The 576,716-nt window shown below is 37.2% G+C and overlaps 1 long non-coding RNA gene and 1 pseudogene across 1 annotated transcript; both read left to right on the forward strand.

The window, feature by feature from the left end:
- The first annotated feature begins 16,321 nt into the window (after positions 1 to 16,321).
- On the forward strand, positions 16,322 to 271,672 carry LOC132422123 (uncharacterized). The gene is made up of 3 exons (XR_009518812.1): positions 16,322 to 16,374; positions 192,242 to 192,317; positions 271,652 to 271,672. It is a non-coding gene; the product is annotated as an uncharacterized lncRNA (long non-coding RNA).
- Positions 271,673 to 318,972: 47,300 nt separating this feature from the next.
- On the forward strand, positions 318,973 to 319,977 carry LOC132422413 (small ribosomal subunit protein uS2 pseudogene; annotated as a pseudogene).
- Positions 319,978 to 576,716: the final 256,739 nt, after the last annotated feature.

Below are 576,716 nucleotides of genomic sequence, written 5' to 3' on the forward strand. Positions count from 1 at the left end.
TTATCCCCCTTGTCCTCAGATGTCTCATCTGTAAAATGTGGGCTTGGAGTAAATCAGTGCTTTCCTATGGACACTTTTTTTACCGAGTCCAAGCTCACTCTGCTCACCACACGACAGGCCAATAAATCGGGAGACGAGGTGTTGAGGCAAGGAATACGACTTTATTCAGAAAGCCGGGCGTCCATGAAGATGCTGGACTAATATCCTAGAGTATCATCTTATCAGGGTCTGGATGCTAGTTTCTTTTATAGAACAGAGAGGGGGAGGAGGTGAGGAAGTAAAGTAAAAAGGCCATAAGTCTTGCAAAACAACTCATGGTTTGGCCAGCCTCAGGGAGGGGATACGTTAATTTCTTCTTTCTTGAAGCCATTCACAGGTGGGCAGGGTCAAAATATTTCCCTGTGAGTTGAACAAAGGCACTTTAGTTTAACATTTAGGTAGAGGGGCAGGGTTACCCAAGGGAGGCCATTATGTATGCCAATAGCTATAGACAACATCATTTTAGTGATTATAGTAGCAAAAGTAACTGAGAGCAAAGATTAAAGTAAAAGAAACAGATCCAACATGGTGTCAGATTTTGTTCTTCCCTGTTACACTTTCTCCAGCCTGTATGAAAGTTGGGAAATGCTGGGTACAAGTTCCATTCCTTAGAGAGCTTTGTGAGGACCTACATTTAAGAAATCTGTTAAACTTTATTTTTTTAAATTTTATTTATTATTATTATTTTTGTGGTACGCGGGCCTCTCACTGTTGTGGCCTCTCCCGTTGCAGAGCATAGGCTCCGGACGCGCAGGCTCAGCGGCCACGGCTCACAGGCCCAGCCGCTACGCGGCATGTGGGATCTTCCTGGACCAGGGCACGAACCCGTGTCCCCTGCGTCAGCAGGCAGACTCTCAACCACTGGACCACCAGGGAAGCCCTTATTTATTATTTTTTAAGATTGAAGTATAGTCAATTTAGTGTTTCAGGTGTGCATCAAAGTGATTCACTTATACATACATATATATCTATATCTTTTTTCAGATTATTTTCCATTATAGGTTACAAGATATTGATTATAGTTCCCTATGCTGTACAATAGGTCTTTGTTGTAAGAAATTTGTTAAACTTTATTAACTCAGGCTTAATAGAGATCCCGGAAACCTGTGAACACCTTAGAAGAACCTCATTTTGGAAATGTGGAGACAGGTGATTATTAAGATTTCCTTTGACTGTAAAGACATCTGAGCTAATGGAAAGATCTTAGTTCTGTTGTAATTTACTGCAGAGTCCACTTTTACCAAGGAATGAAATAGGGAAGAAAAATCATATTTTGTTAATTGTCTACTCTGTTGGGCACTTAGATATTTTAAATATTCCTCAATTTATTCCTTGCAATAACCATAGGGAGTATTATTATTCTCAGCTTATCAATATTGTTCTCTAAGTGATATTCAGCCTTATGGCTCTAAATTCTGTTTGTATGCTGATGACTATCAAATCTTATAATCTCCTCCTAACTTTTCCCATATTAAATAATGATCTCAGACTTACTGTTAGCAAACCAGAATCTTAAAGTCACAGCTCTCCTCCAAACCTTGCTTGTCCCATTTTACCCTAAGTAAGTTGCTTCCCCACCCATCTGGTTGATCAGACAGCAATTTAGGTGTTGTTGATTTCTCTCACCCCTTCACTCCCCACAAGCACTCCACCAGCAAGTCTGATTGGCCATACTTTCAGAGCACATCTAGAATTTGACCACTTCTCTCCATTTCACTCTTATCTCTAATCCAGCTATCATCATCCCTTATCTAGATCACTGCAGCAGTATTGCAATTGTTCTCTCTTCTTCCACTGTGCTCCTCTACCAACAGGAACCAAGATGATCTTAAAAAAGAAAGAAAAAGAAACAGTATTGATTTCCTCCTTAAAACGTTCTGATGATTTCCCATTTTATGTGAGAAAAGCAATCTATATTGCAATCTAGGGACTTTCCTGGTGGTCCAGTGGTTAAGACTTCACCTTCCAATGCAGGAGGTGCAGGTTTGACCCCTAGTCAGCTAAGATCCCACATGCCTTGTGGCCAAAAAACCAGAACATAAAACAGAAGAAATATTGTAACAAATTCAATAAAGACTTTAAAAATGGTCCACATCCAACAAAACGAAACAACTTTAAATTGCAATGTATGGTCCTGATCGGGTCTTTGCTCACGTCTTCAACCTCATTTGGCTGACGCTTCCCTCAGCTGTCTTTCTTCTTGATCTGCAACATAGCAGATGTTCCTACCCCAGGACTTTGGCACTTGCTCTATCCTCTTCCTAGACAGCTGGATCTCCAGCTCTTCTTGTCATCATTCACTCCTGGTCCAAATGACACCTCTTCAGGGATGCCTCCCCTGACCACCCTGTCAAAAATAATCCTACCTTGTGTAGAAACTGTCACATCACTCTGCTTTATTTTTTCAAAGAGTTGCCACTCTCTCATTATTTTGTTGATTTACATGTTTCTCTCAAGTAGAATGCAAGTCCATGAGATTTCTATCTTGTCTGTTTTGGTCAACCCTGTATATCTATGTTAGTAGGTATCACAGTGCCTGCTATATATCATTACTCAGTAGGTATTTGCAGGATTAATAAAAGAAATACGTTGTCTTGGTCAGCTTTCCAGCTTTTTTTCTGTTCAGTACACATTTAAAAATACTTAAACACGTGTAAGGCTACGTACATGTCCTCGAGCAGATTTCAAACAAATGTACTCTTCAGAAAAATTCTGAAATGAGATTATCGTCACATAGGATTTTTTAATGGGAAGAAACTCTGGAAATAAAAAAGGATAAACTGTTAAAGAAGTTAAACACTTTTGCATAGAGGCAGTGGGAGTTAGGACAGAATAAACTGATGATTCTGGTATATTTTTGAAGTCATGGTTTTTTGGAAAAGGGCAGAGATAAGAGCTACAAATGGTTAAATACAGCTTTCAGGAATTTGTCACATAATTCTTTCTTAGTCCATCACTCATTGCTGGTGAAGCCACTACTCACAGTGGATTTCCTTCTTCAAAACATTTGCACTCAGAAAGGAAGATGCTAAGGGAAAAACAAGCCCTAGATCTGCCTTCCCCAAGACCCACTCAGAGCAAGACTATTACAGCTAAAATAAATTCAAGGAGAAAGTGTCACACTGATGCTGAGTATTGATTTTGGTGTGTTATACCCTTCTTCTAAAAGTTGGGGCGATGTGGAGGAGAGAGATAAAAGGGAAAATGAATATACTGTTTACTCAAAGGGAAATATACACGGAAAGCTCCATCTTCAGAATCCTGGCACCATCTAGTGGTTAATGAATCCCGTTTTAGAGACCAGTCATTTTCTTAAATGGTAGTTCTCAGACTTCCCTGGTATGTCTCAGAATCATACAGTGAACTCACGCAAATACTCCACTCCTATAGATGTTGATTCTCTAGGTTCGATGTGGGTCTTGGGCATGAGAGTTTTTAAAAACAAGTTACCCAAGTGATTCTACTTTAGCTGATGGTTTTAAAACTACCTTTTTGGAAATAGCCGCTTGTTTGTATGACTTTCCCTCTCCTTTCCTTTCTCTCTTGTAAGAAGTATTTATACAGGATATTTTACACGATAAGATCAAAGTGAATTTTGAGCAATACTGTTGTGAAATTTTGAGGATTTTGTGACATATTCAAATCAAACCAGAGTTGAGAAGTTGTGTGTGTATGGGGGTTGGGGTAGGGTGGCCCCAAACCAGCGTGGCTAATAATTGCTCTGGTCAGCCAATAGCCAACTAAATGGGACAGATGTCATTTGTAACCTATTTTCAAGGGTCCTCTTCAATTGTCCATCATCTTCTGTCCTATTGATTTTAATAATTAAAACTTTTTACCCTCTCATTTTGAAGGTTTAAATCATCTTAGATTTACAAAACATTTGCAAACATATCAAAAATTTTCATAATCTTTCATCCAGTTTCCCCAAGTGATAATACCTTACAAAAGCACACCACAATGATCAAAATCAGCAAACTAACATTGATACAATACTATTACCTGGCACATAGACTTCATTTGAATTTTTCAGTTGTTCCACTAATGCTCTTTTCTTGGTCTGCAATTCAATCCAGATTCTCATGTTGTATTTAATTAATGTCTCCTTAGTCTACTATCTGTGATGCCCCTTAGTCTTTCATTAAACTTGATTTGACCCTTTGAAAAATACTGAACAGTTATTTTTAGAATATCAATTTGTGTTTTTAAAAAATTTTACCTTATTGAGGTATAGTTGATTTACAATATTAGTTTCAGGTGTACAACATAGTGATTCAAAAATTTTATAGATTATACTCCATTTTTAGTTATTATAAAATATTGGCTATATCCCCTGTGCTGTACAATATATCCTTGTAGCTTATTTATACATAGCAGTTTGTACCTCTTAATCCCCTACCCCTATGTCTTGAAGATATACCACATCTTCTTTATCCATTTGTGCTGATGGACATTTAGGTTGCGTCCGTATCTTGGCAAATATAAATAATGCTGCTATGAACATTGGGGTTCATCTTTTCGGGTGTTTTTGTTTTCTTCAGATATACGCCCAGGAGTGAAATTGCTTGACCACATGGTAGTTCTATTTTTAGTTTTTTGAGGGAACTCCATTGGCTGCACCAATTTACATTCCCACCAACAGTGTAGGAGGGTTCCCTTTTCTCCACATTGTCTCTAACATTATTATTTATGGTCTCTTTGATGACAGCCATTCTGACAAGTGTGAGGCAAAGTCTCATTGTGGTTTTGATTTGCATTTCTCTGATGATGAACAATGTTGAGCATCTTTTCACGTGCCTGTTGGTCATCTGTATGTCTTTTTTGGAATTATGTCTATTCAGGTGTTCTACCCATTTTTAAATTGGGTCATTTTTTGATATTGAATTGTATCAGCTGCTTATATGTATTTTAAATAAATTTATTTATTTTATTTATGGCTGCGTTGTGTCTTTGTTGCTGTGCACGGGCTTTCTCTAGTTGTGGCAAGTGGGGGCTACTCTTCCTTGCAGTGCGTGGGCTTCTCATTGCGGTGGCTTCTCTTGTTGTGGAGCACGGGCTCTAGGCACACGGGCTTCAGTAGTTGTGGCTTGTGGGCTCTAGAGTGCATGCTCAGTAGTTGTGTTGCACAGGCTTAGTTGCTCAGCAGCATGTGCGATCTTCCCGGACCAGGGATTGAACCCGTGTCCCCTGTATTGGCAGGCGGATTATTAACCACTGCACCGCCAGGGAAGTACCTGCTTATATATTTTGGATATTAACCCCTATTGATCCTATTATTTGCAGATATTTTCTCCTATTCAGTAGGTTGTCTTTTCATTTTGTCAATAGTTTCCCCTGCTGTGCAAAAGCTTTTAAGTTTAATTAGGTCCCATTTATTTATTTTTGCTTTTGTTTCCTCTTGACTAAGTTCAGGTTATCCATTTTTGGCAAGAAGTGATGTTTGAGTTCTTCTCTGCACTCAATCATGAAACACATGATGTCAATTTATCCCATTACTGATTCATGAGAATCTGGGATTTGCACAACCACCTTGGGAGCTCCTGGAATTTCCCAGGAGACCTTTGATATAAGGCTTCCTAAGACTTCCCAAGGAAATGGACCTTCAGATATGACCTTAGACATGGAACAGCAGCGACAGTGGCACATTGATTCACATTTGGTTGGCTGCCCTGTGATTTCACCTGTGGCTGTACTGGACAATTCCATGCAGGCTTCCACTAATTTTAAGGTGACATTGTCTCCCATTAAGTGCTTCACCTAATGCCTCGGGGTTTTCTTTGGTGTTACACATGTTGTGAGGAACTTTCTAGGCCATGGTATGTGCCCAGCATGGAAGCACAGGGAGGCTAACACCTTTGGGAGCAACCCTAGCTGGTGGGATAGTGGCTTCATTATAAAGGGTTTTGAAAGGCAGGCTCAGAATTTTATCCCCCAGACAGAAGTGTTTAAACGAAGTGTGATAGCAGGGAGAATTTTAATTTGGATCCTCGATACTTTGGTGGCAACACGGAGATTAGATTGGTACAGGAAGTAAATGCGGGCAGACACAGATACCAGGAGTCAGTTAGAGTTGTCCTGATTAGAAATAAATTGGGCCTAAATTTGGCAGCAAAGTGCTGTAGAAATTTAAAGTTGGAGACATGATAGTAACCTAAAATACACCAGCCAGTTTCCTTACTCATTTGTTATGTTACGTAACAAAACAAGAGGTAACTGAGATGGGCTGTGGGTACTAGTCTCAGTTATCTCTTGCTGCAAAACAACACTTCCTCAAATTTAGTGGCTTAAATCAAAAACTTATTTGTTCAAAAAGTTGGGCTGGGCTCAGCTAGTCAATTCTTTTGCTGCTCTTACCTGGGGTATACTCAAGAAGTCTTCTGAGGGCTTGTTAGTACAGATGACTCGTGAACAACATGGATTTGAAGTACGGGGGTCCACTAACACGTGGATATTTTCCGTAGTAAATTCTATGGTACTACGTGTCCGAGGTTGGTTAAACCTAGGATGTGAAGGAACCTCGGCTGCAGAGGAACAGTGTATGTGGAGCACTGAGTTTAAATTATACGTGGATTTTCAAGTGCGTGGAGCCTCGGTACCCCTAACCCTCGCATCATTCAAGGATCAACTGTACGTTAGTCAGGATTCTCCAGATAAACAGAACCAATAGGATATATATAAACATACTGGAGGAGATTTACCATAGGAATTGGCTTACAGCCATGGAGGCCGAGAAGTCCCACAATCTGCTACCCGCAGGCTGAAGAACCTGGCAAGCCAGTGGTATAATTCAATCTGAGTCTGAAGGCTGAGGGCAGGAGAAGATGGGTGTCCTAGTTCAAACAGAGAAAGAATTTGCCCTTCCTTTGCCTTTAAGTTCCAACGGGTTGGAGGATGCCCGCCCGCGTTGGTGAGCTCAGATCTCTTCACTCAGTCTACTGAATCAAATGCTAATCTCTTCCAGAACTGCCCTCATAGACACAACCAGAAATAATGTTTTACCAGCTCTCTGGGCATCTCTTAGGCCAGTTGAGTTGACATGTACATTAATCATTCTTACCGAAGCAGGTTTGTTTTGCCCGATGCACAGCACGCCAAAATGCTGAGACAGTGAGGTTTGCAGCAGGGACTGGGTTTATTCAAAAGGCAGCCAAGTAAGGAGACCAAACAAATCTTAAATATGCCACCCCGAGGGTATTTATGTGATAAAGTAACGGGGTATTCATGGGCTGGATCTGAGGCGCGGGGAGCGCTGATTGGAAAAACGTGCCGTAATTGCCATTCTGCGCAGGCGTTAAGTCAGCTCCACCCCTCTGCACGTTCAAACGGGCACGGAGCAGACACCGGCGCAGGCTCAGTTAGAGGTTAGGAGGTCCTATCCAGTTTTAACCAGCTCAGCTCGAATTAGACACAGCTGGCTGCACGTTCCTGGAGCGTGAGGCAAGCAAACGTCTTACTGCTTAGGTTATGTGCTACTTAAAGGACATGCAAGTTTTAAAATGACCTTGAGTAGTGAAGACAGGAGAAATGGATTTCACTCAACCAGGATTTCCCCATCACAGTCAGGGACTTAAGACGAGAGGGCTTGTCTTTGCTCCACACGACATCCTCCTCCAGCAGGTGGGCTCAAATGGAATCTCCCGTGGAATCAGCAGGTACAGGAGAATGAGAGCAATGTTACAAGGCCTCTAGAAGCCTGAGCTCAGAGTCACAGTGTCACTTCTGCCTACTTCTATTGGTCAAAGCAGTCACAAACTGACTCAGTCTCTCATTGTGAGGAAAGAGACCCCCATCTTTTTTTTTTTTTTTTTTTTTGGTGATACGCGGGCCTCTCACCGCTGTGGCCTCTCCCGTTGCGGAGCACAGGCTCCGTACGTGCAGGCCCAGCAGCCATGGTTCACGGGCCCAGCCGCCCCGCGGCATGTGGGATCCTCCCGGACCGGGGCACGAACCCGTGTCCCCTGCATCGGCAGGCGGACTCTCAACCACTGCGCCACCAGGGAAGCCCGAGACTCCCACCTGAAGGAGCTAAAATAACTTAAAACCACTTTTAATTTAATCTAGCATATTTTAGTAGCCATTGAAATGAATTTTGGGTGTCATTTCCTCTTATATGTGGATTTGGTTTTAAAACTAGAATTCATATTAGTCATGTTCTGGCACAAATCATTTCTACTCTTTTTTACTAATACCTTGGCAAATATTCCAACGCCTCTATTCTTTTTTCCTTTTTTTTTTTTTTTTTTGGCGGTACACGGGCCTCTCACTGTTGTGGCCTCTCCCATTGCGGAGCACAGGCTCCGGACGCGCAGGCTCAGCGGCCATGGCTCACGGGCCTAGCCGCACCGCGCGTGGCATGTGGGATCTTCCCGGACCGGGGCACGAACCTGTGTCACCTGAATCGGCAGGCGGACTCTCAACCACTGCACCAGCAGGGAAGCCCTCAATGCCTCTATTCGTGTTCCTGATAAATATTTTAAGCCAGGACCCTTGAAATCTCTCATAGGTTTAGGTAAACTTGTGTAACGTGAAAGATGTAGGGAAAATTCTTAGATTCTCAGAATAAATATTTTCCAGATTCACTGGAATCAATTACTGTCTTTTAAAAACTAGAGCAAATGTACTTCAAATGAGTTGTTTTTTAGACTATTTGTGTGTGTGTGTGTGTGAATTGGGTTTGTTTTTTTTTTAAGGAGGAAGAAAAGGATATTTTGTTTTCAGAATATGGCATCAATATTTATGGGAATGTTTTGATAATTGCTCTAATAAACATCTTCATAACAGAATGAAAATGTTTTAAATGCAGGGAGTTTTAAGAAGCACTAGTAATACTCCAATAAAGATGTTAAAAAAAAAAGTCGAGGAGGAACTAGCTGTTGAGGCCTAAAAAAAGAGCTGTCAGAAGTAATAAGAGAATTGGAAGATTATCATATCAAGAAAATGCAAAAGAAAAAAGTTTAAAAAAAAAGCACTAGTAAAAATTTCAGTATCTTTTTTTCATTGTTGTTTTTTGCGGTACGTGGGTCTCCCACTGTTGTGGCCTCTCCCGTTGCGGAGCACAGGCTCCAGACACACAGGCTCAGCCGCTCCGCGGCATGTGGGATTACCGGATCGGGGCACGAACCCGTGACTCCTGCAGCGGCAGGCGGACTCTCAACCACTGCGCCACCAGGGAAGCCAAAATTTCAGTATCTTAAATATCGGAATTAGCTGGTAACAATGGTTTAGTAACTTATAAGCTTTCATAAAGCGAGAGTTCACCGTAATGGCAATATCTAAAACTTGCAAAGAGAATTTTTGATCACCTGTGTTTAAAAGAGGCAGAAATAGCATGCAGATGTCTTTTTATGCAAGGACTTTTTGGTTAAATATCAAACAGTGTGTGAAAAGGTGTGGTAAAATCTGACCCCTTACAGAGGTGCTGCCTTCACAACCACGGGGCTCTGGAGGGAGAACCCCACAGGCGGAGAAAGAAAGACTGTGCTGAAGACACGAGGCAGAACCAGCCTAGATCAAAACCTTTTCAGAAGGTCAACGTTTATTTTCTTTTGAACCAGGATCCCTGGCTCAGTTCTGGGCATTTCTTTCCAAACCTGCTCTTCTGGCTTATCTCACAGGGTGCTTTTTTACTATTCTGCTTCTCTGCTCAGACAGCTGCTTCTTGACAATTGACTTCAAGCTGTTTCAAAAGGTCATCTTAGTCACTGTTTCCTCTTTGGACTAAAGCTCTTGTATTCTAACCCTGGGATCCATGTGTTTTCCTCAGAGCACTTGTTTGTTTAGATGCTCCTGAAACAATAACAAAAAAGGGGTAGTTTTCTATGGCAGTGACAGTGAACACACTGTTGCCACAAGTGAAAACAAAGATGAATCTCGCCAGTGTAACTTGGAGTGAAAGGAACCGGACACAAAAGAGTATACACTGTATGAATCCATTTACGTAAAATGAGAATATAGGCAAAGTTCATCTATAGTCTGACCAGAATAGGGGTTACAGAGTGGGGCTTTTGGGGTGCCTCGCTAGGTACTGGTTACATTGGTGGGCTTGCTTTGTGAAAATTTGTTGTGCATTTGTTGTGCATTTATGATTTTTGCACTTTGCTATTTCTTTGTTACCGTTCTTTAAAAAATAGAACACTAAAGGAAAAATGGTTCTCATTGACTCTCAAGGGAAATCTGAGATTGGGTATCTCTAGTGGTTTGTCAAGGGAAGAATCGTTAAGTTGGCAACATTTATTTATTTTTTCAGACCCACTTTATTGCAGTGTTGATTTTGATTTTATTGGGTTTTGGTCTCCATCTAAACCACACTTAGGAGGTCAAACATCCAGTAAATCAGTGGCAATCAGAAACAATGAAAACAATACAAAGCAAAGCAAAATACAGCATGATTAGTATTGCAGTGCCGTAGGACTGTATTTTATTGAAAGAAGAATCGCCACGCTCCACTAAGCCAAGAAGCCCTAAGAGGAAACTGAAAACTAAACATTGATATCACGGAAGCCAATGTTATCTAGACAACCACTCTTTTTGTTCCCCCCCTGAAAACATAATCTAAGACGATGCCATTTGATATTTCTTGGTTGATTCTGTTCAGCAGAGAGGTGTATATTCTTTCTTGAAAGGGAAAGGGAAAAGGAAGTCATATATACTGATAAAACTAATGAAATACTTCATACTTGCCAAAATTCACATTTAAATATTATTTATACGTCCTTTTATTGTTTTCTAGAACAGTACTGACTGCTCCCACAGTTGCTGCCTCTTCCAGGACATTTGTGGATTGTAATAGAATGTTGGACATAATGCCTGAATTCACTGTTCCCTCCTACTAGTAGAAAGAGTGGAAATAATATCAATGACACTGTCCTTAAGACTCTATCCCCTGCATATCTGGGGTGTTACTTTCAAGCTGGAAATTGGAGGATGAAAAATAAATTAGCAATTTCAATTGCTGCTGTTGTATCAGGGATACAACTGTGATGGGTGGAAATATAATTCATCCCTGGGATCCAGAATTTAAGGTAAAATGAATGCTTTATCCTATCTTGTGAGACTGGTCCACAGGTTGAGGGATTGAATTTAGTTCAATAAACTTTTATTGAGTGGCAGTTACTGTATAAAACATTAGGGATAAAGCCAGAATTGTGGGAGAGATAAACGTATACATAAAAAATTATAACACAATATAAGTGCCATTATATAGAAATTTAGGAATGGCTTCATTCACACAGAAAAAAGTGACTATCCTGGTGCTACAGATGCTATAGAGGAAGATCTTAAGAGCACCGGGAATTTAACAGGTAGACAAGGTGGGGAGGACTTTATAAGTAGTAGGAAAAGCACAGAGGCTTGAATTTCCATGCAGTGAGCAGTAAATGATGAAAAGTCTGTTATGTTAGGGGCTGGGGGAAATGGGAGGCTGGGAATGGAGCAGGAAACCTAGGCTAGAGACAGGTTTGGGGGCCTGGATGCCCTGGGAAGGAGTTTGGATTTTACCTAAAGAGCAGCAGAAGGATTGTAAGAAGAGGAGAAGCATGATCCTCCCTGTGTTTTAGGAAGATAAGGTCAGCAATGATACGGGTGGTGGGTTATAGAGGGGAAAGCAGACAAGGAGGTCAGTTAGGAACTGTTGGAATAATCAAAACTCTGAACTAGACTAAGGAAGCAACTTCTTGGAAGGCAGAATTCATCCTCTATTTAAATGTCATTGCACACAGTTGATGGAATACTATAAAAGCATGAAAACAACAGTGTTGACTTATTAATATAGAAAGATGTCCAAAAGATATTGTTGAATAAAAAAGTTTACAAAAACATGAGCAATAAGATTCTGAATCTATGTATGTATGTATCCATCCGTCCTTCTACATAAAAACAAAATGAAAGATTATATAGAATATACTAAAATGTTACCAATACTCTTTACTTGCTAGTAGGCTTTCAAGGAATTTGGGAAAAAGCAACTCAGATGCCCAGTTAAGAATTTAGTACGTAGAAGCTTAGAAAAATGTTCTTATTCACTGAAACCTGGTGGATGGTCTGGCATTTCAAGAGGAGGGGGGAATATGCAGAACCAAGAGGAGTATAAAGAGGGGTCAAAAGATAACAAACAGAAATAAAAAATAAAAATATGAGGACAGGGCTTCCCTGGTGACGCAGTGGTTGAGAGTACGCCTGCCGATGCAGGGGACACGGGTTCGTGTCCCGGTCCGGGAGGATCCCACATGCCACGGAGCGGCTGGGCCTGTGAGCCATGGCCGCTGAGCCTGTGCGTCCGGAGCCTGTGCTCCGCAATGGGAGAGGCCACAACAGTGAGAGGCCCGTGTACCACAAAAAAAAAAAAAAATATGAGGACACAATATAGAAATGGGAACTGAGAAGAGAAGGCATGGGAACAATTTTATCTAAAGTGTGTGTTAAAATTTACCTCTGGATGTGTTTCAAATTGTTTCTTATTGTCAAGAGTCTAGGATGTTGCTCTTTGAAGATGGTGGTGGTGGTTTGAATGGTTTCTTAGGGACACTTCCAGCTCTATGATTCCTTGTATCATCTGGTTCCACTGTACCAGTGTGTGAAGGGAACTAACAGTATTATTGTAAGTATTCTTTCCTGACTTTTTCACAAGACAGAATTTGCCACAGATGCAAGATTGAATTGATGCTTTTGGATAATATAATTTACATGCAATTGTCTGGGACCAAACTGGCTTTACTAATTCAGAATAAAACCTCATAGAAGGGTTGGGGTTTGAAGAGGTAGCCAAGGAAAGGAGGAGTTTAGAATTGAAACAGAAGAAAAGGAAAAGAATCACTGAGGTTAATTTGCAGGAGGATAAATATATTTATGATGAAAGAGGTCAATAGTCATGGTACCGTTTGCTATTTCAGTGTTATAAGAAAATGAGGTTCAAAGGAAGAGGCTCAAAGGGTTCCATGATTTTTAATGTTAAGCCAATCAGCAAATGTTAAGCAATGTTAAGCCAATCAGCAAAGTCCCTCTTGGGTTTGTACTATGCCCTTGTGAGGATCACCTCTTGAAAGTGCTCATCCTCCTGGGTCTTAGGACCATCCAAGCTCACCTTCTTTTCTTCTTTACACCCAGGCATTGGTTGCTTGATTTACATATTGATTTTCACCACTCATTCTTTCAACAGTGCTTCTCTCTGGTTATTTAACTTCTTTTTGCTTCTGTTCCTTCATTTTTTTTTTTTTTTTTTTTTTTTTTTTTGTCGATATGTGGGCCTCTCACTGCTGTGGCCTCTCCCGTTGCAGATCACAGGCTCCGGACGCGCAGGCTCAGCGGCCATGGCTCACGGGACCAGCCGCTCCGCGGCATGTGGGATCTTCCCGGGCCGGGGCACGAACCTGCGTCCCCTGCATCGGCAGGCGGACTCTCAACCACTGCGCCACCAGGGCAGCCCTGTTCCTTCATTTTTAAAGGAATAGAGTAATCCTAGATTGTTAAAAGATATTTAAAAATCATGGAACCCTTTGAGCAGATAAACTTAGAGATTTTCTGGCTGAAGTTGGGGTGGAAAGGCAGAGCTCCATCTGGCTCTTCTTACTCTCCCAGCGCTCTCTAAAGGGGCTCCACAGAACCCAGTTTGAAAACCACTGACCTGACTCTGTACTTCCCAGAGTCAGGAGAGATTACTGGGGCCTGGAGTATCTTAAGGACAGTAAAGACCCTGTTGAGATGATATTTTGCTTTTCCCATAACATTTTCAGCTGGGTTTCTTAAAAAGAACAATTTGTGTTACTGTGGTCATCTAATGGTTGGGCCCCCAGGGTCAGTTTTTGTGTTAGAGAAAATGAAATAGAGTTATCAGAATCAGGAAGACTGTTTCCTTATCTGCCACTGTCTTGCTGAATGGCCTTTTGAAAATTGCTCAGGATCGCCCTTTATTTCCCCCTCACTTTTCCATAAAGGTGCTGTGAAGACCTCCGACTGGGATGTACACCACTTTGAAGTTCTCGGAGAAAAGAGGGAGCTGGTATATGTCTTTCAAAGTGGTATCTTTGTACCTGATTGAGTGGAGGAGATTTGAACTCTTCTGGACCTTGATGTCTCTGAGTGTCTCCTTGTCTGGTAGAAAACTCTTAGCTACTTCCCCTCTAAGGGCTTGAGTAAAGAGAATTGGTATTGCATCTTTTGTGGAAAGCATTCTCTGCTGCCATTTTGGTCCTCCCCTCTGAACATATTGAATGAAAGGAGTGTAGAAGTGTCCTCCTTTAAGGAAAAGAATCATCTCATTGTTCTGTTGCTATATCAGAGATGCAAGCCGTTTCCAACGGATGGCCCTTCCTTGACCCTCCAAGGCTGCTGGTTAGCACAGACTGCAGAGATCTTGGAGGAACACTTTAAGGGATTGATTTGCGGCAGCAGAAACCTCTTATGTCTACAACCTAACTGACCTTTCTTGGGATGCACTCAAAAGCTGTATCTGGGAGTTCTGTTTTATAGCTTTTGAAGTAATATATCTTCATTAGGACTTAGAAGTAACTATATTTTTCTGAAGTTCTAAGAAGGAAGCAATTTGTCCTGAACACAGTGGATTTGATCTTTAGAGAGAGGTGAACAGCTAACTTTTTTTCAGCAGAAGCTAAGGATGATGAATGAATTGTGCAGTGCTAAGAAGGCATCTTCACAGCAGAGAGGGTTATCTTCAGAAGGATTTTAAATCAACACACACATAGTTACCTGGCTAAGAAGCCCTTGCTTGTCTCTGAGTGGTGACTTTTTCATAGGAGAGTTCAGAAGACAAAAACCCCAACGTTGTATATTGCAAGCCTGAAAGAGTCAGTATCCAAATTGTCAAAGGAATATATCTTGCAAATTATAATTCCTTAGGGTCTTTGTCAAAAGGGTAAGCCCTCCTCACCAGTCTGGTACACTCTATATAAGATATATGAGTTTTTCCACTCTGGAGGTGTGCTGTTAAGTGAAGGCATGCACGATTATTGCCTTTTCCTTTATATGGGTCTTTTTATATTTAGACACTCCTGGTATATATGGGCATTGCCATCTAGTGAGAGTGGGGTGTTGGTGGCAAGATTTGTTAAGATGAAGTTTTACTTACCGCCAGAAGTAGAGGTTTGGTTGGTGTATTAGTATGGAATTTGAGTCATATTACTATTTTGATTAATTGCAAAGGTTTACATTTTTGTTTCTGTAGAATTTTTCTGGTCTAGCCATTAGTCCATTTGATGCTAGTCTTTGTACAAATGAAAAAACACACCCAATCCCTTACAACCCCCCAAACCAAGAAAAGTATACAGGTGTATAGCACTTCTGTGGAGTGAGAAAACATGATTCCTTTTATAATGGTCTGATTTATAACCTGATTTCATGGAAATGTTAAAAATGGCCTATATTTGTGGCTGCACACTTTTCTATGTACTTGATGTACATTATGTTATTTAATCCTTTAAACAACTCTACGTGACGGATACTATTATTACTTCGTTCTTCGGAAGAGGAAACGAAGGCAGGGAGAACACAAGTAATTTGCTCAAGATTGCCCAGGTAGTGTGGCGGAGCTGGTGTTCAAACCCAACCCTCATAGTTCACTGGCCACACTCTGGACGGGTGCTCTCTGCTGCTGCCTTAGCCAGAAGGAAATCACAGCATGGCCTGTGATTATTGAACATCTACTACAGTGTGGATTGACGGGAACAGAGGCACAAAAATGTCCTATAAAGTTCCTAGTGCTAGGCTTGGGATAATATATCCATTTGGGAAGATGGCATACCTACCCGTGTGACTTAAAGCCAGATGAGTACAGGCTAAGTCTAAATTAATCATACTCCAGAGTGTGTAATTTAGAATCATTCAAATGTAAAAAAAATTGGAAGATTTCAGAGAGTTGAATAAAGACGAGTTAAAACTAGCTTTCTGGTACAGAAAGACCTAGGAAAAACACGTGGGTGAAGAAAACGATAGATACTCGCTGTGGAATCCACAGAATTATATATATTTTTTTCTTTTTCTGTCTAGGGTAAAGATTCCCTCCTTCATGGAATTCATCAGACGTGGCTAGACCATTGGATATTTGGTTTGAGTAGACAACCATTGGCACAAGGTTGATGAACTTTCTGGAAACCCAGACGAAGTGAGTCGAAGTTTGTGGAAGTTCCTTCCTGCCAGCCCTGGGGCAGCTGGGAGCAGCCTGGGGGATACCTTCATGGCGGATGATGCAAGAGCCAGGAGCACGCCTCTCAAGGCCTTGGCTTTATATAATCTCTTCCAAACGTAGATACAACTAATGAAAAGGATGGAATTCCCAATTAATAACAACTGAATTTTTACCATCTTAGCAAAATGGGAGCTCAAAATGTAAGTCAAATTACTATATCCATAATGTTGACGCTGAGTTTTTGGTCCTAGCTAATGTTTTCACAAGGGATAATCATTAACTCATGGAAATGAGGAATTCTTGATTTTTTTTTTTTTTTTTTTAAAAAGAGAGTGTCATTGATGGGTTTATGGATCGTCTCTGCAGAGATCCATGCTTTGAAGGTGGAGTCTTCGAGCACCTGAGCCCATGGTGAAAAGGCAGACAAGACTAGAAACATGGATTATAGGAGAAAAATCAAACGAGGCCCACAAATCTAAGGGACCTATTCTGAGAATTTAATACGTGTCTGAGTTAAAAGTGCTCAGACTTACAAAGGAATAGGTTCAAATGTTCCTACATAAAACAAAGTACGTTTTTTAAAAGTACCATTGACAGAAAAGCTGGAGCCGGCTATTAATCTTCTTTATCTGGGAAAGGGCTGTGTTCGCTCTATACATGGCAATTTTCTCTGGACTTGGGCAGGGATATGCATGCAAAAATAAAAATTTTCTTTTCCCCAGGCTAAGACTTTGGGAACCACTTTTTATAAAGCTCTAGAGACTCAGATTTATTTCCTTATTAGCTTTACATAAAGAGAGTTTATGTATCAAGAATCACTTCAGGAGAAGGAGAAAATAAGGGGGTGGGTAGGTGTCAATATTATCACATCTGTTTACCTGCAGCATCTCTGGTCTCTGACGTGACCTGCAGCTCTTGGGATTTCTCCTTTCTGGCCTCTACCTTGAAACCTTGCTGTGTTGGGATAGGGGTTGCCTTGGTTTTAATCTCCTTGCTTATGCTTAACAAGTGCCTACCTCTCTTGCTTTCCAAATTTCCTGTTTCTTTGGGCCACTGACCTTAATGAGCAAGGATCCTCAGACTATACTTATGTTTGGAACATACTTATTAACCTTTCTTTATTATACAGCAATATGTATTATAGAAAAATACAGGTGAGAAAAAATAAGAATCAAAGGAAAACAGGGAGAAAATATAAAACCAACCATAATTCTATCATCTGGAGGCATCAATCATTTATTAGCCATTTTGTGTATATCATTCCAGGATATGTTCTCAAAAAGAGCCATACAGCATAAACTATTTTAGAATCTGCTTTTCCTACTTAATATAGCAAACACATTTCCATATTATCTCTAACCTTTATCAAACCAGTATAAAAGGCTGAATATTATTTTGTGTAATGGATGTGGCATAATTAGTTTAATGTTTTCAACATGGTCAGACAGTTTATTTCTAAGGACTACCCTTTTGGCTACATCACCTGCACAGTCACAATGATCTCCTTAGGCTAAATTTCTAGAATTGGGATTGCCAGGTCAAGGCATGTGCAGAATTTGAAGCCTCTTGGTAGATTTCCAAACTGCCGTGTGGAATGTGTGGCCCAATTTTGTCACCCACCGACAACATCTGAGAGCTTGGCCCTTTGCCTTGGCTTTCTGACTTGCTTTCCTGGATATGGTTTTCTGTATGGCTCTCAGACACGATACAGATCCCCCGCAGGCCTTGTGTGGAGAAAACAGAACAATGCAAAATAAAATGACAAGCAAACAACAAACAAACCTGCTAGGAAATGGTGTTTAGTTTGAGGAGAGGTTGTCAGTCTGCTTGACTTAATGCATTCTTTCATTGTCCTATGTGCAAAGCACAGCTCTCATGGGCCACAGAGGTTGAAAGTGCTAAAGAGTCTTATCCTGGGGCCAGCGGTGGGTCCTTGATCCCTCAGTCCTCTGAAAATACGTACTCTTTGCTCTAGGGCACGTCAACTTTTTTTGTGTGTGTAGAGAGAGTTCATAATTTCCTTAACTTTCTAAGGGGCTTGTAGGACTGGCAAGAATGAATGAGTCAATGTATTAGCTTCTTGACTCGTTAAATGAAAAGAGAGTAAAAGAAGAAAAGAGAGAGATGGTTTTCTCTTTATAATTAAAATATTGCTAATTTGTATCAGGGTGCTCTGAGAGTTATCTTTGAACTCATGATTGTTGGAATCCGGGATAAAAATGGCTACTCTACAATTGCCAGGAATTTGCTTCTGCGCCTCCTCTGAGAATGGAGATGGGGGAGATTTGCCCTTCATTTTGGGAGAGGTCACTTTGGGAGTTAGCCCTCAGGGTCAGACAGCCCAAGGCAAAACCTTCTTCTGGCCTTGGCCCTGCTCCTCCTAACAAGGGATTCCCTAGTCCAAATGTGAGACTTCAGCCAGATGTAACTGTGTAAGGGGAGGGCCAGCAAGCATCAAATGTGTGCAAAATTGTTTTGTTTTTTTAAAGAATTGAGGACATTTATGAAACAATTGAAAATTAGAATACCTTCTGGATATCTGATGATATTAAGGAATTATTGTTACTTGTTAACTAGAAAATGGCATAATGGATATCTATCTTTCTATTTACACACACATACACAACTTTTTTATTGTGGTAAAATACATATTTTCTTTCAATTGCGAGGAGAAGGTGGTTTCCTGTGGCAGACTGAAAGCAAAGTTGAGGATGAGTGCGTGATGGCGCGGGAATGGAAGAAAAGACTGATCCTCAGTTGGCTGGAGAGCAGTTTTTAAGCATTACAGTTGAGATCTGAATTTAGGCTTTATTTCCAGAATACATGGAAGTGCAACTACTGGATTTTAAAAGAGATTCTTTGCTTATTATCTAGGCTGTTTCCTGAGCTAATATGCAGTACTGGAATTCCAGACATGAATCTTAACCATCCAGAATTTCTCTTCCAAAATGCAATATTCATCATTACCAGGAGCCTATAACTCAAATAAGGTTAAAAATAAGCAAGGGCAGTGCTTAAAACAAATTCATTAAAAAAATTTTCCTTAGGCAGTTTTATACCATTTAAACCCGAAGTTGTTGGTAACTGAACATTCCAAATATTTAAGGCCTATTTCAGGTTAATGGCTAATCCATCATAACAATAAATTTCAAATAACAATAATTGATTAAAAATAAATTCTAAAGAAGTTTATCAGCTAAGAAGAGATCTAGAAGGCAAGATTTATAAACATACCTCAATTTCAAGGTCTGAGCAGCTTTAATGATACAATGCTGCCACCTGGTGTTTATGCTCTTTTACTGCAGTAAGATATGTGGAGATGACACGTAAGTACTGCTTCAGGGAAAGGTTAAATTTTCGAGACAGTAATTATTTGCAATTTTATCTGAGAATGAGTTGAATGTATTTCCCATAAAACAAAAAGTTAATGAATCAAAAAAGACTTGAATTCCCTTCATAGCATCACAAATGATAAAGGAGAGATGGGGCATCTGCCAGTTATCATTGACACATTATGATAACTTTTTTCTCTGTGCTGGTTATTAGAAACAAAGCCACCTTCACAATCAGAGCAGTGTCATGGCTTGATCTAACAAGCGGTAGTTTAACTTAAATCCTGTTTGGAACCCAGAGGAGGAGCTTGGAAATAGAGAATAGGAGCTTTAAACAGAGAACAATATGGGGGTGTGGAGACGGTCAGAAAATTCTGAAGGGGGGGCACTTGAAGGGACAGTTTGAGAGCTCCAGGTTTTTAGCTGTAACCTATCTGAAGCAAGCTATGTCACACCCTGCCCACAGATGAGATTTGTTTAGCTCACAGAGATTTTGTTAAAAATTGCTTTAGACTCCAACAATAAAAAAAGGATTTCTGAGGTCTTTTTGGAAATCAGCATCTCCAGATGATGGGCTAACATTCCCTGCTGTATGACTGTCTACAGTGTATGTTGTTCAGTTTGCTCCAGGTCTCACCAGGCAAGTTTTACTCACCAGCCTGGACTGTGTCTACAGCTTCTAGATTTTAATGGGAGAAAAACTGAAATTAAGGCTTTTAGTGTTGATAAAGGGACGTGAAAGTATCTAGTCTACCCCCTTTCCTTCCAAGAAGTGAAAGAGGAAGCTGGCTTGCCCAAGGTCACATGCTTAGGGAGACCTAGAGTGAGAGTTCAGGACTTTCTGCAGCTTTGTGTATTTACCTGGGAATGGTTTCAATTTTGGGTGACCTGATGCAAGTCATTTAGCCACAGGTGCCTTACTTGTCATATTTATACAGTGGGTTCAGAGTTCCTTTTAACTTTCCCAGAAAAATATTTAAGTTGGCTTTTAACATCCTACATGCATGGCACACATGAGTGTGGCAGGACATAAAAGCCACATAGATTACAAATAAATAGAACAAGGAATTTCTTGGAGATGATATACCTATTCTGTACTGTCTAATATTGTAGCTACTATCCACATTTGGATATTTAGATTTAAATTAATTGAAATTATCAATAAATACAATTCAGTTTCTCAGTCTTACTAGTCACATTTTAAGTGGTCAATAGCCATATATGGCCAATGGCTTCCATATTGGACAGCCCGGATATAGAATGCTTCCATCATCATAGAAAGTTGTTATGGGCAGCACTGATGTAGTTGAAAATGCCTATTTTTGAGACTTTTCCCGTAGCCTTATATTGCTTTTTCTTCATGATAAATAGAATTAATCAGAACTACTTAATGCGCGAGACTGGAGAATTAAAGCCAGGGGATGTTCAGTCTGAAAGTTAGATATGGAAGTGAGAAATTTCTATGTTAAAGGAAGGAACAAAATGCACCAAATGCAGGTGTTGAAGCAGAATGTGTTTCGCCACAGAATGAAGCCTTATGCTTTTAGGAGCAGACCCTGATATGTCATTGCTCTAAGCTTCATGCCGTTGCTGCATGTACAAGTGCATCCGTGTACAAGTGCGTCTACGTACAGCTGTGGTGGATGGCCACTGGTGATGCCTGCCCAGCCTCCAGTCTACCTTCCTTTGGTACCAGCTTTGGGGACCTTGCACTCCCCCACTCCACGCAGTCTCCATGGGAATCTCAATCTGAGCAGAATGACATAATATCGAAAATAGCTGGATTTGACTCATCCTTCTGGTGATTCTGAGGAGACCGTCCATTATTTTCCCAGCCTTACCCTGGTTTTCATCCTTCCTGAGATCTGGCTGCTCATCTTGCCCTTCCATTTGATGTACGACCTCATTTCCTTCAAAAAAAGTTAAAAATTATTTTCTTTCCTAAAGTTAGCCAGAAACATTTTGTTGCATTCAACCAAATAATCCAAACCAATAGGATGTTGTTACTTGGATGTCATGGGGGAGGAAATGAGTATGTAACGTGGGAGGGAAAGAGGGATTCTTCCAGGTGCAAAACAAAAGAAAAAAGAATGAAGGGAACCAGAACAGCACAATGACTTTGAGTAGGTCATACAGAATTTGTGCTTAGTGAGCTGTTGTGAGAGAGAAAAAGGCTTCGTCTCAGTCCATTCATATTTGGTCTCAGGAACAGGAAGGCAAACAGGAGGAGTACAAACTGCCCCATGGTTTGTACTCTGTGGCTATTATAGTCTCTGTGCCACTGGGGCTGTTCTCTCTCCATTTTTATGGATCTCACTTTAGTTCAGAACCGTAAACCCTCATACCCAGAGGGGTCCTGTGATGGTCTGATCGCCTTCCCTTCAGTCTGTCCCTTCTGTAAGTTTATCTACATACATCTCCAACCTGTCACTCTCCTAGCATGTGGTTATAATTTTAAACTATGTCCTTTTCTGTGTACTCTGGGAAGCTCAGTGTTATAAGGTACTTTGGAACATTAAATGAACCAGACAGCAACAAAGTAGATTACTACCTTTAGGGTTGAAGTAGTTGGATGAAAAGTGTGGCATCTGGGACTGCATATATGCAACATGGGGAGCTCTTAATGAAGGCTCTGGGTCTACTAATGGCCACTCCTACTACGTGGCTGAGAGTGGTTTATTTATCTTCCTGAAGGTCTTCACTGTCTTTTCCTGATTCCTTACGCACTCTAAGTTTTACTGTATTTCTGTTGACTGCCAGCATATTTTCTAATGAGAGCAGAGGGGGTCTGCAGCAGCCTTGGTTGTTCATTTCCAATAAGCGGTTAGTGGCTTTTACACCAAGTGCAATAGAGTTTCCTATCAGTAGCACACAGAGAGGGGAAACCTTTAAATTCATAGCACACCAGGGCCAGAGAAGGACATTTACAGCATTTACTTGAAATGCTGTGCAGTCAAACTGCAGTGAGTTTTAGAGGGCACTGACACGTATGAATGCATTCTTAAGGAATTTTTGTGGGTTAGAAATGTTGGGTTGTGTACTGGAATCTCATGCTTAGTGACCCTCCACTTTAATAATTCATAGCCTTTTTCCCCCCATCAATTACTAGCAAAAAAAAAAAAAAAAATTGGAACAACATAAACCAAACAAAAATCCTGCAGATAAAGAAAGAGGCTCACCATTTGAACACCAGTTTAAACAAGCCATATTGCTATGCTTTTGTTGCCGTATTCCTATTAAATTGTTACTCTCTTACGCTTTACTAATTTTGAGGTCTAAACCAGTCATATGTGTTTTAACTTATGCTTTGTGAATTAACAGCCAAACTCAAATCAAGGTCATGAACATCAGTAAAAATGTAAACCAATAAAAATGGGAGGATTATTTATGCAGGACCACTTGAGAAGAGGAGGAATTACTCATCATTATTTGAGATTTCCAAAATGAGAGAGTACCCGCAAATAATCAACGTGGTAATATGTGATTTTGAAAGCCCAATATCAATATGTGTGATTCAGCTGTCATCACTACTTGAATAAAAGAGGAAACAAAAATGATAAACATAATTGAGGGCAGAAGCCCTTGATTCCATGATAGAGACCCACCCCTTAGGACAGTGTTGTTCATGTCATCAGATGAAGGCTATGGGCTTCCAACGCCCAAATCTTCCCTTCTGGTAGGCTGTATTTTTTATGTGTCAAATCTGTGACTGGAAGACGGCTGATCACAGACTGTAGTTATATGAATTTTTGGTGCCGAGAACGTCTAATGGCATTGGACAAGGACAGCTGCAATATAATGTAATGTTCCTGTCCTCCATTTCATGCTCTACCTGATTTTTTTCTCTCTCCCCGTAACATTGATTGATTCGGTAACGTGGAATGTTTGCTTTCCAGCTGGCAGATCTAATTGTAAATAAACAGCTGCTCGCTGCATTTAGACAGTGGATGATGTTGGCAGGTACAAGAGCAGGGTGTGCGGGATGATTTAAGGCCTGTGCAGTGGAGCGCGTGGGAGGCTGGGGAACGAGGCGCAGGCGGGAGGCCTTCAGGTACAAAGTCCTCTGTGGCTCAGAATAACCTCGAGGCTAAGTTTTTACATTTCAATGTAAAATAAGGACTGGTACATGGGTTGTGAGGGCCTGTGATGGCCAAGGTTATGGACTAAATATGAGAAAAATAGAGGCCCTCTGTTTTCCAGGAGTCTTTTGTGTTTTTGAAGAATGAAATCAGATATTAGACTAATTATTGATGATTGTTTCCCTGGACAAGGTAGATTTAAAAATTCTGAATGAAAAGAGCAAGAAGATGAATATGTGGAGAGGAATTCTTCCTGGTCTATGAGATGATGTGAGAACAGTAACAGCAGCAGTAACAAAAAATGCCAGGACCTCAATGCACGTCATTGCCCTGGTTATTGTCACGTCTTGGCCTAGATCAACCCCAGCATCCTCACGTCTGGGACACTTAGCACAGGGCAACAGTGTCTTTCCCGAGACACTTAGTATTTTGCAGTCTGAACAACAGTCCTTGTAAGCTTAGGAAGGAACATTGCAAGTATCAGCCATTATCCTTTGTGTCAGCCAAAGTGGTAGCATCGCTGGTCACTGGAACCTAAGATCTATAGTGGTTGTCCTTTTTTCCCTCACATGAGGACCTCACTTGGCCGGTGGCTTCCTGTCACTGTTGTCATCAATCTGAGTCCCCTCCTTCTTGAGTGGATATGCCCCTTTCCATGGATCAGAACAATCTTAAGCATGCCTCGTTTTACCTGGAGGGGGAGTAGGGTCCTGCACTGTTAAAAGATGGATGTTGGTGTGGAAGGGGAGTTCTCCGGGGCTAGCTAAGGAGGGACCAAGGAGTGACTGAATGGAGCCAGGTCAAGGTGTCCCTCTGACCCAGGACAGTGGTAGGCCACTCTTCCCCATGAGAGAACTAAGGATGTAACATGCGCTTAAAACAAGGAAAAATCTCAGCTGTCTGACTGGACCAGCAGCGGGAATGAGTGAATGAGTGGAGAGGTGGGTAGGCACAAAGTGCCTGGTGGCATCAAAAAGTTACAGCATCTGCCAGTACCGACCTTCAGTAGCTTCCTAGCCCTGTGGAGTGAAGACAGGCTCTGGGCAGATTGGCAGCACAGTTGTGAGGTGACCTAGGAGTGCTCCTGTTTTCTTTCTGGTTTCTCCTCGGTTTTTGTCATAGACTCTCCCTCTTTCTTGCACTTTATATCAGAATATTCTGGTTGTTTTATGTTCTTGTTTTTCTTCCTCTCTCCCTCTACTGATTTTCCGTTTGTTTATTTTTATTTTTTATTTTTTTTGCGGCACGCGGGCCTCTCACTGTTGTGGCCTCTCCCGTTGCGGAGCACAGGCTCCGGACGCGCAGGCTCAGCGGCCATGGCTCACGGGCCCAGCCGCTCCGCGGCATGTGGGCTCTTGCCGGACCGGGGCACGAACCCGTGTCCCCTGCATCAGCAGGCGGACTCTCAACCACTGCGCCACCAGGGAAACGCCGTTTGTTTATTTTTTGTTACAAACAATGTTTAGGTCTTTGCAAACTTTCCTCTAGTCTTTTTGTTCTTACCTGTCTCAACAGAGGCCCTGTCCTTCTTCAAGTCCGACTTCCTGTTCATATCTGCTCTCAGGCATTCACAAAGCATACTGACATGTTAAAAGTCAGCTGACAACTCTCCCTGGAGGGAAAAGGTTTTCTTCCCTAAAACGCTTTATACGCGGGAAGGGGAAGGTGAGATAGCTCACTGGTTATCTCACTTAATCATCAAACCCCCCAATGAGGCATTTACCTACCTTTACCTGCATTTAACAGCAGGACAGTCTAGGCTGAGAGACTTAGTAACTTGCCAGTGGCTACAGAGCAAATAATGAAACAACCTGGATTGATTTTAATCTGTTGGGCTCCAAAGGCCACATTCGCTCCACTACTCGTGGGGCGTGGTTCAGATGCTTTCCAGATGCAGAATGTCTTGCCACTTCCAGCCCTCTCAAGGTCCAGAGAAGCAGTATTCACAGGCACGGAGAAGGAGGACAGCTTAAACTATAAACGTGCATGATATTCTAGTTTATAAAAAGCTGTTGGCCTGGCCTCAATTTATTCTTCTGAAACAGCCTGATGATCCGTGATGACGAGGATTTGAATCCATAATCTGAATTTACTTAACAAGGTAATTAAATATTTAAAGTCAGTTCATTTAGAGGCTAGAAGGGATTCGAGATAACACACACATAGATTTCCGTCCCTATGTTAGTATGCACAGCAGCACATTCTTAATTTTGGTTATAGCTGTTTTGCAGTTCTCATATCTGCATTTGCCATGGCAATTAGGACTGGAGGGAGCTTGTGGTGTCCTTGGAACTGAGAGAGAAGAGAAATTATGATACTAAATAATACAAAATGGGCCTAGTCCTCACTGCAGTAGAAACCACTCAGAAAAGTTAATTAAACTCAGGAAACAGGCTGCAAGATAATTAAGTTTTGGCCTAATTTTACACTGCAGGCGTTCTATATTGTTTTTGCAAGGGTCCAAAGGAACATGTGATAGAAAATCTCCAGGTTGTGGGCTTGATTCATAAAGGATCATTATCTGTAGTTAAATGGCCAGATAAAATGGTAATGTGTGGGCAGCAAATTGTATTTTGTAAGGTAAGATTGATCATTGTGCTACACATAGAAGACGTTCATAATTTTTTAAAATTATCAGAAGTGAGAGTTGTCAGTATATCTTGTGTAGGAAATGATAAATGTATAAACCCCAAATCCAAGGCATATGACATTGTGTTGTCTAAACTAATGGCAAATAATCAACTTCTTATTGTATTGTGTGAGCTTGGGTATAGATATATTTTATTTATTTTTTTATAAATTTATTTATTTTTAAAATTTATTTTTGGCTGTATTGTGTCTTTGTTGCTGCGCGTGGGCTTTCTGTAGTTGTTGTGAGCAGCGTTGCGGTGCACGGGCTTCTCATTGTGGTGGCTTCTCTTGTTGCAGAGCACGGGCTCTAGGTGCGTGGGCTCAGTAGTTGTGGCTCATGGGCTTACTTGCTCCTCAGCATGTGGGATCTTCCCAGACCAGGGCTCGAACCTGTGTCCCCTGCATTGGCAGGTGAATTCTTAACCACTGCGCTACCAGGGAAGTCCCACTGTGGGTATATTTTAAACCCAAAGGCTGGAGGCAGCCTTGATCACTACCTTATTACCTCGTGTATAACAGAATAAGAAAAAAACCTGTCACAAGTCAAGAGCCAATTCATCATCTCTCCTTGGTCTGTCCCCATGGGAGGAGAGGATGAGGGGATGTTTGCTTCCTGACTGAACTTGCTTTTCACAAACTCCTGCTGAGAGTTAGTTACTCAGTATGCTGTGGCCTTCAAGGGCATTGCTAATTGATTACATTTTCAACTGTCCAGTATTTATTCTAGTTTTCTTATGCCGTTGTGAACTCAGCACTCCTTTTGGACAAAGTAGGGAATTTATTTAAAAGTTGACGTGGGATTTACCTTGCTCCTTTCATCTACATTTTTGTCTTTGCCTTAAAAAAAGATTATCCTGTAGGACAGGAGGAAAATAAACCAAAATCTATCTGTTGGCTGCCACAATGAATCAAGTCAATTTTATTTCTCATTTACTCTTTCTGGGATGTTCTGAGTTAAGACAACTTGCCTTTGGTAAAATTAGATCAGTGGCCGTTCTTAACGTTCAATGCTATGCCATTTCCCCTGCTGGCTGACCCCAAAAGGGACTTCCCAAGGTTCCTTCTTTCATTGTGTATAGTTTTACTGACATTTTGCTGATGACCTGGAATTTCCAAATGCATTGGAAGGTAAAGAAGTCAGTAGGACTAGACATATCATGGTGATCACTTTGTAATGTTTAGAAATATCAAGTCACTATGTTGTGTGCCTGGAACAAACATAGTATTGTAGGTCAAGTATACTCCAATGTAAACATATGTAGACATTGGGAGGAAGTGCATCAAAATGCTAGTGATGGTTATGTCTAGAGGGTGGGGATTATGGGTAATGTTGTTTTTTACTTTATGCTTTTATGTATTTCTAGTTGTCTGCGTTGAACAGGTATTGCTTGTAAAGTTAGAAATAAAACAATAAATGTCATGAAAAATGAAAAAAACAGAAGTCACCAGGGCAAAACAGGATGTCAAATGAGATATTTCCTACTATCTCATAATTTTGGTTTAAAAGCCCAAAGCTGAGGACAATTGGCAATGAAGGGGCCTCATCTTCTATAGTGGGTGACAGGGAATGATCAGACCTACACCCCTTTTAATATTTATTAAGGAGGGGATTTGACTCTGCTGTCCAGTCAGGCTCTGGAAGTGAAGATCAGAGTTCATTGAAGGAGATCATCTATTTGCATCATTTACATCATGAGCTACCCCAGCGGTTCAAACCGCTGATCTCGATAAGGAGCAAAAAGAGAGTTAAAGGAATGGTTAAATTTCCCCATTCTTAGAAAACCATTTCAGATGGAATGAGAGAAGTTTCGGAGGAGGAGATCCATGGCTATTGTAGCATACCTAGTTTATTACGGTGGATAATTACACTCCCTGAACCTACATACCTGCTGCCTGTTTTTTTTTTTTTTTTTTTTTGCGGTACGCGGGCCTCTCACTGTTGTGGCCTCTCCCGTTGCGGAGCACAGGCTCCGGACGCGCAGGCTCAGCGGCCATGGCTCACGGGCCCAGCCGCTCCGCGGCATGTGGGATCTTCCCGGACCAGGGCACGAACCCGCGTCCCCTGCATCGGCAGGCGGACTCTCAACCACTGCGCCACCAGGGAAGCCCCTGTCCCCACTGTAATTGAGAAAATGGTGACTCCATCAAGATCACACAGCTGGCAGGCAGCTGAGCTTCTGACCCGGACACCATTCTACCTCTTGTTGTGCTAAAAGCATTCTGATTGCCTCAGCTGCACAGTCTGCATCAGAGAGGTGGCTCAGTCACTGTGTGTTGGACCCCAACTGACAAGAGGCCTAATGCTTCCTGTCACTGATGAAGCGGTGGCTTCAAGATGACAGCTGTCTTGCCAGGGCCCTGAGGTGGGAGAAGGGGAGTGCCCTAACCCCAGGCTTGACTCCAGGATCACTCCAGGTGATCTGGCCCTTGCCCATCTTTGCTAGAGCACTGGACCTCACACCCATGTTTGAATCCACGGGTCGTGGGACGATACAGCACGTTCTCCTTTGGAAAATTACTAAACATAGGTTTAGGAGCACCTGGAAAGGCCGGGAAAGCCTGACGAATTCTGAAGGAAATGTAGAATATTTTTATTGGCAGGTTGGAGGGTAAGGTGATGAGCCCAGGAAAATAGGTACTTTTAATCCCCCAAGTGAGAAAAACAGAGCCATTAGTTTTCCTGACATAATTATCGTTTCAACTGTTCAAGGCATGGAGCATGGCAGGTACTGTGTCAGAATGGACCCAAGTAATTTAAAACAGTTGTGAGTGGCGATACTAGCACTTACGCTGCTCACCGTTATGTAGGCAGGTATCTGGAGACTACATGCAAAATAATATAGAGTACTGGAGGTAATTGGAGAGACCCCTGATATCACTGAAGATCTGAAAGATGCCATGTAGGCAACTCTTGTGCTTCTCAACTTCTCCTTGTGGTCATTTTAAATGATTTGGAGAGACTAACTCTAAATTGCTGCTGATGTAATGAAATTGTTCCTACCATTGTTAACACAGGACTTGAGACTGTTTCAATCCTGGGAAAGATATCCAGTATGCCCTGTAATATTAGTAACAGGTTTGGCCTGTGCATTTATCTCTACATCTGTATGTAAAAAAATCACCAGTGGCAATTTACATCTACCTGCACAGGAGAGTAATAGATTTTCACTGTCTTGCCCCAAGGGTGTGTAAATTTTCTTGCTCTCTGTCTCACTATTGATAAAAGGGATTTTAAATCACATGGAAACTTGAAAGCTTTGCTTTCACCTATTACAGAGATGATGTTTTAATTAAGGGAAACAGGGGAGCTGTTTTCTGTGCTTTCTCCTTCTTTATTGAGTTTATGACCTTCAGGGGATGGGTGAGTAAATATAAGGAAGCTCATGAACCTTGCCCGTAGTCACCTCTTTGGGCATTCCACTATTTGTAGCTTAGAGAAAAACAACCCCTTAGACTAAAACCAAAGTTCTCCGCCTTAAAACTCCCTCTTATAATTACAAATTACTGTACCTTTTATAACAAGACTTTTATTTTTAGCGGTGGGCTTGGAAAGGGGGAAGCCAGTAGGATTTTCCTGTTTCCTTATTAGGAAGAGGCATTGCCCCCAGCCACTCATGCAGCAAAGTGATTTGAATACTGTATAGAAGTAGGGCATTCCCTCTTTATTGATTTGTAGCCGTTTCTGCTTGTTTTATATTCTTTTGGTAATGCCTAAAAATGTCTGTTATTGTGTTAGTGGTGCTGCGGTGGGATCCAGGAAGAGGTATCAGTTCCTGGTCACTAAGGGACAGAAACTGACTACAGCTTGTTAGGTGTACGGCAACAGCAGAGAAGCAGGCTTCCATGTGGGTGGGTGCGAAATGAATCTTGTGGTCTTCAATACATTAGAAGTACAACTTCTGGAAAGGGAAAGGGTTGAGGAGGCTAGCCCATGTTACGACTTGGGGCAGGCACGTAAACCATCTGACTTGGTTTTGCAGAAAGGGGCGACCCCCAAACGCTGGAGGACTTGTGATAATCCAGTTGACTTGGGGCACATAATGGGTTTGGATTTTGAAAGGAAACTTAGATATTTCCTTGTTCACCTTCTATATGTAGAAATGAAGACCAAGAGAATTTAAAGTGATGGCCGAGTCAGGCTGGAAACAGCATCTCCTGACGGCTGGTCCAGTGCATTTCTGGTGACTCCTTTTGAATATCATCTATAAAGTCTCTTAAGTAATATCACTGAAAACATCAATCTATGTTGATAATTATTAACTGTTATAAAGAGTGAATAATCACAACTGTGTCTTCTAACTTAAATGTTGCTATGGGGCTTCCCTGGTGGCACAGTGGTTGAGAGTCCGCCTGCCGATGCAGGGGACACAGTTCGTGCCCCGGTCCGGGAAGATCCCACGTGCCGCGGAGCATCTGGGCCCGTGAGCAATGGCCACTGAGCCTGCGCATCCGGAGCCTGTGCTCCGCAACGGGAGAGGCCACAACAGTGAGAGGCCCGCGTACCGCAAAACGAAACAAAACAAACAAACAAAAAACTAAAAAAATAAAAACTGTTTTAAAAAAAAAATGTTGCTATGATCACCCTTTAGTGGTGAGAGGTGGCATGGCATCTGGCCCAGACCTTCTGGGATAATACTCCAGCCCCACCCCTGACTACAGAGAGGTCTTAGCCTCCCTGGGTCTCAGTGACCTCCTCTGAAAGTGACATTTCCCCCTGCCAAGACAGTGTGTTATCAAACTCTAGGGTATTTGCCTATCTGATAAGTGAAAAGTGTTACCTCTGTGTGCTTTTGACTTAACATTTCTTTTATCATGAGTGAGATTGAACATTTTTAAAAATGCGTGGATTAAATAAAGTAATATGTAAAACAGTAGAGTGTCAAGCACAAGGCAAGTGGCTATTGTTAGCCAATATCATTCTTTACTATCTTATTTTATTTTAATGAATAATACATTAACATGGATCAAAGATCCAAAGGTATAAAAGTATAAAGAGTGAAAAGTCAGCCTCCCCCTCTATCCACCAGCCATCCAGGTTTTTTTTTTTTTTACATCTTTATTGGAGTATAATTGCTTTACAGTGGTGTGTTAGTTTCTGCTTTATAACAAAGTGAATCAGCTATACATATACATATATCCCCATATCCCCTCCCTCTTGCATCTCCCTCCCACCCTCCCTATCCCACCCCTCTAGGCGGTCACAGAGTACCAAGCTGATCTCCCTGTGCTCTGTCAGCCATCCAGTTTTGCTCCCCACTGGCAGTTATTTTCATATAGCTCTTTCCAGTAATTGTATGTATGCTTAAACAGATGTGAATATATATCTTCCCTCTTTCTTTATCCAAATGGTAGCATACTATACACAGTGTTCTGCCCTTGCTTTTATTTTTTTCACTTAATATGTCTTTGAGCTTATATACATATATGTAAAGAGGTTCTTGTTCACTTCAATAGCTGTATCATGTAGGATGGACTTACCATAATTTATTTTACTTGACACCTGTTAATGCACATTTAAGTTAATACCAATCTTTTGCTATTTTTAGATATATTGCAACAAATAACCTTGGATGTATGTTATCTGCATATATCTGTAGGATAAATTTCTAGAAGTGGAATTACTGAGTTGAAGGGTATGTGCGTTTAAAATTTTGGTAGATTTTGCCAAATGGCCCTCCACAAGGGTTATATCTATTTACAAAAAGTATTTGCAAATGATATGACCGATAAGGCATTAATATCCAACATACATGAACAGCTCATAGAACTCAGCATCAAACAAGCAAACGTCCCAATTAAAAAATGGGCAGAAGAACTGAATACACATTCTTCCAAAGGGAAATGCAGATGGCCAACAGGCATATGAAAAGATGCTCAACATCACTAATCATCACAGAAGTGCCAATCAAAACCACAATGAGATATCACCTCACACCTGTCAGAATGGCTATCGTCAGAAAGAACACAAATAGCAAATGTTGGAGAGGATGTGGAGACAAGAGAACACTTGTACTCTGTTGGTAGAATATAAGTTGGTGCAGCCACTGTGGAAAGCGGTATGGAGGTTCCTCAAAAAACTAAAAATAAAACTACTGTATGATCCAGCAATTCCACGTTGGGGTATATATCTGAAGAAAACAAAAACACTAGTTTGAAAAGATGCACCCCCAATGTTCATAGCAGCATTATTCACATGGCCAAGATACAGAAGCCTCCTAAGTGTCCATCAACAGACAAATGGATAAAGAAGATGTGGGGGAATATTACATGGCCATAAAAAAGAACGAAATTTTGCCGTTTGTAGCAGCATGGATGGACCTGGAGGGTATTATGCTTAGTGAAATAAGTCAGACAGAGACATACAAATACTGTATGATATCACTTATATGTGGAACTCTAAAAAATACAACAAACTAGTGAATATAACCAAAAAGAAGCAGACTCACAGATACAGAGAACGAACTAGTGGTTTCAGTGGGAAGGGGGGAGGGGCAATACAGTGGTGGGCAGTGGGAAGTACAAACTATTGGGTGTAAGATAGGATCAAGGATATATTGTACAACATGGGGAACAGAGCCAATATTTTGTAATAACCGAAAGTGGAGTGTAACCTTTAAAAATTGTATAAAAATATATATGGAAGAAAAACAAGTAAATAAAAAAACACAAATTTTTAGTGTATAGTTTGTAATGCACTACTATATTAACCAAGTGTAGGGACTTCCCTGGTTGTCCAGTGGTTAAGACTCCGTGCTTCCACTGCAGGGGTCGTGGATTCAGTCCCTTGTCAGGGAACTGAGATCCCTCATGCCGCACGGTGCCGCCAAAAAAAACCAACACTATATTAGTCAAGCATATATGTATATAATTGGAAAATATACAGTTGACCCTTGAATAATGTGAAGGTTAGGGATGCCAAACCCCTGCACAGTCAAAAATCCATGTATAACTTTCGATTCCCCCCAAACTTTACTACGAATAGCCTACTGATGACCAGAAGCCTTACCAATACCATAAAAAATAAACACATATTTTGTATGTATCATATACTGTATTCTTACAATAAAGTAAGCTAGAGAAAAGAAAATGTTATTAAGAAAATTGTAAGGAAGAGAAAATACATTTAGAGTACTGTACTGTGTTTATTGATACCATAAGTTTATGTCATCTGTTTACAAGATGAATCGTCTATCTGTACCTACATCAATATTGTCCTATATGATACAAAACACTATAGATGTTATGTGTATTACTAACACTAGGCATCAAAAATGAAAAGGTAATATGAAAAAGAAATTCATATTTATTTACAGGTATAATGATTTGTACATTGATGACGAAGAAGCAGCAATGTGATTGTTGTATGGTAGCCCAGTGTGATAGAATTGCTTCACGGTGGCCTAGCCTATACACTAATGAATGAATTGTTAGACAGTTGTTACGGCATACAGTATTACATTAATATGCTTTTTAAAAAAATTTATTTATTTTTGGCTGCATTGGGTCTTTGTTGCTGCACATGGGCTTTCTCTAGTTGCATTGAGTGGGGGCTACTCTTCGTTGTGGTGGGTGGGCTTCTTATTGCGGTGGCTTCTCTTGTTGTGGATGGGCTCTAGACGTGCGGGTTTCAGTATTGTGGCACGCAGGCTCAGTAGTTGTGGCTCGTGGGCTCTACAGTGCAGGCTCAGTAGTTGTGGCACTGAGCTTAGTTGTGGCACAGGGCTTAGTTGCTCTGCGGCATGTGGGATCTTCCCGGACCGGGGATCGAACCCGTGTCCCCTGCATTGGCAGGCATATTCTTAACCACTGCACCACCAGGGAACTCCAACAGTAATATTCTTAATACAGGATTGGAAACATTGTTACATTAAAAAACCCCACTTATCTGTGATGATAGGGTGATACACAATTTCTCCAATTATGAGAAAGAGAGTCATACTACATGATAATGTAATTCTTTGAAAGCAAAGTTATAAAACAGTAAGAAAATTAACATTATTAATTTATATTAAATATCACCCCTTATTTGAGGATGGACTACTATCTACATATATTTTATGCGTTCATGACATACCTTTTTGTTAACTTTTTCAATATTTCTAAACTACATGGTTTGTGAGTTTTTTCAAATTGTTGCAAATCTCCCAGAATTTTCCAATATAGTTATTGAAAAAGATTTGCATATAAGTGGACCTGTGCACTTCAAACCCATGTTGTTCAAGTGTCGACTGTAATTCATATTTTTATATTAGAAGTGTGTATTAAATTTTTTTTTTTTTTTTTTTTTTTACTGAAGGGGTGTGCTACAAAAAAAAAGTTTGGGGATGATAGTCACAGTTCACTGAACCAGCCTTTCATTAATAGATGTTTAACTTTTTTTCCTGTAATGATTTTAAAATACGTATGCAAATTCTTTTTTTTTTGACATTCATTTTTTCGAAAGGTGAAGCTTAATTTAGGTCCCCTTGAATGTGGGCCAGACTTGGTGATTCACCTCCAAAGAACAGACTAAGGTGGAAATGGCAGTGTGTGACTTCTGAGACTATGTCATACAAGACACTGTGGCTTCACCCCTCTCAGATTACTTTCTGTGCAGGACATCAGCTACCATGTTGCAAGGACACACAATCAGCCCTGGAGAGGAAGTGAATCTCTCATCAAAATCCAGCGCCAGTGCGCCTGTCAAGTGAGGGAGCCATCTGGGATGTGGATCCTTCAGCTCTAGTGAAGCCCTCAGATAACTGCAGCCCCCATATAACTTAACCACAGCCTAATGAAAAAAGCTTGAGCTGAACCATCCTGTTGAAGTTTCCTCAAATTCCTGACCCACTGAAGCCATGTGAGATAATAAATGTTTACTGTAGGTTTAACCAGCTAACTTTTTAGGTACTTTGCTATGTAGCAATAGATACCTAATATGCTTCTTAGTTTTTATTGTTATAAATATTGCTATAAAGAAATCTGTGTGTGTGTTTGTGTGTATTTACATATTGGCATTCTCGTATGAATATATTTGTGGGATAAATTTCTGGATATAGAATTATTGCGTCAAGGGGCTTATATCCTAAACATTTTGATATACTTTGACACATTTTCTCCCTCAAAGTGAATAAATTTATGCCTCCTTTTGTGCACAACATTGCTAACACCTGGGAATTAAGTATTTTTAATTTTTGCCCAATTGATAAATACTTGTTTTAATTTTCATCTCTTTAATTGGCAAGTCGAATATTTATATAATTATTTGCTCATTTGTAGATCATGTGTTTTGCCCATTTATCATTCTGGTTCTTATCCTTTTTATTGTTGATTTGTAAGTGCTCTTTGTTGTCAGAAAATTTACTTTTTTATTATAGTGCTACAAGTCATTTTTTCAAGTTTTGTTTAAACTAAGTGTGTATTACTGTGTGCTAACTAGTTTTCTGTATAAACTTATTTTTACCAAATAGGTGACCAAGCTTATTTATTCTTTTATTTATGGCTTCTCTAGCTGTGACATGTTTGGAAAGGCCTTCTCCATTCCAGTACTGTATTGAATCCCTGGATTTGTCTGGTACTTCTATTTTTTAAAAAAGTATTTCAATGTATGATCCATTCGGAATTAACTTGGAGTAAATAGCGAGGTACATGTCTAGCTTACAATTTTCTTTTCCCTTCTAAATGTTTAATAAATTGCCCCAACACATTTTCTGGTCTAGCATTTTTTAATGGAAATATCTCCTTTATCAGATGATAAATGAAAAATAGTATTTCCATTGACTGAAAACTTGACACCATGAATAAAGTAGAATATTTGCTGGGCTTCTGAAAATGTAGAACACTATTTGAGCTAAATAAAAGAAAAAGAGCCTTTCTTTCTTCCTTCCTCCCTTCCTTCCTTCCTTTTTTTTCTTTCTTTTCCAGGTGAAATAGGATTTGGAATTAGGTAAATCATGAAAAATTATACTACTTTAAAAATTAAGAATTGCAGAATTATATTTAAATTATAAATGTAATTATTTTCCTCTCTTAATGTATCTGTAAAATGTGTTATTTTATTACAAGTGTGGTACATTATTGTGTACAGCAAGCTCTCTTTAAGTCCCTACTTGGGCATTTGAGGTTGTTTCCAACTTTTTCCCCTAATATGGATAAAATGCTAAAATGAACAAAATGGTGCCTTTACTATTTTCTTTGGGAGAAATCTTCTTCATTTCTATACTCACTCAATGAGCATAACAGTCTCAGATGGGTCAGTACCCTGACATATGGCCAATGAAAACAATGAAAGAATGTGGTTTGATCTTTGTAAGTGGTTTCTTTTACGCTTGGGGAGTCCCTCAAGAGATATAAATGTGCATATACTTACAAACCAAGGCTTTTCCTTCCCTTTTTAAAATTTTCTTAAAAATATATAATTTTTTTGGGAAAATAGGCTAGTTTCTGAGATGTTTTTATGGTCCTCATAATATCTATTCAGAAAACTAGAAAACATTGATTCCTATTAATTTATTATGAATGATAGGAGAACTAATAAAATAAAACAATACCTTTTGTTCTTTGTTCTGTTATTTTGTTCTATGATTTTAGGTAGCTATATTCACCCTAGGAAATCTTTTTGATACTTTTGCAATCTGAGATATATAATAAACCATTTATATCTTTTGCTGTTTCAGAACCCTGAAGCCTATATTTGAAATTTGGAGTAAGCAATTTCTGCAACAGCAATGTTTCTTTTTTTTTTTTTTTCCTGGACTAGTTATATTGAAAGCTGACTTTTCTCTGTCCTCAGAAGTATTGCTACTAAACTTTATGAATTAAATTTAATACTACAAGCCAAAATATCTGTGTTTTTCCACTTTCTGCAACCATAAAAATATTACTGGTAGAATTACTTTGTGAGTCAAGCCTTAGGCTCTGAATGTCACTGAGTTTCTCCAACCTGGAGATTTTTCATTTTCAATTAGACTGAAGAACAGATACAATACAGGTGGAAGAGCTTTTTCAAAAGTAAGAACTGTAAGTACAACCTTTCTCTTCAAGGTAGAAAACTACTGAGCTCTTCTGTTAACATTGGTTTATACAAGAAATTGGAAGGGCTCTTCATTTTTCTGTTTTTTGAAAAAAATTAGTTTAAATTAAAATATGTCCTGTGTATTCTACAGGACATTGAAATCTCTGTGTACTATTATGGTGCCAACATATCAAGACACTTAATGTGCAAAAGCCTTGAGCTTCCTTTTGCTATTTGTCTTACTGCTACCGCACCTGTGATGTAGGAAGTGGAAATCCATTTTATTTCTCTTACAGTCAAATCTATTTTATAAAATGGGAAAATTCATCCCAGGGAAGAAGGGTAATATTCATGGCTTGAAAGATCTTTGAATTCTTCTTATGTATGATGGTGGATATGTGGGAATAGTAATTATCATTTTCTGCATTTCATCATCAGGTAGTCTGACCTTGAAATTAAGAACTTCAGTAAGCTTAGTAAAAGTAAGTTAAGTAAGAAGGCTAGAATGTGAGGACACTGGTCAAGGTAGATTAAACAGTGGTTTAACATTTTAAGCTGGTCAGTCAGGAATGCTAATTGAGCCTTGGTATTGCTAATTGAGAAAGTTGGACTGTATCAGGTAAGTTTTTTTTCTTCTTTTCTGTGGTTCTAAACTGATATACAAATTCATGATATGTATTTTCTAAAAGGAAATTCATTATACATGTTTTTGAAAGGGGGGTGTACCAAAAGTCAATCCTGACTCATGATACTAATCAAGAGAATCATTTCAATTAACGATTGAAAGTGGAGAACTGTACTTTTCATGCATCTTAGTAGAGATATTTAAGTGGATCACAACAATCAAAAGAAATTAAGTGGAACATATTGACAGCAGAGGTACACTTGGTGCCTAGGGCAGGGGTCCCCAAGGAACCGGGCCGCACAGCAGCAGGTGAGCAACAGGCGAGCTAGAGTAGCTTCATCAGCTGCTCTCCATCACTCCCCATCGCTCGCATTACCTCCTGAACCATCCCGCCCCCCAACCCCCCGGGTCTGTGGAAAAACTGCCTTCCACGAAACCGGTCCCTGGTGCCAAAAGGGTTGGGGACTGCCGGCCTAGGATACCTTGATATTCTTTAATATGGATGTTACAAATTATATTTTATCAAAAAATTGTGTAAAATATTTTCAACTATTCAAAATAAGAGGTTTGGTATGTGGACTAAATGTAATATTTTACTTTATTCAGAATTACTTTTCAATCATGACTGTGAAATTACTCATAACTGGATAGTATGCTCAGGACATGTAGAAATCACTTAAGGTGGATTGTCTATATATATTTGAAAGTTCTTTTTTTCTGACTTACATGTGGGAATATTCCTTTTTTTCAGCATGACTTTTTCCTTTTTTAAAAATTACTATTATTTTAAATTTGAGTACTAATTTTTTTTAAACAAACTCTAAAAGTAATAAATATCTCCAGCCCCTTCTGAGCAAAATGAAAAGCTTTAGCTGCCCTCTACAGGCCACCGGATGGCAATGCTATATGATTGCTCTAAAGAATTTAAGTTCTAGCATTCAAAAAATCACACAATATTGTTGCTGTTGTTATTTTTAAAATCAACACATTTAAATTTGCCAAAATGTTTTATCAGTTTCTTTGTTCATGTACTTATTTCACACTTCTAATTGGAAGTTTCTTCTTGTCAGTAGTAGCACTGTCCACTGAAGGTCTGTAAATTGCCAGTTTTTTGAGCGCTTCTGAATCTGATGTGTTATTTTTTTTTCTTTAACATCTTTATTAGAGTATAATTGCTTTCCAATGGTGTGTTAGTTTCTGCTTCATAACAAAGTGAATCAGTTATACATACACATATGTCCCCATATCTCTTCCCTCTTGCGTCTCCCTCCCTCCCACCCTCCCAATCCCACCCCTCTAGGTGGTCACAAAGCACCGAGCTGACCTCCCTGTGCTATGCGGCTGCTTCCCACTAGCTATCTATTTTACATTTGGTAGTGTATATATGTCCACGCCACTCTCACTTTGTCCCCACTTACCCTTCCCCCTCCCTGTGTCCTCAGGTCCATTCTCTACATCTTTGTCTTTATTCTTAACATGCTCTCAGGAAGCCATCTTGATCTGGATATTTGCTCTTAATATTGGCAAAATGAGTTCCATTTTCCTGTAGTGCAGTTTACTCGTTAGATTTATAAAAAGGCTTTCCCTATATAGGAGAACTTCTTAGGAGGCATAGAATTTAAAATTTAGACAATAAATCCATTTGTCTCTAGAGAGAGTCCTGTATAACATTCTTTTAGTGTTGAAATTTTACTTGGCCATAACTGCTGACTTCCAGTAACTATTAGCTGGCTGTTTTGGGGTTTGGTTTGAGGAACTGTACTGGCCCCCAAGCTTCCCGACGTGCGTGTGTGTATCACATAATACTCAATGGGAAGGGGAGAGCACTAGGACAGAATATTTATATTTTTCATTAGAGGATATTAATTCATCGAGAGTGGGACCAATGTACATTTTACCCAGTACGTGAAGAGTTTCACGTGGAAACCCAAGCTAATTGACTCTGTATTTCTGATGTCTTCCAGTGGTGTTTGAGGGCTCTTTAGAGTTTGGAGCCCAAGCAGCTGCCCTGTGACCCATCTTTTAAATCTGCCTCTACTGTCTTCTTGTGGTTTTAAGTCATTTTGCTATGAAGGCTACAGTTTAATGAAAGGAATATATCAGTAACTTTTGCCAAAATGGATGTGAAGAGTCTCTGAACTGCTCGACTGTCCTTCTAGTTTTATTTTTCTGGGTAGCAGTTGGTGTAATGCAATCTTTTCTTTCTATTAATAATATGTTATGCATGGTCACATCCCTGGTAATTAGACTTACAGTTTTCAATTAACAGTATTTTTTGATGATACATTATTATCCTTATTAGTGAGGTCATAGACTATATTATAACAAAGACTGAAGACTCTATTGTCAGCATAATCTTGAAAGAACCATTTAACTTTATGAAATGGTATCTGGTGAAGGAACTTCATACTTTAGTTGATGTATAATTTAACCCCCATAAAGAACCAAATGATTCTCTTTTCCCTCCGCTTCTTAGAATAAAATGTCCAGCACTTCAGATGGTATGAATATTTCTCTCAGTTAAAATGAATAACATTGTCAGAAAATGAGATCTGAATTTTAAAAAATTGAGTAGATCAGCAGTCAGATATTCTTATTCAGCAATTTATCATGTCTTTGGATGAAATTTATAGTTCTATGTAAAACTGATTAACTCCATTAGATTTTAATTATTGTTCCAAGATCAATACTCATACGAGCTTCAGGCAATTCCATTCACTCACCCGAATAAAGAGGTGGATGTGGGGTGGACATATTCTTTTAGTTGACATTAAAACACTCTAGTTTAGATTGTTGTAGTTCATTTTTTTTTCCTACTGTTCAAATATCAATACAAAGATGTTAAAAGCTATATGGATCAGAGGAGATTTGTGATAGGTTTTAATCTAAACTGCCCAGCAGCTATGGAACGATTGATTTTATCTCCTTTTGTCTTCCCAACTCAGGAGGCAGGCTATAGTGTGATCTGTTGCTCTGAGAGATTTGCCAGTGGCCTCTGTGATGTGGGAGGGAGGACCAGGTCAGGTGTGGGTACTTCTCTCCAGTTCTGCTTGCTTCCTCCTTACTTAAATGAGACAGTCAAGTTTACGAAGAAGGATCAGCTGCACCATTGCTCTTCCAAGTTATTATGTTTCCCCAAATGTAACCACCATTCAGGCATCTAACACCACTTCTACTGGACTTCTGTTAATTTCATCTGTGTTTGAACTTTATAAATTTTTTTAACATCTTTATTGGAGTATAATTGCTTTACACTGTTGTGTTAGTTTCTGCTTTATAACAAAGTGAATCAACTATACATATACATATATCCCCATATCTCCTCCCTCTTGCATCTCCCTCCCACCCTCCCTATCCCACCCCTAATCAAGACAGTATGGTACTAGCACAAAACAGATATATTTAATTTTGATTTATATTTATATATTCAATATAATTTGAATCATAACATGCATTCTTTCGCGTCTGGCTTTTTCCCACCAGCATGATGTGTCTGAGGTTCGTCCTGTTGTATAGTTGTAGTAGTAGCAGCTCATTCTTTTTCATTGCTGTACAGCAGAGGTTGACAAACTTTTTCCGTAGAGGTCCAGAGAGTAAACATTTTTAGCCTTGTACGCCATATGGTCTATGTTGCAACTCCTGAACTTGGCCGTTGCAGTGCAAATGCAGCTGTAGACTATTCTGTAAGTGGGCGTAGCTGGATTTGACCCACAGGCTGTAGTTTGCTGACCCCTGCTGTATTATTGAGAGACTATACCACAATTTATCCATTCTACTGTTGATGGGTGTTTGGGTTGTTTTTGGCTTTGGGAAATGATGCCTAAGGCCGCTGTGAATATCCTTATATGTCTTTTGTGCATATTTTAATGCTTTTTCTGTTGTGGAATTGTTGGATAAAAAAGATGCGTATGTTCAGCTATGGCAGATATCGACGACATGTTTTCTGAAGTGATTTTACTGGCTTGTATTCCTACTGATAGTGTTCCAGATGATTTAAATTTTTACTACCACTAGGTATTGTCATTAAAAAATGTGATTATGTAGTGGTATCTCATTTTCCTTATGATGAATAATGCTAAACATCTTTTCATATGCTTATTAGGCAATTTGGATTTTTTAAAATATTCAGGATTTTTTGTCCAATTTTTGAAAATTGATTTGTTTTTTTCCTTATGGATTTGTAATATTTCTTTATATGTTCTGGAAATGAGCCATTGGTTGGAAATATATATTCAAATATCTTTTTCTATTTGGTGACTTACCTCTTCCTTATAATGATATCTTTTCATGTATAGACTTTCTTAAGTGTAATGAAATCCGATTTTTCAACGTTTTTCTTTAAGGTTAGCTCTTTATGTGCCCTATATAAGAAATCTTTATTTATACTAAGATCATAAATATAGTCTCTTGTGTTAACTTCTAGAAAGTTTATTATTTGTCTTTCGTATTCAGATCTGTGATCTAACTGGAACTGATTTTTTTGTGTATGTATATGGTATAAGGTAGGGGTCAACAGGACCTTTTTTTCCATATGGCTACCCAGTGATCCAACATCATTTATCAATAATCTCTTTTGCTCATTTTAGTATGCTATTAAATTCATCTATGGAGTTCTTAAATTCAGTTATCAATCAATCAATCAATTAATCATCTTCAGTGAGACTACTGCCACTTCCAGGCCCTGCTTTCAGTTTGGCTGTTTTTTTGTGCAATGAGTCAGAAAATGGTATGAGGGGGAAAGAGGAGGCTGATGTCTAGAAACTTCCAATGCACATGCACATTTCCGTTTCTCTCTGGGATTAATTCCTTCAAGTTCTGTTGACTTAGTTGATCTCTTCTGACTCCACATACCTGTTTTATGTGTTTTATCCATGTTTTATACTTGTTTTCTGTTGGAGGGTTAGTTTGATACAAATTACTTTGACATATAAACCATACAGTTTTAAAACCTTTTGTTTCAATTTTTAAATTGGATTTGGGCAATTCAATCAGTGGAATATAAACCAAATCCAATTTACCATACTTAAAAGAAATTTTCTTCTTTTTTCCGCACTCTGTTGTAGACATATACTACGGGAAGATTTTCAGGTGCATAAGATATTTTCCAGGTTTTGGCCTTGTCATTCCTGATTGAGAAGATGTCTGTTTTACAGTTGTTCAACTTTCTTTTCTTATCTTCTACCCATTTTATGAGTTTAAGTCCATACTTGAGAGTGACAATAACCGCTGTCATGCAGTGCTTATCAGTTACAAATCACATTCTAATCCATTATCTCATTTAGTCCTCACAATATGAATATCCTGTGAAGTACGTGTCATTACCTCTCTGTAGCAGTTGCGCAAACTCAGACTCACATAGGTTATGGACTTTGCTCTCAATCATGTTGTCAGTAGGTGACAGATTAGGGGTGAAATCCCTGCCTTCCACAGCATGCTTTCCCCGTCCTGTTCTTACCCTAAGAATGACCTGGCAATTGGCTGGAAAACAAAGCTCCCAATACCATTAAAATAGTGTTTACTCTCAAGGAGTTCCCCGTTTAGTACATTATATTACGTTGCTTCTTAGGACGTACTGTTGTTATTTTTCAAAAATGCTAAAAGCTAAAATGTCCTCAAGCTTTAGTAGAATCTGGAAAGTAAAGATATGAGTAGAATAGAAAAGAATATTAATCAAATTTGGAAAGTGCAGGAAAGGCAGAGCCAGTATTTTGCTCTCCTTACATTTTTATAGAGTAACGATGCCTAGTTTGACTTCAGGGGATATAGGACTAGTAATGCGCATTTCACGGGAGAATCATTTTCTGCACAACTCTTAGAAATTTTGGGAAACCTCTGTCACCCTGACATTTTTCAGATTCTTTAATGCTTACGTGTCTTTTCCTTTAATTTATGTGTCTTGGGAAAAAAATATATTTGAGAATTAGAGTCTCGGCGTTTTCATCAGGTGAGACACATCCCAGAAAAGTACAGACAAGGTTAGAAACAGACCCAGGCTTTGACAACAAGAGACTCCCTCATGTGCATCTGCAGGGTGGCACAAGGCTTGTCTGTGTCTCCCTGGGGAGACACTGTGTCCCTAGGTGTGTTTGGAAGCACGTGGGCCTGCTTTCAGCTGTTGCAGTGCCCTGGATGGGGCTACTACTGACATTTAGTTCCCCTAGGGCCTTGAAGTGGAGGGACTTAAATGCCATATTAGAGTTTTGTATTTTACTGTGCCAGCCACGGTGAGTAATTGGAGGCTGAAATTATCGTTGGGAAAAGATTAACCAGGTGGTGTTTTAGGGTGACTTTCAGGGATAGAGGCTGGAGGCCGGGCACCAGGTTAAAGGTTTTACAGACACTCACACAAGCAGAAACCAGGAGTTATGTTAGAATATGGGAATGGAGAGAGAGAGGGTTGGTTACATCTTCAAATCCATCTTACAGCATTTGTGAGGGGAATAAAAGGGATGTGTTCCATATGTGTTCCGTATTTTGGGGGCATGAAAGAGGGGAGGAGTGAGGCACTGGGGCAGAGGAGAAACAGCGCAAAGGGAGGAGGTCTTCACTTCAACCCCACCTGGTACGTCTGATGCTCAGTAGGCTCTTGCTTTGACTATACATGGAACCCTAGGTGCTGCCTCTTGGTGAAGACACCAGTACTTCATTCACATATCTTACAAAAAAGGACTGTTTCCAGAATTGACAACATTGTGCATCCTGTGTTCAGACCATGTAGTTTCCACCTTACTGGTTAAAATCCCTCCGTCATGATGCACACACCAGTGCCTGGGCGCCTCACCACTAAACAGCTTTGCACAGAGGGCTCCAAAGTAAAATTCCCTAAACCACCCTGAGATGAGAAAGCAGAGTCCTGACCAGGGTGCCAGCACAGGTCCAGGCTTAGGGAAGCCTGCAGGCTCTGCTTACCGTCAGTATTCCAACTCATCAACACTGATGGTTTCAGTGGGCATAGAGCGCAGGGGTTGGTGTGGCACATGTGTTAATCATTCTGTATTCCCTAGCATCTATCCTTGTACCTTGCTCATAGTAGGTACTCAATAAACATTTATTGATTGGATTGATGGGATTTGGCAAATATATCCAGAAGCAATTGTGGGATATAATATGCTATTTATGAGCTAATATGTTTCCCATTCAGCCACACAAATGTCTCTTAATTACATAAAGTAATCTTTCATTTTAATCTGGATTTTTGTTGTTGGTTTAACAGCGCTCTTTTTAAACCTGTTGTTTTAACAGGTGTGTTTCAGTAGGGCACAGTTTCTAGCAATTTAAATTACTCCCATATTCAGTATTTGTGGCAAAGGAAGCCTCAACATTCTGACAAAGGCCGGGGCTCACAGTATTTGAGTTTTAAAATCTTTCTTAGAGAAGTAGAATATGCACAAATGCCTTGCATGTGTTCCAACAGAGTGTGGGCAGAACTGGGATCATGGCCACGTGCAACAGAAGTCCTCCATTTGCATATTGATTAATTTCTAACTGTGAAGCTCTCCGTTAGCTTAGTGTTAATGTACATATGTATATCTGAGTGTATGGTAAGACATGTTTGTGTTTGCACAGGTAGTGCAACATGGCTTAAAAATAATTTTGGGAATTCTTTAGTTCTATTATTGTTCTTAGTTTACAATATTATCACCAGTTCCTGTGTTTTCAGTGTCTACAGTAGAAATTCTAAACACAAACTGAGTTTGAGTGCATTACAAAAAGCACCATTTTGGCTTTCTGTCAATTTTCCTTCCTTGTGGTCTGCAGTTAAGGTCTGGAACAGGTAGTGCCTGGGATGTAAACAATCAGGATGCGGTGGTGGTGGCTGAGGCTGGGGACTCAGGTCCTGTTCTGGGCTTGGTGTCATTGAGAGGTCAATGCACTCTGATAACACCTCTGAATGATTTTTGTCCCAAAGTGGTGGACTTGCTCCTGAAATTTTGATTTTCAACAGTGTTACTAAAAGCAGAGCTCTGCTTTAACTTTGCTTGGGTCTGCATAATTTTAGAGCATTGATTATTCAGCTCCAGGGAAATGCATGTCTGAGAACATACACTTCAGATTTTAAATCTTGACACCATCATTGAGGAGTCTGTGATACTGAGCTAGTTGAATAACCTCTCTAAGCCTTGATTTTTCTCACGTGTAAACATGGGGTTAATAATAGTAGATGCCCGAAGGTCCAATGATAGATTAAATGCGTGGGCAGGTCTTAGCTTAGCATCTGGCAGTTAGTAATTGCTCAATAAATGCTAGCTATTATTATTATTTCTAGTAAGTCTACTGGCTCTTAGGTCATTTATCTCCAATGGCAGAGATGTCAGATACTTTCATAGATAGCATTTTCAAGAGATAAATTACACAGGGTTCGCTCAACCTTAGAAATGCTGTATAAGACTTGAGTGATCTCCCTTTTCAGTCAAGAACTAGTGCAAACAAAGGAGGTGACAGAGGAACACGTGGGGTGTGCAAAGCTGTATTTCTCAATTAGAATTTGAGGCCATTCTGAAGCGAGCAGAAAAGATAACCTGTGTGTGGATGAAGTGACACTGATTCAGCACAGATACGTGAACAGCTACTAAATGTAATCAGATATTATGCAAATCAAACCTCTGGTGTAGCATTCTAATGGCAACTCTCCTGTAAATAACACTCATTTCAGGATCCTACTTGTTCTCATTAAATAAGTCCAAGGTTGTCTGCATTCCTCAAAAAGGAAAACTGTCAGTAGGCACCCTGTCATGCTTCATACTACAGCTACACCTGTTTCTTTGATTTGATTGAATATATATATTTAAGGAACCAAGGAGATTTTGACTTTCAAATACAGGAGTTACATGCCCCTACTTAAAAATCACATTGGAATCACAGTTAAAACTCCTATGTAGAGAGAGCTTTAGAAAAGGTCAAGATGTTAGTGCTGATTTCTATGCAGAACCCAGATTTTCATTTGGGATTTTTTTCTTTTTTACAACCTAAAGGAAAAATATGGCAAGAGAGTTGAAATCAAAATTTTCGTTTTGCTTTGGACATGTGGTGATGTAATAATTTTCTTATGATTCTTGGAGAACTTTAAGACATAAAAGTTCTTTTTTTAAAAAAAATATTTATTGAAGTATAGTTGATTTACAATATCATGTAAGTTTCAGGTGTACAGCATAGCGATTCAGTTATACATACATGCACATATATTCTTTTTTTTAAACATCTTTATTGGAGTATAATTGCTTTACAATGGTGTGTTAGTTTCTGCTTTATAACAAAGTGAATCAGTTATACATATACATATGTTCCCATATCTCTTCCCTCCTGCGTCTCCCTCCATCCCACCCTCCCTATCCCACCCCTCCAGGCGGTCACAAAGCACGGAGCCGATCTCCCTGTGCCATGCGGCTGCTTCCCACTAGCTATCTACTTTACGTTTGGTAGTGTATATATGTCCATACCTCTCTCTCGCTTTGTCACAGCTTACCCTTCCCCCTCCCCATATCCTCAAGTCCATTCTCTAGTAGGTCTGTGTCTTTATTCCTGTCCTACCCCTAGGTTCTTCATGACATTTTTTTTTCTTAAATTCCATATATATGTGTTAGCATACGGTATTTGTCTTTCTCTTTCTGACTTACTTCACTCTGTATGACAGACTCTAGGTCCATCCACCTCACTACAAAGAACTCAATTTAATTTCTTTTTATGGCTGAGTAATATTCCATTGTATATATGTGCCACATCTTCTTTATCCATTCATCCGATGATGGACACTAAGGTTGTTTCCATCTCTGGGCTATTGTAAATAGAGCTGCAATGAACATTTTGGTACATGACTCTTTTTTTTTTTTTTTTTTTTTTTTTTCATGACTCTTTTTGAATTATGGTTTTCTCAGGGTATATGCCCAGTAGTGGGATTGCTGGGTCATATGGTAGTTCTATTTGTAGTTTTTTAAGGAACCTCCATACTGTTCTCCATAGTGGCTGTATCAATTTACATTCCCACCAGCAGTGCAAGAGGGTTCCCTTTTCTCCACACCCTCTCCAGCATTTATTGTTTCTAGATCTTTTGATGATGGCCATTCTGACTGGTGTGAGATGATATCTCATTGCAGTTTTGATTTACATTTCTCTAATGATTAATGATGTTGAGAGTTCTTTCATGTGTTTGTTGGCAGTCTGTATATCTTTTATGGAGAAATGTCTATTTAGGTCTTCTGCCCATGTTTGGATTGGGTTGTTTGTTTTTTTGATATTGAGCTGCATGAGCTGCTTATAAATTTTGGAGATTAATCCTTTGTCAGCTGCTTCATTTGCAAATATTTTCTCCCATTCTGAGGGTTGTCTTTTGGTCTTCTTTATGGTTTCCTTTGCTGTGCAAAAGCTTTGAAGTTTCATTAGGTCCCATTTGTTTATTTTTATTTCCATTTCTCTAGGAGGTGGGTCAAAAAGGATCTTGCTGTGATTTATGTCATAGAGTGTTCTGCCTATGTTTTCCTCTAAGATTTTGATAGGTTCTGGCCTTACATTTAGGTCTTTAATCCATTTCGAGCTTTTTTTTTTTCTTTTTTTCTTTTTTGCGGTACGCAGGCTCTCACTGTTGTGGCCTCTCCTGTTGCGGAGCACAGGCTCCGGACGCGCAGGGTCAGCGGCCATGGCTCACGGGCCTAGCCGCTCCGCGGCATGTGGGATCTTCCTGGACCAGGCCACGAACCCGTGTCCCCTGCATCGGCAGGCGGACTCTCAACCACTGTGCCACCAGGGAAGCCCCGAGCTTATTTTTGTGTATGGTGTTAGGGAGTGATCTAATCTCATACTTTTACACGTACCTGTCCAGTTTCTCAGCACCACTTATTGAAGAGGCTGTCCTTTCTCCACTGTACATTCCTGCCTCCTTTATCAAAGATAAGGTGACCATACGTGCGTGGGTTTATCTCTGGGCTTTCTATCCTGTTCCATTGATCTATCTTTCTCTTTTTGTGCCAGTACCCTACTGTCTTGATTACTGTAGCTTTGTAGTATAGTCTGAAGTCAGGGAGCCTGATTCCTCCAGCTCCGTTTTTCGTTCTCAAGATTGCTTTGACTATTTGAGGTCTTTTGTGTTTCCATACAAATTGTGAACGTTTTGTTCTAGTTCTGTGAAAAGTGCTAGTGGTAGTTTGATAGGGATTGCATTGAATCTGTAGATTGCTTTGGGTAGTAGAGTCATTTTCACAATGTTGATTCTTCCAATCCAAGAACATGGTATATCTCTCCATCTATTTGTATCATCTTTAATTTCTTTCATCAGTGTCTTATAATTTTCTGCATACAGGTCTTTTGTCTCCTTAGGTAGGTTTATTACTAGATATTTTATTCTTTTTGTTGCAATGGTAAATGGGAGTGTTTTCTTAATTTCACTTTCAGATTTTTCATTATTAGTGTATAGGAATGCCAGAGGTTTCTGTGCATTAATTTTGTATCCTGCTACTTTACCAGATTCATTGATTAGCTCCAGTAGTTTTCTGGTAGCATCTTTGGGATTCTCTATGTATAGTACCATGTCATCTGCAAACAGTGACAGCTTTACTTCTTCTTTTCTGATTTGGATTCCTTTTATTTCTTTTTCTTCCCTGATTGCTGTGGCTAAAACTTCCAAAACTATGTTGAATAGTAGTGGTGAGAGTGGACAACCTTGTCTTGTACCTGATCTTAGTGGAAATGCTTTCAGTTTTTCACCATTGAGAATGATGTTGGCTGTGGGTTTGTCATATATGGCCATTATTATGTTGAGGAACGTTCCCTCTCTGCCTACTTTCTGTAGGGTTTTTATCATAAATGGGTGTTGAATTTTGTCAAAAGCTTTCTCTGCATCTATTGAGATGATCATATGGTTTTTCTCCTTCAATCTGTTAATATGGTGTTTCATGTTGATTGATTTTCGTATATTGAAGAATCCTTGCATTCCTGGAATAAACCCCACTTGATCATGATGTATGATCTGTTTAATGTGCTGTTGGATTCTGTTTTCTAGTATTTTGTTGAGGATTTTTGCATGTATGTTCATCAGTGATATTGGCCTGTAGTTTTCTTTCTTTGTGACATCTTTGTCTGGTTTTGGTATCAGGGTTATGGTGGCCTCATAGAATGAGTTTGGGAGTGTTCCTCCCTCTGCTATATTTTGGAAGAGTTTGAGAAGGATAGATGTTAGCTCTTCTCTAAATGTTTGATAGAATTCACCTGTGAAGCCATCTGGTCCTGGGCTTTTGTTCATTGGAAGATTTTTAATCACAGTCTCAATTTCAGTGCTTGTGATTGGTCTGTTCATATTTTCTATTTCTTCCTGATTCAGTCTTGGCAGGTTGTGCATTTCTAAGAATTTGTCTATTTCTTCCAGATTGTCCATTTTATTGGCATAGAGCTGCTTGTAGTAATCTCTCATGATCTTTTGTATTTCTGCAGTGTCAGTTGTTACTTCTCCTTTTTCATTTCTAATTCTATTGATTTGAGTCTTCTCCCTTTTTTTCTTGATGAGTCTGGCTAATGGTTTATCAATTTTTTTTATCTTCTCAAAGAACCAGCTTTTCGTTTTATTGACCTTTGCTATTGTTTCCTTCATTTCTTTTTCATTTATTTCTGATCTGGTCTTTATGATTTCTTTCCTTCTGCTCACTTTGGGGTTTTTTTGTTCTTCTTTCTCTAATTGCTTTAGGTGCAAGGTTAGGTTGTTTATTCGAGATGTTTCCTGTTTCTTAAGGTAGGATTGTATTGCTATAAACTTCCCTCTTAGAACTGCTTCTGCTGCATCCCATAGATTTTGGGTCATCGTGTCTCCATTGTCATTTGTTTCTAGGTATTTTTTAATTTCCTCTTTGATTTCTTCAGTGATCATTTCGTTATCAAGTAGTGTATTGTTTAGCCTCCATGTGTTTGTATTTTTTACAGATCTTTTCCTGTAATTGATATCTAGTCTCATAGCATTGTGGTCGGAAAAGATACATGATACAATTTCAATTTCCTTAATTTAACCAAGGCTTGATTTGTGACCCAAGATATCATCTGTCCTGGAGAATGTTCCATGAGCACTTGAGAAAAATGTGTATTCTGTTGTTTTTGGATGGAATGTCCTATAAATATCAATTAAGTCCATCTTGTTTAAGGTATCATTTAAAGCTTGTGTCTCCTTATTCATTTTCATTTTGGATGATCTGTCCATGGGTGAAAGTGGGGTGTTAAAGTCCCCTACTATGAATGTGTTACTGTTGATTTCCCCTTTTATGGCTGTTAGTATTTGCCTTATGTATTGAGGTGCTCCTATGTTGGGTGCATAAATATTTACAATTGTTATATCTTCTTCTTGGATCGATCCGCTGATCATTATGTAGTGTCCTTCTTTGTCTCTTGAAATAGTTTTTATTTTAAAGTCTATTTTGTCTGATATGAGAATTGCTACTCCAGCTTTCTTTTGATTTCCATTTGCATTCTTTTTCAGATTCTTTCCCCTATAGATTATTACATAATATTGAGTATAGTTCCCTGTGCTATACAGTAGGTCTTTTTTGGTTGCCTATTCTATATATAGTAGTGTGTATATGTTAATCCCAGCCTCCTAATTTATCCCTACCCCCATAAAACATAAAAGTTCTGATCTCTTTGTTTTATTTAATGAGCAGAAATTAGAATATATAGATGTAAATGTCTACATTTGAGGCAGGAATTTTGAGAAGTTATTTACATCGTGTCTGTTTTACTCTCAACTCAAGCAGATTACCATTTCCTTAAAATGGAAATTTGAGTTGAACTTTACATGAAGAGACATCAGGTACTGACTGCCCGGAGAGCTTCCTTGTGCAAACACACTCTTCCCCTGCATGGAAAATCTGTATTATCTTTGGCCACTTGAAATAAAACCAGTTATTTTGATCCAGAATTCTGAGATCTAAGGATTTATGCCTTGAGCACTCTTTATGATATTCTCTTTAATAAACTTAAAAAAAACTTAGTAAAATGTGAATTTTTCAGTGGGAGTAGATGAGTATTCTGATTCAGAAACCATCATGCCCACTGCAGAAATAATGCATTTTAGTGAGAGAAAAATGAGTGACATTTTCTGTTTCTTGTGCGAGATTAACCAAGGGTATGTGAAAAATTGTTTCTGAGGAGATTTTCACGGGAGGCAGAACAACATAGTTTCTGAATATTCAAGGTGATATGCTGCAAAGGGAAAAAAAAATCTGCCCTTTCAGAGGAAATGTGTGTGAGGTCATTGTCTTAACCTTGGTGAACTCCAGTGTATCAGGGGCAATGTAATAATTAAAAACTCATTTCACAGCAGCTGATTAAGCTTTGATTCACAATTACATTGTCTTTCAAAAGTCTCCTCTATCCGAGCATTTTGAAAATATAATGGCTTCATTATTTGTTACATTTCCAAAGTTAGAGCTTCAAAGGAGCTGCAGAAACTTTCTCAATCATCTCTAAAGTCATGAATAAAACATGCATACACAGAATTTTAAGTTAAAGTAATTAGACCACATTAGAATCTTAAAAAAAAGATTTAACATCCATGTCATTGTGGAGAAAGATGCCCTTCATTAAATTACATCTTCCTGTCCAAAGATGCTGCTACTTTTAATGTAACATTAGAAAAATAATTACTGTGATTAAGAGAATTTAAAAAAGTAAATGTTAGAAATTTCAGACCACAACATTTTCAGAGTATCATTCTAATAAAATTTTTTTCTATAAATTATTTGAAATTAACAAGGCAATATTCTAAAATTTATACCGAAATCACAAGTGTAAGCAGGAGGCCAGTACTTAACTGAAGACTGGATGGTTTTCCTATGGGCAGCAAGTAAGTATGATCTTCAAACTAGCACTTGTTAGATTGTGAGATAAAAACATCTAAGGATAGAGTGTTTATTTATCTCTAGATAAAGGTGGTAAGCTAAATTTGAGACCTGGGAGTACTCATTCAAGAGACCTCCAAATTTAGGGAAAATGCTAGCAAACCAGGAAAGATCAAGTTGGGTTCAGTGAAGGAAAATGGAGATAGGTAGAGAGGAAATCCTGTGGCTTAAGTATCACAGTCGTATTTCTATTTTAATTAAGTGTCTTCCAGATACATAGTCACTATATTAAATATTTCCTACCCAAACTGTGCCTCTTGGGTCAGTCTCCCATGGACAAGACACAACTCTATTGTATAATGGAAGTCAAAGGCAACACAGAATTATTTTTATCCTATAGTATAATTTTACCCCTTAGCATAAAAACAAACTGTCAATGATGCTGGCCCAGGGACAGCAGTTTGAGAGTCACTGGGTTAGGACTATGCTTTTTAATCCTGGTTGCACATTAGATTCACCTGTGTCTTGCTCCGGACATTCTGATTTAACTGGTCTGGGGCAAGGTCAGGTCCACAGCAGGTTTAAAATCTCCACAGGTGATTTTAATGAGTAGACAAGATTGAGAACCACTGAGCCTGCCTGATCACATCATAATCAGGCCCAAGTGTACCATGCAGGGAAACCTATTCACTAGACTTGAAGCTCTATGTAATTTCAGCTTTGTCTGCTTCTGCACAAGTTGGCTGTCTAGGATGCTTCTGGGCGATAGTCTGTTTCTCTGGAGCAGATAGTTTTGGATGACCAGTTTATACCAGGTGGCTGTTACTTGCACTTGTCTGGGTGTACAGAACTGTCAGCATTGGGTTTGTCAGTCTCTCTGGAGTAGTCAGTTTCCATAGGGGTTAGGCCTTCCCTTGATGTGTCTGAAGGGATTGGGTGACCTGGTCAGTCGAGGGCTTGGGTAAAATGTCATATTTCTCTAGTAGCATCTTCTTATTGCAACCCTGCAAAGACCTGCATTTTGTTCTGTTTGTTTGTTTCTGTTGGGAGTGAGAGCGGAGGTATTTAGCTGGTATGCACTTTCACATCAAAGTCCTCAAAACTTGGTGACTAGGCCTCCAAGAGAGACCAGCTTAAGCTTAGGGGGAGGATGCTCCCCATTCTAGAGTTGAGAACAGGGCTAGATGTGGGGGAGATTTCCTCCAGCTCATACCCCAGTCTGGACTTCCTTCCCTGTCTCTCAGCAGCGCACTCGGACCCGGTTCTGTCTGTGACTAGAGCAAGGAGCTCCTGACTGCTGGACTAAGGCAGCTACCCCACCTCACCTCCGAGTCTTTGAGGATGAGGAATGCACTGAAGGTGTCCAAGAGAGAGCCCAGGTTCGGTAGGTAGAATGATCAGCCATCTTTCTGCTTAGGACTGCCCCAGTTTTAGCTCTGCAAGTTCGATGCCTCATGAAACCCCTCATGCCAGGCAAATTAGCACTGTTGCTCACCCCATAGGGAAGCCTGAATATGAGTCCCACCTTAGCACTTCTTCAACTGTAAAATGGAGGTCGTAACATGAGTTGCTGCGATGATTAAATGACAACATGCAGAGAGCTAACAGCACAATTAGAACCCAGCACAGTTCCCGCTTAATGAAGGGCATTTTTTAGTTCCATATAACGGACAGCTGAAACGATTTAAAGCAAAGCTCATCATTTTATATAATAAAGTCAAATAAGAGACCTAGGAAACCTTACTAAACACAAGGGAGGTTTAAGGGTGGAGGAGCTGATATCACTCTAAGAAAGTTACGGATGATGTAACATTTGGGAGGTGTCTTCAGAGATGAGTGGAATCACGACAGGGAAAGAACGGAGGAAAGTGTTTCAGGCATAGTGAACAGTGAGACATGGTAGAGGCAGGGGAGCATGAATTGTGTCAAGGGACTGTAGAATTCAGGTGATTTGGCTGGAACACATAATGGTAGTAGCAGATAAGGTTAGAAGGATAAACTGAGAGGTTTCAAGCCAGGATGCAGGATTGATTACTTTAGTACACAGTTGAGAATTGTTGAAGGTTTGTTGTTGTTGTTTTTGGTTTTAGTGGCAAAAGAATACAATAAGGAAAAAGAAAAAAAAGAACACAGAAGGAATAACTCTAAAGAATTTATAAGCATTTTCCTTCAAGTTAATACTGATCCCAAGAATAGCTGACAAATATTTTCCAAGTGATTTTCAGAGTAGAAATCAGTGCCCTTGAGAAACTGCCTTGTTAAATATGTGCTTACAAATATGGGAATCAAGGACACTCTATTCTTCTCTCTTTAGTAATCACTGGAAGGGCTTACTCTCCTAAAATAGCTATCAACTTGTGAGATGTCAGTCAATCATTCAAGTGGTTTTCACGCCATTTCAGCTATTTGCCCAGCAGCGCATCATGCAGTGAAGATAGAAAACAGTGTATAAAAGGCACATTTCCTGCCCACAAGTAACCTAGTCCAGTCGGGGAGGAAAGATTGACCCACATGTACAAATTATCAAGTGGATCCCAGCAGAACAGTGTGTGAACAACCAAGTGATTCACTTTTAGATCTTACAAAACCAGGTAAATTCCAGTACAAAGGCCTGCTAGTACTCTGTTTTCTTCATTCCTCTACCTCAGTTGTATACCTAGCATTTGACTAAGCACATATAACGGAATGCAAATTGCTCCCAGGGTAAATACATCAGGCTGTTTTTATTTTTGATCACAAATACATAAATCACAAGATGCCTCTTAAAGTTCATCTTGAGAAACAATATAACACAGTCTGTGAGCAATTCAGAGTGATTTACAATCATCTCATTTAAAGGCAGATCTACTCTAAGTAAAAAATGGCTTTTTCGGGAGGGATTGAAGTGAGTTATTTGCTTTTTTAAAAATCACGAACTCAGGTGGTTAATTTGTACAGTTTTGAAAGCTGGCTTCTTGCCAGTCAACTTAAAAAAATTTAAACAGGGATATAAAATTCAGTTTATCTAAAACTAGTCTAAGAGGGAATTTACCTTTCAACCTAATTTTTGAAATAATTTGATTCAGGGAAAGTTTTTAGAGCTTTTAAAAACATTTAAAACAAAAACCTTTAAGAAAACATTTCTAGCAGTTTCTGATATTAGGAAAGTGAGAGCATGTCCAAAGTGCTTCCAGCCAATTATTGATAAATTTCATAGGGTCAGCCAAAGTATATGAGCCTGTATCTGCCCTCAAGGAGTTTTCAATAAAGTTGTGATGACTTATTTGCATAAAAGTTGAATATTAGGCAGCCTCCAGAAAGTTGTCAATGATTGGAAAAGATGTTAAACGTATTAAGAAAGCTTGTTAGTGTGTGTCTTTTAAAATTATTGAATTCAAATGACACCTTAGATCTAACATATATGAGTCATAAGTTATCAAAGTTCCATTTTGGGTAGAGTTAACGAAGACTAGCAGAGAGCAAAGCCCTTCCATGGGTATAATGAATATTAGGAATTTTTATTGAAAGAACTTGGATGCATTGCGATTAGGAAAGTGTTTCACTGCAAACAGAACTAAACTCTACTACAGCCACATGAACAGAGAAAGATGTTTTGTGTGTGTACATAAAAAGAGGTCCAAAGACAGGGCCATGATATCTACAATATCACCAAGCACTCAGGCATCTTTATTGCCATCTTTTCTCATCCTTCATGGTTGAAAGACAGCCACTGGACCTCAAGCCATCATATTTGAATACAAGAAAGTAGAAAGGAGAAGGCTGAAGGGCCAAGGGCTGAAGAGGCATGCCAGTTTGCCTCTTTTAAGAAGCTTTCTCCAAAGCCCCACCCAGTAGCATTTGCTTACAGATCACTGGTGAGAACTGGGTCACAAGCCACCCATTGGTGCAGGGAGCAAGAGAAGGTGTTCTAACTTTCAAATTGTGAAGTTGAGAAGGGAGCTGTGAATGGCTTTTGTGTAGGCAGCACTCAATCTCTGCCCTCCTGACTTTTTAATATCATTAAGTTAGAGAGAACATATACTTGTTTTCCTGAGACACACCTGGTTTATTCCTAACATCTTGGTGCCCCATCTAATTTAGCATTTATACAGTTTTACTTTTTTCATTTAAAAGAGGAGATATTATTATTGTTATTTGCCTTAAAATAAGCTGGGAAGTGTTAAGTAGACCTCCATTTTTTTTTTTTTTTTCGGTATGTGGGCCTCTCACTGTTGTGGCCTCTCCCGTTGCAGAGCACAGGCTCCGGACGCGCAGGCTCAGCGGCCATGGCTCACAGGCCCAGCCGCTCTGCGGCATGTGGGATCTTCCCGGACCAGGGCACGAACCCGCATCCCCTGCATCAGCAGGCGGACTCTCAACCACCGTGCCACCAGGGAAGCCCTAGACGTCCATTTTATGTTTCTAGATTCTTCCACGGTCTTGTCTGGAAGTGTGTGAGACCTATGAGCAGTGTGTTGGCAACATAACCAATATCTCACTTTCAAGACCATTATGCAGGGTACTCAGTGATAAAAATTGTGTCCTTGGTCACTAATGACTAGGGACGGCTAACTCCTTCCAGTCTTGAGTAGTGGTAGGAGAAATATTTTGGGCTGTTGCCCCTCCAAGCCCCTTAGTTTACTAGCCAGCTGTGCAGTGGCCAGTGCTTCAGCCTGAAACACATGAAGCTGCTAGTCTGCATTCCGTGGGGCCAGTGGGAAATTATGGGTTGGATCTTCCTGAAACAGGTACCAGAAATAGAAGAAGTGCACAGAGAGAGTCGTCTGAATGTTCTTGCACAGTGATTTTATCATTCATTTTATGGTATAGATCTACAAATGCCTTAGTTTGGGTTCTCTCAGAGGCAGACCTTAGACAAGGACTAGGGTAAATGTACTTTATTTGTGGAGTGTAGGTGACATCTGTAGGGTAGTGGGGAAGGAAATTAGGGCAGAAAGGAGGCCAATAAAAGGTGCACAATTAAGCCATTTACTGCAGCATGCTTAATCCTGTGGAGAAGCTCTGGAAAATGGTACAAAACACACATTTCAGAATTATTTCATTGAAGGAGCACCGTGTTGGGGGTATTTCTGCATCTATCCTGGAGAGTTGTTAGTTGGGATTTCTCCTGGGGGGTTACTAATTGCTCAGCACTTCCGGATTTCTGTACAGACAGGGAGCATAGCTGTCCCCAATTCTGAGGGTGAGGTAGAGGAAAGGAGCCCTTTGGCACAGAGATGCAGATACTTATAGGAAGGTGGTTAGAGGACACTGATAAGATTGGAGGGATAGTCTCAGGGTACTGACAATATCTGCTATAGGAACTATTTTATTAATTTGTTAATACTTTAAGAAAAATTTCAGCAAACCTTTTAGTCAGCAATGAGCGCAAAGGACTGGAAGTATATGCATAATAAAAATTAAGTACTAAAATTTTTCCTAAGAAATTTGATAATGGGTAACATCTACCATCCACCATGGAGGCTGTGGTGGTACCACTGACCACCTAAAAACCAGAAGGCAGGGAAATGCAAATTTAAACAACCATGGGATACCACTACACACCTATTAGAAAGGCCGAAATCCAGAATATTGACAACACCAAATGCTGGAATGGATGTGGAGCAACAGGAACTCTCATTCATTGCTGGTAGGAATGCAACATGATACAGCCACTTTGGAAGGCAGTTTGGCAGGTTCTTATAAAACTAACATACTCTGACTCTATGATCCAACAATCATACTCCTTCGTATTTACCTAAAAGAGATGAAAATGTATGTCCAAAAAAAACCCTGCACTTAGCTGTTTACAGCAACTTTATTCATAATTTCCTAAACTTGGAAGCAACCAATATGTCCTTCAGTAAGTGAATGGGGTAAATAAGCTGAGGTACGTATAGACAATGGAATATTATCCAGCACTAAAAAGAAATGAGCTACCAAGCCATGGAAAGACATGGAGGAAAGTTGAATTCATATTACTAAGTAAAAGAAGCCAATCTTAAAAAGCTACATACTGTATGATTCTAACTATATGACATTCTGGAAAAGGTACAACTATGAAGACAGTAAAAAGATTCGTGGTTGCCAAGGACTGGGTGTAGGAGAGGATGAAAAAATGGGGCACAGAGGATTTTTAGGGCAGTGAAAGTACTCTGTATGAAACTGTAATAGTGGATATGTCATTATACACTTTTCCAAACCTGTAGAATACACAACACCAAGAGTGAACCTTAATGTAAAACTATGGTCTTTCAGTGATAATGATGTGTCAATGGAGGTTCATTGATTTTGGCAAATATACCACTCTGGTGGAGGATGTTCATAGCAGCACTATTCCAGCCAAAGACTAGAAACTACCCAAATGCACATCAATGGTAGAATGAATAAACTTTAGTGTATATACCCAATGGAATTCTGTACAGTAATGAGAATGAGCAAATGACAACTACAAGGTCAATATAAGGAGTCTTACAAGCATAACTGACGTGTAAGAGTACATATAGTTTGATTCCACTTACTGAAAGTTCAAAAACAGGTAAAGCTAGTCTAAGAGGTTAAAGTTAGGATAGTGGCTACCCTGGTCACGGGTGGAGGGAGGGGAAGAAGGAATGTAATTACTGGAAAAGTGTATGGGGTAGCTTCTGGGGTGCTGGTACCATTCTATTTTTTTTTTTTTTTTTTTTGTGATACGCGGGCCTCTCACCGCTGTGGCCTCTCCCATTGCGGAGCACAGGCTCCAGACGCGCAGGCCCAGCGGCCATGGCTCACGGGCCCAGCCGCTCCGCGGCACGTGGGATCCTCCCGGACCGGGGCACGAACCCGTGTCCCCTGCATCGGCGGGCGGACTCTCAACCACTGCGCCACCAGGGAAGCCCTACCATTCTATTTTTAGATCCAGGTGCTGGTTAAAAGTGTGTTTAGTTTGTGAAAATTCACTGAGCTGTGCATTTGCCACATGTGCACTTTTATGTGTGTATGCTATATTTTAACAAAAGTTTACTTTAAAAACCTTAGTGATCACGAAACAAAGTCCATGAACAAATGTCATGAAGGAAAAGATCTTAACTAGCAGGTGTATGAAGACATCAACCTCCAGTTTTTAAAATATACCCTTCTCAAGATTAGAGCAATGCTTCTGATGGGGCAATGTGCTTTAAATTATTTGGCAATATTCAACAAACACATGAAAATGTGCTCAACATCACTAATCATTAGAGAAATGCAAATCAAAACCACAATGTGGTATCACCTCACACCGGTCAGAATGACCATCATTAAAATACCTAGAAACAATAAATGCTGGAGAGGGTGTGGAGAAAAGGGAACCCTCCTTCACTGTTGGTGAGAATGTAAATTGATAACAGCTACTATGGAGAACAGTATGGAGGTTCCTTAAAAAACTAAAAACAGAATTACCATATGACCCAGCAATTCCACTACTGGGCATATACCCTGAGAAAACCATAATTCAAAAAGACACATGTACCACAATGTTCATTGCAGCACTATTTACAATAGCCAGGACATGGAAACACCCTAAATGTCCATCGACAGATGAATGGATAAAGAAGATGTGACACATATATACAATGGAATATTACTCAGCCATAAAAAGGAATGAAATTGAATTATTTGTAGTGAGGTGGATGGACCTAGAGTCTGTTATACAGAGTGAAGTAAGTCAGAAAGAGAAAAACAAATACCATGTGCTAACGTACATATATGGAATCTAAAAAAAAAAACGGTACTGATGAACCTAGTGGCAGAGCAGGAATAAAGACGCCGACATAGAGAATGGACTTGAGGACACAGTGGGGAAAGGGGAAGCTGGGATGAAGTGAGGGAGCATTGACATATATACACTATCAAATATAAAATGGATGGCTAGTGGGAAGCTGCTGCATAGCACAGGGAGATCAGCTTGATGCTTTGTGTCTCCCTGGAGGGATGGGCTAGGGAGGATGGGAGGGAGGCTCAAGCGGGAGGGGATATAGGGATATATGTATACATATAGATGATTTACTTTGTTGTACAGCAGAAAGTAACACAACATTGTACAGCAATTATACTCCAATAAAGATATTAAAAAATAAATTATTTGGCAATGTTATTATTTTTATAATTGCAGGGAAAAACTGATATCTTTTTGAATTTACAATTTCTAGAATAATTTCCTAAATAAAATAATGAATTTTAAAAACTGTAGTTATCACAGAGTTAGAAAATAACAAAAATTTTTGTAACAAAACTAACATACACAAAACAAAACAAAACACCAGGCTGTCAAAAGCTGTTTCTCTTTTTGCTGCCCATCATCAGTCAGATGGTGGAACTCCCTTTGAACATTTACTTTTAAATCAACCTAGATGTCTCACAATGACATTAGGCATTTTTATAGATAAATACTCTAAATCTTGTTGTATATTATTCAAAGTCAGTTAGAAATCTTCAACCAAAATTCAACAAACTTAACACCCAAACTTCAGCTTTTAAGCAAATTTCAATAACTGAAAACAACACTTACAAACAGAAAGACTTTGAAAGTTGTCCCTAAAAAGCAACAGAGTAACTAAACAACTTAATCAAAGCTAGTGGCTTTGAATTTTAGTTTTGAAATTTTGTAAAAGCGATTGGCAGTATCTCAATTTCTTGGAAGAATCTTTTGAATGAACTCTATTTTTAGTAGGGTAAATTCGTATACGGGACTGCAATGAAAGGAGAAGGCCTAAGGTTTTGTTGCATTTAAAAGAATCAGAAACAGGAAGAGAAATAATTTGTACTTTGTATGGAGGTAAAAAGACAGTACCTATGAAAATATTTGGGCTCAAATATTTATGCAATACATTTCAATAGGAAAAAATAGAGTTTAGACTATCTTCCATTCAGCAGAGTTCGCTCTGTGCTTACCAGGTCCTGCATCCTCTTTAGAGAGAATACAGTCTCAATTAAAAAATATTATGGTCTATATGGAAGAGTCAATTTAAGGTGTCAACAAGTTTATTAGCCATAAATGCAAATTTAACAGATTTGCAGACAATTTTATGAAAAATTAGAAACAATAAGCTTACTTTAAAAATACATTGCTTAGGAAAAAAGGTAAAATGATATCATAAACAGATATGGCCAAGAAATTGAACAAAGTGAATATGTACTAAATGCTTAAATCTATATGCATAGCTTGGAGATATCGTGGGTTCAGTTCCAGACCACAGCAATAAAGTGAATATCGCAATAAAAGAAGTCACACAAATTTTTCGGTTTCCCATTGCATATGAAAAATCATACTTACACTACACTGTAGTCTATTAAGTGTCCAATAGCACTATAGCTATAAAAACAATGCAGATATCTTACTTAAAAATACTTTATTGTTAAAAAAATGCTAATCATCACCTGAGCCTTTAGTGAGTCATAGTGGTAACATCAAAGATCACTGGTCACAGATCACCATAACAAATATAATAATGAAAAAGTTTGAAATATCGTTAGAATTACCAAAATGTGTCACAGAGACATGAAGTGAGCAAATGCTGTTGAAAAATGGCACCAGTAGACTTGCTCGACTCGGGTTGCCACAATCCTTCAATTTGTAAAAATCGTAATATCTGCAAAGTGCAGTAAAGTGAAGTGCAATAAAATAAGTATGCCTGTATGTAGATATACGTAAATTAAAAACTTTTAGAAATTATTTTCGAGAATAATTTTTGATAGCAATATTTTATAAGACCATTAACACAATAAAGCCAATTTCTTTGACCAGTAAAGAACTATTCCAAAAATTATATAATTATTTTTAGTACCCTTTCTAGTCAACATTGTCCTAGTCTTGACAGTGTATGGTGTTGTCCATTTAATTAAGCTTTTCCCTAAAAAGCTTACTGTTCCCAGTACAACTTCCTCATCCAGTCATATCTTATCTATTCTTTGTAGTGATCGGTAATGTGTTAAGACTATATACCATTCCATTATATTACTTCTTTAAATAAGATGATTTGTTTTTCAGATAAAGCAGAAGTAAGAAGTTCTATTTTCTATTATTTTGACAATTGTGTTAAAGTCCCTGACTCATAATTCAGACACCTGTGCCATCTCTGCATCTGGTTTTATTGATTATTTTATCTCATGATGATGAGTCATATTTTCTTTTTATTTATTTTAATATTTTGAGTGTATAAGAACAGGAGAGACTGAGGTAAATAATGTTCATTTTCTCGAAAGAGCACACCTTTTTTGAGGCCATTAATGTGGTAGGTTGGGCCACTCAAGTCCCTGGTGAGCTGGGTTTGGGCTTGGTTGTTACTTTCATTACAATCTGCGCACCTCAGGCTTCAAAGTCCCCCAGAGGTGGAATATTGCTGCTTTCTACTCAGTGTGAGGCCTGGAGTCTCTGAGGGTGTCTTTTAACTCTCCTGTCCTCAGACCGCAACAGGCCCAGTGTGCCTGTGCCTCAGTGCTGAGTCTCTGTCAGCACTTCTGCCCCTCCCCCCAGTGGTAGGCTGCAGCTGTCTTGTACTCAGGCAGGATCCCAAGGGCTGGAAGGTTTCTCTTGACCACCTGTTTCACCTTCAGACTCAGGCAAGCCCTATATATCTGTGCCACAGAGGAGCTAGCTCTCTGTCCATTCTCCTCCTTTAACTCCAGTCTTTCTCATGACGACTTGGTTTAGGCCTGTGAAAAAGTTGGTGAGTAGGTGTAGACTCTCTGTGTCCTGGGGCTCCCAGGGATCCTGAACTGTATCAATCCATACTTTGCTTTCAGGAATTTATTAAATTTTTGGCGTTTTTTTCCTTACCCCTATCTATGGTACATTTCTTCTCTTCTTGCTTCCCTGTCAGAAGTGAAATATTTAGTGGTTCTTATCTCTACTTGGAGGAGTTTGTTACACTTGGGTTTCAGCTTATTAGTTTTACCTAACAACCCTAGCTCTTTGATGGGTTCAAAAAATTATTATTTGTGTATTAGTCAGCTTGTTCTCATTGTTTGGGTGAGAGTAACTTTCACTTGTGACTTTCTCCGTTAGGTGTGGACAAACTTTGATTCATGGGCCAAATCCTGCCCATCACCTGTTTCTGTGAATACAGTTTTATTGGAACACAGCCATGACCACGTTGCTTATATATTTTCTGTGGCTACACGTTGAGTAGTCGTGGCAGAGACCATATGGCCTGTAAAGCAAAAATTATTTACTATCTAGCCTTTTACAGAAAAAGTTGGCCAACCCTTGTTCCACATATTAAACAGAAGCAGAAGTCCCCTTGATACTATTAAAATTTTGTTGCATCCTGGAAGGAAATTCCAAACTTTGAAGGAGACTTACTGTGTTTCTTGGTTAGAAGTGAGAATGATTTTTCTCTGTATTCCACATTGCTGATTTTTTACCAGTGTACATGTCTTGTGTTGCATTAACCAGACTTTCAGATCTGGATACTTGTTTGGAAAATGTTAGGTCTTGTTTTTAAAAATGTATGCTTGCTTATGAAAATGATACTATGGACTGAATTTTGAGTTGTTTTTCTAATGATGTTGCATGGCTTGTATTAATCCATTTATCCTTATCCTCCTAGGTTCCAAGGACTTCCTTATAAGGCCTCTGGTAGAGGTTATTGGATTATTGAGATAAGTGTGATAAAGGGAAAAAATTTACATGCAGTTAATCATTTATATGACCCTGCTGTCTCTGGACTTCTTTAACTGGCTGTATTAGTCAGGTCTGTTAATAAGTGTGAATCTGTAACTATTTAGGTACCATTGCCAGGGAGATAAGAAATATAATCATCAATATTTTCTTGAGTTTTAGTTTTTCTAATTATAAGCTTATTTGGAAATTAATCTACAGGGGAAATTACAAAAATAATCATGGCCATGTTTTAACACTCAGTTTATTTTCATCTAGTCCTTTTTAAGAATATAATTAATTGAATTTTGTCAAATGTGTTTTTTTGCATCCATTGAGATGATCATATGATTTTCATCTTTCATTTTGTTAATGTGATGTATCGCATTGATTGATTTGCAGATGTTGAACCATCCCTGTATCCATGGAATAAATCCCACTTGATCATGATGTATTATCCTTTTAATATGCTATTGAATTCACTTTGCTAATATTTAGTTGAGGATTTTAAAATCTATTGTCGTCAGGGATATTGGCTTGTACATTTCTGGTAGCAGCCTTGTCTGGTTTGGGTATTAGGGTAATGCTGGCCTCGTCAAATGAATTCGGAAGTGTTCCCTCCTCTTCGATTTTTTGGAAGACTTGAGAAGATTGATATTAATTCTTTTCTAAATGTTTGGTGGAATTCACCAGGGAAGCTATGTCGTCCTGGACTTTGTTGAGAGGTTTCTGATTACTGATTCAGTCTCCTTGCTAGTAATCAGTCTGTTCAAATTTTCTGTTTCTTCATTCCCAGTAGGTTGTACGTTTCTAGAAATTTATCCATTTTTCCTAGGTTGTTCAGTTTGTTGGCATATAATTGTTCATAGTGGTCTCTTATGATCCTTCATATTTCTGTGGTGTCAGTTGTAATTTCTCCTCTTTCATTTCTGGTTTTATTTATTGGAGTCCTCTCTCCTTTTTTTCTTGGTGAGCCTAGCTAAAGCTTTGTCGATTTTGTTTATCTTTTCAAAGACTCAGCCTTTAGTTTCATTGATCTTTCCTGTGGTCTTTTTAGTCTCTATTTCATTTATTTCTGCTCTGATCTTTGTTATTTCCTTCCTTCTACTAATTTTGGGCTTTGTTCTTTTTGTAGTTCTAGGTGCAAAGTAATGTTGTTTATTTGAGATCTTTCTTGTTTCTTGATGTAGGCATTTATCACTATGAACTTCCTACACTTACTCTTAAATTCAGTGAATATGTGAACATTGAGGCTGTGTGAAAATATGGGTGTTCCTTGTGGTTTGTATGTGGGATGCCCTGGGCTGAGGGAATTCCCAGGAGCTAAGTTGTTGCTTCACTACCTTGGGGTCATAAGCAGCTTCTGTTCCTGTCTCAGCATTAGCTGGAGAGCCTAACATTTATTGCTAGCACTCCCACCCTCACCTGCAACTCTCTCAGAGGGCTTGTGGCTGGCCCTATGGGAGATCAGATGTTTCTTAGACGTCCTTGATGACAAAGAAACGACGATCTTGTTCTGTGGACTGTCCCTCTCTCCTTTTAAGTGTATGATCATATTTTCAAGCAATTGGTTTTACATTCAACCTCAAAACTTGTCCAATTCTCCGTGAAGTTCCACTGCCAGCAGCTTGCAAGAGGCGAATACTGATTTAGCTCATAGGATGCATTGAGCCACATTGCCATGGTAACCAGCAGACAAACCTGAGAGAAGCAAGGCTGCAGAGGAACTGTAGCCATTGCCAAACAACAAATCAAAGGGAAGTGTCTCAGGAGAGATTTCTAATTATCACACATTTGTCCTTGCAGCCAAACCAGAGAGTAAGGGAAATGGCTCCATCGGCACTGGCATCTTTAAGTCACAAAATCACAGAAACTTTCCTGTGCTCCTTTAGGAATTCTCTGTAGCCTCCTGCTGCCTTAAGGTATAAAGAAATAGATTCTTAGACTGACCTTATCCTTAGAGTTATCACCAAGTCCTTATTAGTGATACCTATAATGCCCTATAGCTTAAGATATTTTACGGGCAGCAAGGCAATGAAAAAAGTCTCACATCTGTGACCCTGATAGCTAATAATATCTGAAATGGTTCTCTGACATCTTGACGAGATTGCCTCTGTTTCTTTCTTATTTCTTTTCTTTTCTGCATCCTCTTTAATATAAGCAAACTTATTTCAGTAAGCCTTAATGCAAGTGGAGTACAAACTGATATGTTTATAAACAATTATATGCAAATCGTGTTACAGTAAGACAGTCAGGGTTCCTAGAGTAACAATTGGTAACATCCATGTTTGCTCATGAAAAGAGTGCTCAAGGTTACAAAGCTGTCACTAAAGATTTATAATTTGCTGGGGAAATAGCTGTAGAGATCCTTTTCCTACTTTTAAATATGCTGAGATCGAGGCTAGCCAATCCTTGAAATGGGAGAGGTGATAAATGAAGACACAGCATCACGTGAAAAAAAATTCAGGTTGCCCTTGTTAAGAGAGCGACTTCAACCTTCTCCTTGCATTTTGCCGAATCTGCAAAGGTGTCTGCTTTAGTAGCCATCTTTAACATCTCTTCTGCATTAATTCATATTTCCGAGTGGCATAGGCTGGAGGCTGGCCTGAATCACCTTTGTTTTATTAAAGGTGCATTTAAGGTCAACTACCACTAACTGCATTGTTAAATATTGATTTAGCCATTTGAATTAATGTAATTTTCAGTCCTTTCCCTTCTTAATGTACATCAGCACCCCTGTGACCCTGTCGGACAGAAGATCAATATGTGGGCACTCAGCTCGTATTGAAGCCGGATTGACTGCTTTCTGTGCTCGCTTGTTTTCCCGTGGAAGCCAAAGTGTTCAGGATAATGGGCCATTTGCTTATCGGCCAACAACATGCAAAACTTCTGAATGCTTTCATCTCTTGCAGAATGTCTCTGACCTACTTAGCGGTCAGTGTTTCTCAGGGTTTTAGAATTACTTTACTCAGGACTCTCCTTTTATTTATTGATTTAATCGTGAGTTTAAATGACTTTTCAAACTGCTGGGGTCAGAACTAGAATCCTGGACTTTCAAATATTCTCCTTCATCGTAGTTAATGACCTCTAGACCATATCATTTGTCTTTCTGCAAAGGGAGGCAAAGTAAAGGAATTTTGTGATTATATTCATTACAAATATCATCGAATCAGGCCAAAGACAGCTTGGGATTCAAATGAAATAGTAGATCTTGGCACAGACCAAATGACGACACTATCCCTAAAGAGGTACACAATGATATTGCCTCCTTTGGAAATTTTTAGCTTGGCTCTCGAACAACTAGACAGTACCAACTGGCTTCACTTATTCTAGTTTAACATAAAACTAGAAGAAAAGCTTTGATATTGAGATCATAATCTGTAGTTGATGTATGTTCTTTTCCTCCCTAGGCTCCATTTAAGTTTAGAGGTTCCAGGGGGCCATGTTTGCCTCCATATATATTCTTTGCCTAAGAATATAGCAAACCTTTGAGGAAACAGAGTCAAGAGTTGGAAAGAGAGAGACCAAACCCTGGTAACATGAAGTGTCTGGATCCAGCCATGCCTGAAGCTAGTGATATCCCTGAAAATTTAGCTTATATAAATCAATTAATTTGCTTAAGATTTTTTTAAACCACAGCCAAGAGTCTCGAATTCCTGGCAAATATCTAAGCTGAGGTGGATATATGAAAAATACTTGAACCTTGATTAGTGTAGTGGCAAGCTTGCTTCTAAGTCATAAGATGGTTTCACAGTAAATTCTTATAGCATTTCTAAGTGTGTTATAAAATAAAAGGCCGGGGATGAGTCTCTAGTAAACATCTATATCCAAGATCTCTCTCTCTCTCTCTTCAGTTTGCATCTAGACAAACAGTTTATCTGCAGTGTAAGCATTGTAGATTGACATTTTATTTTCAAAGCTCTTACATAATGTCACTGCTTTCTAGTGTTTAATAACGTCTTAATGACTGTAGGGTATCTCCTTCATGTAAAAGCCATAGTTAACAAAGTTGGCTTTTTGCCCAAACTTTCACTTCAGAAAAGGCTGTTTTATTCCCAAACTGAAATTGATTCTCCATTAAGAAAGGAAACCACAGAGATTGAAATGATAGACATTTAGAACTATAATTCTAAAGAGTAACCTCAGAGATGGGTGCAGGACTCTCAATTTACAGGTAACACTAAGACTCAGAGGGTTAGGTGATGTGGCCTCAGGTGGAGAGCTCATTCAGCTGTGGAGGTAACACTGGTACCCACTTCTCCAGCCATGCAGTTTTTCCCACTCTGACTTTCATAGTCTAATGGACTTAATAGTCTTCCTTCTCTTACTTGGCAGCATTCTGGGAGGTACTTTCTATTGCAGGGCTGTCTGGGGTCAAATAGTTCTAATGTTTAGATGATATAGGACCGTGGCACTATTTAAAGACAGCCTCAGAAGTAATTTAGTTTATGCCCACACTCTCTAAGTGCAGAGGTGTAGTAGCACTCCAGTCTCAGTGGAGATGAGGGAATGTAATTAGAAAATAGAAGTTTAAACCAGGCAAGAAGAATTAAATTAACTGGAACAAACACAATAAAGAGAATCAAATCTTTTGTCTCAGCACCTGGTTACACAATGAAGCACAGGGATCAATGACAAAGCCCACACAGCTTTTTGGTGGCATCTCTACCTGCTAAAGGTGGCATTGGTAGCAGATGTGATCATCCCATTTTTGGGGGTGGTTTTTATTTTCATCACATAGACCTCCTTGCAAACACTCTGGAGTTATGTGCAATTAAATGAACTCACTCACTGACGTAAAGGAGGTTTGAAATATAAAAAAATATTAGATATTGATGACTTTGACTCTTTTTATGTGTTGGTTGATGTATACACAGAGCAAAAGTCTGTAAGCCCTAAAGCATCAAAATTATAAAACGTCTGGATGTGAAGTTCATAAAGCTGAAACTACTTTTTTCTTAAACAAAGGCAGATGCTTTGTGTAGATGGATATCTCTTTTCTGTGTTCTAGGCATTTACTTTCATTTTTGAAAGGCTTTTAAGTGCTACATGAGGCACCTGGCCCCGGAGTGAAAAGAGATTTAAAACACCTTGGGGAATCTTAATTCCCTCTAAATCACTTTTTCCCCCTCAAAAAAAAAAAAAAAAAAAAAAGAGTTGGTCTCAAATGAAAGAAATATGGAACCTTACCTACCTTATGAATAATCTCCTCTCTTTTCTCCTCTCCTACTGCCCTAGAGTTCCAGGGCTTGCTGATGGATAGGTGGTGATTAAAAATTCTCATTGTGGCCATGTGCCTTGTGCCCTCTCTTTGTCGTTCTGCAGTCGGATATCAAAGCTGTAGTATCTACGTTCTTTGAAGACTAAGCAGGTTGGACCTGCAATTTAGATGAAAAAACAATTACTCTGTGTTAGCTTGCTTTTGGCAAGAGTGTATTAAGCCTCATCTCACTGATGGGAAATAAAAGCTGCACTTCATCTTCATGAATTTCAAATGAGAGGGAGAGAAAAAGAAGGAAACAGTGACTTTTCTGGCAGGAGCTTTTCTGCATAACCTTTCCCTGATGAGTTGGTTCCTTTCTTGAGAGAATGCCCTTAGCATCGGCTTGGATAATAATGCATTTCTCTCCCATGCACAGATGGTACAAATGATCAAGCGGTTCTACTGGTGGGGAGGTTTTGAAACACAAAAAGCTGAAGTACATGCTGTGGCATTTTTTTTTTTTTTGAACTTACGAAAGTAAGAGAATTAATGGACACAATGCACTGATACCTTTTGTTGTAAACGTGTTTGGTTACTTGTGAACCAGCTACGTTTTAAGTTAGATTGGGCCTTAAGAAACACCATGTTGTCTTGAAGGGCTCAGCTTAAAACCCCTAGTTCAGAGAGTTTCACTGGATCATCAACTTCTGAGTAATGTGTAGCACATTGCTTGGGTTGTCAGAATGAGCTCTTGGCCTTGGTCATCGAAGGAGAGCCTATGGACCCAAGTGGGCTGCTGCTGAGTGAGGACCAAACCAGCTCTTAGGAGGCCCACGCTTGCCAACAGTATTACTCAGTTAAAAAAACACTAAAGAAACCTCAAAGGCAGTATTGCATGGGAATGAAATCACCTAAGCCTAGCAGACATCATGTGTTCTTAGAAGGCTCCATGCGTAGCTTCATGCTCTGCTGTCACTCTCAAAATTTTTAGTCATTTTTGAACAAAGAGCCTTGCATTTTCACTTTGCACTGGACCCTACATATTTTATAGCTGGTTCTAAGGAGGAGAGAGACTTTATCATGGAGGATGGAGAGTAGAGGGCTGTTTCTGGGTCAATGCTGTGGCTCCCCGCTCTCTGAATTTTCCAGCTGGGGTACAACTTTCCTAGTATAATCAGTGGAGCCAATTACTCCTGAGGGGCAGGCCCAGGGAATGGTCCTCTTCTGGAGAAGTCTCTGAGCGAAAGGTAGCTGGCTTCAGGTGACTTATGTGTCTCTTCGCATATTCACCTCAGCATGTCATATTCTCAAGAGTCAAAACCTGTACTGTATCTGAGGCTAAGACTGCCTGAGTGACTTCAAAATAAGATGTGATTAGTTGACTCATGGCTAATGTGGAGGAAAACAAGAAAGCAAGATCTAGGTTTCAGTTTAGGCTATGAACAGATTTTTATATCTGTATGGTGTTTTATTGTTTAAAATTAAATTGCAGTTTTTCCTTATAGCCTATTGTCAAATTCTAGTCCCTAAGCTGGCTAATGTTGGAGGTTTGGTAAAATTCTACTGGATTTCTCAAATTTAAACCTATCATATAGGTGAAAAAGTGGGTAGGGACTTGATGAGATATACCTTAGGATGTTTTTGAGATCTTAGGATATTTAGAGCCTAGAGTAAAGGCTTTGCAATAAGAGAGAACTGGGTCTGAGTTTTGGCTTTGCCATTAAGCTCTGAAGCTCTTAAGGAGCTGCTTTGCTTGTAGGAAAGTCATTTCATTGCATTAAGACTCAGTTTCTTCAAAAGTAAAATGGAGATAAGAATGTTACTTTGGGCTTCCATGGTGGCACAGTGGTTAAGAATCCGCCTGCCAATGCAGGAAACACGGGTTTGAGCCCTGGTCCGGGAAGATCCCACATGCTGGGGAGCAACTAAGCCCATGTGCCACAACTACTGAGCCTGCGTTCTAGAGTCCACGAACCACAACTACTCAGCCCACGTGCCACAACTACTGAAGTCTGTGCACTTAGAGCCCATGTTCTGCAATAAGAGAAGCCACTGCAATGAGAAGCCTGCGCACCACAACAAAGAGTAGCCCCTACTTGCTGTAACTAGAGAAAGCCCGCGTGCAGCAACGAAGACCCAACGCAGCCAAAAATAAACGAAAAATAATAAATTTATTTAAAAAAAGATATTAAAAAAAAAGAATGTTACCTTGCAGGGATATGTCAGTATTAAGTGAAATATTAAGTGTAAAGTGATGAGAACAGTCCATAATACTTGGAGGTTTTTTTTTTTAAGTAACTCTATACATTTAATTAGAATAACTGGCTATAATTCTCTCTTCCTAATCGTAACCCTTTTATGTGGACTAAACGCACTATTCAAAACCCATATTCAAATGAGATTTCCCTAAATGCATTTAGGAAAGAAACAAAAATAATCAAGAAAATTTGAACCAACTTTACTTAATTATATAGGATGTTTCTTAATAAAATATTTATAATTTTCCTATATAATTTATGTGACTTCCTTCCCAACAGGCTTAGAGTTAGATCTATATAGAGTGAAGATCTAAGCTTTTCTCACTCCGAATCCCTTTAGATTATAATAGCCTCCCAAATGTCCACACAGATAGTGCCAACCCCTAGCACAAATAACAAGAATATGTTGTTATTTTAAAAGGTAATAAGAAACTGTTCAAGTTGATATAGAACCCATGACAACATAATAATATAAAACTAGTTTCTACTTACTAAGCACTTTGTTCACTCTTAAATAGTAAGCCTGTCAGTCATACTCCGCTGCCCTGTGTCTCACTTGGAGAAGGTCCTGCTTCATGGTCAATATCACAGCTGTGAAATTGAAACCTCTAGTTTCCATCCTATGAGTGAGATCCTCTGAGGTGTTTGGTGGGGTTTTATAGTTACATACAGGGTGTTTATAAATTCCTTCTGCTATTTTAAAGTTTGATAACCTGTCCATCATAGAAGCAGACTATAAACATCTCACGCGAACAGTACCCAATTCAAATATCTAGACTTTAGCACAAGCACCATCTTTAGGGATGCATTGTTCATTTTCATTTTCCAAGTCATTGAAAACATTCTCCATTTGGTGAATGATTTCATGAACTGCCTCTATAAGCACAATCCTAAATTTATCCAAAGTGTGCTGTTTTGATGAGGAGGGAGCTTTATATGTCCTGGAAAAAAATACTCTGAAACGAACAGGCGATAGAAGGTAGCTTTGTAATTCATTCAGGTCTGCTGATACATTTTCTTGAAAAGACATTGTGGATGAACCATTAACCATTTGAAATAAAATCATGCAGGAAGAAGATACAATGAAAAATAATGAAATTGTCATAATTAGGGGAAAATTTCATAACATTGCAAAGTAACACCACATAAACCATGTATATACTTTACAAAAAAGGATCAATAACTCACTTTCCTGAAAGCAGATATTGAATAAAATGAACATTAATATTAAAAACTTTCCATTATTAAAATTTTAAATTATATATTTTATAAAATTACCTTATGAATGTATCTATATATCCTCATCTCTCTAAACATGTACCTTATGAATATATCTATTTATCCTCATCTCTCAAAACATCTCTCACATTGCTGCATAGATCTACTAAATGTATTTTTCTGCCTTCCAAGGCATATGCATTTTTAAATGATAAATCATTTGAGTCAAGTGATTGGTATGCTGACTATATTAATAGAGGAGAACTTCCATCACTTTTAGAAAATATATCACCTCTTTCATACAGTTTTCCTCTTCCTGGAAATTCCTGATTAAACTAAGAGAAAGGAATCTAAAATAAATGAAATTTTTACAAGAATAGTTGTAATTTTAACATGGTACTCAGTTATAGTGGTATGGGAGAGTCATTAGGATAATACTTTGCTTTCTGTTCCATAGTTCTTTGAAGTTATTTGTTTGTTTTAATGACTTTATGACCTTTGCCAGGAATTTTAGATTAGCTGTAATATAATTTCATCACACCTTTTTGTGGCTTTCGAAAGTGGAGATGTAAGCTCTATTGAGTGACTTGTGTGAGGATGGCCACTGTTGATGAACCTTTGGGAGAAATACGATTTAGAATGAAGAGGTCGGATTCATGGCCATAAAGATCTAGGTTTGGGAACTGCCAACATTCCTTAGCATCATGTAGCTCTGGAGGAAGTGTTTAAAATTCTTTGCTGTAGTTTCTTAATCTGAAAATGTTGTTCAGATTAGAAGCAATGTGCAAAGTACCCAATATACTAGATGGAATAACTCAGTAGTTGGTAGTTGACAATACTAATTACAGACAGGTTTGTGCTGAACTGTCCAGACTTTATGCACACAGTTTGCATAAAGCCAAAGTACCCAAAAGCTTATGAATTGCACTTAACTCCTTTCTACAAAGGGGGTTTTGAAAATTTTCAGAAATATAAGTCCATAACTCATGGTATAAAGTGGTGTTCAACAGTAGTCTGTTGACCTTTCTTTGGTTTTGCTTATAACAGAAAATCATGGATTTTTTCCAGCTTTGGACTATAGCTTGATGCTAAAATTAGTAGTCATCTTTACCAATTGATGTGGATAGCTGTTTTAAAAGAAGACTATTGTCCGCTTAATTTCTTATGCTATATATATGTGAAATGAGGTCATCTTTTATTGCTTGAAAGACTTTGTTTAGCTTACATGATTGAACAGGACATGCAACACTGCTGTTCTTAAATGCTATGGTTTCTTTTGTTTTTCTGGCCCTGCCACCCAGCTTGCAGGATGTTGGTTCCCTGACCAGGGATCAAACCCTGGCCTCTGGCAGTGATAGTGCCGCTGAGTCCTAACCACTGGACCACCAAGGAATTCCCTATGGTCTCTTTCTCGTAGAGAATTCACAGAATTTTTTTATACGTAGAAATTAGAATACAGTATGGTATTTTTTTCCTTAAAAACTGTTCAGAGATCTATTTTTATTTTAGATTATCCCAAATTTCTATTTAAGAACTATGAATTGTAATAGAGATCAGACTTTTCTCTATGCATTATTTTGTTGGCTATAATTAAACAAAATGCCTGGAGTTTTCCAGCTGAACATATATGACAATGAATTGGCGATCAAACAATTGTCAAATGAAACAGTACCAATAAGTGACATTTGCATTTGCTCAGAACCTCATATGGTTTTGGCATATACGTACTTTTCTATAAATTTTGAGTATCAAAGAGGCTGAAAATTCTTTTTGTATTGATTTTTCCTGGTTGATTTTGTTTAATAAAACTAATGTGCAGCTGTTGAGAATGAACATGTAAAGGGGCATTAGAAACATGTGTCATCTGTCTAATTTTCAGGACAATAGGCTAATGCCTCTGAAAAGAAAATTGATTCACAATATGACATGGAACACATGCTAGGGTAAATCTTGGAGACTGAATTCATCTTGAGCATGAAATGTTAGAACCTCTGAGCGTATTCACTGGAAATCCAGAAACAGTGTCTGGTCCTGACACGTTCCTTCTTTCAATAAAAACCAGATCTGGGCTGGTGCTAGTGTTAAGCCCCAGGGTAGCTGCAATGAAGCTGACATCAGGTGAAATTCCACTATTTATCATATCAGCTATGTGGGTAGCTTAAATACTCCACCCCCCAACATTTTGACACAATGCAATTATTTTGCTTTTGACAGACGTCATTTGTTTGTTTGAAAAGGTTATTGTTAAAAGTACCATCTTCAGATAAATGTGCTCAGATTTGTATTTGAGATGTATTTCACAGCTACACTTTTATAAATAGGTTGGAAAATAGCTAGACACTGATATATGCTTGACAGCTAGTTTTACTGGTATTCAGAATTTCTGCTAGGATACTTTGACTTGTTCCCTTGAGTCTTCGCAGCTCATGAAAACTCCAAACAGCATTAAAGACAAGAGGAAAAAAAAATCTTTAACACAATATGTTCAAACCTCAGTGGATTATTTTGCTCCAGATTTTCCAAACTAGTTTCAGTTTGGAACAATTTTTTTTCAGTTGTTTGAACAATTATTGCAATTGGTTCAATGTGTTCAGTGAATTATAAAAGACCTGCTCAGTGCTTAATTTAGACAGAAAAATGCTCAGGGTGAAGTGGTAAACCTGTTGGATAAATGTGCATTTCTATGTATCCCTTTTTCCTTTTGGTTAAGAAAATGGATTCTGTAGTCTAACTGCTTCTTGTCTTCCAAATAGGTTCTGCAGGAGATGTTGCACAGTTACTAAACTTCTTTTGTTTCAGTTTCCCTGTCTGTGTAAATATGGACAATAATATGGACGAAAGTTATGAAGATTAAATCAGTTAATGTATTTAAAGAATTTAGAAATGCTTGGTTTATAGGGGATCTCTGGTAAGCATTAGCTTCTAGTACATATGTTTATATGTATATTTATAGAATATGTATGTGTCTATGTACACATTATATGTGCATGTATGTATATATGTATGCATTTGTGAATAAGTAATACATTGTAGAAATAATATTGATAAACCTAAAATATATTCAATATCCCTTTGTATGTCTTATTCCTGTTCCTAATATGAACAGGATATGAAAAGTTGCTGTATTACCAAATATGTTTTGAATATTTTATAAAATATTATCAAAGATAATGAAAAACATAATGAAAATATATAATAATAAAATTTAATGAATATATTTGTAGCCAAATGGTTTAAAAAATTGGATTACCCCCTCTGGCTCATTTTATCCTCAAATATCTTCAAATATGTTGTAAGTGTAGAGAGCATTTAAGTTGCTGGAATGATCCATCCAGAACCTTCCACATGTGTTTATATAATTGATGATGTGTGAACATTCCCAGGTGGCAGTTCCATATGGACATCAGGGTGAGCAAAAGACACAATAAGGGGACATCTTTGTTCCTTCCTTTTATGGGGAAAGTGTTTTTTCTTCCACCTGATGACTTTTGCTTCTTCAGTGTTCCTTGGAGACTTCAATTAATGATTGTTTTTCACCCTTCCTTCACAGGCCAAGCGGTTTACCACAGTTTCCCTAAGGTTCTCATTTTCCTATTAGTCAGCAGTTGTCTTGATGGTGTGGTTACACAGCCAAGTGGGTGAAGTGCACAAAGAGGGGTACGGGAAAGTCCAGGAGCCCTTTCCTCCCAAAGGTGAAAAATGTTCTGGGCTTCCCCCCAGAACATTATAATTGACTCTTCTTGTTTGATACTGTTGTGTTTCACTCTCCTTTCCTCTGTGAGTGCCCAGCATGGACACTGCTATTCCTGCTTTACCTTTTTCATTAAAAAATCCACATACCTTTTCCTGAATATTGCATTGGGCCTGTTGATGTAATAGTTCTCTTACCTTTAATTTCCATCATTATCTCTGCTTGAATTTGTGTCACACATGCACCTGGGCCAGGGAACATGTGTGAAGGACCAAGACAGTCCCCTCTTACAGGAAGGACTCATATCATCATTTGACAGCTGAGTCTCAAGTGCCTAACAAATGTTATTTCCTGATTTGTCAGTTTATTACTCAACAGTCCTGAGTCTTTTCTCTCTAGGTCCTTTCCTTTGTCACTCTCTAGGACTGCCAAAGCCAGTCAGGACTTTGCAATATGATCTATTTGATACACAACCATAAAATCCCTGATAAATTTATAATTTCTTATTCTTGGGGGTTCCACAGTGAGAACAAGTGTCAATTTTCTTAATGATGTTTAAAAGGATAAGATATGCTAGTAAAATAAAGCTATCATACTAATGATAATAATAACAGCCACCACTGTTGAGGGTCTGCTTTGTGCCAGATACCATTACAAGCGTTTTATGTGTCATGCATCTGTTGAACTAGAAAATAGCACAACAGCTCTGTAAGGTAGGTGTTATTCCTCCCACTTTACCACAGGCAGGCTCAGAGAGGGGAAGATTCTTGCTCAATATTGCATACCACTAAAGAGAGAAGGAAAGTCTTCTGGCAACTAAAGCCTCTTTTCTCCCTGCAGAGAAGCTTAGCTGCTAAGATGCTGCAGTGCGTTTTGAATGGTTGGTATGTTTTGTTCTGGGGAGGAAGTACCTATTGATGAAGGTGCCAAAGGCAGTGCTGACACACTGGGAGATAGGGTGAGACTTTCTGTCACTTAGCTGGCTTGGGTCATCTGTGAGTATGCTGTCCTGGGGAGAGACGTGAGGTGAGCTGCCAGGCAAGGCCAATGGAACTTCTCGCCTTCTCCACAGTCTGCTCCTCAGAGGGCCTGGCTTACTTTTTTTTTTCAACTTGTAAAATATACAAAATAGTTATTTTAACCATTTGTAAGTATATAATTCTATGGCATTACATACATTCACAATGTCGTGTAACCATCTGATACCCCAAACTTGTTCATCATCCTCAATAAAAAATGTGTACGCATTAAAAAATAACTCCCCCTTTCTCCCCCCCTCCAGCCCCTGGTAACTTGTATTTTACTTTCTGACTCTATGAATTTGCCTATTCTAGGTATCTCATATAAGTGGAATCATCTAATATTTGTCCTTCTCTTTCTGGCTCATCTTACTAAGTGTAATGTTTTTGAGGTCCATCCATATTCTAGCATGTATCAAAATTTAATTCTTTTTTATGACTGAATAACATTCTATTATATGTATCTATCACATTTTGTTTATCCATTCATCAGCTGGTGGACCCTGGGCTATTTTTTGGGAGGAGGTCATTGGATGATTTCCTTTCCCCCTGCCTCAGGGAAGCTCATACCACACAAAACACACCAGGGTTTTGTTTCAGAGAATAGATTGTGGTTTCTGGTATCTTAGTCAGTTCAGGATGCTATAGGAAAATGCTATAGACTGGGTGGTATAAACAACAGAAATGTATTTCTCACAGCTCTGGAAACCAGAAGTCTGAGATTAGGGTGTCCACATGGTCTGGTTCTGGGGAGGGCCCTCCTCTGCACTGCAGACTGCTTGCTTCTTGTATCCTCGTCTGGTGAAGAGAGGAGAGAGGGAAGCCAACTCTCTTGTGTGTCTCTCTTTTTTTATTTTTTTCATTGGGGTATAGTTGTTTTACAATGTTGTGTTAGTTTCTACTGTAGAGAGAGGTGAAGTAGAGTTCCCTGTGCTATACAGCAGGTTCTCATTAGTTATCTATTTTATACATAATACTATATATGTGTCAATCCCAATCTCCCAATTCATCCCACCACCCTCTTTTCCCTCTTGGTGTCCATACGTTTGTTCTCTACATCTGTATCTCTATTTCTGCCTTGCAAACTGGTTCATTTGTACCATTTTTCTAGATTCCACATATATGCGTTAATATACTATATTTGTTTTTCTCTTTCTGACTTACTTCACTCTGTATGACAGCCTCTAGATCCACCCATGTCTCTACAAATGACCCAATTTCATTCCTTTTTATGGCTGAGTAATATTCCATTGTATATATGTACCACATCCCCTTTATCCATTCATCTGTCAATGGGCATTTAGGTTGCTTCCATGACCTGCCTATTGTAAATAGTGCTGCAGTGAACATTGGGGTGCGTGTGTCTTTTTGAATTATGGTTTTCTCTGAGTATATGCCCAGGAGTGGGATTGCTGGATCATATGGTAATTCTATTTTTAGTCTTTTGAGGATCCTCCTACTGTTCTCCATGGTGGCTGTGTCAATTTACATTCCCTCTTGTGTCTCTTCTTATAAGGGCATTAATCCTACTCATGGTGGCTCCACCTTCATGACCTAGTTATGTCCCAAAGACCCACCCCCTAATACCATAACATTGGGGGTTAGGATTCAACATATGGATTTGGGAGGGGGAGGCACAATCATTCAGTCCATAACAATGGGATCCTTTAGGGTGGAGCATATAAAATGGGCAGTTTAAAATCAGTTTCTATCAAGTATTTATTGAGCCCCAAGTAGATATCTGACCGTAAATGTTGTCCATAAGCAGGTAATGAGTACACTGTCTACATTCTGGGGAAATTCACCCAGGCCCACATGCATGCACACACTTACACTCCTTCCCAGCCCCTACACCATCCTCACTGTATACACGTACACTCTTCTACCCCTCCCTGTTCCCTCCCCAAATAGACGAGTAGCCATGAAACTATGCATTCAAGTGAGTTGTAGAGAAGACATAAATGGAATTTTTGAGGAGGGCAAGATGTTGTTCTTTTGGGTGTTCAGGCATGCCTCTGAGAATAGATAGAATTGGAACCTGATCATAGAGAATGGCCATGATTTGTGTAGGCATAACAGGGTAAGGGGCAAGGGTACATCAGGACAAAGAAACTACTTGAGCAAAGTCTCAGAGTCCAGAATTGGACATTGAGGGGGTGTGGTGGGATTCCTGGGGGAAAGGTTTCTGTTAGAGAAATGAGGAGGTGTGACAGGAAGGGAGGAACAGATAGTGGAAAGCTTTTAATTGTAGGCTGAGGAGGTTGAACTTTACCCTGCAAGATGTGGTAGCTTTGGAAGAGATAAATGACACAATCAATCTGAAAAACCTGTAAGTCAATAACTTGCATTTATTAAGGGAATGCTATGTGCTAGGGGTGGTATTGGGTCGAGCACTGGGGACAGAAAGATGAAAGTATTACCCAGGATGGAACCTGGCAAACATTAATGTTTGAGAGATAGGAGGAGAAAAGCTGGAAAAGAAAGCAGAAAATAGAAGTTTAAGGAAAGGATGAGTCAAGAGCATGATCTCAAAAGCTAACAGGAGGGAGTTTCCAGGAAAGCTTGGTTATCAGTGTTAAAAGTTGCACTAAGATCCCAAAGAGGAAGGACAGGATCTCTGCTACTGGTTTGGACAAGTGGAAGGATGTGGATGGTTTTGGTAGGCAGAGCCTCAGTGGAGCAGGGGTGAGGGAGTAGAAGTGAGTATGCAATGAGTTGAAGAGTAAAAGGGAGTCGAGGACATAAAGATGCTGAATGAAAACCATGCTTTCCAAATATATGATGGTGAATGAAAGGAAGTAAGTACAGTGATAGCTGCAGAGGACAATATGCTTAAGAGAATAGACAGTTATTATGATTGTTGTTATTAGAATAAAGGCATGTTTTCTATTAGTGGGAAAGAACTGGAGGAAAGGGGCAGTTTAATTAAACAGCCAGGAGAAGAATCAGTGGAACAAGTTGTTTTATAACAGATGGTTTAGGGAGATGGATCTGGCAATGGAATGCAGACTGGACTGAAGTTTGGAAGTGACCAGAGGGCAACAGACCGTCTGGGGAGTTGTTGTAGCAGCAGGGAGGATGTCAGGGAACTGTGGCTTGTACAGAAACGGAGTAAAGGGGTAAAGATAGTTATCAATGAGGCCTCAGGAAAAGAAAGAACAGGACGTAGTATTGGATTAAATACTGAGAGGTAAATAACATCCAAGGTATCCCCAAGTTTGGCTTGGATGATCTGTTGCATTTAACGTACTGGGGCCATTTCTGCTGCACTCCCCAAAGCAGTTCAGGATGAGTGTGACTCTGCTTGTCCAGGGCCTCTGGCAGTGACCCTGAAGAAACACCAGACTTTCAGTTTTTCTTCGAACTGTGTCCTTTTGTATTAGGATCAGTATTATGTGATCTTCCAAAACTAATGGCTTTGATTACTGTGTATGTCCTCTGTCATCTTTCTTCTCATGAATGTGCAGTCACTGAAAATAGGCTGAGTCATTAGGAGAAGAAAGAGACACAACGGCCACATCCACAGGGGCTAAATGACCTGTCAGGATAAGAGCCTTGAGCCACTGCACAAGGTACCTGTTTGCATCATCATTTTGTGGTCAAAGCTGCTTTTTATGGCTCTCTTCCTCTTGCTTCTGCTTCAAGCTTATTTTTGGAGCATTTTAGTGACCTTGAACATGAAATGAAATAGTGATGCCACTTCTCAAGGGAAATGTGTTTAGGATGTGCTGGTTCATGAAAGAGAATCATCAGTCAGAGTTCCCCAAGGGCTTAACCTTCATCTGCTTTTCAAAGAGAAAAGCTGCTTCCTTCCACTCACACACAGAGCTCTGCTCCCTTCCTCTCCCTGTCCTCTTCTGATGCTTTCCCGAATCAGTAGATTTTTAATCTTTGGAGTCTTTTGGTGTGGATGCACCATCTGTAGTTCAATAAAGTGGCAACTTTCTCTTTCTTTTGTTTCATTTTTCTCTCTGTATTTTCCTGCCACCTCACTAATTTCTGTCATTGTATCTCTGTAGTGAAGGGCAAAAGTACTCACACTGTGCACACAAAATGTGAATCCAACTGTTGCTTGTGAATTGGCCGCATGTTTGGAAAATCTTAGTTTCTATAGCAGAATGTGAATATTGGATGTAGTTTGATGTCAGTAGTAATTTTTTTCTTTCTGAACGATTCTTTCTGTAAGTTGGAGAGGGGCTTTAAAGGAAAAGAATCACACAGTTATGTTTTCTGACCACAGACCCATGCAAATCACCTCCCCTCACCTCCCTGTGTCCCTCCCCCGCAATCCATGGTTGCTATGATTGCAATTCTCTTTTTTTTAATATAGAGGTTGCGTTTATTTATTTATTAATTTTTTGGCCGCACCGTGCCAATAAATGAATGAATGATCTGCACGCGGGATCTTAGTTCCCCGAACAGGGATCAAGCCGGTACCCCTGCAGTGGAAGCGCAAAGTTTTAACTGCTGGACCACCAGGGAAGTCCCCATGATTACAATCTTATTTTATGGATGTTTGAAGCTCTTCCTGAATAGTCATTTACGCTATTATGAAAGGAAATGAGAGAAGAATACGTTGGCGTGACCGGATAAGGAGCGTACAGATGGGAAGCTGGCGATGCGGGAGAAGAAGGGAGAAGGAAGCTGAACACCTGGGACCCAGGGCTGGGATAACGACATAGTACCGAGTGGGCTGAGGCAGAGGCCACAGTCAGGGGTGGGCTTGCTTGAGTGCCCAGGAGCTGAGCAGGGTCTAAAAAGACCCGCTTTAGTTGGTGGTCAGTCTTCACATGAGCAGGAACTTTGCGTTACTTGATCCGGCCCATCTCATTTACAGCCCGTCTAGAAGTAATTTAGGGACCTGACATTAGACACCCAATGAAGACACTTCCCAGCCATGCAACGAGAACAGCTGTTGGACCCCAGGTGAGCCCTGGATCCCTGGTGTGACTGTGGAAAGAAGCATCCATGCCTGTAGGTAGAGGGGGTTGATTATTTGAATCCATGTCTGTGGGGAATGAATACATTGCCATGTTGCAGAATACACATGCACAGTGTGGGATGCTACCAACCACACAACCTACTCCCACAATTCATCCCTTTCATTTGGGGTGAATCTTACCCAGTAAAAGTGGGCTATCTTTTCTGGTAGAATTGCTATTTCTTCCTGTCTGTTTCTACCTTTGCTTAGTCTCCCCTTACTACATATTACACACACACACACACACACACACACACACACACACACACACACACACACACACTACCCCTCGATAAATTTTACAGAAAGAGTGGACCACATTCTTGTTTTCTAAAGGAAATAGCCCAAACTACTTATCTCATTTAAAAAACACAATTTTGGTGAATTGACACACGTAAATCTCACTCTTTTAGGTACTTATTTAATTGAATATTTTCTCGCTGTGGAAGCAGTCACATGTGAAAGCCGAAGCACCCCAGGTGAGGGCCCCTTACTGTGTGTTCAGATATGCCACTGCCTACATTAATAATTCTGAGGATATTTGATTTCATGAAATAAATTAGTCTTGCTTCCGTATATTAAGACACACAAGATGGTTCATCTTAAAATTGATGTAAAATTGTTCTCTCCTAGTACATCTAATCTTAGTCTCAAATCAATGAGACTTGGATGTTTGGAGAACTACGGTAAGACAATGAAAGCAACTTTTATTGAGAGGATGGAATTCAATAATTTTTGAAAGATTTAAAAGGAGTTTGAAAAATATGTAGTAAGTTTTTCATGTTGACTTTAAGTGAAAGTTGAATTTAGTTTTCTATTATAATTTTTTGAGTTGGGGACATTAGAAAAGAATAAAGTTTTTAGTACAGAGTTGATTCTTCAGAAAATTTCTTTTCCTTTTGAAATTCTAAGAAGCATTTCCAAAGCATTAAGTACTAGCTTCTTTTATTTTTATTTACATCTTTATTGGAGTATAATTGCTATACAATGGTGTGTTAGTTTCTGCTTTATAACAAAGTGAATCAGTTATACATATACATATGTTCCCATATCTCTTCCCTCTTGCGTCTCCCTCCCGCCCACCCTCCCTATCCCACCCCTCCAGGCGGTCACAAAGCACCGAGCTGATCTCCCTGTGCTATGCGGCTGCTTCCCACTAGCTATCTACCTTACGTTTGGTAGTGTATATATGTCCATGCCTCTCTCTCGCTTTGTCACAGCTTACCCTTCCCCCTCCCCATATCCTCAAGTCCATTCTCTAGTAGGTCTGTGTCTTTATTCCTGTCTTACCCCAAGGTTCTTCATGAAATTTTTTTTCTTGAATTCCATATATATGTGTTAGCATACAGTATTTGTCTCTCTCTGACTTACTTCACTCTGTATGACAGACTCTAGGTCTATCCACCTCATTACAAATAGCTCAATTTCGTTTCTTTTTATGGCTGAGTAAGATTCCATTGTATATATGTGCCACATCTTCTTTATCCATTCATCCGATGATGGACACTTAGGTTGTTTCCGTCTCCGGGCTATTGTAAATAGAGCTGCAATGAACATTTTGGTACATGACTCTTTTTGAATTACGGTTTTCTCAGGGTATATGCCCAGTAGTGGGATTGCTGGGTCATATGGTAGTTCTATTTGTTCTATTTGTTCTATTTAAGGAACCTCCATACTGTTCTCCACAGTGGCTGTATCAATTTACATTTCCACCAGCAGTGCAAGAGGGTTCCCTTTTCTCCACACCCTCTCCAGCATTTATTGTTTCTAGATTTTTTGATGATGGCCATTCTGACTGGTGTGAGATGATATCTCATTGTAGGTTTGATTTCCATTTCTCTAATGATTAATGATGTTGAGCATTCTTTCATGTGTTTGTTGGCAGTCTGTATATCTTCTTTGGAGAAATGTCTATTTAGGTCTTCTGCACATTTTTGGATTGGGTTGTTTGTTTTTTTGTTATTGAGCTGCATGAACTGCTTATAAATTTTGGAGATTAATCCTTTGTCAGTTGCTTCATTTGCAAATATTTTCTCCCATTCTGAGGGTTGTCTTTTGGTCTTCTTTATGGTTTCCTTTGCTGTGCAAAAGCTTTGAAGTTTCATTAGGTCCCATTTGTTTATTTTTGTTTTTATTTCCATTTCTCTAGGAGGTGGGTCAAAAAGGATCTTGCTGTGATTTATGCCATAGAGTGTTCTGCCTATGTTTTCCTCTAAGAGTTTGATAGTTTCTGGCCTTACGTTTAGGTCTTTAATCCATTTTGAGCTTATTTTTGTGTATGGTGTTAGAGAGTGATCTAATCTCATACTTTTACATGTACCTGTCCAGTTTTCCCAGCACCACTTGTTGAAGAGGCTGTCCTTTCTCCACTGTACATTCCTGCCTCCTTTATCAAAGATAAGGTGACCATATGTGTGTGGGTTTATCTCTGGGCTTTCTATCCTGTTCCATTGATCTATCTTTCTGTTTTTGTGCCAGTACCATACTGTCTTGATTACTGTAGTTTGTAGTAGTCTGAAGTCAGGGAGCCTGATTCCTCCAGCTCCGTTTTTCGTTCTCAAGATTGCTTTGGCTATTCGGGGTCTTTTGTGTTTCCATACAAATTGTGAAATTTTTTGTTCTAGTTCTGTGAAAAATGCCAGTGGTAGTTTGATAGAGATTGCATTGAATCTGTAAATTGCTTTGGGTAGTAGAGTCATTTTCATAAAGTTGATTCTTCCAATCCAAGAGCATGGTATATCTCTCCATGTATTTGTATCATCTTTAATTTCTTTCATCAGTGTCTTATAATTTTCTGCATACAGGTCTTTTGTCTCCTTTGGTAGGTTTATTCCTAGATATTTTATTCTTTCTGTTGCAATGGTAAATGGGAGTGTTTTCTTGATTTCACTTTCAGATTTTTCATCATTAGTGTATAGGAATGCCAGGGATTTCTGTGCATTAATTTTGTATCCTGCTACTTTACCAAATTCATTGATTAGCTCTAGTAGTTTTGTGGTAGCATCTTTAGGATTCTCTATGTATAGTATCATGTCATCTGCAAACAGTGACAGCTTTACTTCTTCTTTTCCGATTTGGATTCCTTTTATTTACTTTTCTTCTCTGACTGCTGTGGGTAAAACTTCCAAAACTATGTTGAATAAGAGTGGTGAGAGTGGACAACCTTGTCTTGTTCCTGATCTTAGTGGAAATGGTTTCAGTTTTTCACCATTGAGGACGATGTTGGCTGTGGGTTTGTCATATATGTCCTTTATTATGTTGAGGAAAGTTCCCTCTCTGCCTACTTTCTGCAGGGTTTTTATCATAAATGGGTGTTGAATTTTGTCGAAAGCTTTCTCTGCATCTATTGAGATGATCATGTTTTTTTCTCCTTCAGTTTGTTAATGTGGTGTATCACGTTGATTGATTTGCATATATTGAAGAACCCTTGCATTCCTGGAATAAACCCCACTTGATCATGGTGTATGATCCGTTTAATGTGCTGTTGGATTCTGTTTGCTAGTATTAGGTTGAGGATTTTTGCATCTATGTTCATCAGTGATATTTGCCTGTAGTTTTCTTTCTTTGTGATATCTTTGTCTGGTTTTGGTATCAGGGTTATGGTGGCCTCGTAGAATGAGTTTGGGAGTGTTCCTCCCTCTGCTATATTTTGGAAGAGTTTGAGAAAGACAGGTGTTAGCTCTTCTCTAAATGTTTGATAGAATTCGCCTGTGAAGCCATCTGGTCCTGGGCTTTTGTTTGTTGGAAGATTTTTAATCACAGTTTCAATTTCAGTGCTTGTGATTGGTCTGTTTATATTTTCTATTTCTTCCTGATTCAGTCTTGGCAGGTTGTGCATTTCTAAGAATTTGTCCATTTCTTCCAGATTGTCCATTTTATTGGCATAGAGCTGCTTGTAGTAATCTCTCATGATCTTTTGTATTTCTGCAGTGTCAATTGTTACTTCTCCTTTTTCATTTCTAATTCTATTGATTTGAGTCTTCTCCCTGTTTTTCTTCATGAGTTTGGCTAATGGTTTATCAATTTTGTTTATCTTCTCAAAGAACCAGCTTTTAGTTTTATTGATCTTTGCTATCGTTTCCTTCATTTCTTTTTCATTTATTTCTGATCTGATCTTTGTGATTTCTTTCCTTCTGCTAACTTTGGGGTTTTTTTGTTCTTCTTTCTCTAATTGCTTTAGGTGCAAGGTTAGGTGTTTTTTTCGAGATGTTTCCTGTTTCTTAAGGTAGGATTGTATTGCTATAAACTTCCCTCTTAGAACTGCTTCTGCTGCATCCCATAGATTTTGGGTTGTCGTGTCTCCATTATCATTTGCTTCTAGGTATTTTTTCATTTCCTCTTTGATTTCTTCAGTGATCACTTCGTTATCAAGTAGTGTATTATTTAGCCTCCATGTGTTTGTATTTTTACAGATCTTTTCCTGTAATTGATATCTAGTCTCATAGCGTTGTGGTCAGAAAAGATACTTGATACAATTTCAATTTTCTTAAATTTACCAAGGCTTGATTTGTGACCCAAGATATGATCTATCCTGGAGAATGTTCCATGAGCAATTGAGACAAATGTGTATTCTGTTGTTTTTGGATGGAATGTAGTATAAATATCAATTAAGTCCATCTTGTTTAATGTATCATTTAAAGCTTGTGTTTCCTTATTTATTTTCATTTTGGATGATCTGTCCATGGGTGAAAGTGGGGTGTTAAAGTCCCCTACTATGAATGTGTTACTGTCGATTTCCCCTTTTATGGCTGCTAGTATTTGCCTTATGTATTGAGGTGCTCCTATGTTGGGTGCATAAATATTTACAATTGTTATATCTTCTTCTTGGATCGATCCCTTGATCATTATGTAGTGTCCTTCTTTTTCTCTTCTAATAGTCTTTATTTTAAAGTCTATTTTGTCTGATATGAGAATTGCTACTCCAGCTTTCTTTTGGTTTCCATTTGCATGAAATATCTTTTTCCATCCCCTCACTTTCAGTCTATATGTGTCTCTAGGTCTGAAGTGGGTCTCTTGTAGACAGCAAATATATGGGTCTTGCTTTTGTATCCATTCAGCCAATCTGTGTCTTTTGGTGGGAGCATTTATTCTGTTTATATTTAAGGTAATTATCGATATGTATGTTCGTATTCCCATTTTCTTAATTGTTTTGGTTCGTTATTGTAGGTCTTTTCCTTCTCTTGTGTTTTTTGCCTAGAGAAGTTCCTTTAGCAGTTGTTGTAAAGCTGGTTTGGTGGTGCTGAACTCTCAGCTTTTGCTTGTCTGTAAAGGTTTTAATTTCTCCATCAAATCTGAATGAGATCCTTGCTGGGTAGAATAATCTTGGTTGCAGGATTTTCTCCTTCATCACTTTAAATATGTCCTGCCACTCCCTTCTGGCTTGCAGAGTTTCTGCCGAAAGATTAGCGGTTAACCTTATGGGGATTCCCTTGTGTGTTATTTGTTGTTTTTCCCTTGCTGCTTTTAATATGTTTTCTTTGTATTTAATTTTGGATAGTTTGATGCATATGTGTCTTGGCGTATTTTTCCTTGGATTTATCCTGTGTGGGACTCTCTGTGCTTCCTGGACTTGATTAACTATTTCCTTTCCCATATTAGGGAAGTTTTCAACTATAATCTCTTCAAATATATTCTCAGTCCCTTCTTTTTCTCTTCTTCTTCTGGAACCCCTATAATTCGAATGTTGGTGCGTTTGATGTTGTCCCAGAAGTCTCTGAGACTGTCCTCAGTTCTTTTCATTTTTTTTTCTTTATTCTGCTCTGCAGTAGTTATTTCCACTATTTTATCTTCCAGGTCACTTATCCGTTCTTCTGCCTCAGTTATTCTGGTATTGATCCCATCTAGAGTATTTTTAATTTCATTTATTGTGTTGTTCATCGTTGTTTGTTTCATCTTTAGTTCTTCTAGGTCCTTGTTAAATGTTTCTTGCATTTTGTCTATTCTATTTCCAAGATTTTGGATCATCTTTACTATCATTATTCTGAATTCTTTTTCAAGTAGACTGCCTATTTCCTCTTCATTTGTTAGGTCTGGTGGGTTTTTATTTGCTCCTTCATGTGCGGTGTGTTTTTCTGTCTTCTCATTTTGCTTATCTTACTGTGTTTGGGGTCTCCTTTTTGCAGGCTGCAAGTTCGTAGTTCCCGTTATTTTTGGTGTCTGTCCCCAGTGGCTAAGGTTGGTTCAGTGGGTTGTGTAGGCTTCCTGGTGGAGGGGACTAGTGCCTGTGTTCTGGTGGATGAGGCTGGATCTTGTCTTTCTGGTGGGCAGGTCCACATCTGGTGGTGTGTTTTGGGGTGTCTGTGGACTTATTATGATTTTAGGCAGCCTCTCTGCTAATGGGTGGGGTTGTGTTCCTGTCTTGCTAGTTGTTTGGCATAGAATGTCCAGCACTGTAGCTTGCTGGTCGTTGAGTGAAGCTGGGTGCTGGTGTTGAGATGGAGATCTCTGCGAGATTTTTGCCATTTGATATTATGTGGAGCTGGGAGGTCTCTTGTGCACCAGTGTCCTGAAGTTGGCTCTCCCTCCTCAGAGGCACAGCACTGACTCCTGGCTGCTGCACCAAGAGCCTTTCATCCACACGGCTCAGAATAAAAGGGAGAAAAAGTAGAAAGAAAGAATTAGTAGAAGTAGAAAGAGAGAAAGAAAGAAAGAAAGAAAGGAGGGTGGAAGGAAGGAAGGAGGGAAGGAAGGAAAAAAAGAAAGGAGAAAAAGTACAATAAAATAAAGTAAGATAAAATATAATAAATTTATTAAAATAAAATAATTATTAAGAGAAAAAAGAAAAAAGAAAAAAAGAAAAAAACGGAAGTATAGAACCCTAGGACAAATGGTGGAAGCGAAGCTATACAGAGAAAATCTCACACAGAAGCATACACACTCACAAAAAGAGGAAAAGGGGGAAAAATCATAAATCTTGCTCTCAAAGTCCACCTCCTTAATTTGGGATGATTCGTTGTCTATTCATGTATTCCACAGATGCAGGGTACATCAAGTTGATTGTGGAGCTTTAATCCCCTGCTTCTGAGGCTGCTGGGAGAGATATCCCTTTCTCTTCTTTGTTCTGACAGCTCCCAGGGGCTCTGCTTTGGATTTGGCCCCGCCTCTGCGTGTAGGTCGCCGTATGGCGTCTGTTCTTCGCTCAGACAGGATGGTGTTAAAGGAGCCGCTGACTCGGGGGCTCTGGCTCACTCAGGCCCGGGAGGAGGGAGGGGCACGGAGTGTGGGGCGGGCCTGCGGCGGCAGAGGCCAGCGTGACGGCGTGACGTTGCACAAGTCTGAGGCGCGCCGTGCGTTCTTCTGGAGGGGTTGACCCTGGATGCTGGGGACCTGGCAGTGGCGGGCTGCACAGGCTCCCTGGAAGCGGGGTGTAGACAGTGACCTGTGCTCGCACACAGGGTTCTTGGTGGCGGCAGCAGCAGCCTTAGCGTCTCATGCCCGTCACTGGGGTCCGCGCTTTTAGCCGCGGCTCGCGCCTGTCTCTGGAGCTCCTTTAAGCAGTGCTCTTAATCCCCTCTCCTCGCACACCAGGAAACAAAGAGGTAAGAAGTCTCTTGCCTCTTCGGCAGGTCCAGACTTTCCCCCGGACTCACTCCCGGCCAGCCGTGGCGCACTAACCCCCTGCAGGCTGTATTCACGCCACCAACCCCAGTCCTCTCCCGGCGCTCCGGCCGAAGCCCGAGCCTCAACTCCCAGCCCCGCCCCACCCCCGGCGGGTGAGCAGACAAGCCTCTCGGGCTGGTGAGTGCCGGTCGGCACCTATCCTCTGTGCGGGAATCTCTCCGCTTTGCCCCCCGCACCCCCGCTACTGTGCTCTCCTCCGCAGCTCCGAAGCTTCCCTCCTCCGCCACCCGCAGTCTCCGCCCGCGAAGGAGCTTCCTAGTGTGTGGAAACATTTCCTCCTTCACAGCCCCCTCCCACTGGTGCAGGTCCCGTCCCTATTCTTTTGTCTCTGTTTATTCTTTTTTCTTTTGCCCTACCCAGGTACGTGGGGGGTTTCTTGCCTTTTGGGAGGTCTGAGGTCTTCTGCCGGCGTTCAGTAGGTGTTCTGTAGGAGTTGTTCCACGTGTAGATGTATTTCTGGTCTATCTGTGGGGAGGAAGATGATCTCCGCGTCTTACTCTTCTGCCATCTTTCCGGAAGCCTCCAGTATCATCTACTAGTTTCTTTTAGAATAGATTCTTTTCCCAACAGCAAGCTCCAAATGATTCAGCAAAAATTATGTTTACAAGAATGTAATCGTAGGTGGATCTCACCATGAGGAAACCTGAGAAAGTGCCTCCTCCCACTTCTCCCTCTCCCTCCCACTCCCTCTCACGCCCCTCTCCCCCATTTATACATGTATATACATCTCTCTCAAGAATAACTGATAAAAATAGCACAAACTATCCAATGAACACTAGCAAATGTGTTAATTTATTTTCTGTTGCCAGCATGAAGGTAAGGGAGCTGCTATGATCGACAGTTATTGTGTGGTATTGGTAAAATTCATTATCTGTGGGATGTTTCCCATATTTCAGCTAGATTTAGTATGAGTTGATCCTGTATAGGCAGGCATGTGAGGAAAATGTAGCAGCAATTTAGAAAGGGAAACGGCCTGGGTTGATAGCCCAGCTGGAAATAAGGAGGTTCCTGGGTTGAAGATCAGCACAGTTAAAAGGGTTTAGGAGTCAGATCATCAAGGTAATAGCTGGAGGCCTTAATCAGTGGCCTCGATATGTCTTCTGCTGCAGTGATTTAAATGGAAGGGATGGTATAACACTTATAGTCCCTTGAAAAAAGTAGGTTCAAATTCCACAAGTGCACAGAAAGACAATTCAAGACCAAGTGTTTAGGGTAGAAGTGCAGTGAGGTGTTCAGAGGTTTGAGGGGTCAGGGACTGTGCAGAGAGCACAGATAATCATTATGGGAACATTTGCTTCTGCCAGCTGTGGGTCTTGTAGCTCTGGAATATTTCTCTGGGATGCTGAAGTTTTATTGCAGATTTCTAATCAATCAATCTAATCACTCTTAGACTCTTGAAATCTAAGAGTCTTAAAGTGTTAAAGGCGTTGCGTTTGTTAGACAGTTCTAACAGTATGTTGTTAGTCCTACTTATATTACAAATTAAAATTTTTTTTTTAACGTATACACACTGCTATGTATAAAACAGGTAAACAACAAGGACCTACTATATAGTGCAGGGAACTATATTCAGTCTCTTGTAATAACCTATAATGAAAAAGAATCTGAAAAAGAATATATATATAAATATATATACATACATATGAAGCCAAATCACTTTGCTGTGCACATGAAACTAACACAACATTGTAAATTAACAATACTTCAATAAAAATGGTCAAAAAATTATTTTTTTGTAATCTCAAGGTGGCATGGTGGAAAGGAATGAACTTTGGGCTTGGAGTCAGATGATATAATTTCCAAACCTGAACTTGCCACTTTAGACTCTCTGGACTGGGGCAAATCCTCTAGCCTCTGTATACCTTAGTTATTTTATCTGTAAATGGCAATATTGCCATGGCTCCTACCTCGCCCAGGGGAGGCTGTCAGAATCAAAAGAGTTGCTGTACCTGTGAGAGTTTTACAGTAGTAACAATAATAAACAAAAGGTGATTTCCCTCTTCCCATTTTCCATCACTATTTTGTTTCTGTCCTTTGTTCCTTGTTTTATTGATTTTGATGACATGTCATTTGATGAAGATGTGTCATTGATCTAAGCCATCTTAATTCCTTTTTGGGTAGTATACATAATACATTTTAAAATGACCTACTATTATTACCTGCCTCTCAGGAGTACTACAGTGTGTAATTTTAGCTCCTAGAAATATTTGGAAGAAAATATTTCTCTAATTGGTGATTTAATAACATCATTAAGTTTGATTTACATATTAGTCGCTTATATTTTGCCCCTAAACTTTAAAAGTATTTAGAGTCTAATTTATGTACCCTACATATGCTATTATGGGGATAAGAAAAAAATGACATCACTCGTGGTTTGCTCAGGAATGGGGAACACGTACATTTTGCTATTGCTTCCTTCTCTTATATGCTACTGTGGTGGCTGGAGCACTAAGAATTTGATCTGAGCACGTTAAGGTAAATTATAATTTCAAAGCTCTGGCTGGTACTTTTGCTGATAAGAATGGAAATCCAAGCTAGATGGCTGACTTATTTAGAAAAACATGACAGTGGCATTTTTAGGTTATGAAACTGAGGTCCCCTGACCACCATCACTTTGCCCAGATGCAAGAAGAGGCTTGATAGAAAATGGTGAAACTGCTCTGTCACATTTTAGTGTTCTTCTTTTGGGGTATGTGTCCCCAGCACATGTGGGGATCCTTGGAACTAAGGTACGTGGGGACCTCGGGGAGATGAGAGAAGAGAGATGGGAAAAAGGCCATCAGTGAAGGTAGCAAGGAGGGGCCAGGAACATAGCAAGCGGATGAGATCTCCAGAGCAAAGCAGCCAGGGAGAGATTCCCATGAACGCAGAGAGCCCAATAGACTTTAAGAATGCTAAGATGTTATTTTACGCTGTGTTGTCATTTCCTCCTCATTCCCAAAGCCTTGGGAGGAATCTGTTAAATCCTAGAGCCTTATGTTTGTGGTGATTTAGAGAGTGAAGAATGGGGGAATTGTCCATTATATTTGGAAGGGTGCAGGAGTTCCTATAGTTTAGGGGTCAGGGCTTGGATATTAAATTGGATATTACAGAAAAATGTAAACCCAGAGGAGTGGACTAGGGGACACCCAGATTATACTAGTTTTAGGACAAAAAAATTTTTTTTAATTAATTAATTTATTTTTGGCTGCATTGGGTCTTCGTTGCTGCACACGGGCTTTCTCTAGTTGTGGCGAGTGGCAACTCTTTGTTGCAGTGCGCAGGCCTCTCACTGCGGTGGCCTCTCTTGTTGTGGAGCACGGGCTCTAGGCACAGGGGCTTCAGTAGTTGTGGCACACGGGCTCAGTAGCTGTGGCTCGTGGGCTCTAGAGCGCAGCCTCAGTAGTTGTGGCTCATGGGCTTTGTAGCTCCATTGCATGTGGGATCTTCCCAGACCAGTGCTCGAAGCCGTGTCCCCTGCATTGGCAGGCGGATTCTTAACCACAGCGCCACCAGGGAAGTCCCAAGACAAAAAATTTTTAAAAAACAGTTGTAGATTTTTATTCCAAAGACTGAATTTGTAACAAAGCTTAGTTCTATTTTAAAGGCACATGTAGAACTATCTGTTTTGTGGGCAGATTCAAATGCAATTACTCCAACCAATTTTCATACTAAAAAATACTGTGAGCCTTTATTGAGCATTTGAAATTAAAGCTGAGAGGACAGCTATCTACTTCTTTCAGAAGATCCTTAGTATTTTATCAACAAGGTTAATTATGTACGTCCTATGCAATCTCTCTATTATATGATGAAGCAGTGTAATGAGCCATTAATCTCTACCATAGTATGTCTGGGTATCATGGAATATATTAGGTCAAGTCAGATCCTGAAAACCATGACTTTAAGGGGCATTCACATGTGCCAGTGATTTAGAAGAACCGGCTAAGGAGAAGAAGTGGGTTGGTTGGTAGAGTGCTTGGTGATTGCCTGTAACCCAATGGGGGAGATGCCCTCAGACCAACTTGGCTGATTAAAAGCCTGTGAAATATTTAGAAATGGGCACAAAGATTCCTGGGTGATGTAGAAGTTTGACGTTCATAGTAAAGTGAACGGTCCCTGTTCAGTGACATGCAAATAAATTTTGTCAGGTGGTTGACAATGTAATTGATGCCCCCCAAGATGATTTCAAAAATTATATTTCATTGCCCTTGAATATTGACCATTTTTGCATCTGTTAGCAAATTCATTTCAGCATTGCACATGTATGAGTCCTTTGAATAATCATTTGAAATTTTTTTGGTATCTTACTTGTTCTCTCATTAATTAATGAGTTAAATAAAATCTTGACATGTATTCAGTTTGGTTTTCTATGAGAATCATAAATTTACTCTTTAAAAAACCCTTTTGACACAAGTTTCCACAGTGCTGATATGATCACACTGATCCTTCAAATGACTAAATTACTGACCCCTTCATTTTTTTTAGTACCACATTTCTCTGCCTTGTGGGAGACATTGAATGATTTCTACCTCTAACCCTCACTCATGAATTAGTGCTCATTGACTATATCCTCACTCTCTTGACCTCAGTCAGAAAGGCCAAAGGAATAAAGATTAGTCTCCCACAGTTCCCCTCTGAGAGGTGGCATGCTCAGAAAAAAATGATTAGTGCAACCAAGTGTGGGACTAAACACAGATTTCGACTCCCTTACTCTATTTTAGGAAGTTATTGTATGTGGGCAATGATACAGACTGAGTTATTCAAATTATAAATGAATTAAACTGTAAAGTAGCTATTATGATCATAATTGATGTAAATTTCAATCAGTAATAAAATCAAGGGGTTAAAAGAGTAGAGGGTTCAGGAATATAGTATGAAATTGACATGTTTGTGGAACCATGGAGGTTTACTCTTGGATTCACAAAGAGTTTCCTATCAGGAATATTAAGTCCTTACCTACCTCCAACTGTTTGATTTAATGCTAAGTTATCCAGAGACAGAGGAATTTGGCACATGTAATTTCCTTCCAGAAGGAGGCGAGAGGTCAGTTCTATGTTTGGCGTTGTTCAGGAATGTTAATTTTTTGTTAAGATGAATGGATTCTTGTCTTCGCATGGCTAGGATAATAATACTTCCTGTCTTCCATTTGTGAATTGTAAAGAAATTGATTCATAAAATGCTCCTCAGAAAATGCTGGATTCCCCAGTTCGTATGTTTAACAATTTCACATTAACTGTAAGACTTTTCTAGTATGATCTTTATTAATCCATACCTATTTCCCAGTTTTTTAATTTTCAGCCAGGCCTTCAATTTTTCTCTTTTCAATTAAATTCATCATTAAAATATGTCTATTCTGTGATTTCCATCTCTGATACTGTGTACTCTGGCTTGTTATTTTTATTTATTTATATATATATTTTTAACATCTTTATTGGAGTGTAGTTGCTTTACAATGGTGTGTTAGTTTCTGCTGTATAACAAAGTGAATCAGCTATACATATACATATATCCCCATATCCCCTCCCTCTTGCATCTCCCTCCCACCCTCCCTATCCCACCCCTCTAGGTGGTCACAAAACACCAAGCTGATCTCCCTGTGCTATGTGTCTGCTTCCCACTAGCTATCTATTTTATATTGGTAGTTTATATATATACATGCCACTCTCTCACTTCGTCCCAGCTTACCCTTCCCCCTCCCTCAAGTCCATTCTCGACGTCTGTTTCTTTATTCCTGTCCTGGCCTTAGGTTCTTCAGAACCTTTTTTTTTTTTTAGATTCCATATATATGTGTTAGCATATGGTATTTGTTTTTCTCCTTCTGAGTGACTTAACTTCACTCAGTATGACAGACTCTGGATCCATTCACCTCACTACAAATAACTCAGTTTCGTTTCTTTTTATGGCTGAGTAATATTCCATTGTATATATGTGCCACATCTTCTTTATCCATTCATCTGTCGATGGATGCTTAGGTTGCTTCCATGTCCTGGTTGTTGTAAATAGAGCTGCAATGAACATTGCGGTACATGACTCTTTTTTGTTTTTTTTTTTTACATCTTTATTGGGGTATAATTGTTTTACAATGGTGTGTTAGTTTCTGCTATAACAAAGTGAATCAGTTATACATATACATATGTTCTCATATCTCTTCCCTCTTGCATCTCCCTCCCTATCCCACCCCTCCAGGCGGTCACAAAGCACCGAGCTGATCTCCCTCTGCTATGTGGCTGCTTCCCATTAGCTATCTACCTTACGTTTGGTAGTGTATGTATGTCCATGCCTCTCTCTCGCTTTGTCACAGCTCACCCTTCCCCCTCCCCATATCCTCAAGTCCGTTCTCTAGTAGGTCTGTGTCTTTATTCCTGTCTTACCCCTAGGTTCTTCATGACATTATTTTCCTTAAATTCCATATATATGTGTTAGCATACGGTATTTGTCTTTCTCTTTCTGACTTACTTCACTCTGTATGACAGACTCTAGGTCTATCCACCTCATTACAAATAGCTCAATTTTGTTTCTTTTTATGGCTGAGTAATATTCCATTGTATATATGTGCCACATCCTCTTTATCCATTCATCCGATGATGGACACTTAGGTTGTTTCCATCTCCGGGCTATTGTAAATAGAGCTGCAATGAACATTTTGGTACATGACTCTTTTTGAATTATGGTTTTCTCAGGGTATATGCCCAGTAGTGGGATTGCTGGGTCATATGGTAGTTCTATTTGTAGTTTTTTAAGGAACATCCATACTGTTCTCCATAGTGGCTGCATCAATTTACATTCCCACCAACAGTGCAAGAGGGTTCCCTTTTCTCCACACCCTCTCCAGCATTTATTGTTTGCAGATTTTTTGATGATGGCCATTCTGACTGGTATGAGGTGATACCTCATTGTAGGTTTGATTTCCATTTCTCTAATGATTAATGATGTTGAGCATTCTTTCATGTGTTTGTTGGCAGTCTGTATATCTTCTTTGGAGAAATGTCTATGTCTTCTGCCCATTTTTGGATTGGCTTGTTTGTTTTTTTGATATGGAGCTGCATGAGCTGCTCATAAATTTTGGAGATTAATCCTTTGTCAGTTGCTTCATTTGCAAATATTTTCTCCCATTCTGACGGTTGTCTTTTGGTCTTGTTTATGGTTTCCTTTGCTGTGCAAAAGCTTTGAAGTTTCATTAGGTCCCATTTGTTTATTTTTATTTCCATTTCTCTAGGAGGTGGGTCAAAAAGGATCTTGCTGTGATTTATGTCATAGAGTGTTCTGCCTATGTTTTTCTCTAAGAGTTTTATCGTGTCTGGCCTTATATTTAGGTGTTTAATCCATTTTGAGTTTATTTTTGTGTATGGTGGCTTGTTGTTTTTATAACTAACTTTGTTCTTTTTTATCATCAAAACAGTATGTCAAAAACAATGCAAATCCCTGTGAAAAAGTAGAAACTATAGATAACAAAGAATTAATTCTCCCTCATGACCCCATCCCTCAAAAATAAAGACTATTAATGCCTCTGAAATATCATTTCAGTTATTTTTCTATGGATAAATGTGGGTATAATATATTTTATGCACATACACATACTTAAAAATACATAATCTTGGTGTTTAAAAATCTTTTTTTCACCAAAAGTAATGAAATGAAATCCTCCCATGTTCATAATACATCTTCTGAACCTATGTTCTGAACCGTGGGCTCTTGAGTTGGACTGTTCAAATCTTGGTTGTGTGACCTTGAGAAGTTACTTAACCTTACTGAGTCTTAATTATTTCATCCATAAAATGAATTTAATATTAACTACCTACATTATAGGTATGTTGTGATAATTAAATAAAATAATACAAGTAAAGTATCCAACACATAAAAGCATTACACATGTGTTAACAATTATAATTTCTCTGACATTAAATATGACTATTTTAAACTCAACCTGTAGTCTTAAAAATTGAACTGAGGTTGAGGTAATGGGGACAGGGGAGAGATTTATTGTTTTTCTTTCATTGCCTTTAGAGATAATCAGTGTATTTGATAATCTGATGTTATAACAAAAAAATTGTGAGGAGTTTTTCTGATACTGTTCTCCCTTAGTGAGCTCTGATCCATTTATCTGCAGGGTTAAGAGCTGCACTCTCTGAGTGATTGTTTATAGCTGAAGGTGAACTACAATGTTCATTATTGAATCAGACTCTAGCTCTAGCATTCTGGAGACAACTGAACTTTTGTGGTTGGCAGCTGTGGAAATTTAATTTTGGTAGAATGGGGCCAATAATAACTAACAAAAGAACTATATGCTTGAGTTCATCTTGACAACTAAGCTCTTACTGGGTTTCTGGACATGCAAAAGTCATGGCAAATTACATCACACCTAATTCAAAGCAATATTTATTGCAAACTGGTCATACAATTGATTCTAAATCCCATGCCATTTTTTCTCTATTTCAGCAAGGAGATGTTTAAGAATGGCAGGTAGCACATTTCTGGAATTTGATAATTTTTGGAAGTAAAGCCAGTCCAGTACTTTGATTATGATGCCAGAGTGACTAAATAGCCCTTTTAAAATAAAGTTTATTTTGTGATAATACTTGGTTTTCTCATTAAGCCTACATTTATGATAATTTTACAGTGATTTGAAAGTTGGAATTCGTTAAGGTACAAGAAATTTTATTTTCTATTGTAACTGAATCTGCCAGCTCAGTGTTTTGATTAAAGACAGGTAACTGCTCTTTTAAATATACAATTTTTGACCATGCCTGCTTACACCCCCACCTCTTTTGAAAGTAAAGATACTACTAATTAAAAAAAACGTTATTTTAAAATGGTGAAATTATCCTGAACAGTATAAAACATAAGCGTTGGAAGAAAAATACAAATCGGAAAGACAAAGCTCAGGGCTACATGACTGCTGGAGTTCATATATCTGGGCAATGGTAGACCGCACCTTGGATCCCAGGGCTGCTAATGTCCGGGTTCCTGCATTTTCTAAGGCATCACATAGCTTCTCCTATAAATGTCCTATGAAATGAAAATAGAGTCATAAAATTTTATATGCATATGGCAGGGAAAACTTACTGTTCTTTTAGGCCTGTTCAAAATGAAGATGCTTGCTGTAATCAACATTAAGTCAACATACTTTTCTTACATTTTTTACAAATTAAGTATGAACTCTGAGGATAGTTCAGGTGGGTTGTACCTCTTAAGGGTTCTAGTAGGCTTGAACTAACACTTTATTTTATTTTTATTTTATTTTTTTGCGGTACGCAGGCCTCTCACTGTTGTGGCCTCTCCCGTTGCGGAGCACAGGCTCCGGACGCGCAGGCTCAGCGGCTATGGTTCACGGGCCCAGCCGCTCCGCGGCAATGTGGGATCTTCCCAGACCGGGGCACGAACCCGTGTCCGCTGCATCAGCAGACGGACTCCCAACCACTGCGCCACCAGGGAAGCCCTGCAGTACAATTTTGCTTGCCCAGAGAGCATGTTTTCCCCTGAAATTTGTTCTTGGATATTGCATTAATTTTACCAAAAACTACATGTGAATGGCACTGTAGTGTCAGAGTAGTCATATTCAAACTTGGCCTTTTATAAGTTCACATCAGCAAACATGTTACCTGATTTATTTGAGACTCAGTGTCCTCAGTGGTATAAATGGGGTATATGAGGATCAATGTATATCCAGCACACATGGGGGATAGAGAAAATCTCAATGCGTGCTCACTGTCCTTCCTTCCTTCTTGTCTATAAGCAAAATAAATGGAAGAGTAGAACCTGTGATGGGTTGAATTCTGTCTCCAGAAAAAAGATGTGTTGAAGTCTTAACCCCTGGTACTTCAGAATATGACCGTATTTGTTAGTAGGGTTGTTGCAGGTATAATTAGTTACGATGAGGTCATACTGGAGTAGCATGGACCCTTAATCCAACGTGGCTGGTGTCCTTATAAGAAGAGGGAAATGTGGGCACAGGGACGCGTGGGCACAGGGACGTGTAGGAAGGACAGAAGCAGAGATTGGAGTTAAACTGCTGTAGACAGGGAGTGCCTGAGGCAACAGCAGAAGCTGGCAGAGACAAGGGTCATCCCCTAGAGGCTTAGAAGGAAGCAGGGCCCTTCTGACACCTTAATTTCAGACTTCTGGCCTCCAGATCTGTGAGAGACGTATTTTTGTTGTTTTAAGCCTCCCAGTTTGTGGTACTTTGTCATGGCAGCCCTAGGAAACTCATGCAGGTCCAGTCCAGTGGACCCACCTCTTCTGTCTTGTCCTTTGTCATCATGCACTTGGGGAATCTGGGGCTGTGTACACAGCTTGAAATGGGTGTGAGCCATAACCATAGCTTATACTGAAATTCTTAAAATTTTGGGTCACGAATCTAAATATTTGAAACTCTTATGGGTGCTATTGATACCTTCCAAAGGAAAGGAAGTGCACACACAGACATACAGCATTTTTAATAGAATTTTATGGCATTTACAGTCTAGGGGGTTTATGATACAAGGTTAAGAATTCCTGCTCTAGAGTTTTACTCTCAGAGTGCTACTTGTGAAAGCAAAGAATAAACATAGCTAAACAGACGTTGAGTGAGTGATTTAATCAAATTCACATTCAGCAAAATAAAGGTTTTTAGAAGTTGGTAGTCGGAGAGGTCACCTTGGGACTTTTATATATGAAAACAGTTTTGACCATTACCTATTTATATATTTGCCTCATAGATTGTGGGAAGTGAGTAGGAACTAATTATAATTACAGCCAGGATTTATTATGCTCTGGGTACTGTGGTAGGTACTTTAAGTTCATCATCTCTAAGTGTAGGCCTACCTTGGGGGTGGCCTAGCAGGTGGGTCATTTAGCCCTGTTCTCCCTCTCATTCATAGGACCTCAAATTCAGACTTTTGATGTTACCTCCAAATTAGTTTATACTTACAGGCACAGTGACTAAGAGAATCTAAGAATGTACTCATCATGCAATTTTAAATGTTTGGCCCATTAATAGGCCATACTGCCTGTAGTGCAGTTTGAAGGGATTTTTTAAAAATGCATCCTAAAATTTTCATACGAATAGCACCATTATATAAATGTATTATGCATGTATGTATATATCCAAATATATACCTATGACAATATATACAAATACTTCATCATTTTTGAAATCTCTTTTTCACGTTTTCCTCTTTTTAGTGTACTTAGAACCTCAGAAACTAGCAGTGGTCTGGGCCTTTCTTGACCTTAGAGAGGCTCTCCAAACCACAGGTCTTTAAGGTGTCCATCTCCATTGACAAAGGAGGGGGGATTTCTCACCAGGTCAGCTCAGAGTCTGCTTCAGTGGGCCTGGATGGGGCCTGGGCAGACTGATATTTATAGCTTCTCAGGTGATCATGATGTATGTGGAAGTTTGAGAACCACTGGCTCAAGGAGAACAAAGAGAAGGCTTGAGGGCTCCACAGGGAAGGGTTTTTGATGTCCCGCATTGTGTAACCTCAGAGTCATTGCCTCTGAGAGAGGCTGATGCACACAGTGGTGTCTTCGCTACAAAGGCTTCACATCTGGAGAATATCAGAGAAGAGAAAGTCAGTTGGCTTCAACGAGCACCTAAAGTACTTGACTGGTTTTGCAAGGCAGAGAGCTAGTGATGTTCAGGTGACCAATTCTAAAATGGAAAATAGAATGTAGTTCCCAATTCTGCATCTCCTGCCTGAGCAAATTACTACGTGGCTCATGCTCATTTAGCAGTGAAAAGGGACTGTTCTTTCATTTTTCTAAGAGAAAGAAATGTATATCAAATGATCAAAAGAACCGGAGGCACTAGATTAGACAACACCTGAATTAAAGCAACAACAGTGTCCCTCACAATAGGGTAACTGAAACTAGAAAGGGAACGGAAGGTCCATGTTCAGGCAACCCAGGTCATCTCAGCAAGGCAGGTAACATGAGATTCTGGGCTCCAGGCCATTGTCATTTTTCCAATATAGTTGCCCTTCAACAGTAACTGTGGCATCTTGATTGTTCTGGAGATCAAGCAGACTCAGGAAAATGCTTAGAGCAATGTCCCTGTCCCTAATTTTAAGGTAACCGTCAGTATCACAAGAAAGTTGGGCACAACAAAAGCTAATGTTTATTCAGTCTGACAGCTTCAAGTACACAAGAAATAGTCTAATAGTCAGAAATTAAAATTTTCTTTCCTTTAAAATAAGTTTTAAGGAATGTTCTAGGTCTGTTGGTTTATGTTAGGCATACTCAACCTTTTCTATGACTTCACAGAGCAGTCCCATAATAAAGAGCGAGTTTTTTGGCAGACATTTGCCAAACTTGGGAACTGTACTAATTTGCTGTGAACTGGTCTTTGTTCTTCTTTCTAGAGATAACCCCCTTGCTTTCAACCTCTACTCTTGCATCGTTATTCAACTCTTTGCTCTTTGCTTTCCTATTGAGACGCCTTACTAAAAGTTCTGATGTATGTGAGTTTAAAAAAATTACTTACATAATGATAAGGATAATCTTTCCTTTGAAATACTTTTCCATTTTCTACCCCAGAGAAGGTCTTCTAGCTGTAATTTTAGTCTTTGTTTTACATTTATCTATTTCCCTTTTCACACTTTCCATCTTTATTTAAAGAGTACTGGTCCCATTTTTTCCTTTTAACACAGATAACATTAAAAAAATACATGTTCACTGTAGAAAGATTAAATTTATAGAAAATTTATGTAAGCTAAAAGAAGGAGGATAAAATGTACAACTTATATCACCTGGTGAGTGCTATTACATTTTTGGTATATTATCTTACAGAATATTAATAAATAAGTGTATATACCACATATAAAATGCAAAATGGATTATACTAAACTCTTCTACCCGTTTTCATATAACTTTTTATGTTAAGAAATACACCTTCAGTATCAGCTTTAATGCCTGAAGCACATTTCAGTGTATGGATAGGCTGTGATTTATTCAATCAGTCCCTTACTTTTGGATATCTAGTTTGTTTCCAGATGTTTTTTAAACAATGCTGAAACATCCTTACAGCTAACTTTTGCCATAAAGCAATCTCAGTTTTTGGATCCTTCATAAACTTCTACCACTTTTATAGTATCATTCATTTTAAATTTGTTGATGTTTTCAAGTGGTTTGTAAATTTTGAGATTCAACTTATATTTTTTCTATATGCAAGTGTTTTAGCTTTCCTTGCAAAGAGAACACTCAAGGTATACTTCCTCTTGATTAAACCCTGTGGGCTTGCTCCTGGGTATCCTGGACCTGAGTAGTAATGCTTTATATATAAGATATTCGAACACATGTGTTCTTTATTGCTTGCACTTACCCGTTCTAACTAATCACCCTCAGTGATGGTGTGGGAGGTTTTAGCACAACTCACAACACCTGTTTGTGCTGCAGGTAGAGGAAAATGAGAGAGAAGGAGGGGCTGGTCAGTAGTGGGCTCCCCTGCTTCCAGCTTGAGAGACCCTAGCCCCTCATGGGTAGTAGCTCTTCAGTAACAGATAGTCAGGGCTCCTGTGACTCTCTCCAAGTGTCTGCCCCTTTCTGTTGTGATAAAGAAGCTTCTCTTATGAGAGCACGGGGCTTTGGCTGACACTTTATTAATTAGGAAAGATGTTCTTTGTTTTTTTTTTTTTTTAATTTAGTGCACGTATATTCAATGTATACAATACCAAGCCTTCAAAACTTTAAATCCTCCTAGCCTGTGTCGGGGGGGAAATCTTCCTTCTACCGTCTTAGGCTCTGTGTCTGAGCCTGAGAATTAAACTCACAGAAGACAGACTAACAGGAAAAATCATATACAAATACAAGAGTCCTAAGAAGTATGAAGACCTGAAGAAGCAGGTAGGATCAAGAACTTTTATATTTGTTCTCTGAAGCAACGAATTGATAAATTTGTGGAAAAATGACAAGACAAAATGATGGGGCAGTAAACTGTGGGATAGTGACTTGGAAATACATGGGAGAAACCAAGGGAAGATAAGCGTTATTTTAGTAGGTTGTTTGGATGGAACCATTTTGGTATCGACTCTCAGTTTCAGATTAGAAGAATGTTCTCCTCCTTCTGGTACAGAGAGGGCACCTTTCTCCCTGGAAATTTACTGACATGCTTTTAAGGAAAACGGGGGAGGTTGGAGAGCCCTTCCTGCACCTGCTGTTTTTTAAGTGCCTTCAGCTCAAAATAATCAGTAGACCAAAATGGCACATTTTGGAGTTGCATGTTCTGAACTTGCCTTGCCTTCAAAAACATCGTATGCTCTTAGAAGCCACTGAAAAAATACCCTAAAAATTCAATTTATGCTAATTGTCAATTTAACTTTTTCCAAAATAATTTGTTTACAATTTAGAGCCCTAATAAAAAAACTTAAAACTAATCCCTTAGAGAATCCTTTTGCTAGGGAAAACATGGTCCTTTTAGTGTGATTTCCTATATAATCTGAGATTTCAAGGCAGTGTGCTTAAATTTTTTGAGTGGGTAACCCAAACTGTTTTTTTTTTTTTTTTTTTTATGGTGCGCGGGCCTCTCACTGCTGTGGCCTCTCCCGCTGCGGAGCACAGGCTCCGGATGCGCAGGCTCAGCGGCCATGACTTACGGGCCCAGCCGCTCCGCGGCATGTGGGATCTTCCCGGACCGGGGCACGAACCCGTGTCCCCTGCATCGGCAGGTGGACTCTCAACCACTGCGCCACCAGGGAAGCCCACAAACTGTTTTTTAATTTTTAATTTAATTTAATTTAATTTTGGTTGTGTTGGGTCTTCCTTGCTGCACGCGGGCTTTCTCTAGTTACGGCGAGCGGGGGCTACTGTTCGTTGTGGTGCGTGGCCTTCTCACTGTGGCAGCTTCTCCTGTTGCAGAGCACGGGCTCTAGAGCGCAGGCTCAGTAGTTGTGGCACACGGGCTTAGTTGCTCTGTGGCATGTGGGATCTTCCCGGACCAGGGATCGAACCCGTGTTTCCTGCATTGGCAGGCGGATTCTTAACCACTGCACCACCAGGGAAGCCCCGACATACTTATTCTTAAAGACCTTAAGGTTTAGGGGAAGGTTATTGCTGGAGCACAAATAATTACGATACCAAGCAAATACAAAGGCTTAGGAGAGGTCAGAGAGTGAAAGATTCCATTCATTTAGGAAATCAGAAAAACTTGCCTGGAGGAGGCATTTATAATGCACTCGGAAACAAAAACAAAACTTTACTAGGCTGGAGTGAATTGGGAGAATGTAGGTGTGGGCTTATGTGTGACCAAAGGCACAGAGGTAGGGGACTACCAGGTGTGTTTAGGAATCACTCAGTTTTTCCAGAGGGCAATGGCATGATGACCTTGAGGGTAAAGCTGAGGCTTTTGTATTTGGTTTTTGAGGCAATGGGAAGGAGGAATGATGTGGTTGGGCTATGTCTGAAGAAGACAATGGTGCCTACAATGGACTAGAGTGAGGAGGCAAGTCACAGTGGTCCAAGAGTTAAGTTTCTTTTTTTTTTAATTGTTAAAAATTTTTGGCTGCGTTGGGTCTTTGTTGCTGTGCATGGGCTTTCTCTAGTGGTGGCGAGCAGGGGCTACTCTTTGTTGCGGTGCATGGGCTTCTCATTGCGGTGGCTTCTCTTGTGGAGCACAGGCTCTAGGTGCGCTGGCTTCAGTAGTTGTGGCTCGCGGGCTCTAGAGCACAGGCTCAGTAGTTGTGGCACACGGCTTAGTTGCTCCGCGGCATGTGGGATCTTCCTGGACCAGGGCTCGAACCCGTGTCCCCTGCATTGGCAGGCAGATTCTTAACCAGTGAGACACCAGGGAAGCCACAGGAGTTAGTCTTAAGGAGAACCTGAACGCAAACTTTGGCAGTAGAACTCATCCCTGGAGAGAACCTATGGTATTGATTAAATGGTTATGTAGGAGTGACAGCTATCAAATGTGGGGACAGGAGAATGACAGTATCATTAACAGAGATAGAGAGGTCAGAAGGAAAGGCTGGAATGGGAAGAAAGGCGATCATCTTGAAGAAAGGCAAAAAAGGGAGATGGGAGGGAGAGGGAGAGAGAGAGCAAGAGTTGAGAAAGTGAGAGTTGGAAGAAAACAAGGGAAGGTGGGCAGGTCATCAACATCCATTGAAGGGAAGATGAAGGGGATGAAGCTTGAAGTGGCCCCTGAATTTGTCCATTAGGAGAAGGTTATTGGCAAACCTTGGGAGATTTGTTCCAGTAGAGCTGTAGGTGTAGAAGGAGAACGAAAGGAGTTGAGAAAAGAATGGGTAGAGACAGTAGGGAATAGCTCTTTAAAGAAGTGTGCTTGATAATGTGTTTGTGTTTTAATAAAGTTTTACTGATAAAGGATAAAAAGAGTGAAGAAAATTGAGGAGAGAGCAGGCCTCATTTATTCATTCAGTAATCTTTTCTCAGCCCACTGTGTGCTCTGCATGGCACCAGGCAATGGGATAAAATAATCAGCAAAACAGACATAGTCTCTGCCTCATGAAGCCTGGAATAGGGAAGACAGGTTATTTATCAAATAATCCCAGATATTTAAATACAAACTCTGGACAAGTGCTATGAAGAAGTACACGAGGCTATGAGAGACTGTGAGAGAGAACTCATCTAGTCTGGGTTGTGGTGCCAAAGGCATTGGTGAAGAAATGAGCTGACAGCTGAAAAGAAAATAAGTGGGGCTGTGGAGAGAAGGCTGGAGGGAACAGCAGAACAGTGTGACGAGCCCTGAATGGGGGCGTGGCAGGAAGTGGGGGCGTGGCTGGACACGCAGCGCCTATTGCAGGAGCCAAAAATAGTAGAGATTGGAGGGGAGGCTTTCCTTTTTTGTGTCCTAGGGTAGATTAAAAAGGCAGATTGTGGATGTGAATGGCAGGGAGCAGCCAGCACATGCAGAAGGAAAATTGAAGATTTCAGGAATTGTCTTGCTTTATGCCAGGTTAATAATATAAGCCAGTGATTATTAACTCTAAAGGCTGTTTTTTTTTACTGAAGAGTTTGAAGTATATGTTTCCTGGGGACTAATACTGAAAACTGCAGTTTTCAGTAGGTGTGCCTTGTTTTAGGGAGCAAATGTACTTCTGGAGAATTGTGGCTAATTCACATTTTTGTAAATTGACTAATTTTAAACACAGCAGGGAGTATGCTTTTTAAAGGAAACCTATGGTGCATCCTTTCATAAAGTACAGAATCTTTTTGGAAAACAAATGTGTTTTGTAAATCTCTCCTTTAGTGGATGGGGTGAGGGCACAGGTATGCTGAGAAACACGTATGTTCATATATACTTAGGATTTGACAATAAGCGAATAAGGTCTTTTGAAAACAAGAGCAGCATTTCTTCAAGTTCTTTGGTCTGTATATATTTTAGTAGGAAGGTCCACCCTCTCTGTCATTGTTCTTATTTCTTGAAAGCTTGTTGATACAAACAATGTCTGGTTTCATTAAAAAAATTTTTATTGATGTATAGTTGAATTACAGTGTTGTGCTAATTACTGCTGTATAGCAAAGTGACTCAGTTTTATATATATATATATATATATATATATATATACACATTCTTTTTCTGGTTTCATTTTAATTGGACATCACAACTTCTTGAGAATTCTAGGGAGGTATTTTCAGAAGAATGGCACAGGTGTCTGTATTTTTTAAGATAAGCACTTTTCTTTTTTCATTTTCTTCCTGAGTCATTGCTCAGAAAAAAAAAAATGATCTCCTTGATTACTTATTCTCAGGGAGTTGATGTAATGGTGCTACCACAGTTCGGTTCTGATGTTGTGGGATTGTGTTGTTGAGGATTCCAGGGTGACATTTTGTAGACGTTACCCTGGAGATTGATTGTGCTGTTTTCTTCTTCTTTTAGTGTAGGTTTCTAGGTCTACTTGATCTGGAATTTATTTAAAGAAGAGGAACTTTTTCCAATTGCTTATCTTCCTCTGAGAATCAGAGATTTCTAGGATCTTATGTCTAGTCTAGGGTTTGGTATGACAGATATTTATGTCTGATGCAGAATAAAACACAAAATATACTTAACCTTTATTCAGCCTGCATTATAAATGTATAATACATGCTTTCAGCCACAGTGAATTATATTAATAGCCTGTTATTGTAAAAATGTCGAGTATTTTCTGTCTCTTGGAATGATTATTTATCTGCTAAAAGTATAGGGTTTATTTTAACACTCTTGACAAGAAGAAGTACCTTCTAGTGAACTGTTACTTTTCAAGCAGTTTTTTTTTTGATATCTGTCAAAAAAAATAGCTATAGAGATGACACAGGAAAAATGTCTAAATAGTACATATGATCTAGAATTGCCCCTCTCCCCATTTGGTTCTAGAGAGAATATATAGACTATATTTACTTTATTTATAATTGCACTAATACATTGATTTCACTGTCTGTAAGCAGGTTTGCCCTTGAAAGAGAACAAATGAAATGTTCTATATACATGTATGGAGAGAAAAATACCCCCTTAATTTCCTCTCCATCCATGTCCATCTTAGAATACATTCTTCCTGGGAACAATATAGTAAAACACTAGATTAGAGATTCTGAGACATCTTAATTGATTCTTGACCTGGGCATGAATGCTGTGAAGAATTAATGTGAGAAGTTGCATTTATATTTGAGTTTATCATGCTGCAAACTTCTATGAGCCTCTGCTCATCATCCAGTGTTCTAGATATAAGTAAGTATTCAGAATAATCTTTGATTTTTTTCTTATATATAGTTGAACATTGTAGTTATTTATTTTTAATATTAAAAAAATCACACCATTTATTCTTACCATTAGGAAGCCAGGATTTGGATTACTGCATCTCTCTGAGTCTGCTTTCTAATTTAGGCCAATTCCTTCACAATCTTTCCTGTTTATTGTTGCCAGATTCCTGTTTCTAAACAACAATTTTTGATTCTTTTCTGGAGAACTCACACTTGGTGTCCATTGCCTATGACTGTAGAGTATTCATTTCAATCCAGCTTTCATAGTTCCTGTGACCTCATTTTGTTTTGATATTCCAAATGATCTCCATTTATTCAAGAAAGAATCCCCTCGATCAGTTTGGAAGTCTTGCTGATACACTGGTGTCCTTCTGCCCATATACCCTTCATGCATTTCTAAGTTCTTCTCTTTGCTCATTCTGTGCTTTTACTTTTCCCATAATGCTGGATGGCTCCTGTGTCCATCCACCTTCTCCTCCCAGTGAACACATGCCTTCCTCTGAGTGTGCGTGAGTGACTCTCCCCATGATGAAATCAGGGTGTTGGTTTCTCAGCTATCTTATCTCAAATGTTGTTGGATTATATCAGAGTGTATTTATATCTAAAAACCAGGGCAATTATCTTTAAATCCAAATAGGATTTGGATTTAAACATGAATGAAAGGGAAACCAAGGAGAGGAGCCTAAGTAAAACTGAAGAAAGACAAGTGGGAGTTTTTTGAGATGGTTGCTCTGGGAAGAGGGGGATGGAAGCCAGGTATACACTTCTTCCCAATCGTCAGGGCTGATCAAGCTCTGTGGTTCCTTGTGACAAAGCGTTCCCAGGGAAAGCTCACCTGAGCGTGGCAACAGAGAGGTGTAAGACATCTGTGAGTATTTTTTTTTTAAACATCTTTATTGGAGTATAATTGCTTTACAGTGGTGTGTTAGTTTCTACTTTATAACAAAGTGAATCAGCTATACATATACATATATCCTAGTATCTCTTCCCTCTTGCATCTGTGAGTATTTATATTGGTCTTTAGTCATTCACCTTCCCATAGTACCTCCCTCCTCCCAACATCAGGGGCCCAGTCCTACCTGCTGAAATGTACAGATGTATTTAGAACTGCTGGCTGGATTATGTAAAAAGGGAAGTAGAGGGAGGTGGTGTGTTGAGGGGTCATTGCATCTAAGCTTTGATTCCAGCTTTTTCCATCCAGGAGCTTCATCCAACAAGATATCCAGAAGCAGATAGTTTTCCATCTACCAACTCACACTATCTAAACTCACAAGAGACTGATGTATAAATCACAATGTCAGCTTGTTCATTGACAGTGATGGATTTTCCTTTCTCGGGACCAGAATGCATCTATTACTAGGTCCTCCAGAAACCAGGAAATCTGAAGGAGGGACTAGGGTTGCCTTGTGAGCATGCTATCAGAACAAAGAGCAGTAGGCCATTTGAGGAGTACTTCCCTGTGTCCAGAGAAAAGTCTGTGAACTCTACCTACCCCACAAAAGAAATTAATAATGTTAATGTGAAGAGATGAATTGAAACATGTGCCTGCTCCTCCACAAGAATCAGAGAAAAGCAATTTGGCTTGTAGAATGCTGGATGATAAAACTTAGGGAAGGGGTCAAGGGGAGGTCATAATAAAGCCGTAAAGTATTACTTTGCAAAGAATGCAGTACAACTTATGTTATAGGAGTAATAGGAATTTCCAATGGAAACAGGTGGGCTTATGTTTTTAAAAGAATTTTTTTGTGGTGTTGAAATGTTTTTGATTTTAGATCTTCTGGGAGAAGCAGCTGCAGCTTCTCCCCTCAGGGGAGACTGAGTTAGATATTCCCTACTATCTGTAGAGTTTAGCTACCTCAACAAGGCAGCAAAAGTCACTGACATTGAAAGGCTGAAGTGGCAGAATTGCAAGACAGAAGAAGGCAGAGAAGGACACTGACCCAGAGAGCAGTTGTGGATCCTGAGAGAAGGAGTGGAGTGAACACTCCTGGTGATAGCATTGGGAGGGGGCGGGTGAAAAGTTGTGGGATGTAAAGAAGTAAGAGGAGGGGTAGTGAATGAGGATGGCACAAGTGCCTTTGAATGATTCAGAGAGCATCTGTGTTGGATGGAAAAGCTGAGCCCCGGAGGTCTGCCCTGGTTGGTATTCAGAGGGGAGAGTTGCTGACAAAGGCAAATGCCCCATTTCCCCTACAACCCTAGCCATCCCCCAGGGAACTTTGTATGACTTTGGAATAGTCACTGAAAGTCTTTCCTTTAAGAACCCTTTAAGCTTTCATTCAGGTCTGGACTGTGTTTGCTGTAGGGAAAATTTGGTAAGACTGTAACTAAACAGATAGAAGATCTTTCTCAGATGGAAGCTCCTATTCAAACTGGCTTAAATAAAGAGGTAATGTATTGATTTATATAATAAAAATATCCATTGGCATCAAGTGAGACTTGAGGAAGGGCAGGTCTGTCACCAGGATCCAGGATCCTGCCCTCTTTTGGCTCTTCTTCCCCCTATGTTGTCTGAACAAGTGGCTCCTCAGGGGTCCAAGTTCACATTCACCCTATTTCAAATTCAGTGGAGAAAAATGTACTACTTCCTGTTAGGCACACAGCAGATTCTGGGGTTCTGTCTATGGGATCATGCCTGGTCACTGTGCTTACCCCTAAATAATTACGCAGGTGATTAGGCTTTTGGATTGGACTTGCTTCACTGGTAACAAGTGGGCTGAGTATGGGGAAGGATGGCTTCCCAAGGGACGATCAGAATGAGGAGTGGATGCAGGGCAAGAGGAAACGTCAGTACTCACTACACTCCTCTCTAGAGACATGGGTGGTTAGCAGCCTCGCTCTCAGTGTGGATTACCTGGCACAAGACTCTTGTAGCTGTGGATTAGACAGAACTGGAGAGTCAGTAAAGTCTACTTCCCCAACTTCTTCCTCCCCACAAGATTTCTGGGGACAAATCCTGTGGGGCAGGAAAAAAGTCTACTACAAAGGTTACATAATGACCTTAGTTATTAGTTGAGCAACTACTTTGTGCCAGGTACTATATTAGCATTTTATATTATCTAACTTAATTCTTCAAATAACATTTGTGTTTTAGGGACTGTTATAGTACTCATTTTAGAGATAAGAAAAGTGAAGATAAAAGAGGCTAAAATGATCTATGATAATATAGCTGGTAAATGGCTTTATTTTTTTAGAGTGCAATATAAATGTATTTATTTACTTGTGTACTATCTGTGTCCTTCACTAGATGTAAGATCCATGAAAGCAAGGACGTTGTCTATCTTCTTCACCACTGAGTTCCCAGTGCCCAGAACAGTGCCCAGAAAATAATAGGTGCTTAATAAACACTTCTTAAATACTTGGAAAAATAATGACTTCTATGATATCCGAAAGCCTTATCAGAAAATAAGTGAAAACCAAATACTTAGTCATTTGTAGCTTTTATTGCCCATTTCACCAGTTTCAAAACATTCTTGAACTTTACATTTTCTTTGACACTTACCCCAACTCTACCCAGTGCCCTGCAGTGCAGGCTGTCTGCTCAAGCCAAGCAAACTTGCACACTTGTTATTGGACATGTACATATGTGTCTCTGCCTGTCTGTGACTCAACTGGAAACTTCTGCCCACTGCTTTTATCCTTAATGATCTGACTATACCCTGATAAAAAAGTGCTCATTGATAAATCTCTTAATATTGAAATAAGATTCTATTCCTTTAAAAACATCCTTGAGACTGTCAAAGCTGGGCCATCGTTTGAAAAGCTCAGATAAGTTTTTTCTGTGTTGGTAACAGCAAAACTTTGAAGTATTCTTAACCAGTCTTTGTAGAGTTTTGATGGGGCAGATAACTGCGTTCAGATATTTAAGGAGCTGAAATGAAGGCGACGGAATAGGTATTTGTGTGATTCCGAAGTGCAGAACTGAAAACTATTGGGAAGCAATATGCAAAACAACTTTCAAATAATTAGAACTTTGTAAATGGAACAGTCTATGAGTATACTGAATTCATCATCACTGGAGGCATTTGAGCATGATACAGAGAGGATTCAGTCATCCGTTGAAGGACTGAACTTATGATCACATACTCATAATCTGTGGGTTTATAGTTCCTCACTATGACTGACCATTCCTGGATTGTGGAGACTTTGGAAAGGGTTGAAAAGTGCTATAGTATGCATAAATGTGATATTTATTTTATGTAATATTAAAGTTGAGAAGCTATTGTTAAGAGTAAGTATGGGCATGAGAGAGCATATAAAAGCCAGAGTGAGAAAGGGAGCATGGGAGAGGGAGTGGAGAGAGGGAGGGAGAGAGAGGTGCAGTCTGTATGTAAGAAACAGAAGAACACACACTTCAGCATTCAGCTTTTGGTCCTTATTTACAAAGGATGTATTTTTTTTGTATCCACTTTGGCACCATTATCGCGGCTGTTGTGGGAAGATACTATTTTCCCTAAATATGGGAAGTAAAGCCTAATTTCTAGGGTTTTTCTTTTGCAATCAGTAACACCTGGGAGAGTGACATGATTTGTGACAGGAGCAGTATGGAGCCCATGTCAGCCATGTAGGCCAGATTCTAGCTTGTGTTGTATCTTGTATACTCAGCTCCAGAGCACTTTGTAATCATTACCTGATCTTCATGGCATCCCTGACAGGTAAACAGTGCCATTCCCAATTTGAAGATGAAACAATGGAAGTGATTTAAGGCCCTAGGAATGAGTTTCAGGGCTACCAACAAAAAGCTTAACTGCTTTGGCTGTCAGTTTTATGCTTAAGTTCCGTGATTAACACTCTTCAACCAGTGATTCTTGAACTGGCATTGGTCCACAGATGTGCTTTCTGCCAGCCTGGGCGGGTCTGACATTGCACTGGAACTATTGATACCATCCTGGCAGCTGGAGAACTCCCCAACATCTTTGAAGGTCACAAGGATTACCATCTCTTGCTTTGTTCAAATGTCAGTTGCTCGTTAAGAATGTTTAATCCTGTGGTTTCTGGTCCCTGATTCTTTTCCTTAGAATTCTTCTCTAAGCCTGAGTATGTTTGTGGGTGTATGTGTGCTTGTGTGTGTGTGTATACATGCTTGTATATGTGTATGTATGTGTGTCTGCATATGTACCTGTATATATATATATATGTCTGTATGTGTGTTTGACTATGCATGTGTGTATATGTGTGTACGTCATATGTGCCTGTATGTGTGTGTGTATTATACTATCCTTGCTTTACCTCTACTTCTGCTTCATTGCTTTACTATTTGCAAAGACAGACTGAACTTTTTTCATTATATCATTCTGCTAGCAACCTTCTGAATACTAATAAGAGAAAATTATTTTTTCCTGGGAAAAATATTGCTGTGTATCCTGACATTTTTGGCAAGTCGTTTTCTACTCATAATGGGAAGTTTTGATAAAGTGAATTATCTTTTGTGCAGGGTTGTTTTCCTTTGTATTTCTCTGTGCCTACCATTCTCAGTTTTCTATTAAATTATTATTTTCTCTGTATTACTTTACAAGTTGTAATTGCTTTGTTATCAGAAAGTGAGAGGTAGGTTCATTTTATCCTTTTATCACCTAGTGTCTTGGTGAATGAATTGTAGCACTCCTCATTACCATAGCTTTGTTCTGCTCAGTTTTTAATGATAATTGCCCTTGTCATTTCTTGTACTATAAGCTATAGAAATCTTCTAGTTAAAGAAGAGACAGATTAACAAGTCAGAATATATTTTTGAAATGAATTGATAAGGAAATTTTGTGTTTCATTTAAAAGCATTAATTAAATGACAAGGAGCTCATGAAGCGAAATAAACAAAAGATGGACAAATTACACTCTCAGAGAAAGTCCAGGAAGGAGGCACATGGCATGTGGTTAATTGAGGCAGAACACTATCTTTGTGGATCTGGCTCTTCATGCTACCACTCTCCAATTTATAATCCTTTCAAATTTTCTTTCAACTTTATTTTCTGCTTGGGTGCTCCCTAGATGTCTCTCCTTTAAATGCCAGACTTCTTACTGATTTTTTACTTTTTGATGAGAAAACATATATTTGTATATTTACATTCAGAGTTGTTACTCTGAGCCTTAACAGGGGCTGAACTTGTGCAAGCCAAAAGGTCCACCCTTCCCTCTTCTTTCAAATAGGGGTATTGCCTGCCAAACCAATCATCAGATCAGGTGAAATCTACAGGAGTACTTGGTGAAGTGTGAAACAGTTATGTAGCTGTGTGGTGGAGTTGCTCTGTAGAATGGATAAAGAGATCAAGGAGCAGCAGAGCAAGGATTTTCTTGCTCAGGATTATCATAGGGTGAATTTCAAACAAAACCGTGTACTTTGGAAGCAGAGTCCTACTTTATTCCTCTTTGATTTAAATCTTCTGTCTACCCAAGCTTTGCCACTCTTGCCAGATTCTGAGCTAATCCAATTCCAAGACCTTATTTTAGAGAAGAGGTAGGGACCCTCATCCTAGGTTCCTTTTGCCATTTTGACCAAGGTCAGAACAATGTATACCTGCCAAGTTCAACCAAAATAAAGTAGTTAAAAAAATTATTTTCCAAAAAGCCAAGAGAAAGCATCCTAGCATTTACAAGAGCATACAGCTGAGTACATTTGTAATTTTTTGATCCGTACTTTACTCTGTCTAGTTGCAGATGAGATTTGGCATTCCTGCTTCTAGCCTGAAGTAGATCTGTATTTTAACTACTTCCATATTCTAAATCCTATCCAAGGTGCCTTGCCAGGACCAGTGTAGGTTGTTTTTTCACAATGGAAGGTCTTGATAAAGTGAATTCTCTTTTGTACATTTGTTTTCTTTGTATTTCTCTGTGCCCACCACTCTCTCAGTTTTGTATTGTTATTTTCTGTGTATTACTTTACAATTTGCAATTGCTTTGTTTGTAATTGCTTTCTACAAGAAATTGCTTCCTTGTTTTCTCCCAAGGTGTGGGTAAATAGATCTGCTTATGGGTCAGAAAGATATTTTCATGTTGGTTTGTAAGGATTCTTCTGAACGTTAGTTGGTCCTCCTTACCTGTAAAGAACTCTTGCATTCAAAACTGCATTTATACTGTTCTGAGTGTTAGTGCTATTATGGTGAATGACATTCACTCTTCCGTCTCTAACTCATAGCATGGAGCCTAATGCATATTAGGGTCTCAGTAAATATTTGTTGGATAAATTAATTGAAAACATACTTTCTATTTTCTAGGTATTTGGAGTCAGATGGAAGAGCTTACAGTTCAGAGCTGTGGGCCCCTGGAATTCCTGTCCTCACACTTGACCTTTTCCCTTAAACTTGCCTCAAGCTTACTCACTAGATGGTTCAGGCTTGTTTAACTTTTTGATGGCACTCAGCAGTTCTAGCTAACATCTGGAGGTAGTTCATGGTAGGGGATGTGTGGGCCAAGATGATGCCAACTTTCCCTGTAGTCCGACTGTAATAAATTACTTCCTTGCAGTAACCAGAGGCAGACTCACACTTCAGTCTGTGCCTCGTTCGTTACATGTTTGTTTCTGGTTTGAGGGATCCCTCCAACTCTCTGCCCTTTTACTAAGCAGAGATGGTTGTTTCGTCCCAAGCCCACTGGTTGGATAAGATGTGCATTTTACTCTCCTAGGTCCCAGATCCTCTCTACTTTTTAGGTACCTTGGGAAAAGGATGATCCAAAATCACATTCTTACAGTTTTAAATTTTCAAAACTACCTTTTTCCCCCACCAATGAATATGGTGTCACAGTTAATGTTTGACATTTGAATTTAGATATTCGGATCCAAAACTAGTGCCTTTTCCATGGTATAATACTTTTGAAGATTTAGTGACTTTCAGAAATATGTGATTGACTTAGTGATACTTACTATGGTACTTGATTATTTATCATTGTGTTAGTTAATTGTATTCTAAATCAAATTTCTCTCTTTCCTTTGGTGGCCTAAAAACCTTGTAAGCATTGTCTATACATATTTTTGCCATTTCATTCTTCACCACTTCTTCCAGACTATTGCGGTCTGCCTTTTATGTCTATCACCTTTACTCAGGTTGTAATTGTCCTAGAAATTAACAAGCCCCATGGTTTTGAGTGCTGTCTTCCTGGGACTTTCTGTAGTACTGGGGGCTGATGCTCTATTTTCCCTTCTCGTGGCATCAAATACATGGCACTATTCAGATGATACTGTTATATCTTAGGTAATTCCTTCAAACATTTTTTTTTAATTACAAAAAAATTTCAAACATAAAGAAGTGGAAAAAATCGTATAATAAATCCCTGTTTACCTATCAGCCAGTTTCAGTAATGGTTAATACTTTGTTATTCTGAATTTATATACTTCCCCATACTTTATCTTTCATGGGGTTAAAGCAGATCTCAGACTGCATATCATTTGAAATATAAATAATTCAGTATGTATCTCTAAAACATAAAGACTTTAAAAATAACCCTGATGGCATTAGCACACCTAAGCATTAATGATAACTCCTTAGCATCATTCAGGAATCAGTCCGAATTTAATTCCCGTGTTTATGCCACTTATTCTGGAATATGAACCATTTGTCTGTTAGAATTTTCTTTACACTGGATCTGGCTGATTGAAAACTTGAGTGTCTTTAATATGTTCTCTCTCTTCCAATTTTTTTGAAAACTAGTAATTAGATCTAGAGCAGCACTGTCCAATAAGAATATAATGCAAGCCACATATGTAATTTAAAGTATTCTAGATACTGCTAAATTCCCCTCCAAAGGGGTTGAACTATTCTGCCTTCTCTCCAGCAGTGTATGAGAGTGCTCATTTCCTTAGAGCCTTCCTTAGAGCCTTGTACTTTAGGACAGTACTCCTAAACTGTCAAGCATAAGGGTTATTGTCAATCTGATTTGTAAGAAATAGCATCGCAGTGTAGTTTTAACTTACACTTCTCTTATCAAGAGCCAGGTTAAACATCTTTTCATTTAAGGGCTATTTCCGTTTCCTCTTTTGTGAACTGTCCATACCTTTTCCCCATTTTCTGTTGAATCGTTGATCCTTTTATTCTCAATCTCTACAAATTCTTTATATATGAGGAGTATTAGATCTTTGAGTTTGATATAAATAAAAATTGCAATATTTTTCCTCAGGTCCTTTCTTAAACCTTTTCATCTGGCTTTCCCTTCTTCTTCATCCCACCTGTAGCTCCACTCTGTGGTTCTGCCATCATACCTCTTATGGTTGCTCTTTCTATCCTTTTCCTGCTGAGCTCATCCATATCAAGAACTCAAAACACATCTATCCAAACTGTAAGCTTTTCAAGGAAGGGACCCACGTTATATCAATTTTTGTATTTCTAGCACCCAAAGTAGTGGCTAGTTCATGTGAGATATTCTTTGTTTTCGAACCTCTCTGTTGTGATACTCAAAATGTATATGTCTAACCTCTACTTGTACTATGCATCTTTGTTCATGTCATTCTTACCACCTGGAATTTCCTTCTTTTTTTGTTTTTCTAGATCTGAACCAATTAAAATTTTATCTACCTTTCTAGGTATTTTATCTACCTTTTATCTACCTTTCTAGGAAGTGGCTCATCTGTGCCACTTCCTCTGTGAAAGCTTTCCTGTTTTCCTCAATGTTATTTCTCCTTTCTTTGAAATCTTTTACAATTTATGTCTTTCTTTTGGTCCTTACCATGTGACCCTTCCCCTTACTTATATTCTTTGGGAAAGAGCCTGCAAAGGCTGCAAAGAAAAGAATAGTTGTTGAATTAAACTGAATATGAATGATGTGTTCTTTATCCATTTTGTGTATTTGTCTTATTTTTCCTATCTAAGTTCCCATTATAAGTTTCCTGAAGGCACATCAGATCAGACTCAAAGACTGGAAATATTTGAAGCATTCAATTAATATCTTATTAAATAAAAATTAACTTGGTTTAAAATAGACTATAATCATTTTAATGTTAGTTTCAGGACTAATGGGCATTATTTTAGAGATGAAAATCCATATGGTATAGCTGGAAGAGGAACAGTTTCTAGCCCAAGCTCAGTCATAATTAGCAGATAAATAACCTAGAGAAGTTAGTCACCTGGGTAAGTTACTTCAATGGTCTGAAGGTATTTCTTTTCTTTTTCTTTACTCCTTTCTTTGGGGAGTGGGTGTGGGAGCAGAATTCATTTGCAAAATACTGAGTTACTTAGACTACTCAATTTATAGAACATTATTTTCATTGGACGGTGCAAGGCTCATTTAATTATTCCTTATCTCAGAACCCCACCCCCATTCCTGCCTATCCTGTCAGCACTTACTTGAATGTGTTTGATAGATATCTTCAGATATGCATCCTTATAAATTATATACAGTTGTTTTGTGTGACTTTGGGTTTGGCCATGTGGCTGTTTTTAACCAATAAAATGGGGGAGGAGTGCCAGTATACTAGATTCAAGTCTAGGATTTAAAGAGGACTTGAACGCTTCCATGTGCTTTCTTGTGCTGTTGCTGTCACCAAGAAGAGTAGCCTGGTAGTTTCAGGAGGAGATGATTACTATTTTCAGATTGTTGATTATAAAACTCTTTTCTTATTTCTGAAGATATTTTGCTTGTTGCCATGATGTTGGACATCAATGAATAAAAAATGACCTGGAAGCAGTGTAACATGGGATTTTGTGGAAATACCATCACGAAAATCATTTAGAGAATCGACTAAAAGTACAGATCCTTTGGCTCATCCAGAGATTCTGAATCAGAAATTCTATGATGAGGTACAAGAATATGTATTTTAAAAGATATAGCTAGTGATTCAGATGTGGGTGCTTCTTGGATCACATTTTGAGAAATGTTCTGTTCTCTTCTGTATGATATAATGGGATAAATATATGCCCATATGATGTTTATCTATCATCTCTCCACTACTAGTCTATTTATTTCACTTATATATCTCAAACATATTAACATATAGCCTCATGGAGATTTAAAAATGAGATTTGAACTGACACTTTATAAGAGATGGCTTGCTTAAAGATGCCAGTTCACCAATGATCTCAACAGTTCTCTCTACATATTGGGTTTATCTGCTTCATAGTTTTCTCTGTCAAGGAGAAGTCTCTTCTCTGACCTTTCATCATGAATTCTTAGCCCATCTGAGTGGGCTGATTCTTGATTAGCCCACTCAAATGGACATTGCTGCTGTACGGGTCAGTAGAATAGAAAGCTGACGAGGTGATGTGACTCCACGGATGCTTAAAGCCCTTTTGACCTGAACTATCTGTCTTCATCTCAGTCAGAGGACCCAGAATTCCCACTAGCTCACAGCATTGAAGGTTCCTGATAAAATGCATTTATTGTTTGGGAAGAAGTAACATACTGTCCTTTTTTTTGGAAGAATATATATCAAATTCTTCACAGCTGTGGGGCAGAATGGAGAGATTATTGGAGAATAGTGGGGAAGGGGTTTTTATACTCTACATACTTCTTTATTATTTTAATATTTTGCTACAGTACTTTTATGGTTTTATATAAAGGCATTTTATTTTTATTTTTTTAAATTTAATTTTTATTTTATATTGGAGTGTAGTTGATTTACAATATTGTAACACAGTCTCCTTTAGTGGTCATTGTTACTTTTGGTTGTAATAGTTTTGCAGATTTTTAGCCAGTCCCTTAATTAGGACTTAGATAATGGGCAGTTTTGATCACAAAATAGGGGACAAGAAATAGCAGGAATGTGGATCATTTTGTAGGACAGGCCTAGCAGTATGTGTATCTGGACAAACTGGGAAAAGGCAGGATCGATAGGAAAGGGGACAGGATGGTCCTTTAGACAGACTTCTACTTTGCATTTTTTTCCTAGGAAAAGAAGCCTTCATTTATAATGATGCTCTTTCCTATTTCTCGTAATGAATGTTTGTATTCAGCTAAATAGTGCTTATGCAGTTTTTAAATGCGGAAAGCTTTTGGGCTAAAGAATAGTCTTTAGGTGACAAATATTATTTTAATGCTGAAATTAAATAAGGAACCAATAATTTGGCAGGGAAGCGTGCTTCATTTGCATGTTGATTAAAACGTATCTGTGAAGATTGAGGCAGGAGTTGAATAAATAAACTTTGTATATGGATCGTATGTATATTTTCTGGTTAGAAGTGGGAAATATTCTTTGCCTAGGAAGGATCTGGAATGACTGGAGGGAGAATGGATCACTTATAAAGATCTCCTTAGCGAATTTCAAGCAGCTTCCTTATCTATGCTGGTCTGCATGCTAGTGTGTACCCAGCTGTGAATTTAGTGGGTAGGTGCATGAGCTTCTTTTTCTCTATAAAGCTGAAAAAGCAAAGCAAAACAAAACACCCTGTCCCCAGAACTGTCTTTTATTGTTGTACAGCATTCATTTTTGTTAGAACTAAATTCTTGGTACACATGCCAGGGGTTATTATTGTCAATCTCCTTCAATCTTGGATATACTGTGGTTTGTAAGGTATGGGTTTTTTTTCCCCTTTGCACTTGGATGTTGGAATTATAATCATGCCATATCCAATAAGAACTACCCGGGTCAATCCTAAGGATTTCTCTGTGTGGTTGGAAGATATCCTTTGTTATTATTCTTTTTTTTGATCATATGTCGAATGCTTTTCCTTGTCACTTGTGATTTTTCATCCTTTTTTGCCATATCATCAATACTATTTACAGTTTTATTTAGGACCCTATTTTGCTCACAGCCGTCACAAATATGAGTAGGATTTTGATGTGGAAGCTGATTTGATTCTTGAATCTTGCTTTTCTGCCAATTCATTAAAAAAAAAATCTTAGAAGAATGTTCAGTTAGGCCCCAGGAGCACCAAGTTGCTTAATAAATATGATTTGATAGTGATTAAGGTGACATTTTCCGGCAAGCCATCAATGTCCTTGCCAAGTGCTAATCTTCATATTTATACGATGTTGCTTATTTGAAGTACTCAAAATGCTTTATGAGCCCTCTCTGAGAGCTTGGTATCAGTGTCAATGGCTGTTGAGAGTTTGTTCCTTGACATTATTTTCAAAATGCAACAAAAGAAAATATAGTTGAGCCACTGGAGATTTCATTTTGATGGAGAAATAAGAGATCAAATATGTTAGCTATCTAAAATGGGCCCTTAGCAGGGACAGCTGACTTTATCATTATTTTCATTTCATTATTGTCTGTAAGATGGACAGGAAAGAGAAATAGAATGGGTATATTTTAGCTCTTATTTGACCAGATCTTAGGCAAAAGGCATTTGAACATCAGGAATTACATATAGCAGCAATTGATAGGATAATATTTGATATTATAGTATTAGCACAAGTGATTAAGTTCTGGAGTATGTGTTCTCTTTTTAATACTTGGAAAATGTCTTAATGTCCTTGATCCTTAGTTCAGGAGTGGGCAAACTACAGCCCATGGGCCAAATACTGCCCACAGCTTGTTTTGTAAATAAGTTTTATTGGAACACAGTCATGTCCATTCATTTGTGTATTTTCATTGTTAGCTTTCTTGCTGCAATGGTAGAGTTGAGTATCATCCACAAAGCCTAAAATATATACTCTCTGGCCCTTTAAGAAAAAGTCTGCCAACTCAAGCTTGGTTGAATCAAGTGTCCTAGTGGTGCATCCTTGTTGGGGATTTGGTTATTTTGATAACTCAATTTGAGAAAGCCAATAAAAAGATGTTTACCATTTGTTCCATATTATGTTTCTTTGAACATACAGTTTATTTCTAGAATGAATCTCTTTTCATCCAAGTATTTATTATTTGAATCTGTGAAGAAGTAGTCATTACTTTGTGTTGTGAGTCAGTATCTGCAGAGGGGCAGTCATATGTGCAAATTCTGTGGAGTGTATGTATGTGTGCGAGAGAGAAAAGTACAAGATCTTTCTTTTGTTTGATTTCCTGTATGTTTCTTATGTGTTACTTACATTGGCTGTTTTACTCTTCAGTCCATTTCTTGCTAGATTAAAATCTGCTTCCCACACTTGGCTGTAGCCTTGACTTCAGTCAGCATTTGGAAAATGGAGAAGTTGGCATTTGCTTAATACTTACCTTTTGGTGAATTTGTTCTTATTTGTTTGTGTCCAGGTAATACATGCCCAGGGTAAGAAATCTGGAATACAGAGAGCACATGATGAGAAGTGAAACTCTCCTGCCCTACCCCTCACATTCCCAGGCTCATTTCCACCAGCATCTCTTTTCATCATCACAAAAATATTTCTGGTATTTACCTGGATAAAATTTGTCATCCACTATTTCTTGATTTAATGATCTTGGACACTTTCTGCTTACTACTGTGAAAGATGAGGCTTTGGCTCACTCCCCCTGCCTCCTACCTCCTTCTCCTAAACTTTGATAGTTACATCATTATTTTTAGTTTTACTTTTAGTTCTTTTCATAACTTTAGAAAATATATCAATAATTATTTTTCTGGTTCCTTTCCCTTAGTCAATTGACTTGATTTTGATCTAAAATGAAAATATTAGTGCCTTTACCCTTATCCTCTGCCTCTTCTTTATGTTTGTATTTTCCCACCTTCCTTCATTTTAATTTTTGCTTTTCTATTGTCAAGATTGATTTACACTTACATTCTGCTCTGCAATTACAACCATACTTTCTTCATTTTCTGCCTGTGTTTGTTGCCTTTGTGGTTAAAAATAATCAATCTTTTATATTACTATAAGTATGAAGTTATTTTTTACTGCTGAGACATGTCATGTGCTATGATTTCTTTTCTTCTGAATTCTATTACATGCCTCCAGGCCACTCATCAGGGTAAAATGGAATCTTTTCCTTTTCCCTTATACCTCTGTTTTCCTTTTATAGGATTTCTATTAATCAGATGCTGGCCAACCTGGATTGGTTTTATATGCCTCTTATATTTTTGCTCATATTTTCAACTTCTTTCTCCTTTCTACTCTATATTCTGAAAGCTGTCTCAACTTTATTTTCTATCCATTTTATTGCATTTAAAATTTTTGGCAATCGGTCCTCCTGCTCTTTTTGCTTGCTCTTTCTGGAAAATTCCACGAACTTCCTGCTTCAGCCCTCCCTTCTGATTGTAGTTTGAGTGATGGCTCCCTCTGCTTTCGTGTAAACATAGTACCATCTTATTCCCTACTCTGTCATCCAGAAATCTGCAAAAATATCTGGTCCATTGATGTCCCATATGTTCTCAGCACTTTTATGAATATACTTCCTCATGTCTTTTTTTAACTGCCATTTTAATGAGTTTCAAAGGAGAAGAGGCAAAGACATATGCAGAGTCTACCATCTTGAACTTTTTTACTTTAAAATCATATCTTACTGTGATTTTTCTTTTTTTAAGAAGCCCAGACTCTTTCACAGTTTATAATAAATAACCAACACATTTATCTAGTATATTTAAATTCAAGTCAACAAATTTTTCTCAAATATTTGGTTATAACTCAGGTTCTTATAAATGCAAAAAATGCACATTTTGATTTTTACTTTCTATAATTTCTCTTTCTTCCAGTCAGTTTTATTTTATATTTTTCAAACTCAAAGTTTTAAAGTTTAAGATCCCACTTGACATGATTTTTAACATTGCATTTATATTAAAAGCAGTTTCCCACCATAAATCCATCATAGATTCCACATGCATTCAACTAGTTATATAGTTTCTTATGAATACAATAGGCTCAAGCTCACTTTTTCTTTTCCCTGTTTGCCTCTGTGATTTGCTTTTCTAATGAATTCCCCATCCCGACATGTTTTTATACTTACATATAATTTAAGTACAGTTTGGCTCCTTTCCTCAGAGAATCCTTAAGCACAAAGTTATATACTTTTTTCCTCCCCACTTCTTATCTTTAAGATATTTTGTGTGTGGGTAGAGATTGCCTTCTAGTTTTCCTTATTAGACACCTTCCCAAATTCTTTTTTTGGGACTGAATTGTTTCCTCCCCGAATCCCTATGTTGAGGACCCAGCCCACAGTGTGAATGTATTTGGAGATAGAGCCTTTACAGATGTAATTAAGGTTCATTGAGGTCATAAGGCTTGGATCCCTGATCCAATGGGAATAGTGCCCGTATAAGAAGAGACACCATGTGAGCACACAGCAAGAAGGTAGCCATTTGCAAGTCAGGAAGTCTTCACTAGTAACTGAATTGGCTGGCACATTGATCTTGGACTTCCTAGTCTCCAGAATGGTGAGAAATACATTTCTGTTATTTAAGCCATCCAGTCTATGGTATTTTGTTATGGCAGGCCAAGCTGACCAATACAAATACCTACAAAGGTTTTGAATTGTTTTCAACTTCCTCTGTATAGCATTCTGTTGCACAGATGCTGACTCAACTAGTTTATTGTTGGCCCTCCTTATCTATGGGTCCTGCATCTGGATTCAACCACCTGTGGATGGAAAATATTTGGAAAAAAAGAAACCAGCAAGTTCCAAGAAGCAAAACTTGAATTTGCTATACCCCAGCAACTATATTTATATAGCATTTACAATGTATTAGGTATTAAAAGTAATCCAGAGATGATTTAAAGTATATGGGCAAGAGAAGGAAAAGACCTACGATAACAAACCCAAAACAATTAAGAAAATGGGCATAGGAACATACATATCGATAATTACCTTAAATGTAAATGGACTAAATGCTCCCACCAAAAGACACAGACTGGCTGAATGGATACAAAAACAAGACCCATATATATATGCTGTCTACAAGAGACCCACTTCAGACATAGAGACACATACAGACTGAAAGTGAGGGGATGGAAAAAGATATTTCATGCAAATGAAACCAAAAGAAAGCTGGAGTAGCAATTCTCATATCAGACAAAATAGACTTTAAAATAAAGACTATTAGAAGAGAAAAAGAAGGACACTACATAATGATCAAGGGATTGATCCAAGAAGAAGATATAACAATTGTAAATATTTATGCACCCAACATAGGAGCACCTCACTACATAAGGCAAATACTAACAGCCATAAAAGGGGAAATCAACAGTAACACATTCATAGTAGGGGACTCTAACACCCCACTTTCACCAATGGACAGATCATCCAAAATGAAAATAAATAAGGAAACACACGCTTTAAATGATACATTAAACAAGATGGACTTAATTGATATTTATAGTACATTCCATCCAAAAACAACAGAATACACATTTTTCTCAAGTGCTCATGGAACATTCTCCAGGATGGATCATATCTTGGGTCACAAATCAAGCCTTGGTAAATTTAAGAAAATTGAAATTGTATCAAGTATCTTTTCTGACCACAACGCTATGAGACTAGATATCAATTACAGGAAAAGATCTGTAAAAAATACAAACACATGGAGGCTAAACAATACACTACTTAATAACGAAATGATCACTGAAGAAATCAAAGAGGAAATTAAAAAAATACCTAGAAACAAATGACAATGGAGACACGATGACCCAAAATCTATGGGACGCAGCAAAAGCAGTTCTAAGAGGGAAGTTTATAGCAATACAATCCTACCTTAAGAAACAGGAAATATCTCAAATAAACAACCTAAACTTGCACCTAAAGCAATTAGAGAAAGAAGAACCAAAAAACCCCAAAGTTAACAGAAGGAAAGAAATCATAAAAATCAGATCAGAAATAAATGAAAAAGCAATGAAGAAAACGATAGCAAAGGTCAATAAAAAGAAAAGCTGGTTTTTGAGAAGATAAACAAAATTGATAAACCATTAGCCAGACTCATGAAGAAAAAATGGGAGAATATTCAAATCAATAGAATTAGAAATGAAAAAGGAGAAGTAACAACGGACACTGCAGAAATACAAAAGATCATGAGAGATTACTACAAGCAACTCTATGCCAATAAAATGGACAACCTGGAAGAAATGGACAAATTCTTAGAAATGCACAACCTGCCAAGACTGAATCAGGAAGAAATAGAAAATATGAACAGACCAATCACAAGCACTGAAGTTGAAACTGTGATTAAAAATCTTCCAACAAACAAAAGCCCAGGACCAGATGGCTTCACAGGCGAATTCTATCAAACATTTAGAGAAGAGCTAACACCTGTCCTTCTCAAACTCTTCCAAAATATAGCAGAGGGAGGAACACTCCCAAACTCATTCTATGAGGCCACCATCACCCTGATACCAAAACCAGACAAAGATGTCAAAAAAAAAGAAAACTGCAGTCCAATATCACTGGTGAACACAGATGCAAAAATCCTCAACAAAATACTAGCAAACAGAATCCAACAACACATTAAAAGGATCATACACCATGATCAAGTGGGGTTTATCCCAGGAACGCAAGGATTCTTCAATATATGCAAATCAATCAATGTGATACACCATATTAACAAATTGAAGAATAAAAACCATATGGTCATCTCAATAGATGCAGAAAAAGCTTTAGACAAAATTCAACACCGATTTATGATAAAAACCCTCCCGAAAGTAGGCATAGAGGGAACTTACCTCAACATATTAAAGGCCATATATGACAAACCCACAGCCAACATCATTCTCAATGGTGAAAAACTGAAAGCATTTCCACTAAGATCAGGAACAAGACAAGGTTGCCCACTCTCACCACTCTTATTCAACATAGTTTTGGAAGTTTTAGCCACAGCAATCAGAGAAAAAAAGGAAACAAAAGGAATCCAAATCGGAAAAGAAGAAGTAAAGCTGTCACTGTTTTCAGATGACATGATACTATACATAGATAATCCTAAAGATGCTACCAGAAAACTATTAGAGCTAATGAATGAATTTGGTAAAGTAGCAGGATACAAAATTAATGCACAGAAACCTCTGGCATTCTTATACACTAATGATGAATAGTCTGAAAGTGAAATCAAGAAAACACTCCCATTTACCATTGCAACAGAAGGAATAAAATATCTAGGAATAAACCTACCTAAGGAGACAAAACCCATATGCAGAAAATTATAAGACACTGATGAAAGAAATTAAAGATGATACAAATAGATGGAGAGATATACCATGTTCTTGGACTGGAAGAATCAACATTGTGAAAATGACTCTACTACCCAAAGCAATCTACAGATTCAATGCAATCCCTATCAAACTACCACTGGCATTTTTCACAGAAGTAGGACAAAAAATTTCACAATTTGTATGGAAACACAAAAGACTCCGAATAGCCAAAGCAATCTTGAGAACGAAAAACGGAGCTGGAGGAATCAGGCTCCCTGTCTTCAGACTGTACTACAAAGTTACAGTAATCAAGACAGTATGGTACTGGCACAAAAACAGAAAGATAGATCAATGGAACAGGATAGAAAGCCCAGAGATAAACCCATGCACATATGGTCACCTTATCTTTGATAAAGGAGGCAGGAATGCACAGTGGAGAAAGGACAGCCTCTTCAATAAGTGGTGCTGGGAAAACTGAACAGGTACATGTAAAAGTATGAGATTAGATCACTCCCTAACACCGTACACAATAATAAGCTCAAAATGGACTAAAGACCTAAATGTAAGGCCAGAAACTATCAAACTCTTAGAGGAAAACATAGGCAGAACACTCTATGACATAAATCACAGCAAGATCCTTTTTGACCCACCTCCTAGAGAAATGGAAATAAAAACAAAAATAAACAAATGGGACCTAATGAAACTTCAAAGCTTTTGCACAGCAAAGGAAACCATAAAGAAGACCAAAAGACAACCCTCAGAATGGGAGAAAATATTTGCAAATGAAGCAACTGACAAAGGATTAATCTCCAAAATTTATAAGCAGCTCATGCAGCTCAATGACAAAAGAAGCAAACAACCCAATCCAAAAATGGGCAGACGACCTAAATAGACATTTCTCCAAAGAAGATATACAGACTGCCAACAAACACATGAAAGAACTCTCAACATCATTAATCATTAGAGAAATGCAAATCAAAACTACAATGAGATATCATCTCACACCAGTCAGAATGGCCATCATCAAAAAATCTAGAAACAATAAATGCTGGAGAGGGTGTGGAGAAAAGGGAACCCTCTTGCACTGCTTGTGGGAATGTGAATTGGTACAGCCACTATGGAGAACAGTATGGATGTTCCTTAAAAAACTACAAATAGAACTACCATATGACCCAGCAATCCCACTACTGGGCATATACCCTGAGAAAACCATAATTCAAAAAGAGTCATGTACCAAAATGTTCATTGCAGCTCTATTTACAATAGCCCAGAGATGGAAACAACCTAAGTGTCCATCATCAGATGAATGGATAAAGAAGATGTGGCACATATATACAATGGAATCTTACTCAGCCATAAAAAGAAACGAAATTGAGCTATTTGTAATGAGGTGGATAGACCTAGAGTCTGTCATACAGAGTGAAGTAAGTCAGAAAGAGAAAGACAAATACCGTATGCTAACACATATATATGGAATTTAAGAAAAAACAATGTCATGAAGAACCTAGGGGTAAGACAGGAATAAAGACACAGACCTACTAGGGAATGGACTTGAGGATATGGGGAGGGGGAAGGGTAAGCTGTGACAAAGCGAGAGAGTGGCATAGAGATATATACACTACCAAACGTAAAATAGATAGCTAGTGGGAAGCAGCTGCATAGCACAGGGAGATCAGCTCGGTGCTTTGTGTCCACCTAGGGGGTGGGATAGGGAGGGTGGGAGGGAGGGAGATGCAAGAGGGAAGAGGTATGGGAACGTGTATATGTATAACTGATTCACTTTGTTATGAAGCAGAAGCTAACACACCATTGTAAAGCAATTATACTGCAATAAAGATGTAAAAAATAAAATAAAGTATATGGGCAGATGTGTGTAGGTCGCATGTAAATGCTATGCTATTTTATATAAGGGACTTGAGCACTTGTGGATTTTGGTATTTGCGACGGAGGTGGGGGGTTCTGATCCAATCTGCAGTAGACACACAGAGACCAGTGTAATTGGTTTATTGAATGCGCTAAACTGGTTCAATCAGAAATGGCCCTCTTTTAGTCTTATCATACTGGTTTGAAGCTAGCTCTTTTGTTTTACTCTTTCTGGACTCTATCTTGGAAGAGTCTATAGGTTTCTGGCCTTTTTAAGCTGTAAATTAGTCTAATTATAAAGTCGTTTTAAAAAACTAACCTAGTTAAATGTCTAATCTGAAATTTTCATCCAGTTAAAGATTCTGACTACCTTTCCTGCTCGGGCTGTAGCTACCGCTGCAGAACCCAGAAGGGGAAGGGAATTTGGTCTCATTCCTTATATTCCTTGTTCTCCAAGCCTCTCCTATTGGCTCTGCTCCTGGCTCCCCAGGGTGAGTAATGTGGGGAGGGTGGATTTAGAGAAAAGTGGACATAGACTGATATGAGCAGTGCTCCTGCACTCTGGTCATTGATGCCACTGTTATAACAGGGGTTTAAACTATGGCTCCCTCTCCCCTCTCCCTCCCTCTACTCTTCCTTCGAATGGGACAATGCACATTGGGACCCTTCCTCATATATCCCTAACCCCCAGCTGTGTATGCATAGATCCTTCCGGCTGGGAGCATTTTCCTATAGTCAGCTTCCTTAGCTGAGGCCCTTTCAGGAATTTCATGCCTTGCTCCTCTCCAAGGTATGGCTTGGCATAGAAACTTCAAACATTATCACTGAGTTTAAGCAAATGTTGTGCTCCTTTCTTGCCATGTGATTATTGTTCCTGTCGTTGTCATTTGCCTTAGATGGCCTGCTATCTTTACGCTTCTACAGGCATGAGGCTGCTCCTAATGTTTGCTTACTGAATCCCCCCCACCCCATCCATTCTAGGAATCTGTGTTAATTTCTACCAAGAATTTTCTTGCACTCCACTTCAGCCCTGGCATAGGGCTGGCCTCTGATATACTCATCAAGGAGCCCTCTGCTAGTAAGAAGCCATTCCCCTTCCTACCAACATCCCTAATTGATTCCTTTTTTTTTTTTTTTTTGCGGTACGCGGGCCTCTCACTGTTGTGGCCTCTCCCGTTGTGGAGCACAGGTTCCGGACGCGCAGGCTCAGCGGCCATGGCTCACGGGCCCAGCCGCTCCATGGCATGTGGGATCTTCCCGGACCGGGGCATGAACCCGCGTCCCCTGCATCGGCAGGCAGACTCTCAACCACTGCGCCAGGGAAGCCCTCTAATTGATTCTTTTGAGAAACTTCCTCTCTTGGCTTGGAGGTGGATCACCTACAGGGGGCAGAGGGGAGCGCTACGCCACACCTTCTCTGCTACTGTAAATTCCCTTTAATGAGCTCCTAGTCTCTAGCCTTCTTTTATGTCATGTGGATGGGAGGTGGGAGATGGTCACTGATAGGCTGGAATTCTAACAAGAACACCCTAATATTTCTCCTTAGAAGGAGGCGTTTCTCATCATCTGTTGTCCTCAGTTTTGATGATTTAGCTCAAATGCCACAGTTGCAGGAAAAGTCCCATTTAACACCTTATTACACTGCTTTGGTAATTAATACTTATTTTCATCAGTCCTAGTCCTTCTTTCCCAGTCAGATGCAAGTATTGAATGGAAGGGGGAAAAGAGAGCTTCCCTTCTACAGAAATTCTAACTCAAAGTGAGTTATTTCATTTGTGTGGAGAGAAAATTAATATTTCGCTAGTGTCTTTGGTGCTCTCATCTGAACAAGGCTGTTGTCCTTGAGCAATCAGTTTCTTTGCGTTTCTTCCCTCCCGGCCAGTGGCCATGCTTGACTAACACCCATGTTCCCAGCGCATAGCAGAGCATATAAATTATAACTGGAACTCGGTAAATGCTGATTGAACAGTTGACTCTGACCTGATTGGTTCTTTGTGAAACGGAGATGGATGATAAAATGGCTATTTGAGGGCTTCCCTGGTGGCGCAGTGGTTGAGGGTCCGCCTGCTGATGCAGGGGATGCGGGTTTGTGCCCAGGTCTGGGAAGATCCCATATGCCGCAGAGGGCGTCCGGAGCCTGTGCTCCACAACGGGAGAGGCCACAACAGTGAGAGGCTCGCATACTGCAAAAAAAAAAAAAAAAAGCTATTTGAATCAGTTCCTAATGATCTGAATTGAAGATGAAGTTGTGGAGAGAGCAAAGTTGTACTGAATTCAGGTACTGTGAAGAGGAAGGTTATGTTTGTAAGGGCAGAGAGGGACTGAAAATGATAAGCCTTCTCCCCCTGCCCCCAGGTAGCTCCCCTAAATATTCTAATTTTAGAGTAATTCTAAAGGCACTTGAATGATTGTGCTAATCCTGAAAGAAGCAGTTTATAGGCAGTGAGGGTCAGAAAAATATCTTTACTTACCTACTAAGATACTTTGGAGAATCACTTAACATCCTATTAAAGGCACAAATCCATCTGTGTTACATGCTTAAAAGACCTGAAATCATGTTCTTTAGCTGGGAAAACTTTTCCATTTAAGGGCTATGTGCATTCTGCTGATGCAGAAATGGCAAGGTTGGCAGTCTCTTTTGATGAATGTGTAGCAGTATATTGTTTTCTGTAGTAACAGATTTTTTCTGGCCCCAGTATGGGGTTGACTCTGCCATGGGTTCAAGCAGAAGTACATGTTGACTCTCAGGAAATAAACTGCTATCTAAATTCAAATGTTTGGACCAGGTACAAACCCAGCAGAGAAAATTGCCTTCTATATAGGACACTGGTGTATTCACTTTGCTCCAGCTGAAAAAGCCTCGACGTGGAAAAACCAAATTCAAACAGTCTGATGGGAGACAGGATCAGAGAAAGATCAAGTGGCTGAGGGAGGACACTGAGAGGGTCTCTGCCAGCAGGGATTGTGGGGAGGGTGTTGGACAGAAGTGCCCCTGCTTGGGGACTTCCTTGGTGGCACAGTGGTTGAGAATCCACCTGCCAATGCAGGGGACATGGGCTTGAGCCCTGGTCCAGGAAGATTCCACATGCTGCGGAGCAACTAAGGCCGTGCGCCACAACTACTGAGCCTGCGTTCTAGAGCCTGCGAACCACAACTACTGAGCGCATGCGCTACAACTACTGAAGCCCGCACACTTAGAGCCCATGCTTCATAATGAGAGAAGCCACCGCAATGAGAAGCCTGTGCATCGCAATGAAGAGTAGCCCCCACTCGCCGCAACTAGAGAAAGCCCGCGTGCAGCAACGAAAACCCAACACTGCCAAAAATAAATAAATAATAAATTAAATTTTAAAAAAAAAAGTGCCTCTGCTTCACAATGTTGAAGGAAACTGACATTATTTGGCGATTCCACCCCTTCCCTCACAGTCTCAAAAGGACAGCAGCATAGAAATCTGCTGTTTATATAAATTAAAAAGTGTCAGTTGAGGAAAGTTGTGTACTCAGCACGCTCTTAAAACATCTGTCCTAGTAAAACTCTCGGAAATAATCATGAACCAACAGGAGAAAAACAGCTGTGTGTGAGTCGATAGGCTCCACCATATGCCCACCTGGAATAGATGGACAATAAAATCTTCAGGAATGGGCCCCTGGGGTGTTTGGATCAGTGGACAGACTATTGATTATGTGTAATTTCACTGTGAGCAGTTGTTATTTAGCTGTGTGGAAGATACTGGGCCTGGAGTCCAAGGGAAGGCTTCTACTCGTGAACCTGTTAGTTAAAGCCTTTTATACCAGCGCTTTCAAAGCTGTATACAAGCAAAAATTACCCTCAAGGGAAGTTTTTGAAGCACTGAGAGATAACATGTCTGCAACTAAGCAGAGTCATGGAGGTGAGGTTGCAACCTAGTCCTTCCTTCCTTCCCTGTGCATGAAATTGTATCCTAAGGTTTGATCCTGTTCTTCATCCCTTGCTGTTAATCAACTCCCTCCAATAGGATTGGACTTTCTTATTTGTAGAGGCAGAGTGGTTACCTGGACTCTAAAGCCCATGTGGATCTTAATGCTACTCTTTTCTCATCCTGTCCTGGGAAGACTGTTGGAATAAAGCATGTACAAATGTTTCTTTCCCCAGGCTGCAGGAAATGTGATATAAGGAAAGAATACACTCTGCCTGTTGTTTCCTCACTGTATCTTTTAAAATTTTGTTTTTGGGAATACTCCCTATTCAAATGAATTTGTTTCTAAATTAGTAACCCATTGTTTACATACATAATTGCAATCAACACTTCAAAAATCATTTGAAGTTAAAATGCATGTGGGTCAGCTCTCACCCTCCAGATGTCGGGGATTCCTGGCATAGTCTGGGAAACACCTTCTATTTTTTCCCTCTTTGTGGCCAGTGGTGGTAAGCACTGATTTCCAGGGTTCCCTTGTAAGGTACGAAGCGCTGCAGTGCGGTATTCCATCTCGATGCTATTTTTCTTGTGTTGAAAGAGCATTCCAAAATTTATCAGCCTTTACTGGATCCAATCAGTCAGCCACTCCGCACTGCTCAAGGCAGAGTTGTGCCTTTCACCACTGATGTGTGGAAGAGCAATCAGGCGCTGAATTACATGGCTGGCTTTCTTTGTCTTCATCTGTTTAAAGTACTCACCGAGCCCCAGTGAAATAACAGTGCTGTGTGTAAAAGCCCTTGGAAAACCTCATTCATCATCAAGTTGGTAGGGAAACCTGAGCAAATAGCTGAAGGGCCGACTTCACAAAAGGCAAGAACAGACAGTGTTTTGATGTTTTCAGGGATCATGCTGTGAACATGATTTTGTCTCCCCCACTCCCATCTTCCTGACTTTAAACATTTGGACCCTTAGACTTCAGTCCAAAGCAGACGGAGAGTGAACTACCCAAAGAAGGTCAGTGTGGCAGCTGTTAAAATCATAGCATTTCCAGACCTGATTATCTAATTTGAGAGCCCCAAATATATCATTAAAAGCAGTTTATGCATCTCTATATATCAAGGATGATGCCACCAGCGCGGCCAGCTAAGATCATCTAGGTCAAGATGGAAGGGACACATGCTGGCTTAGAGCTGACCTCCCCTGCGGGGATTAACTGCTTTGTAGGTTATTGTTAGTGGTTTAAACTTTAAGTTTGGCTTTCTCTGGAGTACAGCATGATTCTAGCTTACACTCAAGAAATGTTAATATTTGCTGAAGCCAAATATAATTAGTGCTGTAGTTTGGTTTCAGAAAGGTAATACATTATAAAACCAAGGATGTGTCATTTTCAGATTATTTATAGTTTGGATAACCCATACAGTGGATCCTCTATAGTACAGATACTTTGTAGTAATTTTAAAGTGAAGTGAGCTGTCACTTCAGCTTTGTTTTGGGAGAGGAGTCATTAAAATTGGATTTCTTAGGGAGATACGGCTAAACACCTTCTACTTAGGGAAAGGATAGAGTTTCTAGAGAGTGAGGATGAAGTATGTGGTAATCCATACATAGGCTCCCTGTTTTGGCTTTGCAAGCCACTTGATTTGGAGTGTGTGTGTGTGTGTGTGTGTGTGTGTGTGCACACACACACACACACCCATGCACACTATGGTGGGGAGGGGAGCACTTTCTTTTTTTTTAAATTTTTTTTTTTTTAACATCTTTATTGGAGTATAATTGCTTTACAATAAGGTGTTAGTTTCTGCTTTATAACAAAGTGAATCAGCTATGCATATACATATATCCCCATATCTGAGGGGAGCACTTTCATGAAGTCTACATTTCTGAATGGTGGTGCATTTGATTTCAACTTGGATCTTAACAAGAAATGTAGCTAGTTATCAATGAATGATTAGTATGAAAGACTTTTCTTTTTTTCTTTTTGAAAATTTGTTTAGTCTTTTTTTTTTTTTTTTTAATTTTGGCTGCGTTGGGTCTTCGTTGCTGCGTGCGAGCTTTCTCTAGTTGTGGTGAGCCGGGGCTACTCTTCCTTGTGGTGCGCGGGCTTCTCATTGCGGTGGCTTCTCTTGTTGCGGAGCACGAGCTCTAGGCGCGTGGGCTTCAGTAGTTGTGGCACGTGGGCTCAGTAGTTGTGGCTCGCGGGCTCTAGAGTGCAGGCTCAGTAGTTGTGGCACACAGACTTAGTTGCTCTTCAGCTTGTGGGATCTCCCCGGACCAGATATCGAACCTGTGTCCCCTACATTGGCAGGCGGATTCTTAACCACTGAGCCACCAGGGAAGCCCCAACTTTCCATTTTTGTATCATCTGGAAAACAAAAAATAAAAAAATGTAGGTTATAGAGTAGTTAGAGTACAGAATGCTCAGGTTAGTGAAGCTATTCTAGTGAAGGCAGGTAGTGTATTAGCGTTAGGAGTTTTTCAGAGTATGTTGGACAGAAGCAAATCTCCTGAGGAATCCTGTTGGAATACCAGCATATTACAAAGAATTTCAGCACTTCGTGGGTTTAGAGAGGGACTGTTTATTTTACCAAAAAATGATGACTCTGATATATGAGGGCAACATGAAGCCAAGATAGCATGGGACAAAAATGCATTCACATGCAGACAAACATCAGCAACACTGAGACAGTTCGAGAAGAAAAGGATTTCAGACTGATCCAAAAGGCAGAGTAACTATATGCTGTTGCAAAGCATGAAAAAAGTCAGAAGTTGACACTGAACATGATGCAGAAAACTTTGCTATGCACTGTTGTGTTTAAGTTAATTGTATATGTAGATAGCTCTCATTCCGTACCATGAGTTCAATTTTTTTCAGCAAACCCTTTTGTTTTCTTCACGCAGTTCAAGGTTGAAGAAATATCCTGTTATAGATCTCTATCTGTGATCTGGGTTCCATTATCATTCTGAGATCCAGAGCAGCAGTACCAGCTAAGTAGCACCTCTCAGAAGGATGCAGCCTTAATTAAGTATATTTTCTCCAAGAAGTGTCATAGCATGAACTCACTCTCCATGTCATCATTCAGGCCTTTGAATGCTTGACCTTTTCCTGAATTCCTCATCGTGGTCTGTTTTCTCAATACTAATAAATTATCACATCACCAAATACAGATAGTTCAAATAACGAAGTAGAGTCCTAGGATGATGTGTCTTAGAACAAAATGACAAAATAAAAACCAAAAGCAATCTGTGACAAAAATAACACCCCAAACAATCAAGGCACTGTCATCATCATGTGACAGAAAAGGCATTGGACTGAAAACTGAAAACCATTCTAGTTCTCGCTCTGCTCTCTTAAATGGTTGCCCCTTGGTGAGTTCCTTCATCCTCCTAAATATTGGTTTCCTCATCCGCAAAATAGTGGGGTTGAGTAAGATTACTGCTCCCTTCTATCTGCTTGTAAGATTACAGGATTTTGACAGAAATCTGGGCCAGTCAAGTAGAGAATTTCAAATGTATATACATTTCATGTATTATTTCATATGTGTCATATGTGGTAATTTGGTTTCTCTAAGGTAATGCATTATAAAACCAAGGATTTGGGTTATTTTTAACCCAAATTTGGGTTAATATTTGTTCTTTTTTAGGTTATTTACAATTTGGATAACCCATTCATACATATATATATATATATATATATATATTTATATATATGTGGAACTATATACTTCATCTTTCCGACTGATTTAGGCAGAAAAGGAACTTAATAAAATGAAATACTGGGTAGGTCACAGAATCAATAGGAGGGCTTAAAAACCAGTTTGGGGCTCTGCAGCCAGAACAGAGTGCCTAAGACAGTGTCACAGAACAGCTCTGCTGGGGAAAACTGCCACTGCCACTTCTGAGTTAGGCCTGCAGCTTGTGCCACTGCCACTGTTCCCTCCGCCCCTCCCCCCATGAAGGTCCCCCAGAGCTCCTGCATCTTTGCACACTGCCTTCTGCTTGAAAGGCTGGGGCCCAGGACATGTGCCCATACGCTAGCTACTGGGGAAGCCCCAGCGGTGAGTTTCTGGAATTTTTAGCATCTGTTTGGAATTCAGTCCTGTCACCCACTGAGACTTATAATGTGGGGAATTCCCCAAATATAAACATGCCTTCTGAAAAGTGACAAATGTCTGCTAAACCATCTTCATCCAGTTTAATAGACAAATAATCTGTTCTGTGATGGAGAATTTCTCTACTGAAGTGTTTGAATTCAGCCTATCCCAGGTGAAAGCTCTCTCAGAGGTATATGTGGCTCTTCCTTATTAATATCGCCTTCCCTCTTCCCAAGTGATTGAAGCCATTTCTCTTTGCTCACCTCCAGTTTCTACCAAGAGTCTCTTTCTCTCTCTTTTTTTCTTCTTTCTCTCCCTCCCTCTTTTCCTCCCTTCCTTCTTTGCTCTTCCTCATTATTCTTTGGAGTAAACAAGATGAGAAAGTTATTTCTCTTTGGCTATTAATTGACTTGTAACATTTAAGCTTAATTCTTAAAATGCTCTTTATACAGTATTTGAATAAGAAGGTACTCAGGCATCTGCAGTGGTTTAGGAAATTTTGTTTGTTTGTTTGTTTTTTCTGGTCGCACCACCCAGCATGCGGGATCTTAGTTACCCGACCTGGAATTGAACCCATGCCCCCTGCATTGGGAGCACAGAGTCTTAACCACTGGACCGCCAGGGAAGTCCCAGTGGTTTAGGAAATTTTTATTGCTTCTTTTCGTAAGAGGACAGCTTGGAGATTTGGAGGTGGAAATGGAATGTGGAGACAAGGAAATATTTGAAAATATCGTCCAGATGTACACTGGGTAAGGTTGGGACATGTGATTGATAAAGGATTGATATAGGGGACTAGGAGGTATGTTTGGGTAACGCCTTGAGAGGAAGCTCTTTGAAAAAGAATGCAGATTCAGTTCTGTTCTCTAAGGCTCTGAGAATGTTGCTGTATTGTCCAGTAATTGGTTGGGAAGACAGTACTCCAGTGTGATGTTGAGTCCTTTAATGCATGGAATCCATGTGAAGTTATTGTTATACTTTGTGTGAACTATTAGAGGGCTTATACAAAAAATGCAGCTTTCTGACTCAAACTGGAAAATGCTATGATGATGTAGTAAACAAAACATAAGTCACCCCACTGTAAGCCTGAAGAACAGTAATAAGTGAAAATGACTGCTAATAGCATATTGTCAGTGATATAATGTTGCTGCCCTTTAGATGTCAGAACTGGACCTTTTCTGAATTTATTATCATGTTCACGGGGGAAATGCGTGCTCATTACTAGTGCTTAGAGCGAATGGTAAGGTAACCTCTAATTCTGCTTAAATGCAAATCGACAAAGCAGATACATGTTATCCTGGTTCTTGAGAATTAGTCCCCTGGGATGGCTCTTCTGATTCAGCATTCCTGAATTATGTGCCATCCTCAGAACAAGGCTTGAACATCAAATGACACTCAATGGCTCAATCTGTGTAAATAAATCTAAGCCATACGACTCTTACACAAATTGCTTCCTTCAATGAAATGAGTGTTTGCAAGGGACTGCCATGGTGTGAACACTGCTTTTCATATTGACTTCATAGATCTAAGTCCCCTGCCTGTATATTCAGAGGTAAAAGTTAGTAAAAGTTAATGGTTATCAGAGGTCCAGATTACATTTTGAATAGGTAATATTATCTGATTGGATTACAAACCTTGAGAGAATACAAAGGCTTAAGCAGGAATGAGTTCCTTTCTTTAAATCAATAGTTACTGTACGGGTGCACAGTCCTGTGCTGTAGCGTCTTGGGGAAGAGGGGTTATTTGTAAGAGGTATTTCACATGTATAACAGCTAGACTCTGTTATGAAAATTGTTTTCTTTTTCCGTCAGTCAAGATATCAGGGAAACTTCATTAAAATAAACTAAATTATTTTACTTCTTTGTATCATATTTCCTTCATCTATAGTAATTTCCATATAATACTGAAGGAATAACCTTGAGGTGGACCCAGTGTTGTTAAAACTTATTCAGATTGCTGATGGCAAGCCGGCTGTGTTCAGGAGCTGAATTTTAAAATAATTTAGCTGGAGGCGAGTCCCAGAACAGTTCTACTTTTGTTGAGCCCCAGGTACTTGTGAAACTCTCGATTTATCATTGTATAAGCTCTGGAGGAATATCTCAGTTACTAATGGCAAAAGTTATCAGGTAGATTGGGAGGAGATGAAGTGGAAAGAAGGAAAGAATGAAAATTGTTTTATGAGAATAACATGATAATGAAGAAAGGGATGAATGAAGAAGAGGCAAGTAGCAGTGGCTAAGTGGAATTACTGAGGGTTCAAATGCAGTGTCACGAGCAATCCCACATATAATAAGCACAGAGAAGTTATGACCTTTAGCACCTGTGTGGAAAAGGAAGTATAGGTATGAGGTGGAGAGGTTCATCCATTCTTCCTGGTGGGGGCTTTTAGGCCATGGGGGGGTTCAGATGATGGCTTGATATACTTCTGCTTCTGCTATTACTGTTGCCACTATCACCAGCTTTTATTTGTGGAGCATTTAGTCTTGTCAGATATCATGCTAAAGCACTGGTATATATTAGCTTATTTACCAGTTCCAAAGATTTCTTCAAAATATAGTGGGATGGTAAAAGTCGCACGGCGTAAGGACCAGGAGACCTTTCTTCTACTTTAATACTGTGATCCAGGGGGAACTCATATAACTTTCTAACTGTATGATGAAAATAACAAAACTTAGTTCATGGATTTGCTGTTAAGAAAAAATGAAATAACTCCAATACAGTGATTACCCTCATGTCTAGCACACTGTCATGTCAAGTGTCTTTTTTTCCCTTTCTAGTTAAACTAATTTCTTTACCTATGATAATTAAATTTTAAAAGTTTCTTTCAGCTAGAATAATATAAATTTTGTACTTATCTTGAATTATATAATTTTGGAATTCTTCAACTGAAGTTGTGTTTGACTTATTGCTATATTGTTATTATTTATAGTGTCTAATGTAATACCTTGCACATAGTGAGTTCTCAGAACTTTTATTGGAGTAATGGTGGAATTATTATTTTTTTGGCTGTGTTGGGTCTTCGTTGCTGTGCACGGTTTTTTTTTTTTTTTCTTCTCTAGTTGCGGAGAGCGGGAGCTACTCTTCGTTGTGGTGCACGGGCTTCTCATTGCCATGGCTTCTCTTGTTGCGGAGCACGGGCTCTAGGCGCGCGGGCTTCAGTAGTTGTGGCTCGTGGGCTCTAGAGCGTAGGCTCAGTAGTTGTGGCGCATAGGCTTAGTTGCTCCGCGGCATGTGGGATCTTCCTGGGTCAGGGCTCGAACACGTGTCCCCTGCATTGGCAGGCGTATTCTTAACCACTGCGCCACCAGGGAAGCCCTGGTAGAATTTATTTATTTAATTTACTTAAATTTAATTCCTCTTTGGAAATAAACCTTTCATATTGGAAAACCTTCAGTGAAACAAAATTCTTATAGACAACAAAAACATTACAAATGGAATACTTCAAAGCCATAGCTTCTCTGGGGAACAAATTGGCCCGGGAAATATATAGCTAAAGGCAGCATTACCAGGCATGTTCTCAAGTCTTATAAAAAGTTTCTTTTCTGGAGCAGAGAGGATCAATTTGGTTTTTGCTCAGAACATCAGAAAGATCTCAGTGACAGTCTGTGGGCAATACTTACTCTGAAAGAATTCAACTTATCTATTTATCCAGAGAAAATACATGCTCAACCTGTGCATTACCTTTTTAAGTTGGACAGAAACACACATGGACTGAAATGAACAAGCTCTTTTTTTTCCCCTAAAGTAATACTTTCTTAGAAATAATGTTTTCAAATAATTCACAGCACAGTTTTTCTGTTTCACCTTTTATATTTGGGTTCAGTAGGCCTGTAAGATTTCCAAAGAATAAGATGAAATCTGAGTGGCCCAAGATATAAAGGAGATAGATTTTGTATCTTTTTGTCTTTAATATCTTTCACACTTTTGAGAGGAAGTCTGAAATCGATATTCCATTCTAGTGGATAACTGCTGGTAATTGAAAGCTAAGCTAGAGGTGGATAATTTGGAATACCACAGACCACTTCATCAAAGTTGTTCGTTATTGTAAAAATGGGCTGCCATCACTAGTTCTAGATTATATTTGTACTAGTAGGTGAGAAAGGAAGAAAATTAAAGAAACAACAAAAACACCTAGTACTCTGGAGCTAGACGCATTAAGTTTGGATATGGTTTCTGTATTTACTACATATGGTCTTGTGTGAATTATTTCATCTCTGTTTTCTTGTCAATAAAATAGGGAAGATAATAGGAACTATCTTATTGGATTTTGTGAAGATTAAATGAATTAATATATGTAAAGCACCTGCAAGAGTGTCAGGACGATAGTTGACATAGTATTAGTGGTATTATTCCTGCATGCTAATGTTAAGTTTTGCTTTTAAATTTCTAATCCTGTAATTTTCTTCTCCTTCATAATAATATCAGGACATGGGTCCAGAAATTGGGGAATTTATAAGTGTATGTGCATGCATGTATAATTTTTTTTTAGGAGTGAGCAGGTTGTTTTTTCAAAGTTAAAGTCACTAACCTTGAAACATCCTTCAGTAATACAGTTTGAAGAAAAGTCACAATAAAGAACCATATTCTTCATCGAATGGGAAAAAGTGCAGTGGGTATGTATAAATAAATGAACATATTGTGGAGTAAGGATATAAAATTAAATGTGAATAGGTGGATAAGAAAGTTCAACCAAAAGGATAATGACTTGGAGTTCTAGAATTTTATAGAAGAGATTTTTATGTCATTAACTACAATGTGGTAGCATTTTTCCTGCTGAAGTCTTCTTATATCTACAATATACTTTTGTTCAAAATCTGAACAAAACTGTTCCAGGAGTTGTTTTCAGAGCCACAGTGGAATACTGGATAGAATTAAAAAATAAAATCCAGGTCTTCCCTGGTGGTGCAGTGGTTGAGAGTCCGCTTGCTGATGCAGGGGACGCGGGTTCGTGTCCTGGTCCGGGCAGGACCCACATGCCGCGGAGCGGATGGGCCCGTGAGCCATGGCCGCTGGGCCTGCGCGTCCGGAGCCTGTGCTCCGTGGCGGGAGGGGCCACATCAGTGAGAGGCCCGTGTACCGCCAAAAATAAATAAATAAAAAGATAAAATCCAATTCTCAGTCTTGTTTTCTAGGGACAGAATGGCTCCTCATCAGCAATTTGTCAATGTAGAAAAAGTCCATCACTGAGTAGATTGGTAGAATATAGATGCAGTTGGGGCATAAAACTATTCCTCAAAGAGATACGGTTCTTTAAACTTGGTCTCACTGAGATAAATCGTTTCTTTTCTTAAAAAAACTTTTTTTTATTGGAATATAGTTGATTTACAATGTTGTGTTAGTTTATGCTGCACAGCAAAGTGAATCAGTTATACATATACCTATATCCACTCTTTTTTAGATTCTTTTCCCACATAGGTCATTACAGAGTATTGAGTAGGGTTCCCTGTGCTATACAGTAGGTTCTTATTAGTTATCTATTGTGTATATAGTAATGTGTGTATGTTAATCCCAATCTCCCAATTTATTCCTCCCCCCCTTTCCCCATTGGTAACCATAAGTTTGTTTTCTACATCTGTGAGTCTATTTCTGTTTTGTAAATAAGTTCATTTGTACCATTTTTTAGATTCCACATATAAGCGATATCATATGATATTTGTCTTTCTCTGTCTGACTTCACTCAGTATGACAATCTCTAGGTCCAATTCAAGTTTATTTTCTATATAAATTGATAATGTGGTACAATGCTTCAATGCAATATTTGATCATTTATTTATTTTTCTCACTTACAAAATAACACGTGTTGCTTTCATGAAGACCTGGCTTTGGTTCATGACTCTGTCCCTTACTAATAGTAGGGCTGTGGACAAGCAGCTTGATCTTGCTGAACCCCAATTTTGTTATCCGTTAAATGGTGAGAATGTAAAAGCAAACTGCATGGAGGAGTGCAATATTAAAAGGTATCAATGCCTGGGGAGTAGGAGGCATTCAACAAATGTTAGCCACTGTTATTGCAGGTCTGGCCACTCCCCAACAGACCTTCAGTCCTTCTCTCATTTCTACCTATTTTACATTTCAAAGCCTACAAAAATAAATTAAGCTCGTCAAAAAATAGGAAGTTAATATCAATGAATAACCTTTAAAAAATTTTAGCTGATTTACAATGTTGTGTTAGTTTCTGGTGTACAGCAAAGTGATTCAGATATATATATATATATACACACACACACACACACACACTTACTTTTTCATTTTCTCTTCCATTATGGTTTATTACAGTATATTGAATATAGTTCCCTGTGCTATATATTAGGACCTTGTTGTTTATTTTATTTATAGTAGTTTGTATCTGCTAATACCAAACTCCTAATTTATCCCTCCCTCACCTTCTTTCCCCTTTGGTAACCATAAGTTTGTTTTCTATGTCTGTGAGTCTGTTTCTGTTTCATAGACAAATTCACTTGTGTGATATTTTGGATTCCACATATAAGTGATATTATATGGGATTTGTCTTTCTCTTTCTGACTTACTTCACTTAGTATGATAATCTCTAGGTCCATCCACTTGCTGCAAATGGCATTATTTCATACTTTTTTATGGCTGAGTAGTATTCCATTGTGTATATATATCACATCTTCTTTATCCATTCATCTGTTGATGGACATTTAAGTTGCTTCCATGTCCTGGTTATTGTAAATTGTTATCAGCAAATAATATTAATTTCTGATGATCTGTATCACTGTAAGGAACTGTGAGAGTGTGAAAAAGAGAAAGAATAAACATTTTTGAGATTTCCATACTCCCATACCTCTATATATTCTTGAATGTTTTTGACTATGGTATTCACCTGAAAGGTAAACAAACAGTAAAGAGGGGTACGCACTCCTTGATACTTAGAAGATGGACGGTTAGCAGCAGGTATTTATTTATCCTCACTTATATTCATATATTCATCAGTTTCTTGATAACTCTATGCATTTTTTTAAAAAGGAACGTTTTAATTTGCTACAGATGTTTCTTGAAAACCATTATTAGAGTAAAGAGAAAATGCATTTGGAAGCAGTTGTACAAAGGTTTAATTTTTATTTCTAAGGGAAAATGTGTGCGGGCAGTAAAAGTAATAAAGGAAAGCTGAATTTCCCTTGAGGTATCTGAGGCTGAATAAAATCTGCTACATTATCCCTCAATCAGCCACTTAAAAATTTTAATTGTGTAGACTCTTAATCACAAGGAAAGTAACCTTTTCATGAGCTTTCCTTTGAAAAAGGGAGTGGGGGGGAGGGCTACCATCCTTTTTCAGCTCCTTCTGAAGAATCCTAATTTCAACATTTCTGTACAGCTCCCGTGCTCCTCCAGGTTCCAGCACTGACTTTCAGGCTCATTATGCTGTATAGCATAGGAAAAAAGCACAGTAATGAACAGGCTTTAAAGAAGCAGGTACTTGGTTACTGTAAAATGCCTCCAAGCTAACCCCAAATCCCTGTGGTGTGTACAGACAGGACCCAGGACTTGCTGTTCAACGGCCCCTGACTCAGCAAACCTAACTCTGTGCAGGTCCTTCTCTGTGGCACATTCCTCTCACTCCTTCTTTTAGGTGTCGGAGTGACACAGCATTTGTCATTTTGGAAATGCACTGCAAATTGGTATGAGATGTAGATCTCCTGATTTTCTTTTAACACATTAGGTGGCAATCAAGGGAGCTATATAGTGTGATAACGTTAGACAGTCCTGATTTTATGACTCTTAAATTTTGACTTCCCTCATATCTCATGAAGGAACTTATACTTAGTTGAGATTCATATGTTTTTCTGGGTTTGGAGTAAATTAGGAACCGAGAAGATGATGAGAAACAATGACGTCAAGCAGGGGACAAAGCAAAGTACCCAGACAGAGCATCTCTTGGAACAATTTCATTTAGCATCGGTACTATTGCTCTATGCCATTAGGCTCTTCTTATAGCTCTGTGGGGTAAAGTTCGATACTGAGGTGCCGTGCCTTTAGTGTTTCTACCAATATTTCTTGGAGAGTCTCCAGGCAACAGCCACATCAGAACAGGGTCATGTCTTTTGTCTGATGTCCTCCAAAGCCAAAGGGAAATAGAAAGAGCACAGTGTAGGAAACATTTCTTGGCAATTTCTTCTTATTTTTAAGAAACAGCTTTTTGAGGTAGAATAGGCATATAATAAACCATTTGCATTCTACTACACAGTTTGATGATTTGATATATCAACCTACCTGTGAAACTCCCACCATAATCAAGATAATGAACACACTGATCCTCTTCAAAAATTTGTTTTGTGTTCTTTGCAATCCTGCTTTCATTCGCAAGCAACACCTGATCTGCTTTTGGTCCGTATACATGAGTCGGCATTTCCTAGAATTTTATATAAGTGGAATCACCCACTATGTACTCTTTTTTTGTTTGGCTTCTTCTGTGCACCATATTTAGTTTGAGATTGATCCATGTTGTTTGTAACTTTTTACTGCTGAGCAGCATTCCACAGTATGCATATACCACAGTATGATGAGCATTCTCCTGTCGATAGACATGTGGATTGTTTCCAGCTTTTCACAACTGGAAATAAAGCTGCTTTGTATATTTGTCTACATGTGTTTGTGTGGACATATGTTTCATTTCTTTTGAGTAAATACTTAGGAGCGGAATGCTGGACCATAAGGTAAGGGATATGAGTAATTTTTAGTTGAGATTTGTTTCATATACCATAAAATACATCTTTAAAAAGTATATAATTCACTCATTTTTAGCATATTCACAAGGTTGTGCAACCATCACCACTATCTAATTCTATAATGTTTTAATCAATTCCCCTCAAAAAACCCTTGTACCCATTAATAGTCACTTTCCATTCCCCCCACCCCCTGCCTCTAGCCCCTGGAAGCTACTAGTCTACTTTCTGTCTCTGTGGTTTTGCCTATTCTGTGCAGTTTATGTAAGTATAATTGTAAAAATACATGGTCTTCTGTTTCTGGGTTCTTTCACTTAGCATAATTTTTTAAAGGTTCATCCATATTGTAGCATGTACCAGATCTCATTCCTTTTATGGCTGACTTATATTTCAGTGTGAGGATACACCATATTTTGTTTATCTGTTCATTGCTTGATGGGCCTTGGGGTTATTTCCACTTCTTAGCTATTATGAATAATGCTGCTCTGAGCATTGTTATATGAGTCTTCGTGCGAATATATATATTTTAATTGTCAGGAGACTATAACCAGCAGTAGAATTACTGAGCCATATGATAACTCTATGTTTAACTTTTTGAGGAACTGCCAAACTCTTTTTTATAGTAGCTACACCATTTTACATCCTGACCAGCAATGTATGGGGGGGGGATGTTCCAGTTTCTCTGTATCCTTACCAAGACGTGTTATATCTGTCTCTGATTATAGTCATCCTAGTGAGTGTGAAATGGTATCTCATTATGGTTTTGATTTGTATTTCCCTAATAAGTAATGATGTTGAGCACATTTTCAGGTGGCCATTTGTGTATTTTCTTTGGAGAAATATCCATTCATATTCATTACTCATCTTAAAATTGGTTTATTTCTCTTTTCATTTTTGAATTGGAAGGGTTCTTTATATACTCTAGAAACTAGACCCTTATCAGGTATATGATTTTTAAACATTTTCTCCAAACCCGGGGTTGTCTTTTTACTTTCCTGATAGTATCCTTTTGAAGAAGAAAAGTTTTTTTTATTTTGATGGAGTCCCATTTATCTATTTTTTCCCTTTGTTTGCTTGTGCTTTAGGTGTCAAATATAATGTTTAACATTTTAAGAAAATTGGCAAACTGTTTTCAAAAGTGGTTCTACCATTTTACATTCAGTGTATGAGGTTTCAGTTTCTCCATATTCTCCACAACACTTGGTATGGTCAATCTTTAAATCTTAGATATTCTAAGAGGTATATTGTGGTATCATATTGTGATTTTAATTTGCTTTTCCTAATAATTAATGATGTTGAGCATCTTTTCCTGTACTTCTTTTTTTTGCGGTACGCAGGCCTCTCACCGCTGCGGCCTCTCCCGTTGCGGAGCACAGGCTCCGGACGCGCAAGCTCAGCGGCCATGGCTCACGGGCCCAGCCGCTCCACGACATGTGGGATCTTCCCGGATCGGGGCACGAACCCATGTTCCCTGCATCGGCAGGCGGAGTCTTAACCGCTGCGCCACCAGGGAAGCCCTTCCTGTACTTTTTTTGCTAACTATTTGTTATCTTTAGTGAACTGTCTGTTGAAGTATTTTGCCCATTTAAGAAATGAATTGTTTTACCCAAACTTATCGGATTCAGCAAAAGCAGTTCTTAGAGGAAATTTTAGAGTGATGAACATCTACATTAAGAAAAAAAAGTTATCAGATATGATCTAACTTTATATCTCAAGGAACTATAAAAGTAACAGACTAAGCCTAAAGTTAATAAAATGAAGGAAATAACAAAAATCGAGTGGAAATAAATGAAATAGAGACAAGAAAGACAATAGAAAATATCAACAAAACTAAGAGCTGGTTTTTTGAAAAGTAAACAAAATTGACAAATCTTTAGCTAGACTAAGTAATAAAAAAAGAGAGGATACAAATAAATAAAAGTAGAAATGAAAAAGGAGAGGAAGTTGATCAAGATGGTGGAGTAAGAGGACATGGAGCTCACCTCCCCCCATGCACACATCAAAAATACATCTACGTGTGGAAAATTCTCACTGAAAACTAACTGGAAACTAGCAGAAAGACTCCTGTATAACCAAGGCTGTAAGAAAGATCCATACATAATTGGGTATGAAGGGAAGAAAAGCAGTTGAGTCAGGACCTGTGCCCCTGGGAGGGGACTAAGAGATAAAAGGAGAATACATGGGTAGAGACCCACCCTGGAAGGTGAGTGGTGAGAGCCACAGACTGGGCACCCCAGTCTTGGGCTCCCACACAGGGGAAGCAAGCCCCTTTGGCTGGTCAGAGGGCCTCTGGGACTAACAGGAGGACTGTGGGAACCCTAGAGTCTGCTTGTGAGGAGCTTTCACCCACTGGCTTGCCCCTGAGGCAGCACGGAGAGGGTGGAGAGAGGTTTTCTCTAGCAGCTACTGAGTTTCCCACAACTGCTTTGGCATGCACCCCAGCCTGAACTAAGTCAATACTACAACCCCTTTCACTCTGTGTCACAGTGTGGCACTGGATCTGGGGCAGCAACAACTGGGGAGAAAACTCAGCTGAGGGATGCAGGGGTGATTTAGTCTTGGTATGAAGCCTGAGGCATAACACTTCTTGATTTCAAACTATATTACAATGGTATAGTCATGAAAACAGTATGGTACTGTCATAGACACAGGTCAGTGGAACAGAATAGAGAGTACAGAAATAAACTCATGCATATATGGTCGATTAATTTTTGCCAAAGGATTCAAGAATATACAGTGAGGAAAAGGATAGTCTCTTCAATAAATGGTGCTGGGAAAACTGGACCCCTATCTTATCATATATACAAACATCAACTCAAAATGTATTAAAGACTTGAATTTAAGACTGGAAACTGTAAAAGTCCTAGGAGAAAACATAGCAGGTAAGTTCATTGACATTGTTCTTGACAGTAATTTTGAGGATTTGGTCAGAAGCAAAGGCAACAAAACCAAAAGTAAATGGAACTGCATCAAACTAAAAAGATTCTGCACAGCAAAGGAACCCAAAATGAAAAGGCAATCTATAGAGTGGGAGAAAATATTTGAAAACTATATATATAATAAGGGGTTAATATCCAAAATATGTAATAAACTCAGATACCTCAGCAAAAACAAACAAAAATCCAAACCAAAACAAATAACCCAATTAAAAATTGGGAAAATGATCTGGAAAGACATCTTTCTAAAGAAGACATACAGATGACCAACAGGTGCATGAAAAGGTTCTCAACACTACTTAATATCAGGGTAATGCAAATCAAAACCACAATGAGATATCACCTTACATCTGTTAGGATGGCTATTATAAAAAAGACAAGAGATGACAAATGCTAGCGAGGATGTGGAGAAAAGGACAGTATTCTACACTGTTCTTGGGAATGTCAACTGGTACAGCCACTATGGAAAACAGTATGGAGGTTTCTCAAGAAATTAAAAATGAGAAGCCATATGATCCAGCAATCCCACTTCTGGGTATATATCCAAAGCAAACAAAACCATTAACTCAAAGAGATATCAGTACTCCCATGTTCCTTGCAACATTATTCACAACGGTCAAGGTATGGAAACAATTTAAATATCTAATGATAGATGAGCAGATAAAGAAAATGTTATCATATATATGATATATACATGATGGAATATTATTCAGCCTTTAAGAATAAGGAAATCCTGATATTTGCAACACATGGATAAACCTGGAGTTCATTATGCTAAGTGAAATAAGCTAAACAGAGAAAGACAAATCCTGTACGGTATCACTTTCATGTGGAACATTAAAAAAAAAATTCAAACTCACAGAAACAGAGTAAAAATGTGGTATCCAGGGGTTGGGTGCCAGTGGCTGGGGGAAATAGGAAGAGGCTGGTAAAAAGGTACAAACTTTCAGTTATAAGATAAATAGAGTCAGAATATAATAACATGGTAATAATAATATATAACATGGTAACTATAGTTTATGACACTGGATTGTATAACTGAAATTTGTAAAGGGAGTAGAAAAATATTTCTCACCAAAAAAAAAAAAAAAGTGTGAGTTTAATGGATGTGTTAATTAACTTGATGGGGGAAATCCTTTCACAATATATATGTATATCAAATCACCACGGTGTATGCTTTAAAATTGTAAAATATTACAATTTTATTTGTCAATTATACTTCAGTAAAGCTAAAAAATTAAGTTAATTAAGAATAAGAAAAAAGAACTTGTCAAAGGATCCTTTCTATACTAAAGCCTTATGCAGTCAGAATCCTACTCAACACAGCAGGATAGGCAGCTACTACCTTTCTCTTGGTGGTGGCTTCTGAGTTGAAATCTATTTGCCATTCTGCCCCAACTGTAGGGTCTATAGTCTTACTAAATATGCAACCTTTTTTACTTGTGGGAGCTAATGGAATTGTGAACTTGTTCTCTCAATAATCATTTAGTAGTTACTTGCTATGTGTCAGGCTCATGTAAACTGTTGGGGATCGAGAAATGGATAGGATGCATTCGCAGCCTCTAAGAGCCCCATAGGTCCCAGGGGGATATGTACAACTTCTCTGGGGATTGGCTTGTATTCATGGGGGTTCAATGTATTCATGGTTAGGTTAAGAGAAACATTGCAGTGATGATGAAATATTCTACTCTTGTAAATGTTGATTGAGACGGACTAACAAGAAGTGTGGTTACTAGGCACAGCGAACCACTTTCTGTGGTATCTTAAAGAAACTGACTGCTTTTCTCTTTATGATCAATTTGAACTCTATACGGGTCCAGTGAATTGAGTAAAACCAAAGGCCGTCAATCCACTGCTATCCTGCTCCTTTTCCTTTTTTTCCTCCCATTTTGTCTTCTTGTCTTCTCCAAAACAACAATAGGTACACACTTCTGATGTCTGTCTCCTCCTTACCTGTTTCCTGTTTTTGTAAAATAGGGAAAATAATTGTACTTATTTCACAAGACTGCTGTGAGGACTCACTGGGATAATGCATAATGAAGTGCTTAGTAAAGTGCCTGGCTTAATAAATGTTAGTTTTTAAAACATTACTATCCTTATTGTTGCTGTTTACTTGTAACATTTGCTTAGATTTTCCTCCATTTGCATTTGGCTTCTACTCACTCAGAAGCAAGTTGAACCTCTCAGAGCATGTTAACTCTCTGCAGCTGAAATGTGTGACTCACAGGCGTCATTAAAACTTGTGAACAGACACATTGGAAATGATATTATCTTGAATCTGGGCAAGAATTATTGGCAAAATAATCTCCAAAGTCTGAATTTAGCAATTGATTTCATCAACTATGAGAAATGTTAGAATTATTTGGTCCTTGATATCAACAAAAAACGAAGCAATTGTTAATAAATTGAGAGAGCACATCAACCTCTTTGCCAAGAGATGCCCAGCTGTGTGTTAACAGGAGCCTTGGCAAGAGGAAGACTGATGGTTTGGGATGGCACACCATTCCTTGATAGTGTTCCCACAGCTGGCAGTCAGGCCTATCATGAGCTTTGCTGACAAGGAGTAATATAATCTGGTATCCCATTTATTCTTTTTTTCTCTTCTCAACACAACTTCAGCTTCCCTTTGATTCAGCATTTTGACATTTGTAATCAGTACATCACATTCCATCTTGTTGACCTTTTTGGCCTTGGAATAATTAAGATTGTGAATCTTCCCAATGAGTTTGACTATGGCATATTTGTCTATCTGATCATTATCTCAGTCAACAATTATTTGGTATCCTCCTACACCCACCTCCCAGGGGTCCCTTGAAGGTATTAACCTCTTGTATATATGTCAGAGTAACTGATACTTTGGTTGATTTCCCAGTATTTATGACAGTATTCACAAATTCTAAGGCCTTATTGGGAAGGAATAGAATGTGCCAAACTTCCCAGTATTTTCTTGGCATCTAGTCTTTGTTTAAGTCCTGAGAAAGAGAAAAGATTCTGAACAAATAACCAGTGGACACTTCATAAAAAAATTCTCCTTCTGACACATTTGTTTAGTCTCTGTCTTTTCCCCCTAGAGGGTAAACTCCATGAAGGCAATTACTCTGGCCCTTTCACTTACTATTGCAGCCCCAGTGCCTGGAACACTTTCTTCTAAGACCTCAACAAATATTTGTTGAATGAATAAATGAAATCACTCAGTAAATTCTTTGGCTAAGAAATAGCATTGTGCTTAGACTTAGAGATATTAACTACAGAGACTAGTTTGTTGTCTTGATGGAGCATATGTACTATTTAGGGGATAAGACACAGTAAAAGAAACATAATTACAGATTGGGATTATAGATGATTAGCTGTTATGAAGGGCTATTTGATTAAATGATGAAAGACTGCCTGGAGAGAATGGGAAAAACCAATCGGAGGAGATTTAAATGATGAGAATAAACTAGCCACATGAAAAGCTGGAGGTAGATCATTCCACATAGAGCAAAACTGGTATATCTGAAAAGCAGAAAAGAGGACAACGTGGCTGAAAGGGAGCAAGGAGGGAGTGTGACGAAGTTGGAGAGATAGAGGTGAACCACTTCATGAGACCCTGTTGACCATGGTAAGATGAAGTTTAATGGTAAGCCATTGGAGGGTTTTGAACAGGAGAGTGATATCTGATTTCTGGTTTCAAAATATCATTCAAAGCTACCTGCAAATTGTATCAGAAAGGACTAAATGAAAGCAGGGCAACCAGTTAGAATTTTGGGAGTCCAGTGACTTGACTAAAATGGTGGCATTAGAGATGGAGAGAAGTTGACTGATTTGAAATACACTGGAAGGAAGTACTGAATCAATGTGGTGATGAATTCAATACATGGGAAAGGGTGAGTAACAGTTGAATGAAAAATCATGTTGAAGGTTGTACAGGTATGTAGGTACACTTTTGTAATTGGTAGGGTCATTCAGTGACTAAGTTATGGTACCATTCACTGAGATGGGGATGACTTGAGGCGAGTTCTTCAGAGAAGCAGAGAGCTATGTATCTATGTCTTTCTATATAAATCTATCTATTTATCTATATCTATCTATCTATTTATCTACTTATCTATCTATCTAGACAGAGAGACTGAGACAGACAGATATTTTGTAAGACTCTTTCAACTATGGAGGCTGGGAAGTGCCAAGTTCTCCAGTCAGAAAGCTGGAGACCCAGGAGAGCCATGAGTGGTGTAAGTTCTACCCAAGTCTGAGGCCTGAGGACCAGGAGAGCTGATAGTGTAAGTTCCAGTCTGAGGGCAGGAGAAGACAGATGTCCCAGCTCAAGCATCAGTCAGGAGGAGTTCCTTCTTACTCAGACTTTTTGTTCTATTCAGATCTTCAATTGATTGGACAAGGCCTACTCACACTAGGGAGGGCAATCTGCTTTATTCAGTCTACCAATTCAAATGTTAATCTCATCCAAAAATACTCTCACAGACACACCCAGAATAATGCTTGACCAAATATCGGGGTACCCTATTGCCCAGTCTAGTTGACACACAAAGTTAACCATCATGGAGGTACAGATTGCATGTAAGATCATAGCTTTGTTTTATACATATTTAGTTTGAGGTGTCTATAATCTACAAGTGTGGAGAGTTTAAAAAACATATTTGATATGTGAGTCAAGAGATGAGAGAGGGGCTTCCCTGGTGGCGCAGTGGTTGAGAATCTGCCTGCTAATGCAGGGGACACGGGTTCGAGCCCTGGTTTGGGAGGATCCCGCATGCCGTGGAGCAACTAGGACCGTGAGCCACAACTACTGGGCCTGCGCGTCTGGAGTCTGTGCTCTGCAACAAGAGAGGCCCGCACACTGCGATGAAGAGTGGCCCCCGCTTGTCACAACTAGAGAAAGCCCTTGCACAGAAACGAAGACCCAACACAGCAAAAATAAATAAATAAAAAAAAAATAAAACCCACAACCTTCAAATAACTCTAATTAAAAAAAAAAAGAGATCAGAGAGGAGGTATGAGCTAGAGACATAAATTTGAGAACGTAACAGAGGTGGCTAGTTTGCCTACCTAATGCCAATCTTCCATTCAGCTTTACGAATATGATTATCATTTGTTTTGGTAGTGGAAGTAGGTCCAGGTATAGAAATGCTATTCCTCAGCTTCCCTTGTACATAGGATGGTCACATGACACAGTTATGGCCAATAAAATATATGTAGCAATTTTGAAATACTTTGGGAAAAACTATTTAAAAGGGTAGCATTGATCTTTTGTTGCTTGTCTTTTCTTTTCGTCCTTCCTGATTGAAATACTGATGCAGCTAATTTCTGAAAATAAGGTGACAAGTACATGTTAAAGAAGGCTGAACAAAATGATAGAAGAAGCCTGGAATATAGTCATCCTGTATCAACCAGGACTGTCCATCTCCAGATGTCATATTTCATGAGAAAAGCCAATCCTCTATTGTGTTTAAGCCACTGTCATTCAGGCTTCTGTTCCTTGCAGCTGACTGCAATTCCTAACTGATACAGGTTGTCATTAGTATAGAGATAGCATATTCGCCAGGGTGTTTTGACTGCAAGTAAGAGAAAAATCTGACTTAAAAAATGATGTTTTAAGTCTTGTATAACTGGAAACCCAGAGGAAGCACAAACTCCAGGATTAGTTACTCTGGGGCTCAACAAAGATATCAGTACTGATGTGCTTTCCCTATTTCTACTTTATCATCTGTGTTAGTTTCATCTCATTGACTTCCTATTCAAGTTTCCACCAAAAATTTAACATAAATCCTTCTTCACTTTGATGGAAACAATTTAACAAATCCTTATGTTCATTTTGATGGAGACAGTTTAGGTTGCATCCTTATCCCTGTATGAATCATTAATGTAAGAGGAATTTACTGATTGGCTTGACCCTGGGTTTTGAACTAATCACCAGCAAGGGAGAAGAGATTATCCTCATTGGTTCAGCAATTCAGGAACTATTCGTGAAACAGCAGTCAGTATTCAAACTCTATTGCTATTATACGGAAAGTTTGGAATGGATGTTTAGGACTTAACCAACTGTTGAATATAGTCTTCCCCTTTAACCACTCAATATCCAAACTTAGCTCCTTCTGAAATAAATATGCACCCTTAAAATGCTCACATCAGCATGAAATACATTTATTCTTCCCTCAAATTGGACAGCTCAGGATCTTCACTGTTTTGATTCCAAGTCTCTGGTTGAGTTGCTTTTCCTCCCATCACACCTAGATGTAGCTTTTCATTGTATTAAGTCTAATACACTGTTATTATTTGCTTTCAACATATTTAAAGTCATGGAGAAAGAACAGGATAAGCACAATGAAAATTCTATTTGGAAAAGGGCAGTGTATAGTTGCTCACTGGAACATAGTGTAAACCATAATCTGGTGGCTGGAAATAGTGAGGGTTTTCTGACCTGGTGGTGTAGTGACTTTTTGTGTTACATATGGCCACATCTAATTCTGCTTTCCAGAATAAACTCACTTGTCAGTCCTGCTCTATCACCCCATGTCCTGCCACCTAGGATCACTCTTCTCCATTGTCTTTCAAATGAGACAGACATTGGATATCATGATGCCCTTTCTGGAGTTACACAGCTTTAGTAGCTCACTCCCTGTAGGTGTGTGTCAAAGGGATTTAAGATTTAAGTCATACGTGGATGGATCTAGAGACTGTCATACGAGTGAAGTAAATCAGAAAGAGAAAAACAAATATCGTATATTAACGCATATATGTGGAACCTAGAAAAATGGTACAGATGAACTGATTTGCAGGGCAGAAATAGAGACACAGATGTAGAGAACAAACGTATGGACACCAAGGGGGGAAAGTGGCGGGGGTTGGTGGTGGTGGTGTGATGAATTGGGAGATTGGGATTGACATATATACACTAATATGTGTAAAATGGATAACTAGTAAGAACCTACTGTATAAAAAAACAAATAAAATAAAATTCAAAACTTCAAAAAAAAAATATTTAAGTCATAGTTCTTTATGGTCAAGCTCAGTCCATATGTATTTGTAATTTTCACTGTGCATTACCATACCAGGAGATTTTAATGTAGTCATGGCTTTTGAGTTTGGAACTTTGGTCTCCTAGGAACAAGTCTCTTTCCTAGAATCTTAATTTAATGGCCTCGATCTATTTTGGCCTGTCCCTGGAAGAGATTTGAAGCAATAGCCGTGGGTTGGTGGACATCAATATATTGTATCCTTTTTCGGGAAGAGAATACTTAATAGGACTTGACTGAATCTCATGTTTTTCTGGTACCTCAAACTTATATTCTTCCAAATCGTCTACCTTCCAATCCGTACCAGCATTAATATTTGCTAAGGTAGACAATTCAACTTTTCTAACGTACAAAAGTCCATCATTTTGGATTATAGAAATTGCCCTTCTTAATGAAGCTATGTTTTCCCCTCTAAGTTTACAGTGGGCCACATTCAGCCTGTTTGTCTCTTTTTTGTAAGACTTCATTAATGGCTTCAAGAAGGTCACTAGAAGCACTGTAAGCGAAGAATCTGTGAAGGGAGGAAACAAGATGGCAGAGTAGAAGGATGTGCTCTCACTCCCTCTTGCAAGAACACCAGAATCACAACTAGCTGCTGAACAAGCATCGACAGGAAGACACTGGAACTCACCAAAAAAGATACTCCACATCCAAAGACAAAGGAGAAGCTGCAATGAGATGGTAGGAGCAGTGCAATCACAATAAAATCAAATCCCATAACTGCTGGGTGGGTGACTCACAGACTGGAGGACACTTATAGCACAGAAGCCCACCCACTGGAGTGAAGGTTCTGAGCCCCACATCAGGCTTCCCAACCTGGGGGTCCGGCAACAGGAGGAGGAATTCCTAGAGAATCATATTTTGAAGCCTAGTGGGATTTGATTGCAAGACTTTGACGGGATTGGGGGAAACAGAGACTCCACTCTTGGAGGGCACACACAAAGTAGTGTGCACATTGGGACCCAGGGGAAGGAGCAGTGATCCCAGGGGAGACTGAACCAGACCTACCTGCTAGTGTTGGAGGGTCTCCTGCAGAGGCAGGGGGTGGCTTTGGCTCACCGTGGGGACAAGGACACTGGCAGCAGAAGTTCTGGGAAGTACTCCTTGGCGTGAGCCCTCCCAGAGTCTGTCATTAGCCCCACCAAAGAGCCCAGGTAGGCTCCAGTGTTGGGTTGCCTCAGGCCAAACAACCATCAGGGAGGAAACCCAGCCCCACCCATCTACAGTCAAGCAGATTAAAGTTTTACTGAGCTCTGCCCACCAGAGCAACAGTCAGCTCTACCCACCACCAGTCCCTCCCATCAGGAAACTTACACAAGCCTCTTAGATAGCCTCGTCCACCAGAGGGCAGAGAGTAGAAGCAAGAAGAACTACAGTCCTGCAGCCTGTGGAACAAAAACCACATTCACAGAAAGATAGACAAGATGAAAAGGCAGAGGGCTATGTACCAGATGAAGGAACAAGATAAAACCCCAGAAAAACAACTAAATGAAGTGGAGATAGGCAACTGTCCAGAAAAAGAATTCAGAATAATGATAGTGAACATGATCCAGGACCTTGGAAAAAGAATGGAGGCAAAGATTGAGAAGATGCAAGAAATCTTTAACAAAGACCTAGAAGAATTAAAGAACTAACACCTAGAAGAATTAAAGAACAAACAGATGAACAATACAAAAACTGAAATGAAAAATACACTAGAAGGAATCAATAGCAGAATAACTGAGGCAGAAGAACGGATAAGTGAGATGGAAGACAGAATGGTGGAATTCACTGCTGTGGAACAGAATAAAGAAAAAAGAATGAAAAGAAATGAAGACAGCCTAACAGACCTCTGGGACAACATTAAATGCAACAATATTCCCATTATAGGGGTCCCAGAAGGAGAAGAGAGAGAGAAAGGACCAGAGAAAATATTTGACGAGATTATAGTCGAAAACTTCCCTAACATGGGAAAGGAAATAGCCACCAAAGTCCAGGAAGCGCAGCGAGTCACATATAGGATAAACCTAAGGAGAAACACGCCGAGACACATAGTAATCAAATTGGCAAAAATTAAAGAAAAAGAAAAATTATTGAAAGCAGCAAGGGAAAAATGACAAATAACATACAAGGGAACTCCCATAAGGTTAACAGCTGATTTCTCAGCAGAAACTCTACAAGCCAGAAGGGAGTGTCATGATATAATTAAAGTGATGAAAGGGAAGAACCTACAACCAAGATTACTCTACCTGGCAAGGATCTCATTCAGATTCGATGGAGAAATCAAAAGCTTTACAGACAACCAAAAGCTAATAGAATTCAGCACCACCAAACCAGCTCTACAACAAATGCTAAAGGAACTTCTCTAAGTGGGAAACACAAGAGAAGAAAAGGACCTAGAAAAACAAACACAAAACAATTAAGAAAATGGTCATAGGAACATACATGTTGATAATTACCTTAAATGTGAATGGATTAAATGCTCCAAGCAAGAGACACAGGCTTGCTGAATGGATACAAAAACAAGACCCATATATATGCTGTCTACAAGAGACCCACTTCAGACCTAGGGACACATACAGACTGAAAGTGAGGAGATGGAAAAAGATATTCCATGCAAATGGAAATCAAAAGAAAGTTGACGTAGCAATACTCATATCAGATAAAATAGACTTTAAAATAAAGAATGTTACAAGGGACAAGGAAAGACACTACATAATGATCAAGGGATCAATCCAAGAAGAAGATATAACAATTATAAATATATATGTACCCAAAATAGGAGCACCTCAATACGTAAGGCAACTGCTAACAGCTATAAAAGAGGAAATTGACAGGAACACAATAATAGTGGGGGACTTTAACACCTCACAACAATGGACAGATCATCCAAAATGAAAATGAATAAGGAAACAGAAGCTTTAAATGACACAACAGATCAGATTTAATTGATATTTATAGGACATGCCATCCAAAATCAGCAGATTACACTTTCTTCTCAAGTGCTTATGGAACATTCTCCAGGATAGATCACATCTTGGGTCACAAATCAAGCCTCAGTAAATTTAAGAAAATTGAAATCATATCAAGCATCTTTTCTGACCACACCGCTATGAGATTAGAAATGAATTACAGGGAAAAAAAACATAAAAAACACAAACACATGGGAGCCAAACAATATGTTACTAAATAACCAAGAGATCACTGACGAAATCAAAGAGGAAATCAAAAAATACCTAGAGACAAATGACAATGAAAACCACAAGGATCCAAAACCTATGGGATGCAGCAAAAGCAGTTCTAAGAGGGAAGTTTATAGCTATACGAGCTTACCTCAAGAAACAAGAAAAATCTTAAGTAAACAATCAAACCTTACACCTAAAGGAACTAGAGAAAGAAGAACAAACAAAACCCAAAGTTAGCAGAAGGAAAGAACTCATAAAGATCAGAGCAGAAATAAATGAAATAGAAACAAAGAAACAATAGCAAAGGCCAATAAAACTAAAAGCTGGTTCTTTAGGAAGATAAACAAAATTGATAAACCATTAGCCAGACTCATCAAGAAAAACAGGGAGAGGACTCAAACCAATAAACTTAGAAATGAAAAAGGAGAAGTTACAACAGACACCACAGAAATACAAAGCATCCTATGAGACTACTACAAACAACTCTATGCCAATAAAATGGAAAACCTGGAAGAAATGGACAAATTCTTAGAAAGGTATAACCTTCCAAGACTGAACCAGGAAGAAATAGAAAATATGAACAGACCAATCACAAGTAATGAAATTGAAACTGTGATTAAAACTCTTCCAACAAACAAAAGTCCAGGACCAGATGGCTTCACAGGTGAATTCTATCAAACATTCAGAGAAGAGCTAACACCCATCCTTCTCAAACTTTTCCAAAAAACTTGCAGAGGAAGGAACACTCCCAAACTCATTCTATGAGGCCACCATCACCCTGATACCAAAACCAGACAAGGATACTACAAAAAAAGAAAATTACAGACCAATATCACTGATGAATATAGATACAAAAATCCTCAACAAAATACTAGCAAACAGAATCCAACAACACACTGAAAGGATCAAACACCATGATCAAGTGGGATTTATCCCAGAAAAGCAAGGATTCTTCAATATATGCAAATCTATTAATGTGATACACTGTAATAACAAATTGAAAAATAAGAACCACATGATCATCTCAATAGATGCAGAAAAAGCTTTTGACAAAATTCAACACCATTTATGGTAAAATCTCTCCAGAAAGTGGGCATAGTGGGAACCTACCTCAACATAGTAAAGGTCATATACGAGAAACCAACAGCAAACATCATTCTCAATGGTGAAAAACTGATAGCATTTCCTCTAAGATCAGGAACTAGACAAGGATGTCCACTCTCACCACTATTATTCAACATAGTTTTGGAAATCCTAGCCATGTCAATCAGAAAAGAAAAAGAAATAAAAGGAATACAAATCAGAAAAGAAGTAAAAGTGTCACTGTTTGCAGATGACATGATACTACACATAGAGAATCCTAAAAGTGCCACCAGAAAACTACTAGAGCTAATCAATGAATTTGGTATGGTAAAGTAGCAGGATACAAGATTAATGCACAGAAATCTCTTGCATTCCTATACACTAATGATGAAAAATCTGAAAGAGAAATTAAGGAAACATTCCCATTTACCATTGCAACAAAAAGAATAAAATATCTAGTAATAAACCTACCTAAGGAGACAAAAGACCTGTATGCAGAAAACTATAAGATACTGATGAAAGAAATTAAAGATGATACCAACAGATGGAGAGATATACCATGTTCTTGGATTGAAAGAATCAATATTGTGAAAATGACTATACTACCCAAAGCAATCTACAGGTTAAATGCAATCCCTATCAAATTACCAATGGCATTTTTTACAGAACTAGAACAAATAATCTTAAAATTTGTATGGAGACACAAAAGACCCCGAATAGCCAAAGCAGTCTTGAGGGAAAAAAACAGAGCTGGAGGAATCAGACTCCCTGACTTCAGACTATACTACAAAGCTACAGTAATCAAGACAATATGGTACTGGCACAAAAACAGAAACAGAGGTCGATGGAACAAGATAGAAAGACCAGAGATAAACCCACACACCTGTGGTCAAATAATCTATGACAAAGGAGGCAAAGATATACAATGGGGAAAATACAGTCTCTTTAGTAAGTGGTGCTGGGAAAACTGGACAGCTACATGTAAAAGAATGAAATTAGAACACTCCCTAACATCATACACAAAAATAAACTCAGAATGGATTAGAGACCTGAATGTAAGGCCAGACACTATCAAACTCTTAGAGGAAAACATAGGAAGAACACTCTTTGACATAAATCACAGCAAGATCTTTTTTGATCCATCTCCTAGAGTAATGGAAATAAAAACAAACAAATGGGACCTAATGAAACTTCAGAGCTTTTGCACAGCAAAGGAAACCATAAACAAGAAGATAAGACAACCCTCAGAATGGCAGAAAATATTTGCAAATGAAGCAACTGACAGAAGATTAATCTCCAAAATTTACAAGCAGCTCATGCAGTTCAATATTAAAGAAACAAACAACCCAGTCCAAAAATGGGCAGAAGACCTAAGTAGACATTTCTCCAAAGAAGATATACAGATGGCCAAGAAGCACATGAAAAGCTGCTCAACATCACTAATTATTAGAGAAATGCAAATCAAAACTACAATGAGATATCACCTCACACCTGTTAGAATGGGCATCATCAGAAAATCTACAAACAAGAAATGCTGGAAAGGGTGTGAAGAAAAGGGAACCCTCTTGCACTGTTGGTGGGAATGTAAATTGATACAGCCACTATAGAGAACAGTATGGAGTTTCCTTAAAAAAGTAAAAATAGAATTACCATATGATCCAGCAATCCCACTCCTGGGCATATACCCAGAGAAAACCATAATTCAAAGAGACACATGCACCCCAATGTTCATTGCAGCACTATTTACAATAGCCAGGTCATGGAAGCAACCTAAGTGCCTGCTTACAGACGAATGGATAAAGAAGTCGTGGTACATATATACAATGGAATATTACTCAGCCATAAAAGGAACAAAATTGAGTCATTTGTTGAGACGTGGATGGATGTAGAGACTGTCATACAGAGTGAAGTAAGTCAGAGAGGGAAAAACAAATATTATATATTAATGCATGTATGTGGAACCTAGAAAAATTGTACAGATGAGCCGGTTTGCAGGGCAGAAGTTGAGACACAGATGTAGAGAACAAACGTATTGACTCCAAGGGGGGAAAGTGGTGGGTGGTGGTGGTGGTGTGCTGAATTGGGCGATTGGGATTGACATATATACACTGATGTGTATAAAATTGATGACTAATAAGAACCTGCTGTATAAATAAAACAAAAGCTAATAAACTTTCTTTGGGTTTTTTGTATGAAAATATGTTAATATAAATGCTTCAGACATTACATGAAATTCGTAAATATCTTATATGTTCTGGTGTAATGTTAGAAGTCATGATTCTAGTTATTACTTTAAAATGTATATTTCAGAAAAAACTTAATTTCCTTGTCAATTGCATTATTGTGAACTTTCATCAAATCTTTAACCATGGTCATTTTTTTTTTAAACATCTTTATTGGAGTATAATTGCTTTACAATGGTATCTTTGTTTCTGCTTTATAACAAAGTGAATCAGTTATACATATACATATGTTCCCATATCTCCTCCCTCTTGCATCTCCCTCCCTCCCACCCTCCCTATCCCACCCATCCAGGTGGTCACAAAGCACCGAGCTGATCTCCCTGTTCTATGTGGCTTCTTCCCGCTAGCTATCTGTTTTACGTTTGGTAGTGTATATATGTCCATGCCACTCTCTCACTTTGTCACAGCTTACCCTTCCTCCTCCCCATATCCTCAAGTCCATTCTCTAGTACGTCTGTGTCTTTATTCCCATCTTACCCCTAGGTTCTTCATGACATTTTTTTTTCTTAGATTCCATATATATGTGTTAGCATACAGTATTTGTCTTTCTCTTTCTGACTTACCATGGTCATTTTAAAGTCTTCTGTCTTTTACAGACAGTTCTGGGTGTACTCTGATGCTTTTGCAAATATGTTCCTATAAAAGGGTTTTATCTTCAAGGAATTCATGGAAAACATTCTGACAAGTACAGATTTCTGGTAACTGAGTATACTGCTGAACTGAATGAGCAAGCATTTTCAGAACTCTAATGGAAAACTGATGAATTCATAAAAGTGCTAACAAAAGATCAAGATAAAAAAAATTAATGACATGGGACTGAGTGAACTAATGAGGATGATTATAATTTTTGTGACTTTCTGTTTGAATAAAAAAAAATGTTAAAAAAAAAAACACTCTAAGCACATTCTTATCAAGTCCCCAATTGCTATAGCCTTAGTAGGCACATTGAGTTTTAGCATAAAAGAAATGAATATTAAAAATCAAGTTTAAGATTTCCAGAAAGAAATAGTAGAGGAAATACTAGGGTCTTCTCTGTTCTGTATCCTTCATCTTCTGTTAAACCTGTATGTTTTCTGCAGTGCCTCATTTCCTGGTATCAAAATCTGTATTAGTTAAAATGTACTCATATGAAAATAACAGAAAATTTGCGGTGGGGGAGAAATTCACAATTCAGTCAGGGTTAAGTATGAGCCTTAGTCCTCAGTGATTCAGGGTTGTATGTGTCAGCAAAAATAATCCAGTAGATCATCCTAGGAGATTATGATCCTGGAGCTATCAGGGGCCATACTGTGAAGCCAGAGAAAGAAGCCAGCTCTGTGGAAAAGAGCCAAGAGCTGGAAAGAAACCAAGTTCTGATGACATCATTGGATCTCTGAATCCAATCATGTATGGAGCCAGGATTATTTCTAGCCTTCTCAATTAAGTGAATCAATATATTTTTTTTTTCTTCTTAAGCTTGTTTGAACTGGAGTTTCTGTCCAATTCAACAGTTTAGGCTTCTGGGTTCATCTTAATAATTGGACTATGAGAAGTCACTCAAAGTCATCTAATTAAATAATTTTAGAAATGAAGAGAATTTTAAGATTATTTAATCTAGTTGCTTCATTTTTATGATGTGAACTCACATGTTTTGGCCATATCTAGCTACAAAGGGAATCTAATCCACCTTTCAGTCTGGCCATATTTTGGGGGCCCCCAACCTGATGGTTGCCAAACTGAGTTCTCAGGACACAAAATGAGACTAACAAGAAGCCAATAGGTGTCCCTGGGATAGAAAGGATCAATAACTAATGGGTCTGGGATTGGAAAAAAGGGACAGTGTGAAATTTTACCTTTCTCTCTCTCTTAGTGATCCAGGAGGGCTGACTCTGGTAAGAATCCTTACTCTTCACCGGCTTCTGCCAGTTTCTCTAGGATCTCATTGGTAGAGTCCTGAGCAAGTGGGGTTTAGAGTAGAGAGTGTAGTTCTAGTACCTACCAGAATTTGCCTAACTTTTTATTAATTTTAATTTTAGTTTTCCCTTGGCTGTTTATGAGAGTAACTGCTAACAGTTTACTGGGGAATCCTCCAGAGTTCCATCAACCCTGGGAGGGGACCTTATGAGGGTACCCCTTTTTTGGTAGATATGGGGGTGTCTGTAAGGCCACCAACTCAGGAGACTTTTGTTTATGGTCTTGTAGTCTCTTCAGAGTGGAAAGGCATTTTAGGTAGAGGATTGGTAGACTGTGAGTACACAGGTAAAAGGGTAGAGAGGACAGTAGGAGTCACATCAGTCTTATAGTCTTTGGCTTTAGGTGCAATACCTTTTGTGTCATTAATTTTTTATTAGCCTTTTGCAATGAATCTTTCAATGAAGCTATTTTGGAATCTTGAAGTCTTTTGGAGCCCTCTGCACACCAATTAAAATAGGTATGCCGTCTGTTTGTTTGATTTAGGAACCCTTAGTTTCAAGTGAACTTCTTAAATAAATGATCTTGCCTAATTGGAACATTTCCCATAATGGCTGCTGTAATTCTAGGTTGTCTTACTAAGATTTTGCAATTTTTGTAGCTATCTATAGCTTCTGGAACCACAGTTCTCAGACATAAAATAAGATGTGCTGGGAGGTGGCATTCTCAAACTTGAAGATCTCATTTCTTTAGCTAAGCCTTGGGTCTCTTGGAGGGAAGAGCGAAGTGCTGCTGAGTTCAGGATTTTGTGGTGTTTTATGGTGTACCTTGTTGCACAGAAATTTTCTTAAGGTTAACTGGTGACATGGTGTCACTCTAACCTGTTCTGTGACCAGCTTATCCTAGCACAGGAGTCTTAGAGTTAGGTGGTGAGCACTCTAACGGCTCTGAAGTGCTCAATTCACGCCTACCAATTTTGAAGCTTTGGCTTCTAAGATTTTCATAAGCAATAAAGCTGTTATTCCATTCATGAGAAGAGCTCTTCATAGTGGATGATGCCCTAATGGCTTTTAATAGTTCCACTTAGATTTTAATGTGCTGTTGGTCAAAAAAGTCCAAATTTCTTGTCTTAACACGTTTCCCTAAGTCCCCCAGCAGTTTGTTCTGTGGACTCAGCTCAAGGCTTTGTGAGTCTTCTAATGGCTGCCATCCATCTTGCTTTCTAAGACTGAAGGGTACCCATTATTTTTCCTTGTTGAAATAGTCCTCCCTAACTCAATCAGACTTATTGTTTCTGGCTGCCAATGCACAGTTCCTGAGACCTGTCAGGACCCCCTGAAGGTGCTTACCTTGTAGATGAGGTGCCACAGCCCAAATGCTGTGACCCAGTAAGTCTCACCCAGAAAAATCTGGAGTCTCTCAGACCTCAATTTTCCACCTAGAAGGATTAGCTCAGACAAACTTGAAGAACTCAGAATGCAAAATAAGTAGAGCTTGATCTGAAAGAAGCTTACTGGAGATCCCAGAGAGCAGCTGAAGAGGCAGCCAAACAAAAAGTCTCTGTGGGTGCCCTCACCTGTGTCTCAGAGCCATCCCAGGAATCTTCAGCAGTTGTCTTCAGGTCCTATCTGGCCTGCCAAAACTGTCAAATGACAAAATTAAAGCAATTTAGTAACTAGTGTGATCTCCTTTAGTCAAGGGAAAACAATCCACGGATGGGGGGAGTACAGTGCCTCACAAGCAGTGGTACACTCTTCCCGAGGGATTTTGGGCAAGAGTGAGTTTTATGGAATGTTAGGAGAGACATCTGGAAACAGGGCATGATTGGCCAGGAGGTTGGGGTTTTCCTGACAGGGCTAGTGGGGTTCTATTTTCTAGGGTAAGGTAAGATGGCTAAAGCTGAGTTGGAGGCCTGTGATTGGTGTATGTTAGGCATCCTTGTCAGGTGTTTCTCATAAGTGGAGGCTGATTTAGGTTTGATTTGTGACATGGGCTGGGCCACTGGGGCAGCCTTCATTTTGTGGGTCTGGATATATGAATTAACTTTATCACTCCTTACTTGGTCTGTTTTCCTCTTAGTTCTTTTAGTTTGTTGTTTTGCTTACTTTCATGAAGGAGGTTTCTTCATATGTGTGTCACCTTTTGTTTTCCATGAATTCTTAATCTTGAGAGACTAAAAGTCCTATAGGTGTGGTTGGGTGTGTAGGGTGATGGGATGGCCAGCTGAGGACATTCAAATGTATTTTTCGTAGTTCTTTCTCCAAGAGGGTAAAATTTCTCCAGATAAGAATCCTTTAATGTCCAATCTTCTTATTAGGTTCTTTATTTTCTTCTATAGAACAACATTTTAAAAAAAGACATAATAAATTTTTGGCCAGGTGTTATGCAAATCTCAGAGTCAGAGAGGCCCCAGATGACTGAAGGGCTTTATAAAAATTATTTTTAATGTAAAATTCTTTTGAATATATCTTTAAAAATGAAAAATCCTTCAATAAAGATTCAGAATTAGAGCCTTTAGAGATTTGAAAAGCCAAATACCCCTTCCAAAAGGGTAAAACTCCCACACAGTAAGGATACTAAGTTCATCAATAAGCAAGAGTAAAGTTGGGAAAATATTCTCATGTCATAAATTAATAGCAAACTTGAAAAAATCTTACTATTTTTACCTAGCTTATATCTAAATATAAGGGAAGAAAAATAGTGTGAAACCAAAGTAAAAATGTTAACTAAACCTTAAAAGGGGTTATGTTAGTCTGTCTGTAATTGTTTTTGAATGATTCCTGTAAGGTAGGAAGTTAGTAATTCCTGGTAGGGACTTGTTTATTTTGCACTACCCAGCAAAGCCCTAAATTGATTTATTGTGTTAGATCAGTTGATTGTTTGTCTGTTTTCTGTATAGTTGCCTGGGTCTGGCTCAGTACAGCATTAAACAATACTACAACTGTTTTCTACTACATCCTCTCTTTCTTTTTGTGTACTCTCTTATTGGATGGAAAATCAAGATACTGTAGCCATCACCTGTGTTATTCAAGTAAGTAAGGTCTAGACCAGTAAATAGAGAATTATACCTATTGCATATTTTTATTGATGTTTTAATGCCCCTTTAGTACTGAAATCAGCTATTATTTCCTTGGTGTATCACATAAGGTAAAGAGGCAGTAAATGCACCATCTGTTTCTTCATTAGGCTAGCTGTTTGTTCCTCTGTGAACTGCTGTGTTAAATTGGGAAAAATAAGAGCTTGTGCAAGACGGTTGTCTTTGCCTAGCATAAAATGTTTATGGTACTTTGGATTAGTTATAGATTTCTTTGAATTTCAGTGACTTGAAAGAGCTTGGAATTCTAATCCAATTGCTTTCAGATTCAATGGAACTGTAAATAAACAATTTAGAGATATGTAAAAATACTTTCCTAATTAATTGATACATTTAATGATTACATGTATTATCCAGAATTCCAAATTGATTATACATGTTCCAGAAATTAAAGTTTGAGTATTTGGGTTGACAACTTTATGTAAAAGTTGGGGACTGGATTATGTAAATGAACAAAATCAATTGTTACATGGTAATAAGTTGGAAAACACCGTGCAAAGTTTTCATAAAGTAAAGCAGAAATCAAGAAAATCCAATTGACTACTTATTTCAACTACTATGAGCCCACAGATAAAGTAATTGCTCAACTTGGAAAGTGTTTCTGCTTTTTTAAACCTCCAGCTTAAAAATCCCTGATAATCTTTATGTGCTTCCTCAATCTGAAATTGTTTAAAAGTAATATATAATTAAAAAAAATCTAAATATTAATTTAAAATTTTACATTGGGCTTTTAAGTTCAACTCTAGGCAAGCAATAAGTGCAGTTGCAATAATGAGTATTATGAAATCAATCAAACAAGAAGCGGGGCCATTCAACTCTTGAGGCAGTTGCAGCAGGAACTAAGCTATGGTTCTTGCTTCTTGCCCATCTTCTGACCATGAACAATGATAACAAAGAAGCAGCTGGTTGTGCAGAAGATAGTGACTCTGCAAGCTGGTAAAACTAGTATCTCACACAGATAGTAATAAATTCTCCCCCAGCTCCCCAAATCATACCACCTAAGGTGAAGGAGCTAGGCCCATCTTTCCCCCAGTGTCCTTCAGAGTGTCTGCTCTGAAGTCCATTTTAATCTATTTGATAATGTATCATTATTAAGAGTGGAGAGAGAGATTACCATTTGCCCTAGACTTTCCACATTTCCTATTTCAATAGTTTTCAATATGTTGTTGATGGAGCTCCTACATCAAAAGCAGTGGGAGTTTTGGTAAAAATACATATTCTTCAATATTGTGAAAATGACTATACTACCCAGAGCAATCTACAGATTCAATGCAATCACTATGAAATTACCAATGGCATTTTTTTACAGAACTAGAACAAAAAATCTTAAAATTTGTATGGAAACACAAAAGACCCCCAATAGCCAAAACAATCTTGAGGGAAAAAAATGGAGCTGGAGGAATCAGACTCCCTGACTTCAGACTATAGTACAAAGCTACAGTAATCAAGACAATATGGTACTGGCATAAAAACAGAAATATAGATCAATGAAACAGGATAGAAAGCCCAGAGATAAACCCATGCACCTATGGTCAACTAATCTATGACAAAAGAGGCAAGGATATACAATGGAGAAAAGACAGTCTCTTTAATAAGTGGTGCTGGGAAAACTGGGCAGCTACATGTAAATAATGAAATTAGAACACTCCCTAACACCATACACAAAAATAAACTCAAAATGGATTAAAGACCTAAATGTAAGAACCAGACACTATAAAACTCTTAGAGGAAACCATAGGAAGAACACTGTTTGACATAAATCACAGCAAGATCTTTTTTGACCCACCTGCTAGAATAATGGAAATAAAACCAAAAATAAACAAATGGAACCTAATGAAATTTAAAAGCCTTTGCACAGCAAAGGAAACTATAAACAAGACAAAAAGACAACCCTCAGAATGGGAGAAAATATTTGCAAATGAATCAACGGGCAAAGGATTAATCTCCAATATATATAAACAGCTCATGCAGCTCAATATTAAAAAAAAACAAACAACCCAATCAAAAAAAGGTACAGAAGACCTAAATAGATCTTTCTCCAAAGAAGACATACAGATGGCCAAGAGGCACATGAAAAGATGCTCAACATCACTAATTATTAGAGAAATGCAAATCAAAACTACAATAAGGTATCACCTCACAGTGTTTAGAAGATCATCAGAAAATCTACAAACAATAAATGCTGGAAAGGGTGTGGAGAAAAGGGAACCCTCTTGCCCTGTTGGTGGGAATATAAACTGATATAGCCACTATGGAGAACAGTATGAGGTTCCTTAAAAATATAAACATAGAATTACCATATGATCCAGCAATCCCACTACTGGGCATACTATAATTCAAAAAGACACATTGCAGCACTGTTTACAATAGCCAGGTCATGGAAGCAACCTAAATGCCCATTGACAGATGAATGGATAAAGAAGATGTGGCACATATATACAATGCAGTATTACTCAGCCATAAAAAGGAATGAAATTGGGTCATCTGTAGAGATGTGAATGGACCTAGAGACTGTCATACAGAGTGAAGTAAGTCAGAAAGAGAAAAACAAATATCGTATATCAATGCATATATGTGGAATCTAGGAAAACGGTAGAGATGAACCAGTTTGCAAGGCAGAAATAGAGACACAGATGTAGAGAACAAACTTATAGACACCAAGGGGGGAGAGTGGGGTGGTGGTGGTGGTGGTGGGATGAATTGGGAGATTAGGATTGACATATATACACTAATATGTATAAAATAGATAACCAATAAAAACCTGCTGTATAAAAAAATAAATAAAATTCAAAAAAAATGCAGATTCTTACATCACATCTCTAAATTACTGAATCAAAACTTCTGAGGGTGGCTTCTAGATATCTGCATTTTAAACAAGCTTACCAGATGATTGTGATGTACCCTTGAGTCTCAAAATCACTGTTCTACGTGTGATACTGCTTTCAGGTACTTATTAACTTACGTCATGTATACAACATAATTTATGGCCCTTGTCTACAATAAATTTATGATCTAGTGGAGACAATAATGAATATGGAGAGAAGTAATTTGGTTGAGGTAAGAGGAAGGGGCATAAGGTACTGGAGAAGCAGAGCCTTGCATTCATTCATTTATTCATTCACTCCTTCATTCATTCTGCAAGTTACGTCACAGAAGCTGTTGGGTGCTTCATGAATATCTGGCGGCTACTTGGTTCTTCTACTGCTTCATATATAGATTCTAACTACTTTCTTTGTGTCTAATATGTTTCAAAAGGTACTTGCTTTTACACTTAGTTTCATTTAATCTTCCTTATTTGTTTGTCTTATTCTCCATAGCAGAACTGAATATTCCTAAGTAATATAGCAAACACGTACGGCAATATAGGAGGCATTCCTAAATAAAGTTAACATAGAAAAAGGATGAGTAATCAATAATCTCATTGTGTATGGGATTAGACTAGTACACTAGATGGTCAAATCAGGGTTTCTTAAAGTGGAGTCTGCAGAATCTTAGGAACATTTGAGTCTATGACCTTTGAAACTAAATACAAAATTGTTTGAATGGGTGCCTTTTTGGGATTCTATGGCTTTTATTAGAGTCTCTGGAAAACTTTAGAACTAATAGTCTAGATGTCATAAACCCAGTACCTACAACAGCCAGGCAAGTAGAATAAGTGTTTGAAACAGTACTCAGGATAAGAAGCTATCTGGTGAGTAGACGGTACACTCCTCATGTAAAGGGAGCAGCTCCCTCTGCCTCAGGTCTATTGTTGCTCTGTAAAAAATCAGGCCTGATGGCCAGGTATTCTGATTTTTTGCGTGAAGCCAAATATATGATTTTTATTTTGGTAAAACGCCCAGCATACTTTTCACTGAATGTAGGATTCTGGGTTAGTAGATCTTTTAATTTCAGCACTTGAAAAATGTTGGCCACTTATTTCTAGCTTCTATTGTTTCTGCTTAGAAACACTTCAAGATTCAAAATGTCCCTCCTTTACAGGTAATGTATTGTTGCTCTTTGGCTGCTTTCGAACTTTTTAATCTATATTTTTAGTTCTTAGAACTCTGATTATGATATATCAGGGCATGCATTTCTTTGGGTTTATCCTTTTTATGATTGTTCCTCTTTTATTCTGTAGATTTATGTCCTTTGTCAAATCTGGGAATATTTCAGCCACTGTTTCTTCAAGTATTGTTTTAGCCCCGATCTCTTTCTTGTTCTCTTCTGGGACTTCAGTGACACAAATGATAGATCTTTTGTCATTGCCCCACATATTGCTGAAGATCCTTGGCTATTTTTAATCTATTTTCTATTTGTTGTTCAGATTGGGTAATTACTATTGATCTATCTTTGTTTACTGGTTTTTTTGTCCTCTGTTATCTCCATTCTGCTACTGAGCCAATCCAGGGAGTTTTAAAATTTCATTTACTTCATTTTTAATTTTAAAATTTTTATTTAATTTTTTAATATCTTCTGTTTCTTAGCTTGGACTTTCTATATTTCCATTTATTTCAAGAGTGTTTGTAATTTCTTGTTGGAGCATTTTTATGACAACTGCTTTAAAATTCTAGTCAGGTAATTCTAACATTTGGATAAACTCAGTGTTGGCACTGTTGCTTATCTTTCCTCATTTGAATTGAGAGTTTACTGGTTCTTGGTACGACATATTTTAGATTGGGTTCTGGATTTTTTAGTATTAGGTTGTGAGACTCTGGTTCCTATATAAATCTTCTGTTTCACTGGGCAATAGACCTGTTTAGGTTCAGAAAGCATGACCTAGTCCACTTTTGTATTTTGTAGGCTATAGTTCCAATGTCAATTTAGTTTTCAAACTTTTGCAGCGTTATTCTGGTCTACTCTGCTTATTAATACTGAGGTCAGTTTGAAACCTCAGTGACATTCTGTGCCATAGTTCAGTTTTCAACGTTTTTGCTATATTGATTCTAGTCAATTTCATACATGGGCTGTTGGGGTGTGCTTGTGGTTTTATGCCCAGCTTTAAAGAATCTCTGGGCTTCCCTGGTGGCACAGTGGTTGAGAGCAGATGCAGGGGACACGGGTTCATGCCCTGGTCCGGGAAGATCCCGCATGCCACAGAGTGGCTGGGCCCGTGAGCCATGGCCGCTGAGCCTGCGCGTCCGGAGCCTGTTCTCTGCAACGGGAGAGGCCACAGCAGTGAGAGGCCCGCGTACCGCAAAAAAAAAAAAAAAAAAAAAAAAAAAAAAAAAAAAAAAAAATCTCTTTTTCCAGGTTCCTACTCTCCTTAATCTAATCTCTTAATTTCCACAATTTAGTTGGGAGGGGGTGGAGTGCCTCCTCTTTGCTGATGTTCCCTTAGTGCAGGGCAGGGTTTGTAGATAGGGATCCTTCTACAGTCTTCATAGTGCCTGATGGGTAAGAAGGAGGGATGCTGCCTCTGTTTACATTCGTGTAGTGCATGATGGGCTTTTGGATGGGTTGGGGAAAGCGCTCTGCCTCTGTAGCTATTGTAGAGTGAAGCTGGTGGACAGGATACTACCAATAGTATCTACAGCACCCAGGGAAGAGGGAAGGTGGAAGACACTGGAGCCTCTGCTCGGTTGGTGCAATGTGGGGATGTTTGACTTGGCTCGTGTTCCATGGTTGCTGCAGTGCCTGGTGCAAAGGGGAAGGGTTTTTTTGTGGTGTTTGCTTGGAGTAGGAGAGATATTGTCAAAGGGTTCCATCCTGCACGGCTGCCTTCTTCCCTGTGCTTTGGCTAGCAAGAGCAGTCTTTTGTTGTCGTTGTTTACTTCTCTTTATCTCTTTGTGTTTCAGGGTTATAGGCTGCTGTAGTGTAAAGGCCAAGACAGAGAGGGATAAAATCAAACCAAACCAAAGAACTCATCACCACATTGTTCCTTGAGTCCACGGGTCCTTAGCCAGTCTGTCTTTTTCTCTACCTGTCACAATCTTCTGATATATACTTGTTCTATATATTTCATTTAGAGTGTTTAGTTGTAATTAGTGAGATGAGTACTGTAGAATGTGTTTACTCCATCTTTCCTAGAAGCTTTGGTTCCTTTCTGGTGGCAGTGTAATATCAAACTTTTTAAAGAATGAGTAGGACGTGAGGTTCTAATCTAACCATCTTCAGATGTTTGATGAATTTTAAATTAATCACAATAAGTGGAAGTGGCCTATATTCTCAAACACTTTGTGAAATAAATTCATTGTAAATATAATGTTATATGTGCTGTTAATTTAGGGATATAATTTAAATAATCACACTCTACGGCTCACTGGCCCAGCCTCTCCGCGGCATGTGGGATCTCCGCGGAACGGGGCACGAACCCGTGTCCCCTGCATCGGCAGGCGGACTCTCAACCACTGCACCACCAGGGAAGCCCTCCTCTTAGGTTTTTAATGCAATACTTTGGGCACACAGTAATATAAAGAAAGAGCAACTTTTCTCCTTTCCCTTCCCTTCTCTCCCCTCCTCTCCCCTCCCCTCCCCTTCCCTCCCCTCTCTTCTCTTCTTTCCTTTCGAGGAATTATGTCTTCTCCCTCTGAGGGACTACCTAGCATGTCTTATCCTTCATATGCAAGAAGTGGGCATGGAATTCAAGCTTGGCCAATTGTGTGCTGTCCCAGGATTCAATTCATGATCAACGGAACAAAAATGACTGAATAGATTTGAAATGCATTTACTCTGGCAGCCATAGAGCCCTGTAGATAACTTTTATTTTAGCTTACATTTCCTTAAAATAGTAGACCTGGTATAGGGCTTGTGGGCAGGTAATGTATCTTGGGAAGTAGTTCCAAACAGTTGTAGAGGACAGGGAGGGTAAAACAGGAAAGGAAGGAGAGCCCAGTCTGAGCTGCACTGTTCAAGGCAAGCTGATCACTGTTGTAGGCAACTGAGGCTTAATCATGCTGGGAACTATATGCAGAATCACATAGAAGGCAGCGCAGAATTATCCAGTTGGGGGATAAAAGAGGGTAACATTTTTCCAGCAGCTCATGTCCCATTGGTTGCCACATGAATTGCTACCTCCTTCACATCTCCATATTTCTGTTTATGTGCCAGAATGGCTAGTGGGCTGTCACAAGCATCTTATGTGGCAGAGAAATCCCCATACAGAAGGGGCTGTCAAATTATACCTGTGTAGCTGCTTTCTGTAGCAACGATTGGAATAAAAAGTTGGCCCCAGAGGATATGAGGTGGGGCTGAGCAGAATCCAATATGTATTTCCTTCAGTTCCCCTTTTCAAAGTTCCACAGATGCCTTGTTGTCCTTCCTCACCTTAATCCAGTGAGTAATTCCCAAATCAGTTTATAACAAATTCTCTCTTTTTTTGCATATGTTAGCCAGAAAGAGTATCCATAGACTGCACCCAAAGAACCCTAACTGACACGTCCATTAATCTGTTTTCTTTCACTGGGAGACACTTTCATCTGTGGTAAAAATCTATCTCCTTAGTTGAATCTTGGCATGTCTATCAAAATGCTTAAGCTGTGCTTCAAGGACCATATGGGTGTTGTTAAAATAGAATCTTCTGGCCCCAGATGCTGAAGTGTCCCAGTTAGCTTCTGATCCTTCACAGACAGGCCTAACTTATTTACATAGTATTTAATAACATGAGATGCTTCAGTTTTGAATAGATGTAAAGAAGCAGCAAATTGAAAATGCAACTTAAAGAGATACAGGTGGATGTTATCACATAAATAGTATTTGGTTTTCTGAAATTACAATGATGACACTCCTGAATGATCTCTGATCCCACTGTATTATAATGTGACAGATGTATATTGCTGTGATTTCTCTAGTGATGCTTGCTGCTGCTTCCTTGTCATCTTTAATAACAAAGCAACTGGACAGATTAAATTGAAATGATTTATTCTCTGTGAATGCCATAGTCAAAGCACGCTGTCATAGTAACAGGTTAAAGCTTTTCCACTCGGAGGTTATTACGCACAATGTGGTAGTACAGCTAGCAACCTCATTATGTTCCGTTGTGTCAGTGACACAGTATATGCATTTCTAGCTAGGAATTGATGGAGAGGCCTTTTGTGATTATTAGCAACAAAATTTTAAAATGCAAATTATATTGAAGTACAGCATATTAAAAAAATGTCCATATCATCAGTATACCTGAAATTTCACAAAGTAAACATAGCAGCTCAACCGGGACCCAGATCAAGATGCAGAACATTATCAGTACTGCAGAAGCTGCCTTACATCTCTGTCAAATTACAGTTCCATGCTTTGGGTAACCACTGTCTTGGGTTTTACAACTACAGATTAATTTTGCGTGATTTATTAATTTTTTGTGTATTCTCTTTAAAATTTTATTGAGGTATATGTACATTTAGTGAAATAAGTCTTAAATGGTACAGTTCAGTGAATGTTGAGAAATGTACACAGTCACATAACTAGTAATTCTATCAAAATATAGAACATTCCCATCACCCCAGATTTCCTTGTGCCCTTCCTCAGCTAATTCTCCTTCTCTGGAAAGCAACCACTTTCTTGAAATCTTTTGCCATAGATTAGTTTTGCTTCTTGAAATTCACATAAATAGAACTGTATTAGTACTTTATCAGGCTTTGCTTTGCTCGTCTAAAGTTTTTTATATTTTTTAAATGTATGTATAATTAATTTGGTTTTTCTATTTATGAGTAGCATTCCACAATGTAGACTACAATTTGTTTATCCAGTCTTTTGTTGTGGAACATTGGACTAGTTTCTAGTTTCTGCCTATAGTGAACATGCTTCTACAAACATTCTTGGACAAGTCTTTTTGTAGAAATAGGATTTTACTTCTCTTTGATGGAATTTTTGGATCATAGGTAGGTATGTGTTTAACTATATAAGAAATTTCCAAACCATTTTCTAAAGGGGTGTGTAATTTTGCATTCTCACTTAAAATGTATGAAAGTTTTCATTACTTGAAATTCTTGTCAGTATTTAGTGTTGTCGGTCTTTAAAATTTTTGCCATTCCTGTCAGTGTGTTGTGCTATCTCATTGTGGTTTTGATTTGTAATTCCCTAATGATTTCTCATTGTCGATGAACTTCAATTTATCAATATTTTCTTTGAAGGTAGTGCTTTCTGTGTTCTGTCTAAGAAATCTTTGCCTATCCCAGGGTCATAAAGATATTCTTTTATGTTTTGTTTTAGAAGATTTGGCTTTGATAGTTGGCCTTTAATCCACATTACGTTAACTTTTGTGTATGATTTAAGGCGTGGTATGTAAGAATTTCCAGTCGTTTCAGCTCCTTATGTTGAAAAGGAGCTTTTCATTTGTTGATATAATTGTCCATTTGTTGATTTATTTGTCCATTGTTAAGTCAATACCACTATTTCTTGATTACTGTAGCTTTAGAATAAATCTTTTTTTAATTAATTTCTTTTTTAAATTAATTAATTAATTTTTGGCTGTGTTGGGTCTTCATTGCTGTGCGCGGGCTTTCTCTAGTTGCCGCCAGCGGGGGGCTACTCTTCGTTGAGGTGCGTGGGCTTCTCATTGTGGTGGCTTCTCTTGTTGTGGAGCACGGGCTCTAGGGCGCGTGGGCTCAGTAGTCGTGGCTTGCGGGCTCTAGAGTGCAGGCTCAGTAGTTGTGGTGCACAGGCTTAGTTGCTCCATGGCATGTGGGATCTTCCCAGACCAGGGCTCAAACCCGTGTCCCCTGCATTTGCAGGTGGATTCTTAACCACTGTGCCACCAGGGAATTCCCTAGAATAAATCTTGAAATAAGAAAGAGTGAGTTGTCCAAATTTTTCCTTCTTTTGCAGGACTATTTTGGCTACTCTAGATCTTTTTTATTTCAATAGATATTTTTAGAATCAGTGTGTCAACTTTTATAAAAAGTCTGCTGAGATTGTGGCTGAGATTACATGGGAGAAAATGGACAACTTAATAACCTTAAGTCTTTAGTTGAATGAACATGGTATATCTTTAGGTATATATTTAGGCATTTTTTAATATCTCTCAGTAATATTTTATAGTCTGTAATTGAGAAGTCTCATACATCTTTTGTTAAATTTACCTCTAAGTATTTAATGTTTATTGAGGCTGTTGCAAATGATAATTTTTAGAAATTTTATTTTCAAATTTTTTCACTGGTAGTATATAGATATACGATAAGTATATATTGACCTTGAATCTCATGACTTTGATATATACAATATATGCTCTACCAGATTTTCATAGGTTCATAGGATTTTTCTGCATCCTCAGTTGTGTTGCATGTGAATAAAGTATAGTTTTATTTCTTCTTTTTTAATCTTTATAATCTTTTATTTAAGTTTCTTTCTTTAATAGTTGGTTAGGACCTCCAGTGCAATGCTACATAGACTTGTTAAAAGTCAACATCCTGGCCTTATTCATAATATTAAGGGGGAAAGAATTTACTATTTCACCATTAAGTATGATGATAGCTGTATATGTTTTTAAAAACTAGGTGCCCTTTATCAGATTATGGCAGTTCCCTTCTATTCCTAGATTGATAAAAGGCTTTCATTTTATCATGAATGGATGCTGCATTTTGCCAAAAGCTTTCCTGCTTATATTGATGTGCACATGTCATTTCCCTTTATAGTTAATATGGTGAATGACATTGATTTATACAAGTGGTAAATTAATTTTGCATCCCTGGGATAAATCCCACTTGGTCATGTTATATTATCTTTTAATATATTTCCAGGTATGATTTGCTAATACTTCGTTGAGAGCTTTTGCATTTGTGTTCATGAGAGATAGTGGTCTGTAGTTATTTTTTTAATATATTTGTCAGGTTTGCTGTCAGAGTTATGTTAACCTCAGAAAAAAGTTAGGAAGTGTTATATCCTCCTATATTTTTTAAAAGTGTGCATAAGAATGAATTATTTTTTCTCAAATGTTTGACAGAATTCACTAGAGAAACCATCTGAGTTATTTCTTTCTCCTTTAATATTTGACAGAATTCACAAATAAAACAGTCTGGACCTGGGAAAGTTTTAAGTTAAGACTCAATTTTTAACAGATATATGGCTATTTAAAATTTCTTTTTCTACTTGCATCAGTTTGGTAATTTGTTTATTTTGAAGATTCATCCATTTTATCTTAGTTATCAGTTTTATTGATATAGAGGTACTTTTTAATATTTATAGAATATATAGTGATGTCCCCTTCTTTATTCCTGATACTGGCAATTTGAGTTTTTATCTTTTTTCTTGGTCAGTCTTGCTTGGTATTGTTTTATTAAAAGAACCAATATTTGGCTTTATTAAGTTTTTCTATATTGTCTTTTCTGGTCATTGATTTCCATTTGTTATCTTTGTTATTTACTTCCTTCTACTCATTTCAAATTTAATTTACTCTTGTTTTTCTAACAAAATCAAAAGTTGGTTTTTAAAAAATGATTAATAAAAGTTTAAAGCAAGACTAATCAAGGAAAAAATTTTTTAAAAGGAGACCACACAAATTACCAACATCAGGAACCACAAAGGGGACATCAACACATATACATACTATAGATTTTAAAATGAAAACAATAGGAATTTATGAACAACTATATGCCAATAAATTCTACAATTTGGATGAATGGGCAAATTCCTTGAAATACATATTAACCAAAATTAACATAAAAATAAATAGAAAGTGTGAATAATGCCGTATTTACTGAAGAAGTTGAATTCTTGATGACTGATTCTGCCCTCTCTCCTAACAAACCTCTGTTTTTAATGTTTTTACCCAAGGGTTCTATTAACTATTTTAAAAAGGTAAAATTTCCATTCTGTATAAACTCTTTCAGAAAAGCATAATAGAGGGAAAGCTTCATAACTCTTTTTATTATTTTGTTTTTTTGAAACAATAAAATATAACTTTCAAAGATAAAATAATATACACAGTATTACCTGAACAGACACACGTTTCATTTCTATTACCAGTCCTGTCTCTGAAAGTAAGATAAAACATTCAGGCCAATAATCGGAGCCCATTTAGCTGGTGAGAAATAGAGCATTTAAAATCATACGATTTATAATATACTGTATATTTTAGAATATTTAACATATTAAATATTTTTAAAATGTCTGACGGGATACAAGTGCCTCCCTGCACATTATGCATATTCAGAGAAAATGAGATGAAACTCCATCTTTAAAGACTTTCCATGCTTAAAGGATAACTGGAAATCTTGGGGATTATGCAGTCATTGTAACAGACATTCAAAAAGACTTGCTTTTTTATTACAGGGCTTTTTTGTTGTATAAAATAGGGCATAGAGCCTTAGACTAGAGCTCTGATATCTGCTAATTAACCAAGGTACCCAAACAAGAGGCTTTCCTTCCTTGATCAGTGTTTCCTGGGTCCCTGCTCTGTGCCTGGTCCTGTGCTGGAAGTCGGGAGTATCACTGTAGGCAAAATAGTCTAGTGGGGATTATAATCAAACAATCATATAAGCAGGTAATTTCAAACTATAAGAAGTACTATGAAGGATAGTTAAAGGAGCTCACCAGTGAAATAAGAAAGCACTGCATTGAACAATTTTAGTTATTTTTTATTTATTTATTTATTTATTTATTTTAACATCTTTATTGGAGTATAATTGCTTTACAATGGTATGTTAGTTTCAGCTTCACAACAAAATGAATCAGTTATATATATACATATATTCCCATATCTCTTCCCGCTTGCGTCTCCCTCCCTCCCACCCTCCCTATCCCACCCCTCCAGGCGGTCACAAAGCACCGAGCTGATCTCCCTGTGCTATGCGGCTGCTTCCCACTAGCTGTCTACCTTACGTTTGGTAGTGTATATATGTCCATGCCTCTTTATCGCTTTGTCACCGTTTACCCTTCCCCCTCCCCATAGCCTCAAGTCCATTCTCTAGTAAGTCTGTGTCTTTATTCCTGTTTCACCCCTAGGTTTTTCATGACATTTTTTTTTCTTAAATTCCATATATATGTGTTAGCATACGGTATTTGTCTCTCTCTTTCTGACTTACTTCACTCTGTATGACAGACTCTAGGTCTATCCACCTCATTACAAATAGCTCAATTTCGTCTCTTTTTATGGCTGAGTAATATTCCATTGTATATATGTGCCACATCTTCTTTATCCATTCATCCGATGATGGACACTTAGGTTGTTTCCATCTCTGGGCTATTGTAAATAGAGCTGCAACGAACATTTTGGTACATGACTCTTTTTGAATTTTGGTCTTCTCAGGGTATATGCCCAGTAGTGGGATTGCTGGGTCATATGGTAGTTCTATTTGTAGCTTTTTAAGGAACCTCCATACTGTTCTCCACAGTGGCTGTATCAATTTACATTCCCACCAGCAGTGTAAGAGGGTTCCCTTTTCTCCACACCCTCTCCAGCATTTATTGTTTGTAGATTTTTTGATGATGGCCATTCTGACTGGTGTGAGATGATATCTCATTGTAGTTTTGAGTTGCATTTCTCTAATGATTAGTGATGTTGAGCATTCTTTCATGTGTTTGTTGGCACTCTGTATATCTTCTTTGGAGAAATGTCTATTTAGGTCTTCTGCCCATTTTTGGATTGGGTTGTTTGTTTTTTTGTTATTAAGCTGCATGAGCTGCTTATAAATTTTGGAGATTAATCCTTTATCAGTTGCTTCATTTGCAAATATTTTCTCCCATTCTGAGGGTTGTCTTTTGGTCTTCTTTATGGTTTCCTTTGCTGTGCAAAAGCTTTGAAGTTTCATTAGGTCCCATTTGTTTACTTTTGTTTTTATTTCCATTTCCCTAGGAGGTGGGTCAAAAAGGACCTTGCTGTGATTTATGTCATAGAGTGTTCTGCCTATGTTTTCCTCTAAGAGTTGGATAGTTTCTGGCCTTACATTTAGGTCTTTAATCCATTTTGAGCTTATTTCTGTGTATGGTGTTAGGGAGTGATCTAATCTCATACTTTTACATGTAGCTGTCCAGTTTTCCCAGCACCACTTATTGAAGAGGCTGTCCTTTCTCCACTGTACATTTCTGCCTCCTTTGTCAAAGATAAGGTGACCATATGTGCGTGGGTTTATCTCTGGGCTTAATTTTAGTTATTTTTAAAGATAATTTGGTGCTAATTGTCAGTGTATGGGAGGAGAAAAAAGAGACTCCATTGACATTATTAAATAATGACCTTGATTATTGAAAAAGGAGAAGATACAGAGAAGAACATCAACAGAATCTCCTGACTGCATTACAGTTTTCTAGCAGACGGGAGAATGACTCTGACTTATCAGACTTATCCTTTGTCATCCATTTCTAAAATTAATTCTATTTGTTTAAGTATTCACAAAACATTTAATTTCTTACTTTCTCTATAGTAAATAGAAATTATTGATAGATTTTAAAATAAGAGATCTCAAATTTAGTAATATATTTTTATAAGTGATTATTTAAAATTCCATTTATTAATGTCTAATTACTGTCTCTTCTATATAATGAGTCCATTGCATACCTTGTAAATGCTTCCAATAATCACATGAAATTTTTAATGAATACACAATAATGATCTTATTAATTTTAAATTAAATGTACTTGTTCACTTTTGAAAATAAATTGAAAGTGCCACTATAAATAACTCAAGAAAGTGAATTCATTTTTACATGAGAGAAACCGTTACTTTGGATATTTATAACTGTAAATACTCATGTTCTTCTCAAAGAGTAAAAATAGAAATGAAGTTTTTCTGTGTGCCATACACATATAGTGATTATTGGATGTACTTTACATGGATTATTTAACTTAATTTTTATGCAAGAGTAAGGCAGGCCTGGTATTATGTTAAGTTTAGAGATGTGGAAAAAAGGTTTAGAGATTTTACGTGTCAAGCTCAAAATCATGTCTTCTAATAGTTGATAACAGGACTTAAATCTGAGCATCTAAAATCCCAGGGACTTAACCACTGTTCTAGTGGATTAACATCACCAACTTCATTTCTGATTTCTAATTAGATTACAGTTAATTAGGTGGTTCATTGAAGCTGGCAGTTTTCTTGGTGAATATGTTGTTGAAAAAACTTTGGCTTTGTTGGTAACAATAGTCAAATTGATAGCAATGAATGCTGAATACTTTAGTCTGAAAAGGAAGAACATGTAGTGTGCGAGAGTGGCTCATGTTGGCCCATAGGGCCGGTTGTTAAACATTAACCAGCACAGACCAGAGGACAGACAGCAAAAGTAAGAAGAACTACTATCATGCAGCCTGTGGAAAGAAAACCACATTCACAGAAAGAGAGACAAAATGAAAAGGCAGAGGACTATGTACCAGATAAAGGAACAAGATAAAACCCCACAAAAACAATTAAACGAAGTGGAGACAGGCACCTTCCAGAAAAAGATTTCAGAATAATGTTAGTGAAGATGATCTGGACCTCGGAAAAAGAATGGAGGCAAAGATTGAGAAGATGCAAGAAATGTTTAACAAAGACCTAGAAGAATTAAAGAACTAACACCTAGAAGAATTAAAGAACAAACAAGCAAAGATGAACAATACAATAACTGAAATGAAAACTACACTAGAAGGAATCAATAGCAGAATAACTGAGGCAGGAGAACTGATAAGTGACCTGGAAGACAGAATGGTAGAATTCACTGCTGCGGAACAGAATAAAGAAAAAAGAATGAAAAGAAATGAAGACAGCCTAACAGACCTCTGGGACAACATTAAATGCAACAACATTCCCATTATAGGGGTCCCAGAAGGAGGAGAGAGAGAGAGAAGGACCCGAGAAAATATTTGACGAGATTATAGTCGAAAACTTCCCTAACATGGGAAAGGAAATAGCCACCGAAGTCCAGGAAGCGCAGCGAGTCACATATAGGATAAACCTAAGGAGAAACGTGCCGAGACACATAGTAATCAAATAGACAAAAATTAAAGAAAAAGAAAAATTATTGAAAGCAGCAAGGGAAAAATGACAAATAACATACAGGGAAACTCCCATAAGGTTAACAGCTGATTTCTCAGCAGAAACTCTACAAGCCAGAAGGGAGTGGCACAATATATTTAAAGTGATGAAAAGGAAGAAACTACAACCAAGATTACTCTACCCAGCAAGGATCTCATTCAGATTCTATGGAGAAATCAAAAGCTTTACAGACAACCAAAAACTAAGAGAATTCAGCACCACCAAACCAGCTCTACAGCAAATGCTAATGGAACTTCTCTAAGTGGGAAACACAAGAGAAGAAAAGGCCTCCAAAAACAAACCCAAAACAATTAAGAAAATGGTCATAGGAACATACATATCGATAATTACCTTAAATGTGAATGGATTAAATGCTCCAAGCAAGAGACACAGGCTTGCTGAATGGATACAAAAACAAGACCCATATATATGCTGTCTACAAGAGACCCACTTCAGACCTAGGGACACATACAGACTGAAAGTGAGGGGATAGAAAAAGGTATTCCATGCAAATGGAAATCAAAAGAAAGCTGGAGTAGCAATACCCATAGCAGATAAAATACACTTTAAAATAAAGAATGTTGCAAGAGACAAGGAAGGACACTACATAATGATCAAGGGATCAATCCAAGAAGATATAACAATTATAAATATACATTCACCCAACATAGGAGCACCTCAATACATAAGGAAAATGTTAACAGCTATAAAAGAGGAAATCAACAGTAATGCAATAATAGTGGAGGACTTTAACACCTCACTTACACCAAAGGACAGATCAGCCACACAGAAAATTAATAAGGAAACACAAGTTTTAAATGACACAATAGACCAGATAGATTTAATTGATAATTATAGGACATTCCATCTGAAAACAGCAGATTACACTTTCTTCTCAAGTGCTTATGGAACATTCTCCAGGATAGATCACGTCTTGGGTCACAAATCAAGCCTCAGTAGATTTAAGAAAATTGAAGTCATATCAAGCATCTTTTCTGACCACATCTCTATGAGATTAGAAATCAATTACAGGGAAAAAAATGTAAACAACACAAACACATGGAGGCTAAAAAATACATTACTAAATAACAAAGAGATCACTGAAGAAATCAAAGAGGAAATCAAAAAATACTTAGAATCAAAAGACAATGAAAACACAATGATCCAAAGCCTATGGGATGCAGCAAAAGCAGTTCTAAGAGGGAAGTTTATAGCAATACAATCCTACCTCAAGAAACAAGAAAAATCTCAAATAAACAATCTAACCTTGCACCTAAAAGAACTAGAGAAAGAAGAACAAACAAAGCCCAAAGTTAGAAGAAGGAAAGAAATCATAAAGATCAGAGCAGAAATAAATGAAATAGAAACAAAGAAACAATAGCAAAGATCAATAAAACTAAAAGCTGGTTCTTTGAGAAGAACAAAATTGATAAACCTATAGCCAGACTCATCAAGAAAAAGAGAGAGAGGACTCAAATCAATAAAATTAGAAATGAAAAAGGAGGAGTTACAACAGACACTGCAGAAATACAAACCATCATAAGAGACTACTACAAGCAATTCTATGCCAAGAAAATGGACAACCTGGAAGAAATGGACAAATTCTTAGAAAGGTATAACCTTCCAAGACTGAACCAGGAAGAAATAGAAAATATGAACAGCCCAACCACAAGTAATGAAATTGAAACTGTGAAGAAAAATCTTACAACACACAGAAGACCAGGACCAGATGGCTTCACAGGTGAATTCTATCAAACATTTAGAGAAGAGCTAACACCCATCCTTCTCAAACTCTTCCAAAAACTTGCAGAGGAAGGAACACCCCCAAACTCATTCTACAAGGCTAACATCACCCTCATACCAAAACCAGGCAAGGATACCACAAAAAAAGAAAACTACAGACCAATATCACTGATGAATATAAATACAAAAATCCTCAACAAAATACTAGCAAACAGAATCCAACAACACATTAAAAGGATCATACACCATGATCAAGTTGGATTTATCCCAGGGATGCAAGGGTTCTTCAATATACGCAAACCAATCAATGTGATACACCATATTAACAAATTGAAGAATAAGAACCATATGATCATCTCAATAGATGCAGAAAAACCTTTTGACAAAATTCAACACCAATTTATGATAAAAACTCTCCAGAAAGTGAGCATAGAGGGAACGTACCTCAACATAATAAAGATCATATACAACAAACCCACAGCAAACATCATTCTCAATGGTGAAAAACTGAAACCATTTCCTCTAATATCAGGAAGAAGGCAAGAATGTCCATTCTTGCCACTGTTATTCAACATAGTTTTGGAAGTCCTAGCCATGTGAATCAGAGAAGAAAAAGAAATGAAAGGAATACAAATTGGAAAAGAAGAAGTAAAACTGTCACTGCAGATGACATGATGCTATACATACAAAATCCTAAAGTTGCCACCAGAAAACTACTAGAGCTAATCAATGAATTTGGTAAAGTCGCAGGATACAAAATTAATGCACAGAAATCTCTTGCATTCCTATACACTAACAATGAAAGATCAGGAAGAGAAATTAAGGAAAGAATCCCATTCACCATGGCAACAAAAAGAATAAAATACCTAGGAATAAACCTAACTAAGGAGGTAAAATACCTGTACTCAGAAAATTATAAGACACTGATGAAAAAATCAAAGATGACACAAACAGATGGAAAGTTATACCATGTTTTTGGATTGGGAGAATCAAAATGACTATACTACCTAAAGCAAATACAGATTCAGTGCAATCCCTATCAAATTACCAATGGCATTTTTTACAGAACTAGAACAAAAAATCTTAAAATTTGTATGGTGACAAAAAAGACCCCAAATAGCCAAAACAGTCTTGAGGGAAAAAAATGAAGCTGGAGGAATCAGACTCCCTGACTTCAGACTATAAAACAAAGCTACAGTAATCAAGACAACATGGTACTGGCACAAAAACAGAAATATAGATCAATGGAACAGGATAGAAAGCCCAGAGATAAACCCATGCACCTATGGTCAACTAATCTATGACAAAGGAGGCAAAGATATACAATGGAGAAAAGACCGTCTCTTCAATAAGTGGTGCTGGGAAAACTGGACAGCTACATGTAAAAGAATGAAATGCGAACACTCCCTAACACCATACACAAAAATAAACTCAAAATGGATTAAAGACCTAAATGTAAGACCAGACACTATAAAACTCTTAGAAGAAACCATAGGAAGAACACTCTTTGACATAAATCACAGCAAGATCTTTTTTGACCCACCTCCTAGAGTAACGGAAATAAAAACAAAAATAAACAAATGGACCTAACAACAACAACAACAAAACATTAACCAGCACAACAGTATAACTGTAAGCAAAAAGTCAAAAATCCAAGACGTATGTTAAGGAAGGTTTCTGATGTCCTGTTCTATCTGCTTCATGTAATCATAATAGTTTTTGATTATTCACATATTAATGGAAATTTAACGCTTGAGAGAAATTTAAAAGCTCTTTCCACTTTTATATTCAGCATAATGGAAATCCATAAGTAAATGCCCTATCAAACCCCCCCTGTATTTCTACAATTATTTCATGTTTATATATGGATATATTTTCATTTTCTTTTATTCTTTATGCCATATGTCTAGCAGAGCATCATCTAAGATTGTTAATGCTGGTAAAAACCAACATAATTCATGTTTTACTTTACCTTCACTTATTCCTTCTTCAGTATTCTTCCTCACATTATGTAGATCTGAGTTTCTGACCTATATTATTTTCCTTCTCTCTTAAGAACTTTTTTTTTTTTTAACATTTCTTGAAAGACAGCTCTACTGGCAACAAATTCCCTCAGTTTCTGTTTGTCTCATAAAGTCTTTATTTCTCCTTCATTTTTGAAGGGTCATTTTGCAGGGTACAGAATTCTAGGTTGGTGGTTTCTTTCTCTCAACACTTTAAATGTTTCACTTCACTCTCTGGGCTTGCATGGTTTCTGAGGAGGAGTTGAATGTAATTCTTTGTTACCTTTGTTCCTCTGTAGGTAAGGTGGTTTTTCCCCTCTGCCTTCTGTCAATATTTTTTCTTTATCTTTATTTTCTTTATTTTTGCATAAGTTTTAACAAAGTTGTCAGAAAAGATATATAAATATATATACATGTATATATAACTTAAATCAATTCTAAAATTCTCATATCCGATGTTTAGCAGTGAGACAGATAACTCTGAGATATTATTATTTCTGCTTCTTATCCTTCTTCATTCTTCTTTTCCTCCTCCTACTTTTTCCTGTCTTCTGCCTCCTTTTTGTTTTTTCATGTAACAATCTAACATGGTCAGTTCTTTAAGTGAGGCCAGATCAAAAGTTCACTGTTCTGTGTGGTGGACTCCCTTTTGTTTTACAGAATTGCCATGCCTGTAAGTACAATACAACAACAAAAACAAAAATCACTTGTCTTTCCTTAAATAATATCCTGTTATTTCCTTTTTTTTTTTTTCTATGAAGATGGGAAACTGGCTACTGACTTACACATCATGGGAACTTCCATAATTACAGACAGGTTGCATATTAACTACTCTCTTAGACTTATTTAACTTTATAAGACTAATTGTCTTAGTTGGTTTACAGATTGGCATGTTTTCCTTCTCTGTGTTGTTGATTTTAGTCCACAGTGAGACTGAATTTTCAAAATTCTTTGATATATTCCGCTATGTTTCATCTTAAAGAAGATTTGAAAGTCAGTGGAGAAGTTCCTTCAAGTTCTCTGTTTTATGTACATGGAAATGAGATCTTCATCCTCAAAGTGACATAGGTGGTAGAACTCAAACTAGAACAGAAGTCTGTTCTGTCTACCTGAGTGTTATTTTCATCATTCCCTCAGATTTCCTTTTATTGTATATGTTTTGAGACATAAAGTGTTCTTTTATGTCCAATATGTAGAGTCCAAAAATTCAGCCAATTTCAACATACATTTGTTTGGTACTGAGTAAGCAGAAGGTATTGACCAGGTCCTGAGTTCCAAGTATAAATAAACGCTTGAGATTCTTATGGTAAATAAGAGAGTAGACCCAGAACTACAACAAATATAAGGCTGACTAATGGGTGCCTTAGGGGAGGTATTGATCGTGAGAGTGTTTTGGCTCTGACATTGACCGCCTTATTGATTAGTAACGTTGGTTCAGTTGACTTAGCAAGCTAGGTATGTATCCCTTTTCCTCTTCACCTCTCTGCTAGTGTATCTTTTTTAAAGATTTTTTGATGTGGACCATTTTTAAAGTCTTTATTGAATTTGTTATAATATTGCTTCTGTTTTATGTTTTGGTTTTTTGGCCACGAGGCATGTGGGATCTTAGCTCCCTGACCAGGGATCGAACCCATGTCCCTGGCATTGGAAGGAGAAGTCTTAACACAGGACCACCAGGGAAGTCCCATCTGCTTGTGTATCTTTAGAATTTTATCACAGAGGACAAATTTTCCAGGTGGGAAAGGGCTGTTTATTAGCCAAAATATAATGTAATTATAAATAAACTATTGTGGGGGAAAGCCACAGGAAGGAGGTGTTATTTGAACAAGTCCTTGAAGGATGAGCACTGTTTCAGCAGTGAAGGATGAAGGAGGTGTAAGATATGCTGTGAACAAGGAACAGCATTGGATTGATGGTAACATACGAAGTGTGTTGGAGAAGGTAAAATGATTAAAGATGACAGGAGATAACAATGGCAGTGAGGGTCAAAAGGTAGGAACATCCTTCCCTTAAAAAGTGAGCTTAGAATGTGTCAATTTAAAATCAATTTCAGAATAATTTGTCACGAAGAATTCAACTTGAGAGATTTTCAATTAATCACAAAGCTTGTGAGAAGCTTGAGGAAGTGTGGAAATTTTAAGAAAAAAACCCAAAAAACCCAGAAAAAAAGCCTTGGAAGAATGAGAGATGAGAATAAGAATGTGCTCAGAAAAATAAGTAGGAAACATCTTCTAGGTAGTTGACCTTTACACAATTGCCTGTGTGTCTGCCACTTGGAGAACTGAGTAAATCCTGTGACATAGCATTAGTTTATTCACTCCCTCAAGAACTGAGACTGTGCTACAAATCTTAAGATGTTCCCTAATAAGTAGTGAATTTTAGGGCCGAAACAGCACTTTTATTTGTCAGAGAGTAGAGAATCTCAGTTCCACAGTAGAATGAGACCATTCCTCCTTTTTTAAAAATCTTCAACTGAGAGTCCCAGGGAAAAGCACTTTCATTCCTGATAGCAGTACATCACAGTTTGGTTGATGTTTAGGGGATGATATATTAAAATTAACCCAGAAAACTGTCCCCGTTTTAGAGTAATACTTGTGAAAATGAGTGGGCATTAGGCTTTATTTGGTACTGAACAGCACATGCTCTTAAAACAGCATTCTTCAAGAAACCATTTCAATTAGGAAGAAAATAAATCTGTTTAAATCTGGATCTACTAATAATCGCTGTATTAAAAACACTGCGATGCAATCTTGCATTTTATTTCTCTGGGGCTCAGGCTTTACTTGTGGTTAGTCATGTGCAAAACAGAATGAAAACTTCCACTGTCAATTTACGTTGATTCCCATCTGCTATGAATGGTAACCCATGATCTCTTCTCCATCAGGTATTTTTGTTGTGCTCTTGTTGCTATTTTACAAAGAATCTGCAATCACTATTCTGTGCACCTTGCTCAGTTCTTGAAGAGAGACAACACTTGAAAACATAATGGCCAGATGATCTCAGGATGCAAGAATCCTTCAGATGTTTGCTGAGAACTATTGAGAGATGCTTCAGTTTGACAAAGGCAGGAAATGTTAATTTTCAGCTCTTTTATAAACAGAGGGATGATCTGTAAAGGGAAAACTGTTGTCACAGCAAATGTACACTTGAGTGATTCAAACCTAATTAGTGGTTATATCATTCACTTTGAATATATTTACTGTAACAACTGGTAAACTGCTTTTCAAATTCAGCTGTTGAATAGATTCTTTTTTTTTTAAAAACAGCTCTGAAAATTTATTTTCCTTTTTTCTTACCAAATTTATGCCTTCGTCCTTCATATACGTGCTATATATAACCAATGATTAGCTACCTCCATCTTTTCTGTTCCCATTTTACCCCCTCTGCAAAATTCCCAAAATATTTACTTGAGGAAAACATATTCACATTATACACTTGTTTTTAGCAGCAGAAGGATATGAATATTATCTGTTAAAAGTGTATAGAAATAGAGCGTTATTTAATTATGAAAAATTAAGTCGTATTCCTCAAAAGACCCTATTGAACAAGATGTTCAAAGCAATTGATGTATGGTACTTCTTTGCTATGCCTTTGCATTTTGATAAATACTTGACTAGGTACGACCAAGAAAAGAGAAATTCAAGCAGAGTGATGATTTAGTGACTCTAACTGCAAGCGATTTGCAATATGGTTAATTAAAAGAAATCTTTATATAAAGCAGACATAATTTATATTTTGGATATACCACAAATTTATTTTGGAGGAATCATTCTGAAAACCAAATCCTCTATAATTGAGATAATGTATGCTTTAAAACATAATAGGAAAAAAAAATCTTTCCACTCTACTTCATATGCTTTCAAAAAATCTGATTAAAAAACTAGCAAGTTTGTGGTAGATATTTTGGAAAATGTAGAAGCATATAAGGAAAAAGAAAAAAAGAAATGTAATTCCACTACTCACAATGTTTAGAAGTATTTTGTTTCCCAAATGTTTCCCAGCCTCTGCATGTGGAATTAAAAAGAAATATGGAGTCATATTACCTACGCACTTTTGTAACTTCTTTGAGAAAAGTTCTTTTCCAAATGCCTGCTTGGATTTCCACATGCCTCACTGGGCTCTTTGAAAACCTGATTCCTCTTTCTAGAGATAGACATGGATCCACAAAGAATGCAGCTGTATCATATATATGCCAACATGCATTTTCTTAGAAATGCGAGGCGCCTCTTGAAAATAGTAGCTTTTCCCAGCTGATTTATGAAGGTTTAGATATTAGAAATGAATAGTATTAAAAGTGAACACAAACTTTAATGCATATTTTAGGAGGGATAGTTGAGGGAAGGAGAGTTTCTAGAATGTCCATTAGATAGTAAGGGCAGAGTCCTTGAGAGATGGCTTAAAGCCACAGTCATCAAGTGAGGAGGACAAAATTAAGCTGACGGGAAGGATTTCACCTCTCCTTCTGTGTGGAGAAGAATAGAATTGTTACTTTAGCAGGTGATCATGCTTAGGAACCACCAGAGTTAGTAGGCTCTATCAGTTGGGTTTAAGTACAGTGTGAATAAGGGTAAGCTCTTGATTTTGGCATCCATTTGGGCCAGTTAGATTTATACAAATAAATGAAACAAAACACGCCCCCCCCCACCCCACTTCCCACCACCACCCATGCTTTGGCTGCAGATAATTCTGACCTGATGAGGTCAGTCACATCACTTCATTTTCCTTTTGAAATGTAGCTAAAGAAATGGAAAAAGGGTCACACTGACAGCAAAGAGAAAATTACTTTACATAGTGGGTGGATAATGGGCTGTGAGGTCAGATTCTTAAATACTGTGGTTGGAATCCTTTTTTAAAAAAAATTTTTTATAAGGCTGAATGATTTTATTACCACTAATAACCCTTGTGGCTCTGAAAGCTGAAATAATCTGGGTAATCAAAATTTATGCTTTAGGATGAAAGGTGATTATCTGCAGACGAGAGAAAGGAAATTCCTCTTTCCCCAATCCTCTCTGCCAACTACACTGTGGGTGAGTAGCTGCCTGGAGCTTTTGGATCACGTTCTCTGGTGGAGGTGGGAAGTCCCTTCTTTCAAAGATCACATTTTGGTGGCTGGAGGCCGTGAATGTGGCGAGTGAGTGAATCATCTGAGAATCTTTACTCAGAGAAAAAGGACCACTTGGAGATATTGCAAAGGAGGTGAAGGTTGATCTCAAGATGTTTGGCCTCCTCATAAGGAGTCCATTCTTAAAGCTGTTGAATTTTATTTTATAATAAGCTTATTTTAAGCTAAAAGAGCTCTTTATGATGGACGTTGTATTTGTTCCACTGTACAAGGGTCCTACCATTTTTGAGAATCTCCCTTCCCCATGTTCATCAATATGGCCAGTTTGGGATGTTTTAAATGAGGAGTTGGGAAGAATAGGATTAAAAATTTGCTGGTTTAATCTAGATTTATGGAAGACAGAACTTTTCATTATCATGTAGATATGAATGGATGCTATTTGTGGATTTCTGCCAAATAGTTAAAGGAAAATTATTAAGAGCAGAGGTAACTGATTATGTGACTTTCCTCCATAATTTTGGTGGAAGAAACACAGGTTACTTATTTTTTCCTAAATCTGATTAAATCATGTATAGAGCCCCTGCACATTGAAGGTGGCAAGAAACCTAAACTCATTCAATTACTACCCATCCTTTCAAAAATGGACTTGTGTCTCAATGGTCTTACACAGTTTAGAATAGTAATCTCAAAAAAAAAGTCTGTGCATATAGTATTCTATTAATATATTTATTATAAAACATACAAAAATAGAAATACAAAGAGACAAATAATAAACTATTCGAAAAGTATTTTAATTTTAACATTAATGGAATAGACCTTTGTCATTATTAATATTTATAATTATTAGTGAACAAAACTTGATTGAGTGTGCTTTATAGTTTAGAAAATCTTGGTTGTATCAGTGATTCAAATGTTGGATCATAAGTTCAGTATATTTTCACACTTGGTTTTAATGAAAACTAAGCTGAAAAGGATACCTAATAAAGATAAGTAGATTCAGATGGATGAAGTGCAAACTTGACCCCACTGGTAAAATTATAACTTTTTTTCATATTCAGTAATAGAAAGGGTTTGTTGAAATTCATCTGGTACATTTCCATTTTCCATGATGTCAGTGAGTTAGTGGTCTTACAGTTAACACACAAAGGTGTCCTTTGTTACATTTTTACTAACGGGTTCGAATCCTGTGAAACTCTTCATGTAGATGATTTTAAAATAGCCTAGAAAATTATGTTTCTAAGTTTTTAAAGTGTAAGGTATGCAGTTTGTTTTTAATATGCTTATTTAATAGATAATATGCTTACTTAATAGATAATATGCTTATTTAATTTTGACAGCAGAGTTGCATGTTTCCATTTCCAAACATCTGTTTTCAGAATGCTCTCTCTACAGCTCAAAATTCTTTCAGAATGTAGTCATTTTTCCCCCATTTTTAAAATGTCACCTTTACCTTGAGGGAGCAAATAAGAATGTTTATTTTGTTTTTAAATATCTTCTAGCTTAGTACCGATATTCACTTACACAGGGAAGGTAAACAAATCTGAAATGCACGTCTTTTTGTAGAAGAAAAAGGTAAGATGTTTAAATTTGACAGTCCTATTAAATACTTTGCCATTAGATAACATTAAATGAAAGATGGTCACACCCCATCTCATTCCACTACACTGGAAGATTCTTTACTGGAGATCATATAATCCCATAAACTTATGTATGGAAGCTGCAGTATATAGCAATACATGGGAAGCTGGTGAAAGCTTATGCAAGCATCGTTTGCCTTCTGCATGGTAGACCTACAGCTTTGCCCTCAGGTCAGCTAATACTCTTCCCCGTGGAGCAGGGTCTGACAGATGGACTGTGTTTAAGTTCTTACTTTCGTTTTTCGTTTTTTTAAAGTAAAATTGCATCTAAATACAAATTCAACCCTTAGATATAACTATAAATTTATACCTCGGAAATGATGGGTGTACACTCTTTGGGGCATGCCCTCTGACCTCTGACCCACACTGACACCAGGAAGAAATGTTAAGCCCTTGAGGTTCTCCTGCTTCTGTGCCTGTCTAGAACCTGGGAATATTTTGTGAGGCTGGGGCTTGGTCACCCAGCGTCCCGCCTCCATGCAGACAGCTACTCATGTTTGAGGTCCAGCTATGTCAGTGCTGTTCTACAAGGAAAGAGGATAACTGTTTTCTGGACCCATGAAAAGTTCCACTAGGGAGCTGTCTGTGTTTGCCACCCACTTGAAGTACTTGACGCAATTTCAGGCGATTCACCATGAGGTTTCAAACCCCCGACTTCCTACCGACCAGGACTTTTTGATGTCTTGAGGATGTTCATTAAGCGTAGGTTCAGTGTTGGGCTGGTGGTGAGGAGGGGACAAGCCTGTGCAGTAGATTTAAAGATCCAAGGAAGGCTCACCTGTCTCACAGTCATCTCCACCAGAAAGCCTGCTGTTTAAAGTCAGTCAGATTTGCGTTTGAATACTAGATCCAGTGCTTGATAGATGAGTGACCTTAACAGAAGGATTAATCTGCTTGAAACTCAGTTTCCTCTTCCATAAAATAGGCATGAAAGTCTTATATTTCAGAGCTGGTACATGGATTAAAGGTAATTTATGTAAAGTGCTTAGCACACTACCTGGGTATTCAATAAAGTGTAGCTTTTGACTAATTTTCTCCTACTCCTCTTCCTTTTCTGCGTGGATTGGATCCGCTTCTAGGTGTTTAGAAAGGACAAGGAGAGTATTATAGACTAAATGTTTGTGTCCTTGAAATTCATATGCTGAAGGCTCAGTCCCCAGTGTGATGGTATTTAGAGATGGGTCCTTTAGGAGGTGATCAGGGTTAGATTAGGTCATGAGGATGGGGCCCTCATGATGGAATTAATGCCCTTCTAAAAAGAGGAAGAGACACAAGATCTCTCTCTCCCCTCCCCAGCCTCTCTTCCTCTTCCTCTCTGTCTGTCTCTCTCTCTCAGTCTCTCTCTCTTTTCCCTCTTCTCCTGCCATTTGAGGATACAGCAAGAAGGTGGCAAAGAGTTTGCAAAACAGGAAGAGGGCTCTCATATTTGATAAGCAAAATACAATTATTTCAAATAAGTAGGGCTTGGGACTCAGAATGTCTGGATTTGGATCCCAGCCCTGATACTTACTGACTGTGTATTATCTTGGAGAAATCATTTAACCTCTTGGGGTGTATTTCCTCATAGACAAAGTGGGTTTAAGTAGTATCTTATAGAGTTATTGTGAAAATTGAATAATTCACGTAAAGTAAATTATTAACCATAATAATATTATCAGAGGTTGATGTTATTACTCAAGGGATTTTACATGATGTGGAAAAGATACTGTTCCTGCTCTTGAGGATTTTATGACCAGAAAGAGCTACCTCTTAGCTTAAGGAATGTTGCGAAAAGCAATGAGTGTCATCCTGGGGCTGCAGGGTCTGTACTTAATGGCAAAATACGTGTGTGTTTCTAAGCTTTTTATCACTGCCTCCTGTGTCAATGTCCTTCTATAGGTTATTTGCATTCAGCATACTTTTTCCAATATAAAATCTTTCTTATATATTGCTTTAAAAAATTTTTTTTTCATTGGAGTATAGTTGATTTACAATGTTGTGTTAGTTTTATTGCTTTTTTTTTTCATTTGACAATCTTAAGTTTGCTGTGTAGCAGCAGCAGCATGTCAAATAATTTGGAAATGGAATTTATTCTTGGGATTATCATACCCTACTTATTTCATTAAATAAAAATGAGAAATTCAAATACCAAGATAAACAATGATTTTAGGGTTTGTACCCCATAAAGTTCTTTTCAATCCACATTATATTCAAAGATAATGAATAGAAAAATAGAAAGAGGAAAATACACTGGATTTTTTTTTACTTAAAATTCTAGATCTTGGTTACAAAATATATTAACTAGTTATATTATTGACATGATGGTGTAATATTTTCTGCTAATGATCTCAAAATAAATCACAGTGCTGAATTTATAGTTCAAACATTTTAATATAGCTCTTTTATGTATACATTTTCTTAAAGTGGGAAGGTTTATTCAACTTGTTCTATCTGAGTGTATTTAATCCCTTATAAATATATACAGACTCCCTAGGAACTGACTCTGAACCCAGCAGCGTCAACTCAAATTTTAGATCATGAAAGAGTTATGTTAGCAATTACGAGATGTATTCCTTGTGGGTGGTGCATAAACACAAACACAAAATGCATAATTTGAAAAGACCTCCTCCTTTTTTCTCTTTTTTTTTTTTTTGTGTGGGGGCAAGGAGGAATAAAAAGTCTAGGATTCTGTTGAGAATGGCAAAGAGACTGGATTATTTTACATAGTATTAGACCTATTGTTTCTGCATAGGTTATCATATTTTCTCCTAAAAAATCCATGTAAAAGAAGCTTTAAAATTACATTTGTCTGTTAACATTAAAGAGAAGAAATGGTTATAGTTGTAGTAAAAGAAAATGTCTTTAAGATTCTAAGAAGTTCCTAAACTGAAAGAAATGTATCCATTGAGAGGCAGACATTATGCTATTACTCAAGGGATTTTACAGGAATGGAAAAGACATTGTTCTTTTTCTTAAGGAGTTTATAACCTAAAGAGAAATTAAGAAAAGGTGTGACTGTCACTGAAACCCTAAACTTTATTTTCCTATAGTGTTTTCCCCTTTACACTTTTCTGGACAGAGGAGCACTACATGAGAGTAAGAATTATTTTGAAAGTTCCTCTTTGAGGGAGAATTAGCATTAAGGAAAATATCAAAATATCGCTTCGGAGATGAGCAGTGAAGAACAGGACAAGGAAGAGTTCATGCCTAATTTTTAGCAATGGGGAAAGAGTAGGTTACTGAAAATATACAGGAAGGCAGGTTCACTCTATGAATCATAGAGGGTTAATATTTGTTTCAGTATCAAGTCTCTTTGTACACTTTCCCTGAGTAAGAAACATTATCTTCACCCCAGGAGTGAGTCTTGATTATCCAGTGTCAATATTCCTCCCGAAGTGACCATTTCCTCCATCTCCAGGGTGTTATTTAATTGTTCATTAGCTCCTTTAAGGGAGAGCAAACTGTAGACATTTAAGGGCTAATAAATTTTATGTGTGTCTATTAGTAAGTTTGTCTAGATATTGCCTTTTTCATAGATAAACTAAAATTGCAACAAAGAACTGAGGAGTAAAATATAATCTGTCATATTAATCTTTTTCTTATCTTATTTTGAAATGATCCATGGATTAATTTTAAAAAATTGAATTGGCTGGATGAAAGTAAAAGTTTTAAAAGCATATTTAGAAGTTAAAAAGTTGTATGACATAATAGAAGAAAAGAGTGGAAAATAGAAGAAAAGAGTATAAAACTCCTTGGGAAATATTTTAGAATCTTTTTTACCCTTTGTGACCATATTTTAGTATCAGTGTAAATACAAATAAGATCCTTTAAATTCTTTCTTCACCAATATGTATAACTTCATATTTTAACTTAACGCTCTATAATACTGATGTGGAAATGAATTTCAGTAAGGCTGGAATGGTATAAATAGGGAGTGTTTTGGAAATCCTAGAATCATTGAATGCTAGGATTACTGTTTTTCTACCTTCTATTTAATGTTGGATTCAGAAAAGAAAGTGGCACAGGGGTGTTCTTTTTTTCCTCTTCCATCTTTATTGAGATATAATTGACATATAACATTGTGTAAATTTAAGGTGTACATACACTTATATATATTACAGTATGATTACCACTAACATTAGCTAACACCTCCATCACATCACATATCACCATTTCTGTTTTATAGTGAGAACACTTAATATTTGTTCTTTTCACAATTTTCAAGTATACAGTAAATACTGTTAATTATAATCACAGTACTGTGCATTAAGCCCTCAGAACTTATTCATCTTCTAACTGCATGTTTGTATCCTTTGATCAGCATCTACCTTACCCCTCTCGCTTTCCCCTGCCCCACCCCGCCCTGGTAACCACCATTCTTCTCTTTATTCCTATGAGTTCACCATTTTTAGACTGCATATATAAGTGATATCACATAGTATCTGTCTTTCTCTGACTTGTTTCACTTAGCATCATGTCCTCAGGGTCCATCCATGTCACAAATGTCAGGATTCCCTTCTTTTTCATGGTTGTAATATTCCACTATATATGTAGATATCTCATATCTTCTTTATCCATTTTTCCATTGGGGGACACTTAGGTTTTTTCTCTATCTTGGCTATTGTAAATAATGCTACGATGGACATGGGAGTGCATCTGTTTTGATTTTATTTCCTTTGGATATATACTCAGAAGTGGGATTGTTGGTTGTTCTATTTTTAATTTTTTGAGGAATCTCCATACTGTTTTCCATAGTGGCTGTACTAATTTACATTTCTACCAACAGTGCACAAAGTTTGGCAAAGGGGTATTCTTGTCGGATGAACTCTTCTCCAATCTTGGATAAACTGTCTTCCAGGAATTTGTCTCATTTCCTGCCCTTGGCAGGACAATTGTAATGAAAATCTTAGGTCTCCTTTGCCTCTACCTTATGGGAATCTGAAACCTAGAACATCTCCTAAGTGGCCAGTTTTCTCCTTCTGCTCCTTCTAGACTGATCCCTCTAACTCTTCACTGTCAAAGGTAGCATCTAAGCATTTGTGTGGCTGTGAAGCAGTGGTATTGGGAAGGGAGTCATTGACATGCCAGTGAGGAGACTGTAAGAGTGTCAATAAGAGACTGTAAAACAAGAAATATAGTTTTTCAGAGTCCAAAGTCTAACTGCACTGTGCTCCAACCATAGCTCCATTGTGTTTCATCATGAAGTTTTTTCATGGTCTGAGAAACTGTTCAAGTGTTTAGTGGAATGTCCCTATATAATGTGAATGTGAGGCATGGAATAATTATGTACATCTGGACTGATTACTGTTACTGGGCTTTTGTAGTTTTGATGTTACAACACGAAGCATTATCATCTTCTATTTACCCATATTTTTATTTCCATTCTATAGAATGATGCCAGGATAATAGCAATTACAATGAAACTCACAAGGGATATTTTAATAATTAAAGTGAAAACATCCAAAGAAGTAATATAGATACAAAGCAAAGTGAGTAAATTAAGATGTATTTAATGAATAATTTAATACAGCAGATTCCATTGTCCTTGCAAAACAAAATTAATAAGATGCAATGAACTTCAATTTATTACTTTTAAGTGTTTTGTCTTGAAAATCACCAGAGTATTATCTTCAACAAAATATATAAAAACTAGGTAGCATTCTTTGTCCCTAGAGCTATGATTCTCCATTTTGCTTTAGAAATCACAGAATTATATTTCACTATAGAATTCAAATCATAGCCTAATTTTTAAAAGTAATGGTATTGAATAGGGAAGTTGTAATGCTATTTTGTGGGCAGAATTTTTTTTCCTGAGGCTATTCCCTATTGAAAAAAAGCTCCATTTGTGAAGTAGGTATTTTTTTTTCTGTTATGAATAGATGTCATTTCATGTGTACACAAGCACACTGTGTGCATGCATGTGTGTGTATGTGTATGTATGTAGCATATAGGTGTGTTCTGCTCACATATTCTCCACAACTTCAGTGTGCTGAATCACTTTGTCCTTGGAACCTAAATAATTTTTTTTTTTTTTTTTGTGGTATGCGGGCCTCCCACTGCTGTGGCCTCTCCCGTTGTGGAGCACAGGCTCCGGACACGCAGGCTCAGTGGCCATGGCTCATGGCCCCAGCCGCTCCGTGGCATGTGGGATCTTCCCGGACCAGGGCACAAACCCACGTCCCCTGTATCGGCAGGCAGACTCTCAACCACTGCGCCACCAGGGAAGCCCCTAAATAATTTTTATTCAAACTCTTGTCTAAAAGGTGGAAGACCCAGCATCTGTAGGCATTTGGAGCGGAGACTCTCATCTTTGGCTGTGAGTGTTGCTTTTTCTGATGCAAGAGCTACGCCACCTGACTTGCCTCTGTGCAGAGCCTGCTGGGCATCTCTTCAATCCTTTCCTTCTATAATATGTCCCCAACTCAAGCCTATAGGGTAGCCAGACTTTATTGAAGATTTTCAGGATATATTAGTTAGGATATAGATTCGGATATGTATAAGAGACACCCACATTAACAGTGTCCTAAATATCCTGAAAGTTCATTTCTCTTGCTCTGTAAAAATCTGGAGGCTGATGGCCTGAGTCTGGCATGTTGGCTCCACTTCAAAAGGTCATCCAGGGACCCAACTTCCTTCTATCTCATGACTCCACCATCTATAACGTGTTAGCCTTGTTGTTGTAGTCCAGTATAACTTACTATTACATCCACACCCTGGGCATCAGGATAGAGGGAAAGTAGGAGGATAAAATACCTTCCTTCCCTTTCGAGTTATATCCCCAAAGTTAAGCATTTTACTTTCCCTCAAATTCTACTGGCTCGAACCTAGGCCCATGGCCATACCTAGCTGCAAGTAAAACTGGGAAATATTTCTTCTGGGTGACCATGTACTAAGTTTAAAACTATGAGTTCCATTTCATCCAGCAACAGCAGAATAGACATTTATCTCAAGCACATGCAGAACATTCGCCAGAATAGACTATATGTTAGGTCACAAAACAAGGCTTAACAAATTTAAGAAGGTTGAAATCACACCAATTTTCCAATCACAGTGGTATGAATCTAGAGCTTAACAACAGGAGAAAAACTGAAAAATTCACAAATATGTGGAAATTATACTACATACTCCTGAAGAACAAATGGGTCAAAGAAGAAATCAAAAGGAAAATTAAAACTACCTTTAAACAAAAGAAAATGGAAACACAACATACCAAAAATTATGGGATACAGCAAAAGCTTTTCAAACAGGGAAGCTTGTAGGGATAAATTTCTACATTAAAAAAAAAGATCTCGGACTTCCCTGGTGGCTCAGTGATTAAGAATCCGCCTGCTGGAGGAGCTTCAAGATGGCAGAAGAGTTAGACGTGGAGATCACCTTTCTCCCCACAAATACATCAGAAATACATCTACATGTGGAACAACTCCTACAGAACACCTACTGAATGCTGGCAGAAGACCTCAGACCTCCCAAAAGGCAAGAAACTTCCCACGTACCTGGGTAGGGCAAAAGAAAAAAGAATAAACAGAGACAAAAGAATAGGGACAGGACCTGCACCAGTGGGAGGGAGCTGTGAAGGAGGAAATGTTTCCACACACTAGGAAGCCCCTTCACAGATGGAGACTGCGGGTGGCAGAGGGGGGAAGCTTCAGAGACATGGAGGAGAGCGCAGCAACAGGGGTGCGGAGGGCAAAGGGGAGAGATTCCCACACAGAGGATCGGTGCCGACCAGCACTCACCAGCCAGAGGGCTTGTCTCCTCACCCGCCTATATGGGTGGGGGCTAGGAGCTGAAGCTCGGGCTTCGGAGGTTGGATCCCAGGGAGAGGACTGGGATTGGCTGTGTGAACACAGCCTGAAGGGGGCTAGTGCTCCACAGCTAGCCAGGAGGGAGTCCAGGGAAAAGTCTGGAGCTGCCTAAGAGGCTAGAGACTTCTTCTTTCCTCTTTGTTTCCTGATGTGCGAGGAGAGGGGATTAAGAGCGCTGCTTAAAGGAGCTCCAGAGACGGGTGCGAGCTGCTTCTATCAGTGCGGACCCCAGAGACGAGCATGAGATGCTAAGCCTGCTGCTGCAATCACCAAGAGCCTGCATGCAAGCACAGGTCACTATCCACACCTCCCCTCCTGGGACCCTGTGCAGCCCGCCACTGCCAGGGTCCCATGATCCAGGGACAACTTCCCCGGGAGAACACACGGCGTGCCTCAGGCTAGTGCAACGTATGCCGGCCTCTGCCGCCACAGGCTCGCCCCAAACTCCGTATGCCTCCCTCCCCCTGGCCTGAGTGAGCCAGAGCCCCCGAGTCAGCTGCTCCTTTAACACCGTCCTGTCTGAGTGAAGAACAGATGCCCTCAGGCGACCTACACGCAGAGGTGGGGCCAAATCCAAAGCTGAACCCCAGGAGCTGAGTGAACAAAGAAGAGAAAGGGAAATCCCTCCCAGCAGCCTCAGGAGCAGCAGATTAAATCTCCACAATCAACTTGATGTACCCTGCATCTGTGGAATACCTGAATAGACAATGAATCATCCCAAAATTGAGGCGGTGGACTTTGGGAGAGACGATATATATATTTTCCCTTTTTCTCTTTTTGTGAGTGTGTATATGTGTACTTCTGTGTGTGATTTTGTCTGTGTAGCTTTGCTTTTACCATTTGTCCTAGAGTTCTGTCTGTCTGTTATTTTTTGTTTGTTTTGGTTTTTTTAGTATAGTTTTCAGCACTTGTTATCATTGGTGAATTTGTTTTTTGTTTTGTTGTTCTCTTCTCTCTTTCTTTTTTATTACTTAGAATTTATTTTTTAATAATTATTTTTCTGCTTTTTATTTTAATAACTTTTTAAAATCTCTCTCTTTCTTTCTTTCTTCCCTCCCTCCCTCCCTCCCTCCCTCCCTCCCTCCTTCCTTCCTTCCTTCCTTCCTTTCTTTCTTTCTTTCTTTCTTTCTTTCTTTCTTTCTTTCTTTCTTTCTTTCTTTCTTTCTTTTCTTTTCTTTTCTTTTCTTTTCTTTCTTTTTCTTCCTTTTATTCTGACCTGTGTGGATGACAGGGTCTTGGTGCTACAGCCAGGGGTCAGGGCTGTGCTTCTGAGGTGGAATAGCCAAGTTCAGGACTTTGGTCCACAAGAGGCATCCCAGCTCCACATACTATCAAACGGTGAAAATCTCCCAGATATCTCCATCTCAACGCCAAGATCCAATTCCACTCAACGACCAGCAAGCTCTAGTGCTGGACATCCTATGCCAAACAACTAGCAAAACAGGAACACAACCCCACCCATTAGCAGAGAGGCTGCCTAAAATCATAATAACTCCACAGACACCCCAAAACACACCACCAGACATGGACTTGCCCACCAGAAAGACAAGATATAGCCTCATCCACCAGCACACAGGCACTAGTCTCCTCCACCAGGAAGCCTACACAACCCACTGAACCAACCGTAGCCACTGGGAGCAGACACCAAAAACAATGGCAACTACGAACCTGCAGTCTGTGAAAAGGAGACCCCAAACACGGTAAGTTAAGCAAAATGAGAAGACAGAGAAACACACACCAGATGAAGTAGCAAGGTAAAAACCCACCAGACCTAACAAATGAGGAAATAGCCAGTCTACCTGAAAAAGAATTCAGAATAATGATAGTAAAGATGATCCAAAATCTTGGAAATAGAATGGAGAAAATACAAGAAACATTTTACAAGGACCTAGAAGAACTAAAGAGCAAACAAACAGTGATGAACAGCACAATAAATGAAATTAAAAATTCTCTAGAAGGGATCAATAGCAGAATAACTGAGGCAGAAGAATGGATAAGTGACCTGGAAGATAAAATAATGGAAATAACTACTGCAGAGCAGAATAAAGAAAAAAAATGAAAAGAATTGAGGACAGTCTCAGAGACCTCTGGGACAACATTAAACGCACCAACATTCAAATTATGGGGGTCCCAGAAGAAGAAGAGAAAAAGAAAGGGACTGAGAAAATATTTGAAGAGATTATAGTTGAAAACTTCCCTAATGTGGGAAAGGAAATAGTTAATCAAGTCCAGGAAGCACAGAGAGTCTCATACAGGATAAATCCAAGGAGAAAGACACCAAGACACATATGCATCAAACTATCCAAAATTAAATACAAAGAAAAAATATTAAAAGCTGAAAGGAAAAAACAACAAATAACATACACGGGAATCCCCATAAGGTTAACAGCTGACCTTTCAGCAGAAACTCTCCAAACCAGAAGGGAGTGGCCGGACATATTTAAAGTGATGAAGGGGAAAAACCTACAACCAAGGTTACTCTACCCAGCAAGTATCTCATTCAGATTTGATGGATAAATTAAAATCTTTACAGACAAGCAAAGGCTAAGAGAATTCAGCACCACCAAACCAGCTTTACAACAAATGCTAAAGGATCTTCTCTAGGCAGGAAACACAAGAGAAGGAAAAGACCTACAAAAACAAACCCAAAACAATTAAGAAAATGTTAAAAGGAACATACATATTGATAATTACCTTAAATGTAAATGGATTCAGTGCTTCAACCAAAAGACGTAGACTGGCTGAATGGATACAAAAATAAGACCCATATATATGCTGTCTACAAGAGACCCACTTCAGACCTAGGGACACGTACAAAGTGAGGAGTTGGAAAAGATCTCCCATGCAAATGGAAATCAAAAGAAAGCTGGAGTAGCAATTCTTGTACGAGACAAAATAGACTTTAAAAGAAAGACTATTAGAAGAGACAAAGAAGGACACAACATAATGATCAAGGGATCGATCCAAAAAGAAGATATAACACTTGAAAATATTTATGCACCCAACGTAGGAGCACATCAATACATAAGGCCAATAGTAACAGCCATAAAAGGGGAAATCAACAGTAATACAATCATAGTAGGGGACTTTAACATCCTACTTTCACAAAAGGACAGATCATCCAAAATGAAAATAAATAAGGACACATAAGCTTTAAATGATACATTAAACAAGATGACTTAATTCATATTTATAGGACATTCCATCCGAAAACAACAGAATACACCTTCTTCACAAGTGCTCATAGAATATTCTTCAGGATAGATCATATCTTGGGACACAAATCAAGCCTTGGTAAATTTAAGAAAATTAAAATCATATCAAGTATCTTTTCTGACCACAGTGCTATGAGACTAGATATCAATTACAGGAAAAAAAGCTGTAAAAAATACAAACATATAGAGCCGAAACAATACACTACTTAAGAACCAAGAGATCACTGAAGAAATCAAAGATTAATTTAAAAAATACCTAGAAACAAATGACAATGAAAACACGACGATGCAAAACCTATGGGTGGCAGCAAAAGCAGATCTAAGAGGGAAGTTTATAGCAATACAATCCTACATTAAGAAACAAGAAATATCTCAAATGAACAACCTAACATTACACCTAAAGCATTTAGAGAAAGAAGAACAAAAAACCCCCAGAGTTATTAGCAGAAGGAAAGAAATCATAAAGATCAGATCAGAAATAAAAAGAAAGGAAGGAAACTATAGCAAAGATCAATAAAACTAAAAGCTGGTTCTTTGAGAAGATAAATAAAATTGATAAACCATTAGCCAGACTCATCAAGAAAAAAAGGGAGTAGATGCAAACCAATAGAATTAGAAATGAAAAAGGAGGAGTAAGAACTGACACTGCAGAAATACAAAAGATCATGAGAGATTACTACAAGCAACTATATGCCAATAAAATGCACAACCTCGAAGATATGGACAAATTCTTAGAAAAGCACAACCTTCCGAGACTGAATCAGGAAGAAATAGAAAAATATAAACAGACCAATCACAAGCACTGAAATTGAGACTGTGATTAAGAATCTTCCAGCAAACAAAAGCCCAGGACCAGATGGCTTCACAGGCAAATTCTATCAAACATTTAGAGAAGAGCTAACTCCTATCCTTCTCAAACTGTTCCAAAATGTAGCAGAGGGAGGAACACTCCCAAATTCATTCTACGAGGCCACCAACACCCTGATACCAAAACCAGACAAAGATGTCACAAAGCAAGAAAACTGCAGGCCAATATCACTGATGAACATAGATGCAAAAATCCTCAACAAAATACTAGCAAACAGAATCCAACAGCACATTAAAAAGATCATACACCATGATCAAGTGGGGTTTATCCCAGGAATGCAAGGAATCTTCAATATATGCAAATCAATCAATGTGATGCACCATATTAACAAATTGAAGGGGAAAAACCATATGATTATCTCAATAGATGCAGAGAAAGCTTTTGACAAAATTCAACACCCATTTATGATAAAAACCCTGCAGAAAGTAGGAATAGAGGGAACTTACCTCAACATAATAAAGGCCATATATGACAAGCCCACAGCCAACATCGTTCTCAATGGTGAAAAACTGAAACTATTCCACTAAGGTCAGGAACAAGACAAGGTTGCCCACTCTCACCACTCTTATTCAACATAGTTTTGGAAGTTTTAGCCACAGCAATCAGAGAGGAAATAGAAATAAAAGTAATCCGAATCGGAAAAGAAGAAGTAAAGCGGTCACTGTTTGCAGGTGACATGATACTATACATAAAGAATCCTAAAGATGCTACCAGAAAACTACTAGAGCTAATCAATGAATTTGGTAAAGGAGCAGGATACAAAATTAATGCACAGAAATCCCTGGCATTCCTATACACTAATGATGAAAAATCTGAAAGTGAAATTAAGAAAACACTTCCATTTACCATTGCAACAAAAAGAATAAAATACATAGGAATAAACCTACCTAAGGAGACAAAAGACGTGTATGCAGAAAATTATAAGACACTGATGAAAGAAATTAAAGATGATACAAATAGATGGAGAGATATACCATGTTCTTGGATTGGAAGAATCCACATTGTGAAAATGACTCTACTACCCAAAGCAATTTACAGATTCAATGCAATCTCTATCAAACTACCATTGGCATTTTTCACAGAACTAGAACAAAAAAATTTCACAATATATATGGAAACACAAAGACCCCGAATAGCCAAAGCAATCTTGAGGAAGAACAATGGAGCTAGAGGAATCAGACTCCCTGACTTCAGACTATACTACAAAGCTACAGTAATCAAGACAGTATGGAACTGGCACAAAAACAGAAATATAGATCAATAGAACAGGATAGAAAGCCCAGAGATAAACTCACGCACATATGGTCACCTTATCTTTGATAAAGGAGACAGGAATACACAGTGAAGAAAAGGCAGCCTCTTCAATAAGTTGTGCTGGGAAAACTGGACGGCTACATGTAAAAGAATGAAATTAGAACACCTAACACCATACACAAAAATAAACTCAATCGGATTAAAGACCTAAATGTAAGACCAGGTACCTTAAACTCTTAGAGGACAACACAGGCAGAACACTCCATGACATAAATCACAGCAAGATCCTTTTTGACCCACCTCCTAGAGAAAGGGAAATAAAAACAAAAATAAACAAATGGGACCTCATGAAACTTCAAAGCTTTTACGCAGCAAAGGAAACCATAAAGAAGATGGAAAGCCAACCCTCAGAATGGGAGAGAAGATTTGCAAATGAAGCAACTGAGAAAGGATTAATCTCCAAAATTTGCAAGCAGCTCATGCAGCTCCATATCAAAAAAACAACCCAATCCAAAAATGGGCAGAAGACCTAAATAGACATTTCCCCAAAAAAGATATACAGATTGCAAGCAAACACATGAAAGAATGCTCAACATCATTAATCATTAGAGAAATGCAAATCAGAACTACAATGAGATATCATCTCACAGTGGTCAGAATGGCCATCATCAAAAAAATCTACAAACAATGCTGGAGAGGGTGTGGAGAAAATGGAATCCTCCTGCACTGTTGGTGGGAATGTAAATTGATAAAGCCACTTTGGAGAACAATATGGAGGTTCCTTAAAAAATTTAAAAAAGAACTGCCATACGACCCAGCAATCCCACTACTGGGCATATACCCTGGGAAAAAGCATAATTCAAAATGTGTCATGTACCACAATGTTCATTGCAGCTGTATTTGCCATAGCCAGGACATGAAAGCAACCTATGTGTCCATCAACACATGAATCGTTAAAGAAGACGTGGCACATATACATACAATGGAATATTACTCAGGCAGAAAAAGAAACGAAATTGAGTTATTTGTAGTGAGGTGGATAGACCTAAAGTCTGTCATACAGAGTGAAGTAAGTCAGAAAGAGAAAAACAAATACCGTATGCCAACACATATATATGGAATCTAAGAAAAAAATATGGTCATGAAAAACCTAGGGGCAAGATGGGAATAAAGATGCAGACCCACTAGAGAATGGACTTGAGGATATGGGGAGGGGGAAGGGTAAGCTGGGACAAAGTGAGAGAGTGGCATGGACATATATACACTACCAAATGTAAAATAGATAGATAGTGGGAAGCAGCCGCATAGCACAGGGAGATGAGCTCGGTGCTTTGTGACCACCTAGAGGGGTGGGATAGGGAGGGTTGGAGAGAGGGAGACACAAGAGGAAAGAGATATGGTGATATATGTATATGTATAACTGATTCACTTTGTTATAAAGCAGAAACTAACACACCATTGTCAAGCAATTGTACTCCAATAAAGATGCTAGAAAAAAAATGAATGAAAGTAATTTGCATCTCCTGAAAAAAAAAAATCCACCTGCCAACGCAGGGGACACAGGTTCAAGCCCTGGTCCAGGAAGATCCCACATGCCACGGAGCAACTAAGCCCTTGCACCACAACTACTGAAGCCCGCGTGCCTAGATCCTGTGCTCCGCAACAAGAGAAGCCACTGCAGTGAGAAGCCTGTGCTCCGCAACGAAGAGTAGCCCCTGCTTGCCACAACTAGAGAAAGCCTGTGCACAGCAACGAAGACCCAATGCATGCCAAATAAATAAATTAATTAATTTAAGAAGAAACCTTTAAAAAAAATTCTCAAATAGACAACTGAAGTTTACAAGGAATTAGAAACAGAAGAAAAAATGAAGACCAAAGTTATCAGAAAGAAGGTGATAACAAAGATCAGAGTGGAAATAAATGAAATAGAGAATAAAAATAATAGAAAAGATCAATAAAACTAAAAGTTGGTTTTTTGAACAGATAAATAAAATTGACAAACATTTAGTTAGACTTACTGAGAAAAAAGGAAAGAGGACTTGAATAAATAAAATTATAAATGAAAGAGGAGATGCCACAACTGATACCACAGAAATACAAAGGATTATGAGACTACTATGAACAATTATACACCAACAAATTGGACAACCTAGAAAAGATGGATAAATTCCTAGAAACCCACAACTGGCCAAGATGGAATCATGAAGAAATAGAAAATCTGAACAGACCAATAATGCGTTAAGTATTGAATCAATAATCAAATCCCTCCCAAATAAGAAAATCCCAGGAGCAGATGGCTTCCCAAATAAATTCTATTAAACATTTAAAGGAGAATTAACAGTAATCCTTCTGAGACTGTTGTGTACTGTTAGTGGGGCTATAAGTTGGTGCAGCCACTATGGAAAACATTGTGGAGGTTCCTCAAAAAATTTAAAAAAGAACTACCATATGATCCAGCAATTCCACTTCTGGGTGTATGTCCAAAGAAAATGAAATAAGGATCATGAAGAGATCTCTCTTCCCTTGCCTCCCCAGTTTATTGTAGCGTTATTCACAATAGCCAAGATATGAAAACAACCTACGTATTTATGTATGGATAAATGGATAAAGCAGTGGTATATATACAATGGAATATTATTGCATCATGGAAAAAAGGGAATCCTGTTTGTGACAACAGAGATGGACCTTGAGGGCATTATGCTAAGTGAAGTGAGTCAGACAGAAAATGACAAATTATGATCTCCCTTATATGTGGAGTCTGAAGATTCCAAAGTCATAGCAGCAATTATAGTAGTTGCCAGGGACTAGGGGATGGTAGAAATGGGGAAATGTTGGTCAAAGGGTAAAACCTTCCAGTTATAAGAGGAATGAGTTCGGGGGATATAGTATACAACTTGGTGACTATCGTTAACAGTACTGTTCTGTATACTTAAAAGTTGCTAAGAGGGCTTCCCTGGTGGCGCAGTGGTTGAGAGTCCGCCTGCCGATGCAGGGGACACGGGTTCGTGCCCCGGTCCGGGAAGATCCCACATGCCGCGGAGCAGCTGGGCCCGTGAGCCATGGCCACTGAGCCTGTGCGTCCGGAGCCTGTGCTCCGCAACAGGAGAGGCCACAACAGTGAGAGGCCTGCGTACCACAAAACAAAAGAAAAAAAAAAGTTGCTAAGAGAGTAGATCTTAAATGCTCTTACCATAACACCAACAATAGCAAAATAGTAATTATGTGAGACGAAGGATGTGTTAATTGACCTTCTTGTGGTAAAGTGTTCACAGTATATGTGTATATAAAATCATCACACTGTACACCTTAAGCTTACATAAGGTTATGTGTCAATTATGTCTTAATAAAGCTGGAAAGGAATTCCCCACCCCCACCCCCCAAAAAGACCCCTAAGTGTTCTTTTTAATGTTGGGGTAAACAATTTGGGTAACAACTAGCAGTGCCCTTTTTAGGTGCCGTATTTGGCACAGGCTTATATCACATCACAGAATAGCACACCAGATAAAGCAACGGGAAAATTAACATTAGTAATGCCTGGTATTGAAAATCGTTATGGTATGCCATCCAGCAGGGAATTTTCTCTGGTCTTCTATTCCAGCTTTACTGTCTGACTATATTTCAAGAACCTCTAACATCCCCCTTCTCTCCTCCTTAGGTCTAAGTCCTTATCTTCCAAGCTGCAAAGTTTTCTTTTTCAATATAATTGGGAGAACATTTATCTATCTTTTCACCCAATGCTAGAACATCAGCTTCAAACTCAACTGCTACAGAGACAAAATCAATAATCTAAATAAGTGAAGTGGGCCAGGTGTGAGGTAGAAGGAAGAAGGGACTGTGGCAGATTAGAGGGTTTGTACCTCATCCAAGGGGAAAAGAGCTTACTCACCTCTGGGAATAGTGACATTTCAGAACACAGGCCAGGTGGCCACATTTCCTAGCTTTTACAGGGGAGCCGAAAGTTTAGATTCTTAAGTTAACTTTCATTAAGTGTTAGAAAGCAATTCACATTTTTTCAAAACAATATGATAGCAAACAAGGTACCTTTGTTGGCTGCCCCTGGGGCAGCTCTTTTGCTTGTCTAAAGTTGGCTTTAGAACACCCAGGAATTGCCCATGGGGACTCAGCTTCAAAACTTTTCAATTTGGACATTCTGTTAATGGAGGCTTTTTTCTCTCTCACTGATTGTTGCCATCCACTTCCCAGAGATATGGTAACGCCCTGATTCTGCAGTGTACTTGATAGTTTCCTAAGAGCTTTTGTACATATTTGCTTATTAACCTGTAATAATAACTCCAGATATTTGGCAGAGGCAACATTATCTTTACTTTAAAGATGAGGAAACTGAGGTTCAGAAGGTTTAAATTCTTCTCCTCAATTTTATAATAAAAATGGGGTGGAGGTGAATTAAGGATTCCTATCTTCTGATACTTTGCTCAGGGCACTTCCTATTCACTTCAGTCTTTTGAGAACTGTTTAAATATATAATGGTGAAATCTCAGCGCTTAAGCCCTCAAGAAGTAGTTGAAAATCATTAAAAACTAATTTCAGTTTCTTGAGAAGTAAACGTTATTGTGCTGTTTTACAAAAAGAAGAAAGAGATTCAGGCTCAATCACCGTGGGAATGTTGTCAGTTCTAAATTGTATTTCTTGTCTTTGTATTTCCCAGTTTGATACTCCACTGACTAGAATTTCATATGTTCATTGTTATTCTCTGCTGTGATTCTAGATGTAGCATCTTTCTTGACATGAGAAATCATTTTAAGCACACAGTGAGTGACTAGTGCATAGTAGCAATTGTCAATGAACCAGAGAAGAAAAATTAGAAATCTTCACATGTGATAATTATGAGAGGAATGCATGATCTACAACAAGTAATGTGAATATTCATAAGAATTTTAAAATAAAATGAATGACTGCATATGGTAAAAAGCAAACAAACAAAAACCAAGGGATGTAGAAGAGATGTCTTAGTCTGTGTTTACCTTGTCGGTTGGTTCTGAGATAAGGGCCTCTGGGAAGGTAGTTTATTTGGGAGGTGATTGTGCAGAGAAGAGAGAGAGTGGGAAAAATTAAAAAGGAAGGAAGAAAAGTTATTGCTAAGGGGTGTTATTGAGTTTGTCCCAACCATGGGCAACTGCAGCTCGATCACACAAAGATCTTAGGAGTGTGTAGAATGCTTCTCAGGATGATCTGCCCAAGGATGGACTGGAGAAGCATTTGACCATTGAATTCCAAACTCTGCAGGGTGCACATTGATGCATGGGAGGGCTTTCCAGTGGTATGGCATTCTGCAGCAGCATCATAAGATGCCCTGGAGTATAGAGAGAAAGCCATTGGAGGTGGTGTGCACTTGGTTAAGGAACCATCAGTGTGAAATGAGTTGAGGTCTGTACAAAATGATCACTATGGCCATGGCTGGAAACAAAGGTAAGGCCAAGAATCTGTTAGGCTATGCAGAAGAGGGGTCTGATGCAGTAGCTTAAAAATAAGAGCAACAGTGTCCCATTTGTCTATTTTGGTCTTCAAAACTCTTTCTTAGTTTGTCACCTTTATGCACTATTTCCACTCCTTACTCTAAGTTGTTATTATTTTCAGTTATTTTATTGATTATGCTGTAATTTTAAATAATATACTCAAAAGCATGGTTTCTTATTTTATTACATTTCAACAGTTTATTTTGACTTCTTAGTAAGTTGAGATTTTTTTTCTCTACTATTGCCTTCATCTATCTCATCCAATTTGCCTCTAGCAGTTGACAGCTATACCTTTTATTTTTTATAGTATCAAGGATGATGGCCTTTAAATTCTGTCTTAAGTTGTCTATGCTTTCTCTATAGTTTGATTCTGAAAGTTGATAATAAATGGCATTTAACTATTTTCTATATAAATGTTATTCTATGAAATACTGAATGATATGCTAGGATTATATTTTTCTCAATTGATCCAAAATCATGACCCTTGTACAACTTGAAAAATATTGTTTCTAGCCTTACGGTGCAAATGAGTTACCTTTCTTACACACCATGAGAACCTGAAAATCATGCCATGTATTCTTCACTATATGTGTGTGTGTTTGCACATGCTCCCAGGTGGATTTCCCTGAAGTTTCTAATTGCCTTTCATTTCTTCTTGTTGAACGAAAAATAATACCTATTCACCATATCACTTCTAGTCTCTTACTCATTCTATCTACAGAATAGTATTTATCCCAAGAGTTTTCTTTTTTTTTTTTTGCGGTACGCGGGCCTCTCACTGTTGTGGCCTCTTCCGTTGCGGAGCACAGGCTCCGGATGTGCAGGCTCAGCGGCCATGGCTCACGGGCCCAGCCACTCCGCGGCATGTGGGATTTTCCTGGACCGGGGCACGAACCTGTGTCCCCTGCATCGGCAGGTGGACTCTCAACCACTGTGCCACCAGAGAAGCCCCAAGAATTTTCTTTTTGAAGATTTTTTTTTGGTGCTATTTTCTTGATATAATTTTGACCAGTTGTGTTTTGTACTTTGATTCCACTTTGAAGATTGTGAGATTATATTCACTGCACTTCTACATAAGTTCTAGCATTTCTTGGATCTCACATTTTCTCTTTCTTGATTTTGACCGAGTTTGCTTGTTTCAATATGTTTTCAGGTAACTCAGAAACAGTCTTGGCAAGAATACTTTCGAGTCTTTATACATCTAAAAATGCCTTTGCAATCATAATTGATTGATAGTATAACTGGTCTGGAAATCTAGTTCAAAATAATTTTCCTCGGTTCTTTGAAAGTACTGACCCATTTCTTTACCCTTGAATTTCTGGGTAATTCATGGCCTAAGAGCCACTTTTCATAATAAGGTAATTGTTCATGAAACTATTTTTTGATTTTTGCTTGAAAACTTACTTTTATATGAGCTAGAATCCATCATGGATCCATCCTATGTTCTCCTGATTTAAATCCCATCTTACAAATGACACAGAGCCAAGGGAATTTCTGGACTTGGTTGGTGCTGTGAAGCTGTCGTAGTCCTTATGTCAGGATATTTGATGCTTACTGTTGGAATGGCTTTGTCAGTTGAAGACTGGTTAACTTTTACCATTGAATTAGTTTTTTTTGGGGGGGCGGGATACTTTCACTCAACATATGAATACTTTCACTCAACAGTGCTACATTGGAGAAGGCAAACACGGCATTATGCTGTGAATGTGCAGAATGAACCTCCAACATAGCCCAGGCTGCAGGAACCAGAACCAGTGGCTATCCATTATTATGTGGCTAGCCAGGCCTCAAATGTATCATAATTTTATTTATTCTTTTCAAACCTGGAACAAATTTTAGTTTTTAATCTAAAAGCAAAAGGTATGTGTCTGTCTTCATTGAAACTGCTTGGTACTCAGAAGGCCCCTTTCGTCTAACATTTATGACTTTCAAGGGTTCTGGGACATTTTCTTTCTTTTTTTTCATAAAAATAAGAGCCAACACTCACACGGAAAGTCTTCGCTTTCTCTAGTTGATTTAGTCCACCTGTTCAGAGAGGATTTCTCTGATATATTTGCTTAGACTGACAATTACCACCATGGTTGCTGTTGCCCTGTATATGGGGAGGAAAGGAAAATGGTGTAGGCTCTTCCTCTTTAGCCTACCTCTCCTAATCCTAAGTGATAATAAAAAATATTATTATTTTTTATTATTAGTGGATATTTTTTGCCCTTGTTGGCTTATCTCATTAGCATGCTTTTGTCATATATCTTCACGGTAATCACCATTTAGGAGTATGCAGGCAACATTAAATGGATTTCCTAGTTTTAAAAGGTGTGACGATAAAGGCAGTAGCTTTCACCCCTCCCATCTCTAATCCTTATCCCCTTGAAAGACTACAAAAGACATTTTGATTTCTTGTCCCTTGGGTCAACTGAATAATGGCAAGGATAATATGCCTCCCTACCGTGTGTCCATAGTTGGTCCTAGAAGGAAGAAGAAATGATGGGAACACATTTTTACAGGATCCTCACTTTCAGTGCCTCTGTTTGTTGTCCATCAAACTGTGTCCTGATTTCTGGACTTAAGAAAGCACAGTATCCTAAGTGATATTTGTACTTAAGAGGAAAATCTCATGTTTTACCATCCTCTCTTAGGATGACAGTTTAATGTGAAAGAATAATTTAAGAAGGAATCATTTTTGAGTTTCTAATTATTAAGTAAAATGATAAGGTAGACTCCTATTTGGTTAGTGTCCAAGTAATTAAAATGGCTCCCTCCTTCTCCATTCGTAAACTCATATGAAGCAGCAGCAAATGCTCTTGCTATCATTAAAGGTGAACACGAATCACCGGAAGATGTTGACGTGCCTTCTGAATTGTCAAAAAAACCTGCTAATGAATACCTATGTGATTTTACCATTGTATTTGTACTGTGCAGCACTACATTAGTTGCTGTCCATTATCAATTTTCAGTATGCTCGGCATTTATCAGTTCACCCAAATGTTATGAATCAGAACGAAATTTTAATGCATCTTCTTTGTTTCCTCTGTACAGTGTTTTTGTTGTTAGTGGTTTCTGTTGTTGTTCCATTGGAAATCTTGGATTAGTTTTAAGTAACACAAATTATAGGGAATAATTTCATCATGTTACATAGATTTGAACTATAATTCTATTAGAGTATTTGAAGAATTAGATTTAAAAATAATGATCTGTATGTTACATAAGGATGAGAATAACTCCAATTTAAGATATTAGCCTTGTTGGTTTGATAATATTTAATAATTATGTTCATCATGATATTTCTCATTCTTGCAAAAGTCCACAGCATATGTAAAACTTTCTAATTTACTAGTCTTAAAAGCAAGCTGGGAAAAGTGAAAGAGGCAGACTAAGTAGTCATTGAAAACATTTCTCTTGAAGGCGTATTCTGTTCTAGGCACTCTGTTAGGTACAGGAAATATAATGGCAAAAACCGTATCTTGCTTCCAAAAACTTACAGTTCAGTGGAGCAGACAAATGAAATAAAAGTAGGAAAATAAATAAGAATAATCACAAAATTGTAAATGAAATAAAGAAAACAAACAAGGGTTAATAGTTACTAAAGTAGTGATGGTGCAAACTGATTTAAATAGAGTAGTCTGGGAAAAGCTGTCTAAAGAAATTAGATTTATGCTGAGAAATGAAGACTGAGAAGGAGTTAGCCATGCCAGAGGCATACGCAAAGGCTGGGAGGCAGGGCTGAGTTTGAAATTTTAGTGGACTTATCAGAAGATGTTTTGGCCAGTACCCATGAGCAAAGGAGAGGGGGGCATAACACCATAACAGAGGGCAGGGAATTCATGAAGAAGCTGAATACACAATGGCCAGATCATAGTTAAAAATAAAACTTTGACCTCACAACCTGCAGCAATCTGCCCAGAAAACCAAACCCTTATCTATAATAAACAATCCAGGAAGCCAGCCTGGTATAAATCAGACTTGCAGGAAGCCAGATTGCTATCTCTAGTGACAGTCCAGAAGCTAAATGATAACTCCTGAAATAATCAGCCCCAAATGGCCAGGACTTGATTAATAACTGACAGCTTTTTTTTTTTTAAATTCCCTGTTCCAATCAAGCGCCAACCAGAGAAAGCCAAATATGCACCCCTAACCAATTGCATAGGATGCTTCTCTTTTAGTAAGACTGCCTGTAGCTTTCCCATGCTCACAGCCTTCAACAAGATGTCGAAGCCTTCCCTTGTTCTGCTATGAAACTTTCCCACTCCTCTGCCCGTTTGAGTCTCTGCCAAAATGCAATTGACGGTGCCTGACTCCCTTGCTAGAGCAGGCTCGGAATAAATCGCCTTATTTGTCTCATTTGGCTGGTCTTTGTTTATTTCCACACTTAGAGGTGAGAGTAAGGAGTGGAAAGTTTGTTCTAAGTGCAGTAGGAAGCCCTGGAAAGACTGTAAGCAGGAGAGTGACATGATCTGAATGACATCTTGATAGCATTTGTGCAGATATGTTCAGAACAGATTGTATTGAGACAGGAGAAGGAATGGAGGTGATTGTACCGGTTTGGGTAAGAGGGGATGTGGTGAAGACTGATGGTAGCAGTAGAAATGGAGAAAATTGCATGGGTATGAAATAGGTATATTTGAGGGAAAATCATCTTTTTATGGGAATAGAAGGTAAACCTTCTCTAGAGGTCTAACTGTGTTCAAGACTATCTACTTAAGCTAGTTACAGTTAGAAAGTACAGGGGAGTTAGCATGCATGAATCATGTGGCATCTAAAATAATCCTGTATCAACTCATGAGTGGAATTTTAGGAAGCTCAGATTTCCAGGTTTAATCAGATTTTTACTCTCCATCCGTGTTCCTTGTTGTGGTTCCAGGCTTGACTCCACTTCTATTTCTGACCTTGTCTCTAGTCCTGTTGTGCTTCTAAACCCTGGTTAGTCCATGTAATCTAGAGCTCTCCATGGAAGGCGTCTTAATTTAGTACTTGAACACAGAAACCTGTCCACTAGACCCTCTTCTGTGGAGCCGTTAATACAGGCCTCTGTTTGAAAGTGGTCTTGATAAATAAGGAAGCACTAATGAAGAGATAAACTCTCAAGCCTGCAGGGAGTTAAAAGAAAAAAATCTGCCTTGAAACCTGAAAGCCAGAAATGTTTATTTGCCCAATTGATGCGGGAAGGAAGATTCAGAATGGGAATGAGAGTGTAAAGAAGCAACAGGAAATGGCCAGGGAAATATCAGATAATATTTTATAGGTTAAAGAATTCATTCAACAAGTATTGTGTTAATCCTGTGTCAAGCACTGATCTTGGCATCATGGTGGCAAATAAGATAGGCTAAATTCCTAATCTTATGGCATGTACATACTAATAAATATATAAGCAACAAAAACAAGTTAGATATGAGATAATTTAAGATGACGCAGAGTAACTGTTCTGGAGTAAGATACTGGGGAGAAATTAAGTAGGGTGGGCAGGAAAGACCTAGCTGAGAAGGAACTAGCTAATAAGGTGAATATAGTTTATCCATGACATAGAATAAACTCAGTTACTGAAAAGACATTTATAGAACACTAAAAGCGGTTTAACATCATTATTCTTCAGTGAAATGCAAATCAAAACTATAATGAGATACCATTTCACAGGCAAAAGAATGGATAAAACAAAAAATACTGAAAATACCTAATGTTGGTGAGGACCTGAGAATAAGTGGAACTATCGCACTCTGTTGGTGGGGATGTAAAATGATATAACCACTTTGAAAAACTGGCAGATTCCTATAAAGGTAAATATATTTCTACTCAGTGACCCAGAAATGAAAACATATGTCCACAATATGCCTTGTGCAAGAATGTTCATATAGCATCCTTAAAAACTGGTAACTATCACATGTTCATCAACAGAAGAAAGTATAAATTAACTGTAGTATATCTATACAATGGAATACTACTCATTAATGAAAAGGAACAAACTACCATATCCAACACCATGGATGACTCTAAAAAACATTAGGTTGAACTAAAGAAGGCAGACGCAAAAGAATACATGCTGTATGATTCCATTTATACGAAATCCAAGTCCAGGCAGGAGCATTCTACGGTAATAAAAATCAGCAAGTCGATACCTCTGAGGTGGTGGTGGTCATAATTGATTAGAAAGAGGGATGAGGGAAATTTCTGGGAGCAATGATGGTTATGTTTTGTATTTTGATTTCAGCTTTTGGTATATTGGTGTATAAAAATGGCAAAAGTCATTGAGCTGTGCAGTTTTATTGTATATGAAAGTCTATTATAATAATAGGACATTATATAATAATAGGACATTATAAACTGAAAGTAGATTTGGAAAAGAAAAGATGATTTTTATATGGGAAAATGCTTGCTATATACTGTCAGATAAGAGAGCTACAAATTTGAATATACAGTATGACCTATCCTAGTCCATGTAAAATGGATGGAAAGGACAGGACTAGAGGAAATGTGCTGTGATGTTAATTGTGGTTAACATTGTTGCTGGTAGGATTATGGATGATTTTTAGTAAACATGATTATTTTAGGTAGCTGATCAGTTAATTTAAAGCAGAGAATCAAAAGAAAAATACATACCCTAAATATTATATGTTATTTAAACTTTCAACCAGTAAATGTTTATTTATTTATTTCCTGGATTTTTCTTGAAAGGTACAGACTTTTTTTTTTTTTAAGTTCTGCTAATTGGAGTTCCTTTTTTTTTTTTCCTTATAAAATCTATTTTGTTTTGACTTCTTTAATAAGGATTTAAGAGGTTTGGAAACAATCTGAATGCAGATTATTATGATTAAAATGTTATTATAGCCACACCTAATTCAACAGCAAATTTTAATTACTTATCTTTATCAAATCTTTCCAAAGAATTCAAATTATTTTTACAGACTCAGTAGCTTGGTTTTTGTGACGTTTAATTACACTCCATAAACACATTAATAGGTACAACTCTCATAAACAAGTTTGTGAATAAATAACCTTATTCTGGTGAGCATACAATCAACCAGTGAGAGGAGACATTGCAAATATGTCAGAGAAAGACTCGCCAGCCACAGGCAAACTCAGTGTCGCCTGGGCTTCCATCAGAATACTTTACAGAGAAAATGGAGAGTGTTGATTAATCTAGCAAGTCTGTTAAGTGGATATCAGTTAAGAAAACTTATTCTATTCCAATTTCCTGCAATGATCATATAATTTTCTAATCAGGAAAAGCAGGCATTTACCTTATTTAAAGCTAATATTATTAGCAACGAAGTTAATAATACAAGTAAAAACCATTAAAAAAATGATTATTTGAATGAAGTTTGTAAATTTTGAAACTTTGTGAGATCACTGCATGTTCTTAGGACTCACTTGACATATGTTTGCCTCTGAATTTTGGGAAAGAGAGACACATAACGAAGAATGTTTGTAAATTCTTTAGAACCTGAGTTGAGATTCTTAAGGGACAGGATGTTGGGGATCTACAGTAAAGACAGCTTTGAGATGATGCCTTTTAGGAAATATGAAAACATATCCTTAGCCCAGGGATAGTGTGTGAACATATACCTGGCTTGGACCACAGCAGAAGGACGTGCTAGGAAATGAGTAATAATCCATGGTAGAAAGTGGATGGGCTTTGGGACCTGCCAGCTGGGGCTCGGCCTCCAGCTCTTCTACTTTGCTTTGTCATGGACTTTGAGAACTTCACTTTATGAGCCTAAATCCTGACCTGTAAATTTCAAGTATAATTATCCAACTTAGAGTTGCTGTTGTAAGGCTAAAATGAGATAATTTATCTAAAAGTTTAGAAAAGTGTTCAATGCGCTGGAAGTGTTTAAAAAAGAAAACATTCTCATCCCCAAATCCTACTCCATCCTAAATGTCCCTGAAAAGTGTTGAAGCAAATGGGTGGCCTTAAGTATTTTATTTGTATCTCTTACGTGAGGCTATCCTCCATGTATCCCTGAGATAATACAGGTGAATTTTCTCATTGCTTTAACTTCTGAAAACAGGAATTTTTGAGGCGGTGAGAGAAACCAGACAGCGTGCACATCTGTTTCCTTTCTCTCCTCTTGTTTACTGATCAGCTCAGTGTGCTACTGAGGTTTCTGCCTCCCCCAAGCCCTAAAACTCTCCATCGCCCAAGTAGCGTTTAATGGCTTCCTATTACTAGCTCCTGTGGACACTTTTAGTGCTTATCTTATTTTCCTCTAAGGACATTAGAGACTTTTGATTACCCTTATCTTCTTGACACTTTCTGTTCTTTGGCTTCCATAACAACTCTTCTGCTTTACTTCCTGCTCTCTCAGTGGCAAAATTTTAACCTCCATTTATTGACAGTGCTTTCTTGACCCATTTCATTAATACTGTTATTTGCCAAGCTTCTTTTCTAACTCTGACATGTTCTTTTCCTGAATGAGCTTACCTGTTCCCATGGCTTTAGCAACCACATGATTTCTGATAGCACCCAAAGCTTGGTGTGAACTAGAGATTAACTTTAGAATTTAAGATCCTTATATCTTCCTGCCTACTGAAATTCATAACATAGATGTTTCATTAAATAAATTAAAACACATTCTCATTTCTCAGCTCCATCTTTATCGACCCACTTTATGAAAATAGTACTTCTTCTTGTATTATTTTGTGGAATGACAAATCAACAAATGACTATCCAAGACAAAAATCACAGAGTCCTTAACAAATGATCAAAAGATGAAACTGATTTACTTCTTTTTTATCTACCTTCGTTCACTCTTTCAGGTGTCACCTCAATATAACTCAGGAGTATATTCTGATTAGCATAAACCAATCACTTCCTCATCCCCAAATCTACACCTCTTCATTTTTATTTATTTATTTATTTTATTTTTTATTTTTTTGCGGTACGCGGGCCTCTCACTGTTGTGGCCTCTCCCGTTGCGGAGCACAGGCCTCGGACGCGCAGGCTCAGCGGCCATGGCTCACAGGCCCAGCCGCTCCGCGGCATGTGGGATCTTCCCGGACCGGGGCACGAACCCGTGTCCCTTGCATCGGCAGGCGGACTCTCAACCACTGTGCCACCAGGGAAGCCGCTACACCTTTTCATTTTAATTTCCTATTTGAGTAAGAGCATTCTAGGACTCTAAGCCTTCCTGTTAAACACACTGGTATTTTTTTTCTATAGTAGAATTAACAGGATTCGTTTTTCAAGGAACTTAGTACTGTTATTTGTGTTTACCCTGTGATTTTCTCTATGAGAGTTTACTATAAATTTTAATGCTATAGTTGGTCTCTAAATGCTATCCTGTCTACATTTCAAGTTGATAGTTGTTTGTTGTATAGATAAGTCTTATAATTGTGTAGCTAAACCCAGCAATGTTCTTAAAGGTCCTCTATTGATAAAAATAATTTCTAAAATAATAATAATAATAATTTCTAATTGTGATGGAACGCTTGTGAATTCTGGTAGAGTTACAGTATGATGAGTTTGTCTGCAGAGTATGAATTCATATACATACATGAGTTCATATACATGTTACTTTGGTAGTTTAGAGCCTACTTGGCCAAATCATACTTTATTTGGTTAGAACAAGAACTAGTTTGCAAAACAAACACGGCTATGTCAAAGACTATGAATATACGTGAGGGGTTCTTCTTTAGAATAAAGAGCTTGGCAACTAGCTCTGTGTTATCCAAATACAATTCAAGCTAACTAAAAGTTCTCTAGGCTTGAATGGTGTGACCAAAGGCTGAATCAGAGACAGGAAAGTATTTAAATTGTTGAAATGAAGGCTCATATTACAGACAAAAGATGAAAATATGAAAATAATCTTTGTCTTCCATTTTAATTGTTTTTGACATGGGAAGCAAAGTCTGTCTGTATCTCGTTGTTAACCATTCAGGATTTAAAGAGAGCCTTAGAAAAATAAGAGAAAAATTAAGCATTTATTTCCAGAAAAATTAAAATATAACTTTTTTCTCAGGTTACTCACTTGCTTTTCATATGACAAAAATGGTATTGTTTTGAAGATTATTTTTAACCAATATTAAAAATATCTCAACAAAGAATGCTACATCTGATTTTCCATTTTAAAGAGGATGTCAGTGTTAGCTGTTTAGAAAAAAAGGTGTAATTATCTTCAAGCATCAGGGTGGCGCTTCAATGTTTTTGCTTTGTTCATCGTCAGATAACCTGTCCTGAGTCCACACATAGGTTAATTATGTGGCACATTTCACCCATGTTATATGCACAGTTATTTAAAGGGGATGATATTCATCATTACAATGCATTTCTCTGTTGACTTTGTTATTGAAACTAGACTTGGGCCAGTTCAGTTAAAGTCCAGTGCCTGAGATCACCAAAGGGATAACAATGGTTGACTTAAACATGCAAAATATTTTACCTATGGAATAACAAAAATAATACAAATTGAAATAATATAGCCTTCCTCCCATCAAATTATTAAGATGCAAAATCCAACATTTGGTAGGATTTAAATAAATGGACATATTCCATGTTCCAGGTGGAAGCACACATTAGTACAATATTTTTGAAGAAATGTCATAAATACCAAAAGCCTTAAAATTATTCTAGTCTTTTAACCCAGAAACCCCACTTCTAGAATTTAGCCTAAGGTAATAACCAGAAATATGAAAAAAATCATGCATTAGAACATAAGGTAATATTATTTATAATTAAAAAAATTTGGAAATGATCTAAAGTTTGAATAATAGAGCTGATCAAGTTATGAAACATCTATAAAAGCAAATAATATTATGTATTATATAATAAGGTATAGTAAATAAAACTGTGAGTGTTTTTGATTACTTTCTAATTTTTTCTAGGGCTCTGATTGGTTTTTAAGGTTGAATAAATGGTCATCAGACATATTATGCATTCTTATATTTGATCATTGATTAGTTTTGGGTTAAAAAATGTATGCATTTTTGCCGATGTTCATCTACTTGCCCTGTCAACAATGTTCTCTCAGTCAAAATATAAGTCAGCATCTCCTAAATGTGCTCCTATGAATACTGTGAGGGAAGAAGAGATCTTCCTCTACCCTTCTAAGTTCTTCTGGCTGACCTGAGAATTAAACTGACAGAAGATGGATTAACAGGCGACAATCAAACCAAAGTTTAATAACATGTGTACATGGGAGAGACCCAGGAATACTGAGTAAATCCTCAAAATGGCTGCAGCCCTCACCTTAAATATCATCTTCAGCTAAAGACAAAAGAGAATATCGGTGGTAGTGGTTTAGGACTGCAAAGGGGAGGATGGCAATTCACAAGGACACTGTAAAGCAAATGCTTGGTAAATGAATGTTTGCTGGGCCATGCAGAGACAGTGGGTCACAGAGTAGACTGTGATCTCTCCCCCATCACACCCATATTCTTTGCAGATATATCTGGTGATAGTGCTATTCTAGGAACAGGCCCTTTATTTAAATTCTTTTAGGCAGTCAGGAGGAAGGTTTTTTTGTGAGTCTTTTGGGCTTTGACTATTTTCATCTTGAAATTATCCACATGCCAAAGAGACACATTCTGGGGTGGCAAATTTTGCTCCCCACAATATACTGTAGTAAGTGTTGCAAAAGGTGACTCCGACAACAAGTTATATATGCAGAGATAATATAAGTTTCTATTTTATGTATTGGTTGTCAGTTTTCCCCATCAGTCTCCTCCTGCTGATGAGCAGGAAAATAAATATAACAATGTTGTATCTGTTATTAACCTTAAATGTAACTATTTAACCAGTCCCTTTGGTCATTTTCGTCTCTTTAAAAAATGCTCAGTGTCTCAGACTTCTCTGACTTTTGTCCTCCTCAAACTGTTCTGCCAGATGACCCCATGGGGGACGGAGAATTCAAGCCATATTATGGAAGGACAGCAGCCTGAGATTGCCGGACTCCTGATTCCTCAGCACCCTTTGCGTACTGAGGCTCATTAACCAGTGTTGGAGAGGAAAATTTATTTCTCCTTCCCTTCTAGGTTCTTTGGCTGGTGTAATAATTAAATTGATATAAGACAGATTAAGAAGAGAAAAAAACCAAGAGTTTAATAACATATATACCTCCTGTATACATGGGAGATACACAGGAAAACTGAATACTCTTTGAAATGGTAGAAGCAATCACTTTAAATACTATCTTCAGCTAAAGACAAATGAAGTTGTAGGAGGTGGGGAGTCATTTATGGGCTGTTACCAGGAAAAGCACAGTAAATAAGGGTAAAGTTGTCATACAGATTCAAGTCCTAGCCTCATCCATTGACGAGAGTTTCTAGAGATTTAGATACCCTCCTCTTTCTGCTACTGTGAGGGAGACACCCTTGCCTTACTAATGGAGATTTCTCTTATACGTGTAAGTGTCTCTTACAAAAAGGTATCTTGTACTCAGTTTTCAGAGCTCCTCCTGTATCTGCAGTTTCTTAAAACTAATCAGCCTAAAATGATCCTTTGCCAAAGAGACATATCTTTGGCTGGCAGATTCTGTTCCCCTACCCCAGCAAAGCCAAGATTCATGGAGACTGAAACTAAATTTTTGTGAGTCATTGAATGCAATAGAGAGATGTGACTTGTATCATCTACCACAGCAAAGTACCACAGACTGGGTGACTTAAAATTTATTTTTCTCATGCTAGAGCTCCAATATCAAGGTGTCAGCAGGGTTGGTTTCTTCTGAGGTCTCTCTCCTTGGCTTGCAGATGGCTGTCTTCATTCAGTGTGTTCATATGGTCTTCCCTCTGTGTGTATCTGTGTCCTAATCTCCTCTTCTGATAAGGAAAACAGTCACTTGGATTAGGGCCCACCCATATGACCTCATTTTACTTTAATTACTTCTTTATAGACTCTATCTCCAAATATAATTATATTCTGAGGTACTGGGTGTTAGAACTTCAATATATGAATTTGTGGGGGGGACAAAATTCAGCCCATAGCAGTCATGGTTCTGTGTATTCTGGAAATGGGATGCAGAGTACACATTTATCAATGGTTCAGAGCATGTTTAGCATCAGGTAAGAGTACATCCTAAATTTACAAGGTACTGTCTTCTAGCCTCTGAGTAATGTTGTATACGGAAGGATCAGTAAATCTCATGAGAATCTGCTGATTATTTTTTCCAATATAAAATGGGTACATGGCTCCTTATTCAAAAGAAAATGGCTTCTGAAATACCATTTAGTAAGTTCATGAATGCTGCCGTTATTCACAGTACAGAACAAGCAACACTCCCAACAGGGAAAATTGCTCCCTCTCCACAATGGAAAGGGTCCAATATAATCAAATGGCTCTCTGGGTCCCCTGATAGCATAGCCTCCTGTGGCTCAGCATTGTTCTCTGTTAGTGGAATATGAGACAAAACTTAGCCAGGTCAAGATTTGTGAGTGAAAGTCCAAATGCTAAACCTAGGAGTGATCTCTGACTTAGCATCTTGGCTACTTTGTTTTGAACACATCTGTATAGCTGTATAGAGGCCAACTTATATCTGCCTGTTTATCAGGAGCATCTTCTTTAGTGAGGGTTTTGTGATGAGTGATCAACACATGAGAATCAATATTCTCACACTCCAGGCCCTTTCACATACTTCTCCAAATATCCTTTAATCCATTTTCTATCTTTTTTTTTTAACAAGTCTCTGGCTATTTATATGCAAACTATTAGCCACTATATATTAACCAATATATATATCCATGCATTGCTACAGATCTCTGCCTCAGACTACATCTCCTTTCAGGCAAAGTAGACCAGAGATTCTACTGTTCAAAGATCAGTCCACTCATTTCTCACTAGGTTAAACATACACTTACAATACAGCCCAACAATTCCACTCCTAAATATTTACCCAAATATATGGAAGCGCATGCCACTAAAATGATTTGTACATGAGTATTCTGAGTAATTTTATTCATAACAGCCCCAAATTGGGAATACCCCAATGTCCATTAATAGACCAAGGACGATATATACATACCTTGAAATACTGCTGAGTAATACAAATGAACTGCTGATTCATGCACCAACATGGATGAACCAAACAGACACTATGCTGAGCAAAATACACTAGACAGAAAAGAGTATATTTGATGGTTTCCTTTATATGAATTACCAGAACAGACAAAAACTAAAGTAATAGGAGTCACATTGTTGATTCTCTGTGGTGGGGAGTGGATATGGGGAGCTAGACTGCAAAGAAGTACAAAGAACTTTTTTTTGGGGGTAGACATCTTAAGTATCTTGATTGGGATATTGGTTACATAGACATATACATTTGTCAAAACTCATCAAGCTGTACACTTAAAATCTGTGGAATTTATTGTATGTGAAATTTAACAAGGTTGATTAAAAATGAATTCTGCCCACTGAGCTGTCTCCCTTTTTCATTATCATTCAAGGCCAACAGTGAGTGGGGTACATTTCCAGTTGATGCCATCATTTAATAAAGCCTTATCTGCAAATAAGGCTTGAATGATTTTCTTCCCAGTCATAGAGTTTCCTCCAGGGCCCTATGTATGGATTCAGGGAAAGATAGCTGTGTGTCATGCACAATGGGAAATGGGTCCATCTGCTCATGCAAAATATTTGTGCCTTCATGACCTTCTCAAGCCCTGTCTTGCACATAATACTTCTACTTGGTAATAAGAAATTGTCAGACATTTAAAGTTTAGTGGGTTGATGAATCAGATAATACCAAGTTTATGATGAATAGAACAGATCATAAGCTGCCCCTTGCTCATGTCCTGTGCACACGGTTCAGCCTCTAATAGGACTCTTAGCAGCCAGGCATATTTTTAAAAAGGTTTGCTGAAAAGAGCCTAGCTGTTTCAAAACCCAGGTGTCACTGCTGTGATTCCTCTATCCAGTTTTGCAACAGGCTCCGTCCAGTATCCCATTTTTCCTCAGAGACTTTCAGGATGATTAGAGCTTCAGGGTCATGAGGAGCAATTAGGAAAGCTATTTGTACTAGAAAACTTTCTCTTGCTCTAGGATACTCGCCATGTTAACAGCCCTTTAGGTTACTCAGAAAATAGTCTCAAAGACCACAGCTGTTTCTAAAACCCAAATAGGCCCTTACATTTCTGTGCCACTTAGAAGCAGACAGTAAAATGTATCCCTTCTGGATACAAAGGAACTTCAATATGATGGCAGGTCTTGAATTTTCTTCGTAATTATTTTCTGAATCTGGAGCACAAATGTCAACACAAGATATCTAGAGTACTTGCTGCCTTCTGCTCCCCAAGCCCTAGCAATGGGATGCCATTAAGACAGTGGAGCAATATAATATCCTACGAGAAATGAGATGATTGAAGTTTTTGAGAACTGAATTATGACACAGAGCCAGAGAACTGATTGATCTTGACACCAGATCATAAGCATGTTCTGTTGTCCCTCTATATATTTTCTCCTCTAGAGCCATAGCTGTATACCATGTTCCAGGGCATGTGCTCATTTGTCCCAGTAAAGAGACCTCATCTTGATTTTTAGCCGAGAAAGTTCATATGATGATCCCCTGTAATTTTCCACACTTTGTTTTGTTCACAGTGGCCATGTGTGGGCTTAACACTTGGGCTTTCCTGCGTATGTGCCCCTAGGCCGACAGCAGAGGCTAACTAACCCTGAGACTCAGGAGGCTGGCAGGTGACTAGAGTGGCCATTCACCAACATTGTACCAATGTCTAGTGTATGTTCTGTATCTCCATATCCAGAACACATAGAAACACAATCCAAGTGGTATGAGTGTAAGCAGTAGCCTTCATGGACAAGTGAAACTGGAACTTTGATGAGTGAATGGAGTCAGGTTTGAAGCAGGTGAACAGGACGAAAATGAGCAAGGAGTTTGGGGAGATGCTGACAAGTTTATATAATGTGCTGGGACCAGTGTATCTTTAGAAATATTGGAGCAGAGGATTGAAAAATAAAAATGGAAAAGCAAATTGGGTTTGTATTACAGAGGGCTCTGAAAGCAGATTAAAGAGTACATACATATTTTCTAATTCTTGGCAACACTGTAGTGTTCTAAACAGAGCAAGGGTAGGATGGAAAGTTACTTCAGAAAGATTCATTGACTCCAATGTGGTGTTTGGCTGCGTGAAGATGGGGTGGGGTGTTCTCTCTTATAAGAGTGCCCCAGTAGATCAGGCATGGATGGAGAAGGCTATGAGTTTCAGAAATAGGCTGGAAATGAAAAGAGATGTTTTCCAAATAAAGAACTGGCAGGCCTTGCTCACTGCCCCTTATTTGGGGGGAAAAGTAGGTACTGGAGTCATTGATACCTCTAGGATTTTGAGCCTCCTTGGCTGTGGGAGAGAGAAGACTGGAGGGAAGCCAATTTTAAGGAGAATATTAGCTCAGCTTTAGTTTGAAGTGGGCATACATTATCTGAGAAGAAACATCAAGAAATAAATTAAGGATGTAGCGCTGGAGACGTGTAGGATGTGTGAAAACAATAACTCCATCATTAGGTGAAATGGGAATAGTTATTCTGAACAAAAGGCTGGCCTAGGAGTGTAGGCAACTCTCAAACACTCTTCATAAGCTCCTGCGCCCAGGGACAGGAACTTAAAAGATGATGATGTCTGTGCACAGCAGGGAAGAAGAAAATTACATTTAGAGGTAAAAGAGGCAGGATGCTGAAGGCAATTAGCGTCGAGAAAGAAGATAGCAAGCTGGTGCTGTCCATCATTCCTTTTCTAGTCTCCTCACTCGACCGCACTTGAATGATGGTGGTATCTTAACTGAGGAGCAATGCTGCTCTGCCTGAGATACTGATCAGAGAAGAGCCGTAGAAGAAAAGCCGTCTTCCCAGCCTCACTCACTCTGGCTTTGGCGAGTGCTTTGCTAAGAGACTTTGAATAAAGCATGAACATCATCCACTCACGCCACCTCCTCCCCTGATGGGTACTTTTCAACACATATATCACAAACTAGGGACTGCTTGTGCTGCAGAAAAATGCTGCAGAAACAATTCTTGATCATCCCAGTCCAAACTGATGAGAGAAACATTTATGGTAAAATCTACAATCACTTAATCCTTTATTCTTAAACCAAAAAGAACCTAAAAACCAAACTTCAGGGTAGAAATTACACTGTTTGATAATGAATAGCCACCCTAGTCCCCACCAGTGGTGTTATACGTATCTGCTAGTTGTACTATGTTATGTTTTGAAAATCCCCCTGAAACACTTCTATCTTTTGAGGATTTGGGAGGAGGAATTGTGGTCTTATATGTTGTAGGTTTCGCTGTATCATCACAGTTCATTAGTGTTTTAAGGGGGAAATAGACATATAATCTGTCATTTTCAAAGGCCAATATAATTATTTATTTTCCTTCCTCCTGTTGAGCTCTCCCTTTGGTTTGGCCTCACTGAGAGGGGGGAGTTCGGCAAACCCGTTCCGGAATTCCATTCTTTTAGCTCCTTGTGAAGCCTGTTAGAAGCTTCAGAGATGCTCATTATGCATAGCATTCAACCAGAGAACAAGCTACTGGGTTTGCAAAAGGGAATTTGGGATCATAGAGGCTCCATGAGATGCACATTTCTCTACCTTTACTTCTTCTGTCTTTATAAATACTTTCTACCTAGGTGTTTCCTTTCCTCCCCAAAGCTGGCGTCCTCTGTGCAGTGTGTTATATATAGCCTTTGTGCACCCTCCTTCTCACCTGCTCTCAAGGATAGAATTTTATCAACCTGTATATATGGTTGAAAATGACTGCTAAGGCATAACTGATATTTATTTTGAAATTTACATACCATCAGGAAATAAACATTAGACAAAGCAGTTAATTACTAATTGTGGCATTTCAGGAGTCAGTCAGCTCCCTGGAGGAATTTTGGAAGGGGCGTGGTGAGCACTTGCTCTATGTCCCTGAAATCACAACATTATTAGGACCCTTCTGTTCATAAGATCAGATCAGAGGAAAATGAATACTGCTATGAATAACAATTTAAAAAATGGATGGAAACTTTGTGGGTTAAGAAGTAAGTTACGCATAGTTCAGGGTTCTGATTATAAAGCAATAGCAAGAGTAATTTTAATGTTTCTCTTTCGCTCTCTCCATATATTTATTTAGTCTTTTTTGTGTTCTATTTTCTCTCAAAAGCATCTCTAGAGAGCATGTGTGATGTCTGGGTACTTGCCAAAACCAGAAGCAGCAAGTGACTATAAAGCAGAACTTATCTTTCAAGTTCTCATTTTCCATAACTCTCTATGGGACTGAAAGTGCACACACGCTAGTCTGTCAGATGTGAGCAATCCACACCTCTCTCCTTTCAGCAGCACTGCAAGACAACCCTGCAAATCCTGCCATTACACCAGAATAACCAAAATGTGGTCGCTCCAGCTTTCTGCACCTGGGGCAGTTTGGAGAAATGAGTTGAAATATCTGAGAAAAATATGCCCAGAATTGAACAAAGGTTTGGTCTTCACAGAAGACCAAGCGAACATTCACCCGAGATCACCGACCATTCCACAAACATGTGAGCAGCACAACACCCTGCTTCCTAGACCACTCCCACCAGGAACTGTAGACCACACGTTATGAAATTAATTTAACGGATGTGTTAGGAGCATGCTGTCCACCCGTCGTCGGTAGTAAGGAGTGTGGCATGCTAGGTGTCCTGTGGCTCCATGCAGGCACTGTGCATCGCATCACCTGCCACTATTCTGCTGGATATTACAGCACATTTCATAAGCACTATAACACTTACATAGCAGACCTGCATGATGACTTTTTATTGTCCCTTTTACCTGAAGTCTAAATTTACGCCTTTGCAGCTTTATGAAATACATTGTTGGCTTCATCTCTGGCATGTGCCTTCCTTAACATTCAAGACGATGTATTATCACCAGTTACTGTGAGTCATAAGTTATCTGACATCCTGATAGAAAAGGCTTTCTTATCCACTTGTTTACTTGAGCCAGCAGAGTCTAGAGAAGGGTTTGGGTCCAGGGTGAGGGGAAGAGAAGGATTCTGTCAAGGATTTGATTAAACAGTGCCTTAGTATAATGGTTTCTGTTGGTCAAAAAAGTGTTCCTTTTTATTCTCTAGTTTCATAATTAGTTACATTGTGCACTGATGAGGAAATGAAATTCTTATGGTTATTTGATTTGACCATGAAATGAAAAAATGCAAAAAAAAGTGTTAGACTTAAAATGATGTTATGGTTGAGATATCAAAATGGATCTTGTTCAGAGAAACTTCCTATTGTTTTTTACCTTCTCTCTCCCTTTTTATGGTCTAAATGGACTAATTATTTGAAATAGAAACACATTTTAAATGAAAGAAAATCATTAATGTTTAATTTAGTTTCAGGTATACAACTAGCCTATAAAGTTTTGGGGGCCATACCATTAAAATCTAATGCAAAGAGAATTCTAAAGTATTTTTCCTAAGAAATGTTAGGGCCAACACTTGACATTGGCTATCTTTTCCATTTTAGTCATTTTGGTGCATATGTAGAGATCTTGCATTGAAGTTTTAATTTGCATTTCTCAAATGACTAATATGCAGAACTTTTTCTTATGTTTATTAGCCATTGGAATATCCTATTTTGTGTAGTGTCTTTTCAAGTAGGCTAAAACTTTTTGATAGAAAAATTCATATGGAAGTAATTCTGAAAATAATGTTGTTATTAGGTGCTGTTAAACATCTATATTCAACATCTATGTTGAATCGGTAGATTTTGTTAATTGTGGTTAATGTTAATTCACATATCCGTATGAATTGTTTTGTTTGCCTATTCTATCAGCTATTACAAGAATTGTGTTAATGTCTTCATGCAAGTATGAATGTGTCTACTGCTCCCCATAGTGTTCTGTCAGTTTTTTCTTTATATATTTTGAAGATGTTTTATTGTGAACATAGATATTTAGAGTTGTTATATCTTACTGTTGTGCTTGCCACTTTATCATGATGAAATGTTTCTGGTTCTCTAGTTATTCTTCTTGCTAAAGTCTACTCTGTCTGATAGTAGTATGGCTGATCCAAAGCTCAACATCTTGAGTTTTCCTCTTATGCAAAATTTTAGCCCTCTAGGGACTTCCCTGGCGGTCCAGTGGTTAAGACTTCGCCTTCCAGTGCAGGGGGTGCAGGTTCAATCCCTGGTTGGGGAGCTAAGACCCCACGAGCTTCGTGGCAAAAATAAAAAAACAACCCCAAACATAAAACAGAAGCAATATTGTACAAATTCAATGAAGACTGTGGACAAAAATTGTCCACATCAAAAAAAAATCTTAAAAAAAATTTTTAGCCCTCTAATTCTCATTGCTTCCATGGCTATCTGAGGGGTCATTTAACAGATCTGTAGATATAGATCTATAGATATATCCAGCTTTATTAGTTGTTTTTGTGGAGTGCTTTTCTATTGGAAACTACTCCATCTTCTCTCAGCCTTTTCACTTAGACCAAAATAATATCTCCAGGTTATGATTTATTTGTATATCAAAGAATTACATGATTATTGTAGAAAAATTAGAAAATGCAAGAAAAAAGAGGAAAAGACCCTTTAACTACACTGTTTTAGCTGTCTATAGTTGTATAACAAACTACCTCAAAAACCATTTTATTTTTACTCACAATTTTGTGGATCTGATAATGTTTGGTTGGATAGTTTGTCTCTGATTTATCAGGTGTCATTTCCAGAGGATCCATTTTCAAGATAACATCCTCAGTCACATAGCTTTGGTGCTTTGGTGAAGCCAGGTAATTGCTTGGCGCAATACAATTAATTAGACTACAGTTTTTACTGGGGTTTTACCACTTTTCACATGTGTTCATTTTTTCTCATGGCTTTGTGTATAATTCTATGATATTTTATCATGTATGGATTCATGTAACTACCAGGAGCATCAAGATACAGAACTATTCCTTCGTCACAAAGGAGCTCCCTTGTGCTGCCTCTTTATAGGCATACACACTCTTTTCTCACCACCTAGTGTCTCATCTAGGACCTCTCTCCAGGTAGCCTAGGCTTCTCACAGTTCAACAAGTTAAGGATAGTTGCCCTCCTTACTGTGTGACTCAGGGCTCCATGAGACTACAAAAGAGGCTGCCAGTCCTCTTAAAGCCTGGCCTCAGAACCAGTATGGTATCACTTTCATCATATTTTGTTGGTCAAAATAGCTATAGGCTAGCCCCAGTTCAGCAAGAGGGGTAATATACTCTCCCTCTCATTGGGAAGAGTGTCAATTTGCAACCCTTAATCCTTCTCTGCCATATGCCTTCAGAGAATCATTTAGAGTATCTTGGCAAAATAGTGTAATAACAGCTAACTTTCACTGGCATTCCCTACATCGTATATTCAATATTACTTTATTTATTCATTATCATAATCCTGAGATAGGACCTATGTATATATCAAATATTTTTCTTTAAAATTTAATACATCTATTTAATTATAGAAGTAAACATGAACACATGTTTATTAGAGAAAAAGCTGCAAAGATACAGGAACATATGGAGTAAAAATGAAATTTCTTCTAAGATCCCTCCTTCAATTTCTCTATTTTCTGAGATAACTATGGTTAGCAATATAGTGTGTATCCTCCTAGGACTTTCATATGAATTTTTATGCCTGTATATTTGCTACCATATCATACTTGACCCTGATAATATTTGGTGCATGTATGATGCACTCATGCAGAAAATATGGTTCAAAGCTATGGTCCAAACAAATGAAAATAAGAAAGCTTCCTCTCCCCTAATTATTCAGGTTTATTTTCTTTCCTCTTGTCAGTATAATATTGGTAGCTATTTTCCAGTACTTTGATGACTTTCGAATGTTTCAAGTAAAAGCTTCTGTTCCCTGGAGACTATTTTGTTTCATCACCAGTCATTGGTCTATAATGCACGTCAGAAATGTAGGTGACCAATGTATTTCAAATAAGGCTAATGTCAACAAGCTTGGTTTCACATGTAAGTGCAATTTATCATCACTTAATTATTGAGCAAGTCTTAGTGTTAAATATCTCTTTTAGAAAAGACTGATTCTTAGCTTTATAAGACTTTAGTACATAACCTATATATTTTTAGTGTGACATATAAAATGAGTTTTACTTTAAAATTCTTATGTACGTAAGTATTTAAAAATTTCAGACTACCAAAGCATCTAGAGGAAAGCAAAATTATTCATAGCATTTAGTTTTAGGCTTATAAGTCAGTACAGGTTCAGCAAGCCCGTGTCATTATGTGCTATGGGGAATTACCTTCACCAGACTCATAAATGAGAATTATATGCCTTCAAGTGAAGCATCATTATAATGGTCAGTTTCAGTTTCGATTCATTAAATCTAAGCTTGTATTATTTTGTAAAATATGTTATAAATCATAAAGCCCAATAGCAATCATTCATATTCTGATGCTTTTCAAATTTAAAATATTTGTCTCTCTTATTTGGTCACATTTAGTCATATGTTCATACGTTCAAAGTATAGAAGTAGACTTGCTTTCTAGGAGACTGAAGTTTTTATCTGAGCAGTTGATCCTATCTCCTCTGCCCTTTTTTTGGCATGTCCTCTACCATATATTTTCTCCTTTTCTTGAATATGCAAACACTTGCCCTCCCGACAGGACTCCTTATTTTTAAGTATTCAGTATTTCTGTCTCCTAAAACAAGTTGAATCTCTTCCCTTCATCTCTACTTAGTTTGTTGTATGGCTTTTTCTTTCTCCTGTCTGTTAAATTTCTTGGAAGAGTTCACTTGCTGCTTCCATTTCTTCTTGTCCTTCTATTTCTAGTTCAGTGTTCATTTTCAACACCAGACTACCTGTTCCTCCCCCTTTAACGGTTGCTGCTGTTGATCACCACGTGTGTGTATGTGTTTGTGTGTGTGTGTGTGTATGTCTGTGTGAAAATCTATTCCTTTGGCTTTCATACTCACTCTCTCCTCTGAGGTTCCTCTGTGACATTTTTGCTGGCCGTGTGTATTGACTTCCTAGGAGTTTATTCTCAGAACTCTTCGTATTATAAATGCTTCTCTCCTGGGCTAGACTCATCTACTCTTAGTGTTCCCACTTCTACCTAACACAGTTTTAAAAAGGTCTTATTTTGAAATAATTATAGACTCACAAGAAGTTGCAAAAATAGAGAGTGCCCATGTACCCACCAGCCAGCTTTCCCAATGTGTCATATTACATGCAATTAGGGAAGAGTGTCTCAATCTTGCACTATTGGCATTTTGGGCTGAATAGTTCTTTGTTGTGGAGGCTGTCCGGGGATTGTAGGATGTTTAGCAAAATTCCTAGACTCTACACATTAGATGCTAGTAGAAACCTACCACCCTCAGTTGTGGAAACCGGTAAGAGTCCTCTCCTCAAGCTGTGACACCCAAAGTTTCACCAGACGTTGGCAACTATCCCTGGGGAGCAAAATTTTTGCCCCACATCTCTCCTTCTCCCCACATTTGAGAACTACTGAATTAGAGAGTCGGTAAGCATTTATCAAGTTCCTATGAATGTGAGGCTCTAAGCTAGTGCATGTGAAGTCTTGCTTTTTTATGTTTTTCTGCACCTAGTCCAAGGTAAAGTGGCTTTTCTGTGAGAGTTTCTTATCCATGAGATAAAAAAAGAGTTTTATCCTTTGATAGAAATGGCCACTCTCCTAGATATTTGGTTCTCAATTGAATAGCTATTTGATCTTTTAAATGCAAAATAATAAAATTTTCTAAGGAAAAACTCACCACCATATTGTTGAAAATAATTATTTTACTTGACAATATATATCAAATTTATGTGCCCAGCTTTGAGAAGAATAAATCCAGTTGTCATCTCTTTGGAGATCTCAAAATATGACCCTTGTAATGTGAAGCTTAAAACACTTCTCTGAACATTATGAAAATTGTTTCCATATCTTCATGCAAGTATGGAACATGCATTCTTGTTTTGCTTTGGAAACATACATTCCAAGACTCTGATAGAGTTGTACCTTTGATTCTAAATTATGTCTTAGAATCTCCAAGTTAAGTTAACTTGCAGATCTCCAAGTTAAGTTACTAATTTGGAAAAGTACATTTCTTTGTTGAATTTGGAAGAAATGTAATTGTTACTTCCTTATTTATGATTTACTGCTATACATAGTATCTTACATTTCTAAAGCAATATGTAGTTTTCTAAATTGCTTCATATATATCATTTGAGATGATTTTAGGAAGTGTATGGAACATGGGAGTTGCTTAGTAAGTATTAATTACCCAGGCTACCTTATTTAAATCATCAAGGAAAACAACCTAAATTTTTCTATTTTAAGGGAAATAAACTCTCAATTACAATCTTATTTATCTTTATTTTCCTGTCACTAGTTGTTATTTTCAACTCATTACATGTTCGTCACAAATTTTACCACATATTTTGCCAATTCTCTTTTCATTTTATTGAAAACGCTAATGGTCAACTGTCAATTCCCCCTCGCACAAAAAAACCTGAAGAGAGAAGGCATTATCCTACATAATGAGTTTAATTGACTAATGGCAAGAGGAAACAGAGGAAACAGAAAAACATTCAGTCATCTGCAGCATAGGATTTGTATCCTTCAAAATAACTTAATTCTGATTTCATTTGATTTGATATAGGTCCAAGAATACAGGATCATACCATCTGCCTTAGTTTTGATAGTCTTTGTTGTGTTTGCCTTTTAGCCTCTTAAAAAAAACACAACTGAAATGATAGTTTATAAACAATATGAAATAGATCCAACCCTGATTTTTCAGGAAGGCATATTGTCACCAATTTTTATGAGCCAAATGAAATAGGAGTGTCTTATTTCCCTTTGGTTCAAACAGAATAGAACTTGCGTAGCCTGAATTCTGTACTTTACCTGCACAGCCATAATTCCAGGCAATCAAATGAAGACCCTCAAATGTATGTAAGTGCAGTAACAGCACAAAACAGCAGTAAACAGAGAGGGTGCTAGACGGTCTTGGCTTTAGGATGTTGGGTATACTAGGGACATTACTTTCCACTGGCTACTTTTATTTTTATTAGAAAACTTCTTGAACGATGCTATTTTTGTTGTAAATGACGAATTAATTAGAAATAATTTTAGATAGGTTAGAATGATTAATCTGAGATACTGATAAAAATTAGGTATTAGTTCAAATTCAGACTTCAGAATCTTTTTTTCCTATTTAATAAACAAACAACAAAATCCAACCTTGTACATAAGCCATTCATTATGACATCTATAATGAATATGAGTTCATAGTAATCTAGAGGAACTATTTTATCCCCAAAGAAGACTTGTCCCACCCCAAGCTATACTATACATGCTTTTCAAAATAAATGCCAACCAGTTCCAGTCTTGAGAGATACATTTCATGTGAAAATAACTAGAACACTGGTTTTACATTTCAAATTAATAATAAAATACACCCCCAAAGGTACTGATTTGTTTCATCTATTGTAAACCAGAAGTCTTATTAAAAACGGAGACTTCTTTGATAACATGCTCCATTAAACTGCATTTTCAAATGTGTGGTTAATTCTCGTGAGTGTTAGATAAATGGTATCATGTTTTTTTTTCTTTTTTTTAAAAAAATACTTGAGCCATTCCAAAATGCCTTCTGAAGTAACTGGTAGTGCAGCATCTGTGAAAGCAAATAGACCTGCCTGTATGTTCTTAGCAATACCCAGAGGCAGCCTCATCCATTAGAGCTAGTTTTACTGAAGGGAGATGTACTGGCTAAGGCATCAGCTTGTTTCTAACTCTTTCGAAAAGGCATTACAGAATCTTTATCATCCACCTTGACCATCTCTAGAGAGCAGACCCTTGGTTTTCCTAATACCATCTGAAAAAACTGGACTTGTTAAATTTCCATGAGATTAAATATCCTTTTTCATCAGAGTTACCAGCCTTTTTTTTCAGCTTTGTTAATGAAGGAAAGTCTCCATGCTTTGAATACGTTCATTACATACAAATTATAGTTAAAACAGTGGCTTCCCAACCCCAAGAATGTAAGTGCTAATGAACAGAAAAAGGGTCGCCAATGAAAAATAGCTCAGGCAAGCTACATCACCGCACCACTGTTTGCAGCACTTGGGAAAAGGTTCTAATATTAATGCTTCTTGTCAGAGAACCCTTACAACCTCTATTAAATTATCTTCTCTACGGAAGGTGCTGTAGTTATAAATAGGCTCACAATGAATTCTGAATTCTCTACATGTAAATCATGCCACATACCATTATCTGATATCCTTGAATTAGGTATGTGTGGCCTTGGGGGCAGTAAAGGATAGGTCCACGCAGCCAGCTGTCTCTTTTCGTAATAACGGCTGCACGTTAAAGACTAACCGCCAGACAATAAATAACATTTTCAAATCTGCATCTAGACTTTGAGTGGGAGAGAAATGAATAGTGATTTCCTTGTGTTAGATTGGCCGTAAGCAAAAGGTCAAACCTTTCAGCAAAAGGAACAACAGCCTTACGATCCAGTTAATCATAGACAAAAGTCTGTGTGTGTAAACCTGTAAGCAGGATAATTAACGGGTCTCCTTGCTTTTATTGTATACCATTGTGCCATTTTATTCTTGAAAACCCCATTTTCTCTCATGTCTATTGCTCATTCTGACTCTCTTTAAAGGAAGGTGAGAGGTTAACAGATTAAATTCAGTTAAGAACAAGAAGCTGGGAGTAATTGATATTATATTTGAGCATTGTATTTAAATAAGTCAGGTGCATCTTTTCAATACCAGTAAGGTCTATCTGTATGGATTATACTGCGTTAGAATTCTGTATTTTTGAAGTATGGTAAAATATCAGAGCGCATTTGCATATCTTCTGTGAGAACATACATAGTTCTGTTATTGACTGAGTTTAGTAGGTAAGCAATATGCAAGAAGAAGCAACGATCTTATATTTAAACAACAACAACAACAAAAAAACGGGGATAAATTAGTTCTATGAAAAACCTGCTTGAGATTTTAATTTTCTTCCTCCATACAGCTCTGGAAAGATCACCTGCATCAAAAGACTGAAGTCATGTTAATGTTTCTTTTATGAGAAGAAAGATCTGATGGGCTGGTTTATTTGGAAATAATTTTTATTTTATTATTTTGTTTGTGTGATTGTGTGTGTGTGTCCAAATTGTGCTTTAACTAGCTACGGTACGGGAGCTCAGCTACTAAAATGTATTCTGTTTAACTGCAAATAATAAACTTCAGACTCTTAACTGCTTACTTCCTTAACCTCCTCTATCCCTGTGTTTCTGCATGAACAACACAAGAAAACCCCTGCTTACACCCCGCCTTTCAGGAGGCAGTTTTTCAGGAGTGATACAAATATTGTTGTTTTTGCTGGCAAGTAATTCACCAGTGGCTCATTTCCATCAGCTTTTATTTCACAGCAATTGTAAAATAAACCACTCGTAGCACATGCTGTTAATATCTGGTCCCTGGGGTGTAACTGATGTTCCTGGTATGGGTCATGTGCTAGCTAAAGTGTGCACTAAAAAGGGAGGAATTAATAGTACTACCACTATTCAGGCTAAATGGTATTCAATGGACAATGTCGTCCCTTTTATAGTGTCATAGTATATCATTTTGTTGGTTTCTTTTAGAGTCTGATTTTAATGCAAAAATAAGCAAGAAAAGAGTCAGACATACTAATGTAATGAATTCTTCAGAGGCACAACTAATCATATGCTGAAGTTTCATTTATACATTATATTCTTTTCATTTTGCTTTTGACCTTCATTTTATATTTGATGAGACAGTGAAACTAGTGGTGCAATCACTAGATTCTGTGTTTCTGCATAACTTGATATAAATAATGCTACTCTTGTGTGCTTGACTATTTGTATATTCCAGTTACGTATTCTAAAAGTAAAAAAAGTAAGCCTTTTTTCCTTTAACTATATGTTCCTCTTAGGGATGTAAGTTACGTAATTGATTTTGAAGATGGAATTTATATAACGTGTTATGTACTAATTTTCATTGAACATTATTTTACTGTATTTTACTTGGCAATACTTAACAAGTTCATCATAATACAATTCTTTTAAAAACATTCTTAACACTTTCTAGATATTGTCACTTTCATGTTGACAACATTCCCTCAAGATTGATAGATGGCATGCTGTTCATTCTCCAGATAGAGACGTTGTCATACTGAAGAGGTTATTTGAGCATACAAAAGCATGTTTTAACGGCTTGTCAGTATCCAGTTCTGGCCTAGTTGCTTTCCTGTTCATACAGAACTGATGTTATTCAAGCATCACACCACCACGAGGTATAGTCCCTGCATATACAGCACCAGCATAATTTAAACTGCAACTCCCTCTCTTTTCCAAATTTGTACCCTTGCCTCTATTCAAACGTGGATAAAGTTCCTCTCAAAAAACCCCTGTATGCAGCATACTATTAAATACAGTCTGTTCTTATTTGCAGTCGTTATGTTGTAGACAGTCACTGTGAGCACTGAATTAGCAAATACTGAATTATTGCTTCTAGTGGAAATATAGGGTGAGGTTCCAGCAAGCCTGTAGTCACATTTTCACCAACTCATCAGTACATAACTCGATGTGCATTTCTGTTTAAGGGCACGTTATTTCATATACATTTTGATTCATTAATATTGAACTCATGGCCAACAGCCACGCCTGAAGAAAGCTCATCTACCACGTGTGTCTTCTCTGTAAGACACATCACAGCTTTCCTGTGCTCAGGAACACGAGACAGTGCTTCAGACGATGCTTGGGGGCCAAGTTTATTTATTTATTTATTTTTAAGATTTCACCACACTCACAGGTAGAAGCACCTTGAAATGCCAACCTTTTGAAAAGGAGAGATTCAGGAACAGTGAGCTCCTACATGGAGATGAAACTGCAGGTTTTTTCTTTCCTGCCTGCACATGCTTTCCCGTCACTCAGGTGTCCCACAGTTCTGCTCCAGCATGGAGTAAGTGTGCTGCACTGTCCTTCCCCGTCCATACCCATGTAGAGCAGACACCATTGCTTCCCCAAAGGCAAAAGGACCTTGAGGGCCATTTTAAACAGTGGATTCACAAGCGAAAAAGCACAAAAATGAGAAAACAGGGCACTAAATAGATGACCAAAAGGACACTTGTTTACCACATGAGAGCTGAAACAAGAAGGCAGAGCATTGTCTTATTCAACCTGAGCTGGGAATGTGTACTTTGTTCAACTCAACTTTCTCCCTGCTCTTCACATGTCTGCAGACGACTGTGAAAATGACTCTATGACTGATTTTGAGGTTACAAAGATATGTTAGCAAGTAAGTTATTGACAAATACAGAATCTGCAAGATCAGCTGTATTCAGTGATATGGAAAATAAAATAGAGCAATGAAAACCACTTAAATTAGATTTATCCATTCCTATTTTTTCTTATATATTACACTGTATTAGTTTTAGGTGATGATTTGATATACGTGTATATTATAAAACGATCACTATGATAAATTTAGTTAGCCTCTATCACCACATAATATTATAGAAATTTTTTTCTTGTGATGAGAATTTTTAGGATCTACTCTCTTAGTAACATTCAAATATACAGTACTGTATTGTTAACTATAGTCAACATGCTGTACCTTACATCCCCAGGACTTATAACTGGAAGTTCATATCTTTTGACCCCCTTCACCTATAGCTATTCCTATTTTAAAATATTGTATTAGCTATTTCATCACTTGTCAAATCATCGCTCTTCCCTTTTCCAAATTTCCTGCTCCAACATTCCTTCCTAGACTTCGCCCATTTCTCCTGCATCAGTTCCATTTTCTCTTTCTCCACCTTTTATTGGACAAATTGAAATTCTTCAACAATTCCTCTGGCTGTAACCTGTCTTGGATTCCTGGCCTCTATTTGGTATCCTGATATACAGAGTAGTAGTTACTATTTTCTATTCTTTACTGCAAAAGCATTGTTGTAGAATGCTATGGGAGTTTGTGCCAGTATCTTCCAGTGCCTTTCAATCATCTACACTTGCACTTCCTTGAAACATGAGGCTCTAGCTCTCAGTCCAGGCAGCTAGAACATTCTACCCACACTGTCTTTGGTATTTCAGAAATGCTGAAAAAAATAAATCAATCAAGCTTCAACTTTGAGTTTCAAAACAGACTTTCGGTGCCATTGTTGTAAACAAGAGCTTTGTGAGAGAAGGTAATTCATTTGTTTTTTGATTCATAGGAGACTAGTTTTGGGTAGCTTCCGTATTTTGAGGTCCATAGCAGCATTATTAGGGTTCCCAAACTGGACACAACCCAAACTGTATTATGTTTGTTCACTAGACTCCTATCCAGCCTGGAAAATGATCAAATTACATGTAAAAATATGTAAAAATACCCCACAACTCATAATCATACTATAGAATGGAAGAAGCCAGACACAATAGCATACATACTGATGGTTTCCTTTATATAATTGTTTTAAAAAGCAAAACCACGACATTAGAAGTCAGATAGTAAACATTGGGCAGGGGAGACTAGTGACTGTGAGGGGCAAGGAGCTTCTAGGGTGCTGCTTTTATTTATTTTTGTTTGGGTGGAGGTTATTAAACAAGTGTGTTCACTGTGAGAAAATGCATTAAGCTACATACATTTATAATTGGACTCTTTTCTGAATGTATATTCAATAAACTAGTTCTAAATTCACCATGAGTGGTGTGAGCCTATTTATATATAAAATGTATGATGTGGTGCATGAATAGATAAAAAATGGTTTTAGATCTACATCTGCTGATTTGTAAGGATATCCAAATTACGTTGTTAAGTGAAGGAAGAAAGTTGCAAGATATGTATATACTTATTCTTCTATTCTGGTAAAACAAACAAATGAATAAATTACATACATATGTGTATATGTTTATATGGGTATGAGCCAGGGGAAGGGGTGAATAATGCCCACCAGATGTTAATGTTGGTTACCCCAGTGGGAGTGGGATTAGAGGTTTGGAGCGTGTGCAGGGGGTGATGTGCCTTGCCTTTTTACATCTTTCATTGTATTATTTGACTTGTTACAATAAGCATGTATTAATCTTACAATTTCAAAAACATCAAGAAATGGAAATATTTTATAAAGAAAAAAAATAGATCCACCAGAGGGAAATATTCCCACCTAGCAAAAATAAACGAAAATCTCAAGAGCTGTGAAGAAGAAATAGAAGTCAAAGAGGAAGCAAGAAAGTTGAGTCTAGGGTATGAAGAAGTTGACAGATTACATGTAGTTCAACATCATCGGTCATGTCACAGTGTACCCCAGTGTCATCAGTCTCACCAGCATAAAACCAAAGCCACATTGACATACATAACTCTTGTTCTTATCACTTATCGTTAATGCAACTTTTATGTCCCTTGCAAATACACTCAACTATTTCTGGGGACCCCACTGTTGGGTCATAGGAGGTCACGAACCCGTTGGCACTCAGTCCCCACAAAACACTCTCATAGGAAAAACTCCTTCAGCCCTGCCCCTGCCTTTTCTCTCCACCAAATACAACACAAATGAAGGCCCACAATGCCCTCCCTCTCTGTGTGTCCTCTCCATGGTCCTCATGTCAGGTCTCATGCTTCAGGAATAGGAAAAAGTAAACATAAAATAATTTTTTAAGAAAGTCCCCATATAGGGCGACACATGTAAATAAATGCCCCTAAGCGATCACCAATCACACCTTATGTATCAGCTAAGCTCTGCATGCAGGCCTGGGCTGGGGCAGGTTGCACCTCTGCAGAGATGTGAACAGGTGCTGCCGGTGGGAATCCCAAAGCCACTGGATGAAGTTGCTAATCTTCATCCTTACAGTTTAGCCTGTGCCTGATTAAAGCTATTTGTAGATTCTTTTCACCTTTATATTTTTCTAGTAATCATGCTTGCAGGCCACAGTGGCAGGCTAATTTAGAGTTTCCCTACCTACCTTACCACTACATCATGAAGTCTGTGCATCTTCCTGGCCTTCTTTTATGAGTCCTTTAGAAACTGTGTCCTCAGCCTAATCTCTAGGCAATGCTGCTTCTTAATTTTTCTTATTCCCAGGATGTCACATTTTAATTTTTTTGTTTATTTATTTATGTATGAGGTAAAGCTGTTCAAATGTTCCATTAGTTCTTATATTTCTGCTTTCCCCGTTTGGGCTAGTATCGTCATAACACAGAGCCAACCCACCTCAGTCATTGCATCCACTTACAATTAGCCCAGGAGAGGTAAGGAAGAAAGGACAACATGGGCACCCCTGTGGCCTGTACACTGCTTACGCTGTGTGAGAACATTAGAAGTCAAGTTCCACAGTGATTTTGCAATTGCCCATCAGCTCAGATATGCCCTCTCTGGATTGTGAGCTCTCTGAAGGCAGGGTTTGTGTGGGTCTCAGCAATTCTGAACCTACAGTACCAGAGCAATGTGTGAAACAGTGGGCACACTAGATATAGGATTAACTCATTAAGTACCACTATGTCTTAAACATTGTGCAGCATTTTGAGGAAAGATGAATAAAACAGTAAGTAATCATAAGATGCTCACAGTCTAGTAAGGAAAAAAGACAAACAGTTATAACTGAATGAGAAAAATGCTATAATACAGACAGATATAATTGCTAGGGGAGCAAATAAGAGGGAATGATTAGCCAGAGACACTTTTAAATGCTTATAATACCGAACATTCACTACGTAACACTGAATCTTGGCCTCTTGTCTCTAGGTTAACACTCCTGCAAAGCTCTCAGTCCCTCTTTGAAAGAGGGCTGTATTTTGTCACAAATCTGTAGAACTGATTGCTGCCACAAACCTTACTGTTAAAAAAATCTGTGTCTGTATGTGCCTCTCTTCAGTCTCTAGTTTGGCATATAGGCTTTGAATTATTCACTTGGTTCATGCTACAACTTGATTCATTTCATTCTGCATATGCTTTGCAGAGGAAGACAAATGACATGGGGATCAGTGTGCACTTAAGAGCGGTCCCATTTTCACCTCTGATCTCATTCAAGCTCATTCTTTCTGCCCTTTGTTTCTACTAAAATTATCTGGAAGAACAGCTCTTTAAAATCTTGCCATCCCAACTACTGAGGTAAAAAAGAAGGGTAGAAACCAGAGCTTGAGCTTCACAGAATGGTCTATTAATGGTTTACAAAGCTTTGTTACCTCTTAGAAGAATTTAGCTACCCTATAACATGTGAAAAGAGTAACCACTAAGCATACATCTATTAGAAAGTGATATTGCTTGAAAGGAGGGTGAATGTTCATAATCCTTTTACTCTCTAAGTAGGAAGAGACATCTTTTCCATTCCTGACTCTGCCAGTTCCTAAAGTGTAAGGGAAAAAAAAAACCCACAATAAATTGCCAACTTAATCAGTTATTAAGGCAGATTAACCCTGCATCACACAATGTTGTCAAAAAACCCAGATGTGTCATATTTGAGTTGCATTTTCATTGTGTGTACATACTTGGCTTTGAGCAGAACTGCATGAGTTGGATTAATTTTTTACATGGCCCTCCAGCTGCTTTAAACAGAACTTTCATTCTCTTTAACTATCTTCATGTTTTATTCTGTTCAGAGAGAAGAGCCATAAAATATTATGACCTCTAAGTGCTGGGCTGTGAGACAGGGTCTGTCTCCAAAGCCAGCCCAAGGCTGTGCATTGATCGCACATGTCCGTGGCCTGGTGTAGGCTGTGTGCAGGGCTGGTCACTCTCTGTTCTCTTTCATCTCACTGGGAGGATACTTACGCGTGGTTTGCTTTTCTCTTGTGGTCTATAAGGAAGTGGACGCATTCAGTTTTCAGCCCTGTTGTTGTGGTGACTTTTGCTAAGCTTGAAATTCACTTTTCAAAGAGGGTGGATTTTTATACTGGAAATGGTTCTTAGGAGATTTTCTGAGATTTAACTTCAACGATAACCCTTTATAGTAATATCAAGGCTTCCCTGTAAAGATCTCAGACACATCGGTGTGATTATTTGCTAACCACTCTTCAGGGGAGGGAAGTGGCAAATATCAATGACTTTCTATTTATAATGAAGGAGCTCAAGACTGGCAAGGTGGTAGAGTGCCAGCCAGCATTTGAACTTACGTGTTCTTCCTACTCAGAATCTTTCTCCCTTCATTGTCTGGCCCATCTGGTTTCCTTCATTTCTCTGGGCAGAGAAAACACTGAAAGAAACAATACAAAAGTTATCCCTCTGTGTGCGTCGTAAGTACGTGCACTGTGACGGAAACCTGCATTCAGAGCATCACTGAGGTCAATTATCAGTTAACACAAGACTTTGAAATAACCTGGCACTAGTGGCATTTTATACTAGAGAGAAGCAGAATCTGTGTCAAGTGAATGGAATTTTAATTCCAATCAACATTCAGTTGTTTGAAAAATGGTATTATGAGTAAACGCGTCCTTAAAATATAGTTGCCACTTAAAGTGCTTTATGGAAGGTAGGTGAATTCCATCAAAAGACACCTTCCCTCATAATGAAGTAAAAGTACTGTATGACTTAGTATTTCTATTTCACATCCCTGTTCAGCATATTAAGTGGCAGATATTTCATAAAATACATTTAATCCCTTGATGGAATTTGAGGACAGGCTAGAAAGTTCTTTTCAGTTTTTTTTGATAAGCCCGTATCTTGCTCAGGTTTAACATTTACTCATCCCTGAGATGATGGTACCTCATCCCTTGCCTTCCTATTTAAATGCCAGAGGTTAACATTTCTTATGGAAATTCTACTTAACAGAAAGCTTTATTTGCATAATTACAATCTGCCTCAACCTCAATTCATCTAACATCTATTATAACATTTAAAGATCTCAGAAATACCTCTGAGATGTTTTTTCCTCTTTTTTAACAAATGGAACGATTTTCATAAGTAGTGTGGCCACGTTCGTTTTCTCTCTCTCTCTTTCCCTCTCTCATTTTCTTGCTCTCTCTCTTTCTGTCTCTGTTCATAATGGCGGTGGGCAACGCTCCTCTGATTAGCTAGGTTCTCACCTATGATTTCCCTTCAGCCCTGACATGACCTAAGCCTCTTTCAAACTTACTGCCACAGTCCAGCACTTTGCTCAGAGCCCTTGGGCTGAAACCTGCATGTATTTCACGATCTACAATGTAGTAATTTATTAGTAGTAATTCTACTTCTTGTCCCTATCGATTAAACAGCATGATGTCTAGTCACACAAATCAGTTAAATGAAAATTTCAACATTTATATAGTTACAGTTTATAGCAAAGATAATGTAACTGACATGTTTTAAATTATGGTTCTGGATGATTATGTATTTTTTGTAATGTAGTTGCTCACTACCAGAGTAATCTTAGAAACTGGAAATATGAGAATGTCAATTAAAATGGAAAATAATAAAGAGTCAAGCAATTCTTTTTTCTCACATCTAGGTATTCAGGATAAATAATTTGATTAAACATAAATAATGTTAAGTTGTCTGAACTTAAGAATTATCTTGAAAGTTGCCACATCACTGAGATATGTTTGACACAAATAATTAAGTTGTTAGGGATTGTGACTTCTTTTATTAAAACATTTTATTTCCATTCCAACTTCTCTAAGGAAAAAATACTGCTCTCAGGAATTAAAAAAAAATCATGGCTACCCCATCAGTAACACAATTGGTGCCTAAGAACATCAAATGGTAAATCCAGGCATATTAATTACATCATTAAAGTAGCATTTGGTGCGCTGCTGAGATACATTACAATAACAATAACCTTTCTGTTAATAGGATTCACTACCAGCATGTAATGCAGAAGTTGCATACAATGAAGATATCATTCCACCACCTCATGGCATAAATCAATATAGTCAGAGCGACATAGAGTATTTCCATAAAAATGACATTAAACTATTTGTGTGTGTGTGCATGCAAATGTGCGCGTGTGTCTGTGTGGAATGGCACAATTTGAAGCCAGATAAACGCTCGAGAGAAAGAAAGCAGAGTTGCTTGGTTACATCTGCTGAAAACGATCTGTGCTGTGCGTGAGAGCTCATGTCAGCCCTGTAATTACCACAACTGAGATAAAGCCTTGGCTAAATGTCACCTGCTGCTGACACGCACAGGAAGCCAAGCACCACTAAATGAGTCAGTTACTCTGAGAGTGCTTTGCTCTGCTTGTGGGCTAAATGCATTTGTTGTGCATATAAAAGGAAATATAGATATGTTAAAGGAAAAAAGTTGGAGACACAGATAATGAAAACCTCACCCCAAATCCTCACTGCCCACTCAGAAGTACATTAAGTAAGAAGGTTAAGAGATGCAATCAGGTTGAAGGAGAAAGATTAAAGCATTAATGAGCATTTCTGTGAGATGGGCAGAGCCTTCCACCTTCTACCACAAATTGGTCATTAGTCAGTGCAATGCAATTTCCCACAGTCTACAATGAGTCCCCAGAGACAGCTGAAGTTCATAATGACAACAGCCAGCCAATAACACACTGGGACAGTTTGCCTGTGTCTGTGTATAAAGCCCATGGACAGAATGTGTATTTTAAAAAAACCTTAAGTAGCAGGGGTTTACTGGTGTTTTAATAAATATTTCTGACAAAAGCAGAATTAATAATGTTGGTACGAAGAAAATGCCCTCTGTTTCCTCTGTTTACTTTCTTTTGTCACTTCTTTAAAATATCATCCTTTCCAGTTATAGTATTAATTTAGCTCCTTCGTAATGTGATGCGATCACTAAAAGACTGTCCTTCCTGATCACCTAACACTTAAATGGAAACCTCAGTACCCAGGCAGAGGAACAGGAATGTGGTAAGCACCAACACCCGGAGGGAAGAGTATAGCTAGAACAGCCATTCAGCACCCACATGGATCTGATGATATCAGGACGATGGTATGAACTTTGGAGGGGACCTTCATGACTGTCTCTCATTACCCTGGTGAATTTACCAACTTTCAGGGTCTGACCCTTGGTTTTTAGCCTCAGAAATGTTATTTTTAGAATACCACAAGTGGATTTAACTTTTGGGATACACTCTCATGAACTCAGCTTACAATCAACTGCAAAAGTGAATAATACATTAGTACTATGGAGCCTGAGATGATCTGAAAATAGATTACATGAGCAGCCTAATTGTTGTTGAAAGTTGTTTCCTGATGAGTATAGAACCAGAATCAGGGGAGTTAGATGAATTGAACGTTTAATTGCATCCTTCTCACCATTGGGGTGGTCTTGCCAACAGGATGGAAATATTAGAGATCTGCTTACTGTAGCTACCAGCGTCTATTTTCACTTTAAGGATGAGCTTGCCCATGGAACCAGAGACTTCGAGCCTATTATTAATTTGTCATTTATTGAACTCTTATTCTGTACCAGGCACCTGTCCTAAATGATTTCGATGCTCTGTCTTGTTTATTCATCAAAGAGTTCTGTGGGGGGAAATACTGTAATTATCCTAATTTTATAAATAAACTTACCCAAGGTCACAGTTAAAGCAGCATTTATTTTCATGTTTTACTAACCACTTGTTAATTGGCCCACCAATAACCACTAATTTTAGACAAGTTGAAAAATTATTATCATAATGTAATAAATGGAATTAAATCATAGTTTAAATATTAGTAACCATTTTCTATAATTCAGAATAAGAGTAGGCAAACTGTGGCCCAAGGCCAAATACAACCTGTAGCCTGCTTTTGTAAGACCTGTGAGCAAAGAATGGCTTTTACATTTTTAAATAGTTGCAAATAAAATAAAAAGCATACGACTTCATGATACATGAAATGTATTGGAAATTCAAATTCCAGTGTCTATAAATAATGTTTTATTGAAACACAGCCACATACATTAATTTAGTTGTTGTACATCTGCTTTTGTGCTACTATGACAGAATTGGGTAGGTGCAATAGAAACCACAAAAGCTCAGTCAGAAAATACTTTTTGACCCACAATTTAGAGGGACAAAATATTCTAAAACTTTGATCAGAGTTTGTCTATTGGGCCTGATGACAGTGAGCTTAAACTCTAGGTCACATTCCATATTTAGGATAATTTGTTTATTTTTTATTTCTACTAAATCAAGAAAGCCTAATTTGTAGGAGGTTGTTGAGCTGGTAGCAAGTGCTTGAAAGTTAGAACAGATGGTTATGGATATTTGCATCAGATATGGACCCAGGAATGGTAGAGTGAGTTCTTCCTGAAAAGTACCTCCTGAACGTTTTCAGATGCTCCCAGAAGGAGCATGGACAAGAGTTGGAAGGTTGACTATTTCTCTCTGGGCATCCAGTGGGTGGACACCTACTCTCAGGTTTGGTTGTATTCAGTTCTGAAATGTATTTCATTACAATCTGTGTTATTATTTGGTTCTGGTTTTAAAACTGGCCCAAAATTCATCATAATTTTGTTTCTCCAATGAATGAAAAAATAATCAAATGGGAAAAGTCAAGATCTTGGGAATGAAGCCATTTGCAGCCCTGTTTGGTCTTGATAAAAAAAAAAAAAATCCTGACACCTTATCAAAATTCAAAATTATGCATTTTTTTAGTCCTGAAATGTAGGTTCAGCCCCTGCAAGATACTTAACAGATTGCTGAGATCTGCTTCTTGAGTAAGCTGCTTAACATAATGGAAATGGTCTTTATTGACTTTATCAGTTACATGAAGAAATGTTATCACGTCCATTATTTCAAAAATTCATGTGAGAATCTTTCCCTTACCTTTCAGGGAAAGTTTGCTCAATTTCATTGGGAAAAACAGTCTCGTATACATGACTCATTTCTTTACACATCTAAAAGCGTATGTACTTGAAGACTGTACTGTCATTGTATTAATAAATTTTGCTGTTTCCTTTAACAATTAACAGGCAGATTGTTTCAAAATTTAATATAATTTTTACTTATATAGATAATAGATGACTATATTATCATTTCAGAAATATCAAAACACAATAAATAAATTTAATGTACCCCTTAACTATTGTATACAGTTCCATTCTCCTCTCTAGAAACAATCATTTTATCAACTCAACGTATAGTTTTCTCAACTTCTTATATGAATTAACATACAGAATTTTTGTGTGTGTTAGGTATGATTTTAGCACAAGTATTGTAATCTATGTATTCCTTTGTAGCTTGCCTTTTTCACTCAATAGCTTATCTCTTACTGTTCAATGCTGTCAAACAAGTCCTGTAATACAGTATTTAGTCATTCTCCTATTGGAAAAACATTGAGATTGCTTTCTGTTTTTGCTATTACAAACATTGCTGTAATAAATATCCTTGTTTATATCCCTCTTGCATATGACGCAGTGTTTAACTAGAGCTAATACCAAAAAGCAGATTTTCTGGAGGTTTGCACATTTTAAATTTTAATAAATACTATCAAATTGGCCTTCAAAATCTTGTACACATTTACAGTATTGTAAGAATAATGTGAGAGTCCCCATTCCCCAAAATCTTTTTTTTTCCCCAAAATCTTTGACAACATTTTAATTTTTGCAAAGTAGTAGGTGAAAAATTGTATCCTGTTCCTGTCTTATTTTGTTTTTAAGGATATTAAGCATAAAATGCTTTAGTAACATTTGAATTTTTTCTCTTCTCTGAATTGCCTGCTCCTTTATCTTTCCCACTGTCTGTTGGGCTCATTGTTCTTTACTTATGCACTTTATGTATTTTCAATATTTTAAATTGAAAATATTGGTTTTCCAGGCAGCACTTCCCTTAACATGAGTAGTGTGTCTCATGTCAAACAGCAGTTTCAATTTTGTTATCAAATGTATCATTCTTTTCACATTTGTTTTTGCTCCACTTCTTGTTTAAGAACTTCCTTCAACATCTAAAAATATGTTTTATTTTCCTGTATGATTTTTACATATTAATCTCACTCGATTTTACCTTTGTAAATGATAGAGATCTAACAATTTTTTTCCAAATTGTTAGGAGATTGCTCCAGTAAAACTTATTTAGTATTTATACCTTCCCACTGATTTGAAGCAATACTCTTATTAGACCTTAAATTTCCATATACACATAAGAATTTCAAAACCTGTACTCTCTGGGGCTTCCCTGGTGGTGCAGTGGTTGGGAGTCCGCCTGCCGATGCAGGGGACGCGGGTTCGTGCCCTGGTCCAGGAAGATCCCACATGCCGCGGAGCGGCTGGGCCCGTGAGCCATGGCCGCTGAGCCTGCACATCCGGAGCCTGTGCTCCACAACGGGAGAGGCCACAACAGTGAGAGGCCCGCGTACCGCAAAAAAAAAACAAAACCTGTACTCTGTTCCATTCATTTTCTTGCTATTAACTTGATGTTTTTGGTTAATACAACACTATTTTTTTTAACACTATTTTTTATTTCTATACCTTTATAGTTATCTTTAGAATTTGATAGTGTGAGTCCCTTGCCATTATTTTATTTTTCAAAATAGCCTAGACCAGCTGTTCTTGCACACTCCCTCGATATAATTATAAAATCAGCTAACTAAAGTCAATGGAAAGAACTGAAAGTTTTATTGTGATTTACTTGGATTTAATCATAAATTTAATAAGAGTTTAAGTATTTTTATACCAGTGATTTTCCCTTCTAAGAACATGGTATATCTCTGAACATTTATTCAGATCTTATTTTGTGTCATTCACAAAATGACACAAATGTGTAAATGTGTAAAATTTTGTAGTTTTCCTCATACAAAGTCTGTCATTTTATATTTACTCAAACATATTTTAGTTTTTAGCGTATACAGAATAAGATATTTTCTACTATATTTTCTTTCTGCTTATTGCTCGTGTAAGTACAAATTTGGCTTTGCATGTTAAGACAATGTCCATATACCTTTGTATCTAAGGGGTGATCAGTTTCAGCCTTAGCAGGAGACATGGGCATAGGCTTGTCTAATTGCTTGTTTTTATCCAGGACTTTGATTCTTAAGGCAATGATCCAGTCATTTAAGGAAAGTCCAGGGGTTTGTAAAGCACCAGGTTCAAGCAGCTATGGTGCTGTGTGTCAAGTGGGGTTCTGCTGAAACCCTTGGTGTGATTACTCTGTATGTTATCTTGGCTGTGTTCCCCCATCTAGCCGTCCTTAGACACTACACTGCCTGCCATTTAAGCCTGTAATTCTCAGGCATCTCACTGATCCCATGAGCCACCTGTTATCCTTAAAACAAATTCCTTTCCTATTCAAATTTACCATAGTTTATTCTCTTTCTTGCAGTCAAGAACACTGGATAGGTAGATTTTGGCACAAAGGAATGGGTTTTAGGTGAAAGTCCCTCAGGAAAATGAGGCTATAGAGGATCTGGGATTGGTCTTCTGTTCTGGGTTGGGTCAGGGTCATGAAAACCCCATTAACATCCTGTGATGATACTGTGGAAGCCCTTCTTAGTAGTGGCCAGGAAGTTAATTAAATTATCTAAAAGCAGCCACCTTGAGTGAAGTGCTTATTGAGGTTAAGGTTTGGAGTGACCATGTTTCTATTGCTATATAACACTATAAAAAGTACTAGCTCCTTCTAATAATGCTGCACAGCTTAAAGGAGAATAACCAAACTCAAATCCATAAATTCTTGTCACAGGGATGCACTGAAAACAAGAGACTTCCCATGACTCTGTCAACAGGAACTTCCTATCTTTTAGCTACAGGATTAAGGTGACTAAACTAAATCAGACTAAAAATATGATGCAGCATATTGCTGAAACACATTGTTATTTGAATTACAGCCTTGCCAGGTCATTTTTTGCAAATGTTAAGGTATTGATTAGGTAAGAATAGTCTTCCACAGTTTAGATGGGGATCAATTAGAATAATTGAAGGACTCTCATCCCCCACTGGGCCTTTATTGATCATTTAAGCGTATTTTCCCTTATTTGATGAGGATATCCTCCCTTGCCTGAAGATATTGTATCTCCCTCATCTATGAGAGTTACATTACAAAATGAGTACAATTCCCCAGATGCCTATTTCCCTCCAAACAACCAATCATATAGATGGAGTCAGATCTCAACAGGACCCAGGGGCCCAGCTGTAAAATCAAATCTGGGAAGAAGTGAGAAACTAACAAAAGAAAAGAATTGCACGACTTTGGTAATTTATAGGAAAAACATCTAAGGACTATAATGTGGGAACGATTTTTAAAGTTTCACATCTAAGAAGAGAGAAACATTTTCCATCAGGCTGAATTTAACTACGTACATACACATACTAGAGTACTGATTCACGGAGCCCCCTGCTCTGCTGGCTGATAGAACACTGGACGCAGTGGTGCCCCACACTAAAGGGAATTATCAGAAATTAGTTTTTGTAAAAAAAAATGAAAAACTATGGATCATTTTATTTAGGCATGGTGAAAACTCTAATTGAAGTCTTTGACTATACACTTCAAGGATACTGAATGAAAAACATTTCGTGAAGTTATTGGCATGAGTGCTTTTGAGAAAGGAAAAGCTATTAGTTTTAGAGAAATTTAGAGATTATTTACCAAACATTCATTAACAATTTAAATTAAATCCACTCATTATTTTTCTAGTCATCATGAAGATGAATTTCTATACTTGTTTACTAAAAGGAGCAAAATAATTTTTCTATAATATTTGGAAGTTGGTTTAATGGTTACTTTCCAAGGACTGCTAACTTACTAATTTATAAATAACATATTTCTTATAAAAACTACATATCTTAAAATTTATGTCATAAAGAATTATGTGTTTTCACTCCTCTATCAGAATAGGTTAAATTTGCTCATTATCTTTGTAAAAATTAACCCACTAAATATGATCTCCCTGACCTGTGGTAATTAATTGAACTAGTATATACTAATAATGCATTCTTTATTCTTGAAAATAAAGTTGATACAAGACTAATAGTTTATAACACCACACAGAATTTTGTTCTTCTATTTTGATGTATTACAGAAGAGAGAATTACTGGTGTGGGTTTACCATGTACCACCTGCTCACCGCTGAGTAGATCTTGCAGCATTTCCTCCACCCAAGCCTATCTTGATAAGTACAGAGATGGTGACAGCAAAGAGCTATGTTGGCTCCTCTCTCTACTGTATTAATGCTGATGGGAACACTGCAATTTAAACGGGCTCCATGACTTTCACGGAAAGGGAATACCCAGAGGATGGCAAAGGCTGAGAAGCAGTTTAGTTAATAGCTAAGTTAATTAAAAGCAAAGAGGACCAGTTACAATAATAGACAGCAAAACCAGTCTGGTAAACTGAATAATCTAAACTACATGAATCTTTAGTAGTACTTAATTGTTTATGGGAAACCTAGATGAAAACAAGCAAGCAATAAAATAGCCACCATGGCCTAAAATCAGACTTTCAGATATTCTGAGGCGGATTTTTGGCCTGAGACTACCACTAGTAGATCCAGCTGGACCCCAAACCCATCTTGTGGGTATTTCTCTAGTTTCTGAATTCGGAGCTGGAATCATTTCTGATGCTTTTGGTGCCTTATGTTACTTTCTCTTGGTCCATCTTCTATTTCTTAAAATGCTATATTTTTTTCTTCTTTCTGTCTTTTCTCTTCCTAGGAGAATGGGTGAAATCTATTGTGCCTGGTCAGTGGATGAGATATAGTGGTAATTGAAGGAGCTGGCCTTTTCTACAGCTTGTACAGTTAAAAAGAGAGATAGGAGAGTATTTGGACGCAAATGCAGGGGGCAGAATAATGGGATGGAGGTGTCTTGTGGAAATTTACTTCTCATTGCTTCTCTTCTTTCATTGAAACAGGAAATAAGTTGATGAGCTGAGAGGGAGGATGAGGGAGGAGAATTTAAAAATTTGAGTATAGGGGAGACTGCATGGAATTATCTAGGTGAGTGGGGGAGTGAATTATCTGGGGAAATAGAGTAAAACTGCCAGGCAGCATTATGAGCCCATTTAAAGTGATCAGAAATTAAAGTAAGTGAAGTCAGCATGGTTACAATAGTGATGTGTGAGTGTGTGTGCATACTCTGCATGTACGTGTGTATCTGTTTGTTTTCAATCTCATTCAACTACCTGGGTGCAAGTGTGAAGTAGGCAGAAAATTTAAACTTTCCTAAGGTTTTGGTTTAGCCAAGGGAATAAGATGAGAGAAACTAAAGAACTGAAGGTTTATGCAATGGAAGGATTTTAATGACTGGTTAGGGTAATCTGCTTGTGTTGAGAAATGAGGACATGCAGGAGTGAGGGAAAAGGAAAAGGTCACAGAAGCAATGAATGGTAAGTAAGGATGGGGAGAAAGAATTGTTGAGGTTAGGGTAATAATGTGTGTGACTTGAAAAGATAGGAAAGTTCAGAGAGTGGGAAGACTGAAATTAAGGTTTTGGAAGAGGGGATTTCATGTTTGATTTAGGGTAGGGTCATGGGAATGAATAATCAGGGTGGGCTGTAGGGCAATATCTTTAGATGAGAGGAGATAAGGCATTAGGAGGTCAGAGATCTAAAGGATCATTTGTTTGCCTGATGCAGACACCAGTAATTATGACCAAGGTGACTATACAATTTATTGACCAAATGGGAAGGAACACTTTTGAGAGTAAAATGTGGATCTATTCAGAACTACTGCAGGACAAAAAGTGACATAGAAACCACAGTTATATATGAAGTAGTGCCCGTGAGCCATAGATAAAATCTTCATGTGATAAGACAAGTGACCTTGGGATTATCAGAAGAATGAAGGACAGTGGATAGTCTGATGGATGGGTTTTAAACTGGTGGGTTTTAGTTACTGACATGAACAGTGATAAAGTGTTTGATGAGTATAATGGTGAAAAAGATTTGGTATGAGGTATGGAAGGAGTTTGGTCGGAACCTGGTGAACTGTGAGGCTCCTACTTGACTTTTGATCATGAAAGTGTGGAATTTGAGAAGATGTGGGGCACAATCTCTACCCTCTTGCCCTGTTGAGGGTATCTCTGTCCACTATCCATTATCATCTTTTCCTAGACTAGATGCTTCAAAGACTCACTGGAAACATATGTCCAAACATAAGGAGAAAGAGACAGGAAGAGGAGTTATCTACATAGAGACCTCACAGAAAGGAAATGAGAGTAATCTTTCTTGGGTCACGGACCTGTCCTGAGGTTCTAACCTGTTATGGCTTAAGGGTTTTTAAAAATTTCTTCATAGTTCAGAGGTATTTCAAAAAAGATTAAAAGATACTCATTTAACTGCCTGAGTGGGTTTTCAGGCAAGAATTAGAGAAAATATTGGAAATTTTTTTTTTTTTTAATTTTTGGCTGCGTCCGGTCTTAGTTGTGGCATGCAGGCTCTTCGTTGCAGCACGTGGGCTTCTCTCTAGTTGCGGCTTGTGGGCTCCAGAGCGTGTGGGCTCTGTAGTTGCAGCATGCAGCCTATCTAGTTGAGGCACGCAGGCTCAGTAGTTGTGGCATGTGGGCTTAGTTGCCCCACGGCATGTGGGATCTTAGTTCCCTGACCAGGATCGAACCCTCATACCCTGCATTGGAAGGCGGATTCTTAACCACTGGACCACCAGGGAAGTCCCTGGAAAATTCACTGAAAATGTGGTTTGTTAATAGTTCATCTTCAAGACTCAAATGAAGACATGAAAATGGGCAAAAATAATAGACAAAAGACATAGCTCACTAAGTTGGTTTTATTTAACTTGTTATAATAACCAGCTTTCAGGAACACAAAATAACACACAGGGGCTTCCTTTGTCTCCTCCATCATGAACCAAGTACTGGGCCAGGTAAATTTCCAGTTGTACCGTGGGAAGTACCTTTCTGTCTTGAACACCAGCTTGGCTGATGTTACTGTTTGACGCAGAAGGAGACCTCATTTTTGGGGGAGAAAAAAAAAAAAAAGAAATTAGTGCTGTTAATGTACCAGAAATCCTGAAGCAAAACTCTTTTCACTATGTAAATAAATGAAAATCATTTGCTCTTTGACACCCTATTTCTCTCTTTCATTTCACGCCATGAGGTTTCAGACATACATTTAGCTACAGAAATAACTTGAGCTACAAATAAGTGTACTTGAAAAAAAATCTACATCTGTGAAAAACAGCTACAAATAGAAGATTAATACATTTATTTAAATTTAAAATCCATTTCAGGTTCTGAAAAGCTTCCAGTTTAGTCACTTTTTGTTCTTTGACAGTGTCTTCATGTTGCAGTCAAATGAAGGAAGTGTTCACTTTGGTCTCTTTGGTTTGAAGAGTAAAGCACGTAAAGAAATGAGGTTTGAGAAATGATGTGTAAGACATTTTTTGGAACATATTTAACTGCTTAGTAAGTGGTGTGATAAATACACATCAAAGGTCATTTTGAAATAGCACTGTCCCCGCTTTGCCTGAATAACTCCTAATTATTCTTCAAATCTCAGGTAGTTGTCATTTCTTCCAGAAGTCCTCTGGAAGTCCCAGGAATAGATGCTTTTCCTGTCACAGCCTTTCTTTTTTTCCTCTCTCACCACACTCATCATCACATTATTTTAAAGTTAAGGTTTTTACTCAATGCCATCAATTATACATGGCCTATGAGGAATGCTCGATAAATATTGGTTTAATTAAAATGTAGGGAAGGGTCCTTTCACTACTTCTCCTATTGTCTGCACGTAAGTCCTCTTTGTCTTATAGAAACAGGTATATATTGCAATGGCATTTTTGTGTCTGAAAGTCTCAAGGAATCTTCCAGAAGTGTTCTGCTTATAATCAGAAGGCAATTTAAGTGTGAAGAAAACAAAAAGAGTCCACAATATGCTTGTGCTAACATCCAAAGGCAGAGAGTTTTAAAAACCTTTTCTTTCAGCCTCGGAATCCTCTACAACAGTGCTTCCTTCTCCATCCTAAAGAACCATTACGTCCATGTTGCTACCTAGCTTCTTTAGGAAAGTTATACTTCCAGAATGCACTTCTCTTCCTCCTCCAACAAAACTTGTTTCTACTGACAGAACGTTTGGAAAAGATGTAATAGAAAATTCTGTCTAAATTTACTGGGAATTCCCTGGCAGTCCAGTGGTTAGGACTCTGCACTTTCTCATCTGAGGGCACGGGTTCAGTCCCTGCTCGGGGAACAAAGATCCCGCAAGCCGTGCAGCACAGCCAAAAAAAAAAAAAAAAAAAAAAAAATGTCACTCACTGATAACAGGTATGAGATATGGCTCATCTGTCTTTTCATTAAGGATCTTAATAAAACCCTAGCCTTGGATGAACCACACAGTCATCTTTTTCTGTGTCTATACTTGAACAAGAAGGTGCGACTTGGGAATCACCAAAATAAAGCAGGTAGTTTTCTATTCTACATTCATCACTCCCAGCCTCAAATGGGTCTTCAGATTGCCTGGTGGGTTTATTCAGGTTCTCCACAGCACAGAGCTTGAGGCAAGGATGAGTATGCTGTTCTTGACGAGGACGAAGGTGAAGGTATGGAAAATGGGAAGTGAGGCATGAACAAACGTGACCCACCACCATGTGATGCTGCCTCCCTACTTCCTGTGGGCTGTAAAATGACATAGCGGGTCACTTAGCAGGCATGTTCTCCCGTCAGGCAGGGAGAATTTGTATAGGTGGTCTTTAAGGATGATGTGTATTTCAGAGTAGCCCATGGAAGGGTGAAAAGAGGGGAGTGTAACATCTACTTGTCTCCCATTTCTCATGTCTTTAGGGTGCATTTTCTTGCCCTTTGGTGGATGTGCAGGAAGCTCTATGGTATAGCATTTTACTCAGGGCCAGAGTGGAAGGGTGGCTTGGTATGGATAGGCTCAGTATGTGGGATGGGGAGCCCTATGGGCACAGCACTCCAATTCAGAATCCAACAGTGGTGGCTTTGGCATGATACAGGAGGGAGGTTCTAAAAAAAGTAACAATCAAGGGAATTTAAGGAAGGTACGGTGGCATTGTAATGTATTAACTTGGCTAGGTTGACTATGTTTCCCAGATTTCTTCTTCCTGTACATTTCCCTGTAGGTGGGCCACCAAGGACATTTTTACATGAGATATAAAAGACAAAAGTGAAATACCAGCTGTTTGATTTTTGACCTTCAGAAGGTTGAGGCAGGAGCTTTTATAGCTCACATGTATTGGTGCTCATCTACTGGCTTAACTCATTGCATGAAAATGTCCTACTTTCCTTTGGATTTTTCTTCACTTTCATTCCTGGGCTAAGTGTGTGTTTAGTTCCATGATGAAAGGTGCCAGCTTCCTCTCAAGGATACTTACTCCATCAAGGCTGGATTTTAGTTTGTCCTCACGGGTTTTAGTTTCTTATTGCTCTTCTCATTTTGTATCTATCTTCCTTCTCTCCTGCCTGCCCTCAAGTTCCAAAGTCAGACAAGAAGACACCAGTGACTGTTGCACCACTGTCCACAACTACATAAGATCAAATACTACCTAGAAGTTATTTCTTTGTGAAACCCTGACTGATGCAGAGGGGAACAAGGTTTTTGTACACTATGGTCTACCACTTATACCTTCATGAGCCTCTTATGTCCTCCATTATATCCAGGTCCCTTAAATTTTTTGTGTATGAGACTGGAGATGCCCTTGCTCCTCTCTGAAGAGTCCAATCAGCTACAGAGACCCTTTCAAGGCAGTGTTTAGTCTTTACCTCCTGGAGGACTAAGCAAAGAGTGTTAGTGAAACAAAGCTGTCGTTCTCACAATTGGCAAGAAGGGATGGTGGGTCCATGCTTTGAAAGAACATGCCTCATCATGCAAGGCACCTCCTTCAGGTTAGTTCCTTACTTAGTTTCCGGGAAAGGAGCTGCTCTTTTGAACAAAGATGGTTCAGTATTATTTGGGCTTTCAAGGCTATTGTGTTCACCCACCAAAATATTTCCATCCAGATCTCAGTGTCCCACCTTCTTCCTCACTGCCTTAACTATAACATAAGACATCTGAAAGCTGCACAGTTAGCCTCCACTGAGGTTCTGTCACCCAAATAACTAGATCTTGGGCTTGATTTCCAGTGTAGTCTACTGCAGGTACAGAAGATTAGGGGCTCCTTTAAACCTGTCTCAGGTACTTTGGCTTTTAAAACATGCTCTTTTTTTTTGGTTGGGAGTGATTGTGCTGCACCCGCCGTTTTCTTCTTGCATGGTCTCTAGGGTTGTCTTAAGAAGCCATCCTAATGCACATTTTTATATTAACATATTTTTTTATACTAAGTGCCACAGCCACTGATTTCCCAGTGCCTTGCTTTCTACATATGCTTCATTCCTATTAATCATAGAAGGAAGTTTAAGTAACACCCCAGTTGCCACTAATAGGGTCTCTGCCGGCTTTACACAAATGAGCACTTCAACACCAAGCTCCTATCCAGAGCATCTATTTTCTTGAACCACTTCCTGCACCAATTGTTTCAGTCCAGGTCTTATAAAAAACTGAAGCTAAGTAAAGGTAAAGGTGCAGTTTTTTTACTTTTGTGCGACTCAAGTCAAGGTGGGAATGGTGAGTAAAAAGAAAAGCCAGCAAAGGAAATACACACAGAGCAATGAAATGTGATGTATCATTGCACTGACTACTGGTTCATGGTAAGTTTTGAAGAGACACGTCAGGACAGTTGGCAGGTATGTTTGCCTGACTTGTGCTACATATAAGAACTACACGTTGAGAGGTAGATGAAAGAGGGAAAGAAAGGGGATTCATCTGTCTTGTCCCATCCCATCTCTTGTTTCCCAGTGGTCAAGTTTCACTTCACAGCAGGTACTTATCTGAACTTTTTGGCTTATCCACCTGGCTCCTTGGTGGATGCTTTGGGAAACAGATGCTACCCCTGCTGTACACTATTTCACCCAAATCCAGAGTAGGAGGGGCAGCTGTGTGGATGACAGTGTGTGACGTATACCAGTTATGGAGTTGATCTTGGGTTCCATTGTAGACTACAGCTGGCTTGCACGTCTCAGAAATGGTGACAGTGCCAGTAGAGCAGTGGTCTTGGAGGTGAGTGGTAAGTTCTGAAAGAAGAAAACAGTTGATGTAACCTGAGGAGGTGCCTTTGTGTCTAGTACATTGGTCACACTAATATGCTTCTCTGGCCAACTCAGTCTTCTATCCTCTACAACCATTATTACAAACTTTATCTTGTCAACCTGGCAGCCATTTTATTCCCTCATACCCAACATAAAATGTTGGCTCCTTATTTATAGAGAATATAAGAGTAATGAGAAACATACTTTCTCATGTTGTAAACATCAAAGGTGCAAGCTCACCTCTTGTCTGTATCCTTTCTGTATTTGTTTCCTCTTGTTTACAATAGAAGAGCTATCTTTTTTTTTTTTTTTACTGAAGATCAGTTCTTCAGTTTGTATATTGTGTCCCATCCCCTCTTACCATCTCAGGAGCCTGAAAACACAGGGTGGCTTTTCCTTTTCTTTCTCTTACATTCAGACTTTTCTTCTTAGCTGATTATGTAGTAGGCTTTATCTATAGACTCATGTGTGTGTGGTGTAGTACACATATTATTTGTTGTTTATACACGTCTATGACTTTAATAGAATTTTACTTATTAAAGTGGGACATGTTCCTTGTTACAGGTTAAATATTATATATAGAAATATGCATAATCTTTATCTTCCTACCTCTCTATTACCTCTGCTCAAGAGCAGCTATATTAACAATCCGTTGTGTTCATGCTAAGCTATACATATTGTGGAAGGGATTGTTAGTGCTTACTGAGTATCCCTTGCACTTCCCAGCCCTGCTTCCTTGCTGATAGTTTGGGTTCATGTGGTGAGTGCTGACCAATGACCAACGAAATTTGAGTTGAGGTGAAATGTGTCACTTTGGTACTGAGGCCCTGCTGTGGCAACCTTAGAGGTTCTAAGTTCCAGGTGGCATAACTTCCAGATGGAGGTCGCCTCCGGCTTTGTGTGAGGAAGATATAGTCCTTTATTGTGTTAATATACAAGCAGCTGGTGATATATTTATATTTATATATATTTCATTTAAACAATGGAAACAAACTAGATGTATTATTCTGCTAATTTTTTTGTTCATTTAGCGATATTACTAGGACTTACCCATCCTTTCTGAAAGGTGAATTGTAGTCTATAGTATGACTATTCTATAACCTATTTCACCATCTTCCTATTGTTGAATTTTCAGATTGCTTATGACTTTTGCTTTGGTACAGTTTGCCTCTACAAGCCATGTTGCCATAAATACCTTTACAACACAGACAGCTTTTGCACACTGACACTTTTATTTTCGTAGTGCAATTTTCCCCAAATGGTATGCGTGGGTCAAAGGAGTTATGTGTGTTTATTTAAGTACAGATTTCCAGACTATTTTATAAAAATATTTTAAGGCTTTCATGTAAACATCAGAAATATATGAGTGCCTGTGTTTCTTTAATCTTAACAACACTGGATATTGCTTTTTACAGCTTTTGTTAATGTAATATGATCTGATCTAATACAATATAATATAGCAACGTATAATAAAACCTATTATATCTTAAATCTGTTACATCTTAACTATTTTAAACTTGAGCATGTTTATATATGTTTATTTGTTTATACATATTTATTGGTGATTTAAATTTCAACTTCTATATTTTCTATCATATTTTATTACTATTTTTGTTTCTGCTTTTCATGTCTTTTTCTTTTTGATACATAGGAGCTCTGTTTATTGTGTACAGAGATTCTGTCTTATATGTTGGTAACATTTTCTCTTAGCTTATCATTTGAAATTTTAAGATTTAAATTTAAAAAAAATTGCTTATATATTCAATGATTCAAGATTTAAAAAGTAAAGACATGCATTCAGTAAGCAATCACGCTCTCATTCCTGTCATTGGCCATTCAAAGTCTCCTACCAAAGGTAGTTCATGTTATTAATTTCTTATGTATATATAAGATTTTGCATAACCATGAAAATATATTGTGTGTATTTCATGAATATACAAGCAATATGTGTATACATGTAAGTGTATATATGTCTATATATATTCTTTACTTTCCCACTATTTTATATACTCTTGTGTTTTTTGCTTGGCGTATTTTGGAGATTATTCTATATCAGCAGATAAAATGCCTTCTCATCCTTTCTTATGACTATATAGTGTTCCACTCTATGGCTTACTATAACTTACCGTATTTAATTGGTATTCCTTTAGATGGAAAGTTAGGTACTTTCCAATCTTTTGCTTCAATAATTAAGCAACTACAATTAATACCATTATTTATGTCATTTCACACATGTGTGAGAACATCTGTAGAATAAAATTCCTAGAAGTTGACCTTCTGACTTAAAGGGTCTGTGCATTTGTGATTTTCATAGATATTACTAGATTGTCTTCCGCTCCACCATCAAAGTAGGAGAGTACCTGTTTCCTCAGACCCTCTCTCTACAAGGTTTATTGTCAAACTTGCCAATCTTTTCAGAATATGTTATTCAAACTGGATTGATAAAAATGGTAATATGTATCTTTTATTATATCAATAAATGAGACTTAATTTTAAAAAGTCATTTACATTTCCTTTTCTGTTGATTGTGTTCACATTTTTGCTTGCCTTTTGCCTTTCTAAATTGGATTGTTGGTCTTTTTTTCATTGATATTAAGAGATTGAATACACAAAGAGATAATGACCAGACTGTATATTATAACCAGACTCTCATTCACAACCTGCAGCAACCAGTCCAGGAAGCCAAACAATAACCCCTGTAACAATCAGCCACAAATGGCCAGGACTTGATTAATAACTGACAGCTCCCCTTATCTTTGCCCCTGCTTCCAATATAGGACCAAATGGAGAAAGCCAAAACGTACCCCTAAACAACAACATAGGCTACCCCACATCTAGTTAGCCTGCTTACAGCTTCCCCTTGCAACAGCATCTAGTCTGGGCATACCAGAGCCTTCCCTTTTTTCCCCCACTCTAATAAAGCTTTCCCACTCCTGCAGGTCTTGAGTCTCTGCCAGAACACAGATGATGGTGGCTGACTCCCTTACTGAAGCAGACTCTGAATAAGCCTTTGCTTGTTCTCATTTGGGTGGTCTTGGTTTGTTAATATAATATTTTGCAGTTCTTCTATATTGGGGACATTAGCCCTTATCTACGATTTGATGTACAAGCGTATTAGAGGTTTTTTTTTTTTACTTATTTATTTATTTTTTAACATCTTTATTGGAGTATACTTGCTTTACAATGCTGTGTTAGTTTCTGCTTTATAACAAAGTGAATCAGTTATACATATACATATGTTCCCATATCTCTTCCCTTTTGCGTCTCCCTCCCTCCCACCCTCCCTAGCCCACCCCTCTAGGTGTTCACAAACCACCTAGCTGATCTCCCTTAGGGTATTTTTAAGCATACATTTTCATCTGATGTATAAACTGCAAACAGAGCAGTGTACAAATCATGATTGTATCCCTCAATGACTTTTCACAAAGTAAGCCCTCACATTTAACATGACCTAGGAATACAATTACCAAAACCCCATGAGTTCCTTTGTGCCCCCTTGCAATTACTAGCCAGCCCCACAAACTTCACCTCTCTCCTCTCAGGTGTAACCACGATCTTAACCTCCAAAACTGTAGCATAATTTGCTGCTCTTGAGCTATAAACAAAATCACACAGTATGTACTCCTTTGTTTCTGGCTTCTTGTATTCAGCTTTCTGTGGATGAGATTTATTCATGTTGTTGTATGTATCTGAAGTTAATTTCTTCCCATTGCCTTAGTATAATATGTGATTATACTGCAATGTATTTACGCAGTTTACTCCTAAACTAGAACTTAAGTTACCAGAGGAGATTGTCTTTTTCCTGTTGACATTTCCCTCTTTCTTTTCTTCTTCAGTTCCACAAAATATTTAACACAGTTTTGAGCAAAGTAGTTGTTTAATAATTGTTGAATGAATTATCTGTATTAGCAGTGCTGAGTGGTCACATGAATGATTAAGAAATTACTCAGTGAATAGCTTTCTCACACTTAAGCACGTCCAAAAACATCAGAATGATATTGATCCCGTTATTTTTCATCCTGGTTCTTACTCATTTCGAAACCTATTTGAATAGCAGAGCAAATTCTCCTGAAACTGGAAGGAAATGAGGAGAGGGGTTGATATGGGTTGTTTGCATTTCTGTGGTGAGAGGTTGCTGGAGGGAGTGTTTTCCCAAAGACTGGTTGAGAATCAGCATGTAGCTGTAAACTGATCATGGGGCCGTGAGCTTCTGTACATTATATTTTATGTACAGTGCACCTCAGAGATTGTCGAACTTTGGTGAGATATTTCAGTATTGTGCTATGGGGAACACATAAGTGGGATAACTTCCTATAATACAGACAAAACAGATAGGATGCAGTAATATTTTTTGCCTCTCTTGTTCAACATTTTAAAATAGTATGATTTAATATGTGGCTTAGAGCAGTGGTTTCAAACTAGCATGTTATCCCCAACACTTGGAGGGCTGGTTAAAACACAGATTACTGGGCCCCACAAGAATTTGCATTTCTAATAAGTTGCAATTTCATGTTGATAGCTATTCCCAGAACTTACTTGGAGAACTGGCCTAGACCATAAAACAAATAATATGAGTAAAGCAAAGCTTAATAATGAGATTAGGAAGCTTGTCTCTGAACTTATCCCCCTGTGTGGGGTGTTCATGAGTTCTTTTTTTTTTTCCCCTAGGGGCCATTTTCTGGTACATTAGGAAACTCCTGTGCATTATTTGCAGGAAAAAGCTTAAGAGTAATAGGGTTAGAGTTCTATTAAAGAAAATCATGGCTTTAAAGAAGTATCGTAATACATAAAATTGATAAAACATAGTAACAGACTCTTTTAGTAGACATGGAATGCAGAGACATTGGGGGAATTTAGAATGTGCCTCTATTTTATCTCTATGTACCCAATTTAGCACACAAGCATTTTCAATCAACTTTCAATTATATTGTACAGACTGTATCAGTATTTTATTAGGTCTACTCTTTGATTCTTTTGCCCTTTAAAATAATTAAAATAATATCATAAGCTTCCTTTTGGGAACTAGTTCTTACCTGTTTCCTTTTTTTTTTTTTTAAATAAATTTACTTATTTATTTATTTTTGGGTCTTTGTTGCTCCGTGTGGGCTTTCTCTAGTTGCAGCGGGCAGGGGCTACTCTTTGTTGCAGTGTGTGGGCTTCTCATTGTGGTGGCTTGTCTTTGTTGTGGAGCACAGGCTCTAGGTGCGTGGGCTTCAGTAGTTGTGGCACGCGGGCTCAGTAGCTGTGGCTCGCGGGCTCTACAGCACAGGGTGAGTAGTTGTGGCACACGGGCTTGTGGCTCTGGGGCATGTGGGATCTTCCTAGACCAGGGCTTGAACCCGTACCCCCTGCATTGGCAGGCAGATTCTTAACCCACTGCACCACCAGGGAAGTCCCTTACTTGTTTCCTTGCCACAAAACATTTAATATATACATTAACATCAGTGAAGCATTCATGGTTTTCCCAAGATTCTCATGAGAAAGGTTTTGGGAATACAAATTAAATAAAGTAACATTATTATAGGAGTAACTTTGATTATACTCTATTTTTAAAAAGTAAGCCAGTTTCAAGTTCTAAATCTATAATATATAATTATCATTAAACTAATTTATAATAGTTATATAACAATATAGTTTTATTATGATATATAATACGATGATTAACAATTAATCACAATTATTACTTTGCCAAAAACCTTGTGCCAAGAAACATGTTATATTCCTCATATATTTATAATACAGCAAATTTTATACCCCAAAATGAGAATTATTACTTTGGGAGATGTTTTGTGTTTGAACAGTGGATAGCCCAACCTACAGGTATTCCCTGGGTCTGTTATTGATGCTAATTCCATATGCCTCCCTCACAATACACATAGACATAATTTCAAATGTATGGTAGCTTGTTGGCATTCTTTTTCTTATATTGCTTCCTTTCTTTCCTTCATATTAGATTCAAGTTTATTTTTTAACCTATTAATCCACCTGAAATTTAATATGTTTGTTTGATGGAAAAGAAATCAATAGCTTTCCTACTAGGCCTTTATACAGTGATCAGATTGTACTTTATACACTGTACATTTCACCTTTCCTCATCGTTTTTACAGGCAGATTATTTTTATGGCCTAATGGTTCTTTAATAGGCCATAAATACCTTATACATTTTCAAGCTCCCTGATAACAAAGCAAAAAGTGTCTGTCAGTTCTAAAAGCTTCAAAACCAGGCCTTTGGTTAAAGTTTTCAATAAAACAAACCAGTAAGTCATTAAAAAAAGTAGGGTTAAATTTTGTTGCTGTCACATTGAAATGTTATTTTGGGGTAATGTTTAAATGAAGATATAAAGGGTTTCTTTGATAATCACTCTGTGAAAAACAAGACTTACTGGAAATTTTACCCAAATGGACCAGTGGGACTTTGCACACATTTTTAGGACAAAATCTTGCATAGAGCTCTCTTTTCCTTCCTCTGGCTGGCCACTGACTATGTCTTAAGAAACATCATCCTTATGGGACATTTTATCACATGATTGATTTTACCTATAGTTACCAGATCACCTTTTATACTTGCAGGGGACCTCTGATTCCATTTCTTTATTTTAAATAGTAAAACATGAACCAGCTGCAAAGAATGCTGAGGTTGAATTTCTCATAGTCCATTTAGAACCTCAGTTAATTTCGTGTTGTGTATGGCAATATTAACAGTAGGTGCTTTAGAAATAGAATAAGATATGGGAGATACTGCTTACAACATCTTATTATTTGTTAGTGAGTTTTGGCATCATTCTATTAGGAATTTGTTGGTTTACAATGTGCGTGTGTGTGTGTGTGTGAAACAAATCTATAAACTTCTTGGATGATGGGGGTAGATGAGAGGTTGGTGGTTTAAATATCTTTGTGAAATAAATGCCGTGTTTTTCTTTCAAGGTGAAAATTGTAGGAATGTGTTGTGTTGACTCGCAGCAGAATTTTTGGATGAACTGGTTCCACATTAATCTTATTTTACTGGAACATGTAAAGCATTTGTAGAGGACTAGTAGCAGCTACACCTGTTCTGAAATCCCACAAACCTGAATTTCTCCTGGAAGAATTAGAGTAGAAGCTTAGCATGCAGGCAGATTCCATGTTGTGACGAGTGCCTTTTTCCTGGGCAGCAAGGAGCCTGCTCCATGGTTGTCTGCTGGGGCTCCAGCCAGCTGGAACACAGAAACATAGATCTGCTTGCTCTTCTGGCCAGTAGACCCAAAGCACCCACTTATCCCTTTTAAAAACATCATCGTATAAAGCAATATAATACTTGCTCAATGCTCTCTGTCTCTCTCTCTCACTCTGTCTCTTCCTGTAAATGGCAAGTATGTTCCAAAATGATGTTGCTTCATTGAATGCTCTGGAAACATACTTTCATGGATTAGAACTAACTCGACATTTTAATTTTGTCCTGTTCTGTTGTTTAGAATTCAGTCAGCTCCAGGGACCTTGCAGAACGCACATATGGAACATTCATATGTGCTGCTTGATTCTGTATGCCACCCTCATATTTTGAGACTTGCCCATACAAGTCAGCTTGAATTTGATAATATCCTGTCAATTAAACTAAACCTTGTTTTCAAAGCGAAATAGCGCAAGTACCCCGGGCACCTGCAAAAAAAGCCAGGCGCACGGGCTCACATGGATAGTTAGGTGTGCAATTACTTGATTTATACACATGTATGTTTCTGAAATTACAGCTGCAGGGTTTTGTGGTCTCTGTGGGGATGTGAACAGTTTTGCTGGCAAGTCTGGTGTGCCTTACTTTGGCAATTTGGCTCCCCACATGAATTCCCCTCCTATCACTTATGGAGAACAAAGTCTATTTGTCACTTTTCCATTTGCCTTGCACAGTGATTCAGAAAGAAAACAGTTTTACTTTGCTGCTCTAATTGGGAATTGCTGATTCATCTCACAAGTGCAATCATCTTTGCTATTCGTTATACAAACATCGGCTTATGGTACTGTGGATGTGGTAGAAGTTGGCATGGGGAGGGCTTTCCAACCCCATGACTGACCCAAATACTTGTAAATTTGCTTGAGGAAACAGTTCTTTACACAAAACTCTACTACGTCAACTTAAGGTTTTGAAACTAAGACATTCATTCAAAAGAAGTTTCTGTTATTCTTTTGGTTTTGCAGCTATTTAAAAACAATGCTTGCCTTGAAGTTCTATGTATAATTTTAACCTTTTGGCTTCGCTGTAGAAAAGCTTATTACTGCAAGCAGATTCAATCACTCATGATAGTACAACACTCTGGAGACCTTATCCTTGCACCGTCTAGTTGAGTAATTAAATGTAGGGTAGATTTACAGTTCAGTGGACTCACTCACGGTAGGATGGCAGCTATGTTCTCTCTTCCTTTTGAATTTTTCAACTTCACTCTACAGCTTTGTATCAGGATGACTGAAATCAAACGTGAAATCAAATATTAAGTAGCAAATATATACTATAAACGGGGTGGCACATTGGGAAAAGAGGGATAAGGAGACTGAAAGATCTTGCCGTCCAAGCAAAGGAAAATTATTCTAACTTGTGTAACTTTGCAGCTTTGTTAATATTAGAAGATGTAGCTATTATTAGAATGCCTGTTTTATTAGGAAATTAAACAAGGTCATTTCAGTAACAGAGAACTCACACTTTCTGCAAAACCCCTATTTCCTCAAGGGGCTAATAGGAACTCAACGTGGATAGAAAAACCACTGATTTCATCTCTTCTCGGCATAGTTACCTAGAATCATAATGGCTGGAGATTGAAAAGCCTTATTCAGCTCTGGGCTCTAGCCTCCAGGAATCTGGGCAGCATTTTTCCTCATATTATAGTACATTTTCCACTGTTTCATATGGTTTTATTTTAATCGCCTCAAAGCCTTCTCCACTTCTATGGAAAACTTGTTCCAGAGGCTAGCCAATCTCATCATGAAAATTAATTTCTTACCAGAAATTAAAAGATATCTCAATTTTAGATGGTAAAAACTTATATTAGGCGAATAATGTACATAGGGATATTTAACGTCTTGACTAATTTAAACATTTTAGAATTAGCGATAACTTCTGTTTTTATTTCAAAGTGATAACAGTAAAGACTTTAAAAGGACTTTTTTATAATATGCAAATTTCAATACTGTATTTGGTGTATGTGGAATTGTGTTTTGAGCCAGTAAAACTGGAAACAAGCATAGGTATATCAAAGAAGAGAGTAAAGGCTCATTTGATGTCTTCACTCTTTTTTTTTTTTTGCGGTACATGGACCTCTCACTGTTGTGGCCTCTCCCGTTGCAGAGCACAGGCTCCAGACGTGCAGGCTCAGCAGCCATGGCTCACGGGCCCAGCCACTCTGCAGCATGTGGGATCTTCCTGGACCGGGGCATGAACCTGTGTCCCCTGCATCGGCAGGCGGACTCTCAACCACTGCACCACCAGGGAAGCCCTGATGTCTTCACCCTTGAAATCAAAAAATCCTCTTGGTTTCTATTAACTAAAATATACCCCAACTTTAGCACTGCCCACTTGTATGTTTTTAAAATATATTAAAAAATCAAACAAATTACTGGTCATTTATTGCTTGAAGAAAGCTTCCATTTTTTGGAAGCTTTACTCATATTTTATGAAAGGAATTAGCATTTTTTTCCTTCATAAGAGACAGACAGAATACTCTGCACTCAGTTTATAAATAGCAGTACTATAAACATGTCAGCTACCTCATATCACTTTTTGGAAACAGGCAAGTTATAAATACTACAGATGAATAAATATGTGTGTGGAATATTTGTCGTGGCTTGTTAACATGTTTGATTTGTCATTGCTATATAAACAATTATTTTTATCTTCTGAAAAATTTCCTAAATTTAAAAATATTGATTTCACTCATTTATTTATTCATTCATTCAAATAAAACTTGTTGAATACCTCCTAAGTGTCAAACACTGTTGTGAGCACTGGAGATTTAATGATGAATAAAACAAAGTTACGTCCTTGTGGAACTTATGTTCTAATCGTAGGATATGAAATGTAAACAAACAAGTAAATAACATAGTCTGTCAAATGGTGATATATGCTATGGAAAAAAGTCAAGTAGGATAAAGAAGATAGGATCTCGCTTATGAGTCTGTGTATGCACGCATGTGTGGATTCATGTGCCTCTGTGTGCGTGCGTGTGTGTGTGTGTGTGTGTGTGTGTGTGTGTTTATGTTGGAGGGAGATGGTTGTTTCATGCAGGTGGTCAGAATGACAAGGTGACCATAAGAGAAGAGGACACAAACAAAGACTGAATCCAAACTCCAGGTTGGGGAGATTGCTAAATAGAAAAGTATAAAATGCTGCTGTTATGGTTAAGTAATATGACAGTAGACTATTGGACTCAGCAAAAAAGAGATCACTGGTGAGCTGGATAAGAACATTTTAGCTGAAGTGGTAGGTGCAGAAGTCTAAGGATTCTGAGGAAAATAAGGAAGAGAGAAATTGGAGATATTATATCAAATGCCAGTCCTGAGAGCTTTCTCACAGGAGAAAGAATGAAATAGAACATTAGCTGGAAGGATTATGGGGTTATAGGATTTTCCTTTTTTCTTTTAACAGTGGAAGAAATAATAGGATGTTTGTACATGGTTGGGAAAAATTGATGTGTGTATGTGAGAGAGAGAGAGAGGGAAAGAGAAAAAAGAAAGGAAGGAAGGAAGGAAGGAAAAGAGAAAGAAAGAAAAAGAGAAAGAAAGAAAGGAAACAGGGAAAGAAAGAGAAAGGAAGGAAGGAAGGAAGAGAGGAAAGAAGGAAGAAAGGGAGGGAAGAAGGGAGGGAGAAAATGAATGATGGGGAGAGAGAGGCAAATTCCCAGAACAATGTCCTCATGTAGGGGAGCAGGAAAACAGGATGGAATCTGGAGGATAATGTGCAGTTGAGAGATTTTAGAATGCCTGTATGCTGATAGTAGTGATCTAGTAGAGTGGGGAAAATCATGACAGAGAAGGAGAAAGGACAATGAAGGAGAAACATGCAATGTCTTAGAGTAGCTAGCGGGATTGGGATCCAGTGCATGAACGGAGAGACCAGCTTTAATTTGGACAGAGAGTGTCCATCTGTAGCGACAAGAAGGAAGGTCAAAGGTATGGGTACAGATATGTGTTAATGGGAGGTGGGGTTGCAGAGTCTGTGAAAATTATCTTCTAATTTTTTCCTTTCCTCAGTGAAATGGGCAGAAGCTGAGGATAAGGATGAAGGAGGAAGAGTTGGAATTTGGAGAATAGAGGCTCCACCAGGAGACAATAGTCTAGAAGAAAGGGAGGGGGAATAGACCAGGGGAAGTGGAATAGGCTGTAGTTAGTAGTCATGATTATAAAATGAGTCCAGTCATTGTGGTTTTGCTGTTCATATATTCAGCTCACGGGTGCAAGAGAAGCGTATGTGGATAGTTCAATTTAATTAGGCTTGGGATTTTTCCAGGGCCATATGATGAAATGGGTGGGGAGGTGGTGCACAGGAATGATTATGTTGATTGACCATGGAATTTAAGCTGGGTTAAAGAGGGATGTGAGGACATGAAGATATTGAGGAAAAGCTAAAAAAATGTTTGGATCCATGTCCCAGTCGGGTAAAAAATTGTAAGAATTAAAGTCATGAGGGAGTGAGGTGGATACGTAGGAGCAGTTGGTCAGAGGTGAGGAACCTTGAAACATCATTCCAGATGAAGGACATTCTTAGAAGAAAAACTTGGTTTGTAAGAACAGATATTAATCGCACAACTTCTTGCCTTGTGATATGACATTTCCACCTTTATGCCTCTCCTCTGGTGAAATAAACATCCTAGGTAGACCTTGAGATTTAGTTTCCCCTTCCATGTCCCCCATATAATTATGACAGCTAGAATATTTATATTGGGCTCTAAGGTTAAAAATTTTTTTTGCATACAGTTTTTTATTTAGTTCTCATGAAAATGCTCTACAGCCACATTTTACAGAAAGAGGAAATTAAATCTTAGAGAAGCTTAGAAACTTTGCAAAGCTCAGAGGGTTATTTACTCCAACTCCAAATGCATAGTTGATCCCACAGAAAATTTAGGCACGACACACACACACACACACACACACACACACACACCCACATTTTCAGAAAAGAAAATTAGAAAATTTAAGCCTTCCTTTGCAACTGACTTTGGCATTTAATAACATTTCACTTGTCTCTCTGTGTCTACTCATCCCCTTCCCTGATCAATCCATTCTCCTCACTGCAGTCACAATAATCTTTAGGACAAGCAAAGGTTACCATTTAGCCTGCCCATTCCAAAGCTTTTAATAGCTCCCCTATACTTTTAGGATTAGTAAAATTCCATAATCTGCCCTATCATACTCTGTATGATTTTGTCTTAAACTAACTTTCATTTACCCAATATTTTATCCCTAGCAGCTAGCCCTGGAACCTGGTAGTAACAGCTGACACTTAGCACACAGGCCAGTCTTTGTTCTAGGGACTGTATATCTGTAGGTGCCTTGTAATCTATTGTTCTCTCTCTCTCACTCTATCATCATTTAATCCTCGCATCAACCCAGGAAGTAGGTACAGTTATCATCCTTCACAAACCAAGGAACTTAGGTACAGGATAATCAAGCAACTTGCTTAGAGTTTCATACCTCACCTGTGTCAGAGGTAGGAGTGGGACCCACACAGGAAGGCTCCAGTGCCATGCCCTTCACCATTATGTATAGAGTCATTCACATAGTACATGGATAAGTAAGTTAACAGATGAATGAAAGTATTGTCTTTCTTATGTCCATTCTACATGGATTATGCTGCAATTTCTCTTCTATTTTTCAGTGAGGTATACCTTATCCCTTGCTGCTCAAACTCATATTATTGACGATGTTTACTAAAAGACATCTCCCCTTGTCTTTGCAAACTGGAAACCTCTTCTCCTGACCATTTTCTAATAAGCAGTCAGTGCTGATAATACAAACAAGAATTCAGTCTTTCACTATTGTGAAAGAAAAACACACAAGTACTTAGCACCCTACTTGTAGTAGAGAGAGGTAAATCAGGGCTAAAAATAAACAAAATTATGGGCAAAGTTACCTTATATTATTAAGGTTGTCAACTAAAAGAAAATTGACCAGAGCATGAAGTGTTAAATTCAGTAGAAATCACCACTTTCCTGCATACACAATCACCAACAGACCATTAAAAGTTTCTTTTTTTTTCAAAGCGTCAATATTTTTATTGTAAAAAGAGAACCTGAGACATTTTGAGTCCCCAGGGGCCATAGATATCCTGTTCTAAAATGACTTATTCTTTATAGGAGTTCCTCCTTGCATCATGAGAGCTCCTCTGCCTGAATATCCTTTGTCATAAATTCTAACTATTTTGAGCAAAATAAGACTCTAAGATGTTCATAATTTTCCATGTTGAATCAAAGGACTATTGAGAAGTATTTTCTTTTAGACATTAATATTTTAGCTATCTCTGTATCATTGATTTATAATTGTATTGTTTTATAGATAAAGGCTGTACAATATTGATTCTTAGGAATTTATTGAGACATTGTGGCCTTCTACAAGGTTAATTTCCTAATTTTTCTTGAAGCAAATTCAGAGTCTCTGTTGATATAAAGTGTATTACTTAGAGCTTTTTTGTATTCTATAAGAAATATATTTGCTTTTTTTTTTGGTCTGTTTGATTTATTGGCAGTTTTTAGTTAATAATCTCCAATTACAATTGTTGATTTTTCCGTGTTCCCTTGTAGTTCTGTGAGAAGTTATTATGTAGTATTTTCAGCTGTACTGTTGTATGGAGATAGATTCATGATGATTATATATATCCAATATATATAGTATCTCTTTTTTCTCATGGTAATTTTTATTTTAAATTATTTTGTTTGATTCTGGCTTTCTCTTTGTCCCCATATGTGTGCAGTTACTTTTTTCTGTCCCTCAGCTTTCAGACTTCATGTGTTTTCCTGTTTAATATTTCTGACTCTTAAAAAAACAAATCCATCAGAGAGTCTTTTGATTAGTGGTAACAGACATTTACATTTCTCTTAATTATTATTATACTGGGATTTACTTCTGATAATGTATTCTGTTTTTCCAATTTATTCAGTTTTTTTTTCTATTTTCTTAATATCCAATGAGTATAATGGATTTTCTTCTACTGATTTGAAAAATGGTTATCCTTTACTAAACCTTATGCTCAAGTCTTTTTTAATCAGTTTTTTAAGCTTATAAATATTCATAAATTCGATTTCAGTAGGTTAAACACTAACAAGCCCTCCATATGTACATCACCTAGAATTTTAATTCTTGAGTGTTAGGAATATTTTCTTCTGTTTTAGATTATTTTCTTATGGTCATTGCTGTTTTAGATAATAAAATATTTCCCTAAGTTATTTACTCACCCTTAGTTCCCATGTATTTGCAGCATCCTCTTGGGGGTAGTTCTTTACTTGCTGGAGAACATGTCAAAGGGGTTTTTGTGTGATAAACTTTCTGAAGCCCTTTGTGCCAATAATATTTTTATTTCGCACTCACATTTAGAGAAAATATTTAACTGGAGGTAGAATTTTGGTATAATGTACTTTTCTTTCAACACTTTGAAGTTATAACTTCCTTGTTTTCTTGACTATAATGTTGTCATTGAGAATTTCAATGTCATTCTGATTCTAACTCATTTATGAGTGATTAGATTTTCCTCTCCAGAACCTAAAGAACCTTTTATTTTTACTTGATGTTCTTAATTTTCACTATAACATGTCTCAGTGCGGGTTTGTTCTAGTTTATCCAGTGTGCCATATATGTTCTTTCAATCAAAGGTCTTACATTTTTCTTAATTCATTATTTAAGTCATTATTTTTTTCTAAAATGTCTTGCACTGTCTTTATTTTTCCTTGTAAATTCATATATTAACTTATGTTGACATTTCTATCTGTATTCTCAATAGTTTTTATAACTTATCTTTCATTCTTCCCATTTCTGTCTCTTCTGGATATTTTGGGGGATCTTTTTACAACCAGATTATGATAGATACTGTTGGTGGCCTACGCAATAGCCATTTCCATTTCTTTCTTGTTCACTTTATTTGTATGACAGTGTACTCAGACCCAGGGAATGCATAATTATTGCTTTAAGGCAATCAAGAAAGTCCAGCTGACAATGAGCGTCTAGGAGGGATCTGATGACTCTAGGAATGAGCACCATGCTTAAGGCTTAGGGTGCTCTGCCATTTTCCTGGGACCAAAGAAAGCAAGGGAGAAGGAACCAACCTGACTGATAGTGACTTTTTGCCAACACTGGCAAATGGAGTCTTGGAGTTTAGATGAGATATTTTTAGGAAAATTAAGAAATATAGTATTTTAGTATTGTGTTTGTCATTGAGCACTTCATTCCCACTCTTAACATATTTGAGTGCATTATTTTCTTTACCTAATTCTGGCTAATGAGCTATAAGGAAATGTATGTTGGGTACATTGGGAAATTTTATCTTTACTACTACTGCTGATGATAATACTAATAATTGCTACTATTCACTATTAGTATTATTACTGATGACTAGTATTGATATTTTAAAGGAATGCAAAGGAAAAACCCTTGGCCCTAGGGCTCAGCTCTTTCATTGTCTCCTCTCCTATTCTGGTCTCTCATTTACGTTGCTGGAACACTTCATGATTCATCAGCCCCGGCACTAGATGTTACCAGCTGATGTCTAGATTCAATCCAGGAGAACCCCTTAGATCTAAATACTGCCATTAGCCTGATGCAAAGTTTCACCACTGCCCACTGATTACTGTTGAGATAACCCATCCTACTGAACTGGATTACTTGATTAGTCAATATTTTGGGGTATTGGCCCAGCCACTCTCTTGATATTGGCTATTTTTTGTCTTAACATCCCTTCTTTGTCATCCTGTTATTGTCATCCTAGGTGTTCCAAAGTTGAGACTGCATGAACTAGAAATTCACGAACTAGAATATGTGCATGTTATGAACTAGAAATAGTACATGTCCTCAGAATATAATAATCTGGGGTAGAGACAGACAACTAAACAGATAATTACAGTATAATCTCAAATATACTATAGTAATGACATTAAAATACTGTAGAAGTGAGGAGAGTAAGAGATTTCTTTACTTAGAGAAGTTGGGAATTAATTAATAGATATGTTGACATATGAACTGAACCTTGAAAATTCAGCATTTTCATTCCAGAAGAAAAAATGTTATTTACAGATATGGAAATGGGATCATGAAAGAGGATGGTGTAATTGAAGGACTTAGATAGCACTTCATTTGCATGCTTTTTGAGAACTTGTGTTACAGGTATAACAAGGTGAGATATTGAGAATTCAAAAGTGTGGATGTACCAAACAACCCTGTTATTTATTTTCTGCTGCCTATTAAAAAATGGGCTTCATCCTTGGGGGGAGAGGGGACTGGTAGGTGGAGAGTCTGGAGTCTGACTTCATGAATCATTCAGTGCTGCTATATACCATTACACTCAACTGTTAAAGGAAGCAACCAAGAGAGAAATATTGGATCTTTTATCCAGTAGAAAGAGAGAACAGCTTGGGGCAATAACAAAATAATTCTCAACACAGAAGAAAGGAGGGGAACAATCAAATAATGTTGCAGGTTTTTTTGTGAGGTAGGGAATGAAAACTCACTTGGATGTAACACCTTAAAGTAAGACATTTTTGAGTGGTAGAAACTGGCCACTAAGTTGGTTGTTCCCTGGGTCTCAACAAAGATCAGAGGAAGGGTAATAAAGAGTGGGGGGAAATGCTTCATTGGCACAGTGCCACACGAACTATGACATCAAGAATGAGCACCGTGCTCTAGGGCTCAAGGTAAACTGCTGTTTTCCTGGGACCAAATAAAGAGAGGGAGAGAGGAGACAGTATGGCTGCTACTGTCCTTCTTGCCAACAGTAGCAAATAAAGGTTTGGAGTCTGGTTAGATTTGATTTCAGAAAATGAAGAAATATAATTTTTTTGCATCTTGTGTTTCACTGAGCACTTTGTCCCCATTATCAACATATATGAATGCATTATTTAATTTCACTTTATTTTTCTTTGCAAAGTTTTGCCACCTTGAGAATAGCCATTGAATCTTAATTGCCTTTATAACTTCAGCAGCTCACATTATGCTGCATATAGAGCATGTTGCCAGCAAATAAGTGCTGACTGAACATACGAAATAAGTATTAGGAATTCAGAGAGGTTGATATCACTGTCTACTGTAGATCTTACCAGAGTAATTAGGTAAGTGTAACTTTCAGACCCACTTTTCACAGGACTGAAGATCTTTGTGCCTCAGATTCATTATGATTTAGACCATCCTAAGTGATGAAATAATGCACGCTTAATTGTAATAACAATTTTCTTTAGTTTCTCTGATGCCAGGGTTACTGTCAACATAGAGAAAATAGCATGGCCTTATTAAGAACATTAACATCATGTACAATACACAGGGGAGGACTGTATTCCTTTATTGAAGCACCATCATCATAAGTATAAGGAATACTTGTTAATACACATCTGTCGCTGTGTAAGTTTAAAGACTATGATCCCTGACCCTTGAAAAGTTATTTTTCCCCCATTTAACGTTTCATCTCCTAATATTACTTCTAGATATGGCAGGGTTTTTTAGTTCACATTTTTCATATGTGTAGGTCATCAACATTTTATTATTGAATGTCACATGAAAGGTGCACATCATCCATTAATCATGTAACCTCAAATCCCTGGGGAGCAATGACATATTAGTATTCTAAATGCTTTTTAAGAATTGAAGCAATGTCTTTGGCAAGGTGAAGTTGTAAGTAGAAAACAAAACAAAACAACAGCAACTGTGCTGCTTTTAGAGGTGTGGAAATCAAAATCAGTTGAGCAGGATTTAAGAACCGGTTGTACTTCTCACTAACTGGTTGACTCTGGACAAATTATCTGTTTCTTCATTTTTGACATGGACATGATAACTGTGCTTATTTTACTGGGTTATTATTGGGTTAAAATGAAATAATATGTGTGAAAGCACTTATTATTACTATTTTAAAAATCTATCTGCCCCTCTTTCATCTATTACTGGAAATATGTTGATTTAAGTAATTCAATTTGTATGTGTGTGAGGGGGTAAGTAAAGGTATGGTCCATTCTAAAATACAACTTTCTTATGGTTTTCAGAGATTGGTTAGGTATAATAGAAATTTTTTAACAGTTTCTAAGGTATATAGCAACTGTATTGCATTTACGTTCACATGTTGCCTAAAGGACCTCATACCATGGCCAAACAAGCAAGTTGCTTTCAATTAAGGATATCAGCTCAGCGCTTGTTGTTTACACATGACTATTTATGTATGAGTTGGGGGTTCATTCTTTCAAAATGGGTATTAGAAATAAGCAGCTTGATATTACATCAGATTTAGCCCTCTAAACTAATAAAAAGACTGTGACTATTATATGACGGTATTGTAGATTTTTTTTAAGTTAATTTTCTATTACTCATAATGTATGGATATTCCTAATGATTCCATTAGAGTTTAAATAACAGAATTCAGCACAAATGCATTTTTACTGAGCGGAAGAAACATAATTTCTCTGGAACTGCAGCTGCTGTAGTTGAAGATGGGGCTCTTCCTATCCCTTAGGGAGATTACTGTCTCTGCCAGCTGACTTAGTTTTTATACAGCCAGCGATTTATTAGATTGCTTTGCTCTTAAGTGTGATAATAGGCCTTATGCTTAGCAAGGTTTAGAGACTTCCAGTGCATTAATATTTTATGGCAATGACAGGCAAGACACATTTTGTTTACCTAACAAGACAAGCCAAGCCAGAGCTGCTGTGTATTGGAGATTAGCACTTTCAACTCAGAGGAACCCTGCCAGTTATATATTTAGGGCTTTGCAATGGCTCTTATAATTGTAATCTAATCAGTAGCTTATTTGGTACCTTGCTATTATGTGCAAAGAAATCATCATAGCTTTACAGTCTGGTCTTAATAGGAAGTAACCTCACCATTAAGTGACTAATGTTAACCGTGTAAGGACAGTGAATTTTCTAATGACTTCTAGTAACAGATTTTATTTCATTTGGAAACCACTCAGCCATGAGCCAAAGCTTAGGTAAATAAACATATAACCAATTTTATTTAGAAGGGCCACTCAATTGATTTGATTCACCTACTAAGGAAAGGTATGTTGTGTAACCCTTGATTTCTGAAATTTTGTTGTCATTGTTGCCTTCTTATTTTACAAGCTATGTAAGATAATGTAATTCTTGGGCCTCCTGCAGAATAGAAGTACAAATAACAATCACAAGATGAAATAGACCAAGCAAGTTACTACAGTACCATTTAAATTTTGTTACTTTTCTTTATAAAGGAAAGTTAACAGTTGCATCAGTTTCCTTACTGGACAAACATCATTAGCCTCAATGAGTGGTAAATGTTGGAATATTGATTCTCTCTACTTTCAACTTCTCTTAGTATACCTAGCTCATATGTATATTTTAAACATAAAATTATATGTGCAACTTTTCTTCAGTGTTCTTAAAGACTGTGACTATTCCAACCAAATTATTAGATAATTATTATTTGTAGCATTAAGCTGCATTTTATAGGTTAATTAATATACCTTTAGTTTAGATCCAAGATATTATAACTATAATTTAAATATACAGTGGAATTTGAAATTTCTCAGTTTGTTGACATCACCTCAGTGTAACCCTAACCCTAGGCATCATCTGCCCTGAGAAGACAGGGACGTTTAGACAGGGACTGGAAATCTTCTGTGAAATTGGCTAGAGTATACTTTGTGGGGGAGAGAAGAGGGGAAGAACAGACACAGGGTAGGAGTATGGGGATTGGACAGTTGAAAGGGGAAGAAGCCTGAACATGTTGAAAAGTGAGTCAATGTGTGTTCAAAGCCAAAAAATGTCAAGTACATGTAGATTTAGAAGACTCACTCATACCCACAGTGTTCCAATGAGTCATAAACACAAACCACGTCGTGCCCTGCAGGGTCCCTCTGTGTGTTCATTACTCTTAATGCCATTCTGTGCAAGCCTCAGAGGAACACAGCCAACTCCCACATCTTGGAGTTAGTGTATTCTTGCTGCGGCTGGCACTTTGCCTGTGCTTGACTAAGTCTGCTGATGTTTATGAGAGAGTGCAAGAAATGGAAAACATTTGGTTTGAGTTGACAGATTGCTTTCTTGTTTAAAGTGGGGGGTGGAGTGGTTGAGGGGGACGGGAATGAGTGTTATCACCTGGGCTGAAGTCTTGATAATTACAAATACGCGATAAGATGAAATCGATCCTTTGTGCAAATCATCAGGGTTTTTGTTGTTTTTTGGAGGTGGGGACTTCATGTGAAACCAGTGACAATTCTGAAGAATGCTCGACCACTAGGGTGTTGAAGTTGTGACTCCTCGTTCAGGGCCTTACTTCTTTCCCTGCAATTGCCTAAAGAGTGTTTATTGAAATGCTAGTTCATCAAATTTCAGTAAGGACCAATGCAGTCAGGTTTATCTCGGTCTCTTCATCTTCTGTTTCTAATTTAGCTTTTAAGGAGTGCTTTTTGATTGCAGACCCCACAGAAGAAAAATCAGAGAGCTCTGAGAGGAAGGCGTAGAGATTATGTTCAGCTTCATCAACTGGGAAATAAAGTGAAAGTAAATTTTTCAAGTACTGGAAAGGAGTAGAGACACATAGGCATGCACTCTGTATCAAGCATGATAGTTTAACTCTGTTCCCCGCTTTATTCATGGGTTCAAGTCACATTTTTTTCTCTGCCTCCCTCCCCTTCTAAGGGCAATACGGTTCTCAAACTCCAGAGAAGCTCAAAATGCACCACTGTTGGGAAAGCACTGATTCTGGCTTTCTTCAGGGAATTTAGAGGTCCCATGACTTGGAGCAAATCACATGACTGGTGATTAGCTTTGTCTCTATTTTTACAAGTGATTAAAAAGAAAACCACTTCAATAATCCTCAGACCTCTGCTCTCTGCTGGGATCTCTTCCAACCAGGCCTGCTCAGCGGAACCCCTGGGAGGTAGAAAGCACACAGGCTCCAGGCCAAAAAATTAGGAAAAGCAACAAAGACACTGGAACAAAAAGTTCAATGTGAGCCAGAATTCAAGGGCATATTAACCTTTTCTTCCCTGGTTTGAGTCTCACTCCCATTTGTTTTTCGGATCACCTTCTCTCAGCTTTCAGGGGCTTTGCAAGACCTTATGTGATTATTTTGTATGTGTTTGCTTTGAACACGGAGACAGTTTGGCTCTGAGTTGCCACAGGATGACAACGAGATAATTTAAGTAGACTGCGATTTTCAAGAGCCATAATCTTGAGTGCTTGGGGAAGTGGACGTGGCTCTTTCCTGGGTTAGCACTCTGAGATGAAGGAATTTCAAAACAGATTTCCCAAGTGGATGAGTTTCTTAGTCCTCAAACAAATAATAAATAAAACCTACATTCATTTAGTATTCTCTATGTTGACTTTATATTATTTTTTAATTAAAATACCCACATAAACTTAAAAAAAAAATCTAACTCAATTGCCTGACCAGTGGGGAAGGCAGTGTGTTCCAGGTTCTGAAGTCTGAATGCTGAGGTTGGAATCCTAGCTCCACCACCTATTTTTTCTAAGATCTTAGGTGAACCACTGGCCTTTCTGGCCTCTCTTTCCTCATTTGTAAAATAGACATAATAATAAGGAAGGTGTCCTCCAGGGTTGCTTGGAGCCGTAAGGAAATAATATATATCACATATTTTACACAGTACTTAATAAAAATGACTATATTATCTTTGGGGCAGGAAGCTTGCTTTATGCTTTTCTGTCTTCCCATGTTATTGAGCTTTTTAGAGAAGACTGAATAAAGGATGATGGCTGTGGAATATAGTGATTTATAGTCACTATAGATTTTCTTGAACTCCTTTTTCACTTACAGGTAGATGATAAAATTACTGAGTCTCTTTTTTTATAAGATGGTATTGGGAGAATATTTCTTTTAGACAATTATAGTGTGTCTTCCCTTCTGTAAATCCCTAAAGTACCACACAATTGTCCATCCTGGAATCACAGTGGGTTTAATGTGTTTGAGAAGTTGAATATTTTCTTGTCATATAAATGCAAACAAAGATGGACTAAGGCTATATAAAGTAACATCTGTACTTAGAATTGCATTCATTTAATAATAATGTGTTATAGCACTTAAAAAATACATTGAATTGCCATTTTTGTCTCACCCAGAAATATCCTGATGAAAAGAAAATCCAGGAATAATTATATGAATTCTGCACATAAGACTTGCTATTTTGTTTTATGCTGTTAGCTATTTAATACAAGTATTTGTACAATGGTCAAAACATAAGAAATAATTAGCCTAAATGTGTTTAAACCTCAACAGAAAACACTTGTGCTCTAAAAGATCTAAATATTTAATGAGATTTTTAAAAACCACAATTACAGCTTTTTATAGAAAAGGAACTTTACCTCTGAGACCTGAAAAAGATTGTTTATTATATATAGAAAGAGAGTTTTATATTTTTAACATATAATTTAATAAGAATTGTACCATTTCAATCTTAAAATCTACAGCTTGAGAAGAAAAACAGAAAAGTCATGTCAGAAAAATATTTTAGAAGGGTAACACCTATGTATTTTTTAGGAAAATGTCCAAAGTATACAGAAGGCAGAAATCTTACTCAGACTGTTTTAGCTTATTGAATTTTCTGTGCCTCGAAAATTATAGCACAATTCTCTGGAGACACTTCTAAGGATGTATTACATCATAAAGTACACCAAGGATAGTAACCCATGTTATTAAACTGTCAACATATATTATACTACAATTTGTCCTCAATCCAATTCAACTAAAAAGCCACATTGTTGGCAGGAAGTTTAAAACATAAGACTGTTCTCTAATCATCTAAAGCCTAAGGTACTTCGGGGGGGAAATGCCGTAATAATCACTCTACTACTCCATAGCAGCATGTGTGAATTTCATTGGTTTTGTACAGCAAATGTTCAGCTATTACAAGAAAGGATTCACAAGGATTACCACTTAAAGGCTTTAACTAGTGATGCTGTAGATGTCTCATTTCACAGCATATTAATAGTGGTTTTGTATAATAGTAGTAGGGAGAAATAAATCTTAGAAACTAGAATTTAAATCATGTTTAATTTTCACACAAATGTTTAACGTAAGATCTGACAATGTAAGACTGCTGATACCATCTAACCTCACAATTATAGAAAGTCAGAGTATCCTTTTAAACTCTGAAATTTAGTAATCCACAGAAATGGGGACAAACTAGGTGCTGGTCAATATTTTTCACAAAACTTTATTTGTGAAATAGACAAGGTGTTCACAAAAAGGGGAATTTGCGAATGGAGATAAAATTTCCTGTTCACAGGTGGTTGGTGGTTCACTTTCAGGTGACATCCTGTGTTATGTCATGACCTTTTTCAGATGCTTACTTGCTAGGAGGATTTCAAAGTTAAGGGGAAAAAAGACATAAACCAAGTGGCACAAAATAATTTTTATTAAGATTCCATCTTGGGAATAAGCAGAAAGGATGGGGAAGCAGTGGAATGGGGGACTTATTTTCTTTAACCTAAAGCATACCCACCAAAGAGATTGTAGGCATATCCCTGTGTACAGGTAGTGTTCAATATATATGGAAATATCAGCATCATTTATTTTACTAGAAGCTATGTGTATAGTGTTGTGCTGTCTAATAGCATCAGGAAAATTTATGGCATGTGAAATTCAGTTCTTTTTTGTTTCTGTAAATAAGTTCTTTGTTTTCCCTTGCATAATTCAGTTGAGTTGGCTTGAAAACTGGGAAAACCTGTTAGGATGAAGGCAATAGCTTCCCATGTGTCTTCCCTACATCCATTCCAGTCTTTGCCTGCTCCACCTGGGTGATTTTGGTAAAAAACAAATCCAGTGAAGAAAGTCTCTGCCCATTGCTTTCAATGTAAAAATGGAAATACCTAAGTGGCTTATAAGGCTTTGTGTGATCAGCCTTCTGTCAGATAATATAATTTCATTGGATTTAACATCACTGTATGTCTTATTTGCTATGTTCCAGTCATAGTCCAGAATTTGTCACTCTGACAAATTCTTGCATTTTCATGTTGAAACCAACCGCCTCAAGAAGTTCTTCCCTGACTTCCAGAGTACTGTGTTCTCATAGTTCTGTGTATTTTCTTTTCTACGACTTCTATTGGTTTGCTTTCTATATTTATGGGAATATTTGTTCAACTGTCTCCTCGTTTAGGATATCAGTTTCATGAAGGGAAAGGTATTATTTTGGAGCTTTTGTTTGTTTTTAAATGTTATCTCTCTAGGACCAAGCACGGTCTGGCTCATAGTTGACACTGGATAAACAGTTTTTAAATAAATGAAATGGTGAATAATTGCAGTGAGTTTAACTAAACATATGAATCAATTTTTCTAGCAGTAACTGGAAAGCAATTGTCAACTCTAACATGTGCTAGCATTTCTTCTGTAAAATTTGTGATAACTTGGTGTCCTGGAAACGTATAATGAAGACAGATTGATATTATGGTGGAATCTGAAGATTTTTGATATTTGCAGCATCATGGGAGTTCTGTTATGGATGAATGCTTCCTTCCTCAGAGGAATACATTTTGATTGCTATTTCACCATTACAGTAAGTCCCCTACATACGAACCTTCAAGGTGCGAACTTTCAAAGATGCGAATGTGCGTTTGCATGTCCAATCACATAAATTAGTTCACGTGCCTGGCGTACATTGTCACGTGCATACATCCTCTACAAGTGGTTGTGCTTTTGTGTACTTTACTGTACAGTACCATATATTGTACAGTAGTACAGTATCTTTGTTTCAAGCCTAGGATATCTGGAAGCAAGCACAAAAGCAGTGGTGATGTAGCTGGTACTACTAAGAAGCACCAAGCGATAACGATGGAAACAAAAGCGAAAATAATTGACAGAGTGGAGTGAAGCGAAAAGATAGTAGATGTCACTTGTTCTTATAACATGAATTGTTTAACCATTGGCACGATTGTAAAGAACAAGGACAAGATCATGGAATATGTGAAGTCTGCTGTGCCGATCATATTGACAATAATATCGAAGAAGTGTGGAAAAGTGATGGGAGGAGATGGAGAAACTTCTCAGTGTGTGGATGCAGGATCAGCATCAGCGTCGAGTCCCACTCAGCTTAATGCTGATTTGAGAGAAAGCTAAAAGCCTTTATGAAGACTTGAAGAAGAAACACGGTGAAGAATCAGAGGGCGCATTTTTAATGCCAGCCATGGCTGGTTTCATCGGTTCAAGGCTAGAGCCAACCTTCACAATGTAAAAGTAAGTGGCAAGGCAGCGAGTGCAGATATGTAGCTGCCCAGGAATTTCCTGAAACACTTCGAGAAATTATTGATGAAGGCGCGTATTTACCCGAGCAGACTTTTAATGTGGATTAGATAGGACTGTACTAGAAGAGGGTGCCAGGAAAAGTTGATGCCAGGCTATAAAGCAGCAAAGGATAGGCTAAATGTTGTTTGGTGGCAATGCTTCTGGTGATGTGAAGCTGAAGCCTCTCAGTTTATCATTCAGAGAACCCAAGAGCCCTTAAAAACATAGCCAAGTGCTCCCTTCCTGTTGTGTGGAAGAGTAACCCCAAAGCCTGTGTTACATAGGCCATTTTCCAGAACTGGTTTTTCCACCACTTTATCTTGGAGGTAGAGAAATATTGCTTGGAGAAGGACTTCCCATTCAACATTCTTTTGCTGCTCTACAATGCTCCCGGCCACCCCCCATTTGTGGACAACTTTCATCCTAACGTCAAAGTAGTACATCTGCCACCAAATACTAAGTCATTCATCCAACCTATGGACCAGGGAGTAACAGCGACTTTTAAGAAATATTATTTATGTCACACTTTTTGTCAGGCAGTAAAGGCAAGTGACGAATCAGGAACAACCTCGCAACAACTTTGGAAAGACTGTAACATTTACAAGGCTATAAAAAACATTGACTTTGCTTGGCGTGAGGTTATGGCCGTCACCATGAATGGGGTTTGGAAGAACCTTTGCCCGGAGTTTGTTCACGATTTTTGTGGATTTGAGAAGGAGGATGAGGAGTCCAAAGAGGTTTTCAGCAACTTAGTGTCCCTCAGGGAGAAGATGGAGCTAGATCTGCAAGAGGATGACTTCATTGAACTCCTTGCTATGCAACATGAGGAGCTTACTAATGAAGACCTGATGGAATTGGAGGCTCACAGAAAGGACAAAGAGAGAGGAAGAAGTATCTAAAGAACTGAAGAGATTCGCAACGCAGGAAATGGCAAGGGGATTTTCTTTGTTTGAGGAGGCACTGTTAGTTTTTGAGGCACAGGACCGGAACGTAGAACAGTGCACGAAGATTGCAGCAGCCATTCAGAATGCAATCCAGTGCTAGCATGTCATCTATGATGAGAAGAAAAGAGCTACTACCCAGACATCACTGGATTGTTTTTTCAAGAGTGTAGATAGAATTGAATCCAGCAAGGAACAAGAACCTGTGCCATCAGCGTCAGGCGTGAGTGAAACTGCAGCTTGCCCTCCGTCTCCTATTACTGACGATCCTTCAGCTCTACCATCTCCCACCTCCTCTCCCTCCTCCAGTCAGTAACTCTTCTTGCCTGTTCACTCGATGCCAGCCCCTGTATACCAGCTGTTGTACTGTACCACTGTACTTTTGAAGGTACTGTACTGTAAGATTAAAAATGTTTTCTTTATTTTTTATGTTTGTTTTTTTATGTATTATTTGTGTGAAAAGTATCATAAACCTATTACAGTACAGTACTATGTAGCCAATTGTGTTATTTGGGTACCTAGGCTAACTTTGTTGGACTTACGAACGAATTGGACTTATGAATGTGCTCTCGGAACAGAACTGGTTCGTATGTAGGGGACTTACTGTATTTCTCAACTTCAGGATCTATCTGTCACCATGACACCACTGGGGAAAGGGTCAGCCTGCTACTGTGATCTTTGTTTCTAATTTAGAGATGTTCATCTTCAGAGATCTCTAGTCTCTTGTGGAAGAAATCTCCTGCCCCATCAGCATTGAAGTATCATGGTTTAACTCTACACCTTTGACAATGACAGTACCAATTGGGTCTCATAAATATGCAGTCATATACCTGAATTACTCAGATTCTACAAAACAGTTAAGGTCATGGTGAAATGTTTTATGACAAAAGGATACATAATGACCAATAACCCAGTATATTTCTAAGGAATATAGGATGACAGATACAGACTAGACAGTACATTGCCTAATCCTTGAGAACAAGCAAGGAGAAATAGTGATGACAGCTTCATCTTCAGACCTTTGCTGCCACGTTAGTAGAGAATCCAGAAAAATGTCCCTCTTTCTGTTAAAGCCATCCTCCATTCGATTTAGTTGAGCTTTTAATTTTTATGGGTTAAAATGCAAACATCACCAGATAGAGTAGATGATTCCTTAAGGGTATTGTAGAATATCTTTCAGGTATGTTGACATATTTATGGCATAATTTATCTAACATTTTTAAATCTATCAGCATTCCTTTTGATCTATAAGAATGATGTTTAACATCTGTCCTTTTGAGTGTGCTATATGTAATTTTACCATTTTTTTCTTGGAATGTTCCATTGACTACAGAACTGTGATCTTCCCAAACTCTTCAAGTTATTGTGCATGGAGGTTCCCACACTAGAATTTTCTAGTGATTCCACTTTTAGACTATCTCAGCACCTAGATGAAGGAGTTTCCTGAAGTTAGGTGTTTAAGTACTCATGATTTGAATTTTCCTGATAAGTTGAAAGTTTCTGTGGAAGAGACAGCTAGCTGTCTGCCAGAGATTCATGTGCTTCTTCCATGGTGTAGAATTGTCGAGTCCCTGAATTACCTCTGGCAGAGAGACACCCTTGAACAAGAAAAATGTTTGTAATTTACAGGAGCAAAAAATAAACTTGTGTTCAGCCACTGAGATTTGTGTTAAGCTACTGAGATTTTAGGGTTTATCTGTTATAGTAGCTATTGTAACATCACTAATATAATTCCTGACAATAAAAGTAATTGAGCTCAGTTTTAATACACAAATTTTTAAAATCAGAATGACTTCCTTAGCTGAAAAGTCATAACTAGACTGTTTCTGACCACCCCTGGCTAATAATCCACTTCACACAGAAAAACACTGACCTACACTTATTTTCCTCTTAAATCTATCTCCAACTTCACGAAATATGTTTTCAGGGTCAAATTTTTTTAGTTGAATGTACAGTTTTCATACTTTTTTCCTATGAGTAATTTTTACTGAAAATAGGGGAAATTCATAATAAGCAAACGTGTATTTTTCTGATTCAGCCAGTGCCTTGCAGCATCCCATAATCTCTCTGTGATTCTGTAATTAAAGATATAAGACAGAGGAGTAAAAAAGATGAAAAGAATTCATGAGACAATCACATCTTAAAATATTCAAAGTGAGTAACTGCATGATCCACAAACAGCCTAAGTCTGTAACTCTTGCACAATGTTTTTTTTGTATGTTTGTTTTCCATCTGGTAGCTATGGATGTCAGACAATCAAATTAACATAGGATTGTGGACTCATGGTCTAAAAGAAATTAGGTTACTTCCTAAATTTTAGCTGCTGCCACAGTTTGTCAATTCAAATGAATGTGTGTGTGTGTATGTGTATTAACACTCTTGTTTCCTTGACTTTTTTTTCAGTGTAGGGTTAGAGAAGATTATTTATAGACTAAGGTTTTAAAACCTGTATTACCAACTCTTATATGTAACCCACTGTGTTTCATTGTTAGACTCAATATTAGATGCTATATCTTCATTCCTATATTTACAACTATTCAACATATTAATAAATTTTGTACATTGCTTGATTTCATAGAACTTTTTAATATGTTTGCCCTTTTTGTGCAGTAAGCATCCTCTCTTTTCCCTAGACAGACAAATGAATGTGTTTACAGTTTCATATTTGTACACAGATTGGAGGATACTCAGCTTTCGTGCTCTGTGACCTGGGAATAAGAACCAGGACAAAATTTACAAATTTATTTACCCGGATCATGTGTGAAGTAACATTTCCAGATGTGAATTTGAAAAGCAAAGAAGTAAGATGCTATGTAGGTGCAGCGACCAACAACAGCTGACTTCCCTTTAGTGTAGGGTGAGGCTGCTTTGATTGAGTTAAGCAAGTCATAGTAGTCACTAGTAAGTTAGATTTCATTTTAATTTTCTCTCTTTCAAATAAGAGGGTTATACTGGGTATACATCTTTGTGTTTGTGGTAACTGGTATTAATAATTAATTTTTTAAAAAAATTTTATTTTATTCAAGTATAGTTGATTTACAATGTTGTGTTAATTTCTGCTATACAGCAAATTGATTCAGTTATACATACATATATACATTCTTTTTCATTTTCTTTTCTATTATGATTTATCATGGGATATTGAATAGTTCCCTGTGCTATACAGTAAGACCTTGTTGTCTATCTATTCTATGTATACTAGTTTGCATCTGCGAAGCCCAAACTCCCAATCCATTCCTCCCCCCATACCCCTCCCCCTTGATGACCACAAGTCTGTTCTCTGTGTCTGTGAGACTCTGTTTCTGTTTTGTAGATAACTTCATTTGTGTCATATTTTAGATTCCATATGTAAGTGATATCGTATGATATTTGTCTTTCTCTTATGGACTTACTTCACTTAGTATGATAATCTCTAGGTCCATCTATGTTGCTGCCAATGGCATTATTTCATTCTCCTTTATGGCTGAGTAGTATTCCATTGTATATATGTACCACATCTTCTTTATCCATTCATCTGTCGATGGACATTTAGGTTGCTTCCATGTCTTGGCTATTGTGAATACACAATAATTCATTTTAAATTATATTATCTTTGTTAAGTCTTGATTTTTTTTGGAGGGGGAAATAGACTTTAGCATGAGTTCATTTTCATACCTGCCTGCAGGCCATTTACTAAGAATTAGTGAAACATATAAATTCATTATTTTGTCCACATGATTATCTTATCATGATGCCAAGAGACTTTCTTAACAAATGCTTCCGACAGCTTGATTGACTGGCTGAAGTATATTTTGGGAGAGGGCAGAAATAGCCACAGAGTAGCTACAACTGAGGTTTTGTGGTTTCTTAGTTTGTAACATTTAAAAACTCTTTTAAAAGTTGTGAAATACAACCCACTTATATAAAAGTTTATAAAATGTAAACACATAGCAAGGTGAATAATTATAAAATGCAAACCCTTGTAAGCACTACCCAATCCAAGAAACAGAATATTGCTTATGGCCTTTATATTGCAATACATTTATGTATTTTTTCATAGATTCATATTTGGTTTTAGCTATCCTGTATTATGGTCTATCACTGATATGTGCACTTTTGAAAATAAATTATAAACCTTTTACCAATTATAGAGCAGAATTGTCTTTCTCAGATAAAACAGAAGAGTTTTCAGTTCACTTTTGGCATCAAAGATATGTCAGTGATAAGTTTGTTGATTTTCTTATCCTTTTTCATTTCTAAGTATCTCATCTAAGTATTTCTAAAGTTAGGTAATATACAAATCAAAAAAATAACAAGGCATTCTACTCCACTCTAATTCAGGATTTGGATCACTATAGGAGATTGATGCTGTCTGTTCTCCTCTTTCTTTTTTTTTTTTTTTTAACGTCTTTATTGAAGTATAATTGCTTTACAATAGTGTGTTAGTTTCTGCTTTATAACAAACTGAATCAGCTATACATACACATATATCCCTGTATCTCCTCCCTTTTGTGTCTCCCTCCCACCCTCCCTGTCCCACCCCTCTAGGTGGTCACAAAGCACCGAGCTGATCTCCCTGTGCTATGCGGCTGCTTCCCACTAGCTATTTTACACTTGGTAGTGTATATATGTCCATGCCACTCTCTCACTTCGTTCCAGCTTACCCTTCCCCCTCCCCTTGTCCTCAAGTCCATTCTCTACATCTGAGTCTTTATTCCTGTCCTGTTCTTAGGTTCTTCAGAGTGTTGTTTTGTTTTTTTTTTAGATTCCATATATATGTGTTAGCATACAGCGTTTTTCTCTTTCTGACATACTTCACTTTGTATGACAGTCTCTAGGCCCATACACCTCTCTACAGATAACTCAATTTCGTTTCTTTTATGGCTGAGTAGTATTCCATTGTATATATGTGCCACATCTTCTTTATCTGTTGATGGATACTTAGGTTACTTCCGTGTCCTGGCTATTGTAAATAGAGCTGCAGTGAGCATTTACAATAGAGCTGAGCTATATTGTAAATAGAGCTGCAGTCATATATGACTCTTTTTGAATTATGGTTTTCTCAGGGTATATGACCACTAGTGGGATTGCTGGGTCGTATGGTAGTTCTAGTTTTAGTTTTTTAAGGAACCTCCATACTGTTTTCCATACTGGCTGTATCAATTTACATTCCCACCAACAGTGCAGGAGGATTCCCTTTTCTCCACATCCTGTCCAGCAGTTATTGTTTGTAGATTTTTTGATGATGGCCATTCTTGCTGGAGTGAGGTGGTACTTCATTGTTGTTTTGATTTGCATTTCTCTAATGCTTAGTGATGTTGAGCACCCTTTCATGTGTTTGTTGGCAATCTGTATATCTTCTTTGGAGAAATGTCTATTTAGGTCTTCTGCCGATTTTTGGATTGGGTTGTTTGTTTTCTTGATATTGAGCTGCATGAGCTACTTGTATATTTTGGAGATTAATCCTTTGTCCATTGCTTCATTTGCAAATATTTTCTCCCATTCTGAGGTTTCTCTTTTTGTCTTGTTTATGGTTTCCTTTGCTATGCAAAAGCTTTTAAGTTTCATTAGGTCCCATTTGTTCATTTTTGTTTTTATTTCCATTTCTCTAGGAGGTGGGTCAAAAAGGATCTTGCTGTGATTTATGTCATAGAGTGTTCTGCCTCTGTTTTCCTCTAAGAGTTTTATAGTGTCTGGCCTTACATTTAGGTCTTTAATCCATTTTGAGAATATTTTCGTGTATGGTGTTAAGGAGTGTTCTAATTTCATTCTTTTACATGTACCTGTCCAGTTTTCCCAGCACCACTTATTGAAGAGGCTGTCTTTTCTCCATTGTATATTCTTGCCTCCTTTATCAAAAATAAGGTGACCATATGTGTGAGGATTTATCTCTGGGCTTTCTATCCTGTTCCATTGGTCTATATTTCTGTTTTTGTGCCAGTACCATACTGTCTTGATTACTGTAGCTTTGTAGTATAGTCTGAAGTCAGGGAGCCTGATTTGATTCCTCCAGCTCCGTTTTTCTTTCCCAAGATTGCTTTGGCTATTCAGGGTCTTTTGTGTTTCCATACACATTGTGAAATTTTTTGTTCTAGTTCTGTGAAAAATGCCATTGGTAGTTTGATAGGGATTACATTGTATCTGTAGATTGCTTTGGGTAGTATAGTCATTTTTACAATGCTGATTCTTCCAATCCAAGAACATGGTATATCACTCCATCTGTTTGTATCATCCTTAATTTCTTTCATCAGTGTCTTATAGTTTTCTGCATACAGGTCTTTTGTCTCCTTAGGTAGATTTATTTCTAGGTATTTTATTCTTCTTGTTGCAATGGTAAATGAGAGTGTTTCCTTAATTTCTCTTTCAGAATTTCATCATTTTTTCATGAGGGTATAGGAACGCAAGAGATTTCTGTGCATTAATTTTGTATCCTGCTACTTCACCAAATTCATTGATTAACTTTAGCATTTTTCTGGTAACACCTTTAGGGTTCTCTATGTATAGTATCATGTCATCTGCAAACAGTGACAGTTTTTCTTCTTCTTTTCCAATTTGTATTCCTTTTATTTCTTTTTCTTCTCTGATTGCTGTGGCTAAACTTCCAAAACTATGTTGAAGAATAGTGGTGAGAGTGAGCAACCTTGTCTTGTTCCTGATCTTAGTGGAAATGGTTTCAGTTTATCACCATTGAGGATGAGTTGGCTGTGGGTTTGTCATATATGGCCTTTAGTATGTTGAGGTAAGTTCCCTGTATGCCCACTTTCTGGAGGGTTTTTATCATAAATGGGTGTTGAATTTTGTTGAAAGCTTTTTCTGCATCTATTGAGATGATCATATGTTTTTTATCCTTCCATTTGTTTATATGGTTTATAACATTGATTGACTTGTGTATATTGAAGAATCCTTGCATTCTTGGGATAAACTCTACTTGGTCATGGTGTATGATGCTTTTAATGTGCCGCTGGATTCTGTTTGCTAGTATTTTGTTGAGGACTTTTGTATCTAAGCTCATCAGTGATATTGGCCTGTAGTTTTCTTTTTTGTGACATCTTTGTTTGGTTATGGTATCAGGGTGATGGTGGCCTTGTAGAATGACTTTGGAATTGTTCCAACCTCTGCTATAGTTTGGAAGAATTTGAGAAGGATATGTGTTACCTCTTCTCTAAATGTTTGATAGAACTCTCCTGTGAAGCCATCTGGTCCTGGGCTTTGTTTGTTGGAAGATTTTCTCTTTTTTTTTTTTTTTTTGCTGTACACGGGCCTCTCACTGTTGTGGCCTCTCCCTTTGTGGAGCACAGGCTCCGGATGCAGAGACTCAGTGGCCATGGCTCACGGGCCCAGCCGCTCTGCAGCACGTGGGGTCTTCCCAGACCGGGGCACGAACCCGTGTCCTCTGCATCGGCAGTCGGACTCTCAACCACTGCGCCACCAGGGAAGCCCTGTTGGAAGATTTTTAATCACTGTTTCAATTTAGTGCTTGGATTGGTCTGTTTATATTTTCTATTTCTTCCTGGTTCAGTCTCAGAAGGTTGTGCTTTTCTAAGAATGTGTCCATTTCTTCCAGGTTGTGCATTTTATTGGCATATAGTTGCTTGTAGTAATCTCTCATGAACCTTTGTATTTCTGCCATGTCAGTTGTTACTTCTCCTTTTTCATTTCTACTTCTGTTGCTTTGAGTCTTCTCCCTTTTTTTCTTGATGAGTCTGGCTAATGGTTTATCAATTTTGTTTATCTTCTCAAAGAACCAGCTTTTAGTTTTATTGATCTTTGCTATTGTTTCCTTTATTTCTTTTTCATTTATTTTGATCTGATCTTTTTGATTTCTTTCCTTCTGCTAACTTTGGGGTTTTTTGTTCTTCTTTGTCTAATTGCTTTAGGTTTAAGGTTAGGTTGTTTATTTGACTTGTTTCTTGTTTCTTGAGGTAGGATTGTATTGCTATAAACTTCTGTCTTAGAACTGCTTTTGCTGCATCCCATAGGTTTTGGGTCATCATGTTTTCATTGTCATTTGTTTCTAGGTATTTTTTGGTTTCCTCAGAGATCTCTTCATTATTTAGTAGTGTACTGTTTAGCCTCCATGAGTTTGTATTTTTTACAGATTTTTTTCCTGTAATTGATATCTAGTCTTATAGTGTTGTGGTCAGAAAAGATACCTGATATGATTTCAATTTCTTAAATTTACCAAGGCTTGATTTCTGACCCAAGATATGATATATCCTGGAGAATGTTCCATGAGCACTTGAGAAGAAAGTGTATTCTGTTGTTTTTGGATGGAATGTTCTATAAATATCAGTTAAGTCCATCTTGTTTAATGTATCATTTAAAGCTTGTGTTTCCTTATTTATTTTCATTTTGGATGATCTGTCCATTGGTGAAAGTGAGGTGTTAATGTCCCCTACTATGATTGTGTTACTGTCGATTTCCCCTTTTATGGCTCCTAGCATTTGCCGTATGTATTGAGGTTCTCTATGTTGGGTGCATAAATATTTACAATTGTTATATCTTCTTGGATTGATCCCTTGATCACTATGTAGTGTCCTTCTTTGTCTCTTGTAATAGTCTTTATTTTAAAGTCTATTTTATCTGGTATGAAAATTGCTACTCCAGCTTTCTTTTTTTTTTTTGCGGTACGCGGGCCTCTCACTATTGTGGCCTCTCCCGTTGTGGAGCACAGGCTCCGTATGCGCAGACTCAGCAGCCATGGCTCACAGGCCCAGCTGCTCTGTGGCACATGGGATCTTCCCGGACCGGGGCACGAACCCATGTCCCATGCATCGGCAGGCGGACTCTCAACCTCTGCGCCACCAGGGAAGCCCTCCAGCTTTCTTTTGATTTCCATTTGCATGGAATATCTTTTTCTATCCCCTCACTTTCAGTCTGTATGTGTCCCTAGGTGTGAAGTGGGTCTCTTGTAGACAGCATATATATGGGTCTGGTTTTTGTGTCCATTCAGCCAGTCTATGTCTTTTGGTTGGAGCATTTAATCCATTCACATTTAAGGTAATTATTGATATGTATGTTCCTATTACCATTTTCTTAATTGTTTTGGGTTTGTTATTGTAGGCCTTTTCCTTCTCTTGTGTTTCCTGCCTAGAGAAGTTCCTTTAGCATTTGTTGTAAAGCTGGTTTGGTGGTGCTGAATTCTCTTAGCTTTGGCTTGTCTGTAAAGTTTTAAATTTCTCTGTCAAATCTGAATGAGATCCTTGCTGGGTAGAGTAATCTTGGTTGTGGGTTTTTCCCTTTCATCACTTTAAATATATCCTGCCACACCCTCCTGGCTTGGAGAGTTTCTGCTGGGAGATCAGCTGTTAACCCTATGGGGATTCCCTTGTATATTATTTGTTGCTTTTCCCTTGATGCTTTTACTGTTTTTTTGTTTGTATTTAATATTTGATAGTTTAATTAATATCTGTTTTGGCATATTTCTCCTTGGATTTATTCTGTATGGGACTCTCTGTGCTTCCTGGACATGATTGACTATTTCCTTTCCCATACTAGAGAAGTTTTCAAATATAAGCTCTTCAAATATTTTTTCAGTCCCTTTCTTTTTCTCTTCTTCTTCTGGGACCCCTATAATTTGAATGTTGGTGCATTTAATGTTGTCCCAGAGGTCTCTGAGACTGTCCTCAATTCTTTTCATTCTTTTTTCTTTATTCTGCTCTGTGGTAGTTATTTCCACTATTTTATTTTCCAGGTCACTTATCCATTCTTCTGCCTCAGTTATTCTGCTATTGATTGCTTCTGAAGAATTTTTAATTCCATTTATTGTGTTGTTCATCATTGTTTGTTTGCTCTTTAGTTCTTCCAAGTCCTTGTTAAACATTTCTTGTATTTTCTCCATTCTATTTCCAAGATTTTGGATCATCTTTTCTATCATTACTCTGAATTCTTTTTCAGGTAGACTGGCTATTTCCTCTTTATTTGTTTGGTCTGGTGGGTTTTTAATTTGCTCCTTTCATTTACTGTGTATTTCTCTGTCTTGTCATTTTGCTTAACTTACTGTGTTTGAGGTCTCCTTTTTGCAGGCTTCAGGTTCGTAGTTCCCGTTGTTTTTGGTGTTGGTTCAGTAGGTTGTGTAGGCTTCCTGTTGGAGGAGTCTGGTGCCTGTGGGTGAAGTTGGTTCAGTGGGTTTTAGGCTTCATGGTGTAGGGGACTGTTGCCTGTGTTCTGGTGGATGAGGCTGGATCTTGTTTTTCTGGTGGGCAGGACCGTATCTGGTGGTGTGTTTTGAGGTGTCTGTAAACTTATTATGATTTTAGGGAGCCTCTCTGCTAATGGGTGGGTTGTGTTCCTGTTCTGCTAGTTGTTTGGCATGGGGTGTCCAGCTCTGTATCTTGCTGGTCGTTGAGTGGAGCTGGGTCTTAGCGTTGAGATGGAGATCTCTGGGAGAGCTTTCGCCCTTTTATATTACATGGGGTCTGGAGGTCTCTGGTCGGCCAATGTCCTGAACTTGACTCTCCCAACTCAAAGGCTGAAGCCTGAGACCTGGCTGGAACATCAAGATCTGTCATCCACACAGTTCAGAAGAAAAGGGAGAAAAAAAAGAACGAACGAAAAAAAAAGAGGTATTAAAATAAAAAATATTATTAAAAATAAAAATAAATAATGAAAAAAAAGAAAGATGAGAACAACCAAACTAATAAACAAATCCTCCAGCGATAACAAGTGCTAAAAACTATACTAAAAATAAAAAACCCAAAAACAAACAAAAAAGACAGACAGAACCCTAGGACAAATGGTAAAGGCAAAGCTATACAGGCAAAATCACACAAAGAATCATACACATAGACACTGACAAAAAGGAAAAAAGAAAAAAAAAAATATATATATAAAAAACAAAAAGGAAGAGAGCAACCAAATCAATAAACAAATCTACCAATGATAATAAGCTCTAAATACTAAACTAAGATAAACATAAAACCAGAAACAAATTATATGCAGAAAGCAAACCCCAAGTCTACAGTTGTTACCCAAGTCCACTGCCTCAATTTTGGGATGATTTGTTGTGTGTTCATGTATTCCACAGATGCAGGGTACATCACGTTGATTGTGGAGATTTAACCTGCTGCTCCTGAGGCTGCTCGGAGAGAGTTCCCTTTCTCTTCTTTGTTCACACAGCTCCTGGAGTTCAGCTTTGGATTTGGCCCTGCCTCTGCATGTAGGTCACCTGAGGGTGTCTGTTCCCACCCAGACAGGACGGGGTTAAAGGAGCCACTGATGAGGGGGCTCTGGCTCACTCAGGCTGGGGGGAGGGAGGGGTAAAGAATGTGGGGCAAGCCTGCACCGGCAGAGGCCGGCGTGACGTTGCAATAGCCTGAGGTGCGCCGTGTGTTCTCCTGGGGAAGTTGTCCTGGATCACGGGACCCTTGCGGTGGCGGACTGCACAGGCTCTTGGGAGGGGAGGTGTGGATAGTGACCTGTGTTTGCACACAGCCTTCTTGGTGGCTGCAGCAGCACCCTTAGCATTTCATGCCCGCCTCTGGTGTCTGTGCTGATAGCTGCGGCTCGTGCCCATCTCTGTAGTTCATTTAGCCCATGCTCTGAATCCCCTCTCCTCTCGTACCCTGAAACAATGGTCTCTTGCCTCTTAGGCAGCTCCAGACTTTTTCCTGGACTCCCTCCCAGCTAGCTGTGGCGCACTAGCCCCCTTCAGGCTGTGTTCATGCAGCTAACCCCAGTGCTCTCCCTGGGATCTGACCTCTGAAGCCCAAGCCTCAGCTCCCAGCCTCCACTCTCCCTGGTGGGTGAGCAGACAAGCCTCTCAGGCTGGTGAGTGCTGGTTGGCAGTGATCCTCTGTGTGGGAATCTCTCTGCTTTGCCCTCTGCACCCTTGTTGCTGCGCTCTCCTCTGTGATTCTGAAGCTTCCCCCCCGCCCATCCCCCATCTCCACCAGTGCAGGGGATTCCTAGTGTGTGGAAACCTTTCCTCCTTCACAGCTCCCTCCCACTGGTGCAGGTCCCGCCCGTATTCTTTTGCCTCTGTTTTTCCTTTTTTCTTTTGCCCTACCCAGGCACATGGGAAGTTTCTTGCCTTTTGGGAAGTCTGAGGTCTTCTGCAAGCCATCAGTAGTTGTTGTATAGGAGTTGTTCCACATGTAGGTGTATTTTTGATATATTTCTGAGGAGGAAGGTGGTCTCCATGTCTTACTCCTCTGCCATCTTGAAGGTCCCCCCTCCCCCCAGCTCCTTCTTAACAGTATTCACAGCTGCTTAGAAGACGTGCCAATCTAATTGTTTTTACTGCTTATTATGAACATGTTTCTTCTTTTCTCAAGGAACTATACTTGTTACCTGTTAGCATGAGAATTTGATTTAAGCTGTTCATTTTTTATACTCAAAATGAACTACTCAGTTGTCATTATTTAATCTCTTGCCGCCCTTAGAAGGGAATAAGAAGTTCTCGTTTGTTAATTATTCACATCACACTTTACTACAGCATTTCCTAACCATTGTCTTTTTGTTGTGCTATTTGGACTTTGCAAATGTGCTGCACAACTGTTTCTCAGTGGGCTTTTTCTCAACAGAGGGTAGAGTTGATTTCAGTTAAGCATGTTGCATCAATCATTAGAAAGTAGTTTTCATTTTATTTTCTCTGTTTCAAATACAAGGGTTATATTGGTTGTACAATTTGTGATAAGCTGGTGTTTGTATGTACATTTTCAGTTATATTTTCCTTGTCAAATCTTGATTTTTAGTAGATAGGTAAAGTTTTAGATGAGTTCATCTTTGTACTTACATCCTGGACACTTAAGAGTTAGTGAAATATATAAATTCATTATTTTATTTCACCTTTGCCATTATGTGAGCTTTTATAGAAAATGTGCACAAACTAAGAAGTATACAGAAAAAGTAAGCAAAATCTCTACTGCATTTAAGTGCAAAGTGGATGTGTTTGGTTTTGATATACAGTTTGAGATTTATAGCACAGAGGAAAAAAATTAGTTTGGAGCTCAGGATAAGGTTGGGACTAGAAATCCATGTTTACGATTTACCTATAAAAAATGAAAAGATGCTCAACATTGCTAATTATTAGAGAAATGCAAATCAGAACAGCAATGAGGTATCACCTCACACTGGTCAGAATGGCCATCATCAAAAAGTCTACAAATAATAAATGCTGGGGAAGGTGTGGAGAAAAGGGAACCCCCCTACACTGTTGGTAGGAATGTAAATTGATGCAGCCACTGTGGAGAACAGTATGGAGCTTCCTAAAAAATCTAAAACTAATTACCATATGATCCAGCAATCCCACTCCTGGGCATATATCTGGAAAAGATGAAAGCTCTAATTTGAAAAGATACACACACCCCAATGTTCATAACAGCACTATTTATAATAGCCAGAATATGGAAGCAACCTAAGTGTCCATCAACAGATGAATGGATAAAGAAGATGTGATACACACACACACACACACACACACACACACACACACAATGGAATATTACTCAGCCATAAAGAATGAAATAATGCCATTTTGCAGCAACACGGATGGACCTAGAGTTTATCATACTAAGTGAAGTAAGTCAGACAAAGACAAATGTCATATGATATCACTTATATGTGGAATTTTAAAAATTATACAAATGAAATTATTTATAAAATAGAAATAGACTCACGGACATAGAAAACAAACTTATGATTACCAAAGTGGAAAGGGGGGTGTGAATGAGGGATAAATTAGGAGTTTGGGATTAACAGATACACATTACTATATATAAGATAAATAAACAACAAGGACCTACTGTATAGCACAGGGAACTATATTCAATATCTTGCAATAACCTATAATGGAAAAGAATCTAAAAAAGAACATATATGTGTATGTAAATATATATATATTTGAATCACTTTGCTGTATACATGAAATTACCACAACAGTGAAAATAAACTGTAATTCAATAAAAAAATAGAATAATAATCAAAGCCATGATTTTGACTAATGTTTGTATCATGTTCATAGGTACAGAGCTTACCTTAGCCTCCAACCCCCAACAAATTATTCTAGGCATTAAAAATAAGAGGTGAAGTTCTAACAAAATAATAGATTTAATGTTATATTCCTATTGTCATAGGTCCTTGCTTTGGCCATAGCTGAAGGAATGAAATTGAATTATTTGGGACTTACTATAGTCAGGTGGCCCGTGAAGTTTATCCTTGTTTCAGTTTATGGTAGTCATATAGATGTGACTTTGCTTAGTTTACAACATTCCACTGAGGTTTATACTATGTTGATTATTTAGAAATACATCTGTTGGATTCAGAATTCCAGAGAGCTGAAAGCACATAATGATCTTTGAAATATATATATATTTTTCCTTCTATTCATCATCTTATTATTGTGATTTGAAAAACATCTGAGTTTTCTTATTTTATGTTCACAAATGCCATGGAAGTGAAGTATTATAGAATATATATTATTAAGCACTTTTAATGCATGCAGAAATAGACACTCAGAAACATAAAATGACATGGCAAGATGACCCAGTTTATAAGTGACAGAGTCAGAGCTTGAATTCAGGGATTCTGCGCTCAGGGTTTATATTTATGCAAACAAGAATTTATTATACATCATACTGAGAGATGTAGTCAGTTGTATTAGTTGACAATTGAAGGTTTTCGTTAGTATATATTTTTAAAAACATGTATTTCAAGATATCAATCTGTTTTATAGCTGAGAAAGTTATGGCAGAAAAAGTGTCTGAGTAGCTCAGGGTCAATGTATTCAGAGGGAGTAGTTGTTGGCACACTAAAATTTTTACTTTTAGGCCACAGAGGATGATGGAGACTGTATTTTTGAACCTAGAAATACGCTATACATTGTAGTTCATTATAAAACCGATGTGAGCCCAAGTTGAAAGGGAAATTTATGTATGGAAGCATTCTTTTTATTTTTAAAAATGCTTATCAATCTTTTAATAAAACATAATAAGTAAAATTGCAATAGTGCAATTAGCTGTATTTTTATATTTTAAATGTTGCAAAAATAAAAATATCAAGTGGGTTAGGTTATCAAACATAACCTTTTAAAAACATGTAATGTAATCCAAAGTCCCAAAGAGACTTTAAACTGGGGTTCATAGTAAAGTGTACCACTTGGTTATAGAGAAATTAAACAAAGAAATCAATTGTCATTATTAGTGCAGGGCTTACTCTAAATTAATGGTGTACGCTGTTAATGAACTATTGCTGCAAAACTAATAGAGCCGGAGAAGGAAGTGCTATTTCCAGCACTGTACACATTCTCCTAACATAATCAGGTAGTCCAGTACCCAACTATGAAAGTTGTATTGATTTGGGCAGTTTTTAAAAACAGTTAGTAAAAAAGGCAGTGTCTTCCATAGGGGAAAATGATGTGATTAACAAAGGTCATTTTATTTTCAATTTTCAAAATATATATCTCAGCCTGCAGAGAGCGTGAAAAATACATCTTAACATAATTGGCTCAGGAGAGCAGCCAAGGAAAAACTTCATATGCAGGTAGCAGAATAAACATGATAATTATTTGTTCTGTAGAATACATTCTTCAAAACTTCACTGGGATTTTAAAACTCTCAATTACCTTTACCTAATTTTGGTAAATGCCACACATTTGTCACTGAAACTGTTTTCAATATTTAATATTTAATTATAAATGAAGATCATTCATTTTTTTAAAAGAATACTCCCTTTTGAACCAATGGCATGCATTTCAAGGGATAATATTCAGGAGAATGTTCTAGTATAAGTAGAAGCTGTGGCTTCCCTCATTTAATTAATAGTGGTTTTATCTACATCTTTTCTCTTTATGTTGGTCGGTAAAGCAGAGAGACCTTGTCTTTTCTCAAGTATGTTTGTACTTGGTTGTGGTGTTGGCAGTGGTGGTGGAGAGGGTCCTGGGTTTTTGACCCACGTGGAGGAGCTTGACGCTGCCTAAAGTAGGTAACCAAGTATAGATTTTATGACTTTTGAAGTTGATCCAAGGTATCATCCTCTCTTCTTCCCTAGAAAAAAACCCTAACATCAAACCTTCCAGTCAGGATCACGACAAGCTGTTTTCACGCTGTTTTAACACAGAGGGAGTAACCATAAATAATTTTCCAGGAAGGATTGAATTTTTAGAAGTATCTATTCATACCGACTCTAAAACTAAATTTTTCAGAAAGGAAAAAAATTGGAATTTCCGAGGGAAATTAACCCAGTGGTTCTTGATCTTACCAGACACAACACTCTGTTAAAAAAAAAAAATTAAAAAAATTGAGGAATGCCTTTTTACTATCCTGCAGTGAAAAGCATACATAATATAAGCTATCCACACACCCCATTAAAATATTGATAAAACATCTTAATTACAATAGAAAGGAGAAATTGTGGAAAGCAATTTATAGTCAAATATTTTAATATATATGTAAATGCATATGTATCTTTATACCCGAAGATCTGTTGAAGTAGTGGGATCCTCACACCCACATGTAGAATCACTATGACTATGACAGCTGTGCACGTGGACTGCCATGACAACACCAGTACCACAACACAATTTTCTGAATTGGTGGGCCATTCTTAGTAAACTTGCAGACAGAAATAAGTGCAGTTGTCCTTTACTTTACACGGGAGCTGTATTTTTGGAAAAATCATTGCATACTAAAACTCTGCATAAATAATTTGCTTTTATATGTAAAACACGACTGGTATCTAGGTTCACAAAATTATAAACAAGGTTTTTACCTATGTGACATTTCAAACTTGTATGGGGACATGGGACAAGACTTGATTTTGCAATATTCTCCATAATGTTGCAGGATGTCAAGCTTCCCCAGCCCCTGGCTTCCAAAAAATTCTGGTACCATCCGCCATCATGGAGCAAACAAAAAGTGCCCTTACATGTTTGCTCAATTTGAGGGAACATTTTCTTTTTTTTTAAATTGTAAATTCTGATATGCCTTTTTCTATTAGTTATTAAGACATTGTTGTTGCTGGAACATTCATGGTATTTTGATCCAGACTTTACATGTAAGGAAAATTAAGGCCAGAGGGAGTAATTATGTATTTTCAAAATATTAAAACAGAACATTTAGCAAAATAATATCAAAGCACCAACCACATATCTACCAAAATAGCTATCTGGCAGAGTAAGTGAAGAATTATAAAGAAACAGATCAGGCAACACATCACTCCAGCAATAATTTTCACTTTTCAACCATGTGTTTTGGCAACATATGTTGGCCTAGTAATACGCCCAAAGCAGCACTGGGCTGGATCCAGTCCCAGCTCTGTCACAGATTAGTTATGGTACTTGGATAAGTCACTTACCCCCTGTCTGTGTACTTTTCTCCTCTACAAAATGGAATAATGCTCACTCCATCTACCTCACTATTAGGACACAGTAATGCCTCATGTGAAAATATAATATTTAGTACTGACAGTCCAGAATGCATCTTGTTAAGTCTCCATTTAATATGTGATCTATTTATCTTCATTGCCATTCTGGTTTGCAATATGTATTGCAGGCTTTATACAGCTGAAACAAATGAAACAGTGAAGGATGTTTGAACTTATGCTATAAAATGATCTACCTACAGGTTAGTAAGTAGTTAACCTGAGAAGTCTATATACAGTATGTGGATATATGTAAATATCTGTAAATATATTGGACACACAAAGTTTTTTTCAGCTCCTTGTTTTTCAAAGTACAGTTCGGGCACTCCTCTGGGTCCTTGTCACTCTTTCAAGATATCTGCAAGGTCTAACGTTTCTCATAATAGTACTAAGTCCTGGTTTGCCTTTTCGCTCCTTCTCTGGGAGTGGACAATAGCATCTTCCAGACGCCTAATGACATTGTAGGGGTTTGGATGTAGAAGCAGATGGGAGGATCTACCTGTCTTCTGTTCAGCGCCATGAGCTGCAAAGTGTAATGTCACTCTTCTAACTAAATTTATACATATATCTGAAAAAATATCTTACTTTAAATTTCTAATGCAATAAACATCAGTAAGTACAACCCCACGTTCTTGAAGTCTTTTATCCTCTTAATTTTTAAGAGGTGAGGTGCCTGAGGCTCAAAAGTTTGAGAATCACTAATTTAGATTATACTCACATTCTCTCCTTATGAAAGAACTGGCAGAACTGGATTTTCTATGGGAAGTGTCTATTTCCTGGTCCTGTTTGAAGGTTCATCATCATAGTCCTCATTCTGCAATCTCTTTAGGTTCTTTGTGAATCATTTTGATCTGTGTGGGAACAGTTGCTTTTTTATAACAGAATTGTTATAGCAAATGCAAAAATACTTCAGCCCTCTCTCTGTAAATACTATCTTCTCAGGTGGCAATCTGCATTCCTCTGGTCTACATAATCTGCAAAATGCCCAAACTTGCCTCCTCTTCATCCACACTGATGTAACACACAGCTCATGCTGCCTCAAGAGTTACAGTGAAGCAATGGATGGATTTTATCATCATTGACTTTTTGGCAGAAAAAAAAATCACACCTATGAACTGCAGTAATGGCACCGCTCTGCAGAAATAATTGAGTTTGTGGGCTTCTTGTATGTGGGTCCCTGCCACATTCCTGGTTGCTGCAAACCAGCGACTGAGCATTTCACTCTGTGACCATGTTGCACAGTCTGTAAAGTCTAGTATGAAATGTGTAAAGCACCTGATGAATACAAAGATAGATTATAAATCAGGTTTCTTTTATTTTTCCTTTTTATTCACATATTTTTCTTTTCTTTAAACAGGGTTAGTCTTGAAAGGTAGATTGCTTTGTTATGTTTTAATCAAGTCCCTAGGTAGCTGCTATATATTTGCAATAAATTAATATGTACCTACTGCACAGCTGATGGTATTCTCTGCAATGGATCTAATCCTACTTTTAAGCAAACAGAACTGTATTGGCCAGATTGTGTAATCGTTTTTTCCCACATACTTTTTTTTTTTTTTTTTTTGGTACTGTCACGTTAGGAGGTGCTGACATATTTTTATAAATTATTTTGCCCAATAAAGGAGGATCTTGTCAGTTCCCAATTTATGAATGGTTTACATACACAAAGAGATAGCAGAGACCCCAAATGGAAGACTCGACCCAGGTCTCTGTGGAGGGGGCTCCTCGTGTCCCCGCTACTGCCAGCTGAGGATGCTTAAAACAAGGAATAACCAGAACATTTCCTACTTGCTGTTTCAGAGAGACCTAGGGCCCTGTAGAGCCCTGATCAGAGGTTCTGAAATCTCATAAGTCAAGGGAACCCTGCACACTATGGTCCCCACTTAGAGATTCACAGAGGATGTCCCACGTTAAAAATCCTAAAAATCCCAGAGGACAGAACCCTGCTTCACTATGTTTAATCCAACACTTCTTCAACTTCATTAGCCACGAAAAGCTTTTATGAAAGAACGTGTTTAAACAAATCCTAGGATACTTCTGTATGGCAGGACATCATTTGGAAAATAAGGACTAAGAGGAAATCCAGCTCTTAAGTAGTTACGGAGAATTACCATATTTTTGTTGCCCGTAAGTGTCCACCTTGCCTTCTTCTTCCTACCGGACTTGTTTCAGGTACCACCAAGCAGAGATTGATCTTGTAGCCATAGCTAGAGGACAGGGTGGATTTTCTGACAGGAGCTATGATATCCACGTGTGTATGCCTGGCTGAACTATTTAGCACAGTACTATATGGCAAATATGTGATGCATTTTATGGGCTGCTACAGAAGAGCTTGTTCTGAATTGTAACTATCTACTTAATATTAAATGCTTAAAAGATAACTAGTTAGCAAATTGGAAACTGGTGATATTAAACTTTTACCTTAATGTTTGGAGAGTCAGTATAACTTCAATGTGTTATTTAAGAGCAAAGGAAATATTTTAGCAAAAGAAAGGGGCAATTTAGGATGAGAAGAAGAATGAAGCTTTTTAGTCCAATGCACTATTGAATTTGGGTCACAAATGGCAAGCTTCCTTATATATGTCCTGTAGAGGGGCCAATCATCATCAACAAATATTTCTTAAAAAAATATCTGGCTATGTAACACTAAATTCGTTTTTCAGAGGCAAGACTGTATGATGGGATATATCCATGTGAACATATTGTACATAGCTTGTAGGACCTAGGAAAATATACATTCATCCATTGTTAGTTTTCTCTTCCAAATCTCCCACTACCAGAATTGTAATTTTAGAGCAATTAAATGCCAAGAGAATAGATCTGTGACAATGCTGACTCAATATAAAACTGATATTATATCTTAAATATATCTGAGCTGCCAAACCTACCCTGGAATTCAGCTAACATGTTAACTGAAAGAAAGGGTACTCCAAAATTAACTTCAAAAATATACTTAAAAAATCTTTAGGAGGCTTGTCTATCCAAGCGGCTCCAGGGAATTAACTTATCCCAAATAATTCAGCTATCTTAGTGATCTCTTCTTGAGCAGTCTTATCAATTATGTGAAACTGTAGTGTAATTTCTATATAATTTTTATATAAAACCAACTTCACAATTTTTCAAAGTTTATTATCATTGGGCAAAAGTTGTAAGTATCTAAGGTCCCTGGGAGAGGGAAAAAAAAAAAACAACCTCAGTATAGTGAATAAAAAATATGAACCACCTAGTCCTCATATTAGGGCAGGAAATTTAGCAGTTTGGAGTAGTGAGATTGGTTACTTCTCTCCCTGGATGGGATTGGTGCTTTCCCTCTGTGTGCTCAACTTTAAAAGGGACATCCTAATTTTATTTTAGCCAATTGGAAAAATAATTAAGAAAAACCTGAATCACTTAGCAAAAAACAAAAAAGGTAGTATTTTATACTTTTTAATCCTCTTTTTTTCTCTTTCTTTTTCCTTTCTTTTCTTTCTTTTCCTTAGTGGTAGGTTTAAAGATATTTACTCTGGGAATTCTGATAGCATTAATTTTCAGCACCATATAACCAACTGATTTATAATAAATATTTGCTAATGATAACATTTTCAAGTACTTTCTTTATTGAGAAAATTAGTACTGCCAGTACTAGGGAACTACTTTCAGCATACATTTTCACAGTTGTTCATTTGTTTAATTTCTTTGACAAGTTGTAGTTCTCTGTTAATTGGATATAAGCACTTAATGGACATATAACCAGATTACCTGAACCAAATTCCTATAATCCAGTATTATCCAGGGAGCATCATAGAAATGCTATTCCTGTCTGCAGTCTCAGCACCTCAGAAATTCCATACATAAATGGTCTCCTGCTCTAATTCTTGATATAGGATAGGTTTGCAGTGAGCCTGTCTTAATGCTTATTTCCCTTATATTTTCATTTTCAGAGGCACTACAAGGCTTAAATTCATTTATAATGGCTTAATCAGCTTCTTTTCAGGGAAAAATCCCCTTTTAGATATGGAGTACCTGCATGAGTCCCACTGTTTTTTTTTTTAGTAAGAACTCATTAGATATTTGGAAAGATGACTGCAAGAAAACAAGTAACTTTGCTTCATGGAAACATCTTGAAATACTTTACCATGCTTTTGGGTCATGAAAACTCCAACCATATTTTGTCAAACACTCGTTCTTCAACTTTGAAACCGATGTGGATAGCCAGGGAAAAGCAATCTGTATGTTTCTAATTAATTTACACTTAACTCATCAAAATGTTGTTTTCTAAGAGCTATTTGATGTGTAAGACCTCTTATGAGCCTTTCAAATATGGCTTCTAAGCATTTTTCCTTTGAACCAGAAAGTCACTTTTTTTTTTTCCCCTGAAGCAAATGGAATTCAATTCTCAAAAGGCTTAGTTTGGTTCAAAAAATCGTCAGACTCACACAATCTGACAAAACATGTTCTCTCCCTTAAATGGATTAACTCATGCAGTAGGCACTAGGAATTAAAGGGCACTTCATATTAGGCAAAGATTCACTTAAAATGACCACAGTGTTAATGAAATTTTTGTTTATTTAGCATTCCCTCAGTTAAAATAACATTAAATACACTCATGTGAATGGGCTTAAGTACTGCTGCAGGAAAATGCAAAAGAATTAAACATTTTTATCTTAAAAGTTCACACTGGTCTTTACAGCGTATGTGCAAAGGTTTTTAGATATTAGCTCCCTGGTTTCTCCCCTAAACTCAATGTTGTATACAGGAGGCTCATAGATTGGCATCATCCAATATTACTTCTCTCACCTTTTATATCAGGATCCTAAAAGCAGTGATTACTACAGTAAAATACAATGACAGATGTGGAGCACAACCCTTGACAGATGTCCCAGGTGTGTCACGTTTTATTATGTTTGCATAGTCCAAGTGTGTATGAGTATTATATTTTAATCTAAATTCCTTCCTTGATATTAGTCTTACAAGTACATTTTTGCTTTCTATCTAATAGCCACTTAGTTTGATATATCCACATTGATTTTCAAATTCATTGTGTCATAATTGCCTGACTTACTTTTCACCTATTCATTGTAACAAAATTTTGGTAAGAGACCTCCTGTCAACCTACATATTACAGAAAACACGCTTGGAGTTTCCTTTAACTATTTTCTCTGTCTCCAACATTGAAAAGTCCTTAGATATGCCCTTGTGATTTCTTCTACTGTTTATACCCAACTTTCTCCTTCAATTCAGGCACACACTAACTCATCCCTTTCTAACTTCTGGTTAATGATTACTTATTTAGATTTTTTAGCTTCTTGAAGGACAATTTTAGTTTGCAGATAAGAATTCATAGAGGATTTTGCATTATCACCACTGAATTTCTTGGGTAGAAATTATGATACTATAATTCTTGGGTACTCTTATGATACTATAGCCAAACAGTTGATCCTATTGAACGCCTATAAACCATCTAAATACTACATATTTGTATTGTCAGGCAGCTTTCTTTTAGTTTTCTTCCAGAACTATTTTGGTTGGAAATAACATGAAAACCAAGGCAATTTGAACATAATATGAAGACAAATTCAAATCTCATAGAATTGAAAATGCTTTGGTATAGAAGCAGGTATTGTATAACTTCTGAAGTTTTTCAATATACTAGTTGTAAGAGAACTATTTCATAAGCTAAATTCCAAAATATTTTCATAGAGGTAATATCTCTGATTTCAGTATACACACAGATATTTTAAAATGAAAAATCCACTCAGTTCATGATTGTCATCATCACTGAAGCACTGGTTGCTTGTTGCATCCATGTATTTCTCCGTGGGCAGATTCAGAGAGTTTGGGCAGCACGTGTGCCCTGATTTCAGTTGAGTTTATAACTGGGTTATAACCCATTCTCCAGAATCACTATAAAGGGCTATCAGGACATATTTTTCAATTTTATCTTTTACTGTTCATTGCTTGGCCTCTGAAATGAAGTTTAAAAAGTCATTGCAAAACCCCTCAAAATAAGTCTACTTCTTTGAGTTAAGGGTGACCTTAACATATCTCTCACTGAAAGAGCTCATTCCAAGAGAGAGGACTTTTAAAAGACATTATGACCAGCCCCGCCCCGAATCCTGCCCCCTAGACTTTCATCTTTTGTTTTTAGGCAGCATCAAACGTGTAAGACGAAGTGGCTCTGGAAGTTTTTGTAACAAGTCAGAAGGACATTTAAAAAGAGTACTACATGTATGTTTTGTAGCCTTATTCCCTGATAAGCCATAACAAACTTAAAGCATACTTTCCACCGGTGGCAAATTGCTATTGGGAACCACTCTAGTTCACTTGTGGCTTAAAAACACAGCAGATGAATCAATTCGCATATAGGCTAAAATTCAAATGATTGTCAAAGAACAAGGAGGTACTAAGTGATTACCTTCCAGGAGATCCAGTGTGATTGCAGTTAGAATTCAGATGAATAGGATCTTTGGGAGGTCGGGGAGAAAGATAGAGGAAGAGGGAGGGAGGGGAAGGGAGAAGAGAGAAGGGGAAGGAAGGGAAGGGAAGGGGAAAAAGGCAACCTCACAGCACTTGACAGTGAAGAGAAAACAATTTTTTTTTTTTTTTTTTTTAGCTTTCAAAATGGTTTCATAGATGTCTACCTATTTATTTGAGTTGGAATTATGTTTAAATGGGGTGAGAAAACTACCAAAATAAGATTTAAATTATTCATCCCTGATACAAATATCAACAGTCTCTTGTCTCTTAGTAACTACCTTTAAACATACCAGAAATGGAATTATTTACTATGGTATTAGAATCTCTTTCAACTGGTTAATAATCTTGCTTGTTAATAGAAGTAATTAATCCAGACCAGAATTATATATTCTAATTTTGCTGTAGGGAGTATAAGTAAGATTTCACAAGAACAAAGCAATCACAAAAACCGATCTGAGTGGTCTGAGGGCTGTGTTTGCCAAATATACATTTAGTGTAGCAGGTATCAGGCTTCTGCTATGTTGTCCTTTCTTTGAACTCAAGGGTAGGCTAGGGGAATGTTATTGGAACCGCATGCTTTCATTCAAGTCAGCAGTGTTCTTCAGAAGACATAGTAGGGTCTATATGATTTTTCTGAGGTTGCAAGACAGCTGTCCTATTGTGAAGAATCATACATATGTTTCAGTGAGTTTATCCTTAAAAACCCTCTCAAGATATTTGTTTGTCATTGTTTTAGGTGTAAAAGCATGATATCCCCAAACACAATTATGCTAAAGTTGACTTTACAATGGAAATGTTTTCAAATACAACTAGGCTGTTGAATTTTCAGAGCATAATGCTTTTCATTGTTTTCATGGAAAAGGACAAATATTTAAAATATTCTGGTGTTTGTTTTCACCAAGGGAAAACTACTCTAAAAGTGAGAGGGCAGTTTGATGTCTAAAATTGAAAGGGTAAATTGCTGCTCTATCACATAAGTGGCTTTTGTAGGTTGGAAGTGAAAAATATTTTTCATATAAAAGTGAGTTTGGAGATCCGAGCATGCTCACTGTACAGCACTTTAAAATTATTAAAGTAGGTTGATTTAATAGAGTGAATCTTCTCAGGCTGAGGAGTACTTCATTTTGCACTGCATAAGCTCAGATGTTAGAACCCGATCACTTCCCAGCTGAAGAGCTTATAAAAAATGTGAAGTACTCTAATGATTTTAAATTACTCTATATTGCACATTTTCAGATCACCTCCAAATTCAAGTGCTTATAAAACTGCTCCCATAATTTTAAATTGCTATGTGCACAGTGATTTAAAATTGTGAGAGTGCTTCAAAGTTTTTTAATAAGTGCTTTAATTTAGAAGTGAGTTGAGCAATACTCCAGTAAAAGTTCAAGAAATTATTAAACTGATATAAAAATTTATCCTCTGGAAAGAAAATTACATTATGTCTAAAAGGGTGAGGCTGCAAATGAATATATATAAGGATGAAGGTATCAAATGCTCAGGAACAATCAGTAAATGAAATGAGATAATCAGGTCCTGGGTAGGGGTTTGTTTGGATAATTTTGCTCACTGCTTGCCTGAAGCTGCAGTTCTTGAAAATCTAACAAGTATTTCAATTCCTTTAAGGTGAAAAATTGCATATAGAGGATTTCATTTTCGATGCTCAGCATTTTCAAAGATGTCAGGAAATTTCTCCTGAAACTATGGGAAAATGGTATTGTTAGATGACAGGAGTATATTTTAGAAAAAAGGGGAGCAGAAGAGAGAGAAAAAACAAGGGAGAGAGAGGAAGGGAAGAGAGGAAGAGAGAGGCTGGTGGGAGAGAGTTTATTGTTGAAGAGGTCTTTCCCCACTTGCCAGTAAGGTAACTTCTGGACATTCCTGACTCTTTAATTTCTCATTTTTCAAAGGTAAACATGGCATGTTTTAAATTGGACTCATGGGTGAATGAAATTGTTTTCATGAAGAACAGAATTCTTTTCATAAACCAATGGTTCTGTTCACCCTAGAGAAGCACATAGATTTTGTTTTCTGACCACCATACACCATTATTGTTACGATGCACCAGGTGATTTGACATTAAACAGGCTACCACCCTACACAGATCTAGCATTGTCCCACATATTTGGGGGATAAAATATCTTGATATGTGCCAGCTGCCAACAGCTTGTTTTCCATGTCTTCTCCAGCTTATTTTTGATGCTGTTCAGGGCAACATGGTGGTACGTTTTGACTTAGTCACTGGTTTGTCTGACTGAACTACCCAATGTGTCTGAAATATCAAACGGTTTCACGGGAACACAAGGCCTCGCGTGTATTTAACTAGAATTTTACAAAGGCTTTGATTAATAACATTGAACTGAAACACATAAAAGATGAGGATGTTCTTTTGTCAAATTGTTGAAGTTTTGTGATTTATATTATACATGTATTGTGATTTTTTGTACTTTTCCAAATTTTGTGAAACCCTCACAGCCTTACTTCTAAGGAAAAAGAATTTATATTTTACTAAGTTGAAGATGAAATAAAGGTAAACTGCATGTTTCAGCAGTTCATGTTTTAGTATGGGAAATTATATATATCACTGGGTTCTAAAGTGTAATAAATGGGTGAATGTTAGTTATATCTCACATTGCTATAAATATTACTGTGCATCAAAACATTTGAAATTGTTTTCCTCATCTTCTTTTTTTCACTTATGTAAATAGTCTTGAAAATAACTCTATCTTCCTATATTTTTTAAAGGTAGAAGATTAATCTCTATAACTGCAGGGAAACAAGACTTGCTGAAATGTAATACTATATGCACATACAAAGTAAAGAACAGTAAGACCGTATGTGAGATCTTACAAAGAGATTGACTTTTTTTAGGACAATTTATCATTTGTCGTGTATCACCATTTTCTAGAACTTTTCTAGCATTGTTAACACAAATTGCATTCTGTGTCCCCAGTAGAACCCTTATTAGTGACCTGGAAATAAGGGTTACTCTGATCATCAGGCCTCAGAGAAAGGAGTTGTCTGGTTCCAAGAAAGTCATTGGTTTGCTTTCACTGCCAGAGTCTGATATTTCAGTGTAGAATTACCTCATTGTTTTCTGCCTGACATGCTTTGTTTCAACTTCTCAAATCTCAGCAGACACTCATTTAAAAAACCCTCCACAATGGTTTGTTCTCAGAAGGATTTTCTTTCTTTTTCTGAGTCAATTCTGAGCAGTGAATAAGATGTGTTTTTCTTACAGTTGTCAATGAAAGACTATCCCTTTAACCGCCCAGCTTATTAGTCATATGCATTGCCTTAAGATATTGCCCCAAAGATCAATATCCTGATATCCTTTCCATCTGCCTAGACCAAGATAATTAGGCTCTTTACTTTGTTTTGTGTGTAATGAAAGAGGCAACTATTGCTCGTAGGGAAAAAAGGCTACATCCCTGTGGTAAACGTATTGACATTTACAGACACTGGCAGAGCACAACATGGGGAGAGTAATGAGAAATTTGACTGCTTTCCTCTCTCTCTCTCTGCTTCCTGTTTTAGAGCTGCTACATCCCACAGTGAATTACTAGCTACAAAGAGAAGGGACTGCTTAGGGACTGACAATTGAGAGCATTTACAATTAGCTGAATTGATTAACCTTTACAAATGCTGTTACTTTATGAGGTGTGTTTCTCAGCCCTGGTTGAACAGTATGCGTTATTGATTCAACATACTCCTTTACGGAAGCCCTGATTGGTCTGTGACGCCACCCGTCATAATGCCTGCCTTGGTAATCGTTTCTACATGTTCTTGGGAAAACTTGACACGGAAGGCTGACTGGCATTATGTAAATGGGGTCCACGTCTCCCTCTCGGAAGGCTGTACAGCCGGCGGAATCCAGGGCATTGAACTGCATCCCTATCGCCAGGCGCATACACAAAGAATACCAGCCTCCGTGCCAGCCTCTCACTGCAGCCCAGTTCACAGCCTCACTCCCAAAAAGCAGCCTGCAGGAGGGGAAGAGCCCCAGACACTCCTCCGATATTTCCATGTCCTCTGTATTCCCTGATTGTTTACGTGTGTGTGTGTGTGTGTGTGTGTGTGTGTGTGTGTGTGTAAGGGAAAGGGGTGGTGGTAAATTATCCAAAAAATTGAATTGTATTTAGCTTAATTTTTTTTTTTAAGATTGCGGACTGACTTTGAGTGCCACTTCGGCCGGTGATTCCAAAATCTATAGTGGAAGGCATTTTCCTTTAATCAGTTTCATTCAAAGAAGCTCGGTGCTTAGAAATAATAAATAATACCTAGGAATGGCTGCCTTCCATCCCTCATGCCCCAAAGAACTATATGAATACAAAAAAAATACTATTTGCTTTTCCCTCCCTTCTTGCTTCCCTCTCTCTCCACTTTCTTCCTTTTATCCTTCCTTTCTTTTTCATTTCAAGGTGTACATTTTTGTGATTGTAAAGATAAAAGGACTAAAAGCTTGAAATACATACTACAGAGTAAATCCATCAGCTGTTCCGTCAGCATTCCTAAAATGCATGCCGTATCTAAGACCAGTTATATGATTTGCGGGGTGTAGTGCAAAATGAAGATGCAGGGCCCCTTGTTCATAAATTATTAAAAATTTCTAAACAGCAACAGCAGAGTATTAAACCCAACTCAGCTCTTCTAAGTATGAGACTTAAGTGACGGCACAGGTCACATGCCCAGGAAGTAGGCTTTGCCTTCATCTTTGACACTGTTATTTGGGAAAAGATTGAGGGGAGGCATGGGCCTGGGATGGTGGTATTTGTTTTCTTTCCCAACTCAAACTTAAACTTCCCTGTTGTGAGACTGGTGTATTCCAGATCATGCTGAATTGCATATGCTTGTTTACCACTTAAACTGCTGCTTAACTGGGTCTGAACTGAGAGCACCACCCTTATGCCCATCTTCTGCACAGTGGATCCCAGCGACTTGAAGCACTTTTATCCATGCCAGAATTCTGAGATTGGAGCGTTTGTCACTTTGTGCATCCAGTAATGGCTGAAAAAAGTTTGTTTTGCTTTATGTGATTAAACTGAATACTTGGCTTGATGCACATGCAAATACATGTGCATTTATTCTAATATAATACATATATATATTCAAATGCACGGGATTTTTTCATACATGAATGTGCGTAACAGAATTGAGTTTGTGGCATTCCAAGAAACAGATGAACAATGATGGAAGACAGCCATTTTTTTTTAAATGAAGAATTGATGCATTTTTAAAGGAAAAAAATCAGGAAGCGGCTCTAACAAAGTCTGCAGCATTCACAGCATGACAAACAAATTAGAAAACAGCAGATGCAGCACAAATTAAGATGTATTTAGCACAGCAGCCCATCAGATGTGTGAACGTCTTTTGTAACTCAGCTCTGCAAGGTTGATGTATCGCACTTTAGACAGCTGATAATGAACCCTCCTAGCAATTAGAAGTGGAAATACCAAGGAGTCAAAATTGTGCTGTTCCCAGTGGGCCACAAAAGGAAAAAAAAAAAAAACCTGTGTGAAATTTACTTCTTTATGTGCTTGCAAAACAAAGAGAATGTTTCAATTTATATACTGGTGTGTTTGAATTCTCCTGCCTTTTAAAAATTCCTACTTCATTTTAATTACCATCTGATTCTAAAGTGTCATTAAATAAGTATGAATCCTGTTGCAGTCAAACACGTTTTATGGCCAACACAATGTCTCTCCTTTATGGGATGCATTATTTAGTAATCTTACATTAAGACAATAACTTCAATCATTGTGCCTTCAAATGGCAGTAAGCATGGTAATAGCTTTGCTGAGCTCCTTCCTGACTTTTCTATCATTGTGTTTTCCCTTTAATATTAGAGCATTGCTTTTATTTCTATGCAGAGAGTGTGTTTTCCCCAATTTCTGTTTTCTGAGAGTGGAAGCACTTTTGCAGTAGGGAACAAAGCATCAAAGTCCATTTAATAGGCCAAATTCTATCCCAATCCAGTGTCAGGCTAAACATGCACTGCTAATGTTTGCTTTTTTTCCCATCAATATTTGATTTAAGCAAGCATATCATTTCCTAGGAGGAAGAGGTGCCTGGTAGTCACTCCTTAGTGCTAGCAACAAATAGTCCAGCATTTTGTCAAGTATGGATTTTGACAACCCTAGCTTGAAAGAAATCACTGGGGAATAAACCAAACAACACAAAGGTAACAGATAAGAAAAGGAAACCTAATTGGTGTACTCTGCCTAGGAAAGAGAGGTCTGATAGGTGATTTAAAACGTAACCCTCTCATGTGAATAACCTCAGATGATTCTGATGTTCATGATCTTAGCTAAATTAGCATCACAGTTACAATTTCCTTTTGAGTCTGTTTGCTGCTATTATGTTGTTGAAATCTGTATTCTTAATCTCTGACCTCCAAAGAGCAAACTCCCAGGGTCAATTCTAAGTTAAATTTAGAGGAACGTAAGGCTCAACTGAAACATACACTCACATTTCTGTAAGGCTAATACAAATGTCCAAGTGCATATGTGCTGATCCGTCATATTGTGAACACAAAGGATGGAATTTAGTTCTCAAGGTGGCAGCCTTTCTGAGCTACCCAGAGACGTGTCCAAATGGCATTGCCCTGGGTTCTGGTCATAACAGGGAAACATTCACAACGTCCAGAGCCCTTCATGTCCCGCGGATAAAGGAGGAGGCTGTCCTCACAGTCCCTGCAGCAGGAACCCACTTGGGTGGCACCAATCTTGACTTCCAAATGGAACAGTTCATTTACAAAAGGAAAAGTGATAGCATCTACATCATAAAGCTTCAGAGGACCTGGGAGAAGCTCTTGCTGCAGGCTGGTGCCACTACTGCTATTCAAAACCTGGATGGTGTCATGCCATATCCTCCATCTGTGCTGAAGTCTGTGCTGCCTCTGGAGCTGCTCCTATTGCTGGCGCTCCACTCCCAGAACCTTCACTAACCAGCTCCAGGCAGCCTCCCAGGAGCCCCGACCAACTTCCGGTGGTTACTGATCCCAGGGCCGACCACCAGCCTTTCACAGGTTATGTTAACCTGCCTACCATCACTCTGGGTAAAGCAGACTCTCCTCTGCGCGGTGTGGACATTGCCATCCCGCGCATGGGAAGGGACGTCCCTCAGCGGATGTGACGTGCTGGAGGCCGGCCGGGAAGTTCGACGCCTGCGCGGCTCCATCTCCCGTGAGCACTTGCGGGAGGTCGCAGCTTTTCTACGTCTATAGAGACCCTGAAGAGATGGAAAAGGGTGAGCAGGTCGCTCCTGAAAAAGTGTTGGCCCTGGAGGAAATTCAGGGCATATGAACTGCTCCCACTCTCGAATTTACGACTCCTCAACCCGCGGTGGCAGACTGGCCTGAAGGCACAGGTGCCCTCGCAGCCTATTCATCATTTCCTGCTGAACAGGAGCCCAGCCCGCCTCGGAGGAGACTTGGGCAGTGGCTCCCACCGCTGAGGCCACTGAATGGGTAGGAATGACCACTGAGTGGTCATAAGCTGTTCTTCCTTAGGCTCTTAAACAGAAAATGAAGCAGAGACTATTAGAAATCATGTGACAGAGTCCAGAGAGCATGAACTAGCAGGGTGGAGAACGGAATAGGCCTGCAGCTATTTGATTGATTTGTTTGTGGATTTTTTTCCCGTGTTTAAAAGTTAATGCAACAATTTTAAAATCAGCAAATTTTCATGCAGAAATTTGGATTTTAGCTTTTTTGTTACTTCAGCTAGCAAAGGGCTTGTATTCGCACATGGTCACAATTGGGGGACTCTCTGCCTTCACATGGGCTGGCACTCTCCAAGTTTCCAGTCCCCCACCTCCGCTGCCTCTTCCACTGAGCCTGTGTGTTAGTTACTATTCATCATGCTGCTTGCGCTGTTGTTTTCTCAGGCCCCAAAACTTTTCTTACTCAACTGATTTTCTTATTTATGTTACCTGTCCAGCCCTTATAAACATTTATGTTTATGGCCCCAACTGTTCTTAGTATCCTCATTTATGAAATCAGAGGGATGAATTAGGAGATATATTTTTCAAATCTAACATCCTATGATTTTGTTTTCTATTAATATTTATACAAAACTTGAGGGGAAAATAGATTCATTAGAATAAGGAGACATTTGGGGTAGTCATGAGAAAGAAGTGCTAGAATAAAATGTGAAAGAAACATTGTATTTTTTTCCTGCTGGCTATTTTGAACTCTTTATCCTTAAAGAATGATAATCCCTTACATCTGTGCAATGCCATAGTACTTGTGAAAGTGCTGTCATATAAAAGAACCTCTTTGAGCTCATTTTATGAGGCTCTTTTTTAGAAAAGACATGGATGAAAGGTGATAGATAATCCCATCTAGGATGAACTCCTTTCTGGGTGTGGGGGGTAAATTAATTGCTTTACCATGGTTTCTTCTGGCTGTGTAATTCCATTTTTCATCAAGGCTATGACCTTTCCTAAAAGAGAAGTTATTACACTGAGAAGGAGTGAAGCTGTTAGAACCTGTTTGCTCCTTAGGAAGATGGTTTAACCCAGGTTTCCCCTTTTATACTGATTTATGAGGCAGGTGGTACTAAGCAGTCTCCAAGCTTATTACAACTATTTTCATTTCAGTATTGTGAATCTAAAACAAACAACGATGTTTAGAAATAGCTGGAGAGACTTGGGTAATTTCTAAGTCAGTCTCCAGTTATGTACTGTCATGTGTGTAGAAGTCATCAGCAGATTTCTCTTTTCTCCATTTCCACCTTAGCTGGGATTTGCATGGAGAACAATGTTGGGATGAGTATCCAAACCTGTAAGGATAATGTGGTGCCTGTAAAAGACCTCTGGCCACAGATTTCAGCAGCCAGGGTCCTGGGCTTGCCACTTACCCTTTGTGTGAACTTGACTCATCTATGAAAGAGGAGTGTTACTTCAGCAAAACCTGGCTTCCCCTCTGAGCCAGACACATGGACCCCTGAATGGCTTCCATTACCCCTCCCACAACTTCTCACTACTCATTCTCAAAACTGGTGAAGACAATAAGTGTTGTAAAGCTTCGCTGAGGGAGAAGTGTTTTTGTTCACAATTACTAAAAACTTTTTCAGAGACAATATTTAATCATATTTGAGCTTCAGAAAGTTGCTTATATCAGATGGTGGTGGGTACAGTTAGATTCAAGGGTAATCTGAACACAGCAGTGAGGTAGTATATTTTCAGCTCCCTTTCCCTCTTCGCATCTTCCCCTCCAGTAGTGCTCATATCTGTAACAGTCCAAAGTTCTTTGATCACCCAGATCTCACAACTATGCCTATTGAACTAGGATCTTCTCCTCCAGATCCTAGCCCATTTGCTCATTCCACCAAAATTGGGATGTCCTGGTTTAGTGAAGCCTGTGTTCCTAAACCGGTACAGCAGTTTACATGTAGCTGTTAAGGCAAACAGTGACTTAAGATCGTGTCCGTCTGTTTCCTTTGCATTCTAATCAGGGACATTCACAACCACAATCCACAAACACATTATTGTTATTAAGGGGAGAATTACAAATACCAAATGGTTGAATAGGGGGCAGAGTCAGCAGTCTTTCCAACAATCAGCAAAAGGCTGATGAAAGGATAAGACTATAGGATAGCCCAGAACACTGTAGTATTAATGACATTCAAAAATTATCTTCTCACAGGTGCAGTCTTCTGGAGAGGGACTTTTTCATAGGAAAACTCCAGGTTTCTTCTTTGATTGTGTGTGCATAATACCAGCATTAGAAAATTTTATTATTAGTAAAAGTTTTGACTTCTTTTGGAAAATTCTCTACCTGATTTTTGGGGATGAAGGAGAAGGCAATCATTGCAGGACTGACTTTATAATGATAGACTGTAATGTACTGAGCCTCATGATGTTAAATGTTAGAAAAGAAACTCAGTGATTGATGCCGAAATTCGGCCTCTGTACACGGGTTCCAGATTGAATCTCGGAGACAGAGTTATGCGTGAAGTAGAAGAGAATAGCTTTACTCTTTATTCTGCTGTGGCAAAGGGGGCCACAGAAGGCTAATGCCCTCAAAACTGTGTCCTGACCTGGAGGGGTTTTATTGTAATGGTGCAAAGAGGAAGGCATGATCAGCTCATGGACATTCTTCTGATTGGTTGGTGGTGAGGTAATTGGGAGTCAGCATCATCAACCTTCTGGTTCCAACCAGTCTGGGGTCTGTGTACCTGTGGGTGACATACAGTTAATTTCTTTCACCTGGTGGGGGTTTTAGTATCTGCAAAACAGTTCAAAGTTATTGTTATGTATATTCGTTGAGGGGGAACCAGGACCCTGCCCTAAGGCTGCACTATTGTTTCTTGACTGCTCTTCCTTTGTCTCTACATCCCCTCCCTTCCCTGATTAGCAACTGTTTGAACTGGCCCTTTGGAACTCAGGGAAGGTCATGGAGGCTGAATGAAGCCTATTTCCTACGAACAAGAAACAGGGGACAAAGAAAAGCTTTGTGCCCAGGAGCCCCACAGGGTCCTGCTCTGTTCCATGATGATGACAGGACAGTCACCATTACTAAACACTGGAAAAGAAAGTATGGCTGGTTGTGTGGTTTAGGAGCACATTTTTAGAGTAAATTTATTGTAAGATGAGCAAAATTTGCCCTGTTAAAAGCTGGTTATATTCTGAACCTTATTTAACATCCAAACTGTAGTATTTGACCTTCATTTTCACGATGTGTAATATTAGTAGTTATTAATGGTTATCATTTGATATGATAGTTCTAAAATTAGACCAGATAGGCCACCAAAGTACTCATCACCTTTAATAGGAAATGAGGAGGATTCTCTGGGCAACGAGGTACATTCTTAGGCTCCTAAAAAGGGAATTAATCCAATTGTTTTGTTGTTGCTTTGCTGTTGTTGCTTTGCTGTTGTTGTTTTGCTTAATTTTAGGTGTTTCCTTTCTACCCACATCACATCTTTGACTTATTGTCTACCAGTATGTAATGTCCAATAAAAGGAAACATAAAATACTGTTGCATTTTATTTAAGGAAAAAGACCCTTTAGACATGAAATCTTTTCCAGATAAAGGCCAAATATTACTGTTTCTTTGTTGAACTAGATTGTTTTCTGTTTCATGTTCAGTTCATTCTGCACTTTTATCTTTGTGTTCTCTACAACCTCTTAGCTAGCACAGGTTTTGATATGTATTGTGCAAATACAAAAGTTCACTGCCAAGTTGAATAGACAAACTGATAACCAAACAATGGCATTGATAGAGCAGACTTGCTGGTAACAATGCTGTAACATGCCTGCTCTTAGAAAGGCTAGGTTAATTAAACATGGGGGTTTAGGACTTTATTTAGTCTTTTTGCATTATGTCCATTAAAAAAAATGATTTTTTTCTTGCATGTCTAAAGATGGATCGATTATAATAATAATTTCTAACATTTGCATACGTTTTTAAAGTTTATATCATTTTTATGTAAATTATTTCTTTTAGTCATCACCACAGTCCTATAAGTTGAATATTATTGTCTCCATTTTGTGGGTGAAAATCTGAGACTCAGGAATATTATGTCATTTCATTAACATCAAATATCCAGTAACTGATGAATCTAATACTTGAACATTGTCTTCTAACTCCTAGCTTGGCAACTGGGAGACTAATTTCTTGTAGTTCTTTCCATTACATGTCTGTTAGTGCTATTTTTCTTCTGTTGAAACCTTGGTTTTCTTATATTTTCTTCTCTATTGCCTGAAAAGAATCCTGAAATATTGTGTGTTCTTTTTTTTCCCATTTCCTCTTCCAAAATTCCTCTTTCCATGCTTGGCAAAAGAGACATAATTCCTATCCATCCTGAATCTTACTACTCTCTCTTGCCATGGGATGCAAGCCTTCCATCAGCCCCTAACAGATACTTCATAAATGCATTCTTTTGAGAAAACTATTTATAACAGCAAAACAAGGAGATATCCTAATGGATTGTTGAAGGGGGTGGGACCTTATTTCATCCATATAATAAACTCAAGTCCGAGAACTATTGCTGACTGTATATCCTCTGAAGAAACATGTGGAAGAATTTCCATGTCGAGAATTTTTTCACATTGAAATGGGAAATCTGGGATGCCTATTCTCTGATATTTATCCCTTCCTGATTGAAAGGTGCTATTGAGGGCCTTAAATCCCACGTACCACAGGCTGCTCAGCCCAGGACTGAGCAAGCTCCCATGGCAGTGAATGAGGCTTCCAGGCAGAGAATTTCAGAGACACACTGCTTCAGGGTGGAAGTTGTCTGTGTGCTGGGAGCTGTCTGATGTTTCTCCAGGTAAACTCATAGGTGGGCTGAAGCAATGTGTAGTAGTGTATGTGTGCACATGTGAGTGTGTGTGTTTGTTCATTCAGATTTGAGTGAGATTTTGATGGATGACATTATATATTAAGATGACATTATGGAATAGAGACTAGATTCAAAAATTCCAAGATCCTGCCTTGGCCAATTTACCCTCATCACAGAGTTTCCTGAAAGAGGTATAAAGGAGAGCTGTAAATGACGAATATAGTGTTGCTTTATTATTAGATGAAAGCCTGTTACCTCAGTGCAGAACTCTCTGGAAAATTGGGCTGGAGCTCATGACTTTAGCTTAAATTCTAAGTGGGGCCTCTTTCTTACCATATACCAAAATTCTACTACTTTATGGTTATAGGACTTGAAAGGATGATTATGTATAATTGAGGATAATTATAGTATATATATATATATATATATATATATACACACACACATAAATTCATTGCAAGGAGTAGGTTTACATGATTAGGGGCTGCAATCATGTAAACCTACTCCTTGCAATAAATTTTTTTCTTATGTTCTGAAAAGAAAGTATTAGTGGAAGCCATATAGTTACACTTGACTTTTACTCTAAGCCTATCCAACTGTAAGTGTGGTTCTATTGGTGGCATGGAATTGACCTGGTTAGACTGGTATTATTTCCTTTATGAAAGAACTGAGTTGTGGTGTACAATTCTGATACCAATTCTGACTTGTGTGGTGGTTTTACTTCCTCACCAGCAAGCAATTCTCAGACCCTATCTACCTGGAGATAGTGTCAAATCTTATAGGTTAAGGGTTCAGCCCTACAAGAGTGCCTCTCCCTGCAACTTCAGATGCCAATTGCAAGTACAGGTTGCTCCTGTGCTTCTGACCTACTGGCTGTTGATTGGAGCCTCCAACAACCCCCTCCTTGGGTTCGATTAATCTGCTGGAGTAACTCACAAAAATCAGAGAAACATTTTACTTACCAGATTACTGGTTTACTATAAAAGGATATAACTCAGGAATAGCCAGATAGAAGAGATTCAGAGGACAAGATGAGGCGAAAGGATGAGGAGCTTCTATGATGTCTGAGTTTGCCACTCTTCCAGCACATCCATGTGTTCACCAGGCAGCTCTGCAGTCCCCATCCTTTTGGGTTTTTATGGAGGTTTCATTACATAGGCATGACTGATGTAACTCATTGGCCATTGGGTATTGATTCAACTTGTAGCCCCCTTCCCTCCCTGGAGGTCAGAGGTGGTGGCACTGAAAGTTCCATCCCTCAAGTCACATGTTTGGTTCTCCTGGGAACCAGCCCCCATCTTTAAATGCATCCTTAGGTGCATTTCAAAAGTCACTTTATTAATACAACGAAAGATGCTTTATCTCTCTAATCATTTAGGAGCTCTGTGCCAGGAGCTTGGACTAGGATGAAGATTCAATATATATTACTTATTACAAATTACAATATCACAGGTGGTTAGAGGAGTGTTTCCCTACTTGCCTTCCCCAGGGCTCTGTGTGTGAATGTGTGTATGTTTGTGTGTGTGTATGTATTTTAAGCAGTTAGGCTGAAAAGTCATACCCATTGGAAACTAGATATATATCTGGTCCCTGCTCTTCACAGTAGGGTATCAGAAAGTCCTTCATCTCCCTCTATGTAATTACTTCTCAAGGTACATAGTTCTTACACGATTGTCTGGGATCAGTGATGAGTTGGGCAGTTCTGGCTTGCAAAGAATGTTTGTCTGCTATTGTACAATAAAATCTCTAATGGGTCTTATTAAGGCATCCATTAAGTTAACTGCAAAGTTACATTAAATTTTGATTATTTTCTTTCTTTTTATTCTGCTTTACACCTGTGTTGTCTAACCTACTGTATTCAAACAGGTTATACAATGAACAATTCACAATTCTGCATTCCTCATTAATTGCATCAATTCAAAAAGGGCCCCAAATTTAAACAAGATGAGTATATTTTCTATTAACAATTTTTCATAAAAATATTAAAGCCCACAAATTATATCATTCATCTTGTAGAAATTAAGTGTTTAGTACAGTTCAAGTCTGAAAATATTCCCTACCAATAGAGGACACTCATACGTGTGCCTAATTCATGACTCAATTCCTTCTTCAGCAGTTGTGTCCTGAGCTGTCCTCCCTCCACTGGATCTAGTATAGATATTTCATGATCTCCAGAATTGGATTCATCCATCATTGAGTCCATAGTTTCTAAATTTTCAAAATCTAGGAAGATACATAATATCTTATCACTGGCCTAACATCCCTAAAGTTTACAACACACAGATCCTGAGCCATCATAGCAGTTATGTCAAATAAAGAATGATATTCAGGGGCTTCCCTGGTGGTGCAGTGGTTGAGAGTCTGCCTGCTGATGCGGGGGACGCGGGTTTGTGCCCCGGTCCAGGAAGATCCCACATGCCGCGGAGTGGCTGGGCCGGTGAGCCGTGGCGTCCGGAGCCTGTGCTCCGCAGTGGGAGAGGCCGCAGCAGTGAGAGGCCCGCGTACTGGAAAAAAAAAAAAGAATGATATTCTAAAACTCAGTGTGTTTTATAGACCCTCATTGTAATTTCCAACCATAAGCAACGCATGAGTCTAAGGGGTATTGTGAAAAAGAGGAACTCTGTCATCAGGCATTTATGGAGAAATTGTGTTTCTCTGTTCCTGGTGGAGTGGGGGGTGGGGGAGGGGAGGGGGACGCTCATCCATAAATACGATCCCTGCTTTTCTCAGAAAATAGTATTGAAAACACACTTCTCTACTTTTGAGTTTTTCCTGAGGATCTTTTATACTCTTTAGTTGTCAACATTTTGAAAACCTCTTAAGAATTTTTTTCCCTGAGTTCTTGGAACTTCAATCAAAAAATAAAAGGAGAGATTAGGGAAAAGGACTCAGTGCCAAGAAGTGGTAGAACAATAAAAAAGAATTATAAAGCTTGCAAGACTGACATAAGAGAGTAATTACTAAGAAGAAAACCAGACTTTTTGAAATTAAAAACAAATGAATAACTAATCCATAGGTCAAATAGGGAATCATAATGGAAATAAAAAAATACATAAACCTGAATGACAAATACCAAAAGTGGTATTTGAGAACAGTTTATACTTTAATTGTTTACATTGGAAAAAAAGGCTAAAAATTAATGAGGTTAGTACTTCAGAGGTCAGAAAATAAAAAAGAATGAATTTAGAGAAAATAGAAGAGAAGATAATGAACAAAAATCAAATATCAATAAAATAGAAAACAAAATTATAATAAAGAGGATCAAAAAACTGTAAGTGACTTCTTGAAGAACCCATTAAAGTGATAAATCTCTGATAGTGTTGATCAACTTAAGGGAAAAAAAATGAATGAATGGATGGAATGAAAAAAAACTATATATTTGAATGGATAGTAAAAATGTAGAGAATTCTACAAGTGATTCTACTCCAAATAATTTGAAACAAACAATAAAACGCTAGAAGAATACTACATCAAGATTGACTTGAGAAATAGCAAGAATAAACCTATAACTATTAGGGAAATTTAATCTGAAGGGCAAAGTCATAAAAATATAAAAGCAAGCTTTGTGGGTGCCTTCTACCAAGCATTCAAGAGACATGATTAGCAGTATTACTGAAAATCTTCTAGAGTACAGATACAGAAAAAATAATCTTTAACTCATGCTATGAACCCAGTATACACTGTGATCAAACTAAGAATACCTATTTGAGAAAAATTAAAAGCCAAATTTAGTGATGAAGGTAGATGTAAATATCTGATAAAAGGAATAAATGTAACCAAATTGGTGAAATATTTGCACACTAAAAATTAGAAAACTTTGATGTAGGAATTTAAAAAGGACACAGATAAATGGAAAGACCTCCTGTGTTCATGGATTGGAAGAATTATGAATGTTAAAAAGCTCATATTACCCAATGAGATCTACAGATTCATTGTAACCTCTATCAAAACCCCAAAGGCATTCTTTCCAGAAATAGAAAAAAAAATCCTAAAATTCAAATGGAACTGCAGAATGCCCCAAATAGTCAAGGCAATCTTGAACGAGAAGAACAAAACTGGAGGTACCACACTTGCTGATTTCAAACTACACTTCTAGAGTAATCAAAACAGTATGGCATTGATATAAAACCAGACATATAAATCAATGGAACAGAATAGAGAGCCCATAAATAATAAATGTGTGATCAACTGACCTTTGACAACAGTGCCACAATAAGTCCAAAAAAATGGTGTTGGGAAAACTAGATATCCACATGAAGAAGAATGACATTGGATCCTATCTCATACTGTATTAAAAAATCAATTTAAAATGAATTAAAGACTTAAACATGAGATAGAAACTGTAAAACTCATAGAAGAAAACATAGGAAAAGGCTTCTTGACATTGGTCTGGACAGTGATTTTTTTTTTAATATGATCACAAAATCACAAGCAACAAAAGTAAAAATAGACACACAGGATTGCATCAAACTAAAAATCTTCTGAAACAACTGCAGAAGAAACAATAGAGTGAAAAAGCAACCTATGGAGTAGGAGAAAATATTTGCAAACCATGTATCTGATAAAGGGTTAATTATCCAACATACATAAGGAACTCATAAACTCAATAGAAAAAAAACCCCAACAAAACCCTGATGAAAAAGTAGACAAAAGACCTGAATACACATTTCTCAAAAGAAGACATACAAAAATCAACAGATATATGAAAAGGTAATCAGCATCCCTAATTATCAGGGGTATCCAAATCAAAACTACAATGAGATATAACCTCGCATCTGTTAGAGTGACTATTAGCAGAAGACAAGCGGTAACAAGTATTGATGAGGCTGTGTAGAAAAAGGAATCCTGATGCACTAATGGTGGGATTGTAAATTGGTATAGCTATCACAGAAAAAAGTATGGAGGTTCCTCAAAAAGTTAAAAATAGAACTACCATATGATCCAGCAATCCCACTTCTGGGTATATATCCAAAGGAAATGAAAACAGGATATCAAAAAGATATCTGGACTCCCATGTTCATTGCAACGTTATTTTCAATAGCAAAGATGTGAAAACAACCTTAATATCTATTGATAGATGAATGGATCAAGAAAATGTGACACACACACACACACAATGGAATATTATTCACCAGAACAAAATTCTGCTGTTTGTGGCAACATGCATGATCCTGGAGGACATTATGCTAGGTGAAATAAGCCAGACACAGAAAGTTAAGTAACACATGACCTCACTTATATGTGGAGTCACAGAAGTGCTTTCATAGACACACAGAGTAGGTTGCCAAGGGTTGAGGGGAAGGGAAAATGAGGAGATATTGACCAAAGGCTACAAAGTTTCAGTTATGTAAGATGAATAAGTTCTGGAGCTCTAAAGTATAGCATGGTGACTATAGGTAACAATAGTGTATTGTGTACTTGAAATTTGATAAGAGGGTAGATCCTAAGTATTTGCCCCCCGCCCAAGCTGCCCCACATAAATGGTAACTATGTGACATGATGAATATATTAATTAGCTTGATTATGCTGATCATTTTACAATGTATACTTGCATCAAAACATCAAGTTGTATACCTTAAATATATACAATTTCTATTTGTCAATTATATCTCTTAAAGCTGAAAAGAAAAAAAATTGTGTACATAATTTGGGCTATACTTTTCCAGGAAGTTCTTATATATTATTACATAATATTATGTCTATGTATGTTTACTCCACTAATCTGTGAGTGAACTTGTTGGCAAAGAATATAAACTACTCATCTTTGTATGAGTAAATTACTCAGCATGTAGATGCTCAATAAATGTTTGGTTGAATTCATGTATGAATACTGGGGTAAATTTGAGATTGCCAAGTATGATTATTTTTAAGATTCCTAGATTATATAAATCACACATCCAAACTTTTATCATAAAAAGCCCAGTAAGTTTACTCGGGGTTTCCATTTCCTAGCTACTGAAATGAAAAAGAATTTGCTCCTTGGAGAATAATAATGCATTGTACAATTAGTGTAACTAATGAATGTTGTATTGAAAAGTTAAGTTACAGAACGAAGCACTTAATGAGAATTTAGGTATTGGAACTAAGGAAAAGGAGAATTAGGCATAGTCAGTAAGAAGGAAATCATAAATCTCTTAGGATGAAACATTATAATTTATTATTTATGAGCCATTCACTTGGGAAACAGGAACTAATAAGTGGTATGTATGTTATAAAGTGATTAGCATGCTGCTAGCTATGCCACTAGCAGACAGTAACTCATCAGTAATATGCATGTTATAAAGTGATTAGAATGCTGCTACCTATGCCATTAGCAAGCTGCTTAGCTTTGTGCCAATTATTTAATCTCTTTGGACCTTAGGTTCCACCTCTGAGCATTAAATATGTTGGCCCTACAACAGCTTAGGTCCCACCTGTTATTATATGTCATGGTTACTTTTGATATATTCTTTTCCCACATATTAGAAAAACAGGTAGTCCACTCAGTTTCAATGACCCAGCAATCCAGAAAAACATCAGTTTTATATATATATTGGAAGTGACATCTGCAAATTGAATACACCCCAATAATTTAGATATAAAATTTATGGAGATGAGATGTCTTTAAGGGTAATGATATTTAATCATAATTCCAGACAGTTTCGTGACAAGGACATTGAAACACAAATAATGTGAATGCAGTACTTCCGACAGGAATTGCTTGTTTCCTGAATGTGCATTCCAGCACATGGAGAGATAAGGCAGAGGAGCACACTGGAGTTCAAAGAATTTTATTTTTTTATTTTTTTCATTCATTATAGGCTTAAAAAAATTTTTTTCTGTTTTCTTTTTTAAATTTTTATTTTATATTGGAATATAGTTGATCAACAATGTTGTGCTAGTTTCAGGTGCACAGCAAAGTGACTCAGCGATATATATACATGCATTTAAATTGCAGAGTTTGTGAAGATTATCTAAAGCTATCTATAAATCAGAAGTGCTCCCCCTAGGGCAGTGTGGTACAGTAGATAGGTCTGAGTTCAGAATCAAATGGAAATGGGATTACAATTCATCTCTGCCATCAGCAGCTAAATTTATAGAATTTACTTAATTTCCCTGTATCTTAATTTCTTCATCTATAAAATGGGGATCATGATACCTACATTACATGGTTTTATAATAATAAATAAAACACCTTAAGTAAAGTGTTTGGTACATAATACGTACTTTAAAAGGGTGTTTCGGCTTCAGTTTTATTTTTTTTCATTGATCTTAAAATCTACCTTGAAATCCACAGCACTGACAAGTGAAAACACATGAAATAACTCAAGAAATATTTACTCAGAGTCCTTTTTGCACCAGATAATTTTTTTGCATTTTATTTTATTTTTTATACAGCAGGTTCTTATTAGTTATCTATTTTATACATATTAGGGTATATATGTCAGTCCCAATTTCCCAATTCATCACACCACTCCCCCACTTTCCCCCCTTGGTGTCCATATGTTTGTTCTCCACATCTGTGTCTCTATTTCTGCCTTGCAAACCAGATGATTTTTTTAAATGCTAGAGATACAATGGCATCTCTAGACAGACATGATTCTTTCCTTCATGGAGTTTATTCTAGTAGGGGAGAAAGACAAAAAAAAGAAAAAGAAAAAAATATCACTGGAAGTTGTGATAACTACTCTGAAGGAAACAAATAGGAATTATGGGAAAATAGTGAAATATTGGGTAGTAGGGATCAGAAGAGAAATCTACTGTATTAAAAAACGAAAATGTATCAGTTTTAAGTTAAAAGTAATAAATTATTACACTAAATTCAGGAGGATATGCACGGATCAGCAAGATATTGTAGAGAAGCAGAGTAACTCAAGCAAATGAAGTCAATAGTGATTTTTATCAGAAGTTGAGCAACTGTGATCTAAGGTAGTTTCACTTTGGAAGAAGTCTGGGGCTGGATTTGGGAAAGAATTTAAGATCATCATGGTTGTAGTCTGGATTATAGGTAAAAAAGGTCTGTAGCAAGCCTGACCACTCCAGAACTTCTTGGATACTGAAGTTCTGCTATACCTTTCATGACTTGGTCAGGGTGAATAAGTAAGTTCTTTGTGAATCATGTTGCTTCCGCTATTATGTCTAATACTACTATTCTGCTAGGAAAATTTAGAGGGAGCAAGACAGTTAATTAAAAGTAAAACATCAGGGCTTCCCTGGTGGCGCAGTGGTTGAGAGTCCACTTGCTGATGCAGGGGTCCCGGGTTCGTGCCCCGGTCCGGGAAGATCCCACATGCCGCGGAGCGGCTGGGCCCATGAGCCATGGCCACTGAGCCTGCGTGTCGGGAGCCTGTGCTCCACAACGGGAGAGGCCACAGCAGTGAGAGGCCCATGTACCACAAAAAAAAAAAAAAAAAAAAAAAAAAAGTAAAACATCAGGTATAAGGAAGAATTAATATGTGAGGAGTAAATGGGGCTTCGAGGTAACTGTGGGCAAGGTAATTTAGCAACCATGATTTCATTGAGAATAATAAAAAAATTTGTATAAAATCTTAAACAATATCTCCTTGAAAGCAGCAGAGAGCTACAAGGAAATGAAAAATTAAAGGAATAAGATCTTGGCAAAGAAAGAAACTGCAAGAGATGAGCCCAGTGTTTGACTTCTAAGACAAATTTAGAATTATAAAGGCAACATGTATATGTATGTCATTGAAGTATTGCCTATATTACCATGAGAGTCCAATGTCCTATCCTAAAGGATGATCAGTGATTGAATGGACAGACAAAATTCATAGTCATAGAATACTGTACAAAGCATACATAGAAATAAGTTAAACAGAACTACATTTATCAGCATGGGTGGATTTGCAAATCCAACATTGAATGAAAGTAGGAAGTCCAGTGAAATGCGTAGATGTATTTATTTTACAAGCATGCACAAGTAATTGTATATATTTTTGTGTATATACAAATGCTTAAGAAAAGTATAAATAGTTGTTTATTGCTTTGGAGTTATCTGGTAAGATCCCATGTTAAATCATTGCTGGAACTAAAAACATACTAGACAGAGTTACAGACTAACAAAGATAAAAAAGCCCACAAACTAAGAGCATACATAATACTACTCAAACTAGTAAGTTTTTTTACCTCTTAATGAACTAAGATCTCATTTGGAAATAATAGCTTACAAGAAAACCTGTCTTTTCATCTGGATATAGATTTTTTACCCAAAATAATTTAATATATTTTGATGAATATGTAAGAGTAAAATAATGGAAGGAAGTTTAGAAGGGTACACTTTAATACATGGTGGAGATAGGGATGGGACAGATAACTTATCTGTTATCTTTTATAACAGATAAAAGAAATGCACACTCAAAAAATCTGAGATTATATCTTCTCTGATAATGATATTATGTCATCAGCTGGAGGGTATTTTTGATTGAAATCTGCATGTTCAGGGTCCATGAATACCTATAGGAAGAAGAACACACTTTTCAATTCAGAATGTTGTTCAAAGTCTTAGGGAAATGAAGAATAGAGTTTTCAAAGGGGAAGAAATAATCTACTCTGTCAAATCGGTTTTTCAAGGGAAATAAGTGAACTGAGTGTGAATAAGCAAGACAAGTCTTGGGCCTCTTTGCGATCTTCGGTTCTGGTGAAGTTCCTAAAACAATAATTTCAACTATTTGTTACCTGGGCACCTGTTAGTAAACAAAATGTGTATTAAAATGTTTATAGGATTAATTGATCAATAATCAGTATAACTTTCAACTCTTAGAAATGTGTTGTAGTGCACACCTTAAGCAATGATTTAATCAGAGCTCCCAACGATGGAAAATATCACATACTCTCATATTTAGTCAAGGTGGTTTGTGTAATAGACAAGCTGTCTCCGGTAGTGGATAGATTGGAATTTTCATCCAGAGAGTATTTAATGTTTTCATTTAGTGTGCTTGCTTATCACCAGTGGTCTGCCCTGTAGCACACTTGTGTTCTTCTATGATCACCACAACTTGCATTTGTTTGTCTTACTCTGTTGTGCTCTTTGATTGCCAAAGCCTCTCTCCTCCTTCTTTTCTCAGCTCATATTCATTGTCAGGTAGTATATTATAGTACATGTGGTCATTCTTTTAGTGTCATATCAGCATTTCTTCTCCTGTTTCTCAGAGTTATTTATTATGGTGCCATTTTGTTCACTTCTTAAAATCTCTGATCATGTAAATAAATGCTCAGATGTGCATCGTGTTTCTAGGTTAATATAAGCTCTAAGAATCATGTAGAATAGAGTTACATCTTTTGCTCACTACATACATGCACTCAAAAAGAGAGTTGCTCACGTTACAGGAGACACTCAAGAACTGAGGCCAACTGAGGAAACAGCAGAGTCATGTTTTCTATCTAATGTTCACACCTGGGTATGTGTCAATGAGTAGAATGGTTGGGAATCAAACACACTATTTAATCATCTTTGCTGTTTCTCTCTCATTAATTTGCGTTTCTGTCCTCCCCATCTCCTGGATGCATAAAAAAATGCACATATAATGTCTACAAAGGGTGATTTACTGAAACAAAGTTATGAATTATTTTATACATTGAGTTAATTGTAACACAGCTAGATTTTAACTGTGAGATATAGAAATTTCAAGCTCATGTTTATATGGATGAAATGATAAAGCTCAGAGACATTGTAATTCTCAGTCATCTCTGCCTGTCAGCATTTATACATGAGTGTGTATACTTTTCATGTAATTTTCAGGGTTCTGACATTCACTATTTGATGTGATCATGTAGAAATGACTTCCAAATGAGTCTTGGAAAAACATAGATGAATTTTTTTTCTGTAGTAGTGTTGAATTGATGTTCTTTCTTTTTAAATATTTTGTAGAATTTGCCAGTAAAACAATATGGACCTGAAAATTTCTTTTCTTTTTTTTCTTTTTGGAGTTTTTTTTTTTTAAACTTTATTGACTTTTTTTTGGTAAGAACAATTAACATGAGATCTACATTCTTAATAAAGTTTAAGGATATGATACAGTATTGTTAACTATAGGTACAAAGTTGTAGAGTACATCTCCAGAGCTTATTCATCTTGTTTAACTGAAACTTTATGTCAATTAGTTAGTAACTCCCATTCCTCCCTCTCCCCATCCCCTGGAAACCACCATTCCACTCTTTGATTCTATTAATCTGTTTTCGATACCTCATATATGTGGAATCACGCAGTTTTGTTTTTCTTTGACTGGTTTACTTTCTTTTGTTTTTTTTAACATCTTTATAGGAGTATAATTGCTTTAAAATGTTGTGTTAGTTGCTGCTATATAACAAAGTGAATCTGCTATACATATACATATATTTCTATATCCCCTCCCTGTTGCATCTCCCTCCCACCCCTCTAGGGGGACACAAAGCACAGAGCTGATCTCCCTGTGTGATGCAGCTGTATCCCACTAGCTATCTATTTTACATTTGGTGGTGTATATATATCAGTGCTACTCCCTCACTTTGTCCCGGCTTACCCTTCCCCTCCCTGTGTCCTCAAGTTCATTCTCTATGTCTGTGTCATTATTCCTGTCCTGCCTCTAGGTTCAGCAGAACCTTTTTTTTTTTTTTTTAGATTCCATATATATGTGTTAGCATCCAGTATTTGTTTTACTCTTTCTGACTTACTTCACTGTGTACGACAGACTCTAGATCTGTCCATCTCACTACAAATAACTCAATTTCCTTTCTTTTTATGGCTGAGTAATATTCCATTGTATATATGTGCCACATCTTCTTTACCCATTCATCTGTCGATGAACACTTAGGTTGCTTCCATGTCCTGGCTATTGTAAATAGTGCTGCAATAAACATTATGGTACATGTCTCTTTTTGAATTATGGTTTCATCAGGGTATATGCTCAGTAGTGGGATTGCTGGGTCATATGGTAGTTCTATTTTTAGTTTTTTAAGGAACCTCCATACTGTTCTCCATAGCAGCTGTATCAATTTACATTCCATCAACAGTGCAAGAGGGTTCTCTTTTCTCCACACCCTCTCCGGCATATAATGTTTATAGATTTTTTGACGATGGCCATTCTTACTGGTGTGAAGTAATACCTCATTGTAGTTTTGATTTGCATTTCTCTAATGATTAGCGTTCTTGAGCATCCTTTCATGTGTTTGTTGGCGATCTGTATATCTTCTTTGGAGAAATGTCTGTTTAGGTCTTCTGCCCTTTTTTGGATTGGATTGTTTGGTTTTTTTGATGTTGTGGTGCATGAGCTGCTTGCATATTTTGGAGATTAATCCTTTGTCAGTTTCTTCATTTGAAAACATTTTCTCCCATTTTGAGGGTGGTCTTTTTGTCTTGTTTATGGTTTCCTTTTCTGTGCAGAAGCTTTTAAGTTTCATTAGGTCCCATTTGTTTATTTTTGTTTTTAATCTCCATTAATCTAGAAGGTGGGTCAAAAAAGGTCTTGCTGTGATTTATGTCAAACAGTGTGCTTCCTGTGTTTTCCTCTAAGAGTTTTACAGTGCCTGGTCTTACATTTAGGTCTTTAATGAATTTTGAGTTTATTTTAGTGTATGGTGTAAGGGAGTGTTTTAAATTCATTCTTTTACATGTAGCTGTCCAGTTTTCCCAGCACCACTTATTGAAGAGGCTGTCTTTTCTCCACTGTATATTCTTGACTCCTTTATCAAAAATAAGGTGACCATAGGTGTGTGGGTTTATCTGTGGGCTTTCTATCCTCATCCATTGATCTATATTTATGTTTTTCAGCCCATACCATAGTGTCTTGATTACTGCAGCTTTGTAGTATAGTCTGAAGTCAGGGAGCCTGATTCCTCCAGCTCCATTTTTCTTTCCCAAGATTGCTTTCGCTATTCGGGGTCTTTTGTGTTTCCATACCAATTGTGAAATTTTTTGTTCTAGTTCTGTGAAAATGCCAGTGGTAGTTTGCACTGTATCTGTAGATTGCTTTGGGTAGTATAGTCATTTTCACAATGTTGATTCTTCCAATCTAAAAACATGGTATATCTCTCCATCTGTTTCTATCATCTTCAGTTTTTTCATCAGTGTCTTATAGTTTTTTGAATACAGGTCTTTTGTCTCCTTAGGTAGATTTATCACTAGGTATTTGACTCTCTATGTTGCAGTCGTAAATGGGAGTGTTTCCTTAATTTCTTTTTCATATTTTTCATCATTAGTGTATAGGAATACAAAAGATTTCTGTGCATTAATTTTGTATTCTGCTACTTTACCAAATTCATTGATTAGCTCTAGTAGTTTTCTGGTAGTATCTTTAGGATTCTCTATGTATAGTATCATGTGATCTGCAAACAGTGACAGTTTTACTTCTTCTTTTCTGATTTGGATTCCTTTTATTTCTTTTTCTTCTCTGATTGCTGTGTCTAAAACTTCCAAAACTATGTTGAATAATAGTGGTGAGATTGGGCAACCTTATCTTGTTCCTGATCTTAGAGGAAATGTTTTCAGTTTTTCACCATTGAGAACAATGTTGGCTGTGGGTTTGTCATATATGCCCTTTATTATGTTGACGTAGGTTCCCTCTATGCCCACTTTCTGGAGGGTTTTTATCATAAATGGGTGTTGAATTTTGTCAAAAGCTTTTCCTGCATCTATTGAGATTATCATATGGTTTTTCTCCTTCAGTTTGTTAATATGGTGTATCACATTGGTTGATTTGTGTATATTGAAGAATCCTTGCATTCCTGGGATTAACCTCGCTTGATCATGGTGTATGATCCTTTTAATGTGCTGTTGGATTCTGTTTGCTAGTATTTTGTTGAGGATTTTTGCATCTATGTTCATCAGTGTTAAGGGCCTGTAGTTTTCTTTTTTTGTGACATCTTTGTCTGGTTTTGGTATCAGGGCGATGGTGGCCTCGTAGAATGAGTTTGGGAGTGTTCCAACCTCTGCTATATTTTGGAAGAGTTTGAGAAGGATAGGAGTTAACTCTTCTCTAAATGTTTGATAGAATTTGCCTGTGAAGCCATCTGGTCCTGGACTTTTGTTTGTTGGAAGTTTTTCAATCACTGTTTCAATTTCAGTGCTTGTGATTAGTCTGTTTATACTTTCCATTTCTTCCTGGTTCAGTCTCAGAAGGTTGTGCTTTTCTAAGAATGTCCATTTCTTCCTGGCTGTCCATTTTATTGGCATATAGTTGCCTGTAGTAATCTCTCATGATCCTTTGTATTTCTGCAGTGTCAGTTGTTTCTTCTCCTTTTTCATTTCTAATTCTGTTGAGTTTTCTCCCTTTTTTTCTTGATGCATCTGGCTAATGGTTTATCAATTTTGTTTATCTTCTCAAAGAACCAGGTTTTAGATTTTTGATCTTTGATACTGTTTCCTTCATTTCTATTTCATTTATTTCTGGTCTGATCTTTATGATATCTTTCATTCTGCTAACTTTGGGGTTTTTTTGTTTCTCTTTCTCTAGTTGCTTTAGGTGTAAGGTTAGGTTGGTTATTTGAGAGATTTTTCTTGTTTCTTGAGGTAGGATTGTATTGCTCTAAAATTCCCTCTTAGAACTGTTTTTGCTGCCTCCCATAGGTTTTGGGTTGTCATGTTTTCACTGTCATTTGTTTAGGTATTTTGTGATTTCCTCTTTGATTACTTCAGTGATCTCTTGGTTATTTAGTAGTGTATTGTTTACTCTCCATGTGTTTGTATTTTTTACAGATTTTTTTCCATAATTGATATCTAGTCTCATAGTGTTGTGGTTGGACAAGATATTTGATACGATTTCAATTTCTTAAATTTACCAGGGCTTGATTTGTGACCCAAGATATGATGTATCCTGGAGAATGTTCCATGAGCACTTGAGAAGAAAGTGTATTCTGTTGTTTTTGGATGGGATGTCCTATAAATATCAATTAAGTCCATCTTGTTTAATGTGTCATTTAAAGCTGTGTATCCTTATTTATTTTCATTTTGGATGATCTGTCCATTGATGAAAGTGGGGTGTTAAAGTCCCCTACTATGATTGTATTACTGTCGTTTTCCCCTTTTATGACTGTTAGCATTTGCCTTATGTATTGAGGTGCTCCTATGTTGGGTACATAAATATTTACAATGTTACATCTTCTTGGTTTGATTCCTTGATCGTTATGTAGTACCCTTCTTTTTCTCTTGTAATAGTCTTTATTTTAAAGTCTATTTTGTCTGATATGAGAATTGCTACTCCAGCTTTCTTTTGATTTCCATTTGCATGGAATATCTTTTTCTGTCCCCTCACTTTCAGTCTGTATGTGTCCCCAGGTCTGAAGTGGGTCTCTTGTAGACAGCATATATATGGGTCTTGTTTTTGTATCCATTCAGCCAGTCGATGTCTTTTGGTTGGAGTATTTAATCCATTTACATTTAAGGTAATTATCGATATATATGTTCCTATGACAGTTTTCTTAATTGTTTTGGGATTGTTATTGTAGGTCTTTTCCTTCTCTTGTGTTTCCTGCCTAAAGCAGTTCCTTTAGTATTTGTTGTCCAGCTGGTTTGGTGGTGCTTAATACTCTTAACTTTTCCTTGTTTGTAAAGGTTTTAATTTCTCCGTCGAAGCGGAATGAGATCTTTGCTGGGTAGAGTAATCTTGGTTTTAGGTTTTTCCCTTTCGTCACTTTAAATATGTCCTGCCACACCCTTCTGGCTTGGAGAGTTTCTGCTGAAAGATCAGCTGTTCACCTCATGAGGATTCCCTTGTATGTTATTTGTTGTTTTTCCCTTGCTGCTTTTAATATTTTTTCTTTGTGTTTAATATTTTTTAGTTTGAATAATGTGTGTCTTGGCTTGTTTCTCCTTGGATTTATCTTGTATGGGACTCTCTGTGCTTCCTGGACTTGATTGACTATTTCTTTTCTCATGTTACGGAAATTTTCAAGTGTAATCTTTTCAAATATTTTCTCAGTCCCTTTCTTCTTCTCTTCTTCTTCTGGGACCCCTATAATTCAAATGTTGGTGTGTTTAATGTTGTCCCTGAGGTCTCTGAGACTGACCTCAATTCTTTTCAATCTTTTTTCTTTTTTCTGCTCTGTGGTAGTTATTTCCACTATTTTATCTTCCAGGTCACTTATCCGTTCTTCTGCCTCAGTTGGTCTGCTATTGATTCCTTCTAGAGAATTTTTAATTTCATTTATTTGTGTTGTTCATCATTGTTTGTGCACTCTTTAGTTCTTCTAGGTCCTTGTTAAACGTTTCTTGTATTTTCTGCATTCTCTTTCCAAGATTTTGGATCACCTTTACTAACATTACCCTGAATTCTTTTTCAGGTAGACTGCCTATTCCCCCTTCATTTCTTTGGTCTGGTGGGTTTTTACCTTGCTCCTTCATCTGCTGCATATTTCTCTGTCTTCTTATTTTGTTTACCTTACTCTGTTTGGGGTCTCCTCTTTGCAGACTGCAGGCTTGTAGTTCCCTTTGTTTTTGGTGTCTGCCCCCAGTGGGTTAGGTTGGTTCAGTGGCTTGTGTAGGCTTCCTGGTGGAGGGGACTGATGCCTGTGTTCTGGTGGGTGGGGCTGGATCTTGTCTTTCGGGTGGGCAGGCCTGTGTCTGGTGGTGTGTTTTGGGGCATCGGTGAACTTAGTATGATTTAGGTAGCCTCTCTGCTAATGGGTGGGGTTCTGTTCCTGTTTTGCTAGTTGTTTGACATGGGGTGTCCAGCACTGGAGCTTGCTGGCCATTGGGTGGAGCTGGGTCTTAGCATTGAGATGGAGATCTCTGGGAGAGCTCTTGCCCATTGATATTACATGGGACCGGGAGGTATGTGGTGGTTCAGTGTCCTGAACTTGGCTCTCACTCCTAAGAAGCTCAGGTCTGACACCAGACCGGAGCACGAAGGCCGTGTCAGCCAGATGACTCAGAAGAAAAGGGAGAAAAAAGATAGACAAAATAATAATAATTAAAAAAAAACAGAAGAGGAGAGCAACCAAACCAATAAACAAATCCACCAATTACAGCAAGCACTAAAAACTGTACTACGATAAACGTAAAAATCAGAAACATTTCAGTTGCAGACAGCAAACCCTGAGTCTACTATTGCTCCCAAAGTTCAGTGCCTCAATTTTGAGGTGATTCATTGTTTATTCAGGTATTCCACAGATGCAGGCTACATCAAGTTGATTGTGGGGATTTAATCCACTGCTCCAGAGGCTGTTAGGAGAGATTTCCCTTTCTCTTTTTTGTTCGCACAGCTCCTGGTGTTCAGCTTTGGATTTGCCCCAACCTCTGTGTGTAGGACACTCTCAGGCATCTGTTCCCACCCAGAGAGGACAGGTTTAAAGCAGCAGCTGATTAGGGGGCTCTTGCTCATTCAGGACATGGGGACGGAGAGGTACAGTTGTCATAATTGGAATGTGGGGGAAGCCTGCAGCGGCAGAGTCCGGCATGACATTGCAACAGCCTGAAGCATGCTTTGTGTTCTCCTGGGGAACTTGTTCCTGGATCATGGGACCCTGGCAGTGGTGTGCTGTACAGGCTCCTGGAGGGGTGTGGATTGTGGCCTGTGCTTGCACACAGAATTCTTTGTGGCTGCAGCAGCAGTGTTAGCATTTCATGTCTGTCTCTGGGGTCTGAGCTGATAGCTGTGTCTCATGCCCATCTCTGGAGCTTTTTTAGGTGGTGCTCTGTCTTTTGTGGGCATCAGGGAAGGAATCCCCTCTCCTCATGTACCCCAAAACAATGGTCTTTTGCCTCCTAGGCAGGTCCGGACTTTTTCCGGACTCCCTCTTGGCTACCTGTGGTGTACTAGCCCCCTTCAGGCTGTGTTCACACAGCCAACCCCAGTCCTCTCCCTGGGATCTGACCTCCAAAGCCCGAGCCTCAGCCCCCATCCCCCTCTCACCCCGGCGGGTGAGCAGACAAGCCTCTCGGGTTGGTGAGTGCTGGTCGGCAGTGATCCTCTCTGCGGGAATCTCTCTGCTTTGCCTTCTGTACCCCTGTTGTTGCACTCTCCTCTGTGGCTCCGAAGATTTGCCCCTGTCCACCCCCCCGTCTCCTCCAGTGAAGGGGCTCCCTAATGTGTGGAAACTTTTCCTCCTTCACAGCTCCCTCTCAGAGGTGCAGGTCCTGTCCCTATACTTTTATCTGTTTTTTCTTTTTGCTTTTGCCCTACCCAGGTATGTGGCAATTTTTTTGCCTTTTGGGAAGTCTGAGGTCTTCTGCCAGCGTTCAGTAGGTGTTCTGTAGGAGATGTTCCACTGTAGATGTATTTTTGATGCATTTGTGGGGAGGAAGGTGATCTCCATGTCTTATTCCTCTGCCATCTTGAAGGTCCCTGAAAATTTCTTTTTTGGAAGGTTTTAAACTATGAATTCAATTTCTTTAATAGCTATAGGACTACTTAGGTTATCTAGTTCATCGTGGGTGAATTCAAATAGTTTGTGGGTTTGGAAGAATTGGACCATTATACAAGTTGTCAGATTTATGTGCCTAGGGTTAGTTGTTCTTAGTATTCATTTATTATCCTCTTAATGTCTGTGAGGTTTTCAATGATATTCCCTATTTTATTTCTGATATTATTAATTTTTGCCTTCTCTCTCCTATTCTTTGTTTTCCTAGAGGTTTATCAATTTTATTGTTCTATTTAAAGAACCAATTTTTGGTTTCACTGACTTTCGCTATTGTTTTTATGTTTCCAAATCATTGATTGCTGCTTTTATTTTTATTATTTCTTCTCTTCTGCTTGATCTGCTCTTGTTTTTCTAGTTTCTCGAAGCAGGAGTCTAGATTATGAGTTGAGACCTTTCTTCTACTCTAATATTAGTATTTAATGTTATAAACTGCCTATAAGCACTGCTTTTATTGTGTCTCACAAATTTTGATATGTTGTATTTTTACTTTACTAGTCCAGAAGCCTAGGCTCACTAAAACACTTCTGGACTTTACTAGTCCAGAAGCCTAGGCTCACTAAAACACTGAGACCTAACATAGGGCTATAGAACATTTCCTCTCCCCCCACAGCTCACCACCACATTACTGAAGTCCTATTTACAGCATTTCCCTTTATTCAAGACATTATATTTGGTTATCAAAAGTTATAAGGCACACCAAAAGGTAAAAAAAAAAACAACTTTAAGAGACAGAGCAAGCATCAGAACTAGATAGGGCAGGGATATTGGAATTATCATACTGGGAATCTTAAACAATGATAATTAATATACTAAGAGTTCTAGTGGATAAAGTAGGTACATGAAAGAACGGATGGGAAGTGTAAACAGAGACATGAAAATCCTAAGAAAGAACCAAAAAGAAATGATAGATATCTAAAGAATTATAACAGAAATGAAGATTACCTTTGATTGGCTTATTGGTAGATTGAACATGGCTGAGGAAAGAATCTGTGAGCAACAGGATATATCAACAGAATCTTCAAAAACTGAAAAGCAAAGAGAAAAATACTAAAAACCAGAGCAGAATATACAAAGACTGTGGGACACTTACAAATTAAAAACACACATGTAATGGATAACCAGAGGGAAAGGAAAGGGAGCAAGGAACAGAAGAAATATTTGAAATAATACTGACTGAGAATTTTCTTAAATTAATGTCAGACGCCAAACCACAGAGCCAGGAAACTCAGAGAATAAGCAGGATAAACGCCAAACAAGCAAACAAACAAAAAACCCCACAAAAACTGCATGTAGGCATATCATTTTCACAATACAGAAAATCAAAGATAAAGAAAAAACCCTGAAAGAAGCCAGAGGATGAAAATACCTTACTTGTAGAGGAACAAGAGAAGAATTACAGCTGATTTCTCAGAAACCATGCAGCAAGAAAACAGTGGATTGAATATTTAAAATGCTGGTAGAAAACCCCACCAACCTAGAATTCTGTACCTAGCAAAATTTTCTTTCAAAACTGAAGGAGAAATAGACTTTGTCAGACAAACATTGAGGGAATTTGTTATCAGAAGCCCTCCTTTGAAAGATGTGTGAAAAGAAATTAGAGAGAAGGAAAATAATATAGGTCAGAAAACTCAGACCTACATAAACTAAGGAAGAGCATAAAAGAAAAAATAAATGGTTAAAAAAAACCTTTTATTTTTCTTATTCTTTGATTGACCTAACAGATAACAGTTTGTTCAAAATAATAATACTGACAACATATTTGATTATGTATGTATATATATCATACATGTATGTATTTAAATATATGCTCATGTATTCTTGTATATAAGTAAAAGCAATGATAACAATAATAAAGGGATGTAAGGAACTAAAAATATTTTGGTATTATAAGGTACTCACACTACCCATGAATTGGTATACTGTTATTAGAAAGTGGACTTAGGTTAGCTGTAAATGTATATTGAAAACTCTAGGTCAACTACCGAAAAAAAGTGAAAAAAAAAAGTATAACTGATGTGCTAAGAAAGGGGAGAAAACGGAATCGCATAAAATGATCAATTAAAATCACAAAAGGCAAAGGAAGAGTGAAAAAACAGGAACAAAGAACAGGACAACAAATAGAAAACAAAAGTGAATTTTGTAGGTACTAATCCAACTATATTAATAATCACTTAGAACATCAGTGGTCTAAATGCACCAATTAAAACACAGAGATTGTCAGAGTGGATCTAACACAAGACCCAACTATATATTGTCTACAGGAAATCCAATTTAAATATAAAGACTCATCAAGAAAAGAAGGGAGCACACTCCAATCAACAGAATTAGAAATGAAAAAGGAGAAGAAACAACTGACACTGCAGAAATACAAATGATCATGAGAGATTACTACAGGCAACTATATGCCAATAAAATGGACAACCTGGAAGAAATGGACACATTCTTAGAAAAGCACAACCTTCTGAGACTGAACCAGGAAGAAATGGAAAATATAAACAGACCAATCACAAGCACTGAAATTGAAACTGTGATTAAAAATCTTCCAATAAACAAAAGCCCAGGAGCAGATGGCTTCACAGACAAATTCTATCAAACATTTAGAGAAGAGCTAATGCCTATCCTTCTCAAACTCTTCCAAAATGTAGCAGAGGTAGGAACACTCCCAAACTCATTCTACGAGGCCACCATCACCCTGGTACCAAAACCAGACAAAGATGTCACAAAAAAAGAAAACTACAGACCCTTAACACTGATGAACATAGATGCAAAAATCCTCAACAAAACACTAGCAAACAGAATCCAACAGCACATTAAAAGGATCATACACTATGATCAAGTGGGGTTTATCCCAGGAATGCAAGGATTCTTCAATATATGCAAATCAATTAGTGTGATACACCATATTAACAAATTGAAGGATAAAAACTGTATGATCATCTCAATAGATGCAGAAAAAGCTTTTGAGAAAATTCAACACCCATTTATGATAAAAACCCTCCAGAAAGTGGGCATAGAGGGAACCTACCTCAACACAGTAATATGTGGGCAATACATGAAAAAGGCACAGCCAACATTGCTGTCAGTGGTGAAACACTGAAGCCATTTCCTCTACGGAACAAGACAAGGGTGCTCACTCTCACCATTATTATTCAACATAGTTTTGGAAGTTTAAGACACAGCAATCAGAGAAGAAAAAGAAATAAAAGGAATCCAAATCGGAAAAGAAGATGTAAAGCTGTCACTGTTTGCAGATGACATGATACTATACACAGAGAATCCTAAAGATGCTACCAGTAAACTACTAGAGCTAATCAATTAATTTGGTAAAGTAGAAGGATACAAAATTAATGCCCAGAAATTTCTTGCATTCCTATACATTAATGATGAAAAATCTGAAAGACAAATTAAGGAAACACTCCCATTTACCATTGAAACAAAAAGAATAAAATACCTAGGGATAAACCTACCTAAGGAGAAAAAAGACCTGTATGCAGAAAACTATAAGATACTGATGAAAGAAATTAAAGATGATAGAAACAGATGGAGAGATATACCATGTTTTTAGATTGGAAGAATCAACATTGTGAAAATGACTATACTACCCAAAGCAATCTACAGATTCAATGCAATCACTATCAAACTACCAATGGCATTTTTCACAGAACTAGAAGAAAAAATTTCACAATTTGTATGGAAACACAAAAGACCCCAAATAGCCAAAGCCATCTTGGGAAAGAAAAATAGAGCTGGGGGAATCAGGCTCCCTGACTTCAGACTATGCTATAAAGCTACAGTAATCAAGACAGTATGGTACTGGCACAAAAACAGAAATATAAATCAATGGAACAGGATAGAAAGCCCAGAGATAAACCCTCACACATATGGTCACCTTATCTTTCATAAAGGAAGCAAGAATATACAATGGAGAAAAGACAGCCTCTTCAAAAAGTGGTGTTGGGAAAACTGGACAGTTACATGTAAAAGAATGAAATTAGAACACTCCCTAACGCCGTACACAAAAATAAACTCAAAATGGATTAAAGACCTATAAAACTCAGCTATATACGTGTATATATATATATATATATATATATATATATATATATGTATATACCCATATCCCCTATAAAACTCTTACAGGGAAACATACCAGAACACTCTGTGACATAAATCACAGCAGGATCCTTTTTGACCCACCTCCTAGAGAAATGGAAATAAAAACAAAAATAAACAAATGGGAGCTAATGAAACTTAAAAGTTTTTGCGTAGCACAGGAAGCCATAAACAAGATGAAAAGACAACCCTTAGAATGGGAGAAAATATTTGCAAACGAACCAACCGACAAAGGATTAACCTCCAAAATATGCAAGCAACTCAATATCAAAAAAACAAACAACCCAATCCAAAAATGGGCAGAAGACCTAAATAGACATTTCTCCAAAAACGATATACAGATTGCCAGGAAACACATGAAAGGATGTTCAACATCACTAATCATTAGAGAAATGCAAATCAAAACTACAATGAGGTATCACCTCACACCAGTCAGAATGGCCATCATCAAAAAATCTACAAACTAATAGTGCTGGAGAGGGTGTGGAGAAAAGGCAACCCTGTTGCACTGTTGGTGGGAATGTAAATTGATATAGCCACTATGGAGAACTGTATGGAGGTTCCTTAGAAAACTAAGAATAGAACTACCATATGACCCAGCAATTCCACTCCTGAGCATATACCCTGTGAAAACCATAATTCAAAATGGGACATGTACCACCGTGTTCATTGCAGCCCTGTTTACAGTAGCCAGGACATGGAAGCAACCTAAGTGTCCATTGACAGATGAATGGATAAAGAAGATACGGCACATATATACAATGGAATATTACTCAGCCATAAAAAGAAATGAAATTGAGTTATTTGTAGTGAGGTGGATGGACATAGAGACTGTCATACAGAGTGAAGTAAGTCAGAAAGAGAAAAACAAATACCATATGGTGACACATATATACGGAATAAAAAAAAAAAGTGGTTCTGAGAAACCTAGGGGCAGAACAGGAATAAAGACGCACATGTAGAGAATGGACTTGAGGACTCGGGGAGGGAGAAGGGTAAGCCAGGATGATGTGAGAGAGTAGCATTGACATATATACACTACGAAATGTAAAATAGATAGCTAGTGGGAAGCAGCCACATAGCACAGGGAGATCAGCTCAGTGCTTTGTGACCACCTAGAGGGATGGGATAGGGAGGGTGGGAGGGAGACGCAAGAGGGAGGGGTTATGGGGATATAATATGTATAGCTGATTCACTTTGTTATACAGCAGAAACTAACACAACATTGTAAAGCAAATCTACTCCAGTAAAGATGTTCAGAAAAAAATCTGGCTAGCACTTATTGTCTTTACTTTCATCATGCTATATACTTTTCTTTTAACCATAAAATTTAACTTAACGATAATTTGTGTTGACATTGTCCAGATGTCCAAACTTGGTAAAGTTTTAGTTTTATTTTCTAACTGTTAAGTAGCGAATAGTTTTGCTGCTGTAGATTTGAATAATTCCTTCTGTATATCAAGACTAATCATGTGGATTTAGAATTTAGATATCTCTTTTACTTATGATGTGTACATGGAGGTGCATAAGACACTTATCAATCAATATTGAATTTATAAAAAAAAGTTTGCCGATTTTCTTTAGAAATGTAATAGTGGAGCATAAATGCTGTATTTAACATTCTGTAGTGATTATAAATAAAAATTAGCATTTCTGAAATACCACAACCTTATACATCTTTCAAAGTTCAGCACAAATCAGTTTGCTATGAAATTTCTCTGATCTGCTATTATGGGTATCAGTTACAGCAAACAGAACACTCATGCACACACTCAGGGAAATAAGTAAAAAAATAAACCAAGTAATCCAATACTAAAAGTGTGTAATAAAGGAATAAAATAGTCACTTATTTTTACAAAACTGTCTGGTACAATCCTACACTAAATTGCTCTCAATTATTGGAATTACATTAAAAAACCAGGCAGAAAGAGAAACACAAAAGAAAAAAACTCACCAAATCATAGCATACATAATACTTCAAAGCACTAAGTGTTATACCCTTTTCTTTTTTTAAAATTATTATTTTTATTATTTTATTATTATTTATTTTCTTTTTTTAAAATTATTATTTTTAACATCTTTATTAGAGTATAATTGCCTTACAATGGTATGTTAGTTTCTGCTTTAAACAAAGTGAATCAGCTATACATATACATATATCTTTATATCTCCTCCCTCTTGCGTCTCCCTCCCACTCTCCCTATCCCACCCCTCTAGGAGGTCACAAAGCACCGAGCTGATCTCCCTGTGCTCTGTGGCTGCTTCCCACTTCTTAACTCCATTAGATTTCATTTGGAAATTATATAACGGCTTGCATAATAATTTTTCTTTTCATTTGGGTATAAATTAGTTCCAGAACATACTATTTACTTTTTTTTTTTTGCGGTACTTGGGACTCTCACTGTTGTGGCCTCTCCCGTTGCGGAGCACAGGCTCCAGACGCGCAGGCTCAACGGCCATGGCTCATGGGCCTAGCCGCTCCGCGGCATGTGGGATCTTCCTCGACTGGGGCACGACCCCCTGTCCCCTGCATCGGCAGGCGGACTCTCAACCACTGCGCCACCAGGGAAGCCCACTATTTACTTTTTAATCACAGTATTATTTCTAAATCTTTTTGGTATTTTCCAGAGTGTATTAGTGCTCTGTGTAATAACAAATACTGTTTTTAGTTAAGTAGAGAATAATTAGTTTTCTCAGTAATTTCTTCAGAAGCCTAAAAATAAAGTGACATGACATTTAAGATCATGTTTACTTGAGATATTGAGAGAGAACATGAGGTTAAACATCAGACTTTTAGGGAATATATATTTGGTAAGATAAACTATATTTTTTAGATAAGTTGATCAACTTTTCTAAGAGTTTGGATATAGGGATATATTAATACAAATTAAAGCATGAAATTAAATTTTTAAATCAAATCTCCACAAATATCTTGACAGCTAAAATAATCTTGAATTACCAGCTGTTTCACTTAACATGAATAAATACTTTTTGTTATGAAATTTGTCTAATTTAAGAGGTTGAAATCAGTTAATCAGATTAAAGAATTCCTCTGGTCTTCTAATACTTTTATTAAGGCATTAATTTAATGACTTTTTTCTGAAAGTTTTCATAATGTACATTACTAGTGTACATTATGATACATTACTAATATACATAGTATACATTAATACCATTTATCGCTGTGCAAAATTAAGCTAGCTTAGTCTTTTCATTGAGGAAAAAGCTAAATATGTTGTTATTTTGTTTTGTATTTTCATTCACATATCCAGCATATATATCAACTCTGACTGTATCCATATTATTTAATCCTAGAAAAATAAAATTGGCCAAAAGTTGAATCATAGGTTATTGGCTATTCAGTGTTATTTCTGGGTTTTTGCTTGGTCACCATCATTGAGTATACAGAAATGCAAAAACTCAGTTTTTGAGAATCACTCTGATGCAAGTTAAATAAAAATAGCAAACTTCTGACCAACTTGTCAGTAATAAGCTGCTTTTCTTTGTCTTAAAACATAGATTTTTAAAACTAAAATTTATCAGTGTACTTTAGTTAATTGATTTCTTTAATATATGTGCTGAAATCAGATCACAAAACTTTAGAATTATATGACAATTTCAAAATTTATAGGAAAAAGTTTTCAGTAGGTTTAAAAGGTTATTATTATTTGGACAAACCTCATTTACAATTTGAAAACTAGTGTCTCAGTATGTGAATAGAGGATATGCTATGTGTGTCACAAATAGGTATAGCATAAATTTTATATATTTACTGATGAACTATTTATTTTTATGCAAAGATAATAAATGTATTTTCTGCCATCTAATTTATAGAAAAAAATCATGCTATGACAGAAACAGATCTTCCCAAAGATAGTGATATTTATGTTAAATTTCATAAACTTATGTAAACATTTTTCTTACCTTGCTTCCTCAAAGAGAAGCGTATCTACACAATCTCCAAGTATCTAGATAAAAATAAATAAATTCAATTCATTATAAATTCACTCTAGCCATGGAGATGGCAGACATCTGGATATGGCAATAACTAAAAGTTTAACACTAAGACCTTTCCCATTGCTCGTATGGTTGTTTCAATAAAGATAAATCCCAAAAGAATCAGTTAGGAAGTGTGCTTAAGAGAGAGGGAGAAAGAGAGAGAGCCCAAAGTTAGAAAAATAAAACCAAATATTCATGAATAGTGGTCCATGTCAGTGAAATCTGAAAGAACAAGCAAGAATTGGAATACTTCTCGTATGTTGTGAAAGAGATCATGATGTTAGCTGTTATGCCAGTTTACCAGTACTAAATGGTGAGCAGTAGGTGATTATCCCTTTCCTGAATTGAAGGCTGGATCAATATTGTAGAAAGTCTGTGTATTTCTATTTTCAATTCAGAAAAATCAGTTTTTTTTTTGGAGGGAGAGTGGTTATACCCCCACGGGTTGCTGAGATGGCTAATATAATCTAGATTTCCTTTATTAGTTTTGGTCTCACCTGGCAGATAAGGGAGGAAGTAGCCTTTAATTTGGAGCCAATTTTGCTTTTCATTACAAGCTCTTGACTCTTATCTTCTTCCAAATTCTGGGTTCCCAAACATTAGCATTGCCTTTTTGGTCTTGATTTTTTTCCTTTTCTTAATTTGCTTTCAGAAAGTTTGCAAAGTTCTAGGACCTCTGGGAAAGTGTGGCATTAAGTTTGCTTTAAAACACACACACACAGAAAGAAGTAGATGGAAGTGTGATTTATACTCGAAGCTTTATAAACCAGTGTTGGACAGAAGGCAGTAGCTAAGATAATTCAATGATTGTGTAGTTAAAAACGTGGACTATGTAGTGAGGCCCCTCATGTGGGATGGATAAAGTAACTCAAGGGTGCCCAAACATAAAAACTTGGAAAGAGAGGGAGAGTAAAAGCCTTATGAAGGAGGAATAAACAGAATACTGTGTAGAGACCACCATTTAAGCAAATTAAGCTCCCATCCCTGTTATGAAATCTGTGTGCATCTAGCAAGCTGGGATTCATGGGGTGCAACAGGAAAGTCTGCCTGCAACACTTGTGGTGCAAGAACTTCTTGAAGTTGGCAGAGATGGCAGTACATTGAGGTGGTTTGGGGCAGTTTGCTTGCTTGCTCTGGTATTTGGTGTCTATAAGGGCTGATTCTACAGAAAATTAAATTTCCCATTTTAGATGCTTTTAGCATGAAGTTTAGATAAAGCCAAAGTCTCCACCTTCAGTAGCATTATCCGGGTGCTTGGAGTCAAGCCCCTATAATAGTGCTAAATGGTGAACATCAGCTGATCAGCTGTTTCCTGAACTGAAGGCTGGATCACCATCATAGAAGTCTGTATATTTCTTAGATCGTTATGTTGCATGCACTTCAAGTTTCCCATATATGGAGGAGAAGAAAGAAAAATTCTGGGGCAAGGTGAAGAAAATTTGGTTGCCCAAGAATTTTTAGTATATCTATATGTATAATACTTGATAAACTATATTCTAAGATACACATTTGTTTCACATTTTAACCTTTGGAATTGTAATGTGTCGTATTATTAACATGCATCTTTAACATAGTGGTGTTTGTTTTTCTCAGAAAAACTGTTATCTTGGAATCACACAGGTAGAGCATGCATGACCAGACATAGGGAAGTGCACTCCTACTCCCATCCCTTTGTTGTTGAAGGTGAACAAAAAGTTCACCTTGCTGTTCCTCATAATGTCTAGTGTGTAGATTTTGCTAAACTCAGGCAGTGAATGATTGCTCTTCTCGTAATCTTTCTTAGGAAAAAATATACTTCTTTGAGATTATAGGAAAAGGCAGAGAAGTTAGGGGAGAAAGAGAGATTGGTTCATGGAGTCAGGTGATTGATTCTCATTAGAAGGACAGTCCTGCTCCTAACTGGGTCCTTCATTCCTTATTTATGTTATTGTAGACTGATTTCCTCTGATTTGGATATGAACTATTTGGGACCACTGTATGTTGTAGATTACTTGGGGTGGGGTTGGTTTGTTGCAGGGGAAAGGAAGGGACTTCCATGGCTAGGGAGTTATGAATGGGCGTTGTTCCCTAGGTGGAGTTGTGGCTTGTGCAATTGATGTTTGAAGGAGGAACTGTTGAGATGGGAATAAGAACAAGGACAAGGAAACTAGTCTAGGACTGTATTCATCTTTAAGGGAACCCCTGTGAAGGATTTAACATTTTAATGCTTTCTTCTCTATTTATGGAGATAATTTTTAAATTTGCTACATTTATATTTCACTTTTTTTTAAATGGAATGCCTTCACTTTTATTAATTAATTAATTCATTTTTACTGTGTTGGGTCTTCGTTTCAGTGTGAGGGCTTTCTCTAGTTGTGGCAAGCGGGAGCCACTCTTCATTGCAGTGCACGGGCCTCTCACTATCGCGGCCTATCTTTTTGCGGAGCACAGGCTCCAGATGTGCAGGCTCAGTAGTTGTGGCTCACGGGCCCAGTTGATCTGCGGCATGTGGGATGATCCTCCCAGACCAGGGCTCAAACCCGTGTCCCCTGCATTAGCAGGCAGATTCTCAACCACTGCACCACCAGGGAAGCCCCTATATTTCACTTTAATTGCATCTTTTCAGCAAAGTCTCACACATGTACTGTAGTGTTGGGAAGAATCAAAAAACAATGTAGGGCAGGCAGACGTGTCCTGTCCCACATTTACCAAACCTTTCAACATTGAGTCTGGAATTGCAATAGCAAAGCCCTATGTAGCCTACTTTAGGACCCCAAGTTAGTGACTAACAGTGAAGTTGACGTTGGCCCACAGTGAATTTGAGAACCTTCAAAAGATGAGATTTCAGGAAGGAGAATTAAGAGACCAGTTTCAGACAGAGGCATCAGCCAGTCCTATCTGGAAGTCCACTGATAAATATCATTTTGGCTTAGGCCCTTTACAGCTGTTTTCTTCTTCCTTTCAGAACCCAGAGATTTTTATGAAAGCTCCAAATGGTTTCAATGAAGACTTCTGTAGTGCTGCCAACTTGGATTCAGGGGTGGGAGATGGAGATCAGGGAACAGCAGGAGAAAGAGGGAAAGGGGAAAGCAGCAAGGTGGTTTGTGGTTGGAATGATTCTCATGGAAGACCATATTAGGCCCTCCTAGCCAGAAAGGTCTTCAGAAAATAGCACTTCACTGACAGGTTAGGCAAATGAGATTCAAAGAAATTGAGACATACTTGAAAGTATCACTATTTAGTGAAGTACTCAAGTTTCTGACTCTTAGAAACTTTGGTGTTTTGTTGGCTATTCTCTCATTGCCAGTATTTAGCCTGGTCTATTCCTCTATCAGGTTTGATAGATTTCCTCATGTACCTGATATTTTAAAATATTACTTAAAACCCCTCAAACTTGGTTATCTCCATTTAGGTTTATGTGTTATTCTACTAATAATGCCAAAAGACATAGTCTATCAAATTCCATACCAATTTGGAGACTCAAGATGTCAAAACTCTATTCTATTAAGTATATGGTATCTCACCCCTGGCCAGTTTAATTAAAAACCCCCCAAATCCTAGTATGAGATTCATGTATTTGTTATGAAAAATCTTCCTGCATGGTTCTGATGCACAATCAAGGAATAGAATGGTTGATTTACTAAATTATGTTGAACAAATTAAAGACATTCTAACCAAAAGACAAGTTACCTCCCAACAGTTAACACTTTATACTAGAGAAAAACATATCTACTTAGAAAAAGTAAAATGTCCTGATATTTTGGTCTTTTAAATCATTATAGCCTGAGAAGTTTAAAGTGTTTAATCTTCACAGTTCTATGTGCAAGAAAGATATAATCAGAAAGACAGGTCAAGTAAATTACTTGAAATCTCTGTGAGCCACAGGCTTGAGGGTTTTCTGCTTCCAAATTCAGTGCTTTGTCTAGTACTTGTTTTTGATGATGTTGTTACTGGTGTGTGTGTGTGTGTGTGTGTGTGTGTGTGTGTGTGTGTGGTTCATCTGCTGTTAGTTTATTTGGAATGACTTAAAATCATTCAACTTCTAGAAAATTCTGAGCTCTCTTAAAATTTTAAAACCATAGGTTGCAGAGCAGAGAGACTCATAGACCAAATTAACACACTCGAATCAAATAGTTTATTTAATCAATTTCCAAAATGTTACAAGTAGTAAAGGCAAAGTATTTGTGTAGGTTAACACACTCCCAATAGTAGGATGCATCTGGAGTAGAGGGAAAACAGAACCTGAAGCCTGAGTTATGCAGTGTTCAATGCCCATCTCTCTCTCTGCCCATCTCTCTCTCTCTCTCTCTCTCTTGCTCTCGCTCTCGCTCTCGCGCTCGCTCTCTCGCGCTCTCTCACTCTCTCGCTCCCTCGCTCCCTCGCTCCCTCGCTCCCTCGGCCTCATCAGCCTTCTCTGCTGACAGCTGTAGTTACAAGAACCAGAGCTGAGGTTTAGAAAGGATTTTCAGCAGATATAAGGTCCTCTGACCCATCACTTGCTCGTTCGATTAGAGAGACACAGGGGCAAGCATGCCTGGCCAATAGCTGTAGATCACAGATGACTTGCTGAGCAGCTATGGATTTTATCTGCATGTCTCTGTCAGAGGTCACATGGGACCAAAATGGGTGTCATCAGTGGGTGACAGTGTCACAATAGTGATCACATTACTGACAACTGGGAATAATATGATCCATGATTTATGAATATTTAAGATTTAATTGGTCCTTCCATCCTTGTATATCTACAAATTAGCTCTCATTTGTTCCATCATTTTTTATGTGTTCAGATAAAAAATGTATTTATTCTATGTCTAACATATCTTACAGGTTAGCAACCTAGCGATTATGGTTAGTAGACCTTATACATTTCATCCATGTCATTTGTTTATCTTGCTCTCCATAGAAGAGTTGATTTTCTTTAAATAATAAACACACTTGATAGCCTGCCTAGGGTCTTGTGTAATATTTTCAGGATTTAGAAACATTGTGTCTTTATTTCTAGAAAAAGCAACCAAAAAGGGAAAGACAAAGCAGTCTGCTGTTTTCAACAATTTAGAATAAAAACATGGGTGGATGGGTTGGAGAAGGCTAACAAAAACAAGCAAAACAAAAACAAACTATCTAGACATGATCTGTGTATAATTACCTTCCTTTCTCCTTCTCCCCCTTCCTCCCTCTCTCCTTCCTACCCTCATGCCCTTCCTCCTTCCCTTTCTTCCTTCTTTCCTTGCAATATGTTCAATAATGATTTATTTATGATGTGTTAAATTATACAATTTATATTTGCTTTAGAATCCAGAATATGGTCTTTTCGGGTGAATTTACCATCTATACTAAAAATGAAGGTGTATTCTGAAGTAAATGGGAATAGTGTTCTCAAAATGGCAGTTAGGTCAAGTGGTTGATAGTATTTTTTTCAGGTAATCTATGTCTTTACTGATCTTTTGATATGATAAAAGGGTGTTAAGATATAATTGTGATTTTATCTCTCCTTTTAATTCTTTCTCTTCAGCTCTGAAGTTCTGTTTTAAGGTGCAGTTATAGTTATGATTGTTATATTATTCCTGCTGTACTGATATTTTATTACTTTTAGATTTCCCTTATTATCTCTAGTAATACATTTTTTCCCTTGAGGTCTATTTTAGCTGATATTAAAATAGCAACTCCAGGCTTCTTATGCTGACTCTCTATGTAAAATATTATTTTCATCTATTTACTTTCAATCTATCTGTGTCTTTATATTTAAAGGTCAAACTTTTTTGAAGGAATGTAGTTTGGTTTTGTTCTCTTATTCATTCCGACAAACTTTTGTCCTTTAATTGAAGTGTTTAATACATTAATACATTTATTACATTGACATTTAACAGAATTACTGATATGATTGAATGAGTCTACTTTATTGTCTGTTTTTGATTTGTTACCTCTGTTTTATTTTGTTTTTGTTTGTTGTGTTGTTGTCATTCCTCTGTTCTTCCTTTCTTTCCGTTATTTGAATATTTCTGTGATATATATCTTACTTTACCTATTGGATTTTTACCTTTACCTATTTGCATTAGTGTTTTAGTGGTTACTCTAGCAATTAGAATATAAATCTTTAACTTTTCTTTCTATTTAAAATTACTGTTCTACCACTTCATATAAAATGTAGAAACTTGCATTTGTAGTGAGGTGGATGGACCTAGAGTCTGTCATACAGAGTGAAGTAAGTCAGAAAGAGAAAAACATCATATGCTAACACATATATATGGAATCTAAAAAAAAAAATAGTTCTGAAGAACCTAGGGGCAGGACAGGAATAAAGATGCAGATGTAGAGAATGGACTTGAGGACATGGGGAGAGGGAAGGGTAAGCTGAGACGAAGTGAGAGAGTGGCATTGACATATATACACTACCAAATGTAAAATAGCTAGCTAGTGGGAAGCAGCCACATAGCACAGGGAGATCAGCTCGGTGCTTTGTGACCACATAGAGGAGTGGGATAGGGAGAGTAGGAGGGAGACGCAAGAGGGAGGGGATATGGGGGTATACGTATACGTATAGCTGATTCACTTCCTTATACAGCAGCAACTAACACAACAATGTAAAGCAATTATACTCCAATAAAGATGTTAAAAATAAATAAATAAAACTATAACACTACAGAGATTTTAGAAAATGTCAATAAATGTACAGAGTCTATTAAAAAAAGGGGCAAAAATTTTAGTTGGAACCTAAAACTAATGTCGTCTCACTTTGTCAAGTCCTCCCCTAAATGTTATGACCTCATGCATTAATGTTTTACCAATCCAATTTTATGACAGGGTATACAAGGAAGAATTCTTAAGTTTATTCATGATGCTTTAAGAATATAAAACATGTCAATTTCTCAAAAAAATGTAGAAACTTTCATCCATATAGTTCCCTTTATTCCCTATTCTTATTCTACAGAAGTTATATACATCCGCATACATATAAAACCCACAAGACAATGCTATAGTTTTTGCTTTAAGCATTCATGTGCATTTTTTTAATTAAGAGGAAAAAGAATGTTTTCTATTTAGTTGAATATTTTTTGTTTCTGATGCTGTTCATCCCTTCCTTATGATTGGAGTTCCTTCTGGTATAGTTTTACTTTCACTTGAATAACTTTCTTTAGTGTTTCACATAGTATAAGTCTTCTGACAAATAAACTCAGTTTTTAAAATTCTGAAATGTCTTTATTTGTTCTTCATTCTTGAAGAATTATTTCACTTGAAATAGAAATCTGGAATGATAGTTCTGTCTTTTGACATTTTGTAGGTATTTTCCCACTGTCATATGACCTCATTTTTTTTTGATGAGTTCAGTGGTTTTTGAATCATTGTTGTTCCCTGTAGGTAATATGTTGTTTTCCTTTGAATGATTACCAGATTTTGCCTTTATCTTTGGTTTTAGCAGTTTGACTGTGATGCACCTAGACATGGTTTTCTTTGTGTTTATTCTGCTTGGAGTTTGCTGAGCATCTTGCATTTATATATGTATCTTTCTCCAAATTGGGGGACAAATTAGCCAAACAGTTTTTTAAAGGCTTTTTTTTTTTCCTCTCTCGTCTTCTCTTGTGACTCCAGTTACATTTATGATCAACTTCTGAAATTGTTCTACAGGTTCTTGAGGTTCTTCTTATTTTTTAACACCTTTTCCTTCTCTGTGTTCTTCAGATGGGATAATTTCTACTGATTTATAATTAAGTTGAGTGACTCTTTGCTGTGTTATTGTATTTTTCAGTTACATAATTTCCGTTTAGATGTTACTGTAGTTTCTATTTCTCTGCTGTGATTTCATTAATTGCAAACATATTTTCTTTTCATTAATTGCAAACATATTTTCTTTTACAATTATTGAGCATAGTTATAAATAGCTGGTTTGAATCCTTGTCTGCCTCTTCCAATATGTCAGTCATCTTTGGATGGGTTTTAATTGATTGTCCTTTTATTAAGAATTGGTCCTATGTTCTTCTTTTTTGGTGTATTTTTATCCTGGACATTTAAAATTTTATGCTGTGGAGATTCAACATTCTTTTATATCCCTCTGAAGAATGTTGGATTTTAGTTAGTTTGTTTTAGCAGGCAATATTCTTGGTCAAACAAAAACTGTAAACTGTTTCTCTTGGGCTGTGGCTAAAATTTTAGTTGAGTTCTTTTATCTTTAGCTACATGATGTTGTGTCTGCCACAGGCCTGTGTAGATCATGAATCAGTCAGAGATTTGGGCAGAGTTTATACAAAAAAAAAAAAAAAAAAATTAAGGCTCCCCTTCTCTGGCTCCCTTTTCCTATGAGATCCTTTCTCCTCATATTCCAGAGACTGTAGGTGCCTCACATTCTATTCTCTGAAAGACTGCATGTTTTCTGTTGGCATTTTATCTACCATAAAATGTATATTGCCGTCAGGGTAAAAGTCTTAAAAACAGGAAACTCACACCATGCTTTACTTTTTTCCAAGTTTTGACTTCCTTCTAGATTTGTCTGCCTTTTTTCAGTCTCTAATGCCTTCAGGTAGGTGTTTATTGATGTTTTCTAGAATTTAAATTGGTTATCTCTGTGAGAGTAAGTTTGATAGAATCTTACTCAGACATACTTGAAGTAATATTTGAGATTTTACACTTTGTTCTTATGAATAGTTTCTCAAGGAAAATAACTACTGAAAAGTCATATATTTTTATTAATTATAGATTCTAAAGTATAAAGCTATAAATGTTATAAACATATTATTCTTTCATGATTACTGAATGAAAGCAAGTGTATTCAAATGTGTATCTATTAAAGTAATGATACAATCAATATAAATTTTGAAATAGAATGGGAGGTGTAAAGATATGGAGGTTCTGTAGAAACATATTTTCATATTATAAAAATAAACATCTACAAAGGGATAGTCAATCAATCTAAAGAAGAAATCAGAGGGGGATCAAGATGGTGGAGTAAGAGGACATGGAGCTTACCCTCCCCCCACAAACCCATCAAAAATATATCTACATATAGAACAATTCTCATAGAAATCTAACTAAAAACTGGCAGAACTACTCCTATGCAACCAAGGCTGCAAGAAAGATTCCCATGTAACTGGGTAGGATGGGAGAAGAAAAGCATTGGGTCAGGACCTGTGGCCCTGGGAGGGATCTAAGAGGAAAAGAAAGTCTACATGGGCAGACCCTAACCCTAGAGAGTGAGCAAGCTGAGGCACAGACTGGTTATTGCTGGCCTGGGGTCCTCTGCAGAGGAGACAAGGCCCCTTGGCTGCTGGGAGAACTGCTAGGACAGATAGAAGGGCTGGAGAAGCCTAGACTCCATTCATGAGGAGTGCATGTTTACTGGCTTGCCAACACACAGGGCCAAGAGAGCTGTGCACTGGTGACTGTTGCCTTGTTGTACATTCCAATCTGGACTGTGCAAGCACCCCAGCCTGGCTCACTGCATACCACAGTTTGGCATGGGATCTAGGCCAGCCAGGTCTTGGGAGAACACTTGATGTAGGGACACAGGAGTGCCCTGGAGGCCTGGGGTATGATCTGGGCGGGGTAGCAGTTGAATTATTGGCACTTGCTCAGGCAGTGTCACAGAAGCAGTACAGATCTCTGATGGCAGTGCAGCCGCTTGAACCACCATGACCAACACACTGAGATCTCCACTTCCAGCCTAGCAAACACTCCAGTTCCACCCACTCCATGCCACAGCTTGGCACTGGATCTGGGGCAGACAGGTCCTAGTAGAAGGTTCGATCTAGGGATGGAGGCTCTGGGGCCTGGTGTGTGGTCAGATGAGGCAGCAGCATCCAGTATTGGTGCTTGCTCAAACAGCATGTCAGAGAAACCCAGACCTCTGACGTCAGTGCAGCTGCTTCAGTTCCTGCAACCACAACATCCCAAACCCCCATCAGAGCCTAGCAAATGCTCCAGCCTCACACACTCCATGCTACAACCTTGTACTAGATCTGGGACAACCACAACAGGGAATAGGAGGTGCACATGGGCTATATCGGAGTGGAGCTGCAGTTGCCTACACAGGCAATGCATCAGACCTCTGTGAGCACACTAGCTTCACTTGCTTCTGCCCTTCCCTCCTTTGGGGCAAAATCTCCAGTGTGGGGGGAAGGAAAAGCGCACACTTAAGGAGAACAGAGCATGCTCGAGCCCAACACTAAGGGCTTCTGCTCCAGCAACTGGGGAGCAGACCCCACCTCTGACAGGGCAGCAACATCCACAGAGCAGAAAGGAAATCCCACCTCAAACGCTGTGCAAACTTTAGCTCCTCCAACCTCAACCACACCCCCTGTCAAGGTGATAGTGGCCAGCACACCCTGAGGAAAGACGTGGCTGGCATCCACATCAAATCCAGCCCTCGCACCAAAGCCGCTGGCCAGACAGTCTACGTAGGGACACTCCCACATTAAAACACCCCTTCAAGACTACAATAGATAATTTCTTCTAAATTTGTAGAGACAGAGGAAGTTAAATAAATTGAAAAGGAAAGGGAACTGCTCCCAATTGAAAAAGCAAGAGAAAACCCCTGAAAAAAATAAATAATGAAACAATTAGTTTACTAGATACTGAGTTCAAAAGTTGGCAATAGAAATGCAAGCTGAATTAAGAAAGATTATAAATGTAAACACAGATAATTTTAATAAGGAACTAGAAACTATAAATATGACCCACTCAAAAATAGATAATTCGATTTCTGAGATAAAAAGTAATCTAGAAGCAACAAATGGCCAACTAAATGACACAGAAGAATGCATAAGTGATCTGGAAGATAGAATAATGGAAACCATCCAATCAGAACAGTAGACAGAATGACAAATGAAGGAAAATGAAAGCAACTTATGAGATCTACGGGTGAATATAAAATGTTCCAATGTAGTCATGATAGGGATTCCAAAAGGAGAAGAGAAAGAGAAGGGGATGAAAAATGTATTTGAAGAAATTATGGCTGCAAATTTCCCAAAGCTAAAGAAGGAAACAGATACCAGATACAGAGGGTTCCAAACAAGATGAAGCCAAGCAGACCCACACCAAGACATACAATGAAAATGGCAAAAGTTAAAAATAAAGAAATAATTATAAAGGCAGCAAGGGAAAAACAGAGTCATATACAGAGGAACCTCCATAGGGCTATCAGCTGATTTCTCTGCTGGAACTTTGCAGGCCAGAAGGGAGTGGCATGATATATTCAAAATCCTGAAAGGGGAAAACCTATGACCTAGAATACTCTACCCAGCAAGATTAGCATGTAGAATAGAAGGAGACGTAAAGAATTTCTCATACAAGCAAAAACTAAAAGAATTCATTAATACCAAACTTACCCTCAGAGAAATGTTAAAGGGTTTTTTTTAAATAGAAAAGAAGCAAAAACCAATAGGAAAGGCAAATATATAGTAAGAACTGAAGGTCACTTAAACCAGTATATTGATTAAAACCAACAAAATTGTAGAAGCAATGATAACTATAATAAATAGAAAAGGGATAAACATGAAGATGTAAATATCACATCAAAAACACAAAATATGGGGGAGGGGAATAAAAGTAGATCTCTTGAAATGTGTGTGAACTGAAATTATCATCAGTTTAAAGCAGGTAGATATAATTCTGGGTCATCATATATGAGTCCCATTGAAACCACAAATCAAAAACCTACAAGAGATACACAAATACCAAAAAGAAAGGAGCTCAAGAATACAACAAAAGAAAATCATCAAACCACAATTGGGAAAAAAAAAAGTGAACAAAGAAGAACTACAAGAACAACTGGAAAACAAGAAATTAAATGGTAATAAGTATATACCTATCAATAATTACTTTCAATGTCATTGGACTAAATGCTCCAATCAAAAGACATAGGATAGCTAACTGGATTAAAAAGCAAGATCATTCACTATACTGCCTACAAGAGACTCAGTTCAGGGCAAAGATAGATTGAAAGTGAGGGATGCAAGATATTTTGTTCAAATGAAAATGCCAAGAAAGCAGGGTTAGCAATACTCATATCTGACAAAATAGACATTAAAACAGACTATAATGAAAGACAAAGAAGAGCATTACATAATGATAAAGAGATCAATACAAGAAGAGGATATTAAACTCATTAACACATACACACCCAATACAGGAGTACCTAAATATATAAAGCAAATACTAACAGACATAAAGAGAGAAATTAATAATAATACAATAATAGTAGGAGACTTAATACCCCACTGATATCAATGGACAGGTCATGGCAGACAGAAAATCAATAAGCCAACAGAGGTACTAAATGACACAACTGACCAGCTGAACTTAATTGATATCTACAGGACACTGCATTCAAAAAACAGAGACTACACATCCTTTTTAGGTGCACATGGATTGTTCTCCAGGGTAGACCACATACTAGGTTACAACACAAGCCTCAACAAATTTAAGAGTATAGAAATTATGTCACACATCTTTTCTGAATACAATGGTATGAAACTAGAAATCAACTACAGAAAGAAAATGGGAAAAGAACAAACAAGTGGAGACTAAACAACATGCTACTAAAAAAACCCCAATGGGTCAATGAAGAAGTTAGATGAAATCAGAAAATACCTTGAGACAAATGAAAATGAAAACACAACTTTACAAAATCTATGGGATGCAGCAAAGCAGTTCTAAGACGGAAGTTCATAGTGATACATGAACTCTTCCTCAAGAAAAGAGAAAAATTTCAAATACCCTAACCTACCACCTAAAAAAAATGGAAAAATAGGAACAGCTAAAACCCAAAGTTAGCAGAAGGAAAGAAATAATAAAGATCAGAGAGGAAATAGATAAAATAGAGATTTAAAAAAATTGAAGAGATCATTCAAAGCAAGACCTGTTTTTTTACAAAAGATAAACAAAACTGCTAAACTTTTCAACATGCTCACCAAGAAGAAAAGAGAGGGAGCCCAAATAAAATAACAAATGAAAGAGGAGAAATAATAACCAATATCACAGAGATACAAAAAACTCATAAGAGAATGCTATGAACAGTTATATCCAACAAATTGTGTAACCTAGAAGAAGTGAACAAATTTCTGGAAACATACAGCCTGCCAAGACTGAGTCAAGAAGAAACGGACAATTTGAACAGACTGATCACTAGTTGTGAAGTATAATCTCCCTTCAAACAAAAGTCCAGGACTGGATGGCTTCACTGGGGAATTCTACCAAACATAAAAAGAAGAACTAACATCTATACTTCCCAAACTACTATAAAAGATTGAAGAGAACACTTCCAAATTCATTCTATGAGGATACTGTTACCTGATACTAAAACCAGACAAAGACACTAAAAAGAAAAAAAAAAAGAAAAGAAAAGGAAAATTACAAACCAATATCGCTCATGAATATAGGTGCAAATATACTCAACAAAATATTAGTAAGTCGAATTCAACAATACATAAAAAAGATCATACACAGTTATCAATTAGGTTTATTCTGGATTACAAGGATAGTTCACCATATGCAAGTTAGTCAATGTGACACACCCCATTAACAAAGGATAGACAGAAACCATGTGATCATCTCACTAGATGTAGAAAAAGCATTTGACAAAATTCAACATCCATTCATGATAAAAACTCTCATCAAGGTGGGTATAGAGGGAATATATCCCAACATAATAAAGATCATTTACAACAAACTAACAGCCAACATCATACTCAGTGATGAAAACCTGAAATCTTTCCTCTAAGTTCAGAAACAAGACAAGGATGCCCACTCTCACCACTTCTATTTGACATAGTACTAGAAGTCCTAGCTACACCAGTCAGACAAGAAAAAGAAATTAAAGGTATCCAAAGTGGAAGGGAAGAGGTAAAACTGTCACTATTTGCAGATGACATAATACTCTATATAGAGAACTCTAAAGTCTTTACCCCAAAACTGTTAGAACTAATAAATGAATTCACCAAGGTTGCAGGATACAAGATTAGTGTAAAGAAATCTGTAGCATTTCTATACACTAATAATGAAATACCTAATCCTATTTAAAATTACATCAAAAAATACCAAAAAATAAACTTAACCAAGGAAGTTAAAGACATATATACTGAAAACTATCAAACGTTGATGCAGGAAATTGAAGATGATTCAAAGAAATGGAAAGATACCTTATGATCGTGGATGGAAGAATTAATATTGTTAAAATGAATGTACTACCGAAAGCAATCTATAGATTTAATGCAATCCCTATCAAAATACCCATGACGTTTTTCACAGAACTACAACAAATAATCCTGAAATATACATATACATATATATATATATATATATATGGAACAGCAAAAGACCCTGAATTGCCAAAGGAATCCTTAGAAAAAAGAACAAAGCTGGAGGTGTAACCTGTCCAGACTTCAGACTATACAACAACACTGCAGTAATCAAAACAGTGTGGTCTTGTCACAAAAACAGACACCTGGATCAATGGAACAGAATAGAGAGCCTAGATATAAACCCACACACCTACAACCAATTAATCTATGACAAAGGAGGCAAGAATATACAATGGAGAAAAAACAGTCTCTTCAACAAGTGGTGCTGGGAATGCTGGACAGCCACATGTACAACAATGAAATTAGAACATTCCCTCACATCATCTACAAAAATAGACTCAAAATGGTTTAAAGACTAAACATAAGACATGAAATCATAAAATTCCTAGAAGAGAACATAGGCAGAACACTCTTTGACATAAATTGTAGCAATAGTTTCTTGAATCAGACTCCCAAGGTAGAATAAATAAAAGCAAAAATAAGCAAATGGGACTTAAAAAGTAAAAGCTTTTGCACAGCAAAGGAAACCATCAACAAAACCAAAAGACAACCTATGGAATAGGAAAATATATTTGCAGATGATGCAATTGACAAGGGGTTAATATCCAAAATATACAAACAGCTCATACAACTCAATATCAAAAAAACAATCCAATAAAAAAATGGGCGGAAGACTTGAATAGATATTTTTCCAAGGAAGGCATACAGAGGGCTAACAGGCACATGGAGGGATGCTCAACATTGCTAATTATTAGAGAGATGAAAATCAAAACCACAATGAGGTATCACCTCACACCTGTCAGAATAGCTATCATCAAAATTCTACAAATAATGACTGAATTGTTTTGCTGTACACCTGAAAATAACACAACATTGTGAATCAACTATACTCCAATATTAAGAAAAGTCTACAAGTAGCAAATGTTGGAGAGGATGTGGAGAAAAGGGAATCCTGATGCACTGTTCTTGGGAATGTAAATTGGTGTAGCCACTGTGGAAAATAGTATGGAGGTTCCGTAAAATACTAAAAATACAGCTACCATATAATTCAGCAATTCCCCTCTTGGGTATATATCCAGAAAAATCGAAAACACTCATTTGAAAAGGTACATGCACCCAATGTCCATAGCATTATTTCCAATAGCCAATACATGGAAGCAACCCAAGTGCCCATCAGCAGACAATTGTATTAAGAAGATGTGGTTCATATATATAATCGAATATTACTCAGCCATAAAAAAGAATGAAATCCTGCCATTTGCAGTAATGTGGTTGGACCTAGAGAATATTATGCTTACTGAAATAAGTCAAATAGAGGACAAATACTGTATATTATATGTAGAATCTAAAAAGTAATACAAATGAATGCATATACAAAACAGAAAGATTCACAGACATAGAAAACAAACTTGTGGTTACAAAAGGGTAGAAGGAAGGGGTGAGGGACAAATTAAGGGTATGGGATTAACAGATACTATTATATATAAAATAGGTAAAAAAAAAAAAAAAAGGATCTACTGTACAGCACCAGGAATGATACCCATTATCTTATAATAACCTGTAAAGGAATATAATGTGCAAAAAATACTAAATCACTATGCTGTACACCTGAAACTAACAGTAACAAAATATTGTAAATCAACTATACTTTAATAAACAAAAAGAAGAAGAAATCAGTTGTTTTCAATTAGATTGCATTCTATTTGAGTGGAATGAATTCCATAAAATTAGGTTGCTGAATTATGTTAATGATAATTTTTTTTTTAACATCCTTATTGGGGTATAATTGCTTTACAATGGTGTGTTACTTTCTGCTTTATAACAAAGTGAATCAGTTATACATATACATATGTTCCCATATCTCTTCCCTCTTGTGTCTCTCTCCCTCTCACCCTCCCTATCCCACCCCTCCAGGCGGTCACAAAGCACCGAGCCGATATCCCTGTGCCATGTGGCTGCTTCCCACTAGCTATCTACCTTACGTTTGTTAGTGTGTATGTGTCCATGACTCTCTCTCGCCCTGTCACAGCTCACCCTTCCCCCTCCCCATATCCTCAAAAATTTTTTTTTAAAAAAAGGATTTTTCTTTTTCATCTCAATAAGAAAAAAGAAATGCAATAATTAAAATCCATGGAAAGAAGCTCATCTAATCTTATTTTTATATGAAGCTCCTTAAATTATGGTTTAATTTTGAGAAATTTATGAAATATAAGAAACATCAATTGCATTTTATCTGTATATTAGGAATAATTTTATTTGAATAGAACAAGTGTTAGGATATTCAAGCCAGATAATTGCTAGGTTATTATCTGATTTTTTGTGTATGATATTTATATAATCCTAGTAATATAAGCACTGGATGTTTTCAACGTTCAGAATCAAACTTAACTTTTAATAATGGAATTACTATTTATGGTTATAAATATGATGTTTTTAATTTTTGCAACATACTAATAGAAGTAATAGCTGAAAGACGATGGAATGAGGAGAAAGGAGAGGTGGAAGGCAAGATAATATTTGTGGCTTCATATAATATCATGAGGATTAAGAGATAGAGAACTTTCAAAAGTTGATGTAATGTTAAACTGGGATTAATATATTTATATTCCCCAAATCACTAGAAGGACAAAATAATAACTCATAAAAATTGGGAAGAAGAAACATGGAATTTGAGAATCTAATACTCATCTTTCAAAACAGAGATTTAGTATATAATTTCTCAAATATATATGTTAGATAATAATGTCATAACAATACTTTTTAGAGTCATAAATTTATCCAGTAGCACCTAAAAATCTGAAAATGGTAAAAGTAGTGATTTTCAGAAAGTAGAACTAGGGCAATGAAGGATAATGCTTGGTTTTGCTCCTCTACATTATGAGGACTTAAGTTTTATTTTTTAAAAATCTGTTAAGGAATCATGTGATTTAAAACTATGTAAGGAAATGGTAATGTAAACATGACTGCATATACCCCTCTTAGTTTGCAGTAGTTGACAAAGACCTGCCACAGAGTTCCCCATGTAGCTACCATGTCTTTTTTTTCCCCCAGAAAGTTTCTAGCACAAATCCTGTATAGATACTGCTTTGGGGATAATCATAACTCAGGAAGTGCCAAAAGGGGATTTAAATCACATAACCTAAAATTTTTTCTTTTCTCCTTGTGCTTAGTGTCTATTAATTATATTTCCATACCTAGTAAAAGTTAGTGGGGCTTTGGAATCCGGCAAACCTGTTTTGTATTCTTGGTTCAACCAATTACTAGTTGTGTTTTTTAGAAAAATTTTCTGATTCTCAATATTCCCATTTATCAGAAGGGACCTCTATTATGAACTTCATAGAAATTTTATCAGTATTAACTAAAATAACATATGCAAAGTGTTTGGCAGAGTGTAGATCCACATATAATTTTTCCCTTTATCCTATACCTCTCTAATTCTTTTCTTCTAAACATTTTTTCTAAGAAGCACAGATTAGTTTTATTTAACACAGTGTTCTCGTCATAGAAAATAGTTTAATATTGCTGAAATTTCTAGGCTTAGTTGAAGTCAATTCACATTTCTGACCTAAAAGTAGATGATTTAAAGAAATGAATTATCCAAAGCAAGGCAAATCATTATGTCAAGTTATACTTTAGCTTCTTCCGGTGTCAATTACTAATTTGTGCTTTAATGAGATTACTTTCTCTTTATGCTTTAGTCATCCTCAGTAATTAAGTTTCAAGTTTTTAGTAAAAATAATTTTTTATTTGGCAGCAAGTGAAATAATAGAACAGTTTTATGCTTAAATATAAGCATAAAAATTATAAGAAAAATATGTTGGAATTTCTACCATCATATTTTATTGTGTCTTTTCTGATCTAGTGAGTTTTGAAAGGGATTCTTCTAAATATTATTTCTAATTTCCTCAGTAATATTAGTAGTTGGGATAACACAGCTATTTTACTAACAGTAAGGGTTTTTTAAAGAACTTGGTTCACTTGATCCGGTTTCCTTTTTTCCAATTTTCATTTCTCTTGTAAATCACCTTAGAGTAAACGTGACAACCATGTCAAGTTCTTTGATCTCAGATTTGGTTTGGGCCAGCTGAAGAAAAATATTGTCTACTCAGCTCTCCCAAGAAGCTCTACACCTCTTGCCCACTTAGGAGGCACACAAAGAATAGGGAACTGTTAGATCCAATGCAGAGATTTATCTTTTAGAGTTAACCATGTATTGGCTTATTATTTAAATATAATAAGACCATTGGTGGCAGTATATATTAATAATTAAAAACATTACCTAGTAGCATGAAACTCCATCTTGAATCATGTAGAAAGAAAAAGAAATATAAGTATCTCATTTATATTGGTAATAGGTAACTGTGCTTCATAAAATAATAAAAATGTAAACACACAATCCAAACTTTGTTTATAATTTCTTTCCTCTTTGGGAGCCTGACAACCTTTTGATTAAATGGATACTTGTCTAGTCAAGGTAGGATAAATCTTAGTAACTAAAATTGTGGTGAATCAGAGACAGCTAGCAAACCCAAGGCTTAAAGTGACATTGATCTCTGCTCACTCTTTTGTCTATTTGACCATGAAATTGGAAGTGGTCAACTCTTTTAGCTATGAGCCTTGGCATAGAAACACTTTTTTTTTTTTTTTTTAAGAACTAAGGAGCAATTTAAATCTTATATTTCCAGTTCAAGTCAAGGAACTATTTCCCTTGTGGGATCACTCATGACTGTAAAATAACACAAACAGAGTTGAAAGCAATCTGGGAAAACTCAGTTTTCACTAGATTAATCTGAATTTTCAGTTATGATGAAAATTATCTTTGGAAAGAAAATATACACATAATCAAATCTTGACTTTTTTTTGTGTTATATAACACACATTTTTAGCCTGATGAAACCATTTCCATAAAGCTAATGATAGTCCCCAAACATGCATACTTTGAATAAAATAATATTATGTGTTCTAAAGCGATAAAGGAGAGATTCTGTTGAACAACAGCAAAGTAATTGTAAACACTTTTTAATAATTTAACGTTGAGTTGAATTCACTAGCTCCCTATTCCTAGAGAAGTTCACTACTAGTTCCTTGTTGCATTAATTCACAGAAGGAAAATAAACATTGCTGGGAGATAAGGAATTCTCCTCTCTGGAGAATTTGAAAAGTAGAGGCTTGGGGCTTGGAGATGTTAGGAGTGGCAGGAAGTATGAGTCAGGTACAGGAATAAGGAGGACGATTAACTGCAAGTTCTATAGGTACAACCACCACACTCCAGCAACCCCATTTCTGCCTCACGCATGGACAGCACCAGCACCATTCTATCTATTGAGCAAGATATTGGAAATTTTTCCTCTTAAAAAAAACCCAAGACAAACAAATAAACAGAAAAACAGAAAACATCTCTTTGTATTGACATTTTGGGGTCTGAAAATAAAAATATGTAACTTCTACCTACTTATTCTAAAGGTTAAAAATATAAATTGGGTAAAAGGAAACCTGGAAAACACAAAAAACACAGAATGATGAATATTAATATCAGATAAAGTATACTTTGAAATTAAAAGCATTAAATAAGATAAATATAGTCTGTGGTATTCATAAATCTGTGTGTAACAACTAACAAAGCAATTAAACACGTAAAACTTCAGCCTCCCCCCCCCACCCCCAAAGTATTGCCAGCAGCATTACATCTAGTGAGTAAACTGTATTTTCCACTTTCCCTTGAAGGCATTGGTAAGATGTAAGCAGAAATAGTCAGGTGGAGTTTCAGGGAAAATTCTTTGAAGGGGGCCTACTCAGTTTGTTTGTACCTTATAAATTCATCTTCTTAATCCTTCTTCTGACTAGAATGTGGGTGAGATGACTAGAAATCCAGCAGTTGTCTTGTGAAAATTGAGGTGACTCTGAGGTGACCCTGACATGACGAGATGACTGTGACTGTGTTCTGACTCAAGATGAAAGCCAATTCCTAAAGATCGCATACTAGAAAGATTGAAGGTACCATGTTTCCCACTGACACATGAAACTGCTGTGCTTGTCTTAGATTGCAGGGGTCTGAGAAAAAATAAATCACTGTCTTGTTCAAGACTGTTACTTTAGTTATTTGTTATTGGAAGCTTCATGTAATTTCAACTGATAAGGAAAACTTGTTAAAAATATAACTATAGTGGAAGATTTTAAAAGCTCTCCCAAATATGAACAGGTGGAGTTCAAACACAAAATTAAATAATTATATAGAGATTTTGAATAAAATTAATTTCATTTGGTATATATATATATATATACACTTATGTTTCTGAATATATATACTGTACAGTAAATGTGTATTATTGTCAATGAATAGAGCTTCAGCAACAGGGTTTTTTTTTTTTTTTTTTTTTTTGCGGTACATGGGCCTCTCACCGCTGTGGCCTCTCCCGTTGCGGAGCACAGGCTCTGGATGCGCAGGCTCACTGGCCATGGCTCACGGGCCCAGCTGCTCCGCGGCACGTGGGATCTTCCCAGACTGGGGCACGAACCCGTGTCCCCTGCATCGGCAGGTGGACTCTCAACCACTGCGCCACCAGGGAAGCCCAGGGTTTTATTTTTAATTACACTCTGAAATTATGAAATTTATTTGACGCTATGCCATTTTGAAATATTTGTGTATATAGGCCATATGACCTATATGTAAGACACAAACAAGATTTTTAATTTTAATTTAAATTTATAGGACACTGTGTGTTGTTTGCTTGCTAGTAAAAGTTTTACTAAGTCTAACTTATAACTGGTCCTGACTTTACAGCTGTAGGTCATGCTATCTTTCAAGTGGCATTATATCAACCATTTCCAATGAAACACAGTACCCCCCAAAATCACATCTCAAACTGTAATAGTTTATGTTTAAGCAACTTCTCTTGGGTTTCAGTAATGGTAATACTATTCAAGAGGCTTTTGTGTGATATATCTGAAGACTGTTATATTATGTGCTGTTAGGTAGAGGACATCTGCAAAAATGGTGGTACATGAGTTAATTTTAGCATTTATCTTAGGTGAACTACACAGAAGATGCATTTTTTCCTTGTCCTCTTGGTTTTTCTTTTTAATCTGATTTTCATATAGATTTGTGTCTCATTGTATTCTAAATATAATGTAATTCAAAGGATGTCTAGTGGTTCATACCCAGGCATACATTAAAAGATGGGAAGTATTAAGCAGTGTGAATGTACATATTCATAATAGCTGTCTAACTAATATTTTTTCCCTTCAGTAGACTGTCATACTGTATATTTTCCATCCAACTGAAATATTATAAATCACTTTTTAATATCATTTTATCTGAGCAAGAAAAAAATCATTTGTATTACAGACATGTAAATTTAACTTAAAACTACAAAACCTAGTTTGAGGCTTGATACTGTGGCCATAAATCATATACAATAACATTGTAAATGAGATAACTGTAACATTATATTCTCTGGACAAGGTTAATAGATTCAGTTCAAGTCTAGCAAGAAATTGTAGCTGACATTTTCCCATTTCTTTCAGAAAAGCCTTTATAAATCCTCAACTTCTAAATTAGACTGGATTAGGTCCCAGTGGAGAAAATCCTAGATTTAGTGTTTTTAATTTCCTAAGTTACTGAGTAGGAACCAACTTTATAACTGTAGTCAAATATGGCTTGGGGACTTTAACAAGTTAAAGTTATTTATTGTTATTCCCATCTAATTCTAATAATAAAATTAATCACATTAATAATAACAAAGGAAAAATGTTGGTATAAAGTAATAGTAGTCTAAATTTTTAAAATGCCTGTCAATTTGGTTAACCCAGGTCAGCGGTGGAAAGAGATAGAAATAAGAGTTTTATTTAAGCCTTTCCTGGTTGACTAAACAAAACACAGCAGGTGTGCTGCTTTCGTTTTCAACTCACAACTCTTCGCCCTGGTAACAGAATATTTACATTCTACTATGCCCTGTTTCTTGCTGCTGTCAAACTCTCCTCTGGGAACTGGCACAATGGGTGATCTTAATCTCTTCCTACTGTGGGGAAGAAGAGTGTCTGCACCATGATACCCAGAGGCCCAGAAAACTCAGATGCCTAGTCTAGCCTGTGCAGGGAGAATTTTTCCAAATGCTATGTTGACATTGGGCATCAGATGTAAGGTTTTCAAGACACTGCTTACTGATAGAGGTAGAAACTGAATGATCTGCAAGGTGGGGAGATTGTTTTGTAGGGGAATTCCCCCAAATGTAGCATTTCCTCTCCTTTCCATTTGTCAGAACCCTGATTCTCATCCCCAAATATCAAGATTAATGAAATGGTCTCTTTCCTGCTAAAAGTTTCTGTGGATTACATTTTACCCTATATATCCTTGCTAGATTATTCTTCTGGGAATTCCATTTCATTGCTTCATTCTGATGCCCAAGTCCTTCTGGGATAGAAGCATGCTTTTCTCACTGTCCTTTTAGGTCTTCTCACATTGGGCCCAATATATCTATCTGAATTTTTGCTTTCTTTCTGGTTTGTATTTATACTTGACTCATGTCCTGTCTTTATGCCTGCTGTTCTCCTTAACTTGGATATCGACCAAATCCAAGTAAAACTACCTGCTATGCCATGGGGAGGACATATGATTAACACATGGCTCAAAATCCAGGTGAAAAGTCATCTGATTCCCTGAAACTTGCCTTGGCTAATTCCACTCTACATTGTCTTTTATTTAAATTTCCTATAGACTTACTACAATACTATATATCACATTTAATTTTCTTTAAGTAGCATTATGGATATTCCTTGAGGATTATTCATATTTCCTCAGCTAGACCCCAAGTTACTTCAGGTCAAGAATAATACCTTTTACCTCTTTTACATTTCTCGTACATTCAGTGAAGTTCTAGGTGTATAGTAAATGATAGTTTAATTTAAGTTAATTTTTTAGCAGGTTATAAGCCTTTTTCTTAAGGGCTTGGCCGTCCTGAACATATTTCAACTAGAATGTTTTCTCCTTGTCTGCTGTAACCAGGTTGCGTGTTAATATAATAAATCTTTCACTTGTTATTTCACTGATTGAATTACTGTTAAAACTGCTTAAAACACTATTATATTACTCTTTCAGGGTGATTTGGGAATCAGAGTTGTGCTATCTTTGAACATCTTGCCTCCTTAACAAGCAATAATCGTCTCTCTGAAATGTACCTCCAGTTCTGCTTAAGGAATATGCATTCTCTAAGTCTTTTGTACTGTTTATAGTATTGTTTTTTGTTTGGCAGCTCAAATACTTCCCAGTTTAAATTCACAACTCCTAAAGGGTAGAGATTATTTAGTCATAACTTTTTCTATCTTAGCAATGCAAACAACACATATAATAAATGTGGATATTTAATGTTTAAATCTCTGATGCAGGGATTCCTATATTGTAATTAGGTGCAACATGAGGCTCTTGGCTCTTACTTTCATAAAAAGATTGGCTAAGAATGAAGGATGATATTAGCATCTGCCTTATGGAGTAAAATATTATTATCCATCTTTCAAATATCAGCCTCATAAAGTAAGGAGGATCATATCTCTGGTAACGCAAATTACACCTCACTCTTGAGAATTGTAACTGTTTTGGGCTTATAATTTCTCAATTCTTATCATAGATACAATGACTTGTCAAATGATAAGCATATCCTACATGATTGGCAGAAACATCTCCTAGGTTCTGTTTTTCAATTTCATTGTTTGTTAAAATTAATTCCGTGAAAGGGTAGGCTTTCTATAAATCTTTTGTGATTGTGTCTATATGGCATCAAGTCACTGGTCAGTCATTTTGAAAGCTTCAATTAGTAACTTTCATTATGATTTCAAATGAGTAATTAAAAGATTATTTATTTGGTCATTTTCAATAATTTGTTGTCATTAACATGAATTTAATCCCTCTATTAATAGCTACTCATTTTTGATTCTGTGTAAAATGCTTTTCTGGATACTTTGTGGAGTACAAAGTATAACACACAATCCTATCAGCATATTGAAAATACAGAGTACGCACACATGCACACACACACACAAACACATACATACACACAAGTGAAAGGCTAAATAACGAAAGAAGAGATTAACATGTACTTCTATGAAACAATATTACTGAATGAGTAGTATGAGTAAATGAGCAATATGAGTACACATTATGCATTGAAAGAAGATTACTATTGCGTACATGTTGTCAGGAGAAAAATTTTCAAATGAGAGCTCTACTATGTAGTATACCCTTGAAGTTCATTATTTTATCATTTTCAGTTTCTACCCTTTTCAGATAAGTCCCCAGAGGTCCACTTTATGTAGATTTGCACTTTTGCTGAGGGAAGATTCTGTATTATTTAGCTTATGATGTTGATGTAGGGAGTGAGAGTAGCTGAAATGCCCCTAGCATCCCTAGCCCCTAGCGTCTTCATTTAATTTTAGCTTTCTGATTCTGTATGGTGGTACATATTTGTCAATTTGGGATTCAAGAAGACCTTGGATAAGTTATTACAGTTAAATAATAAATCTTCTCTATTGTATGCCTCATGATTGACTATGCTTTACATATTCTCATAACTTATCACCTGCAATGACTGGTGGTACTCAGTCAGGTACTCAGTATTACATTGAATGTATCTGTGGATGATGGATAGATGCATGTGGCTCAGTATGGCAGTGAGAAATGGCAGAGGAAAGTAAAGTTGAAAAATCAAGGAGGTCATAATGGAGAGGGCCTTGGGTTCTGAAAACAGCTTGTTCCCCCTCTATGCTATAGGTACTTATTTTATTTTACGTGTTTTTCCCCAGGTTTATTAAGACACAGTTGACATACAGCACTGTATAAGTTTATGGTGTACAGCATAATAATTTGACTTACAAACTTTGTGAAATGATTATCTCAAGTTTAGTGAGCATCCATCATCTCATATAGATACAAAATTAGAGAAGTAGATAAAAATTTTTTCCTTGAGATGGGAACTCTTAGCATTTATTCTCAACAACTTTTATACGACAGTGTTAATGATCATACAACAGTGTTAATTGTCATGTCCTACATTATATCTCGAGTACTTATTTATCTTATAACTGGAATTTTTGTTGTTGTTGTTGTTGCGGTACGCGGGCCTCTCACTGTTGTGGCCTCTCCCATTGCAGAGCACAGGCTCCAGATGCGCAGGCTCAGTGGCCGTGGCTCAAGGGCCCAGCCGCTCCACGGCATGTGGGATCTTCCCGGACTGGGGCACGAACCCGTGTCCCCTGCATCGGCAGGTGGACTCTCAACCACTGCGCCACCAGGGAAGCCCTATCAATCTTCTTTATCTCTTCAAAAAAAATTCAACTCTTAGGTTCATTGATTTTTTTTTCTATTGGTTTTGTTAATCTATTTATTACTGCTCTGATCTTTATGATTTCTTTCCTTCTACTAACTTAAGGTTTTGTTTATTTTTCTTTTTCCTAGTTCTATTAGGTATACTGTTAGGTTGTAGGGTAGTATCACTATAAACATCCCTCTTAGAACTATTTTTGCTTTGTTTCACAGATTTTGGATCATTGTGTAGTTTTCCATTTCTTCTTTGATTTTTTTCAGTGATCCATTGGTTGTTTAGTAGTATATTTTTTAAAATAAATAAATAAATTTATTTATTTATGGCTGTGTTGGGTCTTCGTGCTGTGTGCATGCTTTCTCTAGCTGTGGCAAGTGGGGGCTACTCTTCGTTGTGGCGCGCGGCCTTCTCATTGCGGTGGCTCCTCTTGTTGTGGAGCACGGGCTCTAGGCATGCGGGCTTGCTTCAGTAGTTGTGGCTTGTGGGCCCTAGAGTGCAGGCTCAGTAGTTGTGGTGCACGGGCTTAGTTGCTCCGTGGCATGTGGGATCTTCCTAGACTAGGGCTCGAACCCGTGTCACCTGCATTGGCAGGCAGATTCTTAACCGCTGCATCACCAGGGAAGCCTGTAGCTTATTCTTTCGCCTCGATTTGTTTGTGTTTGCTGTTTTTTCTTGTAGTTGATTTCTAGTCTCATAGCATTGTGGTTAGAAAAGATGCTTGGTATTATTACTGAGACTTTTTTGAGGCCTAGCATGTTATCTATCCTGGAGGATATTTCATGTTCCCTTGAAAAGAATGTGTTGCTTTCGGATGGAATGTTCTATATAACTATATATCTCACTCTCTATCTCTATCTCTATCTCTATCCAAAGGCCACCTGGTCTGATGTGTCATTTAAGGGCAGTATTTCCTTATTGATTTCCTGTCTGAATGATGTATCTATTGATGTAAGTGGGGTGTTAAATTCCCCTATTATTGTTTTGTTATTCTCAGTCTCTCCCTTTATGTCTGTTAATACTTGCTTTATATATTTTGGTACTCCATATATATTTACAGTTGTTATATCTTTTTGTTGAATTGATTCCTAGATCACTGTCTTACTTATCCCTAGTTACAATCTTTGTTTTAAAGTCTATTTTGTCTGATATAAGTATTGCTACCCTAGCTTTCTTTTAATTTTCCGTTTGCATGGAATACTATTTCTATCCCCTCACCTTCAGTCTGTGTGTGTCTGTAGATATGAAGTGAGTTTCCTGTGGACATTATATACATGGGTCTGGTTTTTGTATCTATTCAGCCACCCTGTGTCTTTTGATTGGAGCATCATACCATTTATATATATATATATATTTTTTTTTTTAACACTTTTATTGGAGTATAATTGCTTTATATTATTGTGTTAGTTGCTGCTGTATAAGGAAGTGAATCAGCTATACGTATACATATATCCCCATATTCCCTCCCTCTTGCATCTCCCTCCTACTCTCCCTATCCCACCCCTCTATGTGGTCACAGCACACCGAGCTGATCTCCCTGTGCTCTGTGGCTGCTTCCCACTAGCTATCTATTTTATGTTTGGTAGTGTATATATGTCCATGCCGCTCTCACTTTGTCACAGCTTACCCTTCCCCCTCCCCATATGCACAAGTCCATTCTCTAGTAGGTCTGTGTCTTTATTCCTGTTTTACCCCTATATTCTTCATAACATTTTTTTCCCTTAGATTCCATGTATATGTGTTAGCATATGGTATCTGTCTTTCTCTTTCTGACTTACTTCACTCTGTGTGACAAACTCTAGGTCCATCCACCTCACTACAAATAACTCAATTTCGTTTCTTTTTATGGCTGAGTAATATTCCATTGTATATATGCCACATCTTCTTTATCCATTCATCCGATGGTGGACACTTAGGTTGCTTCCATGTCCTGGCTATTGTAAATAGAGCTGCAATGAACATTTTGGTACATGACTCTTTTTGAATTATGGTTTTCTCAGGGTATGTGCCCAGTAGTGGGATTGCTGGTTCATATGGTAGTTCTATTTTTAGTTTTTTAAGGAACTTCCATACTGTTCTCCATAGTTGCTGTACCAATTTAAATTCCCACCAGCAATACAAGAGTGTCCCCTTTTGTCCACACCCTCTCCAGCATTTATTGTTTCTAGATTTTTTGATGATGGCCATTCTGACCAGTGTGAGATGATATCTCATTGTAGTTTTGATTTGCATTTCTCTAATGATTAATGATGTTGAGTATTCTTTCATGTGTTTGTTGGCAGTCTGTATATCTAATTTGGAGAAATGTCTATTTAGGTCTTCTGCTCATTTTTGGATTGGGTTGTTTGTTTTTTTGTTATTGAACTGCATGAGCTGCTTGTAAATTTTTGAGATTAACCCTGTGTCAGTTGCTTCATTTGCAAATATTTCCTCCCACTCTGAGGGTTATCTTTTGGTCTTCTTTATGGTTTCCTTTGCTGTGCAAACACTTTTAAGTTTCATTAGGTCCCATCTGTTTATTTTTGTTTTTATTTCCATTTCTCTAGGAGGTGGGTCAAAAAGGATCTTACTGTGATTTATTTCATAGAGTGTTCTGCCTATGTTTTCCTCTAAGAGTTTGATAGTTTCTGGCCTACATTTAGGTCTTTAATCCATTTTGAGTTTATTTTTTTATTTTTTTTGCGGTACACGGGCCTCTCACTGTTGTGGCCTCTCCCGTTGCGGAGCACAGGCTCCGGACATGCAGGCTCCGAGGCCATGGCTCACGGGCCCAGCTGCTCCGCGGCATGTGGGATCTTCCCAGACCAGGGCATGAACCCGTGTCCCCTGCACTGGCAGGCAGACTCTCAACCACTGCGCCACCAGGGAAGCCCCATTTTGAGTTTATTTTTGTGTATGGTGTTACGGAGTGTTCTAATCTCATACTTTTACATGTACCTGTCCAGTTTTCCCAGCACTACTTATTGAAGAGGCTGTCCTTTCTCCACTGTGTATTCCTGCCTCCTTTATCAAAGATAAGGTGACCATATGTGCATGGGTTTATCTCTGAGCTTTCTATCCTGTTCCATTGATCTATATTTCTGTTTTTGTGCCAGTACCATACTGTCTTGATTACTGTAGCTTTGTAGTGTAGTCTGAAGTCAGGGAGCCTGATTCCTCCATCTCTGTTTTTCGTTCTCGAGGTTGCTTTGGCTATTCGGGGTCTTTTGTGTTTCCATAGAAATTGTGAAATTTTTGTTCTAGTTCTGTGAAAAATGCCAGTGATAGTTTGATAGGGATTGCATTGAATCTGTAGATTGCTTTGGGTAGTAGAGTCATTTTCACAATGTTGATTCTTCCAATCCAAGAACATGGTATATCTCTCCATCTATTTGTATCATCTTTAATTTCTTTCATCAGTGCCTTAAAATTTTCTGCGTACAGGTCTTTTGTCTCCTTGGGTAGGTTTATTCCTAGATATTTTACTCTTTTAGTTGCAGTGTTAAATGGAAGTGTTCTCTTAATTTCACTTTCAGATTTTTCATCATTAGTGTATAGGAATGCCAGAGATTTCTGTGCATTAATTTTGTATCCTACTACTACTTTACTACTACTTTGCTACTTTACCAAATTCATTGATTAGCTCTAGTAGTTTTCTGGTAGCATCTTTAGGATTCTCTATGTATAGTATCATGTCATCTGCAAACAGTGACAGCTTTACTTCTGCTTTTCCGATTTGGATTCCTTTTATTTCCTTTTCTTCTCTGATTGCTGTGTTTAAACCTTCCAAAACTATGTTGAATAAGAGTGGTGATAGTGGACAACCTTGTCTTGTTCCTGATGTTAGTGGAAATGCTTTCAGTTTTTCACCATTGAGGACGATGTTGGCTGTGGGTTTGTCATAGATGGCCTTTATTATGTTGAGGAAAGTTCCCTCTCTGCCTACTTTCTGCAGGGTTTTTATCCTAAATGGGTGTTGAATTTTGTCGAAAGTTTTCTCTGCATCTATTGAGATGATCATATGGTTTTTCTCCTCAATTTGTTAATATGGTGTATCACATTGATTGATTTGCATATATTGAAGAACCCTTGCATTCCTGGAATAAACCCTGGAATAAACCCCACTTGATCATGGTGTATTTAATGTGCTGTTGGATTCTGTTTGCTAGTATTTTGTTGAGGATTTTTGCATCTATGTTCATCAGTGATATTGGCCTGTAGTTTTCTTTCTTTGTGACATCTTTGTCTGGTTTTGGTATCAGGGTGATGGTGGCCTCGTAGAGTGAGTTTGGGAGTGTTCCTCCCTGTGCTGTAGTTTCGAAGAGTTTGCGAAGGATAGGTGTTAGCTCTTCTCTAAATGTTTGATAGAATTCACCTGTGAAGCCATCTGGTCCTGGGCTTTTGTTTGTTTGAAGATTTTTAATCACAGTTTCAATTTCAGTGCTTGTGATTGGTGTGTTCATATTATCTATTTCTTCCTGATTCAGTCTTGGCAGGTTGTGCCTTTCTAAGAATTTATCCATTTCTTCCAGGTTGTCCATTTTATTGGCATAGAGTTGCTTGTAGTAATCTCTCATGGTCTTTTGTATTTCTGCAGTGTCAGTTGTTACTTCCCCTTTTTCATTTCTAATTTTATTGATTTGAGTGTTTCTCCCTCTTTTTCTTGATGAGTCTGGCTAATGGTTTATCAATTTTGTTTATCTCCTCAAAGAACCAGCTTTTAGTTATTAATCTTTGCTGTCGTTTCCTTCATTTCTTTTTCATTTATTTCTGATCTGATCTTTATGATTTCTTTCCTTCTGCTAACTTTGGGGTTTTTTTGTTCTTCTTTCTCTAATTAGGTGCAAGGTTAGGTTGTTTATTCAAGATGTTTCCTGTTTCTTAAGGTAGGATTGTATTGCTTTAAACTTCCCTCTTAGAACTGCTTTTGCTGCATCCCATAGGTTTTGGATCATCGTGTCTCCATTGTCATTTGTTTCTAGGTATTTTTTAATTCCCTCTTTGATTTCTTCAGTGATCACTTCTTTATTAAGTAGTGTATTGTTTAGCCTCCATGTGTTTGTATTTTTTACAGATCTTTTCCTGTAATTGATGTCTAGTCTCATAGCGTTGAGGTCGGAAAAGATACTTGAATTTCAATTTTCTTAAATTTACCAAGGCTTGATTTGTGACCCAAGATATGATCTGTCCTGGAGAATGTTCCATGAGCACTTGAGAAAAATGTGTATTCTGTTGTTTTTGGGTGGAATGTCCTATAAATATCAATTAAGTCCATCTTGTTTAATGTATCATTTAAAGCTTGTTTCTCCTTATTTTCATTTTGGATGATCTGTCCATTGGTGAAAGTGGGGTGTTAAAGTCCCCTAGTATGAATGTGTTACTGTCTATATCCCCTTTTATGCCTGTTAGTATTTGCCTTATGTATTGCGGTGCTCCTATGTTGGGTGCATAAATAATTACAATTGTTATATCTTCTTGGATCGATTCCTTGATCATTATGTAGTGTCCTTCTTTGTCTCTTGTAATAGTCTTTATTTTAAAGTCTATTTTGTCTGATGTGGGAATTGCTACTCCAGCTTTCTTTTGATTTCCATTTGCATGGAATATCTTTTTCCATCCCCTCACTTTCAGTCTGTATGTGTCTCTAGGTCTGAAGTGGGTTTCTTGTAGACAGCAAATATATGGGTCTTGGTTTTGTATCCATTCAGCCAGTCTGTGTCTTTTGGTGGGAGCATTTAGTCCATTTACATTTAAGGTAATGTAAATGGACTAAATGTCCATTTACATACATACATACATACGATATGTATGTATGTATGTACATATGTACATTTAAGGTAATGTAAATGGACTAAATGTCCATTTACATACATACATACATACGATATGTATGTATGTATGTACCTATTTACATACATACATACATACGATATGTACGATATGTATGTATGTACCTATTCCCATTTTCTTAATTGTTTTGGGTTTGTTATTGTAGGTCTTTTCCTTCTCTTGTGTTTCTTGCCTAGAGAAGTTCCTTTAGCATTTGTTGTAAAGCTGGTTTGGTGGTGCTGAACTCTCTCAGCTTTTGCTTGTCTGTAAAGGTTTTAATTTCTCCATCAAATCTGAATGAGATCCTTGCTGGGTAGAGTAATCTTGGTTGCAGGTTTTTCTCCTTCAACACTTTAAATATGTCCTGCCAGTCCCTTCTGGCTTGCAGAGTTTCTGCTGAAAGATCAGCTGTTAACCTTATGGGGATTCCCTTGTGTGTTATTTGTTGTTTTTCCCTTGCTGCTTTTAATATGTTTTCTTTGTATTTAATTTTTGATAGTTTGATAATATGTGTCTTGGCGTATTTCTCCTTGGATTTATACTGTATGGGACTCTCTGTGCTTCCTGGACTTGATTAACTATTTCCTTTCTCGTATTAGCGAAGTTTTCAAATATAATCTCTTCAAATATCTTCTCAGTCCCTTTCTTTTTCTCTTCTTCTTCTGGGACCCCTATAATTCAAATGTTGATGCGTTTAGTGTTGTCCCAGAGGTCTCTGAGACTGTCCTCAGTTCTTTTCATTCTTTATTTTGCTCTGCAGTAGTTATTTCCACTATTTTATCTTCCAGGTCACTTATCTGGTCTTCTGCCTCAGTTTTTCTGCTATTGATCCCTTCTAGAGTATTTTTAATTTCATTTATCATGTTTTTCATCATTGTTTGTTTCCTCTTTACATCTTCTAGGTCCTTGTTAAATGTTTCTTGCATTTTCTCTATTCTGTTTCCAAGATTTTGGATCATCTTTACTATCATTATTCTGAATTCTTTTTCAGGTAGACTGCCTAGTTCCTCTTCATTTGTTAGTCTGGTGGGTTTTTATCTTGCTCCTATATCTGCTGTGTGTTTTTCTGTCTTCTTATTTTGCTTTTCTTGCTGTGTTTGGGGTCCCCTTTTTGCAGGTTCGTAGTTCCTGTTGTTTTTGGTGTCTGTCTCCAGTGGATAAGGTTGGTTCAGTGGGTTGTGTAGGCTTCCTGGTGGAGTGGACTAGTGCCTGTGTTCTGGTGGATGAGGCTGGATCTTGTCTTTCTGGTGGGCAGGTCCACGTCTGGTGGTGTGTTTTGGGGTGTCTGTGGACTTACTATGATTTGAGGCAGCCTCTGTGCTAATGGGTGGGGTTGTGTTCCTGTCTTGTTAGTTGTTTGGCATAGGGTGTCCACCACTGTAGCTTGCTGGTTGTTGAGTGAAGCTGGGTGTTGGTGTTGAGATGGAGATCTCTGGGAGATTTTCGCTGTTTGATATTATGTGGAGGTGGTAGGTCTCTCGTGGACCAGTGTCCTGAAGTTGGCTCTCCCATGTCAGAGGCACAGCACTGACTCCTGGCTGCTGCACCAAGAGCCTTTCATCCACACGGCTCAGAATAAAAGGGAGAAAAAGTAGAAAGAAAGAAAGAGGATAAAATAATATAAAGTAAGATAAAATAAAAGTTATTAAAATAAAAAATTATTAAGAAAAAAAATTTTTAAGTAAAAACAAACAAAAAAACAGACAGAATCCTAGGACAAATGGTGAAAGCAAAGCTATATAGACAAAATTTCACACAGAAGCATACACATACACACTCATAAAAAGAAGAGGGGAAAAAATAATACATCTTGCTCTCAAAGTCCACCTCAATTTGGGATGATTTGTTGTCTATTCAGGTATTCCACCGATGCAGGGTACATCAAGTTGATTGTGGAGATTTAATCCACTGCTCCTGAGGCTGCTGGGAGAAATTTCCCTTTCTGTTCTTTGTTCTCACAGCTCTCGGAGTTCAGCTTTGGATTTGGCCCCGCCTCTGCATGTAGGTCGCTAGAGGGCATCTGTTTTTCGCTCAGACAGGACGGGGTTAAAGGAGCAGCTGATTCGGGGGCTCTGGCTCACTCAGGGCCGGAGGAGGGAGGGGTGAGGATGTGGGGCGAGCTTGAGGCGGCAGAGGCCAGCATGACGTTGCACCAGCCTCAGGCGCGCCGTGCATTCTCCCGGGGATGTTGTCCTTGGATCCCGGGACCCTGGCAGTGGTGGGCTGCACAGGCTCCCCGGAAGATGGGTGTGGATAGTGACCTGTGCTTGTACAGGCTTCTTGGTGGCGGCAGCAGCGGCCTTAGCATCTCATGCCAGTCTCTTGGGTCCGCGCTGATAGCCACGGCTTGCGCCAGTCTCTGGAGCTCCTTTACGCAGTGCTTGCACCCGTCTCTGAAGTTCCTTTAAGCGGTGCTCTTAATCCCCTCTCCTTGCGCACCAGGAAACAAAGAGGCAAGAAAAAGTCTCTTGCTTCTTCGGCAGGTCCAGACTTTTTCCCGGACTCCCTCCTGGCTAGCCGTGGTGCACTAACCCCTTCAGGCTGTGTTCATGCCACCAACCCCTGTTCTCTCCTTGCAATCCAACCGAAGCCGAGCTTCAGCTCCCAGCCCCCGCCCGCCCCGGCAGGTGAGCAGACAAGCCTCTTGGGCTGGTGAGTGCCGGTCGGCACCTATCCTCTGTGCGGGAATCTCTCCGCTTTGCCCTCCGCACTCCTGTTGCTGTGGTCTTCTCCACAGCTCCGAAGCTTCCCGCCTCCACAGGGGGATGTCTCCACCCGCGAAGTGGCTTCATAGTGTGTGGAAACCTTTCCTCCTTCATAGCTCCCTCCCACTCATGCCGGTCCCGTCCCTATTCTTTTGTCTCTGTTTATTCTTTTTTCTTTTGACCTACCCAGGTTCGCGGTGAGTTTCTTGGCTTTTGGGAGGTTTGAGGTCTTCTGCCAGCGTTCTGTGCGTGTTCTATAGGAGCAGTTCCACGTGTAGATGTATTTCTGATATATCTGTGGGGAGGAAGGTGATCTCTGTGTCTTACTCTTCCACCATCTTCCCCCTCTCTCTCCATTTATGTTTAAAGTAATTATTGGTAGGTTTGTACTTAGTGCCATTTTGTCAGTTGTTTCTGGGTTGTTTTTGTAGTTCTTTTTTGTTCCTTTCTTCTTCTTTTGATCACTTCCCTTGTGATTTTATAACTATATTTAGTGTTAGGTTTAGATTCTCTTCTCTTTTTTGTGTTTGTATGTATTGTAGATTTTTGGTTTATAACTATAGTGAGATACATATATATACCATCTAAATATATATACATGATTATTTTAACTTGTTGATCTCTTAAGGTCAAATGCATTTTAACAATTCTGCATTTTACCCCTCTTCCCCACTTACTGTTTTTGAATCATGTTTTATATCTTTTTGTTTTGTGTATCCCTTAACTACTTTTGTGGATATAGATAATTTTAAAACTTTTGTCTTTTAAACTTTCTACTAGCTTTATACATGGTTTATTTACTACCGCTACTGTATATTTGACTTTGCCAGTGGGATTTTTCCTTTTATACTTTTCATATTTCCTGTTGTGGTTTTTTCTTTTCTGTTTAGAGAGGTCCCTTTAACATTTCTTGTAAAGCTGGTTTGGTGGTGCTTAACTCTTTTAGCTTTTACTTGTCTATAAAACTTTTGATCTCTTTATTTCCCACAATCCTCTGGTTCCCCTGAAAGTAAGCCAGGCTGGCCTTCAAAGCAAACATTCTGGGGGTTCATCTTCCTGGTACAGGACCCCTGGGCTGGGGGGCCCAATGTGGTGCTTGGAGCCCTCACTCCTTGGGGAGAACTTCTGTGATTATAATTATTCTCTTGTTTGTGAGTCACCCACCTAGGGGTATGGGTCTTGACTATACTGCATCTCTGCCCCTCTTACTCATCTCATTGTGGTTCCTTCTTTATATCTCCGTTTAGAAGGTCTTTTCTGCTAGTCTTCCATTCTTTCTCCTCAATAGATGCTCTGTAACTAGCTGTAATTTTGGGGTGGCCTTGGGAGGAGGTAAACTCAGGGCCTTAAGCTGCACTATCTTGGCCACTCCCATAGGCAATTATTTTAAATGAAGCATTCATAATAAAAAATCATCATAAGGGAATAATCTACATTATTTTATAACCAGTTATATGAGGGAGTTTTCAAAACAGGAAATTAATATTACATTTGATTGTCTTAAAAGGTATAGACGGTTTACATGAAAATACAGAAACCAGGAAACACATTGTAGCAAGGATATGGGATGGTCATAATGGGAGATATCTTGCTAACTTTGTTTATTAGGCAAAGTAAATAAAAGTAGTATTGAGACATTTTTGAAAAATAATACTGAAGAGCTTATGTTGATAAAATACCAGTGCCCATCGCTTCCACCCTCTACCTGTATTCTCACTCCTCAGAAAAAGTTTGTTTACTGTTTGTTTTTAGTTCTTTTTATGCTACCTTCATAATTTTATATATGTTTATAGATTTATTGATTATTTTATCAATAATAATGTCTTTTGACTGCATGCTGTTACAAAGAGTATATTTTACTTACATGATGACTCTCCCAATTTCATATATGTATTTTGTTAATTAATTTTTCTGTTGTTTACTTCTATTGTTATAAATGTCTAAAATTTTAATTCTTGACTTCCTCCTATTAACACCCCTATTTTTCTCTCAACTTCTCTCTGTCTACTTTATTCCATCCCACATTATCAAAGCTGAAAACATTGAATTTTGCTCTTTAATCAAATTTAGGTCTCTCTCATTGAATATTACAAGCAGTCTAAAGCTTAAAACAAACATGTAAAATTTAAATTATTACTATGAAAATATCACCACTGATGAAGTTGTTATGTTTGGTTTGTTCTGTTTCTTGGATCTGTGGGTTTATTATTTACCAAATTTGGAAAAATTTTAATCATTATTTTTCTAGTTGCACATATACTAGAACCCCTAATGTTATCTCAAAGCTAATTATACTCTGTTCATTTTTTTCATTCTTTTTTCTCTGTGTTTTATTTTGGATGCTTCCTGTTATTCTATCTTTGAGATTACTAATCTTTTCTTTTGCAATGATTAATCTGCCATTAATACCATTCAGTGACATCTCAGGTATTTTTAAAGGTATCATGCATGTCTCTTCTTAACATGCTAATGCTTTTCTCTATTTTCTTTATCATAGGAAATATATTTGTAATAGTTGTTTATAATCCTAACTCTATTATATCTGTCATTTCTGAGTCTCTATTGAATGATTTTCTCCTAGTTACGAGTGGCATTTTCATGCTTCTTTGCATGCCTGGTATTTTTTATTTGATAAAATCATTGTTTTATGAAGTTGGTGCTGGCTGTTTTTGTATTTCTTGATATATATGTTTGTGCTTTGTTCAGAGATGCAGTGTAATTACTTGGAAACATTTTGATCTTTTAAAATATTACCTTTAAGCTTTGTTAGGTAGAACTAGAGCAACATTTTTGTAGGGGTAATTTGACTCCACTACTGAGGAATACCTTCTGAGTACTCAGTCCTATGTGTTACAAAGTTTCTCCACTCTGGCTGCTGGGAATATTAACTCTTTTCAGTCCCACATAATTTCCAGAAATTGTACTGCTTCTTCATTGCTGGTGGTTCTTTTTTTGGTTACAACATACTACAGTCTGTGTATAGATTAATACGTATTATGTTACATTATATTAATGTTATATGCTAGTATTATATATTTTTGTATTATACTATACTAATTTATATTGTGTTATGCTAATTTTATTTATATAATAGTATTATACTCATTCATTACTTTATTTATTCTCCTCTAAAATGAGCTGTATGTATACAGGGACTTTGTGTCTTTATTCATTGCTGTATCCTCATGCCTATAGCAGTACCTAGTCAGTAGTAGGCACTCAAATATGTACTTTCTGAGTCATTTAATGAGTGTCCTAAACTAATTTTCGATACATTGAATTTGTGCTTCTCAAATAAAAGTGTGTTAGAGTTGTTCTAGAAGATAAAAGGGTTTCAACTGGAAGATATTATGGAAAGAGATACAGTGATAGAATTTAAGGGGATGAGCACATTTTCAATTTGGTGGATAAAGTAGATTTCTCTAAGAAGACAGAATTTAAACTTAAAGCTAAAGGAAGAAATAGGAACCCATGCAATTGTTGAAAACTAGACTTATGTGTGTGTGCATGTAGGATTGTGTGTCTGCAGACAATGCAATATAACTAGTCAGTTCAGAGACAAATTATTTATGCTGCTCTTATGCAACACTAATGAATAAATTAGTGATTTTACTTTATCTAGTTGTAGTGTCATGTAATTACAATCTATGTGTTCATTTTTAGTGTATTCATATAGCTTATGTGGCATACTGGCTTACTGTGAGAAAATGTCATGATAATATTCTCATCTTAGAAAGTTGGATTAAAAAATAGCTGATCCCTTTCTTACCAGGATGTTGTAATGATTGATGTATTCATCTCTATAGTATTTGAGCTTCACTAAAAATTTTATTGTATGAGGTTTGTATAGGATTATGAAGAGAAAGTACCTGGATTTGAATCCCAGCTTTCCCCTTAAATAGGAGACAAATTGGGCATATCACATAATGTATTTTCTCTAAGATTAGTAACAATATCAAATCTTACCATTGTTTCAAGAATTAAGTGAGATAATGTTATCAGATTGAAAACTTTTCTACTTTTTATTCCTCTTTCCTACAATTTTATTCACCTACATTTTATTTCCTTTCTTTTCAAAATAATTGTTCTTCTACTGTCTGAGGCTAGTTTCTCCACTTACACTTTAAATATTTCTTCAGAATCACTTAGCATTGACTGTTCCTCAATTTTCAAATGATTTTAATTTCACCTCTCTAATAAGTGAATTTCTTCTTATCAGCACATAAACGTTATCAAATCTTTCTCATTCTAACATCTGTATTGCCCTACAGTTTATTCTCTCCCCCTTTTTTTCATCTCTTTGCATCCCAGCTTCTTGAAACAGATGAAGAATTTACTTCATACTCTCTCTTTGAAATAATGTTATTATTTATTATCTCCTGACTCTACACTACAGTGGTTCAGATACTCATGTGGTTTATAATTTTTAGAGGATACTCTTCTTCAGTGAAGGATGTTTTCACTATAAGTGCACTGAGTTATAGAGGCATCTTTAGAGGATAGATTCACCTTTGCCTCTCTTGGGAACCTATGAGCTGAGAAACATGACCTGCTTTCACACTGATTCCTCACTTTGGGTTTCAGGAATTATCTGATAGTTTATATGTGGAGTTCTCACTTGCATACACTGCAGGTTTGGGATTATAATTATTTATGAGTCAGTTTTAAGAAATTCACTGACTAGTAAAGTTTTACTGCTCCTGGCTTTTGCGATGGGTGGTAATGGATTTATGCAGAAAGTTCTGTACATAATAAATAACTTCATTTTGCCTGGGCCTAAAGCCTTCTCTCATATTCTCCAGCAGGCATTAAAGTGCCAGGCTGTAGTTTGCATCTTGGTCTCTAATAATCTCTTGGACCACTTGCATTTAGTTCCCACTCTTCTCTCTGGCTTTGAGTTTCCTCTTCAATCTCGGCATATAAATTTTTTTTTCATGAAAATTTGGCTATACATTTAAATTTCTTATTGTAGAGGAGGAAAAATAATTACTCCTTTTACCTTTCTGAGTTTTTAGGTGAGAACTCCTGTGATAAAAGACATGTTAACAAGAGAGAAACAGATAGAGAAGTTTAACATGTGTGCCTCATGAATACATGGAAGATACCCATGGAAAAATGAGTAACTCTCCAGGTAGCTTAAAATTCAGGCTTAAATACTACCTTAATAGGGAAAGGGAAAGAGGGATATAGGCTTCTTAGGGGAAAGTAAGTGTTCTTAGGAAAGATGAATGAGCCCTTAGAAGAACAGATGGGAAGTATGATGGTTTGTGGGAAAGTTTGGGAGTGATGTCAACTTCTCCCCTCCCCTCCTGTGATAAGAATCAATCTTCCCTGTTTGATGAAACTTCCATGGAGGGGATTTATGACAATTGAGTTCCTTTTGGAGGATCTGTCTTTAGGTAGATAAGGGGAGTTCAGAGAAAGCCTCCCTGCATTTGCTGCTTTCCAAGTACCTACATCTCAAAATAATCAATATGCCAAAGTGGTATATTTTGGGGTGGCATGTTCTGAACTCCTATAGTTATATTTTGGAATGGCATATTTTGCTGCTCTTCAGTATTCAATTATTTTATTCTGTATTGTTATTTATTTCAAACAGGAAGAAAAGAAGAAATTTCTGTATTAGCTCTATATGACATACTGAATTTTCAAGTCCCTGCAGTATTGTGGTAATCAGAACCCCTCCATGAATTCTGTTTTTATTAAAGTCATGGAATATAACTAAAGACCAAGAGCAGATGCCTTATTTTCCCAGAGTTGGTAGCTAACTACTTTTTGGCTTCTCGGATATTAGTTCTTACTGACTTTCTACAATTAGATGCATTTTCTTGTTCAATCTCATCAGTGGCCCCTCCTTCCTAAGACTACCAATTAATTTTCCAAGGTCTATCCTTTACTATCATTTCTGCTGTCTATACGTAATTCCATAGCTCAGGCTGTAATTTGATGATTTAAAAATCTATGTTACCAGAGATTTCTCTCCGAAGTTTCAGAATGAGTTTATCTAACATCTGGATGTCTACTAGGTATCTCCACTTAAACTCACATGTTAAAAATCAAATTTATCACCTTGTCTACATGGACGCTCCCTGAAAACCCCTGCTGCCCACTCCTTCCCCAATAACTACACAAAATTCTCCTTGACTTTTTAATTCCAGTGAATGGCAAGCCACTCATCTACTTACTCAAGCCACTTCTTTGGGAATAATCCTCCTCATTTCTCTCCCTCTCTGCCAGCACATTCAAGAAATAAATGCATCATGTCAATTTTCCCCCCTTGAAGTTCTGTAATTCATTCATTTCTCCTCTTGTCCATTTCACACTACTTAAGAACAGGCCATCTTCCTTCTCACCTTGGTTTATGGTAAGATATTTATTACCTCTCTCCAGACCTCCAATTTTGCTACTTCACAATAAAATAAACTGCTTTTTTTTTTTAAAAAATAAAGGGAATATCTTCTCCTTAAGGGTTTTTATGCATCCTACTGCCTCAGCCTGGGATGTCTTTTCTGTCCCTGCCTCTTTAGCTGAAGAACTCCCATTTTTACCATTCATTACTTGTATTACTAGTCATCCAGGAGGCCTTCTCAGACTCCCAATGCTGATTGTTCTTCCTTGTGCATGTTCTTGTCACAGCACTTATCATATCATGTTTTACCTGCAGATAGCCTAACTAGGTAGAAAGCTCTTTGAAAGCATGCCTATATGTCCAGTGCTCTGTACAGGGTCTTGCACATAGTAGCCACTTAGTAAATATTTGTTATATTTTTAAAGAAGAGTAATATTCTCAGTGTCTATGTCATTGTATCCAAAGCCAATGAAATGTTGTTTTGGCAAATAATATCCCCCATCCCAAATATTGTTAAAAACAGAATAGATTCTCTTTTAATATTGATTATAGTTTATCACAGCTGTATCTTGAAAGTAGTAATGAAAGCTACATTAAATATTTTATTTGATATTTGCTGTGGAGTTTATTATAGTTTCTATTCAAGGACTTGAACAGTTGGTTGATTATCTGGAAACAAAATCTGCTAAATGGTCTTTATGTATTTAAAATTTTTACCAAAATAGTCATTGTGCTGAGTTTATTATTAAATACTAATATTTAAAGTTATATGCTTTATCATGTAATGCTCCTACATAATTGAAGGAATTATTATGAATTTGAATGTAAAAATGCCATTAACTTTTATTTCTGACCATTTTAGGAGTGTATATTAGATTTTATTTTCATGAATACTGTAACTGATTTCAGAGAGTAATGCTTCAACAGAGGGAAATATTTAAAATGATCTTCAGAAAGAGTAGCATTGACATATATATACTACCAAATGTAAAATAGATAGCTAATGGGAAGCAGCCACACAGCACAGGGAGATCAGCTCGGTGCTTTGTGACCACCTAGAGGGGTGGGATAGGGAGGGTGGGAGGGAGGTGCAGGAGGGAGGGGATATGGGGATGTATGTATGCATATAGCTGATTCACTTTGTTATATGGCAGAGGCTAACACAACATTGTAAGGCGATTATACTCCAATAAAGATGTTTAAAAAAATAAAAAGTAATAAAAAATAAAAGCACCATTATCAACCTCCCTCCCCCCACAAAAAATGATCTTCAGAGATATTTCACATGGAAAGGATAATTATTTACATATATCACTATGGCAACCATGTATCAATGTTTGATAAGTATGGACTGCACAATTCTTTCCTTTAGATTCCGAAATCAATGTACTGATCAGGTGTTTGAAGGCAGCTTCATATCAAGAACACCAGAACAAAAGTGAGCAAAATATTTTGCTTAAGCTCTGTTAAAATATTTTCCTTAAAAATTTATTTTGTAAGGCATTGTAGTAGCTATACTGGATATATTAATACTAGGAAAAATAGATTTTGAGACAAGAAACATGTGAAACAAAGAAAGTCATTTCATAGTGATAAGAGGGTCAACATATTAGGAAGATATAACAATTGTAAATGTGTACTGTATAAACCTAGAACCAGAACCCCACAATACATGAAGCAAAAAGTGAAAGAACTGAAAAGAGAAATAGACTGTTCAACAGCATTAGAGATTTCAATACCTATTCTCAGTCATGGAAAGAACAGCTAGACAGAAAATCAGGCGGGATGTAGAAGTCTTGAATAACACTGTCAACCAACTTGACCTATTTGACATCTACAGACTGGTTCACTCCAACAACAGCAGAATACATATCTGCTGTTGTGCACACAAAACATTCTCTTGACTATACACTATGCCAGAATATAAGCCTCAGCAACTTTAAAAAGATTGAAACAAATAAAACATCATCCAAGACACAACAATAAAAACCAAAAGAAGAACAACAAAACAAAAATTCCCTCTCAAAATGAATCTGTAAGTCAAAATTCCAAAATCCATCAAATCATGTAATGCTAAGAAAGAAAGAAAAAAATATCAATTAGGGCATAAGTTCACTCCAGGTGAAGTTATTGATAAGAGTCAGACCAAGATCTAAAATATTTTTATTTAGAATATTCAAAGGTTAAACGAAGTAATAACAGGATTCAAAAATAAAAACATAGAGCAGAAATTCTAGAGCAGGTGGAAATAAAAAATAAATGGTGTAAATTATTGAAGAAAAATTATAACCGTTGAAATATAAAATAAGATATTGTTAAAGGGAATTGATAAATAGTAATGAGTAATTCACATAAAACAGTTATGTTTTCCTTTGCCCTTCATTCTTCTGTGTTGATTGAGAGTGTCCAGAAATATTGCCAGGTTTGTTTTGCTTCTTGCTCATTCATTCATCCTCTCACTCAAAATATATTGATAAGCATCTCCTGTGGCAGTGTTTTAGATGCTCTCATGGAACTTACATTCTAGTAGGAAGAGACACACGTTAGTTAAAAATAAAGATAATTTCATTGTGTAATAGATCATGTTAAAGAAATAGCATTTCCCTCTCTGAATTTAGTATGGCTTATGACTACAGAGAAAGCATTCTTAGAAGCTTATCTAGGTCAGCAAGTCAGGATTTGTCTAAAGTTATTCAGCAGGTTAAACAGCCCTTGATAGTGAGTGTAGTCCAAGGTGCTGGCTAAGGGGTGAATCATCATGATAGTTAAAATGTCATTGCACCAATAAGTTTTTCTATTTTAGAAGTAATTAACTAGACTTACGGACATCAAAACCAGTAAAAGAAATATAAAAAAATAGGACCTAACAGCTGTTTAACACTGTATCAATAAAATATTTCCTTAATACCAAGGGCAGATGGAGAATTAATTGAGGAGGCAAGAAAACCCAAAGAGGAGGCATGGAAGCAGAACAGAGAGAATATTTGATTAGGTTGCTTTCCTTTTCTCTTTATTTTCCTCATCTTATTTAAACTGGTAATCTAAGGTCATAGATTTCAAGATTGACTGTTCTATATTCAAGTTTATTGTAATGTATTTTATATATGAATAACTATGTTCTTATTTTGTACTATGTCTAATTCATAAGCCACACATTCCATCAAGGCTATTATTGCCCTTGTAAGCCATAAAGTTTACTCACCTTTTATTTCTTAAAATTCATTAGCTGTATTTCCAACCAAGCTGCACAAAATGATGATTTTTAAAATGTTATTTAAAATGGCTTGTATCCCAATTTTCTAGCCCAAATTTATTTGTCTCGGGCTTCCCTGGTGGCGCAGTGGTTGAGAGTCGGCCTGCCGATGCAGGGGACACGGGTTCGTGCCTCGGTCCGGGAAGATCCCACATGCCGCGGAGCGGCTGGGCCCGTGAGCCATGGCCTCTAAGCCTGCGCGTCCGGAGCCTGTGCTCTGCAACGGGAGAGGCCACAGCAGTGAGAGGCCTGCGTACCGCAAAAAAAAATTTATTTGTCTGAATTAAATTTAAAACTTCCCAAGATTCAGGTCTAAGTCCAACCCGAAGTAAATATTTTTGTCTAACTTAATTTTGGAAGCAGTGAATTATCCACATTTGCTGTAGAACATGTTAATTATCTCAATAAATACAGTAATAGTAGACAGTTATAGACATTTTAGAAGAATAGAATCATTGAGGAAAAATCACCCCATCTGCTGAATGGGTGAGCCTTTCATACCACCCCCAAGAGACAAATCAGGAGAATATTTTTTCCTTTGACAGAAGTTTGATTGGCCTTGGGAGGAGCCAGGGAAAACATCTAAACACAATAACTAATGCTTAATGCAGAGCCCAGTCAGGTTTATTCAATGATCTTTATTGGTCCTTTAGGGAAGCTGATTTTGTTGAAAATCATTGCAAAGAAATAATTCCCCAGACAGGACATCATTCAAATGGCTTCCATCTTACAAATCTTATAAATACGGGAGTAGGAGAGTACAGCTTAATGGTCAAAGTCAGAAACTTAAAGGAATGACACTAATTTTAGTCCTATATGGAAAGGCTGCATTTCAAGCTCAGAGCAACACACTGGGAAAGAGAAGAGGGAGCAGAGAGAAAGTGTAGGTCTATACATTTTGTCGATTGTTCATATGATATTATTGGAAGGAATCTAATTCAGCTACTTACATATCATCCAATGAGAAAACACGAAATTAGAGTTAAAAGACTTAAGTTCTTTGTATGATTCTATTATCGTGTGACTTCAGAGATGTACTTAACATCTCGTCTCCAGTGTACCAAGCAGAGTAAATTGGAGGCTATAGCACCTTCCCTTCTGAAATTACATTGCTAGAAGATAAAGCAATGGGATAAAACCCATAATAAAATTAAAACTTCTACATAAATGTAATCAACTACCCAAACAGGTGAGCTCAGTAAGGTTTTACAGAAATCAGTAAAGAATCTTTCCGAAGATTCTTTATTGATTTACCATCTGTAAATGCATAATGTTTGCAAGTCTCTTTCCTGTTACATCATTAGCAATCAGTGTAGCTCTAAGAAAGAATTGTCTCAAATAAGTAAATTAGCCCATCTCAGGGAAGAGAACAGCTATTAGTACATACAAACTTTGAGTGCTATGTACTCTAGCATAAGAAATTCAGCACGTAGAGATGTGGGTGAGTTCCTGCCATGAATTCATCCTATTCTCAAGATCTTTCAAATGGGGACTGCATACCTGAAAGTCCTTAGTGGTGCCATCTCCAGATCCCATCCCGAGCTGCTCCCACCCCTGCTAACCTGTGTGCCCCAGGTGTGCCTGCTCTCTTCTTTAATAGGAAAGAATCACGAATAAGTTCTTGCCAGTTTGTCAGGTAGAAGAGGTGACAATGGAATCATTTTAAGGAAACAGTCGGGGTCTGCAGGACCTAGCACTTGGCCAAACGTCTTAATTTTCAAGTCTGTCATTTCCCCCTCATCTTCCAATCTTAACTTTCAACTTCCAGTAATGAATTCCTACAAGAATGATAAGTTCATGGAAGGTGCACTTGATGAGTTAGATCCCTGAGTCTTCTTCCAAAATTACAAACAAGTTATTAGCACAGGAAAATCTTTTGCCAGGAAACTCTTTTGTGTGTAGTTTTTTTTGGCTAGGTAATATTTCAATAATAGATTAGAAATTAAGGTTACTCATTTTAAAGACTACTCTGTAAAAAGCATCAATGGTACCCCCTGAGAATGGTTTACTTATTCTTCAGAGAAACTGCTTCCAAGTCAGGAGAAAGAATACAAACTTTAATTTTAATCCACACGCAAGCAGAAGGAGAACATACTTTCTTAAGTCTTAGCCATGCTATTTTTATTTTCCTCAGTTAAAAAAAGTTGCATTGACCTCTATTCATATCCTTGCTTGGAGATCAAGCAATTCTCCTGCCCAATAACCTGCTACCCTACCAGTGCCTTGTGCAATAAGATTCAAACTGTTAGAGTAAATAAGTAAGTACCTCTTGATTTAGCCCAAGCTATTTTCCTGGCCTTAGACTTCCTGTTCTCCATCCCTCCTCTGCCTTCCACAGCACACCGCACTGAGTTACTCCTAATTTCATGAAAATACTCCTACTTCAACATATCCAAGTATAGATTTGCTCACATATTTTTATCTGATGTATTCTCCATTCTTACCACTTATTAAAATCCTCCACCTGCTCAAAGCTCAGCTGGAGGTGATCTTATCTCTGAAACCTATTCCAGCTTCCATAGTTAAAATTTAATCTCACCTTCCTCTCTGCTCTCATGTTTTTGTGTACTTCTTCCATGTCCCTGCTTTGTTTTTGGATATTTACGTACCCGATGGTCCAGCCCAGTAGGTTGCATGATCCTTAAAGCAAGACAGCCTGATTTGTTCATCTCTGTTCTGCTGATAACACCTAACAGAGCCTTGAATATTTATACACAGAAATTGACAAGAGGAGACCTTTTCATAGGTAAAGAATGAGTTCAAGAGAGAGGTTCGCAAAAGAGAGAATACCAAGAATTATCATTCTGGGATTATCTGATGACCAGCAGAACATTTTGCTCTGTCTCATCCATTCACATTCCCACTTTCTGGTTAACTAATAGTAGTAAAGTAAGAAAACCTGTGAAGCACAGGCAGCCAGAGAAGTATATGTGGTCAAAGATGACTCTAAGTAACTTTTTGGCCAGAGTTATTGGAGGTTATTTGTTCACGAATGTATCCTCAAGGTCATTGTCTCCTACTAGATGGCATTTTTTGTGCATCTCTGCAATCGGTTGCCTTTGGTGGTTTCAGCCTACAGTTCTCTTGCCTTTATTCTTCTGTTTGTAAACTGTACTTGAAGTTCAGCTCAGAACAAAAATCTGAGAGCACACAAAGTGAACTATGGTCAGGACGGCTGAGCAAGGATATTTCTACCAAGATCACCTCTGTCACCATTGCTTTAAGGTTAATATTGAGTGATTACCTCTCAGCAGTAGAGCTGCTTTCACTTCTAAGATGCTTTAAGGAGATGCTTGGGGAAAACAATGAGAAGCCATCAGAAAAAGAACAGATGGGGAGGGCTCCACAGGAATTCTTTCCACTATTTCTTTCTCTTTGCTCCATCCGAGGAATGCAAGCCTAAACAGGGAGAATAGTTTGAGATTATTAATACAGTTTGTTTGCAACTTGTTTTTGTGCACATGACATTCTCCCTGTCAGCCAGAGTTATTGATTAATCTTGATCGATAACTTGAAGGTAGGGTGGAAGTGGTAGATTAGGTTTGTTACAGGTGAAACGCAGAGAGAAAGAAAGATAATATTTTGCTTCAGACATTCAGAATAAGATTTACAGGACAGTAATAGTCTGGTAAGCCAGGCTTTTCAGAAAGTTTTTTCCCCTTAAATCCCTGTATCTCCTCCATTAGCATGTCAGTTACCATGCCAGGCAAACAGTAAGTTGTATGTAAGGTAGGTCCTGATCAGGCTGGAAAAAAAAGAGTGGAAATCTCATGCTTTGGTCCTGAGATACTTGGGTAATATTGGGAGATGGAAGCAGAAGATGAAGAGTACGTGTTACATGTGTACCATCTGCCCAATCGGAGATGGGAATATTGGAGGGAATGCCTAGAGAAAGAGGGTTTGTTTCATGGTTAGGAATATGGAAGGAACACTCTCTCAGGCTGACTCTCACCTTTGCCTATCTGGGAAGTGACACTGTCAAGTGTAGTCAGTGGCATAGAATGGTAGCATGGCAGAAGGATGGCCAGAGTTTAGTGTTCTGTGTAGCCCTTAGATCCTGTGCATCATGGCAAGGACTCAGGGACTTCCTGTTAAATCTTCTAGTGCAGCTGGAAGTAAGCCACGTTGTAGACTACTTGGTGAGAGGAGAGCTGATCTGACAACAGAGCTAGGAGTGGATCCCCAGGCCTTGAGCTCCATGGAAGACATGTTACCTGTAAGAGCCAGGATGATGCCAAGTTAACCAGAGAGTACTCCCTGGCCAAAGAGAGAAAGAGAGAGAGAAGGAGAAGATGAAGATGAAGATGAGGAGGAGGGCGAGTAGGGAGGAGGGAAGGGGGAAGGGAAGTTACATCATGTTTAAATGCCAGCAGGTCAAGCAGCAACTAGATGGACAAGGGTCATTGTCACAGAGTATAGGAACCCATGGCAGTACAGGGATGCCATTTGTATAAGGATCTCCTCCTGACACTGCCATAAAGTCACACTAGACCTCACCCAATCCTGACAGCCACATAACATCCAGAAAGAAAACATGCGAGTGATGTAAATCTTAAATATTGACTTTTTAAAAACCTAAACTAACTGAATATGATTTGTAATGACTAAATTATTGTATTGGATAAGGGTTATTTTAGCATTATAATATTTAAATTACAGATTTCGACTAAAAGCTTTTCTTCTATCTAGAGGATGGGGTTTCATTGCGATAATCGTTATTGAAGAGATTATAAAGAGTTTGCATTTTCTGGACTCATCTGAAAGTAGTCTGGGTAAATCTGATATCCCTGCACGTGGAGAAGTACCCCAGCTTTGGCACGTATTGTTCTACTGCTTATTAGGACTGACTGGTCTGAATGGCTAGATGGGTGCCCCAATTTTCTGATATCTCCAATACCCTGAAGCTGGGCAATGGGTCAAAGAAGACAGAATTCTCAGACCACATGAAGCTGTTCATCTATGCACAGGATGCTTTTCTTCTGGAACTCTGAGTGAATTTCTAAGAATTATTAGTAGGAGAGTATTGGGTAATTTCTCTGAACGGAAAGAAAGCTCTACCCTGTTTAAAGTTTACACGCCTTTTAAAAAATTTCTCTCTTTTATCATTTATTTTCTCCTTTTACTATATCTGTCATGGTTCTTTCCTCTTTTCTTGGAGAAATTTTATGCTATTACAGCTTTCATTTCAAAAGTCTGCTATTCAGTAATAAACTTTCAAAAAGCAATACTTTTTAAAAAACTCACCAATGCTGTACTTCCTGCCATCTTTTCACACGTGAAAACAAAGGCACATACAAAATCAGAATCTGTATGATGCAAATAGAATTTAAATATGTAATTTACTTGCACCTGAGAAGAGTCATTTCACTGAGATATTAACTCATGCAATAACAGCGTTTCTAGTAAAGCTTCATAAATGCATTTGTCCCATGTAGTTACTGGCTAAAGTTCTTTTAAATCTAAGCTACCTTAAGAAGGATTCATTTTTTAAAGTTTAAATATTGGGGGAAAAAACCCTGTAATTTATGGGAAAATGTTAACAGATGACTGAAATAAAACAATGTTCATTTTGTCATGTATGATTTATCATGTGCAACTATGACTTTGCCTTACAGACCTTTAAGACAGGCCCTCCAGAAGCACATTTGATCTGTAGCACGTTCTATGTGTATGAAAAGTATCTGGGCTGTCAACAAAGGAGCTGTAGCTGTCATCTGAGCTTGATTGAACATTATAGAAGTAAAAGTCCCAACAGGCCAAATGTTTTCTCTCTTTTCTTCTGGAATCTTTTCAAATGACGTTTTGTCTGGAAGTGGTCCCAATACTTTTCTCTTCCTTTCTCCCTTCCCTTCCCTTCCCTTCCTTTCTTCCTTCCCTTCCTTTCTCCCTTCCCTTCCCCTTTTTCTTCCCCTTCCCCTTTTTCTTCCCCTTCCCCTCTCCTCCCCTCCCTTCCCCTCCCTTTCCTTCCCTTCCCTTCCCTTCTTTTGAAAGTACACTAAAAATCACAGTGGTTGTCATTGGGTGGTAGGAGAGCAGTGTATTTTTTTTTTAACTGGAAGCTTATTATGAAGTTTTATTAATTATATACATCTCTTTATTGAAGTATAGTTGATTTACAATATTATTTTTCACACATACAGCATAGTGATTCAATACATTTTATAGGTTATATTCCATTTAAAGTTATTGCAAATTAATGGCTATATTTCCCTGTGCTGTACAAGATATTATTGTTGTTTATTTATTTTATACACAGTAGTTTGTGTCTCTCAATCCCTTACCCCTACCTCACCCCTCCCCTCTTCCCTCTCCCTACTGGTCACGACTAGTTTGTTCTCTATATCTGTGAGTCTGTTTCTGTTTTGTTATACATTCGTTTTATTTTTTTAGATTCCACATATAAGTGATAAAGTATTTGTCTTTCTCTGTTTGACTTATTCCACTAAGTGTAATACTCTCTAGGTCCATCCACATTGTTGCAATGGCAGAATTTCATTCTTTATATGGCTGAGTAATATTCCATATATATACCATCTCTTCTTTATCCATTCATTTGTTGATGGGCACTTAGGTTGCTGCTTAAGTATCTCGGTTTATTGTAAATAATGCTACTCTGAACATTGGGGTTCATGTGTCTCTTCAAATTAGTGTTTTCATTTTCAGATATATACCTGGGAGTGGAATTACTGGATCATATGGTAGTTCTATTTGAGTTTTTTAAGGCACCTCCATACCGTTTTCCAAAGTGGCTGCACGAATTTACAATCCCGCCAACAGTGTACTAGGGTTCCCTTTTCTGCACATCTGCGCTAACATTTGTTATTTTTAATTTTTTTGATGATAGCCATTTGACAGGTGTGAGGTAATATCTCATTGTGGTTTTGATCTGCATTTCTCTGATTAGTGATGTTGAGCATCTTTTCATGCAGTTGGCCATCTGTGTATCTTCTTTGGAGAAATGTCTGTCCAGGTCTTCTGCCCGTTTTTTAATTGGGTTGGCTTGTTGGCCATCTGTGTATCTTCTTTGGAGAAATGTCTCTCCAGGTCTTATGCCCATTTTTTAATTGTATTTTTTGCTTTTTCTGATATTGAGTTGTATGAGCTGTTTATATATTTTGGATGTTAACCCCTTATATGTCGTATCTTTTGCAAATATTTTCTCCCATTCAGCAGGTTGTCTTTTGGTTTTGTCCATAATTTCTTTCACTGTGCAAACCCTTTTATGTTTAATTAAATCCTGTTTGTTTATTTTTGCTTTCATTTCCTTTGCCTTAGGAGACTGATCCAAAAAAAAAAATTGCTATGATTTATATCAAAGAGTATTCTGCCTATGTTCTCTTCTAGGAGTTTTATGGTTTCAGATCTTACATTTAGGTCTTTAATCCATTTTGAATTTATTTTTATATATGGTGTAAGGATCTAGAGGGTGAGGTGCCTGATATGGAACTCAAATGCCTTGTGCTTCAGGAAAAATAACTACCTTTGTGATCCTTCCTGATTTTGGATTCCTGCGGTTAGTGTGTGTTTTTTGCTTAGAGGGATCATCTCTATTTTCCCTACCTATCTTGATGTTGTCCTTTTCCCCTTTGTTGTGGAGATTTTGATCATCCAGTTTTCATGTTCCTTTCAGAAGGAATTATTCCACATGTAGTTGTTGATTTGTTGTGTCTGTAGGTGGAGGTGAGTTTGGGATCTTCCTATACCACCATCTTGAACCTTCCCTATCATACTTTTATTTTTGTTCATTTTTATCAATATTTAAATATTTTTGCTCTCTGTACATTTCATTTTTAATATTTTTGGCTCTGACTCACGGGTTTAAGTTATGTACACCCTATCCATTGTGTATATATACACATTCTTGAAAGATAGAATAAAATTAATATAAAACAAAAATTTTATGCCCATAATATCATTCAATATAACCAGAAAGGAAAAAGAAAAAGTAAATATGTAATAGACATTATAGAAATTCCAATAATACACTATTTTACAAGTATAAAATAAAGTTATCAAAAACAATGACCAACATAATCCAAAAATTGTTAAGAAAACACACATGTACCACAGTGTTCACTGTAGCTGTATTTACAATAGCCAGGACATGGAAGCAACCTAAGTGTCCAATGACAGATGAATGGATAAAGAAGATGTGGCACATATATACAATGGAATATTACTCAGTCATAAAAAGGAACAAAACTGAGTTATTTGTAGTGAGGTGGATGGACCTAGAGTCTGTCATACAGAGTGAAGTAAGTCAGAAAGAGAAAAACAAATATCGTATGCTAACACATATATATGGAATCTAAAAAAAAAAAAAGGTTACGAAGAACCTTGGGGCAGGACAGGAATAAAGAAACAGGCATAGAGAATGGACTTGAGGATACGGGGAGGGGGAAGGATAAGCTGGGACGAAGTGAGAGAGGGGCATGGACTTATATATACTACCAAATGTAAAATAGCTAGCTAGTGGGAAGCAGCCACATAGCACAGGGAGATCAGCTCAGTGCTTTGTGACCACCTAGAGGGGTGGGATAGGGAGGGTGGGAGGGAGACGCAAGAGGGAGGAGATATGGGGATATAGGTATATGTATAGCTGATTCACTTTGTTGTAAAGCTGAAACACACCATTGTAAAGCAATTATACTCCAATAAAGATGTTAAAAAAAAAAGAAAACACACAGGATCTGAATTAATCCCTTTACTTAGGATACAACGTGTGATGAATGTTGGCCTGCAGGTCCCTAATTATAAATTCTGAACTTCTGTACTGACCAAGTTTCTATAAATTCATGAATCCTTCACAATAATTTCTAAATCTCTTGGACAAAGATTATTAAAGTCAGTTCCAATGCAACTCTGTTGACTATGTACCCTCGCATACCAGTCAGGATGATTCCATAGTTATAATCTTTGACTAGGGAAGTGTCTGATATAATCAAACAAAAAGAAAAAGGTAAGGTGCCTAACCTAAAGAAATTGGTATTTTTTCATACAAACTTCTCGTTTGAATTCAGCTTTGAAAAAATGACGAAGTTCCCTGTAATTACCAAATTGTTCTTCTGAAAATATTCTGGAATTTGTACCATTTTTTTCCCCATCTCTCTAGATAACCTGTAGTCACTGTTTATATTCTAAAGTCCAGGTACATGTTTGACTAGTCCCATAAGAATGTTGCTGAAGTTTGCCGCTTATTTTATCTTCATCCAAATGCCCTATCCTACTCTTCCACCTTCAAGTTTACTAACTTTCACACAGATGTGTATCTACTTGATATATAACCAACCTTGCTTATCTCACCTACAGGTTTGATCTTTTGATAAGTATGCCCAAATCAAACAGTTGTTTACAGGCAGCATCCTAGCCAGCTAGGAGAAAAACACAGCAATCAACTGAGACACTAATGCTCAGAGAATCCACTCACAGGGGGAAAGAAATTAAATTAATTGGTAAATACTTTCAACTTAAAAAATACCATATAATTTGAGCTGGCATAATGCTTATAAAAACTGAATCTTGTAGTCCATTTAGGATTGCCCATCTATGTTCATTAGCATAAAAAAGCAATTCCATTAGGAGAAAAAGTTCCACTTCCAAATTATCCCCAAAATTGTTTACAACATTTCTTTACATAAGGATACCTAATATTTATAAAACTATCTACTCGTTTTCAGATCACTTTAATGTAGATGATTTGCCAAACATCCCCTGAGTAGAATAAGAACAAGTTCTTTTTACATGCATGACAAGAAGCACAATGGAGAGAATGTCACATTTCTGTGAGTGGTAGAGTTATGATTTACTCAAAAGATTTTTGACCCTGTCAAAAATGCATGAGATTAATGGATTAATGGATTAATTCCATGGGATTAATCTTTTTATGTCATGATATGTAAATTTGTTTACCAAGGTCTGTCTCTGTAATTCAAATGTCTTTTTTCTTCCCGATTTTCTCTGTAGGACCACTTGTTAAGTGAACATTAGATGCACAGCCACTATGTGTAAGCACAGATTCTCCCTAAATTATGGACATGTCAGTATGCATACAGTAAGGTTGTCCACCGGTTTTCAGTGTCTTTCCCTCTGTTCAGTGTCCACATTAGAATTGAAAATGATTATCGCTGAATCCTTTTGCTCTTCCAGCTAACACTTCCAGACACTAGTCTCCTTATACATTTTACTATAATTTCCTCTTTGCAATTCTCTTAGAGCCATTCACATGTAGTATACCAGTGTTCCCTAAAAAGCGGTTTAGGAAATACTAGTATCCTGTAAAATGTTAGTGAATATTTCAAAAATTTTCAAAACAGAATTTTGTGGGTAAGTCAATTTGGAAAGTTTGCGTTAACAAAGCTAAATGGAATTCTTGGTTCAGTACTACTTGAAACGTTTAATAGGTTAATGTGCTATGTGATTCTTCAAAGAGGTAGCTAGCTCACTTATACGGTTTTCCCAAAATTATTTGATTTAATGATTTGTTTTTCAAGGAACATTTAATGACCCTAGAATTCTTCAGTGCATATTTTGATGAAAGCACTGTTCCACTTATTAGTTTGACAGTTCTCCTCTTCAGGGAACAACTGTTGTCTTAACAGTGTTACATCCTGAAAACACTTTATGATTTCCGTGGACATAATATTAATTTAAACTCAATCTTGGAGCTCTTAGTAGGTTCCTTCTCTATGTCCTTTAAACATAAAAATATATTTATATTTAGTAGGAAAATATTTTATATCAATTCAGGGAACATACCAGAATTTTATTGATATACTAATATTAAAAGCTTATGGAACAATCTGTTAGAATGGCTTAATGTTTCAGGGGATGGATTTTGGAGTCAGACAAGGCTTGAATTTGACTCTCACAGATAAGTGATTTTTATAAGTCTCCATTTCTTCATCTGTAAAATGGGCATGATATCTCTTTCATTAAATTTTTGTGAGAGTTAAGGGAAACAATCTATATAAATTGTGTAGCCTGGTACGTGCCTCTGAGCTAGCAAATGTGATTGAAAACAGTCTATTTTTTATAACTTTCTTATTATACAAATGCAGTAAATTTTTTCTGTCTCCCTTTGTCCACCAATTTTATTTCTTTTTCTAAGATGCCATCCAAGATAGGATCCAGGCCTAGAGTATCTTATGCACTTTTGTAGTAGTTGTTCCTGGGGCCACTTATACATCCACACCCTCCTCCACAATTGCCCTTGGTTGACAGGGCTACTTTGAGATGGCTGAGAGGTTATTCAGGCCTTCTTCCCCAAGAACAGACCATGGAAAACCCTTGAATTATGTGAGACATGAGTACCACTCACCTTGACCCTGGTGAGACAACTTCAGTGCTAAAATTTACACTCCAAAGCTCCCCATGGAAATAAGCTAAGGATAGAGTTCTCTTGAAACCACAGCTTTGCCTACCTTTTTCCTTGCCCTGTTCTGCTTCTCTCATCCCCCTATAAAATTCTCCTGAGAGTACATCTCTCGTCTCAGGCTCTTCCTTCACTCAAACAGATCCTGAAATTGCATCTTCTCTTCTCCAACTGATTGTCATCATTAGTTTTATTCAAAACAAGTAATTATTTAGTAGCTCACTGTGCCCTAGACTTCATTTCAAATTTTAGAATTCCTAAAAATCAGGAAACTCCATTCCTGCTCTGAGAATCATGTGGTTTACGATCATGACAACTGCCTTCCTTATTTATTTATTTATTTATTTATTTATTTGCGATACGCGGGCCTCTCACTGCTGTGGCCTCTCCCGTTGCGGAGCACAGGCTCCGGACGCGCAGGCTCAGCGGCCATGGCTCATGGGCCCAGCCGCTCCGCGGCACGTGGGATCCTCCTGGACCGGGGCACGAACCCGTGTCCCCTGCATCGGCAGGCGGACTCTCAACCACTGCGCCACCAGGGACGCCTGCCTTCCTTATTTTTAATGTCAGAACAAATCCATGCTTTTCTCGTGCTCATTAAAAACTCTTGGTTTATAAAAAAATGCAAATTCTTGTTTTCTTATTATTCTAAAATTAGGTAACATATATAGGGCCAGGTTAACCAACAGACAGCTCAATTCCGGAGTGACTGGCTTGGGATACTTGTTGTAGGGTTTACTCAGACAAGTTTTATTCACTAGAATAGATGCCAAATTATTCTTAGTTTTAGTGGCCTCTGAAAAGTTAAAATAAAAAGCCGTTTATTTGCTACCAACAAATGCAAATCTTCCTTATCATGGAATATATGATTTATTAACATCTTCTGAAATAATTCTCAAGGTAGGATATTCAAACATTAAATGTAGTGTATTCAAACATTAAATGAATCCCTTCTTTTCTAAATGTGCTTTGCGTCTACTCTGTTGAGTATTGCCAGGCAAAGTTATAGGATGTGGTGAAAATGACATACTACAAATACACTTAATTCATTCAGCAATATGTTTGTTGAGTATATATTATGTATTAAGTATGATTATAGGTGTTTATAAGAGGAATCTTAACTTTATTTGGGGATAAATTAGATGTATCCCTATTCAAACTTCCCCTTAGCCAGATTCCAATACTGTCAGAGCCACTGCAAAGGCATCCAACATAAGGGAAAGTGTGGGGGAGAGGAGAGTGGAAAAAGCCAGGTGTCTTATCCCTTGGAGAGGCCTGGGCAGGTAAGAGGTCTTGAAGCTTAAGCCCATTTGTGTTGTGGTCAATGCACCACTGGTCTCACTCCTGTGAGAGGAGTTGTCTCTCAGCAAGTTGAAGTTGGGTTTTAGGTCCTGCAGTGCTCCTGGGTTTTACTAGGGGCCTCAGCATTTCAGCTACCACAAACGGGCCAAAGGACAACTTTCAGGGCCAGGCATTTGAACCCTGGATTGAGAATCCTTTGTTTCCGTTGCTTCCCCTCAATATATTTCCAGATATACTCCAACTCTCCCTTGAGGAACACATCCTCAAAATCCTCATTTTGCTACTTCCATATGACCTATTACACAGAACTTTTATGACTCATCAGAAACAGCCTCTGAGTTTTTGCAACACTTTTTTACCCTTCCTTGAGAAGAACGAAGGTCTAGTGATTAAAAACTCTCCATTGGGAAAAGACATATTTCACTCTTGTTTGCTGCATTACCTTCTCTCAGAATAGCGGAGTTTCTGGCCAAAGGAGCCATAAATGAATAAACGAATGAGTAGATAAATAAATAAATAGATAAATACATAAGAAAGAAACGTTAGGAAATGAGACAAGTAGTCTGCCTTGGCTGATCACTTCACCAGCCCTGTCTTTAGTGGGATACCCAATGAGAGCAAGAATGATTCTTTTTGTTTTACATCTTTATTGGAGTATAATTGCTTTACAATGGTGTGTTAGTTTCTGCTTTATAACAAAGTGAATCAGTTATACATACACATATATTCCCATATCTCTTCCCTCTTGCATCTCCCTACCTCCCACCCTCCCTATCCCACCCCTCCAGGCGGTCACAAAGCACCTAGCTGATCTTCCTGTGCTATGCGGCTGCTTCCCACTAGCTATCTATTTTACGTTTGGTAGTGTATATATGTCCATGCCACTCTCTCACTTTGTCACAGCTTACCCATCCCCCTCCCCATATCCTCAAGTCCATTCTCTAGTAGGTCTGTGTCTTTATTCCTGTCTTACCCCTAGGTTCTTCATGACATTTTTTCCCTTAAATTCCATATATATGTGTTAGCATACGGTGTTTGTCTTTCTCTTTCTGACTTCACTCTGTATGACACACTCTAGGTCTATCCACCTCATTACAAATAGCTCAATTTCGTTTCATTTTATGGCTGAGTAATATTCCATTGTATATATGTGTCACATCTTCTTTACCCATTCATCCGATGATGGATACTTAGGTTGTTTCCATCTCTGGCTATTGTAAATAGAGCTGCAATGAACACTTTGGTACATGACTCTTTTTGAATTATGGTTTTCTCAGGGTATATGCCCAGTAGGGGGATTGCTGGGTCATATGGTAGTTCTATTTGTAGTTTTTTAAGGAACATCCATACTGTTCTCCATAGTGGCTGTACGAATTCACATTCCCACCAGCAGTGCAAGAGGGTTCCTTTTCTCCACACCCTCTCCAGGATTTATTGTTTCTAGATCTTTTGATGATGGCCATTCTGACCGGTGTGAGATGCTATCTCATTGTAGTTTTGATTTGCATTTCTCTAATGATTAATGATGTTGAGCATTCTTTCATGTGTTTGTTGGCAGTCTGTGTATCTTCTTTGGGGAAATGTCTATTTAGATCTTCTGTCCATTTTTGGATTGGGTTGTTTGGTTTTTTCTTATTGAGCTGCTTATATATTTTGGAGATTAATCCTTTGTCAGTTGCTTCATTTGCAAATTTTTTCTGCCATTCTGAGGGTTGTCTTTTAGTGTTGTTTATGGTTTCCTTTGCTGTGCAAAAGCTTTTAAGTTTCATTAGGTCCCATTTGTTTATTTTTGTTTTTATTTCCATTTCTCTAGGAGGTGGGTCAAAAAGGATCTTGCTGTGATTTATGTCATAGAGTGTTCTGCCTATGTTTTCCTCTAAGAGTTTGATAGTTTCTAGCCTTACATTTAGGTCTTTAATCCATTTTGAGCTTATTTTTGTGTATGGTGTTAGGGAGTGATCTAATCTCATACTTTTACATGTACCTGTCCAGTTTTCATAGCACCACTTATTGAAGAGGCTGTCCTTTCTCCACTGTATATTCCTGCCTCCTTTATCAAAGATAAGGTGACCATATGTGCGTGGGTTTATCTCTGGGCTTCCTATCCTATTCCATTGATCTTTCTGTTTTTGTGCCAGTACCATACTGCCTTGATTACTGTAGCTTTGTAGTATAGTCTGAAGTCAGGGAGCCTGATTCCTCCACTCCGTTTTTCGTTCTCAAGATTGCTTTGGCTATTCGGGGTCTTTTGTGTTTCCATACAAATTGTGGAAGTTTTTGTTCTAGTTCTGTAAAATATGCCAGTGGTAGTTTGATAGGGATTGCATTGAATCTGTAGATTGCTTTGGGTAGTAGAGTCATTTTCACAGTGTTGAGTTTTCCAATCCAGGAACATGGTATATCTCTTCATCTATTTGTATCGTCTTTAATTTCTTTCATCAGTGTCTTATAATTTTCTGCATACAGATCTTTTGTCTCCTTTGGTAGGTTTATTCCTAGATATTTTATTATTTTTGTTGCAGTGTTAAATGGGAGTGTTTTCTTGATTTCAATTTCAGATTTTTCGTCATTAGTGTATAGGAATGGCAGAGATTTCTGTGCATTAACTTTGTATCCTGCTACTTTACCAAATTCATTGATTAGCTCTAGGAGTTTTCTGGTAGCATCTTTAGGATTCTCTATGTATAGTATCATGTCATCTGCAAACAGTGACAGCTTTACTTCTTTTCCGATTTGGATTCCTTTTATTTCCTTTTCTTCTCTGATTGCTGTGGCTAAAACTTCCAAAACTATGTTGAATAAGAGTGGTGAGAGTGGGCAACCTTGTCTTGTTCCTGATCTTAATGAAAATGCTTTCAGTTTTTCACCATTGAGGACGATGTTGGCTGTGGGTTTGTCATATATGGTCTTTATTATGTTGAGGAAAGTTCCCTCTATGCCTACTTTCTGCAGGGTTTTTATCATAAATGGGTGTTGAATTTTGTTGAACTTTCTCCGCATCTATTGAGATGGTCATATGGTTTTTCTCCTTCAATTTGTTAATATGGTGTATCACGTTGAGTGATGTGCATATATTGAAGAATCCTTGCATTCCTGGAATAAACCCCTCTTGATCATGGTGTATGATCCGTTTAATGTGCTGTTGGATTCTGTTTGCTAGTATTTTGTTGAGGACTTTTGCATCTATGTTCATCAGTGATATTGGCCTGTAGTTTTCTTTCTTTGTGACATCCTTGTTTGGTTTTGGTATCAGGGTGATGGTGGCCTCGTAGAATGAGTTTGGGAGTGTTCCTCCCTCTGCTATATTTTGGAAGAGTTTGAGAAGCATAGGTGTTAGCTCTTCTCTAAATGTTTGATAGAATTTGCCTGTGAAGCCATCTGGTCCTGGGCTTTTGTTTGTTGGAAGATTTTTAATCAGTTTCAATTTCAGTGCTTGTGATTGGTCTGTTCATATTTTCTATTTCTTCCTGATTCAGTCTTGGCAGGTTGTGCATTGCTAAGAATTTGTCCATTTGTTCCAGGTTGTGCATTTTATTGGCATATAGTTGCTTGTAGTAATCTCTCATGATCATTTGTATTTCTGCAGTGTCAGTTGTTACTTTTCCTTTTTCATTTCTAATTCTATTGATTTGAGTCTTCTCCCTTTTTGTCTTGATGAGTCTGGCTAATGGTTTATCAATTTTGTTTATCTTCTCAAAGAACTAGCTTTTAGTTTTATTGATCTTTGCTGTTGTTTCCTTCATTTCTTTTTCATTTATTTCTGCTCTGATTTTTATGATTTCTTCCCTTCTGATAACTTTGGGGTTTTTTGGTTCTTCTTTCTCTAATTGCTTTAGGTGCAAGTTTAAGTTGTTTATTCGAGATGTTTCTTGTTTCATAAGGTAGGATTGTATTGCTATAAACTTCCCTCTTAGAACTGCTTTTGCTGCATCCCATAGACTTTGGGTCGTTGTGTCTCCATTGTCATTTGTTTCTAGGTATTTTTTAATTTCCTCTTTGATTTCTTCAGTGATCACTTCTTTATTAAGTAGTGTGTTGTTTAGCCTCCATATGTTTGTATTTTTTTACAGATCTTTTCCTGTGATTGATATCTAGTCTCATAGCGTTGAGGTCGGAAAAGATACTTGATACAATTTCAATTTTCTTAAATTTACCAAGGCTTGATTTGTGACCCAAGATATGATCTATCCTGGAGAATGTTCCATGAGCACTTGAGAAAAATGTGTATTCTGTTGTTTTTGGATGGAATGTCCTATAAATATCAGTTAAGTCCATCTTGTTTAATGTATCATTTAAAGCTTGTGTTTCCTTATTTATTTTCATTTTGGATGATCTGTCCATGGGTGAAAGTGGGGTGTTAAAATCCCCTACTATGAATATGTTACTGTTGATTTCCCCTTTTATGGCTGTTAGTATTTGCCTTATATAGTGAGGTGCTCCTATGTTGGGTGAATAAATATTTGCAATTGTTATATCTTCTTCTTGGATCGATCCCTTGATCATTATGTAGTGTCCTTCTTTTTCTCTTCTAATAGTCTTTATTTTAAAGTCTATTTTGTCTGATACGAGAATTGCTACTCCAGCTTTCTTTTGGTTTCCATTTGCATGAAATATCTTTTTCCATCCCCTCACTTTCAGTCGGTATGTGTCTCTAGGTCTGAAGTGGGTCTCTTGTAGACAGCAAATATATGGGTCTTGTCTTTGTATCCATTCAGCCAATCTGTGTCTTTTGGTGGGAGCATTTAGTCCATTTACATTTAAGGTAATTATCGATATGTATGTACCTATTCCCATTTTCTTAATTGTTTTGGGTTCGTTATTGTAGGTCCTTTCCTTCTCTTGTGTGTTTTGCCTAGAGAAGTTCCTTTAGCAGTTGTTGTAAAGCTGGTTTGGTGGTGCTGAACTCTCTCAGCTTTTGCTTGTCTGTAAAGGTTTTAATTTCTCCATCAAATCTGAAAGAGATCCTTGCTGGGTAGAGTAATCTTGGTTGCAGGTTTTTCTCCTTCAACACTTTAAATATGTCCTGCCAGTCCCTTCTGGCTTGCAGAGTTTCTGCTGAAAGATCAGCTGTTAACCTTATGGGGATTCCCTTGTGTGTTATTTGTTGTTTTTCCCTTGCTGCTTTTAATATGTGTTCTTTGTATTTAATTTTTGACAGTTTGATCAATATGTGTCTTGGCATATTTCTCCTTGGATTTATCCTGTATGGGACTCTCTGTGCTTACTGGACTTGATTAACTATTTCCTTTCCCATATTAGGGACGTTTTCAACTATAATCCCTTCAAATATTTTCTCAGTCCCTTTCTCTTTCTCTTATTCTTCTGGAACCCCTATAATTCGAATGTTGGTGCGTTTGATGTTGTTCCAGAGGTCTCTGAGTCTGTCCTCAGTTCTATTCATTCTTTTTTCTTTATTTTGCTGTGCAGTATTTTATCTTCCAGGTCACTTATCCGTTCTTCTGCCTCAGTTATTCTTCTATTGATCCCATCTAGAGTATTTTTTCTTTCATTTATTGTGTTGTTCATCGTTGTTTGTTTCATCTTTAGTTCTTCTGGGTCCTTGTTAAATGTTTCTTGCATTTTGTCTATTCTGTTTCCAAGATTTTGGATCATCTTTACTATCATTATTCTGAATTCTTTTTCAGGTAGACTGCCTATTTCCTCTTCATTTGTTAGTCTGGTGGGTTTTTATCTTGCTCCTATATCTGCTGTGTGTTTTTCTGTCTTCTCATTTTGCTTATCTTACTGTGTTTGGGGTCTCCTTTTTGCAGGCTGCAGGTTCGTAGTTCCCGTTGTTTTTGGTGTCTGTCCCCAGTGGCTAAGGTTGGTTCAGTTGGTTGTGTAGGCTTCCTGGTGGAGGGGACTAGTGCCTGTGTTCTGGTGGATGAGGCTGGATGTTGTCTTTCTGGTGGGCAGATCCACGTCTGGTGATGTGTTTTGGGGTGTCTGTGGACTTATTATGATTTTAGGCAACCTCTCTGTCCTCAGAGGCACAGCACTGACTCCTGGCTGCTGCACCAAGAGCCTTTCATCCGCATGGCTCAGAATAAAAGGGAGAAAAAGTAAAAAGAAAGAATTAGTAGAAGTAGAAAGAGAGAAATAGATAAATAAAGGAGGGAGGGAGGAAGGAAGGAGGGAAGGAAGGAAAAAAAGAAAGGATATAAAGTAAAATAAAATAATGTAAGATAAAATATAATAAAGTTATTAAAAGAAAAAATAATTATTAAGAGAAAAAAAAAAGAAAATTTTAAAAACGGATAGATAGAACCCTAGTACAAATGATGGAAGTATAGCTATACAGACAAAATCTCACACAGAAGCATAAACTTACACACTCACAAAAAGAGGAAAAGGGGAAAAAATCATAAATCTTGCTCTCAAAGTCCACCTCCTTAATTTGGGATGATTCGTTGTCTATTCATGTATTCCACAGGTGCAGGGTACATCAAGTTGATTGTGGAGCTTTAATCCGCTGCTTCTGAGGCTGCTGGGAGAGATTTCCCTTTCTCTTCTTTGTTCTCACAGCTCCCAGGGGCTCAGCTTTGGATTTGGCCCCGCCTCTGCGTGTAGGTCGCAGGAGGGCATCTGTTCTTCGCTCAGACAGGACGGGGTTAAAGGAGCCACTGAATCGGGGGCTCTGGCTCACTCAGGCTGGGAGGAGGGAGGGGCACGGAGTGCAGTGCCGAGCCTGCGGCGGCAGAGGCCAGCGTGTCGTCGCACCAGCCTGAGGCGCGCTGTGCGTTCTCCCGGAGGAGTTGACCCTGGATCCCGGTACCCTGGCAGTGGCGGGTTGCACAGGCTCCCCGGAAGGGGGGTGTGGATAGTGACCTGTGCTCGCACAGAGGCTTCTTGGTGGCGGCAGTAGCAACCTTAGCGTCTCATGGCCATCTCTGGGGTCTACGCTTTTACCCGCGGCTCGCGTCCGTCTCTGGGGCTCCTTTAAGCAGCGCTCTTAATCTCCTCTCCTTGCGCACCAGGAAACAAAGAGGTAAGAAAAAGTCTCTTGCCTCTTCGTCAGGTCCAGACTTTTCCCCGGACTCCCTCCCGGCCGGGGCTAGCCGTGGCGCAGTAACCCCCTTTAGGCTGTGTTCACGCCGCCAACCCCAGTCCTCTCCCGGCGCTCCGACCGAAGCCCGAGCCTCAATTCCCATCCCCGCCCGCCCCAGTGGGTGAGCAGACAAGCCTCTAGGGCTGGTGAGTGCCGGTCAGCCCTGATCTTGTGTGCGGGAATCTCTCCGCTTTGCCCCCCGCACCCCTGTGGCTGCACTCACCTCTGCAGCTCCGAAGCTTTCCCCTTCCGCCACCCGCAGTCTCCGCCCGCGAAGGGGCTTTCTAGTGTGTGGAAACCTGTCCTCCTTCACAGCCCCCTCCCACTGGTGCAGGTCCCGTCCCTCTTCTTTTGTCTCTGTTTATTCTTTTTTCTTTTGCCCTACCCAGGTACGTGGGGGGTTTCTTGCCTTTTGGGAGGTCTGAGGTCTTATGCCAGTGTTCATTAGGTGTTCCGTAGGAGTTGTTCCACGTGTAGATGTATTTCTGGTGTATCTGTGGGGAGGAAGGTGATCTCCGCGTCTTACTCTTCCGCCATCTTCCCGGAAGCCCAAGAATGATTATATGTACACAGGATATTAGCTTTCATCCCAATTCAACAACTCTGTTAGATCTGTATAAAATAAAAATTTTTGTCAGTGAGGCACAGGTACATTAAAGCAATTGTCTAAACCCACACAGCTAGTAAGACAAGCAAGACTCTCCATCAAAGACTCTGTCTTTGGGCTCTTGGCCTAGTGCTTTGTGTAGGACACCTGCACCACCTGTGGTATCAGCAGCTTTCCTCTGTATGAACTCATATACTTCTTTGTGCCTCTCTTATGCTAATACTCTCAAATCAGTAAACAGTAGTAAGGTTTATCTTGCTTTCTATTAAAAGTGCATATTCCTTAACTCCTCAGAGAAAGGACTGCATTATCATTTTTAAAAAAATTGTCTATAATACACAAGGCAGAACTTAATAATTGTTTGCTGAGCATTTTGAATGAATAAACCCCAGGTGATCTGGACTGCATTTATTTATTTTAGAACAAATCCTGCACTAGGATGTGTTCTGACTAGCTTAATTGTCTGATATAGGAATCTTAAACCCTAAGTTGGACTAGGTATCATTTTGACCTAGGCTCTCTCTCCTTCAACATATTTATTCCAATTAGCTGATCAACTCACAGAGGTCAGGTTTAGAGCACAGCTAGACTGTTCACTGAAGAAACTAGAAATGTTCATAGTAAGTTCTTACTAAATTCTTCTTCTTGTTGGTGATGATAATATAGAGTTTATCATTTACAGGTAACTTCTTGCAAGATGAGTTGTCTCATTAGGACAAAGCTTGCAATAATATTAGGGACTAGTGCTTCCTGTCTCCGCTAATCACTATGATGACTAGACACAAGGCTATGACAGTGGCTTGCAGGCAGAAATTAGCATGAGAACAGTCCTTTTGTGAACATGCAGAGAGGTCAATAAGTACATAATTATAAATTAGCTTGGTGGACTGGTATGGTCATTAGCTCGGTCGAGTGTTCCTATTTCATATAATTGTTTGCTGCACCTGAATTAATTTGAGTGTTTAAATCCTGCATATTAATTCTGTGCTGCAGGATGTAAAGATTTGGACTAATCCCTATAATACTCTTTAGTATAAACACCTTAATGAAGCAACAGCTTTATAATTAGTTCTACGTACAGGCTGGATATAATTTACTAGTTTTACAGCTCATAAGTTACTGCAACTTTTTAATCATAGTAATTATGCTTTAGAAGGTAAGCATAAATGGACTTTTCTAGTTTATTCCAAGAATGAAACCAAGGCAGTCAAAATCAGGAGATTAATAAAATCCAATATATGGATACACTTCGTATTTTTATGGCAGCTCAAGATCACTCATCCTTGGAATTTAATCACCAGATTACAGTAGGCTATTGAGCAGAGAAGGTGATTTTTTTTCTTTAAAAGGAAGTACAATTCTCTATTTATTACATATTTCTTTTGTTGGTTGTGAAAAATGCTGACGTGATTTAATTTTATCACAGTAGTGAACGCTTTGACAATATCCCTCTCGTGTACTAAACCTAGTAAGTAAATAATGGTTTAGCTACTAAGCATGTGTTGGTCCATTTTTCTTTTTATCTGTTTTTTCCCTAAGGGTTTTAAAGTACAAATCATTTCTGGCTTTGAGAACATTTGTATGGTCAGACTACACAGTTTCGAGAACAGCACTTTAAGGCTTAAATAGGCATTTAAATTAATTTTATTTATTTATTTGTTAATATCTATTAAGAGAGTTATTTATATTAATTAAAATTATTTAAAACACTTCACTGCAGTTTAGGAATATTATAAAAGATAAGGATCTCTTACATTATTGCTAAACTTCAGTGAATATACCGTATTGGTTGAGTCACTTTAAGTGTATAATCACTGTCTTCATATATCTTGCTGAAATGTTTATTTGAGATTTTGATACAAGTTCAATATATAGATAATTTTTCTGAGAAAGCTTCATGAAAATAGTTAAAACCTTTAGGGTTTCAATCCTAAAATCTGTAATTATACAAAATAATATTTATGTATAGTTATAAATATAATTTTGTGAAAATGTATATGTTTATATATATGTAAATGTGAAAAGGCTTTGTTATAATGAAATATAGACAGTGGTTAAATACTTTATTTTGGTCATTCTAAAAAACTGTGTTGATTACCTTGTCATTAATTTGGTCATAGTAAATTGTATTGATTATAAAGATAAATAATTGACAATGTTGTAGGCCAGGTCAGAGGATACATATAAACATGGTTAATTTGAGGGTGCCTTAAGACTATTTACAGCGATTAAATAAAATATCTCTTGCTTAGAATAATGATGTTTGCAGATAGTTTGTAATTGATTGGTATTATGGACAGTGGTTTACTAAACTATTATTCTGTTGTAACTCAGAATTCTTTCAGTTGGATACAAATATTTGAGGAAATTTTCAGAAATGAAGACAAATCCCTTAGGACAGGGAACAGACTGTAATGTCACCAAATTCTAGAATAAGCCTCCTGGACAGAGACAAGCTGAAGCTAGCTGGAATCTTAGATATTTCAGAAGGAAGATGTGACTTGTAAGAACAGAGACATATCCAACTCGTCAAAAGAACTTTAGGTGAACAGTCCCTGGCTATGGGAAGTGGGGTCTCCGAAGAATCCTTAAAGTCACCAATGAAAGCCTTAAACTTGTGACAGGCTCAGAAAGCACTAAGCCAGCATACTAACCCTGAAGGTATCAATATAATTGTTATCCAATGTGATAAGTAGTAAGCTAGAAAGAGGAAAACACCAGGCCCTTTGCCTTACCATTTTCACCCTATGGCAGGCCATAGTCAGATCATAAAATAAAATACATGCAGCACTTCTCTAAGTGAGGTCTGCAGACTCCTGGGGGTCCCTGGAGAGACCCTTCCAGGGGATTTGAGAGATCAAAGTTTCTTCATAATAATACTAAACCATTCTTTATCTTTTTCATTATGTTGACATTTGCAGTAATGTTACAAAGGTAACAGTGGGTAAACTGCTGACCCATTAGCTGGAATCAAGGCAGTAGTGCCAAACTGTTCTAGTAGTCATTGTATTCTTCATCATCTCCCACTGGCACCTAATCAAAAAAATGCTAGTGCCATGTCATCTTTCCTCCCATTGCTATTATAGCTAATATATTTCTTACAGTCAGATTTAGCATTTCTTTGTTCTTGTCTTTCAATACTTCTTTTCTCTTCTTCCCCATGACCTAGGCTGTCTCTATTACAAACGTTCCTTGCTGTTGCTCTAGCCATTCCTGTGACTGCCCTCTTGCTTCCAGTTGCCCTCTCTCTCTTAGAGATTTTACGAAGTCTTGACTTGACCTCGTAGGACACATGTCTTGGACTTTGGGCCACTCTCCTGCTCCTCTCAAATTAACCTTCTCTAATTAACAACCAATTGCTTCTGGATGCTGTTTCCTGATTTCTGAAGTGACAGCTAAGTACTTTGATAAGATTATCCTTAAAATATTAGAGGTTGCAAAATATTTCTTTGGTTCCCTTCCCCCTACTACATGTCCCCTTCCTTATTAGATGGAAGGCACCTCAGTTCCTCAAACAATTCTTAGGGCAGGATGTGGCTAAATTACATTTTCATGGGTTTTGAGGCATTATGGGTAAAAGAATGATATCCAGGATAAAAGTGGTTATGGGCCTGATGCATTCTGCTGTTCACAGACAATATCCAGGGCTTCAAAATGGGGAATCATCTAAAATTATATTATCAGGGAAACAGAAGTGCTTAGCCCAGCAAAAGAAGACACAGTGAGGTTCTATTAGTTGAGTGCCGAGTTGAAGGGCAGTCTTGTGATGCCTGGCCTTAGTGGGTGCTCAAATAATGCTTCAGTAGTTGGGTGGGCAAATACCACACGTGCCTGCATATCTATACACAATGACTGACCATACCCGCCACTGAGTGGGTGAAGTTTCTCTCTTCCCACTGACTGCTCAGATCTGAGGTTTTCAACTGGAGTATTCAATCCTATTTTAACACAAAATGCTAAATCTATAAATATTTTTGTACTTAGCAGATTGAAATGGAATCCTAAAACTAAAGAAATGTAACATGAATTTATTGTGGGCTTTGTTAGAATCTAAGGTGAGGAGTAAAGTAAGGGAAGCTTGTTTAACTTAGTATAACACTTAGTTTTATTTCACAAACTTCATCCTTTTGTAAAATTTGTAAATTAAATTTTTGAATGTTACATTTTTCTGCTATTGTCTCTTTTTGTTCCCAACTATGTATGAACTATGAATGGGAAATGAAGTAAAAGGGAAAAACTCCTAAAATTCCACTTTTATCTCTTTTGATTTCCTTATTGGCAAAGCATTATCTAGTCAAGAAAGACATCCTCCAGCAGCCTTTTGGGTGGTGTTCTTTGTTACAGGAAATCTTTTTATTTCATTCCAGCAAAGAAATGAACCAATTTGATATGATCCTTTTATCCCAGAGAAAGGGCACAACTTCTTTATTTTCAAGGTTGTGCATTTTTTTCAACTCTGTAAAACATACTCCACAATTGAAGCCATAATTATATGCACTTGTCAATCAATCTTAACCTACTACACTGTGGTTATGGCATTTTATCTAAAAAGAGAAGGATTAAAGGCTTTGCATGAAGTGAAAGGTACACACAGTCAGGGAAGTATAATGCATGTCATTAGCTATCTGGGAAGAGAGAAATGGACAGAGACAGATTACCAATATTTGATTTCTCGTAGGCATTAAAGAAGTATTTAAGGCTACGTACAAAATAATGTTAGGGAATTTGACACTTTGATTCCTATTTTGTTCTCTTGGCAATTATTTAAAAGAGCTTCTTCATTCAGCAGCTACATAAATCAACTTTGAGAAGGATAACATTTTAATGGGAGATTAAGAAAGGAAAAAAAAATTCTATTTTAACTTAAGTGCCACAACTTCAAGGGAAGACTTTAAATGTTATTTTCTTCAAACATACTTTATTTCTTTGGATACAGTTTTTGTGGTGGGTCGGGTATCTGGAATAATTTTAAAATACATTTGCTGCCCTTTGAGTCTCTGAGAGGCACTGTAGCAGTTGGGAAAGAAAAACATCTTATGGAAAGACAGCAGAAAGGAAGCCAAGACTGAAGTGGTGAACTTATTTTCTTAGAAAGATTGGCATGATGAGAAGTGCCAGCTATGTTATTCATAAAGAATATTGGAAAAACACTAGTCACAAGGACTCAGGAAGCAAAATTGTATCTGATGACCTCAAGGATTGCTTTTTTGAAGTGAGCCTTGCTGATCTGCAAAAGAATGGAATTGCATTTAGAAAATTGAAAATTATTAATAAAAATGTTCTGAGCAAAACACTGCCTGTGTAATTCCCATGAAATGAATTTTGTTGTTGAAAGAAAATATTCCAGATTGAAAAAAAATTGAAGCCCATACTTGAAGCTTCTATTGTCAAAACTACTCATGGTTACTTGGTTTGTCTCTTCTGTGTGGGCTTTTAGTCAAAAACTTTAACAACCCAATCCAGAAACTAGTTATGCTCGGCTCCCAAGAGTTCTGCAAAATCCAGAAAAAGATGATAGAAATCATGACCTGAAAAGGCAGACAAATGACTTGAAGAAGTAGTCAATAAGCTGATTCCAAACAGCACTGGGGACAGTATAGAAAAGACTGGTTATCTGTTTACCTGCTCCATGACGTGTTGATTAGAAAAGTAAACTGTGAAATGGTAAAACTTGAGAAACTTCATGATGAAGGTCTTAATTTTGTTACTGACTCAGGTTCCTGGACTCACAATGAATAGAAATTGATAAGAAGCCAGACAAGGAATTCAGACAAGGCTTTATTGGGACCTGTGCTGCAGTAGGATGGAGTGAAAAAAGTAACAGTTTCCCTTGCTCACTCCCTGCTCCCAGAGGAGAGCAGGGTGGTTCCTTAAAAAGGGTGAGGGTAGGGGCATATTGGTATGTTGGGTGGAGGAGTGGCTTAGGTGGTCTGTCCACCTGCTTGGTGGTGCTGTGTACGGGGTTCATGCACAGTACCCTGCTTTTGTTCCTAGCACCTCAGAAGTTGTCCTTATTATCTTATTGTTCATAATTTGCCCCAACTGTGCATTCATGCAGGTATTTTTTAGTCCTTTACAGTTTCTGTGTATTCTGTTGCTTGAAGAGACGTTAGTCCAGGTGCAAGCACTACAGTAAAAGGCTTCTGGGTCCCAGGTCTCAGACTGTCTCAGTTTTGGAAAACCTTTGTGGATAAGACAAATGCTCACATTGAGTCCTGTGGATATAAGTCCCAGAATGTATTTAAAAGTTAGAACTTTCAGATTAGGAACCAAGATGGTGGAGCAGAAGGACGTGCTCTCACTCCCTCATGGGAGAACACCAGAATCACAACTAGCTACTGGACAGTCATCCACAGGAAGACACCGGAACTTGCCAAAAAAGATACCTCACATCCAAAGACAAAGGAGAAGCCACAGTGAGATGGTAGGAGGGACGCAATCACAGTAAAATCAAATCCCATAACTGGTGGGTGGGTGACTCACAGACTGGAGAACACTTATACCACAGAAGTCCATCCACTGGAGTGAAGGTTCTGAGCCCCACGTCAGGCTTCCCAACCTGGGGGTCTGGCAACAGGAGGAGGAATTCCTAGAGAATCACACTTTGAAGTCTAGTGGGATTTGATTGCAGGACTTTGACAGGACTGGGGTAAACAGAGACTCCACTCTTGGAGGGAACACACAAGGTACTGTGCACATCGGGACCCAGGGGAAGGATCAGTGACCCCAGGGGAGACTGAACCAGACCTACCTGCTAGTGTTTGAGGGTCTCCTGCAGTGGCGGGGGGTGGCTGTGGCTCACTGTGGGGACAAGGACACTGGCAGCAGAAGTTTTGGGAAGTACTCCTTGCCGTGAGCCCTCCCAGAGTCCACCATTAGCCCCACAAAAGAGCCCAGGTAGGCTCCAGTGTTGGGTTGCCTCAGGTCAAACAACCAACAGGGAGGGAACCCAGTGCCATCAGCAGTCAAGTGAATTAAAGTTTTACTGAGCTGTGCCCACCAGAGCAACAGTCAGCTCTACCCACCACCAGTCCCTCCAATCGGGAAACTTGCACAAGCCTCTTAGATAGCCTCATCCACCAGAGGGCAGACAGCAGAAGCAAGGAGAACTGCAATCCTGCAGTCTGTGTAACAAAAACCACATTCACAGAAAGACAAGATGAAAAGGCACAGGGCTATGTACCAGATGAAGGAACAAGATAAAACCCCAGAAAAACAACTAAATGAAGTGGACATAGGCAACCTTCCAGAAAAAGAATTCAGAATAATGATAGTGAAGATGATCCAGGACCTCAGAAAAAGAATGGAGGCAAAGATCAAGAAGATGCAAGAAATATTTAACAAAGACCTAGAAGAATTAAAGAACAAACAAACAGAGATGAACAATACAATGACTGAAATGAAAACTACACTAGAAGGAATCAACAGCAGAATAACTGAGGCAGAAGAATGGATAAGTGATGTGGAAGACAGAATTGTGGAATTCACTACTGAGGAACAGAATAAAGAATGAAAAGAAATGAAGACAGCCTAAGAGACCTCTGGGACAACATTAAACTCAACAACATTCACATTATAGGGGTCCCAGAAGGAGAAGAGGCAGAGAAAGGATCCGAGAAAATATTTGAAGAGATAATAGTCAAAAACTTCCCTAACATGGGAGAGGAAATAGCCACCCAAGTCCAGGAAGTGCAGAGAGTCCCATACAGGATAAACCAAAGGAGAAACACACTGAGACACATAGTTATCAAATTGGCAAAAATTAAAGACAAAAATTATTGAAAGCAGCACGGGAAAAACGACAAATAACATACAAGGGAACTCCCATAAGGGTAATAGCTGATTTCTCAGCAGAAACTCTACAAGCCAGAAGGGAGTGTCATGATATACTTAAAGTGATGAAAGGGAAGAACCTACAACCAAGATTACTCTACCCGGCAAGGATCTCATTCAGATTCAATGGAGAAATCAAAAGCTTTACAGACAACCAAAAGCTAAGAGAATTCAGCACCACCAAACCAGCTCTACAACAAATGCTAAAGGAACTTCTCTAGGCAAGAAACACAAGAGAAGGAAAGGACCTACAAAAACAATTAAGAAAATGGTCACAGGAACATACATATCGATAATTACCTTAAATGTGAATGGATTAAATGCTCCAAGCAAGAGACACAGGCTTGCTGAATGGATACAAAAACAATACCCATATATATGCTGTCTACAAGAGACTCACTTCAGATCTAGGGACACATAAAGACTGAAAGTGAGGAGATGGAAAAAGGTATTCCATGCAAATGGAAATCAAAAGAAAGTTGAAGTAGCAATACTCATATCAGATAAAATAGACTGTAAAATAATGTTACAAGGGACAAGGAAGGACACTACATAATGATCAAGGGATCAATCCAAGAAGAAGATATAACAATTATAAATATATATGCACCCAAAATAGGAGCACCTCAATACATAAGGTAACTGCTAACAGCTATAAAAGAGGAAATTGACAGGAACACAATAATAGTGGGGGACTTTAACACCTCACACCAATGGGCAGATCATCCAAAATGAAAATAAATAAGGAAACAGAAGCTTTAAATGACACAACAGATCAGATTTAATTGATATTTATAGGACATTCCATCCAAAAACAGCAGATTGCACTTTCTTCTCAAGTGGGCACGGAACATTCTCCAGGATAGATCACATCTTGGGTCACAAATCAAGCCTCAGTAAATTTAAGAAAATTGAAATCATATCAAGCATCTTTTCTGACCACAATGCTATGAGATTAGAAATGAATTACAGGGAAAAAAACGTAAAAGCACAAACGCATGGAGACTAAACAATATGTTACTAAATAACCAAGAGATCACTGACGAAATCAAAGAGGAAATCAGAAAATACCTAGAGACAAATGACAATGAAAACACGATGATCCAAAATCTATGGGATGCAGCAGAAGCAATTCTAAGAGGTAAGTTTATAGCTATACAAGCCTACCTCAAGAAACAAGAAAAATCTCAAATAAACAATCTAACCTTACACCTTAGGGAACTAGATAAAGAAGAACAAGCAATACCCAAAGTTAGCAGAAGGAAAGAAATCATAAAGATCAGAGCAGAAATAAATGAAATAGAAACAAAGAAAACAATAGCAAAGATCAATGAAACTAAAAGCTGGTTCTTGAGAAGATAAACAAAATTGATAAACCATTAGCCAGACTCATCAAGAAAAAGAGGGAGAGGACTCAAATCAATAAAATTAGAAATGAAAAAGAACTTTCAACAGACACCACAGAAATACAAAGCATCCTAAGAGACTACTACAAGCAACTCTATGCCAATAAAATGGACAACCTGGAAGAAATGGACAAATTCTTAGAAAGGTATAACCTGCCAAGACTGAACCAGGAAGAAATAGAAAATATGAACAGACCAATCACAAGTAATGAAATTGAAACTGTGGTTAAAAATCTTCCAACAAACAAAAGTCCAGAACCAGATGGCTTAACAGGTGAATTCTATCAAACATTTAGAGACGAGCTAACACCTATCCGTCTTAAACTCTTCCAAAAATTTGCAGAGGAAGGAACACTCCCAAACTCATTCTACGAGGCCACCATCACCCTGATACCAAAACCAGACAAAGATACTACAAAAAAAGAAAATTACAGACCAATATCACTGATGAATATAGATGCAAAATTCCTCAAGAAAATACTAGCAAACAGAATCCAACAACACATTAAAAGGATCATATGTCATGATCAAGTGGGATTTATCCCAGGGATGCAAGGATTGTTCAATATACGTAAATCAATCAATGTGATATACCATATTAACAAATTGAAGAATAAAAACTGTATGATCATCTCAATAGATGCAGAAAAAGCTTTTGACAAAATTCAACACCCATTTATGATAAAAACTCTCCAGAAAGTGGGCATAGAGATAACCTACCTCAACATAATAAAGGCCATATACAACAAACCCACAGCAAACATCATTCTCAATGGTGAAAAACTGAAAACATTTCCTCTAAGATCAGGAACAAGACAAGGATGTCCACTCTCAGCACTATTATTCAGCATAGTTTTGGAAGTCCTAGCCATGTCAATCAGAGAAGAAAAAGGAATAAAAGGAATACAAATTGGAAAAGAAGAAGTAAAGCTTTCACTGTTTGCAGATGACATGATACTTATTATACATAGGGAATACTAAAGATGCCACCAGAAAACTACTAGAGCTAATCAATGAATTTGGTAAAGTTGCAGGATACAAAATTAATGCACAGAAATCTCTGCATTCTTATACACTAATGATGAAAAATCTGAAAGAGAAATTAAGGAAACACTCCCATTTACCATTGCAACAAAAAGAAGAAAATACCTAGGAATAAACCTACTTAGAGAGACAAAAGACCTGTATGCGGAAAACTATAAGACACTGATGAAAGAAATTAAAGATGATACCAACAGATGGAGAGATGTACCATGTTCTTGGATTGGAAGAATCAATATTGTGAAAATGACTATACTACCCAAAGCAATCTACAGATTCAGTGCAATCCGTATCAAATTACCAATGGCATTTTTTACAGAACTAGAACAAAAAATCTTAAAATTGGTATGGAGACACAGAAGACCCCGAATAGCCAAAGCAGTCTTGAGGGAAAAAAATGGAGCTGGAGGAATCAGACTCCCTGATTTCAGAGTATACTACAAAGCTACAGTAATCAAGACAATATGGTACTGGCACAAAAACAGAAACAGAGATCAATGGAACAAGATAGAAAGCCCAGAGATAAACCCACGCATCTATGGTCAACTAATGTATGACAAAGGAGGCAAGGATATACAATGGAGAAAAGACAGTCTCTTCAATAAGTGGTGCTGGGAAAACTGGACAGCTACATGTAAAAGAATGTAATTAGAACACTCCCTAACACCATACATAAAAATAAACTCCAGATGGATTATATACCTAAATATAAGACTGGACATTATAAAACTCTTAGAGGAAAACATAGGAAGAACACTCTTTGACATAAATCACATCAAGGTCTTTTTTGATCCACCTCTTAGAGTAATGGAAATAAAAACAAAAATAAACAAATGGAACCTAATCAAACCTTCAAAGCTTTTGCACATCAAAGGAAACTGTAAACAAAACAAAAAGACAACCCTCAGAATGGGAGAAAGTATTTGCAAAGGAATCAACGGACAAAGGATTAATCTCCAAAATATATAAACAGCTCATGCAGCTCAATATTAAAGAAACAAACAACCCAATCCAAAAATGGGCAGAAGACCTAAATAGACATTTCTCCAAAGAAGACAGACAGATGGCCAAGAAGCACATGAAAAGCTGCTCAACATCACTAATTATTAGAGAAGTGCAAATCAAAACTACAATGAGGTATCACCTCACACCAGTTAGAATGGGCATCATCAGAAAATCTACAAACAACAAATGCTGGAGAGGGTGTAGAGAAAAGGGAACCCTCTTGCACTGTTGGTGGGAATGTAAATTGATACAGCCACTATGGAGAACAGTATGCAGGTTCCTTAAAAAACTAAAAATAGAATTACCATATGATCCAGCAATCCCACTCCTGGGCATATACCCAGAGAAAACCATAATTCAAAAACACACATGCACCCCAATGTTCACTGCAGCACTGTTTTCAATAGCCAGGTCATGGGAGCAACCTAAATGAGCATCGAGAGAGGAATGGATAAAGAAGTAGTGGTACATATATACAATGGAATATTACTCAGCCATTAAAAGGAACAAAATCGGGTCATTTGTAGAGACATGGATGGATCTAGAGGCTGTCACACAGAGTGAAGTAAGTCAGAAAGAGAAAAACAAATATCGTGTATTAACGCATATATGTGGAACTTAGAAAAATGGTGCAGATGAACCGGTTTGCAAGGCAGAAATTGAGACACAGATGTAGAGAACAAACATATGGACACCAAGGGGCAAAAGTGGGGGTGGGTGGTGGTGGTGGTGGTGGGATGAACTGGGCGATTGGGATTGACATGTATACACTGATGTGTATAAAATTGATGACTGGGGCTTCCCTGGTGGCGCAGTGGTTGAGAGTCCGCCTGCCGATGCAGGGGACGCGGGTTTGTGCCCCGGTCCGGGAAGATCCCACATGCCGCGGAGCGGCTGGGCCCGTGAGCCATGGCCACTGAGCCTGCGCGTCCGGAGCCACAACAGTGAGAGGCCCGCATACCGCAAAAAAAAAAAAAAAAAAAAAAAAAAATTGATGACTAATAAAGACCTGCTGTATCAAAAAAAATAAAATTCAAAAATGAATAAATAAAATTAGAACTTTTAAATGATAAAAAAATTCTTATCAGTTAAAATGATACAGTAATAATCAGTAGGCTGGCTCCTATGCAAATATCCTGCTAGAATTTTGATTGGAATTGAATTTAATCTGTGGATCAGTTTGAGGAGACATCTTGACAATATTGAATCTTCCGACCAAATAGTAAATTTCTCCATTTTTTACCTCTTCTTTAATCCTTCTTACTAATTTTCTGCAGTTTTCAATGAAAAGCCTTTATACATTTTTTGTTAAATTGATTCCTAAAGAGTTTATAATTTCAGTACTATCACGAATAGAATTAAAAATGTTTTCATTTTCCAGTTATTTGCTTATAGTGTGTAAAAATGTATGTAAAATGCTTTTAGTTTGTAAAAATATAAACAAAAGGCTTTTACATCCCTTTACCTCCTATGACATTACTAATTTCTCATGAGTTTGTATAGTTGCTTTTTATATACCTTAGGTTTTTTTACTTAACCATCAAATCACCTTTAAATAAAAACTGTTTTTCTCTATCCTTTCCGACCTTTGAAGATTTTGTTATTTACCTTATTTCAATGGTTAGAACCATTAATAACTGTTGAATAGTAGTGGTGAGAGTGGGCATTCTTGCCTGGTTACTTATCATTGGAGGAAAGTATTCAACATTTCTGCATTAGGTTTAATGCTAGCCATAGATTTTAGTAGGTGCCTTTTATCTATTTCTAATTTGCAGAGGGTTTGTTTTTTAAACCATAAGTGAATGCTGAATCCTGCCAAATGCTTTTTCTGCGTTTGCTCCACATAGCATGTGAACTCTTTATAAAAATATTTTAACAGGTTGCCAATTTCTATAAAAAATTCTGTTGAAATTTTTATTGTGATTGCACTTGATGAGTAAGTCAATTTGTAGAGAATTGACATCTTAACAATATTAAGTAATCCATTTTATGAATATATTATATATTTCCATGGCAGGAGGAGCTTCCTTAATTCTTTTCTTTAATGTTATGTAATACATATATATTTGCTAAAACTTACCAAGTTAGGATTGGTTAATTTTATGTGTGTAAATTATACCTGTATTTAAATATTGAAAAAAATATTATTTTATTTATTTTTGGTTAGAAAATGGAAGCTCAGGAGAATATAAACCTAATATCTAACTCAAAGGTATTTTTTTTAAATTATAGTTCCCAAGACAAACTAAAATAAGTCATATAGCTCCAATTAATAGTTACATACTTTCTAGTACCATTTCAGTTATTTCTGAATGTTATATATACTGGCATAATAAGCATGGTGTAAGGTAATCATGAAACATTTTGAAAATAAACACAAGCATGTGGGATGATGACAGCTCAGGGATTTTTCCAAGATGAAAAAAAAAATCACTTTCCAAATTCTTATTCCCTTTATTGTAATTTTTGTATTGCTTTTAGAAATATATTAATCAATACTTAGTGTATATCCTTATCCCATTAGCAAACTAATCATACAGTATTTTTAAAGTAGCATGTTAATTTTATCATATTGATATAAGAGCGTGTTATAGGAACAATAAAACATAAACAATTTGAAAATTAAACTCTGATTTATGGGTACTGGCAATGTTTTGCTAAATATTATACCTTAGAGAAATCTGTAAATATTTGTTGAATGAAATAAATCTAATAGAAGAGCTAAAATACTTTCATTTTAACCACAAATTTTATGTATCATCTGGGGTTAAAAAGTGGGAAGCAGCAACCAGAATATTGTATCTAAGATATTAACTTTAGCTTTGTAAAGGGGTAAATATTAACTATACATATATTTTGTAAAGAAATCATATCCAGAACATAAAAGGAACTTGTATGACTTACTAATAAGCAAAAAATTAAAAATTGGCAAAAAATTTGAGCAGATCCTTCACAAAAGTGGATATACAAACGGCCGATTCACAGAAGAAAAGATGTTCAAATCAGCCACCAGGAAAAAACAAATTAAAATCACAATTAGATATCAGTATACACCCACTAGAATGGTTAAAATTTTAAAAACTGACCATATCTAGCAAGTATTTGTGAAGATGTGGTGCAACTAGAACTCTTATACATTACTAATAGGAGTAAAAATGCTACAGTCACTTTATAAAACTGTTTTGCAACTTCTTAATAAGTTAACATACACCTAGCACGGGTCCCAGTCTTTTAGCCCTTAGGTATTTACTAAATTCCACAAAACACTTGTGCACAGATGTTTATAACACCTTTATTTATGGAAGCCTCAAAATTGAAACAGTTCAAATATCCATCAACAGGTTAACCGAAATGTGGCATATTCATATGACAGAATACTACTCAGTAATAAAAAGAAATGAACTACTGATGCATTTAATAACGTAGATTTATCTCAAAATCAGTATGCTGAGTGACCCCAGTTTGGTCTTTTTGGTCCTTGTAAATTACTTTTCATCTTACAAACATATAAATACATATATGTTTGTAAGATGAAAAAATATATATATGTGAAATAATACATCATTTCTACCTAGAGATTCACCAATTTTGTTATATGTTTTCAGATCACCAAGTTTTCACTTTGTTGATTTTCCTCTATTTTTGTTATGTTTTGTATTCTATTGATTCTGAATTTTAAAAAATTGTTTTTTTATTACATTGCTTGTTATTTATTTTCTTACTTTTCTTTTGTTAGCTTCTTATGAAGGTAGCTTTATTGTGTGTGGGTTTTTTTTTTTTGTTTTTTTTTGTTTTGTGGTACGCGGGCCTCCCACTGTTGTGGCCTCTCCCGTTGCGGAGCACAGGCTCCAGACGCGCAGGCTCAGCGGCCGTGGCTCACAGGCCCAGCCGCTCCGCAGCATGTGCGATCCTCCCAGACCGGTGCACAAACCCGCGTCCCCTGAATCGCCAGGCGGACTCTCAACCACTGCGCCACCAGGGAAGCCCTGTTGTTTTTTAATACAAGCATTTAAAGATATAAATTTCCTTCTTATAACTGCTTTCACAACATTCCCTGAAATTTGAAAAATGATGTTTCATTAACGTTCACTTAGAAATATTACATAACTTTTTTAACTTGTTGCTTTACTGATGGGTTTCCAAATATTTGGGGATTATCTAGTTATCTAATTGTTGATTCATAACTGAATTCCATTATGGTAAGAGAATATCCTCTGTGTGATTGCAATCCTTTGAAACTTGTTTTACAGCCCAGTGCATAGTCTCTCCTGGTGGATGTTACATGTGTACTTGTAAAAAATGTGAATTAAGCGATTTTTGTATGAGTGTTCTATAAATGTAATTTAGTTCAGGTTTATCGATAGTCTTGTTCAAATCTTTGATATTTCAGCTTAATTTTTTCTCACTTGTTCTATCAGTCACTGGGTAGAAGGATGTTGAAATCTCCTACAATGATTGTGGGTTTCTCTATTTCCATTTAGTATTGTTATTATTTTCTTGATAAATTGACAAGTTAATATTATAAAGTAAACCTTTTTATCTGTGGTAATACTCTTTGTGTTGAAGTGTACTTTTGTGAGATTAATAGAACCATGAGTTTACTTATGTTTACTGTTTGCATGATATATCTTTTCCCACACTTTACTTTCAATCTGTGTGCTTCTATTAAAAGTCATCTTTTGAAAACAATATTTAGTTGGCTAATGATTAATTTTTGAATCAATTTTGCCTTTTAATTGGAGTGTTTATTCCATTCATATAAATAAATAAAAATTTTATATAATTGGCTTTATCCATAATCTTAATATTTGTTTTCTATTTGTGCCCTCATCCCTTGCTCTTCTTTCTTTTCTCCTGCCATCTTATACATAAATACACACACATATTTATACACACACACATTTTAGCATTTCATTCTTTCTTCTCTAAGGGCTTTTTAAACTGTAGCTCTTCGTATTCTCTTTTATGTTTGCTGTAGTAATTATAATTTATCTTTAATTTTTCAGTCTTTGAATTAATGTTTTACCTCTTCACATATGATGTAAGGATATTAAAATAGGATAGTTTCATTTACTTCCACTTGTCCCTTGAGATATTGTTGTCGTATATTTTATTTACACATATGCTGTGAACTCTATAATATACTGTTATTGTTGTTTAGTCAATAATCTTTAAAAAATAAGAAAAGGAAGAAAAGTAGTCTTTTAGGTGTACCCATATATCTACTGTTTCCTGTGCTTTTCATTCCTTCTTGTTGAGATGAATTCTCATCTGATATTATTTCCCTTCAACATGACATATTTTCTTTAGCATCTCTTATGAGTCTGCTGGTGAATTATCTTAGTTTTCTGTTATCTGGAAAAGGACTTTGCTTTTTTTGTTATTGTTGTTAAAAATATTTTCACTGGATGTTGAATTCCTGTTGACAGTTCTATTTTTCTTTCAGCATTGAAAAGATGTCATTCTGTTTTTCACTGGTTTCCGTTGTTTCTGATGATATCCATCATCATTCTCACTGTATTTCTCTTGAATATAATGTTTCTCTTTTTGAGGGCTTTTGTTTTTCTTTTTCTTTTTTTCTTCAGTTTAAGCAGTTTGACTGTGAAGAGCTTAGTTGTGGATTTCTTTGTGTTTATATTTTTTGGTTTTTCTGAGCTCCTCCAAATTTGTGAGCTACTGTTTTGATCATACATGGAAAAATCTTGGCCAATATTTCTTCAAAAAATTTTTTCTGTTTCATTCTCTTTTTACTCTTTCTAAGACTTCAGTTACACATATGGTAGATCATTCAATACTATCCCTAAGTCTTTGGTGCCACTTTATTTCTTTTCAATTCTTTTTCTTCTCTCTGCTTCAGTTTGCATAACTTCTATTATCCTATCTTTAGATTCATTGATTCTTTTCCCTTTGTATCCAATCTACTGTTGATCACATCTAGCAAATTTATTTCACAAGTTATATTTTTCGGTTCAAGGATTTCCATCAAATTGTCTTTTCCTTACATTTTTAATAGATGTCCTAAATTTTCTTATCTCTTTATTCACTATATCTAAATAGTCCTATGCCATCTTTAGCGTATGTATCATAGTTGTTTTAACATTCTTGCCTATTAATTTCAAAATATGGGTTATCTTTAGATCTTTTTCCATTAGATATTTCTTCTTTAACTATTGGCAATATTTTCTTGTTTCTTTGCATGTTCAGTAATAGTTGATTAATAGACATTGTAGATAATGCATTGTATAGACCAGTTACTTTTCTTTTTTTCTGAAGAACATTGCATTTTATGTGGGTAGGAAGTTAAATTACTGGGAGATCACATGATCAAAAAGAGACTTGGTTTTAGGCTTTCTTGTATGGGTTTATTTCAGTTTTGCCCTTAGTACTAGGATATATCCCTTAGTTCTGGGATGTGATCTTTATTCCTAAGTTGCGGTCTTAATAGGATTTCAATGTATAACTCAGCATATTTATCAAGTCTCTATTGCTCTGGCTGATTGGATTCCTAACTCTGTGTCCCAAGTGGCAGGCAGCTTCTGAAATCACCAATCAGCTTTTTTAAATTCACAGCTCTTATTTTCCCTGAACCTTTTAGATTTCTCTATAGGCCGATGCATTTCAAGAGTCAGCTAAGTACTCAGATTTTGGATCTTCTTATTTGTGGGTCCCTTCTTTATAGGATTTCCCCTTTAATTTCATACTGTTCCAGAAATCTTCAATTCCAACCTCTGACCACTCATCCCAACAAAACTACTGTGTTCTGTGAAGCTATATCATCTAGCTCAGCAGATCTAGAGACTCCCCTCCAGGGTAAAAGAAAAAAACAACAACCATAAAATAAATGGATCTCTTTCAACATAGTTACTTTTTTCAAGTGGCCTAACTCTGCTAGATGCTACCTAGTCTCCAGCACTTTTAAATAGTGGTTTTATAATATTTTGTCTAGCATTTTAAATTGTTATTGGTAGGAGAGTTTTCTGATGGAAGTTACTTCGCCATTGCCTGAAACCAAAATAATTTTAATATTTTTATTACAGAGTTTTGAATGGACTTTTTGCTGTTGTCTCAGAATTGTGGTTAACGTCTGAGGACGGTATGTGCTAAATAATCTCCATTTGTTCACTGGACCCTAAGCAGAACTTCTAAATCAAGGAAGAAAATTTCAAAAGAACCACTCAGAGATTGGAAATGACTATAAGCAGGAAAAACTGGTAAGTCATTTCTTTTTTTTTAAAAAATTATTTATTTATTTATTTATGGCTGTGTTGGGTCTCTGTTTCTGTGCGAGGGCTCCCTCCAGTTGCGGCAGGCGGGGGCCACTCCTCATGGTGGTGTGCGGGCCCCTCAGTATTGCGGCCTCACTTGTTGCGGAGCACAGGCTCCAGACGTGCAGGCTCAGTAGTTGTGGCTCACGGGCCCAGTTGCTCCACGGCATGTGGGATCCCCCCAGACCAGGGCTCGAACCCATATCTCCCCTGCACCAGCAGGCAGACCCTCAATCACTGCACCACCAGGGAAGCCCTGGTAAGTCATTTCTTGGTTGGATATCTTAAGAGATATAATTGCTGATATACCTCTGAGCTGTTTATACGTAAAAAGGAATAGGATTGAGAAAGTAGTGATTGAATTAAAATATAACACTTCCAAATTTGTGTCCTGCCGAGTTCAGACTATTTAATGTATTGGGTGCATCATATTCATTGAATCATGAGGATCTAAGATAATATACATGAAAATGAATATGCAGTGGTCTCAGACAGGAGTGAGCTTTGTTGAAACACAATTCTAGAATGGGTACCACTATCACTTTACTGTTACTCTGAGCCTATTGGATTGAACTGTTACTCTTTTAACAGTTGATTTTTATAGGCAATGTTGCTTCCTTCCAATTTTCTCTCAAAATAATAGCTGCCTACTCAATATAGAATAATCTAATTCTTTGACTCTTTTCTTCCCTTTGGTCTTTTCTTGCTCACTCCTTATAGTGAGGGAGTCTTTTCAATCTAATCACACACTAAAGTTATGCTGAAACAGGGATCAGTATAAGCAAAAGAGCAGTGCTACATTCTGAAAAAAACCATGAGAACACTGGGAAACAATTTTCTTGTCTTTCATTACAAGGGCATCATGAAGCTCTCCAGCCCTCAAAACAATGAGTAGTAGCAGATTAAACCAAGGCCCTGGCCTTGAATAGGAAGACTAGAAGGCAGCCAAAATTGAAACATTTCGGGGACACTGACCTTGGATAGACTTTGTACAAACTGAAAGGTGAATGAACAGAACAGTAAAAACATATTAAACCCAATATCTGAATTCAAATAAGTTAGTGAATAACAAAGGGGTCTCTTCAGGAATTGACTGAACATCTTTCTAGACTCTGGGGCATAAAAATTATTCACATGAAGAGCATCACGGTCAAGTTCAGAGACTTTATATCAGGTAGTATTGTGTTCAAATTTAAGCTCTGTCATGGACTACCTATGTGAAATTAGAAATTCATTCTAAATTTTTTCACATCTGTGAATGGAATTTATCACTGTATTTGGGTCATAAAGATGTTATCAAGAGTAAGTTAGATAAAACATGTAAAAATTTTAGCACAATGCATAATTGAGTAGCAAATGATCAATAACTGAGATCTTTAGTTATCATCACTGTTATAATCCACATGACTTTCTCCCTCACTTTTTTCATGTCTTCATTTAAATATATTTATTTCAAATGAGACCTTCTTCTACCTGCCTATTTAAAACTCTAATACTTCTTAGTCTTTTGTTTCCCTTCCTTGCTTGTTTTATTCATAGTATTTAACATTATTTTACTACATTTCACTTACTTATATTGCTTAATTTTTGTCTCCTATCTAAAGGGTATAAGCTCTATTAGGGCAGGAATTATTTTGCCTATTTTATTTTTTTCCTATTTATTATTTTGCCTATTTTTTACATTGCTGTCCCCAGAGACTGTAACCTGGTACAGAATAGGCACTCAGGTGCTCACTAAGTATTTGTTATATGAATAACAAAATTTCGTGTGTGATGAGATGATGTAGCTCTCTCTCTAACCTGAACATATTCTTTGTTCTCATTGGCATCTGAGTTCTCTTCAGTTTTCTTGTATTATGACAGTTGGAGAGGAGCTTTAATTTCCTTTTAACAGCAGATTCCTTACATTATATTGGGATAATATTTTTGAAATAATAACTAGTAGCTTTTCCTTTTGTATTTCCTGTAAACCTGACCTATTTCCCATTTGGTCAGGAGTCAGAACTGCCACATATATGCCTTAGGAAAAGATTGTTACAATGAAAATGTAATGGTTTAGGTTTAGGTTTCAAAATCATAAGACCCAAGGGAACTCAAGCTATGAAAACATGTCGCAATTCAAAGCAAAGCTTCCTTTCCCTGTAACTAGAAAAGATTCCCTGAACTATGGGAAGTTGGAGAGTCAGAGGTGGAATCAATAATGAGTGGTGAAAAACATTCTTGAAGAGGAAGCCCTGTGTTCAGACATTTATCCAGGTTCTATCTTGGCATTGGAGTTAACAGAAATTCCGGACAGATCTGATGATTCAAGTACAGAGAGTACTTTGTTCTCTGGGTCATGATTGAGGAAGCAGAAAGGCTCTAGAGTAGAAATGGCCACATGGTAGACCTAAGAAGATGAACCTGAAACAATCTGACCCATTTTACCTGCCAATAAACCCAATGATACTTTGAAGATAGGCTGGAGGCATAGACTGATAGATAATTCTCTGTTGTGGATAGGTTTTAACAGTGCATACCGTGACTTTGATCTTGGCAAACTTTGTTCTCCACCTCCCATTCACTCTCAGTGGCTGCTTTCAGGATGCCACTACTCTACTTTGGCATGAGCAAGCTTTCCTGGGCTGCTGCTCTTTTGTGGGCTGCTGCTCTTGCTGACTCATGGCTGCCTGGAGATGGCCCCTCTCTCTATGGGAAGGGAAAATGGCCCTAATGTCCTTAACTGTACCAATCACAGTCATTGACACCAAAACTTATTTCTTGAAGGCACTTCCATTTTATGAAACCCTCTCACTAACGTCCATTCAGTCTTTACCTTTTACTCCTGTTCACTTGTTCCTTCTAAACAAGAAAAGTAGAGAGTAGCATTTAAACATAGTTGGGATTTTTACTGTACCATACTCACTAGTCCTGAGCTTTTGTGCAAGTCCCCACCTTCTGACACACCATAGGTAGTATGAACTGGTGAGTTTTCTGTATGTATTTCACATTCTACTTTCTGGGAACTTACTTTCAACCAGAACTCTTTGGAGAGAAAATCAGCTCTTTGGAGTGAAAATCTTTTTTTTTTTTTTTCTTGCACTGTTAAAACCTGTCCTCAACAGAGAATTATCTAGCAGTCTATGCCCCCAGCCTATCTCCAAAGCCTCATTGGGTTTATTGGCAGGTAAAATGAGTTGCAGAAGGCTTCCCTGGTGGTGAGGTGGATACGAATCTGCCTGCCAATGCAGGGGACACGGGTTCAATCCCCGGTCCAGGAAGATCCCGTATGCCGTGGAGCAACTAAGCCTGTGCACCACAACTACTGAGGCTGCGCTCTAGAGCCTGCGAGCCACAACTACTGAAGCCCACACGCGTAGAGCCCGTGCTCTGCAACAAGAGAAGCCACCGTAATGAGAAGCCCATGCACCACAATGAAGAGTAGCTCCCGCTCGCTGCAACTAGAGAAAGCCCGCATGCTACAACGAAGACCCAACGCAGCCAAAAAAAAAAAAAAAAATTAATTAATTAAAAAATTTTTAAAAAATTGGGTTGCAGATCTTAGGATATGGAAGAAGTGGCTGATTTCTCTGTCAGCTGTGTCAACATGTCCTTTCTTCATTTTCTGGTTCATTGCCAACTCCCTACCTTGTTGCCTTCCAGTTGGGCTCAGGAGTATCAAGACAACCAGTTATTTCAGTGGTTTACTATGATTGGATAGCCACATTTCTACCAAAATGCTGTATACCGTCTATGTTTCTTGCCATCACATCTCTGGTTGGGGGTTGATTTCCACTAGTTGGTTAACTGGGCTTACTGAGAAGCACAAAATGTTTCACGTTCAAACTTCCCTGAGCGGTAACGTTAAAACTTCCCAGCTGCCGAAATGGCTGCATCAAAGGAACCAGGCTCAAAACATCTGCTTCACAATAATCTGATTCCATGGCAATAACCCAGGCAGATGTGAATCAAAGATTTCCGAAAAACAATGGCAGTGTGAATTGAGTAGGGAGCACGTAAATATAAAGGATATTAGAAGATAAAATCAAAAGGATTTTATCAAAATGTTGAGATATGATGTTGAGTTAAAAATGTTTTTGTATTTACTATTTTAGCCTCAGTAATGAGGTGTAAATTAGTGTTATTATCAAAGAAATGGAATGCAAGGATTGAATAGGTATGTGTCAAGCCAGAGAAAAATGCAGTATTTTTGTTCTGGACCATAGTCATGTGTACATAGCAGTAATAGTCAAATTAGAATGCTTCTGTATCCATAGGTTATCTAAATAACTGATTAGAATTATTACTGAGAGCATAGATGTTTGGAAATTGTTTTAAATGTACCTGAACAGATTAATTGACTCAGCAATGGTGGGGTCAGGTGTCACATATAAGCACACGTGTTGTGACATTTTATTAGGCAGAGTAATTTAGATGTAGTTGAATTGGCCTCTAAACATCCCTGGTGCTCTCTCAGCCTTTACACTATCAATGTAATATGAAGAAGATTAACAGCTTTAAAAAAATCTCCTTTCCATGAACATATGAAATCAGTAAACCAAGACAAGTGAATAGTTTCTTCTTTGATTTGGGCTTTAAGTTCACATTTCCTCTTTTGAAATTCTATAGAACTGCTTAGCTAGATCCCTGCACAAAGAACTACAATTTTTAATTATCAGGACATCCAAAGCATCCACCTTCCTTGGGCAAAATTTTCAGTGACCTTTCAGATGTTAACATTTGTTTATGTGCCAGAGTGACATGGTTGTGCCTATGTCTGCTTACCTTTCTCTGAGTCTCTCTTTACAGATCCTTTTACCTATTGGTAATTATGTATTTATTTGTGTCCATTCATTATGATTCATATGTGAAGAAAGAGTAACATATCAGCAAGTCAGACAAAGTTGATTAGAGGAGTAGTGAGCATTCTTTTAACCCTGAGGCTTTTGTGCAACTTCCATAAATATCACAAAAGTCAGAAGCCTCCTTTAAAACTTCCCCCTCCATTCTCTAAAAATATTAAAAGAAGGCTCTTATCCATTTTGCATTATTGAATTTTAAAGTTCAAATGGGAAACTAAATGATGTAATGTGACAAAATCATAAAATTCTGTGTCATTTAATAATAGAAGTAAAAGACAGGGCAGAAGTCAGCCACTAGAATACATTCAACTCAATTACTCAACAAATATTTATAGAGCAGCTACTCTCTGCAAGCACTATTCTAATTGTTTGGGATAGCTTAGTGAACAAAACATACAAAGATCTCTGACTTCATGGAGTCTACGTTCTAGTGAAGGGCACCTATAGTAAAACATGAACATGAATGCCAAGTTAGAGAATAGTCTGCAAGACCACTGTCACCTCTGATACCAATTGCAAGTTTGGGGACCCAAGACACTCTTCGATTTGATAATTCAGTAGAAAGACTCACAGAACTCACTGAGAGCTGTTATACTCACAGTTATGGTTCACTGCAGTGCAAGGATACAGATTAAAATCAGCAAAGGAAAGAGGAGGATGAGGCAGAGTCCAGGAGGGTTCTAAACGTGGACCTTCCAGCTGTCCACTCCTGCTGGCGTCAGGGACACGGTTAACTCCTCCCGGCAGTGATGTGTCTGTCATAATAAGCACAGAGTACTGCCAAGTAGCAAAGCTCATTTGAGACTTAATGTCCAGAATCTTTATTGGGGTTCAATCACATAGATGGAAGGGGTCAACAGCCCACATGGCTCACCTCAGTCTCCAGCTCCTGTGGGGTTGAGTTGATACTGTGTGACTCAAAGTCCCCACCATAAATCACATTGTTAGACTTCCCTGCATAGCTCAGAGCCCCCAGGTAAACAAAGACACTTTCATTAGTCAGAGTATGCCAAGGGTTTAGAGATTACCTCTCAGGAGCTGAGGGTAAAGACCAGATCTGTTTGAGCAAGGATAAATTTTTTTTTTTTGATGTGGACCATTCTTAAAGTCTTTATTGGATTTGTTACAATATTGCTTTAGTTTTATGTTTTGGTTTTTTGACCCCGAGGCATGTGGGACCTTAACTCCCCGACCAGGGATCAAACCTGCACCCTCTGCATTGGAAGGTGAAGTCTTAACCACCAGACCGTCAGGGAAGTCCCAAGGATAAATTCTTTACTACACAATAATATATGCATTAGTAAATTATATGGCATATTGAGTGTTAGAAGATTGTAAGTGCTAGGGAAATTTTTTGTAAAAAAATAGAGTAGGAGAAAGCAAATTGGGGCTGTGTTTGTGGGAGATGGGGAGAAAGGGCAGTTTGCCTTACTGAATGCAGTGTTCAGGATAAGTCTGTGTAAAAGGTGACATTTGAGCAGAGTTGAAGCAGATGCTTTTTAAGTAATGAAACCAAGGTACAGAAAGGGAAGTGACTTGTCCAAGGCCAACTGAGATCTGGTGCCTGTTACAGGAGCTGAGCAAAGGCATTGTCTAGCAGAGTGCTATACCACTTTCCAGTTTGTATGGTAATGGGTTGATTTTTATCTAATCAAGATCGTTTTGCCATAGTAGGATCACACAGATATCAATAATGAAATTTGTCAAAGAGAGTCAGAAGCTAGTACAGGAGAAATTAAAGTTCTGAAAGCTAGAGGAAAGCAAGGCAAGAAGCAGAAGGAGCAGATAAGTGTCAAACACAGAAGTACAACCTGGGCTAGTTCAAAAAATTTCAGTGTTGTGCCATTTGTGTTGGGATGTGTCCACATATCTAGTTAGCCTCCTGTGGCTACCTATGTGAGGATAACCCTAAATGTCGTTAACCCTTTTCCTAGAATGTTCTACTTTACCCCTTTCTTTTGGTAAATTCGCATTTTTCTAACAAGACCCATTTCACATATCTTCTCTGATTATTCCCTCTTTCATTCTTCCTCAGCTCCTTGAACTCACTTCTGTAGCACTTAAACCATTGAATTATGGTTTTGCAGGCTGTTCCAATGGCTAAACTGTGAGATTATAATCAGTAAGAACCGTATTTTATTCATATTTGTGTCCCTAGCACCTGCTACTCAGGAAGCGTTCAGTAAGTATGTGTATGGAGTAAGTAAATAAATGAATTCCTGAATCCATGAAAGACCTCAAAGTGATTGTTATTTGTTGTATACTTCAGATATAATCTCAGAAAACAAAATTCAGTGATATGAACAGTGCTTGGTGTATGAGAATATGTAATCAGAATGGAAATGACATAAACCTGGCAAGAAAAGAGTAGAGATGGATAAACCTGGCAAGCTAGCAAGCACTGTGGTCACTATTCTATGGTTAATTTCTTATTAACAATTCTAGAACTAATTTTAGATTGGATTTTTTTCTGAGTCCTCCTTTTCAGTCTTCTAAATGAAGCAGTTATTTTTTGATGCAGTAATTCATCTATTCATATAGGCATTCTTTTCTGTAAATCAAGCATTCTGTTAGGTGCTGGGGATACAAAAATGAACAAGACACAATCCAAGTCATTTTAAAGAACATAACAATTTAGTCATAGGTTTTAAGGGGGCAATTGACATGAAGTCAGTCACAATGTAGTTTCATATGTACAAAATGAGGCAGGACCACAGCAGTAAATAAGTGTAATTTCACTCTCTTTTTACAGTAATGCCTATTGAACAGTCACATCCAGTCTCATATAAAAATAATGGCTCTGAGAACATAGAGAAAAATTATTCTAACTTTTCTAATCTGGCTCTTTTCATCCAATTAAATTCAACTAAACTGAATTTTAGCTTCTCTGTACCAGTTCTCTGATTGTGAACAAGTGTTTTGAGCATTGGCTTCCGCATTTATGAAATAAGGATAGTAATGTCTACTTTAGAAAACTTCGGGAAGAGTAATTTTGAAAACATACATGTAAAGCTCCTAGATTATATCTAACAGATTCCAAACTAGGTTATGTTTATTATATTTCACGTTATCTTTAATATCAGAATGTAAAAATTTAGAAATTGTAGACCACAGATGATTATAAAAAATGTATTTCATTTTTATAATGCCCAAATCTTTCAAATTTCTACTGTACAAGAAAAGTTGACATTCTTTAACTAGGAAGATTAGGGTTTTGTGTTGAAAGTAAATGCAGTTCTGTAATCCTATGCCTGGCAGAATCCCTTTCTATTAGTGTATGCCATGGTTCTGACAATATGGAAAATATTATTTTGGCTTTTCTATCATCAGAGTACATTGTACAAGAAGATCTTACTAATGATGTTCTATACATTTCAGAGGTCAGATCTCTTTACGGATTTGTCATATTTTACATGCTCTTTCAGTTAGGGTACACAGGCCTTGCTGTATAACTGAATTTATTTTAAAAGTGGTCCTGTTTCATTCATGAACTAAAAGAAAACAGATATGTAGGACATAATAAAAAGTCAATTTTCTAGAGGTCAGGGAGAAAGAAAAATGTCACATTAATGATAGTTCAGGGAAAATGTATTTTTAACCCTCCATGTCATGCATTTTAGTGCTGGTATAATTTATTCAAGTAATGTATCCTTAAAGGGAGCTGAATCATACATCCTATGTTAAAACATTCAACAAGGCTGGTTTTATGAAAAGCTTCTGTCACTGGCTTTAACCCAGTAAAATCCCAACAATATTAGTTTTTCCAAGCCTAAGTTCACTATGTTTGAACAATTGTTATATACTTATCCATATTTATATATCCTTTTTTATGAGTAGATAATATAATTTATATTTCAAATCAAATTAAAAGACTGCCTTAAAAGATATTGCATTCTCTGTATAAAAGCCAAAAATAAAACATTGAATTTCTGTTTCAGGCATTTTTCAAGCATTGTTTCAGGACAAGATATGGTTATTTGGAAACTTTTCATATAAACTTATTATTTTTGTTAAAATGCTCCAGCTGTACTTTTTATGAGTGCTAGACATACCTTTCTGATGTTCAGTGGGCTTAGCAGCACATGTCTTGACTAGTACTGTTGTTCAATGTCTGTTGCATTACAAAAAGCTCCAGTTGATCCTTGTGTGCAATGTAGTTTGTCTCTTTTGAGCTCCCAGGCAACAATAACCTCTCATCATGATTACAGAGGCTTTTGCGGAAAGATGGGCCTAATCCTGGTGCTCCATCAACTCAGTAATCTATTCCAATCAGTATTTGATGGATTTGACAGGCCATCTCTAGCCAAGTGAGACAGACTCAGGCAGGTCAAGCAACTTAGGTCTGCTGCAAAATACTGGGGAAAATCTTTGTGCTACATCAAAAATTACATACACTAAAATTGCTTCTGGTCTTTTCTCTTTTGACAGAGAATGGATATAAAAAATTTCCAATCCACAGTTCAAAATACCCTCATTATTTTAGTCATTGGACACATTCATTCATCATTAAAAATTAAAGATAAATAACCTGGTATTATATTTAAACAACAGCAACAATTCAAGGTTATTACAAAAGCTAATTGTTTCAATGCATGAAGTTCGCTTAATATTTTTATTTGTCCTATGTAGACATGAACAAACCCCTGACTTCTGAAAGTCATGAATCAACTCTCACAATTCAGTTTTGAAAGGCATAAATCAATAAATAAATATTTTTAAAGATACAATTAATCTAAGATAGTAAATGTCATCTCCCTTTATATATTAAATGTAGTGACAAGAAAGAGGGTCGTTTAGAAAAGAAACTGTTGGTATACTTCAAATCTAGCTCTTTCACTAAGTCTTCTCCAATTCTGAAGGCTGGGAAACATGGGAAGAAGCCCTTCTGTGTTATATGTCACACTTGAGCATTCCATTTTAACTAGGGAAGATTAGTTTCTCTTATGTGTTTTCTCCTTTTTATATTAGCCCTTACAAGACAAGAATAGAATTTAGAACCTGTAATTTCTCAATACACATTTATTGCTATAGCTGCTGCTGCTGCTGATAATAATAATAAAGTGCTAATTTTCTTCTAGAAGAGACAAAATCAAAACTTAAAATGCACAGGTAATAGTGTTTCATGTTTTCACCCTAGGGACAAAAGTGAGCCAGGAATTTAAAGTGTTTCTTAAGATAAAATAGAAGCAATGTATAAAAGATACTACTTACCCTGTCTCAGAAGTCTCTATTTTTTAAAAAAAGACACCTAGCCAACTTACATTAAGGATGTTTGACTCAACTGCCATTCGAAAGAGTTCTATGTATTCCAAATAGTAGAATGAAAACAACTTACTAATGTATTCCACTTTTAATGTCTGATAAAAGCAGGTTTAGGTAAATTTATGAAGGGATAGCAATTTAAAATGATTACTTCTCTTGCTCCCAAGAGCTCAGCTGACTCCCATGATTTAACAGTGAGATTTAAACAAAAATGAAATCCAGATCTTTCCATCCTTCTTTGCCTTAGGGCTAGACTGTACACAGTAGCTGTTAATCTAAAAGTTTTATGGAAGATTTCAAAAAGCAGCTTCGCGTGTGATGTGAAAATAGCATAACCCCAAAGCACTAAAAGGGATTTCCATTTTCTCTATGAGAATGTAACTTGCAGAAGTAGAATTCTTATATAAATATATCTTGAGTCTTCAGTGGCCACATAAGTGTAAATGCCTGCATTTTAACACAAGCTTGCTCTGTTCCTTTTCCTCACACTGGCACCAAGGTGGCCAGTGGGGGGGGGGGGGGGCTTGCCTGATGTAGCTAGAGGGTGGTGAGAGGGTGTTTGGACCACCTAGAGGGGTGGGATAGGGGGAGGGTGGGAGGGAGGGAGACGCAAGAGGGAAGAGATATGGGAACCTATGTATATGTATAACTGATTCACTTTGTTATAAAGCAGAAACTAACACACCATTGTAAAGCAATTATACTCCAATAAAGATGTAAAAAAAAATTTTTTAAAAATACGTTGGAAACAAACTTCTGTAGTAGTACTGAAATAGACCTTCTGTTTGTGCTATACCTTCATAATCTTTTCATATGCTAAAGTCCTTTATTATTGCAGTTCTGCCCAGGAATCATTCTCAACCAGTGGTGGTTGGAGACTATTCTTTGGGTTGGATGGGATTTGGCGATTTAGTCACTGGCATGAATAACCAAATTCCCTACTGCTCATAATAAAGGAAGTAACTGGTTTTAAATAAAAGGACCCTTCATATGGTGAAGGTAAAACTTAGGAAGACACAGTAATAGGTCTAGTTTGGTAAACAAGAAATAGATTTCTTCTATATTGGGAAAGTAAGAATATGTTATCCCAGAAAAGAAGAGAAAATGGCTTAAAAAAAGTCTTTTGGTTTTTTTTTTTTAATGAACTGACAGAAAAACATAAGCAACTTCTTCCCTGGACATTTTACCTATCATTCTTGTGTTCATTAATTTTCATCACGTTTCACGTTTCACAGATGCAAGTTGTAGAATGGTTATTGGAGCACTTATATTGGGCTAAGGTTAGATATAGCTCCTCACATAAAATTAACCACTTAACAGATTACTTCCAGTAAAAGACTGAGAAGACACCATAGGAGGACAACAGCAACACAGAAGCTGGCTAAGTTCTCTGAGCTGTGTAATTCCGCCCTTGACCACTCAGGTCATTGCAGCCCCACAGAATGGCGAACTGTGCCTGCCAGGAATCTGCATTAAGGTGCTGCAGTGGCTTCCACTGCTTTTCAAAAGGCTCTGTGGGGGAGCAAAATTGAGATTAATATGCGTTGAAAAATAAAATGCCCTTACCACATTTTTGTCTGACCTTTGCACAGTTAAGTGAAAATATTTCCTCACTGGGATTTTTTTGGCTTCAAGTCAGGTTTGCAGAGGAGAAAAAAAAAGTCCTTGCAGCATAAGGAGGAAGCGATGCTCATAAGTGAACCTTGACAGATATTAGTAAAGAGGTGATTCCAGGCAGACTTCTTTCCCCTTCCTCTCCTTTGGACTTGGTATTCTACCCTGGGGTAGAATAACTGATAGAAAATTACATCTACAGGAGAGTTGCCAATGGGACAAGCTTGGGAGCAGACAACAGAGGCTTTATTTCATTTCATTTTATTTTGCTCTGGAATGCTTTATATGCCAAAACTCGGTGGCAGAGCAGAGTGAGTGGGAGGAAACCAGACTTGTAAAAAGTTAACCTTGAATAAAGAAAACACCAAAAGCTTCATGTTCTCTGCTACACTGAAAGCTTTTTCAGGAACAAAACCGAATCAATTGCCATGAAGCCTGTGGGTAACACAAATGCAAAAGACTTTCCTCACTTCCTTCCCTCCACAGAGGTTCTTCATAGTCTTTCTTCATTTTTTTTTTTTTTTTGCCGAAGTGCCCGAGAGAAGCAACGCCTGCTAGTAGCAAGAGACTTGCATTCCCTTTGCCCTGTGAATACTGCACTGGCTTGAAGGGCTAAGCTGCATCTACTCCAGCGGCCTTTTCTACTGTCTAATCTTTCACTTGTGGAACTTGGGGGGACTGTATCGTCACTTTCTTCTGAGGGTGGGTTTAGAAAAGAATAAGCAATGAATGAAGGTCACCATGTGTGGAAGCCTTGAGGAGGGGGTTAAGATATAAAAAAAATGTAAAATCCTGGGAATAAATTATGTTGATCTGAGAGAATATAGCCCTGAGAAGGACCAGATAGGATGGGCTGAGGTTGAATAAAGCAATAGGGAATCCCATTGTGTGGCTGGGGTAGGAGTTTAGCTTCTGTCCAGCCTGCTGGCCTAACCTCGGATTTGTGTATGTCAAAATGCCTGAGCATAGCAAGCAGAAGCTAGGAGGTGGCCCACAGTCAGTGCCCTATAAAGAGCTGGGGAAGTAAAAGAGCAAGAAGTCCCTCTGTGTTAGGAGCAAAAGCAATCTCATTTTGGATAGAAAAGCTTTAAACTTCTTTTGGCTGTTAGAAGAAAGCCAAATGAGGAAAATAAATTTTAGTTCAGCTTTCTGTTTCTTTCCTGTCTTTTTTTTTTTGTTTTTTAAAGTAATAGAGCAAGGTAGAGAGGAAAGTTGAATATATTTGACCCTCAGAAATCTAACTCATTGTTCAGTTCTAATGGGAGCTTAGTTTTTCAAAACATGGAAGTTTTGTTGATCTAATTTAGTTGGTTTTTTGATGTTTATATGTGTGTGTGTGTCTTCGTCTCTCCAGTCAGAGTCATCACAAGATGCTTCAGTTGAAAATTGCTTTCTGTTGTAAAACAGCTCTGGGTCCATTTGGTGAGACCTCAGAAATAAAAGGTAATGTGATGAGATAAGCACTTCCCTGGCAGTGACTTACATAAACAGTTGAATTTGCTATCCCACCAGGAGAAAAATGGAAGTGTAACCACAAAACATTATTGCAGCAGCAAACTGAAGTGTCCTTTGATATATTAAGATTGTTAATAATAAGATGTCCAGTGTTGTTGTTTGGGTTGTTAGGTAATGTGAGGATTATTTGATTTGATAAAACCTGTTTGCTGTAGATGGTTGTTTACTAAATTAAAAATGGTTTGCTTTGTGAAAGTATTCCTCATCATTAAAATAATTCATATTGCCAACAAACCTTTAAAAGATTAAATTGAACATACTTTGGGCTAATTATTAAGGAGGAATTACTTCATAGATCAGAAGGAAAGATTCTTCTATTTTCTCTTTTCAAACCTGAGTATCTTCTGGAAGGGAATGATTCTGCCAGCTTGGGTCAGCATGCTCTCCTTATTTTTTCCCCACTAGGAAACATTAGTCAGATTCTGATTACTGTCTTCAGCTTGTCAGGAGGTGAATGGAAATTTCAAGAAAAGTCTAAGGGAATTTGTAATCTCTAGCTCAGGGAATTGGGTAAACACATAAATGTGGAAAGTTAGTCACCAGAGTAATTGGTTAGAAAGGGCATTTAACTAATCCTGCTAAAAATAATGCTTTTTTTAGGAGCTCAAAGACACATGGTAGTGCTTTAGCCAAACTATCTTCGTTTCTCTTTTCCTTAAAAATCTGGGCTTTTAGTGTATATGGGGACTATCAGCTTTACATAAAGTTCAGAGAAAAACAAAGGTTTATGTAATAAAATACAGTCTTCAAAAGTAATAAATTATTAAGAGGGATGAAATTGTCTGCAGACTTCACTGCTATATCTATTTCTGCTCTGTGATGTATAGCTTGAGTCAGTCCCAAATCCAGATGTTGTTTTTTTCTTAAGTTATTTCTCTTATGTTAGAAAATTATAATTCATTTTTATAGGTCTTTGAGAATGTCAGCAAATGCATCATGACTCTGTAAGGTGGTTCTGCATATTTTCAGATTAAACATTAACCTGAAATTATGGAGAAATTTCTCACGGAAGATACGAAGTCAATGCACATACCACATTAAAAATATGGAAGGATAAAATGTTACTAACTTGCGAAGTGGAAGCAAATGGATCCTCAATTTACTCCTCAGTTTTAGGCAACTTAGAAGTATATTCCTTTATGTGCTGAAGTAGTTTGTATATTGCCCTAAACTGTTGTTGATTTCTTTCACTAATAAGTATAGAAAATCACTAATATCAGGAGTCAGACCCTAGATGATTGAAGCATTTGCGTCGCAACTCAGTTTTCTTTAGAAATCTTATTATATTACATATCAAATTAAAAGTTTTCCTATTTTAGCCCTTAAATTATAAGTTGAAATTATGTAAGATATTGCTGTATTGCTGAGCCATATCACTTGAGCAAGCCAACTGAATTATGGAAATGATACTTACTAGAGTGATCACCATCATGAATAAATATTTTCATCATTTGCTACTTACTTCACAAACTCTTGAGTGTACCATTCTGCTTACTGCCTCATATTTCAGGGTTGATTCACCATCTATGTTGTTATTTGTTGGTTTGCACAGTTCCTAAAAAGTATATTAAATGGCTTTTGTTTTATCCTCTTTTTAATTTTACCATTTGTTCAATACTAAACTAATATCAGAAGGCATATATTGTTGACTAAAACAGCAAAGCAGCGTAAGGATTGACATTCTGACATAATCGTTGTTTATTCATTGGGCAACACCTGGCTTTGTTAACACATAACTGATTTATCAGTATTGATTTCGGTGCACATTTCATAGTCTGTATCATGACTCATAATACAGTTGCTAGCTTAAAAAAAAACCAAAAATCTTCTTCCATAGTATGGGCTTTTCTTAGAAGTATCTAAAAAATATTTGTCAAGTACTTCTTCCCCATATGTACCACACCTATACCAAGAGCTATTGTATAATATTAACATTAGTGGTTCTATCCAAATGTAAAGTTAGATATCTAGTAGTATGATTTTCAACATTCAAAAACAGTGATATGATGTGGCATTCCACAATCATCTAACATAGGAGTCTTGCCAATATTCCAATCTGCTTTCTCTCAGAGGAGAATATTTTTCATTTAATTAGTAGATGGCTTTGCTTTTTCATATTCTTATGAACAGCACAACTTTGGATGATGCCCTATAGTTTTGATTTTTTTCTCTGCCTCTAGTGACAAAAGTCATAAATTTCACATTAGAGATCTATATTTAGGATTTGTTACATAAAAATTGAGTTGTTTGCTAGAAATTTCACTGTGTTCTGCTGGGAAAATTTGGAAGAAAGCCTACATGATTTTATTCTTTCAAATGGGTCTTAAGATGCTAAGCACTAATAGCTTATAAGATCAGTGAGTGATATAGATATGGTCCCTGTCCTTGAAGAAGATATATACAATACTGCATCTTTAGTAATGAACCCCTTTGCTGAAAATTAAAATAATCGGGAGGTGCAGGCCTTGTTACCATTTCCCTTTGCAGCTACCCGCACACTGCAGTTTTCTTAGGTTCTTCTGAGTAAGACTATTTACAGTAACATGACCTAGTTTTTCCCAGAATGATTGAGGGGAGTTTCCCAAGTCTCTGTTTTAATTAAAATGAAACAGCAGTATTTCTGTTCTAACTTGGCCCTGAAGGAGTTCAGAACATGCCACTTCAAAATATGCCACTCTGGCATACTGACTATATTGAGATAAAGGCACTTGAAAAACAGCAATAAAATAAAAATACTCTGACCTTCCTTTTTTTCTTAAAAGCATGAGATGAAATTCCTATATGAAAGATGTCTTCTTTATACCAGAAAGCATGTAACAATCTTATCATCAAGTATGAGAAAATGAGAGAATTCTATACAAACAAATTTTGTTAAAATAATTCTCATCTTTCTTTAGCTTCTCCACAAAGTGTTTTGTCACTTTTTCACAATTGCCTCTCTTTGTTCAGTCTAATATCAAAGCAAGTAGGTTTTGTCATTTATGTGGGTCTTCATTCTTATGAAGACTCCTATGTCAAGTAGAACTTGTATTAAATAAATTTGCATGCTTTTCTCCTTTTGATCTGTCTTAGGTCAATTTACTTCTCAGACAAAAAAGACCCTGAGAGAGTAAAGGTAGAAGTTTGCCTTCCCTGCAGCCCCAACTCTATTGGGGGAAGGTTGAGTACAAAAATGTCATAAGCCTGGATTGAGTACCTTAGTTAGTTCAAAACGTAGTTTGATCACTTACCAGCTGTGAACTTCGTCTTTAGAATTAGTACAACGAGGGAATTCCCTGGCAGTCGAGTGGATAGGACTCTGCACTTTCACTGCTGAGGGCAGGGGTTCAATCCCTGGTCAAGGAACTAAGATACCACAAGCCATGCCAGACAACAACAACAAATAGAATTAGTTCAATCATACTTACCTTGGAGGGTAGTTGTAAGTATCAACTACTGAAAAGTATAAATTTCACCCCATTCCAGCCATACATGTAATCCAAGAGGCTTGACTTGCTGAAAGAGCTAAGCTGATAGGAATTGTAATTCATCCCGTGGATATATTTGTTTGTCTTTATTTTACAGAATTCCATGAGAAAGCTGCAAAAATAAATATAGCATGACATTTAAGTTAGGTTTGTGACACTAATGTTACCAATGAAAAAATGTGATTGCTTAAATAAATGGAAGTTAGAGTAAAAACAAAACTGTCAGCTGACAGGAATATTGATTTAAGAAGGCGGCATGTTTTTAGCTGGATAAGACATTTAGAAAGAATTCACAAATAAGGACCTTGAGGCCAGAGATGTTTATTGACTCGAAGTCTCTCTTGGGGGCCAGTTTAACTCAGTGTTCTCCAGTCATAGCCATTAGTGAAGGCCTGTCTAGGGAAAAAGTTAAAAAGATGTTGTAATTTGTACTCTATTCAAAATATTAGAGAACTCAAAATTGCCAAGTGAACTCCTGAAAAACACTTCTGAGTGTAGTAAAACATTTATTAGGTTTCATTTAGTTATCACTTTTTGTGGTAGAGACATTTAGTCCTTATCACATATCCACATGCTACCCCACACTTTCCAGCCCTCTTGCAGATGGGAAGGACCAAATGATTCATTTGGCCAATGGATTAAGAGTAGAAGGGACATGTATCTCCTCTAGGTTAAGGCAGTAAAAGCCACAGAGGGCCCTCTGGCTTACTTCCCCTTGATGGAGATCTAGAAGGCACATGCAACTTCATGCTGTAAACATACTCTTATCACTGCTTGGCATGTGCTTCCCCGGAGAGCCACCTGCAGAAGTGAGAATTAAGCCAGTGAGATTTCAGGGTTTGAATATTACTGCTACAATCCCTAGCCTAACCTGACCTATGTAATTTTTTTTTTCTTATTATGAAAGTTGTATTAATCCACTGAAGGAAAATCCAGGAATAAACAAAGTAACTGTCCACACCCCACCACTAAGAAACCATCACTTGAAAAATTTTGATGAATGTTTGGTCAGAAACATATATTTAACATAATATATACATATTATATGCATATAATATAAAACAGTTAATATAAAATGTGACATGAAATATGCATGTTACATAATAAGAATTATGATAATAATTAACATTTATTGAACATTTACTATATTCATGCATTGTGCTGACAGCCTATGTGATTGTCTCATTGAAATCTTAACAAAAGCCTTGCAAATTTGGAAGTTTCTTAAGCCCATTTTATAGTGAACTGAGTTTCAGGAAGGTTAAAGTAACATTCTAAGGGTTACACAAACAGTAAATGATACAGCCCAAACTGGAGTTCATTTATCCAACTCTAAGCTGGGGTTTTAGTTACAAAACTATATTGCCTCCAAATTGGGATCATATTATACATACAATTTCAGTCTTCTTCTTTATTAAGTATACTAAGTAGCATAAATGTTTCCAATGGCATTATTTATTCTCCTACAACATATTTTAATGTCTATAATGCTATACTATTAAATAACTAATTGGGTGATATTCTATTATTGGATTCTTGGGTTGTTTCATATTTTTGTGTCATCATGAACAGTAAAGCTAAGATTATATTTGAAGCTAAATCTTTACATACATACATGATTTTTTTTCTTAGGATAAATGCTGATATGTTGGATTTCTGAATCAAAAGGAATACATGTGTGTTATTTTCTTTAAATTATTGTCAAATTGGCCTGCACAAAGGTTCTTATTAATTTGAAATTTCATCAGTCCTATATAGGAGTGCATGTTTCTCCAGAACCTTACTAACACATTGGCTCTTTTATTTAAATTTACATTTCTTTTTTTAGTATGTGAAGTTAAGCATTTTTATAATGCTAATAAGTTATTTGTATTCCTTTTTTATTAATTGCTTATATATTCTTTATCCACTTTTTAGTTTAGAGATTAAGGTATATTTTGAAAATAATTATTCAGATATCATATTGCTGCAGCAAGCTCTTCTAGGAAAAAGTAGATTTTGAAGCTATAGTAGGGATCAAGTTTTTTATGGTTATATAAGCCATTTAGTTTTTGAGTTTGTAGAATTATGATCTTTTAATTTATATTTGTGGAAACTGAAAAAATATTGTTTTATAGGGCTTGTGCTGTGGAACTCTCTAGCCATATGACTTTGATCAAAAAATGGGTCTGTTCTAATTCGCCATTTTCTCCAATTATAAAACCACAGATGATATCTTTGTGAAGTACCTTGAAGGGCTATTTAGAGCTACACTAGAGATAGTACCTCTAAAAGCAGTTTTACAGTTTTAAAGTACTATAAATTTTAAGCTATTCTTCCCATGTAGTATATTTCTCTTAATTATAAAAAAGCCTAAATGATTTAGTGCAGTTGGGCAATTTGGGGTGGATGGGGCAATTTGGGGGGATATTGGGTAACCAGGTAACGAATATTCATGCAGTATTTACCTTTCCATCAATTGTATTATCATTCTTATTGCAGTCCCCCATGTTATGCATGTCTGTATATTTCCACACATGTACACACACGAAGAACACCTGTAATTAATTTAATAGTACCAAGAATGACCTCTCTTTATTTGGCAAAATGAAAAAAATTTTTTTTTGCTATGATTGTGCTAAAGGACTAGAACTTTAAAATTAAATATGTCATTAAAATTCACTGTACAGGGCTTCCCTGGTGGCACAGTGGTTGAGAGTCCGCCTGCTGATGCAGGGGACACGGGTTCGTGCCCCGGTCCGGGAAGATCCCACATGCCGCGGAGCGGCTGGGCCCGTGAGCCATGGCCGCTGAGCCTGCGCATCCGGAGCCTGTGCTCCGCGGCGGGAGAGGCCACAGCAGTGAGAGGCCCACGTACCGCAAAAAAAAAAAAAAAAAAAATTCACTGTACATATTTACACTGTAAATATGTAAAGAATGTAGGCAGCTAGACATAGTTTTGGAAATGATGACAACTTACACTGATTAACTATAGACCTCAGGTATTGACATGGCCTCACATAAAGAACAAGATGTGTACTTGGCTTTTAGAACACATTCATCTGAACAAAATGCATGTTATTTTAGTATCTCAAGGGAAAATTCCATTATTCTCTTTTATTCAGCTTTTTTGAGATAGAATTGACACATAACGTTGTGTAAGTTCAAGGTGTACAAGGTGATGATTTGAGATACTTATATATTGTGAAATGATTACTATGCTAGGGTTAGTTAACCCCTCCATCCCCTCACATAATTACCATTTCTTATGTGAAGTGAGAAAATGTAAGATCTACTCTTAGCAACTTTCAATTATTTAATATAGTATTGTTAGCCATAGTCACTATGTTGTAGATTTGATCCCTAGAACTTATTAATCTTATAACTGGAAGTTTGTACCCTTTGACCAGCACCTCTCCATTTCCTTCCTTCTCTGTTTCTATGAGTTCAACATTTTTTTAGATCCCACACTTATGTGATATTATATTTTTCTTTCTAAGACTGACTTAGCATGATACATTTGAGGTGCATCCATGTTGCAAATGGCATGATTTTATTCTTTCTAATGACTGAATTGTATTCCACCGTGTGTGTGTGCGCGCGCGTACCATTCTTCTTTATCCATTTATCTGTACGTGGACACCAAGGCTGTTTCCATATCTTGGCTATAGTGAATAATGCTGCAGTGAACGTGGGAGTACAGATGTCTCTTTGAGAACCTGATTTCATTTCCTTTGGGTATATACCAAGAAGTGGAATTACTGGATCATATGCAGGTCTACTTTTAATTTTTTGAGGAACCACTGTTGTGTTTTCAGTAGTGTCTATTGAAAACCACCAACAATGTAAAAGGGTTCCTTCCAAATCCTCACCAACACTTATTATTTCCTGTCTTTTTCATCATAGCCTTTCCAGCAGATGTGTGGTGATATCTTACTATAGTTTTTGATTTACATTTCTCTAATAAGTGATGTTAAACATCTCTTTTTGAACCTGTTAACCATTTCTATATCTTCTTTGGAAAAAAAAAGCTCATTCAATTTCTCTGCCCATTTTTAAATTGGATTGTTTGTTTCTTTGCTGTAGGGTTGTATGAATTCCTTATATATGTATTTCAAATATTAACCCCTTATTAGATATGTAATATATAAAATTTTCTCCCATTCCATAGGTTGCCTTTTTATTGTATTGATATTTCTTTTGTTGTTTAGAAGTTTTTCATTTGATATAGTACCACTTAGTTATTTGTGCTTTTGTTGCTTGTGCTTTTGGTGTCATATCTAAAAAAAAAAATTTGCCAAGATCAATGTCCAGGAGATTTACCCTAGGTTTTCTTCTAGGAGTTTTATGGTTTCAGGTCTTGTGTTTAAGTTTTTAATCTACTTCAAGTAAATTTTTGTGAATGGTGTAAGACAAGAATCCAGTTTCATTCTTTGGCATGTAATTATTCAGTTTTCCCAGCACTGTTCATTGAAGAGACTATCCTTTCCCCACAGTGTATTCTAGACTCCCTTGTCAAATATTTGTTGACTGCATATATGATAGTTTATTTCTGGGGCTCTTGATTCTGTTCTATTCATCTATGTATCTATTTTTATGCCAGTACTATTCTGTTTTTATTAATATTTATACCTTTGTAGTATGTTTTGAAATAAGGAAATGTGATACCTCTGGCTTTGTTCTTTCTCAGGATTGCTTTGGCTGTTTGGGCTCTTTTGTGGTTCTATACAGATTTTAGGATAGTATTTTCTATTTCTGTGAAAAGTGACAGTGGAATTTTGATAGGGATTGCATAGAATCTATAGATGGCTTTGAATAGTATGGACATTTTAGCAATATTAAGTCTTCCAATCCATGAACACAGTGTCTCTCCATTTATGTGTGTCTTCTTCCATTTCTTTCATCCAAGTCTTGTAGTTTTCAGTGTACATATCCTTCACTTCTCGGTTAAATTTATTCCTAAGTAGTAGCAGCCACCTCCTCCAATATTTACTAATTGACTTTGGGAGAGACATACATTTCATGAGTGCTGCTAGGGATACTGAGGCTTTCTCAGATCTTTTATGCCTGCTCCACACTTCCTACTCCCTTCTGTGGTAGAATTCTTAAGATTGTATGCCTACTCTCAGTTCTGCAACATACCAGGCTGGGTGCTGAGAGCCTCCTTTTTGCTTTTCCAAGGGTAGAGCTAAAGCCCAAGTTTGTGGTCTCTCCCTGGCTCACATGTTTGGTCCAGCTTTCTGTGTGTATCCACTAGCATCTACCTGCTAAAGACTGCTTTTGCTGCCATCAGGAGTGCACACAGTGAGCCAGCCACAGGGTTGGGGTGTTTGTGCCTGAGATACGCAGATGCTTGGGTGTCCGTGGACCAATTGGGGGGATCTGCATGCACGGTGTCCACAGTGACTTGTGAGTGGGTTTCTGGAAGGAGTCCTCAATACAGTTAGTAGGATCTGCATTCCTTTAATGTGCTTCAAGAGCCCTATCTGCAGCTTTCCCAGGCTTTTCCTGCTCTCCAATCATGCAGCTCATGACTCAGTACTCTGGATGGGTGAGAGAGAAATAGGTCTCTTTGGTAATGTCCTGCGCAGCCAGGGAAGCTAGGCACTCACTCACGTGTTCTCACTTTCCCCCATGGGAGAAATCACAGGCTGAGAAAATCTCTCTTGGCATTGAGCTATGTTGTCTTGAGTGGGGCTGACATCTCCAATGTATCCAAATTTACATTCTTTTACTCCAATTTTGTGCTGGAACTTCTCCATTGGAAACTTGGACTTCCCTAAATCTTCATTTGTCTGTGGGTGAGTGTTTAAAATGGTGTTCTCCAGGGGCTCCCAGACCGTTGCCAAAAGGGGCTGGAGCTGGTTCATAGGTCACTGCTGTGTCTGTCACCAGGACCAACGTCTGTATGCCTACTCTCCTATACATGGGTGAGCAAGACACCAGGCCTTTTGATGTATGGTGCTGTATCCTGTAGCTCCCACAAATGCACTTTTGTTTGTGGTTGGATGGCAAATTATTATTGTTGAGCAGTGGATACAAATGAGGGATTTGTTATTCAGTCATGTTGCTGAGGTCACTCTGAAAAGTTGTTCTTGATTACAATCTCAGTTGAATCTCAGTGGTCCTGAATTTAATTTTATAAGGAAAAAATATTTCAGTGTCAGTTTATAAAGCTCAAAATTCAGTTTGGTTGAACACATCACTGGTATGTTTGCAACAATATTTGGAATTTCTCCTGGTATATTTTAAACCTCATCAACTTAAAGACCCTCTGATTAATTTTGATTCCAAAGGAAAAAAAATGGTGATCTTTTGAGATTATAATTTACAAAAACTTTGAAATTATACTAGCCATCTAGTATATGACATTTATAAATGTTATTTATTATCATTGCCCTAAAGCAATGTCCTTTTTAAAAATAAAAACACAAAAAATAATTTCTATACACAGAAAAAGGCTTCTATGATACCCCAGTCTATGAAATGTCTACGTTAAATTTGTAACTGTTAGTTCCATGTTTTGTGGCATATTTTCACTTAGAATTAACCTTGTTTGTGAGTATGAGGAATACTTTTTGAATGGTTCTGGCCAGCAGCAAACACTCTTCTTTCTAAATAGTTACCATAGATTTAGATATAACCTCTCAAAGGGAAAGAAATATAAGAATGTTAGGCCTTAGTTACATCTCATGCTTTAAGAGAAATCAATGCTGTAATTTCCCGACAATATATCAATTCAGTGTAACATGTCATAGGGCATTTAAATTAGTAACTTCTTGAGAGACATGTAGTGAGCTGTATTTGAGATGAATGCTATCTCCAAGACAACCAGGTTGTGCTACTGATGTACTGATGTTTTGAATAGCTAAGAGCCTGTAATTAGTAACATTAGCGTTCAGTAAGGAATGTCAAAATCAGAACTCACAGAAAGGAGAAGTAGAGATTTCCATAATGCATATATTTAGGTAAATCACCTATTGGAAAAGCCTGAAAAACAAGGATAGGAAAGAAAAATAGGAAAAGCAAAGATGGAGAGAAGAGTCCAGTATACACATCTCAACAAGATGATTCAGTGAAGATGCTAAGAGGGAATGAGGGTAGAGATCAAGGAACATGAACCAAGCTGACTGTTTAGAAGCTATTTTGATGACTTTTTATAGAGTGCTGAATATGCATCAGGTGAGGGGACCTGGGCAGCGGATAGCGTATCACATGTTTTCTTCTTAGAGAATCTCATAATCTAGTGAGTAAGACAAATAAATAAAATTCAGAGCAATAAGAGCTATGGTAGAAAGTTTATCCTGAAGGTAGTAGAAAGACTTGGAATGATTTAAGAGAATGATATGATCTGATTTATACTTTAGAACAAGCATTTTTGTGGCAGTGTAGGAAGTAGACAGAAGAGAGGAAAGGAAGGCGAGGAGAAGGAAAGATAAATAGGGAATCCAGGTAAGAAAAGATGAGGGTTTAACATAGGGCAGGGATAGCAGAGAAGGAAAATACACTGGTAAGTATATCAAAGGTAGATTTGACAAAATGTTGAATTGGAGTGAATGTAGGAGAAAGTGAGAAATCTAAAATGACGTTTAAACCTCTTGAGAAAACGGCAATATGATGGGGTAAGTCTCCAAGATAGAGAATTAAGATTTGTAAGTTATGGGGTAGGGTCATATAATCTTGTTCTGACCAAGTTATGTTTGACATGCTGTCCAAGTAGTCTTTAGGGGGTGATTATATGGGCCAACAGCTTGAATAAAATGCTGAGCTGGAGACATCGAGGATTATCATGGGTATGTGTCAGACCAAGTGTGCTTCTATTGAATGAAAGAAAACTGAAGGTAGAATAATTACTATGCAGAAACAGGCAGATGGAAGGGATCTTACGGATTTCACTGAGTACCCGGAGAGGTAGGAGGAGGATGAGAGGTGATGCTGTTAGACACTTAGAGAGGAGAATTCCAGGAGAGGATGATCAACATTTTTAAATGTTGCAAATAAATCTGAAAAGTGTTTATTGGTCTTTACAAATAAGAGGTCATTGCTGACCAGGGGAAGAACAATTTTAATGCAGAAGTGCAGTCAGTAACAAGATTTTGTACTTAGTAAAAGAATAAGAGTGAGAAAATAGGAACAACAGGGTGATTACATTCAAGACTCTTGGATGTGAATGGAGGAGACCAGAGGAAGCCTTAGGGTTGAAGGAGGATTTTTTTTTTTCTTAAGATAATATACACTGAAACATGTTTATAGGTTGATGGGGATAAAAGGCAATCTAGAGAAAGAAAGAATGAAGGGGAAAAGATGAAGGAAGGCATGAGATAATTATATAAATGGGATAAAGTCGGGTTCATAGGAGAGTCTGTGAAAGTAACTATGGACCAGCAGGAGGGAGATACCTCTTCTCTGAGGTGGGCAAGAATGAATTTGAATGCAATTATGTTAATACTCCCAGTTATGGGGCTAGGGGAAATAGTAGGAGGCTGAAGTACTTCTCTGTTCAGGTGATTGATAAAATACAGTTTCAAGTTGTGGTCAAAGAGAAGCTCTGTCAAGGGCAGAAAAAGACACTATTTCTGAATGAGGAGATGAAAAAGAGAGCAACTGAACCTAGTCCTTAGAAATAGAACTAATGGGAATAGTTTCCCCCAAGATTGGAGACCAGAGGCTGGCCTGAAAATTCAAAATGGAAGTAACCAAGAAAATAAATGTAATAGATGCCACTTATGGAGCACTTCTATGTGTCAGCCACTTGATTAAATAATTTTTAAAAAAATGGGTTTTGTTTTAATCCTCTTAACAACCCTAGTTAATTGGTGTTATTATCTATGTTTTCCTGATGAGAAAATTGAGGCCTCATTAAAGTTAAATGACTTGTCCAAATTCACACATCTACAAAGTATCACAATCAGTATTCTGAACAGCATGTCTCTAAAGCATACACTTCTGAACAGTATTCTGTTTTACATGCAAAGGACTGCCAAGTACTTTAAACTTTAGCTGAGCTAATTAGGTAACATGATAGGATCTATTTTAACTTGAAATTCATATAATTCTATTTTCTATGAATTTTTCATACTTCAGTAATCTTTATCTCTAACCTTGAATATGATAAATTGATTGAAGGAATAGGATTCAATGGAGGAAAAAAGAATGTGAGAGAAAGTCACAAACCCAAGAATCCACACTTTAATAGAGAAACCTCTCCTTTTTTAAAAGCTGAGGAAAGTCAGTGGAATCAATGCTGAGCCCAGATGGCTTTCTGTGTAGCCATTGCCCTTGCAGTTGGCTCCAGTTTCTTGATGGATCTCTTTACTTGGAAATATCACAGTTCTGAGTTCTTTTCCCAGCAATCTTCTCCTTATAATCCCCAAATTCCTTCATTTAATTCAACATGTAGCTATAATTTTTCCATTCTGATTTTCTTTGCAAGTTTTAAACTTTTGAACAAAGTGGGTATCTGACAATAATTCCCCTTAAGAAATTTAGCCTCAAGAATAAAACTCAACCACAAATTATTTTTAAAGGTAAAACACATTAGATGGTTGAATCAATATCAGAACATACAGAGCCTGTAATTTTTCTCCCTTTTCATGACACAATAGCAAATAGGGTCATGTCCCAGTATCTTACCTTCCAATCCAGAAGCTTCATAGACAACACAGTTATTCTAATCATGGTTTTAAGAACCACAATCAAAATGACAAATCCTCATATTATTTGGCCATGTTTGCAAGTGATTCAGACATTCTTTGTTAATGGAATGGGAGACCACCATGTGTTCTGGACACTGTTTGTGAATCTGTCCACCTGATTAGTTTGTGATCTCTCTAATAACCTTGATAACACTGAACATATGTTGTGGGCAAAAGCTGTCAAGCAAAAAAATAGAGTTAATCCCATCTATCTCTGTCACACTTAATACACACTCTTATTCAGCTGCTCAATTAAGGCAGTGAAAGATTTGGGTTATTATACTTTTAGTATTTTCACATGTAATAAAAATAGTCTGATGAATTTGAAATGACTAGAAGGAAATCATAAAAAATGACCACTCATTTTACTCAATTTAAATTCATAGCCTCGAACACTGTGGCTAATAATTAGCTGTAGCTAATGAAACAAGGCATATGTAATTGACAAGGCTGTACCAGAGAGGCACACTTTATCATTTTCAGATACAGTACAATGTGTATGCCAGAATTTTATAAAAAGGAGAAAGCTTGAACAAAGCAGGATCTACACAAGGAAAGGGAAAAAATTTTCTTCCTTTTTAGAAACACACAGTAGCTTTATAAATTCTTTATATGATTTTCAAAAGTACCTGACATTTTTATTAATGTGTTTTAATAAATGTTTACCTAAGCAAGATCATTCTCCAGTCCTTTGTGCTGAAAGTTCCCCATTAACCACATGTTTCATCTTTGGATTTAACAATCTGACAGTAAAAAATTCCAGAATAGTGTGTTTTGCACACAGGTTTATTCAAGCACAACTGTTAGAATCACCTGGGGCTGCTGAGTTAGTACAGCTGGTTTGTCGTAAGTCAATTATAGTCATTTCCTAAGGATTGTGAATCACACTTGAAGAATGTGCTCTTATGTGTCTTAATTTGACTTTGGTAAACCTCTGCTGGATTATAGAGACAATGTAGGGTTTTATTATGATCCTGAGATGCACCTTATTAAAGGGCTAGGATATTTATTATTCATGTCACATCCACACTTCATGAGAAGCTGTATTATGAATAACTTACTCATTGTCAACACTGATTTTATAACAGTTGAAACCAAACATCAGTACCAAGCACAATATGGAAGAACTAAATTTGTTAATTCTTAGGTCACCCTGCAGAAACAAAACTATGTGAAAAGTAGCTAAATTCTTTAAAAAGTGAGCTTGGATAATAACACTACAACACTCACCCTCTCCAAACATAACGCTATATTAATCATGTCGATTTCCTTAAAAACATATTTTAAAATACCAAAGGTGTCTTGGATATGGTGCACTAAGGAAATATTAGGATGTTGATAAACTGTGGCTCTTAGTATTTTGCACAGTACGAAAATGATAACACAGATATTTTCCCCCCAACCTATAATGTAACACTGTAAGAGAGAAAATGACAAACTAAAAATGAATAGATTGCAAAGAAGTACTGGCACAGTATTCAGTATGTACAAAAGAACATAGAAACTTATGTTCAGAGCAACCCTGGAGAACCTTTTTATTTTACAACCTGACAAGGCTGTAAGAGGCAGAGTATTGAACAAGGAAATTACAAAGTACTCAGGGTGAGTAGTCATATGCTTCACAGAGTTAAGCACCAATATTTACAAAGAATCTTTGTTCCCCTTCTTTTCTTTCATCCATTGTCTTTTTGTAGCACAGAATATCTGAAAAGGATGCTGGCAAAAGCAAATGGAATGCTCTTCTAGCTAGCATTCTTGACCTGAATTTCTTATCAAACCATCTTTATAAAGATGTTGTTACTGTTTAGCGGTAATTTTAATTGCACATTTTATTCCACTGCAAGATACAGGTAAAATAATTCTTTTAGGCTTCATCAGGATGCCTTTAATTTAATTTATTAATTTGTTTTTTATTAATTGATTTATTTTTGGCTGCATTGGGTCTTCATTGCTGCTCATGGGCTTTCTCCAGTTGCGGAGAGCCGGGGCTACTCTTCGTTGCGGTGTGTGGGCTTCTCTTTGCTGTGGCTTCTCTTGTTGCAGAGTATGGGCTCTAGGCTCACAGGCCTCAGTAGTTGTGGCACACAGGCTTAGTAGTTGTGGCTCGTGGGCTCTAGAGCGCAGGCTCAGTAGTTGTGGCACACGGGCTTAGTAGCTCCGTGGCATGTGGGATATTCCCGGAATAGGGCTCAAACCCGTGTCCCCTGCATTAGCAGGCGGATTCTTAACCGTTTCGCCACCAGGGAAGTCCTAGGATGCCTTTTAAAAATAACTGCAGAAATGGGTTATTTACTATAGACTTAATGTTTACAGTTAATGAACATCACCACATGCCAAGAGAATTTTATAGGTCAACACATCGAAGGAGTCATTTTGACATTATTACACTTATATACATAAAAATAAATGCTCTGCAATTAGATTTTTATTCTAAGCATGAAAATAATATATATAAGTCCGATGTTGCATTTTAAATGACTTTAAAGCATTTTTAAAATTATAGACTCTGTAGATACATTTATGTTCTCTTTTATCTAAGCTAAACTGTTCATATTCTGAATATATTTTAAACTTAACAATGAACAAGTAATAATGACCTCAAGAGTCTGTTCAGTTTCCTTTGACCCAAGCATAAAGGGCTTGAGAAACTTGAATTCATGATTTTTCATGATCCATGGGAAGCCAAGGATAGCAGTTGAGCAATTTCATCATCTTTAAAAGGAAGATATATCCATGGAAGCTATTCTCTAAGAGTAATTTAGGAACTTTTGGTAGGTCCATTTATTCTTTTGGGTTATTAAGAAATCAATTGGTAAGTAGCCACTGTAGTATAATAAAATTTTCTTTTACAGCATTTTGTTAAATGTCAACATTTATATTAGTGTTTATCATCATGATCTTTCTCTTTCAGTATAAAACTGTCAGAGAATTATCACAGAGCTCCATTTCACTCTTGGACAATAAATTCAAGAAAATAGTGACACAGTGACAACAGGAATATTTAAAAATAGGATATTTTCTAGGTGTTTTAGTAATGCTATTTAAATCTTGGCACCAAATCTTTAGTGTTCTATGGTCTTATATATTAAAGACTGAAATAAACTTATACTAAATATCAAGGGATTACATGGAATATTATAATGAGGAAATTTTATCTTTTCACAATCAAGATTAAATTTGTGCATATGGAATTAGAGCTATTAATGTATGTAGATTTGATAAACAATATTGAATTTGTGTTTACTGTTACCTGTAATTCCTCGACTGGGAGTAATGCCCTGTAGTTAGCATCAGGACATAAATCTTTCCATAACTCTTGATTCCTCATCCCCAGATCCACAATTCTTTTCCCCTTCGTAAGAGCAGTAACTTCTATTTCTGGATTTTAGTCTTCAATTGTATTTTAATATTTATTGCTGATTTTTTTCTTTTATGATTTTCTCTGTTAACTTTATAAATCATGCTCATTGTTTTTAGGCCATTATTTCATCACTTTAGATCAGGACTTGTCTTAAGTTGTCTGTCTAGTTTGGCCTGCTCTTTGTTTTACTTTTGTTATCTGTGAAGATAACACCATCTAACTCCACCAGGCTCTTTTGTTTGCTTGTTGTTCTATGTGTGTTTTTGTTCTGCTTCTTGTTCTTTGTAAGTCTGGGTGCTTTTCTTTGTCATTTTTTCTTCAAGTGTTGCGCTCGGGTGCTGAGCTACTGAGGCTTCACCTCTGTTTTGCATTTCAGTTTACTTTTAGAACCAAATGCATAAAAAAATCAGTAATAAACCTCACTAGCATGCAGAAAGGAAAGATATATGAGCTGCAAAGGCCCTCTTCAAGCAAAATACATGGCTTAAAATGCATTCATTCAATGATATTTATCATTAAATATTTTTAACCATGTCTCTGTAAATTACCATGTGATTTTAAAAATATTTTGAAATATGATGAACACAGGAAAAATGTAAAGAGCCATTTGCATAATAGTTATAAGTTTCAGAAACAGTGTTTCTGAGGATTGAGTTTTAGGCATACTGAAAAAGTTGGCTACGTAGGGATATTTTCCATGCACTTATATTTACTGTACTGCGTATTTATGGCAAAATTGATGGGGATATCTTGAGTCTGTTCCATTACTGTTCATGTAAAGCAGAGCTGGAGTTTTTCCTTCTCCAAAATATGTACTTCATTGATTTTTTTTTTTAATTGGAGTATAGTTGTTTTACATTGTTGTGTTAGGTTCTACTGTACAGCAGAATAGAGTTCCCTGTGCTATACAGCAGGTTCTCATTAGTTATCTATTTTATACATATTACTTAGTGTATATATGTCAGTCCCAATCTCGCAATTCATCCCATCCCTCCTTTCCCCCCTTGGTGTCCATACGTTTGTTCTCTACGTCTGTGTATCTATTTCTGCCTTGCAGACAGGTTCATCTGTACCATTTTTCTAGATTCCACATACATGCGTTAATGTATGATACTGTTTTTTGCTTTCTGACTTACTTCACTTTGTATGACAGTCTCTAGGTCCATCCACATCTCTACAAAGACCCAGTTTTGTTCCTTTTGATGGCTGAGTAATATTCCATTGTGTATATGTACAATATCTTCTTTATCCATTCATCTATCAGTGGGCATTTAGATTGCTTCCATGACCTGGCTATTGTAAATAGAGCTGCAATGAACATTGGGGATGCATGTGTCTTTTTGAGTTATGGTTTTCTCTGGGTATATGACCAATAGTGGAATTGTTTGGTCATATGGTAATTCTATTTTTAGTTTTTTAAGGAACGTCCATACTGTTCTCCTTAGTGGCTGTATCAATTTACATTCCCACCAACAGTGCAAGAGGGTTCCCTTTTCTCCACACCCTCTCCAGCACTTACTGTTTGTAGATTTTTTGATGATGGCCATTCTGACCAGTGTGAGGTGATACCTCATGTGGTTTTGATTTGCATTTCTCTAATAATTAGTGATGCTGAGCATCTTTTCATGTGCCTCTTGGCCATCTGTAACTCTTCTTTTTAGAAATGTCTATTTAGGTCTTCTGTCCATTTTTGGATTGGGTTGTTGTTTTTTTTTTGATATTGAGCTGCATGAGCTGTTTGTATATTTTGGAGATTAATCCTTTGTCCATTGATTCGCTTGCAATTATTTTCTCCCATTCTGAGGGTTGTCTTTTCGTCTTATTTAAGGTTTCCTTTGCTGTGCAGAAGCTTTTAAGTTTCATTAGGTCCCATTTGTTTATTTTTGTTTTTATCTCCTTTACTCTAGAAGGTGGGTCAAAAAAGATCTTGATGTGATTTATGTCAGAGAGTGTTCTGCCTATGTTTTCCTCTAAGAGTTTTACAGTGTCTGGTCTTTAGTCCATTTTGAGTTTATTTTTATGTATGGTGTTAGGGAGTGTTCTAATTTCATTCTTTTACATGTAGCTGTCCAGTTTTCCCGGTACCACTTAATGAAGAGACTCTCTTTTCTCCATTGTATATTCTTGCCTCCTTTGTCATAGGTTAGTTGACGATAGGTGCATGGGTTTATCTCTGGGTTTTCTATCCTGTTCCATTGATCTATATTTCTGTTTTTGTGCCAGTACCATACTGTCTTGATTACTGTAGCTCTGTAGTATAGTCTGCAGTCAGGGAGCCTGATTCCTCCACCTCCATTTTTTTTTTCTCAAGATTGCTTTGGCTATTTAGGGTCTTTTGGGTCTCTATAAAAATTTTAAGATTTTTTTGGTTCTAGTTCTGTGAAAAATGCCACTGGTAATTTGATAGGAATTGCATTGAATCTGCAGATTGCTTTGGGTAGTATAGTCATTTTTACAATGTTGATTCTTCCAGTCTAAGAACATGGTATGTCTCTCCATCTGTTTGTATCATCTTTAATTTCTTTCATCAGTGTCCTATAGTTTTCTGAGAACAAGTCTTTTACCTCCTTAGGTAGGTTTATTCCTAGGTATTTTATTCTTTTTGCTGCAATGATGAATGGGATTGTTTCCTTAATTTCTCTTTCTGATCTTTCACTGTTAGTGTATAGGAGTGCAAGAGATTTCTGTGCATTAATTTTGTATCCTGCAACTTTACCAAATTCATTGACTAGCTCTAGTAGTTTTCTGGTGGCATCTTTAGGATTCTCTATGTATAGTATCATGTCATCTGCAAACAGTGACAGTTTTACTTCTTTTTTTTCCAATATGTATTCCTTTCATTTCTTTTTCTTCTCTGATTGCCATGGCTAGGACTTCCAAAACTATGTTGAATAATAGTGCTGAGAGTGGACATCCTTGTCTTGTTCCTGATCTTAGAGGAAATGCTTTCAGTTTTTCACACTGAGAATGATGTTAGCAGTGGGTTTGTCATAAATTGCCTTTATTATGTTGATATATGTTCCTTCTATACCCACTTTAATGAGAATTGTTATCATGAATGGATGTTGCATTTTGTCAAGAGCTTTTTCTATGTCTATTGAAATAATCATGTAATTCTTATCCTTCCTTAATGTGGCATGTCACATTGACTGATTTGTGAATATTGAAGCATCCTTGTGTTCCTGCAATAAATCACTTTTGACCATGGTGTGTGATCCTTTTCATTTATTGTTGGATTTGGTTTCCTAATATTTTATTAAGGATTTTTGCGTCTATATTCATCAAATATATTGGCCTGTATTTTCTTATTTTGTATTGTTTGTCTGGTTTTGGTATTAGGGTAATGGTGGCCTCGGAGAATCAGTTTGGGAGTGTTACATCCTCTTTTGCTTTTAGGAATAGTTTGAGAATGGCAAGTGTTATTTCTTCTTTATATAGTTGGTAGAATTCTGTTGTGAAGCCATCTGGTCATGGACTGTTGTTTGCTGGCAGTTTTTTTAAAAATTCAATTTCACTACTAGTGATTGGTCTATTCAAATTGTCTGTTTCTTCTTGTATCAGACTTGACAGGTTGTATGTTTCTAGAAATTTCTCCATCTTTTTCTAGGTTGTACAATTTGTTGGCTTATAACTCTTTGTAGTATTTTCAGGGTTTTTTGTACATCTGTGGTATTGGTTGTTACTTCTCCTCTTTCTCATCTTGTTTAATTGGGTCCTCTCTCTTTTCTTCTTGGTGAGCCTGGCTGAAGGTTTATCAATTTTGTTTATCTTTTCAAAAAAGCAGCTCTTGATTTCATAGCTCTTTTCTATTCATTTTTTGATCTCTATTTTTAAACAATTTCCTCTCTGATCTTTATTATTTTCTTCCTTCTGCTGACTTTGGGCTTTGTTTTTGTTCTTCTTTTTCTAATTCCTTTAGATGGTAGGCCAGGTTGTTTATTTGAGATTTTTCTTGTTTCCTGGGAAAGCCCTGTATCATGATAAACTTCCCTCTTAGAATTGCTTTTTCTGCATCCCATAGATTTTGTGGTGTTGTGTTTTCATTTTCATATGTCTTCAGTAATTTTCTGATTTCTTCTTTTTTTTTTTTTTTTTTTGCGGTACGCGGGCCTCTCACTGTTGCGGCCTCTCCCATTGCAGAGCACAGGCTCCGGACGCACAGGCTCAGCGGCCATGGCTCACGGGCCCAGGCGCTCAGCGGCATGTGGGATCCTCCCAGACCGGGGCACAAACCCACATCCCCTGCATCAGCAGGTGGACTCTCAACCACTGCGCCACCAGGGAAGCCCCTGATTTCTTCTTTATTTCTAAATTGACTCATTGGTTTTTTAGTAGCATGCTGTTTAGTCTCCAAGTGTTTGTTTCTTTTCCCATTTTTCTTTCTGTAATTGATGTTTAGTTTCATAGTGTTATGGTCAGCTAAAACACTTGATATAATTTCTGTACTTTTAAATTTATTGAGACTTGGCCTAGCATGTGATCTTTCATAGAAAATGTTCTATGTGTACTTAAAAAGAATGTGTATTCTGCTGTTTTGGATGGAAAGTCCTGTAGTTATCAAATAAATCCAACTGGTCTGTTGTGTCATTTAAGACTACTATTGCCTTACTGATTTTCTTTCTGGATGATCTGTCCATTAAAGTAAGTGGAGTTTTAAAGTTTCCTACTATAATTGTATTATGGTCAATTTCTCCTTTTATGTCTGTTAGTATTTGTTTTATATATTTATGTGTACCCATATTGGGTGCATATATGTTAATGAGAGTAATATCCTCTTCTGTATTGATCTCTTTATCATTATATAATGGCTTTCTATATCTTTTGTTATAGCTGTTGTTTTAAAGTCTATTTTGCTAGCCCTGATTTCTTGTTATTTCCATTTGCATGAATTTTCCTTGCCTTTACTTTCAGTCTCTGTGTGTCTTTAGCTATGAAGTGAGTCTCTTGTAGGCAGCATAGAGGAGGGTTTTGTTTTCTTATCCAGCCATTCTATCTTTTGATTGGAGCACTTAGTCCACTGACATTTAAAGTAAGTATTGATATATTGTACTTATTGCTATTTTATTACTTGTTTTCTGGTTGTTTTTGTACCTCTTTTCTGTTCATTTCTTCTTTTTTGTTTCTTCCCTTATGGTGTGATGATTTCTTTAGTAGTATCCTTGTGTTCCTTTCTTTTTAATGTATCCTTTGTAATTTGTGGTTACCTTGGGGTTCATATATTTTGGCCTGTTACTATATCTACTTGTTTTAAACTATTAATCATTTAGGTTCAAACACATTCTAAAAGATCTGCCTTTTTTTTCACTCCCCTTCCCCACATTTTGTGTTTTTGATGTCATATTTTACATCTTCATGTTTATCCCTTAACTATGTATTATACATGTAGTTGCTTTTACAATTTTTCATCTTTTAATCTTTGTACTGCCTTAAGTGGTTGATCATTAGCCCTTGCTATATATTTGCCTTCCCTAGTGGGATATTCCCTTTTCTATAGATTCTTACTTCTTTTCCACTTAGAGAAGATCCTTCAACATTTCTTTTAGGGTTAGTATTGATGATTTCCTTTAGTTTTTGCTTGTCTGAGAAGTTCTTTATCTCTCCTTTATTCTAGATAATACTCTTGCTGGGTGGGTTACCCTAGATTGCAGTCTTTTCCCTTTCAGTGCTTTGAATATATCATGCCACTCCCTTCTGGCCTTCAAAGTTTCTGCAGAGAAATCAGCTGGTAGACTTACGGGATTCCCTTGTGTATGGCTCTTTGTTTGTTTGTGTATTTTTCTTGCTGCGTTTAAAATTCTCTCTTTATCTTTAACTTTTGTCATTTTAATTATAATATGTCTTGATGTGGTCTATTTGGGTTTATCTTGTTTGGGACCCTCTGTGCTTCCTGTACCTGGATATCTACTTCCTTCTTCAGATTTGGGAAGTTTTCAGCCATAATTTTCCTCAAATACATTTTTGATCCCCTTCTCTCTCTCTTCTCCTTCTGGGACCCTGTTGATGCAAATATTGATCTGTTTAATGTTATCCCAGAAAAATCTTAATTTTTTTCATATTTAAAAATTTGTTTTTCTTTTGACTGTTATGATTCAGTGATTTCCATTATTCTATCTTCCAAATCACTTATGTATTCTTCTGTATCAGTTAGTCTCCTATTCATTCCTTTAGTGTATTTTTTATGTCATCTGTTGAATTCTTCATTTTTGATTAGGTGCTTTTTATATTTTCTTGTTCTGTGTTAAAATTTTCACTGTGTACATGAATTCTTTTCCCTAATATAGTTAATGTTTTTTATTACCAATGCTTTGAATCTTTACCTGGTAAATTTTTTTTTTTTTTTTTTTTTTTTTTTTGTGGTATGCGGGCCTCTCACTGTTGTGGCCTCTCCCATTGCGGAGCACAGGCTCCGGATGCGTAGGCTCAGTGGCCACGGCTCACGGGCCCAGCCGCTCCGCTGCATGTGGGATCTTCCTGGACCGGGGCACGAACCCGTGTCCCGCGCATCAGCAGGCAGACTCTCAACCACTGCGCCGCCAGGGAAGCCCTACCTGGTAAATTTTTAATTTGTTTTATTATTTATTTTTTCAGTGGTTTCTCTTGCTTTTTTGTTGAGTGTAGTTCCTGTGCCTTTTCATTTTGCTTAACTTTCTCTGCCTCTATGAGTTTAGGTGAATCAGTTAGCTATTATGGTTTTGGAGGGGTGTTCTTATGTGGGAGCATCCCTATACAGACTGTGTGTGCCCAATGCCTTTGGTGGGAGAGCTGGATTTGTGATGGATATAACTCATATCTTCCCTCAGCGTACAGTGGCAGCTATCACCTTCATAGAACCTGGGGCTGGAGATGAAGGGGCTAGAGCTGGAATTGGGTGTGAAGTGGGACTTCCCCTCTGCTCAGTGGCCATCACCCCCCTGTTGGGGTTGGGGCCTGATCCCAGGTTACTGGAGCAGGAACCCTGAGGGCCATGTCCCAGCTGGATCTATTCCCTTTAAGTGTGTGTTTTCATCTCTCCCCACACTGGGATTTTTGCCCCAGAGTGGGGTAGTGCTGAAGCAAAGGGGGCCCTGTGGGCTTTCAGCTGATATCAGCTACAGGTAGAGGTCAAAATGTCTCTGGTATGCTGCCTGTGCCATGCCTGCACTTGTTTCCCTCACTGCACTGAGACACAGCCTTGGGTGCATGGCCCTTTTTTTCCTCACAGCTGATCACTGTGAGGAACAAAAGGGTCCCTCAGCCCCCCACTGAACCTTGTTGTTGAGCCACACCACAGAGCTGTGGGACCTCTGTGGACTCTTGGCATGTGTTGAGGGATGAGTTTTGGTGGAGCGACCTCTGTCAAAGATCTATGCTGCTTCTGAGACACCACTTGAGTAAGAACCAACAATGGCTACCACCACCCCACCCATGCTCTGCCCAGGAACTGGGTCATCTCTGTGTTCCATGGTCGAGTCTTCTCCCTCATTGGCTGGCCCAGATCCAGTGCCATGCTGTGACATGGACTGAGTGAGGCTGGAGCATTTGCTTGGCTTGGGCTGGGACATGCAGTGAGGCAGTTGTGAGAAATCTGGTAGCAGCTAGAGCAGGTCTCTCTTTGTCTTGCCTCAGTTGCAAGCCAGCACTTGTGCATACATGCTCCTCATGAGCAGGGTCCACGCTTCACACTGACTTTCTTCTTGTCTCAGCAGCCCTCCAACAAGCCAGTGGGCTTATCTCCCCCATGAGTGACCCCATGGCTGGGGTATCCAATTGGTGGCTTGACCTCAAGCCTGCTGTCTACTGCATAATCTCCCTTTACCTCTGAGTCCCTTTCCAGGGGCATAGGTCACAACCTGATTGTTTTTCTACCTGATTACATTTGTATCTTTCTTACAGACTTGGTTGTACAGGAGTCCTTTTGCCAGTTTCTAGTTCATTTTCAGTAAGAATTGTTTTACATGTAAATGTATTTTTGAAGTGTTCATGGGAGGAGCTGAGCTCCATGTCATCTTACTCTGCCATCTTGATCGATCCTCCTAATTCATTTTCAGTTGCAGAAATATCTCACTAACGAATGCATTTGACTGCAAATAAGAAAAAGAATATCTCAATGTAGCTTAACCACCTATGGGTATATCTATCTCATACATTAAAAATGTTAGAGAGAGAATGGCTGGCCATTGCCTTAGGATCTAGGCTCCATCTGTCTTCCTATCCTACTATCCTCATTCTGTAGCTTTTATGCTTTGCCACCAGTCTTTATGTCTGCATTCCAGGGCTGGGGGAAAGGGAAAAATATTCAATTGAGTCTCACTGGCCAAAATTGTTTCACATGGTGAATTCTACCTACAAGGGAAGCAAGAAAATCAAGTTTTTATAGCTCTTAGGAGGGGCAGAATATGTATGTTGACTTCAATATCTTCCTCTAGTTATTTTCTCATAGGGTAAAAGGATGATAAAATGTCCAAGTTTATGCCTGAAAATGTCTGAATTTTGCCCTTTCTCTTGAATTAAATTTTTTTTTTTTGGTTATGGATTTCTGGGTTCCAAGTAACTTCTCCTCAGCACTTAGACTATATTGGTCAATTATATTTAAGCGTCTTATGATGAAAAGTCTGATCCTGATCTGATTCTAAGTTTCTGTGGCAAACCTATAGTGTCTGTGACCGTTTATTTTTCTCATCTAAAATGTATAGTTTTATAATCCCTAATATTTAAGTTTCACTATATTTTGTCTGGTTTGGGGGTTTTCATTGCCATTTGTTGGTGTTCTTTTTTTTTTAACATCTTTATTGGAGTATAATTGCTTTAAAACGTTGTGTTAGTTTCTGCTGCATAATAAAGTGAATCAGCTATATGTATACATATATTCCCATATCCCCTCCCTCTTGCGTCTCCCTCCCACCTTCCCTATCCCACCTCTCTATATGGTCACAAAGCATGGAACTGAACTCCCTGTGCTATGCGGCTGCTTCCCTCTAGCTATCTATTTTACATTTGGTAGTGTATATATATGTCCATGCCACTCTCTCACTTTGTCCCAGCTTACCCTTCCCCCTCCTCGTGTCCGCAAGTCCACTCTCTATGTCTGCGTTTTTATTCCTGTCCTGGCCCTAGGTTCTTCAGAACCGTTTTTTTTTAGATTCCATATGTATATGTTAGCATATGGTATTTGTTTTCCTCTTTCTGACTTACTTCGCTCTGTATGACAGACTCTAGGTCCATTCACCTTACTACAAATAACTCAATTTCGTTCCTTTTTATGGCTGAGTAATATTCCATTGTATATGTGTGCCACATCTTCCTATCCATTCATCTGTCAGTGGACACTTAGGTTGCTTCCATGTTGTGGCTATTGTAAATAGTGCTGCGGTAAACATTGTGGTACATGTCTCTTTTTGAATTATGGTTTTCTCAGGGTATATGCCCAGTAGTGGGATGCTGGGTCATATGGAAGTTCTATTTTTAATTTTTTAAGGAACCTCCATACTGTTCTCCGTAGTGGCTGTGTCAATTTACATTCTCACCAATGGTGCAAGAAGGTTCCCTTTTTCCACACCCACTCCAGCATTTATTTGTAGATTTTTGATGGTGGCCATTCTGACCAGTGTAACGTGATACCACATTGTAGTTTTGATTTGCAATTCTCTAATGATTAGTGATGTTGAGTATCCTTTCATGTGTTTCTTGGCAATCTGCATATCTTCTTTGGAGAAATGTCTATTTAGGTCTTCTGCCCATTTTTGGATTGGTTTGTTCGTTTTTTTGATATTGAGCTGCATGGGCTGCATGTATATTTTGGAGATTAATCCTTTGTCAGTTGCTTCATTTGCAAATATTTTCTCCCATTCTGAGGGCTGTCTTTTCATCTTGTTTATGGTTTCCTTTGCGGTGCAAAAGCTTTTAAGTTTCATTAGGTCCCACTTGTTTATTTTTGTTTTTATTTCCATTTCTCTAGGAGGTGGGTCAAAAAGGATCTTGCTGTGATTTATGTCATAGAGTGTTCTGCCTATGTTTCCCTCTAAGAGTTTGATAGTGTCTGGCCTTACATTTAGGTCTTTAATCCATTTTGAGTTTATTTTTGTGTATGGTGTTAGGGAGTGTTCTAATTTCATTCTTTTACATGTAACTGTCCAGTTTTCCAGCACCACTTTATTGAACAGGCCGTCTTTTCTCCATTGTATATCCTTGCCTCCTTTATCAAAGATAAGGTGACCATATGTGTGTGGGTTTATCTCTGGGCTTTCTATCCTGTTTCATTGATCTGTATTTCTGTTTTTGTGCCAGTTCCATACTGTCTTGATTACTGTAGCTTTGTAGTATAGTCTGAAGTCTGAGAGCCTGATTAATCCAACTCCATTTTTCTTTCTCAAGATTGCTTTGGCTATTCGGGGTTTTTTGTGTTTCCAGACATATTGTGAAATTTTTTGTTTTAGTTCTGTGAAAAATGCCATTGGTAGTTTAATAGGGATTGCATTGAATCTGTAGATTGTTTTGGTTAGTATAGTCATTTTCACAGTGTTGATTCTTCCAGTCCAAGAACATGGTATGTCTCTCCATCTGTATCATCTTGAATTTCTTTCATCAGTGACTTATAGTTTTCTGCATACAGGTGTTTTGTCTCCTTAGATAGGTTTATTCCCAGGTATTTAATTCTTTTTGTTGCAGTGGTAAATGGGAATGTTTCCTTAATTTCTGTTTCAGATTTTTCATCATCATTATATAGGAATGCAAGAGATTTCTGGGCATTAATTTTGTATCCTGCTGCTTTACCAAATTCATTGATTAGCTCTAGTAGTTTTCTGGTAGCATCTTTAGGATTCTCTATGTATAGTATCATGTCATCTGAAAACAGTGACAGTTTTACTTCTTTTCTGATTTGGATTCCTTTTATTCTTTTTCTTCTCTGATTGCTGTGGCTAAATCTTCCAAAACTATGTTGAATAACTGTGGTGAGAGTGGGCAACCTTGTCTTGTTCCTGATCTTAGTGGAAATGTTTTCCGTTTTTCACCATTGAGAATGATGTTGGCTGCAGGTTTGTCATATTCAGTCTTTATTATGTTGAGGTAAGTTCCCTCTGTGCTTACTTTCTGGAGGGTTTTTATCCTAAATGGTGTCGAATTTTGCCAAAAGCTTCTTCTGCATCTATTGAGATTATCATATGGTTTTTATCTTTCAATTTGTTAATATGGTGTATCACATTGATTGATTTGCATATATGGAAGAATACTTGCATTCCTGGGATAAACACCACTGGATCATGATTTATGTTCCTCTTAATGTCTTTTGGGTTCTGTTTGCTAGTATTTTGTTGAGGATTTTTGCATGTATGTTCATCAGTGATATTGGCCTGCAGTTTTTTTTTTTGTGACATCCTTGTCTGGTTTTGGTTTCGGGTGATGGTGGCCTGGTAGAATGACTTTGGGAGTGTTCCTCCCTCTGCCTTATTTTGCAAGAGTTTGAGAAGGATAGGTGTTATCTCTCCTCTAAATGTTTGATAGAATTTGCCTACCATCTGGTCCTGGGCTTTTGTTTGTTGAAAGATTTTTAATCACAGTTTCAATTTCAGTGCTTATGATTGGTCTGTTTATATTTTCTATTTATTCCTGGTTCAGTCTCAGAAGGTTGTGCATTTCTAAGAATTTGTCCATTTCTTCCAGGTTGTCCATTTTTTTGGTGTATAGTTGCTTGTAGCAATCTCTCATGATCTTTTGTATCTCTGCAGTGTCAGTTGTTACTTCTCCTTTTTCATTTCTAATTATGTTGAATTGAGTCTTCTCCCTTTTTTTCTTGGTGAGTCTGGCTAATGTTTTATCAATTTTGTTCTTCTTCTGGAAGAACCAGCTTTTAGTTTCATTGGTCTTTGCTACTGTTTCCTTTCATTTCATTTTCATTTATTTCTGATCTGATTTTTATGATTTCTTTCCTTCTGCTAACTTCGGGGTTTTTTTGTTTTTCTTCCTCTAATTGCCTCGGGTGTAAGGTTAGGTTGTTTATTTGAGATTTTTCTTGTTTCTTGAGGTAGGATTGTATTGCTATAAACTTCCCTCTTAGATCTGCTTTTGCTGCATCCCATAGGTTTTGAGTCATTGTGTTTTCCTTGTCATTTGTTTCTACGTATTTTTTGATTTCTTCAGTGATCTCTTGGTTATTTAGTAGTGTATTTTTTAGCCTCCATGTGCTTATATTTTTTACAGATTTTTTTCCTGTAATTGATACGTAGTCTCGTAGTGTTGTGGTTGGAAAAGATACTTGATACGATTTCAGTTTCCTTAAATTTATCAAGGCTTGATTGTGACCCAAGATATGATCTATTCTGGAGAATGTTCCATGAGCACTTGAGAAGAAAGTGTATTCTGTTATTTTTGGATGGAATGTCCTATAACTATAAATTAAGTCCATCTTGTTTAATGTATCATTTAAAGCTTGTGTCTCCGTATTTATTTTCATTTTGGGTGATCTGTCCATTGGTGAAAGTGAGGTGTTAAAGTCTCCTACTATTATTGTGTTACTGTTGATTTCCCCTTTTATGACTGTTAGCCATGGCCTTATGTATTGAGGTTCTCCTATGTTGGGTGCATAAATATTTACAATTATTATATCTTCTTCTTGGATCGATCCCTTGATCATTATGTAGTGTCTTTGTCTCTTGTAATAGTCTTTATTTTAAGGTCAATTTGTCTGACATGAGAATTGCTACTCCAGCTTTTTTTTTGATTTTCATTTGCATGGAATATCTTTTTACATCCCCTCACTTTCAGTCTGTATGTGTCTCTAGGTCTGAAGTGGGTCTCTTGTAGACAGCATATATATGGGTCTTGTTTTTCTATCCATTCAACCAGTCTATATCTTTTGGTTGGACCATTTAATCATTTTACTTTGAAGGTAAGTATTGGTATGCGTGTTCCTACTACCATTTTCTTAATTATTTTGGGTTTGTTATTGTAGGTCTTTTCCTTCTCTTGTGTTTCCTGCCTAGAGAAGTTCCTTTAGCATTTGATGTAAACCTGGTTTGGAGGTGCTGAATTCTCTTCACTTTTGCTTGTGTGTAAAGGTTTTAATTTTCTGTCGAATCTGAATGATATCCTTGCTGGGTAGAGTAATCTTGGTTGTAGGTTTTTTCCCTTTTATCACTTTAAATATATCCTGCCACTCCCTTCTAGCTTGCAGAGTTTCTGCTGAAATATCAGCTGTTAACCTTATGGGGATTCCCTTGTATGTTATTTGTTGCTTTTCCCTTATTGCTTTCAATATTTTTTCTTTGTATTTAACTTTTGACAGTTTAAATCATATGTGTCTTGGTGTGTTTCTCTTTGGATTTATGTTGTATGGGACTCTCCGCTTCCTGGACTTCATTGACTGTTTTTTTCCTCATATTAGGGAAGTTTTCAACTATAATGTCTTCAAATATTTTCTCAGTCCCTTTCTTTTTGTCTTCTTCTCCTGGGACCGCTATAATTCAAATGTTTGTGCATTTATTGTTGTCCCAGAAGTCTCTGAGACTGTCCTCAATTCTTTTCATTCTTTTTTCTTTATTATGCTGTGCGGTAGTTATTTCCACTATTTTATCTTCCAGGTCACTTATCCGTTCTTCTGCCTCAGTTATTCTGCTATTGATTCCTTCTAGAGAATTTTAAATTTCATTTATTGTGTTGTTCATCATTGTTTCTTTGCTCTTTAGTTCTTCTTGGTACTTGTTAAATGCTTCTTATATTTTCTCCATTGTATTTCCAAGATTTTGGATCATCTTTACTCTCATTTCTCTTAATTTTTTTTCAGGTAGACTCCCTGTTTCCTCTTCATTTGTTTGGTCTGGTGCGTTTTTACTTTGCTCTTTCATCTGCTGTGTATTTCTGTTTTTTCATTTTGATTAACTTACTGTGTTTTGGGTCTGATTTTTGTAGGCTGCAGGTTCATAGTTCCCGTTGTTTTTGGTGTCTGCCCGAATTGGGTAAGGTTGGTTCAGTGGGTTATGTAGGCTTCCTGGTGGAGGAGGGGTTCGGTGCCTGTGTTGTGGTGGATGAGGCTGTATCTTGTATTTCTGGTGGGCAAGACTACGTCTGCTGGTGTATTTTGGGGGTGTCTGTGACCTTATTATGATTTTAGGCAGCCTCTCTGCTAATTGGTGAGGTTGTGTTCCTGTCTTGCTAGTTGTTTGGCATGGGGTGTTTAGCACTGTAGCTTGTTGGTCATTGAGTGGAGCTCGGTCTTAGCATTGAGGTGGAGATCTCTAGCAGAGCTCTCACTGATTGATATTACATGGGGCAAGGAGGTCTCTGGTGGTCCAGTGTCCTGAACTTGGCTCTCCCGCCTCAGAGGCTCAGGCCTGGCACCCGGCTGGAGCACCGATACCCTGTCAACCACATGGCTTACACATAAATGGGTTAAATTTTCCAATCCAAAGGCACAGGGTGGCTGGCCTTCTGTAGTCTTCTCTGTCCTCCAGCCAGATGTTGTCCTCTGGGCCTGGTCGATATGGAGAGCCTGCTTTGGATCCAGGTCCAGCTGCATTCCCTAGCATCTAGAAGAAGCAGCCACCGCCCCCATCCTCCCCTATCCCCGCCGCAACTTGTCACCATCCTGGAGTGCCCAAGCCTCTGCCCTCATGCTCTAATTGGTGTTTTCATTCCTAATACTGTCATTTTTAATTGTTTATTGAGATATGATGTACATACATAAAGTTCATCTGTTTAAAGTCTACAATGCAATTACTTTTAGTATATTTACAGAGATATACAACAATCATCATAATGTAATTTTAGAATATTTTCATCATTCTTTATACCTATTAGCAGTCACTCTTCATCCACAACCTGCCCTGGCCCTAGCCCTAGGCAACCAATAATCTACTTTGTATTTCCATAGATTTGCCTATCCTGCACATATCATAAAAGAGATCATACAATATGTAGTCTTTTTGTAACCAGCTTCTTTCATTTATCATCATGTTTTTGAGATTCATCCATGTTGTAGCATGTGTTAGTACTTTATTGCTGTATAATATTCTGTTGTATGGATATACCATATTTTGTTTACCTTTTTATCAATGGATAGGGATTTTGGTTGTTTCCATGTTTTGACTAGAAGGAATAATACTACTATGAACATGTGTGAATAAAGTTTGCATGGCTATATGTTTTCACTTCTCTCCAGTATTTTTCCAGGATTACGTTGCTGCATCATATGGTATCTGTATGTTTAACTTTTTGAGGAACTGCAAACTGTTTTCTAACAAGGATCCACCATTTTATATATCTCTAGCAATGTACAAAGGTTCATCTTTTTCCACATCCTTGCCAACACTGGTTATTATCTGTCTTTTTGATTATAGCCATTCTAGTTAGTGTGAACTGGTACTTTATGTGGTTTTGCTTTTCATTTCCTTAATGACTAATGATGTTGAGTATCTTTTTTTGTGTTTAATAATCATTTATATATCTTCTTGGAGAAATGTCTGTTCAAATCCTTTGCCCATTTTTTATTGGATTATTTGTGTTATTATTATTGAATTATTTATTATTGAGTTACAAGAACTCTTTATAAATTGTAGCGTCAAGTCCCTCACCAGATATATGATTTGCAAATATTTTCTCCCATTCTGTGGGTTGTCTTTTCATTTTCTTAATGATGTTCTTTGACAAAAGTTTTTTATTTTGATGAAGTCCAATTTTTCAGTCTTCTTTTTTGTCACTTGTGCTTTTCGTGTTTTATCTAAGAAATTATCATGTAACTGAAGGTCACAAAAATTCACTCCTATTTTTTATCTAAAAGTTTTACAGTTTTTTTTGTGGTAAAATGCACATAATGTAAAATTGACCATTTTAATCATTTTAAAGTGTGTAATTCAGTGGCATTAATTTCATTCACAATGTTGTACTACTGTCACCACTAGCTCATTCATTCTAGAAGTATTTCATCATCCCAAATGAGAACCCCATACACATTATACAGTAACTCCCCTATTTCCTTCCCCCCCCACAAACCACAAGTACACTTTCCTTCTCTGTGGTTTGTCAGTCTGGATATTTATATAATTGGAATCATGCTATATGAAGCATTTGTGTCTAGTTTCTTTCACATAGGATAATGTTTTTAAGATTCAGCCATGTTGAAGCATATATCATTACCTCATTCCTTTTTATGGGTGAATAATATTCCATGGTATGGTGTTAACGTGAATATGTAAACATATCCTCTAGGAAATGGCCCCTAGATTTTTTATTTCTTTATTGCAGGCTGAGATCTGGTAGCTCAGAAGATCTGGTAGCCTGCCAGAACCAAACTCAATTTTTTACACATGGAATCACTTAAAAAATAGCCCGAACAAGCAGATTTTTAGCCATGTAGAGCCTGCTTGTTTTGCATACTCCACAAAACCTCACTGAAAGCTGTTACTCACTGATAAGATAGCACCTCATAGCTATAAGACCCCAAGCTGCTACCCACTTCATAGTTCTCTGATCCAGAGACTTCTTATTGCTCCTGAGTGACATCACCTGCATAGGTAGGTCCTCTCTCTAATCCCTCTCTCCTTTGGGAGTTTCCTTGCCTTCCTCCCCTTATCAATAGCTACCCACATACTGTAGCCTCTGGACAGACTGCTGCTGTCAGGGACTTCTCCCACATGCAAACCTGTCAAAACATCACCCAGTAAAGCTTGTGTGTGCTACTGCCAACTTGTGGTCAGGTCTTTTTGCTATATCAGCCCCCAGCTTGAACCCTTATACCTAGATATTACCACATTTTGTTTATCAGTTCATTCATTGTTGTACATTTGGTTTATTTCTACTTTGGGCTATTGTGAATAGTGCTGCTGTGACATTTGTGTGAAAGATTTTGTTTGAACATCTGTTTTCAGTTCTTTTTGGTATGTATCTAGAAATGGGATTAGTGGGTCATGTGGTAATTGTATGTTTAATTTTTTTGAGGACACATCAAAATGTTTTCCACAGTGGCTTTATCATTTTACATTCCTACCAGCAGTGTATGAGGGTTCCAATCTCCAAATTCTTAACAACACTTGTTATTTTCCAGTTTTTAAAAAATTATTAAGTCCATTTTAGTGAATGTGAAATGATATCTCACTGTGGTTTTGATTTTCCTGTGCTTATTGGCCATTTGTATATCTTATTTGTAGAAAGGTCTATTCAAGCCCTTTCACCATTTTTGGTTGCTTGGTTGGTTTGGTTGGTTGGGTTTTGCTGTTGTTGTTATTTTTGTTGAGCTAGTCTGTAGTTTTAACTCTTATTTTTAGGTTTGTGATCCACATTGAATTAATTTTTCTGTATTGTGTGAGGTGGGAGTAGATATTCATTCTTTTGCATGTAAATATCTAGCACCATTTGTTTAAAAGACTATTCTTTCCCCCATTGAATTGTTTTGGCATCCTACTTGAAAATCAGTGATCATACATATTAAGGTTTATTTCTGCAATTTTAATTATCTTCCATTGAGCTATATGTCTATTCATATGCCACTACCACACTGTCTTGATTACTGTAGTTTCGCAGTTACATTTTGAAACCAGGAAGAGTGAACACACAAACTTTCTTTTTCTTTTTCAAAATTATCCTGAGTCCCTTGCATTTCCAAATGAATTTTAAGATCAGTCTGTAAATTTATTTATTTAACCATGAAATTCTCTACTATTTTATTTTATTATTTCTCTCACTTTGTTTCTCTTTCTAGAACTTCTGTTAAGTAGATTCTGAATTCCCAACTCATTAGGGTTAGATGGGTCTACCCTCCACATCTATTGACTTTTCCCCCTTATACTGTTTATTCCTTTGCCTTTTTTGTGTGTTCTGAGAGAATCTCTCCTCTTATTATTCCAGGTATATTATTCACCCTTCAGCTATTTTTAATACACTATTAAATACTATTTTAAAAATACTGCTGTAAATTTTTAATTTCCCAAATTTATGATGGGCTGTCTTTCCTCTCACATATAGATTTCATATCCTCTCTTATTTGTTTCTTCACCTGGGAATTCCTTCATTAGTTTAACTTAGTGCCTTTATTTCATGGTGTTTTTTAAATGTTTTCTCTGAAACTTTGGTGATTCTTGTTTAGAGGGTGTGTGTGGGAAAGCTCATGTTTTCAGAACTCCTATACTATTCTTTTGAGGACAGGATCTACCCTCTATTAATTTTGGTGGAAAAGTACATTGGTTGTATGTGACATTGTTTTCTTCTTGGTTTTGATTGTCTCATATATCCTATATCAATAACTCCATGGGGAAATGCTCAACCAGTCAAGGTTTCCTAGCTTGCATAGTTAGCCCCTTGGTAATTAACACTGTGGTCTACTCCACAGCTCAAGTAGAACAGGGGAGGGGAGAACAATCCAGTGGCTCTGCTATGGGTTCTCTATCAGTTGTTCATTATTTTCCTCAGTAACCATTTCTGTTTATTTTATTCATTGCCTATGATCTTGGATTGCTTTCCTTGCTGTAGCACTCTTTTGTAGTCATACCAATTTGATGGTGTCTACTTTCTAGTTTTTAGGAATTTCTCATCATTTTATCATTTGTGTCTGTTTTTTCTTTTGTCCGCTCCTTTATGTCTTAACTCTCTTAAAAGACTTTTATTAGATTATAGTTGGAGAGTTATTTAATAGGATGTATGTCTTCTCAGTTCACTATTTTGATACAAATTTGCCTCATAAGCACTTTTAAGCACCTTAGAGCTTAATTGTTTTCTAATAGGAAACTTATATGTATATCTATGGACTTGTATGAAGATTGTATTTTCTCTGTATATAAATCCCTTTATCCTACTATGGGAATGTATATTGTATGTGTGCTTAAATGTGTATTTATGTATTTATGCCTCTGTGTGTGTGTGTGTGTGTGTGTGTGTGAGTGTGTGAGAGAGAGAGAGAGCAAGTTCATTATATACTTTGATTGTAATGATTAACCTATCATCCCCGGCTGCAACTATTTATTTAGGATATTTATATTTAAATATCTTAATTCAAAGTATTTATATTTAAGCTCTTGAAAATAAGAAAAACAACAAAATTAAAGGAAAAAATACGAGCAAAAAGGAATCTTCCCAAGATACATGTACTCTTTTTTTTTTTTTTTTTTTTTTTGCGGTACGCAGGCCTCTCACTGTTGTGGCCTCTCGCGTTGCAGAGCACAGGCTCCGGACGCGCAGGCTCAGCGGCCATGGCTCACGGGCCCAGCCGCTCCGCGGCATGTGGGATCCTCCCGGATCGGGGCACGAACCCGTGTCCCCTGCATCAGCAGGCGGACTCCCAACCGCTGCGCCACCAGGGAAGCCCCATGTACTCTTTATAATAGAAGAGAAGAGGTTAAGCTAATGAAAAAATTATAGAAGTACTGATTCCTGGCTCCCATCCATTTCAGACACTATTCAGGTTAAATATGAATGTCTGTTTGGTTATAACAATGTTTTCATATTTTTCATGTGTGCAAATGATTCCCTTGCTGTCTCTCTCTATGTGACTGTATAAATTTGTACTTTCTGTTATGTGTTTTCAATCCAAGTTATAAATTTTAAAAACCTGTGTTGTCTTTCTCAGAATTATCTTCATCTTCAATTTTCTGGAGCCCTTTCCATGGAAAGATAACCCTGTCTAATAAAGTTGTTTTATTCTTGTATGATAAATAACGTATAATTATATTTTAAAAACTAATATTGAAGTTTGTTTAAAATATCTTTAAAATATTGAAGGAGAAAGAATTTTTTAAGACATCTTTTGTAGATGACGTAGAAGACGTAGTTACAAACAAAAACTTCTGTAAGGCTCATCCCAGCAAGGTTATTCCTATCTAAATAATATAGTGATTGAAGGAGAAAATATAAGCTAGAGTGAAATGATATTAAGTACAGTTGCCACAAGAATCATTTTTTTATTGGATAGATATTATTGTTGGACTTGATAAAAATTTCATTGATCACCCTCTGGCACATTTTGTCCTTTATTTCCCATGAAAGGAAGAACAAATGAGAAAAACTAAAGAGCATTTCAGAAGTAAGTCACACAATTCTTAGAAATCCACATATCAAGAACGTCAGTTTATTCCCTGGAGACAAATGGTTAGCAGGTTCAGTAACAACTGTGAGCTACATCAACAGAGTTCTCCAGAGATAAGCCCTGATTTTATAAATATAAGACTAAAAATCAACATTTTGATTCTACTGTACAGGCTCTAAGAATCCAGAATATACCATGGATCTATGGTTTAAGAAGCAGGAACAGAGCTGGACTCTGAAGCTTAAAGGATAGAAATCTAAAGAGCTCACACCATAACAAAATATAAGTAGACTAAAATAAGTAAAGCTTAATGTGAATTTATTATTATAATTATATAGATCTTTACATTTATTTTACTCTTGCTCTGTATTTTAGTGCATACATTATATCTATTGATTGAGATTAATTGAAGTTTATACCATTCACATTTACTAAGTGTTACTATAATAAGCAGGTACTATAATAAATGTGGAGAACAGGCATTGTTACTGCATTTATCAAATAACAGTCCATAGGGACCAGGGTATTAAAAAATCTGTTAAAAATTAGGCTAATAAGTGTTACAGTAAGGAAAGCACAAGGTACTATATGAAGAGATAGCAGGGGTACCTCGCTGAGTCTGGGAGTGGGTTGAGGTTTAAGGAAAAATTTCTTAGAGGAAATGTTAGTGGATAAGTGAATGAAGATAAAGACCTAGATAGAAAAGTCAGGAGAGGTAGAAAGAGAAGGAACAGTATTTCAAATAAAGGAAACAGACTGTGTGCAGAGTCTGTAAAAGAAAGTATTACACATTCAAAAGGTGGAAAGGAGTTAGCTATGGCTGGATGAAAGGGTGTGAGGCCAGAAAGAACGGGAGCAAAAGCTTTAGCTGTTCAAGGCCAGATAATGAAGGGATTCATGACTGTCCTAAGGTATTTACGCAATCCTAAGGGAACTACAAAGCCAATGAACAGTCTTAATTAGAAGAGTTTCTTCACTAGGTTTGCATTTCAGAAAGATCATGCTGATTGTTACATGGAAAATGTGCTTTGAAGAAGTAAACTGCAGGAAATGAGAGCAGTTAACAAGCTTTCGTTGTAATCCATGTAAGATATGATATGATGGTGTCTGAGACTGGCATGGTAGCAATATGGGTGGAATTATTTGGACAGATTGGGAGACAGAATGTAAAACTTCAGAGGATTTGATAATTAACTGTATAAGGGAGAGCCAAACAAAGAAAATTCAGTCAGTCTTGGCAACTAGATTCTTAACTAGGACAACTAGGGAAATGATGGTACATTCCACTAAGTTTGGACCCACTAAGTACTATCAGATCAACTTTACAGTTGAGAGTTATCATAGATTGGTTTATTCCCTTTATTCCAGAAAGAAGGACACTGAGCCTTAGAGAGTTTGGATGACTTACATGATATCCCTAGTTACTTAGTGGCATGTTAAACCTCACTCAATTTAATGTTCGGGTGTTTAGTAGTTATGAGTTTTTACTTTCCATTATTTGGATCTCAAATTATCCTAATTATTTCATTCAATTGTCAATATTTATTCAGTTGCATTTAAAATGGAAAAACATTGAGAATTAAAGTCAACAAGTTGTAGTTCCTGTCCTTAAGGAGCTTGCAGTCTACATTCCTGATTTGCAGCAAGTAGTGACTAGGGAGAAATACACTAGTTGAGACTTGCCTTACAACTACATTCATATGAATACATTCACATGGCAAATAATGCATTGTCTGAGAAGCAGTGTTAAATTTCACAGTCTTGACATGTTTTTTACTTTTCCATTTTATTGGGATTTTTTTTCTAAAAAAGGAAAAATTGGTACTGTAGTAGAATGCGTTTGTTGCCTTTCACTATCCATTCTTCTCCCCACCGGAATGCCAATATTTAGCTAGGCAAATTGACACACATTTTTTTTTTTTGGCCACGCAGCATGACTTGTGTGATCTTAGTTCCCTGGCCAGGGTTTGAACCCAGACCCTTGGCAGTGAAAGCATGGAGTCCTAACCATTGGACCGCCAGGGAATTCCCAACACACCATTTTCAAAGTACATTTCCTAGCCCAACTTTCACCTAGGTGCAGTCATGTGATAACTCTAAACAATGAGAAACAATGAAACCTATCCTGTGGGACTCCTAAGATGTTCCCTTAAAGAGAGGATGTATACATTTCTCCACTTTTTCCTATCCTGCTGTCTGGAGTGCAGATGTAGCATCTGGAGCTCATGCAACCATTTTGGATTGTGTAGATAAGGGTGACACGCCAGTGGTGGCAAAGCAGTAAACTGAAGGCACCTTGAGGCATGATGACATCACAGAGCCCTCATAGAAGTCTGGGATCAGAAACATCAGACTTCTTTTGTGTGAAAAAGAAATATATTTGGTTTAATCACATATAATTTTTTATAAGTAGCCAAACCTATTCCTAATTTATACTTCCTCAAGCAACAAACCAGAGTCTGCAATTGTTTGGTCAGGAACTCTTTTTGGCTCAACCAAACCCCAGCTAAAGGATTGTCCCTGCACTTATTAAAAGGACAAGCACAGAAAATTGTATTTTTGTTATGCAAGTGGAGAACCAGGAGCAGGAAATTACTTCCCCATCAAAATATTCACAGACCGTGAGGAAAGATTGCATGATTTTGTCTCCCACTATACTTAGAGATGATACACTCATATGTTCATATTCTGAGGAAAACAGCAGCCAGTGATGTGCCCCAGGGACACTAAATCCCAGTATACACATATGAAAGGAAAACATAATCTTCTTCACAGGTCTCTTCCTTTCAGTTAAAGATAACATCTCTCTTAGTCCAAGGCTAAGAATTGATCACCTAACTTCACTAACCCAATTATTGATTTGTATACCTTGTCCTACCTGTCCCTTTATCAACTGATCTTCATAGGATGAATTAGTAAATTTGCCATATAAGTATTTTTGGTCTTGGTTTGTCATCTTGAGTACTGTTGTGTTCAGAACCCATCTCTCTTTCTTCATAAGAAAAATGTATCTAAGGGAAAGCCTTAATAATTATTTCAAAAGGTTAATAATTAAGTATTAATTTTAATAAGGTTGATTTAAAGTTTCAAAAGTGCTATGAATTTATTTAAACAAAACTTCTGTCCTATACAGAATGAGAGAATAAACAGAAGCATAGTCTTTTCACCAAATCCTGCCATATTTTAATATACCAAATTCAATAACAAAACATGGCAATATATCTATATTTTTGTACTGAAAATATATAACAAATAATGTTTTCTGCTCCATTATATATCTTAGAAGACGAGTGAGTACAAAAATTGATTTATGATTATCATAAATCACTTGTCAATTATGATCTTATATATGGCATGAGAATTAACTTTATTACTGAGGAGACAAGAAATTGTTGATAAAACAGGTAATCACTCAATACTCAGGATATCCAACAGATAATTGATCTGCACCTATATCTTCTTCATTCTTATAATTGTCCAGAAGTGACAAACATTGCCAACCATTTTTTTCCTAGACAATATAATTGTCAAATAGCCAATTAGACTTGGAGTTTGAGATCAATATTTTGATAGCTCTTCAAGATAAAGCATTCTTTTGATAGTGTCCAAAATTAAAGGCTACATTAAGAGGAATATTTTCAATAAGTGATTTAGCACTGCGCCTGGCATATTATAATTAATGATATGTCTATAACATTGCCAGAGCATTAAGTGGAAATTACTAACAAATGCTGTTGCATTTTCACTTCTGCTTTGATGATTTGTTTTACATTAAAGTAAATGAGGTAAAATTAACACGAGCTCATAATATAGCAGCCCATTTAATTTGGTTGAATAGTTTTCAACCTCTTTCAAGTACACATTTCATTTCAATGATAATAAAATGAGACCAGTTACTGTTTTAAATTTTAGAACAAATAATTTTGTGTATACTTTTAAGTTTCTTATTGTTACCTGTTATTCTCTCAGACTCAAGACAAAATATCTTAAAATACTATAAAAATCAGGTGTTAGTCAAAACTTCTTTCGTATACAATGAGAGAAAGAAATCCTGAGGAAAATACCATTTATTTTCTGGAAATAAAATGTGCCACATTTCCATTTTAACTAAGAATATTTCACTGTATTTATCATTAAGCATTTCTACTTGCTTTTCATCAGAAAAGTATTTTTTGTTCATTTTCCCTTTCGTGTGCTTACTGAGAGAAGAATATATTTACTTTAAATGGAACCAGTTACTAAACATTAGGAGTCCCTTGAAAGGAAAAAAAAACATCTTTCTAAAAGCTTCTTACTTTGAGAGGGTTAGCACAAAATATAAAACCAAAATGAAAACAAACCCCAAAATCTCTGAGGTAGCTATTTTAAAACAATGTAATACAAAGTAGAAAACATATAGCTAAAATGATAAGCAAAAAAGAGTATGTGATATTATCACTTAAAGGAATGATAAGTCTGGGTAAAGATAGGCGAAGTTCTGAGGAAGAGGTGTACATGGCAAAGATGAACACGTGTTCTGATCCTAGTCACAGTAGGAGGTAAAGGGTCATAGCAGGACGAAAAGCTTGTGGCAGATCATTCCTGTGCTAAATTGTCAATGTGTTTTTAAATTAAAAAAAAAAAAGTCCATATGTTGCATTTCTTTTGGGGAGGTAGAATTGGGCAGTTTGAAACAATGAGACTTGAAAGTGTAGGGGAATATACTCTTTTTTGTCTACACTTCACTATTTGCATTTCTACAGCGCCTGATGTCTAAATAGTCAGTAAAAATGAATGCGCATTGATTTTGACCCACAAATTTGCAAAGAAGTAGGAAGGGAATATCATCAGTACCAGGCTGAGGGGGGGAGGCAGGCAATCTCCTTGGAGCCACCTATCTGCAGTGCTCCATTTTTCTGGTATAAGGACCAGGTGAAGGTAAAAAATTCTTTGTGTTTGGGTTGAAGGTATGCCTTAAACAACAAAGAACTAAGCAGACTGACATCCTGTCAGGATGGGAGGAGAATGTGTGACATGGATAACAGGCATATTCCAAGTGGAGTTTACACTCTGCTCTCTTAGCTTATGAATTTGCCGCTTGGAAGCATTCTGAGCTCATTCCTTGTGCTGTGTCGACAGGTGTGTGCACTGTGCCCTTCTTTTGTTGACTTTTAAGGGAGAAGCAAGGGCAGTCTCAGAGGAGAGGAACAGAAACTGACTGGGAGGGGACCTCTTGTATTTTCTTTGATTTGACTCTGGAGCCTATAACGTTTGGCTGCAGCTCTAAGACTGATCTAGCCCTGCCTTCACCATGTTGGGTTGCTGGCAATGAGGCACTTTGCTTTACATAATCCACAAACAGTATTTATGGTTCCAGTGTTCTCAACTGTGTGTAATCTTGAAGATGCGTTGTAATACTTTTAACAGTTCCCTGTGGAATGTTGGGATCCATATTTTGAATTTTTGTTTGGTTGCCTTAAATGGAAGGATTAAACCACATTTCATAGATGGAAATTTAGAACTTTCCAGCTGAACCCTCTTACATGTGGAGGCGATTACATACAAGGTAATTTAAAAATCCCTTGCTGTTTTTCAAAGCCATAGTAGCAAAACAAACAAACAAACAAACAAAAATAAACAAACCCATAAATGCTTCTTTATATAAAAGTTGTCATGGATTAAAAAAGTATAACACATTTCTCACAAAAGGGTTAAACTTCTTCTCTCTATTGTTCACTATTTCTATGGCCATTAAGAGAATATTATTATACACATGGAAACTGCCTGGCAGGTGAGCAACTCCTGGCCCCTTGAATACTGCCTAGTCTCTGGGCTTCACATTTGTCTTTTACCCTATCTGGGACAGTGACCCCAGCTGATGCTCCAGAGCTTCTATTCTTATTTCAGGGAGTGAGGTAAACAGCTGACATTATATAATCATGTTGGTGTTAGGATGATAAGGACATATTCTGTGGTACTGTGGGTAGAAATGAAGGGAGGATTTAAAAGCCTTTCCATAAAAAAGGAAACTGATAAACCCTGATAATCCTCTGTGCAGGGAGAGGATGAGTCAAATCTTTCAAGCATGGTTCCCTTAGAAAAAAATAACAGGTAACATTAAGGAAGTCAAAGGGGAGCCGGTTAGAAGACGAAAATAATGAGTTTTTCATGTTTGTTTGTTTTTAACACGGTCAAAGTTGTGTTGAAATAGAAAAGTCAGCATTTCTTGAAGATAGTTGGGGTTGTGGCTTAAGTTAGGAGCTATAGAAAAATTATCTGGGAAGTGGCTACAAGGGCACCAATGTGAATGTCATGAGAATTCGCTGAGGATAGAGATGGGGAGACAAAAGCAGGAGTCTGGAATCTGACCCTTGGGAAGTGTACACATTTGCAGGGCAAGGAGAGGAATTGCAGAAGGTGGTGGAAGAGCAAGAGTCGTGGGAGAGACGGGGAGAAAGTCACATGATTTCCCCTTGTCCCCTGATAGACGGTGACAAATTAAAGTGTAAGCATAAAATGTATCCCTTTTCCCCTGGATTTTCATGTCTTATCTATAAGACGTATTTTTTTGAATGTTGTTTCTCTTCAGAATGTAACTCAGCATGACTAAGTAATGCTGAGGAGGAAATTTTATTTGATTGAAATGACTTTTTATGAGTTTATCATATGCTACTGTGTCCATATATTGTGGCAGCCATGGAAATATGCTCCTCAAATCTCCAAGAGAAACTCTTTGAGGAGCAGATTGACTGATAGTCCCAGCTGTCGCTTCTGGATCCACCACTGCTTTAGAGCAGTCTTCCTCGGGCTGTTCACAGTCAGTCACAAGTACAGTGTGGGTAATATTGCACACCGTTCCTGCCCAACACTCTCTGCTAGGCAACTTTGGCTTGGCCTGGTGGAGCTTTTCACAGAACTGCACTGCTGTCTGAGGCTCTTTCCGCTCCATCCCTCCATCGTGTTCCTTTTATGTGTAGCAAGCCTCCTCCTTGTTATTGTGCCTCAATCCTTCACAGGTGTTTCTCCCAATACATCTGTTGGTATCTGCTTCTCAGGTCCCACACTGACACAATATATCAGACACAACCAACGTTTAATAAGTGACCTCAGCGGTTCTGATAACCCTGATCCCTCAGAAGCAAGAGCCAACCTCCCTGAAAAGTTTATTTGAAATTAATTTGTTTCCCCCAACATTGTAGGGCTTAATCATATTCTATTTGGAGTAAGATCTTTGGGAAAGAACCTAGACTAAACTACATAGGATCCCGCATGGTCTTGACTCTGCTATATTTGCCTTAGTTGTGTTATCAATTTCATCTCATAAGCCATAGCCATTTGGAAAGAATGGAAGACCCACATATTTTAAATTAGCTTCTGGCCTTTTAAGAATTTTTTTTTTTTAATTAAGGTAACACTGGTTTATAGCCTTATATAAGTTTCATGTGTACAACGTTATAATTCAGTTTCTATATACATGACAGCATGTTCACTGCCAAAAGTATAGTTTCCATCCCTCACCATACTACTAATCCCCTTTACCCATTTCATCCTTCCCCAACCCCCTCTTCCCCTCTGGTAACCACCAATCTGTTTTCTATATGTTTGTTTTAGTTTAGTTTTGTTTGTTTATTTTGTTTTTCTAAATATTACACATATGAGAGAAATCATATGGTATTTGTCTTTCACCCTCTGACTCATTTCACTATGCATAATACCCTCAAAGTCCATTATATTGTTGAAAATGGCAAGATTTCATCTCTTTATGACTGAGTAGCGTTCCAGTGTGTGTGTGTGGGTGTGTGTGTGTGAGTGTATACTCATATATATTACATCTTCTTTATTCCTTCATCTATTGATGGGCATTTAGGCTGCTTCCGTGTCTTGGCTATTATAAATAATGTTGCAGTGAATATAAGGGTGCATATATCTTTTTGAAATAGTTCGTTCACATTCTATGGATATTCCATTTGAAAAACGGAATAGCTGGATCAGATGGTAATTCTGTTTTCAATTTTTTAAGGAATATCTATACTGTTTTCCGTAGCAGCTGCACCAATTTATGTTCCCACCAACAGTGTATAAAGGTTCCCTTTCCTCCACATTCTCTTCAATTTTTTGTTTTTTAAATAACCATTCTAACAGGTGTGAGGTGATAACTCTTTACAGTTTTTATTTGCATTTTCCTAGTAATTAGTGATGCTGAACATCTTCTCATGTGCTATTGGCTATCTGTATGTCTTCTTGGAGAAATTTCTATTCAGATCCTCTGCCTATTTTTTAATCAAGTTTTTTTGTCATTGAATATTATGAATTCTTCATATATTTTGGACATTAACCCCTTTTCAGATGTATGATTTGTAAATATCTTGATGTTTTCCCAGCACCACATGTTGAAGAAACTGTCTTTTCTCTATTGTATAGTCTTGCCTCCTTTGTCATAGATTAATTAACCATAAGTGTCTGGGGTTATTTCTGGGCTTACTATTCTGTTCCATTGATGTGTGTCTGTTTTTGTGCCAGTACCATACTATTTTGATTACTGTAGCATTGTAGTATAATTTGAAATCAGGAAGTGGGATACCTTCAGCTTTGCTCTTCTTTCTCAGATTGTTTTAGCTATTGGGGATCTCTTGTGTTTCCATACAAATATTAGAATCATTTCCTCTAATTCTGTGAAACATGCCATTGGCATTTTGATAGGGATTGCACTGAATCTGTAACTTGCTTTGGGTACTAGGGACATTTTAACAATATTAATTCTTTTAATCCATGAGCACAAAATATCTTTCTATATTTTTGTCTTTTCAATTTTTTTCATCAGTGTCTTAACAGTTTTCAGTGTACAGGTCTTTCACCTCTTTGGTTAAATTTATTCCTAGGTATTTTTTGATACAATTGTAATGGGATTATTTTCTTAATTTTTCTTTCTCCTAGTTTGCAACAGATATTAGTATATTGATTTTGTATTTTGCAACTTTACTGTATTCATTTATTATTTCTAATAGTTTTTGGTGGTGTGTTTAGGGGTTTTATTTGTATATTATTATGTCATCTGCAAATAGTGACACTTTTACTTCTTGCTTTCCAATTTGGCTGCCTTTTACTTCCTTAATTGCCTAATTTCTCAGGCTAGGACTTCCAATACTATGTTGAATAAGAGTGGCAAGAGTGGGCATCATTGTCTTGTTCTTGATATTAGAGGGATAGCTTTCAGTTTTTCACCATTAAGTGTGATGTTAGCTGTGGATTTGACGTGTATGGCCTTTGTTATGTTGAGGTATGTTACTTCTATACCCATTTTATTGAGATTTTTAGCATAAATAGATGTTGAATCTTATCAAATGCCTTTTTTTTACATCTCTTGAGACGATCATATGATTTTTATCCTTCATTTTGTTAACATGCTATATCATATTGATTGATTTGCGTATGTTGAACTATCATAGCATCACTGAAATAAATCTCACTTGATCATGGGATATGATCCATTTAATATATTGCTGTATTGCTAGTATTTTGTTGAAGATTTTTATGTCTATGTTTATCATAGATATTGGCCTGTGGTGTCCTTTTTTCATATTGTCTTTGTCTGTTTTTTTTATTTTAGGGTAGTGTTGGCCTCTTAGAATGTGTTAGGAAGCAGTCCGTCCTTTTCAATATTTTGGAAGAGTTTGGTAAGAATAGGTATTAAATTTTATTTAATATTTGGTAGAATTCATCTGTGAAGATGTATGGTTTTGTTCTGGGGAGGTTTTTGATTAATGTTGCAGTCTCCTTACTAGTTATTGTATCAGTCTATTCAGATTTTCTATTTCCTCATTATTCAGTTTTGAAAGGTTATATGATTCTAAGATGTATGTTTCTTCTAGGTTGTCCAGTTTGTTGGCATACAGCTATTCGTAATAGTCTCTTACAATCCTTTGTATTTCTGTAATATCTGTTGGTTGTAACTTCTCCTCTTTCATTTCTCACTTTTTTCCATTATAGTTTATCATAGGATATTGAATATAGTTCTCTATGCTATACAGTGGGACCTTGTTGTTTATCCATTCTATATATTAAAGCTTACAAGTGCTAACCCCAACCTCCCACTCCATCCCTCCTCCAACCTCTCCCCTTTGGCAACCACCAGTCTGTTCTCTATGTCTGTGATTCTATTTCTGTTTCATAGATAGGTTCATTTGTGTCATATTTTAGATTCCACATATAAATGATATCATATGGTATTTGTCTTTCTCTTTTTGACTTACTTCACTTAGTATGATAGTCTCTAGTTGCATCCATATTGCTGCAAATGGCATTATTTCATTCTTTTTTATAGCTGAGCTGTATTCCATTGTATATATATACCACATCTTCTTTATCCATTCATCTGTCGATGGACATTTAAGTTGTTTCCATGTTTCAGCTGTTGTGTATAGTGCTGCTGTGAACATAGGGGTGTGTGTATCTTTTTGAATTATACTTTTGTCTGGATATATGCCCAGGAGTGGGATTTCTGGATCATATGATAATTCTATTTTTAGTTTTCTGAGGAACCTCCATAGTGTTTTCCACAGTGGCTGCACCAACTTACATTTCCACCAGCAGTGTAGTGGAGGTTGCCTTTTCTCCACACCCTCTTCAGCATTTGTTATTTGTAGACATTTTAATGATGACCATTCTGACTGGTGTGAGGTGGTACCTCATTGTAGTTTTTATTTTATTTATTTATTTTTGCAGTATTCGGGCCTCTCACTGTTGTGGCCTCTCCCGTTGCAGAGCACAGGCTCCAGACACACAGGCTCAGTGGCCATGGCTCACAGGCCCAGCCACTCTGCGGCATGTGGGATCTTCCTGGACCGGGGCATGAACCCGTGTCCCCTGCATCGGCAGGTGGACTCTCAACCACTGTGCCACCAGGGAAGCCCCCTCATTGTAGTTTTGATTTGCATTTCTCTAATAATTAGTGATGCTGAACATCTTTTCATATGCCTATTGGCCATCTGTATATCTTCTTTGAAGAAATGTCTATTTAGGTTTTCTGCCCATTTTTGGATTAGGTTATTTGTTTTTTTGTTGTTGAGTTTTCATTTCTCATTTTATTTATTTGAGCCTTCTCTCTTTTTTTCTTAGTATGTTTACCTGAAAGTTTTCAAATGTTTATCTTTTTCAAAGAACCAGCTCTCAGTTTCTTTAATCTTTTCTATTTTCTTTTAGTCTCTATTTCATTAATTTCTGCTCTGATTTTTACTATTTCCTTCCTTTTACTTATGTTGGGATTTGTTTGTTTTTCTTTTTCTTGTTCCTTTAGGTATTAGGTTAGATTGTTTATTTGAGATTTTTCTTGTTTCTTGAGCTAGGTCTGTATTGCTATAAAATCCCCCCATAATACTGCTTTTTCTGCATCTTATTGGTTTTGATATGTCATTTTTATTTTCATATGTCTTCAGGTATTTTTTAATTCTTCCTTTTAGTTTTTCATTGATGAAATAGTTGTTCAGTAGCATGTTATTTAGTCTCTGCATATTTATGATTTTTCCAGCCTTCTTCTTGTAGTTGATTTCTAACTTCATACCACTGTGGTCAGAAAAGATGCTTGATGTGATTTCAGTCTTCTTAAATTTATTGTTTAGTGCCAAATATACGGTTGATCCTTGAGAATGTTCCATTTGCACCAAGGATAATGTGTATTCTGCTGCTTTTGTATGGAGTGCTCTGTGTATATCTGCTATCCATCTGATCTAATGTTTCATTTAAGGCTATTGTTTCCTTGTTGGTCTGGATGGTTGGTCTGTCCATTGATGTAAGTGAAGTGTTAAAGTCCCCTACTGTTATTGTGTTGCTTGGCACTTTAGCACAAGTTTTTTTGCTCTTCTTACCCAAGCTGCCTTTAACTATATTTGAGAATTGACACTTTCTACCCTCCACTGCCTCTTCCAGAAGTGTCACTTGTTCCCCTGTTGTTGCTGCTTGTGCCTCTGGTGTCACTGGTGACTTGCTGCTACCAGTATTGCTGCTGTTGCTGGATTCGTCACTGGGGGCACCAGGAGAGTGGTGTCTCCACTGTGCCTGGGATCACCTGGGTCATGAGCACTGCTGCCATGGTGATGGAAGGGGGATAGCTGGAGGGAAGCTGGGCTTGAGGGTGCCTTTGCCATGTCTAGGGTTGTTAGCTTTGCAGGTGCTGCCACCAGGGCAGGGGGCTCAGAGTTGTGGGTTCCACTGCAGCTAGAGGGACTGGGGTGGCAGGTTCCATCTCTGCTGCTGCTTGATTCCCCGTGGACTGTGAGTACTGCTGCAGCTGGGAGGCCAAAATTGTTTGTGCTGCCTTTGCTTATGATACTGGGTTCTCTGTGACTGCAGGCTCAGTTGCCATGTTCAAGATTATAGATACCACCTGCACTTTTCCCCCAGTTCTACCTGCTATATGTGATCTAATCCACTCACCTTCAGCTGGACAGATGTGTGGATATCTCCAGCATCCTGGTATGTTGGATAGAAGAACTTTTGTTGAGTTATGGGTGTTTTACTAGTTGGAGATTGAAGGGAAGAGAGAAAGGGAGCATCTTAACACCACCATAACGCTGACATCACTCCAAGAATTCATTTTTTAACTGAATTTGTGGCAGTAGTTCTGAAGACCCACTGATGTTTTTCAAATGATTAATAAATGGAAAACTTTATATCATTAAGAGATACTTATAAAATTTAACAAAAAAGTAAGTTAACAGTGTCTTAAATTATGAAACGTATAGGGGTATTTCACATGACTGATTAACAAAACTGAATTACTCAAAATGAATATGTTCTTAAGGAATAACTAGCTTCTGGGAATGGGCTAGGCAATTTAAAGTTGTTTTATCAGATAGTTTTTCAAATGCATGAATAGATGAATGAATTATTTATGCAAAATTGAAAGAAAAGCTTTATAGTCAGCGAATAGTTTTGGCATGAAGATAAAGATTTCCAAATAAATTGCCATCTCAGAATGTTAAATCACAACATAACTATGTGAGTTTATGCAAGTTGTCAATATATATCACATGCTTTATGTGAAAGGGCTAATGAGTTAGAATTTAGGAAATCAGGCTTTAACTCCCAGCTGGTTAGGTAACATTGGACTTCCTTTAACCTCTCTGTTCCTCAGATTTCTCAGCTGATATTTGAGTCCCTCGACATTTTAAAATCTATAATTTTATTCAGTTTATTTACAGGATATTATACACTAAAAAAACTGGCTCTATTTTTGTAACAGTTTGATGGATGTAAATTCATCATTAAATGGATACAAAAGCAATACTGCAATGGCTGCAAATTGTATACACCTACCTATATGTTATTTCAAATCCATTTCTCATCTGCTTCGCTCATAATATGGAATTCCTTTGAAGACAATGGTCCTTTCGTGCTAGTATTTTATTTCCTATAATGCATAGTATAGTAGATATTAAATAAACATTGTAGGATTGGATTGAGTATTTTGTATCAGTAGAAGGATTGTGAGGGGTTTCATGTAATGGTTGCTTGTGAAATACTTTTATAGCAGATACTAAATATTCAAATATTTGTGTAGTTGGATTGAATATTCTTTATCACTTGAAGGATTCTGATAGATTTCAAGGCATGGTTGCTTGTGAAAACACTTATTGAAGGTAAGATTTCTGTGGTTCTAGAGGTATATGAACTCAGTCTTATAAAAATCATAAGTTATTTTCACTCTCTAAAGCAGTTATGAAACATGAAAAATTCATTTGAGTGTATGTTTCAATAATAAATGTAAACAATATCACATATAAGTGCCCAACAGTTATTTCCAACAGTGATTTAAATGCTATTCTTAGTTTATGAAGAAAGGAGGAAAATGACAGTGGTATTTAATTTTGTCTATTATGTATCTGACACTTTATTAAGAACTTTATAACATCATTTCATTTAATTGTCACAATGGGACTGTGTTTTATCCACTTCAGTTTCCATTGAGGAAACTCAGAGGAGTTAAATTGCCCAAATCATACTGATGTTAATAAGCAGAATCAGGATTTAATTCAGTGGATCTGTCTCCAAATCTCGAAGATTTTCTACCAAAATAGAGAACCATATGCTTATGGTAGCTTAAAAGTCACTGGGTAAATCCCCAAATGTGGTTTCTTCCTTTCTCCATTTAGTGAGAGACTCTGTCCTTGGTGCTGGATTGTAAAGGTTAAGAAAGACAAGGTCCCTGTTCCCGTGAAGCTTATTGTCAAATGGGGTGGGTGGGTGAGGAGAGTCAATAAATAAATGAGATAATTTCACATCCTTTCTTTTATTTCACACAAACAAACAAAAACCCCTAAGTGATATCTGGATTATTTCCTTGGCTTCCAGTAACTAAAAATAGAAAGCACATTTCTGTTAACTTAATGAAATTGATACCATAAAAGTCTACAGAAAACATCACATATAATGGTAAAATATTGAATGGATTTCCATTGAATATTAGAAAAAGACAAATATGAAAGAAGACCTGAATAAATAAAAACATACATTATATTTTTAGTTAGGAAAAATGTATTGTAAAGATGCCAGTCATCTATAATTTAATCCATACATTTTATGGACAGTCAGTGAAAACCCTAATGAAAGGTTATGAAAGTTGGCATCCGAAAAAATAAAAAAACATAAAGAATAACTAATTAAATTTTGAAAAACAAAACATTATATTTGACAGGTCTTGCCATACCAGATATGGGCATACCTGATTTTATTGTGCTTCACTTTATTGCATTTCTCAGATATTGCTTTTTTTTTTTTTTTTTTTTTTTTACAAATTGAAGGTTTGTGGCAACCCAGTATCAAGCAAGCCTGTCACATCATTTTTCCAACGGTGTTGGCTCACTTTGTACTTCTTTGTCATATTTTGGTAATTCTCATGATATTTCAAACTTTTTCATTATTATAGTATTGTTATGTGATCTGTGATCAGTGATCTTTGATGTTACTATTGCAAAAAGATTACAACTTATTGAAGGCTCAGATTATGATTAGCATTTTTTAGCAATAAAGTATTTTTAAATTAAGTATGTAATTTTTTAGACATAAAGCTATTGCACACTTAATAGACTAAAGTATAGTGTAAACATAACTTTTTGTATCCTCAGGGAAACCAAAAAATTTGTGTGATTCATTTCATTGCAGTATTTGCTTTATTGTGCTCTGGAATTAAACCTGCAATATCTCCAATGTATGCCTGCATAAAATAAACTACAAAACTATAGAATTTAAAAAAATGTAATATTGTTGGAAAAGGAGGTTATTGGAACAGAAGAAAAACCCAAGAAAATAGGGCCGTATGTGAGCAGCAATTACATTTGCAATAAAGATGGCATCTACAATCAATGAAGCATGATACACTGCTTAAACAGATGATATTGGGACAATTGAAAATGTAGTAGGAGAAAAATAGGTTAGATATAGATTTTCTCCCATGTACACACACACATAGAAACACAAACTTCAGATTGTTTTAAGAACTAAACAAGCAAATACATTTATAAAGATTATATAAGGAAATATGAGGGAGCAGTTTAATAATCTTGCTGTTTTGTAATCTTAACCTGAAATGTGTATGCATGTATGTGTGTGTACATAGGATGAAATCTATATTCTAACTGTTATAGTGAAAGACCTAGAGGTTTGACTATGGAGAAATTTAAATCTTTCACAGGACAGAAAATAAAATCACCATCAGTAGAATTAAAAAATATGATATATTTGCATCTTCTATATGAAGCAAAGGTTAAGCTTTTAAAAAATATGCAAATCAACTTTTTAAATGATAAGCCTTTGGGAAAAAGAGCAAAAGCCATAAAGAAATGATTCACAGGAATAAAATAAGTTATAAAAATACATTCAATGTTGCTAGTTGTTAGGGAAATATAAATCAAAATGAAATGCTTCTTTCTGGTCACACATTAATAAAATTTTAAAATTCATAATCTAAGATTTTGGCACAGGAGAAAATATATTCTCATAAACTTCATGACAGTGTAATTTGGTAAAGACTTTTTGTTGGGATACTTGTTAATATCTATCAAAACTTAAAATATTCCTACTATTAGAGTTAATGATTCTACTTTTCTTTCGTGGTCAATGCAGTTAAGTGTCGTTATTCAATTTGCCTGTAAGGCACTAGGAGTAAGCCTTTGTAATATTTCCTAAATAGAAACTCCCGAGCCAGGAAGACCAGCCTTGAGTTAATCCCAGAGGATTTCACTTATCTGATAATAATTATCTAATAAATATCCACTTTAACTTAACCCATTTTAAATGGAGACCAAATTTCATAGAAAATGGTAAAATACAATATAATTAGAATTTTTGAGAAATAAAATATTATACAAAGAAATTTACGTGTTAAAGTTTAGATTGTAATTGCTTCTATGGGGTATTTCTTAGCACAAAATGCAGATCAAGATTTGACATTTTTGGTGTAGCATTTCTAATAACATTTTATAATTGCATGATATTGAATCCCCTTTTATGACTTTTACAACAAAACCACTGGCAGAACCTCAGTTATTTCAAAAGCTTCTCTTTTCACTTTAATAATGAAATAATTATTTTGAAACATCTATCATGTAACCGTAGGTGACAGTTTCTTCCTCTGCTTATGTTGACTGGTTTAACTATGCCATATCTCCATTGTAATCATTTTTGTGATTTTAGCATTTCTCCAGTTTCACTGCATGAAACACATTTCCTTGTGTGAAATTTGTGATATCATGTTAAAAATCAGTTTGCATTAATATTGCATACTATTTCAAAACAACAGATTCAAATGTAGCATTCAGTAATGAACAAGAGACAGATGATGAAGAACAGGGGAGGAAGGGAAAGATGCCAGTACTTCATAGTAAGGAAAATCTGAGAGAGGACTACTTTTAGGAGTATTATTTCATTATTTAATATTTTTATATCTCAACTTCAACTTCTATACACAATAAAATTGCAGAATTGTAGATATTAAAATTATTCTTTCATACATGTACATTACTATGTAGATTGTAATAGTGCAAAATTTTGATCTATCTTAATGTCCCTTGATAAAGAAAGGATTAAATACATTATGGTATATGGCATTGAATATTCTTCATTTGCTAATTTATTCATACATTTGACAAGCATTTATTGAGTTCTTATTAGGTACCATACCCAAAAGAGACTAATTCCCAGAATCATCAATCAACTGGATCTAGCTGACATTTACAGAATAATTCAATCAGCAAGAGGAAAATGCACATTCTACTCAAGCTCACATGGAGCATTCACCAAGAAAGACTACATTCTGCTCCACAAAATATACATCAACAAACTTAAAAGAGTAGAAATCATGCACAGTGTGTTCTCAGACCACAGTAAAATTGGAAATAGTTAACAGAAAAATAATTGGAAAATTTCAAAATATTTGGAGATTAAATAACACACTTCTAAAACCACATGCCTCTAAGAACAAGTCTGAAGAGAAAGTAAAAATATTTTTAACTAAATGAAAACAAGAATACAACTTAACAAAATTTGTGGGATGCGTTGAAAGCAGTGTTGACAGAGAATTTTATAGCACTGAATGTGTATATTGGAAAATGAGAAAGATCTAAAATCAGTCTTCTAAGTTTCCACCTTAGTAAACCAGAAAAAGATAAGCAAATCAAACGGAAAGTAAGCTGAAGAAAATAAGTAATAATAAGAATTAGAGCAGAAGTCAATGAAGTTGAACACAGGAAACAATGGAGAAAATCAGTGAAACCAAAAGCTAGTTATTTTTTATTTTTATTTTTTAAGAAGATGTTGGGGGTAGGAGTTTATTAATTAATTTATTTTTATTTTGGCTGTGTTGGGTCTTCGTTTCTGTGCAAAGGCTTTCTCTAGTTGTGGCAAGCGGGGGCCACTCTTCATCGCGGCGTGCAGGCCTCTCACTATCGCAGCCTCTTGTTGCGGAGCACAGGCTCCAGATGTGCAGGCTCAGTAGTTGTGGCTCATGGGCTCAGTTGCTCCACGGCATGTGGGATCCTCCCAGACCAGGGCTCGAACCCGTGTCCCCTGCATTAGCAGGCAGATTCTCAACCACTGCGCCACCACGGAAGCCCCAAAGCTAGTTATTTGAAAAGAACAATAAAACCAATAAATCTCTAGTAAGGCAATCCAAGAAAAAAAGAAGAGACAGATTATTAATATTAGAAATAAAAGAGGAAACATCATTACTGATTCCATGGACATTAAGAAAAATAAGGAACAATGAATAACTCTGTGCCCATAAATTTGATCAGTTAGTGCAATGGACCAATTTCTCTGAAAGACACAAGGTACTAAAACTCACACAAGTATAAACAAATAACATGAATAGGTCCATATCTATTAAAGAAATTCAATTAATAATTGATAACCTTCCAAAATAAAAAGCACCAGGTACAGATTATTTCACTAATGAATTGTCCCAAACATGTAAAGAAGAAATGATACCAATTGTCTACTATATGTTCCAAGGAAGAGAAGCAGAGAGAATACTGTCTAAACTCATTCTATTAGACCAGCATTACTGAAGTCCCCAAACCAGATAAAGTCATCAGAAGAAAGGAAAACTATAGACCATGGACACAGATACAAAAATCCTCAACAAAATATTAGCATATCAAATCTAACAATATATAGAGATAATTGTACACCACGACCAAGTGGGATTTATCACAGGTATGCAAAGCTAGGCTGGGTCAACATTTGAAAATCAACTAACGTAATCCATCTCTTGATCAAGAGGCTAAAGAAGAAAAATCATATGATCATATCAATAAATGTAGAAAAATAATTTGGCCAAATCCATCACCCACTCATGATTTAAAACTGTCAGCAAATTAGGAATAGAGGGGAACATTCTCAATCTGATAAAGAACATCTAGAGAAAACTTGCAGTTAATATCAGACTTAATGGTAAAAAACAAGATGCTTTACCCCTAAGGTCAGAAACAAGGCAAGGATTTCTCCTCTCCTGACTCCTGTTCAACATCATTCTTGAAGTCCTAGCTAATGCAACAAGAAAAGAAAAAGAAATAACAGATATACAGATTGAGAAGGAAAAAACAAAACTCTATTTGTTCACTAACAGATGACATGATTGTCCTTATAGAAAAAAATCAACAACAAAAAAATCCTGGAGCTAATAGATTATATCAAGTTTACAGGATACCAAGTTAATATAAAAGTCAGTTGTTTTCCTGTACACCGTAAATGAACTATTGGAATTTAAAATTAGAGACATAATATCATTTATATTAGCACCAAAATAGTGACATACTTAGGCCTAAATCTAAAAAAAAATTGTACAAGATCTAAATGAGAAAAATTATAAAATTCTTTTTAAAAAAATCAAAGTTGATCTAAATAATTGTACAACTATTTCATGTTCGTGGATAGGAAAACTCAATTATTTATTAAGATGTCAATTCCTTCCTACTTGATCATACATTCAATGTAAAGTCAATCAAAATCCCAGCAAGTTATTTATTTTTTGGATATCAACAAACCAATTTTAAAGTTTATGTGGAAAAGCAAAAAAACCCAGTTAGACAATACTGAATAACATGATACCAAAGAGGTAAAACAAAGTCAGAAGACTGATACTGGCTGACTTCAAGAATTGCTATAAACTGCAATAATCAAGATGGTATGGTACTGACAAAATAATAGGTGAATAGATCACCTAATGGAACAGAATAGAATGCCCTGAAAAAGACCCACAAAAGTATAGTCAATTGATCTTGGACAAAAGAGCAAAGGAAATTCCTTGGAGAAAGGATAGTCTTCAATAAATGGTTCTGGAACAAATGAATATCCATATGAAATAAAAAATAGTAATGTAGACAGTGACTTTACACTGTTCACAAAAATTAACTCAAAATGGGCCGTGAAGCTAAATGGACCTAAATGGACCATAGACCTAAATGTAAAATGCAACATCAATATTGATTCATCAATTGTAAGAAATGTACTACACTAACTTGAGTTGTTAATAGTAGGGGCAACTATTCTGGAAAGGATAGGGTATATGGAAGGTCTCTGTATTATCTGCTCAATTTTCTGTAAACCTAAAATTGCTCTAAAATAATAAAGTGTATTAATAAAAAATAAACACAAATAAAAATCCATAAAACAAATGCATACCTTAATGAAATATTATAAGCGAAACATCCTTGAAACAATCACCTAGACTGAAACTTTGTCAACCACCATAGAAGCCCTGCCATGTATGCATCCCATTCCACAAAAGTAATCACTATCTTTTGCTTTTTTAAAAGCTTTTATTTATTTATTTATTTTGGCCACACTGCAGGGCATGTGGGATCTTAGCGTCCCGTTCCCCCCACACCCCCCGAACCCCTGCCCCGCCCCACCCCCGCCCCAGGATTGAACCTGTGCCCCCTGCAGTGGAAACAGGGAGTCTTAACCACTGCACCGCCAGGGAAGTCCCAGTAATCACTATCTTGACTTTAATAGTAATCACTTTCTTGTGTTTTTTATGGCTTCTCATAAGCATCGTAGTTTAGTTTTTCCACTCTAAAAATTTGATATATTTAAGTTTACAAAAATTTATAGCTGGCAATATTTTTAAAATATCACTATGTCTGGTGGAAAATAGATTATTTGCAGTGCAAAGATGGAAACAGGAGGAATCAGTAGGAGACCATTAAAATGGCAACTTGGACAAGAGTGCCAGAGAGAACAGATAGAAGGGATCCGTTTACATTTAGAGGATGGAGCCCAAAGGATTTGGTGATATAGATGGAGTATAAGAGAAAGAGAGAATTGAAAATGACTAGAAGAAAAATGTTGCCATTTGCAGAAAGGGGGAAAGGCTGGAACAATTATTATTATTTTAAAAATCATAGGCAGATTCATATTGGTTTTGAGGATATATGTTATATTATTAATTTAAACAGCCAATTTTTTTCTTGAAGTATAATGACATATTGAATAATATGAGAGTGTGTTCTCTTTTTTATCTTACAAAAATATATGTATATTTGTTTTACATGTTTTTATAATAGGAAAAATATGGAAAATAATACAAAAAATATACATAATTGATTACATGAGAAAAGGTGCTTTGCAGTGAGATGTGAGAGACTGTAAATTTTATTTTAGAACCTTCTGTATTCGATTGTTAATATGAATTAATTATTTCTGTAATTCAAGTAACTGAAATTATGCATATGTGTATGTGGATATAGATTTAGTTTTGAACATACCAGTATTTCCTCATATTTAGCACACAGTTTGTAAATTTTTTTTTTTTTTTTTTTTTTTGCGGTACACGGGCCTCTCACTGCCGTGGCCTCTTCCGTTGCAGAGCGCAGGCTCTGGACGCACAGGCTCAGTGGCCACGGCTCACGGGCCCAGCCGCTCCGTGGCATGTGGGATCTTCCCGGACCGGAGCACGAACCCGTGTCCCCTACATCGGCAGGTGGACTCTCAACCACTGTGCCACCAGGGAAGCACGGTTTGTAAATTTTTGATTATAAAATAGTTTTTAATATCATGACTTTAAATTGTAGGCAGTCATATGTGAAAAAATGACTCAGTAGGGGCCTAAGCACAGCCTCATGAAGTCCAAGTGAGGATGTGATCTTTGTGCAAGAGAGAGTTCTACAGTCCCAAACTTTCTACTTCTGTAGAAAGAATGTGTAAGTGCTCAGAGGAATGGTGGGTTGCTTGGAGTAGGACAAAGAGGATGACTGGTGACACTAGCCACTATAGAACAGGGCAGGACTGTAGACCTCTGTCATTATTGCTGGCTTATCACAAAGAGGCCCAAATAGGATGAAATATATCATAGGGAAACTAGGATAAACTGGATCTCTTCTCCCAAAATAACCATAATGGCAAGCCCTTCAAATCTTAGTAGATCTACTCCAGAAATAATGGCCAAAGAGATAGGGGTAGGGGAGGAGATAATTTAGAATTGATTCATTTTAAATCCAGAATTAAACACATGTAGATCAGGAAGGGTTTTGGAAAAAGAATGTGCACACGCATGTATACATACACACACATACACACACGCAGCGTGACAGAGGGAATGAGAAAGAGGCAGAGACAAAAACAGAGAGAGTGAGAAAGAGAGGGAGACACTCTGGGTGATGGCAAAAAATAATTTTTGCGTGAGCATTTAAGTGACCACTAAACAATAGCAATTTAGATTCCTTTATTGCAAATACATATTTAAGAGTTTCATATTTACAGTTTGGTATTAATTTTTTGCACTTTCAATATGATTATATTCCAAAGGATTATATCAGTTTTATTTGGGTAAATAAATAAATAAGAATTCACTGTGATTTCAAAGGAATTAACGTTACATGAAATGTCCTGGTTAACTGAAAACTTTATTGATTTTAAGCTCATTAAATGGTGATATGTTTATATTTCAATGTAAAAGCGGTCTGCTTAAAATACACATGAAGAAAATCTCACAAATCTCTTTTCTTTGTATATATCAAAACACCAGCGGTATTCTGGTTACTGGGTATTATACAGACAAAGGCACTCCTATAATGAAAAAAAGCCGTTTGTTATATAAACAACGGGATAAACTCAAAGGGAAATGATGAAAATACATTGAAAAACGTGCTCTAAGCTATGTTTGCTTTGCAGTCTTTGCAGATTGACATTTCAAATTGTGACTAGAGAAAACAGGAAATAATTGCATTCAGCCTTTTACAGCTATATGTGCTGGTGTTCCATAGAATGACAGGTTGGACGATACATTAGTATGGATCCATTTGGATGGATTCTTCTTTCCCTTTTTAATGGCATCTGTCAGTGGCAATTTCAGATCTATTGTCTACAGCCCAAGCCCAGGGCAAGATCCTACTGTGGCGGAATGACCTTTTTTATTTCTTTCCTTACATTTCCATTAGTCTTTTAAATTGGTCTAATGTGACAAGTTTATGTCAGCTAGCATTGTCTTAAACTAACATTGCTTTGCCAGAATTTTCCAAACAGTTTAGCAATTTGCCAGCTGTTGCTTTTCATAAAAAATAAAAGGCTATATGTATTATTCAGTTGACTGTAGTTCAGGGGAAAAAAAGAAAAATATGCAATGGAAATTGTAACTTTCTGGTACCCTAGTAATTTTAACCTTGCCTACATTTTCAGGATGCTGATACAGGGTGAACTAATTAAAGTGAAACTGGAGAGCTGGAAATTGGTACTTTGGGGGTATTTCCTGAGGTTATTTAGCAATCATTTTCCTTTTGGAATACTTTATATTCTATTACTTGAAATCAATTTCTTTTATGTGAGAAATTAATTCCTGTACACTTGTCACTCATAAACATAATATACATACATGCATGTGTGTGCACACACACATTTGCCCCAATTGAAGCTTTTCTTCTTTCCTTGTTCTCTGCAGATCCCAAATGCTCATACTCTCCCAAGTACAGGATTAGGAACAATTCAGTTATCATGGTGCTTCGTGGTAATTAATAGCTGTGCTGAATAATGAGAATAATCTATTTACACAAACAATGACCGACCCTATATTGGCTAATTCTGATGGAGTCACACAATTATATTCTAATAGAATATAGGATAGATAAATGGCACCCCAAATTCTACAAGCTTAATTTACATGGAGGTAGAATGTTACTACCTATACAACTATTTAGATGTGTGCTTTGGGGAAAAGTAGCAAAATGTCTATCTTGAATAGACAGCTACTTTTCATCAATTTGAAGCTTTTGTTGCCAACACATATTGTACTGTCATCACTAGACAGATGCTAAATGTTCACATAAAGAGAGTATCTGTTCTGAGAAACAATATGGCCAATCTGTATTCATATATGGAAAGCCAAGATGGAACACTTATAAAATACTAAGAACTGAAGTTCAAATAGGAATCTATCAGATAAATGCAAGGTTCAAAATCTCTTGAAAGGCAAAGGGATAGAGGTGGTACAGATGGAAAAAGGAGATTATACATTTTTATCAAGTTGTAAGTAGAATCTTGTTTATAGATTACTAAATCAGGTAAGTAGTATTGGGTTGGCCAAAAAGTTTGTTCAGGTTTTTATGGAAAAACCTGAACAAAATTTTTGGCCAACCCGATACTTCATAGAGGTCTATGAAAATTAGAGTTTTATTATCACTGAGTCGAAAGAAAAAAAAGTAAATTTGGAGGATTTTCAAAAGGAAAGGTGATAGGATAGATCTTTGACATTCTACAAGTTTATTCATGAAAGAATATAGTTTTTTTTTAAATTTCTAATCTTGAACTCTCCATTTTAGCTATGTTGATCCAGTGATTGACTCTATTGCTCCTAGGATTTATATATGTCACAGCAGGAAAGGAATGAGAAGGTTCACTATCTGATACAGCAGTTTCCTTTCTTTCAAAGTTTTCTTGTTTCTGACTCCCTGTGCCTGGACTTCTGACTCCCATCCTTGCTCGGGCTTAGGAATTCTGCTATTTCAGGGTCCTCATTACTGATGTGGTTTCTCACACCAGGCTACATTTGTGTACTTTCTGCATGCTTCCTGGGTTTTATTTACTTCCTTACCCTTTCTCCCAGTCTCAGCCTCACCTGATCTTGACATTCTTTTCGTCTGAATGACTTTGAGACATATTTTTAAAAGTAAAAATATTAGAATGATAATGAATTGGGGGAAGGAGACATCTTGTTCTTAGCTGTTTACAGACAGCTAGAATGCTTGTGTGATATTTAGAGTAATGACCCATGAGTATACCCTTATCTTAATCGTTGGAACCTCTGGCACCTGTGAATGTGTTCTTTTATGGACTTTATAGATATGGTTAAGTATCTTGAGATGGCAGGATTATCCTGTGGACCCTAAATGTAATCACAAGTATTCTTCTAAGAATGATACACAGGGAGATTTGACTATAGTAAAGGAGAAGGCATTTGTAACTAAGGAGCAGAGAGATTGGAGTTATATGGCTAGGAGCCAAAGAATGCTGTTACCCTCTCTAAGTGGAAGAAGCAAGGAATAGATTCTCTCCTGAAGCCTCCAGAAGGAACCAGCCTCTGTTTTTTTTTTTTTTTTTTTTGCTGTACGCGGGCCTCTCACTGTTGTGGCCTCTCCTGTTGCAGAGCAACAGGCTCTGGACGCGCAGGCTCAGTGACAGCCTCTTGTTTTTGCCCCATAAGACTAATTTTAGACTTCTGATCTGCAGAACTGTAAGAGAATAAAATTCTATTGTTTTAAGCCAGTAATCTTGTGGTAATTTGTTACAGTAGCAACAGGAAACTAATATAGGTTTTGGTACCTAAAAGTAAGATGCTGCTGTAACAAATACCTAAACATGTGAAAGTGACTTTGAAATAGGGTATTGCATATAGAGCATGCAAGAATTATAAGGAAAATTATAGGGAAAAAACCCTAGATTTCTTTGAACAGACTGTTAGTGGAAATATGACATTTAAAAACACTGCCAGAGAGGGCTCAGAAGAAATGATAAACATGTTGATAGAAACTGGAGGAAAGGGGAACCTTGTTATATAGGGGAAGAAAGCTTAGCTGAATTGGTTATATTGGTTATATTGAAAGCAGAACTTGTAAGTAATGAATTTGGATATTTAGCTGAGGATAATTCTAAGCAAAGCGTTGAGGGTTGCTGATTTGTTTCTTCTTGCTGTTCATAGTAAAATGTGAGAGCAAGAGATAAATTGAGGGAAGAACTGTTAAGCAAATGGGACCTAAGACTTGACAATTAGGGGAATTTTTAGTCTATTTATATTATGAACAGTGCTGAGATTAGAAGATTCACGGTCAGGAATGTATGCTCTGGAGAGAAGACCAAGCATGTGGTTGGACAACTTTTTGCTGAAAGGATTAGGTGCATGACTTATTGATCCCCTTAGCATTGACTCAGCAGAAGCCAGGAATAGAGATGAGATTATCCAGGAAAGATCTGTGGAGGAGCCTCTTGTCTAATGGAGTGACTCTCTCGGATATATACAGGAGACCCTCAAGTTTTTTGAGAATGTTTTATCTGCAGAAATACTACCCACTTTGACTAAAAGGAGCAGAGACAGGGCAAAATGAAAGAAAACGGTTAGACTACCAAAATTCTATAGGCATTGAAACAGGCTGATAAACTACTCAGCTGAGAACATGTACTACTCTATAAGGGAAAGGAAGAATGACTCCAAGGGCAGAGCTTTGGTAAGATGAAAGAGCCTTGAACCACCGATTATTCCCAGGCCTGGAAACCTGTTGGAGTTTGCCCAGATGGATTTTGAAATTGTTTGGGACAGTGACTCCTTTCTTCCTTCTGTTTTCTCCATCTTGGAATGAGATTATCTATAATCATTACCCTATGCCTGCCTCACCATTATATTTGGGGACAAGATCATTTGTTGTCTAGTTTCACAGATCCACATATGGAGTAGAATTTTCCCCAGGAATCTATCATAATGCGAGTCTCAACCATACTTGATTTAGATGTTGAGATCTGGGAGATTTGAGCTGGTGATATTTGCATAGTTTAGGTGATTTGGGCCTTGAGTTGATACAAAGGACCTTATAAGAGGGAGACAGAGAGAGATTTGCCTACAGTAGAGGAGAAGATGATGTGACCTTGGAAGCAGAGCTGGGAGTGATGTAACCAGGAGCCTAGGAATGTGAACACACAGCCTCTAAAAGTAGAAAAGGCAAGGAACATATTTTCCTCTGGATCCTCCAGGAGGAACCAGCCTGCTGACTCCTTGATTTTCATCCCTTAAGACTCATTTTGGACTTATGATATGTAGACCTGTAAGAGAATAAATTTCTATTATTTTAAGCCATTAAGTATGTGGTAATTTTAGTGGCAACAGGAGACTAATAAACATGGTCTATATAAGCATTCAGTAAGTATATGATGAGTGAATAAACGATGAGTGAAAAAAAATATTTGCCTTTATAAGCCTATGTAAATTCCAGAGTTATAGGATTTGAAATGGAAGGCTAGTTTTATTAGAAAAAATTATACATTAATAAAAATCTATTTTGGTAAAGAAAATTCATTCACAAAATTGATGTAAAGATAGACGATGTTGGAAACTTAACTAGAATATTTGGCATTAACAAAATTATTTTGAAAATTAACACTAATTCTCATTGATATGACTGTTAGTTACTTATTACCACATTTTCCCTCAATTAATTATGATGCTTAGTTTTTAATCTTATCAATCAGCTTTGGTGTTATAGAATTTAATTTTGATAGTTTATATAAATGTAGACTTCCAACAGATGCAATGAATAGCTATAATTTAACCACAAATAGTAGGGGACTCCTGTCCTCACTGCTGAATGGGGGGTAGTAAACAATAAATCTTAGCAATGCCTTGTTATTTGTTCCTTGGGCTTTCGTAGTATGAAACCCCTATGTGTCAATGCCAGTAAAATTAAAAAGACACACATCTGAACATGGTTCTAGTGGATATTCTAGGACCAACCATAGAATTTTGAAAATCAGAAACAATGCTAATTTCTTATGACTCTATCAGCAGTCTTCTTCAGGATCTTTAATATGGACTGAATAATGAAGAAGCTGTCAGAAGAAAGAAAATAACATCAAAGGAGTAGAGTTTTTCTTAGCAGGATACATACTGTCTTGCTCCCTACTATTATGCTAGTGAAATTGGGCTAATCCTAGTTTCTTTAAAATGACTTATGGCTTTAAATCTTATTTTTATTTTTGCACATATAACCCAGAAATTCTTACCACTAGGCCTAAATAGATAACTTCAAGCAGCTGGGAAGAAATTCCACTCACTAAAGGGTGCTGAACCTTTCTGTAATACCTATTATTTTATAAACCTGTTATAAACCTTTATCATGTTATTTGGACATGGTACTTTTCTAAAATTGTTGCTATGGCTATGGTAACTTACTGTGTATGAAGATATGAGCAGTAATTAAATCTTGAAAACCTTTTAAGAAAGTTATCTGCTTTTGGACTTCTCTGCTCAAGGCAGAAATTGTGAGATCATGATGATATTAAATCATAATTCTTCTACTAACTTAGAAAGAGAGTCCTGGTCTTTACAAAATGTAAAAAGCAAGTGATCATGAGTTCTAAAGGGAAAGAGATTTAAAAGTAAATGTTTTGCAGATGTAATGTTGTATTAACTTTTATTGAGGGAGTGCAAAATTCCTGGCACAACTTGCTATAAAATATTGGTCATGGCTTATTAAAAACTTCTGTTTCTGTGAGAACAATGTATTGTTATAACATGGGACCTAAGTCTCAGGCTTCCCGCACAAATAGTTTTTGTCCAAGAGTCTCCGGTAACAGCCTGCAAATAGGACCATACACACACACACACACCCACACACACACACACACACCCACACACACACACACACCCACACACACACACACACACACACACACACACACACCCACACACACACACACACACACACACACTAAACTACTTTCAGACTTTACCTCTGTTACCAGAGAGTCAAGGCAGAGGAAATGCAAGGATAAGGCAAGGAAGGGAAAGAAGTATATTTTTTATAGTGGTAGCAGTGTTGATTAGTTGATTTACTTTTTTTTTTCCTCCATTTACCTCATGGTCATTTATACTCACAAAGTGATGCAGATTTCTTATGGACTTATAGATATAAGCACGAGTTGGACATGGTAAACTGTTATTTGTAAATGAGAAATATATGCATGTTGATTTCAAAATTTTCTAATGTCAGTTTGAAGGATTCTAAATGTTCCAGAGGAAGAGACTGATCCTAGTGGACAACCATAACCAAAGCACACAATACAAGGAGTGTATGTATGAACATTATTTCTCTATATTGTCCATAATTATTTCTAGATTAGTCTTTTTTGATTGATTCCTCAGTTTAGATAGAAAATGTTTTCTCTTTTGGTGGTGCCGTGAAACTCGTCAAGCAGAGGTTTAATTAATGTTGTATCTTTGTAAATTAATGAAATATTTATTTTAAAAGGTTTGATGATAATTTTCACATTTTTCTATACCTTCATTTCTTTGAATTCCTACCTTTGCCCAAGCTATTATTACTTGCCCTAATTCTTACCTCCTGAGATTATTGTTACAAATGACTGCTAGGCTTATGTGTAAACAGAATCTTTCTCATTTGGTTTGAGCTCTGTCATTTGAAGCTGTCATCACAAGTTTTATTTGGCAGAGAATTAACTGATTTTATTTCATAGCTGCAGGCCAAAAACTAGCCTCAGTTAGCATTTTACAAATGATTAAGTGGGGAATGAGCAAAAATTCATAGAAATTCCTACCAATATTGGAAAAAATGATAGCTCCTATTGTTTGAGTGTCTGTTATGGGCCAGGTACTGTCGTAGGCATCTTACATATACTATATATTCTTTTCCAGGTAGAGATTACTCATATTTTATACGTCAGCCTCAGAGAGGTTAGGTCATTTTCTTAAAGGCGTATCTATGTTCAGTAGGCAAGCCTCCAAATCCTGTGATTTTTTTTTTTTGGCCACACCCTGTGACTTGTGGGATCTTAGTTTTCTGACCAGGGATTGAACTCGTGCCCTCTGCAGTGGAAGCATGGAGTCCTAACCACTGGACTGCCAGGGAATTTCCAATCCTGTGATCTTTATATCAAACCAAGCTGTAAAAAAAAAAAGAAAAAGCTGCAAATATCAATTCTCATAGAACAATATTGTTGAATCATCATCAGAATTTTCATATGTGAGATTGTACATGCTGCAGACATATGTTTAAATAAATGGTTGTTGAATAAATAAATAACAAAATTATTGAAATAGTGTAAATGTAGCTTTGATCCCTGGTCAATGAAATGAAAGGGGGCAAAATAATAGTGAATGATTGGTTCAACATATGTTTATGCTGTATTTTATATGTGAAAAGTGGATAAATTAATAAAACGAGGGTATGGTCCCTGTCCTTAACACAATGCATAAGGACACGAAACAAATATATAATGATACAAGCCATAGTTTTATGTCAAAATAAGTGATAAATATAAATGCACAGAAGAGTGGACAAAGTAAAAACAAAGTGGACTGAAACCATTAGGAAAAGACTTATGGAATTGCTTGATTTGAGTTGATTCTTGAGAGGTGGGAGAATTTGGCAATAAAGGGATTAGCAAATCCATTCCAAACAACTGGAAAGACATAAAAAAGTACTGAAATACTGATTGATTATGGCTGTGATATATTTTATGTTTGTTGGGAAACACTCCTCTTCCTTCATCTTGTGGTAGAGTTATATTACTCTGCCCTGCTGATGTTAGGCTTGGCTGTAATTTATTTTGGCCAATGGAATATGACATATGTGATATTAGTCCCATCTGAGCAAAATTTTTGATTGTGACTGCTTTAGTTCAACTTCTGGCTCTTCTTTGAAAGAATAAGTAAATTGCATATCTGACCCTGGGCCTAGAGCGAAGCCACAGTCAAGCTGCAGTTTATATGGAACTCAGGGAAGAAATAAACATTTGTTGTTTTAAGTTAGTGAGATTTTGCAGTGATTCCTTATGCAGCATAGCCTCTTGAAAGCTGACAAATACAGTGGCATTTGAGGGTGGTCTATGAGGACTAATGAATGGAGAAGGTTTATACTAGATTCTTAAGTAAGATAATGAAGTCATAAGTTAATGATTTGTCCTTTATTTTGTAGTACCTAGAACTGGTTGTCAATCTTGATATCTACTGTTATGATTTTAAAAGAAGTGTTGGTTCCATGTGATAATATTAATATTTGTCAACAGGAGTCATTATTTTTTCTCTTACAGTGATCAAAAGTGAATGCTTCTCAAATAGTTTTGTTATGGCTAGAAATTAATGGTTTAGTGAATAGATCCTTTGACTTTACTTTTACTTTCTTTCACAACATCTACCCTCCTTCATTAACCGCTTCTTATGTGGGCTGTGGATTGCATGGGATCCAGAATTCTCCTTTAATGGAAGAGTGAATTGGACTGGCATGTTATTAGACTGGGATTTTCCTGGTTTTTGTATGGTTCCCTATTAAATGACTGCCAACAATTGCAAGACATTTAATTTTTAGTATTTCTCTTTTTGATCTAGATATTGTTTCTTTCAAAAGCTCTTCAAAGTCTTTAGGTAGCATACTGAACGAATGACAAAAATCTATATATAATCTTAATTATATATATATAATATAGATATATATATCTAGAGATATATATATAGATCTATATATATATCTATATATAGATATATAGATATATATATAGATCTATATATATATCTCTCTCTATATATATAGATAGATAATCTTAATTTACTTAATATACCCCTATAATAATGAGGTGAGCGTGTAATTTTGTTGTCCAAATAGGGATGCTTTTGAGAATAAAATGGAACACTACTAATAATTGTGTTGAGACAGCAGACACTAACTGAAAGTGTTTGGGAAAACCTAGATCAGTGATTATCCAGTATATGAAAGAGCCGAGCTATCACATTCATCACTGTTCTGTCTCTATTTCCTGGAAACAATAAAAGGAAGAAGGACGTTACCAGTGACACTGCCCCTTTTCTATCTATCAATCATCTATCGTGCACACAGGTGCCGTCTCTTTGTCTTCCTCACTTCCCACTCATTCAACCAAAAGAAGTGAGAGAAGGGTCAGCTACTTCTTAGCTTTGAATCAAGTAGTTAAAAACTCCTATCAGAGCAGAACTTCAGTGAACACATTAAAATCTTAAATTTCTTCACTATGAAAAAAAGAATGATGATGAATTTTCATTGCATCTGTTTTCTAGAAAGCATGGGAAATACAGGTTTTTGATTTTAAAGAATTTGTTTTTTTTGGCCAATATTTTCTCCCCACTCTCTAATGTGAAATGTAACCAAAGCAATGTTGTTAGCAGTGCTAAGAAAACTGTCATTGTAAAATATTTTAACTGCCTTTAGTTTGTCATATGCTTCAAAATGGGATATCTGCAATGGAGTTAAAATTAATTCAGAAATTCTACTTGATATGAGCTTTTCAAGGTCAGTGACCATGTAACTTTTTATCTTGTCATCCCCAAGTCTTAGCATAATTCTGAGCACAGATTAAAGGTTCAAAAGTATTTGTTAAATCAATGAAGAAATTAAAGAATAAATCTAACTCTGTGTGAAATATATCAATACAGATTGAAAATCCAGACTAACTTCAGGTCTATACAGAGAAATAATGGAAACCTTTCTGGTAATAGAGATACGGCCATGACTTTGAAAATTTGGAACAATGTATAGAAAGTTGAAAAAGGTGTGGAAATAGTGAATAAATACTGAGAAGTAAAAAAAGAACATTTCACTGCACACTGAAGAAGTTATTTAGGGTAAATTATTTTTCAGGAATGTTAATTTTGGGAATTTCATAAATGTAATTATCCACATGTCATAAAAAGAAAAATAGTTATATTTGTATATTCTTGAGTTCAAATTATTGTCAGTAATTTCTACTTAAATACTTTTGGAATCTACTTAAATTATACAATTCCTTTTTTCATAAAAAAAGAATTACATTTGCTTAGTCTAGGAGAAGATGTCAGACTCATGAAAAAATACTGATTCTAGTTTTATCTTTTAAAGAACAAAAATATACAAAGATACCATAGGAAAAGAGTGTCATATAGCGTAGACTGTTTTTGAATCCAATAAAAAGAAGTATATGAGTATATATATGTTGGCAGTTCTAAGATCAAAACTACTTTCTATATCAATTAAGTGTAAATGAGCTAAATACCTCTATTAAAAGAAAACTTGGTTGAAAAACTAAGATATACATACATACATGTACACATATACATATATATACAGATACATACATATATACACATGCACACAAATAAGTGACTCATCTCAAAGTAACTCAGAAATATAAAAGTAAAAATATGTACAAAGATATCCTAGGAATATTTACATTAAAAAAACTGGAATCAAGTTCAAAATAGACAACAAATTTGAAAAGTTAGAGCAAATAACATTAAACTAGAAAAAGGAGACTTTATAATAATAAAAGGAAAGACAAAGTAAGGCTTTTTTCACTATATCTTTGCACCAAATAACAGTTCATGAAAATTTGTAAATTGAAAGCAACAAAAATGGAAACCCATACTGAGTAGCCTATTTTAATTTATCCCCTTCAGTCCAATAAACTAAGTGGATTAAAAGTTATGTAAACATAGAAAAAACCTTAATAATATGATGAATATAGTACATCTAACTGACATGCACTGAACCCTGAATCTTAAAAATATTCTTTTCAAATGTTCATAAAACATTTTTAAAATGACTATTTTGTTCTGTGCATTTATCAAGAAACAAAACAGCAGTAAATTTCCATAAGTAGGCAATACAGGGAGCATCTGTTAATTAAAATGAAATAAAACAGTAAATTGAAAATTGTATTAGTTATATATTGCTGCATAACGATATTCCCTGAAACTTACTTACTTAAAGAGCACAAATTCATTATCTTACAGTTTCAACTGAATCCTCTGCTGTGTTGGAATATCAGCCAAGGTTCAGTCAGAGAAACAATGATTTCTAAGCTTATATGATTGTTGGAGGAATTCAGTTCCTTATGACATGTTGCTACACATCAAAACCTGAAGCAATTCTGTGGAGTTTTCTATTTTGGGCATTAATAAACAATATAGCAAAGTGGCTGGCTACAAGATAGATATACAAAACCCAATATTTACTTTTTAATTTTACAATTAGTCAACAGAAATATTAATTTTTAATGTTTTATATGTAGTAATATTATAATATGTAATTGTGATGAATTTGATAAGAGGATCATGGGGCCTTTATGATTAAAACTATGACATGTGTTGAAGAACATAAAACAAGATCTGAACAAATGAAAATTCATAACCCATTTTTTGATGGAAAGACACAATGTAAGATTTAACTCCCCCAAAATTAACATGTAAGTTTCAAGTAATTCTTACTAGCATATCAGATTTTTATAACTATAGACAATTATAATATATATTTGGAATAATGTATACCCAAGAAAAGCCAAATGTTTGAAAACAACGGGAGGGACTTGTGTTACTAGGAATTAGAATATGGTCTAAGGTCCCTGATATTAACATAAATCTGATATAGAAAAATGAATAGATAGATAATTCAGCTAAACAAAATTGACAGTTAAGGCATAGATCCCAATATAAGTGAATTAATTTATTACAAAGTTGTGATAAAATTGTTTTCGTATGTAAAAATATATGAACTCACATGTTTATAAGGTAAAAAGGTAAAAATCTGGAAATGAAGTAAATCTTCAACAGTAGAGGAATGATTGAATGACTTATATCTTATGTAGCTAATGAAAAATATAAATTAAAGCTAAGCCAATTATCTTAGAGTTATAATTATGTATGAAAAGAAAAACATTGACAGGAAAATTAAGATGATCACACTTTTGTAAAATAAAAATGATAAAATAATATATATGTAGGCCCATGTTTAGGTGTGTATATTCTGTATAAGATTATATGAGGATGATGAAGAATAAGAAAGGACATACAACTGGTTGGCAGGGCCTCTTTGAGGCTGAGGTCGGCCTGGCTCATATAAGTGAAGGGTAAAAGAAGTGGGCACTAGAAGCAATATTTTTTTTTCTATATTGAAAAGAAAAAATGAAATTTGAGTTAAAACTAAAAAGATACTTTTTTTACCTTTTAGATGAACAAAGTAAGGTTATTTGAAAATATATCTGTTAGCATTTTGGGGAAATAAGCATTCACATATGCTAATATTGTGTGTGAGTCAAATTTGACACATCCTGTATAGTTCTATGGAAAGCATTTCACAATACCTATAAAAATTTGTAATGAATATACTCTTTTACCCAGTAGTTTCACTTGTAGGAGTTTATTTTACAAATTTACTCATACGTATGTGAAACATAAAAGAATATTAATGTCGAAAATGATAATACCAGCAAATGATTAGAAATAATCTACTTGAACAACAATGGAGGACTAACTATATGAGTCATGACACACGCAATACAATACTTTGCAGCTGTTCAGCAGAATAAGGTACTTCCGTTTGTTCTGGAGTAATTGTCAAAATGTATTACTGAATAGAAAATGTAAGGTACATAAAAATGTATATAGACTTCTACTATTTATGTTTTAAAGAAAGTGTGTGTGTGTGTGTGTGTAGTTTATATACACAGATCACCTCTGGATACTCTATGAGACATTGGGGGTAGTGGGTTGTCTCTAAGTAGGGATATCGAATGGCTGAGAGGTTGAGTTGAACTGATTCCCTTTTGTTTGTTTTGAATTTTGTACCTTGTGCCTGAATTACTTATTTAAAGCTAAAATACTTTAAAATTATTCTTATTGATTTACTCAGAAAGAACAAATATAATGTAATCAAACACCCTAGCTACGGATAAGAGAGGCTCTATTACATTAGTTATAAAATTTACATGACTTTCTAATATTCCCAAGTAATTTATATTTATAAAACTTATTCTTCACTGCAAAATTTGGAACATTTTATGAAAAAATGTTCCTTTATTTCAAAAAATATCTTGGAAACCATTTGAAGTTAAAAGCATTCTTTGAGTTAGAACTGAAACAGAAAATACTACCAGTATATTGAAATGATTAAAAGAAGTGTGATAATGGATTTCCTGGAGTTCACAGGAGTATGTGCTTTGTTTGGCGATTTTAGCTGAGACTGAAGTAGGAACGATATAATTCTAAAAGCTGATGTTCATTCTCAGCTTTCTCTCACCAAGCCAGAAAACCCATGGAATTAACCCCTTGATAGCCCCAAATAGGGAAAGGCAAAACAAACTTATATTTGGTAAAGATTTTAGTTAAAAAAATTCTCAATTGTTTTCTAGAATGTAAAGATTTTTGTTATAAAATTCTGAATTGCTTTCTAAAGTGCAACTTGATGTCTAAAATTTCATACATTCTCTAATTAGTACTCTCTGTTTTATTTTTCTTTAGGTTATGTTTAGATTCAAGACAGCTATAGTTTCTATATGTTCATTTTCTGATAAGATGATAAATATGCCAGTTTAATACTACATACTGGAATAAATGATATGAAAATAAAATTAGCTCTCAGGACTATTTATATATATATATTTTTTTTTCTTTTTTCTTTTTTTTTTTCTTTCTTTTTGCGGTACGCGGGACTCTCACCGCTGTGGCCTCTCCCGCTGTGGAGCACAGGCTCCAGACACGCAGGCCCAGCGGCCATGGCTCACGGGCCCAGCCACTCCACGGCATGTGGGATCCTCCCGGACCAGGGCACAAACCCGTGTCCCCTGCATGAGCAGGAGGACCCTCAACCACTGTGCCACCAGGGAAGCCCTATTTATATCATTTTTATTTATTAATATGATATTTAATCAATGCATCACCAAAAATCCTTTGAAATGCCAATTAAATGGAAAGGTTTTTTATTTCTAAATTCTTAATGATTAAAACTACATTAATACTTCCAAAGTAAATAAACTATATTATTCTTAAAACATTACTGTGCTTCATAAACTTCTTATTAGAAAATATAGTTTAAAATAGAAGACATATCTGATTTTAAAATGACTTCTTCTCTTGAAAGTTACCCAGTAGCAACAAGGAGTGCACAAAACAGAAACCTGAACTCCATTTTCAGTGAGGTTAGATGATCTGAGTAACCCCAGACCACAACATATGATAAAGAGTCATCAAATGCAATAAAGATTAAATACAGGTTAGTGGGCATACTAAACCAAGATATCCACTCTTTGCTGTAGAATTTAGACAAAACCTATAGTAAGTGGCACTATGGTGAGAAGTCACTCTTCCTTTATTTAAACCAATGGGGGTGTTTGTATGGTCTGATGGTTGAAGTTTTTTCCAACCAGGTTTGTCACAGAATCCTTAGAAACAGAGAAAGAGGTAGTAAAGGGAGAAACACAATTGCATCCATATTTACAGAAGTAAACTGTCATTGAAGGAGTGCAGAGACAGAAGAGAAGGCAATTTTCTATACAAAACAAGACTTCAAGGCACAAAAACAACATTCAAGAATGAAAATGGGAAGACAATGAAAAGAAATGAAATCCAAGTTTATAGAAACCAGATTTTTAAAATGGAAGAAAAAAATGCAGACATGAAGGGTGCATTTTGAAAGTTGCTGAAAGGAGGTGGACTACTGAGATTAGATGGAGGCTTGGGGGACAGTGTAGAAAAAATGTAAGGAAAAAAATTTTTTAAAGATCAAATGGTTTTTACATAGTCATAAGTCATGTCACTTCTCTTATTCCTGATATTGGTAGTGTCTTCTCTTCTTTTTTTTTTTCTAAGAGATTTATCAGTTTGTTTTCTCAATGAATCAACTTTGGGTTTCATTGATTTTTTTCTAATTGTATTTTTGTTTTCTATTTAATTGATCTTTATTTTATTTCTTCTGCTTATTTTGAGGCTCATTTGCTTTTTTAAAGTTTCTTAATGTTGAAGCTGAGGTCATTGATATGAAAACTTTCTCTTTATCCTAATGTAGACAGTTAGGGCTGTACATTTACCCCTAAGTGTTGCTTTAGCACCATCCCACAGATTTTGATATTTTGCATTATTATATTTATTTCCTTATATTTATTCACTTCAAAATACTTCTTTATTTCCCTGTTGATTCCTTCTTTGACCCATGGATGAAGAATGGTAATGATAAGGATGAATTCCAAATTTGGGGGAATTTTCCAGAGATATTTATGTTACTGCTTTTTAATTTAATTCAATATAGTCAGAGAACATAGATTGTATGACTTGAATCATTTTAAGTTTATCAAGACTCGCTTTCTGGTCCATAGTATGATCTATCTTAGTAAGTGTTATGATGCATTTGAATAGAATGTACATTTGGCTGTTGTTGGATGGAGTGCTCTGTAAATGTCAGTCAGGTCAAATTGGTGGATTTTATGTCTTCTCGATCAGAAAATCTTACTGATTTTCTGTCTACTTGTTTCATCAGTTATTGAAAGATGAGTATTTAAATCTCCAACTATAATTATAGATTTGTCTATGGCAAAATTCACTCTCGTAGGAAAAAATGGTTGAAAGACAAGATGATGTTGATGGCATCAGTAATGTATACAACATAACATCCATAATTATTTCTTTATAAATCCACTTTGTCTTCTCTAAATATATATATATATATATTTATATATTTTACTTTTTATCCTTATAGTTTTACAGATGACATTTCAAAGGAATGTGTCAGTTCCTGTTTTCACACTGAGGTAAAAATGCATTTAATTCAAATTGGCTACAAAATATCCAACAGTCTATGAATCCATATCAGTAACACTTGGCAACCTGGTTGCCATGCAAACCATTTGTTTTATCTGGTCAAGAGGCAGTATGAAAGCTGGTTGACATGGTGATAATATCTCTGTTATACAATTGACATGTCTAAAAATAGAATTGCAATGAATAAAGCTCTTTTAAATCATCTTTCTAATACTCTTTACACTGAAAAATCACTTATATAGTTGCATCTGCCTATTTCACATTCTATTTAGTAATATTAGTATTGAACAAATCAATAGAGCCTTTTGTCTCTTCCAGGTAAAGATACTCTGTTTATATGATTACCGTTCTAACCATCGAGGTGAACTATGTTGCTGACCAAAATACTCTCTTTTTTCATTAAAGTAACATGATTTTATTTGTTAAATAAAATATTTATACATGAAAAAAAAGAAGTAGATTTATAAATGAAGATGAGATATGCTTTTAACCTGTGATGCTGCTGAAGACTTGTAAAGATTAACTGTAGATATTCAGGTCAAAAGAGCAGAGATTTACCGAAGAACTTTTGGCAGAAGCAATGATATACAGAGTTAGACTTGAACTTTCTAAATTATAATTCCCAGCAAGGGGATTATATTGCAACTATGAAACATAGATTTTCAATAAATGAAGTTAAAAGTAAAATAACTTCTTACCTATAAATTTATGTGACAGTCTTCATAACAGTTACATATAGTAAGTAATGAAATGATAAGTTATACAATAGTCTTTAGTTAAAAGAACTTTTGTATTTTTATTTTGATATAAATAAGTAAAATAAATCACTATGTTTGGGAATAAAACTCTAAAGTAAATATCTAAAACTCCAAAAGAAAAGATTTTTTAAAAGCCTTCCATGAAGATAAATTTATTCTCAATTCATTTTATGGGGTTATAGAGACTTATTTGGCTAAAGTTTAGCATACGTTAGTATAACAAACATTTTGGATAAAGCCTTATTTTATGACCATACTGTGGAAAGATAGTAGGAACAAAAATGACCAGATGTTTCCATTTGCTACACATCAATATTGGAGTGGGATAGCCACCTCACAGTGGAGTTCTGCATCCATCTAGAAGCATAGGGTGTGTAGATATTTTACATAAATAGTGTGTCTTATCCATGCAGTGTTCCTACATGTCAAGTTTCCAATATTCTGTGGAATTTCTCCCAAAACCACACATGCACTGCTGCTTTCCTGAATTCAGTGTGGTCATTTAGAAGTTCATTCTCAATACCTGACTTTGCATTCACAAAATCTCTGTAAATATTCCAGCAAACAAATCTGATAAAAGGAAACTGAAGGTATAATTAATTTTACCAAATTACATAATTAATGTGAAATTTACTAAATTATGTAATGAATTTTACCAAAGAATTACTTTAAAAAATGGTGTGCAACCTTATTACACTTTAAATATTAGGTAAGTCAAATCACAAAGTCTAAATTTAACTAACTTTGCTAGAAATGTACTTATTACTTAAACAAGATGCAGTTCATAATGCTCATCACATGCTTCTAAAGTGAATCTTGAAATAAAATGAACAGATGTTTGTTTGGATCTCTGGGTACCAGTGTTCCTCTACAGGGCCTTGAACATTTGAAGAAATAAAGCAAAGGTATGCCATGGGGCCAAAATATTGCTTATATCAGTGGGAGTGGCCCAGTGGAGGACATGGCTCTAATTTAGCCACGTGGGGTTATCAGCAGCACTCTTCAGAGTTGGGCCATCTCACCCACTCAGTCACACCAGCTCTGAACTGGGACAGGTGTTTCCACCACTAGCACTGCCCAACCGCTGCCTATCAGCAGAGGCCCAGAAAAAGCAGAAACTTGCACTCGCTCTGACAACTCTCAAGAGGAAGAAAGAAAGTTGAGCCAATCCTGCCAAAGTTTTATTCCCCAATACACCAATCAGATAAGGCATTCCACCCCTAAAATGGGAGCGTGCTGAGAGGAAATCGTTCCTTGTGGAAATTAGGAGTGCACCCTGTAAGGATATTATTTTTAAACTTTCTGAAAGGACATAAGAGCAGATAAGTAATACGTACAAAAGAGCTGTCCAAAAGGAGACTGATAAAAGTTATTTCTTCTTCTGGTGGGTAGCTTTACAGATTAAATGACCAAGTTTCTTCAATATACACGTGTAAGAAAAAAGCAACGGATTGAGGATAAAACTATACATTAAAAAACTTAAATTATATCAACTAAAAAGAAGAAATGGGCAGAATTAAACTTTAGTATTTGAGGTGCACACTTGGATGATACAATTATAAAGAAAAGCAAGGACGTGATTACTGTTCCTTTTGGTAAGTGGTTTTGCTTTTGTGGATAGAGATGTGTTTTTGACTGTACTGTATATATGTCAGTTCTTCTGAGATGGCTGGAAAAGCTCTTTCTTTCACTCCTTACAAAGCTGAGTCCTTATCAACTTTTAAGTTCAGCCTGTCACATTCTCAGGGAGATCCGCCACAACCATCCTATTTAAAATAGGTATTTGTTGTTAATTTCTATCTCAGCCCTTTGTTTTCATCATAACACCCTTTATAACTGACAGTTCTTTTTTTACATGTCTATTTTGTTTTTAATTTTTTGTCACTCTCATTCTCTACAATGTATGCTCCATGATGACAAAGATTCTTACTGTATCACTAATGTCTGTCACAGAATTGGATTTATAACTGAAACTTGGTAATTATTGATTGAATGAGTGATTGACATTCAGAACACTATGACTCTGAAATCTTTGCTTTTAACCACTATATTGTACTTTTATCTTCAGCCTCATCTATTTTCACTTCTTATCTCACTCCCTGGACTCATAATTCTAACATATATACCTTTCTATTTTTATTGATGTTTTCTTTTCTTTTCTTTATATCATCATATTATCTCCTTCTTTCAATTGGCAAGCCCTAATCATTGTTCAAGATTCAGCTCAGGTGTAATTTTATCCGGAAAACCTTCCTCGATATTTCCTCTTCCTCCATGCTAGATTAGGTAGTACCTGTCTTTAATGTTCTCAGAATATCCTGGGCATAATTTCTGTCACTGCACTTGTCACAATTTCATGTGTTTACCTCTCTCACTATTCACTGAGTAAATGTTTGCAGAACGTACGTATGGAGAAATATTGCTCAGGACCAACCTATTAATAGAGTTATATGAAATTATCCTAATCCTTGAAATCATTTCAGAGATAAAAACAGCTTTCTTAAAAGTATTGAACTATGGATCAAGTATATAAATTAGGACTACTATCATTTCTGTGAGCTAAAATGGGTTCAGTTATTTATAATTAGATTCAGTAGCCATTTTAATTCCATGATCATACAGTTAAAGACTATAGTCTCCTCACATCAAAGAATAAAGAAAATATGAAAAATAATCTTCAATTAATTTCTGATCATGACTGATAGCATCAGTTAGGATACTTTTTGGCTGCAATATAGAAAGAACTGCATCTCAAAATGGCTTAAAATTGGATATTTGTCTTAAATAAAATAACCCAAAGATAAGGTGATCTCCAGGCTTATCTGAAGACAATTTTACAACGTAATCAAGTTCTTTCATCTCTCAGCTCTGCATCCTTTCCAAGTCAGCTAATCTGACTTCCCCAGGGTGTGAAGATGGCTCTAGAAGTTCCTGAATAACTAGATAAAATTTAGAGAAGGAAGAATGGCTTTCTTTCTTCTGAGTCTTCTTTTTAAGAAGAAAGATTTTTTTCCCCAGAAGCCCCTAAGAGACTTCCTCTTATGTATCATTGACCAGAACTGGGTGACTTGCCTATTTCTAAACTACTCATTGACAAGGGTAATAGGATACCAACATTTGGGCTACACTAATTTTTAGGGATGAAAAGAATTAGAAGAATTAAACACTGTGCTCAGTATATGCCTAAAAATCTTGTTGTGTTGAAAGAATTAGGAAACAGTAAATTAGTAACATAAATCAAAATGCAGTTGCTGGCTATTTTGCATGTTGTAAAATCCATAAAAGTCAAAGTTGAGAACAGAGGTGTGACTATTGCCAACACCACTGTACTTCTTAGATTTCACAAACATTAAACATACCTGCAGATAAAAGTAAGGCTCAAAATGAGGAAAGCATATTGAGTATATATCCAGCTCCCTGGTCCTAGGTCACTGTACATCCCCCAAATGTAATTAGCTCACTTTCCTACTAATTAGTTTTCATTTATTTTCCCTATTAACCTCAATTCTAGAGCATTTTTACAGCCAAGATGAAAAATAAAGTCTCTCTATGCTTATAAGGTTTTTCATTTAAGTCTGTGGGTGAAAGATACATTATGAATAGTATTGATTTTTTTGACCTCAGTCAAGTGACATGAAAGCTTAAGATTCATCTTCTCCTCACATTTGTCATAAATCTCTGACACGTCAATATTCTATATTTGAATGCTTTGTGCACATTAGCAATATTGTAAAATCATATTGTATTGTGACAAGGCACTAAATTTATTTCAGAGAAGGTCCATTTTAACGCTCTATGCACTATGAATAATAAAGCAGGTATTGATTCTAATGACAGATTATTATGACATTAATAATTTAATTGAAGCAAGACCTTTTTTCATTTGAAATTGGAGGGAGTTGCTAAAGAAAAAAAAGGCAGCACCCCAGTTAGTTTTCCTTGTATTATAATAATGTTGTTCATCATAATTACATGGTGTCAGTACATATATATACATATATATATATATATATATGTCATATTGAGTTCAGAAATGTAGGGATACAGTCTGTACTTTAGTCATGGCTATTTGGATTTTTAATTCTCCTTAATGATAATAGGAGCAAAGGTTATAAATTGTCTCTCTATGCTCATATAAAAATGGTTATGTATTCCTTCTCACCCCTGGCAAGACTTCCTATCAAAAATGATAACAATGATATCACAGTAAAAACAAAGTCAGGAGAATTGTCTAGAGAATTAGATTTATTTAAATAGAATAGAAATATAGTTTAAGGCAGCTGCTTATCCTTAATTGAATTTATTTGAAGTCCTAAGTAGCTGTGAAATTTTTGGCTGTAGAACTGCATATGAGTAGCTGAGTCACTAAATGATTTTTGGAGTATTAGAATATAATATATGACATATACCCCTGTTTAGAATTGAACTGAAATTCCATACATTAAAGAATTAGTCTATTCTCCATGTTGAGCTGTTTGTCATTATTTTTTCAAATTAGACCAAGATTTGTCTTCAAACTCAAACGCACAATGACCCTTTTAAAATTTACAATGTGATATTGATGACATTGTAAGTACCTTGATGAATTTGCCCACTACCAGAGAGAAAGATGACTCTTCCATTTTTGCTCTCAATGTAGTAGGTCCCAGTTAAGAAAATAAAGGTCCCAGGGCTTTCAATATAAGATGGGGGTAAAATTATCTTTGATCCAATCACCCTTATTTCTGAAGCTAAGCCCAATTATAAGTAATTGAAAAATAGAAAAGGTCAATCAGTCTCCCAGGTAAGTAGGAAACACCTATAACCCAAACAACAATATATGAAGAGAGTGCTTTAGCAGTGGAAAATGGAGTAGTGGAAATCATTGACCCTGAAAGGAGAAAAGAATAAAAAGAAATGAGGACAGTTTAAGAGACCTTTGGGAAAACATCAAGCATGCTAACATTCACATTTATAGAGGTCCCTGAAGGAAAAGGGAGAGAGAGAGGCAGAGAACATATTTGAAGGCATAATAGCTGAAACTTCCCTAACCTGGGAAAAGAAACAGACATCCAAGTCCAAGAAGCACAAAGTTCCAAACAGGATCAACCCAAAGAGGACCACACCAAGTCACATTGTAATGAAAATGGCATAAATTAAAGATACAGAGAGAAAATTAAAAGCAGCAAGGGAAAAGCAAAAAGTTATGTATAAGGAACCTCCCATAAGTCTATCAGCTGACTTTTCAGCAGGAACACCATGACCAAGTGGGATTTATTCCCTGGATGCAGGGATGCTTCAATATTCACAAATCAATCAAGTTGATACACCACATTAACAAACTGAAGAATAAAAGCCATATGTTTATCTCAATAGATGCAGAAAAAGCTTTGGACAAAATTTAACATCCATTTATGATTTTAAACTCCAGAAAATAGGTATAGAGGGAATATACCTCACCATAATAAAGGCCATATACGATAAGCTGAAAAATAACATTATACTCAATGGTGAAAAGCTGTAAGCATTTCCTCTAAAATCAGAAACAAAACAAGGTTTCCCACTCTGTTTAGAAACCTTAAAAAATCAATAGACAAATTCAAATAATAATTTTGTATTATAGATGTCATTGAATGTGCTAATTTCCTTAATATAAGAATAAGAACTAACCAAGTCATTTAAAAGTTGACAAAGGATGTAAAAGGGCAACTTATAGGAAAAAACATATTCTTTTTAAGTATATGAAAAAACATTTGCTTTTACTCATAATTACATAAAAATTTAAAACAAAGTAATATTTTTTAACCTGTCAAATTTGCAAAAATCAAAATGTTCGATGATGGTCTTCCCTCGCTTTGAAGATGCTATCATACAAAGTCCTCTCTGGTTGGCTACTTACTGTCTGCCTCTGGGAAACAGTTTCTTCTACCCTCTGCTCCCCTCCTCTGCTCTAGACTGGCTCATATTCCTGCTCCACCTTGAACACATCCAGCAAGGAACCTCCAGACCTTTCTACTTGTTTTCCCTCTTTTAGCTGGCCCTTCTGAATCTATGTGTCTCCTCGTCTCATTTAGCCTCAGCTCCAGTGTCACCTTCTCCAAAGGTCTTCCTTGACCACCTCTTAGGTTCTCCTACCCCATCACTCTACCCTCTTTGTCAACTTTATTTTTATTGTACTTTTTACTACCTGAAAATATTTTATCAATGTAATTGTTGACTTGTTTTTTTCATATAATATGAAGAATGTATAAACTCCAGAGTATCAGGGACATTGTCTCTATCATTCCTCTTAATAGCTCCAGCACCTGGCACAGAACAGGTGCTCTATATCCCTGAATAAATTCATAATAGCAGCACAGCTTTGGAGAACAGGTTACAAACTTGTTGTCTCATTCACTGTTGGAAGGAGTATAAACTGGTGCAACCTAATTAGATAGTAAACTGTTAATATGTGCCTCAAATTCCCTCATCAGTATGGAGATTTTCAATTTTTGTAAAAATAAGTAATGTCCATAAACTTTTGATGCTGCAGTTCCACATCTAGGACGGAACTTATTTCTACGTGTGGATTTGACATAGTTACTCGGATTTATTGCAGTAACTGTTTATAAGAACAACACATTGAAAACAACTTAAATGCCTGTCAGCAGAAGACTGGCTAAATAGTGGTACACTCCCAGAGGGGATATTATTCAGCTATTAAAAAATGGTGTGTGTGTGTGTGTGTGTGTGTGTGTGTGTGTGTGTGTGTGTGTGTGTGTGTGTGTGTCTGCAGGCACATATGTGCAGGCTACTCTAGAACAATCTCCTAGATATAATGTTCAGTAAAAAAATAAAAGTCTAAAAAGCTGCTTATTATTTTTTAACTTGGAAAAGATACACAAGCACATGTTTATATATATACATAACATATTTATAAACATAAAAACAACTCATTAGACAAGCTAATTGTAGTGAGAAAGGCAGGGTACCTAGGGGACAGGGTACCTGTGGGAAAGAGAATTAATTCTTGCTGTAAGCCCTTTTGTGCTGTACTTTTTTTTTCTATATTGATATAACTTATTTGGTGAATTCTAAAAATTACGTTAATAAAAGAAATCACTTTGCCTTCTTTCTTACATACGTTAAATGATTTTTTTGTTTTTCTTGTATGCCCAAATGCAATTTTGACTTCTTTAACTGTATTTTTCTTATAAATTTTCCCTATTTTTAAAGTGGAACAGCATTATTTTATCTGATTCATTAGAGCTATTTTTTGGGGGGAATATTTATCATTAGTTATAAGTTTTCACAAAGAAGCAATGTTGAAAAAAAACCATGTACCTTAACATAATATAATGCATTTTCCTTTCTATACAGTAAAATCATGTAGAAACAGTGTAAAATGGCTTTACACTTATCGCATTGATGATAATGGAAACGGATGCTTTTTAAACCGTGTAACAGTCTTTACAGTGCTTTGAAATAGCCAATTAACTTACACTCCATTTTGGCTTAAGTGATCTGATAAAACATAGAATCACTCCATCAATCCTTAGTCATGAACCCTTGCTCCCTAAAGGTTAATGCTCCATCCTACTTCATTGAATTGAATGTTTCATCTGTTTATATATTAAAGCAAGTATATATTTTAACAAGCATTTTGTTTAGCTCTCATTTATGTAAAATGCAATGAGAACAAGGTTGTTATGAATATAAAATGATGTAATAAATAGTTTCATTATGGGATTATTCTGCCCTTTCTCCCTAAAATGATAAGACAGTATTCTATGAAAGGAAATTGCAGATATAAAATACAGCATTCTGTTTCCATTACTTTATTCCTAATATTCAGCAAGATTTAATATGCAATATTTTTAAGCTCTCAGCCCAAGCTTTGTAAGTTACAAAACACCACAGGGAAGAGATGTCATGAACATTATTTTTTTTCTTTTGGCTATTGTAATGGAGCTCTTATATGGCAACAGAATCTATTCCTTATTTTTTAATGTTATTTCAATATGGACTAGAATTTCCCCCTTTAGTATGTTTAGCAGAATTAGTTTTTCAATGAGTAGAAGTAATAGTCTTAGAGAGAGATTTTATGCTTATGAATTCCATCTATAAAGCCTGTCCTGCTCAGCCACTGCTGTTCACATGGTGATTGGACAAGTGCCCAAGGGCATAGGCACCATGCAGGGATGCTTTCACCATGACAGTTTGCTCAACACAGCCACTGTCATCTCATTAGCAGGCATAAGCATTTTTGCCACACACTGATTAATACAGTTGTACCTGGCTCTCACCATGTCATCCTAAGGATTGGAGTTGGACTTATTTTATATTCCTCCAGGCTTCTGGCCATTTAATCCATGACATAATTTGACAACAAAGTCTTCTCAAGAGGTCACCTGGTTCAGGCTCCTGCTTCCAGGCATATCAATAGTTAACGATTGAAGATGAATGGATTTCTGTTACATTTAAAAATAACTAAGGAGGTGGTGGTTCCACAATGTGTAGCTAGCTTCAGTATTTAATCAGTATTTAGTGGAGTGAGATTATAGGAAATATATATATATATATATATTTCTAGGACTTGCTAGTCTTGTCTACTCCATCCTTAGATACAACCACAGACAGCCGTGGAGGACCTCACAGTACCAAGAAGAGTAATTTGAATAGTCCCTTTACTTGTATAAGTATAAGGCACCAACTGTCCTGGAGCCTTTACACCTATTGCCCAGGATATTGGGAGGGAATGAGAAAATGTGTGTAGCGAGTCCAGAAGCCACCCATTGAAAGGAAGCCACGTGCTGCCTCACTTTACTTTTTTTTGTAGTGATTGGAAATTCATGATGAATTCAAATCTTCCCTAGTGAGACCAGATGGTAGAAATAAACGGCCCTTTCACACCACAAAGTACTTACCATGGACAGAAAGAGAGCCTATTATGGGCTGAGTTGTGCCCCTCCCCCTCAATTCATATGTTGAAGTGTCCTAATCCCTAGTACTTCAGAGTGTAACCATATTTGAAATTGGGTCTTTAACGAGATAATCAAGTTAGAATGAGGTCGTTAGGTTAGGTCCTAATGCAAAATGACTGGTGTCCTTATAGGAAGAAGAAATTTGGATATAGACTGGTACAGAGAGAAGACCATGTGAACATGCCATCACCTTATTCTTGGACTTCTAGCCCCCAGAACTGTGAGAAAATACATTTCTGCTGTTTAAGCCCTCCAGTCTGTGGCACTGTGTTATGGCAGCCCTAGCAAATGAATAGTTTGCTAACAGTCTGGAGTCAGTGCGACTAGCCTGACTTGATTCTGGGGTGTTTAAAGACACATCATGTGGCTGACATTGGAGGGCTCCTTGGACTCAGTCATGCCAGCACAGTGGGTACTTTGGAAGGACTCATTGTACTTGAGAATGAAGATAGGGTCTACATTGGCCTTAGGTAGCTGTAACTGACCATGGTATTGGGGAGAGGAGTCCTCTCCCTCTCCTACATTATCAAGAGAAACTATTTCTAGACCAGCAATAGAGGTGTAGCTCTGCCTCTGAGGGAGGGCATCAGCTTGGGCAGGACTCCCTGCCTTGACAGGGGCATGAAGGTGAAGGCAACAGGGCATTCTTCAGTCTTCCTCCACCTAAAGAACTAACATTCAGTGAATACTTACTTCCCGTCAACACTGATCTAAAGCACCATGTGTACATTTCATGTTCATAAAGTAAAATAGGAAATAAAAACTGTTTCTGTATGAAGAAATTAGGCACAGAGAGCACACTCAAATTGGGATAATTTGAGTTTGTGATTGTTGTCATTCATTCTTTCTTCCCTTTTATTTTAAATACAAAATATTTACAAAGGTGTGAAAGGAAAGTTGGGGAGGCACCAAGGATGGGGCAGTAACCTAACACTGAAATAACTGAGGAGGAGCTATTACCAAACAAAGAAATAGAGAGAAGGTGTCTTGAGAATAATTTCATGATTTCAGTAGGGACAGCCAGCTAAGACAACACGTACTGTAGTGATGGGAGGTAGAAGGAGAATAAATACCCAGACTCTACTCTCTGCCTACCCTCTGCAGTCCTCCTGAGGTTCTCCATTGGCTGAACCCAGTGCCAAAGTCCAAGCACACATCGTGCATAAAGTTAAGTTTCTTAGGGGAAAGGAGAATGGGGAGAAGGGTAGAGAGTGGAAAAAGAGTGGAATTGGAGGGTCAAAGGGAATGGTTAAGACAGTTGCCCAGGGTCACACAGCTAATAAGAGGAAGAGGTGGAACTTGAAACCAGCAGTGAGGCTGTAAAGCCCATGTTCTGATTTTGCCACCAGTTGCTGAGAACCAAGAGTGGCCATCCTCCTGCAGACAGTATGGTACTCTGGCTGCAACACAATCAGCTCTTGGGGTCTATGAGGAGCCCTGATTTTCAGGCTTTTGACTGGAACTCCAGCTGTAATCAGGTCTTCCTCATACCGTAAATGGTCTGTTTGGAACTCTGTATTGTAGAATAGGGGATCCTAGAAGAGAAGAGAAAATCACGTATCATGATAGGCTCGATGGATAGAATCTGCTTCATATCTGTACATAATGTGTAATTATATTTATATGAAGTTTAATAATAGGCAAAATAGTCTATGGTACTAGAAATGATTACCTTTGGGGGGACTGTCTAGCAAAAGGCACAAGGGAAACTTCTGTGAAGAGGGGTTTCTTTTGTCATTAGCCAGCCTCTCACTTCCTGCTGTTCAAGCCAGTTTTGCCTTGACACGTGCTCTGAAGAGACCAGCACCTGCCACTTAATAATGGTTCTGTGTCTGAAGTCACTCGTTAAGCCATTACATAGCTGACTTTCCCCTGGATATTCAACTTCACCTCCTCTGAATGTTTTCAATATTTAAGCATTCTGGTTTCCTTCTCTGGACTCTACAGGTTTTCCAAATACTTTTAGACGTAGATAAATTAAATCCTGATGTAATCAGTTAATCCTGAGCCATGATCTGTAAATTAGTGTAAGTTGTTACTTCCCAGTTTTAAGATTTTTATTTCTGTTAACATCACCCAATATCATTAAATATAATATGTAACTTCCTTTTGTTTACTTTTACTTTTCAATTGACTTCAAATATCAGGGTCTCTTCTGTCACATTTGCCTAATAATTAATTTTACTTTGTGTATAATTCTAATATTTATTTCCTTACAACTTGTTTAACCTAAGGACTGTAGAGTAACAATATTTGCACTTTAGTGTATTATAGTACTCTAAATTTTTATAGTACTCTAATTATTTTCTTATCAGGAACTTATTATTGAAGACTGTGCTAGGTGCTCAAGAAACAACTAAATAGGAATAGCAACTGTAAACATATGTAATTACTTTGAACACTAAAATGACAAAAACAGTAATCATCTTCAGGCAAACCATTCATTATTTTCTCTTCCATGTATATGGCATTGTTATGAGAGAGGGATATGGTTCTGGCCCTCTCAGCTTTATTCCATATCTATGAAAGAAAGGACTTTAATGAAAGGAAGGCCAGTTTTACCTACTACTGACCTAAGCAGACTGTGGTAGAGAAGATGGATCCATTTTTAAATCCTTGCACAACAACTTTCTAACAGTGTAACTTTGGGCAAGATCCTCAGCTTGCCCAAACTCTGTTTATTCAGTAGTAAAATGTTTATTCAGTAGTAAAATGTAGTAAAATGTTTATTCAGTAGTAAAATGTAAATACTCATTCCTATTCGCATGACTGTTGTGAGAATTGAGAAGATATATGTATGTCAGGTGGCTTGCATATGTTGTGCCCCCACATGGGCAGTTATTACCCAGAGATTCTATCTCTGAACAAATGTTACTGTTATATATTTTAAATCATTAATGATTCTAAATTGAAAGTTAGGTTCTGAACTCTTAAGTCAAAAATGCTATTTTATGAGTTTTTTATACCATGGGTTACTCTTCCCTTTGCACCATTTGCAGCTTTCTTCCACCTAAGCTAAAGAAAGAAGGAATGGTACATATCTGTCATCAGTTAATGTAAAATAGTGGCTCAAGATTTTCCACACTGGGAACTAAAGAATGCAAGAGAGATTTCTTACTCAGACACTCACATATCAATAGTTTTCTCCAAGGAGACCAATATACCTTTCCAAATACGATTTTAGAAAACAGAAAAAGAAGGCTTATTGAAGATAATTCTACTTAACTCTGTGAGATACACCTGAAGTAATTAAAGCCATATTTAGAAGATAAAGAATATGCAGTCAGCACCCTTTATATTGTATCTCCCTTGTTAAAAGGGAAACTAAAATCCAAAGCGATTTTCATTCCGTAAGCATTGAACAACTAGAGTATATTAGGCAGTGTGCCTACTTGATAAACAATATAAAAAACCCAATTTAAACAGTGCTGTCATGAATTTGACATGGGTATCAGCTCTGTGACCTAAGACGTTAAGTAACTGCCAGAACTCTTAACAGCAAGCAACAGAATCCAACTTTTAAACAGAAAAAATCTTCTTAAAGGATATTATGGAACCATAGAAATCTTGATGGGACTGAAGAACCAGAATGGAAGTTAAATATCTGGAAACAATGCCCTGAACACCACAGAAGTGCCTGTAGTGTGAGTCAGCGCCCTGAAACAGGATTGGATGCTTCACTTAATAGGACGTCCTGTGACCCGGGAACCCCTAACTGTGACACTGCTGCAGGTACCACTACCAGAGAGAGGTAGCCCTGTGGGAGCTTCCAGGTCCAAGTGTGTGCCTCTCACGCCTGGATCCTGGACTACTTGTCAGAACTGCACAGGAGGCTGGGAAGGTGGGTTTCCAAAACTTTGGGTTCTCTATGGGTGGCAGTCACCACCAAGTTTCAGAAGAAAAGGAATTCCTCAAACACTGAAATGAATAGATGAGTTCATAATCCAGAAATTTGTCTAAATATCTAGATAATTGTCTAAAATAATGACAAATATCCACTACACTATGTAAAAAAAATAAACACATAGTAAAATGTAAAAGGTTTGTGAAGGGTACCTGGGGGCCACACTCAGGTGGTTCCTATAAACTTAAGGTTTTAGCTTAAATTTCCTCCAAGAGGGTTTTGTGACCACTCTCCCTAGAGAGGATCTATCCTCATTCTTTATACCAACACCCTGTTTATTTTCTCCATACCATAGATTACAACCTAGTATCTGCTTTTGTGAGTTTATGTTTTCATGTGTCTTCTCACTTAGAATACTTAATCCATGAGTACAATGACTTGCCTGCCTTGAATTCCCAGCACAATTCCTCCCACATAGCAATTTGCCTAGTGAGATTTCCATTATAAATCCCCACAGAACACATGAGATCAAAGATGAGCAAAATCACTGTAAAATGAATGGTCTCCTGACCTATAAAATGCTGGTGATGTTAGCAAACCACAGAAAGAAAATATGAATTACAAGTATTCCAGGAATCATAGAAAAAAGGCATACTTTAGACATTTTGATGGCAAGAAACAGAAATCTCAACTTGAAAGATCAGTTTCCTCAGGAGCCTAGGAAGGCCCACGTGTAGATTGACCTCAGCCTGGATTATTGAATTTATCACTGAAGAGGGAGATGGCAGGACTACCATCCTGGTGTGGGGCAGGGCCCAGACCCCCAGACAAAATCAGGAAAGAGAAAAGGAAAAATAAATGCTAGGTGGAAAGCCAACAGTGCTTCCTGTATTGACAGCTATTGCACTCTGAAACACTGGGTGAAGGAAAAGATAGCGTACTCCAAGGATTTCACTTGATTGGTCCCACCAGCAAATATGTCATTTGAATATATACACTGAGCATGAAAATTTGATGCCTTAAACTCCGGAATCCTGTTTCTTGTTTCACTTGCTATGTGTTCAAGCTCCACTGTACAATTTAGTGATTATGATTAGGCTTTCCAAGTGGTGTGATTACTCAAAGAGAATGTGCTTGCCAGAGGACAAAAGTTTTTGATTCTGTCAGCAGTTTTAGTTATTAGTGTAATTTATGAATGATCATTTTGGCTTTATACATCAGTCTCTTGTATTGCTTTTTTAAAATGTGAGTCAGCATCTCTGAGTCTGAATACATAAAGACTCTGAAAGAGTGGTTTCTGAGCCTGAAACGATAAGAGCTGTATCAGTTTGCTAGGACTGCCATAACAAAATACCACAAACTGGATGGTTTAAAAAATACAGATTTATTGTCTTACAAATTTAGATGCTAGATGTTTAAAACAAGGTGTTACAAAAATAAACTCAAAATGGATTAAAGACCTAAAAGTAAGGCCAGACACTATATAACTCTTAGAGGAAAACATAGGCAGAACACTCTATAGCATAAATAACAGCAAGATCCTTTTTGACCCACCTCCTAGAGAAATGGAAATAAAAACAAAAATAAACAAATGGGACCTAATGAAATTTAAAAGCTTTGCACAACAAAGGAAAACATAAACAAGACCAAAAGACAACCCTCAGAATGGGAGAAAATATTTGCAAATGAAGCAACTGACAAAGGATTAATCTTCAAAATTTACAAGCAGCTCATGCAGCTCCATATCAAAAAAACAAACAACCCAATCCAAAAATGGGCAGAAGACCTAAATAGACATTTCTCCAAAGAAGATATACAGACTGCCAACAAACACATGAAAGAATGCTCAACATCACTAATCATTAGAGAAATGCAAATCAAAAGTACAATGAGGTATCACCTCTCACCAGTCAGAATGGCCATCATCAAAAATTCTACAAACAGTAAGTGCTGGAGAGGATGTGGAGAAAAGGGAACCCTCTTGCACTGTCGGTGGGAATGTGAATTGATGATACAGCCACTATGGAGAACAGTATGGAGGTTCTTTAAAAAACTAAAAATAGAACTACCATACAACCCAGCAATCCCACTACTGGGCATATACCCTGAGAAAACCATAATTCAAAAAGAGTCATGTACCACAATGTTCATTGCAGCTCTATTTACAATAGCCAGGACATGGAAGCAACCTAAGTATCCATCAACAGATGAATGGATAAAGAAGATGTGGTACATATATACAATGGAATATTACTCAGCCATAAAAAGAAATGAAATTGAGTTATTTGTAGTGAGGTGGATGGACCTAGAGTCTGTCATACAGAGTGAAGTAAGTCAGAAAGAGAAAAACAAATACCGTATGCTAACACATATATATAGAATCTTAAAAAAAAAAAGGTTCTGAAGAACCTAGGGGCAGGACAGAAATAAAGATGCAGATGTAGAGAATTGACTTGAGGACATGGGGAGTGGGAAGGGTAAGCTGGGACAAAGTGAGAGAGTGGCATGGACATATATACACTACCAAATGTAAAATAGATAGCTAATGGGAAGCAGCCATATAGCACAGGGAGATCAGCTCGGTGCTTTGTGACCACCTAGAGGGGTGGGATAGGGAGGGTGGGATGGAGATACAAGAGTTAGGGGATATGGGGATATATGTATATGTATAGTTGATTCACTTTATACAGTTATACAGCAGTTTAGTTATACAGCAGAAACTAACACAACATTGTAAAGCAACTATAGTCCAATAAAGATGTTTAAAAAATAAAAAGCAAAGCAGATGCAAAAAAAAAGAAACCAAAAAACAAGGTGTTAGCTAGGTTGGTTCCTTCTAATTCCTTCTAAGGGGTATATAAGAAGAATCTGTTCCAGGACTCTATCCCTGACCTGTAGATAACTGTCTTTTCCTTGTGTTTTTCACATCATCTGCCTGTCTCTGTGTCCAAATTCTTCCTTTTTATAAAGACACCAGTCATAATGGATTTGGACCCACCCAATGACCTCAGCTTAACTAAATTATATCTGCAAAGATCCTATTTCCAAATAAGGTTACAGGGAGTGGGCACAGCTCAACCCATAATAAAGACTAAGCCCTAAATGTGGGCAATGCCTATCAGGGAGGCTCTTTTCAGGCAATTAGCCTGAGGGGGCTTCCATTCAACTCCCCACAAGTTCCAGAAGAGAAGTAAAGCGTTTCTGAGGGCATGCAAGAGAACAACTGGTTACTTCTAGGTAGAAGGAAGCCTTTGGGAAGGAGGTAGTATCTGTGTTTGACCTGCAAGGTAGGTAGGTCAGATTTAGCTACCTAAAGATGATGGAGGTATTTAGGAAATGACTGTTAGAAGAGAGAAGTGAAGCAGAGGAAGCAAGGAGCTGTTGCAGTAGCTGTGTAAGACTGATAAGTTTTGGTTGAGAGGTGTTGTCATGGCATGGAAAGAAAAGGATGCTTTGAGAGAGCCTCTGCCATGGAGATGCACAGGGCCTGGCCATGTATGATTAAGGAGTGAAATGGGGGATGTGGTGAGGCATTTGGGAAGAGATTCTCTCCTGTCAGAGTTCCCCTTCACCTCCCACCCTCAAATATGCATAATATTATGAACTGCTCCATCACTCTTTCACGGACACTGTGGGAATATTTGTTATTAATATGGATCATTATATGGGCAAAGGAGATAAAGTAGGAAGTTCTCTCTAGTGATTAGAACACATGTTCGTTAAGAAGACATAGTTATGTCTGAAATATTTAAGCTAGACAGCTAGGTCATTAGTTAAATGTGTGTGAGTTTTAAATATACTTTGGAGACTGAGATGATACCCAGAGACAATCCAAGGCAAGGAAATCAAAGAAAAGAGAAGACAGGTGGGAGTGAGCTCAGTAGATATATATGGAATAAGACCTCCAGCCTGGGCAGAGAGAGTCTGACATCTGGGACCAATAGTGTAACATTCTGGTCATCTTGCCCCATGAACCTCCTAATTAAATAAATAAATGCTTTGTGTGAAATGCTCTTTGAATTGTGAGCCTGACATTTCTTGGACATGCCCCTCCTTCTGCAAAGGACTCATTCCTTGACAAGCATCAAGTAAGCATCAAGAGAACCAGAAACTATCATTTTGTTTCTTGAATACCCTTACTATTTTCATATCTGGTTCTGAGGGATGGAAAGAGGAGAGAGGAAACAATATCTCATAGCCATCCACCATACATCGTCTTTAGTTACTCTTTGTTTAATCCATATCTTACCCTTAGGTTAAAAATAAACTGCTAAGAAATGTTAGGAAACTTTGATTAGTGAATTGAAATTTAGGCTCTAAGCTTGTGTCCCTGGAAGAATAATTTCAATGCTACTAAGAAAAATGTGTATACTTGCTCTTATATGGAAGGAAGAGTTGAACAGATGCTGTGGTATAGATAAAGGATGATTGAATCCAGTGTGTGAGAATGGGATTGTATCATGACTGCAGCTTACTGTCACCAGGAATTTGGAGACACCACCTCACCTCTAGCATCAGTTTATGTGTCTGTGGCATGAAAAGCAGGACTAGGTTGATAGTTTTTAAACTCTTTTTTAAAACAGGAAGCCAATTTATCAAATGTAGTCCTACACAAATTTGAATATATATTTAAATATACTATTCAGTTTAAGTGGAGTAGGGAAATCAAGGACTTTTAGCCCCCTTAATTTTGACTTCTTGTTCCCCAAAGCAGTCCTTCATTGGAACCCAGTTATATTGTTTTTAATATGTTATCTAGTTCTATAATTACATGATAGTCCTAGTAAGACTTTTGAATCAGTAGTTCTCTTTGGAAAGCACTTTGAGAATTTTGGTGATGGTGGTGGTAATGTTGGCAATTATTCATGGTAGTGACGGAAATGATTGCACAATGTTTTATTATTTTTATTTTTTATGTATGTATGTGTGTAAGTATTTATTTATAGCTGCACTGGGTCTTCGTTGCTGTGCATAGGCTTTCTCTAGTTGTGGCGAGCAGGGGCTAATCTTCGTTGTAGCGCCTGGACTTCTCATTGCGGTGGCTTGTTGAGGGGCTTCAGCAGTTGTGGCATGCGGGCTCAGTACTTGTGGCTTGCAGGCTGTAGAGCGCGGGCTCAGTAGTTGTGGTGCACGGGCTTAGTTGCTTCGCGGCATGTGGGATCTTCGCGGACCAGGGCTCAAACCCATGTCCCCTGCATTGACAGGCAGATCCTTAACCACTGCACCACCAAGGCAGTCCTTGCACAATGTTTTAAAATGTAACATATAGATACATGGCAATGTATATATTAATATACATAATGCAAGCAAATCTTGACTAGAACCCTTTGATGATCTGAAGACCCAACAGCTCCACTGACTCACCCTTTCCTCTCCTCCCTTGCCCTAAGAGAAGGAAGTGCGTGACACTCTTATTGCTTTCCTAGCCAGGTTTCCTCATGAGGAATTTCTGCTGAATTAAATTCATTCCCTTTGAACACTGTTCACTTCTGACCATTCGTCCTTATGATTAATACATTATTTTATTCAATAAGTTGCTGTCGTTATTAAAGTTATACTCAAGTGTATCTTTAGGGTGACTCCGATTATCTCTTCTCTGATTTATTCTTGATAGTGTATAATATAACTGTCAGAGGGCAGACTTATTTAATTCTTAAAATAACATTCGTTTATTTTTTCAACTATTTTGTGATGGACACATTGTATACACCATGTCAATCTTTACAACCTGGTGGCAAATATAGGTAAGTATCTCAATTTTCCTTAAGTGTGAAGAAACAGTTCTGGGAAGTTAGTTAACTTGCCAAAGGGGGCAGGACTGGGGATTCTACCATATCCTGTATCTTCTGCATTCTTGAGGGCCAGGAGTGAGTGGGTCTGGGGTGGGTACAGAGCAGTGAAGAGGACCCCTCAGTGTGTCTCTTCACTGAGGTCCATGTTATTATTAAAATGTCAGGTGTATTCTATGTCAGTCCCCACCAAATTCACTGTTTCTCTCTTTACAGAATATAGATTTTAGTTACATGAAGACAGGTAAACAAGATTACATATTTTTCCCCTCCAGTTCAGATTTTACGATCTCTTTGACTGAAGCTATTTGTAAGATGCAGGTATTATGTAGCTATCATTTGCAAACAGAGTTGATGGTTTTTTAGTACATGTATCTCCAGGCTATTCCTCAAGAATCCAGCTTGCTTGGGTTTAGAGAACAAGGGCAAGGAGACAGTGACATTGGTTACAGAAAAAAAAACAAAAACAAAAACCAGCCAAGTTCTCCATTTACGCTGGCATGGTAAAAGCATGTTCTTATTGCCATCTAAATACATAATTTTTAACTAAAATTGTGGACACAGCACCTCATTGTAGCTACTTCTCGCGTACTTGACTGCAGTTTTTCAAAATCCTGTGAAATGCTTTCTTTCATATGTTTTTAATCAAATACAAAGTAGTACATGTATACCCATATGTTATGTCCAGACAACAAATGATTTTGTCCGTTTCCTCTTAAAGGAGATGTTTAAAATTCAACATGGAAGGAAACATTTTTTAACCTAAAGTTCCAATCGCCTTTTGAAATTAAGATAAATGACTTTAAAGAGACCATAAGTCTTCAGGCATGTCAAGATCTTTGTTTACAAAGCACTGTCCTAATAAGGTTAACTAAATGAATTTGGAGCAAATGGACTGAATAGCTTTGAAATACACAACTTAAAACATAATGGAAAAAGTGTTTAGTAAAATATGTTTTAGATTTCACTGAATCCCAAATATTTAGATCATAATGGTGAATATCCAACACCAGTTTCACATACACTCTTTCACTCTAAATCAAAATTATTGATACAACATGTATAATGAGTGTGCCTTTTAGTGTTCTGAAATATGTTATAATATTCTCTGTTATATTCTATGACCTAGCATATTTAAAGTAAAAAAAAAAAGACTTAAATAAATAAAATGTATCTTAATTCCCTCAGCATGTATAATGTGAACCTCATTGTTCCATTGAGAACCCACACTATTTATAGTGAGCTTGGTGCTTGGGTTTGACAGGCAGCCATCTGGGGCACTGCAAGAGGCCATTTTGAAAATTCAAACCTTCAATAAGATCAAAGTGTGTACAGAAGTATTAAATTATACCCAGATAGAAAATTATGTGTCCTCAGTCTTTTATGTGAAATTTAGCATTGATACATGCTCTGTGAGTTGTCTTCCATGCATACACATGAAATTCATGCCACTGAAATGCTGAGAGATGGCTGGGAAAAAAAAAGAATCTAAACTGGGATCACATGTCCTTTCTGGCCTCTAACTGTGGCATTCATCTGACATAATAGAGACTCAGAAACACAGTGCGCCTTCACTCTGCGGGGGTTACAAAGCTGTTCAGTGTAGGAAATCAGCACGTGAATATCTCTTCCCCTAGCTAGAAAATGAAAAACACCTGACACTTGAGAACTGTTAGTACATGATTTGAATGCCATTAGGGGCTGCTCCTACACATTTCGTGTTACAGCTGTGGAGTGTGTAACCCATGAATAGCACTTGTGCTATGTTTGCTTTAGAAAACTGTGTTGATCCCTCCAGGCGCTCTATTTGCAAGTACTCCCACGTGAGGCATAGAGCAGGGGGGAGCTGAAGCAAACAGATCTGTCTTACAGAGAGACTGTTCTATAAGGAAATATTTTTAGAGGCTGGAGAAATGGGTAACATACCTCCCAGTCTGGTTGTAACTTTGAAAGACGATGGCCAAGGAGATCTTTTATTGACATGACAAAAATGCTTTGTTCAATGTGCAGAGCTTAAGTTCTATGCAACCATCTCCTTGTGGCTCAGAGTTTTAATAAAGTTTGACCCAGCCTCCTTGGATTTAGTTTGTGGAAGGAGGGTTATAACATGAAAGTTTTTCTTTGGAAAAAGTTGCGCTTTAGTGTTTTTTGAACTACTTTGCAAGCTGTGAAAATCAGATCAAGGATGATCTTTTGATACATTATGAGGTTTATACTTCTCTTGAATTCCTCTCAGGATAGGCTTGTTTTAGCACTTCAGGATTGGAATGAAATCTCTTAGTTTCTTTTCTCCATATACAATTCAGTCTAGACCAAAGTGGTATATTTTAGGAATATGTAAGCTGATGACTAAACTTGCTTTTGAATAAATGCGTGCATCATGAAAATGATAGCTTGATTTCAGCTGTAATTTTCTGTTCACACCGCAAATTATACATCTTAGTTCTATTGATAAATTTTGCTTATTTTAGGAATTTTTTGTTTTTGTTTTTAGGTGACTATCAAGATTGCACAGGTATCTGTAAAGGAACTGTGCTTGGAGTATGGTTGAATGTGAAAGAAATCTGTCAATTACTGAGCAAAAGCTATTTGATGGTGATTTACATACTTGACTCCATTTAACACACATAACCTCACAGACACTCCACAAGGTAGATATTATTATATCCATTTTTACAGATGTGGACACTTTGTCACATTATAGAGGTAGTACATTGCAGTGATAAAACTCAAAGTTAAGTTGTTCTAATTCCAGAGTTCGTGCTCTTAAACATTTTCCTTTATTGCTTGTACAAATCGCTGTGAAAATTCCTCAGCATTCCCCTCTTTAAAAGATCTTTTCAAGTCTTGACATGACTCTTGCTTACTGAATAGCCCTGTCTTCTTCTTTGCCTTCCTAACAAATACCTAAAGAATGGTCTAGTAAACTTGACAGAGTCCCATGCCTGTGTATAGTGGTTTGCAAACTTGAATGTCTTTAGCATCACCCGGAAAGATGTTAAAAAAAACCAGTGGCTGATCCTACATTAGAACATTTACGTCAGAATCTCTGGAGGTTGAGCCAGGACATGGGCATTTTAAAAGATTTCCTGATGATTCTAATATGTAGCCAGGGTTCAAAACTTGTGCTATATATTGACATAAATGCATAAATTTTAGTTCTCCACATTTCCTTCTCAGCTATCCTAAAAATTCTAAAGATTTTCTGTCTTCTTGAAAAAGCAAAGCGATGGCATCTTTATATATTTCCACACGGGCTGATCAGCATACCATTCTTCCTAATTGGTATGCTCTGAGGATGTGTCAGATCTGTCTGCATCTATTTCCCCTGTTAAGCAACATAGAAGGCAACTGGGGATAAAAGAAAGCAAGGTTAATACCACTTGGTCTTAAAATTTTCTGTCTTTTCTTCCCAACAGTTTGAAGGACTTGTCTTTTATTCAAAGGACTTCACCTAACTGCCCCTAGCGTTTGTAACCACTTTTTACTGGGGGAGGGGTTAAGGTATGTAAATCTGTGCAAAGAATCTTTGATATTTATTCATTTCTGTAGCAACATCCTGGCACTGAATCCCTTCCAACCACTGTTACCTCTATGTACTCTTGAGTTAGTTTTTGACTGACTAGGCTCCCCATCTTGGCTTATGCCTTTAAGCCTACTGGACCAGTTCATCAAGTCAAATCTACACAGATCCAGCTTTTCTGTTGGGTGTTGACAAACTTCTTTTCCTCTGTTATTGGCAAAGATGAGGAATCAATGGCACATTTGCCTTTCTTTAGTAATATTTATTGGCAAAACATCACTCCCTATTACTAAAAATGGCAACATCATCAAGTGTCAAATGAACCTAGAAAACTGAGGTTTGTCTCAAGAAGCAGTGCTATAAAATCAAGGTTGATGTTACCTGAAAGGAAACATGTTGTTCTCAAGGAATATATTTTGGAGACGGATGTGACATCAAATTTTCACACCAAGTGAATGACTGACACTGAGCTTTGGGAACTGGACACCTGGTGAAGGGAATACTCTGTCTTTTGTTAATTGAGGTACAGCTTAGATTTTCAAGCTGTGCATATCACCTGGTTGCCCCTCCTGCTCTACCTTCTACCATTTTCCCACCCTATTTTTTGCCCTGAAAGGCTGAGCTACATAGACTGTCTCAGCAGGCTCCCTTGTATTCTGGCTATAAAATAGGCTGTATGATTATTGGCTGGTGATTGGTTTGTGGGATGAGGATAAAGTAAGGGTATTTATCCTGATTCCTCCCTGCTGAGTCACTGGAAGTTGGCAGCATTCCTTAACTAAAGGCCATGGCTTTCATAAGGGGGCCTCCCTTTAGGGTATTCATCCCAGGTCTGTTTATCTGTTCCCTCCTCTTTTTTTATTGAAGTAGAGTTGATTTACAGTGTGGTGTTAGTTTCAGGTATATTGCATAGTGATTCAGTATTTTTGCAGGTTAGACTTCATTATAAGTTATCATAAGATAAAGGGTATAATTCCCTGTGCTATGCAGTATATCCTTGCTGCTTATCTATTTTACATATTGTAATTTGTATCTGTTAATCCCATACCTTTAATTTATCCCTCCCTCCATCCCTTTCCCGTTTGGTAACCACAAGTCTGTTTTCAATGTCTGTGAATCTGTTTCTCTTTTGAATATACATTCACTTGCATTATTTTTTAGATTCCACATATGAGTGATATCATACAGTATTCGTCTTTCTTTCTTTGATTTATTTCACTAAGCATAACATTCTTTAGGTCCATCCATGTTGCTGCAAATGGCAGTATTTCATTCTTTTTCTTGCTGAGTAATATTCCATTATATGTATGTCTTCTTTTCCAGTTGTCTGTTGATGGGAACTTGGGTTGCTTCCATGTCTTGGCTATTGTAAGTTGTGCTGCTGTGAACATTGTGGTGCATGTATCTTTTCAAATTAGTGTTTTCATTTTTTCTGGATATATACCCAAGAGTGGAATTGCTGGGTCATATGGTAGTTCTATTTTTAGTTTTTTGAGGAACCTCCATACTCTTTTCCACAGTGGGTACACCAATTTACATTCCCACAAATAATGTACGAGGGTTCTCTTTTTTTCCACATCCTTGCCAACATTTGTTATTTGTAGACTTTTTGATGATAGTCATTCCAACAGGTGTGAGGTGATATCACATTGTGGTTAGCTGTTCCCTCTTTTTGTCCATTCATGCCTAGGGGAGTTAAATGATGTCCCACTATTGCAGGCCTCAGGGTTCTGCATTATTCTTTATTTTCTCCTAAACCTGCCTATTATTCTTTATTTTCTCCTAAACCTAACCTCTTTATTAATAGTTCCTTTATTAAACTGTCTGAAACTATCCAGTTTGAGTGTGCCATCTCCAGGAGATAATCTTAGAAAGAACATGGAGCTCCGATTTCCTTAGAAGCAATCCTAAATAGCATGGCATCATTAAATTTGGTTGTCTCTGATAATTTTCTTGGGAAGCAGTCATCTTAAAATCTAGGTAGGAATGTTGGTTATTTTTTGAGGCCTTTTTCCTGGCTTAGTATTTCTTCTTCCTTCCTTCCCTCCCTGCCTTCCTACCTTCCTTCCTTCCTTCATTTCATCTTTCTTTCTCTCATTTTCTCTATCCTTCCCTCCATCTCTTGCCTTCTTTCTTCCTATCATTTTTTATCTTTTTCTCCCTCCTTCCCTCCCTCTCTCCTTCCTTCCTTTCTTCTACCTGCCTGCTTTTATTTGATATTTTGCTCAGAAAATTTTGATATTCACAGTTAGTTTTGGTCTAGGAGTATAAACTTAGGAAAGGGAAAATTATAGAGTATTTTCAGGATCATAACAATATTGATAAATCCCTTTTTTTCAGATAATGGTTACAAGAGATTTACTATAATAGTTAAATATTGAAGTTTGATCCTATACTAATTGTTAATTTTGATTGCCAAGTGTTTTAATTTATCTACTTTCCAGGTACATAGTAATATTGTACTTTTGGACTCACATATGTTTGAACGTGGTCGTGTGACTATTTCTGGTCAATAATTTGTGAGTGGAAGTGATGGTGTCACTTTTGGGTTGGATCACTTAATGCGAATACAGGACCCTTCAGCGTTCTTACAGTTTACAACAATGATCAGAAATGTTGCAGACAGTGCCTGTTCCACCAATTCAAGTCTCAGTAAAGATTACCTGGAATGGAGCTTTAAACAACTTTGATTTCACCTAGTTGGAGTGAGAAGTTTTTTGTTTTAAGCTAGCCTATCTGATACATACTCTATTAGTCAGCTCAGGTTGCTGTACCAATATACTCTAGACTGGATGACTTACACAACAAGACAGTTATTTCTCACAGTTCCAGAGGCTGGAAGTCAAAATCGAGGTACTGGCATATTCACTTCCTGGTGAGAGCTCTTTCCTGGCTTCCAGATGGCTGTCTTCTTACTGTGTCCTCACATGTTGGGGAGAGACTGAACTCTCTCTCTTCCTCTTCTTATGAGGTCCACCCTCATGGCTCATCTAAACCTAACTACCTCCCAAAGGCCCCACCTCCAAATACCATCACATTGGGGATTAGGGCTTCAATATGTGAATTTTGAGGGGAAGGTACACAAACATTCAGCCCAAAACACATGCTAAGAAATACTACCTTGTATAGTTAGATTATCCCTAATCATGAATTTGCTCTTATTTATTTGTATTTTCACATACTTTATTGAGTAGAACAAAAAAGGGTAACATTATGGCTAGTGAGCTAAAGGAATTACGTGTGGGAATATGTTTTGCAAAACAGATGCCAAATTGGTAACAGGAAGGATTACTGAGAGTGACTCTTAGAAAATGAGGATACTTCGTGCCTAAGTACATACTAAGTTCTGGTATTGGGAGAGGAAAGGGGTTGGGTACCTAATGTATGTTGAACTGTGGCAAGAATTTTAATAACATTTAATAGTCAAAACAATCCTGCAAAATAGTCACTCTAAAAACACCTACTGTCTGCTGGATATTATGCTACATGCTGGGGATATAGCAGTAAGTAGAATAAACAAGGTCCCTGCACTCAGAGAACACACCTAGGAGCATACAGGAAATACAACAGGAAATTACAATAAAGAGTGGTGGATTCTGAGGGAAGAGGAAGGAGCAGATGCCCTGGGAGCAGGTAGAAGGGGTGTCTAATCCTGATTAGGGGCACCAGTGAAGGATTCCTGGAAGAGGGTATGTCTAGGCTGAGACATGGGAATGAATAAAAGTTAGCCAAGTAAAGAGAAGTTTTATGGACATAAGGAGCAATGTATATGATGGTCCATAAGTAGGAGAGGGCCTGGCATTTCTTAGGAACCAGAAAAAGTGTAACATGGCTCTTTCTGACATTCTACAGACACAAAATCTGGCTTTGTAGAGACTGCCTAAAGGTTTGGGTAACAGACTCAGTAGTGTAGGGGAGTTAATTGCACAGAGAACAATGGGAGACTGGAAAGAACAGAGATATGGACTGATATATTTCTTCTCTGTTCCCCTCTTTAAAATAAATAACGGTGATGGTGGTGATGATGAAAATGATAATGAAACATGAAACATTTACTGAGAGCTTAGTATATATCAGGTACCATTCAAAGCACTTTAAACCTTATTACTTTTAATCCTCAAAACACCTCAAAATCCTAATGTACACGAGAGAATTTGAGTAACTTGCAGATTGTGGCACTTTTATTATGTGACAGAGCCAGGCTTTGAACTAAGGTCTGCTGAGCTGACACTATTCAGTCAGGTGGAGGCTGTGTTGACTGCTAGAAAGAGATAGTCTAAATGGGTTGGTGACTACCTGATAAAAATAGCACTTAAGAAAAGCAGATGGAAATTGCCAAGCACTATTAAAATTTGTAACTAGGTGATAGATTTGGTCTTTTGTGATTTTTTTCCCTACATTCTTGAGTACAGGGTTACAGTTTCAGTGGTGCCTTAAAGTGTATGCAGTAAAACACAGCTGGTAACTGACTTTAACTGTAATTATTGGCCTCTTACCAGTATTTCAAGATGCATTGCATGGATCAGTGCTTTGAACTTTGCTTTTTAGTTTTTATCAACAGTGTACCATTACTTTCCTAAAGACCTTTTCTTCACCTTTATTTAGATCTTGCACTGGTCTATAATTACATGAAACTGAAAATTCTTTATGGATTGATTTCCATAAATTACAAATATGTCATGTGTTATGTTACTAGACAAAAGGTCAGCAAACCAATTTGTTACACCAGTAGCACATTTACCAGAGCTTGGACAGTGATCCATTTGTTGAAAGCCTTCTGGTTTTAACTCTTTAGCCGGGATTTCAACTGAAACAAAAATTATATATAAAATGGAATTTAAATCACTCTTACCCTTAATAGTTAGAAAGTACCATACTTTTGGGTATGGGTACTTTTGTGAATTGGTCTTTGCTTGCAACACATCTATTTTTAGTTCAATTTTCTGTGATAGAGAATAAATATATGGTATTTTATAACAAACTAAATATATCAATTTTAAATTAATCCTACTGTCAATATAAAAACTAATGTCAATATATTACAATATAAGTTTAGTAAAAGGAATACTAATAGCTTAGTGTTAACAATAATGAAATATTACACATTATGCAACTAGAAAATTAAGCCAAATTCTCCCAGTGCCTTGAGTGGTCCTTAGTAATCAATTAAAAATGAATTCGATATAAAAGGATTTAAATGGCACAAATGAACTAATTAAGTTTCAAAGGGAAACCTATATTCTGTCTGGCAGCAGCTTGTTTGGAACAATATTCATCAAATGATTTTGATATTTTTCTGTTCTGCAAATGTAAACTCAAACGTTTGGTCCTTCCCTTAAAAATATCTTTTTCTGTTTTGAAACCTGCAATAACCCTTATATCTACAAATAGTATCACATTTTTCAATTATCCTAGAGTTGAAATATTGTAGTTATCATTGACTTCACTTCTCCCTTGTTCTGTCACCCTATGATATGATGTCAAGTTCTGCTTTTCTGGTCATAGTGCTCCTATCTTTGTCCTCTTTTTTGTGCTGGTCACCAAGATCAGAGATCCATTTTCTCTCATTTTGATTATTAACTGTTTTTTCCTGCCTTCAGTCTATTATACACATTGATATTAGATAGTATTTCTGGGACATAGGACTATTCATGTCATGCCTTTCCTCAAAACATTCTATTGCCCACAGGCTGGAGTCCCAAGCACCCTGGCATAAAATTCAGGGCATATTACATTCTCATCCCAGGCTACTCTATCAAATTTCTGTTTCAATTGTTGATTCTTAAATTTCTTAGATTACTCATCACCCTCAAGTTATGCATTGTTCATTTGTGTTTTTGCTTATTTTTGAAATTACCAGCTCCCATTTTTGCCCATCAGAATCTTTCCTTTACTTTATAACTCGATTAAAAATTTTATCCCATGTTTCTACATAACAGTTATGATATTACTTATAATCTACCAGTTATTTGGGTATGTTTATTATTATTATAAGTATATGTCCATTATCTCATTCTCCACATTATCTCCATTGCATATATTTTATGTGCCCTACTTTAAATAGATGAGAGACTGATGTTGACAGTTTAAAAAGCTTCCCAAGTTCCCATGGCCAGCACTAAGAGAGCACATCAAAGTTGGATCAAGTGACTCTAAAGCCATAGGACCCTTATACTCTATGGCTTTCCATAGCTACTTCCATTACATATATACATAGCCCAATAAATACGTCTACATACACATGCATACACTACTACTGCAGTAATATAGATGGTAGATATAATTATTGTAATGTTAATTTAGATCACTTTGGTTTGTCTTAGATTTTTCAGAAATATTCTGACCCCTAGTCTGCCAATTAATGGTACATTTAACAACTAATATATTTTATATATTTCTTGAGTGCCTTCTTGATGAAAGATGCTTGCCGTGCCTCACCCTACATATGAAGGAATGAATGCCCCTGAAACTTGAGAGTGTTATCACCAACCTGAGTGTTTATTTTTCAAATACTTGATGGATTCTGCCTTTTGTGGTTGGATTTATAATCTGCAGTAGGTTTCTCATAGTAAATTAAAGAGGCTGACATTGGCATTGAAACAGAGCTGCTCTGGTTCTTTAAGAGCCTTGCTTTACTTTGAGTGATAACTAGGAATAGTTGAGTAGTGCCCTGGCCACCTCGTGCTGGTGTAGGGGTAAAGGAGAGCAGTGCATTAAGTCACAGAGGGTCCAGGATGGAGGGAAATCATGGGTGTAACATTCAAGCTGTGAGGCAGCTTTGGTTTGTTTCTCTTCCAATTGAGAATCTTCTGTGTGCTTTTTTTTTCAGTCATTTTCCTCTCTACACTCTACTTTGCTAATTAAAATTCTAATCACTCTGACAGCTAGAGGTAGGAAAAAAAAAATCATTCTTCCATGCTGGAGGATGTAATTTCAAGGTGTTTTAGCTGCCAAAGAAACAAACGGAAATTAGACAAAGAAGCTAGTTGTCATAGGAGGACAAATGAATTTTGTTTTCCCATTCTGCCTAAAAATAAATGAAACTTTAGCAAAGACAACGCACTTCTTTTTGGCATTATAATCATTCTAAACACATGAAGTTTAAACAATATGCTTTATTTTTCTGAACGGTTTTCTGATAAAAATAGTCTTTTATACATTTGTTCATGTCAAAAATAATTTACTGTTCTTGGGGTGAAATGAAGTACAACATCAAAAGTTTGACTTGGTCTCTGTGATATGTTGTTTCTGAAAGTGTTTCCTTTTAATCTTTGATTTTCAGATCTTCATTAAACATTTAACAGACTAGAAGTCCATATTTAGAACAAAGAGAGATTTGTGGTATTATTTCTTTCTTTCCTGATTAAAAAAAATTTCTAATTTCTTTAATAAAATTGGTATGTTAAACATTTAATGCCAGCTAGTCCAGAAGGGTTAAATATAATTGCATCCAAAATGTACTTGAAAATGAGTTTTCTGGAAAGGTAGATTTCCTGAGAAACTTTCTAAGTAAATTAGTAATTAGATTGTATTTCAGATGTGTCTACCAGAGATGCAGAAATAGCGTAGGGTTGGGAGAAGTTACCAGATAAGCTACTGTCTGAATTGACTGACATTTAACTGATTGCTTAATTTTACTAAATTGACTGGACATTTGTTAAAATACAGTGAATTGGCGGCCTGATCCAATGTTATATAACTCTAATTGAATATATGTTTAAAAACAGATGCTACTAATCAACAGGCATCACTGAGTGCCCCATACTACACATCCAGACACACATATAGGTCTACACACAACACAAGGCCTCTAGGATTTTGTAATGTAATAAGATCATTTATAGTGTGAAATAATTTTCAAAAAGAAGGTACTGGGGGCAATTTAGTTTTCAAATTTTTATAACCTCTAGCCAAATGAGGATTTATTTATAATTTATTTATTTTTATTCATTCACTCATTAATTTCATGACCAAAAATTAGTGAGGATAAAAGTATACTGATTAAGTAAAACTTATATTGAATGACGGTTGCAACCAGTCTTTTAAGTTCAATTTCATTATTTTAATTTTATATACACGTATGTTTTAGAATCAGATATCTAGTATGATTCTTTATTAAAGTAAATCTTCAGGTGTTATTTTATTAATGAGCCAAACTATGGTTTTTGTTGCTATTGTTGTTGAACTATTAATTCACTAAGTATATCATTCAGTACATAAGGATTTAACAACACACAGATAACAAAGAATTCATAAGAACTCAGTGCTTTGTGTGTATGAACTCAAGAGGTTTATATTCACAGAAATATATGGGGAGAGTCCTATAGGACTTGTATGTTGGTATGAAATATTAAAATCAACAAATTGTCTTCTTTTAATTTGTAAAGTTTCACACAATTATGAATGTATGATTTACTGTTGTTTTATTCTAAAATGTTTTTTGAAGACACAGTACTTTGAAGAAGATAGCGTAAGAGAAATTTCATGGGTAGGGACAGTACAGATGCTGAAGCCGATGGGTTGAGAGAATATGAAATTAATCATCAGATTTCCCAAAACAGAAAAAAAAGTCATATCTATGAATATCCCAATATCTATTGGCAGTGAATTAGATAACAATTTAACTTTACCACAGAATATTTGGGGATCATATCTCAGATCTGTCAGTAAATACCTGGGTTGTCATGAAAAAAATCATATAATTTCTCTGAGCCTCAGTTACCTCATCTATAAAATGAAATCAATAATACCATCTCCCAAACAGTAGCTACAAGCTACTTATTTTTCTGTCACAGTTATGTATGAATACAAAGGAATAAGGCACACACTAGCTATTTTGGCTAAAAACTTAGACCACTTACATATTTTTACGAATAACTGTGACAAACTTTTGTACTGTTATAGAATACAAACTTTAATGCTAAGTATTGAGGGAGACAAAGGTGAACAAGGTAGCATCAGTGACCTCAAGAATCATTTACTAGTACAGACAGCTATGCACATGAATAATTTAATAAATGAGAGAGGTACAGAGTAGCAGTTGAGTAGGAAACAACATAACTTTTATATTATAAATGCAAATAATTGTGTTACTGTGTTATTGTTTGCCTGTTTTCACTCCTATCCAGTAGTTAATTTTAATATCTGGGAGTCCAACATGGTCATGCACCTTAAGTCATATTGAGCTTGCCTACTCAACCTATAACCCCAGTCAATTAGAATATTTGCAGATGCTCCAATGTGACTTCTGGCCAACAAGGGGTAAGGTAAACATAATTTTCTTTTAAACCAGGAGCTGCCAAGATTTCCCTAAACCAGAACACTTGGAGAGCAAAAGGGGAACCATTAATAATCATACTGGAAAAACAGCCAAAAAATATAAAAACAGAATTTATAGTTACCTTACTCAGTGCTTACTTACTCAGAGCTCATCTTTTGGAAATAATGATGGTGACTTTCAATCTAGTTTCTGCCCATCTCCTAGTTCAGCCCTAACTCCTATTTCTGGCATTCCTCCTGCCCTTTGGATTTGGACTTTGTGTTTGGTCCACTTAGATTCTGCCTCAAAGGGCTTGCCTCTCCTAATTCCTGTGCTTCTTGAAGCACTATACTTTCTTGGGAAAGACACTGTGCTTCATTCCAGTTTCTTGACCCTGATCCCTAGCACCAACGTGTTTGGCCACTAAGGACAGCCAAGTCCACAGTGCTATCCAGTAAAGCATCATTTGAATATCAGATCCAGGGCTGAAGAAAAGGCTGCACGCTCTGATTCATTAGGAGTGGGAAGTTAGTTTACTTAAGCATACAAAAATCTAATGATAAAGATTTATGTATGTTAAGACCAAACATCCAATTTTGGGCTATATTAATATTATTCACAGATGCCTTCCTATTGATAAATTTTATCATAAAAAAAGTACTTATGTTATTTTAAAAAATCCCCTTGGTACCTGAAATATTTATATTTTACTATCACCTGTTTATAGCATTGTCCTGAGTACACAATAAAAATGGTTTAATTTGATGCATACTGTGATACGGCACACAGAGAAAGACAAGAGCTTTAATCTGAACTCTACTATCTATTTCCTGTATAACCTTGAACAAGTTGTTTATATTTGAAGTATAGGGGTAGTGATAATATCTGCTAGTATCTTTGTGGATATAAATGCTAAAAAAATTGAGTTTATCTCCTTCCTTTCTTTTGTCATTTCTAATTCTATCTGATTGACTGTGTTTCTATCTCATATATCTATCTCTCAATTGACTAATTGATTGATTGATCTGCTTATCCATCTATCAATCCATTGCGGGGGGGGACGACACCCTCATGTAGTTGACCATTATTTATGTTCTGTGTTTTTCCCCATATCTTCTCTCCCAACAGTCATGGATCAGTGACAGCTTTCTCTACACACAGTCCTCAGAAAAAAGACTGGCGTAGTTGAAAACAAATCAGTCATTGCTCTAGCTCAGCTTTGAATTTCAGGAGAGTCTTTGTTTCCCCCTGGTTTTAGTGTATCAGGGTAGACAAACAAAAATAGTCTTGCAATCCATACTTTTCAGTCATAAGATTCAAAAATTTGAGAGAAATTTTCTACATTCCAAAAATAAGACATCAAAATCATCTTTGATATCAAGAATCAAAGTCTGATGATCATTAGCCATAGAACTTATGAAAATTAAACACATATGTAGTAGTAAAGAAGCAGGGTGTGACATGAGAGCACTTTATTTTTTTTTTCCTTCTTAGAATGAGGTAAGAATTAGATGACATGTTAAGAGGAAAAGTAAGAGAGGAGAACATCAGGATCAGACAGAGCTGAGAGTCTTTGAGAGGTCACAACTCTACCTTTCCTTGGAGTTGATATCCTAGCAGGCGGTGGACAAAGGAGTGATTTGAGGTCATGTGGTTAAGCCCATGATATTTGGGACTCTGAGGCAGAAAGGACTCAAGATCTGTTTCCTGACTAACCCTAGGAGGACTCAAACTTGTTTGGCATCCAGCAGCACTGTGGGAGTCTCTAGAAGAAGGCAAATGGACTCCAGAACAACAGAGCCTGAGATGACCACTAAGTTTTCCTTTGATTCAGCAGAGTTAAGAGGAAATAAGAAAGGGAGCAAAAGGCGCCTCCAGAACAACTGTCAGAAAAATTATTTAAATGTCATTAAGGTACTGGGGAAAACCAGTCCCAGCCCATATCTCCAATGGTATCTCTGCAGTTTTCACGTGTCACGGTGCCTGCCACAGCTTTCCATGGCTTACAGCCTGAGATGCAGCCTACCCTGTCATTCCTATCTGAGTTCTGAGTCAAACAATATGGAAATCAGTCCCTCAGATAGCCCAAAGAAAGGCCAGAATGTTGCAACCAAGTTCCACTTTTTTCCTTCTAGCCCAAGGGAAGGAACTTGAAATTGAGCAGTTTTCTCCAGACCATGTCATGCCACTCTGGGGAGGGAGTGAAGTAGGGGCAAGCAAAAACACTATGAAATTTTCTACCACTTTGGTGTGGCTTTTTCTTGATTGGCTGTTTGCTTGGTTGCTGCAGATCTTTGACTAGTTTCCAGAGCTTCTCCAAAGCAGTTTTAGTCAGTGTGTTGTTGTTTACATGATTCCATGGTGGAATAAGAACCTGGAGCTTCCTAGTCTACCTTCCTGTTATCATCACCCCACTAAAGATATTCTTGATCCATACTGTATATGTTGTCTAATAAACACTTACTTGTGAGATTAAAATGAAGTCCCTTTTGGGCATCCAGAGACTCAGTAAGTTTACCAGTTACAATCTCTTCTTGATAAATACTGCAATAGAATTTTAATAATAAAAATAATAAAAACTCAGGGAAGAGAAATCAAAAAACAGTGTTAAATTAAAAAACACGGAAAACATGAATATGTTTTTAAAATATTGATAAGTAATGAGAAACATAATAACAATTTAGAATAAAAATCCAAGATAACTCTAGAACAGTGGTTGATTGCAGAGAAGACTGGAGCAACATAGAGAAGTGACGGCTTGCTGTATTATTGTGTTGTTCAGGATGGAGGTTGTAATTTATCCTAGGTAATGATAGCAAAATGGGATCTTATATATCTGGCAGAAATAATATGGCTGAGATTAAATGCAATGATCCTTAGTAAAGTCCTATAAACCACAACCAGTAGAATATTAAATTATAATATGCAGTGTTGGAGAAGTATAGTGAAATAGGTGACCTTATACATTGTTAGTAGAAGTGAAATAGCTAAAGCTTTTCTGGAGAACAATTTTGCAGTATTTGTCAAATTTTTAAATATGTAAACTTCTGCCTAGCAATTGCACTTTTGGAAAAAATACTGGTATTTTATCTAAAGAGATGTATAAATCTATTATTAAAGTATGCTTCCTAATATGAAAAATAAAAGGAAACATATGTTCATTAGATGAGTTATTGTGGATTTTAGTGAATATGTATTATGATATACTGTTTATCAGTTCAGCAGAATGAGATACGTCTACATAGAAACCGCTTCATGACACATTATTAAATTAGAAAGCAAGTAGTAGGAGAAGCTACACATTATGATTGTATTATATAAATAGCAAGGCAACACCACATATGTGTATTTGTGTTTGCAAATGCTTGGGGAAATCTAAGCTATACTAAGAGTTAGTGATGGTAATGGGATTGGGATAGTCTTGGTGAACCAGGAGACTTACTTTTTACTATATGTGCTTCTGTATTATTTGAATGCATTGTCTAATGTTTTGGAGTAAAAGAAATAAAAGCATGTTAAATTAAATAACGAGTTTGGAAAAATATGACCACCTACCCACAAAGGTAATTTATGTTTGTCATTAACATGGCTGAAAGGACCTAGCTACTGTTTTTTAATCTAAACATTTCTTCTTATAGGTTTTGGCACAAACACAAAGTAACCTGGTCCCTAGGGTCAGTCATGGTACTCATTTAGGATTAGCAAATACATAGAAATAAATTTGTGTCTGGTATGGGAAGAAAAAGAATGCAATAACTAAGTGGCAGTCTAAATCAACAAATAGAAATGTGCATACAATTAAAATTCCTTAGATCAACAAATTCCAAAATAAGGCTATCTCCAAAAATAAGTACAGTATTTGATACAGTATTATCTTTAATACAGTATTATCTTTAATTGATACAGTATTCTCTTTAATTGTTCATGTGTGTTTTTGTTAGCTCATAATTATAACATAAGGGATTCTATGGAAAAAAAACGATTATACACACAGTCTTTTGAGAGGACAGGAGCAGAGTTTTGGCATCACGGCATTCTCAGCTTTGGAACACTCCTTCCTCCGTTTCTTTTAGCAGTCAGCAAAATAGACTGACACAAAGGAATGCCTGCCAAGGAACTTTAGAAGGAGGCAGTTTTCAATTAACAGGGGACAGAGAAGGCCATAACCCCAAAGGGTAGTGAAGAGAAATTAACATGGAAAAGCAGTTCCACGCTTCTGTGGGTCCCAAAAGGCCAGCCGTATTAGTGGTGTCTGTTCTGATTGAACTTTTGCTGTGTCTTTTTATTGATTCACTTGTCAGAATCTGACAAAAGGACCGCTGTCCATCACTTGCTTGCTCAGAGTAGAAGGCTATGGTTAGAAACTTCTTCCTTGTACAGCTGATTGCAGAGTGAGAGCTGTCGTTTTGGTTTTCATTTTACAGAAATGATTAATGTTGTTGAACTTTATGTAAGAATTAGGTGTGTGTACACACACATAGCCCCGCAAGCTTACTTACCCTGGATTATTGAGCCTCTTTATTCTCTTACTTCTCTTTGCCTGTTTTTTCAGAAAACTCCTTTAATTATTAAAATATTTTAAAATGCAATTCCAGGGCTGATAATTACACTGACAGTTGCAGACACTTTTTTTTTTCCTGCCATTTACCAAATCCTTGGCTTAGGAAACATTTTAAAAGAATAATGTCTGGTGAATAAATATTTCGAGTTTCTCTCCCAAGGATGAAAATGAATAGTAAGTAAATAAAGCATGTAAAGAGCCTGTGAAATCAGCTCATGTAGTGAAGAGGAGAAGGTGGAGAGATTTTCTTTTCTTTAACTGCCTAAGAGGGTGCATTGAACTGGCAAGCCTAGGGTGGGCCCCAGGAGAGCTTTTGTACTTTTAACCCAGTGGGAACAGAAACATTCTTTAAAATATTTTAAGAACATTTTAAACATTGTGTGGATCTTTTTGCCTCTATGAGAACCAAGCTTACTCTAGAATTCTGTGTAAGTTTACCAATTTCAAAATATGTGTTTTCTAAAGCAAGGGCAGACTTCCCACACTTCTTTTAAAGAAGTAATGATAATTATTTTTTTCTAAATTGAAATAGTATTATTATTTAGTTACTTGAAACATAGTATTTATTAAGAACACTTAATAAGAAAAGAGTAAGGTCATCAGGAACCTGGTCATGATACATTCCATAGGTTTTTTTTTCTTTTTCCTTTTCCTTTTTTTAAAGTTTTGAACCCATTTATAAAGAAATGACTCACCCAGAGTTACATGTCACGCACTTCTGAAGTTAATGAGCATCTAGATCTGTGTGTCTAAATTAGCAGCCATTAGCCACACTTAGCAATTTAGCACTTGAGGTATGGCTAGTCTAAATTGAGATGTGCTGTAAATGTTAAATACAAAGTGGATTCTGTAGATGTATTATAAAAAACCACAATGTAAAATATCTCATTAATAACTTTTTATTTTGATTACATGTTGATATAAGAATTTCTTTGATATATTGGGTTAAATATATTGTTAAAATTAATTTCACCTTTTATAAAACTTTTAAAGTATAGCTTCTAGAAAATTTAAAATTACATATGTGTCTCATATTATCTTTCTATTGTATAGTATTATTCTAGGCAATAGTAAAAGTTACTATTTATTAGTCATTTACTTTATGACACATGCTGTATCTGATACTTGATATGCATTATCTCATTTAATCTCACATTACCATTGAGATAGATGTTATTGTTACTTCTATATAGACAAGAAAATTAGGCAAGAAGAGTAAGTTACTCACATAAGAGTATGCAACTATGTAAATTATTTCACTTTCCCTTCAATAATTAATTATTTTTGACTGTCTACATATATTACACGTAAGATATGATACTGTGCATGGACAATGCACTATAATTAATTACTCTATGATGTGGACTAGTACAACTCTAGATGGATTTAGAAGGATTGAAGATTGACAAATTAATTTTTGCAAGCTCTATTTAATTAGATGTATTAAGTTAAAGCATTAAAGTCCTCATGGAAATCCCTATTTGCCATGGTAGGAAATGGTTTAAAGACATCTGTATTTATAAAACTACAGAGGAGACATTACATGAAAGAGACTGACAAGTAGTGTTGAATTTAGAACAAACTGATTTCAAATGTAAGTTCAAATGTAAGGTTTAAGACCTATGTATCTTTGGTATGGGGAGAATCAGACAGCAGTTGTAGATCTAGACAGTTCATATTTTCTACAGAGCTGGAAGTACTTTGTGGAGCACAGTATAGTTCTCAGCCATGTCAAGTTAAGAGAAGAATCAGAAGCCAGGAAAGGAGGAGGAAGAGAGAATGAGAGAGACAGAGAGAATGCAAAAATGAGAAATAGGTGAATAAAGAGTAGTTGTTAAATATTTGTCTTATACCACCTATGGGAAATCATGACTCTTCTTTTAACAATAAAAAGTATTAGAAAAGACTGCATACTCGTGGTCAGAGAAGTTTCTTGGTCAAAGATGTAAAGGTAGAGGATGTGAAGGAATAGATGGAAAATGCTTTTTCTTTTTTAATTGACTTTCTGCAGACTATAAGGCATGAACACAAAATAAGGGAGATAACATAAGAAACTCTTCTGAGATATGTGAACATTCTTGAAATTTAAGGCCTAATTTCTTATATATGATCTCATGAGCATCTGGACAATAGGAGAAATTTTCGAGAGGATGAAACAATCAGATTCATTTTACATATTGTAAAGAATTTCACATACAGGAAAATGGTTCCATTTTCATACTGTATTCTGCAGAAAACAGCTGTTGTGAAATTACTTATTTTGTGTGCATTTTTATTTTCTGTGCATATTTATATAATTCATTCAGGAAAAAATATGCTTTTTTCTTAATTAGGTGACCAAAATAATTTTCTTTAAAATAAATTGTTGATATTTAGAGGGTATTAAAATTACATAATTTTTTAAAGTTACACTCAATGTATTGTTCACTTTTTAATTGAAGGTTTTAAAAAATACCAATAGAATTATTACTGTTTAACTTCTACTTATATACAAGGCAGTCATATGACTATGTCATTTGGTTTCACAGTAACGATGGCAGAAATCATTTCCTCATTTTAAAAACTGCTGAAGAAATGGAGCTCAGGCATGTTAAGTAATATTTCAAAGTATTAAGGCCATTAATGGGTGAGCAGGGATTTAAAGAAAAATTCAAATGAACCTTACATTCACTTTCCTCCCTCCGTGCTCATGAATGAAAATTATAATGAGTTAACTTTGAAACCCTAAAATATAGGGTTTGTTTGCAGTTTGCATTGATTCTCATCTTGTGTCTCCCCAAATCTATTAGACACCTTAATATCTAACCAGGCTCACAAAGAAAAAAACCTCAACATCATTTTCTATGACTTCCTACATGAATTCTTTCTAGTCTTCTCTTTTCCACATCCCCAACTTTGCCGTCTCCTGTTCTTACTAACTGCCCTTACTTAAAGTCAGATTCTTTGCAAATTGCTTATAGTGTCCTACATGGTGCCTGTTTCCAGAATCTTCCCTATTTAATCCATCATCCATACTGCCACCATGGCTATTTTTCTAAAATATACATTAGATTGTATTATTTCCTTTTTAAAAAATCTTAGAAGATCTACTTTGCCTCCTTAGATTTTAAGTTCAGACTCCTTGGGAAGGTATTCAGTGCCTCAACCTATCTTCCCAGCCTAAGCTCCCACTTTTGCTTGCATAAGCCAACTATTTCCAGGCACACTGAAACTATGCAATGGCTTCTCCATGAGCCATTGGGAATTAAATGTCTGAATCCTGTCAGTGGAGTACCATTTCACCACATGTGTGTGGTCACAGCCAAAGATGAATTCATACCAGATCCCTGAGGCCTGAAGGCTTTGTACACTCTGGTTGTTATTTGATGATTCCAGTCCACACTGCCAGACCTTTGTAAACCCTGAGTTTTACCTGATAGATTCCAGAAAAAATGCCTAAAGGAACTTAGCCCTTTTCCATCTCCAAATAAAACATGAAACCACTTCCTGCTGAAAAATGTGAAACCTGGTCCTGATGTTTTTTTATTTCTCTATTGTCATCATGTAGGTCAAGACAATATATGTTGAGAAAACATTTATTATTCCCGAAAACAAATCCTAGAAAAAGTATTGACAGATGATATTTTAATTGGTTTTGCCGCTCAAGTGATTAAATAATCATGAAATTTCTGTTTAACAATGGCTTGAGGTACTTTGTATTCTTGCCTCAAAATGGAGCAGTTTCTAGCTGGTAATGCTGTGATTGATTTTTCCATATCAAATACAATGTTACGGTCTGTTGTTTCCATAGCAAACATATAGCATCTGTCTTCAAATTTACACTGTGATCCTGCACTAGCCAGAAATACTTCACATGACCACATCCTTCCATTACAAGTATGAGTGGACTAATATTGATTTTGTTCCCCCTTGTCCAAGACTGAAGGTCTGTCTTTACAGCAATTCACACAGCTGGCATATAAGGATATGCTTACCCCTCCTTACTTTCATGGTAAAGATTATTGCTTTGTCTGAAATCAGTTTCTGCTATTTTTAACCCATAAATAGTTTGAAAAGGGTAATATGGTTTGCAGCTCTAGCCATTTATGCTGCCGTATGTTTCTAATAACATCTTGCAGCTTTCAGAAAACTTTGAGTTTTTATTATGTATGAAACTTTAGAAAAACCACACGAAGCTGGCAAAAACACGTATCACCATAACTTGAATACAGTATGATTCAGCTAAACACCAAAAATTCTACTGTGAGTGTCATCTATTTTATAACATTAAATTCTGTTACCTTTAAGCCAAAAATTTCCAGCAGAATCTCTCACTTTGTCCAATTATAATCCACAAAATTTCCCTCCACCACAGCTCCAATGTACATCCATCCCTATCCTTTGCACTTTTGCCCAAGGACATTTCCTTGCCTTGAATGCCCTCACTCTCCTCTCTTGCTATATTAAACTTACCCACACTTCAAAACTCAAATCAATTTTTACCTTCTCCTTGAAGCTTATTGAAATTATTCTGTTTCCTGATGATTTTCTTTTTATAATCTTCTAACAGTAAAGTAAGCACTATGAATATTAACTTGTAATTACATTATTCCTTGAGTTTACCTAATTTGGCCTTGTAGAGCACTCAGGATATAGTAAGCTCCTAAATAATATATATGTGAGAAAGTCAAGCCACAGGGCCTGACAAACATGAGTTATATCTGAATTTGTATATGTTTTATCATTCTTTAGTATCTCAACTAGTACTTACTATTAGGCTAGGCCAGAGTTAATTAGTAGCTGTAAATGTCCAGCAGGGATGGAATTCCTTGGTCTGATGCTAGCAAAGTTGAAAGAAGACTGAACAAGGAATTAACGAATCGAATGAGTTCCAGCTCTGACTCTACTACTATCAGATTACATGACCTTGAGCAAGTTAATTACCATTGTGGGATTCAAATTCTTTGCTCCAAAATGATGTGACTGTGCCTGCTTAAACCACAGAGAATTTTTTTTCTTTTATACTCTCAATGAAAAAATCCACAGGAAGTGGTCTGCACTAAAATGTGTACCATGACTCTGCCTCCTAGTTCACTGGCAGTTGGAGTACAAGAATATTCCTGACCCAAGCTGAGCCATTCAAATTCTTGCTGTAAGGGGGAGTTTTTCTTTTTTGGTTTGTAGATGTATTTTACTGGAGTATAATTTTCAGTAACTTCCTGAGAAAGAATTTCTTGTATGTTTAAATGCATCTTTATTCTACCTTCATACTTGATTGAAAATTTGATTAGATGTAGAATTGTAGAATGAAAAGAATTTTCTCTTATAATTTTGAAACCATAGTTCTACCATCTTTTAGCTTTTGTGATGCTGTTGAAAATCTGATTCACATTTCTTAGTGGGTTTTTTTTGTCTGCAATTTTACAAATGCATTTTTTTCTTCAAATTCTCTAAGGATATTCATTGTAGTTTTTTTAGAAAATTAAAGTTGTTTTTGAGATTCTTAGATTCTGGGAATATGTTTATATCCATGTTTTTCCCAAGCTTGGGAAGTTTTCGTCTACTATTTCTTCAGATAATGTCTCTACCACTTTGTGACTCTCTTCTCCTTCTGGGAATCCCACAATGCATACATTAGTCTATTTGATAGTGTCTTACAGGTCCGTTAGGCTCTGTTCACTTTTCTTCAATCTTTTTTCTTTCTGTTCTTCAGACTCAATGATTTCAGTTGTTCTGTCTTCAGATTCACTGATTCTGCTGCTTGCTCAAATCTGCCTTTGAATTTTTCTCAGTTTTTGTGTTTTTTAGTTCTAGAATTTCTTCATGGTTTCTTTTTAAGTTGTCTCTCTCTTTATTGATATTTCTATTTTGTTCATACATTGTCTTTTCCACATGTTATATCCTTGCTTCCTTTGTCATGTATTAACTGACCATAAGTGCATGGGTTCATTTCTGGGCTCTCTATTTTGTTTCATTGATCTATGTGTCTGGTTTTTTGTGCCAGTACCATGCTGTTTTGATGACTATAGCTTTGTAATGTAGTCTGAAGTCAGGGAGCATGATACCTCCAGCTTTGTTCTTTTTTCTCAAGATGGCTTTGACAGTTCAGGGTCTTTTAGGTTCCACATAAAGTTTAGGATTATTTGTTGTAGTTCTGTGGAAAATGTCATGAGTATTTTGATAGAGATTGCATTTAATTTGTAGATTGTTTTGGGTTGAATGGACATTTTAATGATATTAATTCTTCCAATCCTTGAGTACAGGTTATATTTCCATTTATTTATATCATCTTCAAGTGCCTTCATCAAAGTTTTATAGTTTTCAGAGTATAGGTCTTTCACCTTCTTGGTTAAGTTTTTTCCTAGTTATTTTATTATTTTTGATGTGATTATAAATGGGATTGTTTTCTTGTTTTCTCTTTCTGATAGTTCATTATTAGTGTATAGAACTGCAACAGATTTCTGTATATTAATATTATCTCCTACTTTACTGAATTCATTTATTCTAATAGTTTTTTGGTGGAAACTTTAGGGTTTTCTATATATAGTATGTTGTTTGCAGATAGTGACAGTTTTACTTCTTCCTTTCCAATTTGAATGGTTTTATTTCTTTTCCTTGTCTGATTGATGTGGCTAGGACTTCCACTACTATGTTAAATGGAAGTGTTGAGAGTGGGCATCCTTGTCTTATTCCTGATTTTAGAGAAAAAAGCCTTCAGCTTTTCACTATTGAGTATGATGTTAGCTGTGAATTTGTCATAGATGGTCTTTGCTCCTCTTCAGTTTTTGGGAATAATTTGAGAAGAATAGGTATTAGCCCTTCTTTATCTGTTTTGTAGAATTCCTGTGTGAAGCCATTAAATCCTGGACTTTTGTTTGTTGGGAGTTTTTTTTTTTTTATTACAAATTTAATTTTACTACTAGAGATTGGTCTGCTCAGATTGTCTGTCTTTTCCTGATTCAGTATTGGAAGGTTGTGCATTTCTAGAAATTTGTCCATTTCTTCTTGGTTGTCCATTTTGTTGGCACATAACTGTTTGTAGTATTCTCTTATGATTTTTTTGTGTCTCTGTGATATTGATTGTTATTTAACCTCTTTCATTTCTTATTTTTGTTTTTTTGGGTCCTCTCTTTTTTTCACTGATCTTTTCTATTATTTTTTGTCTCTGTTTTATTTATTTCCTCTCTGGTTTTTATCATTTTCTTCCTTCTCCTACCTTTGGGTTTTCTTTGTTCTTCTTTTTCTAATTCCTTCAGATGGTAGATTAGGTTGTTTATTTGAGGGTTTTTTTTCTTGAGATAGGCCTATATCACTATAAATTTCCCACTTATAATTAGTTTTGCTGAGTTCCATAGATGTTAGAAAGTTGTGTTTCCATTCTCATTTGTCTTATGGTATTTTGTGATTCCCTCATTGACCCTTTCTTTTAGTAGTATGTTGTTTAGTCTTCACGTGTTTGTCTTTTTCCCATTTTTCTTTCTGTAGTTAATTTCTAGTTTCATACCATTGTGGTCAGAAGAAATCCTTGATATAATTTCTATCCTCTTAAATTTGTTGAGACTTGTTTTGTGGCCTAGCATGTGATCTATCCTGGAGACTGTTCCACGTGCACTTGAAAAGAATGTGTATTCTTCTGTTTTAAGATGGATTGTCCTGTAGGTAGCTATTAAATCCAACTGGTCTACCATGTCTTTTAAGGACATTGTTTCCTTATTGATTTTTTGCCTGGGTAATCTGTCCATTGATGTAAATAGGGTGTTAAAGTCTCCAACAATTATTGTATTATTGTCAGTTTCTTCCGGTATGTCTGTTAATATTTGATTTATATAATTAAGTGCTCTAATGTTAAGCACACATATTAACAAGTGTTATATCCTCTTCTTGTATTGATCCTTTTATCATTATATAATACCCTTTTCTGTCTTTTCTTTCAGACTTTGTTTTAAAGTCAATTTTTTCTAACATGAATATTTCTATTCCCACTTCCTTATCATTTCCATTTGCACATAACATCTTTTTCCATCCTCTCAGTTTCAGTCCATGTGCATCTTTAGTGAAGTGAACAGGGTTTGCTGTTTGTTTGTTTGTTTGTTTTTAATTTGGTTGTTTTAGGCTATTTCCATTCCAAGGACCAGACTGAGGTGTAAACTTAAGGTCTTTCTGGTCCTTTCTGAGTCTGTGCCTTTCCCTAGTTATGCACAGTTACGTTCTTATTTCCCCTGTATATGCAGTTGCTTTTGAATATCCCAGCCTTTAATATCTGGCTTACAAAGGGAGGAATTGGGAAAAAGAAGCAGGGAGGGGTGTGGGGAAGAAAGGTACTGCCCCTTTAAATACCCTAGAAGTTGCTTCAGCCCAAGAAGAAGGGGCTTACAATAAAGGAGATGGTGGTACAACAATGGTTACCTATCTCTGTGTCTGCACTTCCATGATCAGAAGCAGCACTCAGTGATCAGAATGCAGATCCCAGATATTTGAAAGATAGGGTCCTTATTGCCCACCTTGTCTCCCACAAGATGTGTGCCAGCTGCTGCAGGAATATGTGCAAGGTTGCTGCTACAGGGTTGGGGTGGAAAGTGGGTAGGCGCTGCTGAGCTAAGACTGTAATTGCCTGAAACTAACTGCAATTTGTTCTCTAAGCTTTCCCCCTGGAAGTTGCAAGTCTTCAAAAGACTACCGAGTTCTAAAGTAATTACATCAGATAGATTCTGACAGTGCACATGCTGTCTAGGTGAGGAGAAAGATTCCTGGTACTTCCTATTTCACTGTCTTCTCAGAATCCTCTCAATAAAATAATATATAGACATTTATTTAATCCTTATTTTCAGCCACATGCCAAAGCCTCTTTGTAAGATGCATGATGTTCTTGAATTTTGAACCTCCTATTTGCAGGTTCTCCAGTCTAAATATCCTATCCAAGCAGAGCATGTGGGGTTGGGAGAAAAAGACTTAGTCATTTATCTGTGTGCAAATGCAGTGGGGGCCTGGGTTTTTCACCTGCTTGGAATGTAGGTTTTCAGATATTCTCTATTTTCTGCTTCAGCCTGATGTTCAAAGTACTAAACTTCTCAGACTTTTTTTATGGCAAATTGGCTCATTTATGGTCAGTGTTCCCCTTTAACTGGCACTAAAATGTTAAATTTTTCCACTGTGCTAAGATAGTTATCACTTCATCATTTAATTCCCATCTTCCAAAAAATTTTTGAAATAAATTCATCTTCCTTTTTTCTATTGTTTTTCTGTCCTTGTGGCCTAATAATGTAACAATGCCTTTTGTATTATTATAATACACTTTTATTGGGTTTTGTGGGGGAGAAAGATGTGATTCCTTTGCAACATGTGATCCTTTCGCAACATTTAACTAGAAGTGGGTCTCAGGAATATGGATAATTGATCAGCATCCTAGGTGATTCCACTTCACATTTATTTGAGAAAATTGCTTCAGAGGAGAAACAGACATGAACTGGGAAATATTCATTCAAAGAAAAAGACAGATATGAAAATGGAAAATTTCATTTCCTGAAATAAGTTCTTTTATAGAGGTGTATGGTTTCTATGGGAGGAAATGAAGTTAGGGGGAAACTAGGTAAGATTTTGGAAAGAATATTACCACAGGAGGTAATATCTGAAGGGCAAGTGCAATTTAATTAATGGAAGAAGTCCAGGGAGTAGATTGAAGAGAGGGGGTCGTATGTTACAGGTATAAGGTTGAAGGTATACAACTCATTATTTGAATTTAATAGTGTTTGGTATGCAGAAAACATGGATTTGTGGGTGGTAGTGAAGAGACTGTAATGACAGTGGTGGTAACAAATGAGGCCAAAATATAGGAGAGTCATGGAAATATTTTAAGCATGTAAGAGGAATCATTAGCTACAGTGTATAAGTAGTGATAGTAGGAGTAAGGAAAACGAAAAATGTAAACCTGGAGGTATGGGAGATCAATCAAGAGCCACTAGATATAATCAACATAAGAGATGATGGTATCATAAACTAAGATGGTAAAAAGGTAAAAGTGGATAAATTCTACAAATATTTGGGAGGAAGAATCAACAAGATTTAGTAACTATGTAAAGAAATGTAAAAGGGAACACTAAAGATGATTTCCAGGTTTTGATTTAGGAGAACCAGATGACTGTGACCCCCTTCCATTCTGAAGGAGAAACATTTTTCAGAGGAGTGTCAGAGAGCTAACTGAAATTAAGTTTGGATGTTGATTTTGATAACCGTGAGATATCTAGTAGAAATGTCCAACAGTCAGCTTAGAATAAAAGTTTAGGAGAGAGTTTGGGCTGGAAATAAAAGAGGGAGTGGTCATTAGTTTACATGTCATAGTTGGAGAGTAGAAGTTTCCCAAGAGAGATTATAAAATCAGAGTAGTAACAGCTACCAGCTATTAAACATTTATTATGTGCCATTCAAAGTTGTAAGTATTTAATGCTAACAACAACCTTACAAGAAAACTACTTCCTGTTTTATTATAGGGAAAACAAGTGCCAGAGGGAGGAAGCTACTTTTCACAGGTCTCCTGATAAGCCTGTGACAGAGCCAAGATTCAAACTCAAGCTTTTGCTAATTCTAGAGCATATTCTACCCCTATTTGTCTCTCTACAAAAATAAAAGTAGTTCAGTTGAAGATGGACTTCATTTAAGGGGCAGGCAGATGAAAAGAATCCCTGAAAATTAATGATAAGGAACAGCTATATTGGTAGAGGAAAACCAAAGGAATGTGGCATCATGGAATTTAACAGAAGAAAGAAATTCAAGGAGGAAATGGTTAACAGTGGCAAACACCACAGGAAGTTCAAGTAAGAGAATAGAAAATTTTCTATTGGATTTATCCACAAAGAGGTCTTTGCTGACTTCGGTGAGAGCAAGGACTGGAGTGCTAGATGCTGAAGCAGATCACTGTGGAGTGATAAATAAAAGATCAGTGAGGACATAGAAACAATTCAAGCTGTCAGGCTATGAAGATGAGGTGAGATGAAGGGCACGTGTTAGGTGAAGCATATAGTAGAGGGATAACATGAGAGAGACTAGATCATGTCTAGATGCTAACTGGAAGGAGTAAACATCCAATAGTGAATTTATAAAGAAAGGGTGTAATTGATAACTTAATGTTGCTGAGGGAGCCCACCATAGCTTTGGATTAGAATTTTATCCTTAGACTTTCAAAATTAAAAAAAATCTTTTCTGATTGGAAATGTAATTTTGCCTCCTTTACAAAATTTGAATACAAACATATGTAAATTAGAATCTAAAAGTAATCCTGTAAGTTCAAACTTCACACAGGATAACTGTTTTTGAAAATGGTTTATTCTTTCAAGCTTTTAAAAATGAATTTATAAATATATATATATATTATTTGAAATGGAATTATAATGTAAATCTTAGTATATGAACAGATTTTTTCACTTTTAAATAAAATATTATGGATAGACATCTCTCAATTTTACTAATAGCAACTTCAGCCTTTTAAAGTCTTCCTAATATGTATAGTCCCCACAGTATTCATAGTATTCCATTGTAGGATATTGCCTTAGGCCATTTGGACTGTTATAACAAAACTACCATAGACTACCCAGGCTTAAAGAACAGAAATACATTGGGTTGGCCAAAAAGTTTGTTCCGTTTTTTCCATAAGATGTAACAGGAAAACCCAAACGAACTTTTTGGCCAACCCAATATTTCTCACAGTTCTGGAATCTAGAAGTCCAAGAACAAGGCACCAGCATTCTGGTGAGTATCCACTTCCTGGTTTATAGATAGCTGTCTTCTCACATGGCAGAAGGGCCAAGGGAGCTCTCTGAGGTCTCTTTTATAAGGGCAGTAATTTCCTTCATGAGGACTCCACATTTAGGATCAAATTACCTCCCAAAGTCCCCACCTATTAATGCCATCACACTGGGAATTAGTTTCAACATGAATTTTGAAGTGGGGACACAAATATTTAGTCTACAGTAGATGTATATGACCAGTTTCTTATTAATGAACAGGTAGAAAGCTTACAATATTTGCTATTAAAAAACACAATAACTATATCATATTATCATCCCTTTTTTTGGATACATTTCTAAAAATACAATGGCTGGGCCAAAGAACAGGAGATTTAAATTGTTAACATGTTGCCAAATAGCTCTAATTCCTATTCCTACTATCAGCCCATGGTTGGGGAGGATTTCCTCCAAGGGATGGGTGGATAGGAATGAAAGGAGATTTTTGAATGAAGACATGATTTTATAAATTGGGCAAAGAAAGCTAAGGGACTGTCTTGTCCATTTCCCATGCTCTCCTCATCCTCCACCATATTTTCTAATTTCTCTGAGAAGTAGAGGTAAAGTTTCCTATGTAGAGTGAAGATGGAGGAGATGGTAGGGGGACTTGAGGAGGATGGAGCCACTCTGAGGAGAGGAAGAGCGTTGACTATGGAAACTGTGGAGGAAATTGGTAGCATTTCTGCCCCATTTGATGTCAAAGGCCATGAAATTGTGCTCATGTTAACCTACCTGATCATGAGATCTTTCTTCCAGTAACCTTTGTGTAGGAGCAGAGAACGTAGCCAAAAAAATTCATCCAGTTGAGATTTTGTTATGTAAGCATAGCCAAGGGGCAGGGAGCTAGGGGATGGTAGAGCTGTGGGACTATAGTATTCAGCCTAGAAAAAAGAAAGGGAAGACTCTCAGAAGGGAGCAAATAGATTTAGAAAAATTAGAGCATTAACTGGCTGGCATTGTTCCAACACTATCTATTTATACTGTTTTCACTAGAAATGTCTTTAGTATATTATTTGTGTATTATTGTTTACATACTTGCCTTTATTTATAAAGCTGTGCTTTTAGAAACATCCATACCAAATGGCCAGTAATCAATTTACTAAATGACTTTTGGATCACTTGGCAAGTTAGTACTTGAATTGCCCCTTTGTCCACGTATGTTTCCATTTCTAGCCATTTGTCCATGATAAGCAGACCTACTGATGTGTGTAGGTACAGCAAAATTGCAGTTGAAGATTGGCAAACTTACGAGAAAAATACTTGTTATAGCCATACCACCTAATTAATTTTATTATAGAATTTAAATAATGAAGATTTTATTGCTCTAATAAATTTATATGACCATGTTTGTATAAATATCTGTGAGGGTCATCAGCAAGCACTCTTTATAAATAGCCATAACAGAAGTTTCTTCTGATCAAATGTAGTTCATAATATCCTATGTCCCATGAGGTCCTTGAATTGCCACGTGTAGCAAAATGATTTGAGGCTACACATTATTTTGCTTAAATGGAGTACAATTTATAAGAGCTATTTTTGTACAAGGTCTCCTTGATGACTTTTTTTTTAAATTAAAAACTAGTAAGACTTAACGATATAACCCATTATGACATACTTAAGCTTGAATTCTTGCTTGAACGTGGCATCAGCTCACACTTTTGCAAATTATCCAGCTAAATATGTAATCAGGAAGGTGAGATTAAATTCATTTTTTTTCTCTCTTAAGAAATAAATTCTTTTATAGCCAATTCTTTACTCACTCCTTTGTGATAAAACCCTTTTGCTCTAACTCATATATCTGAGAACTTAAGAGAAAGTCACTAATATTTTATTCATTCTTGGAAAATAATGTCTAAAAGATTTAGTGAGTTTGTCTCTGGAGGTGATGTATAGTTCATTGAGAAGGGTGTGAAATATACTTTTAAATATCCTTGAAGAGAGATTTGTTTTCAAAATGCCTTCCTTTTTTAAAAAATAAAAGTAAATATCAATCAGTCGAATATCTGTATACTGCCTAGAACTCTGCAAGGCTTGGGGAGCACAGTGGTTTCCGTGACAGACCTGATCACTTTCTTACCTGTGGTTATAGTCTAGGAGGGACAAGGTGATATTAGGTGGGATTGCATGTTGCTAAATCACATACTCTGTGAGCTCTTGGATGGTTCTGTCAGTTGAGGTACAGTGAGCAGAGAAGGGAAACTCATACCAGGGGTGTGTATTTATCCTTGGCCTGTCCCAGGTGGAATGCATTTCTTCTAAACAGTTTGCCATCAAGTGGCTAGTTGTTCTTCTCAAGGGATGGAACCATACCAAGCACTCATTGTTGGACTCTATTGAGGACACATGAGACATTCAGCAGTGGCAGCAGCTAGATCAGCATAGAGGAGAGGTGCCTGTGATTCTGGGCATACACATAGCCTCCATCCCTGCCATTATGATTATCCTCTTCAAGATCTCCCTGTGCCAACACTGAGGTGGCCAAGGTCAGAGGCTGGCTGATATCCACTGGATAAGTCATCTGTTGTACAGACGTGTCTTTTAGTAGATGTTCCCTGGTGGGAATTGACATGACACACAAATATCGGCAAACTTACATTCCAATCCCATAGATCCACCCATATTCTTCTTCCCTGTATTCCTTGTCTTTAACTTTTCAGTCTTGTTCCTCTCAGGCCTCCTAACCAAGCCATTTGCCACTGTCTCAGATATTTCTCCCTCCACACCAAGTCAGTGAACAGGTATACTGCTAAAAGCTCTGTCCGCTGGGAAGATTTACTCTCTTTTTCAGGGACTACCCTGATTGGGACTGTAGCATCTATTTTTAGGTTGCATAAACATATTAACTGACCAATGCATGAAGAGTGCTGAATTTTCTTCTTCCTCCATCAGTGAGTGAAACTTTAAATCTTTGAGGGTGGCAATAATTTCTCCCATCTGCTTCAAATGCAGTATTGCTTTTCTGATTTACTTATCTTAGCCATGTAGAAGCAGGGGCAGTTTCATAATGTCTCTTAACTCAGAGTTTAGGAAATCAGTGTGAAGATTCTTCCAGCTTCCGGATGTATCTATTGCAGTTTTGCACTCAGGGTAGATCTGTAGACCCTCTGTACTCACTTGAGATGGAGTTGCACTAGGACTCCATTTTAATAGGAAGATCATAATAAGATTTGGAGCCTCCTAATACCACTAAGACTCTGTGTCCAATAGCCCTCAAAAGATCGGGGTAGGGCTTCCCTGGTGGCGCAGTGGTTGAGAGTCCGCCTGCCGATGCAGCGGACACGGGTTTGTGCCCCGGTCCAGGAAATTCCCACATGCCGCGGAGCGGCTGGGCTTGAGAGCCATGGCCGCTGGGCCTGCGCGTCCGGAGCCTGTGCTCTGCAACGGGAGAGGCCACAACAGTGAGAGGCCCGCATACCGCAAAAAAAAAAAAAAAAAAGATCTGAGTATTCCCCTTTTACCCAATGTACACTTGCTCTGGTAAATGGCCACAATCCCTATCTGGAAGGATGGGTATAGGAACTAAATATGCTTGATATTATTGCGTGTGTTTTTTTTTCCTTTAGAGTACCTGGTTTCCAGTTCAATTGATGGGATCTGGGTTTGAGAACTTAATGTGATTTTTGCATTGTAGTCACTGAGATGAGCCTTCTGCTTGCCCTTTCTTGATGTTTTTGGACATGTAAGTAAAGCAGTACTCTTGTTAGATTCCCATTTCTCTTCATTCTGGAGGCATGATGGTGTATTAGCCATTGCCACAGATCCCTTGCAGGTCAGAACCTTCTAGTTGACATTTTGACTTTGCTGAAATATTATTATGATGTTAATAATTATAATTATTACACAAATAATATGGCTAAATACCACCAGTTGTCTTATGCCATCTCAGAATCCTTTTAGATTTTATATTACAGTTAGGCACCTAATGTTAATATGGGCATATATCCTGAGAAGACAAGCATTATATTACAAAGCATTTGATTCAGGCGAGAGCTTTGCAAAATCTCCAAGCAATGAAGGACACGTCTCCTCTATCAAGGGAGAAGGGGCCACCTTTACCAGCACAGAGGGTTTGGGGAATCAAAAGATTCCATGTTCTTAAATGCATCCACTTATGTCTCCAGCTCCAGTCTCAGAATCTCAGTCCTTTCCTATTGGGGTCCTATCTTTACACAGAAGCTGTGATATAAGCACACTTTTTAATTCCACAACTCTCAAAATCAAATCTGATTTCTGATTTTCAGCAGAATCTGCTCTCTGGTTGCAATAAATAAAGGTCTCCTTAAAGCTGTCACAGACAACATTTAGCTTTTACACTGTAACCCGAGTCCATAGTTGGCTGATTTGTGTCTTCTTTATTCTTCTATTAGAGTGTCTGTGTCCATTAATAAAAGCCAGCTAACTCCACAGTGCCAGAGATCAGGCTGTAGAGCTTCTGAATAAGTCAGTGCAGCCCCGATTTATACCTTATTCCACACTACCACAGAGATTATGATGCTTTTAGGATAGCAGGATATCTTTCATTCCACTTAACATTAGCATTGCTCTGGATTGCAATTAGTCCAACTCTAAGTTAGGATCCCCCAGAAACTGACCTTGAGCCAAGGACTTGAGGGCAAGTGGTTTATCTGGGAGGAGGTCTTAGATGCCAACAGTAGGAGGATAGAAAAGTGAGACAAGGAAGCCAATCAGAGAGTTACTGAGCATGCTATCACTGTGGCCAATTGAGGCTCAGTTATCCCACCCTAGGGGTGAGGGAAATGGGATATTTATGCACCAACTCATGAAGTCACTGGATAAAGGCTGCTATTAGGAATGATAACTCCAACTCCCCAGCACTGTCTTCCTACTCACATGCAGGTTAAGCAAGCTCTTGCAGCCAGAAAACCCCATCAGGCAGAGTCCTTGGTGCTTCCCATGAGACTTGATTGATTTGATGGGAACAGTAATGGCACTGGTATAGACATAGGACACTGACAGTGTGTGCTCCAAGCAAGGATACTAGTGAAGCAAGACTCCTGAGGAGTTGAAGGAGGAAGGTCTTTCAGAACACAGATACATGCACTGACTTTACATGGGATCGTCATTCTTAACATTGTTAACAAGAGTTAAATAGGACAGTCTTTACGCAAATGCACATAAATTTATAGGTTTGATATTAGGTCATCAACTGACGTCTCTGTTTTCTACTTGAAATAAGTATTTTTACAATATGCTGAGGGCATGTGAAGTTAGAATGTATAAGATTTTCAGAGATTGGAATATTTTTAACGGTGCTACAGAGAAGGGAAAGAGCTGACAAAGTAATAGAAACAAAACTGAATTTCTGGGCAGTTTCACAGGACAAATTGAGAACAGTCACCATCATTATGGTTTTTCTCTAGAAGCATTAATACAGCAGGCTGGTCCAGGCTTTGAATACAGACATGCTGTGTTGGGCCTTTTATACGTGGGTGGATGAAGGGACACAGAAACAAGGATGTTGCTAAAGGAATGTATTTTAATCCACTATAATCTAAATTCAGCCAAAAATGTAGGAACACCCACATGGAGCCTAATTGAATGAAGATAAAAGTTTTCAGTGCAGCCATGTATCTGGTATGTTGGGCACACCTGAGCCCCTACTGTCATTTGTGTCACAAATGACATTAAAATTATGTTATTGTGATTCCCATGAATAGGAATTTTGGCAGGAACAAATGTGAACAATTCAAAAACAAAAAGATGAAACATATTCTTTAGGGATCACTAAAACTCACTTAAGGATTCAGTATAGCACAGTAAAAAATATAAACCAAAATGAATTGTATATATCAAATATGATAATTTATATATACATATGTATTTCTCAAAAATTTAACACATTAATCAGTTATGTATGAGTGGACAGATGGGACAGATGAGAGGTTTTCATTATGCTTATGTTGTACATATACTACTTAGGCAGTACCTGGGGTCAAAAAGCCTGAGGTACAACTGGAAAGAGTAAATAGAATCTGAAAGTGTGGCTATAGAAATACATAAAAGCATCTTAAAATTGGTAACTGAGCAAGGCTTGAGATGAGAAGCCAAAGAAATTATCATAAATAAGCTATCGTATAGTATCAGAGTGCTGTATCAGAGAGGCCATCGAGAATCAGGGGACTCAACAGTGACGATTCAAGGCAACTCAAGGCATTAAGCCAGGGAGGCCAGCATGCAGGTTGTAGGGGATACTGAGAGAAGGGAACAGGAAAAATCTTGGAAAAAGGCCAGATGGGAAATATGAAAATAAGACAGGCCCAGGAAGTGAATGGTAAAAGAAAAACAGTCATATAAATGGATAGATGGATGTCAAGAACATTGTTAAGGTCTTCCCATAGACCTTGACTGTGAAGCCAAGATCTGCTTCAGCTGGAGACTTTAGACATAGTTCTTGCTGGAGTAGGAGTTTGTCCAAGTCACAGGAGGCTCATTGCATGCTGGTGAGAGCAGGGGACTGAGTGTACACGGGAGGATCTTGGAATGGGAAAACAGAGAAAAG

This window comes from Delphinus delphis, chromosome 3 (genome assembly GCF_949987515.2).
Source record: "Delphinus delphis chromosome 3, mDelDel1.2, whole genome shotgun sequence".
Lineage (NCBI taxonomy): Eukaryota > Metazoa > Chordata > Mammalia > Artiodactyla > Delphinidae > Delphinus > Delphinus delphis.